The 506718-nt window shown below is 44.1% G+C and overlaps 1 protein-coding gene across 2 annotated transcripts; it reads left to right on the top strand.

The window, feature by feature from the left end:
* Positions 1-22460: 22460 nt before the first annotated feature.
* LOC144678644 (plexin domain-containing protein 2-like) lies at positions 22461-504933 on the top strand. 2 transcript variants are annotated; one of them, XM_078538383.1, is made up of 14 exons: positions 22461-22980; positions 221475-221674; positions 272586-272732; positions 274065-274134; positions 333481-333603; positions 343181-343299; positions 345637-345736; positions 365430-365525; positions 387413-387494; positions 414164-414224; positions 414602-414764; positions 423505-423543; positions 490760-490920; positions 497552-504933. In XM_078538383.1, the coding sequence occupies exons 1-14, from the start codon at positions 22866-22868 to the stop codon at positions 497669-497671; spliced, it is 1596 nt and encodes a 531-aa protein (XP_078394509.1). In that variant the 5' UTR covers positions 22461-22865; the 3' UTR covers positions 497672-504933. The 2 variants fall into 2 exon arrangements, with proteins under 2 accessions (XP_078394509.1, XP_078394510.1); XM_078538384.1 differs by lacking the exon at positions 387413-387494 and having other exon boundaries at positions 365430-365529.
* The last annotated feature ends 1785 nt before the right edge of the window (positions 504934-506718 follow it).

Genomic DNA, 506718 nt, shown 5'->3' with positions numbered 1-506718 from the left:
ACAAGAGACTGAAATAATTATAAGCTGTAACAGTATATTACCTTCATCTGTATCTAATCTTTGGCCTTTGCCTTGCGTTTTCTGGCCCTGCCTATGGCCAGGATTTTCTAGTGCTCCTGAAAGTCAATGGACCTTTGGCTGGCTCTCCAAATTTCCTGTTCCCGCCGGTACTTGTGTGTGTGAAAGTGTGTTTGAGACAACTGAGTGAAACTTTGTATTAAATTCAGGGTAAGTGTGATAATAAATAATCTTCTTTATTTGTAAACTTAGAAAGCTTGCTGCTGGAATTATTTAACTGAGACACTTACCCTAAGGGCAAGAAAACACAAACATACTGATTCAAACATACAAACATACTGATCATGGGCAGTAAAAGGGAACATGTAAATTCTGTCCGTGACACTGACTGCATTGAAGAGAATCTTGCTTAAGCAGAAACGTGACTGGAAATGCTCCTAAGGAATAATGCACCTGAAGTTACCCCTCTGTATCTCAGATTGCTACATATATAGTTATTTCTAGCAGAAACACAAGTAAACAATGTTAACCCTATGATGGCTGTGACTAACAAGAAAGAATTGGATAAATAAACTAATAAAGACATAAATTAACTTATGTTGTTGAACTTTTTCCACTTTACCTTTTCACCAACCATTTTTCATAAAGAAAAAGGTCTGTTCACTTTTATTCTTTAGTAATAGAAATATATTTGCCTTGACTTTAAACACATAAAATTACCTTTTTCTCCCTGCTTATTTGTCTCATTGCCAGAGTGGTAAGAAATTCTGATTCTGGTGCAAACACCTTCTTTAATGTCAATGCAAAAGCCCATTTGCAGAATAATTAGCATACAATTATGTAAAGTGCCCAGTTCTTTCTTTGGTCCTGTTTGTGTGCCAGTTTTTGAACAAATCACATTTGGATCTACAAATAGTTTTATCATGGGGCAACTCTTCATCTTCATGGCATCTAAACATACGTATGCTGCCTTCGCAGATAGGCCGTGGACTACAAGTGGGAGGAATGGCTAAAGAGCTTGCCAAAAAAGATAAATGACATTTCTCTCAATTCTAATTCTGAACTTCAGAAGTATTACAGCACACACTCAAACTATTGTCTTTCACTCTCTCTCTTATGTGGAAAGCAGTAATGCTCTGACTTTACCAGCTTCTCTTGTGGCTGATTGAAGAAAGTCAAAAAAAGCTTCTGTCACACTTTTTCCAGAAGGACACTGACTTTTTCCACACGCCTCGAATAAATACTCCATCCCCAACATACATTAGCAATAATAGCTTAAAAGCACCTTAATAAGTTTTGCTCTTTTAAAGATGGTATATACATGAAGGTTGTTAATGGAAGTGCACATTGAACTTCAAAATTCTAATGTGTGGAGGAGTTACTGATTTCCCAAACACAGGCAAGTTGGACAGGATTTCTGTGCTGTATAATTCTATGATTTGGATGGAAATCATCTTGTGAAAATGCTTAATAACTGATAAAAATATAATGGTGTAAGTTTATTTGTAATTTGTTTTCCTGGGTTTGTATCAGTCTAAATTCCAAAACTTGCATTTCACTGCATTCAAAATAAAGGTCGTGTAGATTAAAATCTGTCAAAGTGCAATATGAAAGTAATATTTGAATTTATGTTTTTTTGAAAAATGTGACTGTTATTTTATACTACACCTGTTCTGAGGACACTTTGTGTATTTACTGTATACAATAAATGAGTAAGGCATCATAAACAGCTCTAAAACTTAACTAACACCTCTGACCTGACATTTTACAAGTTTCTGTATCTTGAATGGGAACTGGATGAACAACAGCTCCAATCAAAGACGATCATTCAAGGCGCTCATGAAAAATAACAAGAAACTATAACATCAATATTACATTTTGCAAACACCCACGGGGATTACTGTACTTATCTGGTCCCCATATTAGGTATTAAAATGTAAGTTAGAGATAGGTGGAGCCAGCAGAGGTGGCAACTGAAATAATTAACGGAACCTATGATGGCCTGACAAAGAACCAGCATTGCTACCCTTTAGCTCATTATAGTGGTTTTTGTCTGACACTCAAACTTGTTTGCAGCTAGAAAATATTCCAGCTTTCTGCACCTGAAATTGGCACCTGGATCAACAAGATTATACTTCAGATGCCTCCTCTCCAGGCACATTTGGAACCTGGGTTTAAACTCAGCTTTATGGGACAAATGTCTCCTTTTTGTATCAACAGTATGAACTAACTAAATTTGAGTAGTCTCTGGCCAATTGCAGTAGAAGTGTATGCACTGGTTATCTGTAACATAAAGCTGCCTGTAGTTTCTCACATATTGCCAATAAATAATCAGTTGTGTTCAAAGATCCCAGAAGGGTGCTATTGTAAGATATGAAATAGCCATACTGGCACAGCAGAAGTGTGCTTCTGTAGCTGAATAAAAGCATACTATTGGGGTGCAAAAGGATGAACTTCACTCTGCAATCAAACTATGATATTCCTGCCCTGGGAGTGGTATAGGTTGATTCTGGATGCTTGAATTGACATCTGTCTCATTGATAAGCACAAAATGTAGTTGGGAGTGAGGCAGAGGAGGTGGGCTATGTGTTGTGGGCAGAGGAAGAAGTTATTATTTGACTGTTTGCTTGTATTAAACATCTAAACAGATCTTTACATATGAAAAAATGTTTGGTGTCACTTTAAATCAATTCATGAAAGAGATAGCAGAAAACTTGTACAGTTTTGTAATTGAGAAAAAAATAATGTTGGAGAGATGTAAACAAACAAATGTACAGAGCATGCAGCACTTAATGCTTAAAAGAGTGGCATAGAAAACACATTGGAGTATGTCCAATTCCCACACAACCATCAATCTCATCATGCAACAGCGTCTGGTTGAAGACAACATAGTGAATTTCTTATAGTTTTATTGTTCATTACTGACAAAAGCTATGTTATTTTCTCTCCAATATTCACAGGCAAACATTTGGGATACAATGGCATGTGTATGCTAACTGGTCCACATTCATTACCTGTACACTTGTGTGCCTCAGCATCATCAATGAACAAATTCAATAAGTTAATTATTTGTATAGCTGGGCTCAATCTGTGGATTGGGATACTCATTTCCATAAAGAATCATTCTGTAATTTAAACATTAGACTACAACATTAGGAGATTTTGGTTACCTAGTTGAGGCTTTGTGCAACAAAACAGATTGCGTAGTTTTGACTAGAATTAAATTCAATTAAATGTCACAAACAAAATATTTATCCTTATGTGCATTGCATGTTTATCATCAACACATAACTTAATAATTACACCAAATGGAAAAAATAAAATGAAGTTGGAAAATAGTTAAAATACCTGTTTATCAGAATTGATTTTTGCTTTTAGTATCCTTTTAAGTTGTAAAAATAGGGCTCTGAAGGTTGAAAACAGGGAAGATAGATAATTCTGGAAACTTGTAGTTCAATGCTGGACTATTCCACTATATTGTTGTAGCTGGCAGAGTCTCATTCATAGACTGCTGAATCATTGTTTAAATTGCATCAAACAAGCTTGCATTTAGTTCCTGTTGAGAATCTATTGAGTTATCTGCTAAAACCACTGTAGACTAGTCTACATAAATAATTCTGTTCCTGACCTCTTTCAGTTCAACCAGCACATTTGACAATTTAGTAACCCCATTTCGTAAGTTTACATAGAATCCCAGCTTTCCTGGTTTAATATTATTCATTACGTCTGACCCATTATCAACATTCCAACAAACATGTCCATACCTTCAGCAGTGACGAATTCATGTCAGCAGAGCCGTTGTTGTTATAACACCCATTTTTTTTTTCTCCACTACCATGACAATTTACTTTTACCTCTGCAACATTGCCAGCTTCTGTCCAATCAATATTGAAATACATTCTGTCCACACCTCCAGACCTGACTATTTCAACACTCTTCTTGTTGGCCTCCCTTCTTCCAACTTCCTTAAACTCCAGCTTGCGTAAAACTCTGCCATATGCTCCTGCTCCTGTAGTATATCATATTCTCAATGATCTATATTAGCTCCCTGTCCCCTAAAATATTAAATTGTAAATCCTACTACTTGAATTTAATCTTTGCAACTTCCTCTAATGTTATAAAGCCCCAGCACTCCGGTCCACTGTTTGTGGCCTCTTGTGCATGCCCCTTCCCTTTATCCTTCCAATGACAAACAAAGCACTTCCTTCATGACATGCCATGCATTTCCCCCATAGCTCTCTGTGAAGTTATTTGAGGCAGTCTTTCTATTAAAGAGACAGTATAAATACAAGTTGTTATTAACATTAAGAGATGTATAAATCACCAGTCTTTAAGTCCAACAGAGATAACTGCAATTTGGCATTAGGTTTTATGGTCACTATTTATTGGAAATGCCTGACTGCACTCCTGTACCTTTGTATTATTTTTCACGTGGTTTAGAATAGCCATGGAATTGTTCTAGTTGCTATATGCAGTAGTATCATAGGGATGAAAAAAGATGTATTTGTTTTATTGATTATAGTAAGGTATTTGATAAGATGAGACATGAAGAACTGATGAGCATGTTAGAGTCTCTTGACCTTGATGGCAAAGATTTCAGAGTGATAAGAAATCTTTATTGGTAACAAACTGCAGGTGTAAAAGTTGAGAACAATCTAAGCGATTTTGTGAAGATTAAAAGAGGGGTCAGACTGGATATGTTTTCTCCCTTGATTTATTCAGTTTGTAAAGTGAAAATATTCTTAGAGAGATTGAAGACCTTCCTGGGTTATTAGTTGGAGGTTACAGCTTTAATAACATAAAGTACACCAATGACACCATTCTCATTGCTGACTCTGAAGAGAAACTGCAAAATATTTTGGATAAAGTAGTGAGTAAAAGTGAGAGGAAAGGACTGAACATAAATTGTAAGAAAACAAAATGTCTACTAATGTCCAAAAATAGTCATACTAAAATGTAAGATCACTGTGAAGAATGAAAAAGTCACACAGGTATACAAATTTTGTTACCTAGGAAGCATATTAACATTGGACGGAAAGTGTGATCAAGGAATAAGATGAAGGATTGGAATAGACTAAAATGCATTTCAAATAATGAAAGAGATTATGATCAACTCAAAATTGGCCTTGAAAACAAAACTGAGAATCTTGGAATGTTACATTGCACCAGTATTGACATATGGAAGTGAGTGTTGGATGATCAGTGAAGCACTGCAGAGAAGAACTGAAGCTGCAGATTTGTGGTTTTTGGGGTGAACAATGAAGATATCTTGGACAAGTCACACCACCAATGAAGAAATGCTGGTAAAATATGAGACCAAAAGAATTCTGCTGACCAAGATCAAGAAGAGACAGTGGAATTTCTTGGCTGTAATAAGAAATTTAGAAAGTCTAATGCTGATGAGAAAGATCAATGGTAAAAGAGATTGAGGTAGACAAAGAATGGTCTTTCTAAAGAACCAACAAAGATGATCATGCCTCCACAGCAAGATTAACATGGGGGTTCATGGTCGCCAACACCCTTTTAGGGCATGGTACCTGAAGAGAGAAACCCTTTTAATTGTTGGTAGAATATGGATATTAGTACGTGGTGCTGACACAACTAAAGCAGAAGCAGTTTGGTATATGTGCAGAAGGCTGATTTTATGGAATTAGCGACCTGGTGCAGAGACCCGCTTATTAGGAGTACATGCCGAGAGTTTGGTCACAGCTCCACAAGGCTTCCAGCGTTCATTTCATTGGATGGATAACTGTGCGAGTTATCAAATTGCCAATATACGTTCCTGATGTATGGTGCTCCAAACCAGGGGCATGATATTGTAAACTTCACCCTTATAAGTGCAAATTGTTGTTGTTATAGTAACACCATTTTTTTGTACTGGCCAACACAAACAAAGGTTCTGCTATATTTTATATATATTATATTGTAACAATACATTGCAACATTTTAAATCTATAATTGACAATCCATTACATTCAAAAGGATTAGACAAAGTACACTTACCATAACTAGTTTACTTATTCTATTAACACATTTCTTGAATTTCCATGAGGAATGCTCTGTGTTCATTATATTTAACAGAAAATCATATGAAGGACTTTCATTTTTTTACATTGCTCTAAATACAATATAATAAGCAAATGTTTAACTCTCAGACACAAAAACTTGATTCACATAGAAAGACTTAAATATACCACTACTGGAGCTGAGTGACTTGCACCAAATCTAATGGCCCTATTGATTGTTCACGCAATCCTTATTTTGCGGAAGCAGTATTTGTCAAAAGGAAAGTTACACTTTTGGAGAGTGTTGTGGTTGGGGTGGGGTGGGAGGAAGGTGGTGGGGCGGGGTGGGGGGTGAGAGATATGGTCGGCAGGGGCTACAATTATATTTGAAGTTGTTACTTTTCAGAATCTTAATTTTTGATGATATTATCTCACAAAAACCATTTAAAGTCAATAAGGCTACAATTATTTTAGTTCAAAATACTGTTTAATAAAGAGTGATGCGATTGATATATCTACTTGAGAAGTACGGACTCATGACTTTTCCTACTCAAAAGTCATCCAGTTAACCTCTTTTGTGGAGTGATAGCACACAACTGGCTATGACATTTGCTGCCTATATCCCACTGGTCTGTATCTGTTAGCTTCTGATATATGATGCAGGAAGGAAGGATAATTATTCTGTTTTTGGCTACAAGTTTTCAAATTTAAGCGCTATTTACATCTGATGAAGAATTTCCATTCTGGAGTAATCTTTTCTTTTGTTGTCAATTCCTTGTCTTTATTTTAGTCATGTTTTATACCCTGAAAGCATATATTTTATCCTCAGTTGTGTAAGCAATTGCTATCGATGCAAGATTTTTTTTAGCAATTATAATGGAAAAATTGCTTTTCTTATTCACTTGTTAAAACTCAAAGAAAAAAGTGACAAAGAAATATTTAACACTGTCTACTATATTTTAGTCAGTGGCAAAAAACCTTCTAACATAATCATAGATGAAAAAAAAATATTAACAGTCTCTCTGAAGTTATTTATGATTAGGACCACTAGTGTTCTTCCTGTGTAGATGAAATGGTAAAAATGGATGAATGCTAGGTTTTATCATAAAATCTTTGAGTTATTTTCATTACAAAAATTAAACACAGGCACCTGCTTTTAAACTGCATTCTCCAAATGCTGAAGTCAGCATAGTTTATACCGGCTGACTAATCAACTACACGGCAGGGCACTTCTTTCTTTTCAATCCACAACCTCTATTGTCTATCCTCTAATTACAGTTCTTATCTTGCTGTTGTCATTAAATAACAACACTCAGAAACCATTGTTATTTTTTCCAATACATTTTAGTTCACAGCACCGGTTATGTCGGGCTGATACGAAATCAAAGGCAACTGAAGCATGTTTTCATACTCCTTTCCTACTGCTTTTATAAGTTGTGACTTTACATTGACATTTCTAAAATGGTTTTCTTCAATTGCAGCTTGAAATGCCACTGCAAGGGGACAATATTCTATGTTCAATGAGTCCCAATGGCATAATCAAGACTCAGTACACAAAATCTGAGTGAAAACATTAAATTAACGTTATCTGTTTATGCAGTACTATCTGCTGTCAGTAGGGCAGCTCCAAACAGTTATTATTTCGATTTTGAATAATAAATATTGCAGGCATATGCATGTTCAATTAAAAAAATAATGTTCCTATCTACAAAGGACAAGATGAGTATATAGCAAAAGTGCAGACTTGATAGTTGTGACCCTGAACAAAATGATAATTTATTTTGCTTTTGCATTTGTTGTGCCATTTAAACTAAAAAAGGTAAATGTCAAAACCAGATCATGATCAACTGCCAAATCTTCGCTGAAGTTCATCCCAACCTAATAGTTCTCTGAGCTGACACACCCATCTGAAATTGGTCTATATCTGAAAATGTCAATTGCTGCATTAGCAAGTACAGACTTGATTCAATATCTGACAAAATGGGACAAAAGCAAAATACTTTAGCAGATCTCACAGATCTTACAGGTCTGAATAAAGGTCATTGGTCTGAATCCTGTCCCCAAAGATGCTGCCTTTTATATTCTTTGCTATTATTTTCTGTGTATAACTCTTATAATATGGGGTCTCGTTAGGCACATAGGCCCTAGGCATAGGCATAGGCAGAATATTCTGCTCTTTGCCTAAAGTACAGAACAGAAAAAAATTGATGCAAAAAGGGATGTATTGTGGTAATTCCAAGGTATCTAAAAGTGTTGAGCAACCCCAAGATTCTGAATCCAGGCTTGTACAAGAAGCCTGAAGAAACGGATGGAGATATGGAAGAAACGACACTCAGAGTCTTGCTGCTTTGCTCAGTAAAATAAGTTTCATGTAATTCCAAAACAAAGGAGTCTCAGTTTCAGAGCTTGTCATATTTTGGAGAAAACAGAAGGAATTGATAAAGACTGTTCAAGTCCTTAATGTTGAAAATACATAGAAGTTGACCTGAGGGTAAACATTCAGGGAGGGATAGCTGATTGAAAATGAATAAGACCACAACTAGAAACACAAACCTGATCCAATCAACAAACCATCTAAATATTTTGTCATTAGGTCTGTTAATGAAACCTTCAGGGAGAATTAACTTAGAAAGTCCTCTTGCTATATGAGAGCTGTGATAAGTCCTAAATCAACCATTGATCATATTATAGATTCAAAAACTCATAGACGTTTACAGCACAGAAGGAAGCCATTCGGCCCATCACATCCACGCCAATCAACAAAGTCTGTCTACACTAATCCTATTTTCCAGCGTGTGGCCCGTTGCCCTGGAGGCTATGGCAATGCAAGTGAATATCTAAATACTTCTTAAATGTTACGAGAGTTTCTGACTCAACTGCCTTTTCAGGCAGTAGGTTCCAGACTCCCACCATCCTCTGGGTGAAGAAATTTCTCCTCAACTCCCCTCTTAGCCTTCTACCTCTTATCTTAAATCTATTACCCATGGTTATTGACCCCTCTACTAATGGAAAAAGTGCCTTCCTACCCACCCTATTTATATCCCTTGTCTTATACACTTCCATCAGGTCACCTCTCAACCTTCGCTGCTCCAAGGAAAACGACCCCAGCCTATCCAACCTTTCCTCATAGCTCAGACTCTCCAGCCCAGGCAGCATCCTGGTAAATCTCCTCTGCATCCTCTCCAGTGCAATCACATCCTTCCTGTAATATGGTGACCAGAACTGCATGCAGTACTCTAGTTGTGGCCTAACCAGCATTTTATACAGTTCCAGCATAACCTCTCTGCTCTTGTATTCTATACCTCGGCTAATAAAGGCAAGTATCCCATATGCCTTCTTAACCACCTTATCTACCTGCCCTGCTACCTTCAGGGATCTGTGGATATGCACACCAATGTCCCTCTGATTTTCAGTAAATTCCAGGGTCCTACCATTCATGGCATGATCCCTTGCCTTGTTAGCCCTCCCCAAGTGCTTTACCTCACACTTTTCTGGGTTGAATTCCATTTGCTACCGCTCTGCCCACCTGACCAGTCCATTGATATCCTCCTGCATTTTACGACTGTCATCCTCACTATTTGCCACCCTACCAATTTTCATGTCATCTGCAAACTTCTTGATCATACCCCCTATATTTAAATCCAAATCATTTATGTACACCACAAACAGCAAGGGCCCCAGCACTGAGCCCTGCAGAACCCCATTGGAAACAGACTTCCAGTCACAGAAACATCCCTCTACCATCATCCTCTGCTTCCTGCCTCTCAGCCAATTTTGGATCCAATGTGCCACTTTGCCTTGGATCCCATGGGCTCTCACTTTCTTGACCAGTCAGCCATGAGGGACCTTATCAAAAGCCTTGCTAAAGCCATGTGGACCACATCAAATGCATTAATCTCATCAACACTCCTGGTTACCTCCTCAAAGAATTCGAGCAAATTTGTCAAACACAACCTTCTCTTAACAATTCCATGCTGACTATCCCTGATTAATCCGTGTCTCTCCAAGTGCAGATATATTCTGTCCCTCAGAATTCTTTCTAGTAACTTTCCCATCACCGAGGTTAGACTGACTAGCCTGTAATTTCCTGGTCTATCCCTTCCTCCCTTTTTCAATAAAGGGACAACATTAGCAGCCTCCAGTCCTCTGGCACCTCACCTGTGGCCAGAGAGGATTTGAAAATTACTACCAGGGCCCCTGATATCTCTTCCCTTGCCTCCCTCAACAGCCTGGGATACATCTCATCCAGGCCTGTGGGTTTATCCACTTTTAAGGCTGCCAAACCCACTAGTACCTCCTCTCTCTCTATGTTAATTTCCTCTAATATTTCACAGTCCTCCACCCTGATGTCTATACCTGTGTCGTCCTTTTCCATTTGTGAAGACCGACGCAATGTATTCATTGAGGACTGCACCCACATCTTCCGGGTCCACATGCATTACCTCTATGGTCCCTAACTGGCCCTACTCTTTTCCTAGTTATTCTTTTGCTCTTTATATATTTTAAAAATCCCTTTGGATTTTCCTTTTTTCTACCCACCAATGCTTTCTCATGCACTCTCTTAGCTTTCCTAATTTCCTTTTTAAGTTCCCCGCTCACTTTTTATACTCCTCTTGGGACTCTGCCGTATTGAGTCCTTGGTATCAACCATAAGCTTCTCTTTTTTTCTTAATCCTAACCTTTAAGTCCCTTGAAATCCAGGGTCCTCCAGACTTGGTCCCCTCCTTTGTCTTTATGGGGGCATATTTGCCCTGTACTCTTACTATTTCCTCCTTGAATGCCTCCCACTGTTCTGACACAGTTTTATCTGCAAGTAGCTGCTCCCAATCCACTTGGACCAAATCGTATCTCATTTTAGTAAAATTAGCCTTTCCCCAGTTTAGGATTTTTATTCCTGGCCCGAACTTATCCTTTTCCATAACTATCCTAAATCTAACTGAGTTATGGGGCAGAATTTTACCCCCCGTTGGGGGGGAAGTGCAGGAGCGGGTGCGTGGAAGCGCGCCTCCGGTCGGCGCCCCCAATTGGGGGCACGCCGCCATTTTACATGGGCAGGCCAATTAAGGCCCACCCAGCGTGTTGTTCACCAGGAAGCGCTATGCATTCCCTGTGCAGGCGGGGGGGGCGATTCCCTGAGCTGAGAGTGCACTCTTTCACGCATGAGTGCAAGAGAGTGCACTCATCCCCCTGAGGCTAAGTACTGCCTCAGGGAGGTCGGCTCCACATTAAAAAATGTTAAAAATAGAAAAAAAAAATTTCCCTGACATGTCCCCTCATTTGACACTGTCACATGAGTTGGGACATGTCCATCACTTTTAGTTACACTTTTATTAAATTTTTAAAAACCTACATGAAACTTCATCCTGCCCGTGGATGGGGTTTCATGCTTTTTCTGAAGCCTGCCAGGGCTCCCAGCCTGCCCGCCAACCTTAAGGTTGGACAGGCAGGTCCATTAATTACATTAAGTGCTTTGCCAATGGCCTCAGCTGATTTGGCTGAGCCCCCGCCGACCTGAAAATTGAAATGAGGCGGGGTGATGTCGGGAGTTCTGCCCGACGTCATCCCGCGTCATTTTACACGTCGGCGAGCGGGCCCCGCCCCCTCAGCTCACCAACCAGGAAATCCTGGCCATGGTCACTATCTCCAAAATGCTCCCCTACTTATACGCCTTCCACCTGCCCGGGCTCATTTCCAGATATTAGGTCCAGAACTGCCCCCTCCCTTGTTGGGCTTTCTACGTACTGGCTAAAAAAGTTCACCTGGATGCAACTTAAGAATTTTGCTCCCTCCCTACATTGAACATTAAAACTATCTCAGTTAATATTTGGATAGTTAAAATCCCCTATTATTACTGCCTTATTATGCTTACACTTCTCTGAAATTTGATTACTTGTCTGATCTTCTAACTCTCTCTGACTGTTTGAGGGCCTATAGTATACACCCAACAGCGTGTTTGCCCCTTTTGTGTTTTTTACTTATACCCACTTGGTCTCATTTGATGATCCTTCCAGGATATCATCCTTCCCTCCTCATTGCTGTAATTGATTCCTTAATCAATATTGTGACCCCCACCCCTATTCTATCCCCCCCTCTATCTCATCTGAATACCCTATAATCAGGAATGTTGAGCTGTCAATCCTGCCCTTCTCTAGCCAAGTCTCAGTCATAGCTGTGATATCATACTTCCACATGCCTATCTGTGCCCTCAGCTCGTCTGTCTTATTCCTCAAGCATTAGCAAACCTCCCCACTAGGATGTTGGTCCCATTCCTGTTCAGATGTAACCTGTCCAACTTGTACAGGTCCCACCTCCCCCAGAAATGGTCCCAATGCTCCAGGAATCTAAAGCCCTCCCTCCTGCACCATCTCTCCACCCACGCATTCAACTGCTTTATCCTTCTGTTCCTATACTCACTACTACGTGGCACTGGGGGTAATCTGGAGATTACTACCTTTGAAGTCCTGCTTTTCAATTTCCTAAGTAACTACCTAAAGTCTGCTTGCAGGACCTCATTTCTCTTTTTTCCTGTGTCATTGGTCCCAACATGACCTCCAGCTGTTCACCCTCCCCCTTCAGAATGCCCTGTTAGCCATTCCGTGACATCCTTGACCTTGGCACCCAGGAGGCAACATACCATCCTAGAGTCACGTCTACGGCCGCAGAAGCACCCGTCTACTCCCGTCCCTAACAAATCTCCTACCACTATTGCCCTTCCACACTTCTTCCCCACCCCAGCACCCCCGCACCCCTTGTGAGCAGCTGGACCCCCCCCACTGCCATGGCCTTGGCTCTGTTTGGCCTCCACAGAGGAACCGTCTCATTGTTTTCCAAGGCCAAAAAATAATTTGCGAGCAAGATACACTCGGGGAATTCCCTCACTACCTGCCTGGTCCTCTTCTTACGAACATACGAACAAGGAACAGCAGTAGGCTATTCAGCCCCTCGAGTCTGCTCTATTTAATAAGATCATGGCTGATCTGATAGTAACCTGAAAGCTGTATCCCACCTATCCCTGATAACCGATCAACCCCTTGCTTACCAAGAATCTATCCACATCTGCCTTAAAAATATTCAAGACTCTGCTTCCACCATCTTATCAGGAAGAGAGTCCCAAAGACTCACAACCCGTTGAGTGAAAAAAATTCTTTAATAATGGTTCTAACATATTTCACTATGACAGATGTGAAGCTAACTGGCCTGTAGTAACGTTTTCTATCTTCCAATCTAATGGGACCCACCCCGAATCTAGGAAGTTTTGGAAAATTAAAACCAATGCATCAACTATCTCACTAGAGACTTCCTTTAAGACTCTATGATGAAGTCCGTCAGGATCCAGGCTCTTGTCAGCCCGCAGCTCCAACAATTTACTCAGTACCACTTCTCTGGTGGCTGCAATTTTCCTGACTTCCTCTCCCACTTCCATTTCCTGGTTTACAGTTGCTTCTGGGATGTTACTTGTATCCTCTATAATGAAAACTCATGCAAAATACCTGTTCAATCTATCAGCCATCTATCTCCTTGTTTTCTATTATCAATTCTCCAGGCTCACTTTCTATAGGACCAACGCTCACTTTGTTAAAACGTTTCTTTTTTAAATATAAAAACTCTTACTCTCTGTTTTTATATTTCTGGCTAGCTTTCTCTCATGCTCTAATTTTTTCCTCCTTATTGGTCTTTTAGTCATTCTTTACTGTTCCTTATATTCTGTCCAATCTTCTGATGTGCCACCTGTCTGGCAGTCACCTATTCCCTCCCTGCTTGCACTTCCTTAAGCTGCGGATGACCACATCCTGAAACGCCCTATCCACAAATCTTTCAGCCTCATGAATGCACTGTAGTGCCCCCAGCTGCCACACAAGCTTCAAAACCCGGAGCTCAAGTTGCTCCAGTCGGAGGCATCTCCTGCACACGTGGTCATCCAGACTGCCAGGAGCGTCTAGGATTTCCCACAAAGCACAGGATGGGACTGAGCTCCCCAGACATGTCGTAACTAAATAGAATACTGACCTTTGCTTTTATTTTACACTTACTCCTACTTGAGTATAGACTAGATGCTAGATCCTCTAGATAGGCTAGATCCTCTGGGTGCTGCTGACTGACTGTTCCAGGGTCCTCCTCTTGCACTCCCCTCTAGTTGCTGCTGAATGCCTGTCCCAGGGTCCTCCTCTCGCACTCTCCTATTGAAACTCATAGTTGTCAGAGATACATTTTTTCAATTGATTCATTCAAAGGATGAGGGCATCACTGGCTAGGTCAATATTTATTGCTCATCCCTAATTGCCCTTGAGAAGGTGGTGGTGAGCCACCCCTTGAACAGCTGCAGACCATGTGCTGTAGGTACACTAACAGTGCTGTGAGGGAGGGAGTTCCAGGATTTTGGCCTACCGACAGTGAAGGAAAGATTATATAGTCTGAAGTCAGGATGGTGTGTGTTTTGGAGGGGGAACTTGTGGGTGGTGGTATCTGCATCTGCTGCCCTTGTCCTTCTAAGTGGTAGAGGTCACGGGTTTGGAAGGTGCTGTTGAAGAAGCCTTGGTGAGTTTCTGCAGTGCATCTTGTAGATGGTACACGCTGCTGTTACTGTGCATCGGTGGTGGAGGGTGTGAATGCTTAAGTTGGTGGATGGTGTGCTAATCAAGTGGACTGCTTTGTCCTGAATACTGTTAAGCTTCTTGAGTGTTGTTGGAGCTGCACTCATCCAGGCAAGTGGAGAGTATTCCACCACACTCCTGACTTGTGCTTTGTAGATGGGGGACAGGTTTTGGGAAGTCAGGAGATGAGTTACTCTCCACAGTATTTCCATCCTCTGACCTGCTCTTCTAGCCACAGTATTTATAAGATAAAAGCAAAATACTGTGGATGCTGGGAATCTGAAACAAAAATAAAAAATGCTGGAAAATATCAGCAGGTCTGACAGCATCTGTGGGGAGGGAAATAGGGTTAACGTTTCAAGTTTGTATGACCTTTCTTCAGAGCAGCAGTATTTATACGGCTGGTCCAGTTGAGTTTCTGGTCAATGGTAACCCCCAGGATGTTGATAGTGGGGGATTCAGCACTGGTAATGCTATTGAATGTCGACGGTTAGATTCTTTCTTGTTGGAGATGGTCATTACCTGGCATTTGTGTGGTGCAAATGTTACTTGCCACTTATCAACCCAAGTCTGCATATTGTCCAGGTCTTGCTGCATATGGGCACAGGCTGCTTCAGTATCTGAGGATTCACAAGTGGTGCTGAACATTGTTCAATAATCAGCAGACGTCCCCACTTCTGACCTTATGATGAAGGAAAGGTCATTGATGAAGCAGCTGAAGATGGTTGGGCCTAGGGTGCACCCGAGACTGAGACACCAACTGGGGAAAAACAAACTTGTGAATTTTATTATTGGTGTCCAGGCCAGACATTTTTCGATAAGCACATTAAACAATAAAACACCACCTATCTAGTTGAAACAATGCCAGAGGGATGTTTGTGTGTGAGGAGCAACATGAGGGTGAGGGTTGTATTATGGGAGGTGTTACTCTAGTTAATCTGATTTACTAGTGAAATCTATGACGTAAGGGGTTTAGAGACCAGACAGTAAATTTCAGACAAGGAGACACTTGATGCAGTGGTATCGGAACAATTTGCTAAGCAACAAAAGAAGACAGTCAGCATACTAGTTCAGTTGGTCTTGCTTCCCATAGACTCAAGTGGCTACAGCTGGGTCACAAAGCCTCCTCTCTCCCTATATCCTCCTGAAATCTCTGCAATAAACATTTTTTCTCTTTCTTTTTTATCCTCTGGAGCCAAGGCCTCTTCCTGTGTTCTGATGTAGCCAGCATGCTTTGATTTTTTTCATTTCTTCTGTCAATACTTATATTAACTGATCAATCGTGGTCATAACCCATGGTCACATCAGAATATGCTGAACACCGAAACAGCCCATCACTAACTTTTTCCTGTATAACCATTTGCCAAACTTGATGACTCCTAATTCATTTAATTATATCCTCAAAGTCCATTGATCTATACATCTTGAAACATATCCTTTGATCACAACTGATTACATAGTTTGGACATCTGTCCTCAACTTCCCCTTTTCCTATTCACGTTATGAGCTCACACCATCAACCCCTGTTACAGTGCGACTCTGATTAAACTCAAGTCACACAGGCAATATTGCCTCACATATCTACCAGAAATTCATACTAAATGCAAAGTATGCTTAAAAAGAGCTCATATAATTCATAGCACACACAGTATATAAATAGAGTATAAAAAGATTAACATTTCCTACAATGATAGGAATACCATAAAAGATTGTAACCATCTTTTATATCCATTATGCAAAAGTGAAAGAATTCAATAAATAGAGATTTAAGAGAACCTTTGTGAAAGACTAATGGAAGTGTAAGGGTCATAGAAACATAGAAAGTTTATGGTACAAAAAGAGGCCAATCAGTGAATTGTTTCTTTGCCAGGCAAAAATGAGCTATCCAACTGATCCGAGTTACCAGTCCTTGACCCATACCCTGTACTGTAGCTTATGGCACTCCAAGTGCATATCCAACTACATTTTTACATGATATGAGGGTTTCTACCTCCCCCACCCGTTCAGACGGTGGGCGGAATTTTCCGTGCCCGCTGGCAGCGGGTGTGATAGGCGGTGTGAGCGGACAATATGGCGTGATTGATTTCAAAACAGCGGGAAGGCAGGTCGCGATTGATTGCTCAGCCCGCAGGCAGCAGGCCATGTTTCCCGCCATTGGTCATCGAGAACCTCATTGTAATACATCAGCATATCGTTATCAGGCCATCCCGCCAGGCTCTTGCACCCCTACTGGATCATCCATCCACGTCGGCGGGAAAGCACGCAGACGTGTTTCACAACAGCACAGAGGCGATGTGCACTTGGCAGCCTGCACTTTGGGTGAACTGGAGGTGAGTGCACAGCAACGTTCTACAGAGCTCGCCAGGGTCACCTGTTGCTTTGCAGGTTTCAGGGGCACCGGGTTAAGTTAAGTGCCGCCCTGCCTCGGAGGTTACTTTTGAGGGTGAGGGGGAGCAGGGGGCAAGTGCAGCCTTGCCGTTGAGGCAACTTTTGAGGGTGAGAGGGAGCGGGGGGCAAGCGCAGCCTGAGGTGACTGGTGGTGGGGGGCTGGTGGGCAAGGGCAGTCCTGCCATTGAAAATAGAGCACATTCATTCGGGGTGGGGGGTGGGGGGCGCAGGTAGGGTGGGTGAGGGAAGTGGCCACGCATTCAGGAAACTTGTGGAAAGTGACCATTCCTCTGTAACTGAGACAATTCAGGCGCAGCCACATTGATATGATTGGGGTTGGGTTCCTAGCTTATCTGCCCACTCCAGCAATGCAGAAGCATCAAAGTGCCACCAAGTTCTCCAGAGCTCAACCCCATCCCTTATCTGCTCCCCCCAGCACCCACCCCCCCGGCACAGACTGCAAATTCATGAGCACTTTATTGGACTGCAGAGCAGTTGGACTGCACACGTTGTACAATCTCCTTGCTAAAGCTGGCCATGGGGTAGTCACTGCTCGAGGTGCTCACAGCCCCCTGCAATGTCAGCATCCCGGTTTGAACCAATCTCACCCATGGTTCAAACTAACAGGGCAGCCATGCAGCGCATTAATCTCTGGCCATCCAAGTGGTGGCCAGCACTCTCCGGGAAGCGTTAAGGGGCTGTCACACTTAACCAGGACAGGTTCTTAGTACATACATGCCAACCCCGTGTCTCTCTCTTTCATCCTGCAGGAGGAGTACATCAGGATTATGGATCCTGGTGAACTAGCTGTGTGCCTGATCGCCTACAGAGCGCAAACAAGACGGAGAAGAGAGCGACTGAGGGTCCTGGTTGCGCAGAGGCAGGAGCGGTAACCTCAGGAAGGTGTGGCTGGGGCTCCCGCACACGCCGTCCAAGAGCTACAGCGAGCCATCGCTGGTCGGCACCTAGTGACAACCAGGGTCTATAGATGCTATCTTTCATTCCTGCAGATGACCGACAAACAGTGTCGCCAAAGACTGCAAATGTCTATGGAGCTGGTCACTCACATCTATCACTTACTGCAGGACTTGGCGCCAAGGGGACATGGAGGCCATCCACTACCAGTGGTTGTGAAAGTGACCGTGGCGCTCAATTTCTATACCAGTGGCTCCTTTCAGGGCTCCGCAGGTGACCTCTGTGGGATCTCTCAAGCCTCCAACCACAAATGCATCCATGAGGTCACAGATGCCATCTTCATGAGGTCACACAACTTTGTGCATTTTGCCTGGAACTAGGACAGCCAGGATGCAAGAGCGATCGGATTCGCCCAGATCTCGGGTTTCCCACAGCTGCAGGGTGTGATTGACTGCACTCATGTGGTGCTCAGTTCTCCATTTGTAACACACGGTGGCTACATCAACCGCAAGGGCTTCCATTCTCCGAATGTCCATCAGAAACGCATCCTACAGGTGTGTGCATGGTTTTATTGGAGTGTTCTGGACGCCTACATCCTCAGTCGATCACAGATCCCTGGGGTCTTTCAGGGTCCACAGAAGCTGCAGGGATGGTTCCTCGGGGACAAGGGCTACCCACAGAGGCTGTGGCTGATGACACCCATGTGGCGGCCTCAGGCTGCAGCAGAGTGACGGGTAAGATGAAATTCATGCTGCAGCTCGCAACTTGGTGGAGCAAACCATTGGGATGTTGAAAATGAGGTTCTGGTGCCTGGACCGGTCTGGTGGAGCCCTGCAATATAGTCCACAGAAGGTGTCACGCATCATCGTCGCCTGCTGCGCCCTTTACAACCTGGCACAGCAGTGGGGAGAGGAGCTGGCTGAGATGGAGATGGAGGAGCTGCACTTCTCCTCTGATGAGGAGGATGCCAACGGTGATGAGGCTGAGGAGGTCCTCGGAGGTGATGATGGTGGGGATGAGGCCCTCACACTGGCTAGACGAGGCAGGCGTGCTCGTGAGTCCCTCATAGCTGCTAGATTTGTGGAGGATGATGACGATATGCATTGAGGTGACCCCATAATTCCTCACATTGCATTTGTGAATGTTTGACTCCAGTCTGGCTAATGGCAGCACCAATACCCTCTGAGGGAATGCTCCTGTCATGGAGATGCAGTGTTCAATTGCAGGAGGATGATGACAGGGTGCAGTGAGGACACTCCATAGATCTTCACACAGCTTCTGAGAATGTCTGACTCCTGTCTGGCCGAGGGCAGCTCACTTGTGCTCCATGATCAGGGTCAAATCATAGAGATGCAGCCATGAAACTTTAAAAGCATCTGATGCTTTGTCTTGTGAAAGAGGACACATCAATCATGGCATGGTTGCCTGATGGATGTTGCATTGCTGCACCCTCACTTGGTAGAGCACTGCTGACCTCACTGTCAGCACAGGAGTGATCCAGATCCTCGCCGGCCAGCCGGATGTGGCTCTGTTTTCAAAGTCTGTGAGGACCTTGATTTCAGGCATTCAACCACTGGTCTGTGACCTCTCTCTCTTGTTGTGTGCCAGCTTGTCCTACATAGATAGAGATGGAGAAAGTGTAAACAGGACACCTGCCAGGCCAGATGACAAGTATGCCTGGCTTGTGCGGGTGTTGAGTGGATGGGATGAGGACAATGACGGTGAGTGTGAGAGAATGAATGGCAATGTCCCTTGAACCGGCAGTGAGTGAGGGCCTTGTGGATGTGTGATGGGTTTGTGAGTGTGTATTTGAGTAATGAGATGAATGACTCACCCTGGCAGGAGATCATTCGTCCTCTTGCGGCACTGGGTGGCTGTCCTATTTTGCAGGGTGTTGGCACTGACCACCAAGTTGGATTAGTGCTGTTGCTGCCCATCCTGCAGCCAGAGCAGGAGTAGAGGACATCCCGGCGGGCCTCCACGGCATCCAAAAGTTGCTCGAGAGATGCGTTGCTGAACCTGGGGCTGCAGTCTTCCTCAGTTTCAAGGCCATATCTTCTGTGCAGTAGTGGTGAGCTGGAAGCACTGAGGTGTGTGCTTTTGGCTGGACTTTAAACACAGCGCCCAGCATGATGCAATGGCGGGGTGATAGTGGGCGGGCGAATGACAACCCGCCCACTATGGAAACGGAGTATTTCCCGGGAGTGCATGAATAATGAGGTAGGTTTGGGATGATATGGCGTGAAAACCCGCCATCATGGCCGGTGGGTAAAATGATATTTTACCCACCTGCTACAGCACTTAGTGCAAATTTGGGAAAAATCCGCCTAGTGAGTCTCAATCCCCCACCAACCCTTAGGTGAAAAAAATTCTCATCTCCCTTATAATCCTTCTGCCAATTACTTTAAATCTGTTCTCCCAGTTATTGATTTCTCTGCTAAGGGAAATAAGACTTGTCATCAATATAATGTTTATAACCAATTTAAGTCAAATACTTCTCCCTTTTCTTGCACATACGTTTTTTTGTGAAAACGTAGACGTTTCCGGCACAAAGTCAGATCCATTGTGTTTATTCCAACTCTTTGCCAAAGCAACACAAACCCAAATCCACTGTTCTGTATATTCCTCTGTTTCAAGAATTTGTCCACAATTCTCTAAAAGATACAATGTTCTCTGCCTCACGTAACCATCTGATGCAAATATTTTTATGCTCCTCTGTGTGAAGAAATTTCTTTGAAACGCATTTTTCACTCGTTTAATGATGGTGTTATATTGATTACCCTTTGTTGCTGCCTTCCCAAAGAGAGGAAATAACCTTTCCTCATTTGGTCTGTGGAACCTTTCAAATCACAGTTTTAAAGGCATCTATTAGATTTCCTTTTAACCTCCTCTGCTCCAGTGAAAATAGTCCTAGTAACACAAATCTCTCCTCATAACTACAGTTTCTCATCCTTGGGATAATTTTGGTGAATCCATTTCTGCCCCATTGAAAATTCTGATGTCTTTTCTTATGGCTTTATCTACTTTCACTTTCAGGGAATTATGCATTTGATCCCCTAGGTCTTATTGTTTATCCATATCTGACAGCCTCTTTCTATTAGTGTTGAATCCTAACCCTCACTGTCCTCCAATTAGCCCATGTTTATCCACATTAAATTGCATCTACTGCCCCTTGGCCCAGTCATTTATTGTTCTATCTCATCATCTGACTCAGACGCAAGGCTAAATCCTCTAGAATTTTGTCTAAGAACAAAAGGAAAACAAAATAAAGAATGCACTGGAATCATCCTGTTTAAATGATACAGGGCAATTTGTCTGAAATTGCAGTAAACCTGGATATTATGAAATCTAATGTACTTCTTTTAATAGCAGTGCTTCACCACTGTCACTACTAGAGGAAGTTATGGATCTTACAGCAATTGTAGATGACTGGGAAGCACAGCCCTGGAGGAGATAACCTTATATCTGGGACTTCAACAAATCCTATCTTATTTTTCCAGATAGGATGAGATGTTCTTTCTAAACGCCGTTTGGAGCACTAGTGAAATTAATTAACTTTCAGCCTAGATCTAATTTAAATAGAACAAATCAGAATACTAAAACTACCCACGTGTGTCTGAAACAATTTTGCTCCAGCAGGGTATGCAGACTATAACTGCCACACGGTTACAGTAGAGGGTGCTCTTTTGAAGTTACAGCCGAAGTGCGTGGCTATGTCTGTATAGTCGAAGTTGTTCGTGAATGTAACATGGGAAAAGGTTTAACTTCTCACTGCTGACAGTTCTTGCTTTAATTCTATTAATACAATATAGGTCATGCGATATAAGGAAGGAAGGCAACCCCTGTAAATATAGTAAATTCGGCGTGGAAAATAAATACAAAACGCCCGTTATGGCTCGAAGCAGATTACACAACTGAACAGTGGATTTAGATAGAACGAATTACCGAATTTCTCAAATTGTTAAAGTGAATTTACGTTGGACAAATAACCAACGCAATTCATCTGTCGGTAAATTGGCGTGGATATTATTCTATACATCCCAAGTTTAATCTTGTCCTAAATATTTAGGGGGACGAAAGTAAAAGAAGTACATGTTAGAATGAAATCTGCTACATGCAAGTTCTGTTCTGACCCAGATACAGCTTGAGGTGGAAATGCAGCAGCGTCAGTGCGTACCTCCTTAGTTGGGAGGTTAGGCATACAAAGTGCAATAGACAGCGAGTCGAAAATAAAGCACACATGCAGTTGGGAGTTTTATAGTACATATGATTGAGTAACACGAACAGAAGCAAGGCGAGACACACTGGCTCTCAGCTGCAGAGGTGTGAGGAGGCTGTGATTTTCCGAGGTGCTTGGGAGCTTTTGGAGACACTAACTGCTCCTTTTAGGGGTTTTGAAATGGGGTGGGGGGGGGGGTGGCTGGAGGTGGTGCGTATAGGGGTTTTGAAGTTGGAGGGGTGAGGGAGATACACTAACTGCTCCCTCCAGATGATAAAGTCTGGATGCGGGGGGAATACACTGCTCCCTCCAGATGATAAAGTCTGCCTCTGGCTGTGAGCTGCACTCACACAGTGTGGAGATTTGGGGAAGAACACTTCCGGTTAGACACACTATGAGCTCTCGCTCGAGTGGAGCAGCAGCAGCAGCAAAGTGAAGAGAAGCCATCAGCCTCACATCTCCCTCGCTCCCGAGTAAATCCAACAGCTCTGGACATTCGCTACTGTAATTTAGTACCAGTTTGGCTTCCCCTCAACGTGTGGGTGAATTGATTTGCTTTCTGTCCCTTCTGCAACTGGGTGGCGAGCGGGAGTGGCCGGGCTGCCGGAGTGTCTTTGTGAGGTGTTTATTTTTTTTACCAAGTGACTAGAAGTGTGTGTTTTATATTTAGAGAAAAACACTCAAGACCTGACTCGTCAAGTTGGCAAGTGCAAACTTGTGGCGATCATCATGGCGGGTGTGAGGAAAGCCGGCTTTCTGGGCGCTGGACTCTGCTTCTTTGTAACCCTGGGAAACCTGGTGCACCTCAGCCGGGGGCAAGGCGGCCAGACACTGGATGCTGCTGGTAAGAGAAGCGATTCAAGCCTGGCTTAGTCCAGCCCGCTCTTTTAAATTGGAAATTGCTTCTAGTTTTCCAAAAATAAAAGACCGCGGCTGCACGAGCTGTCAAGTTTTAAAGTTTGTTCCTTCGTGTTTTTTTCTTTTATGTCTCTGTCAATCTGCAAACAGACCTGCGAAAGAGGGGGGGGTGGGGGAGGACAGAGCTATCGAGGAAGTTTCCGTAAAATATGCACTTTGTTTTTATTTGAGGTGGGAGCACTTTTTGCTTTTGCTTCCATCCAAATACATTCCTTTTTTAAACATTTTCTGGGTCTGGAGCCGGGCTGGAGGAATTTGCTGAGATTCAGGAAAGTTAAATGCTCCATTTCAAATCAGGCGGATCACCATATCTCCTGTTACTTAATAGTGTGCGGATCTGCACAGGAATTCTGGCTAAGCATGGAGCATGTTATTAAAATGCATGTTAAAGTTCACACCTTACATTACATTTGTCAGGGATGGGGTGCACAAGCCCCTTGTTAATCCTTCAGTCCAGGTGCCAGTCAATGTGGGGCTAGCGGTCAGTGTGGTTCAGGCGATCAGCGCTGCCCCGTTTTTCACTGTGTCGATGGAGAGCTGTACCTTCAGCAAGAAGCTGCAATGCTTGGCTTAAAGGCAGCCCCCGAATTAAAATCTCACCCACTGGCCGCTTGTTGCTACTTTCATTTATCGGCGAAATCGGTCTCGTCGATTTGTGCTCGAGCCACCCCCCCCCCCCTTTCCCATCTTTAAGACAGTTTTCTTTCCTTTGGAAAGAGGATCCATGGACATTGTTAGGGCTATAGAGGTTAGAATACAATGCTCTTCCCGCTTTGCAGTAGATATGGAAATATAGCTGTGTACCTGCGCTTGGTAACGAATGAACTGCTGGTCCAACTTGGCTTAGATTCTTGGGGGAATTTGCTTTTTTTTGCTTCAGCACTTGCAATGATCTTAGGTACATTGGAGTTTGAGGATTAATGTGAATTTGACTCTGCAATGCTGAAAGGGAGGAGTGGTCCTGAGAGTTGAGTTGAAGTTATGGAGCGCTGTGCCGGTGTGGAACTGACTCAATGCTGCTGTCAATCATTGTTCTGCACTCAGTGCGGCGGTGGAGGTTTCTCAGTGAACACACACATTGGCAAAGCTGATGAGAGATGGACTTGAGAGATGCTGTTGCTCATCAAGATTTCTCTGGGTGTGCCTTTTTTTTTTGTTTTTGACCAGCCATCCTAGCAGTGACTGAACCGTGACAGATTATTGGCCATGCAAAAGCATCTCAAAGCCCCGCGGCCGCCTCACTGTACCTCTGCCTGATATCTCTCATTTGATGGAGCAGCCATTGTATTGCAAGACTTTTAACATAGAAAGGAGGGAAGGCTTTTCCGTTCGTCGAATATCCAAACTATCCCAAGTTTGTTTTAGTCGCGCTTTCTTTTAAAACAATGTCCGAATGCTTGCCATTGTGGTGCTCTTTCAGACTGCCATAATAGGCAAGCTTTTGGTTTTAAGTAAAATGGTACATGTATAAGGATTTACAAACTGCTGCAGGGTTTGCCCCCCTCGCAGAGCAGCAGGTAACTTGTAACATTGGTGCCTTTGGGTCGAGTCCGTAAGTTTAACGCTTTGCAACCGTTTTGCAACACTAACAAGTTAAATGCACCAAAATTAACTCTTTACAATAGTTTATCATGGACAGAATTAATAGAGCAAGAAATGTTTTGCACTGCCACATATGTCCATAACTGAGTTTTAAATTATTCAGGATAAAACATTTGTAAATTGAATTGTGTAATGCTTTAGAAAGTTAATGACAGAAAGGTGAGGATAAAGGACTCTGTCCTTAAAACTTATCAGCAGTTAATATATTGTCTCCTCTTCACTATCTATGTTTGGATTTGGTTTCTATGCTTGAGTTACTAGCTAATCTATTTGACAATGAAGTTTATATTAATAAAGACGTAACATGTACCAGTGAAAAGATAAGTATTTGCGCATTATGTTGGCTGGGACTGGATTGCTGCATTAAGGTATCTTTAATTGCAATGTAAATCACCTGGGATGAGTGAGTGAGGAGAGGATAAAAACAAAAAGCTGAAAGCTACTGCGGATGCTGGAAATCCAAAACAAAAACAGAATTACCTGGAAAAACTCAGCAAGTCTGGCAGCATCGGTGGAGAAGAAATCAGTTGACGTTTCGAGTCCTCACAACCCTTCAGCAGAACTGAGTATAGTTAGGAGAGAGGTGAAATATAAGCTGGTCTAAGGTGGGGGGGGCGGGGGGGAGAGAGAAGTTGAGGGTGGGGTGATTGTGGGGATAAGCAAGCAGTGATAGGAGCAGATAATCAAAAGATGTCACAGACAAAAGGATCAAAGAGGTGTTGAAGGTGGTGATATTGTCTAAGAAAAGTGCTAATTAAGAATGGAAGGCAGGATACTCAAGGTACAGCTCTAGTGGGGGTGGGGTGGAAAGACTAACAAAGTTTTAGTTTTAGATTTAAAAATAATGGAAATAGGTGGGAAAAGAAGAATCTATATAAATTATTGAAAAAAAAAGGGAGGGGGGAGAAACGGGGTGGGGATGGGGGGAGGGGGAGTTTAAGATCTAAAGTTGTTGAATTCAGTATTCAGCCCGGAAGGCTGTAAAGTGCCTAGTCGGAAGATGAGGTGCTGTTCCTCCAGTTTGCGTTGGGCTTCACTGGAACAATGCAGCAAGCCAAGGACAGACATGTGGGCAAGAGAATAGGGTGGAGTGTTAAAACCCAAACCTCCCTGTCGCTTGCCCACCTTAGACCAGCTTATATTTCACCTTTCTCCTAACTATACTCAGTTCTGCTGAAGGGTCATGAGGACTCGAAACGTTAACTGATTTCTTCTCCACCGATGCTGCCAGACTTGCTAAGTTTTTCCAGGTAATTCTGTTTTTGTTGTGAGGAGAGGATCTTTGCTTGGTTCAGTCCTGAAGAGATTGAAATTATGCTTCTCTAATGGTTTTACACTGGGGCCATTTAGCTCAGTTGGCTGGACGGCTAGCATGTGGATCAGATTAATGCTAACAGCACAAGGTTTAATCCCTGTTCTGGCTGTAGTAGACTGGGGGGTCTGACTCCTTGCTCTATCCATAGTAAAAAATCATGGCACTTTGCTGTGGCTCAGCAGAGAATCACCAAGGACCTGCCTTTGAGCAGAGAGCTCGAGAAGAAGAATTGTTTATAACAATGTGAATAGATACTTTAACATGAACCCAGCCTGTGTTACTGGGTAAAGGATCAAAGTGTGGTTTTAACATTGGGTTTGGTAGCCTGGGTTGGGTTTAGCTCAAACTTAATAATCATTGGTTTTATGAAACTCAGATGTGCATTGAAGTCTAGAAATAGATGCATGACTTGAAATCAGCAATGTATGTTAAAGCCTTTGAAGGGCTGTTATTGTTCTAGGAGTTCATTTTCTAGGTGTCAATAAACTGAGATACACAATTGATGATGTTGTCATAAGTGAAATATATATATTATACATATATGATTTTTTGTAAAGCTTACTAACAAATTAAAATGGCATAGAGAACGATGCCCGACAAATATTTGGGCTCCAGTAGCATTAAGTACAGTACAAACTTCCTGAGCAGCCAATCTGGAATTTTTGCAACCTGCTCTTTGAGGAATGCAGCTTGCCCATAAGAAGTAGAAGGAGGATGATGTTTTAATTTGGAATAACTGTGTTAAAATTGCTGATATTGAGACCTGAAAGTTTTGTTCAGACGGAGAGCCTCTCCATCTGCACGAAAATGCCTGCAGAGGCCTGAATCCAGAAGCCCTGCTTCCACACCCGGCCTCTGCCATTTTCGCAGAGGGTGGGGCAATCGGGGCAGGTTATAAAACGCACATCCATGGTTCACGGAAGCAGCTGCCTCTACTCGTGTGATTTTGGTGATGTTGGCGTTTGAAACCCGAAATGTGCAGATTAGACCTGGTAGAAGCAGGTCTGAACCTTGTGGATTCATTTGTATAGCCAGGGTACCCTTTTGGAGAGGTAAGATGCCCACTTGGATATGGTCCCAGGACACCTTTGGGGGAGGTCAGGTGCCCTTTGGGATTTTTAAGAGTACACATGATTGTGAGTAAAACATACATAAACTCATTGGAACTGTCAAGCTGTCAAGGAACTGTCAAAACTGTCAGAGAACTGTTAAAGCTGTCAAAGAACGACCAACCATCAAAAGCTCATTGGAAGTGTCAACACTGTCAGGAGATTTAACTCTGCTGGGCTTTAAATTTTTTTTAAAAATGTGCAGTTTAAAAAAAAAGTGCCTGCTATTTTACTCTATTGACATAAGCCTGAGGGCTATCTTAGGATTGGTGCTGCATGACAGATTTTACAACCTAACATTATCACAGTGGGGTGCCTGTTAAGTGAGCAGTTTGATTGACAGCTCCAAGCAGTTATAGAGTAGAAATGTTTGCTTTCACAAGAGATTAGGTAATGGAATTTCAATGTATTGAATTTTTTTTTGTCAGTAAGAGTGTTTTAAAAAACACTAGTGATGTCATCAATAGACATAATTTTATATCAGCATGGCTCCTGAGGTTTGCCCATGTTGGTTACTAGGTAAATTGGCATGGAGGGAGTAATGGCAAAGGGTGGTGGCTGGGGGCATTACGTGGCATGAGGTGGCACTAAGTTGGCATAGGGGTGATGGGGATGAGTGGGGGCATGAATTGGCATTTGGAGTATGAGGGGCCATGGTGGGTGGGTAGAGGGGCATGGGGTGGCATAGGGGGCATGAGGAGCCATGGGGATGGGTAGAGGCACTTAGGGTGGGATGGGGCATGAGGGGCCATAGGGATGCATATAGGGGCATAGGGTGGCATAGGGGCTATGAGGAGCCTTGGAGGATGGGTAGAGAGGCATAGGGTGGCAAGGGGAAATGAGAACCATGGGGAGTGTTGGGGGGTGCGTGGTGTTGGTGGTGAGGACTGGAGGGCTGTTTTTTGTTTTAATCATTTTTTAAATAAATTCAACAAAGTGCCGGAAAACAGAGGCAGGCTCTCCATCCAGCCCACCTCCACACCCGGCAGCCTCCACACAAATTCTCGGGACGGTGGGCCCGGCTTCTAATCAAGCCCACCCTTAGTCCTCCTCCACCCCCAGAACAAAAATCTGACCTCCTCGGTCCTTTTTCCCAGGTCCGGTTGACGGAGCCGGCAGTCTGTACTCCTGATTCGGGTGCAAAAATCCAGTCTTCAGAATCTACCCTATAATCTGACAAATAAAGGAAAAAAAAACATGTAAATTGAGAAATATATTTGGTTCAAATATTAAAGCATTTAATCAAAGGGTATGAGGATGGGTAAAAACCAAAGTGTCATTTTTGATTAAATTTGTTATAAATGGGATTGTAATCCACAGCATCTAGATGAGATTTTATCATCCTGCTCCATAAAGGGATATGAAATAGGGTTACAACCGTGAATCTTCACTTGCAGAGTTGCCTGACTCAGCTGGGCTGGCTGCGGACGTGAAAAAGTTCACTAGAAGGAGAAGAGGAAAATTAAACTACTCAATCCAGGTCATCCTTGTATATGTTGCAGTGTTGGTATTCAACCTGAGATTTGATATTTGCTTCAACTTCAGTTTGAAAACTAATGCACAGTATAGGGCTATTAAAACTAAAAGTTAAAAAAAAAATCTACAAAATGGCAATGGGAAGTACAAATAACTAGACAATATAGAAAATCAGCCAGATTACTATTTACATACTTGGCTCATCATTGCTATATCCACAATAGATTGAGATATAAGCATGTTGGATAATAAAGTTTTTGGTTAGAGAGGCAGTGTAATTATTCAAACCATATACTTCAAAAGAATCAATGCACACTTCATAAGTTTGGTATCTTAATTACAACTTGCATTCTTATTGTTCCTTTCTAATGTAGAAAAAATCCCCAAGATGTTTCAGAGGTGTAATCAAAACAAAATTACTCCTTCAAAATGAGTGCTGCTATTTTGCTTTCCATTTTGTTTCGTGCTGTGAAACATAAACGTGGCTATTTTGCTGTGGTAAAAAAAACTGTTGCACATTTTATTTTACTCAGGCATGTCTAATGTACGATTAGTTACTAGCAGCACGGTTACGAATTAACCCTTATATATTTTTCCCACAAAATTTAGATTTTGCAGTTGGGGATTTATTTGGCTGTACTGCTGAGAGAAAATGCTAATTGTAACTACTTCAACTATTTGGAAGGCTTTGCTGCACCCATAAATCCTGAAAGCAATAGTCAAGCACTTTACGCTATGAAATTGTGAATTCTGCTAGCTCAAAGAGGTAGGAAAGACATCAGTTGGATTGTGAAATTAGGCTGGATGTAAAATTGTAATACACTAACAGATTGATGTGATTACTGCTACTGGACGGGCTGGGAGGTTGGGAAGGAGGGCACGGGGAAATGTTTAAGCTCCGCACAAAAAAAATTGGGATTATGAGTGATGAGAGTGATGAAATATTTTGCCTTGGGAGCACTACTGAGGTCAATAGTTGACAAGACTTCTACCAATCTGCCCATATTATTGGTAAGAAATCGCTGTCTATATGGACACCAAGAACGCAATAGTTTTCATATATCAGTCGGGTAAGGACTGCAACCTTAATGGCTACTGTAAAATATAGTCCCTTATTGAAAATGGATGTATTCATCTGATTGCTTTGTAACACATTTGCATATTCAGTTGTCTCTTGTTCCCATGTTCTGTGCTTTGTAGTTGCCCAGGAAAGGGAGACTGGATAAAGACATTTGTGTGGATTTTTCCTGTATGAATGGAGACTGGGGGCTTAGGTCAGTGCTCTCCATGATGTCACTGGAACAACACTGCATGATGTGACTGCAGGTGGTGGGGAAACTCTACACAAGATGTTTCTTCCCAGGCTACATCTGACCAGCAGGCTTAAAGAATAATACACAGTAACTACTGGACATTGGAGAGAGACTGGTATTTGCTCACAATGGATTTCTTCCTTTCGTAAAATTTAGGCTTATGTGGAAATTCAGATGCAGACTGTTTCCTTTAATGAGATAATTTGCAGTTTCAGGCAAATAATTTAAATATAATTGTGGGAAACATGATGAATGCTGCAACTTTGCAGGAACAGTTGAACTGTGGCATTTATAGGAGTAATAGACTATGACCTAGTTTGTTATGAAAAAAAATGAATATAGAAAGCCCAATCCATGAGTGCAGTGTGTGGTGCTAATGAATCTCTCAGAGCTCAAGTATATTTGTGTAATAAAATTTACATAATGCCCCACTGTGGCAGTGATCAGCTACAATTCACAATTCAAACTGGTGTTAGAAATTGGTTATCAGTCAGTATAGTCAGCACGTAAAACGTATTTTCAATTTTTGTCATCCTCTGTAGTGGTTGAAAGCATTCCCGATCATGTATTACTAATATATCTAGGTGGAAGTGCAATTGATACTACACAGGTTAAATATTTTGAATGTGCAGATTGACAGAAAAGCAAATCTGTACTTTGAATGGGAGCAAGTCATTAAAAAAGTAAAATAGGCAAGAAGCCAGCATGTGATAGGGATGGGTAATAGCCTTTTGTAAAGCTCCTTCCTTCATTGGCTGGTTTAAAAAAAAGACAATATTTATCATACTGGTGGCTAACATTAGTCATGCCAGTGACTGGGCCAGATTTTAACTCATTCCAATATGATAATGAATGGTTGCAAGGCTTTTGCAATAAAATTTCTGTTCATGCCAAATAACAACAGTAACCTAGTAATATCCTAAAATTTGGGGCAATGAAACATGGGTTAAAATTATGTCAAGGATTTATTTGAATGCTGCCCTTTCTGTTCTGGAGCCCAGGTTAGCTGAAATTGATAATCAAGCTTATTCCTATGATGGTCCTAACGAAATGAGCATGGCCAATTACAGCAGTTAAATTCTACAGCAAATGAATCTATAGTAACAACACTCTGTGGTATGGCAGACGGTGTATTAAGACAATAAGACGTAGGAGCAGAAGTAGGCCATTCAGCCCATCGAGTCTGCTCCACCATTCAATGAGATTATGGCTGATCTGATGATTTCTCCACTTTCTTGCCTTCTCCCCATAACCCTTGATTCCCTTACTGATTAAAAATCTGTCTATCTCAGCCTTGAATATACTTAACGGCCCAGCCTTACCAGCTCTCTGCAGTACAGAATTCAGCAGATTCACTACCCCCTGAGAGAAGAAATTCCTCCTCATCTCTGTTTTAAATGGGCAACCCCTTATTCTGAGATTATGCCCTCTGGTCCTAGACTCTCCCACAAGGGGAAACAACCTCTTAGCAGCTACCCTGTCAAGCCCCCTAAGAATGTTATATGTTTCAATAAGGTCACCTCTCATTCTTCTAAACTCCAATGAGTATAGGCCCAACCTACTCAACCTCTCCTCATAAGAAAATCCTTCCATACCCAGGATCAACCTAGTGAACCTTCTCTGGACTGCATCCAATACCAATATATCTTTCCTTAGATAAGGGGAACAAAACTGCTCACAGATTTCTAGGCGTGGTCTAACTAATGCCTTGTATAGTTTTAGCAAGACTTCCCTATTTTTATATTCCATTCCCTTTGAAATAAAGGCCAACATTCCATTTGCCTTCCCTATTACCTGTTGAACTTGTATGTTAGCTTTTTGGGATTCATGCACGAGGACTCCCAAATCCCTCTGTGCTGTAGCTTTCTGTAGTCTTTCCCCATGTCAATAATATTCAGCTCCTGTATTCTTCCTGCCAAAATGCATAAACTCACACTTTCCCACATTATATTCTATCTGCCAAGTTTTTGTCCACTCGCTTTAACATGCTATATCCCCCTGTAGTCTCTTTGTGTCATCCTCACCACTTGCCTTCCCACCTATTTTTGTGTCATCTGCAATCTTGGCGATAGTATATCCACTTACCTCCTCAAAGAATTCTAATAAATTTGTCAGGCATGATTTCCCCTTCATGAAGCCATGCTGACTCTGCTTGATTATATTATGTATTTCTAAATGCTCTGCCATTACGTCCTTTTTAATAGATTCTAACATTTTCCCAGTGACGGATGTTAAGTTAACTGGCCTATAGTTATCTGTTTTTTGTCTCCCTCCCTTTTTGAATAAGGGAATTACATTGGTAGTTTTCCCATCTTCTGGGACTTTTCCAGAATCTAAGGATTCTTGTAAGATTACTACCAGTGCATCCACTATTTGTGTAGCTACTTCCTTTAATATCCTAGGATGCAACCCAACAGCTCCAGGAGACTTGTTGGACTTTAGCCCCATTAGTTTCCCTAGTACTTTGTTGCTAATGATATTTTTGTATTTATTTCCTTCCCCTTTTTCACCCCTTGATTATTTAGTATTTTTGGAATACTATTAGTGTCTTTTACTGTGAAGACTGATGCAAAGTATTTATTCAACTGCTCTGCCATTTCCTGGTTCCCTATAATTATTTTCCCAGCCTCAATATCTAAGGGGCCTATGTTCACTTTGGCCTTTCGCTTCCTTTTTATATTTTTAAAGAAGCCCTTATTGTCCGTTTTTATATTACTTGCTAGTCTACCCTCATAAGTTTATTTTCTCCCTTTTTTTTGGTCATCTTTTGTTGGTTTTTAAAACTTTCCCAATCCTCTGGCTTCCCACTAATTTTTGCCACATTGTATGTTTTTTCTTTCAATTTGATACTATCCGTAACTTCCTTGGTTAACCATGGTTAGTCTATCCCCTTCCTAAAATCCTTCTTCCTCACTAGAATGTATCTTTGTTATGAGTCATGAACTATTTTCTTAAACGTCTGCCATTATTCATCAGCTGTCTTTTCTTCTAAACTCCTTTCCCAGTCCACTCCAGCCAACTCTGCCCTCATTCCTTCGTAATTACCCATATTTAAGTTCAGCACAGTTCTTTCCAACCCAAGTTTCTCACTCACAAACTGAATGCTAAATTGTACTATGTTATGGTCACTGTTTCCTCTGGGATCTTTTACTCTAAGATCATTAATTAAACTTGCCTCATTATACATTACCAGATCCAAAATAGCCTGATCCCTGGTTAGACCCATAACATATTGTCCTAGGAAACTGTCCCGAATCCACTCTATGAAATCTCGCTCGTGGCTACCTCTGCCAATTTGATTTTCCCAATCTACATGAAGATTAAAGTCACCCAAGGCAATTGTCACACTGCTGCATGCAGAGAGTTTCTAATGCTGCCAAGGTGTTTTGTATTTAACTCTTTCTCCAGCTGACCTGCAATTGTGTCAATTCTATCATTCTGTACAAAAAGTAAAACCACTTTGGCCGAATTTTCTGCTCCCGTTGGCGTCGGGCCTGTTTGGCAGCGTGAGCGGACAATATGGCGAGAAGGCTAAAAATCAGTTTTACTCTGCTGTGAAGCAAGTTTGCGATCATCCCTCAATGGTGGGCCGCGTTCCCCGCCGTCCAATATCAGGAATTTAATTTTAATGCGTTTGCATCTCATCATTGTGTCCGCATGCCAAAATCATACCCCATGTGAAATTTACCTCCCACGTCAGCGTGACTTCAGAATGGCATGATTTGCGACTGCCTTTAAAAAGCATGTACCTGGCGAGCTGAACTTTGTGGGGAACTTGAAGGTAAGTGCACACAGGCTTGTTCAGCGCTCGCAAGGATCACCCATAGGATATCAAGGAAGAGGCGGCACGCATTTCCCGGCTGGCTTTCCACCACCAGTGTGGTGCTGGGGCAAGGGCTTCAGTGTGGATGGGGCCGGGTGTTGGGGGAAGGTGAGAGATACGCCAATGCATTTCAAAAAGCTTGTCAGAAGTGAGCATTCTTCTGCAGCTGAGACTGTTCAGCAGCTGCTCCATTGACATGCTTGGAATCAGACTCTGAAGCATTTCTGTCCACTCAAGCAATGCAAAAGCATGAATATGCCACCAATTGCTCCAGAAATTTTCACCCCTCGGGCACAGGCTGCACATTAATGAGTGTTTTAGGGGCCTACAGAACGATTGGACAACTGGGCAAGTTGTACAGTCTCTTTGCGAAAGATGGCCATGGAGCAGTCACTGGTGGGGGTGCTCACAGCCCCTTGCAATGTCTTTATTCAGGTTTGGACCAGTATCCCCCATGGTTCAAGCTAACAGTACAGCCTTGCAGTGTGGGTTAGGAGAATGCCTATGCCTGAGCTTAAGCTGAGAGCACAACATGCAGTCCAGTGGCCGAAGCTGCCACCAATCGGTGGAGTGACTGCGGGTTTCAGGCAGCCAATGAGCCATCCAAGTGGTGGCCAGCATTCTCTGGCATGCATGAAGGGGCCTTGAGATGCAGCAGGAGCTGGAAATTTAACCAAGAGAGCTCCTTAGGACTCATATACTAACCCATAGGGGTCCCTCTTTGATATTGTAGGAGGAAAACATTAGGACCATGGAGCCTGGTGATCTAGCGGTATGCCTCATGGCTTAATGGGAGCAGAGAAGAAGGAGAAGTGACAGAGGTGCCAGGCTCACCAATGAGAGGAGCACCACACTCAAGATGAAGGTGCGGCAGGGCCTCCTGCACAAGCAGCTGAAGATCCACAATGCGCTCTCGCTCATTGGCACCTCGCTATACCCATGTCCAGGGAACTGGCTGGTCACTTATGTCACCTGCTGCAGGATTTGATGCCACAGAGGCATGGAGGGCACCCACTGCCAGTGGCCGTGAAAGTAACTGTGGCGCTCAATTTCTACACCAGTGGCTCCTTCCAGGGTTCCACAGGTGACCTGTGTGGGTCTCGCAAGCCTCCACCCACAAGTGTATCCAGGTCACAGACGCCATCTTCGCGAAGGCACAGAACTTTGAGCATTTCACCCGGGATCAGGAAAGCCAGGAAGCAAGAGCGCTGGGATTTGTGCAGACCTTTAGTTTCCACAGGTTCAAGGTGCCATTGACTGCACTCATGTGGTGCTTAGATCTCCGTGGCAACAAGTTGTCAACTGCATTAGCCGCAAGGGTTTCCACTTGCTGAATATTCAGCTGGTCTGCGACCACAAGTTCATCCTAAAGGTCTGCGCATGATTCCCACGGACTGTCCACTACTCCTACATCCTCAGCAGGTCTCAGATCCCTGATATCTTCCATGGTCCCCAGAGGCTGCAGGGTTGGCTCCTTGGGGACAAGGGCTACTCACAGAGGATGTGGCTGATGGCGCTCATGCGTCAGCCTCAGATTGCAGCAGAGAGACGGCATAATGAGGCTCATACTGCAACCCGGACTTTGGTGGAACAAATGATAGGCATCTTGAAAATGATGTTCCAGTGCCTCGACAGGTCTGGTGGAGCACTGCAATCCAGTCCCCAGAGGGCATTGTGCATCATTGTAACTTACTGCATGCTACACAACCTGGTGCTGCAACAGGGGTGCGGCCCTGGCTGAGGAGGAGATGGAAGAGCTGCACGTCTCTTCCGATGAGGGGGATGATGAGGTCCTCACAGGCGAGGATGCCATTGATGAAGCCATCGCACTTGCCAGGTGAGGCAGGCGCACTCGGGAGGCCCTGATAACCGCAAGATTTGTGGAGGAGGATGATGAGATGCATTAACAACAGTCCTGACGTCCTCACATTGCATCTGTGAACGTTTGACTCCTCTGTGGTTGAGGGCAGCGCACATACCCTCAGTGCTCAAGCTCATGTCATGGAGATGCAGCGGGCACCCTAATAGTTGCAAGATTGCAGGAGGATGATAATGACATGCAGTGAGGACACCCTGTAGATCTTCACATTGCCTCTGTGAACAACTGGCTCCTGTGTGGTTGAAGGCAGCTCGCTCGCGCTCTGTGATCAGGGTCATATCAGCTGTGCACCTGATCCTTTTCAGCCTTCAGCACCTGTCCATTCAGGTCCATATCATCACTGGACATAAGGGGCATGCGAGGAGACAGGCGACTACGCTGGAGTGAGATGGAGGCTGAGTGAATAGCGAATTAGGTTCACATGGGAATTTGGTGCATGGGGAAAGAGGTGTGGTATACAAAGGAACTATTCTCAGTTAATTAAGTGAGAAATTAAATTAAGTTAACTAAATAACATAACACCTGTCCTGCCATTGTTACTTATGTTGCAGGTGTGGAATGTGGGGACTTTTGGACATCAAGCCAATCCATGACAGGCACAACTGCCGAAAGTGTAAGCAGCTAGAGGAATTCTGGATCAGGATTATTGATCTGGAAGCCAAGTTGTAGACAGGAGAGGTGGTGGCATAGCTGTATTGTCACTGGGCTAGTATTCCAGAGACCCAGGGTTCGAATCCCACCATGGCAGCACTTGAATTCAGTACAAATCTGGAATTAAAATTCTGATGATGACATTGTTGTAAAAACCCATCTGGTTCACTAATGCTCTTCCTTTAGGGAAGAAAATCCTGCCACCTTTATCTGCTCTGGCCAACTTATGACTCCAGACCCACAGCAGTGACTCTGAACAGGCCCACATCCCATGAACAAATAAAGTAAAATAACAGAGGGGGAGAAATACCTGGAACCCTTTGTTCCAGAAGACAGTCACGCTTGTTACAATAGGGTCATCTGTTTTGGTCAGCAGTAAGGGACAGGATGATGTGACGGTTAGTGAGGCAGGTAATGGAACCAAGCAGGCAGTAGTGGAGACATGGTACAAGAAGCCGTTCAGGCAGGGGAGCAAGCAGGAATGCAGTGGTGGTAGGGAACAGTATAGTGAGGAGGATTGACACTTCTCCCTGCAGCAAAGAATGAGAGTCCAGAAGGCTGTGTTGCCTGCCTGATGCTAGGGTTCGGGACATCTGCTCGGAGCTGGAAAGGAACGTGCAGTGGCAGCGGGAGGAACTGGTTGTCGTGGTCCATGTAGGACCAACGACATAGGCAGGACAAGGAAGGAGGTTCTGCATAGTCAGTATGAGAAGATGGACACCAAATTAAGAAGCAGAATCTCAAAGGTAATAATCTCTGGACTATCACCTGTGCCATGTGCAAATTGGCATAGGGCAAATAAGATTAGAGAGATGAATGCATGGCTCAAAGACAGGTGTGGGAGAAGTGGGTTTCAGTTTGTGGGGCACTTGCACCAGTACTGGAATAAATGGGGGCTGTTCCATTGGGAATGGTCTATTGGGATGCGTGATCTTATGAATCGCTTAACTAGGGAAGTAGAGAGGGCTATAAATTAAACAAGGGGGTGAGGGATCAAGCTTGGGTCGATGTGGCAAATCAAGGGGTAGATTCAAGGCAGGAGACCATAATATTAATGGGAAATCACAGAATAGCAGGAAGAGACAGAGAGATAAAACCTAAGAACACACCAGTAGTCAACACTAGATATTCCAAAGATAACAAAGAGACAAAATCAAAGGCTCTATATCTGACTGTGCGTAGCATTCATGACAAAGTAAATGAATTGATAGCGCACATTGAAGTAAATAAATACGATCTGCTTGCCATTATGGAGACCTGGCTGAAAAAATCAAATTGGCAGTAGTAGCCTGTATGAAGAGTTCTTAGAATGCTTTCGAGATAGTTTCTTAGAGCAGCATTTTCTGGAACCAACCAGAAAACAGGTTATATTAGACATGGTATTGTGTAATGTAACATTATTAATGAATGGCCTCAGTGAAGGCACTCCTAGATAGCAGCAAACGCAATATGATTAAATTTTACATTTAGTTTGAAAGGGAGAAGAGTGGGCCTAAGAGTAGTACTTAAACTTAAATAAGGACATCTATGTGGGCATGGAAGCTGAGCAAGCTGAAGTGAACTGGGATATTAGGCTAGGGGACAGACCAGTAGAGAAGCAGTGGCAGACATTTAAGAGGATATTTCAGAATACTCAGAATAAGTATATTCCTATTATAAAGAAAAATTCTAAGGGGAGGACCCACCATCCGTGATTAACCAAAGAAGTTAAGGAAAGCATCAAACTTAAGGAACAATCATATGACAGTGCAAAGATGAGTGGCAGCTCAGATGATTGGTCAGAATATATAAAAATGGATAGCAAGACTTAACAAGGAAAAGAGTAAGTAGAGTGAGTGTTGGTCTGCTAGAGAGGGACAGTGGGGAGTTAATAGTAGATAATAAGGAAATGGATGAAATGAACAAATATTTTGCTTCTCTCTTCACTGTAGAGGGTATAAAAAACATTCCAGTAATAGCTGTAAATCACAAGATGGAAGGGAGAGGAGGCTTGGTGAAATTAAAATCTTAAAAGAGGTGGTGGCTACTGAGCTAGTAGATGCGTTGGTATTAATTTTCCAAAATTCGCTAGACTCTAGAAAGGGTCTATCAGGCTGGAAAGTAGCAAATATATCCCCTCTATTCAAGAAGGGAGGGAGGCAGAAAACGGGAAACTACAGGCCAGTTAGCTTGACGTTTGTCGTGGGTAAAGTGTTAGAATCGATCATTAAGGAGGTAGGCTGGGCACGTAGAGAAGCTCAAGGTAATCGGGAAGAGTAAGCATGGTTTTTTGAAAGGGAAATCATGTTTAATCAATTTATTGTCATTCTTTGAAGATGTAACGTGTGGGTAAAGGGGAGCCTGTAGGTGTGCTGTACTTGGATTTCCAGAAGGCATTTGATAAGGTGCCACATGAAAGGTTATTGCGGAAAATAAAAGCTCATGGTGTAGGGGGTAACATATTAGCATGGATAGAAGGTTGGCTGGCTGGCAGAAAGCAGAGAGTATGCGTAAATGGTTATTTTTCTAATTGGCAGGATGTGACAAGTGGAGTCCTGCAGGGGTCTCAACTTTTTACAATTTATATCAATGACTTAGATGAGGGGAGTGAAGGCATGGTAGCTAAATTTGTAGATGACACAAAGGTAGGAAAGTATGTTATGAAGAGGACATAAGGAGGTTGCAGATGGATATAGATACGCTGAGTGAGTGGGCAAAAATCTGGCAGCTGGCGTATAATGTGGGAAAATGTGAAGTTATTCACTTTGGCAGGACGAGTAAAAAAGCAGAGTATTACTTAAATGGAGAAGGACTGCAGAATTCCCAGGTGCAGAGGGATGTAGGTGTTCCAGTGCATTTGTCACAAAAAGTTAGTATTCAGTTACAGCAAGTAACTAAGAAGGCTAATGGAATGCCAGCCTTTATTATGAGAATTGAACATAAAAGTAAGGATGTTATGCTTCAGTTATACAGGGCATTGTTGAGACCACATCGTGAATATTGTATGCAGTAGAAGAGTGAGGGGTGACTTGTTTGAAGTATATAAAGTCCTGAACGGCCTTGATAAGGTGGACGTCAAAAGGAAGTTTCCTCTTGTGGTGAGTCCAGAATTAGGGGGCTCTGTTTAAAAATTAGGGGTCACCTTTTTAGGACAGAGATGAGGAGAAATTTTTTCTCAGAGGGTTGTGTAACTTTGGAACTCTCTGCCTCAGAAGGCGGCGGAGGTGGGTTAATTGAATATTTTTAAGGTAGAGGCAGATAGATTCTTGTTAGGCTACAGAATCAAAGATTATTGGAGGTAGTGGGAATGTGGAATTCGAAACACAAGAAGATCAGCCATGATCTTATCGATTGGCATAGTAGGCTTGAGGGGCCAAATGGCCTACTTCTACTTCTATTTCGTATGTTCATATGTTTGGACACAGATGCTGAAGAGATGGGGGTCCTGCCCTTCCTGAAAGGTGTTGAGAGCACACACAGAGAATGACGGAACTCTGTGACGCCTACCCACGACATTCTGGCACCAATGACAAGCACCATTGAGGTGCAGGCATCACTGATGTGTCTAGTGAGTGTAAGTATCATTTTGTTCTGAAGATTACATACTGCACAGGGAAGAGGCCCTAGACTGAATCACTTGCCTTTATCTTGTGCAGGAACCAAAGTTTTACATCTGAATGAGATGAACACTGCTCATCATATCAAGGAGCCATAGGCAAGGAGCCATTCTTCAGAGTTTATTTAAAATAGTCAACATTATGTACAAGTAATTAACACCTGTGCCCATGCAGTGCAACTAGGTGTCAGCTGTGGCTCAGTTCATAGCACCCTCGCCTTTGAATCAGAAGGTTGTGGGTTCATGTCCCACTCCCGGAAACCAAGAACTGTGAATGTACTCGAAAGAGTTACATGCGATCTGTTGATAACTCGCAAGAGTTACATCTTCTTAACCTTCCTAACCCTGCTACGTCTTGGTGCTTCCCCAAGGCAGGGTGGAGGCAGCCTGCTGACTGCCATGCCCATTGTCTGTGATGACCTTGGCGGGCGTCCTCTGGAGGGCTGAGACCTGGAGCTTTGGCCATTTAAAAACTAATTCAAGTAATTAATGGACCTGCCCGTCCAACCTTAAGGTTGGCGAGCAGGCCGGGAGCCCTGGCGGGCTTCAGAAAAAGCATGAAACCTCATCCATGGGCAGGATGAGGTTTCATGAGGGTTTTAAAAAATTTAACAAAAGTTTGATTAAAAGTGATGGACATGTCCCAACTCATGTGACAGTGTTAAATGAGGGGACATGTCAGGGAAATTTTATTTTTGTACATTGGCCATTTTTAATTTTGGCGCCGATCTCCCTGAGGCAGCACTTAGCCTCAGGGAGATGAGTGTGCTCTTTCGTGTGTATGCCCCACCCCCCCAACCACACAGGGAGTGCATAGCGCTTCCTGGCAAACGGCACACTGAGCGGGCCTTAATTGGCTCACCCATGTAAAATGGCGGCGTGTCCCCGATTGGGGGCGCCGATCGGAGGCGCGCCTGTTCGCGCCCGCTCTTGCACTTCCCCCCAATGGGGGGAACACTCTTCCCCATGTCATTAAAAGGTTATTTGCATTGATAACCTCTAGTTAACTTTGAGATGAGTTTTATCCTTGCTTTCTGTTTACATTAATATTCACGTTCATTTAACATGAAATACTTGTAAGGAACTTCTGAATAGGTACCCCTTTTTTTTTTCTCTCTCTCCAATTTTGCCGAAGGGAGTGAAACAACGCTGTGTACAAAGTACCAATGAAGGAGGCCATTTTGTTCATCTAGTTCACCCTTGCATAGAAATCTGTAATCATCCATCACAGTTTCCACATCTTGAATGACTCCAAAATATTTGCCTGCATTACTAAGGATATATACACAAATATAATTTCTGGAAAACCAAAATATAAGGTATGAATCAACAGGTGAAGGATGTTAGCCGATATCTCATTCTGGTGGCCATCCTTCATGTCCAAGCAGTGAGAGGCAGCATTATAGTTTTCCCTGTTTTTGCTCTTGTGTGCACTTTCTACTAGGAGTAAATAGATAATAATTGCTTATTGTAACACTCATTTTTAATTATTTCCTCTCTTCAGTTCAGGATACTGAGGCCAATTGTGGCACATCTACTGATGTCCCACTAACTCAGCACACACATTGCACCTTAAAACAGTGACCACGATCGATTCGGCTACCACTGGAGCAACTTCCCTCTAATTTTTAAACATGTCATTAAATAATAACGATTGAGGTTTGTGCTACAAAACTTCATAGTGTATGATAATACAGTTAAGTTGCACAAGTTTGCCATTATGTCAGATATGACAGTTATTCTGAACTGATATTAATAAAAAGAGTGATGATTCTTTCCCTTATAAAGAGAACTAAATATGAAGTACGCTTCCACACTTTGCGCAATAAAATAAGATGTGCATCGTGTTTGATTTGATGAAATGCTTCATTTTTATTATTATCCACCGAAGACCTGCCTAACTACCTTGCATCAAACTATATACTTCATAAATGCCAGTTACTCCATTGATTTTACACTGGTCTGAAAACATTATTTATCGTACTCTGGAATGTTAGAAAGTTTGTAGTTTAGACAAGCCTTTGCTTAAGAATTAACTTCCGATGTCTAGCTTCATTTTGCTTTCACAATAGCATCTTTAATATTCTGTTTACAATATGAATGCAGCAAGATGCCAATGTGATATCACTTCATCAAGTACTTGCATGATGAGCCCTGAGCAGCATTCACAACAGTGTGGCATTCAATGCAAATATAAAGTTGGAAGATTTTTGATATTAAACATGTCATCATATAGGTGCAGCATGGTTTTCTATTTCTGATTTTTAGAAAGTAAAAGACTGGCGAAAGTTGTCAGGAGAAAATGGAGTTTACCCCACCTTTGTATGTTATCATTACAGAACACTGTGCACCTGGAATTGAGACGGTCTGCTTTCTTTCACAGGTGCTCTCCTGTTTGTCGGATTGACACTGGCAAATTCATTGACAGTCCATGCGCCTTTCATACCATTATAAATTTGATATAGTAAGTGGGGTTTGGGTGAAAAAGTGAAGTAGGATAACATTTGTATTCCAGCAATCTATTTCAATCCTTCTGGAAATGACAATGTTGATGTGTCGATACAGTCGTGATGTTATCCATCAGGTACTGAGGTTGTGTGCTTGATGTGTGCTGAATGATTGTCAAGCATTTCTGGTGTCATTATGTTAGTCTCTTAATTATGCTGTTTTATTTCAAGTTTAGGAGTTCAGTTACTGGTGAGTAGGGTCATTGTTTGATCATGTTCCATGTAGATTATGAATTTTCAGACAATACTTTAAAATTTTGAACAGAGACAGACTGTTAAAATGTTGCTGGAATCATGTGACCTTTCAGCTCCAGACAGTCCTGAACCTCAAGCCAAATACCTAATTAAATATGGACTTTCACAGCCATCCGAGAAATTCACACATCCCTTTGTTTAAGGATGGAGTGACAACAAAAGGACTATTGCATTCCAACCAACTCATCTTTCTGGTTCATTATGGACAAAAGACACATTGAAACTCAATGTGTGTTCAGCGAATGTGACGGAGTCCCCATTGATCTCCCATTGTTTAATGATGGTTCCTGAACCAAACACAGAGTAAATTTTAAAATGTCAAACAACAACACAGGATGTTTATCAACCTTATCACCCATCTTATTTGGAAAAAGACGTTGGACTTGTAACAGGTCACATGGGTAAGACTGCCCTGTTTGTTGCCTGTTTTTAAAATACAAGAATCAGCTCTACAGAAAGAGAGACCATCGGAAAGCCATTGAACCAACTGCAGTCAACTAATCAGCCAAGGTAATAAACAGTAATACCTTGAAAGTGGGAGGAGGACTCTCTGCAACCTGTTCTGGCTTCAAGTTTAACTGAGAACTAACCTCCTGGAAATTCATAAAAGATGCCTTGCAGCTTACTGAGAAACCACTGCTTACAAGATCTTTACTTCAACAAAAATTATCAATTCATCTAACAAACTACAGACCTGTCATGAAAGAGTGATTGAGACCATTATACATTGTAAGCGTATTTTTTTTCTTTATTCTATACCTAATCTCCGTGTGAGTGATAATGTGCATGGAGGCGAGTGAGTGAGACGCTGCGTTTTTTTAAACTTGCGGGGCAAGTTTGGGAAAATAAATAACCTTTATTTTTAAATTCACAAAAAGCTTGTTGCTGGAATTATTTAAATTGGAACAATGGCTCTAAGGGTAATGAAATACACACACCTCACATATTGATCATGGACAGTAAGCAAAACACAGACATTCTGTCTGTGACAATGCTTCAAGGGTTCACTCTAACAATATGGATTTCTAACCTGTAAAGTTTAAGTAAAGTGTCTTAACATTTATTTACATATATACAATGATCACTTGCTTCACAGGCTTCTGCCAGTACTGCTTTTGATCAATGTTTTGAAGTGGGATGGCTTATGTTCTAGTTTTGACTCTCTCCCTACATGTTCCATTTCATTTCCTGGCATTGAAGATAAAACTAGGGACGTGTTAACTGGGAAGTGTGTTCGTGAACTCAAAACCTTGCTATTTACATGTGGTGAAAAGGCTCAATCTCAGTTGGCTTGTGTTAAAAATACATGTTTGTATGGATTCTTCAAAGATGATCCAATACCTTTCTCATTGTCACCTATTGTTGCTTGCACTAAGACCTGTAGTGAATTTTGTGATCTAACATTCCTGGTATAGAACGTTGTCCGAGATCGCAATGGGAATCCAGGCATGGAGGTCAGCCTGCCTAATTTTCAGCCTTTTTAAAAAATTCTTTCATGGGATGTGGTTAGGCCAGCAATTATTGCTCATCCCTAATTGCCCTTGCAAAAGTGGTGGTGAGCTGTCTTCTTGAACTGCTACAGTCCATGTGGCGTGGGTACACCCTGTTGTAGTGTGTTGGATACTATTCGGCAACTCTTAATGAAGGCTTTGTAGTCTTAAGTAGGTTAACTGTATGTACTTATTAAGTACAAGAACTATGTACATTTATACAGTAAAGGGTTTAAGCTAGGAGCTGTCTCCATGCTTGTTTATGCGCATGGGTCTGTCCAACACGAAACTGACCCCTAGGTGCGGGTCATGCTTTCTCCTACATCACTATGTTGGCAGTACTGTACTCAGTCCCATGTTAACGCTATATTTGTAAGACCCTTATACTACACCTTGATGGGAGTTGGAGCGGACCTGCGAGAGACAGAGTGGAGCTGAGGAGCATACTGTTTCAACTGCTGTGAGGCTGCAGTCTGGGAAAAAGAGTAAAAAAGGGAACTCTGACGTCACAGGAAGCTAGTAAGTTGATTGACCGGTAAGTGCTCAGTCTACGGGACAGTGTGAGAAACCAGCTTAGTATAGGCGATTTCAGATAGATCTATAAATAAAAAGAACTAAAACTTTAAAATAATAAACCAAAATTTGAAACCTTTAAAATTAAAATAAAACAATTAAGGCCAGGATTTTCCTGTTGGCGATTTGGGGGTGGGGCCGAGGGGAAAATGATGTGGGATGACGTCAAGAGGAACCCCCGACATCATCCCAGTCCATTTAAATCTTCAGGAAGGCGGACGGACAGCGAAATCAGCTCTCTGCCCGCCGACCTGTCAATGGTCAATTAAGGTCATTGAGAGGCAAATTAAGATTGTTAAAGATCCTGCCCGTCCAACCTTAAGGCTGGCGGGCAGGCCAGGAGCCCCAGTGGGCTCCTGAATATACATGAAACTTCATCCACTGGCGGGATGAGGTTTCATGTCCGTTTTTAAAAAGTGTCATAAAGTTAATGTGTTTCTTATTAACATGTCCCATCTCATGTGACATTGTCACATGAGGGGGACATGTTAATAATTTTAATATTTTTCTATTTTTGGTGTTTTTTACCTGTCACTAATTGCCCTGAAACAGCACTTGGTCTCAAGGAGCAATGCGCATTTTGACAGTTGGGGATTCCCCCGCCACCCCCCCACAGAGGAAGCGCACAGCGCTTCCTGTCGTGCAGGCCGCTGGGCGGGCCTTAATTGGCCAGTCCACTCAAAATGGCGGCCGGCCCCGTTTCAGCGGCGGGGGTCAGCTGCCCGCCCGCCGCCGAGCCGGTGGGCCCACACGCCAACCTAGGACAAAATTCTGCCCAAAGATAAAAAGAAAAGCAATAAAAATAAAGTTTTCTAAACAAACACCTAAAACACATCCCTTTGTAGTGAAGAAGCATATAACTGTTAGTTGTCAGTGGTACCAGCATTCAATAAACACAGTAAATTGCAGCATACATGGGAAGAAAGTAATTAAAGTAAATTAACTAAATAACCTAAGTTAGAATGGTGGGATAGATGTTATGTTGCAGCTGTGGAATGTGGGTTCTTTTGGACGCCAAGGCAATCCATGACAAAAAACTGCAGGAAGTGTAAGTAGCTTGAGTAATTCCGGATCAGGTTTATTGAACTGGAAATGCGGAGACTGCACAACATAAGGGAGGGGGAAGAAATACCTGGATACCTTGTTCCAGAAGACAGTAACACCTCTGAGAAAGGGTCATCTATTTTGGTCAGCAGTGAGGGATAGGAGAATGTGATTGTCAGTGAGGCAGGTAATGGGACCGAGCAGATAGTAGTGGAGGAGCCTCAGACTTTGCAATTGCCAAAGAGGTTTGAGGTGCTCAACCTGTGTGGATGAAAGCGAGGTTTGCAAGGTGGATGAGCTGACTGGCCATGGCACTGTGGTACAAGTTCAAGTGTGGGGAGCAAAAAGGAATATAGTGGTAGGGGACAGTATTGTGTGGGGGATTGATACTGTTCTCTGCAGCAGAGGGCGAGAGTCCAGATGGCTGTGTTGTCTGCCCGGTGCCAGGGTTCTGGACATCTGCTCAGGGCTGGAGAGGAATTTGCAGTGGGAGGGGGAGGATCCAGTTGTTGTGGTTCATGTAGGTGCCAATGACATAGGTAGAACTAGGAAAGAGGTTCTGCAAAGTGAGTATGAGGAGCTGGGCACCAATTAAGAAGCAGAACCTCAAAGGAAATAATCTATTATTACCTGAGCAACGTGCAAATTTGCAAAGGGTTAATAATATTAGGGAGATGAATACGTGGCTCAAAGACTGGTGTGGGAGAAGTGGGTTCTGGTTTGTGGGGCACTGGCACCAGCACTGGGGAAAGTGGGGGCTGTACCATTGGGACAGTTTACACCTGAACCATGCTGGGATGAGTGTCCTCGCAAATCGCATAATTAGGGAAGTGGAGAGGGCTTTAAACTAAACAAGAGGGGTGAGGGATCGAGCTTGGGTACAGGTAGCAATTCAAGACAGGGGAGCAAAATAGTAATATGGGAAATGATGGTCAGAGAATGGCACGAAGGGACAGAGAAAAAAAACCTAAGAATACATCAACAGTCAAGACTAGATGTTACAAAGGTAACAAAAAGACAAAACTGAAGGCTCTCTATCTGAATGCACGTAGCATTCATAAGAAAGTAAATGAATTGATGACCCACGTTGAAGTAAACAAATATGATCTGATAGCAATTGTGGAGATGTGGCTGCAGGATGACAAAGATTGAATCCTTAATATTGAGGGGTACATGACATTCAAGAAGAATAGGAAACTAGGTAAAGGTGGAGGGGTAGCATTGTTAATCAAAGAGGGCATTGATGACCTTGGTTGAAATCAGGATGTAGAATCGGTTTGGGTGGAGATGAGGAACAGTAGGGGAAAAAATGTCATTAGTGGGAGTGGTCTACAGGCCCCTTAACAGTAGCCACAATGTAGAATAAAGTATTCAAGAGAAAATATTGTGTGCTTGTGATAAAGGGATGGCAATAATCATGGGAGATTTTAATGTACACATAAACTGGAAAAATCAGATTGGCAATAGTAGCCTGGATGAGGAGTTCTTAGAATGCTTTCAGGATGGTTCCTTAGAGCAGCATGTTTTGGAACTAACCAGAGAGCAGGTTATATTAGATTTGGCATTGTGTAACTCCGCAAAGATGAGTGGCAGGACAGATGATTGGACAGAATATAAAGAATGGCAGAGAATGACTAAAATGTTAATCAGGGAAAGAAATTAGAGTATGTGAGGAAGCTAGCTAGAAATGTAAAAATGGATAGCAAGTGTTTCTACAGGTATTTAAAAAGGAAAAGAGTAAGTAAAGTGAGTAAGTGATTGTTGGTCCCCTAGAGAGCGACAGTGAGGAGTTATTAGTAGATAATAAGGAAATGGCAGATGAAATGAACGAATATTTTGCTTCTGTGTTCACGATAGAGGATACAAAAAACATTCCAGTAATAGCTGCAAATCAGGAGGTGAAAGGGAGAGAGGAACTTGGTGAAATTGAAATCACTAGGGAAACGGTACTGAGCAATTTGATGAAGCTGCGGGCTGGCAAGTGTCCGGATCCCGATGGACTACAGCCTAGGGTCTTAAAAGAGGCGGCTAATGAAGTAGTCGATGCGCTGGTGTTAATGTTTCAAAATTCCCTAGATTCTGGAAAGGTTCCATCAGACCGGAAAGTAGAAGATATAACCCCTCTATTCAAGAAGGAGGGAGGCAGAAAACAGGAAACTATTGGCCAATTAGTTTGACGTCTGTTGTGTGGAAGTTGTTAGAATCAATCATTAAGGAGGTTCTAGCTGGGCACTTAGAAGATCTCAAGGCAATTGGAAAGAGGTCAGAATGGTTTTGTGAAAGGAAAATCATGTTTAACCAATTTATTGGAGTTTTTTTAAGGAGTAACATGCGCAATGGATAATGGGGAGCCTCTAGACTTGTACTTGGATTTCCAGAAAGCATTTGATAAGGTGCCACATCAAAGGTTGTTATGGAAAATAAAGCGCATGGTGTAGGGGGTAACATATTAGCTTGGATAGAAGATTGGCTGGCTGACTGGCGGAAAGGAGAGAGTGTGCATAAATGGGTCTTTTTTGGATTGACAGGATATGATGAGTGGAGTCCCACAGGGGTCTGTGCTGGGGCCTCAACTTTTTACGATTTATATCAATGACTTAGATGAGGGGAGTGAGGACATGGTAACTAAATTTGCAGATGACACAAAGATAGGTAAGAAAGTATGTTGTGAAGAGGATATGAGGAGGTTGCAGATGGATATAGATAGGCTGAGTGAGTGGGCAAAGATCTGGCAAATGAAGTTGTGGGAAAATGTGAAGTTGTTCGCTTTGGCAGGAAGAACAAAAAAGTAGAGTATTACTTAAATGGAGAATGGCTGCATAATTTTGAGGTGCGGAGGGATCTAGGTGTTCTAGTACATGAGTGACAAAAAGTTAGAATGCAGGTACAGCAAGTAATTAGGAAGGCTAATGGAATGCTATCCTTTATTACGAGCGGGATTGAACATGCTTCAGTTATACAGGGCATTGGTGAGACTGTATCTCAAATGCTGTGTGCAGTTTTGGTCTCCTTATTTAAGGAAGGATGTAACTGCATTGGAGGCGGTTGAAAGGAGATTTACTAGACTGATACCTGGAATGATTGGGTTGTCTTATGAGGAAAGGTCGGACAGACTGGGCTTGTTTCTACTGGAGTTTAGAAGAGTGAGGGGTGATTTGATTGAAGTATACAAGATCCTGAATGACCTTGACAAGGTGGGCGTTGAAAGGATGTTTCCTCTTGTGGGTGAGTCCAGGACTAGTTTTAAACACCGTTTTAAAAATAGGGGCCGCCCTTTTAGGACAGAGATGAGAAGTTTTTTCTCTCCGAGGGTTGTGCAACTTTGGAATTCTCTGCCTCAGAAGGTGGTGGAGGTGGGGTCATTGAATATCTTAAGGCAGAGGTAGATAGATTCTTTGTTAGGCAAGGGAATCAAAGATTATCGGGATGGCAGTATGACAATCAAAACATGATCTTATTGAATGGTGGAGCAGGCCCAAGAGGCAGAATGGTCTACTCCTGTTCCTATTTCTTGTGTTCTTATACATCTCCCCACAAGTCTTTATCCAATGTATTTCCAGTTATTGCTGAAAAAAGAGTCATGTGTCGAAGCTTTTCATCTTGCACTCATCAGGACAATTCACAAGAATACTAACTGTAAAGGAACAACAATTTATAATTGGTACATTTTACAATTGGTATTCTTACAATTTATCCTGATGAGTCCAAGATGAAAAGGTTCAACAACATGGGCAGAATTTTCCCGTGGTCGTGTGGGGGCGGGTCCCGCACGTCCTTGCGTAAAATGACGCGCGGTGACGTCGGGCGAGGGTCCCGATGTCACCACGCGCCATTGCGATATTTCACAGGGCGCGCGCGCAATGATGTCCAACGCGCACCCGCCATTAGTCCACGGGCCACTTAAGGCCCTTGAGTGTTCAATCGACGGTGACTTTTCGGTGCCCGTGCAATCTCCAGGCACAATGGGCAGGCAGGTGGGACACATTTGTATAAACCTCATCTGCGGGTGGGATAATAGGGCTCAGTGGGGCCGCGAGTGTTCTCTGTCAAATATTTATTTCTGAAAGTTTTTGAAACTTGCCTGTGTGATCTGCAGTACTTCAAAACACATACCAGCTGCTTTTTCTGGACTCTTAACCTGCAGGTCAGCACTCTGCAGTGAGTATTCTTTTTTGGGCCTGCAGGTTTCAGGAAGCCTTCCCTTAGCCTGGGAATGGGAGCTGAACTGTCCACTGGAGGCAGCTCCTCTGAGGAGGAAGGGAGGGCTAGAATAAGGAGGAGGCCAGGAGTGCACATTCAGCCTCTAGGGGAGCCACCTTTGGGAGGCCAGGCGCAGGCACAAGGGGCGCAGGGCCAAGAGGTAGTCCAAGGCGGAAGGGGTCACAGAAGACGCCATTATCCTGCTGCTAGGGTATACAGGCAGCGAAGCAGCTACCTCAATATGTCTGAGGTGCAGTGCTGAAGGACGCACCGTCTCTCAAGGGAGACAGTCAACTATATCTGTCAGGGCCTGAGATCTCCGCTAACTGTGTGGGTGGACACCCCATGCCAGTGGCTCTAAAGGTCACAGCTGCCCTCAATTTCTATGCCTCTGGCTCCTTCCAGGGCTCGGTGGGTGATCTTCGCCGATGTCTCCCAATCAGCTGTCCACACTTTTGTCAAGCAGGTTACAGACCCTCTGTTTAGGCATGCATTGACCTTCATCCACTTCCGCTGGGACCAGGCAAGCCAGACACAGTGAGCCAGAGGCTTTGCGGCCATTGCTGGCTTCCCCCGTGTCCAGGGTGCAATAGACTGTACACATGTGGCCATCAAGGCACCAGCAGGTGAGCCCGGTGCCTTCGTCAACAGGAAGGGCTTCCACTCCATGAACGTGCAGATAGTGTATGATCACAGGATGCTGATTCTACAAGTCTGTGCAAGTTACCCAGGCAGATCCCATGACGCTTAAATCCTCAGACACTCCCAGTGCCGGGGCTCTTCGGTGCTCCAGCCCGGCTGGATGGATGGCTGCTGGTGACAAGGGCTATCCCCTCAGAAGGTGGCCCATGACGCCTCTCCACCATCCAAAATCAGAAACTGAGCAGCGGTACAATAGGAGCCAAGCCTCCACAAGGGCTGTGGTGGAGAGAACCATTGGTGTTCTCAAAATGCACTTCTGATGCCGGGACCACTCAGGGGGCGCACTCCAGAACCCCCCAGATCATGTGTCGGTGATAGTGGTTGCATGCTGCGCTCTCCACAATCTGACGCTGGAAAGAGGGGACGCAGTGGGCGATGAAGACGTCGACATAGTAGCTGCGACTGCACACGATGAGTCCAGCAGTGAGTCCGAGGATGAACATGCACAGGGAAATGCTGAGGGGGTAGTCACTGACCTGGGCTTACTCCAGGGAGGAAGGGGCACCCGGGAGGCTTTAATCCAACGAACCTTCAGCTAGCACAGCACAGATGGTCCACCAGGACAAGTCTGGGCTGCAGGCTCGATACTCGACACCTAAGTGCAAAATCTGCCAGGTTAGCAACAGTCACTAAGGGCCTTGTTAATAAAGCTGAATGTCCTACAAAGCACTCATTATAGTTTTGGAAACCATACACATGTAGAAGAAAAGAGGTACCCTCAGCCATGGTGACATGTCTGAATTTAATGTGTCAAGCAAAGCAACTTATTACAAAAAAAAGGCAATAATGTTACATATCAAATAATATCATTAGGGCCTCAACTCGGATCAACACAAAAGCACCAGTGAAAATCCCGTGGTGTGCCTAAGATGCCTTATGTTTTTGTTTCCGTGTGTTACGTCTTGATGCTGCCCCATTGCTTGGAGTGGCATCTGAGACAGCCTGCTGACTCTGCTGTCCTGTTGGCCTCGACCTTGGTGGCCGTCCTCTGGCCCATGGAGCCTGTGCTGGCCCCGCCTGGGAGGGAGCTGCCAGTTCCATAGCTGGTATCTCCCCAGTCGTCGCAGCCTCACTGGATGCAACAGTCACTGGGAGAGGGGCGGAGGAGCTGCCGCCCTCATCCGGAGCGCCCTGAGAGGAGTGCGCAGGGATGACAGGCAGATGCTGTGCCGATGTGAGGTCGCTTTGGACCTCCCTGCTCACCGTGGATGGATGTGCACCGAGCTGGGAAACTTGATGTCCAGACCATCTCCCACACTGGCACTGACCAGCTGAGGTCAATGCCGATGTGAAGGCTTGCTGGTCCAAGTGCATCCCCAGGAAGCCCTGATGGGTCTCCTGGAGTAGCCTCTCCATGAGAGTCGACACTCTCTCCATGGAGGATGCATGGCGCTCGGCCATGAGGCTCATTGCTTCAGCGATAGCCCACGTAGACTCTTCCACCACAGAGACCAAGTCAAGCATAGCCTCATGTATCTCCCCCAGATGCTCCCGTACAGTTGGCTGCATTTCCTCCATTTGCTGCGTTGCGGACGACTCCAGAGGCACATCATCAGGCACTGACTGAGCATGTGCCTGGTCCCCTGCAGTCCTCCCACTGCTGGCGCCATGGGCACTCTCTGTCTCTGCCAGCTCTTCCAGCGACTGTGAAGTGCTGCGGGAACCTGTGCTGCGGGAAACTAGCTGTTGTTCAAATTCCCACCAAGGTGCCAGTATCTGCGCTGGTGCCTGCCTCACAGAGATGGTGTGACGCTGGTGAGACATCAGGCTCCTCAGGTGTGAGAGGGGCCTCTGCTGCTCCTCCTCCCGGCCATGCTCTAATGATGCTGAAAGGAAGAACAAGGACAGTGAATAAGTTAACGTGGAGACATTGTTAATGTGAATCCCTGTCCCCCGGATCATTACGCGCTCATCCTTCCATAACCAATAGTCAAGCCATGTTGCAAAATTAAATCATTTAACATTCAGCAGTGCTTTGGCTGTTGGGAGGACAATGCTGACCTCACTGTTGGGTATAAATACCTGGCCGTGGCACCCCAGCCTCACTGACACCAGTGGACCTGGGCGCATGGCTCCTCTCCAGATCCAGGGCCTCCTGCTCGAAGCGGCTAAGAATGGCGATCTGTGCCTGGCCGCCGCCAGTCCTTGCACACTCTGCCGCGTTATGAGTGTTTGTCTCCTGAAAATGAGAGACGAGCATTGATTAGTGAAAATTGCACATGGATTCTCTTCGCACACGGCCCACCCCAACCAGAATGGGACATATCAGGTCTCCAGAGCCTCCTCACCCCGCTGCTGCCGAACACTCACATAAAGATACTAGGCCTGCTCCACAGGCCCCCCCCCCCCGCCCCTTTGGACACATGCTGCCTACATCACGTTAGGCACCACACGGTATATCCTTCCATAGCAAGGAGGCACAAGCACATGGAGCGCAGAGCGCAGGAGATGGTTCATTACCACGCCGCCTCGAAGCTCCCTTCCCAGAATCAGATAAACAGGCTGCTGGGTCGCCATTGTACCCAGCGGCCTTTGCACGCCAACCGCCGCCCGCCCACTCCCACTGTCCTCGGGAGCCGTGAAATATGCTGCGTGGGCCTTAATTGGCTCGCCCGCGTAAAATGGCAGCGCGGACCCGATCGCGGACAGCGGTTAGGTCCGCGCCTGCCCACGCCCCGCCCCCACCCCACCAACGGAAAATTCAGGCCCGTGGCTCTTTTTTCAGAAATACTCAAGTTCTGTGCTACCAACCGACTATTTCAAGTTATTCTTGTTTACCCCATGTATTTACATTGTTATTATTAACCCATCTCCCCCTTTCAAGTCTCTGAATTCGTAGGTGCAGGTGGTCTGGAGGCCTTATAACCCTTGCATATCTCATTCGCACTACTGTCAGAGGAGTGATAGACTCTGTCGCTGCAGGAAAACTCTGTTGATTTGTTCTGGCATCTGGGTGTCTTTTTATTCTCCTTTTCCATTCCATGGAACCACTCTTTGTTAAATTCCAGTTCTGGTGATAGGTGGTTGTTGATTTATCCTATTTTTTCTGGGGTGGATGAACGCCGTGCTCATCCCCATAGCATATTTTCCTCTTTCATCGTGAGGCTCAGAGCGATGAAAATGCATTTGATGAAATTTCAACAATTGTTTTACAATTTTAGCCAAATTTTTGATTACTTTCTTCCTTTCCAGTTGTTTTTCAAGCTTATGAATCTTTTCATTCAGCTCAGAAATGACTCTGGTAAGTTGAGTTGCTTTTGTTTCAGCATTATCTGTGGAACTCCTGTTTCAGTTTAACAACTTTGTCTGGGCAATCAGTTCTTTTCAGAATCTTTCTTCCATGGTCACTGACTGCTTCTTAGAGCCTTTCTAATCATTCGTTAGATCTTCAATCTGTCCCGTAGAATTCACCTATTCTGCTTTTAAGATCTGGATTTGCTCTTCCGTACTGCACATCTCATCCTTCATGTTCAGATTGGATTGAAATTCAAGAAGTTAATCAGTTTTGGTTGTTAATTCTGCTTTCAGCAACTGTTCTGATTCATCAGCAATTCCTTCTCCTGTCCCCGGCATTTTGTACGATGCTTACTATAGAGTTCTGATACTTGAAGTTAATCGAGTTTTAATTGAAGACCCATTTTTGTTGAAGTTGTTTCTACAAGTTCATCATTTAAGCGTTTCATGTCCTCTTTCAAGTGTCGTACTTCCTGTGAGCGACATTCCACTATTCACACCTTTCGTTCCTGATTTTCATCTCTTCGTATATCTCCTTGGAAATGTAATGCTTTTCCAAGTTTTCTTCCAAATGTCCAACCATTTTCTTCAGCTCTGAAGTCTTTCTTGTACCTTTGTGACACCTCAAAATTTTGTTTGTTCAAACCTTGAACAGCTTGGTTCATTGACGACTTTAGTGGTCGATGCGTTTTCAGGGATATGTACTCAGTTTGAAGCTTGAGTTTCAAATCTTCCAATTCAGGTATGATGCAAACATTTTCCAGCCTTATTTCATTTTCCCTTTGCAGGTTATTTTAGGTTTCATCAAATAGTTTTCCTTCTTTCACAGCCAGCTGCTCGTTCCGCACTGTCACCTGCTGTTGCAGTTCAGGTAATGTGTTGTGATTTCTGAAAAGATATATTTTTGAGACTTTGGAAAGTTCCTTGTCTCTCTGAAGCCCTTGCGTGGTTTACTTGGGTATTGTCTTTTTCTCTTATGGTGCTTTACTGGAGGTCTGCTTTGCTTCTTTTTAAACTCTATGCACTCCACAACTTGAAGATTAAAATATTTCTCAAAGGGGGTTGCTATTTCGTTGAAGCTTGTTGAGGATTGATCAATGCATTAGGATTACTTCATTAGCAAGCTCACCAAACCAGAATAAAAAGGTATTAACCTGGACTTTTTCTGACTTTCTATTTAGACCTGATATACTCCGGTAGTTTAAAAATTCTCTTCTCCAGGATGCCCATTTCTCCATTAGGCTTGGTCCTTGGCTGAGCCCAAACTGATCTGGCAAGTTGGATTTTTGATCCATGGTTGAAAAATTTTGAAGTGTAAGTTCAGCTTTAAGAAGTTGCTGAAATTGAAGATGGCACTCCCGTTCGTTTGAAGACAAAGGCTTTTCCCGTGTTTGCTGGTTTTGGTGGGCCCCCGCTATAATGACACTCACAGTCAGCCTTGAAAAAATTTTGAACAATGGCTTCTTGGATCGACTGACTGAAGACTTCTCCGTTTCAGCACTATGCTTAGAATTGCAAAAGCATCAAATTCTGGCCTTTGATGGTCTTTAAGGCTAATTCTTTAATTTCTCTGGAACTAAAGAAAGGAGCGGGCTTGGACGCTACGTGTTCAGGAGCCGACTCGTGAATTTGGTTTTTCCAACGGAGTTTTTCGACGGTAATTTCTGACCACTGAACTATTTAATAGTTTCTCAGGACTTTCTGCACCCTGGAACTTAAAAGTTTCAGCTCACCCCTGCCAGGTCTTTTGACTCTGCTCTCTGGGAATTGACGCTGAACTTCTAAGAGATCCTATGGAGTTTTCTGCTGCAGTGAGGAAGTTTAAATATGTGCCTTCAGCTTCCAAGCCTTTCTTTGGATCTTTTCCATGGCAATTTTCCTCTGCGCATCTGCTTCTAAAGCTTTCCTTCAGGTCAGAATGCTTCTTCAAATTTTTCTTTAGTCTTGCAGGGTTTTCATTTCTCTCTGCATTTTTTGAGGTTTTGGGTTTATCCATTCGCTGCCACCATGTTGTAGGGAAGTCTTCATAGTCTAAATCATCAGGTAGCCCTTTGACCTACATTATGTTTGAGATTTTATTTCTTCCCATGACTATAACATCAAAAACCATTGACAAGGTGTGGCAATTATCTGGCAAATAAGGCATATGTAGTGTCTGTTTTTTAAATAGGTAATCATAGGTAGCGAGATGAGTTGGTGCTGAAAAAGGGTAAGTTTGATTTTGGAGTTGAAAGGATTCTTGAACTTAACAAAACTTCCATACCCAAGCAGGTTTGCCTCCTCTGGTTTGTGAATGTGAAAGGTGAGAGCAGAAAAGGTGAGTCTGTTGGCATGCTAAGTGCACTATAGGTTTGTTATTAAAAATTGCAGCAGTTCTATCTACTGTTGAGCTGATTGACAGCACACGCATTTATTGTTTTGATAAAAAATACACAGTAGCTGTAATCAACATTGGCAGCCTTTTGCCCTTCCCCTTCAAAATCACAAGTGGGAGATCTGTGCACTAGTTGACAGAAATTACAGCAAAGCACTTTTAATATAGAGCAGCCCCTATGCGTTGCTGTTTTAATTGTTTGCTTTATTGCAAGTGTTGAAATGCACTGCAAAGACAGAGAAAATTAACTCTCTTTTGTGCGTGTCCTTTGAGGTTTGCCCACAACACAGAAACTGCTGTGCTTACCATATTTAGCTTCTTCTGTTGAGAAGTGTATTCCTTGTTCAGCATCTCAGGAACACTGTGTGATACTGAAATGACGTTCCTGCACCATCACCTGTCAGTTCTTGATTTTGCTTTATGTTGCTGCACCTTTATAATCAAGACAGTCGAGACTCCCAGTTGTCAAATTGAATGCAATATTTCTTGTTGCTCCAACTCCTCAACATGACTGCAACCCCCCACCCAACCACCGCCACGATTTCTAACCCCACACCTTATATTCTTATTTCTGGTACATACTCAACTGTATTAATGCCTTTGAGAATGAATGTTATATTTTGTTTAATGTGAGCACTCATATTATAAGCAATGTATAGACTTCATTATCTTGTTAGACATGTCCATGTATGCTCCCAAGGCTGACTACGTGAAATTTTTAAAAAAAATCAATAAGGTTTGGACAGATGAGAAAATGTTTATACGTTAACTGTGGAAATTCACTAAATATCTCAGTGTTTATACCCAGGTGTTCCTGGATCTATGACCCCTGTATTTCACAGGAAAAACACATAAAGGTATATGGGAACAGATCAGGCACATGGGAATAGGAGTATTACTCATCCTAAGGTTAAACAACAGCGAGAACTGTTTGGGCTGAACAGCCTGTCCTTTCCACACCTGTCCTCTCTAAGTAATGAGCCGCAGGCATATAATAGCACATCTGGTGATGTGCAGGCTCATCTGGTAACATGCAGGGAAGCGTCAAGAGTTCGACTGTATCTATTTCAAATGGCCTCATGGCGAAAACATGGGAAAACATTTTGTACAGGGAATGGAGAACAGCTGTGTGTCATTTCCATCAAGAGGACATTGTACGTAATTGAGACACAAACATATGAAAATGATGGACAGCAAAAGAGCAGTCGGTCAATCAGGCCTGCCCCATGTAGTCATCAAGCAACTAAGATTCATGATCCCAAATGTGACCCAACCACAAGCAGTCATGTAATCTCATGGGAGAGACAATGTTTGGAAAATAAAACAGATTAAGGAAATCCTCTGCCAAATCGGTCTTTGGGTGTTTAGGGTAGGCGGGGGGGGATCTGAAAAATGCCTCTTTGCCCTGCCTGGCCTATGTAAAATATCCAAAGCTACTGGAGGAAATGCGTGATAGTGCGGAATATTGCTCAGCATTTAAGGTACATTTTTTGGAGTCTTATGTTTTGATTTCATTGTATCCTTATACTTATTGTTTTAAAAAAGCTTCACAAACATCTTTTCTCAGGATATTAATGCCCATTTAATGTCTTATTAATGGTTATACTTAAACTGGGAAATCAAACTACCAATTTTCAATTGGAAATACTGCAAAATCTGGAACAAAATTAGAGTGGGAAACATAAAGTAGGTCTACTAATATCTGCAGAGAGAACAGTCAACTTTTTCTCAACTGAAAAATAAAAGATGGGCAAGCATATTAACAGAAGGAAAAAGGGTGAGGCAAAACACAGAGACATTTGATGAGCTGAGTCTTCCTCTGGGCACAGAAAACTCAATCTGCACACTTTCCCAGCTCACAGACTGCACACCTGAACCGTGTGTGACTTCACACATGATTTTCTTTGTCTTTCACAGCAGGGTTGGTGCAGTTTGCGAGCTACACTGGGGTGCATGGGGTGCAGAGGCTGGCCCACCTTCAATCTCCAACACAGTATCCCATCTCCCAGCAATGTTTTAAAGGTCCCCTAAACCTCACCCCTTACTTCCCTTACCCCCTCTACCACCCCAATGCCAATTCATGCCCCCTTAGATAACCTGTGCTATCCCATGCCACCTGTATGCCTCCATGTATTCTCCATAACCACTCACTCAGGATGCACTGTGTATAGTCCTCAGATTCCATGCAATATCAATGGAAAATATTTTACAATCCTTGGCGGGAAAAAAAAACCTCTATCTAATAAAAGCCTCTATATCATTAATACTGAGAAAAAACTGCATTCTGCCATGTGGAAAAAACTTTGTAATACCTGTAATCTAATTAGCTTCTGTTAACAAAACAGAAACCTTGTTAAAGGGACAAACTGTTATGTACAACTTCTTGAAACTGCCATTCATTCTCAGATGAATGGAAGACCTACTGTACTGAAACCATTAACACTTGAAACTCAACCAAGCATTCAGAACGGCCACAGCTGTCCAAACAAGAGACCATTCTCCAGGAAAGAAATAACAGAAAGCGTTCATTTTAATTTCAAAGCAGAATGCTTGTCAATCAATGTAAGGGAGCAGGTGGTTAGATTTTTTTCAAGTATAGATTTATTTTGTCAAAACCAGTTTTTTTCAATTATCCAGAGCCATTTAAATCACAGTAGAAAAGATGACAGCACAGGCTGACAGAATATTTTGGAGGATGTTTTTCCAACCGGCCGTGATGGTGGGTTTTTGTGCCATATCATCTACTTCCTGGTCCGTCCCACCTCATTAATAATGCCTGATCGCAGGCGAGCTCGGACTTGCCCGCCACCATGCTGTGACCTTAGCACTTCCTTGCTCTGTGAACCTTATTTAAAGCGCACCAGAGCGCAGCCTACTTCATGTCTACAGATCAGGATTGCTCCAGGCAACAGATGGCCCTGAAAGCAAAGAAGATGGCAGCCCCCAAATTTAGTGACACCTCTCTGGGGTGCCTGCTGGACGCATTGGAAGCCCGCCTTAAATTCCTCCACCCCCGCTCTGGGTGAAGACCAGCCACCAAGCTCACCAACCCAGCATGGGAGGCAGTAGCAGCAGTGGCAGGTGCCAACGCCCTTCAAAAAAGGACACCCACACAGTGCCGCAAGTGGATGAATGATCTCCTCCATTCCGCCAAGCTAAGTCATTCTTCTCAACAAAAACAGAATTACCTGGAAAAACTCAGCAGGTCTGGCAGCATCGGCGGAGAAGAAAAGAGTTGACGTTTCGAGTCCTCATGACCCTTCAACAGAACTGAGTAATATTAGGAGAGAGGTGAAATATAAGCTGGTTTAAGGTGGGGGGGTGGGGGGAGAGAAGTTGGGGGGTGGGGGGGTGGTTGTAGGGACAAGCAAGCAGTGATAGGAGCAGATAATCAAAAGATGTCACAGACAAAGGAACAAAGAGGTATTGAAGGTGGTGATATTATCTAAACGAATGTGCTAATTAAGAATGGATGGCAGGACACTCAAGGTACAGCTCTAGTGGGAGTGGGAGTGGGGTGGAAAGACTAACAGGGCATTAAAAGTATAGATTTAAAAATAATGAAAATAGGTGGGAAAAGAAAAATCTATATAAATTATTGGAAAAAACAAAAGGGAGGGGGAAGAAACGGAAAGGGGGTGGGGGTGGAGGAGGGAGTTCAAGATCTAAAGTTGTTGAATTCAATATTCAGTCCGGAAGGCTGTAAAGTGCCTAGTCGGAAGATGAGGTGCTGTTCCTCCAGTTTGCGTTGAGCTTCACTGGAACAATGCAGCAAGCCAAGGACAGACATGTGGGCAAGAGAGCAGGGTGGAGTGTTGAAATGGCAAGCGACAGGGAGGCTTGAGTCTTTCTTGCGGACAGACCGCAGGTGTTCTGCAAAGCGGTCGCCCAGTTTACGTTTGGTCTCTCCAATGTAGAGGAGACCGCAAGTCATTCTTCTCATCACTCCCAACTCACACTCACAAACCAATCACACATCCACTGAGTTCGCACTCATTGCCAGCTCAAGGGACATCACCACTCACCCTCTCACAAACACCTTAATCTCCTCTACCCATTGTGCTCTCATGTTGTCCATGGTACCACTCACACTCCACACATGCCAGGCATTCTTCTCATCTGGCCTGGCAGGCATCTTGCTTACACACTCTCCATCTGTCTCCATGCAGGATAAGCTTGCCCACAACAAGAAGGAGACATCCCAGACAGGGGGAGGAATGCCCAACATCAAGGTCCTCAAGGTCTTTGAAAATAGAGCCATCCAGCTGGCTGGTGTTGATGTGCACTGTCCCTGCGCAGACGGTGAGGGAGGTCGGCAGTGCTCAACCAAGTGAGGATTCTGCACTGCAATATCCATCAGACAACCATGCTGTGAGTGATGTCTCCTGTTTCACAGTCCCCTGCCATGCACTAATTTTCTCTTTTTTTCTATCGCAGGCACATCCGGGAAGCAGCCGAGGGCGGCCACGAGCCAGGCCATCGACTCCAGCTCCGAGGGCACCTTAGAAGAGGAATCCGTAGGCACCGACATTGAAGAGCCGTCACAGCGCTCACCCACACCCTCCACCAGCGCAGAGACACACGCTAGATAAAGTGCCAGCCATGCAAGCAGTATTTTTCTTAACATATAGCAAGAAAACAATGCAGTAAAGAAATTACTAATACACAAAAAATAAGAATCTGATGGTTTTGGGATTTCATGGTATCTCGTCGCAATCTCGTGGGGTGCAGGGACACCGGTTCAATACCTGCGCTTCAGTTGTTTTTTATGATCAAGCAACATTTGTAGTTTGGCTAATGGTACCATCAGTCATTGTTTCACTTGGTATCCATACCTCCCCAAAGGACAATGTTGCATCCTGCTCAAATAACCTGTGAGCCCTCAGCTACTTCAGGACGAATGAGTAATGTATCCACTTCAGGAATTTAGTATTCACCGACTGGGAGAGACTTGACTTAACATTACAAACCATCTGCACATCCAGAGAATAAAAGCTGTTATGGTTGATGTTAGGCATCAGATTGACTGACAGCGCCTCTATCTCCATATGGATTCAATCGATCATAATCAAATCCTGGGAAAGCCAGTAACATCATAAAACATCTATTGCCTGGGCAGCTGTTTCTTACTACAGGTATTTCTACTTGAATGAATCAACCTTCCAGAGGAATGCAAATAGATGTGATTTTTGGTGCAACAAAACCAACAATATTGTAGCCAGCAGCAGAGTAGTTGGAATCAATGCTCGATTACTGTAAAGCAAGCACAGTCAGTTGATACAATCATGTCACGAACTCTTATCAACAATTCCCTCAGTATGCCCCCCAGGACTCATCAGTTGACACCTCTCCCTCTGAACCCCTTTCCCCTCTTTTTTCCCATGCTCATTCACACCTGCACAGCCTTCCCAATGCCCATTCAAACTTGCACACCCTGCCCCCACACCCCACCTACACTCCACCATGACCCTTGCCACCCTCCCGCTCCATACCACTTAATCCATTCCATGACCCCCGCAGCATCTCTCTCTTTCCCCTACCGCCCACACCCCCTCTAAGTCCTTCGCACCTGCCCCGTGTCTTCGTTCCTCTCCTGCGTGTCTAATCTCCCCCCACCCCCAGCACAGACCATCATCGCCCAACAGTACCCCATGTAGTCGAACACCTGCAGCAAGAATATCCATGCTCTGGAAACTCCTGCAGAGTGAAGATCCACATCCTGGAAGATCCTGCAGAGTGAAGATCCACATCCTGGAAACTCCTACAGAGCGGAGATGCACACCCTGGGAGATCTTGAAGTGAGAAGATCCATGTCCTGGAAGATCTTGCAGAGTGAAGATCCATGTCCTGGAAACTCCTGCAGAGTGAAGATCCATGTCTTGGAAACTCCTGCAGAGTGAAGATCCATGTCCTGTAAACTCCTGCAGAGTGAAGATCCATGCCCTGGAAACTCCTGCAGAGTGAAGATCCATGTCCTGGAAACTCCTGCAGAGTGAAGATCCATGTCCTGGAAACTCCTGCAGTAAGAAGATCCATGTCTTGGAAACTCCTACAGGGTGAAGATCCACGTCCTGGAAACTCCTGCAGAGTGAAGATCCATGTCCTGGAAACTCCTGCAGAGTGAAGATCCACGTCCTGGAAACTCCTGCAGAGTGAAGATCCACGTCCTGGAAACTCCTGCAGAGTGAAGACCCATGTCCTGGAAACTCCTGCAGAGTGAAGATCCATGTCCTGTAAACTCCTGCAGAGTGAAGATCCACATCCTGGAAACTCCTACAGAGTGAAGATCCATGTCCTGGAAACTCTTGCAGAGTGAAGATCCATGTCCTGGAAACTCTTGCAGAGTGAAGATCCACGTCCTGGAAACTCCTGCAGAGTGAAGATCCATGTCCTGGAAGATCCTGCAGAGTGAAGATCCACGTCCTGGAAACTCCTGCAGAGTGAAGATCCATGTCCTGGAAACTCCTGCAGAGTGAAGATCCACGTCCTGGAAACTCCTGCAGAGTGAAGATCCATGTCCTGGAAGATCCTGCAGAGTGAAGTTCCATGTCCTGGAAACTCCTGCAGAGTGAAGATCCATGTCCTGGAAACTCCTGCAGAGTGAAGATCCATGTCCTGGAAACTCCTGCAGAGTGAAGATCCACGACCTGGAAACTCCTGCAGAGTGAAGATCCATGTCCTGGAAACTCCTGCAGTGAGAAGATCCACGTGGTTGATGCTGCACCTGCTGCACGCGGTGTTCCAGGGTCCACGGTCGCTGGAGGCCTCCATTTTCTGATCATCACAAGCTGCCTCAGACCTTCTTCCAGGTGAGTCCCGACACGTCCATGCCACGTTGGTCTGGGTGTGTTCTGGACCGGTGTGTTATCCTGCTGGCGGCACGGATGATTGGATGGGAGTGGGGGGGTGGAACAATTCCAGTCAGGCATTCATCTATGACCCATTAATGGGATGTAAAACGGCTTCACACCAGCCTCTGACGGGAATGGCGACCCGTCATCTTAGGTAGAAGAACACATTCTCGCCATCATTTCACACTGACAGGAAACTGATTTTTCAACTCTCGCCGCAATCTTCCCCCCGTCATGCCCCCCCCCTCCCCTCCCCCGCTCGCCATTAAACCCGCCGCTGTTGGGACTGGAAAATACCAGCCATCATTTCCTTTAGCTGATTATTTGCTCATGTTATTCTTGCCCAAGTCAGATCTGGGTACAAACTAAAACATTGGGTTTTTAAAATGCTGTAACAGCAAGACTGATCTATACATACTCCACGCAGCAGTGTCTTTTTAGGATTTAATGCAGAGCAAGCACTTTTCACAGAACAATGCTGTGAATGTCAACATGTTGCTTGATCAAAAAAAAACCCCTGCCTCCACTTGTTCTTTTGGTCAAGTGATGGACAGCTCAACCAACATGGCTCAAAGCCAAATCATCACAATACCCTCACCTGCTCATTGGGAGCTGGACCAACAGAGGAATGGGCATGCTAGGCACAGTAACTGCATCCAGCTCGCGCTTTAATAGAATGAGCGCATGTTGTGTGCTTCTAATTTGTTTTGAAAATGGATTTCATTGCTCACTTTAGAGGTTATCTTGACTGCAGCTACTATCATCAACCACCAGTAACCCTGATGGCTGCCTAGTCTGCATAGTTTTGATTATACACCATTATTCTGGAGTATCAGGATTTTGGAAATACACAAAATTAATGATATGTCCATATTTTAAAAATAAACCAGCTTTGCCGCCTAATATAGATACATATGTCTTATTCAATGGGTGGCTCTATTTAATTTATTTTAAGTGCAAACATATAGGAAATCAATTGGCAAATTAGAATTTCTACCCGAAACGTATTTGAACATTTTGATTCAAACAAATAATAAAAAGGGGTGCATTGAACCTGGCGCTGAGTGGATGTTTATCTCCATTAGAAATGTCACATCAGTTCAGCGAGCTATTGTAGTTGTCCTAAGAATCTCAGGCGTGCACGCTCATTACTGCTTCTCCTTCACAAGCATTCACTGCGTACAGCGGAGCTTGTTGCACTGCCATTGTTGGCTGCTTGAATACATCTCTTGAATGGATTGCTTCAGAATAATTTAATGGTGTGGGATCTTGGATTATAATATTCATGTTAATTGTAACTGCTTAGGTTCTGAAAATAATTGTCAGCTGCTCAGACTTGTGCAGGTGCTGCAATTTGAGGCTCTTTATAAATATGCCACTTTTTGCAACCTCGCCCAAAGACAGGAAGCCCAGAGCCTGATGCTCTCCTCTTTATTTATTCATTTAACTCAGCACAGTACATTAATATAATAGTCTAGATTTTGCTGTACTAGTAATGACAAGGCTGTCAGCACTCTCAAGGTAAAACTGATAGCGCATTCTGGCATCCATGTATGCGAGTTAAATGAAGAAACCTGGAACCTGCTGTTAGTGGTACCCTGCTTCTCCACAGGCTATGCTGTTTCAGTTTTTGCCTACGGAAATTGAACAGAGATCACTATAATGGTGTGAACGTGGCAAATTATTTGCTAGTCTCAAATTAAAAGATAGATGACAAAGTTTGGGTTTTGTATAATCAGATGCAACTGTGTTTTTAATGGTGTAATAAGTGGTGATTACTGTCGGACAACCTCTCTGGCTTTGAGGGGAAAAGATTTACATGTGTGGAGCCACATTCACTCGGAAGAACATTACTATTGCCGATTTTTTTAAGGGTTTTTTTTCATTTATGTCTCTCCCTTAATCCAAAGTATATGCCCCAATTTTTGTTTTGCTTCCTATGCAATAATTTAAGTTTGCAAAATAAAACAGGAAACGCAAGTTACTTCCTGCTTTGCAGTCCACAGTGAAAAGACTTCTATCTGATTTGGCTGAAGAGCCTCGCTCCTGCTTGCCCTACTCGCAGATGCCAAAAATCCCCCGTAGAGGGAACCACACTAGATCAGACACCCAAAAACTAGTCATCTCTGCTGACAAACTGTGAAAAGTCTCTGGGAGTCTGTACACAAGGTGAACAGTGAACTGTTACTTCACCAGTCACAGCAAAATCCAGGCCATTTAATTGAAGATGAGGAGCCCAGGAATAGGTCTCCTCCATCTCTTAAAGTGCTGGTCTGCTCAAATTACACTATTTTTGAATTATGCACTTTTTCAATACAATTTTCTATTTTTACCGTAGAAGTTTGTTTAAAAATTAGATGGAAATAATTACATTTGGAGCACTGGATGTGATTGACATTGCCACTGACCATTAGGTTGTACCCATCTTTGTATGAATATGAAATATATTATAAAACACTTCGCCACAGTACTGCTCTTTGAAACTGTGATTAAACTGTTAGATTTGTTACCGGGGACATTGGAGTGAGGTCACCTGCTCACCAAAACCAGACAGGACGGGGCTTTACACAGGGGTAGAACTCAGTGGCAGAGTTTGTTCATGTCTCTACTCTTCTTTCTCTCAGCGAACTTCTTTTAATATTACTCTTTCCGTCTTTCAATTTCTGCAATAAAATTACATGTTTTTGGTAAGGCCTGAAGCTCTGGTGATGGAATAGATTCTTCTGCAATTTCCATGGTTGTTCAATGCTGAGAGGTTGGCAGAGCCCTCAAATAAAAATCACATGGACAGCTGTTCCTCCAGGGTTTGCTTTTTTGTTGCCATGGGAGACCAGGAGAGCCCCAAGGAAATCCTCTGTCATTGTCTCTCTATGTGACCCTAGCAATGAGGTAACAAATTGCAGTCCTATAATTTTGTGCAATTCAGGTCCCTGTATAGCTGCTGCTCTGATAGTTATTGCCTGCCTGACAATTCTCTTTATAACGTAATTAACTAAGATCAGCCTAACCAAGTCTATGGGGGACTCTTTCTGCAGGATTCTCCCAATCTCTCCCTGTATTTTAAACAGAAAATCAGTAAACCTTGCCATTCTGACCCATTGTTCTGATTTTACATTACAACAATAACTAGAGAGAACCTCATGGAAATTCCATATATACATCTTTTACACATCTAGTGGCCACCCTCCTGTTGCAATGGAATCTGTGTATAAACAACCAAGATGACCCATGTGCTTTGGGAAACTTGCATTTTCTTTTTGTGTGATGTCCCTTTAAGACCAAAGTGGGCTTGGAAGTATTCTGAAAGACAGCAGTTGTTTCCTGAGTATGGTATCATTAGGTTCCAAGAAATCACCATGTGACCTGGGGCCGCCATAGGGATGAACGGCTAATACGCAAAGGGTAAATAGAAAGCTAATTGCGATGAATTGGATCCACCAGTGTTTTCTGCTTGGCAGTTCAGAACACACACAGAATTTGTATAAAGAGGAAACGAGCAAGCTTTTGTCCAAGTAGAACAGTTTTCTGTTTGGCAGCCTTCAGACAGATGCTGGTGTTGGAGCAGGTCTCTGAGAATAGAACAGAGACTGTTACTGCATGCGTTATACAGTTGGAAAGAGCAGAGAGTAGAAGACAGGATGGTCAAGGTTTGTGGATTGGACAAAACACATTGCTGCTGTCTCAGTGTTGCCAAGCCCACCATACCATTTAAAGCTCTCGGAGAATGGAGACTCTGGGGATTCTGTGAAATTAGGACTCTGGTGACCTGAGTGAGAGTAGATGTGCGCCTTGTCGGTGTTAACCATGTCTGGGGACTTCAGATGGAACATGGTTGCATGTGACTCACGGCCAAAATGATAGTATGAGAAGTGATAAATTCTACAAAACAGAGGCAAAATTGGAAAGACTGTGAGATTGCATGTGGTTTCACATTTGTGAGGTTAATAATGCAAATGCTTGCAACCAAGTCAGGCGTATCTTTGTTGTATCGACTATTTAGGAAGAAATTTACCTTTTTATTTGAAATCTCCTTCACCTGTTAATTAATGTTTGAATTAAATTGATTTTAGTTGGTTTGTTACAGTAAAAGTTTTAAGAAGTGAAATTTGTCCATCGGTTTTCTTTCCATTGGTTTCATGGGGACTTCTTTCTGTTAAAAGTTATCAGTCTCTATGGGGAATCATAACATGGCACAAAACTAAGGAAATACAATTTTGTGACCTTCCAATTTCAAATTCAAAACTTGTTATGGTGGAATTTGAACTCTCAAGCTGTGTGGTCGCTGGTGCTGTACCATGAGCACGATACTATTATACGACTATAGACCTGTCTGATGCAACTGCCCGGGACTTACAAAATGACCTAGATAAAATATACATACGGTTGTTAAAGGAAACAAAATACCAATGTCAGGGGAAGCAACAACTTTATGAGAAGAGAGTGCTGATTGGTTGGCAAGTGGACACTGATTGATAGAAGCGTTGCTATGGAGAATGCACCAGTTAATGGTGACTGACAGTTAACTGCCAAACATTATTTGAAATTTAAACCAGGCAACTTGAATCTGGCTGGTCAAGGCATTGCCCTGAGGAATGAACCAACAAATGACTGTCACTTATTTTGTTTAGGTGAAACAGGCGCAATGTGTCTACATGTTCTTTCTGTCTGCAAAGAGCAGGGCCCTGTGTATTGATATATGTAGCTTCCAGTACATGCAAGTGCGCCACACTGCGAGCTCAACTGAAAATATTAAATTGCTTGTCAGCATTATTCTTAGCACACTAAGGAATATTTAACAAATGTTATCCAGTTGCGGGATCACATTTAATGTTGGACACTGTGTTTTGAGTTGTGCAAGCATGGACTGGTTGGGTACGGTCTGTACCTTGCATGTTGCAAACAGCGGAAGGGAACATGTTGTTTGATACAATCCACCAGTTTTTGGGATGTACGGCCTACATACCTAACATCACACTGGCACTGAAATTCATAAACTACATGACTCATTTGTGTGATAGGCAGAACATCTTCTTGGCTAGATGGCCTATTCACCAATGTTAAGGCAGCCATAGATATTTGCACTGTAGCACTATATCATGGTGATCTAGACCCACCACCATTGAGTGGATCAGTATTCATTGAGCTCACGAACTCGGTAACGCACGCAGTTGAGTTCAGCTTGAACAACACCATGTATGCCCAAAAAGATGGTGTTGCCATGGGATCCCCTCTAGGCCCAGCTCTTGTGTTGGGCTCCGTGAAATGTGTCTTCGATTGAATGACATCTAACCTCCTACCACTTGCATATTTTCGAATGTGGATGATACATTTGCGCTATTTAAATCCGTAGCAGCATGTAATAATTTCCTTACATGGCTTCATGGGCTCCATCCTGTGCTCAAATTTATCTTTGAAATGGAGCAGTTAAATGAACGCCCATTACTTGACATACTAGTTGAGAAATCTGCCAGGGGGTTCTCTGCCATGGTCTACCACAAGCCTACCTTCACTGGTCAGTACATGCATTGGGATTCTTACAGTTCCACACGCTGTAAGATTGGCCTTATTGGCAACCTTTTAATAATAAGACCATAAGACGTAGGAGCGGAAGTAGGCTATTTGGCCCATTGAGTCTGCGCCGCCATTCACTGAGATCATGGCTGATCTGATAATCCTCAACTCCACTTTCTTGACTTTTCCCCATAAACCTTGAATCCCTAACTGATTAAAAATCTGTCTATCTCAGCCTTGAATGTACTTAACGGCCCAGCTTCTACAGCCCTCTGCGGTAAAGAATTCCACAGATTCACTACCCTTAGAGAAGAATTCCTCCTCATCTTTGTTTTAAATGGGCAACCCCATATTCTGAGATTATGCCCTCTGGTCCTAGACTCTCCCACAAGGGGAAACAACCTCTCAGCATCTACCCTATCAAGCCCCTAAGAATCCTATATGTTTCAATAAGGTCGCCTCGCATTCTTCTAAACTCCAATGACTACAGGCCCAACCTACTCAACCTCATAAGATAACCCCTCCATACCTGGAACCAACTTAACGAACCTTCTCTGGACTGCCTCCAATACCAGTATATCTTTCCTCAGAATAGGGCCCGAACCATTTGCTTACCATGCTAGCTTGATACTGAAATAGGGTGCATCAAAGACATCCTGTGGGATAATGGCGACCCTGATCCGATGATTTCGCACTGTGTATTACGCAAACTCATGAACGGGCCTAAGGTTGTCACCTTGCCCAGTCTACTTCAGATTACCTTGGAAGGGAAGGGCATCTCAAAAATTTGAGCAATGGGTGAAGCTAGCTGTTTCACGCAGCTACTATGCAGTAGCAACACAAGTGGTATTCGCCTCTAACAGGATGCTGCCGTCAAGCCAAAAAGACGTTCCTACAGATGAACAATGTGGTATATGAATTTCAGTGCCAGTGTGATTCTAGGTATGTAGGCCGTACGTCCCAAAGACTGGCGGATTGTATTAAACAGAATGTTCCTTCCACTGTTCGCAACGGGCAAGGTACAGGCCGTTTCCAACCAGCCCATGTTTGCAAAATTCAAAACACAGTGTCCAACATTAGGTGTGATTCTGTGATTGTACAACATTTGCTAAATAATCCTCAGTGTGCTAAAAATTACATTGACAACCAATTTAAGATTTTCAGTCAAGCTCGCAGTGTCGCACTTTTGCTGGAAGCTACGTATATTAATACACAAGGCCCTGTTCTTTGCAGACAGAAAGATCATGTAGACACATCGCCCCTGTTTCAGCTAAACAAAATAAGTGATAGCCATGTGCTGGTTCATTTCTCAGGGCAATGCCTTGACCAATCAGAATGGTTTAAATGTCAAACAATGCTTGGCAGTTAACTGTCAGTTCACATTAACTAGTGCATTCTCCATGGCACCACCTTTACCAATCAGTGTCCACTTGCCAAACAATCAGCACCCTCTTCTCATACGGCCTAAAGTCGTTGTTTCCCCTGGATTTGTATTCTTGCGATTGTCCTGATGAGTGCAAGACAAAAGGTTTCAACAAAATGTCTTTTTCAGCAATATTCAAGTTCTGTACTACCAAATGACTATTTGGAAAAAAAAAAGCACATGGACAAATGTAAAGTATTACACACCAGAAGAGAAAATGTATGTGCATAATATAAAAATGGTGTCAAAATATGTAAGGATGAAATTGAAATAAAGCTTGGGGTTTTAGTAGAAGTTGACTCTCAACATGTTAACAAAGAGCACAGAGTGCTAAGCTATATTTAACCTAAACAAATTAGGGAAAGGTGCACTTAAATTGTATGGTGCTTTCGTTATAAAACCTTGAGCATTGTGTAGTTGTCGTCATTGTCTCCCTTCTGTCATTTCGAGCCTTGGAGACTGAGGACTAAGTTAGGTGGTCAAAAGCAGTATGGTCAGAAACAGCATGTGATAGACATAGAGTTAAGCGACCCCATAGCCAACGGATCAGATCTAAGCTCTGCAGTCCTGCCACATCCAGTTGTGAATGATGGTTGCCAATTAAACAACTAACAGGAGGAAGAGGCTACACAAATATCCCCAAGCTCATTGATGGGGGAGCCCAGCACATCAGTGTAAAAGACAAGGCTGAAGCATTTGCAACCGTCTTCAGCCAGAAGTGCTGATTGGATGATCCATCTTGGCCTCCTGAGTCCCCAGTATCACTGATGCCAGCCTTCAGCCAATTCAATTCACTCCATATGATATCAAGAAACAGCTGAAGGCACTGGATACTGCAAAGACTACAGGCCTGACAACATTCTGGCAATAGTACCGAAAAGTTGTGTTCCACAACTAGCTGTGCCCCTAGCCAAGCTATTCCAAGCTGGCATTTACCTGGCATTGTGCCCAGGTATGCCCTATTCACAGAAAGCAGGGTAAATCCAATCTGATCAACTACCACCCCAGCAGTCTACTCCCATCACTTTGCTGATGATCGAAAGGTGTTGTTGGCAGTGCTATCAAGCCGCGTTTACTCAGCAATAGCCTGTTCACGGATGATCAGTTTGGGTTCCACCAGGGTCACTCAGCTGCTGACCTCATTATAGCCTTGATCCAAATGTGGACAAAAGAGCCGAATTTCACAGGTGAATGACAGCCCTTAACATGAAGGGAGCATTTGACTGAGTGTGACATCAAGGAGGCCTGGCAAAAATTGAAATCAATGGGGGAAAGCTCTCCATTGGTTGGAGTCATACCTAGCTCAAAGGAAGATGGTTGCTGGAGGCCCATTATCTCCGCTCCAGGAATTTGCTGCAGGAGTTCTTCAGCGAGGTGTCCTAGGCCCAATCAACTTCAGTTGCTTCATCAATGACCTTCCTTCCATCATAAGGTCAGAAGTGGGGATACTCACTGATGATTACACAATATTCAGTACCATTCACAACTCCTCAAATACTGAAGCAGTCCATGTCCATATGAAGCAAGACCTGGACAACATTCAGGCTTGGGCTAATAAGTGGTAAGTAACATTTGTGTCACGTAGGTGCCAGGCAATGACCATCTCCAACAACAGAGCCATCGCCCCAAGATATTCAATAGCAATACTACCACCGAATTATCAACATCCTGGGAGTTACCATTGACCAGAAACCAAACTGGACCAGCTGTATAAATACTGTGGCTGCAAGAACAGATCAGAGGCTGGGAATTCTGAGGTGAGTAATTGACCTCCTGACTCCCCAAGGCCTGTCTACCATCTACAAGGCACAAGTCAGGAGTGTGATGGACTTGCCTTGATGAGTGCAGCTGCAACAATACTCAAATAAAAGCAAAATACTGCGGATGCTGGAAATCTGAAATATAAAGGTAAAATGTTGGAAGGACTCAGCAGGTCTGGCAGCATCTGTAGAGAGAGAAAGAGAGTTAACGTTTTGAGTCCATATAACTCTTCTTCAGCTCTGAAGAAGTCATACGGACTTGAAATGTTAACCCTGTTTCTCTCTTCACAGATGCTGCCAGACCTGCTGAGTCTTTCCAGCATTTTCTGTTTTTCTTCCAACAGTACTGAATAAGCTTTACATCATCCAGGCCAAAACAGCCCATTTGATCAGCACCGCATCCGCCACCTTAAGCAGTCACTCATTCTACACCGATGCACAGTGGCAGCAGCACGTACCATATACAAGATGAACTGCAGCAACTCTCCAAGGCTCCTTTTGATTGCTCCTTCCAAACATGTGACCTCTACCACCTACGAAGACAAGGGCAGCTGATGCATGGGAACACCATCACCTGAAAGTTACTCTCAAAGCCACATGGCATGCTAACTTGGAATTATATCGCCGTTCCTTCACTGTCATGGGATCAACGCCTTGATATTCCCTCACCCGCAGCACTGTGAGTGTACCAGATGGACTGCAGCAGTTCAAGAAGGCAGCTCATCACCAGCTCCTCAAGGGTAGTTGGGGATGGACAGTAATGCTGGCTTTGCCAGCAACACTCACATCCCATGATAGATTTTAAAGAATGAATTAATTTGTGCTTTTTAATGGAAGTGGTTTTAAAAATTGGTTACTGAGGATATCAGAGTAATGTCACCTTCTGCCCAATTCAAACCAGACAGGGTGGTGTCTCAGATTTTACTGCTCCCTAATTTGATGTTTTCTGTGTACTTGTGCAACCTGTTTTGAGTTTTTGAATTGATGTCCTTAATGAAAGGGCTGGGATTGGCATGGGACAACACAACATTCTGGGCAGGCAGGGTGTGGCAGTGTGGGAACACAAACAAGAACAATGAGACAGTATATTGGAGACACTGGATGGGCGGAGATGCTGAGGCAATATTTGTAGCACCAACTTCTAAGGATACTGCTAAAGGCAAATAATCTAAACAGGAATTGAGAAAGCCATTAATAAAGCATATGGGACCCTGGGCTTTATAAATAGAGGTACAGAGTACAAACGCCTGGAAATTATGCTGAATTTGTATGAAATATGATTCAGCCTCAGCAGTATTGTGTCCAATTCTGGGCATCAAATGTAGGAAGGATGTGAAGGCATTTAAAAGGGGTACAGAAAAGATTCGTGAGGATGGTTCCAGGAACTTCAGTTACGTGGATAGATTGGAGAAGTTAGGGCTGTTCTCTTTGGAGAAGAGAAGATAAGGGGCATGGGGACAAAGTGGGAATATGGCTTTGAGATAGAGGATCAGCCATGATCATTGAATGGCGGAGCAGGCTCGAAGGGCCGAATGACCTACTCCTGCATCTATTTTTTAATGTTTCAATAAAGAGGAGATTTGATGGAGGCAAAATCATGAAGGGCCTGGACAGAGTAGATAGGGAAAAACTGTAGCTGTTAGCGTAAGGATTGAGAATTTGAGGACACCAAATTAAGATGATTAGCAAAAGAAGCAACAGTGACGAGAGGAAAAACTTTTTTATGTAGAGAGTGAGTAGGATTTGTAATGCACTGCCTGAGAGGCAGATTCAATGGAGGCCGTCAAAAGAGATTTGGCTAATTATCTGAAGAGAAAAATTTGCAGGGCTTCAAGAAACAAGTTATGGGATTTGTTTATTGAAATGTATACATGCATTGTCCCTAACAAATTATGTTTAAAATCTAATGGGTAGAATTTCTGCAAGGGTGCTCCAGTATTTTGTACCTTCAGTGGAAGAATGTGTAAATGCTGAATAAATGGTATAAATGGCTGTTGATGCCTGTCTTGTTCTCCAGGTTTCTACCAATCTTCCACTGAAGTTAGCCAATGAGGAGAATCCCCGCAACAATGACAAAAATACCTGGAAAAACTCAGCAGGTCTGACAGCATCTGTGGAGAGGAATACAGTTAATGTTTCGAGTCCGAATGACCCTTCAACAGAACTAAGTAAAAATAGAAGAGAGGTGAAATATAAGCTGGTTTAAGGGGGGGTGGGACAAGTAGAGCTGAATAGAGGGCCAGTGATAGGTGGAGGTAACCAAAAGATGTCACAGACAAAAGGACAAAGAGGTGTTGAAGGTGGTGATATTATCTAAGGAATGTGCTAATTAAGGGTAGAAAGCAGGACAAGGAAGGTACAGATAGCCCTAGTGGGGGTTGGGCGGGGTGAAGGAATCAAAAAAGGCTAAAAGGTAGAGATAAAACAATGGATGGATTTTTTGATTCCTACTCTACTTGTCCCACCCCATCCCCCCCTTAAACCAGCTTATATTTCACCTGTTTTCTATTTTTGCTTAGTTCTGTTGAAGGGTCATTTGGACTCGAAACGTTAACTGTGCTCCTCTCCGTAGATGCTGCCAGACTTGCTGAGTTTTTCCAGGTATTTTTGTTTTTGTTTTGGATTTCCAGAATCTGCAGTTTTTTGCTTTTACCCCGCAACAATGACTTAATCTTATTTTTTTTACGCTGTGGCAAAGAACTTGACTTCCCAACAGTGACAATGATTAAGATACTGGGGCTTCTGGTGCAGGGAATCACAAAGATAGGTACGCATAATGGAGGCAGTTGGCTCATCGAGCTCTGTCTTTCATAGGGATTCCATATTGTTTCCTTTTAAGTTGTTGAGTTTTGTTTACCTTTTTTATTCTACATTTCTTTTGTTTCCAAGTTATAGACTACCCTCAGATGAACCCTAGCTCTCCACTTGCTGCATTGTTTGCAGCTGCCCTGATATCTTGAAAAAATTGTACCAAAACAGATGGAAGAAACCAGTACCATCCTAGAACTTATATGAAAAATACTTCATTCCTGTCATAGCCTCACAGCATCTTGAATGCCGTCAGGATGTCTGCCTCCACTAACCCACTAGCTAGCAAGATGGTTCCAGATATTGATCACAGTGTGAAGAAGTTATTCCTAAAATCAATCTTGAACTTGGCAGTTTGTTCTGTAGATCCTGGTTTAACTTGAAATAATGCTCAGTAAACTTTTCTGTTTGCTGACATGCAGTGGAAAAGGCTGTGACATGGTGCATTGAAGCCTCATATACTCCACACCACATACAAGCTTTGACTTGTTTTGCAGCTCAAAATAGGTGATGCATTGCAAGTGTGTGCCAGGAGCTGGAATTCCAAGGCTCATTAGCATATGCAGGGAGCATAATACTTGTTTAAGGTTTCTGGCTGGGACTCCTGAAAATGATCTGAGGCATGAGTTACACAACGCATAGCCCCGTGACATTTTTACTCCTGTTTTCCACATGAAAAATGAGTGAAGCAAGGGCCCTTCAGCTCGGAAATAGTGCATTGTGCAGGGAGAAGGGTGAAATGCTCACGGGCTAGATTTTTCCTCCCATTGAATATTAAAGCAGCGGGATTACTTTTGCTGTCCATCATGTGTGCTTCTCAGAAGGGGTAGACTGTACCAAGGTCTTGTCACTTTGTTAAGTCTACTTCCTCTGTGATTCATGACGTCCTTCTTTGCTGAGGTGATGTGAAACTTATTGCAAGAATCTTGATGCCCCTTGCATCAGAGCAGTCTACAGTACTAATTGGGTAACAGACCTGCTGTATTGTAGTTACCGCACCAGCTGGGTCTAGATATGAAGCAGATTAACTGTCACATCATTCAAACAAAAGAAAAATACTGTGAATGTCAGTAATCTAAAATAACACCAAATGCTGGAAACACTCAGCAGGTGCGGCAGGTACCTTGGAGAGAGAAACACAGCTTCAGGTCAGTGACCTTCATGAGAATATATCATTTGTCATTCCTTCCCATTTTACAGAACCCTTGAACGGAGCATGAAGCTTAAATGCTGAATCCAACATAAGCTAATGCATTTTTAATATTCTAATGTACATAAAAGATTTGCATTTATCTGGCGCCTTTCATGACCACTGGATGTCCCAAAGCGTTTTACAGCCAATGAAGTACTTTTGAGTTGAAGTCATTGTTGTATTGAAAGAAATGCAGCAGCCAATTTGTACACAACAAACACCCACAAACAGCAATATGATAATAACTAGATGTTATGTTTTATGATGCTGATTTGAAGGATAAATATTTGCCAGGACACCAGTGATAACTCCCCTGCTCATCAGAATATGGCCATTGGAGTTTTTCCATCCACCTGAAAGAGCAGACAGGGTTTCGGTTTAACTTCTCATCCAAAAGCTGGCATCTCTGATCATAGGTAGGAAGGAAAGTGGGGTTGAGGCCACAATCAGATCAGCCATGATTTTATTAAATGGAGGAACAGGCTTGAGGGGAAAAATGGCCTACTCCTGCTCCAGATTCGTATGTTCGTATGTTCTCCAGTTAATGCTCTGGAGTGTCAGCCAGGACTTTTGTGCGTAAGTCCTGGAGTGTGACTTGAAGCCCCAACCTTCTGATTTAGGGATGAGAATGCTATCAACTGAACCAGAGCTGACACTAACATATTGTCCATTCATTGCCAAATTTTGGACATCAATTCACGCCTGCATGCATTGTTTTTGTTAAATGTCTCCTATTGTTTCCATGTAGATTCAGTTCCTTTTGAATGATTAGATGGCTGTGGTGCAAAGATTTGCAAACAGGCTATTGTTTTTAAACTGGATTTTCTAGGATTCCTGATCCAAGCACAATTTACGTTTAAATATAACATTTCTTGCCTAAATTCAATTTACCTGTGATGGGAGTCAACAGTTGACTGTTGCAACAGTGTGAAACTGAGGGGCAGAAAACTGCCTGAGTGTGTAACGCCTGAAAACAAAGCCAGAAAGCATTATTACACACCCTAGATCATTTCAGTAACTTGAGGAGCAATCAGTTATAAATCGCAGCATGAAATCTTCCATCATGGATTCTTTTGTTACACTGTTACACTGAGCAAAATGAGAAATAGTTTCCATGCTTTTAGTGCAGTTGGGAATGTACTGATGCTTTTGTGATTATAATCAAAGGGCAGTACCCCCTATTCTGTTGCCTACTGATATTGGTATTGCCCACTGATGTGAAGTAGTGCACAGATATTGTTGAGCAAACCTGTGCCAGCTCTCATCTTCAAATACTGCAAGCAAGGCCTTCTGATTCCACTGAACAATTGATAGTACTGCTGGGAAGTTTGCAGATTCCCGGGTCAGAGGCTGGCAGACGTGCCCCAGGATGCTCTCTCTCGCTCTCTCAATGTTTGTAGCATATTGGCCTATAACTTCCGGACTCTGGGGTATGGTAACGGGGGCGGGGGAGGGTATCCCAAAGATGTGCGGGGACCCAGAAGTCCCCATGTAAAGATTGCCTGACAATTGCCTGGAAAGTTCAATCTTCTGCCGGGCAATTGACCTGCAATGGGAACCACCTAAAAGTACAATTTAAATCACCAACCTCAGATGGTTCTGACTGTCTTACAGTAATAGTTACCTAGAAAAAGTTAGAAGAATTAAATCTACTTCTAATTCCTGGGTAACTATAGTACCGACCCCACCCAGCCAAGCTCCCATGGGGCTCCCCCTCCCCCCCAGCCACCTGACACCCCCCCTCTCCTCCCCCACCCCCCCACCCCCCACCCCCACCGACCATGCAAACCCCCCTCCCCCGACCACCTAAAGCATCTCCCGACCCCCCACTCACTGACCACCTGATCCACCCCATCTGACCCCCTCCCCCACCCCCACTGCACCCAACCACTGAGGAGGTGCTTGTTTGTAATGTGTAGCTCTGTAAATAAATGCTTATAAAAATATGTAAAGATTGGCTCTAGTATAATGCTCTTTCGTGCCCTGTTCAGTCTGTAAAGATGCTGCAGTAACTGTGGTAAGGCATTGTATAATTATTGTATATTAGTGTGTTGCTATAACTATAAAAGCTGAGCAGGAATAGGCACATTTAGTACCCCTTATGGTAAGCACAGGCCACTTTAAAACTCATAGCCTGGAATTTTTTGTTGCTGCATTATTCATGGATAAGCTGAGAGTTTGCAAAGTTTCCAGGAGAACTCATTCTTGCTGAATTGCATTTGGTACCAATACAGGCAAAACTGTGGTCATTCTCTCCCACACTGAGCCAACCAGTAAAAGGGAACAGCACTAAATCACCTGTAAAATTCTAAGCTAACTCAGTGCCTGGAATAGCGTTGTGAGAGCAAAGCTGGCTGCTTACTCACCTAATTGTTGTAGCCTTTGGTCGGGAGATACTTTCATTGACAAGGATTTGACCTCTTGGTTACCGAGATTAATGTTATATTTCTTGTGGTATGCCAGTTTTTCTAAAAAGAATTGAGGGTGGTGCAGGTTGACAGTACTATAAGTCATCTCCAATTGATCCAGCGGTGTGAAATGCTACTTCGAGATTGCAACGGTTTGTGTGTTAATAACTGAATTCCTTTTATTCATTTATGGGATGTGAGCGACACTGGCAAGGCCAGCATTTATTATTTATTTATTTATTGCCCATACCTAATTGCCTTTGAGGAGGTGGTGCTGAGCCGCCTTCTTGAAGTGCTGCAGTATGTGTGGTGAAGGTACACTCATGGTGCTGTTAGGGAGGGAGTTCCAGGATTTTGATCCAGTGATGATGAAGGAATGGCGATATAGTTCCAAATCAGGATGGTGTGTAACTTGAAAGGGAACTTGAACTTGTAGGTGCTGGCTGCCCATGGCCTTCAATTTTGTGGATTTCGAAGGTGCTGTAGAAGAAGCCTTGATGACTTGCTGTAGTGTATTTTGTGGATGTTACACACTGTTGCCAATGTGTGCCGGTGGTGGAGGGAGTGAAAGTTTAATGTAAAACAAAAACAGAATTACCTGGAAAAACTCAGCAGGTCTGGCAGCATCGGCAGAGAAGAAAAGAGTTGACGTTTCGAGTCCTCACAAATGTTTAATGTGTTGGATGGGGTGCTGATTAAGCAAGTTGTTTTGTCCTAGATATTGTCAAGTTTCTTGAGTGTTGTTGAAGCTGCACCTTTCCAGGCAAGTGGAGAGTATTCTGGGATAGACAAATATTTGGTCTCTCAGGGAGTTAAGGGATATGGAGAGCGGGCAGGAAAATGGAGTTGAAGCCCAAGATCAGCCATGAATGTATCGAATGGCAGAGCAAGCTCGATGGGCCATGGGATCTACTCCTGCTACGATTTCTTGTGTTCTTATATTCTTACAACACACTCGTGACTGTGCCTTGTAGATGTTGGGGACTCAGAGGTGAGCCACTTGTCACAGATTACCCAGCTTCTGATCTGCTCTTATAGCCACAGAATTTTGTGGCTGGTCCAGTTAGCTTTCTGGTCAATGATGACCCCCAGGATGTTGGTGGTGGAGGATTCAGTGATGGTAATGCTTTTGAATGCCAAGGGGAGATGGTTAGTCTGTCTCTTTTATTGGAGGTGGTCATTGTCTGGCACTTATGTGGCGTGAATATTGCTTGCCACTTATCAGCCCAAGCCTGAATGTTGTACATGTCTTGTTGCATATGGGTAATAATATCTGAGGAATTGCGAGTGAGCACCGTGTAATCATCAATGCACAACCCCACTTCTAACAGTCTGATGGATGAAAGGTCATTGAAGAGGCTGAAGATGGTTGGCCCTAGGATACTGCCCTGAGGAACATATTCAGCAATGTCCTGGGGCTGAGATCATTGGTCTCCAACAAACACAACCATCTTCCTTTGTGTTGGGTATGACTCCAACCAGTGGAATGTTTTCTCTTTAACTCCCACTGACTTCAGTTCTACTCGGATTTAGAAACATAGAAAATAAGAGCAGGAGTAGGTCATTCGGCCCTTCAAGCCTGCTCTGCCATTCAATATGATAATGGCTGATCCTCTATCTCAACGGTGTACTCCTGCGCTCTCCCTATACCCCTTGATGCTTTTAGTGACCAGAAATCTGTCTATTTTCTTCTTAAATATATTCAGTGACTTCACCTCCACAACCATCTGTAGTAGAGAATTCCATAGGTTCACCAACCTCTGAGGGAAGAAGTTTCTCCTCATCTCAGTCCTAAATGGTCTACCCCGTATCCTGAGACTGTGACCCCCTTGTTCTAGGCCCCCCCCAGCCAGAGGAAATATCATACCTGCATCCAGTCTGTCCATCCCTGTCAGAAATTTATATGTTTCGATAAGATCTCCTCTCATTCTTCTAAACTCCAGTGAATACAGGCCTAGTCGGCCCATTCTCTCCTCATGCGACAATCCTGCCATCCCAAGAACCAGTCTGGTGAACCTTTGCTGCACTCCCTCTTTGGCAAGGATATCCTTTCTTAGGTAACGAGACCAAAACTGCACACAGTACTCAGGTATGGTCTCACCGAGGCCCTGTACAGCTGCAGTAAGACACCCTTGCTCCTGTACTCAAGTCCTCTTGCAATGAAGGCCAACAAACCATTTGCCTTCTTAACTGCTTGCTGCATCTGCATGCTTGCTTTCAGTGATTGGTGTACAAGGACACTCAGGTCCCTTTGTACATCAACATTTCCCAATCTATCACCATTTAAATAATACTTTGCCATTATGTTTTTCCTACCAAAGTGGATAATGCCATACTCTGTCAAATGCTGTCTTGATGTCAAGGACAATCACTGTGCCCTCACCTCTAAAATTCAGCTCTTTTGTTCATGTTTGAACTAAGACTGTAATGGTATCTGGAGAGAACCTAGTGGAAACCAGACTCAGCATATCCTGAGCTTTATCACATCGGTGCTGTGTGGTTAGTTCATGGGAGCCATGAATGTGGCTGTGGAGGATCATACTTGTTGCCTTGATCCCACCCTTTCACTGTTCATTTCCCTTAAAATATGGTCAGCTCAGGTAATTGCGTTAATGGAAGCTTCCAGGGAATAAAGTGCTCTTCTGCATGGATGGCATGCCATGTCTACATTGCGATTTGAAAACAAGCTGTCAGTCCATGTGAGGCACATTACTAATAAGAGCCAGCAATTTTGCAAATGTGTGCTGCCTGGTGATCTTGCTGCAATTGATCAGTGACACAATGATAAGGCCATTGACCCCGTTACAATGTTGCATTGTAACCTCCTTGCTACATCTGTTGGCAGAAAACTATGGGGCTGTGGGGAATTACTTTTAATTGAATACCCTAACAATCTCTGCAAACTCTCCTTTTGTATCTGTATCACTGAATGTGTTCCTGCAGCAAACTGGGGGTAAGCACCTTTTAAGTATCGCAGCTGGTCAATTATAATGCATAATTTGAGTGCATTTCTGCGTCCATTTGGGTTTCTCCCTGCAATGATTCTGTGTGGTACCCTAAATCACACTTCTGACATTGCTGCCCCCTTTTACTTAATTGGCATCTGTTGAAATTATTAGGCTTGTAGCCTTTCTTCCTCCATAAATTCAACTGGCAGCTCCGAGCATCTTTGGTCTGGTCATAAACTCACGCACTGACACTGAAACAATCTTTAATATACAGATCTTCAGAGAAGCTTCATTATGCTAATATTAACTTCATTATACAAAAATAGCTTGAAGAAAAAAATACCAATTTTATTTCTCTTGGCATGATTTTCCTTTTTATCCTAGTCTCTAACCGTAATCTCCCCTAGTTTTAAAATATTTTCTTTATTTCCTTTCTAATTTATATACAGTGCCATTTTTATAACTTCTCTCTTAAATATATTTTTGCTTGCTTGTTTTCCTCTTGCTCTCCAACTTCCAATGTCCATTTTGGACATGGAACTGTGGAATACACATCAACAAGTCTTGCTTTCAGATTGGCAATGCAATATCATCAATACACCCAGATTAACAGTTAAGTGTTAAACTAAGAAGCAGCAATTCCCCATATAGTTTGTGAGGAGTCTCAGCAGTCTAATTGTGTCACATTGATGATGCTCTTAAGGATTAAGGTTTGAAACTAAAACACTCTTCCTGACAGGCTTTGTTGCAGCATTAAGGCCCAGGAGCAGTATGCTGCAAAAATCCATCCTCCGTGTCACTGCGTTTTTGACGCCACACTGTGGATATTTGCAATGTGGTTTTGGGATGTTTATCTTTTTGGTTTCATTCCAACTCTGTAAAGAACTAAATTGTAGTGTCAGACATGATTGGACAACATGACAACAAAACTCTTGCAAAACCCGCATTACACATTCCTCTGCGTATCTGCATGGCAGTGTGCCCTGTGAGACATTGTGCAATGGCAAAGAGACCCTTTTAAAACTTGATTATTTTGGTTTACTTAAGGCTGTGGCTATGGCAAGGACTGTTTGTGTGGCTATTTTCAGTGTAAATCTCTCTCAATGGTGCAGTAGTTTGAGATTATCCTGCCATTGATTCTGGAATGATAGATCCTGGTTTCCTGATTGGAATGAACTCACATTGCTGGTTCAATGCCAGTTTAATTTAATGCAATGTGGCTGCTTGAGAAATTGGTTTCACCTAGGCAAACAAAGGTATTGTAGAAAGAATATTGAGCTACAGAACAGAATCTTTAGCAATTGCATGAATTTGAAGTGCTTTAGCTTTTGGCAAAGTTGATCTGGCTGTGCAGTGAAGTTAAAAGTCATGTAACCTATACTCTGATGTTTTAGTGATTAAGAGTCAAAATTACAATATGAACTAAATTTTACTTTAATGAAAAACATCAAGAAGTGTAAGTGACATCAACATCACTTGGGTCAAAATCCCTACCTAACAAGCCTGGTGGTATAGCTACACCACATGGATTACAGCGGTTCCGGAAGACAGCTCACCGCTACCTTCTCAAGGGCAATTGGAAATGGCCAATAAATGATAGCCTTATATGGGGACACCCATATCCCATGAACAAATCTTTTAGAAAAAAAGATGGGGATTTAGATGGAACGAGAGGACACAGATTTAAGGTAATTGGCAAAAGAAGCAAACTTAATCATGCTGAAAAAAAATTCCAAAAAATGCAAATCCCGCCAAGTAGTCAATGTGCTGTAAAAGTAAACACTTCCTAGTTATGACATCAAGGACTGATAATCATTTAATAACCTCTTAAAACTGTCAATCAACTGTCAACCTCCCCCCAGCTGTGATTAGTGGTTCTAGACTGTTTGAAACTCAGCCAAGTATTCATAATAGACCCAGGTACCGAAACAAATCCTGGGAAATGTCAAAATTGGAGTCCATTGAAACTGAAGTACCAGATGGCTTTTTTAAAGCCGCAGCTATTGTTTCATTTCCACTTCAAATTAGATTGGCTGTCAATTAATGGAGTATCGAAGGTGCTTAGATTTTTTTTAATGCTCAACAACAGGGTCCTTTTTTTTCAAAGCTAAAGATAAGGACATTTAGCTAAGGATGTTTAAATCTCAGTTAAAATATGACAGGAGAGTTTCCCAATACATTATTCTACAGTTTTGAATGTATTATATCACTTCATTGGGAAAAGTTCTGTAACATGTGTAAACATTTACACAATGGTGGTCAATGTAATGGTCAACTTAGAGCCCTATAATCAATCCCTGCATTAAAAACGCACCTTTCTTACAGTATAGCATATAACTGTTGAAGCTGAAATAACAGTTTTTTTGTACTTCAAAGCCTGTCAGTGAAAGAATTCCAGGAGCAGGTGACTGTTTTTATTTGGTTTCCCACTTGGGACTGGGGTTCCCCCTGTGTTTCACTACTCCTCTGAGGTGATGTGAACCATGTTTCTGAACCAAATGGGCCCTACTCCATGAAAATAGTGACAGGTCTGAGATGCCCATCCCCGCAATGGAGTGGGCAAGGGATCGGTGAGTGTGGACTCGCGACCCATAACCTTATCCTGGATCCTTAAAAATCCCACATTGATGGGAATGATGGTGGGAACCCTGGAATCAGGTCTGGTCCACCATTTTAAATTCCCTCACCTCTGTTCTGACATGGACAGAGACATGAAAACCTAGGCCTTTGTGTCTTCCTCACAGCTTGCATTCCCACCTAGCTTTATATTGTCAACATACTTGGATACAAGGCACTTAATCCCTTCATCTAGGTTATAATATAGATTGCAAACTGCTAAGATTTTATCAATGGTCCTTGTGACACCATTACTAACAGCCTGCCAACCTGGAAACAACCCATTTATTCCTACTCTATATCATGTCCTTTACCTAGACCTCTATCCATGGTAATATAGTACTCCAACCCGTGAGCCTCTATGTTTTATTTTCTATGATTTCTCCCAAGGCAGGATTGCCTCCATGCTCACATGTATTATTACGGATAGCGTGTGGATTGCTGTACAAACATTTTTACTAATTTTTATTAGGATTTCCTTCTATTTTATGATTAATTAACCCTTTAGACTCCTGTTCTATAACTCTATTTATTCCCTTGCCATCAATGGCCTCCCTTACTTTATTCTGTTCTATGCTACATTTAGGCTGCTTGATTTTTTTGTAAAACCCTCCTCCCGTATTATTAATTTAACTTGGTGGTCTTTTGTGTGGCACCTTTTGAATGCCTTTTGGAAATCCAAATCTATTACATCCGCTGGCTCCTTTTATCTTGCTAGTTACATACCCCCAAAACTTTGGATTTAACAAGCATGGTTTCCCTTTCATAAAACCATGCTGACTTTGCCTTATAGTATTATATTTAAGGCAATGTTACCACTTCCTTAATGGATTCCAGCATTTTCCCAATGACTGATAGCGGCTAACTGGTCTGTAATTCCTTGTTCTCTCATAAACTAGCTGGTTCGCTGGATACTTTGCTGGCACATATCTTCTTTCCCAAAACTCTTTCCAAAGTATGCTGCTTTTTTATATTTTTTGGAAATGGAAAGGTACATAGGGAACTGTATGCAGCCAGGGAACGGCAGGAGCTGGCATGGATGATGAACATATTGCTCAGGGACAAAACATTTCTAACACCCCTTATGGTGTTGATTTGGCTTGGTTAATAGCACTGTTGCATTTGGGTCATGAAGTTTGGGTTTCCAAGCCTGCTCTGGGGCTTGTGCATGTATTCCAAGCTGACATTTGGACAACTTAAGTTAGTTATTATACCACAAACACTACCTGGCTGAGGCATTTACAACCAAACATCATCTCAATTTTAACTGATAAAAGGTGCTCCAGTAGAGTTCTACTTTAAACTTACTGGTAAATTACCAAAGGAGCATTTTCTTGATGTTTGAAAAATTTTATTCTTCAGGGAGGGAGAAAATCCAGGAAGGTGATGCAGAATTTTGTCAAGATGATGTCAGATTCAAGTGATTGTGCATTTTGATAGATTTCCATTCCATTGTTTTATCAAACTCTTTTTGATAAAGACTTAAAGAGCAGAATTTTACGCTGCCCCACCGGTGGATTTGGATGCGGAGGGGTGGGGGCTCGTAAAATGCAGTGTGTGGCCTGCCTGCCGACTACCCACTTGCTCCAACCCTCCCTCTTATCTGTGTCATTTTATGGGGGCTGGTGGAGGTGTCAGGTGCCTTGCTCGCTTTTGGGCCTGTTGAGGCCCTTAAGTGGCCAATTAAAGACATTCTCTGTCAACTCCAGCCCCCAAACCGCGCCCCCCCCCCCCACCCTCTGGGTACCCCGGGCTTACGTGAAGCCTGGCCCCCATTAGCTCTTTTTCTTTGGAGATTGCCTATAGTCCCAGCAATGGCACCACTTGTACCTGGCGCTGCTGGGACTACAGGGCTGCTGGCTAATTTGATTGGCTGGCAGCTCTCAAAGGCGGACCATTTTTCTGAGTGAGGGGTGAAAGTCCCAACTCCAGCCAATTAAAGCTCTGTGGAGCATTATTAAATGGCTGTGGGGCAGCTGGTATCGGCTGAGATGTGTTCCCGGCTGACTCTGGGTAGTGGGATGAGAAACCCTCCCATCCAAAAAATCTTACCCATGATGTAAAATGAGACACTGAGTTTACATTACCATGATGGATAATACCTTTCTCATGTAGAACTTAGCATGTGAAAACATTGCTATGATTTTTAGTATCTAATGAGATAACTGTATGGTACAAGAAGAGAAGAATGATGGCTGTCACATTCCTGGTTTTCACATTGTCACTATTTAGCTTACATTAAAAAGACATAACCCTGATTGACTTGCCCTTGTTTTGTTTACTGCTGCTTGTATTGTGTCCAGTTTATGGGGTTAGAGCGATTTTTAAGTTTCTTAAATTAACTAATCTGCATAAAGATTTAAATGTTTTATATTTCAAAACGTCGAGCTGCTCTCCACATTCCACCCCCCCCCACCCCCACTTTGTAATTCAACTTGTAGAAGCTCTCAATGTAGATGATGTCTGATTAAGTTGCAAAGAAATTAACCAGCAGAAACATAAATCTACTGCTTGGTGCAATGGGTATAACACAAGGTTTTTTTTCATGTGGCAAACCAATGGGATGATTAATTCCACATGGAGGGACAGATTAGGAGACTGACATATTAATGTAAATTGGGCCTCTAACCTCTGAACTTGCAGTCTCGGTAATAACTCCATGGTGGGAAAGGGAGAGAGATAACCAGCTAGTTAAAATAAACTGGAATATAATCAAGAAGTAAGATATTACTAAATATACAAAAATCAAGGAATTGAAGGAGTTTTTAAATATATTTGCCTAGGAGGGGATCATAATTCAACATTTCAATGGTAATAGTATTTTAGCCAATTAAGTTTTGGCACTTTAGTTATTTGTATTTGTTCACTATGAAGGCTGCGGGGTGGTCATAAGTTAAAATAACCATTCAAATGAAGGCAAATCTAAAATGGTGCACTGTTTGCATCAGTTATTATTTTAGAAATGAACTGGAGGGAAGGATCATTTGTGCAGCACTACCATTCATAGTTTAACGCAAGCTCAAGGGGATTCTGCAAGGCATTCATTTGCTCGGAATTCCAGATTCCTGATGTTTAATTTTCACTGCCCAACTTTACCCTTGCAATTTCAGTAAGTGTTCCTAAAGGAATCCTATTGCACACAAGGGGACCCAGTGAGATGGATTGGCCAGCTGCAGTTTCTTTAAATTCTTTAGCATGTGATTGTTAAGGATCTAGGACTTGTCAGTCAGATTTTTTTCCTGATGCTCGCCCTTTGCGCCCTCCTTTTATAATCACTTACGTGGAGTTCCTCAACCTGAGAACGATGTGCTGAAAGAGGAAGAGCAGAGAGATTTCAGAGCACAGGTTCACAGGGCACTGAAGAGATTGCCTTACGTTGATAAGGCTGTTAAAATCTAGAACTCCATTAGCCTTTTTGTTTAATCACAAGAAGTATAGAATATAAAAGCCAAGAGGTAATGATGAGCCTATATAAAACTTTAATAAGACCTCAAGGTATTATGCACGGTAATTAAACTCCACACTAAAGGAAGAATATTGAGGTTTTAGGGAAAGTGACTTGAAATTTTGGACGTCTTTACATCTAAACAAAGCAGGCCATGGGTATGAAATTTCATAATGTTGAACACTTCTATCAGATAAGCTTTAATTCAATAGTTAGTTAATCAGGTATGGAACCAGGGTGTATAAATGTGATTAGAAGGTATATGCTTGTATGGAGGGTAAACCCTGACTGATTGGGCCAAATGGTATGTTAATTTCTATGCATATATGTCTAAATTGTTAAGTCCATTTGTAAACCCAGCAGTTCTGTGTGGTAAACTAATGTGGGTTCAGAGAGCAGTGGAATGCTTCTTATTTGCCTTGGGGTTTAATACTTGGAAATTTTCCAGCTTCCGTTCTGTGCCAGCTATGGGTAGAATCCTGTCATTTGTAGTTCACAGTTTGTCAACAAATAAATGGAATGGTTTGCATGCTATGCAATTGGGTCATTGCGACAAACAGATTATTACACAAATACTGCCCAGTTGTCCAAACAGTCTCGGAATCAGTCATTAGTTTGTAATTGTTTTGACCCTGAATGTCGCATTTACCAGCCAGTACTCGGGTCAGCAGAGTATACTGCAGGATGTTCTTAACGGGAACTTCCTATAGCAAAACCATGTCTCTTTATCTAGTCATTGCTCATAACACTGTGAAAATCAGAACAAATAGCTCCTTTAAACAGACATTCCTATTTCACAGACAGCATTACAAAACATTTCTGACTGACAAGTTTCATATCCTTCACAATCTCATGCTAAAAAATTTAAACAAACTTTGCAGGTAGGCATGACATCTTGCTGGGTTTCCTTGTGTGTAATAGGATTCCATTAGGAACGTTTTCCTAAGCTTTCTAGACAGTATTGTTGTTTTTGATGCAATGGTTTAAAAACACCACTCCTGGAACCAGTTTGTGTTGTGCATTTGTGCTGGCCCAAAAATGGACTGTTTCATAAAATCAGTGAACACCCTTTTGGCTGACACTTGGGTGGAATTTTCCACACTTGTCAGCAGCGGGTTTTGTGACGGGCAGGAGCAGACAATTCGGAGAGAAGCCAAAAGTCGGAACCCCACCAGCAGGAAATCAATTCGGAATTTTCCCCTCGTTCCTTTCATGGCGGGTTGATGGCGGGCCGGGTTTCCCGCTGATCCATGTCGGGAACGCCATTTACATGCATTACCATGTCATGAATACTCATTAAAAATGCTACATGTTGGAATCAAGCTCCCCCTCCCAATTACATGTCGCACCTGCGGAAAATTAGACTGGTCTAAATCATGACCGAATATAAGTGCCGTGCAGCTGTCTGCTCTCAATTCGCTCGTGACTTCGAGGCGAGTGCAACATTCAAAGCCTACCTGCAACAGTGCTGCTCCGGATTCTCAGCAATGGCAGTGCAGTGCCACACTGGCGGGGGCACAGGGTTGGTCTGCTCACAGTGGGTACCTCCGTACTCTGGGAGGACAGCCCTCAGTGTGTGCTGCCGGTCTCAGACAGGGATGCACTCTGAAACAGAGACCAGCATTGCAACTGGGGGGTGGGGGATGGGGGGTTAGTTGGGGGGGTTAGAAGGATGACAAAGACATGGTGGTCAATGGGTATGGTTGGGTTGGGTGTGGGGGAGTCGATGGCATGCAGAGGGGAGGCTGAATGTGGGGAAGCTGGAGGACATGGAAGACTAGAACGCAGACACAGAAGGGGGTGGATGGGAATCGAACTCGATGAATGGGAGGGGATACACACAGACTCTGGAATATGGTTGGGGGTTTGTGTTTGTGTGGCACAAGAGGGATGGGTTACACAGAGACTCATGGGGGGTCGGGGGGAAGAGCGACCGTGTTATGATCAGTCGTGAAGGAACGGGAGAGCTAATTGAAAGACAGTCACAGTCCCTGATCTGGGGCCAAGACGATGGAGTGAGAGATTAAAAGGCAGTTCTGGGGCTTTGTGCACCTCATAGTTAGGGTGAGAGATTACAGGCAGTCAAGGAGCTTTGTGGGCCATGCTACAGGGCTATGCATGGCAAGCAGGTCGTAGTCCCTCTCCAGGGATGGGCAAGGCTTGTGTGCTCAGTTATGATAAGGCACAGCTTGGTGTGCAGGGTGTGTTCATTGTCTTACAGTCGGTAGCGTTGGGATTGTCTGGCTCAGTACTGGGCTACAGATGGGATGGTCATGGTTAGGGGAGGCATCTGCAGCTAGTAAGTGGGGAACAGGTAATAAAGGGAATGGCACTCGAAGCTCTCTTGTGGGGCCTATCGTCGGTATAGGACTGTACACACAGCCTCTAGGTGGGAGGGGTGAGGTCCACATGGGGCATGGGGACACCAACAGTGATGTGTTCAGGGGGGAGGGTTGGAATGTCCATCACAATGACAATAGGATCCAGGGTTACTGGGTGAGGCTGGAGAATAACCAGAGGGACATCTACCTGCACATCGTGAGGCTCTAAGAAGATTGGAGGGACCTGAACACTGACAGGGGGAGGGTTGAAGCTGGTCTCCAAGTAGAAATGCAGCACCACCATCTTGAAAGCCTGAAGTTGTAGCGCAATTTGAAATCAAAACTGGAAAAAAGTCTGCACAGGAGGGGTCTGAGGCAGTGTGCGAGGAGCCCATGGTTGGACTAAGGGGCCCTTTCAGGGGGCACCCTCAAACTGCTTAGAGTCACAACATTGAAATAGAGTCAGAGCTGAGAGAAAAGAGGAAGACTTCCTTGAGAAGGTGCAATTGGACCCATTGCCTTTTGGTGCGCTTTAACAAGAGACTGCAGGTGTCATTGGCTTCACAATATAGTTGTTCCACTTGAGCTTTAACAGAGAGGTATGTGAGAATGGAAAATGCAGACAACTGTTAAGGAAGCACAGCTGCTTCATACCTGCCAGATCATCAATGAAAGCCTCTAATGTGCTTTCTCCAATTGGCATGGATAATGGGCCAAGGGCAGCCAGTCATTGGTGAAGTGCAAGTTGAGCTTGGTCAACATACCAGGTCATAGATTGCAGGATTGCCTGTGGTATGGTGGCACATTTCATGAATGTGTCCAAACCTCTTCCAACCTCTGTGGGATTGAGATGTCAAGTGTCAGGGTTGGCATCGTGGTCAGCTAGATCTGTGAGTGTGTGCTTCAGCTGCAAGGCTGTGTCAGCGAAAAGCTAGTAACGCAGATGCAGCTCTAGGGCATGACATTGGCTGTTTGTGAGTGGGAGGTCTATTATATTTGCCCAGTCTTCATTAATCTGTTGCATCCATCAATCTACAGGGAGAGGGAGGATTGAATAATGCAGCCTGTGCTCAATGCTGCCTTCCTGATGGCAGTGATCCGATTGAGGAGAAGGGCCCAGCGCCGTCGAGCGCAGCTTCGAGAGGAGGCCCGGCTTGAGGTCCATGGTCCAGGGAAGCCCCAGCAAGGCCCAGAGGATGAGGAGGTTAGGCCCATCCCACGGAGGTGACTTGCACGACCAAGGTTCTACCGAAGAAGACTTTCCTTTTTGGAGATGAGTGAAAGACAATGCCACACACGCCTGAGCTTGTCAGAAATGTGCTGGATCATATCTGCCACATTCTCCAGAGTGAGACCTAATGGCCTATGGTCTGGGAGGACACCCCTTGCCAGTGTCCCTGAAGGTCACCGCCATGCTGAATATGCGAATATTCAGGATGGAATATGTGGATCCCTGCGAATCATTCCAGGGATCCACAGGTGACCTATGCAGCATCTCACAGTCCTCAGTACATAAATGTATCAAGGAGATGTCAGATGCCTTCTGAAGTTCACACTCGATGAAGCTAGCCAGGCTGCTAGATTTCTGGGGTTTGAAGCTATCTCAGGCTCTGTACTCTGGGGGAATACAGGGTACAATCGATTGCACTCATGTGGCTTTGAGAGCTCCATGGCAACAGCCCCTGGTGTTCAGTAACAGGAAAGAGTTCCACTCCCTGAATGTTCAACTGGTGTGCAAGCATCAGAAGCACATCATGCATGTTTGTGCCAGGTACTCTGGAAATTCCCATGACTCATACATCCTGAGTCACTCCCAGGTGCCTCACGTATTCGAAGGGCCTCAGCGATTACGGGGCTGGCTACTTGGGGATAAGGGGTACCCGCTCAAACAGTGGCTCATTGGACGTGCGTCGTCCTCAGAGTGCCTCAGAGGAGAGATATAACATGACACATAGCTCGACACAGTCCATCATTGAGCAGACCATTGGCACCCTGAAGATGCGCTTCCAATGTTTGGACCGCTCAGGCGGGGCTCTGCAGTACTCTCCGCAGAGGGTGTCCTGTATAACCGTAGAATATTGTGCCCTTCATAACCTGGCTTAAAAGGGTGTTCCCTTGCCAGAGAGAGACATGAAGGAGGCTGAGAGCTCCTCGGCCAATAAGAAGCAGGATGGGCAGAAACCCGAAGAGGGAGATGAGTGTCAGCTTCCATGTGAGGATGTCATTGAAGAAACACAATGTGGAAGACGTGCCCGTGCCACACTGATAGCCACAAGATTCCAGGAGGAGTAAGGTGCAGGCAATGGGACACAGCGACATTCCTTCTGTCCTTAGTGCCAGGCCAGCGTACTTTACAACCAGTAATATCGAGAGAAAGTTCAGCATTCGGATTTGCACCTTCAACCCTAATTGTTGGAAAGCTCAGCAGCGAACCCTCTATCCATGTGCTCTGGGAAGTGAAAGTTGGCACAACAGTGCAACCGCTGCGTCAAAGGACTTGATGAGAAACTTTTAGCGGACACTGAGAAGCGCGTATGGTTGGAGACACCACCATGGCTGCAGGACTTGTGCTTTGGCACTACCAATGAAGTCAGCCATCTCATTTTGAGAAACAATTGCAGCTAACCCTCCAATGCTCTTGCACACGCCTAACTCTATGTTGTCTTGTAAGGAGTATAATACTAACCCATTTTACAAACACTTCCAGTAAAGAGTTTGACACATCTCCCTGACATAACATAAGGGTTGAGTAACAATCATGACTCAGTTACACTTCACACGAATGTGAGGCTCACAAGGGAGGAGATCACTGATTGGAGCGCGGCTCACTCTTGCAATAAGAGGGCACTTAGATGCATTTGTACGATGCTTTCTGACGAGACCATTCTCATGAACAGCAGATGTATTTACAAAGGTGCATGATATATACAGTGCTTGAACACTTGTGACCCAGAAATGATGTGAAAGTTTTGTAATTTTTCTAACCTGATTGCTATGCCTTGGTGCATCCTCGACATCCGCAGCAGAGGTGGAGGCAGCCTGCTGACTGCTGTGTCCTGTTGTCTTTGATTACTTTAGCGAGCATTCTCTAGAGGACCGAGACCTGGACAGCCCCGACCTGCTTTGGGTGTCCTGCTGTGGGGTAGGTGCACCCTCCTTAGCCTCTACAGCTGAAGGTGATGGAGTCACAGGCAGAGAGGATTGGGTTCAGCTGAACATTATTGGAGTCATCTGGGTGGATGGCCCCAGGGTGTCCAGCTGCTGGTCTTCCTCCCTATGAGTGCCCGAGACCACCTGCCTGACACTCTGAGGAGAAGGGGCTCCTGGAGGGAGGTCAAGATGCCCCCCCCCCCCCCCCCCTTACCTAGCCACTGATGGATCCCACCAATGCTTAGCCTCTTAAACTTAAATAAGGGCAACTATGTGGGGGTGAAAGCTGAGCTAGCTGAAGTGAACTGAGAAACTAGAGGATAGATCAATAGAGAAGCAGTGGTAGACATTTAAGGGGACATTTCAGAGTATTCAGAATTAGTATATTCCTATTATAAAGAAAAATTCTAAGGGGGAGGACCCATCATCCATGGTTAACTAAAGAAGTTAAAGAAAGCATCAAATTTAAGGAAAAATCATACAACTCTGCAAAGATGAGTGGCAGGACAGATGATTGGTCAGAATATAAAGAATGACAGAGAATGACTAAAAGGTTAACCAGGAGAAAGAAATTAGAGTATGAGAGGAAGCTAGATAGAAATGTAAAAATGGATAGCAAGAATTTCTACAGGTATTTAAAAGGAAAAGAGTAAATAAAGTGAGTGTTGGTCCGCTAGAGAGTGACAGTGGGGAGTTAATAGATAATAAGGAAGAAATAAACAAATATCTTGCTTTTGTGTTCACTATAGAGGATCCAAAAAACATTCCAATAATAGCTGTAATTCAGAAGGTGAAAGAGAGAGAGGAACTTGGTGAAATTGAAATCACTAGGGAAATGATACTGAGCAAATTGATGGAGCTGCGGACTGGCCGGTTTCCGGGTCCCAAACAATTACATCCTAGGGTCTTAAAAGAGGTGGCTAATGAGGTCGCTAGATTCTGGAAAGGTTCCATCAGACTGAAGAGTAGCAAGTATAACCCCTCTATTCAAGAAGGGAGGGAGGCAGAAAACAGGAAACTATAGGCTAGTTAGCTTGACATCTGTCGTGGGGAAGTTGTTAGAATCGATCGTTAAGGAGGCTATAGCTGGGAATTTCGAAGAGCTCAAGGTAATCGGGAAGAGTCAGCATGATTCTGTGAAAGGAAAATCATGTTTAATCAATTTATTGGAGTTTCTTGAAGGAGTAACATGCACTGTGGATAAAGGGGAGCGTGTAGACATACTGTACTTGGATTTCCAGAAGGCATTTGATAAGGTGCCACATCAAAGGTTATTACAGAAAATAAAAGCGTGTGGTGTAGGGGGTAACATATTAACATGGATAGAAAATTGGTTGGCAGGTAGAGAGTAGAGGAGACGCATAAATGGGTACTTTTCAGATTGGCAGGATGTGACGAGTGGAGTCCCACAGGGATCTGAATGGGGCCTCAACTTTTTACTATTTACATCAATGACTTAGATGAGGGGAGCCAAGACATGGTAGCTAAATTTGCAGATGACACAAATATAGGTAGGAAAGTATGTTGTGAAGAGGACATGAGGAGGTTGCAGATAGATATAGTTAGGTTGAGTGGTCAAAGATCTGGAAAATGGAGTTTAATGTGGGAAAATGTGAAGTTGTTCATTTTGGCAGGAAAAACAAAGAAGCAGAGTATTACTTAAATGGAGAATGGCTGCATAATTCTGAGGTGCAGAGGGATCTAGATGTTCTCGTATATGAGTGACAAAAAGTTAGTATGCAGGTACAGCAAGTAATTAAGAAGGCTAATGGAATGATATCCTTTATTATGAGAGCGATTGAACATAAGAGTAAGGATGTTATGCTTCAGTTATATTGGGCATTGGTGAGGCCACATCTCGAATACTGTGTGCAGTTTTGGTCTCCTTATTTAAGGAAGGATGTAAATGCATTGAAGGCGGTTCAGAGGAGGTTTACTAGATTGATATCTGGAATGAGTGGGTTGTCTTCTGAGGATAGGTTGGGCAGGCTGGGCCTGTTTCCACTGGAGTTTAGAAGAGTGAGGGGTGATTTGATTGAAGTATATTAGAGCCTGTACGGTCTTGAGAAGGTGGACGGTGAAAGGATGTTCCCTCTTGTGGGTGAGTCCAGAATTAGGGGACACTGTTTTAAAATTAGGGGTCACCCTTTTAGGGCAGAGATGAGAATTTTTTTCTCTCAGGGCTGTGCGACTTTGGAACTCTCTGCCTCAGAAGGCGGTGGAGGCGGGGTTATTGAATATTTTTAAGGCAGAAGTAGATAGATTCTTGATAGACAAGGGAATAAAAGTTTCTCAGGGGTAGATGGGAATGTGGAAATTGAAAGACAAGAAGATCAGCCATGATCTTATTGAATGGCGGAGCAGACTTGAGGGGCCGAATGGTCTAGCTCTATTCCTATTTCTTATGTTCTATAGCAATGGAGAGCAAATATGACAGGATCTGCTGAACTAACGTCTCCAAGGTGACCGCCCCTCATCCCATGGCAAGGTTTTTGCATGCCGGAGCCACGACATCAGAGTGAATGTGAACGGACTTCTCCATCGTTTGCTCTAGTCTGTTGACTGACTCTTGCAACTCTACCTGAATTTCCTCCACCTGTCATTGCATTTCCAGCATGTGGCAGATGGCTGTTTCCAGAGCCCCATCATCTGATTCAGGCTCAGTGGCTGCCTGATCTCCAGCAGACTCTGAGTGCAAGAGACCTGGGTTGTTACTGCCACCAACTGCTGCGGAGACGTGTCTGTGAGATGTTTCCCAGAATGTGACCCCAAACCTAATCTAGAACTATGACCAATCGGGGTGTGTGTCTCTGCACTGGTGGAAGGTGCAGGTAAATGCAGTGGCGGGTCTCTCTCTGATGCATCCTCAGCATCCTCCTCTGAGGTGACCTGGGGGCTGGGGCTTATGGTTGGTCTGGAGCTCTGTCTAGGTCTGCTAGTACCTGTAAGAGAGAGAAGGTAGATTTAGTTCATAAACAGGCAGAATGAAACATTGCATGTCGCTCACTGTAATTATCAGGCTGTGATCAACTCATGGAGTGCTCATCCATACTGGCTTGCTGGGAGAGGCCGATCCCACCTTCCGGAATGGAATGTGATGAGAAGAGCTGGAGGAGAGGTTGGGAAGCATGCTTGCCTGCTGTGTGTGCTGAGCCCTCCCCAATAAAGGCTGAGGATGGAGTTTGTGCAGAATGATAGATGAGATGCTGGTGGTATTAAAGTGTCCGTGAGACAATCAGTGCTGATGTGTCCCCCACTAAAATTGTGTGAGATCCCTGCGCAGTGTAACTGTTTGAGTGCATGATGCCATTATGAGAGTGTGAGATTGAGTGAGCTGAAGGTTGACTCACCCTAGCGGAACGGATGAGATCATCCAGCCTCTTCCTGCATTGGATGCATTTCTTGGGGGCAGGTGCCCGACAAGCTGACTGCCTTTGCAGCCGCCTCCCAGACCGGTGAGGTGAGGCTGGTAAGCCTCCTGGAACTATCCCTCGGGTCGAGAACATCCGGGTGCTGGTGGAGTCCACAGACAAGGGCCTCAAGGGAGTCACTGCTGAACCTGGGAGCAGTTTTTTCCCTTTGATAGAGCAATATGAAGAAGTTTCCTGCACACACCTGGGTTGCTGAGAATAATGTGTGTGTTCGGGCTGTGTTTAAAAATATGGCGCCCGGGCCTTCGACCCCATTAGATGATGGGGGGGGGTGGGTGGACGAACCAGTGCCCACCTTGCCATGTAATTCGGAGAGCTAATTGCCAATGCATAACTAATGAGCTTCTGAGCATGAAACCGGTTGCGTTTTCCCACCATGCCACCCAGCGTGAATCGCGCTGCGAAACCCGCCCACCACACAGTCTCTGGAACGGAAAATTCCGCCCTTACTGATGACAATCTTAATTTCAGTGTCAGTGGTATAAAGCAAATCAGGCACAGGGAATTGGTGTTACTTTCTATGAAGATATTGAGACTTCCAGGAGCAGTACGTTGCTGAATAGGCTAGCAATGTTGAACGAGCACATGGACACGGTTTGCTATCGATATGCAAGTCCTGTATGGTCTTCACAAAGGTGAAGGAATCCTTCACTGTGTATGTGGATGGTCTGTTTTTTTCCAGCAATGATACTGAAGGGGGAGTAGGCAGTCTTTGTGATGGACACCCAAGGGGGGCAGAAGCTAAGCTCCTGGCCAAAAGGACACTGTGGTTATGAGCAGTTTGGTGGTGGCTGGGGAAGGAGATTGAATCAGTGGCAGGGATATTTCTGATAAAGTGTCATTGGCCTGAGATGTTGGGCTGAATTTTCATCCTCGAGGTGGGTAGCGGGAGTCAGGAAAGTTCCCAGCTTGGGCCTGCCCAGCTTGGGAGAAAGTGCCAGGAAAGATGGGATTTTCATCCTGGAGGGGCGGGCGTGGGCTGCAGTTGGGCTAGTTAACCTGGGAAAAAGTTCAGAGGCAGTCACCGGGATTGCCGGGTGCTGAGTTGGGCTTTTTAAAAGCAGGGACGGTGCAAGAGTATTAGGCGCCCTCGGCGAACCCTCAACCTTGTGACCACAATTAACGTTCGAAAATGATTAAAGTGAAATGGCACTAACACTTGTTCTCCATCAGTCCCAATCACACACAAGTGCTAAAAGTTATCAAACTCACAGATAGTTATTATTGGCGGCCCGTCCTCGCTCTAGTCTGAGCCTCTCACTGTTCTGTAGCACCATATTCCCTCGGCACCCACTCACTAGATTTGCGTGCTCCATTCCCACACCTCATAGCAAGATCTCAACATCCAGATCACCACGAGATCACCAAAGAGTTTTCTGAGTTTTCCGGCATTTTCTTATTAACCGGTATCATCCATTCCTTGCACATGCTGAAGCCTGTTTGTTTACTTATGTAGTTTCATGAATAGACAAACAACTTTTAAACAACAAAAAAACTTTGACATTAACTTCCTTATATTTACATTTTCTAATCGATTTCGATCCAATGTAAGTTTCTTTTGCCCGGTTTATAGTTAATATTTGAATATCATTATTAAAAATTATGAATTAAATACTAATTTGAATTCATTTTACCTGCGTAACTGGGCAGCTGGTTTGCCGGCACTTGGGTGAGGGGAGACAGGAAGATGCAAATCCAGATTAAGTAACCTCCCCTGTCATTGTTCCCTGGCTTTAGTATATTTTCGAGCATGATTCTAATGTTTTTAAGCAATAACTTTCTTTCCCTAAGATTCCGTTAATGAAAGAAACCAGCTGTCTTTACAGAAATCCTTGTTTTGCGCAGAGATTTCTTGTCCTGCCCTTGTGGAGTTGGGAGTTGTCATGTATCTTTCCTAACGTCTTACTCATTCTTTGTCTACCTCTCTCTCTCTGTCTCTGTCTCTCCCTTCATATGTCTCTCTTCTTGACTTTAGCTGTCTTTCTGTGTTCTCTACTTCTTCCTATGTCTCCACGCCTGTGTATGGTGTATATGTCCCTCTCTTCTAGCCTGTACCTATCTCTCCATCTGCCTGTTTAGTCTGTGTGTGTCTCTGTCTCTCTTTGTGTGTGTGTGTGTGTGTGTGTGTCTGTCTGACTGTGTGTGTGCATGTATCTCTCTGTCTGTCTGTCTGTCTGTCAGTCTTGTGTAGGGCTCTTCTTTGCTTGGAGTTCTGTCATACTCCAGTTCCCTCTCTTTCACTTCTCCTAACTGCCCCGGTGTGGTATGCTAATCACTGCCAATCTATTGGTTATTCATTGGACCCAGGTAGAGTCTTTTCCTTTGGAATATTTTTTTCTCACTTTGGCTCAGTTCTAGCCTCCTCCGAGCTGCGAATGTGCAACTGCAAACCTGCCAGTCCCCTGAATTCAATCAACTTTGCTATCATGTTCAGGTGCTATGAGTTCAGGAGAAGCTGTGACAGGGTAGACAACTGCTTCAAACATATGCACAACACACTGAACGTGGAGAGACAGAATCTGTGATTGGAGGAGCAGCTCTGTCTGTCATGCGCCCGACGCTCCTCTAATCACAGCTCTGCAGTCAGTTTCCGCTCTCAGGAGCTGTCAGAAACTGACGGAGCGGGAATTGGTGCTTCCCTTTGGGCAGCTCCATGGTTGGCTGGATCTTAAAACAAAGGAATTGTCAGTTTCACTAACATTGCTCGAGCGGTAACTGCTGCTTCCGACCTTTGGGCGGCAGCTTTGTGAGTTTCCAACCAGCTCTTAGTTCCAATTTAAAAAAAGCCACCAGTTTTTTGCCATCTCCCCCCACCGCCCCCTAAATTTTGCCACCCTAGGTTACCACCTAGTTTGCCTAGTGGTTGCACTGTCCCTGTTTGAAAGGCCTGCCTTGGTGATGTGGGACTTTGTCCCAGTTACAATGAAAACCCAAAGGCCCTCCAGCCCTCACACCACCTTACCCCCTCACCCCCGAACACTCCCCGTGTCCCATCCATGCCTCCTCATGTTCCCCACCTGCCCCCCTCCATGGCCCATCATGCTCCCCCATGCAAAGGTGTGCCCCTGACCCAACCCCTATGACCTCTTATGCCCCCAAGCCAAAATATGGAACTTCTATGCCCATTCGCCCACTCTACATTGTGTAGGATCAATGAACCCTATGGTGAAAATAGCATATGGGAAAAAAAAGCTTCTAAAAACACAGTCAATCATTGATAACTTTACACTTCCTTAAAGAACAGATCCGTTTTACTACAGGCCAATAAAAGTGCGATCACCCAGACCCTTTAAAGTATCAATTGCAGAAACTGCAAGCACTTGAAACGTCTTTATTTTGAGTGTAGCTTGGAACTGAGTGTATACCTGGGAGTTTGGTGAGTAGGCAGTTAGGTGACGAACTGTTCCTTTCCTTTTGTTTTTTCTAACTTTTTCACCTTGAAGGAATTGGTTCTTACTCTACTACAGAGAAAGAAGCCAGCTGTTTGGCGAGTATTTGGTAAGTAGTTAAGGTCTGTTCTATCCCTAAGGTTTAAAATAGCACAGAAGCTGGTGATAAGGTTAATAAAATATATAAAAAAAGGAAAATAAGTGTTAACATAATTAATTAAAACATATTAAGGATGGCAGGACATGTAATGTGTCATGGCTGAAGCATGTGGGAGTTCATGGATGCCAGTGTGATCCAGGGCAAACAGGTCTGCAATAAGTGTTCGAGGTTTGAGGAGCTTTGGCTCAGAGTCATTGAGCTGGAGGCTGAGCTGCAGACACTGCGACACATCAAGGAAGGGCAAGTTACCTGGATGCTTTGTACCAGGAGGCAGTCAATCTCTTCAGATAGGATGTACCGATTTGATCAGTGGTCAGGGACAGGAGAATGTGACTGTGAGTAAAACAGCTAAGTGGATCCAGAGGGCAGGATTTCAGGAACCTCAGCCTTTGCCATTGTCCAATAGGTTTAAGGTTCTCTCAGCTTGTTGATGAGAGTGGGGAGCTGCAGAGTAGATGAGCTAACTGACCATGTCACTGTGCTACAGGAAGCCATTCAAGTGGAGGAGCAAAAAGGAATATAATGATAGTAGGGAACAGTGTAGTGAGGGGGATTGACACTGTTTTCTGCAGCAAAGAGCGTGAGTTCAGAAGGCTGTGTTGCCTGCCCAGAGCCAGGGTTCGGGACATCTGCTCAAGGCTGGAGAGGAACTTGCAGTGGGAGGGGGAAGGATCCAGCCATTGTGGTCCACGTAGGTACCAACAACATAGGTAGAACTAAGAAAGAGGTTCTGTATAGGGAGTAAGAGGAGCTAGGCACTAGATTAAAAAGGAGAATCTCTCTGGATTATTACCTCAACCATGTGCAAATTGGCATAGGATATATAAAATTAGAGAGATGAACGTGGCTCAAAGACTGGTGTGGGAGAACTGGGTTCCGGTTCATGGGGCACTGACACCAGTACTAGGGAATGTGGGGGCTGTAATGTTGGGATGGTCAACACCTGAACGATGCTGGAGCCTGGGTTCTAGCAGGTCGCATAACTAAGGAAGTAGAGAGGGTTTAAAATTAAATAGTGGAGGCAAGGAATCAAATTTGGGAATATGTGGTAAATCAAGGAGTAGAGACAAGGCAAGAGAGAAAGGTATTAATGTGGGAAATGATAAACAGACCATGACATGAAGGGGCAGAGAGTACAAATCTAATGGCAGAATACTTAGGTTGGCGTGTGGGCGCACGCCCGACCCGATCGGAAGCAAAATCGCGCAAGATGACGTTAGGTGAGTGTCCTAATGTCATCCCGCGCTCGCACGATATTTCGACTGGCGGGTGCGCGCAAATGTCAGAAGCGCGCCTGCCGACAATTAAGAGGCCAATTAAGATAATTAAAGGTGCAGTTGTCTCCGATTTTTCGTTGCCTGTCCAACCTTATGGTTAGTGGATGGGGGAATTGGTCAGGTGGACTTTGCATTTTTCATGAAATCTCATTCAAAGGCGGAATGAGGTTTCTGTTATTAAATGAAAGAAAAAGAAAAATCTATGGACAGCTTTTTTATCATGTATATGTTCAGGTGACTGATTGTGATGCTTGGACATTTTTTTCCTGATTTTAAAAAGCTTATTTAATGCTCTCTGCCTTCAGGATGCTTTCTGTCAGCCCTCGCCTGCGCCTGTGCTGACGTCAGTCCCCGCCCTCTTCCTGCTTCCACCCTGGCAGCGCTGAGCTTCTCAGCGCATGTTTCAAACTGGCTAGCCGTTAATTGGCCAGTCAGTGTGAAATCGTGGTTGGGCCTGATCGTGGTCGGTGGTCCATTCCCCGGACGACCCAGGCCCGCCGATTGCGCCCGCCTGCGGACCTATAAATTTTGCCCTAAGATTAAATCAGCAGAGAAGGCTACAGGTTAAAAAAATAATAAAAGGACAAAACTAAAGGCTCTATGGGCAGAATCATCTCAGAATTGCACTAGGGAGTGAAAAGCGACATTTTACCCGCTGACCGCAGTGGCGGGTTTTTACGTCATATCATCCGCTTCCTGCCTCATTAATTATACAGTCACAGGAAACACACCGTCTCACTGGCGGGCGGACTCTGAATCACCCGCCATGTCGTTACCTAACCGTTTCCTCACTCTGAGTGCCATATCTAAACTGTAGCCATGTAGACATGGCCCTGAAAGCCAAGAAGAGTTCAGTGGCCTGTCGCTGGAATACCTTTTGAAGGCCCATCGTGATGTCCCCCGCCCCCACTCTAGCCAGAGGAGGTCCAGCAATCTCACCACTCTGGCTTGGGAGGCAATGGCAGTGGTGGTCAATGCCAACACTGCACAGAAGAGGTTGGCCATCCCGTGCAGAAAGAAGATGAATGATCTCATCCGTGCCACCAGGGTAAGGCAACCATCTCATCACATTAAACTCACACACTCACAAGGCCATCACACATTCACTGGCATCTCACTCATTGCCAGCTCAAGTGACATCACCATTCACTTTATCACACATACCCTCACATCTCCATCTGGCCTTAACTCCTCCGGAGACTGCCTCCTCAACCCTCACCATCTTGATGTCACTTGCACAGATCAACATACGTCCCCACACACACCCTGGAAAACCCCCCCTCCCCAATACAGCCCTTGCCCTGCAGCCTCTTCCCTTGCCTGAGGCCACTTCTCCCCTTTCCCCAAGCAAGCCCTAGCCCTGCAGCCATTCAAACGTCACCCCCGCCTTACGATTGGTCTGGTAGGTGGAGAGCTGCCCATGAGCCGCCCTGAAGTGGTTCTGCCTGCGAAGCCTGGCACTGAAGACCGCCAGTGTTGCCCGAAGCAAATAAGGCTCGAAGCCCCAAGCGAAGTGCAGCTTGTCAGGTGCATGTCACTTATGTACAGTTGTGAAACACCTGCCGACGTGCCTGGATGATCCAGCGTGGGGGGGTGATTCTGGCGAGCCAGGCTTATAATGAGATGCCAAAGTATTGAAATTAGGTTCCTGATGTACGGTGGCAGGATACACAGCCTGCCATTGACGGGTGAAGCGGAGTATCGCAAACTGGTTTTACCGACAACGTGAAATTGATTTTTGCGATCTCTTGATACTTTCTGTTTATGCCCGCTCTGACACCTGCTGCAGACAGCAGACAATTCCGCCCTGTAACTGAACGCACGTAGCATTTGAAATGAAACAGGTGAACTGATAGCGCAAATGCAAATAAATAAGTATGATCTGATAGCAGTTACAGAGACATGGCTGCAAGATGACATAGATTGGGACCTGAATATTGAAGGGTACATGACATTTAGGAAGGACAGGAAGCTAGGAAAAGGTGGAGGGGTGGCTCTGTTAATTAATGATGGTATTAGAACGATAGAGAAGGATGACCTGAGGTCAGGAAAGCAGTATGTTGAAGTGGTTTGGGTAGAGGTGAGAAATGATAAAGGCAAGAGGTCACTTGTGGGAGTGGTGCGCAGGCCCCCTAACAGTAACCATACAGTAGGACGGGGTATAAAGGAAAAAATAATGGGAGCTTGTCAGAAACGTATGGTGATGATCATGGGGGAATTTTAATCTACATATAGACTGGAAAAGTTATATTGGCAAAGGTAGCCTAGATAAGGAATCCATAGAATGCTTTTGGGGTAGTTTTTTTTAAAACAGCACACTCTGGAGCCAATCCGACAGCAGGTTATACTAGACCTGGTAGTGTGCAAGGAGATATGATTAATTAATGACCTCATAATAGTTTGAGGGAGAGAAGAGTGGGTCTAAGACTAGTGTTTTAAACTTAAATAAGGGTAATTATGAGGACATGAAAGCAGAGCTAGCTAAAGTGAACTGGCAAATTAGGTTAAGGGATAGGTCAATAGAGATGCAATGGCAGACATTTAAGGGATTATTTCAGAATACACAGAATAGATACATTACAACGAGAAAGAAATATTCCAAAGGGAGGACCCACCATCTGTGTTTAAATAAAAAGTTAAAGATAGTATCATACTTAAAGAAAAAGCATATAATTGGACAAAGGTGGGTGGCAGGTCAGAAGATTGGACAGAATACAAAAAACAGCAAAGGTGACTAAAAGATTGATAAGGAAGGAAAAATTAGAGTACGAGAGAAAGCCAGCTAGAAATATAACGATAGATAGTAAGAGTTTCTATAGATATCTTAAAAAGAAAGGAGTTAACAAAGTGAGCGTTGGTCCTATCGAAAGTGAGTTTGGGAAATTAACGATGGAAAATACGGAGATGGCAGATGAATTGAATAGGTATTTTGCATCGGTCTTCACTATACAGCATACAAGTAACATCCCAGAAATAGCTGTATATCAGGAAATGGAAGGGAGGGAGCAACTCAAGAAAATTACAGTCACCATGGAAGTAGAACTAAATAAATTGTTGGAGCTGCGGGCTGACAAGTCCCCAGTCCTGATGAACTTCATCCTCAGGTCATAAAAGAAGTGGTTAGTGAGTTAGTTGATGCATTTTTAAAATAATTTTCCAAAATTCTCTAGATCTGGGGAAGGTTCCATTAGACTGGAAAATAGCGAATGTAACTCCTTTATTCAAAAAGGGAGGGAGACAGAAAGCAGGAAATTACAGGCCAGTTAGCTTAACATCTGTCATTGGGAAAATGTTAGAAGCTATTATTAAAGACACTGTAACAGGGCACTTAATAAATTCAAGGTAATCAGGCAGAGTAAACATAGTTTGGTGGAAGGGAAATCATGTTTAACCAATTTATTGGAGTTCTTTGAAGAAGTAACAGGTGCTGTGGATAAAGGGGAACCGGTGGATATACTGTACTTAGATTTCCAGAAGGCATTTGATAAGGTGCCTCACCGAAGGTTATTGCTGAAAATAAAAGCTCGCAGTGTGGGGGGAAAAACATTAGCATGGGGGGGTCGGAGTTTGGGGGTAGGGTGTCAGAGGTTGGTGGTTGAGGTTGGGGTGTCGGTGGTCAGGGGGGGAGTGGGCGGTGTCGGAGGTCAGGGTGCAGGGGGGTGGTTGTTGGAGGTCCAGGGGGGAGGTTGAGGGTGGGGGTTGGGGTGTTGGTGGTGTAGGGTGTGTCAGAGTTCAGAGTGAGAGGGTTGGAGTCGGGGTTGGGTGGGGGGTCGGTGGTCAGGGGTATGGGGGATAGTTCTATGGTGGGGGGTGTGGGTGGTTGGGGGTGTGGCAGAGTCCTCTGGGTTGGGTCTGGGTTTTTACAATAGTTACCCAGAAGTTAGTAGAGGTTTTAATTGTTCTAACCTTTTCTGAGTAACTATTGGTGTAACTCTGGTGGAAGCATCCAAAGTTTGCAATTTAAATCACATTTTTGGAAGGTTCCCAGAGCAGGGCTATTGTCCAGAGGAAGTGTGCACTTCTGGACAATTGTCGTGCAAACCCTTACCTGGGCATTCCCCAGCGCATCTTTAGGGTACCCTCCCAAATCCGACGCTAATTCAGTTCAGGTCTGCCCAGGCCGTTTCCTTATATTTTGAAATTTCTGTCTGTACCCCCCCCCCCCCCCCCCCGGTATCAACTCATACACACGAAGAATAGCCCTTTTTACTGCATCATAACCCATAGAAAGCTCTTCTGAAAGTGATGCATATACCTCATGAGCTGTACCCACCAACCTAGTCTGTAAGAGCAATGTCCAGATTTCTTTTGCCCACTTTGTTGGCTTAGCTACCTTTTCAAATGAAAGAATGGATCATTCTGTGTTTATTTTCCCATGTGCGTATAATGCATATTTTTTAAATAATATGCGCTGCTTTCAGAAATATGTATTTGGGCTTCTAGCTCACTTTCTGACACAAGGTAGTGTAAAATGATACGGTTGCTGCAATATGTTACCTCGCCTTTGACACTTCCAATTCATTAATATTGTCATTCTGGTTTTTGCTTTTTTGGTGCTCCATTACTTGTAAGGTGATATTCTATAGCACTCTGAAAATTCCTTGCAATGTTATGCTACACTGACACACCAGATGAGCTGTGCCGTAGAAAAGTTGAAACCTATGTAAATATTCATAACTGTTTTCTCTTCAATGATAGCTCAATGCAGCATGAAATTAAGGAAAGTGCAATAAATTTGAAAATGTATCAGTCAGACAAAACATTAAGTGGTGGCAGAATACTTTGCACTTCATTAACTTTACACGTTTTAAAGTGTGGCCCTTAAACAACTAGTTGTGTGACTTGTGTTTTTCACTCTTCATTTCTTTTTCTGTTAAATTCCCCATCTAACAAGCACTGAACCTAATTCATTTCACTAACATTACATTTCCAGTCAGCTGATCATCAATGATGTAACATTGAAACTTAGGGGAGGCGTTGCCATAGTGGCATTGTCACTACTCCAGATACCCAGGGTAATTTTTGGGGACCCGGGTTTGAATCCAATTTGAATTCAATGCAAAATCTGGAATTAAAAATCTGGTGATGACTATGAAACCATTGTCGATTGTCATAAAAACCCATTTGGTTCACTAATGTCCTTTAGGGAAGGAAATCCACCATCCTTACCTGGTCTGGTCTGCATGTGACTTTAGACCCACAATAATGTGGTTGACTCTTAAATGCCCTCTGAAATGGCCTAGCAAGCCATTCAGTTCTCAAGAGCAATTAGGGATCGGCAATAAATGTTGGCACATAGCCTGTTGTTATGTATTTATTTGTTTATGAGTTGTGGACATCACCAGCAAGGCCAGCATTTAATTGCCCATCAATAAGTGCCCTTAAGAAGGTGGTGGTGAACTGGCTTTTGAACTGCTGTTTTCCATGTTTTGCTTAGGGGGAGTTCCAGGACTTTGACTCAGCAACAATGAAAGCATGGTGATATATTTCCAAGTCAGGATGGTGTGAGATTTAGAGAGGAACTTGTAGGTGGCAATGTTCTCATGCACCTGCTGCACTTGTCCTCGAGGTGGCAGAGGTCGCAGGTTTGGCAGGTGTTGTCGAAGGTGCCGACGTGAGTTGTTACAGTTCATCTTGTAGAAGTTACACTTTGCTGCCATTGTGTGCTGGTGATGGAGGAAGTGCAGACTTTAGGTGGTGGATGGGGTGCCAATCACGATGGCTGTTTTGTCCTGGGTGGTGTTAAAAATCTTGAGTGTTGTTTGAGCTGCACTCATCCAGGCAAGTGAAGAATATTCCATCACATTCCTGTTCATGACTACAGTCGGGATGTTGTCAGGGCCTGTAGCTTTTGCAGTATCCAGTGCCTTCAGCCATCTCCTTATGATGTGGAATAATTGAATTGACTGGTTTCTTTGATGGTGGGGACCTCAGGAGGAGGCAGAGATGGATCATCCACACTGCACTTCTGGCTGAAGAAGATTGTAACTGCTTCAGCCTTGCCTTCTGCACTGGCGTACTGGGCACCCTCATCATTCAGAATGGAAATGTTTTTGGAGCCTCCTATCTGGTCAGTTGTGAAATTGTCCATCATCATTTACAACTGGGCATAGCATGACTGCAGAGCTTTAACCTGATCCACTGTTTCTGGGATCACTTAGTTCTGTTTATCACATGCTACTTCTGTTGTTTAGCATGCATGTAGTCCTGTGTTGAATCATCACAAGATTAGCCCCTGATTTTTAGGTATGCCTGGTGCAGCTCCTGGCATGCTCTTCTACACACTTCATTGACCCAGGCTTGATCCCCTGGCTTGATGGTAATGATAGAGAAAGGGATCTGCTGGACCATGAGGTTAGTTTGTGGTTGAATACAATTCTGCTGCTCACTGCCAAGTTTTAAGCTGCTAGATTTGTTCTGAATCCATTCCATTTAGCACAGTGGTAGTGCTGCCCAACATGATGGATTATGTTGTGAGGAAATTTATCTCTTTAAATTGTTTCTGTGTGTTTTCGGGGCAAAGGCCGGGCCCTGGTTGAAGGATGCTACAGAGCATGGCAGGGAGACAGGCTCCGTGTCCTGGTTTCTTTTGATACCTATTTAAAGAAGCTGAAGAGCTCAGCCAGAGGCAGCAGTGCACTTGCATGGGGTGTGTAGTGTGAAAAGTTGCTCAGGTGGTCAAGGCTTTGATGCAAATACCTGGCCACAGTACCTGGGGAGTGGTCCGTAAACTAGTCAATGAAAAAATTTGGACGATCAGCGGCAGCCGTTAGCTCCTTGCAGCTGGAGAGTGGTACACAGGAAAACTCCAGGAACAATGTCCATTTAGTGAAGCTGAATAGGTGTCGGCTCAGTGCAGCTGGAAGTGGGGCACAGGAGAAAACCCATGGGGAGCAGTCGTCAGCTCAGTGAAGCTGAAGTGGTTGATCCATGAAGCTTGCAGTTGGGATAAAGAAAAGGCCACCAGCAGCGGTGTTCTGCTCAGTGTAGCCAGGGAGCTGGGATCTGCTGGTGATTAGATGCTGGGGTGCAGCCTGTCCAATCCAGTGGGCCACAGTCTTGGGAGAAGAGATTGAGCAGCTGGAAGGTGAGTGGTGGATTGGGCAGCCTGAGCTGGAGCCCTGTTGCCTGACAACTCATTACAGGCAGAAGAAGCAAGAGTGCCTCAAGGCTGAGTTTGAGCTGCTGCCAAAGGGAAATCAGAGGCTAAACCCTCGAAGGAGAGGAGCTGAAATCTCTCGTGAGGAAGACAAAATTTGAAGGATATTTGTGACTCACAGTGATCACTGATGCCTGGGTAGCTTGCTGAGAAAATTAGTGGGATCTGTTTTGGTTGTGTCTGCCATTTAATATGCAATTTATAGTGTACATTTGACCACAGTTTGCTGGTTAATTCATGTTTAAATCATATTAATTCTTGATGTTATTAGAGTAGATATTATTGACTGTTTGCTTAGTTGATTCTTGCATAATAAAAATGTTCCTGTTTAAAACTATGGGGCATAATTTTACTGCCCCGTTTCGGCGGGGATGGGGCCGAAAAATGTGGCGAGACATTCTGAACTTCATTGGCTTCGGCGGGAACGTAAAATCCCGCTGCCGTAAAATTTCCCCCATGGAATCTGGTGACTTTATTCTTTTAGCAAATACCCCCTGGGATTTCAAATTTTGTTTACTTTACAACAAAAGTTACTGGTTCCTAACAGGATCATACCAGTTTCCTCTGTGTGAAGATGGGGCTTTGTCACCACAAGGACTGTGTGGTGGTCACTGCTGCCAATACTGTCATGGAAAAATGCATCTATGAGAGAGATTGGTGAGGATGATGTCAAGTAGGTTTTTCCTCGTGTTGGTTCTCTCACCAGTGCAAGTCTGGCAGATATGATAATGGAAGGATGTGAAGATTTACCAGAAAGGTTCCAGCATGCAGGAATTTAGCTACAAGGTTAGATTGGAGAGATGAGGTTTTTCTCCTTAGGGCAAAGGATGTTGAGGGGAGGTCTGATAAATGCATAGAAGATTATGAAGGATTTAGATAAGGTAGCCGAAGAAAAATTGTTCCCCTTAGTTGTTAGTACAAAGATTAGGGGACACAGATTTAAGGCTTTGGGCAAGGGATTCGGGGGGAATGTGAGGAAGAATTTTTTTACTCAGCATGTGGTAATGACCTGGAACTCACTTCCTATGAGTATGGTGGAAGCAGAGACAATGAATGATTACAGAAGGATATTGGATGGACACTTGAGGGAAACAAACTTGCAGGGCTATGAGGATAGAGTGGGCAAGTGACACTGACTGGAATGCACTACAGAGTGCTGTCATAGACTCAATGGGCAGAATGGCTTCCTTCTGTAATGACTCTACAACCCTATGGGTGGGATTTTCTGGTCAACGGACTTTTGGCTGCCCTCCAAATTTTCTGGTCCTGCCCTTGCCGAATCCCACCATGGGCGAGACCAAAAAATCCCGGCCTATGACTCTATACGTCCTTCAGGACTCTGCCATCTCGGTCAGTGGTGGTGCTACCGAGCTACCCTTGCTGATGGGCGTTGAAGTCCCTCAGTCAGAATGCATTCGGCGCCCTTGTCAGCAGCAGTGCTTCTTCCAAGTGCTGTTCAACATGGATGGGTACTGATTCATCAGCTGAGGGAGGGTAGTAATAGTAATTAGCAGGAGGTTTCTTTGTAAACTGATAGCTGGGTGTATTATTCATTGCCTTGTACAGCACTTGATTGGGACTGGGGAAAATAGTTGATGCTATGGCTGTTAATATTCATTTTCCTCAGCCTTGAGTCAGTAAAGAAATTCTAATGGGGATAATTAGGCAGAATCAGAAAAGACCAACTTCCCTAGATAATTAAGTTAATTTTTTTGTTTTTATTTGAGTTGAAATCTGTTATTGTCAGCTAAGTGCTGGGAAAATCTTCAACATTTTCCTTATTGCTCGGTGAATTGCCACCACAGCTGGATGACTTTTTTTATGAATATTGGAATGATGAGAAAGTTCATGAATCAAAACATAAACCTACTCTGGGATATCCAATGATAACCACCTTTTGAAGGTTCAAGTGATATTTATTACCCAACAAAATCCTCAATGAAAGAAGAACCTACGTTATGTCTTCTGGTTCCCATAAGGTTGAAATAATCACACTTTTAGACTCAAAATGCTGGAGCTTCATCGACTGTGACTTAAAGCTTGGTTGAAGAGTTGGAATTTGAGAAGGTTTTTAAAAGAAATTTTAAGAGAAGTTTAAGGAGGTAATTCAGAGGCAGCTGAAGACCCTGCTGCCACTGTTGGCACAAGGCCATGCCAGGAATTCCCTCCAGTACCACCCTGGCTGTTAGGAAGGCAGGTGAAGTGAAACAGGTCCAGTGATTTAGCGATGCCAACCTTGGAGTTTAAAAATCTGTAGGTTGTGGGAGAAAGGAAGATGGAGTGAGGCGATGAGCTTCACAGATTTGAGGAAATTTAACATCCAACATGAGGGGACATTTTGTAGATTTGCAAACCAAGGCGGTCCTTTCTCCTTATTGGTGTTGGTGCCAGAGACTGCAAGAGATGTGCTCCAACAGAACCCTCTTGGACTAAGCAAGTGGTACATAAGAACAGTTCCTGCACATTATTAAGTAAATTATTGTGCAAAGCATTTTGAGAAATTTTGATGTGGAAAATCACTGCATAAGCACGCCCTTGAGCCTACTTGTGGCCTATCTCTCCTTCACATTTGACTACCAGGAAATCTGTTCCCGGTCGGTGCCTCTTCACCTCCGTTCACAATCTGCTAATGCACAGATGTGTGGAGGGGAGAGAAAGCTATTAGATCTTTAGAAAAGTTTGTGAATAAATCTGGATTCTTCATTCTAACCTATTCACTCCACTCTTAGGTTGCTAAAATAAGACATCCACATTGAAAAACCCTGCCACTGGGCACATTTGAAAACTTATAAAAAAAAATCATCTGACACTGAAAGGGGCTGAAGTACTTACTCACCGACATAAATGTCCTCCTTTAATTGCTGCTTTAAACCTTCTAGCTGATTAGGAAAAAGCACCAATTTAAATACCCTTCCTGCTGCAAATAAACCTTGGAAGCACATCAAAAAACTTACAAAAAGTGCTGAATAATCATTTTAAGAATTCCTTCTTCATTTCCAAAATGCTCAATCAAATAAAATTGTTATTTTTGGTGCTTTAAGTTATTAAACTGTAACTATAAAGTAGACATTGTTGCAGTCTCATTCTTATACCAAAAGGCATAATCTAATGTGAAGACATTAAATGTTCACTGGTCCTTTGCAAAACACCTCCACAAAGTCATTTGTATAGTTTAATATATTCAGCTCCCCTGATTGTGTAACATTTAAAAAACTGGCATTTTATGTGTGTAAGCTGTACCATGCATTCAAATCTGCAGCATTTCTTTTCTCAAGTAACTGCACTTCCTCCTTAGTGAACTCCTTTGAAAGGAATGAGCTACACTGGGTCAAAGGGGATTGTAAACGATTTGGTTATGCAGCTTGCGCAAGCAATTGAGGTAGACAATCTCAAGCTCCGCTCCCAGTGGACAAATGATCACAACAAAGTGTTTTTTTTTTAAAAGAGCTGACATCAGCATTAATTGAGATGTCTCAATAAGTGAAGCAATATGAAGTGTCCAATCAAAACTAGCTGGAGTTGAAGGTTATTGTTGGAATAATGCGAAGCAGTGTTTTGCATTTGACCTTGGGGATGCTCAGTACTCTCACTGGTCACAAATAAGAAGACACTCCCGTCCATAATACCATCTTCCCTCAGTTCAACAGACAGTTCTTCTGTTTTACCATATGAAAGTCCTGATTCCATGGGCAGAATTTTTCTGTTGGTGAGCTGGGGGCGGGGCCCGCTCGCCGAAGCGAAAATGACGCAGGAACCCCCGACGTCATCCCGCCCCATTTAAATATTCAGGAAGGTGGGGGCACAGCGCGATCAGCTGTCCGCCCGCCGACCCGTCAGTGGACAATTGAGGCCATTGACAGGATAATTAAGCCAATTAAAGGCCCTGCCCGTCCAACCTTAAGGTTGGCGGGCAGGCCAGGAGCCCCAGCGGGCTTCTGATAATACATGAAACCTCATCCACGGGCGGGATGAGGTTTCATGTCTGTTTTAAAAACTTTATAAGTTTATGTGATATTTACATACCGCATCTCGTGTGACATTATCACATGAGGGGGACATGTTAATAATTTTTTTATTTTTCTATTTTTGAAGTTTATAAAACTTTCAGCCCTCTCCCTGAGGCAGCACTTAGTCTCAGGGAGATGTGCGCTCTTTCGCACGCATGCGCGAAAGAGCGCACTCTGACAGTTGGGGAATCCCTCCCCCCCTGCACAGGAAGTGCATAGCGCTTCCCGTTAGGCAGCCCGCTGGGCGGGCCTTAATTGGCCTGCCCACTCAAAATGGCAGTGGGGCCTGTTTCAGCGGTGGCAATCGGTTGCCCGCCCGCCGCCAAGCCGGTGGGGCCCGCCCGCCCACCCAACAAGGGCAAAATTCTGCCCCATAATTCTATTAAGACGTAATTAAAGAAATGTCAAGGTATAGTGAAAGTAGTTTGCTTTTAGCAGCAATCTGAGGTACCTGAACAGGGAGAGGAACAGCCTTACGTTGTTGAACATAGTAAATGGTTCGAGATCTGCACAGGAAACTGCATTCCAAATTGTTAAACGCCATGCAACTTAAATTATTATCCAACTAATTTTGGATATTGTATTCATTCTTATTGTGGAATGCGGAACAGTAACATTTTTGTGAAGTTTATAGTTCCCAACAAATTGTTAACTGCTACCAGGATCTGAGTGTAGTGCAATGGTAGACACATTAAATTTTCATATTCTGTTCCCTTCAACTTTATATCCAGCAATGTTTAATCTTTGCAAACTTGGGCTATGATTGGAAAGATCATTTTGAAGCATATAAGTACTTATAAGCCACACTTCCTCACTGATGTGTGAATGGTTCCCCCTTAATTACTCCTTTAGAACTTCTGGAAATACTGATATGAACATACGAATTAGCAGGAGTTGGCCACTTGGCCCCTTGAGCCTGCTCTGCTATTCAATAAGATCATGGCTGATCTGATTGTAACCTCAACCCCACATTCCTGCCTATCCCTGATAGCCTTTCACCCCTTGTTAATCAAGAATCTATCTAGCTCTGCCTTAAAAATATTCAAAGACTCTGCATCCACCACCTTTTGAGGAAGAGTTCCAAAGAGTCCCTCTGAGTCCAAAGACTCACAACCCTTATTAAATGAGTGACCCCTAGTTCTAGATTCTCCCACAAGAGGAAACATCCTCTCCACATACCCTGTCAAGACCCCTTAGGATCTTATATGTTTCAATCAAGTTGCCTCTTACTCTTCTAAATTCCAGTGGATACAAGCCTAACCTATCCAGCCTTTCCTCATAAGACAACCCGCCCATTCCTGGTATTAGTCTAGTAAACCTTCTCTGGATTGCTTCTAATGTATTTACATCTTTCTTTAAATAAGGAGACCAGTACTGTACGCAATACTTCAGATGTGGTCTCAGCAATGCCCTGTACAACTGAAGCATAACCTCCCTACTTTTGTAATCAATTCCCCTCACAATAAACGATAACATTCAATTAGCTTTCATAATTTCCAGCTGTACCTGCATACTAGCCTTTTGTGACTCGTGCACTAGAACACCCAGATCCTTCAGAATCTCAGAGCTCTGCAATCTCTCACCACTTAGATAATATGCTTCTTTTTTGTTCTTCCTGCCAAAATGAACGATTTCACATTTGCCCACTTTATACTCCATTTGCCAAATCTTTGCCACTCACTTAATCTATCTATGCCACTTTGTAGCCTCCTTATGTCCTCTTCACAACTTACTTTCCTAGCTATCTCTGTCATCAGCAAATTTAGCAACCATATCTTCAGTCCCTTCAGCCAAGTAATTTATATAAATTGTAAAAAGTTGAGGCCCCAGCACCGATCCCTGTGACACACCACTCATCACATCCTGCCAAAAAGAAAAAGATCCATTTATGGCAACTCTCTGGTTACAGTGTTGTTGACAATAGAGGGATCGATTTGATTCAGGGGAGGTGGTGAAGTACGGTCACTGGACTTGTATTCCAGAGACCCAGGATAATCATCTGGGGACCTGAGTCCACAGCAGATGGTGAAATTTGAATCCAACAAAAATCTGGAATTAAAAGTCTGATGGTGACCACAAAACCATTGCCAATTGTTGTAAAAACCCATCTGGTTCACTAATGTCCTTTAGGGAAGGAAATCTCCTGGCCTACATGTGACTCCAGACCCACAGCAATGCGTTTGACTCTTAAAATGCCCTCTGAACAAGGGCAATCAGAGATGGGCAATAAATGCTGGCCTAGCCAGTGACACTCACATCCTATGAATGAATTTTAAAAAAGTGATCAGTTAGGAAAATGACAGAAGAAACATATTGGCCTAGATAAAGTTTTTTCTCTCATTTTGGCATATCACCGAGTCTAATAAGAAATGTGGACTAGCAAATATAAGATTCAGCTAAATCAAATTGTGGATTTAGAGCAGTAACATGTACTTTATATCAAAATTCTCTAAGTCATCCCCACTCAAACAACATAAATGGTAAGCAACAAAAAATCATCAACCATGACATGACATTTTATGTATCGTTGCTTATTATAGAGAGCTTCAATTGTGATACAAATCATTATAATAAAAACAGGACCAGGATATATAAAACACTGCAATAAACTGTTATCATATCTCATGGTTTAGGGAAACAACATGTGTACATTCAGTTTCTCAGTATATATGTGTATACTCAATTATCAGTATTTTGCTGCTCTGTAATTTACTACCATTTCTTCCTTCTCTGTTAAAGAACGTGGTTAAAATTAAAAACAAAAATAAAAATGCCTGGAAAAACTCAGCAGGTCTGACAGCATCTGCGGAGAGGAACACAGTTAACGTTTCGAGTCCGTATGACTCTTCAACAGAACTAAGGAAAAATAGAAAAGAGGTGAAATATAAGCTGGTTTAAGGGGGGTGGGGTGGGTAGAGGTTAAAATTAATGTTGCTAACAGAGAGTAACACAAACAGGAGTAATGACAGGACATAACCTGAGGTGTTCAGATGCTATTGGAAACAGACACCTTAAGGTATTGTAACCACCATCTGAACCCTGAGACTTTGGGGGAGATTTCAAGTCTTTGGCCTGGTGGAAACAGGGTGGTGGCACCCAAAAACCACGATCGTTATTGTGATTGGTGCAATCTTCCCAAGGGCATACTGCTGGGTGGCTGGAGCACCTCCCTGAATTGGCAGGAGGCCATTTTAAAATGCATATAATGATATCTGAAAGGAGTGTAAAAGTGTTTTTAATTTATTTTAGTGTGACCGGGAGGAGCAGGAATGCTCCATCTGGCTTCACAAGAGCAGCCTGGGTCACTGCCATACTGGGGCTGCTTGTCCCGACAACTGACTGTTCTGGGCCTGGAGCTAATGGGCTTCTCTGAAATACTTTTTCTCTGCAGGTAGCTGCCAGCCGCATGTTAAGGAGGCCCAGCCTTCAATCTCTCACTGGCCAGCCAAGCTGCTGTGCATGTTGATTGCCTGCACTTTTATCTGTGAAGCACCTTTGGATGTACTATCATGTTAAAGGTTCCATATAAATACATGATAATATGCTGTTATGAGACCACTCAATATTTATATATATATTTTAGAGTAAATAGGTAGTGTTATTTGTCTAATTTTATTCTATTTTCTTTTTTGATTCCATTCAAAGGCTCACACTGTGCCCTGGTCATCTCCAGGAAAGAAAGGACAGGCTTGAGATCTGTTCCCAGGGCTCTCGGTGATGCATTTCAGTTGGTCTCGAGTAAATGTGCAAAACTGGTGCATTGTCTGCTCAATGCATTCCTGTGGTGAAATTCAGTGTGCTTGAAAAAGTGGGTAAGGACCCACATGCCATACTGTGCCACAGAGCCTAGGAAACTCAAGGCACGCACTGCAATACTGCCCCCTAGTGGAGGCAGGTTTATTTTGTTCTCGAGGATTTTGTATTTGGTAATGAAGCTCTTGCTCTGTGCAGTATCACCAAAATCACAGAATGGCAACAGCACAGAAGGAGGCCATTCAGCACGACATGTCTGCACTGGCTCTCCGAAGAAGCAATTTACCTGGTGCCACTCCCCTGCCTTCTCCCTCGTACCCCTGAACATTCATGCTTTTCAACTAATAATCCAGCCCCTCCTTAAATGCCTCGATTGAAGTTGCCTCCCACTGCCTCAGGCAGCGCGTTCCAGATCCCAACCACTCGCTGTGTGAAAAAGTTTTCCTCATGTCTCTATTGCTTCTTTCACCAATTATCTTAAATCTGTCCACTCTGGTTCTCGATCCTTTCACCAATGGGAACAGACTCTCCCTATCTATTCTGTCCGCACCCCTCGAATTTTGTATATCTCTATCAAACGTCTTCTCAACCTTCTCTTCTCCAAGAAAAACAGCCCCAACCTCTTCAATCTGCCTACATAACTGAAGTTCCTCACACCTGGAACCATTTTTGTGATTTTTTTTCTGCACTCTCTCTAATGCTTCCACATTTTTGCTGAAGTCCAGAATTGGATGCAATATTCCAGTTGAGACCGAACCAGTGTTCTGTACAAATTTAACATAACCTCCTTGCTTTTGCACTCTGTGCCCCTATTAATAAATATGTTATATTAACTGCTCTCTCAATCTGTCCTGCCACCTTCAATAACTTATGCATATATACAGCCAGGTCCCTCTTCCTCCTGCACCCCCTTTAAGGATGCTTGAGCGAGTGTTTTTTTTTTGTCACTTTCACCTTTGGAAACACCAATGTACGATTACTGCTGTCAATGCCACAGTTGGACCTCTGCACAGTTATCAAAATTCTTTCTTCCTGTTGTTCCAAGGTCTGCGAGCGAATGTGGAACGCACGGATGTAAGAGACCATAGATTTTTAGGCTGATCACCGAACATGGGTCGAATGACCTCTGTTATGTATAATTATTCAGCAATCTGGCGAACTAGCATTTGTGGAGTTTTGACGACTGCAAACTCTGTGAGATTCATTTTTAAAAATTCATTCAAGGGATGTGGGCTTCGCTGGCTGGGCTAGCATTTATTGCCCAACCCTAGTTGCCCTTGAGAAGGTGGTAGTGGGCTGTCTTCTTGAACTACTGCAGTCCATGAGGTGTAGGCACATCTACAGAGCTGTTAGGGAGGGAGATCCAGGATTTTGACCCAGCGACAGTGCAGGAATGGCGATATATTTCCAAGTCAGGATGGTGAGTGACTTGGAGGGGAACTTCCAGGTGGTGGTGTTCCCATCTATCTGCTACCCTTGTCCTTCCAGGTGGTAGTGGTCATGGGTTTGAAAGGTGCTGTCTAAGGAGCCTTTGTGAATCCTGCAGTGCATCTTGTAGATGGTACACAGTGCTGCTACTGTGCATCAGAGGTAGAGGGAGTGAATGTTTGTGGATGTGGTGCCAATCAAGCGGACTGCTTTGTCCTGGATGGTGTCAAGCTTCTTGAGTGCTGTGGGGGCTGCTCTCATCCAGACAAGTGGAGAGTATTCCATCACACCCCAAGACTTGTGCCTTGTTGATGGTGCTCAGGCTTTGGGGAGTCAGGAGGCGAGTTACCCAACACAGGATTCCTAGCCTCTGACCCGCTCTTGCAGCTACAGTGTTTATATGGCTAGTCCAGTTCATTTTCTGGTCAATGGTAATCCCCAGGATGTCTATAGTGGGGGATTCAGTGATGGTAATCCCATTGAACATCAAGGGGCGATGGTTGAATTCTCTGTTGTTGGAGATGTTCATTGCCTGACACTTGTGTGGCGCGAATGTTACTTGTCACTTGTCAGCCCAAGCCTGGATATTGTCCAGGTCTTGCTGCATTTGGACATGGACTGCTTCAGTACCTGAGGAGTCGCGAATGGTCCTGAACATTGTGCAATCATCAGTGAACATCCCCACTTCTGACCTTATGATGGAAGGAAGGTCATTGATGAAGCAGCTGAAGATGGTTGGGCCTAGGATACTACCCTGAGGAACTCCTGCAGTGATGTGCTGGGACTGAGATGACTGACCTCCAACAACCACAACCATCTTCCTTTGTGCCAGGTATGACTCCAACCAACGGAGAGTTTTTCCCCTGATTCCCATTGACTCCAGTTCTGCTAGGGCTCCTTGATGCCACACTAGGTCAAATGCTGGCTTGATGTCAAGAGCAGTCACTCCTACCTCACCTTGGGAGTTCAGCTCTTTTGTCCATGTTTGAACTAAGGCTGGAATGAGGTCAGGAGCTGAGTGGCCCTGAGCATCAGTGAGTAGGTTATTGCTAAGCAAGTGCCGTTTGATATCACTGTTGATGACCCCTTCCATTACTGATGATGGAGAGTAGACTGATGGGGCGGTAATTGGCCGGGTTGGATTTGTCTTGCTTTTTGTGCACAGGACATACCCGGGCAATTTTCCACATAGCCGGGTAGATGCTAGTGTTGTAGCTGTACTGGAACATCTTGGCTAGGGACGCAGCAAGTTCTGGAGCACAACTCTTCAGTACTATTCCCGGAATGTTGTCAGGGCCCATAGCCTTTGCAGTATCCAGTGCCTTCAGCCATTTCTTGACATCACGTGGAATGAATCGAATTGGCTGAAGACTGGCATCTGTGAAGCTGGAGACCTCCGGGGGAGGCCGAGATGGATCATCCACTCGGCACTTCTGGCTGGAGATTGTTGTAATTGCTTCAGCCTTATCTTTTGCACTGATGTGCTGGGCTCCTCCATAATTGAGGATGGGGATATTTGTGGCAGTGAATTGTTTAATTGTTCACCACCATTCATAACTGGATGTGGCAGGACTGTAGAGCTTAGGTCTGATCCGTTGGTTGTGGGATTGCTTATCTCTGTCTATCACTTGCTGCTTATGCGGTTTGGCACGGAAGTAGTCCTGTGTTAGTTTCACCAAGTTGACACCTCATTTTTAGGTATGCCTGGTGCTGCTCCTGGCATGCCTTCTTCATTGAACCAAGGTTGATCCCCTGGCTTGATGGTAATGGTAAATCGGGGGATATGCCAGGCCATGAGGTTACAGATTGTGCTCAAGTACAATTCTGCTGCTGCTGATGGCCCATAGCACCTCATGGATGGATGCCCAGTCTTGAGTTGCTAGACCTCTTCAAAATCTATCCCATTTAGCATGGTGGTAGTGCCACACGATGGAGGGTACCCTCAATGTCTCCACAATGACTGTGCAGTGGTCACTCCTACCGATACTGTTTGGACAGATGCATCTGCGGCGGGCAGGTTGGTGATTTTGGTGATTAGAACATCTTGTGCACCTTTAAACCTTGTTGTGGATTTGTATTCAATGTAAAATAATAGTTACCTAAGTATTTCAAGTCTGATACTGTATGATTTATCTGTTTAATGCATTAGCCTCACATTTACAAGTTTGGTCACAATTTGCCACAGAACCTGGATCTTCCAGGATCTTGCTTCATTTATACACTCCGAAAAATGGAAGGTAAAGCAGATGTTTCCAACCGCTCCGTGTCAGTGTCACAATGTAGATGTTGAAGGCTTTGCCATCCCTGGGATTTTGACCCGATCCCTGGGATTTTATTTGCAGTGAAGCACGTGGTAGAATTCTTGGCCTGCTGCACTCCCAGAGATATAATGACACCACAGGATTTCCCCCCCATTATATATATACACTCTGCCTTCCTGTTCCTGTTCAGTAAACACATTTATAACAAGTTAAACACAGAATTATTGAATTTTTTTTCTTAATTTCTTCAAGATTGCTTGTCTGCCGATATTTGAAGATCAATGAAAAGTGAATAAATTGACCTTTATGTTGTACCAACGCAGGTGAAGCTTTTATATGAGATGATTTAAAAAGTATCTGCTCTGCTGTCAGCTGTGTTATTTGATCCTAATTGCTTTCTATAACCTGGTCTAGTCAGAGTGCTGTGACTGAAATAAAGACGCATTTATATAGTGTTTTTCCAACCTCAAGATGCCCACTGCACTTTACAGCCAATGAAGTACTTCTGGAGTACGAGCACTGTTCTACTGTAGGAAACATGGCTTCGAATGGTTCCACAGATGACAGTCAGATAATCTGTTCTAGTAACGTTGGTTGTGGGATAAGTATTGGCCAGGATAACTCTGAGAACTCCCTTGCTTTTCGAAATAATGTATTGGGCCTTTTATGTTCACCTGAGAGGACAGATGGGGCACCTCACCTAAAGAACAAGATCTCTGACAGTGCAGTGCTCTTCTGGTACTGCGTTGAATTGTCAGCCTGGATCTTTTTCTCAAATCCCTGGACTTTCAAGTAGAACTTGAACCCACAACCTTCTGACTCAGAGGCAGCATTGCCACCAAGGCAATTCTTTGGGAGACGGCAGTTGGGTTTTATCCTTTTAAGAAATCTCTGTCAGCAGCAGGGCCTCCCTGGATGGTCACAGTCAGCAAACAGGGCTCGAAGCTTACCAGGTGGGTTGGAGAAAAAAGGAGCAAGCAGGGACCCTACTTAGATCTTCTCCCTAAGCTGCTTATCCTTAGTTCTGCTGAGAAAATGTGTTTAAGATATACAATGGGTTGGCTTGTCATGTGACCTTCATTCTCCAACTACCAGAGAATTAAAAACAAATACATTGTCCGTGTATTCCAAAGATGACTTGATTAGCTCATGTGTTGTAATTAACTTCGCCAGGGTCCCATTCTCCAAGCAATTAGTCTAAATGACCCATCTCCAACAGTTGAATACCTCAGGTGTTTGCCATAGATATCTTGCTAATGAAACAGGAGATGTGGGTCCTTCACACTCCCCTGAAGTAATTGTCTTTGATGTTTTTTGTGGACAAACCCACTCCACTCCCATGAATTGGAATGTGGAATGCATACAATGCAAATTTATGTTAGCCATCTTGGGCAGTGAGTTCAAGTCATTTTGGGGGGTTTCTCTGATTTTCAAAAATTGTCTTTCTTAAAAGTTCAAGTTCATGTTTCTAGTTAGTGGTTTAAATATCATTGTTTGGCATAAAACACATTTTCATGACAGTGCGGGAGGCTGAGGACAGAATGTGCTCACAGTGGGAATGAGGCACAGAATCAAGATGAACCAAAGGACATACTTGTGAACTGAAGAGATGTTCTGAAAACCAATCATCCAGCCTGCATTTGACCTCCCCAGTGTAGAAGAAACTGCCTTTTGAGCAAGAGATAAAGTATACTAAATTGAAAGAAGTATAAGTAAATCACTGTTTCAGCTGGAAGGAGTGTTTGGAGCCCTGGATGGTTGGAAGAGGGGAGGGAATAAGACAGGTGTTGCATCTAATTTTATTTCTGAATTATTATATCTATTGAAGCTAAGTTTTACTCCATATAGCCTTCTTGTTTTAGATACCTGAACCACAGGTTCCATCTAGACTGTTATCTTTTATTCACTCATGGGATGTGGATGTCGCTGGCTGGACTAGCATTTATTGCCCATTCTGCAGTACCTGAGGTGTAGGTACACCCACAGTGCTGTTAGGAAGGGAGTTCCAGGAATTTGACCCAGCAACAGTGAAGGAACAGCGATATATTTCCAAGTCAGGATGGTGAGTGACTTGGAGGGGAACATGCAGGTGATGGTGTTCCCATGTATTTGCTACCCTTGTCCTTCTAGATGGTAGCAGTCATGGGTTTCGAAGGTGCTGTGTAAGGAGCCATGGTGAGCTCCTACAATGCATTTTGTAGATGGCACACGCTGCTGCTACTGTGCGTCGGTGGTGGAGGGAGTGAATGTTTGTGGATGGGGTGCCAATCAAGCAGCTGCTTTGTCCTGATGGCGTCAAGCTTCTTGAATGGGAGCTTCACTCCTCCAGGCGAGTGGAGAGCATTCCATCACACTTCTAACTTGTAGATGGTGGACAGGTTTTGGTGAGTCAGGAGTTGAGTTACTCGCCAGAAGATTCCTAGCCTCTGAACTGTTCTTGTAGCCACAGTATTTATATGGCTGGTCCACTTATGTGGTGCGAAGATTACTTGCCACTTGTCAGCCCAAGCCTGGATATTGCTGTATTTGGACATGGACTGCTTCAGTATCTGAAGAGTTGCGAATGGTGCTGAACATTGTGCAATCATCAGCGCACATCCCCACTTCTGACCTTATGATGGAAGGAAGGTCATTGATGAAGCAGCTGAAGATGGTTGGACCTAGGACACTGCCTTGAGGAACTCCCTCAGTGATGTCCTGGGACTGAGATGACTGGCCTCCAACAACCACAACCATCATCCTTTGTGCTAGGTATGAGAGCAACCAGTGGAGAGTTTTCCCCTGATTCCAGTTTTGCTAGAGCTCCCTGATGCCACACTCGGCCAAATGCTGTCATGATGTCAAGGGCAGTCACTCATACCTCACCTCGGGAGTTCAGCTCTTTTGTTCATGTTTGAACCAAGGCTGTGATGAGGTCAGGAGTTGAGTGACCCTGCTGAAAGGCAAACTGAGCGTCAGCAAGCAGGGTTTTTTTTATTCATCCATGGGATATGGGCGTTACTGGCTCGGCCAACATTTATTGCCCATTCCCCTTGTTCAGAGGGCATTTAAGAGTCAACCATATTGCTGTGTCTGGAGTCACATGTAGGCCAGGTAAGGACAGCAGATTTCCTTCCCTAAAGGGCATTAGCAAACCAGATGGCTTTTTATGACAATCAGCAATGGTTTCACGGTCATCATCAGACTTTTAATTCCTGATACTTTATTAAATTCAAATTCCACCATCTGCCATGGTGGGATTCGAACTGGGGTCCCCACAGCATCCCTCTGGCTCTCTGGATTAGCAGTCCAGTGACAATACCACTATGCCACCACCTCCCCAGTGCTTGATAGCACTGTTGATGACCTCTTCCATCACTTTACTGATGATTAGGAGTAGACTGATGGGGTGGTAGTTGGCCGGGTTGGACTTATCCTGCTTTTTGCGTACAGGATGTACCTGGGCAATTTTCCACATGGCCGGGTAGATGCCAGTGTTGTAGCTGTACTGGAACAGCTTGGCTAGGGGCGTGGCAAGTTCTGGAGCACAAGTCTTCAGTACTATTGCTGGAATATTGTCAGGGCCCATAGCCTTTGCAGTATCCAATGCCTTCAGTCATTTCTTGATATCACATGAAATTAATCGAATTGGCTGAAGACTGACATCTATAATGCTGGGACTGCCGGAGGAGGCTGGGATGGATCATTAACTTGGCACTTCTGGCTGAAGATTGTTGTGAATGTTTCAGCCTTATCTTTTGCACTGATGTGCTACGTTCCTTCATCATTGAGGATGGGGGTATTTGTGAAGCCTCCTCTTCCAGTGAGTTGTTTCATTGTCGACCAGCATTCACGACTGGATGTGGCAGGACTGCAGAGCTTAGATCTGATCCGTTGGTTGTGGAATCACTTAGCTCTGTATATCACTTGCTGCTTATGCTGTTTGGCATGTATGTCCTGTGTTGTAGCTTCACCAGAATGACACCTCATTTTTAGGTATGTCTGGTGCTGCTCCTGGCATGCTCCCCTGCACTCTTCATTGAACTTGGGTTGATTCCCTGGCTTTGTGGTAATGGCAGAGTGGGGTACTTGCCAGGCCATGAGGTTACAGATTGTGGTTAAGTACAATTCTGCTGCTGTTGATGGCCCACTCTGCCTTATGGTTACCCAGTCTTGAGTTGCTCGACCTGTTCGAAATCTATCCCATTTAGCACGGTGGTAGTGCCTCACATCACGATGGAGGGTATCCTCAATGTGAAGACGGGATTTTGTCTCCACAAGGACTGTGTGGTGGTCACTCCTACTGATACTATCATGGACAGATGCATCTGCAGCACGTAAGTTGGTGAGGATGAGGTAAAATGTGTTCTTCCCTCTTGTTGGTTCCCTCACCACTTGCTGCAGACCCAGTTTAGCAGCTGTGTCCTTTAGAACTTGGCCAGCTTGGTCAGTTGTGGTGCTACCGAGCCACTCTTGGTGATGGACAAATAAAGTCCCCCACCCAGAGTACATTCTACGCCAGTGCCACCCTCAGTGCTTCCTCCAAGTGGTGTTCAACATGGAGGAGCACTGATTCATCAGCTGAGGGGGGGACAGGCTGGGGGTAAATACGTGATCATCAGCAAGAGGTTTCCTTGCCTGTGTTTGATTTGATGCCATGGCTTCATGGGGTCCAGACCAGATGTTGAGGACTTCCAGGGCAACTCCCTCCCGACTGTATACTACTGTACCACCATCTCTGCTGGGTCTGTCCTGTCGGTGGGACAGGACATACCCAGGAATAGTGATGCCTGGGACATTATGTGTAAGGTATGTTTCTATGAGTATGACTATGTCAGGCTGTTACTTGACTAGTCTGTGAGACAGTGCTCCCAATTTTGGCACAAGCCCCCACATGTTAGTAAGGAGGGCTTTGCCGTTGTGATTTCTGATGCTGCGTGGTCCATTTTCATTGACTTTTTTTTTTCCTCGCAGTTTGATACAACTGAGTGGCTTGTTAGGCCATTTCCTGGTGGCATTTTTAAGAGCCAACCACATTGCTGTGCGTCTAGAGTCACATGTAGACCAGATGGGGATGACAGATTTCCTTCCTCAAAGGAAGGAACATTAGTGAACCAGATGGGTTTTTACAACAACTGACAATGCTTTCACAGTCATCATTAGACTGAATTCCTGATATTTTATTGACTTCAAATTCCGCCATCTGCCATGGTGGGATTTGAACCCAGGTTCCCAGAGCATTACTGTCTGTCTCTGGATTACCAGCCCAGTGACAATATCACTAGCCATTGTCTCCCCTTTCGTTCAAAAAAAGCTAGGAACATAGTTAGAGGAATAGGCCAGTTAGCCCCTCAAGCCTGTTCCATCATTCAGTGAGATCATGGATGATCTGTGAGCTAACTGCTTATGCCCGTCCTTTCTCTACATCCCTTAATACCTTTGATTCACAGAAATCTAACAATTTCTGAGTTAAATTCACAATCAAAGTGAGTTCAAAATCTCTCCCACCCTTTGAGTGTAGAGTGGTTTATTCCCTATCATGCAACCTGCACTGGCAAATGCTTAAAACAATTATCAAGGCTTTCTTCAAGCAATCATTGGCCACTCTTTACAGGAGAACATTTTAAAGAAACTTTGCATGCCATTATCTTTCATTTCCTACCAGCTCTGTAACGTCAGTGCTCAACTAATTCACTGGGTACCTTTTGGTATTACTCAGGGCTCTCTCTAGATTCTTCGCTGTGTGTTAAAACCAATCCTCCGACTCACTGCACTAATCTCCATCACATGAACTACTGTAGAACTGGCACAGCCATTGGATTGCGCAGGAGTGGTGGGACATCTATTTCCAAATTAATCCTCAATGACTTGAGCTGTCAACAGTTATGTTATTGTTGGCATAAATTGAAATCAGCTGCTTTCTTACAGGCAGTGAGACACAATTGTGGAGAGTTACCCGAGGTCACTTTTATACAAGGGGCTGGATTTCACAGGGGCCCGGGAGTGGCGGGGGGTGGCGTATTGCTCACTTCCTTGTTACAAAATTTGATTCCAAACCGACCTCCTTAAAAATAAGGCCGCCCCGCAGCGGTAACACGCTGCCGGCAACAGCCTTAACGAGCAGAGAGTGGGACTTCCACCCCTCAAGCGGGAGGAAATCCCACTCTTAAGAGCTACCAGCCAATGCGATTGGCTGACAGCTGTAACAGTCCCAGTAACACCAGAAGCAGGCACTGCACGCAGGACCCGGGAAAAAGGGCAGTGGATCCCGGAAGACCTGGACTAAGGTAAGCCCCGGGATTTAGGGCGGGAAGGGATCGGATACCCTAGGGCCACCCCTAGGGTCAAGGGTTTGTGGGGACAAGGTCAATTGCCCATTAATGATTTTCCTCAAAATGGCGGGTACGCGGATTTTGACCCCTGCTCGCCTACCGTATTACGAGGACTGAGTTGGGGGTGGGCAGGAAGACGGTGGGCTAGGCAACCGTCACATTTTACATACCATCGCGCTGAAAACGTGCCCGGTGGGGGGAGCTGTAAAATCCAGCCCAAGGTTTGTCAACCGGTATAGCACCTGGGAATGTCTGAAATTCGAATACCTGCCTGGCATCGCAGTCATTGATGGTGCATGACCGCAGGAGACTGAGGGATATAGGAGGAGAGAAGATACTGAAAAAACACATTAAAACTAATACTTTTTTTGTCAAATTTGAATGAATTTTGTATTCATGGAGGTAATGTTAATGCCACCATAGATAACAAGCACTTCTGGCTCAGCTGTAGCAGAGTGCGCTACAGAGGATTACTACTCCTCCTCCTTCAGATACCATCCCTAAGAGGGTGTTGGCAACCATGGACTTCCACTGGATTGGTCCATGATTATGCTTGCCCAATGTACTGCAGTGTTTTGCCATTGCCTTCTGCAGTATGGCTGACCAGGAAACTCTCTTGCTCTTACTCCATGCCATCAGACATATTGGAGAGATTTACAGGCTTATAAGCAACCTGTTTGGGCACATTATGAAAGCACCTTTGTGGCCGTCAAGTCCTGAAATGGGACATTGACCCAGAGCTTCTGGCGTAGAGGTAGGGATGCTATCACTGCACCACATGACCTCCTCCCATAATACTACTCGGCCCCAAGAATTGGTAGAATTGCTTGAATAAATTCCCTCTTTCTCTTATTTTGACTGGAGCATTAAAATAAATGGAAAGGAAAAATTGACTGAAATAGACCGTTTGGTGTACGGATGATAACACAGTTAATAGAAATTTTTATTCTAATATCTCATAAAGCTAACAGAAAAACATTTCTACGGCATCAATATTTCCAGTTTGCACACCACCATTTAATAACAACAAAAACAGCGGGCAGAATTTAGCCCTTGGCTGGCAGGCGGGCAGCCGGACACTGCCACCAAAACAGGGCCTGCTGCCATTTTGAGTGTGCGGGCCAATTAAGGCCCACCCAGTGGCCTGCCCGACAGGAAGCGCTATGCGTTTCCTGTTCCCGGGGGGTGGAGGGAATCCCCAACTGTCAAAGTGCGCGAAAGAGCACACTGTTCCCTGAGGCAAAGTCCTGTCTCAGGGAGATTCATGAGAGGTAAGTTATCTCTAAAAATAGACAAATATTAAAATTATAACATGTCCCCCTCATGTGACAATGTCACACGAGATGGGACATGTTAATAATAAACACACAAAATTTATTACATTTTTAAAAAACAGACATGAAACTTCATCCCGCCAGTGGATGAAGTTTCATTAATAATCTGCAGCCTGCTGGGGCTCCTGGCCTGCCCGCCAGCCTTAAGGTTGGATGGGCAGGGTGTTTAATAAGGTTAATTAGCCTGACATTGGCCTTAATTGGCCATTGACAGGTCGGCGGGCGGACAACTGATTTCGCTGTCCGCCCGCCTTCGTGAATATTTAAAGGGTTCCTCCCGCGTCATTTTCCCCTCGGCGAGCAGTCCCCGCCCCCAAATTGCCGAGGGGAAAATCTTGGCCAGCAAATTGCATTTATGTTGCACTTTAAATGTAGTAAGACATCCCCAAGGCACTTCAGAGCCATGTACACAGACTATTAAGGAGGTTATATCAGGACACGCAGAATTTCATAATAGGATCAGGCTGAGTCAACATGGCTTTGTCAAAGGAAGTTCATATTTAACCAATTTATTAGAGTTCTTTGAGGAAGTAACAAGGAAGGTGAATAAAGGAGAACCTGCAGATGTGGTGCAAGTGAATTTCCAAAAGGCATTTGATAAGGTGCCACATTAAAGGTTACTGCTGTTTTGATCCCAGCTAAGTTACTCCTGGACAAGCCTGATCCCAGGGTGGAACCTGGCTTGATAGATCCTAACTTTTATTTTTTGTTTAGCTATGTGAAGAGTGGCTACTGAACAGAGTCACAGAGGTCAGCTGATGAATTTTTAACAAAAGAATAAAACATTAAACAAAAAAAAATGAACTATTTTACATTACTTCCTCACCCACAACTATACCTTTAAAGATATATACAGATTTGTAAGGATAACACAAGTACAAAAGTTACCTTATACTCTAATGTTCACAGTAAGTACATGGTCCATGTAAACCAATAGGTGACCCATGGTCAGACACACCACACTCTGAAACCAAGTGACAGATGTCACCCCAAACAGATGCAATGGATCTCTCCTCAACTCCCCCAGACACTTGTCACACCGTGAGCCAACCAGTCTTACAGAACTCCGTCTTTCACACGAGGGTTTCCAATCTCCACTCTCCAAGAACTCGCTTTGGAATCTTCTCCCAAACCGATGCTTTCTCTCAGACGCCTTCTGCGAGGGTCCACCTCCAGGGTTTCGAACTCTCCTTAAGATGTTCCTCTCCCCTGGATTGCCATGTGACTTCAAACTTCCTTCCATGTACTCTCTCTCAAATGCTCAGCTGTACCAACAGTACACCACTGCTTCACATGCCCATAGTAAAGAGTTATAGACCTTCAGCTGTCTCTTTGGACCTTTCGACTTCTCACAAGCCATTTTTGCTTTAAATCTGCTTCCTGCAGCTTTTCTTCTCTTGAAGCTTGAAGCCTTCATCTGCTCCTCACTCTTAACTTGACAGGTCCTTTTCCACGTTCCTGTCCCTCCTTTGACTAGAAAGTCTTGGGACTTTCTCCTTAGTTCCTGCAACCTGCTTCTGCAGTTTCCTCTCCTGTCCAGCTTCTCTTGTCTTGGCTTCAACTTCAGTTTGGGACTTGCTATCTGCCCCTCTGCTGTCCAGCCCCTCTCTCTGGCATCTGTTTTCAACTGAACTCAAACTGCTTTCAACTGAACACAAACTACTGCTTTTTCTCTCTGTTTGTGTGGGTGGGGCCTCCCTCTCTGGACCCCTGTTGCTAGGCAACAGCAGTTTTTTCTACTCTTGTGTTTGTTTTAACTTCTCTTCAGGAGTCATAAAACTCATTAGAAATGCAGGTCTACAAACAGCTTTAGACCTGCTGCCTCCCCTCAAAAGTGAAACTAGATCCCAGGTTTCACCTTTTAACCCACAAATAGAAAAAAAATTAAACTTAAACTGAAAGATATACCTTATTCTTAACACACCCAAATACACATATACTTAAACAGAATTACCTGGAAAAACTCAGCAGGTCTGGCAGCATCGGTGGAGAATAAATCAGTTAACGTTTCGAGTCCTCACGACCCTTTGGCAGAACAGAAGAAGGGTCTGCCGAAGGGTCGTGAGGACTCGAAACGTTAACTGATTTCTTCTCCACCGATGCTGCCAGACCTGCTGAGTTTTTCCAGGTAATTCTGTTTTTGTTTTGGATTTCCAGCATTCGCAGTAGCTTTTAGCTTTTACACATATACTTAGTTAAACTATCTCTATTTCCTAAAACTACACAAAGTAAGAGCTCATGGTGTAGGGAATAACATATTAACATTAGGACTGGTTAGCTAACAGGGAGCAAGCAGTAGGGATAAATGGGTGTTTTTTAGGTTGACAAGCTATAACTAGTGAAATGCCACAGAAATCAGTGCTGGGGCCTCAACTATTTACAATTGATATAAATGATTTGGATGAAGGGACAGAATGTATGGTTGTTAAATTTGCTGATGACAAAGATAGGTAGCAAAGTAAGTTGTCTAGAGGAGGTAAAGAGTCTATAAAAAGATATAGATAGGGTAAGTGAGTGAGCAACAATTTGGCAGATGGAGTATAGTATACAATTTGAATGGAGAGAGTTTGCGAAACTCAATGGTATAGAGGGACCTGGGGTGTCCTGGTTCATGAATCACAAAAAGTTGGTATACAGATACAGCAAGTGGTTAGGAAGACAAATGGAATGTTGGCATTTATTGCAAGGAGAATGGAATATAAAAGTAGGGAAGTTTTGCTGCAGCTGTACAGGGCCTTAGTGAGACCCTATCTTTAGCATTGTGTACAATTTTGTTCTCCTTATTTGAAAAAATATATAATTGCATTAGAAGCAGTTCAATAGACTCATTCCTGGGATGAAGAGCTTATCATATGAAGAAAGTGGAATAGGTTTGGCCTGTATCCATTGGCGTTTAGAACAATGAGAGGTGATTTTTTCAAAACAAATACGATTCTGAGGAGAGTTGTTTGGGTGGATACCGGGAAGATGTTCCTTCTTGTGAGGGAGACTTTTTTTAATTCATTCATGGGATCTGGGTGTCGCATCCCCTCATTGCCCTTGAGAAGGTGGTGATGAGCTGCCTTCTTGAAGCACTGCAGTCCATGTGGTGTTGGTACACTCACAGTGCTGTTAGGGAGGGAGTTCCAGGATTTTGACCCAGCAACAGTGAAGGAACGGTGATATATTTCACAGTCAGGATGGTGAGTGGCTTGGAGGGGAACTTCTAGGTGGTAATGTTCCCATGTGTCTGTTGTCCTTATCCTTCTAAATGGTAGTGGTCGTGGGTTTGGAAGATGCTGTCGAAGGAGCCTTGGTGAGTTCCTGCAGTGCATCTTGTAGATGGTACACACTGCTGCCACTGTGCAATGGTGGTGGAGGGAGTGAATGTTTGTGGATGTGGTGCCTATCAAGCACGTTGCTTTGTTCTGGATGGTGTCAAGCTTCTTGAGTGTTGTTGGAGCTGCACTCATCCAGGCAAGTATTCCATCACACTCCTGACTTGTGCCTTGTAGATGGTGGACAGGTTTTGGGGACTCAGGAGGTGAGTTACTCGCTGCAGGATTCCTAGCCTAGCGGGCTAGGAGACACAGTTTAAAAATAAGAGGTCTCCCTTTTAAGACGGAGATGAGAAAAAATCTTTCCTCTGAGGGTTGTTAGCCTGTACAATTCTCTTCCCCAGAAATCAGTGGAATATATTCAAGGCTGAGTTAGATTTTTGATCGACATGGGAGTCAAGGGCTATGGGGGATAGGTGGCAAAGTGGAGTTGAGACCACAATCAGATCCGCCATGATCTTATCAAATGATGGAGCAGGTGTGAAGAGCCAATTGGCCTATTCCTGCTTCTAACTCCTCTGTTCCTATATAAAACTTGACACCGAACCAAAGAAGGAAATATTAGGACAGGTGACAAAATGCTAAGTTTTACATGAAGCAGTGGTTTGGATTCTAAATTCTAGAGTTTATGGCCCAAATGGCTAAATGCATGTCCGCCAATGGTGGGTGAAAGAAGTGGACACACAAGATCTTCTGGACCCTTTGGCTGGGATTATCATATTTGTAACAGCTGGTGCCAAATAGAGAGGAGTTTGAGCTTTTGGTTTATGCCCACTTAAAACCTAATTGAAATGTTCCAAACTCACTTCTTGAGTGATAATTAAAAAACAGAGCAGCGAGACATTGTCTCATTTATTATTGATAATGCCCAATAGTCTTAGTGGCCCAGAGTTAAACTGATAGCAAATAAGACATTAAACTTTCATCAAATTAAAATATAGATTTTTCTGAAACGTCTTGCATGCAGTTGACTAATCAGTGCCAGGACCAACAATATAAGATATATTGTGTTAGGAAGAAATCACACAAATCAGCCAACAGGTTAATCCAAGCAGACGCCTTACTTTTGTAAAGGCCATCTATTTTCACTAGAAATCGTAAAATAATCTATTTTCACTGCCCTTTACCAAAGAAATCTGACACCTCTCTCATTCCACTGTATATAATTTATTTCCTTTGTGGTACAGCCACTATTTTTGTTTGTATTAACAGATATAATTTATCACAGTAGGTCAGATGCAGAGATAGTTATGAAACAATCTGATTATTCATGGGGAATACCATTTCTATTGGCCTACATGGATAAAAAGTAAAAAATAAATACCTAGAAAATGAAGTATTTTGTAGAATTCAAGTCTTCTTCCTGAATAAAGTTTTTTTTCAAATTTAAATCATTGCATGCCAGGCAGTGACTGTGATAATGTAAGATTTTTATAGGACTCTGCTCTCTTCCAATCGTCTAACAGTAACACTAAGTAGGCCTTGCCCCCCTTAAGTTCAGAAGCTGTATCATTTCTGTACGCTATCCTCATGAAGTTATGTATGCAAGTTATGCTGTGGAGAAAAGGTTAAGAAACCAACCAAATTAACACTGGATAGAAGACAGAGAGACAGATTACAGTTCTGCAAAAAATGATATATTGCTGAAATAAACACACTATTTCAGTTGGACAGTGAGAAACATTAATGATTAGGGGAAAAAAACAGCTTATTTACACTCAGAATATTGAACTCATGTAACAAACTCTGGAAAAGGGAGGTGATGTGTAAAGCACAAATTTCACATCCACACATAAGCCAACTTTGCATAGTGGTAGCACGCTCTACTCCAAGTCTAAACACCGAAGGGTCAAGTACCTGTTGTTTAGTTTGAAACGCATAATTTAGGCTGACAATCCAGTGCAGTGCTGAGGGGTGCTGCATTGTCAGAGACACTGGCTTGGATTTTCATCCTCAAGGCAGGAAGCATGAGTCAGGAAAATTCCCATCTTGGCCCGCCCGCCTCGGGAGAAAGTGCCCGCAAAGGTGGGATCTTCATTGCTGGGGGTCGGGTGCGAGCTGGAATCGGGCCAGTTGACCGGGCAACAAGTTTGGAACCAGCCACAGGGGCTGTTTGAAAGGCCTGCCTCAGTGCCGTGGGACTTTGTCCCAGTTAAAATAGACACACTAAGGCCCTCCAGCCCTCACCTTTCACACCCCCTCAGCACCCAAACATTCCTCCTGCCCCATCCAGGACAACCCATGACTCCCATCCTTAAGGATCCTTATGCCCTCTATGCCAAGCTCTGCTCTTGCGCCTACCTCCTATGGCCCCTCATGCCCCATTTGCTAGGCCCTGCCCTTCCACCCTCCCCCTATGGTTCCTCATGCCCCCTATGTCAAGCGGTGCCATTCCACCCCCTGTGCCATGCTATGGCACTTCCATGCCCATTGATACACTGTCAAGAACCAATGAGCCCCATAGAGTATAGTGGCATGTGTAAAAAATGATTTTCAGCGATGGTAATGTTATTGAATGTCAAGGGGGGATGGTTAGATTCTCTCTTGTTGGAGGTGGTTATTACCTGGCACTTGTGTGGCACGAATATTACTTGCCACTTATCACCCCAAGACTGAAATTGTTCAGGTCTTGCTGCATGTGGACACAGACTACTTCAGTATCTGAGGAGTCATGAATAGAACCATAGAACCATAGAACACTACAGCACAGAAAACAGGCCATTCGGCCCTTCTAGTCTGTGCCGAAATATTATTCCGCTAATTGTGCTGAACATTCTGCAAGCATCCCCACTCCTGACCTTATGATGGGAGGAAGGTCATTGATGAAGCAGCTAAAGATGATTGGGCCTAGGACTCCACCCTGAGGAACTCCTGCAGCGATGTCTCAGGAGTGAGATAATTGACCTCCAACAACCACAACTATCTTCCTTTGTACTAGGTATGATTCCAACCAGTAACCAGTGGAGAGTTTTTCCCCTCATTTCCATTGCCTTCAGTTTTGCTAGGGCTCCTTGATGTCACACTTGGTTAAATGCTGCATTGATGTCAAGGGCAGTCATTCTCACCTCACCTCTGGTCACTCTCACCTCACCTCTGGAGTTCAACTCTTTTGTCCATGTTTGGACCAAGGCTGTAATGAGGTCAGAAGCTGAGTGACCCTGGCAGAACCCAAATTGAGCATCAGTGAGCAGATTAATGCTAAGTAAGAGCTGCTTGATAGCACTGTCTATGACACCTTCCATCACTTTGCTGATGATCGAGAGAAGACTGATGGGGCGGTAATTAGCCGGGTTATATTTGTCCTGCTTTTTGTGTATAGGACATACCTGGGCAATTTTCCACACAGCCGGGTAAATGCCAGTGTTGTAGCTGTACTGGAACAGCTTGGCTGGGAGGCGTGGCAAGTTCTGGAGCACCAGTCTTCAGTACTATTGCTGGAATATTGTCAGGGCTCATAACCTTTGCAGTATCCGAAGTTCCGCCCTTCCTTGAAATCACATGAAGTGAATTAAATTGGTTGAAGGCAGTATCTGTGATACTGGGGGCCTCTGGAGGAAGCTGAGATGGATCATCCACTTGGCACTTCTGGCTGAAGATTGTTGCAAATGCTCCAGCCTTACCTTTTGCACTGATGTGCTTGGCTTCCCCATCATTGAGGATGTGGATATTTGGGAGCCTCTTCCTCCAGTGAGTTGTTTAATTAACCATTGCCATTCACGACTGGATGCGGTAGCAGTGCAGAGCTTAGATCTGATCCATTGGTTGTGAGATTGCTTAGCTCTTGCCTATTGCATACTGCTTCCACTGTTTGGCATGCAAGTAATCCTGTGTTGTAGCTTCCTGCTGCTACTGCCTAGACCTGTCCACAAATGATAGGATGTACAGGATGGGAAACGGTCAGTTCCAGCTGTATTTGAAGGAACGTCACCTACTATCACAGTTAAATTGCTGTAAACATTTGGGGATGATCTGTGCCTTCCTACAATGGCGATGTCCTAAATAGAGTGCAAGTTTGCACCTTGGCTGCATCTCTCCAAATTCTTCCAGTTGTTCTTCTGTTGCCTGCCAGCTTGCCCTATAAGAAGCCTGGCAGCAGGTTAATCTGGGAGCCGCAGAAGAGTTGTGTAGATTTGTGTACACACTGAGAAGAAGTGTGGTCAAGGGGGTAAAACTGTTGGATCAGAGAAAGTGTGTGTGTGAAATATGAAAAAAATTAACAGAGAGGTGAGAATTAATCCCATTCCAAACAAAATAAAAGAATGTTGTTTTTGCCAATTGTGAGGCAGCAACTAGTGTGTGAATGTAAGCAGAAGGCACTATTGTAATTGGAGGAGAGGCTTGAACAGCAAGAGAGGAAGAATTAGTTCTGTCGGGGGAAAGTGTGGTGTTGCAGAGCTCGATTCAGATTAAGAGAATCGCGAAGCCAAGTCTGGTCTTGACAATCCTGATAAGGTGATTAAATGTTTCTGACATTGTAGCGAGGTGCTGGACTTGCTCGGTCACCCCTCATCATGCACGATGACTTATTTGGCGTGACACTCAACTGCCATCTGAGGGAAAGAGGACCTTTTTCCTTGCCCTGACTTGTTCAATGAGCAGCTCCATGGCAGTATCAGAAAATCAGCGATGCTGCCGATTCAAGAACACAAGACTAGCATTTAAGTTGGGAACTGGGGCTGCAGGGGTCGAGGCGAGCAATGAACTGTGTGGAGATACTGTCTCTGTTATGATGCCAGCGTAAAGCTGGGAAGGGAAGTTAAAATTGCACCTATGGCTTGCACAAAAGACCAGTGAAAACTCCAGTTCCTGTAGCCAGCTGGATATTCCGCTCTCTCATGGTGAACTGCCTATTCGCACAATCAGCTCACCACTTTAAATTTTATGATTGGACCTATTTAAATCCATCAAGCAGGTGGAATGATTACCCTGTCCATTGTCTGCCTTACATGAAAATTTTTCTGTTTGTACAATAATGATCTTGTGGCCCATCATGTCCATACACAGGCCCAAAAGCTGCTGTGTTTTTTGTTGCAATTGATGGTTGCTAGTTAGTGCATAACTGGGTTGTAATATGCAGTTGGTCGGAAAAATTCAATTTGACGCAAATTATGCAAATTGAGTTTTCATTATCAGTGTAAACAACAATTTGACAGAATCAGTAGGGAAAGTGTTGCTTGCAGAACATGAATCCTACCGCATACTGAAGAACTGTGGCACTTTTTCACATGAGTATTTTTTGTCATGCAATCCTTGGCTTCCCATATATGTTAGATGTTGAACTTTGATGAATCAATACTACAGAAATGTAATGAAGAACACAATGGGCGTAATCTTCTATTCTGAAGTCTAAGTCCGGTGGCAGGAAAGTAGGCATGATTCCCACTGGACAGCAGGACAGCTGAACACACATGATCTTTTGATGTTCAGCTCATTAACTATGCATCTGCAAGCAGCCTGCACCATCGATGCCTCAGTGGATGCGTGAACAAATTGAAGTGATACATTTAGTGAGCATGCTCTTTACAGGTCTCCCTCCATCTCAAAGTCAGCAGGGCAGTGCTAAGCCCTTTGCCTGGCCTCCATCCGGACATCTCGTGGTGGGGCAGGGAGGAAGTCGCCTGCCCCATGGGGTCCAAGGCCCTGGCATCATACTTAAAGGGCACCCGAACACACATACACTCACTGCAGGCCAGGAGTTCCGCATTTCTCCCCTAGAAACCTTGCAGCCGCAGCTTGTACTGTAGAAGCTGGCTGATGTGAACAACCACATCCCAGGACATTCAAGGGTGCTTCCAGAATTGTCTTTTGCTCATCTGTAGATAAGAGTACCACTGGTGATACAACTATGGTCAGGCCAATGCTCGCCGTTGCTGTGGTCCGTGTTCGCCAGTGGTCTATGTTGCCCCTTGCTGTTCAGGCCCTTGCTCCTCCTGGCCCTGTGCCAACTGGTGATGGGTCCTCCACCTCCTCATCAGGATGAGGCCATTACCAAGGCAGGGTTGCCTGCAGCCTGCACCATCAATGCCTCAGTGGATGGGTGAACTAATTGAAGTGATACATTTAGCGAGCATGTCCTTTACAGGTTTCCCTCCAACTCAAAGCCAGCAGGTCAGTGCTAAGCCCTTCACCTGACCTCCATCCAGACATCCCCGCCCCACCCCTTCCAGGTGAAGGACATCCTGGAGGACTAGAGATGGGTGTTTCTCCTGTTCATGCATGACTATGCATGGAGACATTGCTCTTTGAGCAGGGTGATTAGAGCCATGTTAAGAGCCCTCACGTGGACACTTTTCTGCTTGCCTCCACTACCCTTGAGACTCTATAGAGAGAGCGTTGCCATGGCAGCATGGAAAGACTAACCGCATGATTCCTTGTCAGCCATGACCATTCGCCCAGGGGGATGGAGGTTTGGAGTTGCGAGCTGGCTGCCGTCCACCAGCCAGGCCCCTTGGAGGCATCCGCCTCCCTCCCTCCCTTCATCCCTGCCTCTGACTGCATCAGATGCTAAGTTGCAAACAATAAACGGCAGCTCCACACCTGGCTGGGATCTCGATGTTATGAGACCCATGAGTCAGGAACAAACCTGCAGCTGTGTGGGCTTCACCACAGAGAGGAGAACACAACTGACCATCAGTTGCCTAATAATTATTATGGTGTCCTTTTAGTCAGCCACTTGTGCTGACCTTGAACTTTATCCACCCAAAAAGATCCTCCTCCCACTTTGAGGGATTTCACTGCCTAACTGCATGGTTCAAGGTTAGATTTGAAAAATGGTGTGCATCACCTTCCAGACTTAGTCCACCATCTTCTACCTTCACCATGTCACCCACCAACTTCCCCCCCCAATCACCCTTGACCCACCCAATATCACCAATCCTCTCACCTCTTCACCCTTGAACCTCCCCCCATTAGCCTGAATCCTATCACAATCCACCTCCACATGCCTTCCCTCCCCTCACAGCCATACCTGTTGCCGTCCCCATGCTCACCTTGACCCTGACTCCTCCCATTATCCAACTCATTTATCTAATCCCCTTCCGTGACTCCACCCATGAGACCTTTACCTACCAGACTCTCACCCTGGACCTGCCACCCCACTGCATCCCACTCCCCCCCCCCAAGACTGTGACTGTCCCCTCCTGACACCAGTACCCTGAGTTCAGTCCCCTCAGTTGGCAGCGCCGACCCGCCCTCTACGCCACTTCTCACCCCTTCACCAGGCACTCTCCACGCCCCCCCCTTCACTGGACACTCTCCCCCTTCCCCCACCCCGCTTTCCTGTTTAGTCTGCCTTCCCTGTCCATCCTTTACTCCACCCTTCCAGAAGATTAATTTTTTTGAAAATTCTTTGTGGGCCAGGAGGAGCAGGAGTGCTTAGGCCTCCCCTGGTCTGGCCTCCCCGCGATCGCCGTTTTCCACCTTGAACCATCCAATACGCTTACCTCGGCTTGTGGGCCAACCAATTTTAACAGCTTGAAAGGTGTTTTGGTTGGGAGGTTGGCAAGTGGCATGTGAATGAGACCCAGCAGTTAAAGTGGGCTGAGTTTCCCTGCCACCACATCCAGATGGGCTGACTGTTCTCAACACTACTTCCCTGTGCAGGACTCAAATTCAACATATTTTACACCTAGAAGGGAGCCATGTAGCTCATCTTGCCTGTGCCAGCTCTCTGAAAGAACTATCTGCTTATTCCCCTCCCCACACCATTAACAATGTTTCTTTTTCGTTATTTATCTATTTCGCTTTTATTAACTTTATACGGATTCTGTTTCCATCGTTGTTTCTGGAAGAGATTTCATTCCATGCCCTGATGACCCTTTGAGTTAAAGATTTCTGCAAACACCTCCATTTGTATCTTTTGGTGATGATGTCAAAGTTGAATCCTCTGGCTAATGATTTGTTGAATGTTGGGAATAGTTTTATAGTTGTTTGGTAGTACAGAACTTGAGTGTTGCTGAAAAAAGAGACATGTCTTTTCGTCTTGCACTCACCAGGACACTTGCAAGAATACCAATATAAGTGGCGTTGCCAACCAATCAGCACTCTCTTCACATACAGTATAAATTGTTGTTTTCCCCTTATACTGGTATTCTTGCGAGTGTCCTGATGAGTGCAAGACGAAAAGCTTAGACATGTCTCTTTTTTTAGTAATGGTCAAATAGTTTTATCTTATTTAGCCTGTCATAACCTCTCGTAATTCTGTAGACTTCTGCTTGATCAGCTCTTCGTGCTTCTATAATTGTTTGTCTGGGTTTGTCCTTGGGAATTTGAAGCATTTATAAAGAAAAAGTCACTGAGATAGCTAAATGCCAGCACAGCTTTAGTATGTAGGAAGTAAGTTTCACAATCACTTCCTCACAATAGATGTTATGAGAATATTGGCAAAAAAATGCTCGGATCCAGGCTCCTGCTTTTGTTATTGGGAAAACAATATTTTTTTTATAAACTATTAATGAACCATTTATAACTTTCAATTTAATGGAACAAAGACTAACAATAATGGGACATTTATGTGGGAGCGTGCTTTGCTGTACTTTACTTCCTCTTTTAAGCCTTTGAGAAGGCTCTTTAGGCACAAAAGGTCATGTTTTCAAAGTTGGCAGATTTTCTGCTACCGCCTACAATTACACTGACAAGTGTTATTTGCATGAAGGGAGAACTGCACTTGTTTTTTTGATTTTCATAGTAGTTTGAAAGCTCCCAGCCTAGTTAATATTGATTATTACTTTCCTAAAGTTTCTTCTCTGCGTTTGTTTTTAATTTCAATGGAAAGGGATGACGAATGGAGAATACTTATTACGCACATTTAAATTTAATTAAATTCTAATTAAATCAGACTTGAACTTCTGAACTTGCCAGAGCCAGTACAGATTTTAATTCCTCTCTACAACAACCAAGGGAGTGAATTTCCTTGCTGTTTGCAGTGTGTTGAATATGAAACAGGTAAGTTAGTAGATGTCATTATGCATCATGCACCTTTAAAACATTTGTCCTGTGTTCCTTTGTGCTCTGCAGCATTATTTTTCTCTATGCGCAGTAGTGTAAAAAGGATGATTGTGAATCGGCAGCCCATTTTACATCTCAATTTTTAAAAAATATGTATTCCATTGACTTGCATTGCATATATCGCATTGAGGGTCAGTGAGGAAGCAGCTGCATGTTTCCTGGGTTTGCATGGCTATTGCACTGGAAAAATTAGACTGAGGTACATGAGGCACAGGCAGCAGCCAAGATCACCTGATAAAGGTGGAAGTAAGGAATGTATGACCGTCAAGTGTTTTGGAAGTTTAAACACTGAGGGGCAAACGTTCATCCATGTAATGCCTCAAACTATGTTCATTCCCTATGAGTAGAGGGCGGTGCCACCTGTGTGCCCCGCACAGCATTTGGTAATGATATTCATGAGGTGCTGCCTCCCCTGGTGAATTGACGCAAGTCTGTGTAGTGTCGCTTTTTATGCAAACAAATGTTTCACTTACTTCTGTAGCATCGGAATGCCTTTCGAACCCTTTTTTTTTGGCCATTGTCTCTACAGAAGCCTGGGCCAGAATATAACGCTGGTTGGGTGGGCGCCCTTACGGTTGGTGGGCAGGCGAAAAGGCCAAGCAGCCTTTGCATTTTTTAGGAAGCCTCATCCACGGGCAGGTTGAGGTTTCCAACAGCAAATAAAAATAAAATAAAAATTTTAACATTGCATTAATAACATGTCCCTGTTCATGTGTGATGGAGTCACATCAGGGGGTCATGTTTTATAACATTTTTAGAATCTTTATTTTTAATGTTTTAAATCTCCATCTCCCTGAGGCAGCTCTTTGCCTCCGTGAGCTTTTCCAGCATGCACCCACATGCATACGCGAACTTGTGCTCTTGCCCCCCACACAGGCAGCGCTGAGCACTGCCATGTGCGTTTCATGCTGGGCAGGCCTTAATTGGCCCGTTAGCATGAAATCGCAGTCAGGCCCCGATCGCAGGCGGCGGTCAGCTTCCTGACTTGCCTGCCCCTGCCAAGCCCGCTCGACAAAGGAAAAATGCTCCCCCTGCACTTGCTCTTACTGTCTCAGGGTGAACTCACAGAAAGGTTTTCAGAATCCACCCATCAGTCTCAATTACCTTGATTGCGTATGCTGCTTCTCCTATACAGATGTCTCAGAAGTAGATAGCATGTTCTGGATGGTCCTTCTCTCTGCAGACTTCATGGGGCTGAATAATATGGTTGCTACTGACGGCAGGTTCCGCACCTGGAACTTTGCACATTCTGACTTCCTGGCACGCTATCGGTGCATGCCCAATAATGCACTAATTGCTGCGGATTAGCGGCAAAGTGGCTTACAGACCGTCATCCCGCCCAAAGAGTGCTGGAGGGTGGGATCCCCAGTCTCGGAAGCTTTAGGCACCTGGAATAAGGTAATAGCCAGAACTTAAAGGGCCTCCTGGCACTTGACAGTGTCAGGTGACCCATCAGATGATCAGTCGAGTGCATCTACTATACATAGTGAAGATTTGTGCATCTTCCAGTCTGGTCAGGTAAGCAATTTACATTTTAGCTAAAATAAAAGGAAAATACTGCGTATGCTGGAAATCTGAAATACAAACAGAAAACGCTAGAAAAACTCAGCCGCTCATACAGCAAGTATGGACATACAGAGTTAACGTTTCGAGTCCATATGATTCTTCTTCAGAGCTGAAAAGAGGTAGAAATGTAATGGGGTTTATACTGCTAAAGAGAGGAGTTGGAGTAGGTGGAGCAAAATAGAAGGTCAGGGATAGGTGGAAGCTCAGGAGAGATTTGACAAGGATGTCATGGGCACAGGACAAAGGGAGTGGTAATGATAGTATTAAAGACTAAGGAAGGTGCAAATGGTGGCCTAAAAGTAAAATGACAGAATGTGTTAATAGCCGAACAAGAGTCTTGGCTCCCTGAAAGCAAAACATTAGAACAAGTTACAGACTGGCCGTGTGGGGGGAGGACATTGGGAAAAGAATATCAAAATGGAGGGCAGAGTTCATGGTCCGAAGTTGTTGAACTCAGTATTAAGTGCAGAAGGTTGTAAAGTGCCTAATCGGAGGATGAGGTGCTGTTCCTCCAGTTTCCCAAAACAAGCTAGAAGAACAGCACCCCATCCTCCGATTAGGCACTTTACAGCTTTCTGCACTTAATACTGAGTTCAACAAATTCAAACCATGCATCCTCTCCTCCATAATACCCTCTGCAAAGTGGGAAACGCTCCCGATCTTGGAGCATAAAATTCCGCCCTAGCCGTGGGACTTGGTTAGTAGACAGAATATGGCCAGAATTTTGCGTTCCAAGATCGGGCGCGTGCCCGACCTGAACGGGTGTAAGATCGCGCAAGATGACGTCGGCGAGATGATATCCCGACGTCATCGCGCACTCACGCAATATTTCACTCGGCGGGCACGTGCAAAAGTCGGAAGCGCGCCTGGCGAAAATTAAGCAGGCAATTAAGCTCATTAAAGGCCCAATTGAAAGCGATTTCTTGTGGCCCGTCCAACCTTATGGTTGGTGGATGGGCTAATCAGCCAGACGGGCTTTACGTTTTTGATGAAATCTCATCCAAGGGTGGGGTGGAATCTCTTAACAAAAACAGCAAATTCTCTCCACAGCATCTGTGGAGAGAAAAACAGTTAATGTTTTGAGCCCCGTATGACTCTTCTTCAGAGCCATTTCACTGAGCGCGTTTCACGCTGGCTGGCCATTAATTGACCAGCCAACATAAGATCGTGTTCACAGTGGGTTTTACATCCGCTCCCGGCCACGTCGACCTCGGGTGTACCCTGAGGGTTATATTTAGGGGCAGAATTTTTAGGTCGGTGGGCGTGCGCAATCGGCGGGTCTGGGATCAGCCATGGAATGGACTGCCAACCGCGATCGGCTCCCGACCGCAATTTCACACTGGCTGGCCAATTAGGAGCCAGCCAGCGTGAAACACGCGCTGAGAAGCTCAGCGCTGCCGGGGTAGGAGCGGGAAGAGGGCGGGCACTGACGTCAGCACAGGCGCAGGCAAGGGCTGACAGAAAGCACCCTGAAGGCAGAGAGCTTCCTCAGGGAGCTGAAGACCTGAAAAGCATTAAATAAACTTTTTAAAATCAGGAACAAAATGTCCAACCATCACAATCGGTCACCTGAATGTATACATGATGAAAATGTTGTCTATAGATTTTTCTTTTTCTTTCATTTAATAATGAAAATCTCATCCCGCCTTTGGATGAGATTTCATGAAAAATGCAAAGTCCGCCTGGCTGTAAGGTTGGATGGACCATGAAAAATCAGAGACAATTGCACCTTTAATTACCTTGATTGGCCTCCTAATTGTCGGTGGGCCTGTCGACCGAAATATCGCGCGAGCTGGGGATGACGTCTGGATGTTCGCCTGACATCATCTCACATGATTTTGCATCCAGTCAGGTCAGGCACACGCCCGCACGCCGACCTAAAAATTCTGTCCCAGGTGTATATCTGGGTCAAAATCCTAGAACTCCCTTCCTAACAGCACTGTGGGAGTACCTACACCACATGGACTGCAGCGGTTCATGAAGGCAATTCACCACCACCTTCTCAAGAGCAATTAGGGATGGGCAATAAACGCTGGCCTAGCCAACGATGCCCACATCCCATGAATGAAAAGAAAGATGTCATACTATGGTGTCTGCTTAATAGTTTATTAGTACTACATCTAAATAAGTTATAGGGTAGGCATGTTGCTCCTAGGCGTGGTGTTCCAACTTCTCTGTCGAGAGAGTCTAACACATAACTGACTGATGTCAGCGATACATCTTCATCTGTGTCATATATTGGCATATCCCATCTGTGAACCCTTTATTCTACACTGCATGCCGTTATTACAATGGAGAAGATTCAGAAGAGCAGCACAAGATGCAGCAAATGTGCAGCAGTTACCATTTAAGATGGATGCAGCCCACTTGGTATTATCCTATTCCCCAGCGAATACCCCTTCACTAGGGAATATACAGGTAGCACAGGTCATGTAAGCAGCTTGGTAATGAAGAATGATCTTTAACAAAGAGACAATAGGGCATTTCTATGACCTGGTGCAGGAAGACCTGAAGCTATAACCTGCTGACTTGCAGGCAAGAGCGCTACCATTGAGTCAAGGTTGACACCAGGTTAAGAGGGGATCGGCAGTATGCTGCAGTTCTGTTGTCCAGAATAATTATAACCTGCTGTGCCTTTCACAACACCATCATTCTGGAAGAGCTGCACCTTGACATGGCTGCTGTGGAAGCTCCTCTCTGCTAGACCCAGATTTACATGGAGCAGACTATCAAGTTGATCTATGTTCTGCAAAGTCCTTGCTAGACTGCTGCAAGGGATGTCAGAGGACTGATCATTTCCAAAATTTTCTCTCCTGTGTACCACAGTCCATGTTTCACACCAAAGCCTGTGCTCCTCCCCTCTCACTTGCAAATAATGACACATTCAGTCAATCCACTACCATCCTACCTCATGACAACAGATCCTCTGTCTTGACATTATCAACCCTGTAACCAATAGCACCAAATATTTGTATCTTTACCTACATGATTATAACCTCCATGAATAATAAAACACGAGGGCACTGAACAGCCTATTTTAATACAATCATTACAACCCGTATTCTTTCCTAATACTGTACTCCAGTGTTTCTTTGTATGACCCTATTCTAGTGTTCTTTCTAAGTTCCCATATCAAGGCCTGGACTGCAAGGGGAGGCCAGCAACTTACTGTAGTACAGAAAGGTCATAGAGTTGCTGTTGGTTCGTATTTCCGAAGCTTGCTCCAGGCTGTCCTTCCAGGTTCCACCAGTGTGGTGCTATGAGGAAGAAAGCTGGAGGCCTAGCATGTGCTGCTGTCCATAGAGATGGAAACATCAGGCACATCCTGTTGAACAAAATTTGCAAATGTATTCAACATATTTGTGGCAAGGGAGTTTTTCCTGTGCTGAATTTTTAAATAAGAGTTACTGTACAATCCTGTAATGCTAGAATCAGCATGTAAGGGGTTAACTCCCGGGGCTGCACAAATCATCCTCATCATCAATTTGAACTACATTTTTACAGAGGTGTGAGTTTTAAGTGTTAAATTACATCCCAAGCAGCCATTATTTACAGTTCAAAATATCATGTGATATTATTAAAGATGGCCTCATTGTTCGTTATACCATTGCGTGACCTTGTTGTTTATAATGTTGTTCTGCACAAAGGAGCCCTCCCAGTTACAAATCAACAGTTAGGCCATTACCCTGAGGATAGTGTCTCTGATTGACAGCTGATTCCGAGACCAACGGAAAAGGAGCACGTCTGTAATTGGCCGCAGTCATCTATTATTGACAACTCAGTGGGTAGAGTCTTCAAATTAGGCTTTATATGGTCGGTCTTGACTTTATCTAATAGTTAGTAAATCAGCAGGCTGTTTCATATCCCTCCTAATTTTTAGTTTCATTGAAGTCAAGGAAATACAAATCAGGACGGGTGTACAACTAACTGTTGAATCATTTTTGCCTATTTTACACTATCACACTGGGCAGAATTTTCCCACTGGCATGTGGGGGAGGGCACCGCACGCTGATGTGTAAAATGACACGCGGTGAGGTCAGGCGAGCGTCCCGACGTCACCGAGCGCCATTGCGATATTTTGGTGGGCAGGTGCGCAATGATCTCCGACGCGTGCCCGCCATTAATTAATGGGCCACTTAAGGCCCTTGAGGCACCAATTGACGGCGATTTTTCAGGGCCCGTGCGATCTTCAGGTCGTCGCACAGGTGCAACGGGCAGGCGGGTAGGAGACATTTGTATAAACCTCATCCACGGGCAGGATAAGAGGGGTCAGCAGGGTCGCGAATGTGCTCAGTTAGATATTTATTTTGAAAAGTTACTGATACTTGCCTCTGTGAGCGGAAATACTTCAAAACTCAGACCAGCTGCTTGGACAGGACTCACAACCTTCAGGGCAGCACTCTGAAGGTTTCAGGAATCCTTCCCTTAGCCTGGGAATGGGAGTTGTGCTCTCCATTAGAGGCACCTCCTCTGAGGAGGAAAGGAGGGCCAGAAGGGGGAGGAGGCCAGGAGTGCACATTCAGCCTCCAGGGGAGCCACCTTTGGGAGGAGAGGCACAGGGCCAACAGGAAGTCCAAGGTGGAAGGGGCCGCAGAGGATGCCACTATCCTGCTGCCAGGGTATACAGGCGGCAAAGCAGCTACCTCAATATGTCTGATGTGCAGTGCCAAAGGAAGCTCCGTCTCTCAAGGGAGACATATCTGTCAGTTGATTGGGCCTGAGATCTCCGAAAACTGTGTTGACGGACACCCCGTGCCAGTGGCTCCAAAGGTCACAGCTGCCCTCAACTTCTATGTTTCTGGCTCTTTCCAGGGCTCGGTGGGTGATCTTTGCGGTGTCTCCCAATCAGCTGTGCACACTTGTGTCAAGCAGTGGACAGACACTCTGTTCAGACATGCATTGACGTTCATCCACTACCGCTGGGACCAGGCCAGCCAGGCTGAGTGAGCCAGAGGCTTCGCGGCCATTGCTGGCTTCCCCCGCGTCCAAGGTGCAATAGGCTGCACACATGTGACCATCAAGGTGCCAGCAGGTGAGCCCGGTGCCTTCATCAACAGGAAGGGCTTCCACTCCATGAATGTGCAGATAGTGTGTGACCACAGGATGCTGATTCTGCAAGTCTGTGCAAGGTATCCAGGCAACTCCCACAACACCTACATCCTCAGACACTCCCAGGTGCCGGGGCTCTTCAGTGCTCCAGCCCGGCTGGATGGTTGGCTGCTGGGTGACAAGGGCTATCCCCTCAGAAGGCGGCTCATGGCGCCTCTCCGCCATCCAAGAACAGAAGCTGAGCAGCGGTACAATAGGAGCCACGGTTCCACAAGGGCTGTGGTGAAGAGAGCCATTGGTCTTCTCAAGATGCGCTTCTGATGCCTGGACTGCTCAGGGGGCGCACTCCAATACCCCCAAGATCATGTGTCACTGATAGTGGTTGCATGCTGCGCTCTGCACAATCCTGCGCTGGAAAGGGGCAACGCTGTGGGTGAAGAAGATGTAGACGCAGTTGCTCCGGCTGCACACGATGAGCCCAGCAGTGAGTCTGAGGATGAGCACGCACAGGGAAATGCTGAGGGGGTAGACGCTGACCCGAGCATACTCCAGGGAGGCAGGGACACCCAGGAGGCTTTAATCCAATGAAACGTCAGCTAGGACACCACAGATGGACCTCCAACAAAAGCCTGGGCTGTAGGCTCCATACTCGATACCCGAGTGCTAAATCTGCCTGGATATGAACATTAGCTAAGGGCCTTGTCAATGAAACTCAATGTGACACAACCCACTCATAATATCATGGGTAACCATCCACCTGCAGAGGAAAAGAGGCACCCTCAGCCATGGTCACATGTCCAAATTTAATGATATAGCAAAATGATCTTAAGGAAACAAAATGACAACGGTGTTAAACACCACATCAACTAACCATGACCTCATTGTGGGGCAACATAAAAGCACCAGTGAGAAACCTGTGGTGTGCCTAAGGTGCCTTAAATTTACGCTTTCAGGTGCTATGTCTAGGTGCTGTGCCCTCGCTGGCACTGGCATTTGAGACAGCCTGCTGACTCTGCTATCCTGTTGGCCTTGATGACCTTGGCGGCCGTCCTCTGGCCCGTGGAGCCTGTGTTGGCCCCGCCTGAGGGTGTGGCCAGTTCCACAGCTGGCATCTCCCCAGTTGTCGCAGCCTCATAGAATGCAACGGTCACTGGCAGAGGGGTGGAGGAGCTGCTGTCCTCGTCTGGAGCGTCCTGAGAGGAGCCTGCAGAGATGACAGGCAGCTGCTGCGCCGACGCGAGGTCTCTTTGGACCTCCCTGCTCACTGTGACTGGATCGGCACCGAGCTGGGAAACTTGGTGCCCAGACCATTCCCCACACTGGCACTGACCAGCTGAGGTCAATACCGATGTGAGGGCTTGCAGGTCCGAGTACAACCCCAGGAAGGCCTGATTGGTCTCCTGGAGGAGCCTCTCCATGACAGTTGCCACTTTCTCCATGGAGGAAGCATGGCGCTCGGCCATGAGGCTCATTGCATTGGCGAGGGTCTGCGTGGACTCCACCACCACGGAGACCAAGCCAAGCATAGCCTCATGTATCTCCCACACACCCTGCTGGACTTCCAGCGTTTGCTGCCTCATGGGGAACTCCAGGGGCACATCAGCAGCCACTGACTGAGCATGTGCCTGGGCCCCTGCAGTCCTCCGACTGCTGGCACCATGGGCACTCCCTGTCTCCACCAGCTCTTACAGCGACTGTGAAGTGCTCTCACCGCTGTGCCCCGGGACACTAGCCAATGATCTAATTCCCACCGACATGCCAGTATCTGCGCTGGTTGCTGCCTGGCAAGGATGGTGTGATGCTGGTGGGTCAGAGACTTCAGGGCCCTCAGGTTTGAGAGGTGACCCCTGTGCCTCCTCCTCCCGGCCCTGCCCCGCTGATGCTGAAAGGAAGAACAAGGACATTGGATCAGTTAACGTGGTGACAATGTCAATGTGCATCCCTGTCCCCCGCACATTATGCGCTCATCCTTCCATAAGCAATGGTCAAGCCATGTTGCAAACTTCAATCACTGAACATTCAGCACTGCCATGGCTGCTGGGACACTAATGGTGACTTCAGTGCTGGGCAAACATACCTGCCCATGGCACCCCAGCCTCCCTGACATCGGTGGACCTGGGCACATGGCGCCTTTCCAAATCAAGGGCCTCCTGCTCGAACCTGGAAAAGATGGCCAGCTGGGTCGGCCCTCCGCCAGTCCTCAACCGCTCGGCAGCATTATGAGCATTCTTCTCCTGAAAATGAGAGAAGAGCATTGATTAGTGCAACTTGTACCTGGAATCTCTTCGCTGCCGTCCCACCCCAACCAGACTGGAACATTGCAGGGCTCCAGTGCCTCCTCACCCAGCAGCTGCTGCACACTCACACAAAGATGCCAGGCCTGTTCCCCCCCCCCCCACCCCCTTTGGCCACATGCTGCCTACATCACATTTGGCACCACACGGTACAACCTTACAAATCAAGGAGGCACAAGCACTTGGAGCGCAAAGGCAGCAGATGGATCGGTGCCAACGCCACCTGGAATCTCCCCTCCCAGCTGTCAGCAACCTGACTTTGACATGTCCTGGAGTTCCAGCACTGCGTCTAGGTGCAGCTCCTCCAGGTTGCCCCCAAAACAGTAACGGGGGTGTCACTGTACCACATGCTGCGGGGGCAGAACCCATCTCTTCACCACCCTCTCAGGGTGACCTCGGCATGGCCAATATCTGCTGGCCCACCCAGCGAAGGACACACGCCATCAATGATTCAATGCAGTAACTGCTCTCAGAGTTGGGAGGGGGGTGCGGCCAGGGGGGAAAGCCTAGCTGCTGGGCTAAGTGACCAATGCTGACCTGGTACTCACCCTTCCAGAGCACAAAAGGTCATTGAAGCATTTGCGACACTGGATCCAGATGCGCCGCACCACATCGCGGGAGCTCATGATCCCCTCCACCCCCTCCCAGGCGTGTTTGGTCATGTAGGGGGGGCCTCCTCCTCCCATCCCTGGGAACGAGGACCTCCCACCGTGCTGCTATCTCCTCGAGGAGGGCAGCAAGGCAATCGGCTAAGCAGCGAAGGGCAGAGTGCCCCTCTGCCCTACCCTCCTGCCTGGCCTGCTTACCTGCTTTGCTCTGGGAAGACCTTCTGCTGGCCATGTTTGACAGCCTTTGCAAGGCTGCAGGAGGACTTCTAAACAGGCGGCCGGGTCGCCATTGTACCCAGCGGTCATAGCAGTCCTGCCGCCACCCACCCACTGCCTTAATTGGCCCGCCTACGTAAAGTGGCGATGCAGACCCTATCGCGGGCGGCAATCGGGTCTGCACCCGCTCTCACACAGCCCGCCCGACAGGCAGAAAATTCTGCCCACAAAGTCAAGATCTACTCTATAGTCACATTATAAAGTTGGAGGGAGGCAGCCCGTGGTTGAAATTCATTACTGACAGCTGAGTAGTAGTTGTCTGTATTTTAAAAGTCTAATCTAGCTAAGCCAGTATACGATTACAAAAAAGAGTTTACAAGTGGCTTTCTATTTAAGGGTTCATAAACATTTTATAAATCACATGCAGGGAGAATGATACATCTCACTATGTACCATTCTTTCATCAGTGTTACATAACAAATCTATTTAGGTTTGAAGCCTGTGCCACAATTCAGTAAAACTATTTATCCAGCCTGTCATCTAAATATATGGGCAGGAAAATTTAACTCTGTAGCACCCATCTTTTTGGAGCTACGGGTGTCGATTTGTGTGTAAACAGCGTCCATACACTGCTAATGGAGACTGCGCCATATGCCACTTTGGTGTAGGCGTCAGCACAATTTTAGGAGCATGTACCGGAAGAATGCAGAGTAACAAATTAGCATAATGCTGATTTGATGGTACCAGTGCCATTTCTCAATCTTAAGGCTCCAGCTAATGCCTTTTCCTAACCTCGCACAGCTGTACATTTATTCAGCAGCAGGAAGTAACTCCATCAAGCACTACTTAAAGGGATTATCAGCTACTTTCAGAGGCGGCAGCACGGTGCTGTACAGCTGGGAGGGAGTGGTGCTAGGAGCCCTCAGCAGTGACTACAGACCCCATGAAGTCTCATGGCATCCAGTCACACACAGGCAAGGAAATCCCCGTGCTGATTGCCAGATACTATTGTCCCTTAGTTGATGAATCAGGACTCCTACATGTTGAACAACACTCAGAAGAAGCACTAACGTAGAAGAAGTAGCAAGGACACAGAATGTTATCCGGGTGGAGAATTTCAGTGTCCATCACCAAGTGGCTTGGTAACATCATTACTGACCAAGCTGGCCGTGTCCTGAAGGACATATATGACAACCTAGGGAAAAAACCTATTTGACCTCAACTTCACCATTCTAACTGTTGCAGATGGATCTGCCCATGACAGTATTGGCAGGAGTGACCATCACACAATCCTTCTGGAGACAAAGCCCTGTCTTCACATTGACAACACCCTCCATCTTATTGTGTGGCACTACCACTGTACTAACTGGGATAGATTCAGATCAGATCTAGCAGTTCAAAACAGCATCCATGAGGTGCTGTGGGCCAGCAGCAGCAGCAGAATTGTATTCTACAACAACTTGTAACCTCATGACTAAGCATATCCCTCATTCTACCATTAACATCAATCCAAGGAATCAACCCTGGTGCAATGGGGAGTGTAGGGCAGCAAACCAAGAGTTGAACCATGCAAACTTAGTAAGTGAGGTACCAACACAGGACTATATGGGTGTTAATACATCATGCACTATCAACCGAGCAAAGTGATCCCACAGCCAATGGGTGAGATCAAAGCTCTGCAGTCCTGCCACATCCAGTCATGAACAGTGGTGGACAATTAAACAATTAAACAGAGGAGCAGGCTCCACAAATATTCCTATCCTCAATTATGGGGGAACACAGCACACCAATGTAAATGACAAGGTTGAAGCATGTGTTACCAAGAAGTGCCAAGCGAATGATCCATCTTGGCCTCCTCCTGAGGTTCCCAGCATCACAGAAGCCAGACTTCAGCCAATTAGATTTACTTCATGTGCTATCAAGAAACAGTTGAGCACACTGAATACAGCAAAACTATGGGCCTGACAACATCTTGGATGTACTGCGGAAGACTTGTGCTCCAGAACTAGTCACGCCCCTGGCCAAGCTGTTATTGTACAACAACAACACTGACATTTTGTTAACAAAGTGGAAAATTGCCCGTGGAAATCCTGTCCACAACACGTAGACAAATCCAATCTGGCCAATTAGTGCCCCATCAGTCTACTCTCGATCATCAGCAAAGTGATGAAAAGTGTTGTCGACAGTGCTATCAAGCGGCAATAACCTGCTCACTGATGTTCAGTCTGGAATCTGCCAGGGCTGCTCAGCTCCTGACCTCATTACAACCTTGGTCCAAACATGGACAAAGGAGCTGAACTCCAGACGTGAGGTGAATGTGACTTGCCTTGACATCAAGGCAGCATTTGACCGAGTGTAGCATCAAGGAGCCCTGGCAAAACTGGAATCAATGGCAGCTGGGGGGTGGGGGGAAACTCTCCACTGGTTGGAATCATGCGTAGCACAAACAAAATTGGCTGTGGTTGTTGGAGACCAATCATCTCACCCCGGCACATTGTTACAAGAGTCCCTCAGGTGGTGTCCTAGGCCCAACCACCATCAGCTGTTTCATAAATGACTTTCCCTCCATCATAAAGTTAGAAGTGGGGATGCTCACTGATGATTGCTCAGGTAATGGAACAGTAAATGGTCACATGCAGCCAGTCCTGAACAGCATTAGACATGGGACAATAAGGGTCAAGTAACATTTGAGCACATAAATGCCAGGTAATGACCACCTCCAATAAGAGAAAGCCTAACCACCTCCCCTTGACTTTCACAGAAATCATCAGCACTAAATCCTCTACCAAGAACATCCTAGGGTCATCTTTGACCGGAAACTTGACTGGATCAGCCACATAAATACGGTGGCTACATGGGCAGGTTAGAAGCTGGGAATTCTGCAATGAGTAATTAACTCACCTCAAAGTTAGTCCAAAGCTAGTCCCCCATCTATAAGGCACAAGTCAGGAATACTCTCTACTTTTCTGGATGAGCACAACTCCAATAACTCTCAAGAAGCTGAACACCTTCCAGGACTATAAGCAACCCGCTTGATTTTCCCCATCAGCCACCTTAAACCGTCACTCCTATTTCACTGGCTCACCATGGTTGCAGCAATTGCTATTGATAAGATACACTGCAACAACACATCAAGGCTCCTTCAACAGCACCTCCAAAGCCCACAACCTCTACCCACTAAAAGGACAAAGACAACAGGTGAGTGAGAAGACCACTGCCTGCAAGTTCCCCTCCAAGTCATGCACCACCCTGACTTGTAAATTTATCGCTATTCCTTCAGTGTTGCTGGGTCAGAATCCTGGAACTCCATCCCTAACGGCACTGTGGGTCTACCTTCACTGCACGGACTATAGCAATTCAAGAAAACAGCTAACCACCACCACCTCAAGGGCAGTTGGCGGTGGGTAATAAATGTTTTCCTCACCAATGATGCCCACATCCCACGAAAGAATAAAATAATGTCACCTGCTTTCATTATATCATTTACGATTTTTGACAACATGTGGAAAATCTACTTAGCCCCAGCAAATATAACACAAAGTTACGGCTGTCCGTAACTGGCTGTTGTCAGTCTCATAAAAATAAGGCAGAAGAATTATCAAACGTTGAATGTCAGACTCCCAAAAATTTCAAGGGTATGAAGTAACTTTGCCTACAACTGGTCTGGTTTACATTCCTGCCTCCCCCCTCCCCAGTCAATTCTCTGGACTTGTCTTGCTGCTTGACTGAGCAAACTGATCTTTCATTGGCAGAAATGAGATGTGTTGCCTCAGAATACCTGTATGGGCTGTGGAACAGTTCTATTTAAATGAGACCTAGATTGTTCAAAACTGTGCAGCCTTTTACCTTTAATTCAGGAGGTTCTGGAGATTATCCCACTGGAATTGCTGATTTATAACATTTAATATCTCTTGAAGACATTACATTTTCAGTTGTATTTAGTATTAGTCTTTTCTATCTTTTGTAACCTGCTCCAGTTAAAAGAACTGGATCTTCAGGCACACAAATGACTGGATTGAAATGGATCTACATCACGACACTTACCTAGGGACTCTCCCTATAAGGCATGAATCTCCTTTAAAGATCCAGCATTCAATAGGTCTTGTCAATTTTAGAGGAGGTTCTCCGTCTGGCTAACTTTACTGTCTGTTTCTTTACAGCATTACTTGATCAGTTTTCTCAATTTGTAGATTGCTATATTAAGAGTTAGTTTTGTTTCAAGGTGAAATCCATGAGGTTTGGATAAAGTGACAATAAGGTAAATATATAACTTACAATAATTTTGATTTGTTGGGCTTTAAACTGTCAAATACAAGGTCAGTAATGATTGGAAATATTGAAATTTAAAGTCAGTTTCCACTCATTGTTATCGAACTTCTTCAACAGGGAATGAGCCTATTTTAAAAATTGAACATAACCAATACATCAGATCACATGAAGTGTAACTTACTGGGAATGGCCAGGTGTTGACTCCATGCTGGACTGGGCTGAGTTGGTCACCTTTTAGTACCTCACCCAAATTGTCATTCTGCATTTATGTGAACCTTGGTGGTGAACGTCAGCAGGCTTAACAACTCCCTAGAGTATTGCAGAAGAGTCCAATCCTATCATTGTCAAAGTCTACAGACAAAAACATGAAGGCTGCTGGAAAGCCTTGGTGAGGACCATGGCCAAAGATTCCTACCCCAAACCAGGGGCACTGAGGCACAAAGGAGAACAACTATTGCTGCTTCTGCCTGACATCAACCAACTCAACACAAGTAGATGATAACACCGGGAACCTTTCTGCTCACTGGGTAAACCAACTAAGCTATTGGAGGAAGTTTTCTGATACCTTACATATGTACTGATGTTTCCAATAGGTAATCTTACAGTTTTCCTCATCGTACAGCAAGAGTGTCCTTTGTCATGGGTTTGATTCGTACCACCATTGAAGGCAGTGACCAGATTTAACTTGTTGGCTCAGCTCTGGCTAAGCCTGAAGAGACCTGGTAATTGGGGTGTTTAGTGGGACCTCTTTGGCATAATGTAGGTCTTGAAATCTCATCCATACTAAAGAGTATGTTTTCATTCCTTCTGATAAGCTTGGTCTTGCACAGGCTTACCTTCATTATGAAATTGCATTATATACCTCTCTGTGATATGCTTCTCTCTATTTTGATTGCCTCCAATGCTTGTTTGCTCGTATCAGTTCAGTGGCACTGTGTGACTTTTTTTGAACAGCTATTCTCCTTTGACTGACAAATAAGCATTATTGATTAGCCTTCAAACTTGCTCATATCTTAAAAGCATATTTCTTTATTCAGAAAATGGGCCATCAGCCAAGTGCAAACTTTGACTTTGAAATTGTATGCCTTTCTCTCACTGTGGCTCCAGCTTTCAGTATAAAGCAGCAAGTATGCAAAGCAAAATATTTACTGATTCTGTGCACAGATATCCATCAGATTAGTGGAAAGAACAGTGTTGTTTGTTGTGTAGATATTCCTTCAGTGCTGGATCTAATTAACATGTTTGGAGTAACAATTAACAGAGCTACCTTTCTGGCTGACTAATATCCTTTGTCTGTCTGGCTCATTTGAAGTGGAAATCCATCCCAATCATGCCAGAATAGCTGATCAAGTGCACTCTTGTGACTTGGCAGCCAGCCAGATATCTGGGAAGTTGCTCAAATGGATTGCAATCCTGTATTGTTGTATGTCTGTGTGTGTATATATATATATATATAGTATATTATATATATATATAATATACTATATATATATGTAATATATATTATAATAGATTAGAAAGGGGGTGATAGCACTCTAAAACTCAGAGGAAATTGTATCGTGACCGTTTTTTGGCACAATGCTTCTGGTTCCCTTCACAATTCACCCATTGTGGATGCCATGCAGAAATAAGCAGAATCAGAATAAATAACTGTGGGTAACAGAACAGATGGGATGGTTGGGATTTAATTTCTTTTGCTAGGGTCTCCTGTGCTATGTCACTTTAATTTTGGGAGTAGCCAGGTAAACAGCAGAAATTAGCTTAAATGGTGCTTATCCTGTTTTTCCGGAGTTTTCTGGAGCTCTCCCTATGGCGGACTAGGGAGAAGCTCATAGAAATTCGACTTCAAGGCCTTTAGCATATTTTGGAACTCTGGAGTCTAGATTCAGATCAGTATTATCAAATATCAAAAATGCTTCATTAATCACAAAGGTTTTCATGACAGGAAAGATTAGAGAGATCAGTTCAAATTTTCCATCAAAGTTTCAGACTTCAGTGAGCACTTGATTAGTTTGCTAAATGATTATCTACATGGTAATGAGCTAATATGCTCTTTCAAAACAAAATGCTTGGATGAGATCAAAGTTGCATTTCATAAGTAGGGAAGACTGGTTGCAACACTGAGCAAATTCTGTGAATGTCTGCATGTAATATTGATAAATTTCCTGCTCAGATATTTTAAAATCCAAAAAAACAGTAAAAACGTCAGGATCTGAAGGTCAGAATAAAGTGATGCATTATAATATTGGCCCCACTTGTGAGTCATAAACATCTCTTGTTAATTAATCTTATTTTGTGTGTGAATATACATATTTTCATGCAGTGCCTTGTATACCTCATGTGAGGGGTATCTATGGACCATATCTGGCTGCAAGCCTCAGCACTAAAGCCTACTATAGCACTTTAAATTCTACTCCCGTGCACCAGCACTGCAAGCAGATACTGAACGAGTTGACAACCTGGGTCAGACTTTATGTTAGGTTTACATGTGCTCTTGGGGTTTATGGGTCACTATGCCCTGAGGGGCACCAGAGGCTTGACTGCCCTGTGGCACAAATTTCATTAGCATGTTTATTTGGAGGGGTGTCTGAAGTACATCTGATGGATTGTGCCACAGGCCAGTGCTGTGCATGTTTAAGGGCTGGAATATAGCACAACCACTGAAAGTAGTTTACTTGTGGCCCCCACTCTCCCTACCATTAACTCCATTTAGCAGGTAAATCCTAATGGATTCCCTGCTCCAGCCACCAGTTAAAATAGCAATCAGTACAGTCATAAGGGAGAATTTTCTCCCCGTCTGGCGGGCCGGTCGGGAGCGGGCGCGGAACCAATCGCTGCCCGTGGTCGGCTGCATGCTGCCTTTTTAAGTGGGCGGGCCAGTTAAGGCCTGCCCAGCATGACGTGCATCTGGTAGCGCTCAGCACTATCTTTGCGGGTGGGGGGAGGAGGGAGAGTTGGCGCCTGCGCTCTTTCGCGCATGCATGCGAAAGAGTGCAAAAATCTCCCTGAGGCACGGAGCTGCCTCAGTGACATTAATTTCAGAATGAGAATTTTTAATAAAGAAGGTAAAAAATAATTTACACATGTCCCCTCATGTGTCAGCATCTCATGAGCTGGGACGTGTTTATGAAATGTACAAAAATACTTATTCATTTAATAAACCCTTCATGAAACCTCATTCCGCCCGTGGATGAAATTTCATGAAAAATGCAAAGGCCGTCTGGGATCTTCGCCTGCCCACCAACCTTAAGGCTGGACGGGCACCCCTGTCAAATTGCTTAATTGCTTTATTAGTGGCCTTAACAGGCCTTTGACGGTTTGGCGTGCATGCAGTCGCCTCCAGTGATCTCAGAGGAAACAGTGACCATAACATGGTACAATTTAGCATTCAGTTTGTGAGTGAGAAACTTGGGTCAGAAACAACTGTGCTGAACTTAATTAAGAGTAATTACAAAGGAATGAGGGCAGAGGGAGTGGACTGGGAAAGGAGTTTAGCGGAAAAGATGGTTGATGAACAATGGCAGATGTTTAAGAGAATAGTTCATGACTCACAACAAAGATATATCCCAGTGAGGAAGAAGGATTCTAGGAAGGCGATAAACCAACTATGGTTAACCAAGGAGGGTAAGGAATGCATTAAATTGAAGGAAAAAACATACAATGTGGCAAAGATTAGTGGTAAATCAGAGGATTGGGAAAGTTTTGAAAACCAACAAAAGATGACCAAAAAAAAAGGGGACGAAAATAAACTTTGAGGATAAACAAGCAAGTAATATAAAAATGGACAGTAAGAGCTTCTTTAAATATATAAAAAGGAAGAGAGAGGCCAAAGTGAACATAGGCCCCTTAGAGAATGAGTTTGGGGAGATAATAATGGGGAACCAGAAAATGACAGAGAAGTTGAATAAATACATTGCATCAGCCTTCATGGTCAAAGACACTAATAGTATTCCAAAAATACTAAATAATCATGGGGCAAAAGTGAGGTAGGCAATAAATACAATAAATATCACTAGAGAAACTAATGGGGCTTAAAGCTGATAAGTCCCCTGGACCTGATGGGTTGCATCCTAGGATATTAAAGGAAGTAGGTGCAGAGATAGTGGATGCACTGGTAGTAATGTTCCAAGAATCCTTAGCTTCTGGAAAAGTCCCAAAGGATTGGAAAACTGCCAATGTAACACCTTTATTCAAAAAGGGAGGGAGACAAAGACAGGCAACTATAGGCCAATTAGCTTAACATTCGTTATTGGGAAAATGTTAGAGTCTATTATAAAGGATGTAATAGCAAAGCATTTAGAAATGCATAATCTAATCAAGCAGAGTCAGCGTGACTTCATTAAGGGGAGATCATGCCTGACAAATTTATTAGAATTCTTTGAGGAGGTAACAAGCAGGAGAGATAAAGGGGAACCAGTAGATGTAACATATTTGGGCTTCCAAAAGGCATTCGAGAAGGTACCACACATAAGGCTACTCAATAAGATAAGAGCCCACTGTGTTGGGGGTAGTATATTAGCATAGATAAAGGACTGGCTAACTAATAGACGACAGAGAGTTGGGATAGGGGTGCATTTTAAGAATGGCAACCTGTAACTAGTGGATTGCCACAGGAATCAGTGCTGGGGCCACAATTATTCACAATATATATTAATGACTTGGATGAGGTAAACACAAAAATAGGTGGGAAGGCAAGTGGTGAGGATGAGACAAAGAGTCTACAGAGGGATATAAACAGGTTAAGTGAGTGGGCAAAAACTTGGCAGATGGAATATAATGTGGGAAAATGTGAGATTATGCACTTTGGCAGGAAGAATAGAAGAGCTGAATATTACTTAAATGGAGAAAGACTGCAGAAAGCTACGGCATGGAGGGATTTGAGGGTCCTCGTGCATGAATCCCAAAAAGCTAGCATACAAGTTCAACAGGTAATAGGGAAGGCAAATGGAATGTTGGCCTTTATTTCAAAGGGAATGGAGTATAAAATAGGGAAGTCTTGCTAAAATATACAAGGCACTTGTTATACCACACCTAGAATACTGTGAACAGTTTTGGTCCCCTTATCTAAGTAAAGATATACTGGCATTGGAGGCAGTCCAGAGAAGGTTCACTAGGTTGATCCCAGGCTTGGAGGAATTTTCTTATGAGGAGAGGGTTAATAGGTTGGGCCTGTACTCATTTGAGTATAGAAGAATGAGAGATGGCCTTACTGAAAGATATAAGATTCTCAGGGGGCTTGACAGGGTAGATGCTGAGAGGTTGTTTTCCGTATGCCCTAGGACCATAGGGCATAATCTCAGAGTAAGGGGTCGCCCATTTAAGACAGAGATGAGGAGGAATTTCTTCTCTGAGATGGTGGTCAATCTGTGGAATTCTTTACTGCAGAGCCCAGTAGAGGATGGGTCATTGAGTATATTCAAAGCTGAGATAGACAGATTTTTAATCAGTAATGGAATCAAAGGTTATGGGGAAAAGGCAGGAAAGTGGAGTTGAGGATTATCAGATCAGCCATGATCTCATTGAATGGTGAAGCAGACTCGATGGGCTGAATGGCCTACTGCTGCTGTTACGTCTTATGGTCTTATGCAAAGGTTTCATTACTGAATTGACTCGGCCCTGTGTGGTGGTACAGCCCTAACACCACCTCTGGGGAAAAAAGGAAATGTAGCCCTGGCTTTCAGCTGTGTTCTTTGGACAGACTCTTGTCTCACCTCAGCCCAGTACGCAACAGGAAATGTCCAAATGAGAGGCCTGCAGAAAACCTGGGCAAGTCCCCTCAGTTGTACCAGCAGCAGCAGATGAGTGAAAATGAAAATTATGTTGTTTTCATAATGGGCAGACAATGCACAACGCCAGCTCTAAACCCAGGTTACTAGTTGACAGTTTATACCACGGAGTCTGGAAAGAGTTACCTTAGAACAGTGGCTTTCAACCATTTTTTGGTCAAAGAATACATTGTGAAGTTCTGTGGAACCTCAGCCCTCTCTCCCGCCTCCCTTTCTACCATATATAGTAAAACAAGAATGAAAACTAGGTAAAACACCGTTGAATAGCCAAATGAAAATGCAAACATTTTTAATGTTTATTTTTCATTATATGTAGGAACAATATATCTTGAAAAAATTGGTACAATTTTCAAATGACCTGAAAATTGCGTGGAACTCTTTAGGGATGCTCAAGGAACCCTTGGGTTCCAGGGAACCCTGACTGAAAAACACTGCCTTAGAGGGTTGGAATTCATGATGGGTACTTAGAAAGTCTGCAATCCCAGCTGAGGAGCTGGAAGTGTAGCCACTGTCAGGGATCAGAACGAAAATGGTGGAATTTCTTCCATATTATAGTTTCAGTACAGTGTTAGGTAGAGTAACCCTGGAGAATCCGGAGTCTGCAGAGGCAATATCTAAAGCTAGTAAAACATTTGTCCTAAAAACTTGAAAGCAGCAGTTTTAAAATATAGAAGGCAGACAGTCAAATCCTTAGAGTATCATTCCAGATTGCATGTCAACCAAATTGTGTGCAATTCAACATGTTTGAGAGATGTGTTTTTAAACCGGTGTCAGATAGCCCTGATTTCGAATATTTGCCTTCACTATTTGTGAACACAAGCACTCATTCCTTAAGATTGGTGAGCTCATAAAGATGTTTCTTATTTCAGAGTAGTTTTCTTTCAAGACAGATGGGGTGGCACTTTTGCACAGTTCATGTGGTACGGAATTTACACTCGACACTTTGAAACACACAGAAAAACAGATCTGTGTTTGCTGCCTTATGGTTGGAGGCACTGGAGGCAATTTTCAGCATTTACTTGTATCAAGCAGAAGGTGGGAGGATTAATCACAGACCTCATTTACATTAGGTCAGCAAGCTACTGAGTGCTCAATAATGTGCAGCTCAACCGTCCGAGGGAGAGTTTTGGGGAGGGGGACTGGAAATCTGACAGCTTCATAATTAAGCCGACCTGGGAGAAACATGTAAAGCTGGAGAGATGACAATTTGCTGGACCCAGTGAGTAGCCGTCAGCGGGCCACAATATTTCTATTCCTGCCAGGCCTACAAAAAGGTGCTCAGAGCTTTTTTTCATACTGACTGTTTTGTGAGTGATCTCCAGATGGTCTTTTACGGTTGGGCACTCTGGGCACCTTCAGGGATCTATGGACATGCACTCTAAGATCCCTCTGCACTTCTCAGTAAATGTTCAAGGGATGCTTACATACTGCAGTGACTAATTTACTCTTATGCGTGGTTATAAAGAAATCGCAGAATGCAACATTATTTTTTAAAGCGTGGAAGCATTGTTTGCATTTTTACAGCTTCATTTTGGTGGTCAACACTCTGCAGTAGTGTGAAGCTGGGATCCTGCAAGACCATGAAAAGGCTACTTGCACTTTTTATTAGACTCTTACCTCCAAGCTTCAGTCACATATGTCTACTGCTGCCAGCTGGAGACATGGAATCAAACAGCTAGTTGGCATAAACTCAGTTATACCAGTAATAATGCTCTGATCAGCAGGAAAATCTCACCTCAATGTTTTAGAGTCCCTAATGAACAAATGTTCAGTCAGTAAATATGTTTTATTTCATGACCATTGATTCAGATTTTATACTATTAAGGTTTGCGCTGGAGTTTACTGTACAAAATGTGTCACTGAGTACTGGTACAGTTAATTTCTAACCAAATAGATAAATACATCATCAGACAAATATATGCTTATCTTAAAGTGATGTCACTGTAAAATAACTGAGATATCTCCACTGGACCTGGAGCAACTGAGATCCGCTTAGCCAGATCACCCATGAAATTGACCAACTCTATTGGCACAAGATGGTGATTTTTCTGGCCATAGGGTGCTAAGTACCCTGCCTGCCAATCCCAGGTGAGGTTTCAGGACTTTTGCATTGCACATTTCAAGGGGAGGTGGATAAAATTGAATTCAATAAAAAAAAAATCAGCAATTAGAAGTCTAATGATGACCATGAAACCATTGTCGATTGTTGTAAAAACCCATCTGGTTCACTAATGTCCTTTAGAGAAGGAAACCTGCTGTCCTTACCTGGTCTGGCCTACATGTGACTCCAGACTCACAGCAATGTGGTTGACTCTTAAATGCCCTCTGAACAAGGGCAATTAGGGATGGGCAATAAATGCTGGCCTAGCCAACGACACCCAAGCCCCATGAATGAATAATAAAACAATGCATTAAAAGGGTCTTTTATCAGTAAAGTTAATTGTTGACTGGAAATACATGGACTGTGTACAACTGTTTGCTGTTGCCAGTGTTGTGGAATTAGCCCCATGGTTTGAGGGTATGAAGGGATGAATTCCACTACACAGGGAATTAAGCCTACTAAAGACCATTGGCGGCTGTGCCTTTATGCACTTAATCCAAAACTCTGGAATTCCCTCCCTAAATCTTTCCACTTCTTAAGACTTTCTTTAAAACCTACTTCTTTGACCAAGCTTTTGGTCACTCCTGCCTTTTCTCAGTGTCAATTTCAATCTAATTATGCTTCTGTGAAGTGTTTTAGGATGTTTTTCTAAGTTAAAGATGTCATATAAATGCAAGTTGTTGAAATTGGAGGACACTGAAGGCAATAGAAGACGCTGTTTTGAATGAAGTGGCCTAGAATTGAAATGTTACTTAGATTTTAAAGCAACATAAGCAATGGTCCCAAAACCTGTCAGTCTACTTAATAAATGATAACTATTTATACATCTCAAATTAGCTCATTTACATTCACGCATAATGCGGTGGCACAAAAATAATTGCCTCTTCAAAAGCACCAGCATGGAATTCAGAACAAGCATAACATTATCTACACGTACAATTCAGCAGTATTGTATGTCGTGACTGGTTTTCTGTTTAATTTGTTTGTTTTCTTTTCCTTCTGGCGCTTATGTTCTTATGAGTCATTGTGATAATTATTATTATTTTGTTATCCCCAATCAACACTAATTCCCCAACAGTGGGTTTCCCAATGGGAATTCCCGATCTGATCTGATTAGGAGAAGAGGCCAATCAACAGGGAGATGTCGGGCAAGTCAGACAGCACAAGTGATTCACTGTGCCTATCTTCCTGTTCCTATATGCACAGAAAAGAGATCAACATACCTCGCTTTGGCAGGTATTTAGAGCTGGATTTTAACTACCAAGGCAGGTAGCTCGAGTCAGAAAATTTCCCGACTCGGCTAACCTGCCTCAGTTTAAAGGGCCCCATTAGACCTAATTTTTGATCCAGAGAGTTGGGGGGTGGGGGGTGGTGGTTGGTGGCATACAGTCAGGCCCGCAGACTCTGGGGGAAGATTGTAGACAGCCACAGAGGAGGGTGAATGCTGATGTGGGCTAGTTAGAAGGCCCACTTTGGTTCTCTGAAACGGTGACATGATTGTTTTAGAAGCTATTAGGCCCTCTAGCCCTCACACCCCACTCATTCCCTATTGTCCGTTCATGCCATCTCATGCCCTCCTGCCCATGCCCCCTCATACCCCCATGGCCCCTCCATGTCAACTTATGCCCTCCACCCAGTACCCATGTGCATCCATACGTCCCCCCATAGCCCTTCATATCCCCATGCCATCTCCATAGCCATTCACATACTATCCACATGACCTCAGCAGTCGAGTGGAGATGAAAACTATAAACTCCTAGCAATCTAATACAGCTCTGACTCATACATACTTGATAATGAATGAAACTCTCATTCATGAAACCTATTCAAAGCTTTTACATCACCTCAAGTGTTTAACCTGTTATAAAAATAAACTTCTTATTAGTCCCAAATCAAAGACAGCTATCCTTTAATAGTCTCATTAAACTGCCAATGAAACTGTGAACTTAGCTGCCCCACTGAGATAAAGCATTTGAAACTCAACCAAGCATTCACAATGACCTCAGCTGTAATAGCAGTCCTTAGGAAGTATCAACAAAGATCTCCATTGAAACTGTGGAACAGGTGGTTATGGTTTACCTAAGTTACACCAGATGGCTTGTCAATTAAAGCAAAATGATGTTTTTTCAAACTCTCACTGACTGCTTAAATTTGTTTTTTTCTCAAGTTTAAAGAACAAGGGATTTAAAAGCCTCAGATTATGGCATGTAAACAGACCTTATCTGCCCCACAAGAGCATTTACATCTATTCCATCAACTCTTGACTCCCATAGTGCGGGGTAAGACCTTTGGAACATCCAAAATTCGATCTGTTTGAACTCGGCACTAATTTCAGATGGCCCTGCTGAGTTCTGGTTTCCCGCTGTGTGATTCAGACCCCAACCTCTTCCCTTGCTGGAAAAAATGCAATCTTTTGGAAATGGGGGTGCAAATTCCACATCTGGGTCCCGCTCGCCATTTCTAAATGTCTCTGGAGTCCGCCCAACTCCACGAAAATCCAGCCCTTAATTTTTTGCAAAGGTTGTTACTTATACAGGATGTTGAGACAGGAGACCTGATGGCACCACTAAGATTTGTGGATGCTTGGGTAACTATAATGTTGAATACTTCTTTGGAAGCACCATTGCTGTATATCCTAATTTCAGTGGTACTAAATAAAATAAGACATGCTAGAGTGATTAACAACTGATGTAACCACTAATCATATCTCTAAGTGCTATTGTACTTACCTGGTGATGATTGTAAGGAACTGTTTTCTTGGGCTCAGATCAATGGACGGATAGATGCATTACCCGCTTCTAGATTGGGTTTACCTATCATGCAGCGTAGCGTCACACAACCAATGAAGTACAGGTCAGCTGCACCTTCCAAGTTGCCTTCACTTCCTTACAGGGATTACCAAAAAGAGACCCCTATGCTGCAATACCTCCCCATTAGTGGTCACCAAATAGGGAGTCAATCATGTGCAGAGCTGCACTGCCATTTTACTGTCTTAGGTTTTCTTTCCTTTCATTTTTGCCTGTCGCTTCTTAGTCCTCTCCTCCTGCAGTTTTGTCAATGGATCCTCATAAATTAATATGCCTTTTCAGCCTTTCCAAAGGCCTTCAGGTATATTTGATTTAATTGACTCAGTGTCTTTAAATTTCACTTGCACAACATTTTTCGTTACCACCACCAGTTAGCTCCCTGCATCCATCCACATCTAGCCTGCAAACTATGCCAATGAGCTCACGTCAGAATCACTCTTTTCGATTTGAGTAAGTTGAAAACTCACATCTGACCATGTAAAGGTAAAATCTACTCATAATGGAAAATTCAAGCCAGTTTTGTGGTTTTGAGGCTGTCTGATATTTCCTATCCTGATATATTGTTGCTATTGATCTACCTAATTAAAGAATGTTTCCATCCAGGATTGAAAATTTAATTAAAGGGGCGGAGGGTGTGACTAGTAAGCCTGATCTTCAACTTACTGATCAACTGTGTGCATAAAAGCACATTGGTATATAGAACTTTGGACATCCATGGTTCACGGAGGCAGCTGTGCCTTCAGCCTGATCTGATTTTTGCAACGAGGGAGTGAGAAATATGACTTGTGCATATTAGTTCTGGTAGGAGAAGGTTTAAACTTACTGGAGTTCTTTGGTGAGGTAGGGTACCCTTTTGTAGAGATAAGGCACCCTTTTGGATATGATCCCAAGACACCTTTGGCAGAGGTCAGCTGCCCTTTTGAAGAGGTAAGGTGCTCTTTGGGAGAGGTCATTGGCCTTTGGGTTTGTTAAAATTAGACATGAATGTGAGGAAAAAGTGGATAAACTAATTAGAATTGTCAATCTTATTGGAACTGTCAAAGGGAGCTTTCCAAGGGAGCTATCAAGACATTCAAACTTCCTACCCTTTAAATATTTGGAAAAATTCCACAGTGTTGAAAAAGTCAATGCTTGCTGTTTCACTCTGTCTGTTGACATAAGACTGAGGGAATACATTACAGGATTAGTGCTGCGTGACTGATTTCATAATCTACCATTATCACAATTGGGTGCCTGTCAATTCACAGTTTGATTGACAATTACAACTGCTTATAAAGTCTTTTAAGTGGGACGATGGCCAGAATGTTCCTGTCGGTGGTTTGGGGGCGGGGCCCGCTCGCTGATGGGCAAATGACGCGAGATGACGTCGGGAGGAACCCCCGACGTCATCCCGGTCCATTTAAATTTTTAGGAAGGCGGGTGGACAGTGAAATCAGCTGTTCACCCGCTGACCTGTCAATGGCCAATTGAGGCCATTGACAGGATCATTAAGCTCATTGAAAGACCTGCCCATCCAACCTTAAGGCTGGCGGGCAGGCCAGGAGCCCCAGAGGGCTTCTGAAAAAAGATAAAACTTCATCCACTGGCGGGATGAGGTTTCATCTCAGTTTTTTAAAAGTTTATTAAAGTTTCACTCATATTTATTAACATGTCCCATCTCGTGTGACAGTGTCACATGAGGGGGACATGTTAATAATGTTTCTTTCTCTATTTTTAAAGTTTTTTTAAACATTCAGCGCTCTCTCTGAGACAGCACTTAGTCTCAGGGAGCAGTGCGTTCTTTCGCGCGCATGTGCGAAAGAGCGCACTTTGACAGATGAGAAATCCCTCCACCCCCCACAGATGGGAAATCCCTCCCCCTCCACACAGGAAGTGCATAGCGCTTCCTGTCGGGCAGGCTGCTGAGCGGGCCTTAATTGGCCCGCCCACTCAAAATGGTGGCGGGCCCCGTTTCGGTGGCGAAGCTCGGCTGCCCACCCGCCGCCGAGCCAGTGGGGCCCGCCTGCCCATCAAGGTCAAAATTCTGGCCTATGAATATTAATGCTTGTTCTTATAAGGGATTAAAGGAAGTTAAATATAGTGAATGTTTTTTTTTATAAATGAGAGTGTATGTTTGAAATTGTGAATTTATTATAGACACTGAAGAAGTTTATTTAATCTCAGCCTAGGTCCTGAGGTTTGCCCATGGTTGAAACTTGGTAAGTTGGCATGGAGGGTGAAAGAGCAAAGGGTGGTGGGTAGAGGGGCATGGGTTGGCATGAGTTGGCACTAAGTTGGAATGGGCACTAAAAGGGCCATAGAGTGGGAAGAGGGGCACAGGTTGGCATGGAGGGTATGAAGGGCCATGTGGGGTTGGTGGAGAGGCATAGTTTGGCATGGAGGGAATGAAAGGCCCTTGGGGGTGGGTAGCGAGGCATAGGTTGGCATTGGAGGGTATGAGGGGCCATTGCGGGTGGGTGGAGGGCATGAGTTGGCATGGAGGGTATGAAGGGCCATGTGCAGTGGGTGGAGGGGCGTGAGATGCCATGGATGGGGCATGCGGAGAATGTGGGGGATTAGGGCGTGTGAGGGGTGCTGGGGGCTGTTTTTTCCTTTCATTCTTTTTTCTTCACAGCTAGGACAAAATACCAGATCAGCGATACCAGCCTTCTGGCCAGCCTAGTCTCCGCACCTGGCAGTCCCTGTGCTGCCTAACAACAAGTTGGGTTCGCGGAGCTGGGAATTCTCCCATTATGTGCTCCCGATGCGGGAGCGAAAATTCAAGACATGTACTTTCCACCAGGATCAGCTATCATCTGTCTAGTCCTGATCAGGACTGAACCCAGAATCTTGGGGCAGCATTTTCCCGTCGGCGAGTGGGGGGCGGGGCCTGCTCGCCGATGTGTAAAATGACATACGGTGACATCAGGTGAGCGTCCCGACGTCACCGCACATCATTCTGATCCTCAGTTCGGCAGGCGTGCAGTGGAGTCGGCTGCACGCCCACCGAACTGTCAAAGGCCTATTAAGGCCTGTTAAAAACTAAGTAAAGTACTTAACTGAGCTGCCGGTCCAACCTTAAGGTTGGCGGGCAGGCTAAGAGCCCAGGCGGCCTTCGCATTTTTCATGAAACCTCATCCATGGGCGGGATGAGGTTTAATGGATTTATTAATTAAATAAACATTTTTGAAAAAATTCATTGGCATGTCCCAGCTCATGTGACACTGTCACATGAGGGGATATGTTTTAAAAGTTTTTTTTTCCTTACGTAAATTTTAAAACCTTAAACTGATCTCCCTGAGGCACGCGTTCATACGCGATAAAGTGCAGGGAATCCCCCCGCCCTCCCCACACAGGGAGCGATCAGCGCTTCCGGGCGCACGTCATGATGGGCGGGACTTAATTGATCCGCCCACGTAAAATGGCGGTGTGTCCCAAATCAGGGGCGCCGATCGGGTTTGCGCCCGCCCCCGCAGAAATTTCTGACCTCTACAGCTCAGCATCAACCCGCACAGCTTTATCCCTGACCAACCAGTGGTGTCTAGGAAGCTATTCTAATGGGTAACTGCTGATGTCAATACAGCAAGACTTTCTAGGAGACACTGACAAATAGGACCCATCACTGTAAAAATCTTGTTTTCTTCATTCTAATTAACTTTCTGCTTCTTTCTGAAGTGTCAGAGATAAGCAAAATAAAGTTGGAAGTAAGAAAATCTGAATAATTCTTTGCAGATCAGTGATTGACGAGCAAACACAGAGAATGTATTTGAATCATTGGGACTTCATTTTAAGAAATGGCAGACTGCCATAGTCATCTCACTGTTTATTTAGTGCAGAAAGCGGTAAGTGGAATAAGAAGTGAAACACTAGCAATTATGCAATTTTGAATCTGAAGTGTTGAGGCAGACTTCCAAAACCAGCTTTGTCCAAGCGCCATTAAAAAAATAACTGCTGGCTCCCCCAGTAGCAAAGTGGAAAAGCATACTCCCCACTTTGGAACTGGGTCATGTAGATCAGGAAGATCCAGAGTTAAATCCTCTATCTCTGCAGTATGGACAATTTCCAAATCCTTCCACTAAGAAGAGGATAATCAAAGCTCCCTCTCCTGTTAATATAACAATGATTCCTGCTGCATATATGAATCCATTGGGTGAGAATAAAATCAAACCTGGTTCTTCCATGATAGAATTGTCTGCTGATAATCACTGATTATGCTCACACATCAAGAATGGTCTGTTTGGAAAAGTGATACAGGGACCACAGCCACCCTTAGAATCATGTTCCCAGCATGAGTCAGTCCCTTCAGCAGAGGAGGGGAAGTAGCTGGCTGCAGATGTTCTTTGTCATCTCTTCATCCGACCCAATGACAAGAGTACACACAAAGAGTCCATGATTGCTGCAGGCTTCCTTGTGGTTCTCTGAGCCACTTCCCCTTTTGTTCACACAGCAACTTTGATTACCTCACTATAATATTCTCAGTAAGACATGTTTGTGAGGGAACTAGATCCCTTCTTTCAGAAACACTTTTCTAATAAAACTCTGAAGAGTCACCTCTTCACCTTTTTAAGCAATAAAATAATAAGCAATTAAGTGATCATTTGGCATCTAAATTAACTTTCAAATGCAGTGTTAGCTCTTAAACTTTGTAATTGATTTACTCTTGTGAGTTAGTTTCATTCCTCTTGAAAATGAGCCAGCTGCAAAACATATACTGCAGCAGCTGTGTACTCCAATGTTCCTCTTAGTAAATTGAAAACTTCATTGGATTGGCCCCAGATCCGATAAATGACAATGGAATTAGCTCTGAATTCTTATGGAGAACGCTTATGCTGGGACCTAGCGAGATATTTGTTGGTTCATCTGTAAAAAGCTCACCATGTAAACTGTCAATAATTTCAGCTCTTCTGCTGTAGACACGTCAGAAATGGTTGTGAACTCCCATGGAAAACACTGAATATTCTATAACCTATATGGAAAAGGTTTGTGTGTTTTCAAGAGACTATCACAATACAATTCATCTGATCAATTGGAAGTGAGCATACAGTAGTGTAGTGGTAATACTAGACTAATTGCCCTGAGTTGTGAGTTCATTCTCACCATGGCAAGTTAAGAAAGTACACTTAATAAATTTTGTACTTTTGTAGGCTAGCACCAGAAGGAAATATAACAATGAAAATTGCTGGAGTTTTGTAAAAATCAAACTGTTTCACTATTTCCCTTTCTTTGCTGAAGGAATCCTGCACTTCTACTCATTTACTTTCAAGACTACACTCTGTGGTTAACTCTTATTGCCCTCTGATATGGCACTGCAACTCCCTTAATTGTAAAAAAATCTACTTGGGCAACTAGGATGGACAATAATGTGGTCATGCCAGTGCCACACACCAATCTCAAAACACTTCTCTTATGATGAGTCACTTTGAGGTTTGGTGATTGTTGTTTTGGAGACAAACCCAGCAGCCATTTTGTGCACAGTTACATATCTCACGAACAGCAATCAGTCTGATATTGGTTTTGTTAGCTGAGGGACAGAATTTACTGATGCTGTTCTTTGCATAGTGCAATTATTATTAATTGAATTAGTATGTTGTATTTTGATTAATCTTATTTAAGTGGCTTGTTTCTTTTGAAAATATGCCTGTTAGAGTGAGAGCAACAACTCCAATTTAAATTGCAGTCACTCTGATTTACAGCACCATGGTATGAAACTACTAACTGCATTGTGTTGTCTTGCAGACTGCATGGGTACATTGGAATCGATTTACCTTAACCACAGCTCAGCATAAGTCAAGTTGTGCATTACTACACTTCAACTGACTACAATGCTGCTAACCCCAGGTGAATTTCAGGGTGGAGCTCATTTGCATGGCCTTGCTTTCAGATGGGTGCAAAAATGGGCTCCAGACTGGGGACAGGACAAGCCTGAATTCCTGCAGGAGCATTAACACCTGCTGGTTTCATGGCTTTCTGTCTACTGCCCAAAGCAGCAGCCAGACGATCTCTAGCTTCACTGCTCCTCCTTGTGGCCCATTGTAATTCCTAACTTTCCTTTTTGGAGGTGCGGGGATTTTTTTGGAAGTCTCTTTTCAGGATCCTTGACATGAAGAGGTTGGCCACAACCTGTCACAGGGCAGGCATTTTCGATGTCCTACAGGTGAGAACCCAGTAAAATATGGGAGGTATTTTGACAGCCCTCTTGCAGAATTACCATGTAATTTAAAAGCTTCCGCCTATTTCTGGCAAGAGTTTCTCACCTACTCCAGAGGATGCTATTGGAAATCTATGTCAAGCACAAAGGGGGTGGAGATGTGGGGCACTAGTCTACGCTCTACTTTCCTCTACCTAACTTCTCAGAAGAAGGTGCTTATGGGGTGGCAAAGAGGAAATTTTCTTCCCCAAGTCTTTTTTTCCCTGTTTCCTTCAATACAATGAGATGAACATGCAAGGCTCAGTGAATCTGAAGGCATTAAGCTACAATTTTCTGCATGTTATCACTGCTGTTTTAGTTTCCAAAGTTCTCTGGTTCAGCAGTTTGCATCACTGAAGTAGGTGAAGAAACGATCATTGTATGAACATACAACAAGAATGCAGATATTCTCAGAGTGCTGGAGCCAAAACTATTAACATTTCAGATTTCTTGTCCACATCCTACTTTGGCTCCAGGTTAACCTTCTGCTGAAAACTGCATGCGGGATATATTGCAGTCTTGAAATCCCAGATGTTAGGAGAGTTGGCCATGTTAAGTAACTGTTAACCCTCCTACATTCTTTGGTTTGAAAAATAAACTTCCCCTTGATATTTTTGACGAATGAACTGCTGCGAGTTCAGTAGAGGAGCTTGTTTTGCTTTGTGTTACTCCTCCCTAGTTAAGAAGCCAAATTAGGCTTGGAAGCTTATGTGTGCTTTGGATAGACCTTGTTGGCATTATGTACTATCTTTGGAGGACTGACTGTGTTACTACCGTGCTTACCCACAAAAATACACATCATTAATAAATGAACAGAACAAAAACTTATATAACTCTGCTTTGCCTTTAATCCAGTTATGCACTAAATCTTTAAGTGACTGGTTGTCTGAACTGAGTATAATTTGTTCGCCAGTTTGAGCACAACATTTTAAGTTTGATTGCAAAATTAGAACATGTCCTTTGTTCTCCAATACATGTAGCTCTGAGCAGCATTGTGTGCAGCCATTTATTATAGTGCAGGTACACTCCTGGCTTAGAAATGTGTTCAAAAGTTCCAACCAAGTGATGAGAATTATAACAATATGCATTGAATTTGCTTTTTCTTTGCTGTCTTAGGTTGCTCTTCATTTCTATGCTGCTTCTGAAATACTCCTTCCAAGTCAGCTATTTCAAACAGAGACTCTTTAATGACTTTGCTTAACTGTTTACAAAATAAATGTTTTACATTTGGCATATGCTCTAATGAATCCCAGTTTTTTTTGACTGGAGTGTGAATGAATATTTATATTAGTACCGAATTGATCTAAAATATAATACTGATAGTTCAGGATGCATTGAAGCATCAATCCAAATTTGACCTAAATTACACCATGAGTGGATTCAGATGCAACTTGTTATTTTAAGTGGGCACAATGATGTATGTGTACTGAGAGCAAAATGCTCATGAATACAGCATGCTATTTTTTATATCCAGTTAAAATTTGGTGTTTGTTAATGCTGGCCACAACAACTAGAAATATTATACAAAGATGAGCTTTGTTCTTAAGTGGTTAGAAAATGAATATCTTTTCATGTTGACTTAGTAAGTCATCTATTTTTCTGTTGAACCAAGATGAAGCATTCATTACTACAACCACCTACTTGTTTTTATGTGATGCCTTTCAATAAAATGTCCCGAGGTGCTTCACAGGAGCATTATCAAATAAAATTTGACACTGAGCTGCGTAAAGGGATATTCGGGCAGGTGTCCTAAAGCTTGGTCAAAGAGATAGGTTTTATCGAGCATCTTAAAGGAGGAGAGTAAGGAGGAGAGGCACAGAGATTTAGGGAGGGGATTCCAGATCTTTAGGCATAGCTGCCAATTGTGGAGAAATTTAAAATCAGGGATGTACAAGACACCAAAATTGAGGAGTGCAGAGACCTTGGAGGGCTTGTGGGGTTGGAGGAGATTACAGAGATAGGGAGGGGCAACAGCATCTAGGGATTTGAAAACAAAGATGAGAATTTTAAAAGCAAAGCTGAAATAAGAAACTAGGGAAAGCTTTGACTTAACTGCATGAAGCTGGACTGATTAACAATTTATTTTTAAACATAAGTTTTGCAATGAAAGTTATATCTGATTGGCCTAAAAACTTGAATCATCGTACAACGTATTTGACATTTTTTTTCCCAAGTGTCTTTGAATAATGAAGAAATGTTTTAATCTTGGATCTAGATTAAACTTTTAAATATTGTCCTTGGAACAGGAGTCTATTCCAATCACTTCTGTTAACATTTGAAGCTGGGGACTTCAGGAAACAGCATAATTATCAATGATTCCTCATGCGACTATGCTGATCTTTAGTACTTAAACAATTGCTCACACAGGAAAAAGCAAAAAGTAGTGGAAGACAAAAGGTATTATGATCTGATCACCATCCAACTTGGGTCTTTAATTATGGGTTTGGAGAGTCATCTATTATTGAATGCAGTGAGAATTCTAAATCAATCAAATGTCCAAAGCCTGGCCAAAAAGCAAAGGCCAATTCTGAACAGGTAATGATCATAACACCACACAGAGAGCATGTCAGAGTAAGCAATGAGCAGTAATACTACTTCACGAGTGAACCTGCTGTGGCACTTGCAAACAGTGACCAGCCTCATGAGGAATTATGTGCCTGTGATGATTTGTGACATCCTATTTATGTTGTATAGTTAGATTATTTGTTTAAAAATGAGAGACAAATATCTTCACAGTTTCCAGACTACACATGAGATAATATGAATGAATAAAAGTACTTTAGAATATATTTAGATCAACCATTTGTGTTGCACCCCAATTTAAACTATACATTGTAATAAACCTTGGATCATGTCTGGCGTCTGGGAGGGGTTGGGCATAATAAAATGTAAAAGAAATCAACATAGGAGAACAATGGGAAGGAGAAAAATAGGAAAAGAAAACACTGATTTAGTACAGAAAAGGACATCTCGCTCAGTAAAATTGTGACCTTTGTTGATTTTCGCATTGCACCCCATCTGTCACGTGTGCTTAGACTGAAATTGAATCTAAAAGGCAGTGATCACTGTTTCACAGATCATTTGCCAGTAGCAGACGCAGCAGCCATTAAGAGTCGAGAGGCATGAGCTCCCATAATTACTCACGCACCTGGGACAACTATCTTACAGCAAAAGCAAAAAATGGGACTATTATCCCATAATAGTCTGAAGAGTCACTTGAAGAGAAAAAGAAGTTGAGGGAGCAAAGTGCTACTGCAAGTCTAGTGAACAGCAACAGATGGCTGGTTGCAGTGATGTGCTTTTTAGTGGAGAAGCACAAACCTGCTTAACTTGAAGCAAATTAAAAACAGGTGTTAAAACTCCATTCAGAAAAATGCCATCTGTAAATGATCACTTGCAATAAAGATCCTGATCAACTATAATTTGCCCACATTGCTAATAATTGTTGGACCTGAAAGTGGCTCCAGGTGCAGCTATTAGGCTTTGCAGGCTGTGCTGTTAAAATATATTTTAATCTTTGACCAATGTGACTTTTTTTTCATTGTACTGGCTTTGTTAACATATCTTCAGTTAATCCACTTCTGTTTAGGGTGCTGTTATGAGATAAGATTTTTGAGCTGTTTGCTCAACTTTGTGGTGGGCAGGGGAAGGAAAATGGCAATGGAATCAGACAAAACTCAAGAAGCTTCTTCCTTTGAATCCCAAAAAGAGATTACAGTCTTAAAACTGTTCAAGTGGCATCATGTTTTCCCAACTTGTATGTAGTGTGAAGTGCAAGGGGTGACTTTATTAATTCCTTTGCCAGTGTTGACTATCATAGTTTGCATTAATTACTAAAGCTCTGAGTGTGTGACGATGACTGGAAAATTAATGGCTGTGATGTGATTATCACAATATTGAATGAAGAATAGCAGCTGATGTTGAAAAATAATATAACTAATGTACAGATCAGAAAAGTCTCAGCTTTATCTTTAAGGCAGCACTGCAATATGGATGTGTGGGAAAATAGCATTGAAGTAGAAGGTCAGCCATGATCCAATTGAATGGTGGAGCAGGCTCGAGGGGTTGAATGGCCTACTCCTGCTCCCATGTTCCTATGTTGCTCTGATGAAAATTAAAGCAAGACATTGCTGGGCTCCTCAGGTTAATGTGAAAGATCCCGTGGCACTATCTGAAGACCAGGGCATGCATCTCATGCATTGGCTAATATTTATCTCTCAATCATAACGTAAAACAGATGAACTGGTCATTTATTTCCGTTTACCGTCTACAAATTGGCTACAACTGTCGCCTACTTTAAGTCACTTACTTCAAAAGTAATTCAATGGCTGTGAAGCATTTGCGATGCACTTTAGGTGTGCAAAGCACTATACAATTACAAGTACTATCTGTGATCCTGATGTGCTGATGTGGGGGGGACACTATAATTTATCTAAGTGTCCTCAAATTGAAAAGAGGAAAATCGGCACCTGCAGATCAGTACTCAGCGAGTGGTGAGGGCAAGGCTGGTTCAGGATCTTGAGTTAGGTTCAGCTGTGATGTCCCACAGTTAAAAAACCAGCGACACACAGTTCTGGCTCACGCATGCAGAACGAGCTGCTAACAGGTTCTTGATGATCATGGAACTGGAGCCAAGAAAAAAAGATGAAGGGGCGAAAAAACAGAAGAACGAATTAAAAAGAAACAAGCTGGAGCGTATAAAATACTTTGGCATTCAAAGTATTTACTACACAATTAATGTCTGCACATTTCCAGGGACATTCTATGCTGATGTTTGAAAGTAACAGCTTTACATGCAAATTAATGTTTCTGAGATGAAGTATAACAGAAGCAGAAAAGGGATCCAACAGATGCACAATATAGCCTACACCCAACAAAGTAGTCTGTTGGCACAAGGGCAATGATTGAGGCTTTTTGTGAACAATAGAATGAAGTATTGTAAAATCTGATGCATAGGTCACACCTTCATATGTGCTTTATATGTCCTTCAACTTTAATAGTGCATTAATACATTATAACCACTCCAGATTTCACCATGAAGAGTATTGGGCCGTGGATGCGAGCCTACAAAGGATTGGGTCTAAAATAATTTCAGTTACAGCCGTCCAGAGAAGAAGATGTGGTAATGAGCCTATCTTTAAAACATGCAAAACGAGAAGCATGGTGGAATGCTGGTCAACTGGCACCATCAGAAACATGGATTAACTGATTAATGATCTCATTTGTTGTTTGTGAGAGCCTGTTGCATCCAGATTGACTTCCGCATTTGCTTACATAATATGACTTAACTTTAATAGCACTTTGGTAATTGTGCGGAGGCCATGATGAGGAACTTTATAAAATGCAAGTTTGTTCTTTCTTGATATTGGAATGTACCTTTTGAGATATCTAATCTAGTTCAGGTGGAAACTATTTTGATATTCTGCATCAATGCAATTTGTGGAGATCGCTGAACAATTTGTATAGTTGTATGACAAATGTCCACTGGCAATCTATTAAGCAACCCTCTTTTATTTAGAGAGTGTTTTACTGTGAGGCTAAAGCGTTTCCTAGTAAATAACTTCAATAAAACATTTTTGGGTGACTAAATTTTGAGGGCTGGAGCAGATGCATTGCTCCATTTGAAGCAGAACTTGGAGCCACTGGGATTCTCTCTGATTTATAAGAACATAAGAAATAGGAGCAGAAGTAGACCACATGGCCGCTCGAGCCTGCTCTGGCATTCAGTGCAATCAAGGTCAACTTCTCCCTCAACTCCACTTTTGTGGCCACTCCCCATATTCCCTGATTCCTTGATGGACCAAAACTCTATCTTAGACTTGAATGAACTCAACGATGGAGCATCCACAACCCTCTGGGCTAGAGAACTCCCAAGATTTGCAACCCTCAGAGTGAAGAAATTTCTCCTTATCTCAGGTTAAAAAGATCAAACCCTTATCCTGATACTGTGTCCCCTGTGAACTAGATAGCCCCTCCAGGGGAAACAATGGGTGGAATTTTCCATGCCCATTGTCGTTGGGCCTGAGTGGACAATATGATGAGAAGGCTAAAAATCGGTTTCACGATGTTGTGAAACCAGTTTGCAATCGTCCGCTCCACCTGTCAACGTCGGGAATCTCATTGTAATACATCTGCATATCATTATAAGCCCAGCTCGCTGGAATCATCACCCCATGCTGGATCATCCGAGATCATGTCGATGTATTTCACAACTGCACATGAGCAATGTGCACCTGGCGAGCTGCATTTCATTCGGGACTTTGATGTTTGTTTGCCTACCTTGCTTCGGGCAGCACTCACAGTCATCAGCGCCAGACTTCACAGACAGCACATCACTTTTTGGGGGATCATGGGCAGGTCTCTACCTACCAGATCAGCCGTAAGGCGAGAGTGGCTTTTCAATAGCTGCAGGGCTAGAGCTTGCTTGGGGAAGTGGGTGAAGTGGCCTCAGGCAAGGGAAGAGGCTGCAGGGCAAGGGCTATACTGGGGAAGGAGGGTATCCCAGGGTGTGAGTGGGGGCACATGTTGATCTGCACAAGTGGACTCAAGTTGGTGAGGGCTGAGAATGCAGTCTTCAAAGGAAATCGGGACAGATGGAGATGTGACGGTGTGTGTGAGAGAGTGAGTGGTGATGTCCCTTGAGCTGGCAGTGAGTGAGATGCCAGTGAGTGTGTGATGGGCTTGAATGTGTGGGTTTAGAGTGATGAGATGGTTGCTGTACCCTGGCTGCACGGATGAGATCATTCACCCTCTATCTGCATTGGATGGCCAACCTCTTCTGTGCAGCATTGGCACTGATCAGCATTGCCATCACCCATCAAGCTGGAGTAGTGAGATTGCTGCTCCTCTTGTGGCCAGAGCGGGATAGAGGACATCACAGCGGGCCACCACGGCGTCCAAAAGGTGCTGAAGGGACGCATCACTAAACTGGGGGTTGTAGTCTTCTTGCCTTTCGGGGCCATATCTTCTGTGCAGCAATCCTGGGCTGGAAGCACTGACGGGTGTGCACGCGGCTGCACTTTAAACCTTGCACCCGGTGTGATGAAGTGGCGAGGTGACAGCATGGCGGGTGAATCAGAGCCCGCTCGCCATTGAAGCGTTGTGTTTCCCGGGAATGCATGATTAATGAGGCGAGATTGGAATGATATGGCGTGAGAAGCGGCCATTGCGGCCAGCGGATAAATCGTCCTTTTTCACACCGGCTACTGCACTTAGTGCAAATCGGGAATGATTCTGCCCAATGCCTCAGTATCTGCCCTGTCAAGCCCCTTTATAATCTTGTATGTTTCAATCAGATCACCGATCATTCTTCTAAATTCCAGAGAGTATAGGCCCAGTTTACTCAAGCCCTCATCATCGGACAACCCTCTTGTACCAGGGATCGTTCTAGTGAACTTTCGCTGTGTGTCCTACAATGCAAATTTGTCCTTCCTTAAATATGGAGAGCAAAACTGCGCTAAGCAGTACAGGTGTGGCCTCACCAAACGCCCAGGACAATGGCAGCAAGACTCCTTCATTCTTGTACTCCAACCCCCATGCAATAAAGGCCACCATGCCATTTGCATTCCTAATTGCCTGCTGTACTTGCATGTTAATTTCTGTGTTCCTTGTACAAGTACAACCAAGTCTTTCTGAACAACGACGTTCAGAAGTTTCATGCCTTTTAAAATATATTCTGCTTTTCACTTTACTTCCCCACATTTTTGTCCATCTGTCATCTTGTTGCTCACTCAGTTAATTGGGAATTTTTTAGGAACCAGTAGCAGATGACTAAAAAGCTAATAAAGAGGGAGAAAATTGGTAATGAAAGTAAATTGGCAAGAAATATACAAACAAACAACAAGAGCTTCTACGGTTAAATAAAAAGAGAGTGGCTAAAGTGAGTGTGGGACCCTTGGAGGATGCGACTAGAGAATTGATAAAGGGGAACAGGGAAATGGCAGATAATTTAAACCAATATTTTACATCGGTCTTCACGGTGGAGGACACGATAAACATCCCAAAGATATCAGATAAGCAAGGAGCTAATAGGAGGAAAGATCTTGTAACAGACTCTCTCACGAGGGACAAAGTATTTGACAAAATAATGGGACTAAAGGCAGACAAGTCGCCAGGACCTGATGACCTACATCCAAGGGTTTTAAAGGAAGTGGCTGCACAAATAATGGAGGCATTGGTCGAAATATTCCAGAACTCACTGGATTCTGGGAGGGTCCCAGCGGATTGGAAAACCACTAATATGACGCCCCTGTTCAAGAAGGAAGGAAGACAAAAAGCAGGAAACTATAGGCCAGTCAGTCTAACATCTGTCGTAAGGAAAATGCTAGAGTCCATTATTAAGGAAGAAGTAGCAGGACATTTAAAAAAGCAGAGTCAACATGGTTTTGTGAAAGGAAAATCATGCTTGACAAATTTGCTAGAGTTCTTTGAGGATATAACAAGCAGAGTAGATGTAGTGTATTTGGATTTCCAGAAGGCATTCAATAAGGTGCCACATAATTGGCTATTGCACAAGCTAGAAGCTCATGGTATTGGGGGTAATGTATTGGCATGGATTGAGGATTGGTTAACACACACAACACAGAGAGTTGGGATTAATGGGTCTTTTTCAGGTTGGAAAGACGTAACTAGTGGAGTGCCACAAGGATCACTCCTAGGGCCTCAATTATTTACTATCTATATTAATGACTTAGACAGGGGACAGACTGTAATGTATCCAAATTTGCTGATGATACAAAAATAGGTGGGAGGGCATGTTGTGATGAGGACATAAGGAATTTGCAAGGGGATATAGATAGGTTGAGTGAGTGGGCAAAAACTTGGCAGATGGAATTTAATGTAGGAAAGTTTGAGGTCATGCACCTTGGTGGGAAAAATCAAAAGGCAGGCTATTATTTAAATGGAGAGAGACTCCAAAAAAGTGCAGCACAGAGGGATCTGGGTGTTTTTGTGCATGAAACACAAAAAGTTAGCATTCAAGGCAAATGGAATTTTGGCCTGTATCGCTAGGGAGTTGGAATTTAAAAATAGGGAAGTCTTGTTATAACTGTACAGAGTGTTGGTGAGGCTACACCTGGAGTACTGTGTACAGTTTTGGTCCCCGTATTTAAGAAAGGATATACTGGCGTTGGAGGCAGTTTAAAAGAAATTCACTAGGCTGATTCCTGGGATGAAGGGGTTGACTTATCAAGAACGGCTAAACAGGCTAGGCCTTTATTCATTAGAGTTTAGGGGTAGAAATTTCCATCCGTCGGCACCTCTGTGCCCCGGGGAGGTTAGTTTAAGGTTTAAAAATTTAAATAAAGAAAAGGAAATATTTTAAGACATGTCCCAGCTCACGTGATGAGGGGACATGTTCATGAATTTTGATTAAAATTTTTATTTAATTAATTAAACTTCATAAAACCTTATCCCACCTGTGGATGAGGTTCCATGAAAAATGCAAAGGCCGCCTGGGCTCTTCGCCTGCCCGCCAACCTTAAGGTTGAACGGGCAGCCCTGTTAATTGTTTTAATGACTATTTAAATGGCCTTAATAGGCCTTTGACAGTTGGGCTGCGCGCCTGCCGAACTGAAAATCTAAATGATGCACGGTGACGTCGGGATGCCTGCCTGATGTCATCGCACGTCATTTTACGCGTCGACGAGCGGGCCCCACCCCTGCTTGCCGACTCTAAAATTCTTCCTTGGAAGAATGAAGAGTGACCTTATTGAAATGTACAAGATTCTGAGGGGGCTTGACAGGGTAGTTGTTGAGAAGATGCTTCTACTAGTGGGGGAATCTTGAACTGGGGACATAATTACAGAATAAGGGGACACTCATTTAAAACTGAGATGCAAAGGAATTTCTTCCCTCAGAGGGTAGTGAATGTCTGGAGCTCTCTACACCAGAGAGTTGTGGAGGCTAGATCACTGAAAGGATTTAAAGAGGAGCTACATAGATTTTTGAAATATCGGGGAGTTGAGGGCTATGAGGGGCTGGCACGAAAGAGGAGTTGGGGTCTGGGGCAGATCAGCCATGATCTTATTAAATGGCGGGGCAGGCTTGAGGGGCCGAATGGCCTACTCCTGCTCCTATTTTTTATGTTTTTATGTTAACTTGCTCATATCTTTTTGCAACCTCTTTGTGTCCACATCTTACATCCCTGCCAAGCTTTATACCATCAGCAAACTTCTCAATATTACTCTCGTTCTCAGTCATGAACATAGATTGTAAATAGTTGAGGCCATGGCACTGATCCTTGCAGCACTGCTGGTTTCAGCCATCCAATTTGAAGGTCTCCTGTTTATTCCTACTCTCTGCCTCCTGTCCATTAAACAATCTTTCATTGAGGAGCCCCCAACTAAATGAGTCCTTACCTTGTGTATTAACCTTTTGTGTGGTACCTTATTGAATGCCTTTTCAAAAAACAAGTATTCTACATCTGCTGCCTCCTCTTTATCTGCCTTACTTATTATGTCCTCAAGAAATGCTAATAAATTTGTCAAACATGATTTCCCTTTGTAAAATAATGTTGACTCTGACGATCATGCTATGATTTTCTAATTTTTTTGTTAAAACTTCCAGTCATCCTCCACTGCTTAACATTAACAAGGCTCTTAATGAGCCTAAGTGGCTGCCTGTCTCGTGGGGGTGGACAAAGCTGCTGGCCCCGAAGTCACCCTTGTCAAAATGAGGTCCAGAAACTGGCACACCAGCCATTACCAGTATTTTGGGGCTGCGTCCACCTCAGATCCTGACCTCGTTGTTGCCTGAAAATTCAGCCCGAAATTTTTGTTCAATATTTCTGCCATTTCGTCATTGCCCATGGTAATTTCTCCTGCCCACGCCTCTAAAGGATCAATGTTTACTTTAGCTCCTCTCCTTTAATTTATGTACTTGTAAAAGCTCTTAACAATCGATTTCTATATTGCTGATTAGTTTATTCATCTATCCTTTTACTTCCCTTTTTATCAATCTTTTGGTGGCCAGGTTGCTGGTTTATAAAGTTTCCCAATCCTCAGGCTTACAACAATTCATAACTTTATAAGCCTCTTTTAATCTGATATTATCCTTAGCTTCTTAGTAAGCCACAGGTGAAACTTTCTCGATGAGTTTTTGTTTTTTAATGGCACATTAACATTTGTTGAACATTTGAACAAATGTTGAACATTTTGAATTGTTTCCTTAGTCGTCTGCCACTGTTTATTTACCACCATACCTTTTTGTATATTTAGCTAATCAACCTTAGCCAGCTTTCCCCTCATATCTATGGAATTGGCTTTGTTTAAGTTTAAGATGCATGTTTAGGACTTAAGTATGTCAAGTTTGTGGCGGGGGCTGTTGATGATATATTTGGTCTCACCAATGATAACACGCAGGACATCGCAGTTTAGCCAGGATTGAATGTCAAAGAAGCAATGTGACTACACTTAGTTGGTGGACGGGTTGAGAGATGTCGTGGTGAGAATTTGGTATTGCTGGCATTCATGTGAATCAGAGCCAAATAAAGTTAAAGTGAAATGAAGTAAATCTATTGTGATGGTAAAGCCAGTCTCTAGATGTATTATAAAATATAACTCAATGCTTTGATTATTTACTCTACCTAGGAACATCAGTGCTCTTAAACACTAAAAGCATTTAACTGTCAGGTAGCTCTTGCATGTTTTGCATCCTAAATGCTTTTAGGTGAGGTAATCAATGGTTAAATGCTATTCAAATCCAGAGTTTTGTTGAATCTATTCCCATATAATCCAGCAGACTATTTTCTGTGTTCATTTGACTTAGTGTAAAGCAGCATCATCCTTATTAGTACAACAGAGTGCTTCTCCATATTGTTGAAGTGGAGATTGATGGTTAGAGAATGTGGAGAATCGGAAGGGAGACCCACATACCTTGTACCAAAGTGGCAACCGCTCATACCTAATGCTAAAACTGATTTGCTAATAAAAGAAAAGTTGACCCTAGCTTTCTTTATCCATGATACATATAGTACAAAGTATCATGCCTAAAAATTCTTGTCTACTAGAGCTTTAAATTTAGATGAACATAAAACAGGGTGAAACCTTTAGGAAAACAGTTTTTCTATTTCATGAGTAAGGCTGGCTGATTGCAAAGCAATAATTTAGAAGAAAGAACGAGTATAGCTTGAGAATGTGAAGATCCTGACTGATATATTTCAAGGATTTCATAGTCAAAGGTGGAATTACTTAAACATTTCTTTTGACTTTTGAGCAATGTTTTGTACAGAATATTTTCGCTTAAATTAAAAGCTGCAGGAATCAAATATGGAAGAGGTGATTAAATAAAACTGAGGGAGAATCCATTCATGAGATGACATTCCCTTTGGACAACAGCATGATAGGGGGAATAAGCAGAGGTACTTAGAGTAGGACAAGGAAGAGAAAGGAGCTGAGAAAAGGCTCTCAGCAGGTGGTCATATCTGCCTAGGGTATCTCAGGGAGAAACACACCTATCTTAACCTCAGTGAGGAGCAGTGCCTGTGCCGCCTCTATGAAGGAGCTGTCCAATTTGGTCCCACACCCCAGCTCTCTTTCTTTATCCCTACAGATTAGTTCTCTTCACATCATCTGTGCTTCTGTAAGGATGTCTAAGGGCGAGGACAGCATTGCCAGCAACTGTAAAGCTGACTATAGCCATGAATAGTGTGCAAAGTCTCCTTCCAAGCAGGAGCGGGTGATATTTGCAACATCTCCCAGTTTGCCATCCACTGTGGTATGAAGGAGGTTACTGAGCCTCTGTATTCCAAGAGACCTGAGTATATTTCATTGTGTCTTGCCAGAGGGAAGCGGGCAGACTTAGTATGTGGCTCTGAGAGATTAGGGGCTTCCATATTATGTCGGGTGCCATTGACTGTACACATGTAGCTTTGCAGGCGCTGCTTGTCTATTCAGAGATGTACTGAAACTGAAAGGGCTTTCACTCTGTTCACATCACAGAATCACTATAGCACAGATGGAGGCCATTCGACCAGTCGTGTCTGTGCTGGCCTTCCAAATCAGCAATTCACCTAGTGCCAATCCCCAGCCTTCTTCCCGCAACTCTGCACATTCTTCTGTTTCAGATAATAATCCCTGTTCCCTCTTGAATGCCTTGACTGAACCTGCCTCTACCACAATATCAGGCAGAACATTTCAGATCTTAAGCACTTGCAGTGTGAAAAAGTTTCTCCTCATGTCTCCATTGCTTCCTTTGCCTGGTAAATGTGTGGCCTCTCATTCTTGATCCTTCCACCAGTGGGAACAGTTTTTTCCTATCTGTTCTCTCTAGACCCCTCATGATTTTATCAAATCTCCCCTTAGCCTTCTCTTCTTCAAGGAGAACAGACCTAACTTCTCCAATCTATCTTTGTAACTGAAGTTCCTCACCCTGGAAGCATTCTCATGAATCTTTTCTGGACTCTCTCTAATTCTTTCACATATTTTCTAAAATGTGGCACCCAGAATTGAACGCATTACCCTAGTTGAGGCCAAACCAGAGTTTTATACAAGTTTTACAAAACCTCCTTGCTCTATGTCCCTATTAGTAATGGCCAGGATACTATATGCTTTAGTAAATGCTCTCGCAACTTGTCCTGCCACCTTCAATAACTTATACGCACATAAACCCAGGTACATCTGCTCCTGCACCCTCTTTAGAATTGTGCTCCTTATTTTATATTGTCTCTCCGTGTTCTTCCTGCCAACATTCAGCTAGTGTGCAACCAATGCAGAGTATCATGCAAGTCAATACCTGGCATCCTGCCAGTAATCTTGATGCATTCATTCTGCAACAGTTTACAATTGATCCAGCACAACAAACCACAGGGTGGCTACTGGACGATAAGGGCTATTTGCTGATGACAGTGCATAACCCATGCACATGTAGGCAGCAAACATACAATAGAAAGCTGTGTTGCCATGAAAAATGTAATGGAGCAAACCATTGGTGTTCTGAAACAATGCTTCTAGTGCCTGGAGGAGCCCTGCAGAGCCCATGTCAAGATTTCTGGTGATCTGCTGCACACTGCACAATTTTGTCATCAGGAGTCACAACTGTTGCCAATATGGCACCAGTGAAGGGACAGGAGAAGGTGGGAGGAGAGAGCCAACTCTGCTCCTTCCAGGCTGGGTTGTCCATAATAGGCTCATCTGACTTTGATACCAGTAAACACACCTCCAATACCCCATTCACCAAGAGTTCCACAGGTTACCCTTCCCTCACAGCATCCACTCAAACACAATGCAGAAAGAAAACTTCCCTAAATAAGTGTTGCAAACTATTTTCTAAATAAAGCCATATCATATTTTTCTTTCTTCATTCACAGGATGTGGGCTTTGCTGGCTGGGCCAGCATTTATTGCCCATCCCTAGTTTCCCTTGAGAAGGTGGTGGTAATCAGCCTTCTTGAACCGCTGCAGTCCATGCGGTGTAGGTACACCCACAGTGCTGTTAGGAAGGGAGTTGCAGGACTTTGACTCAGCAACAGTGAAGGAATGGCGATATATTTCCAAGTCAGGATGGTGAGTGACTTGGAGGGGAAATTCTAGGTGATGGTGTTCCATCTATCTGCTGCCCTTGTCCTTCTTGATAGTACTGATGGTGGGTTTGAAAGATGTTGTCAAAGGAGCCTTGGTGAATTCCTGCATATATGTATATGGTACACACTGCTGCTACTGTGTGTTGGTGGTGGATGGAGTGAATGTTTGTGGATGTGGTGCCAATCAAGCAACTGCTTTATCCTGGATGGTGTCAAGGTTCTTGAGTATCCTTGGAGCTGCACTCATGCAGGCAAGTGGGGAGTATTCCAAGACTTGTGCCTTGTAGATGTTGGACAGGCTTTGGAGAGTCAGGAGGTGAGTTACTTGTCGCACGATTCCTAGCCTCTGACCTGCTTGTGTAGCCACAGTATTTATATGGCTAGCCCAGTTCAGTTTCTGGTCAATAGTAATCCCCAGGATGTTGATAGTGGGGGATTCAGTGATGGTAAGGCCATTGGACGTCAAGGGACGATGGCTAGACTCTCTCTTGTTGGAGATGATCATTGCCTGGCACTTGTGTGGCGCGAATGTTACTTGCCACTTGTCAGCCCGAGCCTGGATATTGTCCAGGTCTTGCTACATTTGGACATGGACTGCTTCAGTATCTGAGGAGTCACGAATGATGCTGAACATTGTGCAATCATCAGCGAACATCCCCACTTCTGACTTTATGATGGAAGGAAGGTCATTGATGAACCAGCTGAAGATGGCTGGGCTTCGGACACCACCCTGAGGAACTCCTGCAGAGATGCCCTGGAGCTGAGATGACTGACCTCCAACAACCACAACCATCTTCCTTTATGCTAGGTATGACTCCAACCAGCGGAGAGTTTTCCCCCTGATTCCCATTGACTCCAGTTTTGCTCGAGTTCCTTGATGCCACACTCGGTCAAATGCTGCCTATTGCATATAAATGTCAACTAATCACATTTGTGCATGCCCTTAGTTTTTGCTTTTCATGTGCCTTTGCCTGTCCTAGTGTTCCTACGTCATGCTACATCCTGCCTCCCCGCCCTGTGTATCTGCAGCATGGCATATCTGAAAGGGTACAATTGCTGGATTGTGAGCTATTGAAGTGACATGGATTTTATTTTTTTAAGTATAAGTGTACTTTAGTGGTGGCTAACAATATTACCAGACTTGCAGAATTAATAACAACGCAGCAACTGATGGCCAATGTCTCAACTTCCATTGCAGCACAAGCAAAGCCTGGTAGTGAAAGTTCAGACTGAAGTCATGTAAGGTCAGCTTGCTGCTGTGGAAGCTCAGACTGCTGTTAACATGGCTGCAGAAAACAATGTTTAAAAGGGGATTGCATGTTGTCATAACAACTTGTTCTCCGGCAGATTACTAGGATTGCTGGGATGCCGCCCAGGGGGAGTGGCAGTGGTTGCATGGAGCATGATCCTCTCTCAGGATGACAGCATTCATCCTCCCACCTCTGCAAGTGCTTTTGCTGTTGCCTGTCAGAATGCTACGCATGCTGAGATGGTGTGGTCTGAAGCTGGGCCTTCTAGGGCTATAGCTTTTCAAGGTTTTCTTGCAAAGCCATCTGCAGTCTCTCTCACTTAAAGTCGGCATCCTTCTACCAGTAGTAGTAAAACCAGAAAGTGTCTACATTTAGTAGTAAAAATATTTTAGCACTGTTGAGTTCAGTTATATGAAAATTTCCTCGCTGGAAAGGATGGGCTCCAAGCTCTGTGCAAATTAAGCCCCGTGCCAGACTCCTCAATGTTCCCTGACAGTTACTGCAGGCTTTCTTGCAGGTCTGCGAATGCACAGAGCATTTCATTGTGCATACCAACAGGCTTCTTCTGCATGCTGCCCTATCAAAGTGCTCCTCTCAGTCCTCTTCAGTGGAACTCATGTGCAACTTTGCTCTCTGATGAGCTGGCACCCGTCTACCCTTGTCCCCTGCTCCAGTTGCAGGTCACTTGCTCTCAAAAGTCTCAACATATGTAGATCTCGTCTCTAAGCTGCCCACAAGATTATGCACAGTGTCAGTATCTGAGCTCATGGTTGCGAGTTTGAGTATGAGTGACAGTGTTTTTTTCAGCACTGTCTTCCTGTTCTTCCACCTCTTACTTTTCCACCACTGCCTGTCCAGTTAGCACATACGGTTAGCTACCCAACATGTTCGGAAATAGAGACAGTTGAAGTAAGTTATATTGGTATTTGTGGGTGTTAGGAATGAATTTTAGCTTTAAAGGTTAAGTTTGATTTGTATTTCTGTATCTTTGTATTAAGAAAATGTCAAATTGAGTTTTAGTTTCACTTTAAATGGTTGCCTGCATTTCTAATGAGATTTTTACGACTCCTAAGGAGAAGTTAAACAAATAGAACAGTTGAAAACTGGCTGTTGCCTAGCAACAAGGCTCCAGAGAGGCAGGTCCCTCCCACAGACACATGCAGAAGAAGGGAAACAGAAGTTTGTTTTGGAAGCTGTTGGAGTTCAGTTGGTTTTCAAGATAGCTGCCAGGGAAGCAACTGAAAGGGGACAGATAGGCCGTCCCAAGCTAAAAGAAAATACCTATACGTCCAGGGAAGTGGAAGAGGGGAAAGCCCCAAGCAGACCTTCTAGTCAAAGGAAGGACAGGAACCTGGTAATGATCCTGTTGAGTAAAGTTAAGAGTGAGGGGCAGAGAAAGTCTCCAAACTTCAGATTTAAAGAGAAAAAAGCTACAGAAATCAGATTTAAAGCGAGAACAACTTGCAAGAGACAAGAAGGTCCAAAGAGACAACTGAAGGCCTATAACTCTTTGCTGTGGGCATGTGAAACAGTGGTACTGTTGACGGCTGAGTTGATGAGAGAGTGTGCATGGAAGAAAGCTTGAATGCATGTGGTGACCTAGGGAGGAGGAACACCAGAAGGAGAGTTTGAAACCCTAGAGGTGGAGGCCCAGGCACAAAACTAAGGTTATGGCACAGGGAGTAGGGGCAGGAAGTGCTTGCTTACATTATCTGCAGCTTGTAAATCAGCAGAGACTATGGGTTGAGGGGGAAGTGGGATGCGAGGAGGAGGATTTAGTATGAGGATGCCATCATATTCTATGGTTTCAGTAACACCACTGGACAGGGCATCCAAAATGGCCACTCCACTGATCACTATCTCTTCATTCAGGGTTTGGATATGCAGGCATGCCCATCCCCCGCCAGTTGGCACCTGCTGCCTCTGGTTGTGTGCCTTGTCCTGCAAGAGTGCAGGTAGTATGTCAGTGAATGTGGTGCAATCTTTTTGGGTTATGTAACTGCCATTTTGGCTAGCTGACAGTACGTGCTAACTGAGGTATGTGGGTTTGGAGCTTGTAGCAGTGCTGAGTGTGTGAGAATGAAGTGAGCTATGAATGATAGGTAGAAGGGTACGACAGCAAGAAATGATCTTGGATTGGAAGATGTGGAATCCATATGGGTGGAGGTAAGAAATAACAAGGGGAGAAAGACACTGGTGGGAGTAGTCTAAGGCCCCCTAACAGTCGCTGTGCTGCCAGACAGAGAATAAATCAGGAAATAATGAGGGCGTGTAAAAAAGGCAGTATATTAATTATGAGTGACTTTAATCTTCAAGTAGATTGGGAAAATCAAATCAGCAGAGGTAGCCACAAGCAAGAATTCATAGAATGCATTCAGGACATTTTCCTAGAACAATATGTTTTGGATCCAACCAGCGATCAGGCTATTTTGGATCTGGTAACGTGTAATGAGGCAGGTTTAATAAATGATCTCAGAGTAAAAGATCCCCTAGGAAACAGTGACCATAACATGGTGGAATTTAGCATTCAGTTTGAGAGTGAGAAACTTAGTTTGGAAACATCTGTGCTAAACTTAAATAAGGGTAATTACAAAAGAATGAGAGCAGAGTTGGCTGGAGTGGACTGGGAAAGGAGTTTAGCAGAAAAGATGGTTGATGAACAATGGCAGACAGTTAAGAAAATAGTTTATGACTCACAACAAAGATATATCCCAGTGAGGAAGAAGAATTGGAGGAAGAGGATAGACCAACCATGGTTAACCAAGCAAGTTAAGGATAGTATCAAAGTGAAAGAAAAAACATACAATGTGGCAAAGATTAGTGGTAAGCAGAGGATTGGGAAAATTTTAAAAATCCAGCAGAAGATGACCAAGAAACAATAAAGAGGGAGAAAATAAATTTTGAGGGTAAACTAACAAGTAATATAAAAATGGACAGAGAGAGCTTCTTTAAATATATAAAAAGGAAGAGAGAGACCAAAGCCAATATAGGCCCCTTAGAGAATAAGGCTGGGGAAATAATAATGGGGAACCAGGAAATGGCAGTGGAGTTGAATAAATGCTTTGCATCAGTCTTCACAGTAGAAGACACTAATAGCATTCCAAAAATACTAAATAATCACGGGGCAAAAGTGGGGGAGGAAATAAATACAATAACTATCACTAAAGACAAAGTACTAGGGTAACTAATGGGGCTAAAGGCCGGTAAGTCACCTGGACCTGAGGGGTTGCATCCTAGGATATTAAAGGAAATGGCTGCAGAGATAGTGGATGCACTGGTAGTAATCTTCCAAGAGTCCTTAGATTCTGGAAAAGCCCCAGGGGATTGGAAAACTGCCAATGTAACACCCTTATTCAAAAGGGGAGGGAGACAAAAACAGGTAACTATAGGCCAGTTAGCTTAACATCTGCCGTTGGCAAAATGTTGGAGTCTATTATAAAGGATGTAATAGCAGAGCATTTAGAAATGCATAACCTGATCAAGCAGAGTCAGCATGGCTGCATGAAGGGGAAATCATGCCTGACAAATTTATTAGAATTTGTTGAGGAGGTAACAAGCAGGATAGAAAAAGGGGATCCAGTAGATGTAATATATTTGGATTTCCAAAAGGCGTTCGATAAGGTGCCACGCATAAAGCTACTTAATAAAATAAGAGCCCATGGTGTTGGGGGTAGTATATTAGCATGGATAGAGGACTGGCTAACTAATAGAAGACAGTGAGTTGGGATATGGGGGGCATTTTCAGGATGGCAACCTGCAACTAGTGGGGTGCCACAGGGATCAATGCTGGGCCACAATTATTTAAAATATATGTAAATGACTTAGATGAGGGAAATGAATGTGCTGTTGCCAAGTTTGTGGATGACACAAAAATAGGTGGGAAGGTAAGTGGTGAGGATGACACAAAGAGTCTACAGGGATATAGACAGGTTAAGTGAGTAAGCAAGAACTTGGCAGATGGAATATAATGTGGGAAAGTGTGAGGTTATGCACTTTGGCAGGAAGAATAGAGGAGCTGAATATTATTTAAGTAGAGAAAGACTGCAGAAAGCTGCAGCTCAGAGGGATTTGGGAGACCTTGTGCATGAATTCCAAAAAGCTAGCATACAAGTTTAGCAGGTAATAGGGAAGGCAAATGGAATGTTGGCCTTTATTCAAAGGGAATGGAGCATAAAAACAGGGAAGTCTTGCTAAAACTATTCAAAGCACTAGTTATACCACATCCAGAATACTGTAAACAGTTTTGGTCCCCTTATCTAAGGAAAGCTATACTGTCATTGGAGGCAGTCGAGAGAAGGTTCACTAGGTTCATCCCGGGGTTGGAGGGATTTCCTTATGCGGAGAGGTTGAGTGGGTTGGGCCTGTACTCACTGGAGTTTAGAAGAATGAGAGGTGACCACATTAAAACATATAATATTCTTAGGGGGCTTGACAGGGTAGATGCTGAGAGGTTGTTTCTCCTTGGGGGGGGGGGGGGGGGGGGGGTCCAGGACCAGAGGGCATAATCTCAGAGTAAGGGGATGCCCATTTAAAACAGATGAGGAGCAATTTCTTCTCTCAGACAATAGTCAATCTGTGGAATTCTTTACCACAGAGGGCTGAAGAGGCTGGGTCGTTAAGTATATTCAAGGCCGAGAAAGACAGATTTTTAATCAGTAAGGGAATCAAGGGTTACGGGGAAAAGGCAGGCACGTGGAGTTGAGGATTATCAGATCAGCCAGGATCTCATTGAATGGCGGAGCAGACTTGATGGGCTGAATGGCCTACTTCTGCTGTTACGTCTTAAGGTCTAAATGGTGTGATGCTCACACAATATGAATTTAAGAGCTATAAATTTGAACTTGTATAATATAAACCTGAAATGGACACTTGCCTGTAAAACAAAATGGAGTTGAGAGGTCAGGTGAACTTTTCTTTCCTGCCAATGCACATGAAACTGCAAGAACCCTAAACTAATTTTAATTTCTGGAAAAGTCTTAATGAATTCATTGAAATGCAAACAACCTTTCTGGGCTTATCTTTGAGAAATCATTAAAATTAAAATGACCCTTCCTGTGGTTAATGGCTGCACTTCTCCAGTTAATTAAAAAGACTGGTTTCACAGTACTGTTGCAGACTCTTCAACTCTAAACTTGAAATCCAGAAAATGGTGTGAAAAGCTCTATTTAACAAAATGGTGTGTAGACCCAGACTCCATTGTCTGTCAATGGTCTAACCATCAGAAACTATTTATGAGGACAATGGAAAGAGATGCTCCAGTCACATGACAGAAACTAAGTTTCTGATAAGGCGATTTAATATGGCATATTCGGAGCAGACAAGAGAGAAACATTTATGCCGACAAAGAGAAAAGACTTTCCCTAAGAAAATACCAGTAGGCAGAGACTTGGATTGCTCTTGAACTCTCTATCTGAGGAACCATACCAGGGTTTTGCTACAGGGCTTCGCTACTGCACCTTAACTGGAGTGGAACAAGAGAAATCTGTTACTGCAAACAAACCTACAGTGAATCTGTCCTTTTAAAACTACCAGAGCTTTTTCCTTCATTGGACAAAAAGGCATGACAGGCCTGCATCATTTCAAATCTTCACTGTGGGGAAAAGCAAGTGTGATAGATACCTCTTGAAATCATAAGACTTAACCACATGCTACTTTGATAATCAAAATCTTTTCCGGAGTGTGAGAGTGAGTGTAAGTGTGTATATTCAGGTGTTGAACAATAAGCGCATCTTTTTTTAAGCTTATGAGAAAACCTGCCATTTGTCTGTTTCTGATACATGCAGCACTTTGGGCTTAAATAAACAGAGGGGAGGCGGTGGTTTAGTGGTATTGTCACGGGACCTATAATCCAGAGACCCAGTGTAATGTTCTGGGGATCTGGATTTGAATCCCACCTTGGCAGATGGTGGAATTTGAATTCAATCAATAAAAATCTGGACTTAAAAAGTCTAATGGTGACCATGAACCTCTTGTTGAAAAAACCCATCTGGTTCCCTAATGTCCTTTTAGGGAAGGAAATCTGCCATTCTTACCTGGTCTAGCCTACATGTTATTCCAGGCCTGCAGCAATGTGGTTAACTCTTAACTGCCCTCTGAAACGACCTAGCAAGTCACTCAGTTGTACCAAAGTGCTAAAAAGTCAATATAGAAGAAACTCGACCGACCACCCAGCATCGACGTAGGCACTGGAAATGACAACGGCACACTCAGCCCTGTCAACTCTGCAAAATCATCCTTCTTAACATCTGAGGGCTTGTGCCAAAATTGGGAGAGCTATTTCTCCCAATAGTCTGACATAGTCATCCCCACAGAATCATACCTTACAGACAGTTGGTGGAATTTTACAGCAGTGGGATTTTATGTTCCTGCTGAAGTCAATGGAGTTTAGAATGGCCCACCACATTTTAAGGCCGCAGCCCCACAGTGACGTGGTGGTAAAAGTCCGGCCAATATCCCGGACACCACCATCACCATCCCTGGGTATGTCATAGAGCATGGTGTTATACAGCACAGAAAGAGGCCCTTTGACCCATCATGTCCGTGCCAGTCATCAAGCCCCTATCCACTCTAATCGCATTTTCCAGCACTTGGCCTGTAGCCCTGTAAGCTATGACCTTTCAAGTGTTCATCTAAATACTTCTTAAATGTTGTGAGGGTTCCTGCCTCTCCCACCATTTCTGGCAGTGAGTTCCAGATACCCCCACCCTCAGGGTGAAAAAATCTTTCCTCAAATCCCCTCTAAACCTCCTGCCCCTTACCTTAACTCTATGCCCCCTGGTTATTGACATCTCTGCTAAGGGGAAAAGTTTCTTTCTATCTACCCTATCTATGCCATTCACAATTTTGTATACCTCAATCAGGCGCCCCCTCAGCCTTCTCTGCTCTAAGGAAAACAACCTTAGCCTATCTAGTCTCTCTTCATAGCTGAAACACTCCAGCCCAGGCAACATCCTGGTGAATCTCCTCTGCACCCTCTGTAGTGCAATCACATCCTTCCTATATTGTGGCGACCAGAACTGCACACAGTACGCCAGATGTGGCCTAACTAACGTTTTATACAGCTCCATAATTACCTCCTGGCTCTTGTATTCAATGCCTCGACTAATAAAGGCAAATATCCCATATGCCTTCTTAACCACCTTATTACCTGTCCTGCTGCCTTCAAGGATCTATGGACCTGCACACCAAGGTCCCTGTGATCCTCCTTGCTTCCTAGGGACCTACCATTCATCGTGTACTCCCTTGCCTTGTTAGTCCTCCCTCACGTTTTTCAGGATTAAATTCCATTTGCCACTGTTCTGCCCATCTGGCCAGCCCGCCTATACTGTCCTGTAGTCTAAGGCTTTCCTCCTTGCCTTTTACCACACCACCGATTTTTGTGTCATCTGCGAACTTACTGATCATACCCGCTACATTCATGTCTAGATCATTAATGTATGCTACAAACAACAAGGGACCCAGCACTGAACCTTGTGGAATGCCACTGGACACAGGCTTCCAGTCACAAAAACAACATTCGACCATCACCCTCTGTCTCCTGCCACTAAGCTAATTTTGGATCCAATTTTCCAAATTACCCTGGATCCCATGGGCTCTTCTTAACCAGTCTCCCATGCAAGACCTTGTCAAAAGCCTTACTGAAATCCATTTAGACTACATCAACTGCACTACCCTCATCTACACACCTAGTCACCTCCTTGAGAAATTAAATCAAATTTGTTAGACACGATCTCCCCCTGACAAAGCCATGCTGACTATCTTTGATTAATCCTTCCCTCTCCAAGTGGAGATTAATTCTGTCCCACTGATGTTAGACTCACTGGCCTATAGTTCCCTGGTTTATACCTACCAGTCTTCTTGAATAATGGTAACACATTAGCTGTCCTCCAGTCCTCTGACGCCTCTCCTGTGGCCAGAGAGGATTTGAAAATTAATGTCAGGGCCCCTGCAATCTCCTCCCTTGAATCCCCAGGAGCCTGGGATACATCTCATCTGGGCCTGGGGATTTATCCACTTTTAAGCCTGCTAAAACTGCTAATACCTCCTCCCTCTCAATGCTAATTTGTTCAAGTATATCACAGTCCCCCACCCTGATTTCTATACCTACACCGTCCTTCTTTATAGTGAATACAGATGCAAAGTACTCATTTAAAACCTCACCTACGCCTGCCAGCTCCTCACACAGATTGCCACTTTGGTCCCTAGTGGGCTCTACTCTTTCCCTGGTTATCCACTTGCCCCTAAAATTCTTATAAAATTCCATTTGGATTTTCCTTTATTTTAGACACCAGTGTTTTTTCATGCCCCCTCTTCGTTCTCCTAATTTCTTTTTTAAATAATCCCCTGCAGTTTCTATACTCGTCTAGGGCTTCCGCTGGTTTGAGCCCTCAGTATCTACCATAAGCTTCCCTTTTTTCCCTGATCCAATCCTGTACATTCCTCGACATTCAGGGTTTTCTGGACTTGATGGTCCCACCCTTCACTTTTACGGGAACATGTTGGCCCTACACTCTCACTATTTCCTTTTTGAATGATTCCCACTGTTCTGATGTAGATTTTCCTACAAGTAGCTGCTCACAACCCACTTTGGCCAGGTCCTGTCTTATCATATTCAGATCAGCCTTCCCCCTATTGAGAACCTTTATTTCCAGTCCATCTTTGTCCTTTTCCATAACTACCTTAAATCTTACTGAGTTATGGTCACTATCACGGAAATGCTCCCTCCATTGACACTTCTACCACTTGCCCAGCTTCGTTCCCTAAAATTAGGTCCAGCACCGCCCCTGTCTTGTAGGACTTTCTACATGCTGGCTTAAAAAGCTCCCCTGGATACATTTTAACAATTCCACCTCCTCTAAGCCTTTCACATTTTGTCTATCCCAGTTAATATTGGGGAAGTTGAAATCCCAACAATTATTTCCCTATTATTTTTACACTTCTCTAAGATTTGCCTACATATCTGCCCTGTTATCCCTCCCTGACTGTTTGGGGGTCTATAGTACACTCCCAGCAATGTGATTGCCCTCTTTTTGTTTTTAAGTCCTACCCATATGGCCTCATTGGAGGAACCTTCTAAGATACCATCCCTCCTTATTGCAGTAATTGACTTGTTGATTAATATTGCGACACCACCTCCTCTCGTACACCCCTCCCTCTCCTGTCTTGATTGAAGATTCTACATCCTGGAATATTGAGCTGCATGTCCTGCTCCTCCCTCAACCATATCTCCATGATAGCAATAATGCCATATCCCCATGTGTTAATCAACACTCAACTCATCTGCCTTACTCGCAAGACTCCTTGCATTAAAATAAATGTCAGATAGCCTTGCCATGCTCCCTTGTGCCTTAACTTGAAATAAGTGCGCTATCTTCCAGTCTGACTTGGCTTTTCTTCTATACTTGCCCATACATCACCCCCTACTATACCTCCACTCCGTATCCCATCCCACTGTCAAATTAGTTTAAACCCCCACCAAAAGCTCTAGCGCAAGGATGTTAGTCCCGTTCTGGTTCAGGTGCAACCCGTCGGACTTGTACAGGCCCCAACTTTCCCAGAAAAGGACCAGTGATCCAGGAATCTAAAGCCCTCCCTCCTGCACCAACTCTTCAGCCTGCTTCATTCATCTGCTCTATCCGCCTATTCCTATACTCACTGGCACGTGGCACCGAATGTAATCCAGAGATTACAACCTTTGAGGTCCTGCTTTTCAATCTGCTACCTAGCTCCCTAAATTCTTGTTTCAGGATCTCATCCCTCTTTCTACCTATGTCATTGGTACCAATGTGAATCATGATTTCTGACTGTTTGCCCTCCCTCTTCAGAATGCCCTGCAGCCGTTCAGTGACATCCTTGACCCTGGCCCTACGGAGGCAACACACCATCTTGGAGTCATGTCTGAAGCCGGAGAAATGCTTGTGTGTACCCCTCACTATTGAGTGTCCTACCATTATTTCCCTTCCTCTCTTTCTCCTCCCGCCTTGCGCAGCTGGGCTCTGGCTGTATACCCCAGAGGAACCATCACTCACTGCTTTCCAACACAGAAACATTGTTCTTGAGTGAGATGCACTCTGGGGCTTTCCTGACTGCCTACCTGCCTCCCTTCTTCTGACTGGTGAGTCACCCATTTCTTTTCTGACTACACTTCCTTAGGCTGTGAGTTGCCCTGGATCCTCAACATCGATTCCGGACCCCAAGATGTCTCATGGCATCAAGTCAAACATTACCATGTACCGCCGTACCTCCCCCCTCCACCACCTCAGCTGAAGAATCAGTGCTCCTCCATGTTGAACACTGCTTGGAGGAAGCAATTAGGGTAGCAAGGGTGCAGAATGTACTCTAGGTGGGGGAACTTCAATGTCCATCATAAAGAGTAGCTTGGTAGTACCACTACGGACTGAGCTGGTCGAGTCCTAAAAGATATAGCTGCTGGACTGGGTCTGTGGCAGGTGGTGAGGGAACCTACAAGAGGGAGTACATACTTGACCGCATCCTCACAAACTTGCCTGCCGCAGATGCATCTGTCCTTGGCAGTAATGGTAGGAGTGACCACCGCACAGGCCTTGTGGAGACGAAGTCCCATCTCAACATTGAGGATAACCTCCATCGTGTTGTGTGGCACTACCACCATGCTGTATTGGATAGATTGCGAACAGATCTAGCAACTCAAGACTGGGCAACCAGAAGGCACTGTGGTCCATCAGCAGCAGCAGAATTGTACTCCACCACAATTTATAATCTCAAGGTCCGGCGTTTCCCCCACTCTACAATTACCACCAGCCAGGGGATTAACCCTGGTTCAATGAAGAGTGCAGGATGGCATGCCAGGAGCTGCAGCAAGCATACAGGACTACGTGCATGCCAAACAGCATAAGCAGCAAGCGATAGACAGAACTAAGAGATTCCACAACCAATGTATCAGATCTAAGCTCTGCAGTCCTGCCACATCCAGTCGTGAATGGTGATGAGCAACTGAACAACTCACTGGAGGAGGAGGCTCCACAAATATCCCCATCCTCAATGAAGGGGGAGCCCAGCACATCAGTGCAAAAGATAAGGCTGCAGCATTTGCAGCAATCTTCAGCCAGAAGTGCTGAGTGGATCCATGTCAGCCTCCTCCGGAGGTCCCCAGCATCACAGATGCCAGTCTTCAGCCAATTCGATTCACTCCACCTGATATCAAGAAACGGCTGAAGGCACTGGATATTGCAAAGGATATGGGCCCTGACAACATTCCGGGAATAGTACTGAAGACTTGTGCTCCCATGTTGTTCCAGTACAGCTACAACACTGATATGTCCCTGGCAATATTGCCCAGGTATGTCCTGTACACAAAATGCAGAACAAATCCAACCCAGCCGGTCACTGCCCCTTCAGCCTATTCTCGATCATCAGTAAACTGATGGAAGGGGTCATCAACAGTGCTATCAAATGGCAGTTGCTTAGCAATAACCTCACTGATGCTCAGTTTGGGTTCCACCAGGATCACTGAGCTCCTGACCTCGTTACAGCCCTGGTTCAAGCAAAAGAGCTGAACTCCAGTGGTCAGTTGAGAGTTGAGGCCTTGACATTAAGGCAGCATTTGACCAAGTGTGACATCAAGGATTCCTAGCAAAATTAGAGTCAATGGAAATCAGGGGGAAACGCTCCACTGGTTGGAGCCATACTTAGCACAAAAGAAGATGGTTGTGGTTGTTGGAGGTCAGTCACCTCAGTTCCAGGACATCACTGCAGGAGTTCTTCAGGGTAGTGTCCTAGGCCCAACCATCTTCAGCTGCTTCATCAACTATAAGGTCAGAACTGGGGATGTTCGCTGATGATTACACAGTGTTCAGCACAATTCGCGACTCCTCAGATACTGAAGCTGTCCATGTCCAAATGCAGTAAGGCCTGGACAATATCCAGGCTTGGGCTGCCAAGTGGCAAGTAACATTCGTACGACACAAGTGCCAGAAAATGACCATCCCCAAGAAGAGAGAATCTGACCATCGCCCCTTAATGTTCAATGGCATTACCATCACTGAATCTCCCACATCCTGGGGGTTACCATTGACCAGAAACTGAACTGGACTAGCCGTATAAATACTGTGGCTACAAGAACAGTTCAGATGCTAGGAATCGTGCAACGAGTAACTCACCTCCTGACTCCCCAAAGCCTGTCCACCATCTACAAGGCACAAATCAGGAGTCTGATGGAGTATTCTCTGCTTGCCTGGATGAGTGCAGCTCCTACAACACTCAAGAAGCTTGACACCATCCAGGACAAAACAGCCCACTTGATTGGCATCCCATCCACAAACATTCACTCCCTCCATCACCAATGAACAGTAGCAGCAGTGTGTACCATTTGCAAAATACACTGCAGGAACTCACCAAGGCTTCTTAGACAGCACCTTCCAAACCCATGACCACTACCATCTAGAAGGACAAGGACAGCAGATACATGGGGACACAACCACCTGCAAGTTCCCCTCCAAGCAACTCATCATCCTGACTTGGAAATATATCACTGTCCCTTCACTGTCGCTAGGTCAAAAACCTGAAATTCCCTCCCTAACAGCACTGTAGGTGCACCTACACCACATGGACCACAGCGGTTCAAGAAGGCAGCTCACCATCACCTTCTCAAGGGCAATGAGATGGACAATAAATGATGGCTCAGCTGCGACAACCTCATTGCATGAATGAATAAAAAAAGGCTGCCTTTGAACAGTCAGGAGGTGAAAAAAACGGGAGCTATGCCTATCATCTCTTTTCTGTCTGTTACAGTTGTGATTGATAGAGTTTCCAGTAGGTGTGGTGCATTGATTAGTGAGAGAGGATTTGGTGCAATTGACAGGGATAAGGCATCTGTAGGTATATTCGCTGACATTCACCAGTCATGTAAGGTCATTGAACTTTTTCGTTTTGCATCACATTCAGATCCTTGGATTGATTGCCATAGTTACCTGCTCCCACTGCCTTCACAATGTTTGTCTGGAGGTCCTCCTGGTCTGCTCTGGATAGATCGCATCTCTTCTCTTCTCCACTTCCTCCATCAAGGCATGCAGGACAGCATCAGAGAACCTTGGCACACTCAGCCTTCACTCTTCTTCCTCCTCACAGGGCTTTCCTCAAGCATTTCCAGCCAGGTTGCACCTTTCCATCAAGCAGTGCAGACTGGCTTTAAGTGGTGCTGGCCTCAGCTGAACTCAGGATTTGTGAAATCACTCAACAGCGCAATTGCTGCCAGCTCCATTCAGCAACCATGCAAATTAGCAGGCAGCACAAAGTTGGTGTTTTGCATGCATTGGAAGCAATGGGCATGGGTTAAACACATTTTGTGATTCTAAGCTTGTCTTTGGGGCTGCCGATTTAGCCCCATATGTTCTGGCTGCATTGGCGCATTAATTATTAAGTATAGTTTTTCAGTCTGATTCACCATTTTTAGTATTTGCCATACTGATGGGAAGCACCTCAACTAGACTGGCATCATGATTTGCATTTTGATTCTAAATTTGCCTTATTTTTGATAATACATTTTATGGAGTGAGCCTTTGGCTTGGCAGTAGAATTCCCATCTGAGGCAGATGGTGCAGTGTTCAAGTCCCACTTCAGATAGCTCCAGCAGATTAGAATATGGGATCTAAATACTGGGCTGACATCTAGCGGGTTAATTGCACCCGCCAGCCATTGGTCCAATGGTAGTGTTCCCACCTGAGTATTAGAAGGGTTTGTTTGGGTCCCACTCATGTGTGAATGAAAACTGGGTTGACGTTGAGCCAAAATGCTTATATACAGTGGGTGCAAATGGTACACCCGCCTCACCATTGTGGGCATGAACCATGGATTGGAAATTAGAAGAGTTTAAAAGGTAAACAAAATGGTTTTTCCTCCTTTATAGTTCATCGTGAAATGCTGTACCATGAGTTCATTGAGATGAGTCATGACAATGTTGCAAGTCATACAGGGCAGACCATGTTCAATTCTTAGTCTCTACAGCACTTTGAGGCATTTCCTACATTAAAGACAATACATTGTTTAGCGTTTCAGTTGTTGTTCTACTGATTTGGCTTTCTAAGTGGAATGGGAGGGAGAGCAGTGATGGAGGAGATATAGTTGTTCTCAGTGCCTTTCGATTTGATAGGGGAAAATAAGTCATTACTAATTACTATCAAGTAACCCTGCTGGCAAGTTCGCAGTTGGATGAGGACAGGATTGAGCATAGCTGTGAGTATTACGGACATGCAGAGGACAAGGGGGAGTAACAACAAATGCTGGCCTTGACAGCAACGCTCACATCCCATGAAAGAATAATTTTTTAAAACGCTGTCTTCGACATCAAGGCACCATCAACTGACTATGGTATTTAGGATACCTTAGAAAAGCTGAGGTCTTTGATGTCTGTGGTCAAAGGGAAAATCTGTATTTGTTGGCATCAAACACAGGAAGGCCCACCACCACCACCTTTCATATAATATATGATACTTTTAAAAAATTTGTTCATGGGATGTATCATATATTATATGAAAGGTGGTGGTGCCAACAAATGCAGATTTTCCCTTTGACCACAGACGCCAAAGACCTCAGCTTTTCTAAGGTATCCTAAGTACCACAGTCAGTTGATGGTGCCTTGATGTCGAAGACAGTGTTTTAAAAAATTATTTTTTCATGGGATGTGAGTGCCTCTGGCATGACCAATATTTGTTGCCTACCCTAATTGCCCTTGAAAAGGTGGTGCTAAGCTGCCTTCTTGAACTGTTGCAGTACATGTGATGCAGGTACACCTACAGTGCTGTTAGAGAGGGAGTTCTAGGATTTTGACTGAGCAACAGTGAAGGAGCAGCAAATAATTCTAAGTATGGAAGGTCTATGCTTAGAAGGTAACTCGCAGGTGTGTGCGCCTTATGTGTCTGCTGTCCTTGCCCTTCTAGGTGGTGAGTGAGGAAGGTGCTGTCGAAGGAGGCTTGGCGAGTTGTTGCAGTGCATCTTATAGATGGTGAAGGGAGTGCATGTTTCAGGTGATGGATAGGCTGCCCATCAAGGAGCTGTCTTATTTTTGGATGGTATTGAGCATCTTGAATATTATTGAAACTGTACACACACAGGCAAGTGGAGAATATTCCATCATCCTCCTGATTTACCTTCTCAGGCAACTAAAAGTGGGAATAAGCACAGACTCACCAACGTCACTATCTCCAGTAAACAAAAAAAACCAAGCTCCCTGTCAGTCACAATTCAATGATTGCGCATTGACACTAATTGAGGAATAATAACTTGCTGTGGAATGGATTCTGCAACCTAACACACCACTGTAATCAGAACTCATCAATCTGTAAAGCCTCATCTGTGATTACACATAGTGAGAGATACACGGCTGTGTCATTGTTTCATAGGAGCAGTTTCTTGAGCAGCTGCAAAACAGAACTACTTAAGATAACTAAATTAGATTGAACAATGAAACATTTTTCACAGGTATACTATGACAGTTTTCAAAACACCTCAAATATCTTATGACAGCTTTGCATAAACTGTCATATAATATTGCAGGCATTTATTTTAGGTATGAAAGTGAATTGTATGGAGAATTATCGCAGTTGATGTCAAAGTGGAACAATCCACCTCCTTTGTAGTTGACATTCCCAGCAGCTAAAAGGAACAATAAGAATATTAAGCAAAGTTATTGTACCACATAGAAATATTTGCTCAGGGAAACTGTAATAAAGAACTTAACTAAAAACAAATACTTCATTATCATGCTGTCATGTATCCTCTCTATAAGGTTGACATCTTGAGGAGATCATACTGACTGTGCAATACAGATCATTAGAGAAATGTATATTGAACAGAGGCACTATCCAGATTTAACAAAACATTAAAAAAAAGAGTTACTGTAGGATTGTATTCACAGGGCCCTTCACAGTCAATTATTTTGACTAGTAATGACCACTTCTTTATAGGCAAATGCATCTTGCATACACAATATCACAAACAGCATTAGGATGAATGAGCCATTTATAAGTTTTGGTAGTTGATTAATGAAAAACATTTGACCAGAACTGCAATAAGAACTCTCTACCTTTCTTCAAATAGTGCTGTAGAATGTTTTATGAACACCTGAATAAACAGATGGGGCCTCATTTTAATGTTTCATCTGAAAGTTGTTAAATAGAAAAACAAACCCACAATCTTCAAGTTCAGAGATAATAGCAAAATTAAAGAACATGATCAGAAAAGGTATAAACCCCAAAACAGTATTAAAATGAGATCCCTTTCAAAGAGTGGTGTAGTGGATTAAGTACTTGTAAAGAAGTTAATTTTTTGTTGATGAGTTTTTATAAAAAGAGCTGGTTGAATGTAAAATCAGGAATTGGATTAAAGATTATAAGGATAATTGCAACAGAGATAACAAGAACAAAAGAGATGGGAACATGAGTAGACCATATGGTCCATTGAGCCTACTCCACCATTCATTGTGAACATGGCTGATCTTGAGCATCAACTGCACTTTCCCACCCGCTCCCCACATTCCCTGAGGGACCAGAAATTAATCTATCCCAGGCTTAAATATGATCAACGATGGAGCATCCATAACCCTCTGAGGAAGAGAATTCCCAAGATTCACAACCCTTTGAGAGAACCTTCTGGTGGAACTTGAATTCAGTTAATCAATCCGGAATATAAAGCTAGTCTCAGTAATACTAACCATGAAACTATCAATTGTTATAAAAAAGCATCTGGTTCACTAATGTCCTTTTGGGGAGGAAATCTGCCATCCTTGCTTGGCCTGTGACTCCAGACCCACAGCAATGTGGTTCACCCTTAACTGCCCTCTGAATTAGCCTTGCAAGCCCAAACCCTGCTTAAGTGATTTAAGGAGGTTTTGTCTACGTACATAAAGTGCTCGTCGACTTTCTGTGTTAATAAGGAAACCATAAACAGTTTGAAACTAGGCTTGTGGTATTTTAGTGTTACATTGAGGGACAACGACATCTGTAATATTGTCCTGTAATATGAATGTACAAAATAATTATGAAGTTTTTCTCCTTTCAGTGTGTCATGTATAATTGTGCCAACTAAAACAAAGGCTGACAAGTGGACCCTGAACTTCTGCCAAATCCACGGTAGAATCAGGCACAAAGAGTTGTACAAGTGCTTTAGCTTAGCCTACTTTCTGATTTTTCTTTCCTGCGCATTGGAAATACATTGGGTCGCATTTTGCATTGAGACTAATGGTGCTCAACATCACTCGAGTAAATCAGACAGCAAGCTCAGACGAATGCACATGTACATTCAAGCCAGGGTGACCAACTCTCGTGGAGACAATTAAGGAACACTCTGGCATGGAAGCCCATTAGAGCAGTTGTAGGGGGTAGTTCTTGGGAACTGCAGACCTTTTTGTTTTAATTCATTCACAGGATGTGGGCTTTGCGGGCTGGGCCAGCATTTATTGCCCATCCCTCATTGCTGTTGAGAAGGTGGTGGTGAGCTGCCTTCTTGAACCGCTGCAGTCCATGTAGTGTAGGTACACCCACAGTGCTGTTAGGGAGGGAGTTCCAGGATTTTGACCCAGCAACAGTGAAAGAACGCTGATATGTTTCCAAGTCAGGGTGGTGAGTGGCTTTGAGGGGAACTTCCAGGTGTGCCCTTGTCCTTCTAGATGGTAGTGGTCGTGGGTTTGGAAGGTGCTGTCTAAGGAGCCTTGGTGAATTCCTGCAATGTATCTTGTAGATGGTACACAGTGCTACTACTGTGGTGGTGGAGGGAGTGAATGTTTGTGGAAGGGGTGCCAATCAAGTGGGCTTTGTCCTGGATGGTGTCAAGCTTCTTGAGTGTTGTGGAAGCTGCACTCATCCAGGCAAGTGGGGAGTATTTCATCACACTCCTGACCTGTGCCTTGTAGATGGTGGACAGGATTTGGGGAGTCAGGAGGTAAGTTACACGTCGCACGATTCCTAGCCTCTGACCTGCTCTTGTAGCCACAGTATTTATATGGCTAGTCCAGTTCAATTTCTGGTCAATGGTAACTCCCAGGATGTTGATAGTGGGGGATTCAGTGATGGTAATGCCATTGAATGTCAAAGGATGAAGGTTAGATTCTCTCTTGTTGGAGATGGTCATTGCCTGGCACACGTGTGACTCAAATGCTACTTGCCACTTGTCAGCCCAGCCTGGATGTTGTCCAGGTCCTGCTGCATTTGGACATGGACTGCTTCAGTGTCCAAGGAGTCACAAATGGTGCTGAACATTGTGTAATCATCAGCGAACATCCCCACTTCTGACAGTGGGAATGCTATTGAAGCGCGGGAGAGAAACAGTTACTGTGCATGCACGGGATTTAAATGACCCGATTACAGTAAAAGCATCGTCCCGAGCAAATGCATCCTGGGACAATAGGCTTAATTAGGCGACAATCCCATAAAATAAGAGACCGTTGGTTTAAGTGCAGAAATTTGGAAGTTGCGGTCTGAGTTATCCTGCTGCTCCAGAAGCTGCAACTCACCAGTGCCTTGCTGATAAACTTGGCATTGAAAGTCATGTAAGGGTGTAGAGTTGTGATACTTATCCACTAAACACAGCAGGAAATGTTAGGGCTGATGCATTGGGGTGTAGTTACATTTTTCTCATGGTGATGAATACTGCCAGCAAACCCCTCTGGCCCTGGAGCTTTAATTTTATGAGCATGGCGTTTCGTTCCTTCCGAACTTAGTTAGTGTTGGAGATTTAAAAGCAATAGTTTGTTTTTACTTTTTCTGTCTGTTTCTATTTTCTTTCTCTCTCTCTCTCTCTCTGTATCACTCTCTCTCCCTCTCTCTATCTCTCTTAATCCCAATTATCTTTTCCCAATCTGTATTTTGCCTTCTGTAAATGATTTACAGTACAGTAACATTCACTCCACACAAGTGCCAGGCAATGACCAACTCCAACAAGAGAGAGTCTAACCACCTCCCCATGGCATTACCGTTTCTGATTCCCCCCATTATCAACATCCTGGGGGTTACTATTGACCAGAAACTTAACTGGACCTGCCATACAAATACAGTGGCTACAAGAGAAGGTCAGAGGCTAGGAATTCTTCAGCGAGTAACTCACCCTCCTGACTCCCCAAAGTCTGTCCATCATCTAGAAGGCTCAAATCAGGAGTGGAATATTCTCCACTTGCCTGGATGAGTGCAGCTCCAGCACTCGAAGTTCAACACCATCCAGGACAAAGCAGCCCTCTTGATTTGCACCCCACCCACCACCTTCATCATTCACTGTCTTTACCACCAGCGCAAAGTGGCAGCAGTGTGTAGCATTTACAAGATGCATTGTAGCAACTTACCAAGGCTACTTCAGCAGCAACTTCCAATCCCGTGACCTCTACCACCTAAAAGGACAAGGGCAGCAGATAGATGGGAACACTATTTACTGCAAGTTCTCCTCCTAGCCACACACCATCCTGACTTGGAACTACGTCGCTGTTCCTTCGCTGTCACAGGGTCAAAATCCTGGACCTCCCTCCCTAACAGCACTGTGGGTGTACCTACATCACATGGACTGCAGCGGTTCAAGAAGGCAGCTCACCACCACGGGCAATTACGAATGGGCAACAAATGCTGGTTTAGCCAGTAACGCCCAAATTCTATAAAGGAATGAAAAATAAATAAGTCTAATTTTTAATTCCTTTATACTTCCTGATTTAGACTCTCAATGAGGATTCCTCAATCTGATTGATTGTAAAACTGCACTGTTGCTTGCCCTGTCCACACACACATGCACCCACCAATCCTCTATTGAAGCTGCCACACTGGATCTGGCACCGATGGCAGCAGTTGCTTAAAAGCCCAAGAAAAGACTCAGCATAGTCAGCTGTCAACATAGCAAATGGCAAGCGCTGCTCATTCACCACTGAGCACAAAATCTGGGCTAGTGTCTTTGATGTTTCCTTGATGGCTTGTCTGAGATTAAGAGTTTGCAGTGTATAAAATCTCAGGTGGGAACACAAGAGCATTGTTTCCCAATGCCAGAATATGTTGTTATTTCCAAATCATAGTACTGGATGTTTTGTTAAAGCAATGTGATTATTATCCTGGATCTATGACATTCTTAGCCTAATACTTTTTCAAAGTAACAGTAGTTCAGCTTCACATCCTCACTTCAGTTTCTCAGTCAGTATAGCATAGCTGTGTCAATCTGGATCCAGATACTGCTCTGTGAGAATAGTTGAGCTGAGGATTTGATAGTTCAAGCAATATTTGAAGGAAAGATATGAATACCATTTTATATAATGCTTTTCATGACCACTGGAGGTCTTTACAGCCAATGAGCATTTTGAAATATAGTCGCTGTTGCAATGTGGGAAATGCAGCAGCTAAATTTGCAGACTCTAACATTCACAAACAGCAATGTGATAAATCCAGATAATATTATTGTGATGTCAATTGAGGGATAAATATTGGCCTGCACGGCCAGGATAATTTCCATGCTCTGCTTTGCAATACTGCCATGAGATCTTTTGCATCCACCTGAGCAGGCAGATCACCATGGTGATCCATCTGAGCAAGCAGACCCCACTGGGGCCTGGACTTAATGGGCTGGATTTCTTTTGGAGGGGGGTTGTATTTCTCGCCCCCGCCACACCGCGCGCGCCCCCCCCCCAACATTGGGACTTCTGCTCCACAGTGGGAGGAAGTCACGCTTGCAAGAGTGGCCAGCAGCCCCAATAGTGCCAGAACTCAGTAGCGGATGCTGTCCCCCGTTGAAGACAGCAATGGATCCCAGACTCAGGTAAGTCCAGGTTTTTTCGGTGGGGAGGGATCTGGCGCCCTAGGGAGGGGGGAGAGGGAGGTGAGGTGGTGGATTTTGGAGGCCAGGCAGAGAGGAACAAAGGGGTGGTATCATCTTGGGAGGGTTCCTCCAGTGCGTACAGGGCAACCCCCAAAGGATGTACCACCCCCTTCCCACTTTTACAACACAGATGGTGAAAATGCAGACTTGCTCTTCTCACCCGCCTATCACTTTGTAGCATGAGCAGGGCAATATTTTGATCAGTTGGTTTCTTAACAAGCTGAATTGCCCATTAATGATTTTTCAAAATGGCAGATTTCAGCGCCTGCCTGCCTAAAATATTATGGGGAACTGGCATGTTAATGTCGGGTTTGCGACCTGACGTCATCACGTGGATGTCAAGCATGCACAGAATGGCAGAAGTCCCAATTTGCAAACATAAAACCCCGGCCAACGTCTTATCTGAAAGACAGCACCTCTGACAGTGCAGTACTCCCTCACTACAGCACTGGGGTGTCAGCCTTGATTTTTGTTTATAGTATATAGAATAGATGCCATTTAGTATTTCAATAAACTCCATGGCCAGGATTTTGCCCTCTTCGGGCGGGCTTGGCGGGGGCGGCTGCGAAAATGACCGCCGCCCGCGATCGGGTCCCGACCGCGATTTCACGCTGGTGGACCAATTGAAGCTTGCCTAGTGTGAAACTGCAGCGCTGCGTGGGTCGGGGTGGCAGTAGGGCAATCGCGGAAGGTCGCGCATGCATGTGAATGCGCACAATGAAAGCTCCCTGAGGCACAGAGCTGCCTCAGGAAGCTGAAGATTTAAAACATGATAAATAAAGAATTTTAAAATGTTAAAAACATGTCTCCTCATGTGACTCTGTCAGGGGTATATTGTGAATGAAATGTTAAAATTTTTATTTAATATTTAATCGCTGTTGGAAACCTTATCCCACCCATGGATGAGGTTTCCTAAAAATTCCAAAGGCCGCTTAGCCTTTTCGCCTACCCGCCACCCGTAAGGTTGGACAGGCAGCAAAAGATTTAATTCAATTTGTACTTTAATGGCCTTAATAGGCCTGTTAATTGTCAGCGGTGCCGACTACCGCGCGCGCCCGCCGACTGAAATAGCACACGAGTGTGCGACGCTGTCAGGACACTCGACCGGCATCATCACGGGTCATTCTATGCTCCTTCAGTTCAGGCGCGCGCCTGCCCGACGAGCAGAAAATTCTGCCCCATGTGTAATCGCCAGTTGGCTTCAGCATCTTCTTGCATCACTCAAATATCTAAAAGAATGAATTATTTTGAAGTACATTGATTGTTGTTACGTAGGCTCATGTGACAGTTTGTGCTCAGCAGGATTCCACAAATAGCAATGAGATGAATGACCACATGATTTGCTTTTGCTAAATATGATGGTCGAGACACTGGAAAGTGATTTACTCTTTCTCAAATAGTGCTGAGAGATTTTTTCATCTAATTAAGGCCCCAGTTTGATGTCTCATTTGAACGATACTTTTGACTAAATAGGTTATGATAGATCAGCTGCCCATTATACATCTCTACCGACTTTGAAGTCAAAATTACCCACAGCACTTCCTGGTATGGGTTTCAATCTGCAGTATTCTAATTCAGATTGTAGAATGTTACCAACTGAGCGATGCTGGTAAATGCATGATGACAGATGAGAGCTGCCACTTAAGGTAATGGCCCAAACTGATCTCAATGGAAATTCCAATCAGCTATTTCTTCCTGTCCCTGCTAAATTTTAGTGGAAAAATGGACATAAGTAAACAGTTATGTGATGTTGTCAGAGAGCATTAATGGGCTATTATCCATGTTTCGTGCTGATCTGAAGATCCTGGCCCTCTAGAAATAGATTAGTGAACATTATTGAGAATTGATGATAACAGCACATTTTCCTTTAAGGTCAGCAAAGAGGAACTGATGTAGCATTCAGCAGCTTTTACATGAGTCATTTATTCAGGTCTTGTCAGGTCAGACCTTGTGTTAAAAGAATTTAATCAAGGGGAAGATTTCAAAGAAACATCAAACAGTGAAAGAAGTATTTTCTGCTTGACAGCATAGGTGTAGCGAGCATTGCTGCGTATAGTGCACTGGAGCAGATGAGAAGACAACTCGGGAGTGCTGAGGGCATAAATGGGCACACTACTCAACATAAGGTACTATCTCAGGCATTGGAGTAGGCCATCGGAATGTAGAGTGCAAGAATAAGTCATAAATGTCCAGAGAATGAAGCAAGTTTGGGAATGCATCCCATAGATGACCAATGAAGGGCCATGTAACAGAAGATATTAGAAAGATATCCAGAAGAAGAAGAGTTGAAAAATAATAATGGAAGAAATGACAGTGAGCATGATTAAATGGAGGCTGCCACATATGGCATTAACTACTAACCAATCAAATAAGTTACAAATATCAGAAGAGTCTGGTTGAATACTGTAGTGTAAGTCATGTCCATCCTCACAGGGATAGCTATGAAACTGAGGATACATCATGAAGACAACTAAGGGCAGCATCTAATTGCTGACATACTGCAAACTGGGCTTGCTGCAGTTGCAAATTCCACTATGCAGCTGGGCATTGTTGTGGAGCAAGTCTCTGCCCTGCACACGCAACCTCAGTGGCATCAGGAAGAGACACACTTCAGCCATGTACAATAGAAGAATCTTATTGGAATGCTCCCAGTGTTGGTGTTGAGGTCCATGTGCCGTGGTGAGCTAACAACTTGCTCAATATGCTTGGAGGCAGACTCCAGAGCAAGGGATTCAGAGACTATGCAATGTTGCTTGCTTGAACAGAGAAGTGTGAGGACTCGATTTTGACAAGGGTACATAGCCTGAAGCTAGTCATTTGCTTGTAGTTAACTCTGGATAAGTGACAGAGAATCTCCTGAAAGCAAACAGATGCCTACAGCCAGATCTGAGAGGCTATCTCTGGTTCAGAATGATCTTGGTCTATCAAATTCTGAGGTAAATAGCCAGCTGAATTGCAGGCAGGTTTGAAGGTCTTTACCTGTAGCGTGACTATTCTTCTGATGTTCATGAAGCAGCAGCCCTTTGTGTTGATGAATCTGATGGGGTATTGAACAGTTTGATTAGATAAACAGATAGTTATAATTGCCACATCTTTAACAAAAATAAAACCACCAGGCTTTCCAGCTGCTCCATGTCAGTGCTCATCTTCATTTATTCATCAGTATTTTGAAATAGGACATCTGTGATTTGTGTAACACAATGATGAACTGCAAATTGACCGTGTCAAATCTCCTAGCATTACCAGCTGGAAAACAGCTATGACAAAAAAAAGGGTTGAATACCATTGTAGCTTCTCTCAATACTTTCAGCCTGATGTTCTTTGGTTGCATTTCTGATTCCAGGAGATAACCCAATTCCTCCATGCTTTGCATAGTGAAACATGTAGCGGGTTAGAGTCCCCCCCCCCCCCCACTCCCCTCCCCACAAGTAGGTTGGGAGTCCGGGGGCCCATGCAATGAGGCAGGAAGGCTCTGTAGACCTTCTTGATTCCCCTTAATTAAGTCAAGCTTAGGAAGGTTCGAGAACTGCCTTCCCACCCGGAAGCCAATGACGCCCTTAAGTGGCCACTTGACCCCATCTCGTCGCTGCTGGTGTTTGACCAGCTGCGGGCGAATGCTATGCCAGTGGGCAATCTGCCTAGTGAATCCTGGCAGATATGCCTGTGGCCTAGGGCTCAATGAAGGACCTGCCATCGGTAAGGCAGCCCATGTTTAAGGCATGCCCCTGCACTTTACACCACACTCCATCCCACCGCGCCACTCACCAACCCCCACCTCCGGGCCTTCCTGACTGGCCCCAGTGATTCCGCCTCACTTACCTGTGTTCTGGAGCTCCAGTGATGATCCTCGTCCAGGGGCCTACTGCAGTACCAGCAGTGGCCACCGCTCCTAGTGACGCTGCTGGTACTGGAGAGCTGCCAGACTATGATTGACTGGCTGTTCTCAGAGGTGGAAAATTCCCCTTGCAGGACCAAGGAACCCGGACGGCAGGCAGCAGACTGCCAGATTGGGATTTAATACTATTGTAGTTGCTGGAAATGGCCACACTGGAATTGCCACTGGCTCTCCAGCCATTGGATAGGCCCACGACTGTGATCACTAAGTTCCACCCATAGTTTCCTCACATATTGGTTGAGATAGGCCTGATGTGTGTTATTTTCATTCACACTTTTGTTACCTATTTCTAAGTGATGGAAATTATACTATTTTATTCAGTATAGGATTATTCCTGTAAACATTTCTGTAATTAGCTGAATAAGAATGTGCATATCATTCCAATAGCCAGAAAGTCAGGAAACATTTAAAGTTTGGAAATCATAGAAGAAAGCTCTTACCCTGAAGTAAAAGCAACACAGAATGATGTGCCACAGAATGATTTGTTCTCACTAATGTGCATTTATTCCAGCTAACAATTGAGCATTGAAGGAAAGTTATAAATGAGACACTGGAGGGAGTGTTTGGGCTGCTGTTATGTGGGTAATCAATAATAGAAAATAAAATGTTACATAATAGGAAAAGTTGATTGTATCTTTCATTTTTTCCTGTGAATATTACATTTTATTTCCACTTATCAGGTAATTTTAAGCTTCTCAATAATATAATTGTCACAAAAAAAAACTTCATGTTGATTTGTCCAAACTGTCATGGCACATGAGCATCTTGGTTTAATTTCCACTGTGACTGATGTTCATTGTGTTCGCTGTGGCAATATGAAAGTGCAATAGGGAAAAGGTCAGAGCAGGACATGTTACCAAAATAATCATCTCTTTGGCGAGGAAAAGCCAATTTGTAAGGTCCCCATAGACATAGGTTTTAGAAACAACTGACAAACGCAAGAACTTGGCAGGGATATGAGCTTGTGGAAGAAACTGCAAGTTCTGCAAGTAGCCCTGTGGAGCACTCTTAATCAACAGGCCCTGGAACAATATGACTCTCTATGGTAACATTTCATAGCATTGATGTAGCAACAGAAGAGGTTAAGTTGCAAGTGCAGCAGCTACTGCCTTTGTAAAAAAAGTAAAAAGACACTTTAATCTTATAATATAATAATCTTTAATATTCAAAGAAACACACTTTAAACATTTGATTTAATAGAACAAATGACAATTCGTCCATCATGTAGTTTTGCACTCGGCCTGCTGAATTTTAAACTTTTCAGAGATCATTAAATTCCGGACTTGCTGGATCATCATGACTAAAACATTGCACACCAAAGCTGTTCTGGGATGAGCTATCTTGTCTAAGACAACAGGAAATTTGATTCGAAGATCTTTGACATTACGGAGAGTGCAAAGCAGTCATTGCTGACTCTGATTCCCTAAAGAATTTTGTTTTTTGATGAAGCACCAGACTTCAGAAGTCTATTGCAACGATCTTAGTATCCTGCTGATTGCATATTGATATCTGATGCAACAGGTGGTATAATTTCCTGCATGTTTAATGCAAGTGTCTTGTGAAAATGATAAATGGGTAGAAAGCTTCAGTGGAAATCTGCATTATATGTTTTAGTGAGAAAGTGATGCCCTCTGGCAGCAACATTTCAGAAGGTGTAAGGTACCATGAATCAGATGGAGCCTTGTACAATTGCACCAAATCATCCTACCTCTACCCCCCTCTCCAGAAGTGTGTTGTCATTGACTAGTTGAAACAGTCTTCAATGATTGGATCAACTTCATTAGTTATATCTGCATTTAATATCTGATTTCCTGTTGTCAGCTGTTCTTTAACCTTTTGTTAAAATTTGTTCCTATTAGGCATGTAGAATTTGGTAGATGATCATATATTTAGTGTGACCTTCAAAGAACATTCCCGATGTTCACTTACTTATAATAGACATTTACTGCAGGAAGCCTGCAATTGGCAGCTGACTTCTATGTGTTTCCTTAGTAATTCTAAGTCCATGCAAAGTGAGGAGTGTATTTTTCATTAATACAAAAGCAAAATACAGTGGAGGCTGAGAAGCTGAAAAAAGAGAAAATGACACATAAACTCAGCAGCTCTGGCAACATCTGTGGAAAGAGAAACAGAATTAATGTTTTCAGGTCTGTGAGATTTCATCAGAACTGGGAAAAATTAAGAAGGTAACAGCTTTGAGCAAGTGAAAGGGAGGACGATGGGAAGGTGAACAAAAGGGAAGGTCTGTAATGGGGTGGAGGGCAGGAGAGATTAAATAAGAAAAGGGTTCATGGTGCAAGGTTAAAGGGAATGGTAATGGAACAAGTAAAGAAACAAAAGATGTGAAAGGCAGGATCCTGAATAGCTGCCGTCCAAAAGCAAAGGAAAGGAAATAGAGAGAAACGGGAGGAGAAACTAAACCAGCAAAGAAACACAAAGCAAAATGGGGTCAGAGGTCTTCCCACCCTCCCTTCTTTCACTTGCCCAAAACTTAGCATATTTCCAACTTTTCCCAGTTCTGGTGGAAGCTCACAGGCTTGAAATGTTGGCTGGAATTTCAGCAATCCCTTGGCGATGGGCTGAGAGGAAAAATGGTTCAGAAAGGCATTGGGGGGAGTGTGCCTGACATCTTCCCGCCGCCATGTCATTTTACCATCAGGACTTATGCAATCAGTGCCTCATGTCTAATATGTGAGTAAAAAATTGCCATTCAGGGCATTTTACACCTATTTATATTCTTGGATGCCTATTGTTTAAATATTGTTCAATTTATTGTAGCATTTCCTGCATAGTGAAACCAATTTCAGATAATGCATTTAGCCTCATCATGTGAATCAGGTGTCTATGTACTAATGGAATGTACAGAAGTCTGTCTATACATCTAACAGGAGTAGTCATAATGGTTTCAATAATATATATTATAGATATAAATATATTGATATTTATAATATATAATTGTTATAAAATTCAAACTTACCTTGATGTTGAGCTCAGAGGTCGGGAACTTCAACTCTCGATTAACCTTGGAACGTATGCGCACGCGCAGACCGGGAGCGCGCTGCACATGCGCAGATCAGCATTTTTACACACTTTGGGGCCCAGTGCGCTTGTGCATAGAAAAAAAAGACATGAACCCATGTCAGGTGACTGGGTGTGGCGTGCCATAGCCAGCAAATGCTCTAGGTAGGGGACAGGAAGAGATCCCAAAAAGGGGAGAGGGGACAGGGAGAGTCCCCAAAAGGAAATCCCTGGAAAGGAATAAAGGCAAGGGGCAGGAAAGGAAAAAGAGAGGAGCAAAGAATGTGGCTCCAATTAGAGAAAGGGCTGCAGGTAGTGAAGAGGACTCAGGAGAAGCTCCGAAGATCCAAGAAGGCAGCCTAAGGTTGATGACTCTGTGCTGCGAGGCATTGGGGCAAAGGTACCCCATTGGAGCAGTAGCGTTCTGCTCAGCATGGCTAAAGAGCTGATGCTGTGCTTGTGAGTTGATGCTTGTGTACAGTCGGGAACCGGGAGAACTGATTATCTGGAGACAAGATTGAAACCCTACAAGGTGGGCCATTGTTGAAGCCATCCGAGTTGGAGCAATCTTTGGAGAGAATTCCAAGTCGAGATCTTCGAAAGTGAAGATTGGAATGCCTCATGAAAGAGTTTCAGTGAGACTCACTGTGTTACTGACATCTGGGTGGGTTGTTAAGAAACCCGTGGAACCTGTTTTGGTCCCATCTGTGATTTATTGTGCAGTGTGGTGTGTTTGACCACAGTTTGCCTATTAATTCATATGTACCTCATATTAACCCTGAATGTTAGAGCATAAGATAGGTATTGTAAATTGCTTTATCTTTTTGACCTTGTATAGTAAAGTTTATTTCTTTGTTCAAAACCCGTTTTCTTCACTGAGCAAATGTCTTGAATCTCAAACTTTGTCTACTTTAAACAAAATGTTATTGGTCCCTAGCCGAATCTTACCAAAGATTTGGGGGTCTGGCCAAGGATTATAATGGTATACACATATATATATATATATATATATATATATATATATATATATATATTTATTTATCAACAGTCGAGCTCTTCATGCCATGACATAAATTGTATTATTGTGATATTTCCCCATCATAGTGTCAAAAATGCGTATTATGTTTATTAGATAATTCTGGCAGCATTGTGATCTAGTTCTGGCAGTGAGTGTTGGCACATGGTGTGTGAGAGAGTTTTCTGAGGCTTGGCAGATGTCATTATATGAAAGTAAGGAGATCGATTGTACCTGTGGTCTCAGCATTAAGAATCTTCATGAATGGGAATAAAAGAATAATCATCAGTATATGCTGCTATGTAGCTTTTAATGGGAAATAGATTGAAGAGACCCCAATGATGTCCTTTTGTATTTACCTAAACGTACACCTCTTGGACAATATTTTCACTGTTTTATGCCATTGTGAAACTGTTGGCCACAAAGGGTCCAGTAAATCTGCCTGACTTATGCTCAAATGTGGAGGAGCCATTACCCAGCCGATACAGTAGCTGGCAAGATTAGAATTTAGCATGCGTACTAATGACAGCATAGGGGCCAGTTAGCTCAGTTGGCTAGATGGCTAGCATGCGGTTCTAAATAATGCCAACAACACGGGTCTGATTCCCGTTCTGGCTGAGATAAGCTTGGGACCTGCCTCCTCACCCTGTTCCTGAGAGTGGAAGGCAATGAAAAACCACCACTGACAAAAAAACTGGAAATGGCTCAGGATGAAGCGTCAGCAGACAGTGATCCCAAGGACCTAATGAAACCACTGTTTCAATCACTTCAGCCATGCTTTAGCTGAGAAGACTGGAAGCAAATCACAAGGGGCAGAATTTTTAGCTCGGCGGGTGTGATCAGCAGGTCTGGGATCAGATGGGGAACGGCCCCCATCCGTGATTTCACGCTGGCTGGCCAATTAATGTCCAGCCAGCGTAAAGTGCATGCTGAAATGCCGGGCACTGCCAGGGTGGGGGCGGGAGGAGGGCAGGCGCTGACGTGTGAGCAAGCAGTGAATGAAAGCCCCCTGAAGGCAGAGAGCTGCCTCAGGGGAGCTGAAGACTTGAAAACAATTAAATAAAGTTTGTAAAATCAGGAAAAAAATGTCCAAGCAACACAATCGGTTACCTGAACATATACATGATAAAAATGCTGCCCATAGCTTGTTTTAAATTTAATAACGGAAACCTCATCCCGCCCTTGGATGAGGTTTCATGAAAAATGCAAAGTCTGCCTGGCCAATTCACCCGTTCGTCAACTGTAAGGTTGAACAGAGCATGAAAAATCGGAGACAATTACAACTTTAATGACCTTAATAGGCCTCTTAATTGTTGGCGGGTGCACTTCTGACATATACGCGTGCGCACCGACAAAAATATTGCGCATGCGCGGCATAACATCGGGACGCTCGCCTGACTTCATCCCACGTGACTTCACATCTGATCAGGTTGGTCGAGCACCCGCATGCCAACCTAAAAATTCTGTCCAAGGTTTTCCTCAAAACACTTTTTCAAGCTTTGGTTCCACATGGACAGGATCCTTTACAAAATATATGGTTGCAATCAAATAAATAGGAAAAATCCTATCCTTGTAGTGCTGTACACAGTGCTGTAGGAATCTTGTTAGTGCCAAGCTTTTTGCAAGGATTCTGTGTGGAAGTGCAAAAGGCCCGGCACTACAGCCAATATTGAGATGGGCCCCAGAAATGGCAGAAAATTAGGCCCAACAGGTTTATTTTTTCTGACAAATACAGAAGAATATTATGAGGATTCAATTCAGATCCTCAATGTCATTCAAAAGCCACACAATACCCTCCACTGGGCTAACTGTTCTAACTCCCTTCAATTCAACTTTAAACAGTATCCTGTCTTGCAGCTCTTCCGATGTTTTCTTCATGATTAGTAGTGTAAGTACAATGTTTTGAGCACAAATTATAATTCTCTCATAGGGAGGAACTGACTTCAGCAGGACATTCCCACAGGGATCAAATAAGTAGTCACAGAAAGTGTTGGAAAAACTCAGCAAGTCTGGCAGCATCTTGGAGAGAGAAACAGAGTTAATGTTTCGAGTCAGTATGACTCATCTTCGGAAAGGAGAGTCATATGGACTTGGAATGTTAACTCTGTTTCTCTCGCCACAGATGATGCCAGACCTGCTGAGTTCTTCCAGCAATGTCTGTTTTTATTTCAGGTCTCCAGCATCTGCGTTATTTTGCTTTGGTCAAATAAGTATGCTGTTCCACCAGATCAAGAGAGAGGATTTTTATAGCAAGCACCAAAAGTGATAAAACTCCAAAAAAATCCAAATCTTTACCAATTATGCTTGCAACAGTATGAAGATAATACTTATATACCATGTTTAAATTCAGGTTTTTCTTGTTCAAAATTTGAAAAATGGTACAGTCCTTCCAAGAGTTCCATCCCTTAAATTAACCCTTTCTCTTTTTTTTTATTCATTCACGGGATGTGGGCTTCGCTGGCTGGGCCAGCATTTATTGCCCATCCCTAGTTGCCTTTGAGAAGGTGGTAGTGAGCTGCTTTCTTGAACCGCTGCAGTCCCATGTGGTGTAGGTACACCCACAGTGCTGTTAGGAAGGGAGTTCCAGGTTTTTGACCCAGCGACAGTGAAGGAACGGCGATATATTTCCACGTCAGGATGGTGAGTGGCTTGGAGGGGAGCTTCCAGATGGTGGTGTTCCCATCTATCGACTGCCCTTGTCCTCCTAGATGGTAGTGGTCGTGGGTTTGCAAGGTGCTGTCTAAGGAGCCTTGGTGAATTCCAGTAGTGCATTTTGTAGCTGGTACACACTGCTGCAATTGTGCGTCGGTGATGGAGGGAGTGAATGTTTGTGGATGGGGTGCCAATCAAGCGGGTTGCTTTGTCCTGGACAGTGTCAAGCTTCTTGAGTGTTGTGGGAGCTGCATTCATCCAGGCAAGTGGGGAGTATTCCATCACACTCCTGACTTGTGCTTTGTCGATGGTGAACAGGCTTTGGAGAGTCAGGAGGTGAGTTACTCGTCGCACGATTCCTGGCCTCTGACCTGCTCTTGTAGCCACAGTATTTATATGCTAGTCCAGTTCAATTTCTGGTCAATGGTAACCCCAGGATGTTGATAGTGGGAGATTCAGTGATGGTAATGCCATTGAATATCAAGGGGTGATGGTTAGATTCTCACTCGTTGGAGATGGCCATTGCCTGGCACATGTGTGGCGCAAATGTTACTTGGTGCTTGTCAGCCCAAGCCTGGATATTGTCCAGGTCTTGCTGCATTTGGACATGGACTGCTTCAGTATCTGAGGAGTTGTGAATGTTGCTGTAATTTGTGCATTCAGTAGCGAACATCCCCACTTCTGATTTTATGATGGAAGGTCATTGATGAAGCAGTTGAAGATGGTTGGGCCTAGGACACTATCCTGAGGAACTCCTGCAGTGATGTCCTGGAGCTGAGATGACTGACCTCCAACAACCACAACCATCTTCCTTTGTGCTAGGCATTGCTCTAAACAGTGGAGAGTTTTCCCCCTGATTCCAATTGACTCCACTTTTGCTTGGGCTACTTAATGCCACACTTGTCAAATGTGGCCTTGATGTCAAGGGCAGTCACTCTCACCTCACATGGAGAGTTCAGCTCTTTTTCCATGTTTGAACCAATGCTGTAATGAGGTCAGGAGCTGAGTGGCCCTGGCAGAATCCAAGCTGGGTGTCAGTGAGCAGGTTATTGCTAAGCAAGTGCCGCTTGATAGCACTGTAGATGACCCCTTCCATTACTTTACTGATGATGGAGAGTAGGCTGATGGGGCGGTAATTGGCAGGGCTGGATTTGTCCTGCTTTTGTGTATAGGATATACCTGAGCAATTTTCCACATAGCCGGGTAGATGCCAGTGTTGTAAATATAAAAGGAAGGCAGATGTAATAACTTCAACCATTTGAACATATACAAAATGTGCAGTTTGTCACACTGACACAATTAGCACTGCATAGCATTATCTGTGCATGATTACGTATATGAAAATAGCACATCATGTAGAAATGTACCATATAAAATGGTGACTTATTTTGTTAATGTGAATAATTGTGCAACTAACCATTTTAGTAACCATAACAATCGCTATGATGGAGTTATTGCAGCTGAAATGGCTGCATTCTACTTTATACATAAAAATTAAATTGGGGTAAAAGCAAAATACTGTGGATGCTGGAAATCTGAAACAAAAACAAAAATAGCTGGGAAAACTCAGCAGGTCTGACTGCATCTGCGGAGAGGAACACAGTTAACGTTTTGAGTCCGTATGACTCTTCATCAGAACTAAGGAAATATAGAAATGAGGTGAAATATAAGCTGGTAGAGGAGGGTGGGACAGTTAGAGCTGGATAGAGAGCCAGTGATGGGTGGGGGCAAGGAAGAAATTGCCAAAGATGTCATAGATAAAAGGACAAAGGGATGTTGACGGTGGTGATATTAGCTAAGGAATGTGCTAATGGTGACGTTAAGGGTAGAAAGCAGGAAAAGCTAGTGGCAGATAGCCCTAGTGGGGGTGGGGTGGGGGGGAAGGGATCGAAATAGGCTAAAAGGTGGAGATAAAACAATGGATGGAAATAAATTTAAAAATAAAGGAAATAGGTGGGAAAAGAAAAATATATTAAAAAAATTAATTTGGGGTTACTGTTTTATAACTGAAGAATAGTCATTCCATGGACATTATCTTACAAAATATATTTTACAATATATTTTTATTTTTCAAAGTATTAACTTATATTGCAATTATAAAACAGGCAAGTGTTTATACTTTGGCAAACATTTCAAAATGAACCTTATTGGTAGCAGCTATGAGCTGTAAATTACAGTTAACAATCTGAGGAGAAAAAATTTAATGCATTTGGAAAGAAAATAGAAAAATTGCATTCATATAGCACTTTTCACAATCACTGGAAGTCTCAAAGCATTTTATAGCCAATGAGGTACTTTTGAAGAGCCGTCACTGTTATAATGTAGGAAATGTGGCAGCCAATTTGCGCACAGCAAACTTCCACAAACTGCAATATGATAATGACCAGATAACCTGTTTCTGTGATGACAATTGAGAGATAAATATTGGCTCGGACAACTCCCCTACAAAAAAAGAAAATCCAGCATTTGCTGTTCTTATTTCAGATTTCTGGCACCCGCTGTATTTTGCTTTTATCTTAGGGCTACTCCCCTGCTCTTTGAAATAGTGCCATGGGACCCTTTACATCCGCTCGAGCCAGAAAGACAGCACATCCGACAATGCTCTCTCCAAACTGCACTGGAGTGTCAGCCTTGATGTGTGTGCCAAGCCTTGAAACAGGTCCTGAATTTGGAACTTTGTGATTCAGAGGCGAGAGTGCTATCCCCTGAGCCCTGGTATTCTTCTGTCCAGAATTTTAATGGATCCCTGTTTAGCATCAATATTCCTGTTACGGTAACGAGCTGATCAATGTCAAACAATGAATTAAATGTTGATCTGCTAACATCAAAACGATAACTCCTAACATAATATTTTTATTTCAGTTTTTCATTGAGTATAAACGTTGGCTCAGTTGGTAGCACTCTTGCCTCTGAGTCAGTGTTTAGGTTCAAGTGCCACCCCAAGACTAAGCACAAAAATCAAGATTGTCACTTGGTGTAATAATGATAGGTTATGATAGGTTGCTGCATGGCAGAGGTGGTGTATTTCAGATAAGATATTAAACTGGGGACCGGTCTGCTCTCTCAAGTGGATGTACGAGGTCCCATGGCATTATTTCAAAGAAGAGCAGGGAAGTTATCCCTGGTGCAGGATTTTCCCATCGACGAGCGGGAGGTGGGGCGCGCTCGCCGACATGTAAAATGACGCGCGGTGACGTCACCACGCCCCATTTAAATTTTCAGGAAGGCTAGGACGCAGCAAAATCAGCTGTGTGCCCGCTGAGAGTGCACACTCTCGATTTTGGGATTCCCCCCCGCCCGCACTGGGAGCGCACAACGTTTCTGTGTAGACGTCACGCTGGGTGGGCCTTAATTGGCCCGCCCACGTAAAATGGCGCTGTGCTCCCGATCGGAGGCGCCAATCAGAAGCGCACCTGTGCGCGCCCGCCCTTCAACTTCACCCCCGACGGGGGGAAAATCCTGCCCCTGGTGTCCTAGCCAGTATTTATTCCTCAATGAACATCAGAAAAACAGGTTATATGGTCATTAACACATTTCAACATTTGGGAGCTTGCTGTGTGCAAATTGGTTGTCGTGTCTCTCACATTACAACAATAACTTCACTTCAAAATGTAATTCATTGATGTAAATGACTTTGGGATGTCCTGTAATCATGAAAGGTGACTTATAAATGCAAGTCTTTTTTAAACTCTTCCACAAGCATAGTCATTGATTTTTTAAAAATACCTACACCTATTTAAGAGGGTATTAAATCTCCTATTCTTTTATCTCAACTGAACCTCATTTTCTCTTCCCTTCTGACCTTCTACATAACAGATACATTGGCTGGCAAGGTCCCAAATCTTGTGTTCAACTGCTTTGCTTTGGCCAGATATTGATGCATTCATGCTCAGTGACCTGTCCTCCAGTGTTAAACATTTGCAATTTGTTTTCCTGCTCACTTGAGTAATGCAATACCATGATACCTGACTTTCGTTTATCTCTCTTTATTCTAGGAGTGTTCTACTCATTTAGCCAGAGGTTATCATCAGATTTCTTGGTAAATGTCAAAACCTACAATCACCGATGGAAGCGAGAGCAACCACCCAAATCAGTGGATACAAACAGAGCTAGTCCAGAGCAAGACTTTGCAGATCCTACTAAAATCTTTGACATTCAACCTGCTGAGGACACTAGCAATGATACAAAAATTGAGGTACATTTGTTATATTATAGAAGAACTGTGTTTTTGAGAGCATCTCGAAATAGCAAATCTTTGCAATGTTATATCTTTTTTAGGATTGCATTTATAACATACATACATATGGAATGCTTTTGAGTCATTAGAGACCATTAAACATTAGAAGAATGAGGAAGAGGAGCAGGCAGTGGCATAGCGGTATTGTCACTGGACTAGTAATCCAGAGACCCAGGGTTTGAATCCCACCATGGCAGATGGTGATTTGAATTCAATAAAAATTATGAATTAAAAATCTGATGATGACCATGAAACCATTGCTAATTGTGGTAAAAACCCATCTGGTTCACTAATGTCCTTTAGGGAAGGAAATCTGCCGTGTTACCTAGCCTGGCCTACATGTGACTCCAGACCCACAGCAATGTTGGTGACTCTTAAAATGCCCTCTGAACAAGGGCAATTAGGGATGGGCATTAAATGCTGACCTATCCAATGATGCCCACATCTCATGAACAAATTAAAAAAAATCTTATGCTACCCCCCCCATTTGCATTTCAAACACACCTTTGATTTTTTTAAGAAGAAGTTATTAGTGAAAGCTGTTAGAATCAACATTATTGATGAAAACTCTCACATACCTAAGGGTAGAAGTGAGCCTGATTCCAGTGATAGTGCACCAGAACAAAGCAGCTCGAGGATCTTCCTCAATTCGTCCTCCATTATATGGTTATGTTTCAAGGAAGTAAAGAGCTAGATTCTGCATCATGAAATAGTCACATAGTGCAGAATTTAATGGTCACGGCAGTGGGCCCGTCCACCAGCTGGAGGGCCGGTGATAACTCCATTGCAGTGGTGCCTTTGGGGTTAAATCCCAATTAGGCAGCCTGCTGGCTGCTGTCAGGGTTCCTGGCTGCACCAATAGCGATTTCCCACTGGACTCTCTGGCACAAAGTGGATGTCCCGGCTTCGAGAGTTGCTGGCCAACCAAAGACTGGTAGCTCACCAGTACTGACAGCGCAACCATCATTGGTGGCCGCTGCTGGTACTGCAGGAGGCCTGATAATGAATATGGTCGCTGGAGCCTTGAGACAAAGGTGAGTGGGCAGGTTGTCATGGCCAGTCAGGGAACCCCGCCAAAGGTGGGCAGTAGGGGGGATTGTTGTAAAGGGCAGGGGTTAGCTTCCTACGAGTTCCTCTTTCTGCTGGTGGATCCTTCTGTTGTTTTGTAACCTTTTAATTAAATATTTTTATAGTTCACAAACTGAACATAAAATTATGGTTCACAGGTTACCGCTTTGACTTTAGGATTTTTATGGAGTCTGTAATTATTTTTGTATGTTTCAATTATATAAACAAATTAAGTAACCTAGGAGTATTACAATACTAAGATTAATGCTGGAATTTCTATAGAATTCCTGTTACCAGAAATAGCTGATGTACTGGAATCTTCCTTGAAACATTTCTAATTCAGATTGAGGTCTCCACACATGTATTGGTTGCTGATTTTATGGCCATAGCTCCTGGAATGTGGATTTGATCTAATCAGATTTCAGGCATTAACAGGCATAACACACAGCCAGTAAACAGTACAAACGAATGGAAGAAAATAACAAATGAGAACAGATCATCTGATCCAGTGAGCCTGTTAAATCCAATAGATCCATCATTTGGATCTGCAGTCTGATGGGGAATGAAGGGCAGGGGAAGTAGCATTGGTCATTGGTCCGCATTCTTTGATTGTGGGGTCAGGAGAGGCACTCCTGCTCCCCACAGCCCTACATTCGGCTAAGCATGTTTAAAATTTATCCTGTGGGTTGTAGCCTAACAGGTGTTCCCTTTAAGAACTGCCCCTTAGGCTGCGTGTAGGCCTGGCTTTCTTGAGTGCCTGAATTTCTAGGCTATGGACTTTTCCTAATATATTTAATCTGTTTAAAGATGTGAATAGTCAAAAATTAAACTTTCAAATTTTTCCTCTGACTCAGTGGTCAAATACATAGTTTGGAATGAATCAACATTACTGACTTGTGATCCATTGTATTGTGTTTCACAGATTGTATTTCAGTAGTTATAAAAGTGTGTAGCCATTGCATTCCAGGAATATTTAAACAGTTTCGCTTTATGTTGATAAACTTCAGTCCCATTTTTGCCTTTGTTATTTTCTCCCCTTCCCCATTTCTCCTGAAGGTGTTAACTACTTGCTAGGATTCAGTTCTGTTGGTGCTGGCCAGCTTCTCGGACCTTGCCCAAGTAGCTATTATGACTATAGTGAGTGTCGACAGGCTATTTGATCATCAGAAGCAATACAGCCACCTCCTACTCTCATCCAACACCCACACATGCACACTTCCAGCAGGGATCACTGGAATGTGATTCCTGGCTGCTTGTCCCCTCCTTAATGCACTGTGATCCTCCTTGCTTCTGTCACCAATCCTTTATTTTTATATATTTTTTCTCCTCCTAATTTACTTGAGATTGAGGAAATTACAGGCCGACAGAAGGGAAGAAAGCAGGGGCTGTGGGACTAAGCACGATTGCTCTTTCAAAGAGTCAGCACAGGCACAGCGGCCTGAATGATTCATTTTGTGCTGTAAATTCCTATGACTCTAATTTTCACTTTAGTTATCTGCTGGTGACTGTTGTCCTCAGTATGTTTTGGTTTAAGGAATCAGTTCCTATGGCTGGAATTTTCCCTGAATTGCACTAAGTGTGGTGGCGGGCGTGAAAAAAGACGTTTTACCCTCCGGCCACAATGGTGGGTTTTTGCGCCGTAACGTCCCAATCCCGCCTCATTAATTATGCAGCCACAGGAAACACGCCAATAAAAGCAAAATACCGCAGGTGCTGGAAACCTGAAACAAAAACAGAAAATGCTGGAAAAACTCAGCAGGCCTAACAGCATCTGTGGAGAGAAAAAAATTAGTTGACGTTTCTTATGACTCTTGAGAGTCATAAGGATTCGAAACGTTAACTCTGTTTTATTTTCGCCCAACACATGCTGTTAGACCTGCTGAGTTTTTCCAGCATTTTCTGTTTTCATTACAGGAAACACACCGTCTCACTGGCAGGCGGACTCCGATTTCCCCGCCACGCCATTACCTCACTGCTTCCTCATGCAGGGCCCCATATTTAAACCACAGCCGTGCGCACACTTCTCAATGCTAGTAGCCCAGGACTGCTCCAGTGAAGACATTGCCCCAAAAGCCAAGAAGAGTACAGCCCCCTGATTCAGTGACACATCCCTGCGACGCCTTCTGGACGCCTGGCCGTCGCGATGTCCTCTACCCGCTCTCTGCCCACAGGAGGCCCATCAGTCTCTCCACTCCGGCTTGGGAGGCATTGGCACAAGTGGTCAGTGCCAATGCTGCACACAAGAGGTCAGCCATCCAGTACATAAAACGGATGAATGATCTCATCCGTGCCGCCGGGGTAAGTCAACCATCTCATTACTCTAAACTCACACACTCACAAGGCCATCACACTTCCACTGGCATCTCACTCACTGCCAGCTCAAGGGATGTCACCACTCACACTCTCACACACACCCTCACATCTCTACCTGGCCTCATCTCCTCTGGAGACTGCCTTATCAGCCCTCTCCATCTTGAAGCCACTTGTACAGATCAACACGTGCCCTTACTTACACCTTGGGATTCCCCCTTTCCCCAATACAGCGTTCGCCCTGCAGCCTCCTCCCTTGCCTGAGGCCACTTCTCTCCCTTCCCCAAGCAAGCCCTAGCCCTGCAGCTTTTGAAAAGCCACCCCTGCCTTACCGCTAGTCTTGCCCGTGAGCTCCCCTAAAAATGATGTAGCGCTGCCTGTAAAGCCTGGCACCAATGACTGTGAGTGCTGCCCGAAGCAAGTTGGGCAAACAAACCTTGAAGTCCCGAGCGAAGTGCAGGTCTCCAGGTGCACATCGCTTAAGTACCATTGTGAAACATGTCAGAGTGCAATCATGCCAACGTGAGCTCACGGTCCAGGATGGTGGGGGGTGGGGGGGATGATCCCGATGAGCAGGACTTATAATGAGATTCTAATGTATTGAAATTAGCTTCCTGACGTGTGGTGGTGGGAAACGTGGCCCGCCATTGACGGTCGGAGCGAACGATCGCAAACTGGTTTCACGACGATGCGAGACGGATTTTTGCAATCTTATATTTTCCGCTTCCACCCACTACGATACCTGATGCAAACAGCAGCAGAAAATCCTGTCTTTATGAGATGTCACAGCAAATGGTAGATAGTACTGGCATTACAATTCTTCTTCTGAAAATTGTAAATATTGATAACTAATTACATTGCAACATGAAAGTTGATAAATAATTACACATCCCTGCAAAGTAAAAAAGGCTTTGTTTGTTAATTTAAAAAAAAGAGCTGTAAGCTTTCCTTGCTGTCCAATGATATTTCTGATTGACTCAATTGATATATCCATTTAAAATGAGGAAGTCCACTATTTACAGCCATGTCTACCAGAGAAGCCATGAGGGCTTTTTGTATAAGTTTGGGAGAATTATGGAAAATATAATTTGTTTTTAATCAGTAATATGGAAAACTCTAACAAGCAATTTTAAAAAGAAATAATTAAAATAATAAGAGCAGGAAGGCTTGGCATTCCATCAAATGCTCATTTCTGTTTTTGGTTCTGTTACTTTACAACAGCTTTGAAGTGAGATTAATCTTCAGCTGAATGACTTGAATGTACAGTTTTCATTATCTTGTCTTCTTTTCCACCATATATGCGTTTCTCTGCAGATCAATGTCTTTTATAATTAGCATTTACTAAACACTGACTAATTCAGTGTTATTACAGACTCTCAAATGCAACGGATATTCGACAAAGAATGTTCCAAAGTCTGGAGGTGTTTCTTTTTCCTGTAAAATGAAGATTAATTACTTTTTCACTGGGGGTTAATCGATCCCTGTTTTGTTTTATACTTATGGTGGCTGATTTATGCAAAATTTAAAGCCACTCTGGGTACAGACAAGTGTGGCGGTTACAAAATAAATTATGCATCTCTGGAGAGGAACTTTGTCCTAGAATGAGTAAATATGGTTAGAAGGATTCTTATTTTTCATGCATAGAATGCAGATTGCCCCAAATAGCAATTACTTCCAAATGGTAGTGAAAGGAATTATGCTGTGAGCAGTCATTGTACACAGCGATGCCAACATTCAGTGATTTGCAGGATATATTGCAGAATGAGCTGTATTAAAAATTTGATTACCTGGGATGGCAATTTCGTAGTTTGTTAAAAAAATCTGTGGAATTGTTTGTAAGGCAGAACTGATGCCTTTAGTACAAGAATTTATTCACCTGCTCCTGATTTTGCATGATAAACTGAGAAACCTGGTCCCCTATCTTGAAAAATTGCTTTCTTGTTTTTCATCCATCATCACACCTTTTTGCTGCTGTTCAGAGACTTCAATCTATTCATGGCTAAAGTGACAAACTATCCCCAAAGTGTATCAAAATAGACTCATTCTCCATACATTCACTGTACTGTGTCATAAATAAAGCATGATTCGACGTTTAATACATATTTCTAACTTCAGCTTTTCAAACATACTCATAAATTGTGGAACACTTTTTCTAAATATTCGCATTTCTTGTTAGAGAGACATCTGTCAACAGTCCATGGAATAAATGTTGCAGATCAATTTAAAGAGAGGGGTCTGAACAGCAAGATACCTCTTAAGTTAACACTATGAAGGGACCTAAACAGTGTGTAAGGCACCTAATACCTGATTCAGCTGAAAAATGACCTGACCCAATTTTGGCAAGATATAATGACCCAAGATTATTCATTTATGTGCCTGTATTATTCCAGTTTGTAATCCTAATAAATCTGGTTAATTGTAGGCTAGTACCAGACTAATGTCCTTGAGGGAAGGGAACATAACATCTGCTCTGGTCTACATGTAATCCCATTCCAGGCTACGTGGTTGAGTTCTTATACCAAGCAAGCCACTCAATTATGCGAATAACTGCTGTTCAAGAAGAAGCAATGGGAAATAATTATGGCCTCACCAGCATATGGCCACTAGTGAGAACAAATAAAAAATCACCTTCCTATTGCCAAATTAGTTTCAAATCTAGCTACCTTAATCACCATTAATTCCAGCAGTCTTGACCTTCATTTAAGTCTCATTGGTGAAATACCTTTCTGAAAATGCAGTTAATTGATATCCACCACATGGAAATCTTTCACCTTATGAATCACGCCTTATGAATCTTAGCAGGTTAGTGAGGTATGATTGTTATTTTTATATCCACCATCTTGATGATACTTTATGTCCTGCATTGCTCTTTAGATGGATATTGATGGCACCCAGTATAAGTTATCCCACAATATGTGTAAGGATTAGCAAGTTCTCCAGTCTCACCCACTTGGTGGTCTTTGCACTGTCTATGATTTTCTGTCCATTGATTTTAATGGATGGAAAATGATTGACAGTAATTTCATATTCCCCCAGAACTTTGTTGCCCAGGGGCGAAATGTCCTTGTTTGTTCTTTGTGGCTAAAATGACCAAGTTCTTCACCTGTAGTGTTTGGTAGGGTTCTGGTGAGTACATAGGTAACTTCTAAGGCTGACCTGCAGCCGGAAGGTTTTGTTGCAAACAGGACAGGATACCACAGATGATTGAATTTTGGACAAGCTGAGCTCAGGATTTACTCTCCTTGGGTTTATCTCTCTGCCTCTGATATGTGCTTGCTTTTGAAGGAGGCTGCACCTTTTTGGTTGCACCAGGTGCAGTGATCCTGGGCAAGCTTCTCCGAGGACTTAAAGTTGATATCAAAACTCCCAAATGAAGCCGTCAGAGTGTCCTTGGAGGGCTTCATTTGACTGCAATGAGAGTACACCCCAGACTTAAGCTCTTCATAGAAGATTCGCTTTGGTAATTGGGAATTGGTCAGAAGACTTACTTTCATCCAAGGCATGCATGAGCATGCCATCATGGAACTGATGAATCATTGTAAAGAATTTCTCAGGCCAGCTGAATTTTTCCATTATCTTCCAAAGGCCCTCATCTTTGTTTCCGCTGGTCGGGGAATCTAAAAGATGGGGGCATAGTCTCAGGATAAAGGGGTGATCATTTAGGACTGAGATGAGGAGAAATTTCTTCACTCAAAGGGTTGTGAATCTTTGGAATTCTCTACCTTAGAGGATTGTGGACGCTCCATCATTGAAAACATTGAAGGCTAGGATAGGCAGATTTTTGGTCTCTCAAGGAATTAAGGGATATGGGGAGTGGAAAATGGAGTTGAAGCCCAAGATCAGCCATGGTCGTATCCAATGGTGGAGCAGGCTCGATAGGCTCTGTGGTCTATTCCTGCTCCTATTTCTTGTGTCCTCATGCTGTTCTCACAGCTGACTGTGACAAAGGCCTCGACCAGGTCAACAAATGTGTGGAAGTCCATAGTTAGTTCTTATCATTTCTCCTGAAGCTATCTAACTGCAAACACCATAATCAGTGGTTCCTTGACCTTTCCTGAAACCACACTGACTCTCTGGCAGCAGATTCTGGTTGAGACGTTGCAGTAAGTGGTTTAGAAAGATCCTGCTGAAGATTTTGCCGGTGATGGAGAGGAGTGAGATTCCCCTGTGATTGTCGCAAGATTGGGGAGTTCCTTTCCACTTGTACAGAAGGATAATAGAGGTATCTTTGTATACCTGCAGAATGGTCTTTGCTCCCACATAGACTGAAAGAGCTCCGTGAGATTTTTGATCAGACGTTGATCTCCAGCCTTGTACCTGGGATATCCCTCAGCTGAGATAGCATCAGCTCCTGGAGGAACTTCACACAAGAGTTGGTGCTGATCACCAGGCGTGAGAAGGGATCATCAGAAAAAAGACGGGATTGGCAGTTGTAACAGCAATGACCTCCTCTTGCTGAAGGTGTGACCTAAGCATCAGCTCTTAATGACCACAGTTTTCCGCCTCCTTAATCGCAACAAGACATCTTGGATGCCGTTCTACACACCGCCGTTACGATATGGCAAGTGGTATTTGCCAGGCTGATCAAATCCACAAGGGAAACTTGGTCACGCTATCACAACGGTTTTGCAATTTCTATTTATTAGAAATTGCTTGTGCACTGAAGGTGGAAGTAATGTGTCCACTACTACCTTTAGAGATTTTAAAGATTAAATTAAAACATTTAATAACAAAAGAAAAATAAACTTAAACACACTCAGGATTATAAGATTACAGTTACACAGTTATAACAATTCCCAAAATTTCTACTTAACCAGACTTCCAACTACACATCCCCTTTAAGGCAGCAATCCAAGTAGATTCCAAATATATAAAGTCATCCAGCAATTTTACCACAAGCACCCACTGGACAATGGACTTCCAAAGACTTTTAACACAACTTTGGTTACTGGAAAAGCAAACTTCTTGAAGGTGGCTAGAGATTTTTTCCCCAAGTCTGCTTCACACAATCACCTTTCCAGATCTCTCACGGCCACCCCTCACACAGCCTTCCATCCTTCTTTAAAAATATTCCTCCCTTTTTGATCTGTAATTTCCATTGTTTCAGCTTGTCGTTAGAAGTTACTTTTCCCTGAATGTAAAAATCTTTCATGTTCTCATTATGGCCAGCATTTTTGGGAAAAATTAACGTAATAACCTTGCCTTATTTATCTTGCCAGTTCTAAAATTTTCTATGTCCCTTTGAAAATCAAACACCTTTCCCAATTATCTAAAATTGCAAATTTCATTCACACTATCTCTGCTGAGACCTCACCCCACTTTACTCATCTCCATTTCAAATGCCTGTTTTATATCTCACTTCTTGGATAATTTAAACCTTGCAGTCTAACCGTCTCTAGTTTAATTAATTTAGCCATACACACAGAACCATACACACATAAACACATAATCCTGCTTTAAAGTATCCCACACTAATATTAGGAAAAATATAGTCGTTTCTTGACACATCTAACCAACAATGTTGTCACCACGCAGAAGAACAGGCAGGTTATGCATGTGACAAAAGCCATGTGCAGCACTGACTGCTGGACTGACCACCGTCTTATCATTTCAAAGCTAAACATCACGATCTATCCACCAGACCACCAACCCCTCCCCCACCCTCTGGGCATGAAGCATCCAGAAGCGCCTCAATGTCTCAAAGCTCAAACTAGCAGTCATGAAGGAATGTCTCTCAGAGAAACTCGAGACCCACCTATGTACAAAGAAAATGGATACTCAAGGCATTAAGGATGAATGGGTGACCTTAAGAGAATGTAGTGTACTCCACTGCTCTAGAGGCTCTTGGCCCTACCTCTCATAAGCAACAAGATTGGATTGATGAAAACAATGAGGTAATACAGAAACGACTGGACGAGAAACAATCTGAAGGATTTTCCCCTCGGCGATTTGGGGATTTAAATCTTCAGGAAGGCGGGCAGACAGCGAAATCAGCTGTCTGCCCGCCAACATGTCAATGGCCAATTAAGGCCATTGACAGTCTAATTAACCTTGTTAAAGACCCTGCCCGTCCAAGCTTAAGGCTGGCGGGCAGGCCAGAAGTCCCAGCGGGCTCCAGATTATTCATGAAACTTCATCCACTGGTGGGATGAGGTTTCATGTCTTTTTTTTAAAAATTTAATAAACTTTATGTGTTTCTTATTAACATGTCCCATCTCGTGTGACATTGTCACATGAGGGGGGCATGTTAATAATTTTAATATTTCTCTATTTTTTGACTTTTCTTACCTGTCAGTAAATTCCCTGAGACAGCACTTTGCCTCAGGGAGCAGTGCGCTCTTTCGGGGTGTGAAAGAGCGCACTTTGACAATTGGGGATTCCTTCCCCCCTGCACAGGAGGCGCATAGCGCTTCCTGTCGGGCAGGCCGCAGGCCCGTCCACTCAAAATGGCGGCAGGGGTCGGCTGCCCGCCCGCTGCCAAGCCGGTGAGGCCCGCTCACACACCAAGGGCAAAATTCTGCCCCATGTCTGGAAATTTTTATCTCCACAAGAGGCGAGGAGGGAGGCGGGCAGGCCTGTGAATTTGGTGGCTTCGTGTCAGGGCTGATACCCGATGCTTTCCTGTCTCCACTGGAAGTAAGTCCTGGCAGGAAGGCCCACCGCACCTTCACTTGAGTCCCTTAAGTGACTAATTAATGACCACTAAAGAGCCTCTTCCCACCTCCACCGCAATCTTCCCAGCTCCAGGCAGGGCCGCCAATATGCGGCCTGCATTATTGGTGAAACTGTACAGGTTGCATGTCAGCTGGAAGTCGGGGTGGGGAGGGAGGGATGGGGAGGGAGGGAGAGTTGTCCCTTGATACGCACTAATCTACACGATCAAGGGCATGGACATGGGGCAGGGGAATGGCCACTGACAACCATCTACCTGCCCTTGCTGCTGAGCCCCATGCCCCCCCCCCCCACCCCGCCATGACTCCTATCTCACGAGATCCCCCCAACAGCACTTATCTTTTTATTGGGTTGCTCCATGATCATGGGACTCTGGGGGGTGTTGTTCTGGCAGCAGCCACAGTCTCCTCTGTGGTGTTGCCGAGTGCAAGAGCTGCCGCCCTCTGATTGACTGGCAGCTCTTGGAGGATGGGCGGTCACCTTCCAGAATTGTCAGTCTGGAGGATGGCCCGCCGCAGTCTACTTAACTGCCTTATGGGCAGAAGATATGGCGGGCCTTCCTCCTCAGAGTCAGTGCAGGTTTCTCACTGCTTTTTCAGGCAGTAAGCGAGATACCATCTGAGAACAGAAAATTCCGCCCATAACCTCTACAGGGTTTACCTCAATGACAAGTCATCACTAACCAAGCATAAAGCCTACCGAAGCATCCACTGTACTCTCCAGTGCAAGCTCAGAGAGGTACATGACACTTGGCTGAATCAGAAAGCAGACGAACATCAGTGATACGCAGACACAAATTCTACAATTCTCTGAAATCTGTCTTTGAGTCGCAGTCTACTGGTTCATCACCAATCCTTGGTGCCAACAGGTTAACACTGCTCACAAAAAAATCCGAAATTCTAGAAAGATGGGCAGAGCACTTTAACCACATCCTCAATCAGCCTTCATCCATCAATGAAGAAGCAAATAACAAGCTGCCACAGGTTGCCATTAACTGCTTTCTTGATGACCAGCCCATGCTGTTGGGCAAATGACAAATACAAAGTCCAGTGGCAAAGCTCCAGGAGCTGATGCTATCCCAGCTGGGGGCTTCAAAGCTGTTAAAGAGCTCACTGGACTCTTCCACTCCATGCAGGAATAAGGAAACATCTTGTAAGATTACAAGATGCCTCCATTGTCCACTGTACAAGCAGAAAGCAACTTACCAATCTTGTGACAATCATAAAGGAATCTCACCCCTCTCTATTGCTGGCAAAATATTTACCAGCTAGAATCCTTCTGAACTGTTTAGTGCAACATCTTGACCACGATCTGCTGCCAAAAGTCAGTGGCCAGGATTTTCCATTTCCACCGGCATCAGATGTGCTCGGTGGCTTGAGCGGACAATATGGCGTGATCAGTTTCACGACGGCGTGAAATCAGTTTACGATCTTCTGCTCAGTCCTTGGGTGGTGGACCACGTTCTCCGCCATCGGATGTCTGGAACCTCATTGTAATACATCACCTTATAATTATTAGGCCTGCCCGCCGGAATCATCCCCCCCCCCCCCCCCACACACACACACACACACACCACCACTGGATCGTCGGCCGCGGAAAACATGCCGGTGTTGAACACATCTTGACAAGTGTGGCATGGAGAAGTCGGGGCCAGGGCCTTGCACACTTTGCAGACATTCGAGGAGCAGAAGATGCTGGAGCCCGACAGCAACGGCACACTAGAGGAATGTCCATGGCATGTTGGGCGGATTCTCATGGACATGGCCCTGATGTGAATCAGCGCACGGAACTTGGATAGTCACCGTTGATGCTCACAACGGATGATCGCCGAGGGGCTGGGAGAGGGAGGCCTAGGCTCAGCTGGGAGAGGAAGTGGTGTCGGCGGGTGAGATTGGGAGGGGGGGAATAAAGGCGCCGGGGGGGGTGTAGTTGGGAGGGGGGAAAGAAGTTGTCGGGGGAGCAAGGCTGGGAAGGGAGAATGAAGGTGTTGGGGGGGGGATGAGGTTGGGAGGGTGTGGATGAAGGTGTCGGTGGGGGTGAGGTTGGCGGGAAACATAGGTGTCAGGGTCAGAGGGTGGGAGGGGTTATGGAGGACGGGGTAACGAGGGAGAAGATGGCAACTGGGAAGGTAGGTGTAAGGGGGGTGGAAGGTGTAAGGGAAAGAGTGAGAGAGGGGAAGGTGTGCGGGGCAGCAAGGGATGTGGACAGGGGAGGGTGTCCAGTGGGAGGAAGGGGTGCGGAGAGGGGAGGGAGTAAGGGTGGAGGAAGAAGTAAGAATGGAGGAAGGAGTCAGGAAGGGGGTAGGTGTAAGGCTGGAGGAAGAAGTGAGGCTGAAGGAAAGAGGTGGGAGGGACTAAGCTCGGGGGTGTCCTGGGCAGGGTGAGGTGGGAGGACTTGGGGGAAGGGGTTCCGGTGGGGGAGGAGATTCTGGGGGGAAGGGGTGTGAAGGGGGTAGAGGGCGCGAAGGGTGTAAGGGGTGTGGAGGGGGGAACGTGCAGGTGAACATGCATGGGAGAAATTGGAAAGGTCCATGCCTGCCTCCTGGAGAGCGAACTGAGGGTGGGCGTGGTATGGAGGAAGGGTGAGAATCACCAAGGGCAGAGTGAGGCGGTAGGGTGGGGGTGCGGGTTCGATGGTAGCGATATAATGGACGGCGAGGGTGGTTTGTGGGGACTCGGAGGCAGACACGGACCCTGGGGGTGGGAAGGAGGAGGTCAGGGAGGTGAATGTGGATGGTTGTGGGATTTTCGGGAAGGAAGGAAACGTGCATGTTCAGCTGGACATCCCCAACGGAATAGGGTTGTGGCGGGTAGGTAACACAAGGTAGAGGAGAGGTAGAAGGTGATGCTGGCGGGTGGTCAACTGTGATTGTGGAAACGGAATGGGTGACTGGGGGAGGGGTAAAGACAGGGGAGCTGACGACAAAGCAAATCCAGACCATGCTGTCCAAACTGAAAGTGAAATGAGTGCCATGGTGGGCGAGTTAAGGTGCACATGGGAATGTGATCATTGGGTGGGGAGGAGATGCAGGTCAGCTCAGATGGATGACTGAAAGTGAACCCCAGCAGCAGCATTGAAAATGCTCAGGACATTGAGGTGAGTGTGAAACGTGAAGGATCCGTGTGCGTGGGAGAGTGCTCGCACGAGGCTGCGAAAGGCCCTGCCACATACACACTTTTCCCTCCAGAATCACTCGTGGGCCAGCTGCTCCCTCTGCAGTGACAGGGGATAGGTCGAGGGGGTCACAGGTAAAGGGGACTCGGAGGGAGTGGACAGCCTCTGAGATTGCTGAGTGGATGACCCACGGGTGTTGCATCTCCACGTTCTGCTGGACCAGGGTCTCCATGGCGTCCGCCCTCCTCCCCATGAAGACCACCATGCACGCACATGTGGGGGCCACTGCATCAGAGCGCAGGCAGATGCGCTCCTCTCACTCACACGCCACTCTGTTGAGGGCTTCCAACAGCCCTGCATGATGTTCCCCCCACCCCCACCCCCGCACCTCCTTCTACTGACTCTCCAGGAATGAGTGGGAAGGTGCAATCTGGAGGTTCATCATCTGACTCGGGCCTCACAGATGCCCTTCCCCAGCAGTCCTCCGAGAGACCTGTCACAGCGTTGATCCACTGCCTCCTCCTGCTGCAGATATGTGTCCATGTGGTGACCACCAGATTGTGAAGGTGAGGACCAATACAGGATGAGCCACTCCAAAGAGTGCAGTGAGCCCGTCTGTAAGAGGTGATACCCTCCCTTACACCCCAGCAGAAAATCAGAGGAATATTGATGAACAAACTTAACATTCATGACCTCATATTTTGTGTCCATCAATGAGAAGGGAAGGTATATGCTGTTTTTATGATTGCCACTAGAAGAGCACTTCAAATTTTGAGTTATATATTTAACAAGGTGACTATTGCTTGTTTTACAAAAAGAGAAACATCTATTTTTCTATTACGTTTCATTAAACTATTTTGGGTAGAACTGTCAATCAAAGTAAAAAAAAAAAAAATTCCTTCCTGAATGGGCATGATAAAACCTGTGAGCTCCATAGATGGAGGCTTATACTTAAGGTGAATCACCTCCAATATGACATCCTGTGTGTTCCCTGGAAAAATGTAATATTATTAACATCATATTAATATTTATTTTGCAAGAAAACGCTTTTATAGGGATTCAGCCACAAGCCAAATGTATATTTAATTGCTCGACAGGACAATGTACCAGCTGAACTGCAATATCGTTAAAATTTGTCTGACTAAATTCATTTAAACTACAGTACAGAACTCGACATATGTCACTGTTCATATTAATAAAAGACGAAAATTTATTTAACATGGAAACTTACTAAATTTTACATTTAAGTATTCTGCACATGTTTAATGTTAATTTATTTTGCTTCTGAGTATTGGGACGCAATAACCTAGAGATGGGCTCACTTTAGAGAACCAGTTATTAATGTGTTGTAGCAATTAAATTGTCTCTTGACCTGAAACTGCCAATTTTAAGGTCAATCCCAAAAATGCAGCTTAGTTTTTCTGAGAAATCTAGTGTGTGGTAATAAAGGACAATTTTAATGTTTTTTTTAATGAATTCTTTTCATCCATTATTTTAGCAAAGATGTTAACATGTTTAAAATAAATGGATTTAAGCCTGTGTTGATTATTGGCATTTCAATATCAATGTGGTTACGGTTTTCACACTCTTATTACGCTGCATATTCTCCAGATGCTAAGATGGTTTTAGGAAACAACTAAATTTAATTGGAAAAATTTGCATGCTGGACTACATCATTTGCAGTGATGAAAAAGAATTATAAAAGGACATGGTAAGAAGTTTGCAGTGCTGAATAAGCAAGTAAATCTGTGCTGAATGGAAGAAAGTGAAAGGACATTTTCTTTATTAAGGGGTAATTGACCCTTCTCTGCGTAAAGGCTAAATTAACACTGAACAGATTTTGCATGTGGAGCCTTGCTGAATGGCGACATGTATTAGAGGTCAGCAAATCGGATTCACAGCCCTCCAATTTTCCAGTGAATAATCTGAAAGAATGGGAAACTTTGAGAACTGTAATTTGGGCATGCTGACTTCTCCAGTCTGACTCACTCTTCTGTGCTCCCAATGCTGGCAGCTGACCTGGGAGAATTCACCCTGATATTTGTTTCATTAATGTCGTCTACTGTGCATTCTTGCAGACAAGTTGGTGTCTTCCAGGCCACACAGAATAGTTGCTTTTTTCCCTCTTTCTGTTTAAGTATTTTAAAATTCTTCATTCTACACACAGCTGATGGGTTGCATTGTTTTATATAGATAAAGCTACACAATGTAAATAACATTCATTTCACAAGTCAGAGCTCCCTCTACTTTGTGGAAACGAACAGTTCCCTGCAGTTTTCTCACCTATTTAGTGGCTCCTGTTGATTGAAGATTATTCTAAACCCATGGCAAGTTTGTCAATTTTAGCACTTAATGTGGGTCATGAGTGAATTGGTTCTCAAGCATTCCCAGGTCAAGTCACATATCGAATGATCCCAATAGAATTATAGAGGAGAATTTTCTCCCTGTTGGGTGGGCTGGTTGGGAGTGGGCATGGGCGGGCGCGGAGCTGATCGCCGCCTGCAATCAGCTGCATGCCGCCATTTTATGTGGTTTTACAATTAAGGCCCGCCCAGCTTGACGCGCGCCTGGTTAGTGTGCGGGCGGGGGGAGGAAGGAGAGTCGGGGCCTGTGCTCTTTAGCACAGTGCAGAAATCTCCCTGAGGTACGGGAGATTCAAACATACTGATAATTTTTAATAAATAAAGGTTAAAAATTATTTACACATGTCCCCTCACGTGACAGTGTCACATGAGCTGGGACATGTTTCTGAAATGTGAAAAATGTATTTATTACTTTAATAAACCTTTCACGAAACCTCATTCTGCCCATGGATGAGGTTTCATGAAAAACGCGAAGGCCGCTAGCGCTCTTCACCTGCCCGCCAATCTTAAGGTTGGATGTGCAGCCCTGTCAATTATCTCAATTGGTTTTTAAATGGCCTTATCACGCCTTTGACAGTTCGGTTCGTGCGCAGCTGCCTCTGGTGCACGCCCGCCGAACGGAAGATTGGAATGATGCACGGTGACGTCGGGACGCACGCCCGACATCACCGCGTCGGCGGGCTAGGCCCGCCCCCGCACGCTGATGTGAAAATGCCGCCCATAGTTACAGCATAGAAGGAGGCAATTTGACCCATCATGTCCATGCCAGCTCTCTGCAAGAGCAATTAGCTAATCCCACACCCCTGCCTTTTCCCCATAGCCCTGCAATTTCACTCTCTTCAGATAATTATCCAATGTCGTTTTGAAAGCCACTGTTGACTCTACCTCCACCACACTCTCAGGCAGGCATTCCAAATCCTAATTTTCCCTCATGTCACCTATGGCTCTTTTGCCAATCGGTGTAAATTGATGTCCTCAGGTTCTTGACCCATCTGTCAATGGAAATAGTTTCTCGCTATCTACTTTGTCCAGACCCCTCATGACTTTGAGACGCTATTTCAACCCTCCTCTCAAACTTCTCTTCTGTAAGGAGGACAATCCCATTTTCGCCCATCCATCCATGCAAATGAATTTACTCATCTCTGGAACCATTCTCGTAAATCTTTTCTGCACCTTTTCTAATTCCTTCACATCTTTCCTATCCTTCTAAACTCCAGAGAGTGTGGGCTGAGTTCTCAATCGCCCATGGGATGGGGGCATGCTCTTAAAATAGTACAATGAATGTCCTGTCAGTCTTCCAATACTGTAATTTTTAAAAGGAGGGCAAAGGAGGGAGCAGGGAACCTGCATGCCTCCAATTAATTTGCTGTTTGAAGCTCATTGAAGTTGTTAATAGTCAAGAGAGGGACAGAATCAAATTTTTAATGTTAATAATGGGAAGAGTGAACAGCCTAGGGCATGTTACTGCACAGCTGTCAGGAGCATGGGCGGATGCCATTATTGGTTGGCTTCTGATGAAAAATGTTGTATAAAAGGGATAGTCAAACTGTGGTATTCATGTGATAGCACAAAGTTGCCATTGCTTGAGCAGAGGGCTTGAGTTCTTGAGGAATGTGTGGTTGGGCACGTTCACACTGTGAGGCTGCTGGCCCTCCAGGCAGTGACAAGCCCAGTCATGGCTGCTGTTTTCCTTTTAAAATCTCCCTCCATAACTGGTTCTTGTCTCCTCCTGTGTCCGCTGCTCCTAATTGAACTTGCCTCTGGGCCAATTAGGGTCTTTATCATTGGAAATTTCATTGCATGACTGATGCTGATGCGAGGTTGAGATCCAGAAATGATCCTGATGTTGGGTTCCTGACCCTGGACTAAAAATTCAGGTCTATAAGTCCAATTTTCTCAGCCTCTTATCATAGAACCACCCTCTCATCCCAGGAACCAATCTGGTGAACATTTGCTGTGCCACCTCCAAGGCAAGTATATCCTTCCTTTGATGTGGAAACTAAAATGCACACAGTATTCCAGTTGTGGCCCCATCAATGTCCTATACAATTGTAGCAAGGCTTCCTTGTTCTTGTACCCCAGGTCCCTTGCAATAAAGGTCAATATGCAATTTACCTTCCTAATTGCTGAATGTCAACATGTTAACTTTCTGTGTTCCTTGTACAAGTGCACCCAAGACTCGCTGAACATCAATAGTTCGAAATAACATCGAAAGTTTCACGCCTTTTAAAAAAAATATGATTTTTTATTTTTATGACCAAAATGAATAACTTCACACTTCCTCACATTATACTCCATCTGCCACCTTGTTGCCCACTGACTCAACCTGAATATGTCTCTTTGCAGCAACTTTGTGTCCTCCCCACAGCTTACATTCTTACCTAACTTACTACCTTCTGAAAACTAAGATACATTACTCTCTGTCTCTTCGCCCAAGTCTTTAATATAGATTGTAAATAGCTGAGACCCCAGCCTGATCCTTTCCGTCCTTCATCTTTAAAACCAGACACTACATTGTTATCAAGCTGTCGACCTTTTAACACAGTCTTTGAACCACCCTGTCCAGGTTTTAATCCCAATCTCCATTCTCTTCTATATCTGCAGGTTTTTAATGTCCAAGCCTGTAAAGAAAGTCTCAACCAGCCACACATCTGAATTGTCATCAGCCTATTTAAATGCAGGATTACTTTTAAGTTTAAGTTCATTTCCATGATTTAAACATTCACTGTTCTTTTTCAGGAGACCTAGGTTCAACACTGCCTCCTCCTGTGCAAGCAGTTCATTATTCTGTCAAATAAAACCCCCTTTAGCTGCTTTCAGAACTTTGTTCAGGTTATGCCGGGGATCAGACAAAAAGCTTCGATACATCTTTCTAGTCAGCTCACGAATTCTTTCAAATTCCTTTTGCTTTTTGTCTTCCCATTCAGTGCAAGCTTTGTTTAGATCTTCTCTAGCAAGGGTGAGAGCTTCATCATTCTGATATTTTAATTTACGTTCGAGCACACGTATCCTTTCTCGCAACAATGTGGTATCAATATTGTTTGCAGCAGAGCCATTCTATCTTAAAGAAGTGCTTTACTTTGTTTCATCATTAACTTCAAGTGCTGTTGCTATATACTTTGTCACCGCTTGCTCAGGTTCTGTCTGTATTTTCAGCTCAGGCAGCTTCAATTTGTCTCCAACTGCCATTAACTGCCTTCGTTGTCAGTCTGATGTTCCAATGGCCTTCTAGCATTAGTAATTTGAGTTTGAACACAGCTTTAATTGAAACAGTATTCCACAAGATTACAGGAAGCCCTGGATTCCTGTACGTCATTTGATTTTCCTTGTACATTTTCAGTTTAAACAGCTTCACTTGCTTTTCTGAAATCACTGCAGATGGCAACACCTTATCCACAGCTAGGTCATTTCTGAATAGAAAATCAACACCTTTAATGGGTAACATGGGTAACAATCCCCACAATTGCAATATCATGGCCAGAACTTTACACCCTGTGGGCAGGCGCGCGCCTGACCTGAACGGGCGTAAAATCGCGCAAGATGACGTCGGGCACGCACAAAAGTCAGAAGAGCGCCCGCCGACAATTAAGCGGGCAATTAAGCTCATTCACAGCCCAATCGTAAGCAATTTTTTGTGGCCGGTCCAAATGTATGGCTAGTGGATGGGCCAATCGGACAGCCGGGCTTTACATTTTTGACCTCATCCAGGGGTGGGATGAAATCTCCGTTATGATTTAAGGTAAAAAGAAATACCTGGGGATCTTTTCTTTAGGGCAGAATTTTTCCCTCGTCGGGCAGGCACACGCCCGATCCGAACAGGAGAAGAATAGTGTGCGATGTTTTGGTTGGCGCGTGAGAGGCGGCAGTGAGCCCACCGACACCTTCCCCGTGAACACATTCAGCAATAAGATTGTTCAACTTTCCTTCAGCCATTGCAGCTTTGTAGCAATTGTCTCAAATGTCACAAAATACAGTTCAACTCCTTCTTCACTGAATTTAGGCACTAAGCAAATATTTCTTGCGACATCAAAACCAGGAGTTAAATTTGAGTCACCATCAGGTTTTCCTGCCAAACCCTTTTCATATAATCTAAACTTTGCTTTGTGAGATTAAATTTCTTTGCTTCTTTTTCTCTCTGAAATTCAAAGTTTTCCCTTTCTTTTTTCTCTTTCTCTTTGGAATTCAAGTTCTAATTTTCTCATTTCTCTTTTTCCCATTGCAGTTCTAATTCATGTTTTCACATTTCACTTTCTTTCTCATTTTTCTTTCTTTCTAATTCAAGTTTTTTTTTTCATTTCTGACTCCAGTTTCAATTGTTTCATTTGAAATCTAGATAACTCGACTTGAATGCTATGGAGATCATCCTTTTCCTTCTCAAGGTTCAGATGTTGAGCCAATACTTCAATAATCTTTGCCTTTAGCCCTGACTTTCAAATCGACTTCTAATTTCTCTGCCACCTCCTTCAGATTAACTTTTGTTAATTGTTCTAAGGCACTAATAGGCAGGTTGTCTCTTTGCAGAAACACTTGAGTATTGAGTGTAGCAATGTTAACTTTTCAATGAATACAGCAAAAGTAACAGTGAAATCTTGTCCTTTTAATCTCTAGTGAATTCTAGTGTACCTTCTATAGCCTCTGGGATTTGTATCCCACAAGAGCCCCTATTTTTTTGCGATGCCCGCAGAAACTGGTAACTTTTAAGAAGAGTTATGAATTTCCCAGTGACCTACGCAAAGGCTCAGATGACAAGACTTCGCGTTTTAAGATTTTTACTGAAACAAACAAACTAAAATCAACATGGATGCAGGGATGATATTTCCTCTGGCTGGGGGGTTCTAGAACAAGGGGTCATAGTCTAAGGATGTGGGATAGACCATTTAGGACTGAGATGAGGAGAAACTTCTTCACTCATAGGGTGGTGAACCTATGGAATTCTCTACCACAGAAGACTGTGGAGACCAAGTCTCTGAATATATTTAAGAAGGAAATAGATAGGTTCCTGGACTCTAAAGGCATCAAGGGGTATGGGGAGAGTGCAGGATTATGGCATTGAGATAGAGGATCAGCCATGATCATATTGAATGGTGGAGCAGGCTTGAAGGGCCAAATGACCCACTCCTGCTATTTTCTATATTTCTATGTAACATCAGCTAAAAATTACTTAGTAGGCAACTGATACACAGAAAAAGGGTTTCTTATTAACTTCTCAAAACAACCGAAACATCATGCCATGTTTATACATTACGGCACATTCTTGGCAGATATGTAGCCTTATATTTGAAGTCCCAAATGGCTCCCAGCAATCCAACAGGCTCTCTTCTCCTTGCCACACCAGGGTGAATCTTCTAGTGTCCTATTAAACAAAGCCCCCTTCGCTCAATCATCTGAGCACACTTGAATGGACTTCCAGCAGCAAGGCACCCACTGGTGATCCTGTGGTTTTCAGCTCTCCACAGCAAGATTCATTCCTTCGAAAAAGGGTTCTGCCCCACAGTATACAGTAAAAACTGTAGTTCTTTGTCAGTATTCAATTTCTTTTTTGAATCCTGAGTTTTGAAAGTTTGATCTGCTCTAACCTTTAGAGCAGTATATCCAGGTAATGAGCCCTCAGCCCAGATTATTTTCGAGAATTCGGTGACAGTTATTGGATCTGTGACCTTCTGGAATATATGAACTCAAAATTTTCCAAACAAGTAAACCACTGAAATTTTTTTTTTCATAGTTACCTATTAGTCAAATACCTACAGTATTTTCCATCCAACCGTTCGCTCACCAAATCTCCTAAATAATTTAGCTCAGTAAATATGTGATCCTATAAACATAATGCCAGGATAATATCAACTTCTTTCTTAATTTGTAGAAAGTCAGCCAATTGTGATTGGGAATTGGAAAGACACTTCATCCATCTCCCCCACTTGCTTTCAGACAGCAATTTAGAGTATTCACAGCCTGCCCTGTCACTCAACCAGATGCACTTCCGATGCATCTCCAGCAGCACAGAATTTGTACCCTCTATATTTTTAGTACAGACCTCTGATGTAATGTCCTACGTCATCTGAAATGATCATCAATCTGAAGTTACTGATTGCAAAGGTGCCATAGCTCTAGCATTTATTGCTTTGTTCCCAGTTTTTGCTTTCATTTTTGAGGGACAGTCTTACTGTTCATGTTCAGTATTCCTCTCCTTTCTTCCACTGAATTTTAGTTTTTGGGCCACCCACATTTGCTAACCAAAGAAACAGGTAAAAGTTTGGAAAAGCATTCTAAATTCCATTATAAATATGGACATACGGATTACCTTGGAACTGTAAATACAATGTATAGAATATTTGACTTTAAAATGGGGGCTGAATTATACAAGTGCTTCCAGGTCAATTATCCCCTGCCCACTAACTCCACTCACCTGAAAACTGTTGGTTTTGACTTCCCATGTGGAATAGCACATTGATTAACATACAAAAAACCTTATATCTGCCACATTTCTAATGGGTCTGCACTGAGTGTTTTGGATAGCTCTCCATATTAATGAATCTATTTTGTCTCTCTACACGTTCCCTCCAAGATGAAATCAGGAGTTTTCAACTGTCATTTCCGGATGATTGAGTGAATCTTACGCAGTGGGCTTAAGATTCTGCCTCTGTTATTGTCTCAAAGGCTCTTTGTTTGATTCTCCTAAAAACAAATTCATGTGAATGGCTGTTGGACACTGCCTGTGACAGTGTGAACTCCTGGGTAGACATCTTATTCTCATTATTTTATGACAGAAAGTAAGCCCCAGGGGCGGTAACAAGTGCCAGTGAATTACAACAAGGAATCCTGGCTTTATTTTTATTGGAAACCTGAGCCTGGAGTGGAGGCAGGATCACTTCTTTACAGAGATTACGGGGGGCTCTAAGAAGAGCCAGCGGGTTCAGAAATTTAGAATTTGCAATTTGTTTACTGTTTTTGGATGTGCTTTTTTTTTGTCTTTTGTTTTCTTAGCTATGTGATTCCCTTCGAATTTCTTTCTTTCTTAGTTGCAGATTCCTTAATCTTTAACAAACTGATGAGTCCAATTTAGTTTAAGTACTTTGATTGTTAACTTTCCAAATTACCACTTAAATTATTGCCATGAAGTTATAATTTGAACAGGACTTTTTTTTAAGTTAATGGTGACCTGAATTTGGGAGATTGGGGAGGTTTCTAGTTTCTCCAATGCTACCCTGTTCAGCTGGATGAAAACAGGATGTTGTGAAATAAAACCTCATCATATCCATGGAATTCTGGCCTTGCCTGCTCAGATTTCAGTTGATTCGCTCTGACAAGTTGTTGGTATTTAATACTAATACAGAATACTGTGCAGAGTAAAGCCTATAGCCAGGATTTTTCCTATGGCAGGTGGGCTGGGCGGGAGCAGGCGGGGGCGGACGTGGAGCCGATCGCCTTCTGCAATTGGCCCTGCGCCGCCAATTAAGGCCCGCCCAGCGTAAGACGCGAGCCGTAGCGCTCACCACTACCTGTGCGGGCGGGGCGGGGGAGGAGGGCGAGGCGGGGCCAGCAGTGAGGCACGGAGCTGCCTCAGGGAGATTGAATGGATATTAAAATAATGAAAGAAAAGACTTAAAAATGTATTTAAACATGCCCCCTCGTGACTGCGTTTATGAAATATTTATGAAAATGTATTTAATAAAAGGTTCAGGAAGCCTCCTTGAAAAACGCAAAGGCCGCTTGGGCTTTTTGTCTGCCCGCCAACCTTAAGTTTGAACAGGCAGCCTTCTTAAAGGCAGAACCTTCTGGTCGGCGTGCAGGGGCGGGCCTGACATGCCGACGCGTAAAATGACACGCAGTGACATTGGGCGTGCGTTCCGACGTTATCACGCGCCATCGCAATATTTTGTTCGCCGGGCATGCGCCGGAGTTGGCTGTGCACCCGCCGAATAGTAAATGGCCTATTAAGGCCATTAAGTAATCAATTGAGCCACTTGAGAACGCTACCCATCCAACCTTAAGGCTTGCGGGCAGACGGAAAGCCTAAGCGGCTTCGCGTTATTCAGAAAACCTCATCCACGAGTGGGATGAGGTTTCTTGAAGCTTTCATTAAATAAATAAATTTTCATAAATATAAAAACATGTCCCCACTCATGTGACACAGTCACATGAGGGGACATGTTTAAATAAATTTTAAAATCGATTCTTTTATTATTTCAATATCCGTTCAATCTCCCTGAGGCAGCTCCGTGTCCTAGGGAGATAGCTGCACCCACCCAGGCCGCCCGCCATAGGAAAATTCCTGGCCTAAGTGCTTTAATTAATTTCTTAATGGCCTTAATAGGCCATTTACATTTCGGCAAGCGCACAGCCGACTCTGGCACCCGAAAGAAACATCGCGATGGCGCGTGATGACGTCGGGACACATGCCCGATGTCATCGCGCATCATTTTACGCATCGGCGTGTCGGACCCGCCCCTGCACGCCGACCGGAAAATTCAGCCCTACGTCCTGAACCTTCCCTTTCTCACTCCCTTTCTCATTCAAATGTCACCTGTTCAACCCGTTAGGGTTATGTCCAATCAGAATGGTCAACCCTGCAGCACACTTTGATCCAATTAATTCTGTAACGCTGAATACTTCACATGATCTCAATTTCCTCATCTCCAACTCAATGTGAGATTTACTAGTCTTATTCTTTCTTTTTCTCCCCTTTTTCACTTCTTTCTCCCTCCAACTCTATTTGCTCGTCGTTTGGTCCTCTTTGTCATCTGTTTATTCTTTTCTTTCAAGTGGGATGGTGTGACAAAAATGGAATTGTCACAGACTGCTTTGGGGTATTTTATGAACAGATGTATAATCAACACATTGTCATTTTTCTCACTGTCTCACACACATTCAAACACAAACACAGTTTGAAAAATAGTATTAACTTCTTTAGACCAAAGCTTGTGAAATTTGTCTTTTACCATTTCTTGATATAATTTTGGACAACTAAGCAGGCATTGATGGAAGCTAAGGGTCAATATCGAACTGCATATTCAAATTTGGTGGGGGTCTTGTGGCACAGCGGGTAGCGTCCCTGAGCCAAAAGTTCTGGCCAAAAAACCTGGCAAATGGAGTTTAATGTGGGAAAATGTGAAGTTGTTCACTTTGGCAGAAAGAACAAAAAAGCAGAGTATTACTTAAATGGAGAACATCTGCAGAATTCTGAGGTGAAGAGGGATCTGGGTGTTCTAGTACATGAGTCACAAGAAGTTAGTATGCAGGTACAGCAAGTAATTAAGAAGGCTAATGGAATGCTATCCTTTATTATGAGAGGGATTGAACATAAAAGTAAGGATGTTATGCTTCAGTTATACAGGGCATTGGTGAGACCACACCTTGAATGCTGTGTGCAGTTTTGATCTCCTTATTTAAGGAAGGATGTAAATGCATTGGAAGCAGTTCAAAGGAGGTTTACTAGATTGATACCTGGAATGAGTGGGTTGTCTTATGAGGAAAGGTTGGACAGACTGGACTTGTTTCCACTGGAGTTTAGAAGAGTGAGGGGTGATTTGATTGAAGTTACAAGATCCTGAATGGCCTTGACAAGGTGGACGGTGAAAGGATGTTTCCTCTTGTGGATAAGTCCAGACCTAGGGGGCACTGTTTTAAAATTAGGGGTCACCCTTTTAAGAGAGAGATGAGGAGAAATATTTTCCTTTCAGAGGGTTGTGAAACTTTGGAACTCTCTGCCTCAGAAGGTGGTGGAGGCGGGGTCATTGAATATTTTTAAGGCAGAGGTAGATTGATTCTTGCTAGTCAAGGGAATCAAAGGTTATCAAGGTTAGATTGGAATGTGGAAAATGAAACACAAGCAGATCAGCCATGACCTTATTGAATGGCGGAGCAGGCTTGAGGGGCCGAATGGTCTACTCCTGCTCCTATTTCTTACGTTCTTATGTTCTTATGAGTCCCACTCCAGGACTTGATGGCCATGGAAGCTACATTCATAGTGTGGCCAAACAGGTTGACTATCAACCTGTATATCCTTCCAGCATGCCTATGGCAGGTGGTAAGAGTCTGAGTGTCTTCTGGTCAGCCATCCTTGATAAGGATATACAGCTTCTGGTGACAGGCTAGTGATCTGTTCCAGAGAAAACTAGCTTTGGGAACAGATATAAGACATTAGCTGACTCATGTACCACTAGAGATGGGGAAGGCTCTAAGCCTAAGTCTAATCCAAATTCAATTCATATAATCACAGTTTTGAATAAAACTATCAAGTTTAAGCCCAATCCTTCTGAGACTTTGAAACTTTCAAGAACCCCAAGCTGTATTAATGCATTGAAAGATATGTCTAATATGAAAGATGTCTGATGAACAGTTGATAAAAAGGATGCCTGGATGGTATCGACAGACTCCATACCTATTTTCCAAATGCCATGTTAATGCTGAAAACATCCAATAATAAATACTATATAAATAAAAACTTTAAGACCGTAGCCATTTTGCACACCACATGGAACAAGCTTATTAGCATTTCACAAGAAAATTAATTTATTTATCATGACATCAGAGGTCACATGAGTATGGCAAGTCACAGGGTACAAAGGTCATCCCTGTTTCACAAAAAAAAATGCATGCACTATCATTTGCAAGTTACTCCACACACAAAGTCCAGAACAAAAACTATCACACATGAACAAGAATTATTTGTTCTTTCTGGTCTGTTCTAATTTCATCTGCCCCTACCCACACAGTGCACAATAAGGGCTGCGTTTGCGCTAACGAGGTGGGAAGCTTGAGTTGGGAAATTTCCTGACTCAGCAGACCTATCTCCATATAAATGGCCCATACATGCACTATCTTCACTCCAGAAAGGCAGGAGTGCAATCGAGTTGGGCCTTCTGCCCCGGAAGAAGTTTGGATGTGGCCATAGAGGCAAGTTAGTGCCGAGGCGGGCTGGTTGGAAAGACTGCCTCAGTTCTCTGGGATTTTGTCCCAGTTATAAGAAAGACTGTTAGGCCCTTTAGCTCTCACCCCTCACACTCACCCCCCCCCCCCCCCTCCCCTGAGACACACCTCTCATACCCCCTCCATGCCTCCCATGCCCCTCCATGCCTCTTCCATGTGCCCCACATATTCCATGCACCCAATTCGAACAATGTTAAGAACCAACAAACCAAAAAATAACAATGACGAGGCTTGAAATTCTCATGAAAAAATCACCCATTCAGAAATCTGCTTTGAAAAAAAAGTTACCCTTGCAACTTTATTAAAGTGTCAATCAGACACTGCCATTCACAGTTTCAATGACAAAGATTTACCTTCACACCTCTTAACCTTGACCAAATAAGCATGGAAACTAATTAAACATTTCAAAGAGAAAGAAAAAATACCTTATTATAACCTGATAAAGATGTCATTCAATCAAACTAACACTCGACTTCAGCCGGTGTAAACAGACTCCTGCTGTGCTAATCCATTAGTGAGTCTTGGAACTCAGCCAGGCATTTATTATGAGGCTATCGGAACTCAATAAACAGAATATCCAGCCCAATGCACCTGCTGGGTTGATGATTTCCAGAATGCTGCGCTGCTGCTTCTGTTGAATCTTGAAGATTTCATACTCTGTAGTGGCATCATCAACTTACTTCAAGGGAAGTTCAGCTCTTGACAGCATATCGATGATGTACATCTGCTTCCCTTGCTTAAACCACACTTCCAAGTGGTATCTCTGTAAACAAAGTAACATTCTTTGCTTTGGAGCAGATAGAAGCTGTTTGAGAAAAATGCTTTGAATTGCCTTGTGATCAGACTCTACCATCAGCTTCTTGCTCCCAAACAGGCTCTGGTTGAAATGCTCAGAAGCAAAAACAATAGCCAGGCACTCTTGCTCGATCATGTTCAATTTGCGTTAATGCTCTGGATGCAAATACCGCTGGTTGTCCTTGCTGCATGAGAGTTGCTCTAATTACTGTTTCACTGACATCACACTATGGAGAGTCAGTGGTAATAATGCTGTTGAATGTCAAGATGTCAAGGAGAAGTGGTTAGACTTTCGCTCACTGGAGATGTCTATTGTCTGGCTCTTGGATGGCATGAAGCTTACTTGCCATTTAACAGCCCAAGCCTGAATGTTGTTCAGGTCTTGTTGCATGCAGGCTCTGCTTCAGTATCTGAGAAATGGAACAGAATACTGTGCAATCACTGCTAGCTATTCATCCATGCCAGCCACATGATTGTATGACACTCTGTGACTCAATTCCCTCTCTCTTGAGGACAAGGTGGCTCACAACCAGAGGCAGCAAGAGCTGAGGGGCGAGTGTGCCTGCATCTCCTAACCCCCATTGAGGAGCTGGTGCATACCAGTATTGCAACGTGCATTGCTGAGGCTGTGGCCAGTGGAGGGTTGAAAGCATTGAAGATGACGGTACCTTCATCGCTAATCCTTTTCACACTCCACTTCCCCTTATCCCACGCTTTTCTGATTTTCAAGCTACAGATGGTGTAAGCATGCAACTCTTAGGGGAGGATTTTTCCCTCGTCAGGTGGGCTCGGCGGGGGCAGTCGGGAAGCTGACTGCCACCCGCGTTTGGGGTCAGACTGCAATTTCATGCAGGCGGGCTGATTAAGGCCCGTCCAGCATGAAACGCGCGTGGCAGCGCTGCCTGTTTGGGTGGGGGGGAGGAGGGCGATCGCAAACGCCATGCATGCGACTGAAATATCGCGTGCCATTTTACGTTCGGTTGGGCTGGACGTGCGTCCACCCGACGAGCTAAAAATCCTGGCCTGAATCTCCCCAACTCCCCACACCACAACCTTATCCTTGAATCCTTCTCCTTTCAGAACCCAAAGCCTGCAGCCAACGGTACAGATATTGGCTTTGTGTACAGTATCAAGAATACCATAGAGGTACTTGTCTTGCAGAGAGATGGTGGTGTAGTGGTAATGTCATTGGATTAGTAATCCAGAGGCCCAGGCTATTGCTTTGTGGATATGGGTTCAAATCCCACCATGGCAGCTGTTGGAATTTAAATTAAGGTAATAAATCTGGAATTAAAAGCTAGTTTCAGTAGTGGTGACTCTGAAATGATTGTTGTGAAAACCCATCTGGTTCACTAATGCCCTCAAGGGAAGGAAATCTGCTGTGGTCTGGCCTACATGTGACTCCAGACTCACAGCAGTGTGGTCGACCTTTAACAGCCCTCTGAAATGGTTTAGCAAGCCACTTAGTTGAAGGGTAATTAGGCTTGGGCAACAAATGCTGGTCTGTGCCAGTGATGCACAAATGCTCTGAAAGAAGTAAAGAAAAATAGGGTGGTGCAACATTGTGCATGAGTAGCCTGTAGACAGTGCAGGGGCTGAGGATGATATAGCTTCCAACATTGTACACATTCTGCTGTACATAATTCTGGCAGCCATTCATTGGGCACATGATAACACCCTGACCAATATGGCTTTGGCACAACTTGTCCCAAAAGTGTGTGCAAGTGCCACAGTTGAAATTTTGGTCCCCAAATGGCTATCAATCCAAATTTTGCACCTTATGAATTTAAGTCCCACCATGACAATTTGCAGCATTCAACTCAATAAATTAGCAATTTGTGGCAGTGCACCAGGGAATGACCATGAAAACAACTGGATTGTCATAAAAACTTAACTGGTTGACTGATGACTTTCACCCATACCCAGTCTGACTTACCTGTGACTACAGTCCTACACTGTTTGCCTCTTATTTCACTCAGGGCAACAAGAGATGGGCAATAAATACTGCACATGTTATCCACATGACAAGAATAATTTTTTTTAAATTTTCAGCAGGCATACCATATGGTCAGCTTCTTCCTCGTTATTCCCATAGAAATATTACTACATCTTGGAATAATTATACATATATTCTAAAATCAAGGCCATTTGGTATAAGAGGGTATGACTAGAAGAAAACAAAAATTAAGTTCCTTTTTTTCCCTTTATAATGGGAGTATTTCTTGAAATGAAACCCTAGGGTAGAATTGTCCCAGATTTTCACTAAGTGCAGTAGCGGGTGTGAAAACAGACGTTTTACCCGCCTGCCGCAATGGCGGGCTTTTGCACCGTATCGTCCGTTTCTTGCCTCATTAATTATGCACAGGGAAACGCGCCATCTCGTTGGTGGGCGGTCTCTGAATCACCAGCCATGCCGTTACCTCACCATTTCCTCACTCCAGATGCCTTATCTAATCTGCAGCCACCCACACAGCTCCCAATGCTTGCAGCCTAGGACTGCTCCAGGGAAGACATGGCCCTGAAAGCCAGGAAGAGTTCAGTGACCCATTACTGGAATGCCTTTTGGAGGTCCATCGTGATGTCCTCCACTCCCACTCTGGTCGCAGGAGGTCCAGCAATCTTACCACTCTGACTTGGGAGGCGGTGGCAGTGGTGGTCAGTGCCAACACTGCACAGAAGAGGTTGGCCATCCAGTGCAGAAAGAGGGTGAATGATCTCATCCAGGGTAAGGCAACCATCTCACACTCTAAACTCACACACTCACAAGCTCATCACACATTCACTGGCATCTCACTCACTGCCAGCTCAAACGACATCACCACTCACTCTCTCACACACACCCTCACACCTCCATCTGGCCTCACCTCCACTAGAGACTGCCTCCTCATCCCTCACCATCTTGAGGCCACTTGCACAGATCAACATGTGCCCCCACACACACCCTGGGATACCTCCCCCAGTACAGCCTTCACCCTGCAGCCTTTTCCCATGCCTCAGACCACTTCTCCCCTTCCCCAACCAAGCCCTGGCCCTGCAGCCATTGAAAAGCCACCCACACCTTACCACTGATCTGGTAGGTAGAGATCTGCCCATGAGCCCCACTAAAAGTGATGTGGTGGTGCCGTCTGTGAAGCTTGGTGTTGGTGACCGTAATTGTTGCCCAAAGCAAAGTAGGCAAACAAATCTCGAAGTCCCAAGCGAAGTGTCGCTCGCTGGGTACAGCTGTGAAACACATTGTCGCGATGTGCCTGGATGAACCAGCGAGGGGGGATGATTCCAGTGAGCAGGGCTTATAATGAGATGCTAAAGTATTGAAATTAGGATCCCTATATGTGGCAGCGGAAAACGTGACCCGCCATTGATGGGCGGAGCAGACGTTCGCAAACTGGTTTCACAACGTCATAAAACCGATTTTTGGCCTTCTCACCATATTGTCTGCTCATGCCTGCGCCAATGGGAACAGAAAATTACGGCCCTAATTTCTGTGACGGTATAATAATGGAGGAAACATAGGCCAGAATATTACGCCCATTGGGCAGACGCAGGCCCAACCCGAACGAGCGTAAAATAACGCGCGATGACGTCAGGCGAATGTCCCAATATCATCGCGCACTCGCGCAATATTTCGGTCGGTGGGCATGCACGGGAGTCAGCAGCACTCCCCGCCGACAATGGCCTGTTAAGGCCATTAAAGTCCCAATTGAATTAAATTCTTCGCTGCCCATCCAACCTTACGGGTGGCGGGCAGACGAAAAGGCCAAGCGGCCTTTGCATTTTTTAGGAAACCTCATCCAAGGGCAGGATGAGCTTTCCAACAGCTATTAAAAATTAAATTAAAATTTTAATATTTCATTAATAACATGTCCCTGCTTATGTGACAGAGCCAAATGAGGGGACATGCTTTTTAACAATTTAAAATTCTTTATTTTTAATTCTTAAAATCTTCATCTCAGCACAGAGCTGCCTCAGGGAGCTTTTCTGGCGCACACTCGCGAGCATGCGCAAAGTTCCCCACTCACCCTCCTCGTGTCACGCTGGGCGGGCCTTAATTGGACCATCAGCGTGAAACTGCGGTCAGACCCCGATCACGGGCGACTTCTCAACCACTCCCACTCGCCCTGCTGAGCCCGCACGACAAGGGCAAAATCCTGGCCTGTGAGTTTAAATGAACTGCTGCAATCTGTTTGAAAGGATTCCCCAATGTATTTATTTATAATAAACCAAGTACCAGTAAATTCACACGCATTCTGCCTTCGTAAGGTAGTTTTCGTTGTTCAGCGACTGATACATAGGAAAATAAGTGCCAGTAGCTGGGCACATGCAACTTGATCAATGTGCAATGTTATCCAAATTCCTGCTCCCTTCCACTGTTTCTTCTTTCAAAAGGACTAATTTATCGATTTAACTAAAACTCTCACATGTAGCATGCATTACATTTTAAATGTGTATATAATTACAAATATTCATCTGTCAGACCTATAAAGTTTGTGATATTTCACCCTGAGACTGTCATGTAGTATATTGCTTAAGTATATTTGCTACATTACAATGGTACCAAATTACTGCTAAAATATCAGAAACCTCTGATAGTAACTGCCCCTCCAGGCTCTAGGCTTCCTGTGAGAAATGGCAAAGGAAAACTACATTAGCTAAGAGTGTGTATATAAAATACTTCATTATTATTTCTCTACTGACTCATCAGAAGCCGCTTACAACATACAGGAGGTCTTTCATTTCAGTGCTGTTGATAATCACTAAGTTGGCATTTTAAAAAATACATAAGGGCAAGTGTGTCCTGTCAAAATGCTGTGTAGAAGTGGAAGTGTGTTGATTTCAATCAGAACAACTGGTATTTTTCTGAAGAGCTTTAATAAACTGGAAGGTTTTTGCACCTTCTCTACTGCTGTTTCTTACTCTGCTCATGTCACTGCTCATCTAATGGGTTGCTATAGCAAAGCAAAAATAAAAATGTCATTTTTGTCATTGAACTTTTGTACAATTTTTAAAGTCATAAACATTAAAAAATCATAATCCACAACTAAGTTATTAACTACCACTTATAACTATTTTGCTGCATTACATGCTCCAGTAAGTAAATTTGCAGTCTGTTCATAGTCTGTTTCCTTAGGAGCATCAGAATATGGAAAGCCACATTGAAACATTTCCTAAGAAATGTGTTTGCTGCAATGGCATTGAACCGACTTTGACCTTGCAGTATGCTTTGTTTATGAAAATTATCATAATCAAGCACGAACAATAAATTTGTCTCTGGTGCAATATCTTGGTTCTCACGTGATTGGGAGTTCTTTTATTTGCCATCTATTTCACATGCTCACTTGGAGTAAAGTGGAGATATGAAAGGTGCTTGTGTCCATTCCAAATGCAGTGTCAAATCTCTATTGTATCAATGGATTTCATAGAAACATAGGGCAGGATCTTCCAGTCGGCGAGCCGGGGCGGGGTCCACTCGCCGACACGTAAAATATCACGGGATGACGTCAGGTGGAACTCCCGACGTCTTCCCGTGTCATTTCCATTTTCAGGTTGGCGGGGGCACAGCCGAGTCAGCAGCGCACCCACCAACCTGTCAATGGCCTATTGAGGCCATTGAAAAACTAATTAAAGTCATTAATGGACCAGCCTGTCCAGCCTTAAGGTTGGCGAACAGGCCGGGAGCTCTGGCGGGCTTCGGAAAAAGCATGAAACCTCATCCACGGGTGGGATGAGGTTTCATGAGGATATTTGAATTTTTATTAAAGGTTTCAATAAAAGTTATGGACATGTCCCAACTCATTGACAGTGTCACATGAGGGGACATGTCAGGGAAATTTTTTTATCATTTGTATTACAAATTTTAATTCGGAGCTGATCTCCCTAAGGCAGCACTTAGCCTCAGGGAGACCTGTGCGCTCCTTTGTGCGCATGCACGAAAAAGCGCACTCCCGGCTGAGCGAATCACCCCTGCCCGCACAGGGAGCGCACAGTGCTTCCGAATGGACGTCACGCTGGGTGGGCCTTAATTGACCCACCCACATAAAATGGCAGCGCGCCCCAAATCGGGGGTACCAATCGGAGGCGCGCCCGCTCCCGCACTTCCCCCAATTTTTCCCATAAAATAGGAGCAGGAGTAGGTTATTCGGCCCTTCAAGTCTTCTCCGGCATTCAATATGATCATGGCCGATCCTTGGCTCAAGACTACCTCTAATCAGAAAGTAAGGAATGGCACAGAACACAGCATTGGACCCAGGCTTTCTTGTCAGATGAAAAGAACCTAGCGCAGTGCAGTGAACTGGACTGAATAGATAGAATGTGGAAACTGAATCAGGAGCTTCTGGCTCAAGCCCCATTCCAGGACCACAGTAAGTAACCTCAACCGTTCAGTACAATACCTTGGGGAGGCTGTACTGTTCAAGGTGATATCTCTCTGATAAGGTGTTGAAACCATGCTCTATCTGCCTGTACAGGTAGATGCAAAAAATGCAATGGCACCATTTAAAGAAAAGGCTGCATTCCCAATGCCTCAAACAACATTATCAAAATAATTGGAAAATAATTGATCATTCATCTGATTTGCTGCTTGTGGGAACTTACTGCATGCAAAATTAGCAGCCTTGTTATCTACGCAGCAATCGCATCTGCTTTGCAGAAGGTCAATTGTAGCTGTATCAAATGTGTCAGTTGTAGCTCAGTTCCACTCTCATCTCTGAGCAACAGGGTTCCGGGTTTATGTCCTACTACAGGGTTTGAGCGCAAAAGCTGCAAAACTGAAGGAGTGCTGCACTGTTTGAGGTGCCATTTTTCAGATAAGATGTCAAGCCAGACTGCCTGCTCAGGTGGACGTAAAAGATCCCACATGACACTATTTCTAAGAAGAGCAAGGAAGCTATCCCCAGTGCCCTGGCCAATACTTATCCCTCAACCAATATCACATAAAAAACAGATTATCTTGACAATATCAGAATGCTCTTTGTGGGCGTTTGCTGTGCGCAAATTGGCTGTGACATTTCCTACTACAGAGACTACAATTCAAAGCTACTTAATTAGCAGTAAAGCAATTTGAGATATTCAGTGGTTGTGGAAAGCACTTGTGTGAAATATTTCTTTCTTTTTTTCCTTTTGCTATGGAACTCATTGAGATGTCCTGAAGATACGACAGGGTACAGGGTATTTAACTTCAAAATTGTTCAATAAGTAGTTTTATACCGCCTCCAGCTGATTTAACATAAACAGATCTTCATGGCTTGAATTAGCGGCCATTCTTTCAAGTATCAGAATCTAGCATGGCAGTGGAACATCTACTACTCCACACACTGGGCAGAATTTTGTCCCTGATGGGCGGGTGGGCCCCACTGGCTCGGCGGCGGGCAGGCAGCCAATCGCTGCCGTCGAAACGGGCCCCACCGCCATTTTAAGTGGGCGGGCCGATTAAGGCCCCGCTATGCGCTTCCTGTGCGGGGGGGTTCCTCAACTGTCAGAATGTGCTCTTCCGCGCATGCGCGCGATAGAATGCATATCTCCCTGAGACTAAGTGCTGCCTCAGGGAGAGCGCTGACAGTGTTTGAAACTTTAAAAATAGAGAAATAAAAAAATGATTAACATGCCCCCTTTCTGTGACAATGTCACACGAGATGAGACATGTTAATAAATATCACAAAAACTTTATTAAACTTTTTTAAAACAGACATGAAACCTCATCCTGCCGGTGGATGAGGTTTCATGTTTTTTCAGAAGCCCGCTGGGGCTCCTGGCCTGCCCGCCAACCTTAAGGTTGGATGGGCAGGACCTTTAATTGGTTTAACTACTCGGTCAATGGCCTCAATTGGCCATTGACGGGTCGGCGGGCGGACAGCTGATCGCGCTATGCCCCTGCCTTCCTGAATATTTAAATGGGGCGGGATGACGTCGGGGGTTCCCGTGTTGGCTAGCGGGCCCCGTCCCCAGCTCACCGAAGGAAAAATTCTGCCCATTATGTTTATTCTTAGGTTTCTCCCGATAGATTGCTCGCTGTTAGAATAGAAGGCACTTTTCTGTAATTTCTACAGAGACCTGATCTTGTCAGCAGCACACTTGGTTGTGAAACAGTTTCAAATAGATGTCAATCACATGCTCACCATAGTCATAAACAAGAAAAGACAGTCATTAGATTGCATAGTGCAAGCTCTTTTTTGATATTTGTATGTGAGCATAATTCAGTCACAGTGGTGTGATGCAAAATAAGAATACTGTGTCACTGCTACTATCAAGAGATGTCAGATCTGTAACTGACATATAGTTATACTACCTCTTGAAGTTAGCCTTGGATGAACAATAAGTTTCAAATGATGTCATGGAAATATTTCAGAGCAGTTTTGCTGAAATGAGGAAGTCAAACACAACAGTTATTTTAAAAAACATAGCGTTGCTTTTTACTGCTTGAATACAGCCTCACAGCTGTTTACCAACTGGCTGCTAAAAGCCCTGATTTAGCCCTGTTTTATAAATAAATCAAAATATAAAGCTCAGGTATGACCCATAGGGAATTTAATGACCTAGTGGCTGAAGCGCCTATCATGCGACCAGGAATAATTGCCAGAGAAGATAGAGGCCATTAAAGACAGATAAAAAGATTGATAAATTGTGGGGCCAGAAGGTGCAGGTATGTTTGGGTTTCCTGCCGCCCAAGCTCCTCTCTTCACCCACCAACCACTGCCTCACCCTTCCGAACAGGCGGTTGGTCAGAAGCATTGCTGAGTCCCTGCTGTTAAAATTGACTGGGCCTTCCATGGCAACTATTGTGCAGGAGATTCTCTTTCCCTACTTTCCATCCTGAAGTTAATGTAATGACATTAATTACCATTTGAACATGACAACACCATTACCTCCAGGTTGTACAGCATCCTGACTTAGACATTTCGCTGTTCCTTCACCATCACTGGGTCAATATTCTGGAATTCCTTGTTGAACACCATCATGTGAGCACCACAAGGACTGCCACCACCCTCCCAAAGAACCATCCCAGCATTCCCACATTCCAAAATCATTTTGTTTTAAAGTTACCACTTATGCTAAACTGTGTAAAATTGATGAGGGCCATGTCCAAAGTTGAAATGTGAGCTTGTTTGAACATCTCTAGATTCATTCTGAAAATGTCAAATCTGAGCCAGCTTTCACGCACAGGGTTAGGAGAGTGAGGAGGTGAGTTGCCCACTGCCGAATTTCCAGCCTCTGACCTGTTCTTGTAACCACTATATTTAGATATCTGGTCCAGTTAAGTTTCTGGCCAATGGTAGCCTCCTGCCACCACCCCCTTCCCCCCAGAGTATTGACGATGAGGGATTCAGCAATAGTAATGCTGTTGAATGTCAAGGGAGTTGGGTAGATTCTCTCTTAGTGGAAATTGTCATTGCCTGCCACTTGTATGGTGTGAATATTACTTGCCACTTATCAGTCAAGCCTGAATGTTGTCTAGGTCTTGCTCCATATGGACAGTGGCTACTTCCGTATCTGAGGAGTCATGTATGGTACTAAACGTTGTGCAATCATCAGCGAGTATCCCTACCCTGACCTTATGATGGGGGAAAGGGTACTGATGAAGCAGCCGAAGATGGTTGGTCTGTAACACTACCTTGTGAAACTCTTGTAGCGATGTCCTGGGGCTGAGACAATTGGCCTTCACCAAATGCAGCCATCTTCCTTTGTGTTAGGTATGACTCCAACCAGTAGAGTTTCTCCCTGATTCCCATTGACTTCAGTTTTACTAGGGTTCCCTGAAGCTACACCCAGTCACATGCTGCCTTAAGTGGCTGTCAACGGCAGTCACTGTCACTCCATCTCTGGAATTCAGCTGTTTTGTCCATGTTCGGACCAAATGAGATCTGGAGACCAGTGGCCGTTATCTGTGCCCAAGTCTAAATTAGCTTTCGTAAGCAATAAACAGTTTTGTCTCAGTGTAGATTCAATTGCAGTAGAATGGTTTGGGAAGAAATAGATCTGATAAAATTTTGTACAAATGTACAAAAATAACAGGCAGGAAATGATCACATAGTCTACCAAGCCCCCTCCACTCAGTCCAGATGCCTGATGCATCAGCATAAGAAAACCCCTATCCACCTGTAACTATTAAACTTCTGGGAGTAGCAATACAAAAGTTAAAACCAATGGCTAATTAAGGAGGAAAATAACTGGAAAATCCCCTTTCAACCACAGTGGTTGAGCAATCCTAACCCAGGAGCCAAATTGAGCTTGTTTAGATGTATGATGAGCAAAGCGGATTCAGCATTGGCCATTGGCATATATCACTTCTGAACCCTTGCCAATTTTTTTTATTATTCATTCACGGGATGTGGACTTCATTGGCTGGGCCTGCATTTATTACCCATCCCTGGTTGCCCTTGATAAGCTGGTGGTGAGCTGTCTTCTTGAACTGCTGCAATCCATGTGGTGTAGGTACATCTGCAGTGCTGTTAGGAAGAGAGTGCCAGAATTTTGACCCAGGGACAGTGAAAGAACGACAATATCTTTCCAAGTCAGGATGGTGAGTGACTTGGAGGGGAACGTCCAGCTGGTGGTGTTCCCATCTATCTGCTGCCCTTGTCCTTCTAGATGGTAGTGGTTATGGGTTTGGAAGGTGCTGTCGAAGGAGCCTTGTTGAATTCCTGCAGTGCATCTTGTATATGGTACACACTGCCGCTACTGACCGTCGGTGGTGGAGGGAGTGAATGTTTGTGGATGTGGTGCCAGTCAAGTGCACTGCTTTGCCCTGGACGGTGCCAAGCTTCTTGAGTGTTGTTGGAGCTGCACTCATCCAGGCAAGTGGGGAGTATTCCATCACACTCCTGACTTGTGCCTTGTAGATGGTGAACAGGCTTTAGGCAGTCAGTAGATGAGTTACTCATCGCAGGATTCCTAGCCTCTGACCTGCTCTTGTAGCCACAGTATTTACATGGCTAGTCCAGTTCATTTTCTGGTCAATGGTAACCGCCAGGATGTTGATAGTGAGGATTCAGTGATGGTAATGCCGTTGGACGTCAAGACGTGATGATTGGATTCTCCCTTGTTGGAGATGGTCATTGCCTGGCACTTGTGTGGTGCAAATATTACCTGCCACTTGTCAGCCCAAGCCTGGATATTGTTCAGGTCTTGCTGCATTTGGACATGGACTACTTCATTATCTGAGGAGTTGCAAATGGTGCTGAACATTGTGCAATCATCAGTGAACATCCCCACTTCTGACCTTATGATGGAAAGAAGGTCATTGATGAAGCAGCTGAAGATGTTTGGACCGAGGCCACTGCCCTGAGGAATACCTGCAGTGATGTCCTGGAGCTGAGATGACTGACCTCCAACAACCACAACCATCTTCCTTTGTGCTAGGTATGACTCCAACCAGCGGAGAGTTTCCCCCTGGTTCCCATTGATTCCAGTTTTGCTAGGGCTCCTTGATGCCACACTTGGTCAAATGTGGCCTTGATGTCAAAGTCACTCTCACCTCACCCCTTGAATTAAGCTCTTTTGTCCATGTTTGAACGAAGGCTGTAATGAGGTCAGGAGCTGAGTAGCCCTGGCAGAACCCAAACTGGGCATCAGTGAGCAGATGCTACTTGATAGCACTGTCGATGCCATTACTTTACTGATGTTCAAGAGAAGATGATTGGGCGTTAATTGGCTGGGTTGAATTTATCCTGCTTTTTCTGCACAGGGCAATTTTCCATATTGCTGGGCAGATGCCAGTGTTGTAGCTGTACTTGAACAGCTTGGCTAGGGGCACAGTAAGTTCTGGAGCACAAGTCTTCAGTACTATTGCCGGAACATTGTCAGGGCCTATAACCCATATTTGCAATATCCAGTGCCTTCAGCTGTTTCTTGATATGATGTGGAGTGAACTCGATTGGCTAAAGACTCGCATCTGTGATGCTGGGGACCTTCACAGGAGGCTGAGATGGATCATCCACTCGGCACTTCTGGCTGAAGGTTGTAGCAAATGCTTCAGCCTTATCTTTTGCACTGATTTAAGCAATACCTAATTACCAAAACTTTGTGATCCTGCCTTTCGATCACTTTCTAGCATACTGCTACATTTCCACCGTGCACACACCTGAATTTTTCAAACAATCCCCTTAAGACATGTGAAATGCCTTCTGAAATTGTATATAACTTACAACTGCTGTATTCCCTATATCAAATTGAAAGTGGGATATTCCCACAGAATGTGGACATTCCTGACATCAGTGTGACCCAGGGCAAACATGTCTGCAGTAAGTGTCTGCAGCTTGAGGAACTTCGGCTCAGAGTCACTGAGCTGGAGGCTGAGCTGCAGACACTGCAATACATCAGGGAGGGGGCAAGTTGCCCAGACTTTTTATTCCAGGAGGCGGTCACACCCCTTAGGATAGGGTCATCTGATTTGTTCAGTGGTCAGGAACAGGAGGGTGTGGCTGCAAGTGAGACAGGAATGGGGACCCAGTAGGTAGAAATGGAGGAGCCTTAGTTCTTGCAATTGTCTAACAGGTTTGAGGTTCTTGCAGCCTGTATGGACAAAAATGTGAGCTGCAAGGTGGATAAGCAAAATGCGGTACAGGAAGCCATTCAAGTAGAGGAGGTTAATTGGAATGTAGTGATAGTAGTGGTCAGTATAGTCAAGGGGATAGATTCTGTTCTGTGCAGCTGAGAGCATGGGCCCAGGCGGCTATGTTGCCTGCCCAGTGCCAGGGTTCGGGACATCTGCTCTAGGCTGGAGAGGAACTTGCTGTGGGAGGAGGATGATCCAGTGGTCATGGTCCACATTGTTACCAATGGCATAGATGGAACTAGGAAAGAGATTCTACCTCAGGATTATGAGCAGCTAGGGACCAAATTAAAAAGCAGAAGCTCAAAGGTTCTGGATTATCACTTGAGCCACAGGCAAATTGATGTAGGGTAAATAAGATTAGAGAATTGAATGTGTGGCTCAAAGATTGGTGTGGGGGAAATGGGTTTTGATTCATGGGACACTGGGTAAGTGGGAGCTATACTGTTGGGACAGTCTTCACCTGAAGCATGCTGGGACCAGTGTCCTGGCAATTCATATAACTAGGGTGGTAAAGAGGACTTTAAACTAATTAGTAAGGGAAGGGATCATGCGTAGACAGGTGGTAGAATGGGGTATCGTCACTGGACTGGTAACCCAGAGACCCAGGGTAATGCTGCCCGCCACGACAGATGGTGGAATTTTAATTCAATTTTTAAAAATCTGGAATTAAAATGACGATGGCTATGAAACCATTGTCGATTGTTGTAAAAACCCATCTGGTTCACTAATACCCTGTAGGGAAGGAAATCTGCCGACCTTACCTGGTCTGACCTACGTGTGACTCCAGACCCACCCACAGCAATATGGTTGACTCTCAAATGCCCTCTGAACAAGGGCAATTAGGGATGGGCAATAAATGTTGGCCCAGTCAGCCCACATCCCATGAACAAATATAAAAAAAAATCAAAGGGAAACAATGAGCTAGGTAGCAATGAGCAAGGTAGCAGTTTGAGTAATGATAACCAGAGTGTGGCAGGAAGAGACAGAGAGAAGAAATTTAAGAGTGAACCAGCAAATTAGACCAGAGAAAAGTTAGACAGAGTTAAAGGCATTCAGTATCTGAATGCATGCAGCATTTGTAACAAAATGGACGAAATGTTAGCGCAGATAGAAATGAATATGTACGACTTGATAACCATTGCAGAGAATTAGTTGCAGGAATGAGGCTGGGTCCTCCTGAATATTGAAGGATATTTGACATTTTGAAAAGAAAGGAAGCTAGAAAAAGGTTGTGGGGTAGCTCTGTTAATTTAGGATGTCATTAGTACAGTAGCGAGAGATGATCTTGGCCGAAAGAGCAAGATGTAGAATCAGTTTGGGTAGAGATAAGAAATAGTAAAGATAAGAGGCCACTTGTGGCAGTCATTTATAGGCCCTTAACAGTACTTACATGGTAGGACAGGGAATACAGGAAGAAATAAATGGGGTGTGTAAGAAAGGTACCACAATAATCATGGGTGACTTTAATCTAGATATAGATTGGGCAAATCGGATTGGCAAATGGTAGATTGGAAAATGAGTTTGTAAAGTGCATTCGGGACAATTTCTTAGAGTAGTATATTCTAAAGTCAACCAGGGGATGGGCTATTCTGACCTAGTAATGAGGAATGAGACAGGATTAATCAATAACCTCATTGTAAAGGAGCTTCCAGGTGACAACAAACATAACATGATAGAATTTAATGTTCAATTTGAAGGGGAGAAGTGTGGGTCTAAGACTAGAGTTTTAATTGTAGGGATATGAAAGCAGATCTAGCTAAAGTGAATTGGGAAACTAGGTTAAAAGATAGGACAGTAGAGATGCAGTGGCAGACTCTTAAGGAGATATTTAATAAATTTCAGTAAAGATTTATCCCAGTGAGAAAGAAAGACTCTTTGAGAAGGATGCATCATCCATGGCTGGACAAGGTAGTTAGAGATGGTATCAAATTGAAAGAAATACTGTGTAAATCTGCAAAGATTAGTGTTAGGTCAGAAGATTGGTCAAATTTTACAAACCAGAAAAGAATGACTAAAAAAAATAAAGAGAGGGAAAGAAGAGAATGAGAGAAAGCTAGCTAGTAATATAAAAGCAGTTAGTAAACGTTTCTACAAACATTTAAGTAGGTAATGATTAACTAAACCTAGTGTTGATCCTCTAGAGAGTGACTCCGAGGAATTGATAATGGAAAACACAGAAATGGCAGAGGTGTAGAACAGGCATTTCATGTCTGTCTTCACAGTAAAAGACTTACAAAACTTCCCAAAGATACTTGAAAATCAAAAGGTGAATGGGAAGAAGGAACTTAAAACAGCCACCATCACTAGGGAAAAGGTGCTGGAAAAACTATTAGACCTAAAGGTTGACAAGTTCTCAGGACCAGATGGCCTGTATCCTAGAGTCTTAAAAGTGCTGCAGAGATGATACATGCACTGGTTATAATCTTCCAAAATTCCTTAGATTCTGGAATGGTCCCAGCGGATTGGAAAATAGCTAATGTAGCACCTTTATTCAAGAAAGGAGACAGACAGAAAGCAATAAACTATAGGCCAATTAGCCTAACATCTGTCATAAGGAAATTGCTAGAATCCATTATTAAGGAGGTTATAGCAGAATATTGAGAAAATTGTTATTTGAGCAGGCAGGGTCAACAAGGGAAATTGTGTTTAACTAATTTATTATTTTTCTGAGGAAGTAATGGGCAAAGTGGATAAAGGGGAACCTTCAGATGTGGTGTACTTGGATTTCCAGAAGGCATTTGATAAGGTGCCACATCAAAGGTTACTACACAAGATAAGATTACTTGGTGAAGGAGTAACATATTAGCATGGTTAAAAGATTGTTTAGCTAACAGGAAGCAGAGAGCAAGGATAGATGGATCTTTTTCAGGTTGGCAAGCTGTAACAAGTGGAGTGCCACAAGGCTCAATGCACCATTGATGATGATTGTTTTAGGTTCTTCCCTCCCATTCACCTCTTCATTTTCAAGTATCTTTGAGAAGTTTTTAAAGTCTTCTACAGTGAAGACAGACGTGAAATACCTTCAACTATTTACAATCTACATCAATGGTTTGGAAGAAGGGACCGAATGTATTTGCTGTTGACACCAAGATAAATAGTGAAGTAAGTTGTCAAGAGGAGGTAGAGAGTCTGCAAAGGGATTTGGACAGTTTAAGTGAGTGGGTAAAAAATTGGCAGATAGAGCCTAATGTGGGAAAATTTGCCAACTTTGGCAGGAAGAGTAGAAAAGTAACATACTATTTCAATGGAGAGAGATTGCAGAACTCGGTGGTACTGAGCGATCTGGGCTTCCTGGTACATGAACCACAAAAACTTAGTATGCAGTTAACAGCAAGTGATTAAAAAGGCAACTGGAATGTTGGCATTTATTGCAAGGGGAATGGAATATAAAGTAGGGAAGTTTTACTGCAGCTGTACAGAGCCTTGGTGAGACCACATCTGGAATGCTGTGTACAATTTTGATCTTTTTTGAAAAAAGATGTGTTAGAAGCAGTTCAGGGAAGGTCCTTTCAACTCATTTCTGGGATGAGGGGCTTATGAAGAAAGATTGAACAGGTTGGGCCTATACGTATTGGAGTTTAGAAGATTGAGAGGTGATCTTATTGAAACATACAAGATCCTGAGGAGATTTGATAGAGTAGATACCAGGAGGATGTTTCCACTTGTGGGAGAGAACTAGAGTTTAAGAATAAGAGGCTTACCGTTTAAGACAGAGATGAGGAGAATTGTTTTCCCTCAGAGGGTCATTTTTGCATGGAATTTTCTTCCCCAGAAAGCAGTGGAGGCAGGGTCATTGAATTTATTCAAGGCTGAGTTAGTCAGATTTTTGTTAGGCAAGCAAGTCAAAGGTTATGGGGGCAGAAGGCAAAGTGGAGTTGAGACCACAACCAGATCAGCCATGATCTTATTGAATGGCGGAGCGGGCTCGAAGGGCTGAATGGCCTACTCCTGCTCCTAAGTCCTATATTCCTATGTCCTATATTCTATATCAAATTTATCTCTTCTTGACTTAAATGTAAAGTAAATTTGTGCAGCCTTGGTTGGAAAAAAGAATTCAACAGTAACAGAATCACAGAATTGTTACGTTGTAGAAGGAGGCCATTCAACCCATCGTGTCTGCACAGGCTCTCTGAGCATTTTAATTTAATACCAATCTCCTACCTTTTCCATGTAACCCTGCACATTGTTTCTATTTAGATAATCATCCAATGCTCTCTCGAATACCTCAATTGAACCTACCTCCACCACACTTCAGGCAGCACATTCCAAACCCTAACTACTTGCTGTATGAAAAGGTTTTTTCTCACCTTGCATTTGCTTTTTTTGCAAAACCCGTTAAAACTGTGCCCTCTGATTCTCGATTCATTTACGAGCGGGAACAGTTTCTCCCTGTCTACTCTGTCCAGGCCCCTTATTATTTTGAAAAATTCTATCAAGTCTCCTCTTAGCCTTCTCCTCTTCAAGGAAAACAGTCCAAACTTCTCTAACCTTTCCTCATAACTGAAGTGCCTCATCCCTGGAACCATTCTCATAAACCTGTTCTGTACTCTCTCCAATGCATTCACATCCTTCCTATAGTGTGGCACCCAGAACTGTACACAATGCTCCATCTGAGGTCTAACCAGTGTCTTATACAAGTTCATCATAACCTCTCTGCTCTTGTACTCTATGCCCCTATTAATGAAGCCTAGAATACTGTATGCTTTAGAAACAAATCTCTCTACCTGTCCTACCTCGTTTAATGACTTATGTCCATATACACCCAGGTCTGTCTGCTCCTGCACACCCTTTAGAATAGTATCCTTTATTTTATACTGTCTCTCCATGCTATTTGTACCAAAATGTGTCACCTCACACTTCTCTGCATTGAACTTCATCTGTCATCTACCTGCCCACTCCACCAATGTGTCAATGTCTTTTTGAAGTTTTACACTGTCCTCCTCACAGTTTACAATTCTCCCAAGTTTTGTGTCATCCGCAAACTTTGAAATTGCCCCCTGTACACCAAGATCTAGATCATTAATATATATCAGGAAGAGCAAGGGTCCCAATACTGATCTGATCCCTGGGGAACTCCACTACAAATCTTCTTCCAGCCCAAAAAATAGCCACTAACCATTACTCTCATTAATACCCGCTAATCATTATCCCTCAGCCAATTATGTATCAACGTTACTACTGTCCCTTTTGTTCCATGATCTATAACTTTCCTCACAAGTCTGTTGTGTGGCGCTGTATCGAATGCCTTTTGGAAGTCCATGTACACCACATCAATGGCCTTGCCCTCATCAACCATCTCTGTTACCGCTTCAAAAAACTCCAACAATTTAGTTAGACACAATTTTCCTTTAACAAATCCATGCTGACTCTTCTGAGTCAATCCAAATTTTCCGAGTGACTATTAATTCTATCCCAAATAATTGTTTCTAAAAGCTTCCCCACCACCGAAGTTAAACTGACTGGTCTGTTATCACAGGGCAAATCTTTACAACCTTCTTTGAATAAGGATGTAATGTTTGCAATGCTCCAGTCCTCCCGCACCTCCTGAATCCAGGGAACATTGAAGGATTATTGCCAGTGCCTCTGCAATTTCCACTCTCACTTCCGTCAGTATTCTTGGATGCATCTCATCTGGTCCCAGTGCCTTATCAACTTTAAGTACCAACAGCTCATCCAATGTCTCCTCCTTATCAATTTTGAACCCTTCTAGTGACTGGGTTTCTTCCTCTGTCACCATGGCCTGGGCAGCATCTACCTCATAGGTAAAGACAGATGCAAAACATTCATTTAACACCTCAGCCATTCCTCTTGCCTCTATGTGTAAATCCCCCTTTTGGTCCCTAGTCAGCCCTATTCCTCATTTTACTACCCTTTTACTATTGATGTGCTTAGAGAAGACTTTGGGATTTCCTTTTCTGTTGGCTGCCAGTCTTTTTTTATAATCCCTCTATGCTTCTCATATTTTCTTTTTCACAGCCCTTCTGAACCTTCTGTATTCAACTTGGTTCTCAATTGTATTTGCTACCTGACACCTGTTGTAAGCACACTTTTTCTTCTTTAACTTAATTTCTATTTCCAATTCAGGGTCTTTAATAAATTAACGGGTTCATGTACAATGGCACTTTTCACACTGAGAGGGAGATTGGCGTCTCATTTGGTGCATGGGCCTCAATGGTGTCATGTTGCAGGATGGACATGATGCTTCTTAAATTAGGAGCAATGAGTGAAGATGTGCATAAATTGAACCACCAGTGTTATAACAGTAATGTTCAGTGTTGGAAGGAGGTTTCTGTAAAAATTCCACAACTTAGCAGAGACAAAAAAAAGGAACTGCTATCATAAGAGATGCAGGATTGCTTATGTTGCAAGACTGCATACGTTTTTTGCACTATATCTGGTACCGTCAACCATGCCTGTAGTGCAATGTTTTGTATTATTAAAACCCACTTGTTTGTTACTCCACATCTCTATTGAAGAAAGCCCTACGTCCAACGCAGATAACGATGTACAATTCCAAATGCATGCTGTTCCTGGTTGCTACATTACAAATTGTAATGACAGCATTTGTTGCTTACTGTGGCTTTCCATGTAGACCAAGGTGCCGTTTAATATGCACTTATAAAGTAATCAATCAGCTTAATAGAGCAAAGGCGGTGCTTTGAAGAGGTCTTGTGTTTTCCTCACATGACAGTGTAAATTGATTTGTGTTTGTTTTATCAGATAGATCTCCTAGTCAAATTTATATTGCTTAATTGACTAATGGTTGTGTAATATTTGCTTTAATTTGCCTCTTTCCTATATTTAGTTTTGATGTTATGCATGGGCAGAATCTTATCACGTTTAGCCCCTCTACAAACAGCTGGCAAAGGGGCTACAAATAAACTGTAGTAATCTCCCATTTTTTTTCTACTTTTATACAGCTTCTTCATTATGAAAATGTGCACTTTATGGACATTAAACTTTCAAAAGCGCAATCATCACCTTCTCAAAAAAACATGCTCAACCCAATCTATCCTTGCAAAACTCCATCTCCAACCTCCCTTTCCTCACCAAAATTCTTGAATAAATTGTCACCTCAAAATTCCTTGTTTACCTTCCCCACAATTCCATGTTTAAATCTCTTTAATCAGGCTCCTGCCACAGCACTTCAATAGCTGTAACAAAAGTGACATTTTTTTACTCTGTCATGAATGTGAGCATTGCTGGCAAGGCCAGCATTTGTTGCCCATTCCTAATTGTCCTTGAGAAGGTGATGGTAAGCTATCTTCTTGAACCGCTGCAGTCCATGTGGTGCTGTTGGGAAAGGAGTTCCAGGATTTTGACCTAGCGACAGTGATGATGGAATGGCAATTTTGTTCCAAGTCAGGATGATGTATGGCTTGGAGAGGAACTTACAGCTTGTGGTTTTCTCATGTGTCCGCTGTTCTTATCCTTCTAGATGGTAGAGGTCACAGGCTTCGAAGGTGCTGTTGGAAGAGGCTTGGTGAGTTGCTGCAGTGCATCTTGTATATAGTACACACTGCTGCCACTGTGCGAAAGCGGTGGAGGGAGTGAATGTCTAAGGTGGTGTATGGTTACTGATCAAGTAGGCTACTTTGTCCAGGATGGTGTTGAACTTCCTGGTGTTGGAGCTCACTCATCCATGCAAGTGGAGAGTATTCCATCACACTCCTGACTTGTGCCTTGTAGATAGTGAACAGGTTTTTGGGGAGTCAGGAGGTGAGTTACTCGCAAATATCAATCTTTGGAACGTTGACCATCCTTCTTAACCTCTTTGCAGCCTATAAAAAAACTATAGATTTGTGATAATGGGAGACTTTAATTATTGTAATATAGACTGAGATAGTTATAGTGTGAAGGGCAGATAGGAGGAAGAGTTTCTGAAGTGTGTTTTGGAAGAATTTTCTTGATCAGTATGTTCCTGTCCCAGTGATATGGCAGCATTACTTGATTTAGTTCTGGTAAATAAAGTGGGTCAGTTGGATCAAGTGTCAGTAGGGGAGCATTTATGGGGCAGCAATCATAGCATCATAAGGTTTAGATTAGCAATGGAAAAAGACAAGGTTCAATCTGGAGTTAAAATCGGAACAGGGCCAATTTCAGTGGGGTGAGAACGGACTGTTCCCAATAAATTGGAATGAAAGATTGGCAGACAAAACTGTAACTGAACAATGGGCTGCCTTGCAAGAAGAGATGTTTTGGGCACATTCAAGGTACTTTCTCAAAAGGGGAAAGGTGAGGCAACCAAAGCCTGAGGTACCTGGGTGATGAAAGAGATACAGGGTACAATGAAGCAAAATAAAAATGCTTATGACAGATGTCAGTTTGATAATACATTTGAGAACCAGGCTAAATATTGGAAGTTCAGAAGGGAAAGAAAAACAACATAAGAAAGGCAAAGAGGTAATATGAGAAGAGACTGCCAGCAAATGTAAAAGAGAATCCAGATATCTTCTATAGGCATATAAATAGTCATAGGGCACTAACAGGAAGAGTGGAGCCAACTGGGGACCAAAAAGGGGGTCTACACATAGAGGCAGCGGGCAAGGCTAAGGTACTAAATGAGCACTTTTCATCCATCTTTTACCAAAACAGATGCTGCTAAAGTCATTTTGAAAGAGGAGGTATTTCAAATACTTGGTGGGCTCCAAAATGATAAATAGGAGGCATTAGAAAGGCTGGCTGCATTCAGAGTCAACGCGACCGGAAGGGATGTATCCAAGGATGCTGAGGGAGATAAGGGTCAAAATTGCAGAGGTACAGGCCATAACTTTCAAATCCTCCTTAGATATGGAGGAGGACTGGAGAATAACAAATGTCACAGTCTTCTTCAAAAAAAGGTGTAAGCCAGCATCTAGAGGACAGCTAGTTTAACCTCGGTGATGGGAAAACCTTTAAAGATGATAATCTGGGACAAAATTAACAGTCACTTAATTTGTTAAAGGCAAATTATGGTTAACTAACTAGATTGGGTTTTTGGATAAGGTAACTGACATGGTTGATGGGAATAACGTGATTGATGTGAAGTAAATCGACTTCCAAAGAGCATTTGATAAATTGCAACATGATCGGCTTGTCAACAAAGTTGAAATCAATGGGATCAAAGGGAAAATGATAGAACGGATGTGATGTTGGTTAAGTAATAGAAAACAGAAAGTAGTGGTGAATGGTTTTTTCCAACTGGAGGAAGGTATATAGTGGGTTTCCCTCGAGTTGAGTGCTCAGGCACCTACTTTTCTTGATATACATTAATGAACAAGACGTAGTTATACAGAACACAATTTCAAAATTTCACAGAACTTGGAAATAATGTGAACTGTGAGGAGGGCAGTGACAGACTTCCCTGTAAACAGGTAGGTGGAAAGGGTGGACATGTGGCAGATGAAATTTAACGAAGAGAAGTGTGACGTGATTCATTTTGATAGGAAGCAGGAAAAGATGCAATATAAACTAAAAGATACAATTATAAAGGAAGTGCAGAAACAGAGAGACCTGCTTATATAGGTACACAAATCATTGAAGGTGGCAGGTTGGGTTGAGAAAGTGGCTAAAAAGGAATACGGGATCCTAGGCTCCATAAAGTAAGGCATGGGGTTAAAAAAATAAGAAAGTCATGAGGAGCATTTATAAAATCCTTGTTCAGCTTCAGCTGGAATATTCTCTCCAGCTCTGGGCACCGCATCTTAGGAAGGATGTGATTGCTTTAGAGAGGGTGTAGAAAAGATTTATGAGATTGATTCGAGGGATGAGGAGCTTCAGTTATGTGGGTAGATTGGAGAAGCTAGGGTTGTTCTCCTTAGAGGAGAGAGGGTTGAGAGGAGATTTGATAGAGGTATTCAAAATCTAGACAGTTGATAGAAGCATGTGATGGAGTAATGGTTATGCTACTAGTCCAGCAATTCAAAAGCCATGTCTTCAAATCCAACCAATTTATTAAATTCAGTGAATCTGATAATTTTGGGCTGGCAGCATGAACATTTTTTTATTCTTTCATGGGGCGTGTGTGTCGCTGGCTAGGACATCATTTTAATTGCCTATTCCTAATTGCCCTTGAGAAGGTGGTGGTGAGCCGCCTTCTTGAACTGCTGTAGTTCATGTGGTAAAATGCTGGACTGTTGTAAAATTCCAAGTGGTACCCTTGTGCCCTTTACTGGTGACTCCCGGGGAGTGATTTTCCATGAAGTTCTCTAAATTGTCCAATCCAGACTTGGTAGAAGAGGTGTGGAAATCCTGGAGAATTGACTACATGGCCTCTAAAGGGACCACCACCTTCTCAAGGAAACCAACGATAAGCAATAAATGTGGCCAGGCCAGTGTTGTCCGCATCCCAAGGACTTTAATGAGAAAAGAAAATAAAGTCACATTATTTGTGTCCTAGGCTTAACATCATACCTTAACTGTGAACTTGGCTCAATTGGAGTATTCTTGTCTTTAAATCAGTAGGTTGCATATCCAAGTCTCACTCCAGAGCATTAAATTCAATGTTGAGGCTGTGTGGCATTGTTGTAGGTGTTGTTTGTTGAGCAAGATGTTAAATGAAGGTTCGATTTGCTGGTTTAAGTACATATCAAAGTACATATTTAAAGGACTAAAGCACTATTTAAAGGAGAATGGCGAATTGTCCAACATCACCAAGATAAGTTTACAGATCTTTCATCTTGCTTGTGCTTTATATCTAGTTGGCAGCTGCATTTGCCTACATCATAAGTGACTGCATTTGAGAACTAATTCTCTGATTGTTAAGTGTTTTGTGACATCCTGAGTGAGTGCTGAGGGTCTGTGTAAACGCATGCCCCTTAAAAGAACTTTTGGTTTCTGCACTGTGTATGGTATTTTAATACCGCGGGAGCTTTCCTCGTTGATAACTGAAGAATGCTGTGCGGGCCAACATGTGCGGCCTACACAGCTTGAAGCAGCGCTCCATGAACAAATTTTTCCTCCTAAATGTTTTCTCCCCCTCGCCCAAGAATCCAGTGTTAAAACTTGAAGCATTGTTTCACACCTGGAACTTAGATAACATTGGATTTTTCATGTGATAAAAAGATAATGTGTCAACTTTATTCAAATATTGCAGGAAAACACAGACCATAACTACTATACATCAAGAATGTATGGGCCGGCAGACCCAGTAACCAGGGAACTGTGGGTAAACATGGATCAAATGGAAAAAGATAAAGTGAAGATTCATGGGATCCTATCAAACACCCACCGGCAAGCTGCAGTAAGTGTAATCTAACTACTACAAGCAAATAAAGCACAATCTCAAATTAACTTAATAAATGTAGTTGATCTATTTTGACTGCTTGATCACATTGTGTTGCGGATCAATACAGAAACAGCTACGGGCAGAATTTTGCCCTTGCCAGGCTGGTTCATTGGGGGCAGGCGGTGGCGTTCGTGAAGCCAACCGCCACCCGCGATCAGGGCCGGAACGCAATTTCACGTTGAATTGGCCCACACGGTATGAAGCACGTGCTGCAGTGCTCAGCGCTGCCTGTGCAGGGGCTGGGCGGGGCTGGGGGGGGAGCGGGAAGGGTGAGCGGGGAACTTCGCGGGTGCACACTGGAAAAGCTCTGTGCCCCAGGGAGAGGAAGAGTTCTGAGAAACAAAAATAAAGAATTTTTAAATATTAAACAAACATGTCCCCTCATGTGACTCTGACACATGAGCAAGGACATGTTATGAATGAGATGTAACAATTTTTATTTTATTTTTATTTGCCGTTGGAAACCTCATCCCGCCTGTGGATGAGGTTTCCTAAAGAGTGCAATGGCCGTTTGGCCTTTTCACCTGCCCGCCAACTGTAAGATTGGATGGACAGCGAAAAATTTAAGTTAATTCATACTTTAATGGCCTTAATAGGCCTTCTAATTGTCGGTGGGCACGCTGCCGATTCCCGCGCACGCCCGCCGACTGAAATATTGCGCGACTGTGCATTGACTTCGGGATGCTCACCCGACGTCATCGCGCATCATTTCACGCTGGAGCAGGTCGGGCGCGCACCCGCCTGCCGAGGTGAAAATTCTGCCCTACAGTCTTTTGCAGGTAGACAAAACCAAATTCATTAATTTTATTTTATATTCATATACACATATCACTAAAGCCCCTTTAACATAGAAAGGCACTCCAAGGCACTTCACAAAAAGACAAGAATAATGGAATCAAAGTTAGTGCAAGTGACTTAAAGTGAAAGATAAAGCTTTTGAAGGTGGGGAGAGATGTAGAAATATGGAAGGATTTGGGAATAAAATTCCAAAATGAATGTCATGATAACATATGATGGAGCAGCGGGAGGGATTATACTGTTCAGGATGAAATGTTTTCTAGCTAAGCTTTCAGTCCTTTCAATAAAAGTTGTTTTCATCTAGTGCAAATATGCTACAATTCTCATCTTCATTCGGCTAAATATATTTTTGCAGTGGGACCTGTTCTACCTCCTATCGTTACTCATGATTGTAAAATAACATAAATAAGGTTTAATGACTTGTTTGTCTTTAAAAAATCATAAATGCTGTTTATTTTATTCTCAAACATATTTGATTGATTCATACAGAGGGTAAATTTGTCCTTCGACTTCCCATTTTATGGCCATTTCCTGAGAGAGATTACTGTGGCTACTGGCGGTAAGTCACTTTTTATTTCAACTATATTTTTCAGGTGAGAAGTTAATAATGCAAGCAACTGCAGCTCGATTAATACTGCTTTCTCGTAAACTGATCAAACGCCCCTTATTTTTGCAATATTGACAATGATACTATTGACACTGGGAATGCATTGAAACTGATAATTCACTTTAGAGGTGAATTTCCTCAACGTTTCTCTTATTGTTATGCCATAACCTCACCCCCTCTGGTACATCGGAGGTTTCTGTCCTCCTGGAGTTTGCCTTGGGACAACTGACAGGCATACCAGCTTAGGTGTGTAAATGTTGCTAAACCACTGCTAAGGTTACAGCAGTCTTGTGGAACAAGCTCCAAGGAAATACACCCCTGTAGAATTACCAGCCTTTGAAGATATTACACTTCCATCCTAGATTTAAATCAGGTGCCAGAGGTGGAAAGCAGTCTTCTAATGCATCAGCCATCTGATCTTTTGTCTCCATGTGAAACCCTACTTCATCTCACACAGAAAAAAATCAAAATTGACATGTGTATTCCAAAACAAAACACGTGCAAGTTCAAATTTTAGATAACTTGAGCGTTGTGGCTGTTAATCTTTGCCTTCAGGCTGTTCTTGCTGATTGTCAATGCTTATTCAATTTAAAAAAAATTATGCCAGAGATTTTTGAATCTGGGTTTCAATGGCCAGAATCTTCTGGTCGACCTACAAAGACCTTGGAGGTTTATAGTGTATTTACCTACAGGGGTGAGGGGGGTGCTGGTAACATCACAATTGATTCTGTAACTGCCTAATAGACACTTTGCAGCCATGGTCAATAGGCAAGCATTAATAAGCTGATCAGAGCTGTCATATTTTTCTCTCCTGTATCTGGAGATACTGCGGTAAATTTTCAGCCTTTCTCAAAGGTCAACTCTAATTATGCCTAAACTAGATTAATCCGCACTCTTTAGTTTTCCAATTGGTTTTCGGATCTCTTGAAATATCACAATTTTCTACCCTGTAGATTTCAACATGTGGTGTTAAGTCAATCTGAGCCAAGCCATCAGAAGCTGATTTGTTCAGTATCTCTTGAGTGTTTTATGGATTTTTGAGTTTTCCCTGTGTTGATGTGGGCATCACATCCTGCTTGATTTTAACTGCTGATTTCTGTTGTCTATGTAAACCAACCTCAACTTTAATGATTCCGGCGGTGGTAAGGACAGTGTGGCTTTGTTGAATGTAACTATAGCAGCAAGCAGGCACTAGGATAAATTATTGTCAATGTTTGATAAGAAAATAAATCTACTTTTAATTACTAGGTGTGCATCCTTTGTTATTAAATGTATTTCAACAAAAATAAATAGTTGATGGTATTTTATCAGGTCTTTGAAAAGCCAGATTTCATCTTGTCCGAATGTGAAATCTGTTGTTCATGCAGTTCTTCAACTGCAGTGTGTCAATGCACAATAATTATTACAAGATGAATCTTGTTAATGCATAATTGTTGTAAGCTGAGCATTTTCTGGCCTGAGGTGTTATTACACTGATATATGTTGGCTGTGCAGTTTTTCTTTTAATCAGTGAAACCACTGCCAGTCATAAATTGTGGTGAAGTTTAAAACAGATTAATAAAAGCAGTCAGCAAACTGATTAATGCAATATCACTGTCACTGTGTCTATGAAATGCCGCAGTGGTCAGAATTTGAAGGTATGTGTTGATTGCGGACAGGGACTTTTGAAGCTGTGCAATTTGGAAGTGAAATTGCACTGCTCCGCGGAGAATTGGTAGCAGCTTACTTCACAAAGAAAAATATATGATAGCGTTATCAGGTTATTTAAACATTTCTAACATTCTGGTAATTTTTCTTCCCTTAACCCTGCAAAATATACATTGGGGGTGCTGCAACTCAGATGGTTAGGAATCTAAGGTGAAATTGAACTTAGAAAACAAATCTGAAATAAAGTAATAAAAAATGAATTATAAATTGCTATGCCGATGATGCAACATATTTCCTGTTCAGGCTAGGAAACCTACAATTTTAAATGTTCAGCATTGATTTTATTTGCTTAGCTGTCTGTACATTTGAAATCATTTCCTTCTTCTTGGCCCAGATAAGCTGAATTATAAAACATCCCTGAATCTTATTTTAAGGCCCCATGTAATGTTTTCAAGCTGATCAAAGTAGATTTTCTTGGTTGTCTGAAATGAATACAGCCATAAAAATATTGCTCTATTTTAAATGAGGTCACTGCGCTCTCACAATAGGTTTTGAGAGTCTGCAATAGTCAATGTGACTACTGGATTTGCAGCAGAAACAAATGAAACTGTGATGATTACGATCTCCAAAAAGGAACTGAATAGTTAATTGGGAATATGGTTGAAGCTTATTAGGATAGGTATAGACTAAGATTAGCAAATAAAATGGGACACAGGAGTTCCTTTGCTATTATGATGAGAATGAATTTTATTGCCTAGCTTAGCAGGCTGCCGTCAAACAATAAACATGGAAGGTTGGATGAATATTCTGCCTGTGTTTGTTAACTTTTAGCTTTCAAGGAGCATTTGTGCAGGACATTAAATGCATGAGATAGAGTCCATCATACAGCAGATTTAGATCGTCTGTGTAGGGAGGCAATTTGATTGACTAAATTACTTTTCTTATTCTGCATTTTATGTTACTGTTGCCATGGATAGTAATGGATCAGTGAAAAAATCAATGATCAGAATTTTACGGCTCCCCTATCGGGGGGCGGGGGGGTGGGGGGTGGGGGGTGCGGGGGGTGGTTTGGAGACAGGAGGGGCATAAAATTCCCCGGGTGGCCTTCCCACCACCCTCCCATTCACCCCTGACCTGTCCGCAATTTATGTGGGGCGGGCGAGACCTAGGGTGGCTCACCACCCTCGCCCCAATTGAGGCCAATTATTGGCCACTTAAGGGCCACTTCCCACCTGGCCTCAATTTTGAGTCCAAGTCCTGGCTACTGCTGCCATTAGCGCTGCTGGGACTATCTGGCAGCTCTCTGAGACAGACTTTCACACAAGTGAAGGACGGAAGTCTTGTCTCCAGCTAATTAACACTCCTCGGAGTGCTAAATTGCTGTGGGGGGTTGTGATCAGCGAGGCGGGACATTTGGGTGGCAGGACAGGACACTCTGCCGTACAGAAAATTCTGCCCAATATCTTGTAGATTGATTTATGCAAAGGGGTTGAAATGCTTCTTGAATTCTGTGTCGGCCTGAAGCCTGAACCGAGTTTGGCATCATTTGAATGGAAGTGGAAAATTGTGGGCATCAAATGGGTGGAAAAGCTAGCTGAAATTAAAGCATCACTTGGCTTCCCACTAATGCTCAGGGTTAAAATTGCTCTTCAAGGCCTGATGGAGTCATTGGAGCCCAACCTGCAGATTTAAAGAAATATCTGACCAGCTTCAGGTGGATACCTTTACTATCTGTCAGAAGAGCAAATTTCCCTCTCTCTCGCTCTCTCGTTCTATCTCTCTCTCTCTCTCTCTTTCTCTCTCTCAGCTGGGTCTGCCCGCTCTCTCTTTCCCATCGGACCTAGGCAGTTAGTCACTTAGTCAATGAAATCTGACTCATCAGATTTCTGTTGGGCATGTAGCATTAAAATCAAACCCCTTGTTAGGAACGCTTATACAGGCTAGCAATACAGTTTTCTCTTTGTTCTGACATAGGGGAAAGAATATGGCCATGCCAGTTCCAAATAGTCTCACATGAATGTTACCTCCTTACTTTGAAATCTAATGATGGGTTCAAGAGCACTGAGAGTCCTGGCTTGTTAATGTAATGTGAAGTGGACACGTAGAAGTCATTCTCTGAGGGGTAAAACAACACTGGCTTTCATGGAGCTTGTGTTTCACCAAATATGGAGGGTGATTCAGGCGTCTTGAACTAAAATGCCAGTTTAGCCCTTGTTTTTAGCAAAAAGTGCCATTTTGGTAAAGGAGTTGAAGCTTGCCCGGCTGCCTGGAGGATTGTCAAGGCTTTGATTGCCACTTGAATTTCTTGCTAATACTCATAAATGAGGCTGCATGGCATTTTGAGGGATAACACTTTAACGCTGATAGGGAGTAAACAAGTGGCTGCCGAGAATTTCAAGCACTTTATTTTTAAATTTAAAGGCATTTCACCTTTTACTGTTTGCCTGTGGCTGGAGGCCTGAAGAAGACTTTTGAAACACCAGGAAACTTTCTGGAACCTTTGTCAAGGCTTCACCAATACTGTTTCAACATTTAGTCTGGAAATTCTCTGAGGACTTCACCTAAAAAGAATAAGTGCTCAGTTACTCTGCCTTACAGGAGCCACCAGCTTGGTTATGGGCATCTTGCTAGGGGCCCGCCTTGGCCTGCAGAAGGAATGAAAGGAGAACATGAAGCCAGACAAAGCGGCATGATACATCATCAACCTCAAATATCAACTTCGCTTTTCTCTCTCCATATTTCTGCCTGACCTGCTGAGTTTGTCCAGAATTTCTTTTTTTATTTTAGTGTTGGAGCATCTGCAATATTTTGCTTTTGTAGTGGTTCCTCAGGGAAATGGCCTTTCTCCAATGACCTCCATCCTTCCATCATAATGAACAGAATAGGGCTGTTCATTGAGGATTTCAGTGTTCAGCAGAAGCTGGATAATGTTAAAGCTTGGATTGGCAAATGGAAGGTGAACTTCAGGCCACGTAAGTGCCAGATAATGGCCATCTCAAACAAGACAAAGGTCAGCTATCACCCACTGACTTTCACTAGCATCACTATCAGTATCTTGGGGACTGCCATTGACCAGAAGCTTAACTGGACTAACTGTATTAACATCATGGTTAGACGAGCAGGATAGAGGCTAGGCAACAAGTGCCTCACGTCCAGACCTCTCAATGGTGTTCCCCCATTTATAAGGCTTAAGTCAGGAGTAAGATGGGCAGGATCTTTAGGTCAGCGAGCGGGGGGGCTGGGCCCGCTCGCTGACACGTAAAATGATGAAGGAAGACGTCGGGCGGAACTCCCGATGTTACCCCGCGTCATTTCCATTTTCAGGTGGGCGGGGGCACAGCCGAGTCAACTGTGCACCCGCCGATCTGTCAACGGCGAATTGAGGCCATTAATAAAACAATTTAGGTAATTGACAGGGCTGCCTGTCCAACCTTAGGGTTGGCGGGCAGGCCGGGAGCCCTGGCGGGCTTAAGAAAAAACATGGAACCTCATTCACTGGCGGGATGAGGTTTCATGAGGGTTTTTAAATATTTAATAAAAGTTTGAGTTAAAGTGATAGACATGCCCCAACTTATGTGACAGTGTCACATGAGGGGACATGTCAGGGAAATTTTTAAAATTTCCTTCAAATTTCCTTTAAATCCTCAAAGTTTTAGTACTTTGTGAGGCAGCACTTAGGCTCAGGGAGACCAGTGCACTCTTCTGCGCTCATGCACGAAAGAGCGCACTCCCGGCTGAGGGAATTCCCCCTCCCCGCCCGCACAGAGAGCGTATAGCTTCTGGCTTCCTGGCGGATGTCACGCCAACTAAGGCCTGCCAAACTTAAAATGACAGCGTGCCCCTGATCAGGGGCGCCAATCAGAGGCGCGCCTGCCCACACAAGCTCCTGCACCTCCCCCCAATGGGGGGATAATTCTTCCCATAGCATATCAACCACCTGCCTGATAATGAAGCTATAACAATGCTCACTAAACTCTAATATACCATCCAAGACAAAGCAGTTAGTTTGATCAGTGCCCCTGCTACCTGACCTCTACCACTGAGAAGGACAAGAGCAAAGATATTGTGGAACACCATTCCTTCCAAGTTCCTCTTAAAGTCTCACATGATTCTGACTTAAACATATGTTGCTGTTCCTTCGGTGTTGGGTCGATACCCTTTAATTCTCGACACTATATTGGTGCAAAAATGGCAGCAATTCATCTTCCCAGCACAACTAGTCATGGACAAAAGATGCAGACCTGCTAGAGTCACCCACCCTATGAACGTTTGTTCATATATATATACCCTATCAAGGACTTAGAATGAAGATGAATAATAGGTTGGTGTGAAGATATACCACTTCCTACAAAGTATCTCCCTGTCATACAGCAATGCTGCTGACAGCATGGAGAGACTTAGATATTTTCTATGGAAATGTACAAATATGATCAAGTGCTGAAACAAGTAAAGCATTCAATGTTATAGTTTCAATCTACCAATCATTAAACTCATTGTATAAATTATCTTTAATTGAAAATTAATTAAAAACATTATCAACAACAATATGAGCGGTGAGAGAGAGAAGGAGCAGGCCCGGGGTTGTGGGGGGAGTGGGGTAACAGGCAGAGAGAGAGAGAGCAGCCCTGGGGTTGGGGGGGCGGTGAAGAGAGAGAGAGAGAACGGACCCAGCAGGGAGAGAGAGAGAGAGAGAGAGCCGACCCAGTGAGGTGAGACAGGGAAGAGAGTAGACCCCGGGGGGAGGTTCGGTGGGGGGAAGAGAGAGAGCGCTTCCAGTGGAGAGAGAGAGCAGGAGGACCCAGCTGGGGGGGAGGGGGAGAGAGAGAGAGAGAGAGTGGGAGAGCACAGCTGGAAGAGAGACAGCGAACAGACCCGACTGGGGGACAGAGAGAGAGAGAGAGAGAGAGCAGGCAGGCCCAACTGGGAGAAAGAGAGGAAGCAGGTGGGGAGACAGTAGGTGGACCCAGCTGGGGCTCAGATTCTGACCAACCGAGTTCTGAAAATGTCAAAGTGTGATGGCACAGGGAAACATGTAGGTGATTGGTTGGTGAGTATTTTGCTCATTTACCTTTCAAAACTTATAACTTATTAGTAATTGTAAAGTTTTATTAGTAGTAGTAAGGTTTACTAGCAGTGGTAAAGCTTATTGGATGTAGTAGGGTTTATTAATTATAAATTAATTAAAGAAAATAAAGCAAGTAATCAATGCAATAAAAATGGCAGGACAGGTGATGTATTGTGACTGCAGAATGTGGAAATTCTTGGACAACAGTGTGATCCAGGGCAAACATATCTGCAGTAAGTGTCTGAGGCTTGAGGAGCTTAGGCACAGCCAATCAGCTGGAGGCTGAGCTGCCGACTCTGCGATGCATCAGGTAGGGGAACGTTACCTAGACACTGTTCTAGGAGGTAGCCATATCCCTTAAGATAGGGTTGTCTGATTTGAACAGTGGTCAGGGACAGGAGGGTGTGACTGCAAGTGAAGCAGATAATGGGGATCAAGAAGGTAGAAGAGGAGGAGCCTCATCCCTTGCAATTGTCCAGCAGGTTCCAGGCTCTTTTAGTTTGTATGGACAAACGTTGGAGCTGCAGGGTGGATGAGTGAGCTGATCATGGCAACATTTTTTTTAATTCATTCACAGGATGTGGGCTTCGCTGGCTGGGCCAGCATTTATTGCCCATCCCTAATTGCCCTTGAGAAGGTGGTAGTGAGCTGCCTTCTTGAACCGCTGTAGTCCATGTGGTATAGGTACACCCACAGTGCTGTTAGGAAGGGAGTTCCAGGATTTTGACCCAGCAACAGTGAAGGAACAGCGATATATTTTCAAGTCAGGATGGTGAGTGACTTGGAGGGTAAGTTCCAGGTGGTGGTGTTCCCATCTATCTGCTGCCCTTGTCCTTCCAGATGATAGTGGCCGTGGGTTTGGAAGGTGCTGTCGAAGGAACCTTGGTGAATTTCTGCAGTGCATCTTGTAGATGGTATACACTGCTGCTACTGTGTGTCCGTGGTGGAGGGAATGAATGTTTGTGGATGGGGTGCCAATCAAGCGGGCTGCTTTGTCCTGGATGGTGTCAAGCTTCTTGAGTGTAGTTGGAGCTGCACTCATCCGGGCAAGTAGGGAGTATTCCATCACACTCCTGACTTGTGCCTTGTAGATGGTGGACAGGCTTTGGGGAGTCAGGAGGTGAGTTACTAGTCGCAGGATTCCTGGCCTGGTACAGGAAACCATTCAAATAGGAATGTAGTAGTAGTAGGGGACAATATAGTCAGGGGAATAGATACCATTCTTTAAAGCCAAGAGCGAGAGTCCAAAAGCTGTGTTGAATCGCAGGATTCGGGACATCTGCTCTGGGCTGGAAAAGAACCTGGAGTCGGAGGAGGAGGATCCAGTGGTTGCAGTCCATGTAGGTACCAACGACATAGGCAGGAATAAGAAAGAGGTTCTTCTTAGGGAGTATGAGCAGCTAGGGGCTAAATTAAACAGCAGAACCTCAAAGGTAATAATCTCGGGATTATTACCTGAGCCACAAGCAAATTGGCATTGGGTAAGTAAGATTAGAGAGCTAACTGCATGACTGAAAGATTGGCATGGGAAAAATGGGTTTCGATTCATGGGGCACTGGCAACAGTATTAGAGAAAGTGGGAGTTGTACTATTGGGATGGTCTTCACCTGAACCGTGCTGGGACCAGTGTTCTGGTGAGTCATATAACTAGGGCAGTAGAGCGGGCTTTAATCTAAATAGTGAGGTCGAGGGATCATGTTTGGGATGATTTGATAAATTAAAGAGAGAAGACAAGGCAAAAGAGCAAGGTAGCAATAAGGAAAATGACAATCAGAGCATGGCAGGAAGGGACAGAATGAACAAAATAAGAGTAGTGAACCAGTAGATAAGGCAAGAGGTTGTGAAAATGGTACAAGGTCAGAACCAAAGGCGCTGTATCTAAATGCAAGTAGCATTTGTAACAAAATGGATGAATTGACAGGTCAAATAGAAATACATATGCATGATCTGATAGCCATTACAGAGACATGGCTCCAAGATGACAAAGGCTGGGACCTGAATATTCAAGGGTACATGACTTTTAGGAAGGATAGGAAGCTAGGAAAAGGTGGAGGGGTAGCTCTGTTAATTAAGGTACAATCGAGAGAGATACTTTAGTTTTGAAGATCAAGAAGTAGAATCAATTTGGGTAGAGGTAAGAAATAGCAAAGGTAGTAAGTTACTTGTGGGAGTAGTTTATAGGCCCCTTAACTGTAACCATACTGTTGGACAGGGTATATAGGAAGAACTCCAACAAATTAAATATGATATTCCCTGCACAAAACCATGTTGACTCTGTCTGATTGCATTGAGATTTTCCAAGTGTCCCCACTATAATCTCCTTAATAATAGATTCCAGCATTTTCCGAATGACAGATGTTAAGCCAACTGGCCTGTAGTTTCCTGCTTTCTTTATACGGGGTATACAGGCTTGTGACAAATGTTTGGTAATAATCATGGGTGAATTTAAACTTCATATAGATTGGACATATCAAATTAGCAAAGATAGCTTGGAAGAGGAGTTCATAGAGTGCTTGAGAGACAATTTCTTGCAGCATGTTCTAGAGCCAACCAGAGGGCAGGCTATTCTAGATCTGGTAATGTGCAACGAGACAAGATTAATTAATGACCTCATAGTAAAGGTGCCCCTAGGTAGCGTTGATTATAACATGATTGAATTTCACATTCAGTTTGAGGGAGAGTGGCTCCAAGACTAATGTTTTAAACTTAACAAAAGGGCAATTATAGAGGGTATGAAGACAGAGCTGGCTAAAGTGAATTGGGAAATTAGTTAAGGGAGAGGTCAGTAGAGGTGCAGTGGCCGATATTTAAGGAGATATTTCATAACACTCAGCAAAGGTATTTTCCAGTGAGAAAGAAAGACTCCATGTACCATCCATGGCTAACTCAGGAAGGTAAGGATAGTATCAAATTGAAAGAAAAAGTGTACAATTCCTCGAAGGTTAGTGGCATGTCAGAAGATTTGACAGAATATAAGAAACAGCAAAGAATGACTAAAAGAATAATAAGGAGGTAGAAATTAGAGTAAGAGGGAAAGCTATCTAGAAATATAAAAACAAATAGTAAGAGTTTCTACAAGTATTTTAAAAACAGTAAGTAGAGCGATGGTCCTTTAGAGGCTGAGGCCGGAATTTTCCAGCCCCTCACGCCAGCTGGATCTTCCGGTCCCGCCAATGTGAACGGAGATTTCAATGGCTCACCGAACCCGCCATGGGGTGGCTGGAAAATTCCGGCGAGAGTCTGGGGAAATTAATAATGGAAAATAAGGAAATGGCGGATGACTTGGATAGATATTTTACATCTGTCTTCACTGTTGAGGATACAAATAACATACCAGAAATAAGTGTGCATCAAGAGGTGAAAGGGAGGGAGGAGCTTAAGACAATCAACAAGGAAAGGATACAAAAAGAATTATTAGAACTAAAATAAGCTGGTAAGTCCCCAGATCCTGATGGATTTCATCCTTGGGTCTTAAAAGAAATGGCTGTTGAGAAAGTAGGTGCATTGGTTTTGATTTTCTAAAATTCCTTTGATTCTGGAAAGATCCCATCAGATTGGAAAATAGCGAATGTGACTCCTCTATTCAAGAAAGGAGGGAGACAGAAGGAAGGAAACTACATGCCGGTTGGCTTAACATCTGTCATAGGGAAAATGCTGGAATCTATTATCAAGGAGGTTATAGCAGGGCACTTAGAAAACATCAATGTAATCATGTGGAGTCAACATGGTTTTGTGCAAGGAAAATCATGTTTAACTTGGCGTTCTTTGAGGAAGTATCAAGCAACATGGATAAAGGAGAACCTGTGGAGTGCTGCGCTTAGATTTCCAGAAGGCATTTGACAAGATGCCACATCAAAGATTACTACATAAAAAAGAGCTTATGGTGTAGGAGGCAACATATTAGCATAGATAGAGGATTGGCTGGCTAATAGGAAAAGGAGAGTGGGCATAAATGGGTCATTTTGGGTTCAAGCTGTAAAGACTGGAGTGCCACAGGGATCAGTGCTGTGGCCTCATCTATTCATAATCTATATCAACAACATGGATGAAGGGACCGAATGTATAGTTGCTAAATTTGCTGATGGCAAAAGAGAAGTAGGAAAATAAGTTGTGAAGCGGACATAAGGAGTCTGCAAAGGAATTCAGATAGGTTAAGTGAGTGGGGAAAAATTTGGCAGGTTGAATATAATGTGGGAAAGTGTGTTCTTGTCCACTTTGGCAGGAAGAATAGAAATGCAGCATTTTTTTTTAAAGGAGAAAGATTGCAGAACTCTAATGTCCAGACGGATCTGTGTGTCTTGGTATGTGAATCACAAAAAGTTAGTATTGTTATGGCACAGCGGATGGTAAATGCCGAGCTGCTCAAATCCCAGATGGAAACTTGAAAATGCTGCCAAAATGGTTTTTTGCAATTTGTATAGTATGAGGAGCGGTTTTGAAATCAGGAAATGATGTCCCCGACTACTTGTGAAGATTTTATAGTAAAGTAAACATTTATTAAAAGAATAAAGAAAAAAACAAATAAAACACAATTATACTTAAACACATGAATGGCTTGACATGGTAAACAATGCTTTAAAATAGTTTCACAAATCTTAACTACCCTCAGAGCTAACCTTCCCCTTTTCTGTTCAGCAACCCTTATAGATTTTAGAATCTATAGAAGTCCAATAATTTTTACTGCATTGTGCTTTTTCATTGGGGTGCCCTCTGAGGCTGACAGCAACTGGTTCTTTCATTTCTGGCCTTGTTCATACTGTCTTCTGGGAGATCTGACTAGCTACCCCCTCACATAGTCTTCAGTGTTTACTTAAATGCATTCCTTCCCTTTGATTTCTCCATTGTTTCAACCAGTCTCTTTAGAAATGTTTTCTTCTCAGACTTGATTATACTATTATTTATTTTAGCTCTTAGACTTGTTAAAACAAAATTACCTTGTCTTTACCTTACTTACACCTTTCACAACCTGCACATATCCACCCCCCTTTGGAACTACAACAACTTAATTCAAAAACACTCCTGTTATCGCTTTATGTAAAAGTCTGATTGAAGTTCATCTTGGTTCATTATCATATCCAAACAACTTCTTACTGTTGACTTTAGACCCTTGCTGTCACTCAAGCTCTTAATCCAATTACAGCCTGATTTCCAGTACATATAAAATATGCCAGGGTTATTATCAGAAGAAAAATATTACAATTTCTTGTTTTCTTGATAGTGTGCAGGTACAGCAAGTGATTAATAAGGCAAATTGAATGTTGTTGTTTATTGCAAGGGGAATGGAATATAAAAGTAAGGAAATTTTGATACACTGTACAGGGCATTGGTGAGACCACATCTGGAATACTATGTACAGTTTTGGTCTTCTTCTTTAAGAAAGGATATAATTGCTTTGGAAACAGTTCAGAGAAGGTTCACGCGACTGATTCCATGGATGAGGGGGTTATCTTATGAGGAAAGGTTAGACAGGTTGGGCCTTTATCCAGAGGAATTTAGAAGATTGAGAGGTGATCGTATTGAAACATAAAAGATCCTGAGGGGACTTGACAGAGTGGACGCTGAGAGAATGTTTCCCCACGTGGGAGGGACTAGAACTAGGTTCTAAAATTTAAAAATAAAGGATTTCCCACTTAAGACAGAGATGAAGAGAATTTTTTTCTCTCAGAGGGTCATAAGACTATGGAACTCTCTTCCCCAGAGAGCAGTGGAAGCAGGGTCTTTGAATATTTGTGAGGCAGAGGTAGGTAGATTCTTGATTAACAAGGGAGTCAAACGATGTCGGTGGCAGGCAGGAAAGTAGCGTTGAGGCCACAATCAGTCTGGCCATGATCTAATGAATAGTGGAGCAGGCTTGAGAGGCGGGATGGCCTACTCCTACTCCTAATTCTTATGTTGATACACATGCAAATGTATATTCATAAGGACAAAGATTTTGAAACCTACCCAAGCTAGTGAGCTTGCCATAGAGAGATAATAGGTGAGCAGGGTAGTATTGGATGGCAGATGAGTTGGATTTTATGTAGTGTAGGTTGGGAAGCTTCCAAGAAAGTCATTAGTGAACTTTAACCTGCAAATGAAGAAAGCATAAGTGAGAGTTGTAATGGTATTGAGGGAGTAAAGTGCAGAGGGAGGCTGGTGATAATTCAGACAGAGCAGCAGATGGTCTTGTTTATACTTGACTTGATGCAAACAAGCAATTGGACATTGCAGCAGTATTAGTGGAATTGAGTTATGTACAGATGAAAGGTTTTCCCAATATCACTAACAAGCAACTTATAGCTTAAAACAAGAAGATAGTCAGAATGGACCTTCTGTGAAGACTGTCCTTGAAGTTGACAATATAGGAGAGGTAATAGAGGAATTAAATTATAGTCAAACCCATAACACCACAATAAATTGTTCACAAACTAGAAAATTAGTGGTGGTGTGATTCAATCATTAGAATAAGATTTGCTTCTCAATTCAATATATATAGTCAAAACTGCATTGTTTCGCGGTTGACCTACAGTTACAGTTTCTTGAGATCTATAGATATAGGACATCATGATTCTTACCTTTTAAATTTTTTTCCCCAACCACCATTTATTGGGAAGTTATTTAAAGTGTTGCTATGGAGATCTGTGCAGCAACTGATGGTACTCAGTCCCAGCTTCTGTGAGGGTAGTGAGCAGAAACCAACGATGCAAATACAACAACAATCCATTTTTTGACTAGATCTGAGTGATAAAAACCTAGAATTTTTCACGAGGTAATATTGTGACCACTTTTCCATGGTTTCATTTTTCAACTCATTTCTTGTAAGCTGCAGGAAATGAATTGTGACAAACTGCAGCTTTAAGATTTCTCCTTGTAATTTGAGGGAAGAACATAAGTTGCATTTTATATAGAAAACAGTAATTAGAAGAATTAGCCCTGATAGAAATTAGCCCTGTCTTGCTCCATTAAATATTGACAGATGGCTTTCTCTAGTAGAATTATACTTTGATGAAATTATTCGTTTCACATTGATGTGCCTGCCCACAGCCAACTAATGCTCAATACCATCAGTTAATCTGAGTGATTTGTTTAAACAGTTATCAACTGAATTGGACATATCTCTTCATTCATGGAAAATAAATGACAGGGCAGAGGCACAAAGCATCAAACAGGTTATTTTTTTGCAGCCCATTCACTTAGACCTATTGCTGTAGACAGGAAGATGAAAAAATAAGACCTTAAGACGTGGTAGCAGAAGCAGACCATTTGGCCCATCGAGTCTGCTCTGCCATTCAATGAGATCATGGGCAGCATTTTCCGGTTGGCGAGCGATGGTGGGGGGGCCTGCTTACTGACACGTAAAATGAAGCAGGGTGACGTCAGGTATGCGTCCCGACGTCACATCACACCATTTGTCATTTAGATTTTCAGTTCAGCGAGCGTGCAGCCGAGTCGCATGCGCACCTGTCAACGGCCTATTAAGGCTATTAAAAAATTAATTAAAATGACTAATGGACCTGCCCGTCCAACCTTAAGGTTGGCGGGCAGGTGAAGAGCCCAGGCCACCTTCCGAAAAAGCATGAAACCTCATCCATGGGCGGGAAGAGGTTTCATGAGGGATTTATAATGTTTGGAACATTTTTAAATAAAAGCAATGGACATGTCCCAGCTCATGTGAGAGTGTCACATGAGGGGACATGTCAGGAAAAATTTTTCTTACCTTTAATAAATTTTTTAAAATTCAACCGATCTCCCCGGACAGGATATTGAGTCAGTGAGCAGGGGGGCGGGGCCTGCTTGCCGACGCGTTAAATGACACAGGATGATGTCGGGCGGAACTCCCAACGTTACCCCGCGTCAGTTCAATTTTCAGGTCAGCGGGGACGCAGCCGAATCAGCTGCGCGACGGTAACCTGTCAACGGCCAATTGAGGCCATTTAAAAAGTAATTGCAGCAGTTAAAGGACCTGCCCGTCCAACCTTCAGGCTGGCGGGCAGGCTGGGAGCCCAGGCGGGCTTCTGAAAAAACATGAAACCTCATCCACGGGCGGGACGAGGTTTCATGAAGGGTTTTTAAAAATTTAATAAAAGCTTTAATAAAAGTGATGGACATGTCCCAACTCATGTGACAGTGTCGCCGATCGGAGACGCGCCTGCACGTGCCCGTTCCTGCACTTCCCCCCCCCGACGAGGGGAAAATGCTGCCCCATGGCTGATCTGATAATCCTCAACTCCACTTTCCTGCTTTTTCTCCATAACCCTTGATTCCCTTACTGATTAAAAATCTATCTCAGCCTTGAATATAGTTAACAACCAGCCTCTGTAGCCCTCTGCGGTAAAGAATTCCACAGATCCACTACCCTCTGAGAGAAGAAATTCCTCCTCATCTCTGTTTTAAGTGGACGACCCTGTACTCTGAGTTTATGACCTCTGGTCCTAGGCTCTCCCACAAGGGGAAACAACCTCTCAGCATCTACCCTGTCAAGCCCCCTAGGAATCTTATATGTTTCAATAAGGTTGCCTCTCATTCTTCTAAACTCCAGTGAATACAGGCCCAACCTACTCAACCTCTCCTCATAAGGAAATCCCTTCAACCCCAGGATCAACCTAGGGAACATTCTCTGGACTGCCTCCGATGCCAGTATATCTTTCCTTAGATAAGGGGACCAAAACTGTTCACAGTATCCTATGTGTGGTCTAACTAGTGCCTTGTATAGTTTTAGCAAGACTTCCCTATTTTTATACTCCATTTTAAAGGCCAGCATTCCATTTGCCTTCCCTACCTGCTGAACTTGTATGTTAGCTTTTTGGGAATCATACACGAGGACTCCCAAATCCCTTTGTGCTGCAGCTTTCTGCAGCCTTTCTCCATTTAAATAATATTCAGCTCCTCTATTCTTCCTGCCAAAGTGCATAATCTCACATTTTCCCACATTATATTCCATCTGCCAAGTTTTTGCCCACTCACTTAACCAGTCTACATCCCTCTGTAAACTCCATGTGTCATCCTCCCCACTTGCCTTCCCATCCATTTTTGTGTCATCCGCAAACTTGGCGATAGTACATTCACTTCCTTCATCCAAGTCATTAATATATATTGTAAATAATTGTGGCTCCAGCACTGATCCCTGTGGCACTCCACTAGTTACAGGTTGCCATCCTGAAAATGCTCCCCTTGTCCCAACTCTGTCTTCCATTAGTTAGCCAATCCTCTATCCATGCTAACATACTACCCTTAACACCATGGGCTCTTATCTTATTAAGTAGCCTTATGTGCGGCACCTTATCGAATGCCTTTTGGAGATCCAAATATATTACATCTACTGGCTCCCCTTTATCTATCCTGCTTGTTACCTCCTCAAAGAATTCTATTAGATTTGTCAGGCATGATTTCTGCTTCATGAAGCCATGCTGGCTCTGCTTGATTATAGTATGTATTTTTAAATGCTCTGCTATTACGTCCTTTATAATAGACTAATGTTTTCCCAATGACAGATGTTAAGCTAACTGGCTTGTTTTTTGTCTCCCTCTCTGTTTGGATAAAGATGCTACATTGGCAGGTTTCCAATCTTCTGGGACTTTTCCAGAATCTAAGGATTCTTGTAAGATTACTACCAGTACACCCACTATCTTTGTAGCTACTTCCTTTAATATCCTAGGATGCAACCCATCAGGTCCAGGGGATTTAACTACCTTTCACCCCATTGGTTTCCCTAGTACTTATTCTCTATTGGGAGTTATTGTATTTATTTCCTTCCCCCCGCCTTTTGCACCTTGATTATTTAGTATTTTTGGAATGCTATTAGTATCTGCTACCGTGATAACTGATGCAAAGCATTTATTCAACTCCTCTGCCATTTCCTGCTTCCTCATTATTATTCCCCAGCCTCGTTTTCTAAGGGGCCTATATTCACTTTGGCCTCTCTCTTCCTTTTTATATACTTAAAGAAGCTCTAACTATCTGTTTTTATATTGCTTGCTAGTTTACCCTCAAAGTTTATTTTCTCCCTCTTTATTATTTTTGGTCATCTTTTGTTGGTTTTTACCAACTTTCCCAATCCTCTGGCTTACCACTTATCTTTGCCACATTGTATGTTTTTTCTTTCAATTTGATACTATCCTTAACTTCCTTGATTAACTATGGTTGGTTTATCCCCTTCCTAGAATCCTTCTTCCTCACTAGGATATATCTTTGTTGTGAGTCATGAACTATTCTCTTAAACGTCTGCCATTGTTCATCAACCATCTTTTCTTCTAAACTCCTTTCCCAGTCCACTCCAGCCAACTCTGCCCTCATTCCTTTGTAATTACCCTTATTTAAGTTTAGCACAGTTTTCTCTGACTCAAGTTTCTCACTCTCAAACTGAATGTTAAATTCAACCATGTTATGGTCGCTGTTTCCTCGGGGATCTTTTACTCTGAGATCATTTATTAAACTGGCCTCATTACCAGATCCAAAATAGCCTGATCGCTGGTTGGATCCACAACATATTGTCCTAGGAAACTGCCCCGAATACACTATTATGAATTCTTGTTTGTGGCTGCCTCTGCCAATTTGATTTTCCCAATATACATGAAGATTAAAGTCAGCCATGATTAATGTACTGCCTTTTTTACATGCATTATCTCCTGATTTATTCTCTGTCCCACATTTAGCTACTGTTAGGGGGCCTATAGACTACTCCCACCAGTGTCTTCTTCCCCTTGCTATTTCTTAACTCCACCCATATGGATTCTACATCTTCCAATCCAAGATCATTTCTTGCTATCGTACTTATTCCATCTCATGCTAACAAAGCTATCCTACTATCCTTTCCTTCCTGTCTGTCATTTCGAAAAGGCACATACCCCTGAATATTTAGTTCCCAGCTTTGATCTTCTTGTACCCACATTTCCATAATGGCTGTAAGATCATACCCATTAACCTCTCTTTATGCTGTTAATTCATTTTTTTGTTCCGAATGTTACGTGCATGTAAGTAAAGAGCCATTAATTTTACCTTTTTATCATTTTTTCCCTCTTTGACCCTATTTGCTTCTGTTTTTTATGTTTGGACACTCTGTCCCTTCCTGTCATACTCTGGGTAACATTACCTAAATAGCTACCCTACAAAGCTGCCATATCCTTTTGCTCTATAAGTGTACATATCCCCTCTCCAGAACCCTCTCCCCCCTCTATTTAGTTTCAAGCCCTCTCTACAGCTTTACAGCCCATCTCTACAGAGATGGGGCCTTTTGTTTTTATTGGGCTGGATTCTCATGGAGTCTGGAAGATTCTGTGGAGATGTAAAAATGGCAGCCGGGACCCGATTCCAGGATTCCCGGCACCCCGAATTTTCACCAGTACAGGTTAAGAAGCAGGCTAGTGCACACCCCACACTCCCGACCTGGCCAGTTCCATTGCGGAGATAGGCATTTTCTAGCCCTTCCCAATTTTTGTGGATCTGGAACTTTTAATGGACTTGTGGTTCACGGCCCCTCAGAGGTGTCATAGTCTAGATGAGGGAACCTTTGCAAAGATAAGTTCAAAAGGTCTTATCCATGACCCCCATGCCCAGCTATGCCCCCCTATCCAGCCCCCATGGGCCCTCATGCCCCCATGCCAAGCTTTGTCCCCGTGGTCTCTCGTACTCTCCATGTTACGATATGCCACCCCACCCACCACACATGGCCCATTATACCCTCCATGCCAAGCTATGACACTTCCATGCCCATTCACCCACTATACAATCTGTACAGCCCAATAAGTCCTATAGTGACAATAGGATGTGTTAAAAAAAAGCTTTAACAAAACAGTGATTTATTCATAACTTCACACTTCTTTAAAAAACCTCCTTTCACTACAGCCCAATAAAAGTGTCAATCATCTCAGCCAAGAATGCATAATGAGGATTGGCTGAGATCCCAAACATCCATTAGACTATTGAAACAGCTGCACCCCAGGGAAAACATTTCTTAATTGACAGCTTTTGCTCTCTGATCTATTCTGTTAATTGCACATTATTTATTTATGCAAGATAAAGATGTTTCAAATGCTACAGTGTCTGTTATTTATCAAATAAATTTAATTTATTTTTACAAAATTCAAAACATAGTATCCAACATTCGATGTGATTCCTTGATTGGACAACACTTGCGAAACAATCCTGATTGTGTGAATAATTACGCTGAAAACCAATTTAAGATCATCAGTCAGGCTTGTAGTGTGGCTCACTTACGCATGCTAGAAGCTACATATATTCGCACACAGGGCCCTGTCCATTGCAAACAAAAGAAACATGTCCATGTGTAGTGCCTTTTTTAACTAAACAAAAGCTTGGACAGCCATTCCCTGGTTCATTCCCCATGACAATGCCTTGACCAATCAGAGACAACCTGCCTGGTTTGAATTTGAACAAAAGCTTAGCAGTTAACTGTTCCCTGCTGCATTCTCCATGGCATCGCCTCTGAAGGGTCATACGTACTCAAAACGTTAACTCTGTTTCTCTCTCCACGGATGCTGCCAGACCTGCTGAGTTTTTCTAGCATTTTCTGTTTTTATTTCAGATTTCCAGCATCCACAGTATTTTGTTTTTATATAAGGGTGTATCAGTCAGCAGACTGCCTCCACCTCCACTGTGGATGTCCGGGGAGCACCACAAATAGCGTCATGGTTAGGAAGGGTAAGAAGACATAGTTGTACAGCCTGTTCATGCGTGTTAATCATGTACATAATGCTCAATATTGTCAATAAACTCCCAAGAATGTCCCTCTGCCTATGGCTCCTTGTTCTGATGAGCAGTGTTCGTGTCACTCAGATGTGAAGCCTTTCTGCACAAGGTAAAGGCAGGTGTCTCAGTCCAGGGTCTCTTCCCTGTGCTTTGTGCAGCCTTCAGATTAAAGTGATGGCCCGGTCTCATACTCCCTGGATATATTACTGATGCCTGCACCTCGACGGTGCTGGTCATTGCTGCCAGAATGTAGTGGGCAGGCATCACAGAGCTCCGTCATTCTCTCTGTGTGCTCCCAGCACCTTTAAAGTGGGGCTGGCCCCCATCTCTTCAGCGTCTGTGTCTGGTGACACTGTGCTCCTGAAGAGGTCAGATGCTAATGGCAGATAAAGGATCAAATGCTTTTAAAGTTTCATGACTGCGTCTCTATGATATGACCCTGATCGCAGAGTGCAAGCGAGCTACCCTTGGCCAGATACGAGTCAGACATTCTCAAAGGCTATGTGAGGATCTTATGGTGTCTCCTCACTACATGTCGTCATCATCCTCCTGCAATCAAGCGACTATTAGGGCCTCCACTGCTTCTCCACGACAGGAGCATTATCACCGAGGGTATGTGCGCTGCCATAAGCCAGACTGGAGTCAAAAGTTCATAGATGCAATGTGAGGATCTTATGTTGTCTCTTCACTGCATGACATCATCATCCTCCACAAATCTAGCAACTATGAGGGCCTCCTAAGCTCACCTGCCTCGCCTGGCTCGTGCGAATGCCTCATTGTGTCATCGTCACCTTTGAGGACCTCTTCACCCTCATCCCTGTCGCATCCTCCTCATCAGAGGAGACCTCCAGCTCTTCCATCTCCTCCTTAGCCAGTTCCTCTCCTCATTGCAGCACCAGGCTGTAAAAGGTGCAGCAGACAATGACAATGCGTGATATCCTCTGTGGACTAGATTGCAGGGCTCCACCAGACCAGTCCAGGTTCCGGAACCTCATTTTCAGCATCTCAATGGTTTGCTCCACCAAGTTGCTCTGCTGCAGTCTGAGGCCGCCACATGAGTATCATCAGCCACATCCTCTGCGGTAGCCCTTTTCCCCGAGGAGCCAACCCTGCAGTTTCTATTGTCCCTGGAAGACATCAGGGATTGTGACCGACTGAGAAGCTAAGAGTCGTGGACACTCCCTGGAAACCGTGCACAGACCTGCAGGATGGCTTTGTAGTGGCCGCACACCAGCTGAACATTCAGCGAATGGAATCCCTTGAGGTTGACATAGCTGACTGCGTGTTGCAACAGAGATTGGAGCGCCATGTGAGTGCAGTCGATGGCACCCTGCACCTCTGAGAAACCCAAGATCTGGGCAAATCCAATCGCTGTTGCATCCTGGCGGTGTTGGTCCTGGGCAAAATGCACAAAGTTGTGTGCCCTCGCGTAGATGGCATCGTGACCTCATAGATGCATTTGTTGGTGGAGGCTTGTGATATCCCCAGAGATCGCCTCTGGAGCCCTGAAAGGGGCCACTGGTGTAGAAATTGAGCACCGCTGTCGCTTTCACGGCCACTGGCATTGGATGCCCTCCATGTCCCTGTAGTGCCAAATCCTGCAGTATCTGGCAGATGTGCCTGATCAGTTCCCCAGACATGCGCAGACTTCGGCGACATTGGTTCTCGGTCATCTGCAGGAATGAAAGGCGGCTTCTGTAGACCCTGGGTCTAGCTGGGCACTGAACAGTGACGGCTCACTGTGGCTCTTCAGCGGTGTGTGCAGGAGCCCCAGTTGCCCCTTCTTCCAGAGTGTGCTGCTCCTCCCTCTGCGCAGCCAGGTGCTTCAGTCGCTCTCTTCTCTGTCGTCTTAGCTCTCTGTAAGCCATGAGGTATACAGCTAGTTCACCAGGCGCCATGTTCCTGATGTACTCCTGCTGCAGGATGAAGAGAGAGAGGCGTGGATTAGCATGGCTGTACTAAGAACCTTTCTTGGTTAAGTCTAAAGGCTACTTAACGCATCCTGGAGAGTTCTGGCCATCCCTTGGACGGCCAGAGATTAGTACACTGCATGGCTGCCTGAAATCCCACCTTCCTCTGGCCCACCACCTGATCGATTGGCGGCAGCTTTGCCCATGGACTGCATGCTGTGCTCTCAGCTCAGGCACAGGCATTCTCCTAACCCGCGCTGCAAGGCTGCACTGTTAGCTTGAACCATGGTGGAGACCGGTCCAAACCGGAATGATGACATTGCAGGGGGCTGTGAGCTGCTCCATGGCCAGGTTTAACAAGGAGATTGTACAACGTGCCCAGTCGTCCAACTGTTCTGCAGTCCACGAAAATGCTCATTAGTTTGCAGTCTGTGCTCGAGGGGTGAAAAGCTCTGGAACATTTGGTGGCACCTGCATGCCTCTGCGTTGCTCGAGAGGGCAGAGAAGCTAGAGGCCCGACTCCAGTCATATCAATGTGGCTGTGCCTGAACTGTCTCAGCTGCAGAGGAATGGTCACTTTATACAAGGTGTCCCTAATGCATGGCTGCTCCCCTCGCCCACTGCACCCCCTGCATATGCTTGTGCGCTACCTTCAACCACAAGGCAGCCTTTGCCCCGTACCCCCATCCCCAAGCTGCCTCAATCATAGGGGCAGCCTTTGCCAGCCCCCCCCAATGCATCTCAACCTTAAAGTCGAACGGGCGTTCCTCATGAGCGCTCTGCAATGTTACTGTGCACTCACCTCCAAGTTCCCTCAAAGTGCAGCCCGCCAAGTCCACGCCTTTTATAGGGGGAGAAACACATCGGCATGTCTTCCGGCCGATGTGAGTGGACAATCAGGCTAGGTAACCCTTATAATGATATGCTGATATACTACACTGAGGTTCCCGACGTCCGGTGGCGGGAAACCCCACCCGCCATCGACGGGCTGAGCGGACGATCACAAAATGGTTTCATGACGTCATGAAACCAATTTTTGGCCTTCTCGCCATATTGTCCACTCATGTCACTGAACACGCCCAATGCAGTGGGCACAGAAAATCCTGGCCTCCACCCGGCCCCCACCTTTGCTGGCACTTTCTCCCGAGGCAGGCAGGTCAAGCCGGCCAGTTTCCTGACTCCCCCTGCTGACCTCAATGAAAATCCAGCCCTTTGATTCAAAAGTAAAAACATGCACTTAGTGCAGTGGATCGCTCCATTATACTAGTATATAGGTCATGTTTCTCGTTAGATTTGTTTGTAAGGACATCAAACGCTGCAATGTGTTTTCCACTAACATCCACCTTGTTATCTGTTGAGGCCTTGGGAATTTAGAAAATCAGTTTCATGCTCGGTTTAGAAGAATAAAACTCTTATTTCGATGCATCTTGAATCTTCCTGAATTGTCGAAGGGTTTGACTGAGCTCAAATGCAAAGTAGAGCTTTTAGAAAGGAGATTTATGGAAACAATTCACATTTTTTTAAGGTAAATCAGTAGGTGCATTTGGTTGATTTTTGTCATTGTGTTTTGTGTGGCTAAAGATTGAATGGAGAAACATATAGCAGTAGCTGATTGAGAAGATTGAATAACAGAACCTTGCATGGGATTCATTAAATAAAGAAAGTGTTCTCTAGGCCTTGATAATAAGTTTGCTCCTGCTGCTTTAGATCGGGTAAGAATGTGTGCTCGGCAACATATGTGCTGTATTTTCTTTTTTCATACTTCATAGTTCTATTGTGATATTTCAGAAATATGTACTAAATAAACACCAAAGAGTGTGTGCTTACATGTAGCTTTAGGCAATATTAGGGTTCAAAAGAAATGACCAACCAGCTAAAGCCAAACTCTGCAATAATATTTATAGTGGGAGGAAGTCAGATGAAAAGAAAACAGTGACTGGTAATATTGTTTAAATGCAAAATCTTCATATAATCCCTTACAGAAAATTCTTCTGAAATTAGTACTTTCCTAATGGATAAATCCCCACAATGTCCTGCTTATTCAGAAGTAGAGGCAGCACTTTGGTGGTTTATGGCTGCATGCCACAGCAGTCTCACAATTTTGGTTCTGGGCCACTAGAAGTTGTGAGTTCAAATCCTTGGAAGCGAAGTTATGAAATTGAATTTAATAAATAGCACCAAGACGAAAATAACCAGGAAAGTTGTCAGGTTAAAGGGAGGGAATCAAACACTTCTACCCCATCTCACCTGCATATGATTCTCAAATGGACACTACATGCTTTACTCCGAATACCCTCTGCAGTGGCAAAGCAAGTCCATCAGCTGTCAGAAAAAATTCTGCGAAAGAGCACGGAAATCTCCCTGAGGCACAGAGCTGCCTCAGGGAGATTAAGTTCAAAATGAAAGTTTCAAATAAAGAAAGAATAAAATTGTTTAGACATGTCCCCTCATATGACAGTGTCACATGAGCTGGGACATGTTTATGAATTTGTGAAAAATATTTATTAATTTAATAAAACTTTCATGAAACCTCATCACGCCAGTGGACGAGGTTCCATGAAAAATACGAAGGTCGCTTGGGCTCTTCGCCTGCCCGCCAATTTTAAGATTGGACGGGCAGCATTGAGAATTAGTTTAATTGGTTCATTAATGGCCTTAACAGACCTTTGACAGTTCGGCGGGCGCGCAGCCGACTCCGAACGAAAGATCGGAATGACGCGCGGTGACGTCGAGACGCACGCCCCCACAGGCTGACAGGAAAATTCTCCCCATGGAGTCATAGTGATGGATAGGATGTGGGCTTTGAATCTGAGCTCCTGGTTAAATAAGACATTGATGCTGTGCTTCCTTGAACTCAGCCTGGGCAAGCAGATGGGTGGAAGGATGGAGTCATGGGAATGAAGTGTGGAATTTTTGCTGCTGGTTTAACAGGATGGCTTTGATCTTGTCAGTATTAAGATCACGGATGTTTTGGCTCACTCACTTGAGACTGGAGAAGCCAATGAGCAGCATGATAACCAGCATGGCATAGAGTATAGTGACAGAGATACAGCAGGGTGAAGAGAGGTTAAAAAATCATCATGAGGCAGGCAGTTCCAAGTGGGAGATAAGTTTTTTAACCAAATTTACAAAAGTAAGGACTATATATCCTGCATTATTCCATGGACTCACACTGCTATGTTCAATACACAGTTATTTAGAGGAAATTTATTTTCTAAAATTTTAATTTTGTGATAGGGTTCTGTCACACACATTTATTTCTACAAGTCTTGGAGTTGGATTCACTTGCTGTTTGTCACCATCAGAAATAAGAGCATTTTCCATTGTCCAGTGGTGCTAACTGTATGCTTCAGATTTTCCCCCTTGCTACCAATGGTGGAATGAAACTACCTCCCAAGCTGAGGAAAAGATTAACATCAATGAGAATTAGGATCTGGTATCGTGTTTTGTACCATTTTGATGTTTTGGTTAATGGAGATAATACAGGTTAGGAACTATTCATATTACCATTATGGAAGTCAATGTGGCTTTCCTGATCTGAATTAAAGCTGCTACACAACAATAGAATCTTAAGTGCATCTATAAGTCAGATCAAGCCATGAAGTTAAATTCCTAATATAAGTTGCTGCCTGGACGTAGAAGTCAAGAAGCGGGGGCGGTGGTTGGAGAAAAAGTGCTACAGTTGAATGGCCCACTTATAATTTGGATGGATAGTGTTCTCTACAGCGCGCCTTACCCCATGTGCTGATTTGGCAAGGGAATCAGCATGTTACATTTTTCCTTTTGTCACAGCTAAGTGAAATGCGACAGTCTTAAAACTTGTGTAGTATATATGGACAATTTTAACTTAAGACTGGGTGTTTAGGGTTGATTCAGTAATCTGGAACTCCAACTGGGAAGCGATGCTCATAGACAAAGCTTGGAAAATTGCAATCATATTAGCTGTGCTTATCCAAACATTAGCAAACAGTGAAACACAATAGGATCAATTTGGAAGTAAACACTTCCATTGGGGAGGAGCAGGGAGAGGAAGTCCGCTACCCCTCAATGGAAGCTGCCAGAGAGCCCAAACTATTTTCATATATTCATTGTTTGAATTCTGTTGGCAAACTGTTTCTGCATTTCAGTAGCTCGCCGATCTGGGAGAGCAGAAAGCATGGCAGTTCCGGTTAGGTGACGAGGGAGCTATGGTGAGGAAGCATTAGTTGTTCTCATGACCCCATAAGAATCATTTAATGTTTTTCTTGAGTGGTCTGCAGTATTTTTATGTTACCAAGCAATATGATGACAGTAAACCATAGAAGAGTGAACAACTAAAGCTAACAGCATAATGTCAAGATAAATGAAATGAACTGGAGAGGTTAAATTACTACTTACGATGCTATTGGTTTTGCTTGACATTTTAATCACATTAGGACTAAACAATGTCTAAAAAACCAATGCAAAAAATGTGCATGACCATTCACTCACAGTAAGAGGACATTGAATATTGCCGTTTTGTTAAGTAGATGCCAGTGATTTAATAAATTAATCATGAAATTAATTAATAATTTAAGAGAAGCAAGCACCAGTGAATTAAATTCATAGAGCAGATGGCATGAACAAATTAATGAATTATTACAGCAAATAAATTACTGGAGCAGCGCATACCAGCGAATTAATAAATGGATAAAAAAGTAGACACTAGCAAGTATTAGAATTGTTGTCATAGGGAACACCAGCAAATCAATAAATTAATGCAGAAGCAGTTAGTACATTTACAGACTATTCTATGCTGCCATTATCGTTCAGGCTTGTGCCAGTCCTGGATTGGAGAAGAGCAACAGAAGAAAAAGCCAAGAGACTAGCGAGGAGAGTGATGGTATTGGAGGTGCAAATAAACTGTGTAGGCCTTGAAATTCTTAGGGGTAGTCCCAGTCTCCAGCTGTAACTTAGACATGTTAATTGATTGAAGGCAGTTTATTGTGCAGCTGACCCAAACATGGGCCAGAATTTTTACCTTGTTGGGCGGGCGTGCGCCCCACCCGAACTAGCGTAAAATGTTGCACGATGACCTCGGACGTGCGTCCCCATGTAATCGCGCACTCATGCGATATTGTGGTCGGCAGGCACGCGCGGGAGTCAGCGGTGCATCCGCCGACAATTAACAGGCTTATTAAAACCATTAAGGCACCAGTTAAATGTAATTATTCGCTGCCCGTCCAACCTTATGGGTGGCGGGCAGGCGAAAAGGCCAAGCGGCCTTTGCATTTTTTAGGAAACCTCATCCACGGGCGGGATGAGGTTTCCAACAGCGATTAAAAATAAAATAAAAATCTTAACTTTTCATTAATAACATGTCCCTACTCGTGTAACAGAGTGACATGAGGGGGCATGTTTTTGAACATTTTTAAACCCTTTTATTCTTGATCTTTTATATCTTCAGCTCCCTGAGACAGCTCTGTGCCTCAGGGAGCTTTTCCTGCATACACCTGCGCGCATGCGCGAAGTTCCCCGCTCGCCCTCTTGCACCGCTGAGCGCTGCAGCACGCGTTTCACGCTGGGCTGGCCGGGCCTTAACTGGCCCGCCAGTGTGAAATCGCGATTGAGGCCCGAACGCGGGCGGCGGTTGGCTTCCTGACCACTCCCACTCTCCCCCACCAAGCTCGCCCGACCAGGGCAAAATTCTGCCCACAATCTTGAAATTTTCCATTTGTCTGCGTGAAAAAGTATAAAGTCCAGAGGAATAACAAAAAACTGAAAGGAGCTACTTTTACAATTTCCCTGGAGATTCCACAATTCCCTTGCCAGAGTAATTTATGGAAGAAGAACAATATGATCCATTTGAAATTTTAGGTCTCTGGCTCAATAGCCGCAAGTTACAATCGGTAGTGTCCTAACCTCCAGTTACTGTATATAGAAAAGATGGCAGATATCTTCAGACTGGGGTAAAGCAGTCTTCTTATTCATATTTTATTTTCCCGGTTATAATCCCACTCCATGTTTAGATGCACCATTCTATGGCCTGAATTTTTGGATTGTCGGGCGTGTGTGATCTGCGGGCCTGGGGCCGGACGGCAGACGGGCCCCCGGCCGCGATCGGCCCCTGACCGTGATTTCATGCTGTTTGGCCAATTAATGGCCAGCCGGTGTGAAATGTGTGCTGAGAAAGGCTCAGCACTGCCGGTGGGAGCGGGAAGAGGGCGGGTGCCGATGTCATGGTGGGTGCTGGTGGGCGCTTCCAGTGAGCTCCAGTGCCTCAGGGTACTGCAGACCTCCACAGAATAAATGAAACAACAACAATGCAAAATATGTCCATGCAGCACAATCAAGCACCTGAAAGCATACCTCATCAAAAAAACAGCCCTCAGATAACTCTTTTTATTTTATTTCCCCCTGGAGATTTCATCGGGCCGTGGATCGAGGTTTGAGCAAAAATGTAAAGGCCGCCTGGCTGATAGGCCCGTCCGCCAACCGTGAAAGTGGACGGGCCACGAAAAGTCGCTTTCAAGTGACTCCTTAATGGGCTTAATTGCCCACTTCATTATCGGCGGGCACGCTTCCAACTGCCGCGCGTGCCTGCTGAGCGAGATATCACACGAGTGCGTGATGACGTTGGGACGCTCGACCAATGTTGCGGGATATAAAATTCTGGCCATGAATTCTACATCAATGCAAGGAATTACTACTTGTTTTGAAATTTTTTATAATAGGATAAGGCATTTCAATTTAGGCTAAGCTTCTGCTTACAATTAGACCTCAAAATAAAAAAAATGTATTTTTCAGTACAGGGCCTCAGTTTCTCTTAATTTGGGTTAATTTAAGGTTTCAATTTCATTTGTACTTCTCTCTTTACAATGAACCAATGCAATGAAAAATGGTCCCTGTCATCCAAGTATGCCACTCATCCTTGTGTCTTTTACTTGGATTAAGGAAACTAGTACAAAAGGATACAGTAAAAGACTGATTCTGCATAGAGTGATAATAAGACTTGTGTCTGCACATCAACATTTCTTTTAAATACAAAGGAGATGACAGACAGAAGGGTTTTGTTTTTAACCTGCAAGTGTATTATAAATAACAAGCCATATTTCTCAAATCAAGAGGTATGTAGTCATTAACTATAAAATCCATTGCTTGATTTGTACCTAGAATCTTACAGACTGAAGATAACCAAACATGTGTCCTAGAATGTTAAGATAGTCAAACAGAAGAAATGAGAATTCCTTCACAGCATCTGAATTTCAATGTCTTCATAAATATAAAAAGCTATATCCATAAAATTAAGTAGGACAAGCAAGGATTTTCAGTTATCTCTTCTATTTTTCCATTTCTTCAATATCGCCATGACTATAATGAACATCTTTATTCTGTTCACTCCAGATTAAATGTTTTTGCTCTTGAGTTTCAGTTTTTCTTATTCTGGTGCTAGATTTCTAACATTTATTTTCTTATTTATTTCATTTGATATTGTCTTATCTCCACAAAGTACGTACCCAGACCTAAACCATAAGCCTAAGCTTTAAGATCACCAGCCAATTTCAAAGTCCTCGCCTTCCCATAGTCCACAATATTCCATCAGTTCAATTATAGTGAGAGAGAAATAGAAGTGCGTTTAGTGGTAGTAGATAAGGAAGATATCATTCAAGTGTAACATGTATGTGCCCCAAAAGCTACATATATTGGCAGGATCGTCCCAGATTTGCACTAAGGCCAGGATTTTCCCGTCGGCAATTTGGGGGCAGGGCCCGCTCGCCAACGGGAAAATGACATCGGGAGGAACCCCCGACGTCATCCCGGTCCCTTTAAATTTTTAGGAAGGCGGGCAGACAGTGAAATCAGCTGTTCGCCCCCCAACCTGTCAATAGCCAATTAAGGCCATTGACAGGCTAATTAAGATTTTTAAAGACCTGCCCGTCCAACCTTAAGGCTGGCGGGCAGGCCAGGAGCCCCAGCGGGCTTCTGATAATACATGAAACCTCATCCACTGGCGGGATGAGGTTTCATGTCCGTTTTTAAAATCTTTAATAAAGTTTATGTCGTTTTTATTAACATGTCCCATCTTGTGTGACGTTGTCACATGAGGGGGACATGTTAATAATATTTTTATTTTTCTATTTTTAAAGTTTTTTACACTGTCACTAATCTATCTGAGACAGCACTTTGCCTCAGGGAGCAGTGCGCATGAAAGAGCGCACTTTGACATCTGGGGATTCCCTCCCCCCCCTCATGCACTTCCTGTCGGGCAGGCTGCTGGGTGGGCCTTAATTGGCCCACCCACTTAAAATAGCGGTGGGCCCCGTTTTGGTGGCGGGGGTCGGCTATCCGCCCGCCGCTGAGCCAGTGGGGTTCCGCACGCCCACCAAGGGCAAAATTCTGCCCTAAGTGCGGTAGCGGGCAGGAAAAATAATGTTCTTCCGCTGGCCCCAATGGCAGCTTCTCACACCGTATTGTCCCAATCCTGCCTCATTAATCATGCATTCCCGGGAAATATGCCACTTTGATGGTGGGCGGGCTCTCATTCACCCGCCACGCTGTCACCTCATGGCTTCATCACGCCTAGCGCCATATTTAAAGTGCAGCCACACGCACACCTCTCAGTGCTTCCAGCTCTGGACTGCTGCACAGAAGACATGGCCCCAAAAGGCCAGAAGATCGCAGCCCCCTGGTTTAATGACGTGTCCCTCGAGCACCTTTTGGATGCAGTGGAGACCAGCTGTGATGCCCTCTACCCCCACGCTGGCCGTAGGAAGGGCAGCAACATCACCAATTGGGCTTGGGAGGCGGTGGCAGGGGTGGTCAGCGCCAGTGCCCTGCAAAAGAGGACAGCCACCCAGTGCCGCAACAAGATGAATGGTCTCATCCGTTTTGCCTGGGTAAGTCACTCTTCTCTTCACTCTCAACTCACAAACCCACAGCGAATTGGTGTAGGATAAATAAGACCTGAGGGTTGAATGCGTTGCTCACAAAGTTAGACATGGGAAAAAATGTGTTTTGAATCATGGGGCACTGGCACCATGACTGTGGAAAGTAGGAGCTGTATCACTGGGACAGTCTGCAACTGAACCGTGCTGGGACCAGTGTTCTGTCAAGTTGCATAACTAGGGTAGCAGAGAGGACTTTAAACTAAATAGTGGAGAAGATGGGGTCACACGAGGTAATTTAAAGTGAAAGAGCAAGGCAATAGAGCAGGATAGCAACATGGGTAATGATAACCAGAATGTGGCAGGAAGGATTGGATGTACAAACTTAATCATGCACCAGCAGGTAAGGCCAAAGGTTGCAAGAATGGTAAAAAGACAGAATTAAAAGCTCTGTATCAGAATGTGCACAGCACAGCATATGTAACAAAATGGATGACTTGATAGCACAAATAGAAATAAATATGTATGACCTCATAGCCATTTCAGAGACATGGTTGCCAGGTGACCAAGGCTGAGACCTAAATATTCAAGGGTATATGACTTTCAGAAGGACAGGAAGCTAGGAAGAGATGAGGTGGCTCAGTTAATTAAGTACAATATTAATACAGTTGTGAGAGATGACCTTGGTTAAGAAGATTAATAGGTAAAATTAGTTTGAGTAGAGATAAGAAATAGCAACGGTAAGAACTCACTTGTGGGAGTAGTTTTGAGGCTTCCTAACAGTAACTACACTGTAGGAAAGAGTATACAGAAGAAATAATAGGGGTTTGTAAGAAAGATACAGCAATAACCATGGGTGATTTTAACCTTCAAATAGATTGGACAAAGATTGGCAAAGGTAACCTGGAAGATGACTTAATAGGATATATTCAGGACAATTCCTTAGTAGTACGTTCTAGTGCCAACCAGGAAGAAGACTATTTTAGATCTGGTAATGTGCAATGAGACAGGAATAATTAATGACTACCCGGTAAAAGAGTCTCTAGGCAACAGTGGTAATAACATGATAGAACTTCAGTTTGAGGTTGAGAAGTGTGGGTCTAAGCATAGTGTCTTAAACTTAAATAAAGGCACTTACAAGGGCATGAGAACAAAATTGACTAAAGTGAACTGGAAAAATAGGTTAAAAGGTAAGATAGTAGAGAAGTAGTGAAAGACATTTAAGGAAATATTTCATAATTCTCATCAAGGATATATTCCACTGAGAAAGAAAGACTCTTTCAATTAAATTGAAAGAAAAAGTGTATAATACTGCAAAGATTAGTGGTAAGTCAAAAGGTTGGATCGATTTTAGAAACCAGAAAATAATGACTAAACATGTGTAAAGGATATGAGGTTATGTGTAGGGAAGAAGGCATTTTAAGATCTAACAAGTGTGAAAAGCCTCCAGCCTCAATGTATCAAGTTGCTGTCTACAGGAACTAAAGCTAAGAAAACTCACCGTGAATATCACTGTCCAGGGTATTGTGCACTTTGCCTGGGCCTGTTGAAATCTATTTTGTTTTCCTTTTGCCTTAACGGAGGTATAACTGGAGTCAGATTAATTAAAGGAGTTAGGAGTTGTTATAGTAGTAATTTGTAGACCTAGTTTTGTAAAAATCTTTAAGGCTTGGTGGCCTTATTACTACTGAATTATTGGCACGCATCTCGAAATAAAAATACAAATTGCAAAACAGTTGTGGCAGTTGTTTCAAGTTTCCTTCTGGCAATTGACCAGCTCGGCATTTACCATCGCTGTGCCATAACAAGGCTGCCAATTGTCACCATGCTGCTGCTTGGATCATTGATGGCAACCACACAGCCATCAGCATCATGTTACAGCTCCATCTCTGTCAACAATTGACATATTGGGCTGAATTTTCCTGGCCTCGAGCCTCGTGGAAACGGGGTTGGAAGTTGGTGGGGGAGGGGGGGTGGGAAAATAGAGGGGAAGCAGCTATGGGATGACTCCCTGTTGAATTTCCCTCTCTGTGAAAACTCCCAAGAGGCAGGGAGGGAAGAAAGTCACCAGCCTCCTTCAACACGGACCTGCCTCAATCAGATCCCCCACAGCCTTCTCTCCTCCAAGGTAAAATATCCCAGCCTATCCAATCTCTCTTCATAGCTGACACACTCCAGCCCAGGCAACATCCTAGTGAATCTCCTCTGTACCCTCTCTAGTGCAATCACTTTCTTCCTATAGTGAGGTGACCAGAACTACACACAGTACTCCAAATGTGGCCTAACTAGCATTTTATACAACTCCAACACAACCTCCCTGCTCTTGTATTCAATGCCTCCACTAATAAAGGCAAGTACCCCATAAGCCTTCATAACCACCGTATCTACCTGTCCTGCTGTCTTCAAGGATCTATGGACATACACACCAAGGTCCCTCTGATCCTCGGTAATTCCTAGGGCCCTACCATTCATCGTGTACTCAGTTGCCTTCTTAGTCCTCCCAAAATGCGTCACCTCACACTTTTCAGGATTAAATTCCATTTGCCACTGTTCTGCCCATCTGACCAGCCCGACAATATAGTCCTGTAGTCTAAGGCTTTCCTCCTCGCTATTTAACATACAACCAATTTATGTGTCATCTGCGAACTTACTGATCATACCTTGTACATTCATGTCTAGATCATTAATGTACACTACAAACAGCAAGAGACCCAGCACCGAACCCTGCGGTATGCCACTGTTCACAGGTTTCCATAACAGTTGTTCTGTCAAAGTAGTTTCATTCAAAAAATAAAGGAGGAGCAGAAGCCTTTGAATGAATTTAATCAATAGTTGAAGATTAGCGGAAGAATTTTCCCTAAAAAAAGCATTCTTCATAAAACGTTAATTGTTAAACAAGTTGAGTGTATCTGGGAGGCCAGTGTCTGTCATATAAATGAAGTTACAGTGCAAAGATGCACACCCTGCAACCTCCCTGTGGCAAAGTGCCATACACATCATTAAATATGATGTATTTCTATTAGAAATCATATAGAGTGAATACAATTTCGCATCACTTTAAGGTTAGTACTGTTCAGCCCACTTGCTATCTAGAAGTAAGTGTAGCAGCCTGTTATAGTACCACAAACTAAATCATCAGGAATTTGTTGGCCATTTATAGATAAAAGTGACAAATGATCAATGACATTTTAGAATGATGCAGTTTTAAGTAGAGTTTTCCCGTTATTTTTGTAATCCTCAGACTTTCCACAAGATCTGTGTGCTAGAAAAATACAATGGATACCATATTTAATTAAGCAATGCTGGTTAAAAAAAGACAATGAACAGAGGTCTTGCATTCTAATAAGAGAAGACTGATAATTATTTAATGTCTTCTCATAATACTTGACTGATGTGATCAAAATTCAATCTTGTAGGTAAGCTTGATGGTTGCAAGGACCAGCACCCAATAGATGTGCAATTGGCAATTCAGGCTCATGGTCCCAAAGGACTATCCTGTTAGTAGCAGAAATCATAAAATTATCCTGCATAGTTTTTCCACCATTCAAATTTTCAAACAAAATACAGTGAGAGCATCTCTCAAACCATTGATATTCGCCTGCTTATTGTTGAATCACTTACGCTCTAATCACAAACATACGAACATACGAATTAGGAGCTTGAGTAGGCCATTCGACTCCTCGAGGCTGCTCCGCCATTCAATAAGATCATAGCTGATCTAAATGTAATGTCAACTCCACATTCCTGCCTACTCCCAATAACTTTTCACCTCCTTGTTAATCAAGAACCTATCTAGCTCTGCCTTAAAAATATTCAAAGAGTCTGCTTCTGCTTCCACCGCATTTTGATGAAGAGAATTCCAAAGACTCACAACCCTCTGAGAGAACAAATTTCTCCTCATCTCTGCCTTAAATGAGCGACCCCTTATTTTTAAATGGTGACCCCTAGTTCTAGATTCTCTGGCAAGAGGAAACAACTTCTCCACATCCACCCTGTCAAGACCCCTCAGAGTCTTAAAGGTTTCAATGAAGTCGCCTCCTACTCTTCTAAATTCTAATGGATACAAGCCTAACCTGTCCAGCCTTACCTCAAAGGCAACCTGCCCTGGTATTGGTCTAGAAAACCTCTGAACTGCTTCTAATGCAAATAAGGAGACAAGTACTGTACAAAATACTCCAGATGTGGTCTCACCAATGCCCTGTACGACTGAAGCATAAGCCCCCCTCCCCCCTACTTTTGTAATCAATTCCCCTCACAATAAATGATAACATTCGATTAGTTTCCTAATTACCTGCAGTACCTGCGTACTAACCTTTTGTAATTCATGCACTAGCACACCCAGATCCCTCTGAATCTCAGAGCTCTGCAGTCTCTTGCCATTTAGATAATAAGCTTTTTTATTCTTCCTGCAAAAATGAACAATTTCACATTTGCCCACATAATAATCCATTTGCCAGACCTTTGCCCACTCACTTAACCTATCTATGTCGAAACCAGGGGATTGGGAAGCCTACAAAGACCAACAGAGGACAGCTAAAAAAGAAATAAGGACGGAGAAGATTAAATATGAGGGTAAACTAGCCAGTAACATAAAAGAAGATTGCAAGAGTTTTTTTTAGATATATAAAGGGCAAGAGAGAAGCAAAAGTGGACATTGGACCGCTGGAAAATGACGCTGGAGAAGTAGTAGTGGGGAACAAAGAAATGGCAGAGGAACTGAATAGGTACTTTGCGTCAGTCTTCACAGTGGAAGACACGAGTAACATCCACAAAGTTCAAGAAAGTCGGGGGGCAGAGTTGAGTATGGTGGCCATTACCAAGGAGAAGGTATTAGGAAAACTGAAAGGTCTGAAGGTGGATAAATCACCTGGACCAGATGGATTACACCCCAGAGTTCTGAAGGAGATAGCTGAAGAGATAGTGGAGGCGTTAGTGGCGATCTTTCAGGAATCACTGGAGTCAGGGAGGGTCCCAGAGGACTGGAAAATCGCTAATGTAACCCCCCTGTTTAAGAAGGGAGTGAGGCAAAAGACGGGAAATTACAGGCCGATCAGCCTGACCTCGGTCATTGGTAAGATTTTAGAGTCCATTATTAAGGATGAGATTTCAGAATACTTGGAAGTGCATGGTAAAATTGGGCAAAGTCAGCATGGTTTCATCAATGGGAGGTCATGCCTGACAAATCTGTTAGAATTCTTTGAGGAGGTAACGAGTAGGTTAGACAAAGGAGAGCCAATAGATGTCATCTACTTGGACTTCCAGAAGGCCTTTGACAAGGTGCCGCACATGAGGCTGCTCAGTAAGATAAGAGCCCATGGTGTTAGAGGCAAGGTACTAGCATGGATAGAAGATTGGCTGTCTGGCAGGAGGCAGAGAGTGGGGATAAGGGGGTCCTTCTCAGGATGGCGGCCGGTGACTAGTGGAGTTCCGCAGGGGTCAGTGTTGGGACCACAACTTTTCACTTTATACATTAATGATCGAGATGAAGGAACTGAGGACATCCTGGCTAAATTTGCAGATGATACAAAGGTAGGTGGAGGGACAGGTAGTATTGAGGAGGCGGGGAGGCTGCAGAAGGATTTGGACAGGTTAGGAGAATGGGCAAAAAAGTGGCAGATGGAATACAACGTGGGCAAGTGTGAGATCATGCACTTTGATAGGAAGAATAGAGGCATAGACTATTTTCTAAATGGGGAGAGAATTCAGAAATCTGGAGTGCAAAGGGACTTGGGAGTCCTAGTCCAGGATTCTCTTAAGGTTAACTTGCAGGTTGAGTCGGTAGTTAGGAAGGCAAATGCAGTGTTGGCATTTATTTGGAGAGGACTAGAATCTAAAAGCAGGGATGTGCTGCTGAGGCTTTATAAGGCTCTGGTCAGACCACATTTAGAATATTGTGAGCAATTTTGGGCCCCGTATCTCAAGAAGGATGTCCTGGAGAGGTTCCAGAGGAGGTTCACGACAACGATCCCAGGAACAAAAGGCTTAACATGAGGAATGTTTGAGGATTCTGGGTCTATACTCGATGGAGTTTAGAAGGATGAGGGGGGATCTGATTGAAACTTACAGAATACTGAAAGGCCTGGATAGAGTGGACGTGGGGAAGATGTTTCAATTAGTAGGAGAGACTAGGGCCCAAGGGCACAGCCTCAGAGTAAAGGGAAGACCTTTTAGAACAGAGATGAGGAGAAATGTCTTTAGCCAGAGAGTTGTGAATCTATGGAATTCATTGCTACAGAAAGCTGTGGAGGCCAGGTCATTGAGTGTATTTAAGACCGAGATAGATAGGTTCTTGATTGGTAAGGGGATCAAAGGTTATGGGGAGAAGGTGGGAGAATGGGGTTGAGAAACTTATCAGCCATGATTGAATGGCGGAGCAGACTCGATGGGCCTAATGGCCTAATTTCTGCTCCTATGTCTTATGGTCTTATGTCACTTTGTAGCCTCCTTACGTCCTCTTCACAATATACTTTCTTACCTATCTTTGCATCGTTAGCAAATTTAACAACCATTCATTCAGTCCCTTCATCCAAGTGATTTATATAAATTGTAAACAGTTGAGGTCCCAGCACTGATCCCTGTGGCACAACACTTGTCACACCCTTCCAACCAGAAAAAGACCCATTTATGTCAACTCTCTGCTTCCTGCTAGCTAGCCAATCTTCTATCCATGCCAGTATGTTACCCCCTACACCATGAGCTTTTATTTTCTGCAATAAATGCGGGCTCACTCTTAATTTTTAAGAATAAATTGGATAGATACATGGATGGGAGAGGTCTGGAGGGTTATGGACTGGGTGCAGGTCAGTGGGATTAGCGGAATAATATTTTGGCACAGACTAGAAGGGCCAAATGGCCTGTTTTCTGTGCTGTAGTGTTCTATGGTTCTAACCTTTGATGTGGCACCTTATCAAATACCTTCTGGAAATCTAAGTACAGTACATCCACCAGTTCCCCTTTATCCACAGCACATGTGACTCTTTCAAAGAACTCCAATAAATTGGTTAAACATTATTTCCCTTTTACAAAACCATGGGCAGGATTTTTAGTTCAGCGGGCCTGGGAGCGGCCGGAGAACGGAATTCCGCCCGTGATCAGCCCCTGACTGCGATTTTACCCTGGCTGGCCAAGTAATGGCCAGCCAGCGTGAAAGGCGCGCTGAAATGCTCAGTGCTGCCGGGGAGGGGGCAGGAGGAGGGCGAGCGCTTAAGTCGGCACGGGTGATTGTGCACAGAAAGCTCCCTGAAGGCAGAGTGCTGCCTCAGGGAGTTGAAAAATTTAAATGCCAAAAATAAAGATTGTAAAAACTGAGAAAAAATGCCCACGCATCAGAATCAATCACCAGAAAATATACCAGGCGAAAATTCTGTGCAAACATTTTAATTTTTTTTAAATTAATATCGGAAACCTCATTGTGCCCTTGGATGAGGTCTCCTCAAAAGGGCAAAGGCCACTTGGCCGATTCGCCCGCCTGCCAACCGTAACGTTGGATGGGTAGCAGAAAAAATCACAATTGATTAATACATTCATGGCTTTAATAGGCCTCTGAGTTGTAGGCGGACGCCCCGCCGACCGAAATATCGAGCGAGTGCGCAATGATGTCAGTACACTCGCCCAACGTCATCACGCGCTATTTCATGCTCAAGCGTGTTGGGCACACACCTGCACTCCGAGCGAAAAAGTCTGCCCCATCTTGACCCTGCCTGATTGCCTTGGATTTTTCTAAGTGCCCTGCTATAACATCTTTAATAATAGCTTATAACATTTTCCCAAGACAGATGTTAGGCTAACTGGCCTGTAGTTTCCTGTTTTCTGTCTCCCTCCCTTTTTGAATAAAGCAGTTACATTTGCTATTTTCCAATCTAATCTTGAATCTAGGGAATTTTGGAAAATTAAAACCAATGCAGCAGCTATCATACTAGCCACTTCTATCAAGACCTTTGGGTGAAGTCCATCTGGACCTGTGGACCTGTCAGCCCGCTGCTCCAGCAATTTACTCAGTACTACTTCCCTGGTGATTGTAATTTTCCCGAGTTCCTCCCTCCCTTCCATTTCCTGATTTACAGCTATTTCCAGGATGTTACTTGTGTCCTCTATAACGAAGACCAAAGCAAAATACCTGTTTAATTTATCCGCCATCTCTCTACTTTCCATTATCAATTCCCCAGATGCAATTTCTATAAGGCCAATGCTCACTTTGTTAATTCTTTTCTTATTTAAATATCTATGGAAACTCTTACTATCCATCTTTATATCACTAGCTAGCCTTCTCTCACACTGTAATTTTTCCATCGTTATTAATCTTTTTGTCATCCTTTGCTGTTTTTTATATTCTTTCCAATCTTCTGACCTGCCACCCATCTTTGCGCAATTATATGCGTTTCCTTAAGTTTGACATTGTCTTTAACTTTTTTTAGTTAACCACAGATGGTGGGCCCTCCCCTTGGAATTTTCCCTTCTCACTGGAATATATCTATTCTGTATATTCTGAAATAGTCCTTTAAATGTCTGCCACTGAACCTCCATTGACCTACCCCTTAACCAACCAAAGAGGGGCCTAATCATTTGCTGCAATGCCAAAATGCTATTTTGGGTGTGCAAAACACAATAGTTCCTGAAACAGCACTTCTCCATGGGCAGAATTTTACGTCCCGTGGATGAGTGCGCCTGCCCGACCCAATCGGGCATAAAATAGTGCTTGATGACGTTGGGCAAGCGTCCCGACGTCATTGTGCACTCACGCGGTATTTTACTCGGCAGGCATGCGCGGGTGCTGCAGCCACACCCACCATTAATTAACAGGGTACTTAAGGCTATTAACAGTCCAATTGATTTTTCATTGCCCGTGCGATTTCACGCTCATCGCACGAGCAAAATGGGCAGGCAGCCAGCCGACATTTTCAAAAACCTCATCCAAGGGCAGGATAAAAAGGGTTTACCAGCATTACCAGTGTGAGTAGTCAGGAGTTTGGTGGGTAGTTTGCTGTTGGTGACTTATTGGTACTAGGCAGCTTCATCTCTGTTCTGGGCTTCCTTGTTAGCATTTCCAGGCTGGAAGTGGATCTTTGTGGAGTCTCCCAATCAGCTGTCACAGTTGCATCAAGCCGGTGACAGAAGCTCTGTTCAGGCGGGTATTGACCTTTATGCTTTACTGTACGGATGAGGCCAGACAGGCTGAGCGAGCCAGAGCCAGAGCCTTTGCAGCGATTGCTGGGTTCCCTCGCGTCCAGGGTGCCATCGACTGCACACATGTGGCCATCAAGGCACCAGTGGGTCAGCCGGATGCCTTCATCAACAGGAAGGGCTTCCACTCCATAAACATGCAGATAGTGTGTGACCACAGGATGCAGATTCTGTGCATAGCACCCTAGCAACTCCCATGAGGCATATATCCTGAGACACTCCCAGGTGCTGAGGCTCTTCAGTGCTCCAGCCCAACTGGATGGATGGCTGCTGGGTGACAAGGGCTATCCGTTGAAAAGGTAGCTCATGACACATCTCCGCCACCCAAGAACAGAGACATAGATGCATTACAATACGAGTCATGCCTCCACAAGGCATGTGGTAGAGAGGGCCATAGGTCTTCTCAAGATGCGCTTCCGATGCCTGGACCATTCAGGGGTGCACTACAATACCCCCCAGAGCGGGTGTCACTGACAGTGGTTGCATGCTGCACTCTCCACAACCTGGCACAGACAAGGGGGCACCCACTGAAGGAAGAGGATCTTGATACAGCTGCACAGGCCACAGATGATGAGTCCAGTGGTGAGTCCGAAGAGGAGCACGGTGAGGAGAACGCTGAGGGCATGGAGGTAGACCTTGGTCACCTCCAGGGAGGCAGGGGCGCCTTGATCCAATGTTCCTTCAGCCAGGCTACTAAAGGTCAGCTTCAACCTCATGCAGGGCTGCTGCCTCCTTCCTGGATGTCTGAAATTACCCTTTCATTTGAACACAAAGAACAGCCAGTGCTGTGTTAAGGGGGAGGCAGTGGCATAGCGGTATTTTTAAAAATTCATTTATGGGATATGGGCATCGCTGGCTAGGCCAGCATTTATTGCCCATTCCTAATTGCCCTTGTTTAGAGGGCATTTAAGAGTCAACCACATTGCTGTGGGTCTGGAGTCACATGCAGGCCAGACCAGGTAAGGACAGCAGATTTCCTTCCCTAAAGGACATTAGTGAACCAGATGGGTTTTTTTTACAACAATCGACAATGGTTTCATTGTCATCATTAGGCTTTTAATTCCATATTTTTATTAAATTCAAATTCCACCATCTACCATAGTGGGACCATGACAATACCATAACACCATCGCCTCCCCATTGTCACTGGACTGGTAATCCAGGGACCCAGGGTCATGCTCTGCTGACCTGCGTTCAAATCCCACCAGGCAGATGGTGAAATTTGAATTCAATAAACATCTGTAATTTAAAAAGCCTAATGATAACCATGAAACCAATCTCATAAAAACCCACCTGGTTCACTCATGCCCTGGTCTGGCCTAAATGTGACTCCAGACCCTCAGCAATGTGGTTGACCCTTAAATTAGGATTAGGCCTAGCTAGCGATGCCCACATCACATAAATGAATAAAAACTGTGTGGGAGACTCCACACAGAACCCCTAGTGAGCCCTGGAAAAAAAGAAAGAGCCACTTACCTCCAGGATTACATACAGGCATACCCTGCACCAATAAAATAAAAAGGTGAAGCATCTCAGGTCATGACAACAACAACAAAAGCAAAATTGACCACATTTTGACAATTCCAAACTATTTACATAAACTTCTCTGGTCTTCATCCCTAGACCAGTTATAAAATCACCCGTGACCTGTCCCTCTTGCGCTCATGGTGCCTTTAACTTATGCCTGTGAGTGCTATGTCTTGGCGCTTCCCCCCACCCCTCACTGGCACCGGCTTTGGAGACAGCTTGCTGATTCTGCTGTCTTGTTGGCCTTGATGACCTTGGCGGTCATCCTCTGGCCAGTGGAACCTGTGCTGACCCCACCTGGGAGGGAATTGCCAGTGCTACGGCTGGCATCTCCCTAGTCATCGCAGCCTCATCTGATGCTATGGTCACTGGCAGAGGGGCGGAGGAGCAGCTGCGTCATCCAGAGCACCCTGAGAGGAGCCTGCAGAGACGACAGGCAGCTCGTGTGCCAACGTGAGGTCGCTCTGGACCTCCCTGCTCACCATTGATGGACTGGCACCTAGTTGGGATACTGGGTGCCTCATCCATCTCCCACACTGGCACTGACCACCTGCGCTCAGTGCAGGTCCGAGCGCAACCCCAGGCACCCCTGATTCTGTCCCTGGAGCTGCCCCTCTATGAGAGTCGCCACTCTCTCAATGGAGGAGGCAGTGCGCTTGGCCATGAGGGTCAATGCAGTGCTGATGCTCAACGTGGACTCCTCCATAATCGAGACCATGGCACGCATACCCTCATGGAGTTCTGCCAGATCCTCCCGCACATCCCACTGGACATCCAGCATCTGCTGCCTAATGGACGACTCCAGAATCTCATTATCAGCCTTCGACTGAGCAGCGTCTTGGTCCCCAGCAGCCCTCTGACTGCCGGCACTCTGGGCACTCTCTGCCTCCGCCAGCACCTCAAGCGAGTGTGAAGTGCCCTCACCAATGTGCACCGAGATGCTAGCCGCCGAACTAATGCCCACTGAGGTGCTGATTTCTGTGCTGGTGCCTGGTTCGGAGAGCGGGTGTGACACAGGTGCAACAGAAGCTCAGTGGTCCTTGGGCGTTAGGGGTGGCCCTTCGGGGTCCAGAAAGCGAGTGCCTGCCGGTGAACCTAAAAGGGAGAAGAAGGACATGTCATTAGTTAAAGTCATCACACTGTCACTGTGCATGCCAGGTACCCTGGAGAGACCATGAAGATCTGCATTCAGGTGCCATCGTCTTTTAATGATCAATGGGGACTCCAGGTTTGAGGCTCACATCAATGAAGAGACTACACGAGAATGGTTGCACAATCTGAAACTCTCACCTCTGTGCACTGCACTCTTACCTTCGCCTGGCAGCCCCGGTTGCACAGAGGCCATGCCAGCTCTCGAGCTCCAGGGCATCTTGCTTGAGCCTGCTGAGCTGTAGGAGGTTGGGCTGCCCTCCGCCTGTATGTGCCCTCTCTTCCTGGTTATAAGTTGTCTTCTTCTGAAAAAACAGAGGAACATTGATTAGTCCACTCTGTACCTGCAGCGCCATTGCAGCCTGGCCAACCCCAGCTGAAGAACACCTCCCAGGGCACATCCGAGTTGTGGCCCTCAAGCCGCAAGGCCCTCAGTCCAAGCAGCCAGGACTTGCCCCCTTGGCCAGCTCTGGCATCATTGACATTTTGCACTCAGACTCTAGCACCCCTGGGGTCCACAGGGGGACGGCCACACCTTAATATTTCTGCGCAGTGACCTATGCCAACACGATATTCACCCTTCCTGAGCACAGCAGGTCATTGAACCTCTTCCAGCACTGCACCCATGTGCGCCGCACCACATCCTGGCTGCTCACCAGGGCTGCCACCACCTCCCATACCCTCTTGGCGAGGTGGGCTTGCCTCCTCCTCCCATCTCTGGGACAAGGGTGTCCCTCCTGGCAGCGACCTCCTCCAGGAGGACGGAGAGGCACTCATCGGAAAAGCGGGGGGCTAAGTGCCCAGCTGACCTGCCCTCCTGCTTACCACGTCCAGCCACACTTGACTCCATAACTTTGGTTTGGGAATGCAGAGGAGACGTCCTTCCGTGGCAGTCTTCCAAGGGCTTCCTGGGCCGCTTTAAATTGGCCCACCAGTGTAAAATCGCGGTCGGGGGCTGATCGTGGGTGGTAGACCATTTCCCAGCCACTTCCGGGTCCACACACCGCACCTGCCTGACAATCTCAAGATCCTGCCCCATATGTCCTGTATATATATATTTTTTTCAAAGTGTAGAACATATCCTAACGATATTTTGGCCAAATCTGGTCACTGAGAAATTTGCCTCAGCTCTGACTCTTAGGTAAAAGATCTATAGAGCTGGGTGGACAAGCCAATTTGTTTTTTTTTAAATCATTCATAGGATGTGGATGTCGCTGCTAGGCCAGCATTTATTGCCATTCCCTAATTGCACTTGTTCAGAGGGCATTTAAGAGTCAACCAGATTGCTGTGAGGTCTGGAGTCACATGTAGGCCAAACCAGGTAAGGACAGCAGATTTCCTTCCCTAAAGGACATCAGTGAACCAGATGGGTTTTTACAACAATCATTTAATAATCATAATTAGAATTTTTAATTCCATATTTTTATTGAATTTGAATTCCACCATCTGCCATGATGGGATTCAAACCCGTCCCCGGGGTATTATCCTGGGTTTCTGGATCATTAGTCCAGCGACAATACCGCTGCGCCATCACATAGTCATTGTCTATGATTTTGTGTATTATGAAGACATTATCGGATCGTCTATTGCACGGTAAATTATACTTAAGCAGCAGTGCGGAGGGGTTGCTATAGTACTTTTGATTCTCAGTCTTGATCAGAATTGATATTTTCACATCTTTCTACAACTTGGCTTTCTCTATCTGTCTTCCATCCAACCTCTTGTAAGTTGTACCTTGCGCATTGGTCTATGTTCTGTTTTCCACGTATATTGATGTAATTGCTTTCTCTTTACCCTATTTTTTTTCCCTAACAAATTACATTTATATGAGAATACCATTAGCATTAACAACACATCCTAGAATTCTGCGCATGTCATCATTGGACAAGTTGAAGGCCACTAAAGATTTTTAGTGTAATTAGCTTGGAGAGTTGAGCCAGATATGAGAACTTAAACTAGAGTTGACCTTTGAGACTTCGCTGAAAGAAACTCAACTGTCATGTTATTTCAAAGCAGTCTACTATGTTATTGATTTCCAAGGAGGTCACAGCATTAAGTTAATTAGGAAAATACATTTACTCTGTGTTTTACCATATATGGGAGAGCCACAGATCGTAGTTATACCTTTGTACCTGAGCTTGTGTCAGTCAGTACTTTTCCAAATAAAAATTCTCACAGAGTAGGCAACAATAAACTGGTGTCAGCATCAAATAACTGTTAAAAGGACATCTTGGTGAGGACATTTGTGCACATGCCAAAAGCAGCAGAATAGGCAGATCATGGTGTCAATCAGTGTCCATCACTGAATCAATGTCAGTGATGCCATTTTGGAGCTCCAAGCTCCAGCCAACACCCTCTGTTAACCTTGTATAGCTATACACACATTAAGCAGCAGGAAGAATCAGCCCCCCGACACAGGGGCATGCCAACAGACCCATGTGCTATCCCCAGGAGAGAGTGTACTGCCTGAGGCTGAACTATCTTCAGATGTCTGAGCAGCAGTGTCAGCAAAGACTGCAACTCTCCTGGGAGGCCGTCACTGATCTCTGCACCATGCTGCAGGATGAGCTGAGACCCATGAGGATTGGTGGACACCCAATGGCAGTGGGTCTGAAGATCATGGCTCTCGACTTCTACACCTCTGGATCTTTCCAGGGCTCCACTGAGGATATGTGTAGGATCTCCCAGTCTGCAGCCCATCAGTGCCTCAGTGAGGTGACCAATGATGAGCCAGCAATTATGTGCTGCACTGCACTGATCTAAACAGCCAGAAGGAGATATCCATCTGCTTTGGGCCTGTCGCTGAATTTCCCAGGTGGATGGTGCTATTGACTGCATCCAAGTGGTAATCAAGGCTCCCATTGACCAGTCAACATCTTTCATCAACAGAATGCTTTTAATGGTGTCATGGTAAAGTCACTGAACAAGTAATCTAGAGACCCAGGCTAATGCTTTGATGATCTGGTTTCAAATCCCACCATGGCAATTTGTGGAATTTAAATCCAATTCATTAATAAATTCAATTAATTATAAAAAAGCCTAGAATTGAAAACTAGTTTCAGTCATGGTAGCCACAAAACTATTATTGATTGTTGTAAAAACCCATTTGGTTCACTAATGTCCTTTAGGGAAGGAAATCTGCTGTCCTTACCTGGCCTAGCCTACATGTGACTCCACATCTACAGAAATGTGCTTGATCCTTAACTGCTCTTTCAGGGGCAGTTAGGGGTTAGCAACAAGTGCTGGCCTAGCCAGCGATGCCCACATCCGATGAATCCTGGAACTCCCTCCCTCTCAGCACTGTGGGTGTACCTACACCACAGGGACTGCAGTGGTTCAAGAAGACAGCTCACCACCACCTTCTCAAGGGCAATTAGGGATCGGCAATAACTGGTGGCCTAGCCAGTGATGCCCACATCCTGTAAATGAATAAAACAAAATTTAGAAATGATATCCACTCATTCAATTTCCAACTGGTCTGCGATCACCTGCTCAGCCTGTTGATGGCGGCCTGCATTTCCCGCCATCTGACATCGGGAACCTCATTGTGATACATCTGCATATTATTGTAAGGCCAGCCCGCTGCAATCATCCTCTCACGCTGGATCATCCACGGGAATACACGCCAGTGCAGAACATGTTTTCACAAGTGTGACATGCAGAAGTCAGGACTTACCGCCAGCCCCTTGCTCACACCGTGGACACCGAGGAGCAGGAGATGCTGGAGCCGACAGCAACAGGACCCTGGGGGAACATCCGTGGCATGCTTCGTGGATTCTCATGGACATGGCTGTGCAGCGAAGCAGCCCATGGAAGATGGAAAGTCACCGTTGAGGGTCTGCTCACAACGGATGATGGTCGATGGAGTGGAGAGGAAGGTCGAGCTGTGTTTGGGAGAGGAAGATGTACCGGGGGGTGGGAGAGGAAGGTCTAGGTTCGGCTGAGAGAGGAAGAGCTGTCAGGGGAGGGTGGTGAGGTTGGGAGGGGGGAACAAAGCTGTCGAGGGGGCAGGATGAGGTTGTGGAGGGGGAACAAAGGTGTTGGGGGGGCATGAGGTCAGTGGGGGGGATGTAGCTGTCGAGGGGGAGGTTGGTGGGGAGGGAGTACAGGGGGGAGGAGGGGTAACGGGGGAGAAGACGGCAACTGGGGAGGTAGGTATAAGGGGGGTGTTTGGAACATGTGAGGGAAGGAGTTTGGAGGGCAGAAGGAGTCCAGGGGAGGAAGGAGTGTGGAGAGGGGAGGGAGTAAGGGTGGAGGAAGGAGTAAGGTTGGAGGAATGAGTCAGAAAGGACTAAGGGTGGGGGAGTCCAGTGGCCAGAGGGGAAGGGGTTCCAATGGGGAAAGGAGTCCCGGGGGGACGGTGGGGGGGGATGTGCAGGTGAACATGCAAGGGAGTGCTCTGAATAGTCCATGACTGCCTCCTGCGGAGTGAACTGAGGATGGGTGTGGTACAAGGGAATGGTGAGAATGACTGAGGGCCGAGTGAGGCGGGAGGGTGGGAGGGTAGGGTTTGATGGTAGCGGTAGAAATGACGGCGAGGTTGGTTGGTGGAGACCTGGAGGCAAACACGGGCCCTGAGGGTGGGAAGGAGGAGGTCGGGGAGGTTAATGTGGATGGGGGTGGGATTTATGGGAAGGAAGGGAATGTGCATGTTCACCTGAACATCCCTGAAAGAAATGGGCTGATGGGTCATGGAGGGGTGATGGAAGATGATGCCGGGGGGTTCAACAGTGATGGGAGAAAGGAAATGGGTGACTGGGGGAGGGGAAAGGATGGGGGATTAAAAGAAAAACTGTAATACTACCATGTTGTCTAAATCGAAAGTAAAACAGAAGTCTTGGTGGGCGAGATCAGGTGCAGCATGGGAGTGTGAACAGCTCAGATGGACAACAGAAAGTGAACCCCAGCAGGCAGCATTGAAAATGCTCAGGACATTGAGCTGAGTGGGATACGGGAAGGATCCACGTGCATGAGAGAGTGCTTGCACAAGGCTCTGAAAGGCTCTGCCCCCTCCAGACACACACACACACTCTTCTCTCTCCAAAATCACTCGTGGGCCAGCTGCATGCAGTTGAGCTTAAAGTGGGGGGCATGCATTGGGAGGACTCGCAAAGCCTGTCAATGAAGCTGAAAGACACCAGATTGTAAAGTGACAAAATCTGTTCCCCATGCATCCAACTGCGATCAGAATTTCTTATCTTCTGAACGCCTTAGACTTCTAGTTGCTGCCCTGACATCCGCAGCAGGGGTGGAGACAGCCTGTGCAATGGTTGGCCCTGTTGCCTCTGATGCTTTTGGCGTGGGTCCTCTGGAGAGCCAAGGCCTTGGGGGCCCCGGCTTGCTTTGGCTGTCCTCCTGTGGGCCAGCTGTTCCCTCTGCGGTGACAGAGGACAAGGTTGAGTGGGTCACAGGCAAAGGGGACTCAGAGGGAGACGACAGCCTGAATGGATGACCCAGGGGTGTAAAGCTACCGCTCATCCTCCCTTTGGGTCCCCGAGGTCCCCGGCCTGACCCCTTAAGGGGGAGGAACACCTGGGGGGACATTGAGGCACCCTGTTTCCCTCTTGCGTTGCCACTGCAGGAACTCAGCCATGGCTCCTGCAATAGAGTGCAGGTCTGCACATGTCTCCACGTTCTGCCAGACCAGGGTCTCCATGGCATCCGCGAACCTCCCCATGGAGACCTCATTGCGCACACATGTAGGCACCACTTCATCAGAGAGCAGGGGGATGCACTCCCCCGATTCAATTGTCATTCTGTTGAGGGCTTCAAACAGCTCTGTGTGATGTACACCTGCCTTCTGCTGACTCTCCACGATGAGTTGGAAGGCCAAATCCAGAGGCTCGTCATTTGACTCGGACCTCACAGATGCCTCTTCCCCAGCAGTCCTCCGAGTACCAGGGAGCTCGGCTGACCCTGCCTCCTCCTGCTGTGAACACATGTACGTGTGGTGACCACAAGGTTGTGAACCCAAGCCTGCTCTAGATCTAGTTCCCACCGAAGTATGTGTCTCTCTGCGCTGGTGGAGGGTGTGGGTAAGCGCTGTGATGGGTTTTCCAGGCTGCTTATTTCCAACTCTTCAATGGAGGAGGTGTCCTCCTGGCTGGAGGTGAGGGCGTGGATGGAGCTGAGGCACTGGCTGGCTGAGGGTATCAGGTACTTGGCAGAGCTCCCTGTGAACCAAAGTAGAGTCAAAAGCAGGAGAGAGAGCACTCACAGTTGCGTTGAGACACTCACAGTTGCGTTGAAAGAGGGATGATGTGGTGTAGGATCCTAAGGTTGGTGTTCACCACCGATATCACTGTCACCACAGGCAGGGTCCACATTCTCACCAGTCAGCACAATGACACGCTCCTCAAAGTGAGTGAGCGGGCTAATGTGGGCCACCCCCTGGTCTGGGACCTCTCCCTGCTGTTGTGAGCCAGCTTCTCCTGCATGGAAACAGATGGAGAGAGTGTGAGCAGGACACATGGCGCTGTGTGGAATGTTTGTGTGGTGAGCGGAGACATGGACAGGATGAGGACATGTGCTCCAGAGGATATGAGCCTGGTGGAGATGTGAGCATGTCTGTGAGAGTTAGGAGTGTTGTCCCTTGATGGCGAGATCCCTGTGGATGTGTGATGGGTTTGTGAGTTGAGAGTGATGAGAAGAATGACTTATCCTGACAGAATGGAGGAGATCTTTCATCTTCTTCCAACACTGGGTGGCTGTCCTCTTTTGTACGGCGTTGACACTGACCTCCGCTGGCACCGCCTCCCAAACCGGATTGATGATGATGTTTCTGCCCATCGTGTGGCCAGAGCAGGGGTAGAGGACATCATGGTGGGTCTCCACTATGTCCAAAATGCACTCAAGGGATGCGTCATTAAACCTGTGGGCTGCAGTCTTTTGGGGCCATGTCTTCCATGCAGCAGTTGTGGGCTGGAAGCACTGAGAGGTGTGCACGTGGCTGCACTTTAAATATGGTGCCTGGCGTGATGAAGTTACGAGGTGATGGCGTGGTGGGCGAATGAGAGCCTGTCCACCATCGAAACAACGTGTTTCCCCGGAATGCCTAATTAATGCGGTGGGATTGGGACAGTACAGCATGAGAAGCCTCCATTGCGGCCAGCGAGTAAAACATCGCCTTTGCTGCCTACTACTACACTTAGTGCAAATCTGGGACAATTCAGCCCTTGCGCACAAGAGCTACCCACTGGGGACATGGCTACTCAAGCCTGTGATGAATCCACGTACCGATGCAGAGAAGAAGTACAGCACCTGCCTCGGGTTAACCCGAGCGACCAACAAGCAAGCCATTGGGCTTCTGAGGTTGCGATTCATTAGCCTCGATCAATCTGTGGAACACTTCAGTCTGCTCCACGAGGGTCTTGTGTATTGTGGTCGTCTGTTATGCACTGCAAAACCTTGCAATGTCGAGGAGGGAGGCACTGAATAACGAGGACATCACTGATCGCGATTCCTCTTTTAACAATGGGGCTAAGGAGAAGCCAGGCAATACAAGATGAGAGATCCCTTGGACCGTAGCCAAGATGCAATGAGGTACGTACGAGAGGCTCAGGACATGCTTATTTAGATCCATTTCCTGTGACCCTTTTACGCTTTCAGAAAGATTCCAGTAAAGACTGACCTTGAGTATTTCTGAATAAAGAGATATGTTGCCAAAGCTTTTTGTCTTGCAATCATCAGGACAGATGCAAGAATCCATTGGGATTCCTACAGTTCTGTGCGCTACAAAGTTGGCCTTATCAGCAATCTTGTAAATAGGGCCTGAGCCATTTGGTCACTGTGCAAGGTTGATGCTGAAATAGGGCACATCAAAGCCATCCTGTGGGATAATGGCTACCCCAGCCAGATCATTGCTTGCTGCATATCGCAAAAACTCATGAATGGGCCTAAGGCTGCCACTTTTGGATCTGAAAAGTGCCCAGTCTACCTCAGATTGCCCTGGAAGGGTAAGGTATTTCAAAAATTTGAGCAACAGATGAAGCTAGCCATTTGACACTGCTACTATGCAGTGGCAACACAAATGGTGCTTTCTACTAACATGATGCTTCGTCCAGCCAAAAATAAGTAATGTGATATATGAATTTCAGTGCTGGTGTGATGCCAAGTACATAGGGCATATGTCCCAATGACTGATAGATCGTATCAAACAGCACATCTGTTCGGCTGTTCGCAAGAGGCAGAATACTGACTGTACTCCACCAATCCGTGCTTGCAAAGCTTAGAAGATAATTTCTAACATTACATGTGATTCTGCAATTGGGCAGCATTTGCTGAAGAATCCCAAGTGTACTGAGAATTACACGGACAACCAATTTAACGTTATCAGTCGGGCTCACAATGTGGCTCAGTTACACTTGCTAGAAGCTACATATATTCATATGCAGGGACCTGTCTTCTGCAGTCAAAAGGAAAATGTCCAGATATTGCACCATTTTTGAATAAACAAAAACATGGGGGGCAATAGCTTCCTGGTGCATTCACCATGGCAACGTCTGAACCAATCAGACCCGACTTGCCAACCAATCAGCATCCCTTTTCTCATGTAGTATAAATTGTTGTTCCTCTTGAAATTTGGCATTCTTGCACCTGTCCTGATGAGTGCAAGACAAAAAGCTTTGACAGCTTGTCTCTTTTTTCAGCAATACTCAAAGCCTGAACGTTAATCATTCCTGCTGTTGCCTCTTTCATTTTGCACTTCATTACCCAGCTCCCTGGTACACAACACATTGTTGTGCAAGGCAAGGCTGAGGTCCTGAACAAATGTGCCTTAGTGCATGGCTTCAAACTTAATGAGAGAACGTGGCTGTAATGAGCTCTCACAAGGCACCAAGAATTAGAATGAAAAGCTGAAAGAGTGAAGTTTTGGGGGGGTAGTGGTGGGATGGGGCATGGTGATGCCATGGTCGCTGACTGCCTCTATGATCTCCATCTAGGCTTGTACACAAGCAAAATACTGCCGATGCTGGAAATCTGAAATAAAAACAAAAAAAGCTGGAAATACTCAGCAAGTCAGGCAGCATCTGTGGAGGGAAACAGTAAACATTTCATTTGTGACCTTTCATCAGAACAGAATGAAGATAGAAATGCCCTATCTATTTCTATCTTATTTTTGTTCTGATGAAAGGCCATCGAGCACAAAAGTATTCTTATTGAGGCTGAGATGTCTCTCATTATTTTAAAACTCGAGTGGTTCTCTCAGGAGTTTGTAGAATAAGTGCCACAGGGGTCACTTGTAATATAGGAAATACATCATCCAAATTGGTCACAGCCAAGTACCAGAAACAACAATGTGATAATGATCTGATAATCTGTTGATGTTGGTTGAGGAATAAAATTGGCCAGGACACTGGGGAGCACTCTCCTGATCTTTGCAATAGTGTCATGAGATCTTTTAGGCTCACCTGAGAGGGCGCACAAGACCTTAGTTTAACATTTCATGAAGTACGGCACCTCCAACAATGCGCTGAAGTGTCAGTCTGGATTTGTGCTTGTCTCTATAGTGATACTTGAACTTACGATCTTGTAAATCAGATGCAGGATTGCTGCCAACTGAGCCATGACTGACATTGTGCTTTAGGGAGTGCTACAATTGAAATCACTGTAACAGATTAATCTACTCATTATCTCATTGCTGTGTGTGTGAATGTGTGAATGCAAATTGGCTGTCATGCTTCTGTGTGTTACAATAGTGCCTGCACTTCAAAATTACTTTATTGGCTGTAAAGTACATGAGAACATCCTGAAGTTATGAAGGACACAATATAAATCCAAGTCCTTTTATTCCTTTTGCTTCCTTTCTTTAATGTAGGGGTTGTGTTGGGGTGCGAAGTATTGGGGAGATTATGAAACATTGAAGTTGGTGGCAGTGAATGGAGAAAAGGTTACAGTGACAAGTGGGCGGTAAAAGTTGACTGACAAGAAGTGTTGATAATGCCACAAAGTCATCCTCCATGTAATTATATAAAGAATGAATAATGAAAAATGTATGTGTCACCTCATGCCATCTGTGATGCAATCGTTTTAGATGTGGGGTAGTAAATTGTGTGGCAAGTAACTATAGCTGGGGACTCTGAGACGGCTCCCTTTCTAGCTGCAATGCAGCTGAGTTTGCCACATTGAACTGAATGGCTGCTCATTTCATGCTGGTCTACCAGAAGGACTCCTTAGATTTCACAGTGTTGACCGTGAGGCTGCTAAATGGCTAAAGCATGTATGATATCGGACATTTTGGCTTTTTTTAAGCATACTTTTCTGTTCATTGTTGTAAACTAAGCAATAGTGAACGGGGATATATCTTCCTCATTTGATTCCAAGGAGGGGGAGTTTCCTCTGGGCTGCTTCCGTTCCACCAACGCAGCTTCACCAGAAGTGCAACATAAACCACTTTTCCGCAACACTTCTTGTGGCAGCTCAGAAGCAACCTTTAAATAAATTCACCCCTATGTATCTGTCACCACTTGTGCAAAATTGTTCTCCCTGAATTGCCTGTGTATAATGTTTGAGACATTTTCACCAAAGAGGTTCTTCCAGTTGACCCACATCCAATACCTAACTTGTCTGAAGTAACAAACACTGTGCAGGGAAAAGAGCACAAAGCAATCAAACGGTACTATCATTTAAAATATTATGTATCCACTGGTTTGTATACAATTAGATTATCTTGCATTGATTGAATGAATTGATCAGGATGACATTGCTCAAATAAGGTTAAGTCAGAACCACATTTCCTGCACCAGCCCCCCACCCCATCCCAATAGGTGGAATTTAAGGGACTAATTAATGCTTATTTTGAGTTAACTGAGAAAGAATAAAGGACCAGAATACTCATTTATACCATTGAAACGTCTTGCATTTTTTGACAAAGATATTAAGTATTCATTATATTTCACAGGAGAACTGGCTGAGCCATAAGTTTACAGGAGGGTGAAATTCAAAAGGGTGGCTGCTTTTTTCCCTCTGAACACAAATTAAAAACTCTGTAACATGCAGTTTTGAAAAGTATCTTGCATAACTATAAGATTTGGTTAATGACGTTTTGGGAACAGGAGCAGGACAATTAGCCCTTCAATCCTGTTCCACCACTTAATTAGATCATGGCAGATCTGTATCTTAACTCCATATACCCATCTTTCTCCTTACCCCTTAATACCCTTGCCCGAACAAAAGTCTATCAAAAGCAAAATACTCTGGATGCTGAAAATATTAAATACAAAAAAAAGGCTGAAAATATTCAGCAGCTCACTCATTATTTGGAGAGAGAGAAACAGTTAATGGGCAGATTTTTCATCCCAAGGCAGGTTTGAAAGTGGACGTGCCGGTAATTTCTCATTCCTGGCTGGCTTCCCGATGTGCCGACATGTTCTTACCTCCAACCTATTTTCAAGGAGGCAGCTTCTTGGTGAGGGGGCAGTGGTTGGTTGACAGCTACCCACCTACCAATGGCAGGTAGCCAGTTAGGCCAATTGTGGCCAGTCTTCACATACCATTTGGATTTTCCAGATGTGGCTGAAGCCTATTGATTGAATGGTGGAGGTCTCCCAGTGGCAGGCTAGGGGAGACAGAGGCTCGTTCTGCAAAGCACCTGGAAATGGATCCACTGGTATGTGAGGGCTACAGGCACGACTACAGGCCATCCTCTGGTGAGACTCCCCTTCTGCTATGATGCCCACAGCAGATTTTGTACCATTTACAAGTCTTCAGAGGGCACTTCCAACTTGAGGTGCCTTCATGGTTTCACACTTACAGAGGCAGTTCCCACCTCATCTACTGGGGCTACCAGACACCCAGAGTATCGGGTAATCCCATTGGCCATCCTGTCTATGGAGCCCGCCCACCGTCCTTAATTGGACAGGGTCCTAGAGGCGGTCTCTTAATTGCCCGCCCCTTCAGAAATTTCCTTCAGGTCCAGCCACGGCCAACTCCAGGTTCCTAACCTGGAATTTAGCCTGGCGTCGAGATCAGAACTCTGGAACTAAAATTCAGCCCAACATTTCAGGTCGATGACCTATTGTCAGAATTGAAAAAAGTTAGAAATGTAGCAGATTTTAAGCATAGAAACAATAGAAAATAGGAGCAGAAGTAGGTCATTTGGCCCTTCGAGCCTGCTCCAATATAATCATGGCTCATCCTCTATCTCAACGCCGTACTCTTGCATTCTCCCCACACCTCTTGATGCCTTTAGAGTCCAGAAATCTATCTATTTCCTTCTTAAATCTATTCAGTGACTTGGCCTCCACAGCCTCCTGTAGTAGAGAATTCCATAGGTTCACTTCTAAGTGAAGAACTTTCTCCTCATCTCAGTCCTAAATGGTCCGTATCCTGCGACTGTGAACCCTTGTTCCAGACCCCCCCCAGCCTGGGGAAATATCATCCCTGCATCCAGTCTATCCATCCCTGTCAGAATTTTATAAGTTTCAATGAGATCTCCTCTCATTCTTCTAAACTCCAGTGAACACAGGCCTAGTTGGCCCAATCTCTCCTCAAACAACAATCCTGCCATCTCAGGAATCAGTGTGTGAACCTTTACTGCACTCTCTCTATGGCAAGTATATCCTTTCTTAGTTAAGGACACCAAAACTGCACACAATACAGTGTCTCACAAAGGCCCTGTACAGCTGCGGTAAGACGTCCTTGTTCCTGTACTCAAGTCCTCTCACAATGAAGGCCAACATACCATTTGCCTTTTTAACTTCTTGCTGTACCTGCATGCTTGCTTTCAGTGATTGGTGTACAAGGACACCCAGGTCCCTTTGTACATCAACATTTCCAAATTTATCATCATTTAAATAATACTCTGCCATTCTGTTTTTCCTACCAAAGTGGATAACTTCACAGTTATCCACGTTATACTGCATCTGCCAAGTATTTGCCCGCTCACTCAATCTGTCAAAGTCGGCTTGAAGCCTCTTAACACCCTTCTCATCACTCACATTCCCACCAACTTTCATGTCTTCAACAAACTTGGAAATATTACATTTGGTTCCCTCATCCAAATTGTTGATACGTATTGTGAATAGCTGTGGCCGAAGCACTGATCCCTGCGGTACCCCACTAGTGACCACCTGCCACTCCGAAAAAGACCAATTTATTCCAACTCTCTGTTTCCTGTCTGCTAACCAATTCTAAATCCATGCCAATATATAACCACCAGTCCCATGTGCTTTAATTTTACACAGTAACATCTTATATGGGATTTTATCAAAAGCTTTCTGAAAATCCAAATACACCACATCCTCTAGTTCTCCAGGGTTCTGCAGGGATGCAGAGAAGGCAGGAAAGATTAAAAGGGAAAGTTGGTGACAGGGCGGAAGGTAGGATAGATTAAATAACAAGGTGGATGATGTGCAAAACAAAAAGAAATGGGACAAAGTTAAAAACAAAAGACAAGCCTAGATGAGGAATAAATGAGGATAGTCGGATCATCACCATCAGATGCCATCGAAGAAAATGGGGACAGAGGTTAAGGCCTGGAATTGTTATACACAATGTTGCATCCAGAAGACTGTAAAGACCTCAATTGAAAAATTAAGCTCCATTTCTCAAGCTCATGTTGAATTTCATTGGAACATTGTAGGATGTTGAGGTCTGAGTGACAGTAAGCAATGAATTAATCTGTTTTGTGAAAGGGAACAAAATCTAATGGGCTCCTTCGTGTTATAGAAACATAGAAAATAGGAGCAGGAGTAGGCCATTCGGCCCTTCGAGCCTGCTCTGCCATTCATCATGATCATGGCTGATCATCCAACTCAATAGCCTGCTCCCGCTTTCTCCCCATACCCTTTGATCCCTTTCGCCCCAAGAGCTATATCTAACTCCTTCTTGAAAACATACAATGTTTTGGCCTCAACTACTTTCTATGGTAGCGAATTCCACAGGCTCACCACTCTCTGGGTGAAGAAATTTCTCCTCATATCTTGAAAGATTATGTCCAGTTGGAAATGTTCATGCACTATAGCTTCTAGGCACTAATAAGAATCATTAATTGGGACAGTTATTATTTCTTACTGATACATGATGTCTATATTTTTTGTATTTTAATAAATACTGAGGTACTTCCTGAGGTACGAAAAACCACAATACCGTACCCAAATTCATATCTAATCAATTAATCTACTAGACAATAAGGTGAGTCTAATGCAGTAGGTCCGCTGACAAGAAAATACCTGTGAAATGCAGTACCTCAGTTCTTTCAAAAATACCCTTGATACCATTTAATTATTGACAACATAGAATAGGATCTATGACAATGAACAAGTTGCCTCACTCCTCTTTTGTGGTGGTTCATTTCTTGTTCATTTCTCGAAGCTGAAGGTTTTAGATGAACTTTATACCCTAGTATCTGAATTATGAACAGTAAGTTGGCTTCCCTTGCAATCGCAGGAGGTGTAACACCTCCCCCTTTCCGTCTTCCATCCTCACTGTCCAAGGCCCCAAACACTCCTTGCAGGTGAAGCAGCAATTTACTTTTGACTTCAATTTAGTATACTGTGTTCACTGTTCATTGTGCGGTGTCTTCTACACTGGGGAGGCCAAACACAGACCAAGTGACCACTTTGCAGAACACCCCCATTCAGTCAGCAACCATAACCCCGACCTTCTGGTCACTTGCCGTTTCAGTTCACCACTTTGCTCACATTTCTGTCCTTGGCCTGCTGCAATGTTCCAGTGAAGCCCAGTGCAAGCATGAGGAACAGCATCTGATCTTCTGATTAGGCTCTCTATAGCTTTCTGGACTCAGTGTAGTGGTATTGTTGCTGAACTGGTAATCCAAAGGCCCAGGGTAATGCTCTGGGGACCTAGGTTCAAATCCCACCACGGCAGATGGTGGCATTTGAATTCAATTAAAAATAAAATGTGTAATTAAAAATCTAATGATGACCTTGAAACCATTGTTGATTGTTGTAAAAACCCATCTGGTTCACTAATGTCCTTTAGGGAAGGAAATCTGTTGTCCTTACCTGGTCTGGCCTACACGGGACTTCAGACCCACAGCAATGTGCCTGACTCTGAAATGGCCTAGCAAGTCACTCAGTTGTATCAAACCACAAAAAAGGAATGAAAGCGGATGGACCACTTGGCAACGACAATGGCAAATTCAACCATGTCGACCCTGCAAAGCCCTCACCTGGGGCTAGTGCCAAAATTGGGAGAGCTGTCTCAGAAACTGGACAGGCAACAGGCTGACATAGTCATCCTCATGGAATCATATCTTACAGATAATGTCCCAAACACCAGCATCACCATCCCTGGATACGTCCTGTCCCACCAGCAGGGCAGATGTGGTGGCACAGTGGTATACAGTCGGGAGGGAGTGGCCCTGGGAGTCCTCAACATTGACTCTGGACCCCATGAAGTCTCATGGCATCAGGCCAAACATGGGCAAGGAAACCTCCTGCTGATTACCATGTACCGCCCTCCCTCAGCTGATGACTCAGTGCTGCCCCAAGTTGAACACCATATGGAGGAAGCACTAAGGGTGGCAAAGACGCAGAATGTACTCTGGGTGGGGGACTTCAATGTTCATCACCAAGAGTGGCTCAGCAGCACCACTACTGACTGAGCTGGCTGAGTCCCCAATGACATAGCTGCCAGACTGGGTCTGCGGCAGGTGATGAGGGAATCAACAAGAGGGAAAAACATACTTGACCTCATCTTCACCAACCTGCCTGCCGCAGATGCATCTGCCCATAACAGTATTGGTAGGAGTGACCACCATACGATCATTGTGGAGACGAAGTCTCGCCTTCACATTGAGGAAACCCTCCATCGTGTTGTGTGGCACTACCACTCTACTAAATGGGATAGATTTCAAACAGATCTAGCAACTCAGGTATCCATGAGGTGCTGTGGGCCATCAGCAACAGCAGAATTGTACTCAAGCACAATCTGTAACCTCGTGACCTGGTTTTTTTCCACTATGCCAGTCTGTATTTTGTTCTATGTTTTTTGCTTTCAGGCAGAGCTGACCTTTTTTCTGTTCTTACTGCCTACTCTGGACCAATGCTTTGTTGCCATACGACTCCATTACCACTCTCTTTGCCTTTTGTTACATGACACCTTGGTTACATGACATCTTCCCCACCCTCTAACCTATCCCGACCTTCTCTTTTGCTCCACCTGACTACCTCCTTTTTGCATCAGCTTAAAGCCCATCACATTTGCGCCTCTCTTCAGTTCAGAAGAATCATCCTATTGGACTCAAAATGTTAATTCTGTTTCTCTCTCCACAGATGCTGCCAGACCTGCTGAGTTTTTCCAGCACTTTCTGTTTATATTTCAGATCTCCGGCATCCATAGTATTTTGCTTTTATTTTAGTGAATTGACTGACTTGTAGTTTGTCAAGCTCCTCAACTGTGGTATAACTGGGTTTTATGAGGATTGCTCATTTGTTCAGTTTTTTATATAACAAAAGTCATGGAAGCTTGGTTCCAGACCAGTGATGGTAAACGTTTTTGAACAGAACTGCCATAAGTTGACAAAATATAGACATACCAGATAGTTGTAGGATTTCTGGTGCTGAATCTCGATTGATGATTTCTTTTTTCGGAGCTTCACTTGCAGTTTGTCACCTAGTACAACCACATGTGGCATTAATGTTATTTACTCAGCCATCTTTGTCCAATCTGATAAAAATTCAAACCCTTTTAGTCTCTCTCGTCCTACTCCAAGTTTTATGTAATTATGCTCCAGGTGATTATCTCTCACTGTGCTCCCTCTCTCTCTAAGATATGCGTCTCTCTCCCTCAGCACTCACTGTAACTTCTTATTCTGGGTTATGTAACTTCATGTTCAAGGTTTTATCTATGCCTGATTCACACCCCTTTGCTCTCCATTCTTCTGGTTTTCTGGCCTCCTGTCACTGGTGTAAGGACAAATCAATCAAAATGTGATGTTCAAATTACTGTATTCAAGTACAGCTTGCCATCATGGCAAATGCTGTGAGCACAAACTTTTCTTGTTTCTTTCATTCCTTAGTGCTTTTCTTGAATGTTTTTCGTGGATGAAGGATAGGTGAATGAAGGGATTAGGGGACAGAGTGGGCATATGGGTTTAGGACTCCTTGTGTGGAGGATAAACATTACTAATAATAATGGGAACAGTATGTTTCTATGTTGTAATTTCTATGTAATGGTTTGCTTTAAGGTTTTTGTTTCTCTTTGGTGAAGAAATACAGTTGGTTCAGTAATTGTTCAATGAGAGTTGCATTATTTATATGATTTAAAATCAGGATTTATGATTTTGTTGTACGTTGAATCTAGTTTCATAGAATCTTCTGTCTTGTAGGTTTTATCTACACGGGGGAAGTTGTACACCGCATGTTAACAGCTACACAGTACATCGCACCGCTGATGGCTAATTTCGACCCAAGCGTGTCTAGGAATTCAACTGTCAGATACTTCGACAATGGTAAGAATTAGCTTTATTGAAACATTTTTCCAGACAGCTTTGAGCACATAAAAAAAATCATTCATATTTTGCTTCTCTAAAATATGACTAGAAATTATTGGAGGAACCTCTTGGGGTTAGATTGGATAAATAATTGTCCAGATAATGGTAAATACCTATAAAGATTATTCTGAACACTTGTTGAGCTGATAACAATGCACCAGACTGAAATCTGCAATTGCTGCTATTGCTTGCAGTGCAGTACTCTTACTGCTGACGCTTTTCATTCTGGTAGGTTTGCCTGATTGTATAAGAAAGCCCAAGAACTTCACTACAGAATCTCCTTAAGCCACTGACATTAGGGCAGCCATCTTCACCCAAGGGTTTCCTTCTATTATAAAGTCAGGACTGGGCTGCATGCAGATGATGCTACAGTCTTAATTTGCAACTCCTCTCATAATGAAGCAGCTCAGGCCAGCCTTCAGCAAGACCTGGACAATATCCAGGACGAGGCTGAGAAATGGCAGGTACCATAAGTGCGAGCTAATATCCATCTCTTCTAAGAAATGGCCCAACCATCTCTTCTTCACCTTCAACGGCACCAGCATCGCGAAACAGTAACATTCTGGTTATGTAGCCCAGAAGTTTGGGCTGATGATCCAGAGACATGAGTTCAAATTCTACCTCGGCAGCTGAGGAATTTAAATTCAATTAATTAAATAAAGCTGGCAATTCAAAACCAGTATCAGAAATGATAGCCAGGAAGGTACTGGATTGTTGGAGAAATGCATCCGGTTCACAAATCTTCTTTAGAGAAGGAAAACAGCCATCCTTACCCTGCCTGGTCTATGTGTGATTCCGGACACCAATGTGATTGATTCCTAACTGCCCTCTACGAGCCACTCAGCTGTATCAAACCACTACGAAAAGTATATTAAGAATGGAATCAGACAGACCACCCAATATCAACCTAAGATTCTGACATGACAAAGGCACACTCAGACTCGTCGACCCTGCAAAGTCATCCTCAATAACATCTGGGAACCTGTGCCAAGATTGTCCCATAGGCTTGTCAAACAAAGTCATTCTAACAGAATATACCTTTCAGCCAACATCCACAATGCTGTGAGCAGCTTGTTTATTTCAATGAGTGGTACATTTCACATTGCCACACGGAACTGGCCGTGCAGACATGCACCTTAGATGAGGCATTGTTCTCTTCCTTCTCCTCACACATATCCAATTCTGCCTCTCCTTTCATACACCCATGCTCCTTCCCAGCTCACTGGTTCCAATCTCACTCTGTCTCACTGGTTCCAAACTACCTCTCCGCGTGTGTTTCATCCTATCTCTCCAATCACACATCCCATTCTTCCTCTCCGCAGACACACCCTCTTCTCCCTCTCCATATATGGCATCAGGTCAAACATGGTCCTGCTGATTACCATGTACTGTCTCCCCATAGCTGATGAATCAGTGCTCCTCCAGGTTGAACACCACTTGGGGGAAGCACTGCGGATGGCAAGGAAGCAGAATGTACACTGATGAGGGACTTAAATGTCCATCAGCAAGAGTGGCTCGGTAGCACCCCTGCTGACTGAGCTGGCCGAGTCCTGAAGGACATAGCTGCTAGACTGGGTCTGTGGCAGATGGTGAAGGAACCAACAAGAGGTCATACATGACCTCATCAATCTGCCTGCCGCAGATGCATCTGTCCATGACTGCATTGGTAGGAGTGAACACTGCAGCCAGGATTTTCCCGTTGGCGATTTGGGGGCGGGGCCCACTCGCCGACGGGAAAATGACGCGGGATGACATCAGGAGGAACCCCCGACGTCATCCCGGTCCCTTTAAGTTTTCAGGAAGGCGGATGGACAGCGAAATCAGCTGTTCATCCGCCGACCTGTCAATGGTCAATTAAGGTCATTGACAGGCTAATTAACCTTGTTAAAGACCCTGCCCGTCCAAGCTTAAGGCTGGCGGGCAGACCAGGAGCCCCAGTGGGCTCCTGATTATACATGAAACTTCATCCACTGGCGGGATGAGGTTTCATGTCCGTTTTTAAAAAGTTTCATAAAGTTTATGTGTTTCTTATTAACATGTCCCATCTCATGTGACATTGTCACATGAGGGGGACATGTTAATAATGTTAATATTTTTCTATTTTTGGAGTTTTTTTTACCTGTCAGTAATCTCCCTGAGACAGCACTTGGTCTCAGGGAGCAGTGTGCTCTTTCGCGCGCAATCCCTCCCCCCCACCCCCTCACACAGGAATCGCATAGCGCTTCCTGTTGGGCAGGCCGCTGAGCGGGCCTTAATTGGCCCACCCACTCAAAATGGTTGCAGGTCCCGTTTCGGCGGCGGAGTTCGGCTGCCCGCCCGCCGCCGAGCCGGTAGAGCCCGCTCGCCCACCAAGGACAAAATTCTGCCCCGCATTGCATAGTCCTTGTGGAGACGAGGTCCTGTCTCCATATTGAGGATACCCTCCATCGTGTTGCATGGCATTACTACCATGCTAAATGGGATAGATTTCGAGATCTAGTAACTTGAGATCTAGTAACTCAAGACTGGCCACCCTTGAGGTGCTGTGGGTCATCAGCAGCAGCAGAAATGTACTCAATCACAATCTGTAACCTTATGGCCTGGTATATCCCCCACTCTACCATTACCAACAAGCAAGGGAACAACCCTGGTTCAATAAAGAGTGGTGGAGGGCATGCCAGGAGTGCCTGGCATACCTAAAAATGAGGTGTCAACCTGGTGAAGCTACAACTCAGGGCTACTTGCATGCGAAACAGCATAAGCAGCATGCAATAGACAGAGCAAAGCGATCCCACAACCAATGGATCAGATCTAAGCTCAGCAGTCCTGCCACATGCAGCCGTGAATGGTGATGGACAATTAAACAACTCACTGGAGGAGAACCCTCCACAAATATCCCCATCCTCAATGATGGCGGAGCCCAGCAGATCGATACAAAGGATAAGGCCGAAGCATTTGCAACAATCTTCAACCAGAAGTGCCGAGTGGCTGATCCATCTCGGTCTCCTCCGGAGCTCCCCATCGTCAAAGATGCAAGTCTTCAGCCAATTTGATTCACTCCACATGATATCAAGAAATGGCTAAAGGCACTGGATACTGCAAGGGCTATGGGCCCTGACAGTATTCTGGTATAGTAGTGAAGACTTGTGCTCCAGAACTTGCCACGCCCCTAGCCAAGCTGTTCCAGTACAGCTACAACACTGGCATCTACCTGGCTATGTGGAAAATTGCCCAGGAATATCCTGTACACAAAAGCAGGACAAATCCAACCCAGCCAATTACCGCCCCATCAGTCTACTCTCCATCATCAGTAAAGTGATGGAAGGAGTCATCAACAGTGCTCTCAAGCTGCACTTGCTTAGCAATAACTGATGCTCAGTTTGGGTTCCTCCAGGATCACTCAGCTCCTGACTTCATCACAGGCTCCGTTCAAACATGGACAAAAGAGCTGAACTACAGAGGTGAGAATGACTGCCCTTGACATTAAGGCAGCACGTTACAGAGTGTGGCATCAAGAAGCCCTAGCAAAACTGGAGGCATTGGGAATCAGGGGGTAAACTCTCCGCTGGTTGGAGTCATACCGAGCACAAAGTAAGATAAGTTGTGGTTGTTAGAAGTCAAACATCTCAGTTCCAGGACATCACTGCAGGAGTTCCTCAGGGTAGTGTCCTTGGCCCAACCATCTTCGGCTGCTTCATCAATGACCTTCCTTCCATCATAAGTTCAGAAGTGGGAATGTCCGCTGATGATTGCACAATGTTCAGCATCATTCACGGCTCCTCAGATACTGAAGTAGTCCATGTCAAAATGCAGCAAGACCTGGACAATATCTAGGCTTGGGCTGACAAGTGGCAAGTAATGCTCGCGCCACACAAGTGCCAGGCAGTGACCATCTCCAATAAGAGAGAGTCTAACCATCGCCCCTTGACATTCAATGGCATTACCATCACTGAATCCCCCACTATCAACGTCCTGGGGGTTAACATTGACCAGAAACTGAATTGGACTAACCATATACCAACAGTAGCTGCAAGAGCAGGTCAGAGGCTAGGAATCCTGTGGTGTGTAACTCACCTCCTGGCTCCCCAAAGCCTGTCCATCATCTACAAGGCACAAGTCAGGAGTGTGATGGAATTCTCCCCACTTGCCTGGGTGAGTGCAGCTCCCACAACACTCAAGAAGCTCGACGACACCATGCAGGAGAAAGCAACACGCTTAATTGACACCCCGTCCACAAACATTCACTCTCCCCACCACCAATACACAGTGGCAGCAGTGTGTACCATCTACAAGATGCACTGCGGGAACTCACCAAGCTTCTTTAGACACCTTCCAAACCCATGACCGCTACCATCTATAAGAATAAGGGCAGCAGAGACATTGGAATGCCATCACCTGGAAGTTCCCTTCCAAGTCACTCGTCATCCTGACTTGGAAATATATCACCGTTCCTTCACTGTCGATCGGTCAAAATCCTAGAACTCCCTCCCTAACAGCACTGTGGGTGTGCCTACACCAAATGGACTGCAGCAGTTCAAGAAGGCAGCTCACCACCACCTTCTCAAGGACAGTTAGGGATGGGCAATAAATGCTAGCCTAGCCAGCGATGCCCAAATCCCTTGAATGAATAAAAAATAATATATATCCTAACGTACCACTTCTCCCATGCCTTATTCTACTTCTTCTCATTCTAAGTCTCTGCTCACAGGCTGGATTCCGCTTCTCTTCACACATCCCATTCTAGCCCTTCTCACATTCACCCATTCTACCACCACAGTGGGGGACCAAGTCCGGAGACCCCGAATGTCAAGGAACATAAATGTTAGGATTAAGAAAAAAAAGGGAAGCTCATGGCAGATACCAAGGGCTCAATATGGCAGAATCCCTAGACGAGTGTAAAAAATGCAGAGAGGAGCTTAAAAATTAAATTAGGAAAGGTAAGAGAGTGCATCAGAAAGCATTGGTGGGTAGAATAAAGGAAACCCCAAAGGGGTTTTTTAAATATATAAAGAGCAAGAGAATAACTAGGGAAAGAATAGGACCAGTTAGGGACCATAGAGGTAATCTATGTGTGGACCCGGAAGACATGAGTGCAGTCCTCAATGAATACCTTGCATCGGTCTTCACAATAGAAAAGGACAACACAGATATAGACATCAAGGTGGAGGACTGTGAAATATTAAAGGAAATTAACATAGAGAGAGAGGAGGTACTTGCGGGTTTAGCGGCCTTAGAAGTGGATAAATCCGCAGGCCCGGATGAGATGTATCCCAGGCTGCTGAGGGAGATAAGGGAAGAGATATCAGGGGCACTGGCAGTAATTTTCAAATTCTCTCTGGGCACAGGTGAGGTGCTGGAGGACTGCTAATGTTGTCCCATTATTAAAAAAAAGGGAGGAAGGAATAGACCAGGAAATTACAGGCCAGTCAGTCTAACCTTGGTGGTGGGGAAGTTACTAGAATGAATTCTGAGGGACAGAATATATCTGCACTTGGAGAGACACACATTAGTCAGGGATAGTCAGCATGGATTTATTAAGGGAAGGTCGTGCTTGACAAATTTGACCAAATTCTTTGAGGAGGTAACCAGGAGTGTTGATGAGGGTAATGCATTTCATGTGGTCTACATGGACTTTTGTAAGGCTTTTGATAAGGTCCCTTATGGCAGACTGGTCAAGAAAGTAAGAGCCCATGAGATCCAAGGCAAAATGGCACGCTTAATCCAAAATTGACTGAGAGGCAAGAAGCAGAGGGTGATAGTAGAGGGATGTTTCTGTGACTGGAAGTCTGTTTCCTGTGGGGTTCCATGTGGCTCGGTGCTGGAGCCCTTGCTGTTTGTGGTGTACATAAATGATTTGGACTTAAGTGTAGGGGGTATGATCAAGAAATTCACAGATGACCAGTTGGTAGGGTGATAAATAGTGAGGAGGATAGTCGTAAACTGTAGGAGGATATCAATGGACTGGTCAGGTGGGCAGAGACGTGGCAAATGGAATTCAACCCGGAAATTTGTGAGGGAATGCACTTGGGGAGGGCTGATAAGGCAAGAGATTTTACTATGAATGGTAGGACCCTGGAAAGTACTGAAGATCAGAGGGACCTTAGTGTGCATATCCACAGATCCCTGAAGGTAGCAGGGCAGGTAGATAAGGCAGTTAAGAAGGCATATGGGATACCTGCCTTTATTAGCTGAGGCATAGAACACAAGAGGAGGGAGGTTATGCTGGAACTGTGTAAAATGCTGGTTAAGCCACTGTGTGCAGTTCTGGTCATCACATTATAGGAAGGATGTGATTGCATTGGAGAGGTTGCAGAGAAGATTCACCAGGATGCTTCCTGGGCTGTAGGGTCTGAGCTATGAGGAAAGATTGGATGGGCTGGGGTTGTTTTCCTTGGAGCAGCGAAGGTTGAGAGGGGACCTGATAGAGGTGTATAAGATTATGAGGGGCATAGACAGGATGGATAGGAAGGCATTTTTTCCATTAGTAGAGGGGTCAATAACCAGGGGGCATAGATTTAAGTTAAGAAGTAGAAGACTAAGAGGGGAGTTGAGAATTTCTTTCACTCAGAGCATGTTGGGAGTCTGGAACTCACTGCCTAAAAGGGTGGTTGAGTCAGAAACTCTCGTAACATTTAACAAGTATTTAGATGTTCACTTGCGTTGCCATAACCCTCAGGGCTATGGGCCAAGCGCTGGAAAATGGGATTAGTGTGGTCAGATCTTTGTTGACCGGCGTGGACACAGTGGGTTGAATGGCTTCCTTCAGTGCTGTAAACATCAATGAGTCAATGTGTCACTCACATCCTACAGCTGGACTGTTAGGTCTTCTTTCCTGACATAGCTCACACTTTCAGGAGAATAGATAGCACACAGTTTGAAAGTCTCAGCTTAGATCAAAAACAATCTTAAAAATCCATTCATCCCACCAAACAGTGAAGTAAAACTCACATCTCAGATCTCACATCCATTATCCATTAACCTAGACAGCTTTAACCTGCATTTTCTGGGGCTAAGCCAATGCTAAAGCTAGGTGCTTATTTCCCATACTCTTTATATATGATCACTGGATCAATCTGCATCATAAACCTGAAAATCCATAAGCATTTGAAGCTTACTGAGGCTAAGTCCAGTGATCAACTTCACTCCAGACTGTGTGTGTTTACCTGGCCATGATGGATCATACCCAATAGATTTATGACGTTGCTGTGAGCCTTTGGTTCCTTGGCCATCCGAGAGCTGCTGAATGAGGGGCACTCCCAGGTTTCGCTCAAATCCAGGGCTGACAACCTGATGTTCTTTGGACACCATAACAGGTATCCAGCTCAGCACCTCCCCTGGGTGCCAGGGAATTTTCCCAAGTCTCTCCCCTTCCAATAATGCTCGTCGAATGAATCCAGCAACGAATGAATTGTGATGGTGACACAAATAAAACAAGGAATCATAATTCATAACACAATTATAGACAATCATTGAAATAAAAACAAAGTATAAAATAATACGATTGCGCAACATTTCCTTATTTTACGTTCTAAAATGTAAGTCTCCTTAATTTAGAGAATGAAAAGAAAAAGATCCACTGTATTGTGCATTTTGCATTTAAGTCCATAGATCATATGTTGTCAGGTTGAGTTCTTAAATTCTAAATCATTAACATACTGTCATGAACACATAAAAGGCATTCCCCCAAAGTGGTGTGTGTGTGTGTGCAGCCCTCTTTTAATTTGCAAGTGATTCAATCTAAAAATAACCCAGCAGTCAGGGTTTATTCTTAAACAAGATGAAGGTTAGTTTATTACAAAATTACTGCCGAAAGTTAATTAAGTAAAAATGATAACATTAGTAACTAAAATACAGTTACAAAGATTGAAATGCAGATAAAGGAAAAATTATACTTAAAGATGAGGGGCAGAATTTAGCCCTTGGCTGGCGGACGGGCCCCACCAGCTCGGCGGCGGGCGGGCAGCTGAACCATTTTGAATGGGCGAGCCAATTAAGGCCCACCCAGTGGTCTGCCCGACAGGAAGCGCTATGCACTTCCTGTGCGGGGGTGGGGGGAATCCCCAGCTGTCAAAGTGCGCTCTTTCGTGCATGTGCGCGAAAGTGCGCACTGCTCCCTGAGGCAAAGTCCTGTCTCAGGGAGTTTAGTGAAAGGTAAGTAAAGTCAAAGAACAGAGACATTTTAAAATTATTAACATGTCCCCCTCATGTGACAATGTCACACGAGATGGGACATGTTGATAACAAACTCATAAAATTGATTAAATTTTTACAAAACGGTAATGAAACTTCATCCCGCCAGTGGATGAAGTTTCATTAATAACTGGAGCCCACTGGGGCTCCTGGCCTGCCCGCCAGCCTTAAGGTTGGCCGGGCAGGGCATTTAACTATCTTAATGAGCCTGTCAATGGCCTTATGGGAACTTTCTGGCCCCATTGCAGGCAGGACCCGCTGTGGGCGAGGCTGCGCCCCAGCCAGAAGTCCACTGACTTGCGGCAGGACCGGAAGATTGCAGCGGCGGGCGGGTGTGGAAAATCCCACCCAGGGTTGCTTGTTACTTGAATTGCTTCTCTCTGAATTGAAGGGCTGAAGCTTGAGGTTCAGTTTAGCAGCTGCGGTGGCTTGTGAAGCCTAATTAGAGCAGATGCAGGGAGACATTATAGGCTCTTTTCTTCGTGGGAAACTGCAGGTAATGACACTTGAAGATTCCCTGGTTTCTTCTTAGCAGACCAGGGATGATTTTTCTGGATGCCTTACTCTTTAATTCCCGGTGGCAGAGAGAAACACAGCTCTCACATGCTGTTCAGTTAGTTCAGCTGAGAGCTCTGTGACTGGAGCTGACTTCCTGAGGTCTTCTGGATTCTCTGCACACTGCCACACAAAATGGCTTCTGACAGCCTCCATTATACAGTTCGAAACACAAAAATGGCTGCTTTCTTAATTTTCAATAAGTTATTGTTTCTAACAAGCAAGGAAGTTAATTATGTTGAGGTCCTTTGAAGTCCATTCCTGTGGTCCTGTTCCCTTAGAAGCCAAAGGGTTTTCACACTTTTTAGAAGATTCAGTGGACATCCCTGGAGGAGTCTTTGCATTTTAATGACTCTTCATAGCCAACTCCAGGAATAAGAGTCTGACAAGGTTTGAACAAACACATTAAGGTGCCATGTTGTCTGTCCATACTCCCATTTTGAAAAGGGCTTTTAGCCTCAATTTAAAGGTTTGGAAACAGAAATGTACCTTTAAAACAGATGTTCTTAAAATCTGTAATATCATAATTACACATTTGTGACACATACTATTTATAAGTTTTATAAAATTGGGTTCTACCTACTACCTTCAGCTGCAGCTAATTGAAAATTGTGAATTTATCTTCTTTTCTTTCTATAATATAAAAAGTGGAACACTTGCATCATCCAAAATGCTATGACTGCACCAGGTATCAAAAAAATTTTTTTTTTCCTGTGTTGCCAGCCAACAGTATTTCTCAATGGATTAGCTTGAACGTACTGCGCATCCATGTGGTCTCATTTGTGCAAATATACAATTTTTTTCTGTACAGGTACTGCTCTGGTTGTACAGTGGGATAATGTTCACCTACAGGATAACAATGATTTAGGAAGCTTCACATTCCAGGCAACCTTGCACAGTGATGGACGGATTGTCTTTGGTTACAAAGAGGTGAGATTTTCAGCTCCTTTAGATTCTACATTGACATGAAGATGTTTCTTCATTCTTTTGAAAAACAATGAGCTGAAGCCAATGTTTTCCCAAAGGAGGTTGCTTGATTAACCTCATAAAACGGCTGTCAAAATCAGGTCAGAATGGAGAAGCAGCCCTTTCATTCACAGCTAGTCATTTTGAGATAGATTCAGACAAATTAAGGTTTTTATTATGTTTGACCTTTATTGGCCCTATGGCTTGGATCTTGTTTGTCTCTTAGATTGGGAGTGGGCAGGGAGGAGAGCAAATTAATTCTCAGATCCTTAACCCATGCTGGTTGTGATGAAATTAAATTTCAAAAGCTCTCTATTACTCACAAGGTGAGCATCCTTTTGCTATGACATTGGCCATCTATAGAGGACATTCCACACTATTAAATGTGAGGCAGTGATGACAAAGGGTGATAAAGTCAAAATAGTAATTTTCTTCTACATTTTCAAGGAAAACCCTGAAGGGGTAAATGGATAAATAAAAAGCAGGAGACCAGTGTTATTGCTACAACAAAGAATACCTCATCACTCTTGTATATTAAGGGCAGAATCTTCGGCTCGGCGAACGGGGGCGGGGCTTCCGTCCCAACATCACCACGTGTCACTCAGATTTTCAGTTCGACGGGCGAGCATCCGAGTCGGCTGTGCACCCGTTAAACTGTCAAAGGCCTATTAAGGCCAGTTAACTATCAATTGAAACAATTAACTGAGCTGCCCGTCCAACCTTAAGGTTGGCGGGCAGGCGAAGAGCCCAGGCAGCCTTCGCATTTATCATAAAACCTCATCCACAGGCAGGATGCAGTTTCATGAAGGTTTTTATAGTCTTGTAAAAAATTTTCATAAAATTAATAGACATGTGACAGTTTTACATGTCTTAAACATTATTTTTTCCCCTTTATTACAGTTTTTTGAACTTAAACTAATCTCCATGAAGCAACTCTGTGCCTCACAGGGAGCGCTCAGCGCTTCTAGGCGCGTGTCACGCTTAATTGGCTCACCCACGTAAAATGGCAGCAGGCAGCGATCAGCTGCGCGCACGCCCGCTCCCACCCAACCCCTTCGATGGGGAGAAAATTATCTCCTAAGAGATTTTAAACCATCCTTTCATCCAGTTTGAGACATTCTAATGAACTTCTACAAAATAAGCTGGCCTGTCTTCACCTCTTATTCCATCCAAAATCTCAAGAAAAAAATGTTATCGGCAGAATTCTCTGGTCGGCGAGCGGGGGTGGGGCCTGCGCGGTGACGTCACTGCATGTCATTTAGACTTTCAGTTCGGCGGGCGCGCAGCTGACTCCGCCCACCGAACTGTCAAAGGCCATTTAAATAGTAAATAATTCAATTAGCCGAGCTGCCCGTCCAACCATAAGGTTGGTGGGCAGGCGAAGAGCCCAAGCGGCCTTCGCATTTTTAAAAATCATTATTTCACATATCCCAGCTCATGTGACAGTGTCACATGAGGGGACATGTTTTAAAAGTTTTTATTTCCCTTTATTTAAATTTACACATGTCAAACTGATCTCCCTGAGGGACCTCCGTCCCTCAGGGAGATCTCTGCGCTCTTTCGCGCGCATGCATGAAAGAGCGCAGGGAATGACTCAGGGAATCCCCCCCTTGCCGCCTGCACAGGGAGCGCTCAGCGCTTCCGGGCGAGCGTCACGCTGGGCGGGCCTTAATTGGCCCTCTCACGTAAAATGACAGTGCGTCCCCGATGAGGGGTGCCAATTGGGTTCGTGCCCGCCCCCACCCTCCCCCGCACAACCTCCCCCCCGCCCCGATGGGGGGAAAATTCAGCCCTATTTATACGTAATTGTCAAAACTGAGTATACAGATAAGTGGAGAATTCTGATTGCTTGTATTTTACATTGAACAAGGCTAATCCATTTTAGCACTCCCCATTTGTGATATCATTTTTATCAGCAGTATTTTAATCCATTTATTTTACAGAAAATAGTTATTTACAAAGAGGACTTTGTTCAAATTGAAGAATCAATCATTACTGATAAGTGCAAGCAGAACATGGCTAATTCTGAAGTGGGACTTGATTTATGCATATGTTATTGTTCGGAATTGTATTTCTTTTTACATATGGCAGCATGAAGGTAACTGCAATTGAAGTATTGAGGTAGTTTTATGATTTTGGGTGCTTTACATTCTGCAAGCAGCTTTGGGAAGATGCTGTTTCATTCCAATGTAACTACCTGTCATCAGTAAACAGTGAACAGAAAACTGCAGCAAATAGCTGCTCTTTGAAATGCCTGAAGAATTATACCTATCTATTTATATTGATTCTTCTGCCTTCCAGATTCCTGTTTCTGTGACTCAGATAAACTCAGCCAATCACCCAGTCAAAGTGGGACTCTCAGATGCATTTGTGGTTGTCCACAAAATCCAACAGATTCCTAGTAAGTGAAATTACACTCATTTTGCTCGCAGACCACAGGCTGCATGAGCCACAAGAAACATGAGCCCAGAGCTTTCACTCTGTTTTCATGGGAGAAGTTTGCTTCAAATTAAAATTTTAAAATACAGCCAATAGGGTTCGATATTTATAAGAAATGTTATTTTTTGAAGTTGACATTCATGTTCAGTTTCAGAAATGTTGGGCATTTAGACAGTGTGTGTGTATGCAGTATTTTTTAAATACAACCATTTCCTGCGTCCTTAAGGTTCACTAAAAGCAGAGACAGAACAGGAGCAGTTATTCCTGAAAATTAAGTAAAATCAGCTAACTTGAAAAGAAGAAATACAATCATAGAGTCATACGATACAGAAGGAGCCCATTCAGCCCATCAAACCTGTGCCAGCTGACAGTAATTGCTTGCCAATGCTAAAAACATTTTGTTTCAAATTTTCAGCAAGTTAGTTATACAGCATTCAACTTATATACAGTTTGTGGAGAATTACTCAGAAGGTCCTGAACAGTCGATACGTCAGGTACTCTTAGAAATCGAGTATCTGTATCCATGGAAAATTAGACTTTTAGCATACAATGTTTACGACACTGTAGCTCACCTGAATTGTTAAATACATTTGGGCTGAGCAACTCTAGTTTCAGCTGTTCTTTAAATTTGTGTGTTCTCTTGGTGCTGTTGTTTTAGAGATGTTAAATCAACCAAAGCTCTAGTCAATTACTGTCAAAGTGAAATGAAAGTCTAGTCACCTCAGCTTATTTGTAGTTTCATTGAAATGCTCAGGGAATCTCAATTGCCTGGTCTTTGTCTGCTAGTAAAGACATTTTTTTTTGTTTAGTTAAATATGACATTGATCTTTCTGGACATCGTCATGCCAAACCTTTCCTAATTCTGCCACGATGCTGCTTTGTATTATATAAAATATAATCTGCCTATTTCAAGTATGTGTTTCGTTAAGAATCATTGAATTCTTATAACAGCCTTGCAATATGGAAATTGAGCATTCAGGTATGATTGGCTGATAAGAAATTCTCTGTCTACCCAATTATATGGTAGAACAATTGTGAAAATGATTAACTTGCAAAATTAGTTAGTGAGAGAAAAGGTACCAATTTAGAATAATATAGGCTTTTTGAAATTAATTTATTTTCTTGACACAGTAGTATATACCTAATAGGTCCTTATTATCATTAGTATTATTATTGTTATTATCAGTGTTTGAGCTATCTACATATTATCATTTAGTATTATTATTATTGTTGTTATCCATGTTTGAACTAATTGCCACTAAGTACTGAAACCAAAAATTAGTTTTATTTCTGAAGTATGTCCACATACCCACTTCTTCATACAGGCACCTTCACTCTCAATCAGGTTGCAAGTTGTACTGATAAAATTCGACACTAACTGGACACTTTTACAAAACAGGGCTAATATCTAAGTATACAGATCATATCACATATTCAAATTCCTGCAGTCACTTTGCTTTCAGGCATTCATCTCTCTGCTTTCTCCTCAGTTCCACATCATATCTAGGAACATAGGGGAAAAAATGGAGAATATTAGAATAGTGCAGCACAGAAGGACGCCAATTTTGCCTATTGAGTCTGTGTCAGCTTGTTCAAAAAGCAGCACATCCTGCACTTTTCTTCACCATCAAATACTTATCCAATTCCCTTTTAAGGGCTACTATAGAACCTATAGCCACCATTGTATCAGGTACTGCATTGCAAATCCTAACCAGCTGTTGTATAAAAATACTTTTCTCATGCTTCTTCTGGTTCTTTTGCCAATCACCCAGCTTCTCCAGTCTATCAATGCATGAGAAGAGAGTGCTGATTGGTTGGCAAGTGGTCTCTGATTAGTAGAGGTGTTGCCATGTAGAATGCAGCAGAGAACAGTTAACTGTTAACTGCCAAACTTTTGTTTCAAATTCAAACCAGGAAGGTCAACTCTGATTGGTTAATGCATTGCCATAGGGAATGAACCACGGAATGGCAGTTGCCCCCAAGTTTTTGTTTAGTTGGAAAAGGCGTAATTTGTGGACATACTCTTTATGTCTGTAAAGGACAGGGCCCTGTGTGTGAATATATGTGGCTTCTAGCATGCATAAGTAAGCCACACTGCAAGCCTGACTGCTAATCTTACATTTGTTTTTAGTGTAATTCTTAGCAAAATCAGGATTGTTTAGCAAGTGTTGTCCAATTGCAAAATCACACCAAATGTTGAACATCGTATTTTGAGTTTTGCAAACACGCACTGGTTGCGGTACGGTCAATGCTTTGCCTTTTGTGAACAGCAGAAGGTGTGTGCTGTTTGATACGATCCACCAATCATTGGGATGTTTATCTCACATAGCAGTGCTGATGAGTGCAAGATGAAAAGCTTCGATACTATAATGTCTCTTTTTTCAGTAATACTAAAATTGCTTATTTAGCCTGCAAAGTCTCTTCCCATTTGTCCCATCCCACACATTTTTGTATTGAATTTCACCTGCTATGTGACCACCCATTCCGGCAGCCTGACTATGTCCTTTAGGAGTCTTTAACTATTTTCCTCACTGTTTACTGCAAAGATCCAGCATGAATTTGTAAAGGACGGGACATGCCAGATAAATCGACTTATTTCTGTATTCATGGAATTTGGGTGTTGCTGGCTAAGCCAGCATTTATTGCCCAACCCTTAATTTCCCTTGAGAAGATGGTGGTGAGCTGCCATCTTGAACTGCTGCAGTCCATGTGGTGTAGGTACACCCAAGTGCTGTCAGGGAGGGAGTTTCAGGATTTTGACCCAGCAACAGTGAAGGAACGGTGATATGTTTCCAAGTTAGGATCATGTGTGACTTGGAGAGGAAATTTCAGGTGGTGGTGTTCCCGTGCATCTGCTGCCCTTATCCTTCTAGATAGTAGTGGTTGTGGGTTTGGAAGGTGCTATCTAAGGAACCTTGGTGAGTTCCTGCAGTGCACCTTCTAGATGGTACATACTGCTGCTACTGTGCATCGGTGATGGAGGGAGTGAATGTTTGTGGATGGGATGCCAATCAAGCAGGCTGCTTTGTCCTGGATGGTGTTGAGCTTCTTGACTGTTGTTGGAGCTGCACTCATCCAGGCAAGTGAAGGGTGTTCCATCACACTCCTAACCTGTGCCTTGATAACAGGCTTTGGGGAGTCAGGAGGTGAGTTACTTGTTACAGCCTCTGACCTACTCTTGTAGCCGCAATAGTTATATGGCTAGTCCAGTCCAGTTCCTGGTCAATAGTAACCCAAAGGACCTTGATAGTGGGGGATTCAGTGATGGTAATGCCATTGAATGTCAAGGGGCAATAGTTAGTTTCTCCCTTAATGGAGATGGTCATTGCCTGACACTTGTGAGACACTTATGTTACTTGGAACTTGTCAGCCTAAGCCTGGATATTGTCCAGGCCTTGCTGCATTTGGACATGGACTGCTTCAGTATCTGAGAAGTCACGGATGGTGCTGAACGTTGAGAAATCATCAGCCGACATTCCCAGTTCTGACCTTATGATGGAAGGAAGGTCATTGATGAAGCAGTTGAAGATGGTTGGGCCAAGGATTATACCCAGGAACTCCTGCAGTGATGTCCTGGAACCCTAATGATTGATCTCCAACAACCATACCCATCTTTCTTTGTGCTAGGTATCACTCCAACCAGCGGAGAGTTTCCCCCCCTGACTCCCATTGACTCCAGTTTTGCTAGGGCTCCTTGATGCTACACTCATTCAAATGCGGCCTTGATGTCAAGGGCAGTCGCTCTCGCCTCACCTCTGGAGCTCAGCTTTTTTGTTCATGTTTGAACCAAGGCTGTAATGAGGTCAGGAGCTGAGTGACCCTGATGGAACCCAAACTGAGCACCAGTGAGCAGGCTATTTCTAAGCAGGTGCTGCTTGATAACACTGTTGATGACCCTTCCATCACTTTACTGATGTTCGAGAGTAGGCTGATAGGGCGGTAATTGGCTGGGTTGGATTTGTCCTGCTTTTTGTAAATGGGACACACTTGGGCAATTTTCCACGTTGCCAGGTAGATATCAGTATTGTAGCTGTCCTGGAACTGCGTGGCTAGTGGCACAGAAAATTCTGGAGCACAAGGCTTCAGTACTATTGCCAGAACACTGTCAGGGCCCATAGCCTTAGCGCTATCCAGTGCCTTCAGCCGTTTCTTGATATCACGTGGAGCGAATCAAATTGGCTGAAGACTGGCACAGGAGGAAGCAGAGATGGATCATCCACTCAGCACTTCTGGCTGAAGATTGTTGCAACTGCTTCAACCTTATCTTTTGCAATGATGTGCTGAGCTCCCTTATCATTGAGAATGGGGATAATTGTGGAGCTTCCTCTTCCAGTGAGTTGTTTAATTGTCCATCACCATTCATGACTGAATGAGGCAGGGCTGCAGAGCTTAGATCTGATCCGTTGGTTGTGGGATCACTTGCGCTGTCTATTCCTTGCTGTTTACGCTGTTTGGCACGCAAGTAATCTTGTGTTATAGCTTCACCAGGTTCACACCTCATTTTTGGATATGCCTAGTGCTGCTCCTGGCATGCCCTCCTGCACGCTTCATTGAACCAAGGTTGATCCTTTGGCTTGGTGGTAATAGTAGAGTGGGGGATATGCCAGGCCATAAGGTTACAGATTGTGGGCGAGTAGAATTCTGCTGCTGATGGTTCACAGCGCCTCATGGATGCCCAGCCTACCCCATTTAGCACGGTGGTAGTGCCACACAGCAGATGGAGGGTATCCTCAAGGTGGAGATGGGACTTTGTCTCCACAAGGACTAGTCTCCACAAGGTGTTCACTCCTACCAATGCTGCCATGGACAGATGCATCTGCAGCAGGCAGATTGGTGATGATGAGATCAAGGGTGTTTTTCTGTCTTGTTGGTTCCCTCACCAACTGCCACAGACCCAGTCTAGCAGCTATGTCCTTTAGGACTCGTCCAGCTCAGTCTGTGGTTGTGCTACTGAGCCACTCCTGGTGATGGACATTGAAGCCCCCCACCCAGAGTACAATCTGTGCCCTTGCCACCCTCAGTGCTTCCTCCACGTAATGTTCAACATGGAGGAGCACTAATTCATCAGTTAAGGGGTGGGGGGGTGCTGGGTGGCGACGGCGGTGGTACATGGCAACCAGCAGGAGGTTTCCTTGTCCATGTTTGACCTGATGCCATGAGACTTCATGGGGTCCAGAGTCGATCTTGAGGACTCGCAGGGCAACGCCCTCCTGACTGTATGCCACTGTGCCACTACCTCTGCTGGGTCTTTCCTGCCAGTGATGGTGGTGTCTGGGACATTATCTGTAAGGCATGATTCCGTGAGTATGACTATGTCAGGCTGTTGCTTGACTAGTCTGTGAGGCAGCTCTCCCAATTTTGGCACAAGCCTCCAGATATTACTAAGGAGTCGACAGGGCTGAGTTTACCATTGTCGTTTCCTAAGCCGATGCTGTGCAGTTTCTCCAGCTCCATTCCTTCATAGCGGTTTGACACAACTGAGTGGTTTGTTAGGCTAGTTAAGAGTTAACGACATTGCTGTGGTTCTGGAGTCACATGTAGGCCAAACTAGGTAAAGACAGATTTTGATGAGAATGGTTTCATGGTCATCATTAGACTTTTAATTCCAGGTTTTTATTGAATTGAAATTCCACCATCTGCCATGGTTGGATTCGAACCCCCATCCCCAGACCATTACCCTGGGTCATTAGTTTAGTGATAATACCATGACGCCACCATCTCGCTCTCAACTAAATTTCTTTGAGGAGGTAACTAAAGTAGTGGACAGAGGAATGTCTATGAATGTTATTTATAAAGGTTTTGATAAAGTTCCTCTTAGGAGACTGTTAGCTAAAGATGAAACTCAGAGAATCGAAGGCAAATTATTGAGCTGGCTAGGAAAATGGCTGAACGACAGGAGAGAGTAAGGATAATGGGCAGGTACTCTAATTGACTGAATGTGCCTAGTAATGTTGCATAGGGATCTGTGGTGGCTGCTGAAGTATTCACTTTATTTAATTAACTTCTTAGATGATGGAATGGAAACCCACATATCTGGATTTTCCAAAAAGACAAAGATAGACAGATTTGTAAACAGTGTAGATGGAAGCGTAACATCACAAAGAACCATTGATAGATTAAGTGAATGGGGAAAACTGTGGCAAATGGATTTCAACATAGCCAAATGTGAGGTCATCTATTTTGAACCCAAAAGAGATAGAATATGCTACTTTCTAAATGGTGAAAAGCAAGAAACATTGGGGAGCCAAATAAACTTGGGCATCCAGATACATAGATTATTAAACTGCCATAAACAGGTACAAAACAATAATCAAAATGGTGAATGAAGTGCTGGACTTTATCTTTTGGGTGCTAGAATACAAAGGGGGATGTGGGGGTAGGAAGTCATGCTACAGCTATACAAAGCCCTGGTTCAACCATACCTGGACTCCAGGTATGATCTAACCAGGGATTTGTGTAGCTGTAGCAATTCTGGATAACAAGTGTTAGAAAGGATATATTGGCTCTGGTGGAAGTGCAGCATAGATTCACAAGAAAGATACCTGGGCCTGAATTTTTCACTCGGCGTGCGGAGGCGGACCCGACACACCTGTGCCATCAGAGCGTGCGTCCCGACGTCATTGGGATGTCTCGCGATGTTTCGTTTGACGGGCGCGCCCCAGAGTCAGCTGTGCTCCTGCCGATATTTAAGCAGCCTATTAAGGCCATTAAGGAAGTAATTAAGGTAATTGTTTACGCTGCCCATCCAACCTTAAGGTCTTCACGTTTTTTAGGAAACCTCATCCACGAGCGGGATAAGGTTTCCTAAAGCTTTTACGAATGAAATTAAAATTTTTCCTGAAATATAAAAACATGCCCCATCTCATGTGACCCAGTCACATGAGGGGGCATATTTAATTAAGTTTTTGACCCATTTATTCATTTCAAAAGCACATCAATCTCCATAAGACATAGGAGCAGAAATTAGGCCATCGAGTCTGCTCCGCCATTCAGTCATGGCTGATAAGTTTCTCAACCCCATTCTCCCGCCTTCTCCCCGTAACCTTTGATCCCCTTACCAGTCAAGAACCTATCTATCTCGGTCTTAAATACACTCAATGACCTGGCCTCCACAGCCTTCTGTGGCAATGAATTCCATAGATTCACCACTCTCTGGCTAAAGAAGTTTCTCCTCATCTCTGTTCTAAAAGGTCTTCCCTTTACTCTGAGGCTGTGCCCTCGGGTTCTAGTCTCTCCTACTAATGGAAACATCTTCCCCACGTCCACTCTATCCAGGCCTTTCAGTATTCTGTAAGTTTCAATCAGATCCCCCCTCATCCTTCTAAACTCCATCGAGTATAGACCCAGAGTCCTCAAACGTTCCTCATATGTTAAGCCTTTCATTCCTGAGGTTGTTCTCGTGAACCTCCTCTGGACCCTCTCCAGGGCCAGCACATCCTTCCTGAGATATCGGCCCAAAATTGCTCACAATATTCTAAATGTGGTCTGACCAGAGCCTTATAAAGCCTCAGCAGCACATCCCTGCTTTTAGATTCTAGTCCTCTCGAAATAAATGCCAACATTGCATTTGCCTTCCTAACCACCGACTCAACCTGCAAGTTAACCTTAAGAGAATCCTGGACTAGGACTCCCAAGTCCCTTTGCACTCCAGATTTCTGAATTCTCTCCCCATTTAGAAAATAGTCTATGCCTCTATTCTTCCTACCAAAGTGCATGACCTCATACTTCCCTACGTTGTATTCCATCTGCCACTTTTTTGCCCATTCTCCTAACCTGTCCAAATCCTTCTGCAGCCTCCCCGCCTCCTCAATACTACCTGTCCCTCCACCTATCTTCGTATCATCTGCAAACTAAGCCAGGATGCCTTCATCTAGATCATTAATGTATAAAGTGAAAAGTTGTGGTCCCAACACTGACCCCTGCGGAACTCCACTAGTCACCGGCCGCCATCCTGAGAAGGACCCCCTTATCTCCACTCTCTGCCTCCTGCCAGACAGCCAATCTTCCATCCATGCTAGTACCTTGCCTCTAACACCATGGGCTCTTATCTTACTGAGCAGCCTCCTGTGCAGCACCTTGTCAAAGGCCTTCTGGAAGTCCAAGTAGATAACATCTATTGGCTCTCCTTTGTCTAACCTACTCGTTACCTCCTCAAAGAATTCTAACAGATTTGTCAGGCATGACCTCCCCTTGAGGCTCCGTGCCTCAGGGAGATTGAGGCGCTCTTTCGTGCTGGCCCCAACTCTCCCTCCTCCCCCTGCCCGCACAGGCAGCGCTGAGCTTCCACTCGCTTCTTACGCTGGGCGGGCCTTAACTGGCGTAAAATAGCGGCGCAGAGCCGATCGCAGGTGGCGGTCAGCTCCGGGACCACCCCCGCCCTCTCCTGCCGAGCCTGCCTGCCGACTGAAAAATTCAGGCCCTGGACTTCAAGGCTTAAATTAAAAGCAGGAATTACACAACCTAGAATTGCATTCCCTGGAATTTAGAAAGTTTAAGGGGAGGTTTGATCAAACTTTTCAAGATATTAAGGGGAACAATTAAGGTAGTTGGAGAGAAACTATTTACGCTGGTTGGAAATTCTGAGACTGGGCCCTATGATCAAAAAATTAGATCCAGACTGTTCGGGTGTGAAATTAGGACACTCTTCCTAATGCAAATATTGGTGGAAGTTTGGAACTCTCTTCCCCAAATAGTAATTGATGCTAGGCCAATTGTTAACTTTAAAACTGGGATTGATTTTTGTTAACCAAAGGCATTAGGGATCTGGGCAAAGGCAGGAATATGGAGTTGCTTGCAGGTCAGCCATGATCTCATTGAATGACGTGTAACAGAGTTGCAGGGTGAAATGGTTTACTCATGTTCCTATGCCCCTATGTTCCTATTAAAGCTGCACTTTTACAAATTCATACTGACTCTCTGATTTGCCCAAATGCTCAGTCGCTCCATAATGGATACCAGTGTCTGACCCACAACTGGCATTAGATTAATCAGCCTATAATTTCCTACTTTATTTCTCCTATCATTCTTACATGGTGGAGTGACACATTGGGCCGAGTTTTCATGAGGGAGACGGGATGTGTGAGTCGGGCAAGTTCCTGACCCCTCAAACCTGTCTCCGTTAAGGAAGGTCCTGCCCATCATATTTTCATCCCGGGGAGGTGGATATGGGATGGAGTTGGGCCTGCTGTCTCTGGAGCCAGGCCCTAGGTGGCAACAAACACCGGTGAATGATGAGGCCAACAGGCTCAAAGGCCCGCCTCTGTTTACTGGAACTTTGGTCCAGTTTTAATCGTGACCATCAGGCCCTCAAGTCCTCACCCCCCCTCACCTCAGACTTCCAAAAAGCTATTGACAAGGTGCCACAGACTGGGGGCTGGATTTTGCAGAACGACATGGCCCCCGCCGCCAACACCGCCCCCGCACCACCCCCACCACCAAAATAAGTCAGCCCACAAAGAGCCCACAGTGGAGATCATCACTCTAGCTGGACACCAAGATAGGTTTGGAGGGGGAGGGGGGTGGCAGAGGTGTGGGGGAAGGAGTTTTCCAGAGTCAGGCTGGCAGGGCATGGCAAGAGGTTCAGGGGGGTGAGGGTCTGCTGCAGAGAGGCCGGTGGGGGGGAGGGTACAGAGCGAAGTGTGATTTTAGGGTGGGGAGATGCCCATAATGGGCACAGTGGACCCTCACAGGCAGTCCTCCCCCCCACCCCCCCGACTGCCCTTGCCCGACACCTGCCCGTGCAGCTAAAGCTGATGGGCTTCCTGCTTGGTATGGCCCTCCCCATATGTGGCTAAAATAGCAGCGGGGGTGGGATGAGGCTATTAATTGGTCACTTAAGAGCATGAATAGGCCCAAGAGCTGATGGCTCCACCAACACCCGCTCCCTCCCCCGTAAAATTTCAGAGGATCTGGATGGGCAGGTAGGGGGTGGGAAGTGCATGCACTGGATTTTACAAGCCCCACCCCCCCAACCACCCCCCCAACCACCGCCATTCAGAACCTTCAAATCGCTGGCAGGGGGGTTTAAATCCAGCCTTGTATTACTTTAAAAGGTAAAGTTGGGTTAATTGGGGAGCAGATCCTAAATTGGGGAACAAACCTGTTCCATTCTTGTAGACAAAGGGTTGTTATTGATAGTAGTGGTCCTGTTTGGAGATCAGTTGCCAATTGGAGTTCCCATGGCAAAGATTAGTGGTAACCCAGAGGATTGGGAAACTTTTAAAAGCAAACAAAAGATGACCAAAAAAATAAAAAAGAGGGAGAAAATAAACTTTGAGGGTAAACTAGCAACTAATATAAAAACAGACAGCAAGAGCTTCTTTAAATATATAATAAGGAATAAAGAGGCCAAAGTGAACATAGGCCCCTTACAGAATGAGGCTGGAGAAATAATAATGGGGAACCAGAAAATAGCAGAGGAGTTGAATAAATACTTTGCTTCAGCCTTAATGGTAGAAGACAGGAATAGCATTCCAATACTAAATAATCAAGTGGCAAAAGAAGGGGAGGAAATAAATACAGTAACTATCATTAGATAAAAAGTACTAGGGAAATTAATGGGGCTCAAGGCCGAAAAGTACCCTGGACCTGACAGATTGCATCCTAGGATATTAAAGGAAGTAGCTACAGAGATAGTGGATGCACTGGTCCTTTGATTCTGGAAAAGTTCCAGAGGATTGGAAAACTGCCAATGTAACACCCTTATTCAAAAATGGATATAGACAAAAAACAGGCAACTATAGGCCAGTTAGCTTAACATCTGTCAATGGGAAAATGTTAGAGTCTATTATAAAGGATGTAATAGCAGAGCATTTAGAAATGCATAATATAATCAAGCAGAGTCAGCATGGCTTCATGAAGGGGAAATCATGCCTGACAAATTTATTAGAGGAGGTAACTAGCAGGATAGATAAAGAGGAACCAGTAGATGTAATATATTTCGATTTCCAAAAGTGTTCGATAAGGTACCGCATGTAATGCTACTTAATAAGATGAGAGCCCATGGTGTTCGGGGTAGTATATTAGCATGGATAGAGGACTGGCTAACTTCTAGAAGACAGAGGCCAAGATTTTCCCGTCGGTGATTTGGGAGTGGGGCCCGCTCGCCGATGGGAAAATGACACGGGATGACATCGGGAGGAACCCTCGACGTCATCCCGGTCCCTTTAAATTTTCAGGAAGGCGGGCGGACAGCGAAATCAGCTGTCCGCCCGCTGACCTGTCAATGGCCAATTAAGGTCATTGAGAGGCTAATTAAGATTGTTAAAGACCCTGCCCGTCCAAGCTTAAGGCTGGCGGGCAGGCCAGGAGCCCCAGTGGGCTTCTGATTATACATGAAACTTCATCCACTGGCGGGATGAGGTTTCATGTCCGTTTTTAAAAAGTTTCATGAAGTTTATGTGTTTCTTATTTACATGTCCCATCTCGTGAGACATTATCACATGCGGGGACATGTTAATAATTTTAATATTTTTCTATTTTTGGAGTTTTTTTACCTGTCACTAATCTCCCTGAGACAGCACTTGGTCTCAGGGAGCAGTGGGCTCTTTCGCGTGCATGCGTGAAAGAGCGCACTTTGACAGATGGGGAATCCCTCCCCCTCCGCACAGGAATCGCATAGCGCTTCTTGTTGGGCAGGCCCCTGAGCGGGCCTTAATTGGCCCACCCACTCAAAATGGCGGCGGGCCCCGTATCAGTGGCGGAGTTCGGCTGCCCGCCCGCCCACCAAGGACAAAATTCTGCCCAGAGAGTTGGGATAAGGGTTTCATTTTCAGGATGGCAGCCTGTAACTAGTGGAGTGCCACAGGGATCAGTGCTGGGGCCACAATTATTTACAATACATACTATTGACTTAGATGAGGGAAGTGAATGCACTGTCGCCAAATTTGGGAATGATACAAAAATAAGTAGGACAGCAAGTGGTGAGGGTGACACAAAGAGTCTACAGAGGGATATGGACAGGTTAAGTGAGTGGGCAAAAAAGTGGCAGATGGGAATATAATGTGGGAAATGTGAGGTTTTGCACTTTGGCAGGAAGAGTATAGGAGCTGAATATTATTTAAATAGAGAAAGACTGCAGAAGGCTGCAGTACAGAGGGATTTGGGGGTCCTTGTGCATGAATCCCAAAAAGCTAACATACAAGTTCAACAGGTAATAGGGAAGGCAACTGGAATGTTGGCCTTTATTTCAAAGAAAATGGAATAAAAAAAATAGGGAAGTCTTGCTAAAACTATACAAGGCACAAGTTAGACCACACCTAGAATACTGTGAACAGTTTTGGTCCCCTTATCTAAGGAAAGATATACTGGCATTGGAGGCAGTCCAGAGAAGGTTCACTAGGTTGATCCCGGGTATGGAGGGAATTTCTTATGGGGAGAGGTTGGATAGGTTGGGCCTGTACTCATTGGAGTTTAGAAGAATGGGAGGTGACCTTATTTAAACATATATGATTCTTGTGGGTCTTGACAGGGTAGGTGCTGAGAGGTTGTTTCCCCTTGTGGGAGAGTCTAGGACCAGAGGCCATAATTTCAGTGTAAGGGGTCACCCATTTAAAACAGAGATGAGGACAAATTTCATCTCTCAGAAGGTAGTGAATCTGTGAAATTCTTTACCGCAGAGGGCTGTAGAGGCTGGGTCATTAAGTATACTCAAGGCTGAGATAGACAGATGTTTAATCAGTAAGGGAATCAAGGGTTATGGGGAAAAGGCAGGAAAGTGAAGTTGAGGATATCAGATCAGCCATGGGCCAGGATTTTCCCCTCGGTGATCTAGGGGCGGGGCCCGCTCGCCGAGGGGAAAATGACACGGCATCATCCTGGTCCATTTAAATCTTCAGCAAGGTGGGCGGACAGCGAAATCAGCTGTCTGCCCGCCGACCTGTCAATGGCCAATTAAGGCCATTGACAGGCTAATTAACCTGTTAAAGACCCTGCCCGTCCAAGCTTAAGGCTGACATCAGGCCAGGAGCCCCAGCGGGCTCCAGATTATTCATGAAACTTCATCCACTGGCAGGATGAAGTTTCATCTCCATTTTTTAAAAATGTAATAAACTTTGTGTTTCTTATTAACATGTCCCATCTCATGTGACCTTTAAAATTATTAATAATTTTAATATTTCCCTATTTTTTTATTTTTCTTACCTGTCAGTAAACTCCCTGAGACAGCACTTTGCCTCAGGGAGCAATGTGCTCTTTCGCGCACATGCGCGAAAGAGCACACTTTGACAGATGGGGAATCCCTCCACACCCCTCCCCATAGAGCTTCCTGTCGGGCAGGCTGCTGGGTGGGCCTTAATTGACCTGCCCACTCAACATGGTGGCGGGCCCCGTTTCGGCGGTGGGGGTCGGCTGCCTGCCCGCCGGCGGGGCCCGCTCACCCACCAAGGGCAAATTGCTGCCCATGATCTTATTCAATGGCGGAGCAGACTTGATGGGCTGAATGGTCTACTTCTGCTCACACTTATGGTCTTATGGTCCCAGGCTCCAGTGATAGGACCATTGCTCTATACTATCTATATTAATGACCCGGATGAAAGCGCAGAGTGAATTGTCCATGGATGACAGAAAAATGTGGGATGTTGTGTACAAATTTGGATGGGAAAGCAAGATTGTAATCTAATCTAAAGGCAATAGCAGAATAGGTCAGAGAGGACTTTCTCAGAATTGTATTTCTGCCCCAAATAGGCCAACTTTTTTTTTAACTGATGTTTTGAATTTCCAAGAAATTACGTGGCTGCTACGAGCTGGAGAACATTGGGGGTCATGATACTTAGTTGCAACACTACCTTTTGGGACAGGCTTGATGGGCTAGCTGGTATTTTTTTGTGCTTCAGTTTTCGACAAATCAAGTTAGGTGACCAAAATGGATAACCAATGGTTATTGTATTGTAAAAGCATCTATGCTTTATCAAAGCAAAAGGCTTGAACTTAAATTTTTCATATGGAGTACAGGTCGGGAGATAAGGTTGCACAGTAATATATTACCTGTTCTCAAGCCTACTGCAATTATATTTTTCAAAACAAATGGCTATTTTGAAGATATATAGACAGAGGAAAATTTTATGCTGTCACAGTGTAGAGTGTGAAGGATGACCTATTACTACTTGCTTTCGACAGCAAAGTCAAAGAGCTCATGTAATCTGCAGATATTGACTAGGAAACAATCACCCTAGAGAATGAAGTACCCTGTACCTAATTAACAATGTTTCCAAAATTTGCATTTAGATTCTGCAATTTTTAATTGAAAACTAAATTAGATGCAAGCTAAGTATTGTGCTAGATAAGTGGAAGAGAGACATGCATTTTTGGAATGGATATATAGAATATGGATATATCGAAAATAGGCTGGAAAGGACTAGTGTAAAAAGCCTTCAGCATTCAAATATAATAATTTTAAGATAGTAAAATTCTGAAGATTGAATAAACTATGCTCACTGTGATGCCTGAGAAAAATGTGTGGTTTAGGTATTCTACATTGTAAAGTCAGGTTTATAAGGAAAGAGAGAAGAGCAGCTAATCATAAGTATTATAAAATCAAAATATGTGGTGGAGTAAGATTAATTTCAATTAGTTTTATGGATCACATTGTAATCTCAGTTGAGACCATTAACTTTTATTTAAAAAGAAGAAATCCAAAATCCCACTTATTTACTGAACGAATGAATGAAGCCACAAGATTCTACAGATTAACTCAAAAGAGTTTTTACTATACACGAGTCAAACAAAGCAAGCGCTAAATACTACCTTGGGTAACCACCTATACTCTGAAACCCAGAATCAATATAAGTTAAACATAAATTAACAGGCAAATTGTGGTTGATTATAAACGATAAGTTACATGTTAAATGGCAGATACAACTAGGACAGATCTTACGAATTGACTTGGCAGTCCATCCAGCATATACGTCATCAGTCTCAGTCACAATGTCCTTCTGAACTCTGTCTTCCTCACAAAGAATTTCAGCTGCTCTTCTTTTAGGATTTAACCTGATCCTCAACTGACAGCAGAGCATAACCAACTCAAATTCCATGCACGCAGTCTTCAACAAAAATGGCACACGTCTACAGTACCTCCGCAACTCTGCTTACAACGGTGTAGATGGCATAGATCCACTAATGTTATTTTCAAGTAGCAGAAACAGCTGCAGCAACTATATCTTTGCTTGTTCCTAGCTTCTGGATTTAGCCTCTCTCTTCTGTCTACATTAGACAGATTGTTTGATTTTCAGGGAATCAAGGGATATGGGAATGGACAATAAAGTGGTCTTGAAGCCCAAGATCGTTCATGATTGTATTGAATAGCAGAGCAGGCTCAACACGCCATATGGCCTACTGCTGCTCCTGTTACTTGTGTTCAGCCTGCCTGTACTGCACTATTGGACTCCTTATTTACTTATGAGCTCTGGGGGCTGTCCTTGACCTTTTAGATGATTTCAACCAGTTTCAGTCTTCCCAGAAGTTTTGGTTTCCAATCTCAGTTTCAGTTTTAGTTACCTTAGAAACTGGGAGGGTCAGTTTCCTTTCTCAATTTGCATTTTCGGTTTCCCTTTTCAATTAGGATCTGTCTCAAAAAGCACAGCTTTGATACTACGGATTGCATCACAATAGACTAATGATAAAATCTTAGATTTTTCTCTTTTAGCCCAACTTTCTTGTTCAAATATTTTCCCTTGACTCTTTTGTAACCATATGCAGTGATTATATTACATTTATGATATTGTTCAAATACAAATTGAAGCAGGAGTGAGTGTTCTCAGATAATCCAAAGGAAACAAGAGAAAGAAAACGTTTAATAAAGGAGATGAGGTAACTTGCCGAATATTAATTCCGCTTTTATATACTTTCTATCCTTTTTCATTAACAACTGCCAGCAAAAGTGATGAAGTTGGGTCTTCAAGCTATAAATAAGTCAGCCGAATATTCGATTTATATAGATTGCTTCTTTTTGTATTTTTGAACAGTGGAACTGGGGTAGAGTTTTGCCTTCAACACCCACAGAGTCAAACCTATTGTGAGGCATAGCAATGCCAAGGATGAACAGTAAAATATGCAGATGAATAAATACCTATGTGAATCAGGGAAAGTCTTCCCTGAGGAAATTAAATGGCTAACTACTGTTCCTAATAAGGCAGGTTATCCAAAGCCTGTGCAAAGATTTCTGTGTTTGTAACTGAAATTATAAGCATGCATTTCTTATTGGAAAATGTTACATGCTTCACAGCCATATTTATTAATTTTCAACAGACATCTTGAAATAATTTGCATGGAATATTTTGTACTAGTTTTGAAAAAACTGTCTACAATAAATTGACAGAAAACCCCAGCAGAGCAGGTCCATGTTTACACTCCACACAAGCTTGTGCATACTCTAATTACCACTTCCTACGCTGCCCCCAATTCCTTCTACTTTCTTCTCCCTCATGTGTGCATCAAGCCTCCCCTTAAATGAGAAAGCCAATCATATAGTGTGGGACTGGTGTTACTTGTAGGTTAGACTGGGTAGGGGTAACAGAGTCCCTTCACTAAAGGACATCAGTGAACAAAGTGGGATTTTCCAACAAAATAATGGCTTTTGTGGTCATTTCTACTGCCATTAGCCCATAAATTACAAGATTTGTTGAATTCAGTTCCAAAGTTAGGCATGATAGGATTTCAGTTGGAAGCTTCTGTCTTCACTATAGATGATACAAAAACATTCTAGTAATAGCTGTAAATCAGGAGGTGGAAGGGAGAGGGGAACTTGGTGAAATTACAATCACCAGGGAAACAGCACTGAGCAAACTGATGGAGCTGCGGGCTGACAAGTCTCCAGGTCCTGATGGACTTCATCCTAGGATCTTAAAAGAGGTGGCTAATGAGGTAGCAGATGCATTGGTGTTAATTTTCCAAAATTCGCTGGATTCTGGAAGGGTTCCATCAGACTGGAAAGTAGCAAATATAAGCCCTCTATTCAAGAAGGGAGGGAGACAGAAAACAGGAAACTATAGGCCAGTTAGCTTGACGTCTGTGGTGGGGAAGGTGTTAGAATCGATTATTAAGGAGTTTATAGCTGGGCACTTAGAGAAACTCAAGGTAATCAGGAAGAGTCAGCATGGCTTTGTGAAAGGGAGCTAGTGTTTAACCAATTTATTAGATTTTTTTGAAGGAGTAACATATGCTGTGGATAAAGGGCAGCCTGTAGTTCTTGGATTTCCAGAAGGCATTTGATAAGGTGTCTCATCAAAGATTATTGCAGAAAATAAAAGCTCATGGTGTAGGGGGTAACATATTAGCATGGATAGAAGATTTGCTGGCTGGCAGAAAACAGAGAGTATGCATAAATGGGTCTTTTTCTGATTGGCAGGATGTGTCGAGTGGAATCCTGCAGGGGTCTGTGCTGGGGCCTCAACATTTTACAACTTGTATCAGTAACTTAGATGACGGGAGTGAAGGCATGATAGCTAAATTTGCAGATGACACAAAGATAAGGTGGGAAAGTATGTTGTGAAGATGACATAAGGAGATTGCAGATGGATATAGATAGGTTGAGTGAGTGGTCAAACATCTGGCCGATGGAGTAGAATGTGGGAAAATTTGAAGTTGTTCACTGGCAGGAAGAATAAAAAAGCAGAGTATTACTTAAAAGGAGAACGGCTGCAGAATTCCAAAGTGCAGAGGAATCTAGCTGTTCTAGTCCATGATTCACAAAAAGTTAGTATGCAGATACAGCAAGTAATTAAAAAGGCTAATGGAATGCTATCCTTTATTAAGAGAGGTATTGAACATAAAAGTAAGGATGTTGTGCCCAGTTATATAGGGCATTGGTGAAATCAGATCTCGACTATTGAGTGCAGTTTTGGTCCCCTTATTTAAGGAAGAATGTAAATGCGTTGGAGGTCGGTTCAGAGGAGGTTTACTAGATTGATACCTGGAATGAGCGGGTTGTCTTATGACGAAAGGTTAGACAAACTGGGCTTGTTTCCAGTGGAGTTTAGAAGAGTGAGGGGTGATTTGATTGAAGTATATAAGATCCTGAACGACCTTGAGAAGGTGGACGTGGAAGGGATGTTTCCCCTGGTGGATGAGCCCAGAGCTAGGGGGCATTGTTTTAAAATTAGGGATCGCCCTTTTAGGACAGAGATGAGGAGAATTTTTTCCCTCAGATGGTTGTTTGATCTATGCCTCAGAAGGTAGTGGAGGCAGAGTCATTGAATATCTTTATGGCAGAGGTAGATTCTGGTTAGACAAGAGAATCAAAGGTTATCAGGGATAGGTGGGAATGTGAAAATTGAAACACAAACTGATCAGCCATTATCTTATCGAATGATGGAGCAGGCTTGAAGGGCCAATGGCCTACTTCTGCTCCTATTTTGTATGTTCACAAAAAATCATCGACACCATCCAGGACAAAGCAGCCCACTTGATTGGCACCCCATCCACCACTTTAAACATTCACCAACTCCACCACCAATGCATAGTGGCAGCAGTGTGCACCATATACAAGAAGCACTCCAGCCATTTGCCCCGGTTACTTCAACAGCACCTTCCAAACCCACAACCTCCACCACCTAGAAGAATAAGGACATCAGGTGCATGTAACCCTAGCACCTGCAAATTCGCCTTCAAACCACACACCATCCTGACGTAGAAATATATTAGCGTTGCTTTCTGTCACTGGGTCAAAATCCTGAAACTCCACCCCTAATAGCACTGTACACCTACACCACGTGGACTGCAGTGGTTGGAGAAGGCAGCTCATGACCAACTTCTCAAGAGCAATTGGGCATGGATAATAAATGCTGGCCTTGCCAGCGATACCTACACATGTCCCATAACAAATAAAAAAAAAGATATTAATCAAAATTGGGCAGGGGATTTCTCCTGGTGTCTGAGCTAATACGTATTTGCTCTTCCTTCAGCTAGCACCATTCAAACTGATCATCTGTTCATTTGTTTCACTGGTGTTTCTGGGACCTTGCTATGTACCAATTAGCTGCTACATTTCCCTATGTTACAACAGAAAAGGCACCCTAAGGTTGTAAAAGGCACTATAGAAATGCAAGTTCTTTACCACGATTTAAAACTTCCTGTGTGATAGGCAAGCATACATATCTCGGCATGGCTGCACTCATTGGGCAGAATCGTCCCCTCCCACCAGCAGCGGGGAATACTCCGGGCTCCCGCTCCCGCCATGGAACTTTAGGCACAAGGGAAAAATTCCAGCCATGGTGTCAGCAGCATGGCTGTGGGCAGACTTTCTGTCTTTTATGTCTCTGATGTGAATATTTAACCTTTTTGTGTTTAACATGCTGAAAAACAACCCTTTGGACTAGTTTTCGTTCAATGAAAGAACAGATTTTATTTGATAAATGCTCTCCTGCACATGAGATGGAAGGAGCCAAATAAATTAAGAAACAAGTATTTTGTAGCCCCTTTTAGTTGTACAGTAGCAATTATCTATCCTTAACATCTGGATAGTTTTATTTCTGTCATATTAGTGTATGTTTTAGAATCATATGCCATCCAAGCACTTCAAAAAATAACAGCAGGCTTGAGAAGGCTGTTGTATTCCCAAACTACCAACACCTTAAATGTAAAAAAAAAATCATTATTAAGAACAAACTACAAACACATCAGTGCAAAACTATAACCTTTCAATAGTACGTTCTACATTGCAGATGTACGCAGACGAACTATTTATGAATACCACCGGGTCGAACTGCAGATGTCAAAGGTCACTAACATGTCAGCTGTTGAAATGATCCCTCTCGCCAGTAAGTATTCATTTGTCAATCGTCTAAATTTCTAGCTGTGCTGTAAAAGTTGCCTATTCCGAGCACCATGTTGGGGAAAAGCACTAAAGTGAATGTGTCCAGTTATTTTTTAATTGTTGTTTGGTCATGCACGACATTAGCAAAGCTGCATTTATCGCCCATCTGTGGTTGCCCTGAGGTGATGATAGTGGGCCTTCTCCTTGAAACACTGGAGTTTTGTCTTGATACCATTGGCACGATGACATTAGGTAGGGAGTTCCAGGATTTTGACCTAGTGCTGATGAAGAAACAGCATTTTATGTCCATGTTAAGATGATGCATGCAACTTGGAGGAGTATGAAAGCGACTGCTGATCTTGTCCTTCTTGCTATTAGAGATTGTGGACCTAACAGATGTTGTTGAAGTAATCTTGTTGAAACACTGCAATATATCCTGTATATAGCACTCAATGGGCCATATTTAATGGAGGTGGCAGGGGTCTCTCCTGCCAGCTGGAGAGCCAGCGAGGGGCCCGCATTGCCTCTTTTCGGGAAGACCCGCCAGTATTAAGTGCCAATCAGGCACTTACCTGAGCAGCAGCAGGCCTTCCCTGGGTTCAGGGACACCAGGGGTGGAGGGGCAGAAGTCCTGCCTGTCAGGAGCTGCCGGCCAATCAGACGCCAACAGCTCTTCATTGCTCAGCAGCGCCACCAGGGATGCGATGGCTTCTGGCAATACTGCATCTACCAAAAGCCATGGATTGCCATGGACCCAGGCACAGGTTAATGATGGTGGGATGGAGGTTGCAGATGGAGGTCATGAGAGGGGTGTCGGCAGCAAGGGCAGGGAGGCTGCTTTCAGATGTACCCCTTTCCTGATGCCGTGTCCCTCAATCAGACACTGAATGTCCATCAACAGGTCCCCCCACCCAGGTGCCCTCAAGCAAACACACTAAGGTGCGAATGCCAGCGGCGGTGGAATGAGGCCCTTAAGTAGGCATTTATTGCCCACGTAATGGCCTCAATTGGCAGCAGTGTAGGAAGGACATCCATGGGCCTCCCCACCATCTATTTAACTGGGGCAGTGGCATGAGGATGGTGGGGTCCCAGCCTGTCACCCTCCCACCAGATTGAATGTCACCCCCGCCACCAAACCCGCCAGCGGATGGTGTTGAATTACACCCACTGTTACTTCAATGCACTAATAGTCATTGCTTAGTACTTATGTGGAACAATCATTACTTGCCATTTGTCAGCCCAAATCTGGATGCCGCCTAAGTCTTGCTATAAGCTGGCACCAGCCACCTCATTACAAACAGAGTTGTGAACAGAGTTAAGCGCTGTAGAAATATTGTCGTATGGCCCCAATCCTGACTTTATGATGAAGTCAAGTATGTCAGTTAAGTACGTATAGACAGTTGGACTAAGGCAGTTCCCTGCTAGAACTCGCTGGAGCTGAGATGATTGACTTCCAACAATCATAATTATTCTTCGTGTCAGTAATGATTGTAGACACTGGAGGGTATTCCCACAGTTTTTCCAGGGCTTCTTAGTACCATATCCATCAAATGCTGCCTTGATATCAAGAGCAGTTGCTCCAGCAACTCTTCAAGAAGTATTTTGCAGTACAGCCCTGCTTGTGTTTCCAAATTTGTGGTTGTCCGCTCCATGCTGCAAACTTTTTCTTAATAAGAACACAAGAAATAAGACCATAAGACCGTAAGACATAGGAGCAGAAATTAGGCCAATTGGCCCATCGAGTCTGCTCCGCCATTCAATCATGGCTGATAAGTTTCTTAACCCCATTCTCCCACCTTCTCCCCGTAATCTTTGATCCCCTTACCAATCAAGAACCTATCTATCTCAGTCTTAAATACACTCAATGACCTGGCCTCCACAGCCTTCTGTGGCAATGAATTCCATAGATTCACAACTCTCTGGCTAAAGAAGTTTTTCCTCATCTCTGTTCTAAAAGGTCTTCCCTTTACTCTGAGGCTGTGCCCTCGGGTCCTAGTTTCTCCTACTAATGGAAACATCTTCCCCACGTCCACTCTATCCAGGCCTTTCAGTATTCTGTAAGTTTCAATCAGATCCCCCCTCATCCTTCTAAACTCCATCGATTATAGACCCAGAATCCTCAAACGTTCCTCATATGTTAAGCCTTTCATTCCTGAGATCATTCTCGTGAACCTCCTCTGGACCCTCTCCAGGGCCAGCACATCCTTCCTGAGATAAGGGGCCCAAAATTGCTCACAATATTCTAAATGTGGTCTGACCAGAGCCTTATAAAGCCTCAACAGCACATCCCTGCTTTTATATTGTATTCCTCTCGAAATAAATGCCAACATTGCAATTGCCTTCCTAACTACCGACTCAACCTGCAAATTAACCTTAAGAGAATCCTGGACTAGGACTCCCAAGTCCCTTTGCACTCCAGATTTCTGAATTCTCTCCCCATTTAGAAAATAGTCCATGCCTCTATTCTTCCTACCAAAGTGCATGACCTCACACTTCCCCACGTTGTATTCCATCTGCCACTTCTTTGCCCATTCTCCTAACCTGTCCAAATCCTTCTGCAGCCTCCCCGCCTCCTCAATACTACCTGTCCCTCCAACTATATTTGTATCATCTGCAAATTTAGCCAGGATGCCCTCAGTTCCTTCATCTAGATCATTAATGTATAAAGTGAAAAGTTGTGGTCCCAACACTGACCCCTGCGGAACTCCACTAGTCACCGGCCGCCATCCTGAGAAGGATCCCCTTATCCCCACTCTCTGCCTCCTGCCAGACAGCCAATCTTCTATCCATGCTAATACCTTGCCTCTAACACCATGGGCTCTTATCTTACTGAGCAGCCTCATGTGCGGCACCTTGTCAAAGGCCTTCTGGAAGTCCAAGTAGATAACATCTATTGGCTCTCCTTTGTCTAACCTACTCGTTACCTCCTCAAAGAATTCTAACAGATTTGTCAGGCATGACCTCCCCTTGATGAAACCGTGCTGACTTTGCCCAATTTTACCATGCACTTCCAAGTATTCTGAAATCTCATCCTTAATAATGGACTCTAAAATCTTACCAACGACCGAGGTCAGGCTAATCGGCTTGTAATTTCCTGTCTTTTGCCTCACTCCCTTCTTAAACAGGGGGGTTACATTAGCGATTTTCCAGTCCTCTGGGACCCTCCCTGACTCCAGTGATTCCTGAAAGATCACCACTAACGCCTCCACTATCTCTTCAGCTATCTCCTTCAGAACTCTGGGGTGTAATCCATCTGGTCCAGGTGATTTATCCACCTTCAGACCTTTCAGTTTTCCTTGCACCTTCTCCTTGGTAATGGCCACCATACTCACCTCTGCCCCCCCGACTCTCTTGAACTTTGGGAATGTCACACGTGTCTTCCACTGTGAAGACTGACGCAAAGTACCTATTCAGTTCCTCCGCCATTTCTTTGTTCCCCACTACTACTTCTCCAGCGTCATTTTCCAGCGGCCCAATGTCCATTTTTGCCTCTCTCTTACCTTTTATATATCTAAAAAAGCTCTTGCAATCTTCTTTTATATTACTGGCTAGTTTACCTTCATATTTAATCTTCTCCCTCCTTATTTCTTTTTCAGTCGTCCTCTGTTGGTCTTTGTAGGCTTCCCAATCCCCTGGTTTCCCACTGCTCTGCACCGCATTGTATGCTTAATAGGAGCAGCTGAAGACCATTTGGCCCATCGAACCTGCTCCACCATTCAATACGATCATGGCTGATCTTGGGCTTCAACACCATTTTCCCACCCCTCCCCGTTTCCCTTAATTCCGAGAGACCAAAAATCTGCCTTAAATGTATTCAATGATGGAGCATCCACAACCCTCTGGGGTAAAGATTTCCAAAGATTCACAACCCTTTGAGTGAAGTAATTTCTCCTCATCCCAATCCTAAATGATCGGCCCCTTACCCTGAGGCTGTGCCCCCATGTTTTAGGCTCCCTGAACCAGTGGAAACAGTCTCCTAGCCTCTACCCTTTCAAGCACCTTCAGAATCTTGTAGTTTTCAATGAGATCGCCTCTCATTCTTCAAAAGTCCAGAGAATATAGGCCCAATTTACTTAGCCTCTCATCATAGGACAACCCCCTCATCCCAGGGACCAATTTAGTGAACCTTTGCTGCACAGTCTCCAATATAAGTATATCCTTTCTTAAATATGGAGACCAAAACTGCACACAGTATACAAGATGTGGTCTCACCAAAACCCTGTACAACTGTAGCAAGACTCCTTTATTCTTGTATTTCAATTTCCTTGCAGTAAAGCCCAACATGCTATCTGCCTTCCTAACTGCTTGCTGCACCTGCATGCTAACTTTCTGCATTCATCGTACAAGCACACCCTAGTCTCTTTGAACATCAACACGTAGAAGTTTCACACCTTCTAAAAATACTTTGCTTTCTATTCTTACGACCTAAGTGAATAACTTCACACTTCTCTACATTATACTCCTCCATCTGCTATCTTGTTGCGAACGCAATTAACCTGTCTATATCTCTTTGCAGCCTCTCTGTGTCCTCCTAATAGCTTACCTTTCCACCTAGCTTGGTATCATCAGCAAATTTTGATACACTACTCTCTGTCTCTTCATTGTATTATGACACAGCCAATGATAAAGGCTGAGTTGTTCAAATCCCAGAGGGAAACTTGAAACAACTGTCATAACCCATTTTTGCAATTTGTATGTTTTGAGATGCAGGCTTTGAATTCAGTAGTAATAAAACCACCAAGTCTCAAGCGGCTTTTTATAAAACCAAACTAAATATTTATTAATACAAGAAAGTTTGTAAGCACATACATATGTCTACAAAATTACTACTATAATAACTACAAAAATCCCCTAATTAATCTGACTCTTAGTTAGACCCCTGGTAAGGCAACAGTAAAACACATAGATTTAAACAGGCCCCTGGCAAAGCATACCCTGGACAGTCACATTCAAAATGAGTTTCTTTCAGCTCTGGGTCCTTGCACAGACTTGAGGTTTACAGGCCGGAGGCTTTAGATCTTAGAATCCCTCCTCCTTTTACCAACAGCCTTCTCTTTCTTTATACATATTTCCCTCTTTGAATGCAAATTCTCATTGTCACTAGGTTTTATTTTAACTTTAAATCTTCTAACAATAAAATCCTTTCATTATACCCGCCTTACCAGTAAGCTTTTTAAAAAATTAAACACATTGTTTCTGAGCTTCACCTGGGTAGGTGAAATATTTCACCCGCTCTTTTGAACGGTCTATTTAAAAATGCAAATTACCCTCTTTACACCTCACCTTCTATTTCCCTATGTTTACCTAATTACCATTTCAAACCTACTTCTCTTCTATACATCAAAGCCTCTAGACCAGCTGGCTTTAATCTAATTAAGACACACACACATACACATACATAAACACAGACATCACTAAACTCTATTTTAAAATAATTTTCAATAATATTTTAGACATCATTATATCTTCTTGACTATTGTAAATAGCTGAGGCCCCAGCACTGATCCTTGTGGCACTCCACTATTCACTGCCTGGTAACATGAAAAAGCCCCATTTATTCCCACTCTCTGCTTTCTATCCATTAATATATCCATATCCATGCTAATATATTACCCTCAACTCCATGAGCCCTTATCTTACCCGTTAACCTTTGTGTAGCACTTTATTGAATATGTTTTGGAAATCTAGTATACTACATGTACTGGTTCCCCTTTATCTACCCAACTGGTTACATCCTCAAAAAACTAATAAATTTGTCAAACAGGATTTCCCTTTAGTAAAATTATGTTGATTTGTTCTAATCACACTGTACTCCTCTAAGTGCATTGTTGTGACTTACTTAATAATAGATTCCAGCATTTTCCCAACAACTGATGTTAGACGAACTGGTCTGTAGCTTCTTGTTGCATCTCTTCCCACTTTCTTGAAAAGCAGTGCCAACTTCCAATCTAACGGGACAATTCCCGAATCTAAGGAACTTTGGAAAATCATTATCAGCACATCCACTATCCCTGCAGCTATCTCTTTTAGAACTCTAGAGTGTAGGCCATCAGGTCCTGGGGATTTGTTGGATCCCTTATGTTTCTCCAATACTTTTTCTCTGCCGATACTATTTCCCTTAATTTCTTCACTCTTTTTAGCCCTTAGGTGAGCGCCTATTTCTAGTATGAAAATTGTGTCTTCTGCTATGAAGAAAGACACAAAATACTTCTTCAACACCTCTGCATTTCCTCACTCCCCAAGATAATTTCTCCTGCCTCTACTTCTTCAGGACCAGTGTTTACTTTAGCTACTCTTCTCCTTTTTTATATACTTATAAAAGCTCTGACAATCTACTTTCAGACGTGGAATCATCCCAGATTTGCACTAAGTCTAGTACCAGTTGGGAAAGGGATGTTTTACCTGCCAGCCCCAATGGCAGCCTTTCACGCTGTATCGTCCTAATCGCGCATCATTAATAATGCATTCCCAGGAAACTCACTATTTCAATGGTGGGCGGGCCCTCATTCGTCCACCACGCCTTCGCCTCGCTGCTTCATCACACCAGGTGCCATATTTAAAGTCCAGCCACGTGAACACTTCTCAGTGCTTCCAGACCAGGACTACTGCAAAGAAGACATGGCCACAAAAGGCAAACAGACTACAGACCCCCGCCCTGTTCAATAACACGTCCCTCAAGCGCCTTTTTGACTCAGTGGAGGCCAGCATGATGTCCTCTACCCCCGCTTTGGCCACAGGAGTGGCAGCAACACCACCAATCCAGCATGAGAGGTGATGGCAGCAGTGGTCAGCACCAACGCCCTACAAAAGAGGACAGCCACCCACTGCCGCAATGATCTCCTCCCTTCCACCAGGGTAAGTCACTTTTCTCATCACTCGCAACTCACAAACCCTTCACATACCCACAGTGATCTCATTCACTGCCAGTTCAAGGGACATCACCATTCACTGTCCCACACACACTTTCATTGTCCTCATCCTGTACATGGGACGACTCACCACCCGCACAGGCCAGGCATACTTATCATCTGGCCTGGTGGGCGTCCTGCTTGTACTCTCTCCATCTCTATTCGTGCAGGACAAGCAGGCAGACAAGAGGGAAAGGTCGCAGACAAGTGGAGAATGCCTGAAATGAAGGTCCTCACGAACTTTGAAAACACAGCCATCCAGCTGGCTGGCGAGGATCTGGACCATTCCTGCACTGATGGTGAGGTCGGTGGTGCTCTACCAAGTGAGGATCCAGCAGTGCAACATCCATCAGACAACCATGCTGTGAGTGATGTGCCCTGTTTCACTGCCATGCACTCCTTGCTTTTACAGGCACATCTGCCAAGCAACCGAAGGAGCGCACGATCCAGGGCCTCCAACTAAGCCCCGAAGAACCCTCTGAAGAGGAATCTGAAGGCACCCTCCCTGAAGCGCTCACCCACACCCTCCACTAGCGCGGAGACACACACCTTGCTGGGACCTAGCTTTAGAGTCCACGGGATCACAATCTGGTGAGCACATTGCACTGTCTGATCCACAGCAGGCGGCGGCAGGGACTCCCCAGGTTCACGGCACTCGGAGGACTGCTGAAGGCCAGACACATGCTGAGTCCGAGTCAGATGACAAGCCTCTGGACTCGGTCTTGTCACAGTTGCTGGAGCTGCAAAGGCAAGCTCGGGACCATCAGGAAGGGACGTCTGCTGCACTCCTCAGATTGTCAAGACAAGATGGAGGAGCCTTCCACCTTAAGGCTGAGGACGCCAAGGTCAACACTGGTAGGATGGTGGCCGCCATGGAGACCTTGACCCAGGGAATCGGTCCTGTACTGTTGCGCAGGCTGAACCCCATCGCTGACGCCATAGTTGGCCTCCAACAGTATGTACACGAGAGGGGTGCGGGGCAGCTTGAACTCACTCCAGCTGCCTCTTCTCCTCAAGGAGTCAGCCAGGAGCTGTCAGGCACCCATAGGGAGGAGGATCAGCAGCTCAACATCCCAGGGCCATCCAACCAGGTGACCCCAGGAGCGTCCGGCCCATCAGAATCCCTTCTTCCTGTGACCCCAGCAGCTCCACCTCCACAGGCCGAGGAGGGTGCCACACAGCAGGTCCTGGAAAGCAGGCTGGGGCCCTGCACGTCTCGGCCCTCCAGTGGACGCCTGCCAAGGTCATCACAGGCAGGGCGTAGCAGTCAGCAGGCTGCCTCCACCTCTGCTGTGGATGTCCAGGGAGCACCAAGATGTAGCGGCAGGTTTAGGAAGGTTAAGAAGATGTAACTCTTTCGAGTTACCAAGTTATCAACAGTCACAGATTGTAACTCTTTCGAGTACATTCACAGTTCTTGGTTTCCGGGAGTGGGACATGAACCCACAACCTTCTGATTCAAAGGCGAGGGTGCTATGAACTGAGCTACAGCTGACACCTAGTTGCACAGCTTGGGCATGGGTGTTAATCACTTGTACTTAATGTTCACTATTGTAAATAAACTCCCAAGAATGTCTCCCTGCCTATGGCTCCTTGTCATGGTGAGCAGTGTTCGTGTCACTCAGATGTGAAACTTTCCTGCACAAGATAAAGGCAGGTGTCTCAGTCCAGGGCCTCTTCCCTGTGCTTTGTGCAGCTTTCAGACCAAAGTGATGGTCTGGCCTCACACTCCCTGCACACGTAACTGATACCTGCACCTCAATGATGCTTATCATTGGTGCCAGAATGTTGTGGGCAGGTGTCACAGAGTTCTGTCATACTCCCTGTGTGCTCTCAGCACCTTTCAGGTGGGGCTGGTCCCCATCTCTTCAGCATCTGTGACCAGTGTCGCTGTGCTCCTGAAGGGCTCAGGTGCTGAAGGCGGACAAAGGATCAGGTACATCTAAAGTTTTACAGCTCCATCTCCTTGATATGAGCCTGACCACAGAGTGCAAGCGAGCTGCCCTCAGCCAGACAGGAATCTGACATTCTCAGAGGCAATGTGAAGAACTATGGAGTGTCCTCACTGCATGTCGTCATCATCCTCCTGGAATCAAATGACTATTAGGGCCTCCGTTGCATCTCCATGACAGCTACCTTATCACAGAGCGTATGTCAGCTACCATCAGCCAGACTGGGGTCAAACATTCACAGGTTCAATGTCTGCATGTCATCATCATCCCCCACAAATCTAGCAGCTATGAGGGCCTCCCAAGTGTGCCTGCCTCGTTTGGCCAGTGCGAGGGCCTCACCACCGTCATTGTCGCCTTCGAGGACCGCCTCACCTTCATCCCCATCGTGGTCCTCCATATTGGAGGAGGTGTCCAGCTCCTCTATCTGCCCCTCAGCCAGCTCTTCTCCCCAGGTTGTAAAGGGCGCCGCAGACGACGATGATTCTTGACATCCTCTGTGGACTATATTGCAGGGCTCCACCAGACCAGTCCAGGCACTGGAACCTCATTTTCAACGTCCCGATGGTTTGCTCCACCAAGTTGCGAGTTGCAACATGAGCCTCGTTGTACCTTCGCTCTGCTGCAGTCTGAGGCCACCGCACAGGTATGGTCAGCCACATCCTCTGCGGGTAGCCCTTGCCCCCTAAGAGTCAACCCTGCAGCTTCTCTGGACGACTTCAGGGACCTGTGACAGACTGAGCATGTATGAGTTGAGGACAATCCCTGGGAACTATGCACAGAGCTGCAAGGATGCGTTTGTGGTGGTCGCACATCAGCTGAACATTCAGCAAATGAAAGCCATTGAGGTTGACAGAGTTGACCGCATGTTGCAACGGAGATCTGAGCAGTGAGTGCAGTCGATGGCACCCTGCGATCTGGGCAAATTCCAGCACACTTGCTTCCTGGTTTTCCTGGTCCTAGGCGAAATGCACAAAGTTGTGTACCCTCACAAAGGTGGCGTCCATGACCTCATGGATGCATTTGTGGGTGGAGACTTGTGAGATCCCACAGGGGTCACCTGTGGGGCCCTGAAAGGAGCCATAGGTATAAAAATTGAGCATCGCGGTCACTTTCACACCACTGGAAGTGGATGCCCTCCATGCCCCTGTGGCAACAAATCCTGCAGCAACTGGCAGATGTGACTGACTGGTTCCCTACACATGCACAGTCTTCAGTGACACTAGTTCTTGGTCATCTGCAAGAATGAAAGGCAGCGTTTATAGCTAGCACCAACCAGCAACAACTTGCTGTGGCTCTTCAGCAGCGTGTGCGGGAGCCCCAATCGCCCTTCTCTCAGACGGTGCTGCTCCTCTATCTGCCCAGCCGGGCGCCTCCGTCGCTCCCTTCTCCTTCATTTCCGTTCTCTGTATGCCATGAGGCATTCGGCTAGGTCAACCAGGCTCCATGTTCCTGATGTACCCCTCCTGCAGAATGAAAGAGAGAGTCACTAAGAGCGTCTCTTGGTTGACTCTGAAGGCCCCTTAATGCATCCTGGAGAGTGCTAGCAACCACTGGATGACCAGAGTTTAGTGCACTGTATAGCTGCCCAATTCTCCACCCACCTCCATTCCACTCCACCTGACCAATTGGCAGCAGCACTCGCCCACTGGACTGCATGCTGTGCTCTCAGTTCAGATGCAGGCATTCTCCTAACCCACACTGCAAGGCTGCACTGTTAGCTTGAACCATGGGGGAGATTGGTCCAAACCAATATGATGACATTGCAAGGGGCTGTGAGCGCCTACACCAGTCACTGCTCCATGGCCAGCTTTCACAAGAAGATTATACAACTTTCCCAGTCGCTGAACTGTTCTGCAGTCCACTAAAACTCATTGGATTGCAGTTGGTGCGCGAGAGGTGAAAAGCTCTGGAACATTTGGTGGCACTTTCATGCCTCTGCGCTGCTTGAGTGGACAGATACGCTAGAGGCCCGACTCCAAGCATGCCAATGTGGCTGCATCTGAACTAACTTAGCTGTGGAGGAATGGTCACTTCATACAAGGTTTCCCTAATGTGTGGCCGCTTCACTTCTCGTCACCCTGCAATAGCTTGTGCACCACCATCAACCGCAATGCAGCCCTTGGCCTCCCGCCCAAGTTGCCTCAACCACAGTTTGCAGCCCTTGCACCGCCCCCACCAACTCATCTCAGCCGCAGGGAAGCCTTTGCCACAGCACCGCACTGTCAGCCAGCCGGGAAAAAGCGACTTGCCTGCGCCCTCGCCTCAATGCACTGCGCCTCGACCTTGAAGTCCAACAGGCGACCCTGGCGACGCTGTGCAATGTTACTGTGCTCTCACCTCCAAGTTCCCCCCGAAGTGCAGCTCGCCGGGTGCATGCCTTATATATGCACGCCAATGTGCTCAGATAATCCAGTGTGGGGGGATGATTCCGGCGGTCTGGGCTTATAGTGATATGCAGATGCATTACCATGAAGTTCCCAACGTCCGATGGTCGGAGTAGGCAATTGTAATCTGGGGAAGAATTTACCCCTTGTCGGAGGGGGAAGTTCAGGAGTGGGCGAATGCATGCGCGCTTCCGATCGACGCCCCCAATCGGGGGCGCACCGCCATTTTACGTGGACAAGCCAATTAAGGCCTGCCCAGCGTGACGTCCACCAGGAAGCGCTATGCGCTCCCTGTGCAGGCGGGGGGATTCCCTAAACTGGGCGTGCACTTTTTTGTGCATGTGAAAGAGCTAAGTGCTGCCTCAGGAAGATCGGCGCCAAATTTAGAAATGGTACATGTAGAGAAATGAAATTTCCCTGACATGTCCTCTGATGTGACAGTCACATGAGTTGGGACATGTCCATCACTTTTAAGAAAACTTTTATTAAATTTTTAAAAACCTACGTGAAACCTCATCCTGCCCGTGGATGAGGTTTCATGCTTTTTCTGAAGCCCGCCTGCTCCCGGCCTGCCCTCCAACCTTTAGGTTGGATGGGCAGGTCCATTAACTAGTCTAATTACTTTTTAAATGGCCTCAATTGGCCGTTGGCAGGTCGGCGGGCGCAGTTGATTTGGCTGCGCCCCCGTCGACCTGAAAATTGAAATCCCGCATCATTTTACATGTTGGCGAGCGGGCCCCGCCCCCCACTGCCAACCTCAATATCCTGCCCCTGGTTTCACAACATCGTGAAACCGATTTTTGGCCTTCTTGCCATACTGTCCGTTCACGCTGCCAAACACGTGCTAGCGGGAACAGAGAGTTCCAGTTCCTGCCTACTCTCATCTTTTATTTTTCACCTACTTATCAATGTTTTGGTTGCCCTCTGCTGGTTTCTAAAACATTCCCAATCCTCAGGCTTGCTATTGTGTTTTTGTAACACTGTAATCTTATAATATCCTTAACTTTCTGGGTGAGCCATGGATTGGTCTTCTTCACTGAGCTTTTGATTTTCAATGGAATGTATTTTTAAAAAATATTTTGAATTGTTTCTTTAAATGTTTCTAACTGCTCATTTACCTTCATCCCTTTTAGTCTATTTACCTTAGCCAGTTCTCCCCTCATAACTATATAATTGGCTTTGTTTAAGTTTAATATTTTTGCTTAGGATTGGAGCAAGTAATTTTCAATTGTAAATGGAATTCAATGATATTGATCATTCTTTCCCAGTGGATCTTTTTCTACAACATCACTAATTAACCCTGCTTCATTACACAATATTAGATCCACAAATATCCCCATCTGCAATGATGGGGGAGCTGAGCACATCAGTGCAAAAGGTAATGCTGGAGCATTTGCAACAATCTTCATCCAGAAGTGCCAAATGGATGATCCATCTCAGCCTCCTCCTCCCCAGCATCACCACGTCCAGGTGATTTGTGTCCCAGAATACTGAGGGAGGCAAGGGAGGAGATTGCAGGGGCTCTGACCCAAATTTTTAATTCTTCTCTGGCCACAGGGGAGGTGCCAGAGGACTGGAGAACAGCTAATGTGGTTCTGCTATTTAAGAAGGGTTGTAGAGATAAGCCAGGGAACTACAGATCAGCGAGCCTCACATCAGTGGTAGGGAAACTATTGGAGAAAATTCTGAAGGAGAGAATCTATCTCCACTTGGAGAGGCAAGGTTTGATCAGGGGTAGTCAGCATGGCTTTGTCAGAGGGAGGTCATGCCTAACAAATTTGATTGAATTTTTTGAGGAGGTGACCAGGTGTGTAGATGAGGGTAGTGTAGTTGATGTAGTTTATATGGATTTCAGCAAAGCCTTTGACAAGGTCCCACATGGGAGACTTATAAAGAAGGCAAATGCACATGGGATACAGGGTAATTTGATAAGGTGGATTCAAAAGTGGCTTAGTTGTAGGAGACAGAGGGTGATGACAGAAGGATGCTTTAGTGACTGGAAGCCAGTGTCCAGTGGCGTACGTCAGGGACCTGTGCTGGGTCCCCTATTATTCGTCATTTATATAAACGACATAGATGACTATGTGGGGGGTAGGATTAGTAAGTTTGCGGATGACACAAAGATTGGCCGGGTGGTTAACAGTGAGGTTGGGTGTCTTGGGCTACAGGAAGATATAGACGGGATGGTCAAATGGGCAGATAAGTGGCAGATGGAATTTAACTCTGAAAAGTATGAAGTGATACACTTTGGAAGGAGTAATTTGACAAGGAAGTATTCAATGAACGGCATGACGCTAGGAAGTTCTGAGGAACAAAGGGACCTTGGCGTGTGTGCCCTTGGATCTCTGAAGACAGAGGGGCATGTTAGTGGGGTGGTGAAAAAGGCATATGGGACACAAGCCTTTATCAATCAAGGCATAGATTACAAAAGTAGGGAGGTCATGTTGGAGTTGTATAGAACCTTGGTGAGGCCACAGCTGGAGTACTGTGTGCAGTTCTGGTTGCCACATTATAGGAAGGATGTGATTGCACTGGAGGGGGTGCAGAGGAGATTCACCAAGATGTTGCTTGGGATGAAACATTTAAGTTATGAAGAGAGGTTGGATAGACTTGGGTTGTTTTCATTGGAGCAGAGAAGACTGAGGAGCGACCCCATCGAGGCGTACAAGATTATGAGGGGCATGGACAGGGTGGATAGGGAGCAGCTGTTCCCCTTAGTTGAAAGGTCAGTCACGAGGGGGCATAAGTTCAAGGTGAGGGGCAGGAGGTTTAGGGGGGATGTGAGGAAAAACTTTTTTACCCAGAGGGTGGTGACGGTCTGGAATGCGCTGCCTGGGAGGGTGGTGGAGGCAGGTTGCCTCACATCCTTTAAAAAGTACCTAGATGAGCACTTGGCACGTCATAACATTCAAGGCTATGGGCCAAGTACTGGTAAATGGGATTTTTAAGTGGGTAGGTCAGGTGTTTCTCACGTGTCAGTGCAGACTCGATGTGCCGAAGGGCCTCTTCTGCACAGTGTGATTCTGTGATCACAGATGGCAGTTTTCAGCCAATTCAATTCACTCCACGTGACGTCAAGAAATGGCTGAAGGCACTGGAAACTGTAAAGGCTATGGGCCCTGACAATATTCCAGCAATAGTACTGAAGACTTGTGTTCCAGAATTGGCCGTGCCCCTAGCCAAGCTGTTTCAGTCCAGCTGCAACACTGGCATCTACTTAGCAATGTGAAAAATTGCCCTGGTATGTCCTGTGCATAAAAAGCAGGATAAATCCTACTTGGCCAATTACTGCCCCATCAGTCCATTCTCAATCATCAGTAAAGTGATGGAAGGGGTCATCAACAGTGCTAGCAAGCAGCACTTGCTTAGCAATAACCTGCTCACTGACTCTCAGTTTGGGCTCCTCCAGGATCACTCAGCTCCTGACCTCATTACAGCCTTGGTTCAAACATGGAGCTCAAAAGAGCTGAACTCCAGAGGTGAGGTGAGAGTGACTGTTCTTGACATCAAGGCAGCATGTGACAGAGTGTGGCATCAATGAGCCCTAGCAAAACTGGAGTCAATGGAAATCAGGGAGAAAACTCGCCACGGTTGGAGTCATACCTAGCACAAAGCAAGATGGTTGTGGTTGTTGGAGTTCGGTCATCTCAGTTCCAGTACATCACTGGAGGAATTCCTCAGGGTTGTGTCCTCAGCCCAGCCACCTTCAACTGCTTCATCAATTACCTTCCTTCCATCATAAGGTCAGAAGTGGGGATGTTCACTGATGAGTGCACAATGTTCAGCACCATTCGTGACTCCTCAGATACTGAAGCAGTCCATGTCCAAAAGCAGCAGGACCTGGACAAGGTCCAGGCTTGGGCTGACAAGTGGCAAGTAACATTCACGCCCCACAAATGTCAGGCAATGACCATCTCCAACAAGAGAGAATCTAACCATCACCCCTTGGCATTCAATGGCATGAACATCACTGAATCCCCCACTATCAATATCCTGGGGGTTACCATTGACCAGAAACTAAACTGTACTAGCCATATAAATACTGTGGCTACAACAGCAGATCAGGGGCTAGGAATTGTGCAAGGAATAACTCACTTCCTGACTCCCCAAAGCATGTCCGCCATCTACAAGACACAAGTGTGATGGAATACTCTCCACTTGCCTGGATGAGTGCAGCTCCAACAACACTAAAGAAGCTTGATACCATCCAGGACAAAGCAGCCCACTTGATTGGCACCACATCCAAAAACACTCACTCCTGCCATCACCGACGTACAGTAGCAGCGACGTGTGCCATCCACAAGGTGCACTGCCGGAATTCACCAAGGCTCCTTAGACAGCACTTTCCAAACCCATGACTAATGCCATATAGAAGGACAAGGGCAGAAAACATAGGGGAACACCACCACCTGGAAGTTCCCCTCCAAGTCACTCACCATCCTAACTTGGAAATATATTGACGTTTCTTCACTGTCGCTGGGTCAAAATCCTGGAACTCCCTTCCTAGCAGCACTGTGGGTGTACCTACACCACATAGACATGCAACGGTTCAAGAAGGCAGCTCTCCGCCACCTTCTCAAGGGTAATTAGGGATGGGCAATAAATGTTGGCCTAGCCAGCCATGCCCACATTCCATGAATGAAGTTTTAAAAATCTAAGATAGCTTTATCCTTCATTGGTTCCACAACATATTGCTCCAAGAATCTGCCACACAGAAAGTTCTCCAAATACATCTTCTTCACCACACTTGCCAATTTGATTGTTCCAGTCTACATGAAGATTAATGTCCCCCAGAATAGTTACATTTCCATTGTTACAAGCTCCAATAATGTCCTGTTTAATGTTCTGTCCGATGGTATAACAATTATTAAGGGATCTATAAACTACTTCCACCAGTATTTTCTGACTCTTGCTATTCCTACTTTCCATTCATGCTGATTCTATTTCATGATCTCTGAAGCCAGATCCTTGCTTGCTAATGTCCTTATGTCATCCTTTACTACCAGGGCTATCCCTCCTTTTTTGTCAGTCTTTCCAAAACATTGTGTAGCCTGGAATATTTAGTTCCCAACCTTGATCACCTTTAATCGAGTCTCTGTAATGGCAATTAGATCGTTTACTTCTATTTGTGTCACTAGTCCATCTATCTTATTGTAGATGTTTTGTGCATTCGGATAAAGAACCTGTAATTTCATTTTTTTACTTCAATTCCATACAATTTTTGTTAAACTTTCTGTCCCTTTCTGTCCCACTCTGCTTGTCTTTACCCACATTACTATACATTCTGATGCCTTCATCTAGTTATACAATTGGCCTGGACAAGGTCCCAGCCTGGTTCAGGTGGAGCTCATCACAGTAGAACAGCTCCCTTCCCTGAGTACTGACACCAGTGCCCCATGAATTGAAACCCCTTTTTCCTACACCATTGTTTCAATCACACATTTAATTCTGTAATCTGCTTGACCCTTTGCCAATTGGCATGTGGCTCAGATCACAATCCAGGGATGATATATATTCTGCTTTTTAAATTGGGACCCTAATCCTCAAATTCTCTTAGCAGAACATCATTCCTGGCTCTACCTATGTCATTGGTTCCCACGTGGACCACAATAACTGGATTCTTCCCCTCCCACTCCAAGTTCCTCTCAAGCCGTGAGGAGATGTCCTTGACTCTGGCAATGGGCAAACAATACAACCTTTGGACCTCCCAGTTGTGGCTACAGAGAATGGCATCTACCCTTCTGACTATACTGTCTGCTATCACTGCCAATTCTTTGTTCCCCCCCATTTGAATGGCATCCTTTACCATGGTGCCATGGCCAATCCACTTATCCACCTTGCAGTCCTTCTCCTCATCTACATGGGTAGCAAGTAGCTCATACCTGTTGGACTGAGTCTCCTCCATCACTACATGCTGGTTCCCCATATCTGCCTGACTCGCAGCCACACCTTCCTGTCCCTGACCAACTCCGAGGCTCTGCCTTAGAGGCCAACCCTTACTACTATCTGGGCAAAAAGAAATGCAGTTGAAGGAGCAGAATGAAGAGGAGGAAGAACAGGAACCAACATCAACTATCAGTGCCACTTGCTGCCAGAGCTTTGAGAGCTGCTTCTCTATTCACATGAGCCATTACTTGCATCCCCGTCATACCAACCTCCAAAATCCTTATCACCAATGTTCTTATTACCACAGTCTGATTCTAGTTATTATCAGATTGCTGTTTGTGGGAGATTGCTGTGCGCAAATTGGTTGTCAGGTTTCCCACATTACAACAGTGACTACGCTTCAGAAGTACTTTAATGGCAGTAAGGTGCTTTGGGACATCCTGAGATCATGAAAAGTGCTGCACAAAGGATTTCCTTCCTTCAGCCCAGTCTTATGGGCCTTACCGTCATGACACTACAATATTTAATTATCAAGGACAAAAATAAACTCTAATTTATAAAGATATGGATTAATCTAGGGACATCAGCTGGGATTTGTCAAAGGTAAGTCATGTACTGACTAACTTGACCTGTATTCTTTAATGAAGTAATAGAGGAGATTGATCAAGATAATGCAATAGATGTTTTATAAATTTTAGAAGGCACTCAATAGAGTGCCGCACAGGAGGCTCATTAAGAAAGTGGAAGCTGATGGAATTAAGGGAAAAGTGGCAGTATGGGTACAAAATTGGCAGTGACAGGTACTAGAAGAGTGATGGACGGATGTTTTTCGCACTGGGAGGTGGCTTGAAATGCTGTTCCCCAATTGCCCGTTTTAAAATCCTTAACTCATAGTAAATGACCTTGGTGTGGGTGTAGAAAACAGCATTTTAGAGTTTGCAGTTGATATGTAACTTGCCAAAGTAGGCAATCATGACGAGAATAGTTATGGGTTTCAGGATGACATAGACTGAATGGTGAAATTTCCAGATATATGGCAGGTTGAGTTTAATGTTGAAAAATGTGAATTGTTGCACTTTGGGAGGGCTAATATGGAAAGACAGTGCAGTATAAATGGTATGATTTTGAAAAGTGTAGATGAGCAGAGAGAGTGTGGTGCCCACATACAGAAATCCCCAAAGGTAGCAGGGCAAGAACATAAGATGGTTAAAAAGTATATGCTTGGGTTTATACATTGAGAAATAGAATATAAAAGCAAAGAGATCATGCTTGAAATTTATAAAACACTGGTTCGGCCTCGGCCAGTTTATTCTGGACAATACGAGGCACCTTAAGGAAAGATGTAAAGGCATCAAACAGCGTACAGAGCATACAGATGCTGCCAGACCTGCTGAGTTTTTCTAGCATTTTCTATTTTTATTACGGGTACAGAGGAGGTTTACCAGATTTTACCAGGAATAAGAGACTTTATTATGTGGAGAGATTGTAAAAGTTAGGACTGCTCCCCTTGGAACCAAGAGGGTTAAAAGCAGACCTAATAACTAGAAATTTCCAAGATATTGAGAGATGTTGATAGAGTAAATAGCAAAAAAAATACCTCTGGTGAGTGGGTCAATAGCTAGAGGTTATAGATTCAAAACCATTGGAAAAGTTCAAGAGGAAAGATGAGAATTTTTTTTCGTTCAAGGGAGATATTGGTCTTGGGACTGTAACTAAAAAGGCAATATAAACTAATTTCATAAATAATTTTAAAAGGGAATTGGACAGATGGTTGAGGGTGAAGAACTTACGTATTTTGGGACAAAAAGCGATGTGGGGTTAGGAATGACTGCTCTTTCAAGGAGCCAGCATAGGCATCATAGGCCGAATGACCTCATTCTGCTCTTTGAGCTTTAATAATTCTATGAAATATCAACACCAATCCAGAAAAAAAAAATACCCAACAACACAATTTCGTCTGTGTCTTAATATTGAACAGGTAGTATCACCCTTATGCAAACCCCTGGTGCCACTATTCTTTGTTTGTTTACCTATCCTAGTGCTGTCACAGTATATCTCTACAGCTTAGGAGGTGGAGGCAGCTGAGCTCCCATTAGCAACACTGAGGTTACTGGGTGGCCAACCTAGAGCAGCCCAGGACCTTGAGGGCTTGACTGCAGAATATAGTAGTTCATTGTGTGCCAAGGCAATCAGGCACAGCCTGCTCTGTGGCACCAACAATGGTACTGACTGAGTGGGTGATGAGGGAGCAGACACACTATCTTCCTAAACAGGGGAGCAACTGCTTTTTCCATGGAGCCACTCTCCTCAGACTGCACCTCAGCACTCCTTTGGCTCCACACGAAGACAGAGTGCAAGAGGGATGTCATGTTCAGAGAGCCCCAGTCAACATCAGCTCTCAGATATAAAGTGGCAACAGCCTGAGCTGCTCTGAAAGCTGCCAAAGCTATGAGCAGAAATGCCATTATGGTGCACACCATTGTTGTATTTATGAAACTGATTGCTTGCTCCATGTTGGATAAAGTGGTCTCCATAGACTGCATAGTGTCCTGACACAATTTAAATCTGGACTTCTGCATACCCTAAGCCATTGTATACAAGCTTGCTACATGTTTCCCCATGCACCTGTTATTCCCTGGTATATGCCATGCATGCATCCTCGATAACCTGGGCCCTCAGAATCATCATCTGAGTTATCATCAAGGCAAGTGATGGTGTAGTGGTGATGTCAATGGACTAGTAATCCAGAGACCTAAGCTCACACCCTGGGGACACACACCATGGCAGCTGGTGGAATTTAAATTAATAAGTCTGGAATTAAAAAACTAGTCTCAGCAATTTTTTTTTATTTGTTCATGGGATGTGGGCGTTGTTCAGAGGGCATTTAAGAGTCAGCCACATTGCTGTGGGTCTGGAGTCACATGTAGGGCAGACCAGGTAAGGACAGCAGATTTCATTCCCTAAAGGAGCTTAGTGAACCAGATGGGTTTTTACAACAATCAGCAATGGTCATTAGACTTTTAATTCTAGATCTTTATTGAATTTAAATTTCATCATCTGCCATGGTGGGATTCAAATCCAGGTCCCCATTAGCCTGGGTCTCTGGAATACCAGCGCAGTAACAATACCACTATGCCACTGCCTCTCCATGACCATGAAACCATTGTTGATTGTCATAAAAAATCATCTGGCTCGCTATAGTCCTTTAGGAAGGGAAATCTCGGTCCTTACCTGGTCTGGTCTAGCCTACACGTGACTCTAAACCCACAACAATGTGGTTGACTTTTAAATGGACGAGCAAGCCACTCAGTTGTATCAAACCATTACAAAGTCTAAAAGGAATGAAACTGTACGGGCCACACACAGATTAAGGAAACGACAACGCAAACCCAGCCCTGTTGACCCTGCAAAGTCCTTCTTACTAACATCTGGGGGCTTGTGCCAAAAATGTGAGAGCTGTCTCATAGACTAGTCAACAGCCTGACATAGACACACTCATTGAATCAGACCTTACTCACCTCCAGACTCCCCACAGCCTGTCCACCATCTACAAGGCACAAGTCAGGAGTATGATGGCATACTTTACACTTGCCTGGATGAGTGCAACTCCAACAACACTCAAGAAGCTTAACACCATCTAAGCAGCAGCCCATTTGATTGGAACTCCATCCACCACCTTCAAAACTTACTCCCTTCACCACTGACGCACAGCGGCAGCAGCATGTACCATCTACACTGCACTGCAGAAACTCATCAAGGCTCCTTAGACAACATCTTCCATACCTGTGACCTCTACCACCTAGAAAGACAAGAGCAGCAGATGCATGGGAACACCACCACCTCCAAGCCATACATCATCCTGACTTGGAACTATATCACCGTTCCTTCACAGTCGCTGGGTCAAAATCCTGCAACTCCTTTCCCAACAGCACTGTGGGTGTACCTACACCACTTGGACTGCAGTGGTTCAAGATGACGGCTCACCGCCACCTTCTCAAGGGCAATTAATGATGGGCAATAATTGCTGGTCTATCCAGTGACACCTGCACCCCATGAATGAATAAATGAAAAAGTCCTTTGCAGCAGAGTAGTTTTGCTGACTGGAAGGCTGGCACCTCTGGCACCCTACCCTTCTACCTTAACTCATGCAGTGTTGTGGTGACCAGTGATTCATTACACCCTTTTGGGGGAGAGGGAGTTCTGAATTTTGACTATTTTTGGAGAACAAGTTGTTCCCAATTTCATTCCTAAGTGGCCTAGCATGAATTTTAAAATTATACCTTGTTCTGGATCCAACCACCAAAGGAAATGGTTTAATCATTTTAAATATCTGTTTAAATATCTGTTTCAATCACCCCTCAACAAACTGGAGTCAGGGAAATACAAGCCAAGTTTTTACAACCTGCCCTCAAATTGTACCCCTTCAAGACCTGGAGTGCTCTTACTTTGTGCTCAACTGGAGGAGATCCTGCTTTTCTCATCTCTAAATAAGAATGAATGCAGAATACAAATCTCAAGTGGTGAGCTGAAATAAATACTCTGAACAGATGACACTTTGAAGTTCAAATTGCTTTAAAAGCTATCTCCGCTGCCTCCTGTTAACAATATTGATCATTCATAACAGAAAAAAACTTAAACTGTTAGGTCATTCTAGTCACATCATTAGCTTTTGGAATAATTTCAAGCGACAGTTTTGTTCCAGGATTTTGATATCCTGTATTTTTGTCCTGATTTTTTTTTCTCTCTCTCTGTTATCTCCAGCTTGTCTCCAGTACAGAAGCTGCTCTGCCTGTGTCAGTGCACAGATTGGCTTTAACTGCACCTGGTGTGACAAGCTCCAGAGGTAAGACAGCTGTTCTGAGAGAACACTGCCAGAAGCAGATTAGAATCGTTTTAATAAATGGTGCCGAAATTGTTGGAAAGGAGGGTCTATTGTAGTTATTTTGATTATCTTTATCTGAAATAAATATAATTCCTGATGCGTTGTCACCTGTACTGATCAGTTATACACCTTGCCGTAGTTGCGTTTGACGGAGCCTAACAGTAAAATTGGATCTTCTTCTTATTAAACCAGACAGAAAATGTATCTTTCAGAGTGGATTCAATATAATTCTCAACCACTTATATGTTATCATTAGATTAATTTTATCTTCCAGCATGATTGCAGATTTGTTCTAGTGCAACGACTTGCATTTATATGCCACCTTTAACATAGTAAAACTTCCAAAGGTGCTTCACAGGAGTGTAACTGGGCAAACATTGAAGGAGGAGATATAAGAACTGGCAAATAAAACCTTGGTGAGGTGATGGGTAGATTTGAGCACAAGGGTAAGAATTACAAAATCAAAGCATTGGTGAACCAGGAGCCACTGAAGGTCAGCAACACGTTTGGTGACAGAGAAACCCATCTTAAAACTTAACTTTTGAAATTAATGGTTTCTACCTTATGAAACACAAAGACAGGCCTTAAGAAAGACTGCCATTAATCAGAGCCTGGCAAACCTGTGCTCCATCCAACACCTTCCTTGTAGGTGTTCATCCTAGTTACAGTGTAGATCAAGTTGCCGTACTGTGGTGGGGTGGCGGAGCAGTTTAAGGTAGTGGATTAAGGTTCCTGTCTCTGCAGAGGAGTGGGTTTGAATCCCACGACTGCCAAACCTGCCTTTCCATCGTGTGGGAGGGGAGGCACTACAGCAAATACCTTAGGGCAAACAAATGGCTGGTCAAATTTAATGCAGGGGTTGTGTGGTGTTTCAAGAGACTTAGAGGGTTGTTAATCTGTGGAATTCTCTTCCCCAGAAAGCAGTGGAGGCTGGGTCATTGAATTTACTCAAGGCTGAGTTAGATTTTTGATAGACAAGGGAGTCAAAGGTTATTGGGGGGCAGATGGCAAAGTGGAGTTGAGACCACAACCAGATCAGCCATGATCTTATCAATGGCAGAGCAGGCTCGAAGGGGCGAATGGCCTATTCTTGCTCTTAAGTCCTATGATCCTATGTACTGCCACATTTTGAGTAGACAGAGTAAATGCACTGGGCGGAATCTTCCACTCTGGAGTCCAAGTTCGGTGGCAGACATGGAAGTGCGAATGATACCCGCTGGGGAGTGGGACGGCTGAACACGCGCAATCTTGCCCTGTTCAGCTCATTACTTATGCATCAGTGTGGTGCATGGAACATCTCATGGCGGGGGCGGGCAGGAAGTCGCCATCCCCGAAATTACCTCATGGGCTCGAAGGTCTGGGCGCCATATTTAAAGGGCACCTGAACAGGCTCTCTCTCTCGCCCCTCCTTAGCCTGCCTCCTAGGTCCAGCCTCTGCTCCACCCTACCCCCCCTCCCCTGTCCCGCCTCCATACCGCCCTTCCACCTTTAGCCTGCAATCCCCGTCCAGCCTTCGCGCAGCTTGATTGTGAAGTTATGAACAATCCTCAAGAAGGTGAAGGCAGCATCTACTGACCTCAAAGTCATGGAAGAAGTGAAGCTCACCAGGCAGACACTGCTCATATACAGTCAAAAAGGTGAATATTCTAATTTCCCGCTGGTGAGGAACTTAATTCGGAGGGGGGAGCTTTATTCTGACGAGGTGGCCTTTTAATGAGCATGCTTGACATGCTAATGCATGCAAAGGGGCTTTGTTTGTCAGTCAACTTGACCCACCTTTAAAGTCCCAAGAACAGAATTCTGACAGTTCATCCCGACATCGGGAAACTGATTTTTAGCCTCACGCCAAATTAAGTTCCCCTGCCCGCCACGCTTCCCTCTGTTGGTAGGACTGGAAGATTCACCCACGAAATTTTGATTTAATTGTTTTTATGCAATGAACATTGAATTTAAATTCTTGTATATCTGAACATGGGGTCAAGAAAATCGAATCCATTGTATTGCTGGAGAAAGCACTACGGAAGCCAACTGCCCTCCTAGTGTGATGCTGCATGTTTTCAGCCGCTTCCAGTGAGGCCTGCATGGCACCCCATTCTGAGAAAAACACTCGCACGGGCACCTCTGCGTGTGTCAGATGCAAGTGAAGTGGGCTTATCATGATTCTACTCAGCCAGCCCAACCTTGAACTTTAGATCACGCAAGTCCATTGGATGAATTTGCTTGCCACTCATCAAAGATCAAGCAATCAGCTACAACAGTGGCCCAGCACTAGTTTTACTTAAAGAGCCAGGCACCCAGCTTGCAGGTAAGGTGATTTTGAGTAACATCTGCGATTGTAAAATTCTGGCAGTACTGTGGAGTGTTTTTGGAGGTGCTGTGGTGAGTTCCTAGATTTAGCAGAGAGCGTGGCTGCAAACTCACAGATATGGCAGAGGGTTTATGGTCTGTCCACACAAAGGCTGCAGCAGACATGAGGACTGCAGCTGTAGCACCTCTGGGTCTGCAAAATCACAGGCAAATGGAGCAGAGTGTGCAGATAGGACAAGCTCTGCTCAATGCCCTCTGCCAAGCTGGAGCCAGACTCCTATATGCTGTCTGGCAGACTATCATCTCAGTGTACTTGCCCATCAGCATTCTGCCATCAAGATCCTCATCTGAGTCCTCTGCAGCAGAACTCATCTTTGACCTCGTCCTCCGATGAACTAGCACATGAACCATTCTTACCCCTGACCTGGCTGCAACTCACTCATACCCAGTGACTCATCACATGTGGATCCTGACTCTATAATAGCCTTTAAGGTACACACATTGTCAGTATTTAAGCTGGTGGCTGCTAGTGTCGGGTCAAGTAGTGGGGGCCTTTTCACCAGTGCTATACCTTTGCTCTCACTGCTCCTCTTGGGATAGCTGTGGCTGGGCAGGTGGCAGTTCTTGGACATCTGGAAGCAGAAAATCAGAAGGGGAAGGAATTGTGGTAGAAAGCAAGATGTGACACCATCTGCAGCTTGCTCCTCATGCCAGATAAATTGAGGATGAGCTGGGAGTTGAGAAGGGGTATAAGGCAGGAACATACCATCATCTTGAATGTTCTCAGCAGCACTGCATGCCGTAGGCTCTATCACAGCAACTCCATGATGTAGGGAACCACCTCCTCCATAGGGCTCAGAATTTGCAGGTGTCCTTGTCCTCCACCAGTTCTGGTCTTCTCCCACTGGCTATATCTTGTCCTACAAGAGAGAGTGCAGAATGTCATTGATTGTGTAGCATAGTGTTTGGGTGATGTGCCTGCCATAGCTGAATATCTGGAGATATGCAAAAGCTGTAGGAGCTGGGTGTGAGGCTGGTAGCATTGCAATGTGTGTGAGGGTGATGTATCTGGATGTTAGACTTGAATCCTGAGTGCCAAGGATTGATGGGTGAGTAATGGGGGTGTGGTGCATTGAGCAGCATGAGAGGCTGGTATGGTGTGTAGGAGATGTCATGTGAAGATGCTTTCGCTGACATTAACCACTCGTATGAAATTGTTAGACTTCTTGTGACACTGCTGCCAAGTCCTCAGGTCCAGATGCCAGTGATTGGCCTTTCTGACCACTTGCTCCCAGGGTCTTCTGAGGATGGTCCTTGAAGATCTCCTGGAGACCTGTGGAACCATAGCGTCTCTCCTCCTATCTCCCTCAACTATTAAGGTCTTCAATGATGCGTCTCTGATCCTGGAACTCTGTTTCTGGTTTTCCTTGTTTACAATTGAAGATATAGTATTTAGCAGCCACCTCCTATAGTTCAGAATAACTTCAATTTAAGAGGGACCAACTACCTTTAAGAAACAGAAGGCTGACTGCACCACCTGCTACTAGCACTACTGCTCAGCTCCCTGCTGAAGTCTCTGGCAACCAGTAGCAATGAGTGGCTTGACCTAGTGCTAAAATCAGCAAAATGAGGTAGCAGCACTAAATTTGCATACTGTCTATCTTCACCTTAGTGGAGACAGGCAAGATGTGGATCGTGACTCTTGCATCCAAAAAATGGCACAGACCAAATTCTACCCCAGTTACTGTGAAATACTATGATCTAAGCCCTGTTAGGATAATGCACTGTTTTATTTTATTTATTCTCATGATGTAGGCATTACTGTTCTTGGCATATTCCAGTTATGGTCTCCTGGGATCTGTATCCAAGGTTTTTGAAATCAGATGTCATTGTGTTATGGATTTCAATCATCATTACGGGAAGCAATCCTAACAGACGCTCTAACTGTGCCCATCACCTATGCACCTGAGATCTCTCTTGTCGATGGCAATGAACTAACTGTATACTGCCCACTGGCATTTTGCAAAACAGACAGCTTTTGCTTCAGATCAATGCATACTGAATCTGCAAATGCACATTGTAGTGAGCACACAAAGAGGCAAGTGACTGGTGCACCCGTTCATGAAGTGCCTTTCATTTCACAGTTAATCTCATGTGATCAGAATCATTTAGTAAATCAATAGCCAGCAGCAAGCTTATGATAAAAATGGGTCTCAGGAACTACTGGCAGTTTTACAATTCACTTGTAGCTGCATCACAAGGGTTATGCTAGGGGAACTGCTAACGCAAGCTTCAAACGATTTATAATCCACCTGAAGAAGTCCTGATTCAATAGTACAGGACATCAGCAAGTAAATGAGTCTGAAATGTAAACCTGAAAGCGATAGTTGTAGCACATGGATGTAAATATGGTTATTTATTGCACTGACTCTCGTTAAAATATGCAGATAAGGTGAGTCTTAATTCCTTATTTGTGTAGCACAATCTTTAAAATTAATCAAACTGTTGTCAAAATAATATTCTCCTTCACTTACACTAGAAACCAGTGTCCCATAAAATTATCACACACAGGTCTTCACAAATGAATACATGATAATCAAAAAGGTGGATGTATGACAGCGCAAGTTGCTAACATCATTCCCTTTGGTAGATCAAGCAAGAACAGCCTCAGGCAAGAAACAGTAAGAACAGAACAAGACATGGCACTCGCCTTGACCTCAGTTAGACTAATCTGATCAATCAACATTGTAATGAAGAGATAAGGAAGCACTGCACTGACATGAGCACACAAATAACAGTGAGTGAGGGCAATTATGGTGGGGAATCAAATTAAAATGCAATATTCCTTTGTTAATTATTAGAGAAAAAATAAAGACTTTTTTAGAAGGAATACTACATTTATATGCAGCTTATATTTGTTCTAAAATGTTGCATGATAACCTTGCTTTAAGGTAAATCCTGTTATAAAGTGGTAAACCTACAGGTTAAGGTTCTTGACATGGAACTTCCACTTGACAGAAGTGAGGATCAGAGGATTGGGTGCCAAGGTCTGCATGTGCAATTTGCATAGTTCCAATTTTCCGGATCTTAATTTTAATGGTTGGAGAATTAGACCTCTAGATTCCCCGATCTTTCCTTCCATCAACCAAGGTACCAGGCTGGGAGGGTAGCAACACTTAATTTACCCTCATAGTGATGTCATTGGGAGTCACATAAATTATAGTGTAGTTCATTTATTATATGGAATATAAATTATAGTATAGATCATCTTATAACAGGCTGGTTAAATTTCCTCGGGGGCCTTCCAGGGCTTGACTCCAGGTTGTAAGGAACCTGAAATAATTATAGCCTTTTACCAATTTCAAGATGGATCTCACAGCCGCCATTCCTGAGGCCGCTATGCCTCAATCAATGGCTGGGCATAACAGCCACCAAAGATCAAACTGTCTTCTGAGGTGCAGGATGCAGAAACTCCTGAGCAGAGAAGTACACCCCTCACCACCTCCCCGGTCTACCTAAATCAGTTGCTCTGTTGGTGGTGGGCGGGGGTCGATTCCCAATCTAGTTGTCGCTCTTTTACTGCATCTTTGCTCAAGTTAGAGCAGGATTAACAGAACCACTAAGGATTTTTGAGGACTTTTGCACACAGAGCGGAATTCTCGGCCAGATACCATGGCGGGAGCCCATATGTTATTTTAAAAAGTAAATTGATAGTTGCTTGAAAGCACTGAGTGCACACAGAGAAAATGATGGAACTAGTGCCTCCATCCCAGGACATTCTGGCAGCATTGATAAGTCCCATTGAGGTGCAGGCATGACTGATGTCTCCAGTGAAGGCACACCAGTGTGCTGGAAAGGTTACACAAAGCACAGGGAAGAGGCCTTGGACTGAGACACCTGCCTTTATCTTCGGCAGGAACCAAGCTTTCATTTCAGACTGACACGAACACTACTCATCATAACAAGGAGCCATAGACAGGGTGACATTGTTGGGAATTTATTTACAATAGTTAGCATTATGTACAAGTGATTAACGCCCATGGAACTACATTTTCTTAACCCTCCTAACCCTGCCGCTGTGTCTTGGTCCTCCCCCGACATCCACAGCGGAGGTGGAGGCAGCTTGCTGACTGCTATGCCCTGGCTGTGATGACCTTGACGGGCGTCTTCTGGAGGGCTGAGACCTGGAGGGCCCAGACCTGCTTTTGGCATGCTGCTATGTGGCAATGGCACTCTCCTTGTCCTGTGGAGCTGGAGCTGCTGGGGTCACAGGAAGAGGGGATTCGGATGGGCCGGACACCTCCAGAGTCACATGGGTGGATGGTCCTGGGGTGTGCACTTGCTGATCCTCCCATATGGGTGCCCGAGAGCCCTGGCTGACCCTGGCTGAGGGGAAGGGGAAGCTGGAATGAAATTGAGCTGACCCGGTCCCCTATCTCGTTGACACTGTTGGAAACCAACTATGGCGTCAGCAATGGAGTTCAGACCACGCAGCAGTGCAGGACCGATGTCCTGGACCAAGGTCCCCATGACAGCCACCATCCTACCAGTGTTGACCTCGGTGTGTTGGCATGCTGGCACTATCACCTCAGAATGAAGACGGAAGGACACAAATAGTGAAAGGGAGATAGAAGAACAAATATGTAGGCAAATTTCTGCTTGTAAGAACAAGAGGGCAATAATAGTAAGAGACTTCAACTATCCTAATATCAACTGGGATTCAAACAATATAAGGAGCAGTGAGGGAGAAAAATTCATGTGAGTGTGTCCAGGAAAATTTTTTCAACCAATTAGTGACAAACCCAGCGAGAGGAGATGCAATTCTAGACCTAGCCTTGGGGAATGAAGAAGGGCATGTGGGTGAAGTGACAGTTGGCGACCATATTGAGGACAGTGATCACAATTCAGTTAGATTTAGCATTACCATGGAAAAGGATAGAGATAAGGCAGGAGTAAAAGTCTTGAACTGGGGGGAAGGCAAATTTTGCAGAAATGAGAAGGGACTTGGCTGAGGTGGACTGGACAGCACTGCTGGAGGATAAAACTGTGGAAAACCAGTGGGAAGCACTAAAAAGCGAGATCCTAATTGTACAAAGTAGACATGTTCCTACAAAAATAAGAATGGTACTGCAAAATCTAGACCCACCTTGTTGTCTAGAGGAATACAGGGGAAGATCAAACAGAAAAAGAAAGCGTACGATAGGCAGAAAGAACTAAGCACTGCAGATAGCCTAGACAAATATAGGAAGTGCAGGGACAAAGTAAAAAAGGAACTAAGGAAATCAAAGAGAGGGCATGAAAAAAGATTAGCAAGTAAAGTTAAAGATAACTCAAAGATGTTTTACCAATACATTAATGCTAAAAGGTTAGTTAAGGAAAAAGTGGGACCTATCAGAGAAGAAGATGGAAACTTGTGTGTAGATGCAGAGGCTGTGGGAAGGGTTTTGAATGAATATTTTGTCTCCGTGTTTACAAAGGAAAGGAAGAATGTAGATATAGTAGTCCAGGAGGAGCACTGCGAGATATTGGACGGGATAGTCATAAAGAGAAAGGAAGTACTCGAAGGGTTGAAATCCTTGAAAGTTGATAAGTCACCAGGGCCAGATGGATTGTTTCCGAGGCTGCTGAAGGAAGTCAGGGAGGAGATAGCAGATGCTCTGAGGATGATTTTCCAATCTTCACTAGATACAGGGGAGGTACTGGAGGACTGGAGAAATACAAACGTAGTTCCATTGTTTAAAAAGGCATCAAAGGAAATGCCAAACAATTATAGGCCAGTTAGTCTTACATCGGTGGTGAGCAAATTAGTAGAATCAATCCTGAGAGATAGGATTAACTGTCATGTGGAAAGGCATGGACTAGTCAGGGATGGTCAGCATGGATTTATTAAAGGAAGGTCTTGCCTCACAAATTTGATTGAATTCTTTGAGGAAGTGACAAGAAGGGTTGATGAAGGTAGTGCAGTGGATGTTATGTACATGGATTTTAGCAAGGCATTTGACAAGGTCCCACATGGCAGATTGGTCAGGAAAGTAAAAGCCCATAGGATTCAGGGTAATGTGGCAAACTGGATAAAAGGTTGGCTTTGTAACAGGAAACAAAGGGTAATGGTCAATGGATGCCCTTACGAATGGAAAGTTGTCTCAAGTGGTGTTCCACAGGGCTTGGTGTTGGGACCCTTGCTGTTTGTGTTATATATTAACAATTTGGACGTGAACGTGGGTGCACGATTGGGAAATTTGCAGATGACACAAAGATTGGCTGAGTAGTGGATAGTGTAGAGGATAGCCATAATCTCCAAAATGATATAGATGGGTTGGTGGAGTGGGCGGTAAAGTGGCAGATGGATTTTAGCATAGAGAAGTGTGAGGTTATACATTTAGGGAGGTCAAACAGTTACAGCAATTACAAAATAAATGGGAATATACTAAGAGGGGTAGATGAAGTGAGAGATCTTGGTGTACAAGTACACAGGTCCCTGAAGGCAGCAGTTCAAGTAGACAAGGTTGTAAAGAAGGCATATGGAATGCTCTCCTTCATTGGCAGAGGTATGGAATATAAAAGTAAGGATATAATGTTGGAATTGTATAAAACACTGGTGAGGCCACAACTGGAGTATTGTGTGCAGTTCTGGTCACCACATTACAGGAAAGACGTAATAGCTCTGGAGAGAGTGCAGAGGATGTTTACAAGAATGTTGCCAGGGTTAGAAAAGTGTAGCTACGAGGAGAGATTGGATAGGTTGGGGTTATTTTCCTTAGAACAAAGAAGGCTGAGAGGTGTACAAAATTATGAGGGGAATAGATAGAGTGGACAGGGTAAAATTGTTTCCCTTGGTGGAGAATTCTAGGACCAGGGGACATAGATTCAAGATAAGTGGCAGAAGGTGTAGGGGGGACATGAGGAAGAACTTTTTTACACAGAGGGTAGTGGGTGTCTGGAATTCGCTGCCCAAGTTGGTGGTAGAGGCAGAAACTCTAAACTCTTTTAAAAAGTACCTGGATCTGCACCTTAAGTGCTGTAAACTGCAGGGCTATGGGCCAGGTGCAGGAAGGTGGGATTAGAAAGGGCACCTGGGTGTCCTTGGGCTGGCATGAACAAGATGGGCTGAATGGCCTCCTTCTGTGCTGTAACCTTTCTATGGTTCTATGGACTCCTCTATTGTGCCTTACAATCTGAGGAGTGCAGCGGACATCCCTTCCTGATGTTCCCGAGCTTGCTTTTGTAGCTCCAGCAACTGAGGTATGACCGAGACCAGAGGTTCCTCATCTGACTCGGACTCAGCAGATTTCTGGCTTCCAGCATTCATCCAAGTGCCGGAAACCTGGGAAGTCCCTGCTGCCGCCTGCTGTGGATCAAACAGTGTGATGTGCTCACCAGATTGTGACCCCAAGGCTACTCTAGAACTAAGTCCCACTGAGTTGTGTGTCTCTGCACTGGTGGAGGTTGTGGGTGAGCCCTGTGACGGGTCTTCAATGAGGGTGTCATCAGATTATTCTTCTGTGTTTCCCATGAATGCATTATTAATGAGGTGGGACGCGCCGGGAATGGTGCGATACCGCACGAAAACCCGCCATTGCTGCCGGCTGGTAAAATGTCCTTTTTCCCGCCTGCTATCATACTTAGTGCAAATCTGGGACGATTCCACCCTAGGTGAGATGGCTGATAGCATGTTATACCATAGGCTGTTTGGTCCATCTGAAATCCAGTACAGACTCGATGGGCCAAATGAACTGTTTCTGCGCTCCAACGTTTTATAATTATAAGTTCAGAACAGATAAAAGGCATGTGCACATTGGAACTGATGGTTCTGTGAAAGACAAGGTTAGGGCGGATAAATGACAGAATGCTTTCAAAACATGCTGAGTTGGCAGCTGAGTATTGAATGAAAATGTGAAGTTCATTAAATTATGAAGAGAATAGGTTTCAGGGCAAGAATGACGATTCTGGAGTTGGTGGAAATGTCAGTCGATCAAATGCTGTGGATTGAGCATTGATGATCTAAGGCCTGAAACGTTGATGATTTCTGGCAGCATCTGCATTGTTCAGGAAGCAGTGGTTATGCTGTTACCGTGATTTGTGACTAAAGTGAAATATATTTCCAGTTACTATCAAGGGGAAATAAGGTCATATTTTCAATCACTAATGGTGCGAGATAAAAGTAAAAGATTTATTTTGCTATCATAAAATGAGAATAGCAAGCATGAATGCTTTAATTTAACAATTTCTCAATAGCTGTTTTAGAAAATATTGTTTAACTTATCAAGGCAGCAAGATACTGATTCACTGGAGAGGTAGCAACTAATGTAAGGATAGGAAAATAAATGATTTGCATAATTGCAACTGTGACATTACCTTGGTGAGTAAAAACATTGTTATTGCTACCTCCGAATAACTGGGGTATAATAGTTTCATATTGCTATACTAATTAATTTCTGTGAAAATGTTATGAAAGACCTGTTACCTTCATCCAGAGGGAAATGAGATACTGTAATCAGTGTCTCTGTCTGTCAGTACAATAATGAGAGACATCCACTGGATTTCAATCCAGCCTGGCACATAGGTTCAAAGTATCAGTGCTTTTACCAAGCAAGCTGTCGGTTTGTTTTAATAGCTTTTGTACAATAACATTTATGACATTCTGTTAAACTGCGTTGGTGGCATATTATCCTTCTTCATCGTTTTGGACCTGTCTGTCTTTTGACGTTCTCAACCAATTAATCTTCTTTCCATCGCTCAACTCTGTGATCTCTAATGTGAGACCGCTCTCTGCTATTTCCATTCCTACCTGTCTGAACACAGTCGGACCTCTCGTCCCGCATTCTCACAGTCACCTGCAGCATAACCAAAAGTCCCAACCTCACCCTTTCCTATTTCCTCCTTATTTCCTGTTCCTTGGCAATATAGTTTGCAGGTACAAGGTCAGCATCTACACATATGTCAGTCATATCCAACTTTGTTTGATCATGCTGTCCACCTGTCTTGCTGACATCAAATCAAAAATGCTATTGTGGGAATGCCATTGCAACAAGGGTCTGGATTCCACCCCCCCCCCCGTTGGTGGGGGTTGTGCGGGGGCGGGCAGGAGCGAATGCAAACCCGATCGGCACCCCTAATCAGGTGCGTTCCACCATTTTACATGGGTGGGCCAATTAAGGCCCACCCAGCATGATGCACGCCCGGAAGTGCTGTGTGCTCCCTGTGCGGGCGGGAGGGTGGAGGGGGGCAGGTGGATTCCCTGAGTTGGGGCCTGTGCTCTTTCGCGTATGCACGCAAAAGAGCGCAAAAAATTAGTTTAAGTTCAGGAAAATCTAATAAAGGTGAAAAAAAATTTTAAGGACATGTCCATTCATGTGAAACTGTCACATGAGCTGGGACATGTCCATTAATTTTTTCAAAAATGTTTATTTAATTAATAAACCCTTCATGAAGCCTCATCCCGCCTGTGGATAAGCTTTCATAAAAAATGCGACGGCTGCCTGGGCTCTTCACCTGCCTGCCAACCTTAAGGTTGGACAGGCAGCATTCTTAACAACTTTAATTACTTGTTAATGGCCTTAAAGGCCTTTGACAATCTAAATGACACACGGTGACGTCAGGACACCCGCCCGATGTCACTGTGCATCATTTTACGCATCGGCAAGCGGGCCCCACCCTCGCTCGCCGACGGGAAAACTCTTCCCAAGGACTTCAGCGCATTAAGACGCACCACCACCTTCTCAAAGCAGCAAGGAATTAGCATGAATACAATCATGCTAGAATTGCCCATATCTCCAAGGACAACAATAAAGAGCTATTGCTGCTACTCAACATTGGTAAGATGAAAGCCATGCTACTCAGCTCCCATCAGAAATCTTCCCCTTGAACGAATATTTCATTCCTTTTTGTGCTTGATCAGACAGTTTCATTGATCAGACAGTTTCATAATCTTGCTGTTCTTTGCAATCCTGAGCTGAGCTCCAAACTTTACATCCAGACTTTTGATAAGACCACTTACGTCTGCTTCCTGAACACCACTAACCTTTGACCCTACCTGACCCCATTGCCATTTAAGACCTCATCTGTCTATCTTCAAAACCTCAAGACTTGGTTTCTCCAGTATTTTCTACATTAACCTCCTCTCCTGCATACATATTAGCCTGTCCTCTGCAACCTCCATGTTGTCCCTGTGTTCTGCTGGATTGAGCAAAAAAAATCTTCATCCTTGTCTTCAAATGGCCTCATCAATGTAATCTTCTCCAGCCTGCATCCCAGCTCTCACTCCCCATCAGAAAACAAAGCCATCCTACCAGGAATTCCTTCCAAAGCTCCTCTGTCTCCCTAATTTAAAAATCCTGTCAAAACTTACCTCTTTTAACATGGTTTCCACCACACCTCTCCCTTCCCAACACCGCCCCCACCCCACCCCAACGCCACTCAGATGTCCTGCTTAGTATCTGTTGCACCCCCAGAAAAGCATCTTGGGATGTTTTTGTTAATAGGCAAAATACAGAAGTATGTTGTTTATTACTATTGTGCCTTCAAAATCGTTTCAAATTTTAGTGTATTGACCATGGGATGTGGAACAGACATGTATTTTTATCCAATTTTCTCCCATTCTCTTCCTTCTTCCCCTGAGGTGCAGACTCTTATTGGTTTAGAGCAATAGTGATTGTTTTGCACTTGTCTCAAGTTACTATTCTTCATATATGAGGTGTGGCAATGAGTGTTGGAAGGCTAGTCAACTGTATCAGGCATCACAGGAAAGAGTCTTGCAGCCATCACCCAAAATCACTACATTCTAGTACCACTCACCATATGTCAATCCAGAACAGGAGTCTTGACAGAATTCCCAGCCTTGCCTCAATCTAAGACCTATTGCAGTGATCTAATATTGACCCAGGTGAAATGCACCTTGCATAAGGGAAGCTGACCTATTAATTTTAAACTGATTGTTGTGATGCTAATATCCTCTACAAAATAATAAAGTTTAAAATACCATTAAAAGAAGATAACAACAGATTTCTTGGATGTGGTTCGCCCCTTTAGATCACACCAGTTTAGTTTTAGACCTGTCCTGCTAAAGGAATAAGGCTTTGGCAGAGGCCTGTGCTCTTGGAATTGCTAATTAGTAATAGTGTTCCAGTTTTTAGTGAAGCCATGATTTTGAATTATCCATCAGTTTCAAATGGTTATGCATTTTGTGTTTATGGATGTGTATCTACTGTACTGTGTCTCCTCTTGCGTTACATACCACGACTCCACATACCATGCCCAACAGGGTGCATACAGAAGCAACTCAGTGCTCTGTGCAATTTAAACTATTTACCTTCTTTGTGTTTTTTCCCCACACGAGTAATATTTTATCCTATAGCAAAGTAAAAGGGCAGACTTTCAAACTCCTCGTCTGGGGCTATTGGGCCACCTGGGGGGAATTTGTGCTATCTCCTTAAAATGATAACCCCGTTTCTCTCTCCACAGATGCTGTCTGACCTGCTGACCATTTCCAGTATTTTCTGATTTTATTTCAGATTTGCAGCACCTTCAATGCTTTGCTTTCGTATATACAGTTCATACAGAACCTGTTCATCAATTTAAATCATAGAAAGCTACTCAAACTTTTTAGGGCTGGATTTTCCCTCTGAAAGTGGGGAACATAGGTTAGGACCATTTTCGGTTCCCGAATCCACCGCTGGGGACAAATATTCACTGATTGGGATTTTCACAGGGGCGCCCCTTAATTGGCCACTGTAACTCCTGCCGCTGACCGGAAAGGCATCAGGAACAGTTGTGCAAGCGCATTCAGCCCAAATTGGGACCGCTGACACATGCACAGCCGCTCCCTTTTTTCACGGCGCTGGCTGCTGTATGGAAGTTTAAAGGGCCAGTGTGAATGTTACTGAACATATGTGAGTGAATGAATGAGTGAGTGGGTAGGGTGATAGTGTGGGTAGACAGGTGAGGTAAGTGGGTAGGGTGGGTGAGGTAAGTGTGTCAGTGGTTGAGTTGGTAGGTGGGTTAGGTGGTAGGTGAGTAGGGGGGCAGGTGGATAGTGTGGGGGTGGGGAGGATGGCAGGTGGATGGGGTGGTAGGTAGGTGAGGTGAGTAGGTGGGTGAGTGGGTAGGTGTGTCGGGTTAGTCAGGAAGGGTAGCCAGCTTGAGGGCTAGTCAGGTCTGGTCGATGGGGCGGGCTAGTATTCAGGTTGAATAGGTGGGCAGTCGGATTGATCAGGGGTGTAGTCAGGTCATGTTGGGCGGGTAGTAGGGAGGAGTCAGGAGGTAATCGGGGGTCGGGAGTGTGGTCGGATTAGGTGAGTCAGGGGGTAGTTGCAGGGTCAGGGGTGGTTGTGGATGGTCGAGAAGGGGTCGGTGGGTCAGTGTGAGTGATTGGGGGTACAGTTCTGTGTTTACCCAGGACTTAGACGAGGATTTTAACCTGTCTGACATTTACTGAGTAACTATCCAGATAAGTACCACGGAACTGTCCAAAGTCACTGGCTCTAACTCAAGCTTCCCGGGCAATTCCCATTGAGGTTAGTGTGTCTGGAGGGTCCAGCGATCGAAAGATCTGGGCCAATATTACAATCAGTTCTCCACATTGAAAATTGAGAATCTCATTTACTGAAATTCCATGATTATATAATCTTCATCATTTTTACTGAGTTGTCAGAAGCATGTTTTGCAGAGGGAAAAATTGTTAAATAATAGGTGGACTAAACACAAGACCTAAAAAATGGGGTAACTTGAACTTTATTGGTCGTTTATGTCAAGCCAAATTGTTTGTTTTCATGCTGCCAACTGACACGGACAGTGAGAGTGCAAATGAGCATGTGTAGGAGGTGCTCCCTCTCGTATTGAAGCACAAGTAAACACAGCCTCAATTGGCATAGAGACAGGTTCTGCTTCCACTGAAGAATGGAAAGCAGGCTCTTGAAGTTGGAGGGCCAATCTGAAGCCTTCCAGCTTGAGAGGAGCAGCACACTGCAATGGAAGGTAAGTAAAAGACAGTGCACTTCAAAATGGAAAAGTCCTCTCTCCAGGCTTTTAAATACAACAACAATAGCACATTTAACATTATGAAATGTCCTAATACACTTCGCAGGAACATTATAAAATTAAGTACGACAACGAGCCACATGAGATGTTAGGTTAAATAACCAAATGCAGAAAATACTGGAAAAACTCAGCAGGTCTAACAGCATCTGTGGAGAGAAAAAAACAGTTAACGTTTCAAGTCCTTATAACTTCTTCAGATCTAAAGAGAAGTAAAAATGTAATGAAATTTATACTGTTTAAGGGGGGGTGGTGGAGCAGGTGAAGCTGGATAAAAGGCCAGTGATAGGTGGAGGCAAAGGAGAGATTGCCAGAGATGTCATGGACAAAAGGACAAAGGGGTGTTAATGGTAGTAGTACTGGCTAAAGGAGGTGCTGATGGTGGCATTAAGGTCAGAGTGCAGAACGTGCTAATAGCGGGACAAGGGTGAGCACTCTGGAAAGAACAACATGAACAAGTGACAGATGGCCCTAGTGGGGGTTATTTTGCTTTTAAATAACCAAATGGTTGGTCAGGAAGGTGGGTTCTAAGAGTGAGGTAGGGAGCTAGCAAGATGTAGGGAAAGTATTCCAGAGCTGGGGGTCTAGGACACCAGTGGTGGAGCAACTAAAATTGGGGGTGCACAAGAAGCCAGAGTTAGAGGAGCGCAGATATCTCGGAGGGTTATGGGGCTAGAGAAGATTACAGACATCAAGAGGGGCGAGGCCAAGGAGGGATCTGACAATTGTTATGATCCCAGCTGAGGTTACCACCGGACAAGCCTGATCCCAGCGTGGAACCCAGCTTGATAGATCCTAAATTTTATTTGTTTGTTTAGATACGTGGAGCGAGGTTACTGAACAGAGTCACCGGAGTCAGCTAATGAGCTTTTACCAAAAGCATAAAACATTTATTAAACAAGAAAAAATAAACTATATTACAATACTCCTTCAATCACAGCTATACCTTTACAGATATATACAGATTTGTAAGGATAACACAAGTTACAAAAGCTATCTTATACTCTAATGTTCACAGTAAGTACACAGTCCATGTAAATCAATTGGCGACCTGTAGTCAGGTGCACCACACTCTAAAAACAAGTGGCAGATGCCACCTCAACAGATGCTATGGATCTCTCCTCAACTCTTCCCAGACGTTTGTCACACCATCAGTCAACCAGTCTTACTGAATTCTGTCCTTCACACGAGGGTTTCCAATCTCCATTTTCCAAGAACTCACCATGGAATCTTCTCCCAAACCAATGCTTTCTCTCAGGCGCCTTCCACAAGGGCCCACCTCCAGAGTTTTGAACTCTCCTTCCGATGTTCCGCTCCCTGGGTCACCACATGCATTTCAGCTTTCCTCCACGCGCTCCCTCTCATTGACTCAGCTGTCAACCGTACACCACTGCTTCACTTGCCCATAGCAAAGAGTTGCAGACCTTCATTTGCCTGTTTGGACCTTCTGACTTCTCACAAGCCTTTATCGCTTTGACTCTGCTTCCTGCAGCCTGGAGCTTTAAGCTTGAAACTTTGAGCCTTTCTCTGCCCCTCACTCTGGAACTTCACTTAACAGGACCTTTTCCATGTCCTACCTTTGACTAGAAGGTCTGCTTGGGATTTTCTCCTGTTCCACTCCCCTGGATTCATGGGGACTTTCTTCTTTAGCTTGGGACTAGCTATCTGCCCATTCTAGGTTGCTTCTGCTTAGCAGCTGTCTTCAAAACCCAAGTGAACTCAAACTGCTTCCAAATCAAACTGCTGTTTCTGGTTTCTTCTGTATGTGTGTCTGTGGGAAGGACATGTATCTCTAGACCCCTGTTGCTAGGCAACAGCCCAGTTTTTCTGCTCTTGTTTGTTTAACTTAGTCTCAACAGTCGGAAAACTCTCATTAGAAATGCAGGCACCTTTTAAAGTGAAACTAAAACTCAACTTGACCTTTTTTTAACACATACAGAAATACAAATCAAACTTAAACTTTAAAGCTAAAACTCATTCCTAATAGTACTGAAGACTTGTGCTCCAGAACTTGCCGCGCCTCTAGCCAAGCTGTTCCAGTACAGCTACAACGCTGGCATCTACCCAGCTATATGGAAAATTGCTCAAGTATGTCCTGTACACAAAAAGCAGGACAAATCCAACCCTGCCAATTACCATCCCATCAGTCTACTCTCGATCATCAGTAAAGTGATGGAAGGGGTCATCAAGCGGCACATAAACTGCTCACTGACGCCCAGTTTGGGTTCCGCCAGGGCCACTCAGCTCTTGACCTCATTACAGCCTTGGTTCAAACATGGACAAAAGAATTAAACTCCCAAGGTGAGGTGAGAGTGACTGCCCTTGACACCAAGGCCGCTTTTGACTGAGTCTGGCATCAAGGAGCCCTAGCAAAACTGGAGTCAATGGGAACCAGGGGAAAAACTGTCTGCTGGTTGGAGTCATACCTGGCACAAAGGAAGATGGTTGTGGTTGTTGGAGTTCAGTCGTCTCAGCCCCAGCACTTCACTGCAGGAGTTCCTCAGTGTAGTGTCCTCGGTCCAACCATCTTCAGCCTCTTCATCAATGACCTTCCTTCCATCATAAGGTCAGAAGTGGGGATGTTCGCTGATGATTGCACAATATTCAGCACCTTTCGCAATTCCTCAGATACTGAAGCAGTCCATGTCCAAATGCAGCAAGACCTGGATAATATCCAGGCTTGGGCTGACAAGTGGCAAGTAACATTCGCGCCACACAAGTGTCAGACAATGACCATTTCCAACAAGAGAAAGTCCAACCATTTCCTCTTGATGTTCAATGGCATTACCATCACTGAATCCCGCACTATCAACATCCTGGGGATTGCCATTGACCAAAAATTGAACTGGACTAGCCATATAAATATTGTGGCTACAAGAGCAGGTCAGAGGCTACAAATCGTGCAATGAGTAACTCACCTCCTGACTCCCCAAAGCCTGTCCACCATCTACAAGGCACAAGTCAGGAGTGTGATGGAATACTCTCCACTTGCCTGGATGAGTGCAGCTCCCACAACACTCAAGAAGCTTGACACCATCCAGGACAAAGCAGCCCATTGGCACCACAACCGCAAACATTCACTCCTTCCACCACCGACGCACAGTAGCAGCAGTGTGTACCATCTACAATATGCACTGCAGGAATTCACCAAGGCTTCTTCAACAACAGCTTCCAAATCTACCAGCATTACCATCTAGAAGGACAAGACAGCAGATAGATGGGAACACCACCACCAGGAAGTTCCCCTCCAAGTCACTCACCATCCTGACTTGGAAATATATCGCCATTCCTTCACTGTTGCTGGGTCAAAAACTTGGAACTCCCTCCCTAACAGCACTGTGGGTGTACCTACACAACATGGACTGCAGCGCTTCAAGAAGGCAGCTCACCACCATCTTCTCAAGGGATGGGAATATTTGCTGGCCTAGCCAGTGGAGCCCACATCCTGTGAATGAATAAAAAAAAATACCCATAAGTGCAAATATGAATTACTTAAACTACTTCTATTTCTTAACACAACAAGGATGAGAATTTTAAAATCAAGATGTTGCTTGTTGGGAGCCAACGTATGTCAAAGATCACAGGGGTGATAGGAGAACAGGATTTCCTGTGAGTTAAGACACGGACAGCAGAGCTTTGGATGATCTCAGGTTTATGGAAGGTAGAATGTGTGAGACCAGCCAGGGGAGCCTTGGAATATTCGAGTCTAGAGGTAACGAAGGCATGAATAAGGGTTTCAACAGCAGATGGGCAACATCAGCAGTGCTATGGAGATGGAAACAGACAGTGTTTTACAATCTCCGTACAGATAAATTACTTTTAGAAAGTATTTGGAACTTCCAGTTGTTAGCTGAAAGAATGACAACAAGATTTCACATTTTAAGGCTTTTACTGTAACCAAAGACTAAAAGCACTTTTGACTAAGCACTATCTTTGTAGACAGCTTATGCATTAAACCACAGAAAGAATAACAGTGGACTTGCCATCAAATTAAGGATGGCAGATTGGTTCTCGAAGCAATGGAGGCTACTTTATAAAATTATTATTTTTATCTTAAAAATGGATGAGGCATTACCCTGGCTAGCCATGACTCATACGAGAGGAATTTCTAACCTTCAGAAAGCAGTAGGGACCTTGTTATCTTTAAAGAGGTGCTAATGCCCTCTGTGACTGCTGACACTCAAATTCCAAAGAAATGGACCAAACCCCTTTGCATTTCTAAGGCAGAGCTGTGGCCAACAGAGATGATACGTCTGCAAAGGACAAAAGGGACCCTGACTCCTCTATTAAACACCTCAAGATTCTAGACCTGAGAAAATACACCTTTTGACCAAGACCCAGGAGAAGATGTGGGAGGTATGTCACATGACCTCCCCTAAGTTTCTAAAAACTGTAATATTGCCATGGGGAACTGAATCCAGTCATCTAGCAGGTAGCAGCAGAAAAATTTCTGTCCAGGTGATGTGCCTGGCCCTCATCTACACTTTGAACTACTGGAAGATTGGAACTTCTGTATCTGTGCCTTCAAGACTAATTCATCTCTACATGCCTTCTATCATCATGGAAGTCCTCGCTTCTGGAAAGTTGGATCATCCTGCAACAGTTTCAGTATTCTGAAGGAATACACCACTGGACTTTTGATTCTGGAGTCTGGACTTGTGTGAAACCACAACTCGTACATTTATCATGGTCTTGCCTGTATTTCTTTCCTTCCCTTATCTCTCTTTTATTGTATGAGTGCAAAAAGGGGTGGATGTTGTAAAACCCTTTCCTGGGTTTTGTGTGTGTGTAAAATAAACTAACTCTCTTATTTTACCTTATCTCAAGTTTGCTGTGTGGTTAATCATAGACAATTAGATCACTCCAAACTGAAGGGTTGGGGAAAACACACCACAACTTATAAAGGGGCGAAATTAGAAATCAAAAACACCTTTCTGTTTACGCATGTGGAGAAGTTAAGGCTGTTTAAATTAAAACCCCCTAAAGTCCATAACATTGTCTTTAAGTAGACTTTCAATTCTCCTGAAATCAGTCCAAAGTGATTCTTAGCTCTTGAGGGTTTACTTAGTATTACTGGAGATCCCCCTCTAGCGCAAGCTAGGCAAATCTTTCTGCTTCATTTTAACTCCTCGTGAATTTGTTCCTTTCAATCCTAGCATGAGCTTCCATGCGCATTCCTAGCTGCTTGCTGCTCTCTCTCTCTCCCAGAACCTGGCAGGTTAACCTGTCTGCGATATTCAGTGACATTCTAAGAAAGCCTGTAACCCAATATCACAATGGCTCTCTCTGCAACCTACTTATCTCATAGCCCATCACCACAGCAGCGTGAATCACATGGGCCATGTATCCAGATAGAGATGCTGATTAGTTAACCTTGAGAGCCCAACTTTCTTTCATTTTGCAACTAAATGAACAGTTTAAAGCACAATTGTTTACAACCTGCCATTCTGAATAGTTTTCTCGAACTTTGGAGACTCACAGACTATCCACTATCAGCAAACAGGTTGTTGCCATTGTCTCCAAACATAAGCACCTTGCACCTTCTTACCAATAAAATAATCTGGGCTCCCTTTAATCCCTAACAATTAAACCACTGCAGGCTCGTTGTCAGGCAGATTTCAGAACATGACACATGACCCTCTTCATTTACCTTTAATTAAAGAAACAGTCCCAAAACATAATAATCTTATTCTAACAGGTGTTAGTGATGATACAAATATGTGGGATCATACGTGACACCAAGGCTTCAAGCAAACTGTCTTAATCTCAGACCAGTCGGCTGCCCAGTGCCCATCTCCAGGCACCTAAACTGGCTTCTGCCACCTGCAGGAACCTGGAGGCCAACAAGAAGTTTCCTGTTAGTCTCCTTTAATTAGTCTCAATTAGGCTCTTGATGAACCAAGTTGGCTACTCATGGCATGCAGGCTGGTAGCCCTACCCACTCCAATCCCACCTCCACAAAAGTGGCCCTGAGACGGGATGGAGCCAGGGAACTGGCACGCCAGCTGACAGGGCTAATTTCCTGTCCTGCCCACCTCCAATCCCAGCCCAGGTGGGGGCTAAAAATCCAGGATTGTGTGTTTCTTTGCCTGAGTTTGCTGTATTAACTGCTCCTATGTGATCCAGAAGTGCAGGATCAGGTAAATCAATGTCCAAGTCGCCTTTGTGATAACTCCTATCTTTGTTGGGTGGAGAGGTGTTGTTGGGGAGAGGTCTATTTCACTTTGTTTTAGAGTGAGGATTCTCATGGTTCCCTTTAAATTTTCACAGACATGTATTTGCTTTTGCTTCTGCCAGTTGGACACAGCTACCATGCAAAATTACCAATGTTGGTGGTTTACTTATATTTCCTTTGTTCACTTTATTTCCCCTTGTCTTCTGTAGGCATTTATTCCTGCTGTGTTATGGTGAGATATTGGTATACAATATTCAGGGAGGGCATAAGTATAACTGATTTGGTAAATGAATAACATTCACACACTGGTATAGAGGGTTTTCTATTAAAGCTGGACTTAAAGTGCATGTGTAAACTACCATGTTGTATGCCAGCAAACATTATGGGTGGAATTTTCTGCCGTTGGGCGCGCCGGTCGGGAGTGGGCGCGGAGCCGATCGCCACCCGCAATCGGCTGTGCGCCGCCATTTTACATGGGCGGGCCAATTAAGGCCCGCCCAGCGTGACACACGACCAGTAGCGCTCAGCACTACCTGTGTGGGCAGGGGAGGAGGGAGAGTTGGGGTCTGCGCTCTTTCGCATACATGGACGTGAAAGAGCGCAGAAATCTTCCTGAGGCACAGAGCTGCCTTAGGGAAATTAAGTTCGTATTGAAGGTTTCAAATAAAGAAAGATAAAAATTATTCAGACATGTCCCCTGATGTGACAGTGTCACATGAGCTGGGACATGTTTATGAATTGTGGTAAAATATTTGTTTATTTAATAAAACCTTCAGGAAACCTCATCCCGCACGTGGATGAGGTTTCCTGAAAAACGCGAAGGTTGCTTGGGCTCTTTGTCTGCCCGCCAACCTTAAGGTTAGACGGGCAGCATGGATAATTACTGTAATTGGTCTTTTAATGGCCTTAGCAGGCCCTTGACAGTTTGGCAGGCGCACAGCCGCCTCCGGAGTGTGCTCGCCAAGCGAAAGGTCTGAATGCCCAACGTCACCACGTGTCATTTAAAGCATTCGGCATGCTGGGCCCGCTCCCGCACATCGACGTGAAAATTCTGGCCTATATTGCAATAGTAATAGACCTAATTTAAAATTATAGAGCTTTCTCTGTTGCTTTGAATGCTGGGCTAACCTAACTTCTATAGGTATCTTTTGTTTTGTCTTACTGTCCATCAAACAAAAAAGTAACAAAAATGCTATTTTATTGTGAAGACAGAAAATAAAATTTGGGAAAATGAAGACGAAGAAAATACTGGAGGAAAGATGGGGAACAGAGCACTACTTTAAAGTCGCCTGGGCAAGCTCTGTGGTTTATGCTGAGTCATACGGACTTGAAACATTAACTCTGTTTCTCTCTCTCTCCACAGAGCATCTCAGAGCAGCCCCACCTGCTGATTTTTTCCAGCATTATTTGTTTATATTTCAGATTTCCAGCATCGTAGTATTTTGCTTTCATCTTAAGGTGCTTCAAAGGCCTGTTGTCAGAGGCAAACTGGAATTTTCCAGTCAGTCTTCGGGCCCCAAAGATGTTGGGGAACAGCTCAGCTGCCTGGACGATGTCCCCAGGTAGCAGCTCCGGTGTCAATGCTGCTGGCAGGCTTTAAAGGCCGCCACGCCTGACTGGCTTCAGGTACTGCTGTAGGTTACCTTGTACAGAGGTTCCTCCCTCCTCACTGGTAGCCCAGCTGCTAAGGACATTTTTCTTTAAAAATTTAAAAGGTTGGAAAGAAGTGCCTCCATCTTGAGATGTCCTCCCTCTCTCTCTTGCCTGAAAACTACTACTTCTTCACTGCTGAAGTGCCTTCTATTGGTTTTCCATTGCTTCGAGAACCAGTCCGCCATCCTTAATTTGCCTGCTGTTAGGCCACTAATTAGCCAATTCAGAGAAAATCATAGCCAGGTGACTGTTCCACATGCCGTGCGGGCTTCTGACCCCCATTTGACCCTGACATTGGGCTCCCAAATCCTGTGGGGAAATTCCTGCCCCATATGGTGTAAAGGCCAAGTAATGTAATATGGCTTTGCAAAAGGAAGTTTCCTGCAACACATTCCAGAATTAGCTGGGGACTGGGGTGTGTTACTGTCAAACAAAACAGTTCTGTGTGACTGCAGAACAAACAGAATAATTGCTTGCATAAAATGGGTCACCAAAACTAAAAATGTTAACTTTCAGATCTAACTCTTCATTCTTACTACCCTGATTTCCTTGCAGTAGACTAAATGTGAAGAGGTTTTAAAGGTTAAACTCTTCTAATTCTTGGTTAAATAGAATACTGTGAAGATTGACTTGTTTCATAAAGCAGAAAATTATTCACACCATGAATTGAATCGAAGTCCAATGCAGATTGCTTTGGGTATAACAATATCTTTTCAATACTAAAAGAGAATGAAATACTCAAGAAATTTGCATATAGTAATTGAGCATTTTCTATGCACGAGGACTCAGATTTAGACAAGTAGAAAATGCACCACCTTTTTTTTTGCAACCAAGTCATTCTTCAAGCTGAGAATAGGTTTGCAGCATATTACAATTAGTTTGGTTGAAATGTTTCTGGACAACATCGGAAATAGGTTTTTCAACTGAACTGACCTAATTTACCATCACATCAAGATTTGAATAAAAGCATCAAATAACAATAAGGGATGAATTTCCAAGGGGGTTCTCCTATCGATCACTGTAAATTAAAGGGAAGATCCCCTCAAGAAACCTCAAAGAAACAGCAGCAATGTCTTTTGTGCCATTGTTCTGCTGTTTCAATAGCTGGTCCCCTGAAGTTATAGCAAACAAGCAGGATAACTCTTCAGAAATTCATCTCCTATCATTTGTTACAATCAACCAAGGAATGGGAAAAAAGGGGGGAGTCCTTGCACCCTTCTTTACCACCATGTGAAGAAGGGTACAAGGACTCCCCTTTTTCCCCACTCCTCAGTTGATTGTAAAAGGGCTTTTTCGAAATTTATTTAAAAGGATGAATGTGTGCCAATTCAGCGTATCTACGTAATTGTTTATGATCTGATTGCAAAGAACTCAGTCAGACTGGCTTTCTTGAGTTTAAACACATAAGGAGTTAGGTTTTATTGTTCTAATAACCCACCTAGGTAAAGATATCAAAATATGACTGTTGCATATCACTGTCACAACACACACACACACACACACGTGCGTATGTAAAAATACAAGTTACAAAGTAAAGGTGGTTAACTTTTGGTCAAATTAAGATTCAACAAGAAAAAAGTTCATGGCTGAGGCAGTTCTTAAAACCATAGTCCTTTTTTTTGTTCTTATGGAAATGCTGCTTTGCAATTTGAAACCTTCTTTAGAATTTTTCTATCTGCTGTTCACAGTATGATCTAAGCTGACAGGGTTCAAGCTATTTGAGAGAGAGAGAGGAGAGGCAAACAACCTTCGTCTGCTTTTAGATTTTATTTTTCCAGACTGCTCAAAAGCAAGCAAGGTTTCGGAATAAAAGATATTTCAAAATGGTGATCCCGATCTCATAACCTCTCTCTCCATAATGATTGAGCAGACCTTGGCTATTGTGTTATGGCCTAGGTGATTGATTTTTTAATGTCCAAGCCATCACTTCTGGATGACCCATTCTCCTATTTAATGAGCTAGGAAGAACACATCAACACCTCCAAGGTGACCATTGTCCGAATGCAAATGATGACAGATATTTTAAATTCCAGTCCTTCTTTGAAGTAATCATTGACATCAGAAGGTGTGAAATTCCAGAAGAGAGTTGCCCTGATGACTTATTTGTAATCCACATCAGAAACTTCTAGAAGCTTGACCAATTTGCAGTTGCTGACATGTCAGTTGACCTCTTGCAGCCATCTTAAGTCACTGCCTTTTAACAGCTGAAACTGCTTTTTAAAAGCAAAATGTAAAAACCAACAGTTGAGATATCAAATTAATAATCCATATAGCACATCTTCATAACTCATTCTTGAAATTCTTTTACAATAATCGATGAGATTTATTTAACAATTAAATTGAGTTATGACATATTTCATAATGCACTGGGTCATGGAACCCTGATTCTATATTCATTGCTGATATTTAGGGAAGGAAATCTGCTGTCCTCACCTGGTCTGGCCTACATGTGACTTCAGACCTACAGCAATGTGGTTGACTCTTAAAAATGCCCTCCGAACAAGGGCAATTAGGGATGGGCAATAAATGCTGGCCTAGCCAGTGACGCCCACACCCAATGAACGAACTAATAAAAAAAAATTGATTTCAAATGCACAGTGGCAACAGGAATACAGTTGGTTAGCACATTTGACTTGTTACTGTCTGTAATAATCACAAACATTGGCCATGTTCACTTTCCTTTTTCTGCAATTGTAATGCAAACATATTAAAATTTGAAGATTACCACCTTTGTTAAACTAGTGGGTGAATTGCTGGTACTATGACCAGTAATTTCTAAATTAGTGTCTTTTCATCTCTGGGAACATCATTGCAAATTCAGTGCCGCCTAATCAATGAAAGTATCTTTGCCTAGGTCCTATTGCACATAGAAACCTCATAGTTGGCAGAGCAATGTCAATATTGTATCTAATGGACAAACATGCACAGAACAAAACTACCCCTACTTTGGCGTGAGATTAGCAATCTTTTCAGAAAATCCACTAAGGTGACTGGAGTGGCAAATGGACATACCTTACTGTTGTAGGGAGGTTTTCCTGAGGTTGAGACAAAGGTACATTTTGGAGCACGCTAGAGGGAGCTTTATTCTGCCTACGCCAGTGACACAAAATGCTACATAGTTTATCGGCACCCTTAAATCGCACGTAATAAAATTGGCTGAGTGCAAAGTTGGCTTCTGATTCACTATGAATCCATTTAGCGTTAGTGACTTTGACCAATTCCATCTCGCTAATCTCTCCTTTATGTGAGCTGGGGATACCTGATGTGTACACTGGCTGTCAGAAATGGAAAGCCTTCCACTACCCAGCACTAACATCTCAGTGTGTGTGCAAGTTATTCAATAAAAATACATAAGCCAATGTTAGCTAAAGGATTTGTTATCAATTGCTTTCTAAATAGATGCATGATTATAAAAATAGAAACTTAAAGTTAATTTTGCTTTAATTTATTTTTATGCATGTAGGTGTTCCAGTGGATTTGATCGTCATCGACAAGATTGGGTCGATAACAGCTGTCCTGATGAGGTACATTGGTGCATTGTCTGAAGTAGAGTTGAGATGAGTAATAAAACAAAATTAAAATTATAATAGAATTTTATTACATTCTCCACCTCATTAAACCATATTCATGAAAACCATTGACTGTATCATTACTAACTACCTTAATGGCATCGGAGCAAAAGGATGAATGATTTTCAGTCTTAAGATGAGCTCTGTGTAATCTTATCAGACAGTTATGCACATCAAGGTATTATGATAAATGTTGTGTCCAGACAGTGTCTCCCGTAGTACTTTCATAGACTTAATAATACTGCCTACTACTTCTCTGTGAGTAGTTGCCTCTCAAGAGTAATTGGTTTCTGCACTTTGCTGGAGCTGAACTGCTTCTCTCTCTGCTACAGCCTAAAGATAAGACATGTGACATCAAGCCTGGCGAGGTGACTCAAGCTGCTATATCTACAACATCAGGTGTTGCAACATCAGCTACAAAACCCAGAATCCCAAGCACTACATCCACAACTGCTTTCACATTTGGTCTTCCTACTTCCAGCTTAACGACAGAAGGTATGGGTAAAGACGAATGAACCACTCAGAACTCACTAGTGAGCACGGCAGCAGCAAATATTTTGATGGTTAAGAGTCAGTGTCGAACCTAAATTTTTTTCATGGACCAGCTATAAGACACAGTTTACATTGATTTGAAATTATTTTGGCATCACAAAGTGTATAGTGTTATTTGTGTATGAAGTTATCCAACCAAGCTGTGTAAGATCACATCAAAGAAGTGAGCTCAAAACACTTCCACTTCAACTAGTGCAGAGTAAAAGGATAAAATAGATCACACCTACTTAATCGACTTTATGTTAACTAAAGGGCCAATTATCCTGCCAGTTCTTACCAAGTATTCTGATAGCGCATTTGGATCACTGCTTATGTTTGTTTACATGCGCCATAGAACTGTTTTTACTGGTCAGAAAATTACTAAGTGCCAACAGTATAACTCAGGTGGCTATCTGAAGCTGGCAGATACTCATTGTTTTTCAGTGATAATTATAAGTTCTTTTGTTCAGGTTATGACATATCTTAGTCCTATTTCTGAGAATTTGTTCCACATGTCAACTAACCTGAGGGGAAAGTTCATTTTACAATTTCAGCCCTGCTCGAGGCTCGTAAATTTTGTACTTTCATATTGCTCCATGATACCATAAATAATATCACTGACCGCTCTCTGAAGTGTACTGTGTCAATGTTTAACCTAAGTCATCATAAGATGCAAAAGAATCACTGCAGGAGTTCCTCAGGGTAGTGTCCTAGGCCCAACCATCTTCAGCTGCTTCATCAATGACCTTCCTTCCATCATAAGGTCAGAAGTGGGGATGTTCACTGATGATTGCACAATGTTCAGCACCATTCATGACTCCTCAGATACTGAAGCAGTCCATGTCCAAATGCAACAAGACCTGGATAATATCCAGGCTTGGACTGACAAGTGGCAAGTAACATTCGCCATGACAATCTCCAACAAGAGAGAATCCAACCATGGCCCCTTGATGTTCAATGACATTAACATCACAGAATCCCCCAATATCAACATCTTGTGGTTGCCATTGACCAGAAACTAAACTGGACTAGCCGTATAAACACTGAGGCTACAAGAGCAGGTCAGAGGCTACAAATCGTGCAACGACTAATTCACCTCCTGACTCCCCAAAGCCTGTCCACCATCTACAAAGCACAAGTCAAGAGTGTGATGGAATATTCCCCACTTGCCTGGATTAATGCTGCTCCTACAACACTGAAGAAGCTGGATACCGTCCAGGACAAAGCAGTCCTCTTGATTGGTGCCACATCCACAAGCATTCACTACCTTCACCACTGAAGCACAGCCGCAGCAGTGTGTACCATCTACAAGATGCACTGCAGGAATTCACCAGGACTGCTTAGACAGCACCTTCCAAACCCACGACCACCACCACATAGAAGGACAAGGGCAGCAGATAGATGGGAACATCACCGCCTGCAAGTTCCCCATCAAGCCACTCACCATCCTGACTTGGAAATATATCGCCGTTCCTTCACTGTCGCAGGGTCAAAATCCTGGAACTCCCTCCCTAACAGCGCTGTGGGTGTATCTACACCTCATGGACTGCAGTGGTTCAAGAAGACAGCTCACCACCACTTTCTCAAGGGCAACTGGGGATGAGCAATAAATGCTGGCCCAGCCAGCGAAGCCCACACCTTGTGAATGAATAAAAAAAGTGAAAATAATTGGCAGCATTTCATTAAGGAAGATTTATATTGGTTAATGTAATAAGTGTTCTTGATTTGAATCACGTATATTTAACAATGGAATAAATGTAGTATTGGTTTCCCATTTTGTGTCCCTTGACATTGATCCCTTGATGGGTTACAGCAGAAATAAATGAATGTTTTGCTGCTCGTAATGTGGCATTTTAAACAGCAGGTCATTATCTGTATGGACTTTTAAAGCTCTCAGATCTTCAGTTACAACATGTGTTCTTGCACCCTCGTGGTTTTAATGTACAAAATGGAGCACTTGCGTTCACATTGCTCAACATGTTCTTAAAATACAATTACGTGCAAAAATCGGCTAATGATGCTTTTAAACAGCTGAGTGCTTAGTATTGGAGCCAGCAAGGGAGAGGCTGTAGTGCAGGCCTGATGACATGATGAGCATGGTCTGCATTTAAAATTAAAGGCCATTTAAACATCATCCTCCCTCACCCCACCCCCCACCTCCTGACTCCACCAGGAATATCATCCACTGAATTGCAGCTTAATGCGGCTGTTTTTCTTGGGGATCCAAGTCCACTGCTCATATTGTAGGTGTGGATTCCTGATCTCATGATAGTTTTGTGAGATTGTGTTCAAACAAAGAAGCAGTGGCAGGAATGAGTCAGAGTGGCGAATCAGGAGCCGAGTTTTTCTGCGAACTGGATGATGTAGAGTATGATGTAGAGCAGAAAGTTAGGGAGAAGAGGAAGGGTGGTGACAGGACAGCAGTCGGAAAGGTAAGCAAGAATAGTTAAGAGAGATAATACCCTTTATTGCAGAGAGTGTTTACCTTTCAGGTAAGTTACAGTTCCGAATGAACATGTAACTAAAAGAGAACTACTTTATTTGCTGCTTTCAATCACAATTTTACAGATCCCCGCCGGCAGGTTTGAGGGCGGGGGTGCTCATAGAATGTACACTGCGTGCACTGCATGCAGCCTACCAGCTTGCCCCTGACCTGTTTTCAATGTTACAGGGGGAAGTAGAGGCATTAGGCACCAACCCCACCCCCCCCCCGCCCTACTAAGATCATATTCCCCCTCCGTTAAACCTCCTCCCACCACCGGCCTCTAAAACTTGGCTCTCCAGTCACCTCACTGGGGCCTGCTAGCCAGGCCCCAAAGATAAACCGGATTTCAGTCCAGCCTCTATTGGCTCCTCTTCCTTGGGAACTGAATGTAGTACATAGCCAAAGCTGTGTAATACAAAAGCATAACATTTTGAACAGTATTTGAGGAGAAAGATAGAAATAATATGCATTTTTCAAAACTGCCTTTGCATTTCTTTAAAACCTGCTTCTTATTTCATAGTGACAATCAGAAATATGTACACATGCAATACCGTTGTATTTTGTTCATTTAGAGTTGCAGAAATTACAGCTGAAAATTCTCCCCCAAACCGCTTGTGACTGCACTTTTAAACTCCTAATTGTCTCTCCATTCACCACAATACATCTGCAGCCATAAATTTACTCTATCATTCCCTCGCCTACATCTTCCATGCACTTGTCCCCTGCAAAACTTTTACTCTTTCCTACCTTAAACCCCTCTCTCCAATCCTCTCCATACTTGCCTCCAACAAAAAGTGTGAGGAACTCCAGCACCTGTTTGTCATATCCATTCAATTGCTCCCCATCTCTCTGCATTGTCCACAAAGCCAAATGTCCCTCCTTGGCTCCCCCTTGCCCTTGCACTGATCCAATGGGGAGAACTTTCTCCCCATCATGTGGGCTGGGCGGGAGAGGGTTAAGGCCCGCCCAGCGTGACGCGCACCCAGAAGCGCTGAGCGCTCCCTGTGCGGGCAGGGGGAGGAGGGAGAGTCGGGGCCTGTGCTCTTTCACGCATGAGAGTGCAGAAATCTCCCTGAGGCACGAGCTGCCTTAGAGAGATTTATTTCATCGTGAAAACCTGAAAAAAAGATTTGAAGAAATTAATGGGACATGTTCCCTCATGTGACAGTGTCACATGAGCTGGGACATGGCTATGAATTTTATTTTAAAATTTTATTAATGTTATAAAACCTGCATGAAACTTCATCCTGCACGTAGATGACGTTCCATGAAAAATGCGAAGGCCGCCTGGGCTCTTTGCCTGCCCACCAACCTTAAGGTTGGACGGACAGCCCTGAGAAGCAGTTTAATTAGTTGATTAATGGCCTTAATAGGCCTTTGACAGTTTGGCGGGTGCGCAGCTGATGGTGACGTCGGGACGCATGCCCGATGTCACCGCGCATCATTTTATGCGTTGGCGAGCGGGACCCGCCCCCCCCCCCCCCCAACATGCCAACCAGAAGATTCAGGCCTACGTTTTTTTTCTATTTCTTCTCCTATATCCCCCCCCATGTTCCCTCAAAACTCATCCTGTCCTTGAGACCCAATCCCTGTTCCCTTGACCTCAACCGTACTAAACTGCTGACCACTCCACTTTCCTCCCTGGCTGTCACACCAGCTGACATTGTAAACCGTAACCTCCCCTTGGATATTGCCCTGACCCTTCCAAAACCACCATCATCATCTTCCCCCCACTACCCCCAGCCTCCACTCTGTCCTTGGAAGCTACCACCCCACCCCCATTCTCCATTTCCCCGCCAAAGTCCTTGATTCTGTTTATCGCCCAAATCCTTGCCTAGCTTTTCGTAACTCTTTATTTTTGATTTTTCCAGCCTGATGCCCCAAGCACAGCACTGAGGCAGTCCTACAACTGACAACTTCTGTAACTCTGACCACATTATCTCATTTCACCCATCCTGACCTCTGTGCTTCCTCTGTTAGAGTTAACTGCACCATCTCTCCTGTTTTCCAGTTCAAATGGCACTGCTCGAGCTTTATTCCACTCTTACCTATCCAATTATAGCCAAAAAATTTCCAGCAATGGCTTCTCTTTCTGTCCTCACACAATTAACTGGTGTTCCTCATCGACATTTTGTACCTTGCTGACATATATCCCAATAAGAAACTCTCTCTGTTCTAACTCTGCACCAACCTCTCTTGCCACTGCCTTTGTGTTGGCATATTGCATCTTCAACATCTAAGCCTGAATCTTCTGTTCAGCGTGCGGGGGTGGGCCCCGCATGCTGGTGTGTAAAGTGACGCGCGGTGACTTTGGGCATGCGCCCTGACATCACCACACGTCATTCCGATCTTCAGTTCAGCGGGCGCTCACCGGTGTCGGCTGTGCACCTGCCGGACTGTCAAAGGCCTATTAAGGCCATTTAGCAACCAATTGAAACAATTAACAGGCTGCCCGTCCAACCTTACGGTTGGCAGGCAGGCAAAGAGCCCAGGCGGCCTTCGCATTTATCATGAAACCTCATCCACAGGCGGATAAAGCAAATAAATTTTTTTATTAAAATTCATTGATATGCCCCAGCTCATGAGGGGATATGTCCCATTAATTTTTTCTATTTTTTTTTGAAGTTTTCATAATGAAAATAATCTCCCTGAGGCAGCTCCGTGCCTCGGGGAGATTTCTGCGCTCTTTTGTGCGCATGCGCGAAAGCTGGGCGCTTCCGGGTGCCCATCACGCTGGGCGGGTCTTAATTGGCCCACCCACGTAAAATGGCGGTGCAAGGCCGATCAAGGGCGGCAATCAACTGGGTGCCCGCCCACGCCCGCTCCCACCCGTGCTGCATGACAGGGAGAAAATTCTCCCCCTAGTCCTGGATGATCTGCAATTTCCCCTAGTTAAAAATTTGGATGACCAAAGCCAATATATTCGGCCTCCATAAAGAACTCTATGCCCTTGCCACTAATTTCATCCCCTTCCTGACTATCTCAGAACCAGACCGTTTGCAATATGAGCATCCTATTTATCTCCAGGCTGAGTTCCTGACCCCATTTCCTCTCCAGGACAAAAGCCATCTGCTTCCACCTTCTCTTCCCACTCCCGAAACGTCACTTCTGATATCTCCCAAAGATCAGTCCTTGGCCCCCTCTTATTTCTCATCTACCTGCTACTCCTTGGCGACATCATCTGAAAATACAGTGTCAATTTTGACATGCACACAGACAACACCCAGCTCTACTCCACCGCCTCTTTCAATGTCTTCATAGTTGCTAACTTATCAGACTGCTTGTCTAACATCCAGTACTGGATAAGCTGAAATTTCTACCAATTATGTAGTGGGAAGACAAAAACCATTGTCTTCAGTCCCTGCTACAAACCCCTTTCCCTAGCTACTGACTCCATTTGTCTCCCTTGCACCTGCTTGAGGCTGAAACCAGACTCTTTGTACCTTGATGTCATATTCGACCATGAGATGAGCTTCTGACCACAGATCTGTCTCATCACATAGACTGCTCATTTCCACATCTGTAACATCACCCGAATCCACCCCTGCTTCAACTCATCAGATGCTGACATCTTCATCCATGTCTATATTATTTCTCGACATGACTATTTTACCACAGCCCTGGTCAGCCTCACATATTCAAACTCATAAATTCAGGGCATCCAAAATGCTGTTACCACATCTCAGCTTGCACCAAGTCCTGTTCATCCAGTGCTCCTGGTCAAGCAATGCCTTGATTTTAAAATTCTCATTCTTTGCAAATCTTTCCATGACTTTCCCTTCCCTATAATAATATAATAATAATAATAATTACCCCATAATCTCCTCCAGCCCCACAACCCTCCAAGATATCTGTGCTCCTTTAATTCTGGCCACTTGAGTGTTTCTGATTTTAATTGTTCTATAGTTGTGGCTGTGCCTTCAGCTGCCTCAACCCTAAGGTCTGGAATTCCATCATTAAACATTCCCAACTCTTTTTTTTTCCCTTTAATATACTCCTTAAACCCTACCACTTTGCCCAAGCTTTTGGCCATCTGCCTTAATATTGCCTATGTGGTTTGGTGTCAAATTTTGGCTTCTAAATGCTCATATGAAATGGCTTGGGACATTTTATTCTGTTAAAGGCATGATATAAATATGTATTGCTGCTGCAAGTTGCTATCTCTGTAAGCTTGCCCACTTCTACTTTTACTTCCTATCCCTGTTATCTCCTCAGCCAGCCCTACAACTTCCTACTCAGCTCTCCATTCCCCTGATATTGGCCTACTGTACAGCCCTTCCGCCAACTGTTGTGCCTTCAGTTTTGTATGCTGTATTCTCTGGGATTCCTTCCTAAAACCTGTCTGCAACCCTACCTCCCTCTCCTCCTTTAAAACCTTCTCTAACACTCTTTAAACCAACAGCTGGTCACCCAGCCCTGGGTTCTGTCAGGGCCACTCGGCCCTTGACCTCATTACAGCCTTGATCCAAACATGGACAAAAGAGCGGAACTCAAGAGGTGAGGGGAGAGTGGCGAGTGACTGTCCTTGACATCAAGGTAGCATTTGACCAAGTGTGCATCAAGGAACCCTAGCAAAACTGAAGTTAATGGGAAACAGGGGCAAAACTCTCCAATGGTTAGAGTCATACCAAGCACAAAGGACAATGTTTGTGGTTGTTGGAGGTCAATCATCTCAATCCCGGACACACAGCAGGAGCTCCTCAGGGTAGTGTCCTAGGCCCAACAATCTTCAGCTGCTTCATCAATGACCTTCCTTCCATCATTAGGTCAGAAGTGGGGATGTTTGCTGATGATTGCACAATGTTCAGCACCATTTGCAACTCCTCAGATACTGAAGCAGTCCATGTCCAAATGCAGCAAGACCTGGACAATATCCAGGCTTGGGCTGGTAAGTGGCAAGTAGCATTTGTGCAACTCAAGTACCAGGCAATGACCATCTCCAACAAGAGAGAATTCAACTATCTCCCATTGATATTCAATGGCATTACCATTGTTGAATACCCCACAATCAACATCCTGGGGTTACCATTGACCAGAAATTGAACTGGACCAGCTATATAAACACTGTGCCTACAAGAGCAGGTCAGAGGCTAGGAATTGTGCAATAGGTAATTCACCTCCTGACTCCCCAAAGTCTGTTCACCATCTACAAAGCACATCTTTGGAATGTGATGAATACTCTCCACTTGCCTGCATGAGTACAGCTCCAACAACAGTCAAGAAGCTCGACACCATCCAGGACAAAGCAGCCTGTTTGATTGGCACCCCATCCACCATCTTCAACATTCACTCCCTCCACCACCAATGCACAGTGGCAGCAGTGTGTACCATCTACAAAATGCACTGCAGCAACTTACCAAGGGTCCTTCGACAGCACCTTCCAAATCTGTGATCTCTACCGCATAGAAGGACAAGGGCAGCTGATGCTTGGGAACACCACCACCTGGAAGTTCCCCACCAAGTCACTCACCATCCTGACTCCTTCACTGTCACTGGGTCAAATTCCTGGAACTCCCTTCCTAACAGCACTGTGGGTGTACCTACACCACATGGGCTGCAGCAGTTCAAGAAGGCAGCTCACCTGCACCCTCTCAAGGGCAATTACGGATGAGCAATTAATTTTGGTCTAGCCAGTGACGCCCACATCCCATGAATGAATACAAAAAAATGTCATGCTATGGCTTTGTAAAGCATCTTGATATATTTCTTTACATTAGAGGATCAACATAAATATTATTATTGAAATCATTTGACCCAATTGTTCCCGTATTATTTCTACTTCTTCAATTGAAACTACTGTATCCCGTTTTTCTACTTTTCCTGGTATTCTTGTGTATTCTTCCTTATGCAATTCTCTGTCATATAATTTTCTACTTTTACCACAATAACCACTTATGGTAAAGCATTTTATCTTCCAATAACAATCTGTGTGAAAATGTTTCTTCTAATTTTATTGTTTTATCATAGCTGACTGGTGAGTGACCACATATAAACCTTCTCTTTCAATTTGCTGCTAATTGTGAAACAAAATTGAGTTTTGAGAATTTCATATAAAGTAGATGAGATGTGTGTTATTGGTTGTGTCAATTGAAAATATTCAGTCATACCCTTGGGCAGCACTGCTGGAGTTCCTCTTTGTGTCCTGCTAAATAGATAGTGATACACTGTAAGGCTTGAATTTGCAAGCTGCTGCTAACTCATATTTTAAATCTCTTGCAGATGATACAAAGATTGCTCTGCACCTGAGGGACAATGGAGGTAAATGTTTGACTTATATAATTATTTTAAGTTCGGTTGTTTTCATTTAAACTATTTATAGCATCCTGTGGCACTTTGCCAAGAATTTAGTATGGATTTGAAGACAGGTGTGTTTATCTTGTTTTTTTTCCATAAAGATATTTATCCTCGTTTCATGTTTTTATAAGATTTGCTCCATAGCTGCATTAAAAACTGAATTCAGAATAAAGGCTGAAATCAAGCATCGCGTTCATGCAGTTTGGTAAATTTTATATACCAATATAAAATTTTGGAAACAAAAACAGAATTACCTGGAAAAACTCAGCAGGTCTGACAGCATCGGCGGAGAAGAAAAGAGTTGACGTTTCGAGTCCTCATGACCCTTCAACAGAACTGAGTAAAATTAGGAGAGGGGTGAAATATAAGCTGGTTTAAGGTGGGAGGTGGATGGGGGGAGAGATGTTGGAGGGAGGGTGTGGTTGTAGGGACAAGCAAGCAGTGATAGGAGCAGATAATCAAAAGATGTCACAGACAAAGGAACAAAGAGGTGTTGAAGGTGGTGATATTATCTAAGAGAATGTGCTAATTAAGAATGGATGGCAGGACACTCAGGTACAGCTCTAGTGGGGGTGGGGTGGAAAGACTGACAGGGCATTACAGGTATAGATTTAAAAATAATGGAAATAGGTGGGAAAAGAAAAATCTATATAAATTATTGGAAAAAACAAAAGGGAGGGGGAAGAAACGGAAAGGGGGTGGGGATGGAGGAGGGAGTTCAAGATCTAAAGTTGTTGAATTCAATATTCAGTCCGGAAGGCTGTAAAGTGCCTAGTCGGAAGATGAGGTATTTGGAGGTATATGATATGTCAATATCAAAAAGGTATTGATTTTAAAAATTTTATATATTTTATTTCCAGTAATGTTACAATATCCACAACACAACTTGTATAAAAATGTATTATTTTGCTAGTGTGAATCTGAGCAGAGCAGATTAGTTTTGTGGACACCTGACCTTACAAGTAGTGCTCAGAATAATGAAGTGTGTGTCTCTGGGCTCACAGTTTGACAATGCATGCTGCATACTGTTTCAATTCACTTCAGAATAATACAGTTACCACAAGTGGGGAAGTGAGTATTCATAAAAGCATATTTCTCCAGGGCATGCACTTTTTTATCTAATGACCTTCGGCACTTTTTTTTCACTTGTATATATTTATATTTTTTTATATATAAAGTGGTTCCATCTTCTACGAGCAACTTTATAATTGTGGTAAATTTGACCTGTGATATCCTGTGTGGATTTGCAGAATTATTTTTAGTCTATCTATAAATGATATGGAGAGACCTAGCAATGGAACAAGTAGAGGAGGAGGCCCACCTGCAACCAAAGACAGACCAAGACTCTAACAGTAAGATATTCTTGTGAAACTCTAGGCAGAATTTTATGAGGGTGGCGGAGGGCCCTGATGTCCACCACCAAAACTGGCGGCACACCTGCCAACCTGATTCCCAGGGAATTAAGTCCCTCATTGGCAGTGGGAACCCTGCTGCCAGGGCTCCTGGCTCCACGGGGAACAGTTCAGTGCCGCACTTGCCCCAGTAGGGCACAAATCCTGCCCCCTGAGGGCTGTTGTCAATCAGAGACTGGTTACCAGCAGCGCCACTGGAGGCGGTGGCTGTTGCTAGTAATGCATCTGGGTCTTCACCAGGGATCCCTGAAGAAAGGTAGGTGACAGCGGGAGGGGGTTGTGGGGAGGGGGTTCAGTGGTGAGGGAGTGAGAGGTGGATAGGGGAAAATGGCAGGGGTTGGCTGTCAGCATCTTCTCCCCTCCCCAGCCATGACGATATCAAATGGCGGAGCAGGTTCAAAGGGCTGAATGGGCTACTCCTGCTCCTAAGTCCTATGTTCCTAAAATTTCTTTGGCAGTTTCAGCCTGTGTACTAATTCAACTATCATTAAGGCCATTAGAATAAGAAAATAATTGATCTCCAACTACAACCCTTAGATTCTAATCTTGTGCTGCTACTCAGTAACAGGAATAAATCAAGTTACTGGCTGAAGTTTTCCAGTGCAAGTCTCCTGGATTAGAAGTGGTCCTATACTTCTTGTGCTAGGCAATAAGATGGGCCAACAACTGATGACACCATATCTACTGCTGCAGTGGCTGGTTGGTCTCTGGAAAGTCTTCTGTCAATTTTAGTGACATTACCATGAGAGGCCTAATCCAAACATGCACCTAAAGTAGCATTGAGCTTGAGCTTGAGGCAGCTCTCATTGGGACAGATACGCAAGAATGCCAATTGTAAAGGGAACAACAATTTATACTGCATGAGAAGATAGTGCTGATTGAGCGATTGCTTCACTAGCATGTCTCTTTTTTCAGCAGTACTCAAGTTCTTTACTACCAAATGACCATTTGAAGCCCTCATTGTGGCCCAGTATTTTCAGGCCCCAGGATTTTTAACTTGGCCTCTCAAGCTAGTTCAATACACCAACATTAGGGGCTCTCCCTCCCTTCAACTTTACTTTGCTCTGTTCTGTTCTGAGCAACCTTGCTCTGCTTGCAGAGAAGTACTATTTGAATGTTCGAAATTCAAAAAACTGTTAGAGTGAGACTGAAATGTCCACCTGCATCCTAGATTGTGTGTGAGTAACTCAGTATGTGACTCAGGTAGTGTTACAAATGGGTTTTTGAGTCATCTTCATCATTTGCCAGCTATTTCAAATTTTCTGCCTAATAACGGATGCGGTCCTTTAGGTAGCAGCTGCAGTGTTTAAAGAGAGCAGCTGCACATTATTTCTCCCCACATCCCCCTAGATGACAACAAACTCACTGCTCGGTCCAAACCATTTTGGAGCTCTCTATGCACAAATAATGCAACCAAACATGATGCCAGTAAGAGCTAATCTAACTATGCACTGCTTCAGAGCCAGGACTGGAAAATCATTCCTTACTTTAAAGATACTCCTCATAATCCAGAAAGATCTCAGAAACTACCTGTTGTCTGATGACACCTATAGTTTTATTTCATCTAACAGGTCACATAGTAATTTTTCCAGTTATCTTTTGAAGAAAAGTCCTTAGACTTCCTGCAATTCGATTTTAATTTCAGTAATGGATTGACATAAAAAGTACATTTTTAAGAGTTGCTGTGTCCATGGAAAAGTGGCCCTCCCATCGTAAGTGTGGATAGAACAAACCCCTACTGAAGGCTGAAGACCTGGTTCCAAATACCAGGGACAGGATTATTTGCATATCTGGGACAGGCCTCTGGCACCTTGTCTTGTCTTGATTAGATTTTCTACTGTGGAGCTGTGCCTCACTGCTCTATCTGGTATCCCACCAAGGCCTAAGTGGGCTAAAGAGAAATATCTCACAGGTAAGTCTTCAACTCCCAGAGCAGTCATTCTGATGCTAGAGAAGGTAATCTATCTCCTTCGGAATTGATAACCTTATTCTAGTGGAAGGTTAGGGACTGTCACCAGATCTCAACTGTATAAAGGTATAAAGAGAAGAATTTTCTGGGGAAATGCGAGAACTCTTCCCACATACCTCCTCAACAAAGGGAGCACAGAAGAAGATCCATTCAAGGCCTGGTCTGTCCCCAATCAGAATTTAAAGGCTCAATTTACGTGAAGCGTATCATGCCAGTGGAACTGGCTCCGAGCAAGCCCCAGCCCATAACGCCCTACTCCCACAGACAGAAATCTGCTTCATGCCCTCTCTCAAGCCAGGAATTTCAGGGCCAGTGAATTTACTAAATGATTCATATTAATGTTACATGGTTCCATAATCAAACGGATCCTTTGAAGTACTTTTTACCTCATACAGTTGCTGTCTGTTACCAAGTCTTTGAAGGTTGCTACCTAGTTTTTAATTTGATTTTAATCTCATTCTAGTTTGTGCTGAGTTCAGTTAAACTCAGGGGTTAAAATGATTTAAGATTTTTTTTTAAAATTCATTCCTATCACTGACAAGGCTGATTTTTATTGCCAATCTCAGCTTCTCTGACATATCCCAAGTTCATCTCTGTAGGGCCAAAATGGTCTTATAGCCTCTGGGACATCCTGGAAGGCCCCTGGCTGTCCACCAATCACTGTCTTCCATAGTGGCTGTAGTAAAGGATCATTGGATGTTTCCTGTTGCAGCACTTGGCACTTTGATTGGCCAAAATACATAAGGCCAACATGCAGAACATCTTTTATTTCATTGTCCACAAGGTCCACTTGCAGATCTAGGGAGATAGCTGTAGTTTTTGACAAGTTAGGTAGACGGCTTAGAGCATCAGATGTGACCATGGAATTACTCATCTTGTAGCGTACATTACAATCATAGCCTTGCATTTTGACTAGTAGACGTTGTAATCTTATGGTGCACAATTTAGGGTTTCTGCCAGATCATTTCAAGCAATTTATGATCGGTCTCCACGATGAACGTCTTTCCAAATAGGTAAGTGTGGAACCGTTGGCTGCCGAATATCGACAAGTTTCATGTTCTATATTTGAATAAGTAGCTTGAGCAGTAGACAAACTCTTGGAGGCAAAAAGAATAGACTTCCCATTCTGGAGGAGGAATGCTCCGAGTCCTTTTTGGGATGCGTCAACCTGAATCGTAGTCAACTCAGTCAGGTTGTAAAGCTGAAGAATTGACTGTCCGTTCATTAAAAACGTGTTGATGGCCCCCTGCCAAACAAAAGGTATTTCTTTCTTCAGAAGTTCATGAAGAGATGAGGCTTTCTGGACAAAGGCAAGTACAAAGGGTAAAAGGAAATTAAACAAACCGAGGCAATGTTGCAGATCGTTTTTGTCTTGAGAAATGAGCATTGCATTGACATATTCTAGCTTGCTAGGGTCAGGTATGTGTCAAAATAGATGGATCCAGAAAAGTAATCTGTGTTGCTTTGATGTTGCACTTCTGACTATTGATCACCAGACCTTCCCTGCGTGCAGCTTCTATCAGAAGGTGCAAGTTTCGGTCATGCTCCTTTTGTACCAACAACGGCAATGTTGTCTGCAGTGGAGATGCATCCTGGGGTATCACACGTGATCCTGTTCATATGTTATTGGGAAATATCCTGGCTTACAGAAATCCTGAACCGTTGGAAACAGTATCTCCCAAAAAGAGTATGTTAGCTCCTGGGATGTCTTCTCCAAATGCACCAACATAGACATTCCTGTCATTGAGTTTAGAGAAGAATTTTGCAAATTTGGGGTTCAGCTCCTCAAGTGTGGGAATTTTGTGAGGGCATCATTTTGGAGCTGCATTCAGACACTTTGGGTCTAAACAAATGTGTATAGAACCATCTTTCTTAATGATGCTCATGATAGAGCCACACCAATCCGTGTAGTGCTGGACTTTTTGAACTTTGTCACCTCGCTCCGTCCTATACAGTTCGGCTTCCACCTTGTTCTGGATGTGAACACTAAACTTACACAGTGGATCAATGGATGGAGTGGCATCTGCTCGTAAATGCAATCCTGCCTCATTCTTGAAACTTTCAATCCTATGGAACCTTTCCAGGTATATGGATGATAGGTCGGTTGCTGAGGTGACCAGGCTGGCCTTGTGTTCTGTTGCCTTCGTAATCGAATCGTTTATATATTGTGGATGGTGATCAGGGTTAGATCCCTGCATGCTGGTAGGCCTGCGATCACTGGACCTGCGGTGTCCACAACATAAAATATCTGGGGTGACCAGGGTGAGTTGTTGTAGCGGCACTTGAGTGTATTGGATCCCAGGGACAGAATATCTGAGCAATTGTAAACAGTGAGTTTGACAGTGGGTTGGACGAATCATCATTTTCTACTTCTGTGGGTACGTACATTTCAGTGTGCGAAGTGGAAGGATGTTTGCACCTGCACTGGTAATCAGTTTTGCATATCGGTTATGCTGTCCTCGCATCTATGAACATATATCCAGATGGTGGAAAAGGCTTCTGTTGGTACCACTGTGTCAGTGCATTCTTTGACATTCACCATATTGAATGTCTGCTCACTTGTGAATTGATGGTCTGGCCATCCTCATCATCTGACTGTGTAGCTTGACTAGACACATAGTGGATCCATCTTGATGCTTTTTGGTATGCGCTCCTGGTTGTTTAGAATGCTGTACCTGTCTGGCTTCTAGTTGTGGCTTCTCGTGATGTCAAATCACTTGTTCCAGCCTTTGCTTTCGGCATTGGCGCTTCCAATGCCATCTAGTGCCACATGCCTTGCATATATTGTTAAAAGCTGAGCAAATTCTGGGTGCATGTATGAGGCTGCACCACCTACATTGCTTACTAGGCTTGCCTGTATTGCGTACAGTGGCAATAGCGGACAAATTATGCTTAGCCTGTTCTGTCTACCCAGAAGTAAGGATTTATATTTGCATCGCTTTGCAGTGGTGCTTCCACGCTGTAACTTTTGGGTTGGTCCAAGAGGTCTATTTGGAATGCTTCTGTTGGGGTAGATGCTATCACAAGCTCGGCTATGAAGTCGCATCACCCCCTGCCTCTGCATCAATTTACAAATTGATCAATGGTCTCTGAACGTTATTGCCTCAAAGACATAAATTCCAGATGGTGTATTTGGAAGTTGAGCTTCACTCGTAATCAATCAAGCGTTGACCATATTTTAGATGGATTTTTAAGGTAATCGTTGTCAGACAGACCTGAAAGGTTTAACCTGTGGAGGCCTTCACTGCCCTTAGCAATTTTAATCTTTAAGCATTTCAAACACTCTTCTCACAGCTACTCTGACCATCATACTGTTCCATTTATTTTGGTTAGCTCTTGACTGGTCTTCATTTGCACAGTAGATGCCGACGACATTATTGGGGACATTAACTTGGTAGATGCCAGCCTTGGCGCAGAGGTTATGCTGTTGCCTCTGACTATGAAGGTGATGAGTTCGAGATTAGAGCATTTAAACTGAGGGAATGTTGAGGGAAGGTACTGCTTACAGACCAGCTATTAGTGTACAATTTTGGGAAGAAATAAAAGATTTATGGAATGAATGAATATCAGGAGAGGTGTTGAACGGGTGGCCATTCTGATAGTTTACACCATCACAAATAGCAAGAGTAAACAGAGATTGTGCAAAAGTTCCTTTAATGTTGTACATACATTACAGATTGATGCTGAAAGCAATGTGTACAACTGCTGGTGACCTGGAATTTGCCCCGTTTGCATTGTGGAGTAAGACTGGGACACTGACAAAAGCATAAATAAATACCTGGTTCAAAAGGCAAAATGCTGCAAATGCTGGAAATACTCAGCAGGTCAGGCAGCATACCTGAGGAGTGAGAAACAGAATTAAGAGTTAGGATTTTTACCTTGTTGGGCGGGTGCAGCAGCCGCCCGCGATGAGGCCCCGATATCGATCTCACGCCGGCTGGCCAAGTAACAGGCAGCCAGTGTGAAACGTGCACTGCAGCGCTGCCGGGGTGGGGACAGGAGGAGGGCAAGCAAAGAGCTGCCTCAAGGAGCTGAAGATTTAAAAACACAAAAATAAAAAAATTACCATTGTTAAAAACATGTCCCCTCATGTGACTCTGTCACATGAGCAGGGATATGTTATGAATGAAATTTTAACATTTTTATTTAATTTTTAATTGCTGAAAGAAACCCCATCCCGCCCGTGAATGAGGCTTCCTAAAAAAAATCCAAAGGCCGCTTGGCCTTTTCGCCTACCCGCCAACCGTAAGCTTGGATGGGCAGTGAAAAGTTTCAGTCAGTTATTACTTTAATGGCCTTAATAGGCCTGTTAATTGTCAGCGAGGACACTACCGACTCCCTCGTGTGCCCGCCGCCCAAAATATCGCATGAGTGCGCGATGACGCTGGGCGCTCACCTGACGTCATTGAGACCGCTCCTGGGCCCGCCCACTGCACCCGCCCGACAAGGTAAACATCCTTGGGCAAATTTCTGCCCAAGGTTTCTGGCCTGGTTGCTGCATATTTGTAGGATTATTCAAATGCGTTCATACACAATTATTTAGAAGCCACAATTATATCTTCTTAAGGGGGGATTTAACTGGGAGTAGGTTTCAGGTGGACAGAAAAGTGGGCCAAACATCCAGCCTGTCCAATGTCATCAGTTTGAGGCCCAGGCTATTTACACTCCTGGGCCTCATTTACACCCCGCAGACGAGCTACTGACCCAAAAGGCATGGAAAGAGGCAATGGTGCAGCTTCATGATTAAAATGGCAGGCCTAGAGACCATCCACTAGCACCATGTTAAGTTGAGGGTCAGGCTAGGGGAGGAAAGAGATCAGGGCTGTTATTTGAGTGCAAAGGTAGAGAGCAAGAGTCACCAGAAACCCAGGAGCGCTCCAGATGTACCAGAGCCATACGCCAAAGGCTCAGGAACCCATTTGAGTTTTCCATTTAGCACCACTGTACCTCAAAAAGGCAGTTTCTCTCTGACCCAATAGAGTTATTAATACCACCTTGTTTATGTTACACGACTCCCACCAGACTCGGCATTGAATGCAGTAGAAATGCTGTAATATAAATGCAGCATCCAGTTTAAAACTGATAACACCCCATCTCATTTTGTCAGCTGTTATAAAACAACTGTTTTTTTGCCGGTTGATTTGAAAATATATTGTTGGTGATCTAATATTCCTACTATAGTCTAATAATCTGGTTCAGTGAATGTGAGGGATGAAAGCTGTATATAGCTGTGTAGCTGGGAGGCAGTTGAATTTTTTTCAGTCCATGAAAGTGCCAAATGTAGACTATAATAGTCACATTGAACACAACCTTCAGGCTAATGCAAAAACACTCTGAGTCCCTCTATCATAACTGAAGTTCTGACTGGATAATTTGCTAATAACTCAGTGATTAATTATGACTGATTTTCAACAATATTTTCTTGAGCTATTGATAAGCTGCTGAATTACACACAGTAATTATTCATAGCCTTGAGTAATTTCAGATTCGTTCTACTACCAATGAGCTAAAATATTGATTTGGCTGCCATGGAGCCCCAACATTTGGATAATACAATTGTTCATTTTTTCAGACAGAGCAAATGGTTCCAGCAGACAGTGGAAAAAAAAACGGCAGATGCTGTGTGATGACTATTCTGTTGACAATGCCAATAATGCGATTGTGTTAAATATTTTAATGCTGCCCTGGACGACCTCCCATTTTCCACCCTCCGTATACTTGAACTCACTCAAAAGTCTGCTGCCCACATTCTAACTGACATCAAGTCACATTAACCCATTGCCCCTGTGCTCCCTGATCTACATTGGCTCACAGACCAACAATGCATCGATTTTAAAATGATCACCCTTCTTTTTAAATCCCTCCATGGCATTGCCCCTCATTATCTTTATAACCTCCTCAAGCCCTGCAATCCTCAAGATCTCTGCGTTGCTCCAAATCTAGCTGCCTGCACGACCCATGTTATAATTGCCCCACCTTTGGCATTCAGCTGCCTCGGTTCTAGAATTAGCTCCAGAAGATCTCTCTACCTCTCTCTTCTCCCCACTCCTTAAACTCTTTAACCAAGTTTTTTGGTAACTTGTCCTAATACCTCCTGATGTGGCTCAGTGGCAAATTTTGTTTGTTAACGTTCCCGTGAAATACCCTGGGACGATTTATTACATTAATGCTGCTATATAAATACAAGTTGATGTTGTTGATGGAAAAGTTTGCCTGCAACAGATCAATTAACTTGAAACCTATAGAAACATTCTTGGATAATTAGAAATTGACCATTGCCAAGGTCAGAGAAGGACACTATGATCTCCCTACAGTTTGGATTTTCTAAATTTAATTCTATCAAGGCATTAGATTTTTATGATTTTACTGGTAAATATGGTGGATATTGAAGCTAGTTGTCCTGCCAGAAGACCAGCTCCAAAGGCTCATGGATCATCTGTCCCATGCCTGTGTCATGTTCTCCCTCACCAGCAGTGTCACGGAAACCTCAGTTATCAAGTATCAATTGCCATTTACAGAAGAGAGTCTATCACCCTTAGTGTCTAGAAGTGTCTCCTAATTTTGTTCCTAATTTCACACCTGGCTAGTCTGGCTCTAATTTTTAGACTATGCCTCCGAGAAGGTAGGGAGCATATGCATTCACCTGGACATCCTGGAAGTGCAAAGTGTCAAAATCGAAAGTGAGCGGAGCCTCGCGATGGGCAGGCACAGGTGCTGCATGGGAGTACAGTCAGTGGGTGAGCGGAGATGCAGGTCAGCTCAGATGGACAACTGAAAGAGCACCTCAGCAGGCAGCAGTGAAAATGCTCGGGACACTAGGATGAGTGTGATGGATGAAGGCTCCACGTGTGGTGGAGAGTGCTTACACTTCTCCCTCTAGAATTATTCATCATCTGGCAGCTGAACTGGAGGGAAGAATGCAGTAGGAGGACTTATGAAGCCTGCCAATGAAGCTGGAAGACAACATTACACATTCAGTGAAAGTGAATATATTTTCAGATTATAAAGTGACAAAATGTGTTCACACGTGCAACTACTTGTGATCAGAATTTCTTAACTTTTCCAATACGTTGAGGAACCAACTGGAGAACAGGCCATCCTAGACTGGGTATTGTGTAATGAGAAAGGAATAATTGGTAATCTAGTTGTGCGAGGCCCCTTGGGGATGAGCAACCATAATACGATAGAATTCTTCATCAAGATGGAGAGTGACATAGTTGATTCTGAGACTAAGGTCCTGAATCTTAATAAAGGAAACTACGATGATATGAGGTGCGAGTTGGCTATGATGGATTGGGAAACATTACTTAAAGGGATGACAGTGGATAGGCAATGGCAAACATTCAAAGAGCGCATGGGTGAACTGCAACAATTGTTTATTCCTGTCTGGCGCAAAAGTAAAACAGGGAAGGTGGCCGAACCATGGCTTACAAGGGAAATTAGAGATAGTATTAGATGCAAGGAAGAGACATACAAATTGGCCAGAAAAAACAACAGACCTGAGGATTGGGAGCACTTTAGAATTCAGCAAAGGAGGGCCAAGGGATTGATTAAGAAGGGGAAAATAGAGTACGAGAGTAAGCTTGCGGGGAACATAAAAACTGACTGTAAAAGTTTCTATAGGTATGCAAAGAGAACAAAATTGGTGAAGACAAATGTAAGTCCCTTACAGTCAGGGGAATTCATAATGGGGAACAAAGGAATGGCTGACCAACTAAATACATACTTTGGTTCTGTCTTCACAAAGGAGGACATAAATAACATACCAGAAATGTTGGGGAACACAGGGTTTAGTGAGAGGGAGGAACTGAAAGAGATCAGTATACTAATAGAGAAATGGTGTTGGGGAAATTGATGGGATTGAAAGACGATAAATCGACATCCCAGAGTACTTAAGCAAGTGGCCCTAGAAATAATGGATGCATTGGTGGTCATCTTCCGAGATTCTATAGACTCGGGAACAGTTCCTACAGATTGGAGTGTAGCTAATTTAGCCCCACTATTTAAAAAGGGGGGTAGAGAGAAAACAGGGAATTATAGACCAGTCAGCCTGACGTTGGTAGTGGGAAAATTCTAGACTCCATTATAAAAGATTTAATAGCTGAGCGTGTGAAAAACAGTGGCAGAATCGGACAGAGTCAGCATGGATTTACGAAAGGGGAATCATGCTTGACAAATCTACTGGAATTTTTCGAGGATGTAACTAGTAGAGTTGATGAGGGGGAGCCAGTGGATGTGGTTTATTTGGACTTGCAGAAGGCTTTCGACAAAGTCACACATAAGAGATTAGCGTGTAAAATTAAAGCGCATAGGTTTGGGGGTAGTGCATTGAGATGGATAGAAAACTGGTTGGCAGACAGAAAGCAAAGAGTAGGAATAAACGGGTCTTTTTCTGAATGGCAGGCAGTGACTGTTGGGGTACCGCAGGGATCAGTGCTGGGACCCCAGTTATTCACATTGTATGTTAATGATTTAGATGAGGGAACTAACTGCACTATCTCCAAATTTGCAGATGACACAAAACTGGGTGGGAGGGTGAGCTGTGAGGAGGATGCAGAGATGCTTCAGTATGATTTGGACAAGCTGAGTGAGTGGGCAAATGCATGGCAGATGCAGTATAATGTGGATAAATGTGAGGTTATCCACTTCAGTAGCAAAAACAGGAAGGCAGATTATTATCTGAATGGCTATAAATTGAGAGAGGGGAATGTGCAACGAGACCTGGGTGTCCTTGTACACCAGTTGCTGAAGGTAAGCATGCAGGTGCAGCAGGCGGTAAAGAAGGCAAGTGGTATGTTGGCCTTCATAGCCAGAGGATTCGAGTACAGGAACGGGGATGTATTGCTGCAATTGTACAGGGCCTTGGTGAGACCACACCTGGAATATTGTGTGCAGTTTTGGTCTCCTTATCTGAGGAAGGATGTACTTGCTATAGTGGGAGTGCAGCGAAGGTTTATCAGACTGATTCCTGGGATGGCAGGGCTGATATATGAAAAGAGATTGAATGGGTTAGGATTATATTCACTGGAGTTCAGAAGAATGAGGGGGATCTCATAGAAACCTATAAAATTCTAACAGGACTAGGCAGGGTAGATGCAGGAAGGATGTTCCCGATGGTGGGGGAGTCCAGAACCAGGGGTCACAGTCTGAGGATACGGGTTAGACCATTTAGGACTGAGATGAGGAGAAATTTCTTCACCCAGAGAGTGGTGAGCCTGTGGAATTCGCTACCACAGAAAGTAGTTGAGGCCAAAACATTTTATGTTTTCAAGAAGGAGTTGGATATAGCTCTTGGGGCGAAAGGGATCAAAGGATATGGGGAGAAAGCGGAAGCTGGCTATTGAGTTGGATGATCAGCCATGATCATAATGAATGGCGGAGCAGATTCAAAGGGCCGAATGGCCTTCTCTTGCTCCTAGTTTCTATGTTTCAATATTTTTTCAGCCTACCACTTCTTCTAGGTGCTGCCCTGACTTCCGCAGCAGGGGTGGAGACAGACTGTGTAATGGTTGACCCTGTTGCCACTGATGACTTCAGCCAGGGCCCCAGCTTGTTTTGGCTGTCCTCATGTGGGCCAGCCGCTCCGTCTGCAGTGACAGAGGACGAGGTTGAAGAGGTCACAAGCAAAGGGGACTCAGAGGGAGTCTCTGAGATTTCTGAGTGGATGACCCAGGGGTGTCCAGCTCCTCCTCTCTTCAGGTGCCCAAGAGCCCTGGCCTGACTCCTTGAGGGGAAGGAGCACCTGGAGGGACATCGAGGTGCCCCGTTTCCATCTCGCATTGTTACTACAGGAACTCACCCATGGCTCCATGGCGATGGAGTGCAGGCCTGTGCTTACTGTTGGACCAGGGTCTCCATGATGTCCACCATCTTTCCCATGGAGACCTCCATATGAGCACATGTGGGCACCACTTCATCAGAGAGCAGGCGGACGCATTCCTCTGACTCATGTGCCACTCTGTTGAGAGCTTCCAACAGCTCTGCATGATGTTCCCCCGCCTTCTGCGGATTCTTCAGAATGAGTTGGAAGGCCGAATCCCGAGGCTCGTCATCTGACTCGGACCTCATGAATACCTCTTCCCCAGTAGTCCTCTGAGTGCCGGGGGGCTTGGCTGATCCTGTCTCCTCCTGCTGCAGACACGTGTCCATGCGGTGACCACCAGGTTGTGAGCCCAAGCCTGCTCTAGATCTAAGTCCCATTGAGGTGTTCTCTCTGCTGGAGGGTGTGGGTAAGCACTGTGACAGGTTTTCTAGGCTGCTTATTTCCAGCCCTTCAATGGAGGAAGTGTTCTTTTGGCTGGAGATGAAGACCTGGATGAAGCAGAGGAACTGGCTGGCTGAGGGTGTCGGTCGCTTGGCAGAGTTCATTGGGAACCAAAGTAGAGATAATTAGTGCATGGCAGCAGAGTCAAAAGCAGGAAAGAGAGCACTCACAGTTGTGCTGAGAGAGGGATGATGTGGTGCAGGATCCTCATGTGGGTGTTCCCCGCCGACCTCACCGTCGCCCACGTCCTCATCAGTCAGCATGATGCCACTCTCCTCAAAGTGAGTGAGGGGCCTAATGTGGGCCACTCCACCCCCCGGTCTGGGACCTCTCCCTGCTGTTGTGAGCCAGCTTCTCCTGCATGAAAACAGATGGAGAGAGTGTGAGCAGGACTCATGGCACTGCATAGAATGTTTGTGTGGTGAGTGGAGCCATGTACAGGATGAGGACATGACCTCCAGAGGATATGAAACAAAAACAATAATACCTGGAAAAACTCAGCAGGTCTGACAGCATCTGCGGAGAGGAATACAGTTGACGTTTCGAGTCTGTATGACTCTTCAACAGAACAAAGGAAATAGAGAAATGAGGTGAAATATAAGCTGGTAGAGTGGGGTGGGAGCTGGATAGGGGGCCAGAGATAGGTAGGGGCAAAGAAGAGATTGCCAAAGATGTCATAGACAAAAGGACAAAGGGGTGTTGACAGTGGTGATATTATCTAAGGAATGTGCTAATGGGTACATTAAGGGTAGCAAGCAGGACAAGCTAGTGGCAGATGGCCCTTGTGGGGCTGGGGTGGGGGGAAGGGATCGAAATGGGCTAAAAGGTAGAGATAAAACAATAGATTGAAATAAATTTTAAAATAGGTGGGAAAAGAAAAGTATTTTTTTTTTAATTATAAATTATTGGAAAAGTGGGGAATTAGAAAGGGGGTGGGGATGGAGGAGAGAGTTCATGATCTGAAATTATTGAACTCAATATTGAGTCCAGAAGGCTGTAAAGTGCCTAGTCGGAAGATGAGGTGCTATTCCTCCAGTTTGCGTTGAGCTTCACTGGAACATTGCAGCAGGCCAAGGACGGACATGTGGGCATGAGAGCAGGGTGGCGTGTTGAAATGGCAAGCGACAGGGAAGTCTGGGTCATGCTTGTGGACAGACCGAAGGTGTTCCGCAAAGCGGTCACCCAGTCTGCGTTTGGTCTCTCCAATGTAGAGGAGACCGCATTGGGAGCAGCGAATGCAGTAGACTAAATTGAGGGAAGTGCAAGTGAAATGCTGCTTCACTTGAAAGGAGTGTTTGGGCCCTTGGACGGTGAGGAGGGGGGAAGTAAAGGTGCGGGTGTTGCACCTTCTGCGGTTGCATGGGAAAGTGCCATGGGAGGGGGCTGAGGTGTAGGGGGTGATGGAGGAGTGGACTAGGGTGTCCCGGAGGGAACGATCCCTGCAGAATGCCACGGGAGGGGGGGGGGGGCGGTGGTGAAGGAAAGATGTGTTTGGTGATGGCATCATGCTGGCGTTGGCAGAAATGGCGGAGGATGATCCTTTGAACGCGGAGGCTGGTGGGATGATAAGTGAGGACAAAAGGGACCCTATCATGGTTCTGGGAGGGAGAGTAAGGTGTGAGGGCGGATGCGCGGGAGATGGGCCGGACACAGTTGAGGGCCCTGTCAACCACCGTGAGTGGAAAACCTCGGTTAAGGAAGAAGGAAGACATGTCAGACATGTAGATGTGAGGGTGTGTGAGAGTTAGTGATGTTGCCCCTTGAGGTGTGAGATCCCTGTGGATGTGTGATGGGCTTGTGAGTGTATGAGCTGGGAGTGATGAGGTGGTTGCCTTACTCTGGCAGAACGGATGAGATCATTCATCCTCTTCCTGCACTGAATGGCTGACCTCCTCTGTGCTCCAGTTGCATTGACCGCCACTGCCACTGCCAACCAGGCCAGATTAGTGACTCTGGTGGACCTTCTGTGGCAAAAGATGGACAGTAAGAGCTTCTTTAAATATATAAAAAGGAACAGAGAGGCCAAAGTGAACACAGGCCCCTTAGAGAATGAGGCTGGGGAAATAATAATGGGGAACCAGGAAATGGCAGAGGAGTTGAATAAATTGCATCAGTCTTCACGGTAGGAGATGCTAATAGCATTCCAAAAATACTAAATAATCAAGAGGCAAAAGTGGAGGAGGAAATAAATACAATAACTATTACTAGGGAAAAAGTACTAGGGAAACTAATGGGGCTAAAAATCGATAAGCCCCCTGGACCTGATGTGATACATCCTGGGATATTAAAGGAAGTAGCTACACAGATAGTGGATGCACTGGCAGTAATCTTCCAAGAATCCTTAGATTCTGGAAAAGTCCCAGAGGATTGGAAAACTGACAATAACACGTTTATTCAAAAAGGGAGACAAAAAACAGGTAAATATAGGCCAGTTAGCTTAACATCCGTCATTGGGAAAATGTTAAGAGTCGATTATAAAGAATGTAATAGCAGAGCATTTAGAAATGCATAATATAATCAAGCAGAGTCACCATGGCTTTATGAAGGGGAAATCATGCTTGACAAATTTATTAGAATTCTTTGAGGAGGTAACAAGCAGGATAGATAAAGGGGAATCAGTAGATGTAAGATATTTGGACTTCCAAAAGGCGGTCAATAAGGGTACACATATAAGGCTACTTAATAAGATGAGTCTATGGTGTTGGGGGTAATATATTAGCATGGTTAGAGGATTGACTAACTAATAGAAGACAGAGAGTTGGGATAAGGGGGGCATTTCCAGGATGGCAACCTGTAACTAGTGGAGTGCCACAGGGATCAGTGCTGGGACCACAATTATTTACAATATATATTAATGAGGGAAATGAATGTACTACCGCCAAGTTTGAATATGACACAAATATAGGTGGGAAGGCAAGTGTTGAGGATGACACAAAGAGTCTACAGAGGGAGTCTACAGGTTACGTGAGTGGGCAAAAACTTGGCAGATGGAATATAATGTGGGAAAATGCACTTTGGCAGGAAGAATAGAAGAGCTGAATATTATTTACATGGAGAAAGACTGCAATAATGCTGCAGGACAGAGGGATTTGGAGGTCCTCGTGCATGAATCCCAAAAAGATGGCATACAAGTTCAACAGGTAATAGGGAAGGCAAATGAAATGTTGGCATTTATTTCAAAGGAAATGGAGTATAAAAATAGGGAAGTCTTGCTAAAACTATACGAGGCACTGGTTATACCACACCTAGAATACTGTGAACAGTTTTGGTCCTCTTATCAAAGGAAAGATATAGTGGCATCGGAGGCAGTCCAGAAAAGGTTCACTAGATTGATCCTGAGTATGGAAGGATTTTCTTATGAGGAGAAATTTAGTGGGTTTTTTTTTAATTAATTCATGCAATATGGGCTTCGCTGGCTGGGCCAGCATTTATTGCCCACCCCTAATTGCCCTTGAGAAGGTGGCAGTGAGCTGTCTTCTTGAACCGCTGCAATCCATGTGGTGTAGGTACACCCACAGTGCGGTTAGGAAAGGAGTTCCAGGATTTTGATCCAGCGACAGTGAAGGAATGGTGATATATTTCCAAGTCAGGATGGTGAGTGACTTGGAGGGGAACTTCAGGTGGTGGTGCTCCCATCTATCTGCTGCCCTTGTCCTTCTAGGTGGTAGTGGCCGTTGGTTTGGAAGGTGGTGTCTAAGGAGCCTTGGTGAATTCCTGCAGTGCATCTTGTAGATGGTACACACTGCTGCTACTGTGCACCGGTGGTGGAAGGAGTGAATGTTTGTGGATGTGGTGCCAATCAATCAGACTGCTTTGTCCTGGATGGTGTCAAGCTTCTTCAGTGTTGTCGGAGCTGCACTCATCCAGGCAAGTGGGGAGTATTCCATCACATTCCTGCCTTGTGCCTTGTAGATGGTGGACAGGCTTTGGGGAGTCAGGAGGCGAGTTACTCGTTGCACAATTCCTAGCTTCTGACCTGCTCTTGTAGCCACAATATTTATATGGCGAGTCCAGTTCAGTTTCTGGTCAATGGTCACCCCCAGGATGTTGATAGTGGGGGATTCAATGATGATAATGCCATTGAACATCAAGGGGAGATGGTTGGATTCTTTCTTGTTGGAGATGGTCATTGCCTGACACTTGTGTGGCACAAATGTTACTTGTCACTTGTCAGCCCAACCCTGGATATTGTCCAGGTCTTGCTGCATTTGGACATGGACTGCTTCAGAATCTGAGGAGTCACGAATGGTCTAAACATTGTGCACTCATCAGTGATCATCCCCACTTCTGACCTTATGATGGAAGGGAGGTCCTGGATGAAGCAGCTAAAGATGGTTGGGCCTAGGGCACTACCCTGAGGAACTCCTGCAGTGATGTCCTGGCACTGAGATGACTGACCTCCAACAACCACAACCATCTTCCTTTGTTCTAGGTATGACTCCCGCCAGCGGAGAGCTTTCCCCTTGATTCCCATTGACTCCAGTTTTGCTGGGGCTCCTTGATGCCACACTCGGTCAAATGCGGCCTTGATGTCAAGGGCAGTCACTCTCACCTCACCTCGGGAGTTCAACTCTTTTGTGCATGTTTGAACCAAGGCTGTAACAAGGTCAGATGCTGATTGGCCCTGGCGGAACCCAAACTGGGCAACAGTGAACAGGTTATTGTGAAGCAAGTGCCGCTTGATAGCACTGTTGATGACCCCTTCCATTACTTTACTGATGATCGAGAGTAGACTGATGGGGCGGTAATTGGCCGGATTGGATTTGTCCTGCTTTTTGTGTGCAGGACATACCTGGGCAATTTTCCACATAGCTGGGTAGATGCCAGTGTTTAGCTATACTTGAACAGCTTAGCTAGGGGCATGGCAAGTTCTGGAGCACAAGTCTTCAGTACTATTGCCAGAATGCTGTCAGGGGCCATAGACTTTGCAGTATCCAGTGCCTTCAGCCATTTCTTGATATCACGTGGAGTGAATTGAATTGGCTGAAGACTGGCACCTGTGATGCTGGGGACCTCCGTATAAGGCCAAGATGGATCATCCACTCAGCACTTCTGGCTGAAGATCGTTGTGAATGCTTCAGCTTTATCTTTTGCACTGTTATGCTGGGCTCCTCCATCACTGACGATGAGGATATTTGTGGAGCCACCTCTTCCAGTGAGTTGTTTAATTGTCCACCACCATTCCCGACTGGATGTGGCAGGAGTGCAGAGCTTAGATCTGCTGTGTTGGCTGTGGGATTACTTAGCCCTGTTTATCACTTGCTGCTTATGCTGTTTGGCATGCAAGTAGTCCTGTTTTATAGCTTCACCAGGTTGACATCTCATTTTTAGGTATGCCTGGTGCTACTCCTGGCATGCCCTCCTGCACTCTTCATTGAACCAGGGTTGATCCCCTGGCTTGATGATAATGGTAGAGTGGGGGATATGCTGGGCCATGAGGTTACAGATTGTGTTCGAGTACAATTCTGCTGCTGCTGATGGCCCACAGCGCCTCATGGATGTCCAGTCTTGAGTTGCTAGTGTTGCAACTAGGTTGTATAGAAGAATGAGAAGTGACCTTATTGAAAGTTATTAGATTCTTAGGAGGTTTTGACTGGGTAGATGCTGAGAGATTGTTTCCCCTTGTGGGAGAGTCTAGGACCAGAGGGCATAATCTCAGAGTAAGGCAGTGTCTCAAGACAGAGACGAGGAGGAATTTCTTCTCTCAGAGGGTAGTTAATCTGTGGAATTCTTTAGCACAGAGGGCTGTAGAGGCTGGGTCATTAAGAATATTCAAGGCTGAGATTGACAGATTTTTAATCATTAATGGAATCAAAGGTTATGGGGAAAAGGCAGGAAAGTGGAGTTGAGGATTATCAGATCAGCCATGATCTCATTGAATGGCAGAGCTGACTCAATGCGCCGAATGGCCTACTTCTGCTCCTTCGTCTTATGGTTTTATGGTCAGAGTGGGGGTAGAGGTAATCATGGCCACCTTCCACTATGTCCAGCAGACGCCCCAGAGAGGCGTCGCTAAATTTGGGATTGCCGTCTGCTTTGTTTTCAGGGCCATCTTTCACCTGGACAAGTCCTGGTCTGTTGACATGAAGTAGGCAGATGCTCTGGTGTGCAGTAAATTTGACGCCCGGAGCGAGGGAGCGCTGAGGTCACAGTGTGGCGGGCAAGTCCGAGCCTGCCCGCTAGCGATCCAGAGTGTTTCCTGTGAATGCATTATTAATGATACTGGATGCGCCAGGAATGGGATAATACGGTGCAAAAATTCGCAGTTGTGGCCGGCAGGTAAAACATCTGTTTTTCTGCCCGCCACCCCACTTAGTGCAAATCTGTGACGATTCCACCCATTGCTTTCTTTTATAGAACCATAGATGCTTACAACACTGGCTCACCATGTCTGTGCCAGCTCTTTGAAAGAGCTATCCAAATAATTCAGCAACCCTGCTCCTTTTCCATAGCCCTGCATTTTACCTTCCAAGTATAAGTCCAGTTCCCTTTTGAAAGTTACAACTGAGTTTGCCTCCACCATCCTTTCAGGCATTTTTTTCCAAATCAGAGTGACAGGCTGGGTAAAAAGTCGCTCATCATCTTCTCCCTGCCTCTTTTTTTTGTAATCTTCTCTGACTAGCTTCAGGTAATGCTGCAAATGTATTTCCTCTGATGACTGTTAAGCTACGTTTTAAGGCTTGTGGTAGAAAAGTAACTTTTGGGATACATTTTGCATTCTCTGATTCTATTTATATCCAGTCCTTCAATCTTCACATTCTTAAATCCTGCTCCAGTGTTAAGGGCTTTTTGAGTCTTTAAGCCTTCTAAAACCTTTGAAATTTTATGAACAATATTAGATCTTAAATATGTGCACATGCTGCATATAATCCCATCAGGCAACCAGCCTCATTCAGCTCATGAAATGGATCTCTCTTAAAGGTGTGATTCAAGAAACTATAATTATTCGATTTTAGTTAATTTTACTACAACCTCACTTCAAAATTATTTTATTCTCCTTTTTCTCCCAGTGTATAAATCACTGGGATAAATGCGGTACTGGTAATGTTCTCTTGTGGCCTAATTAGGCTGGTATTGGGCCTAAGATCATAACAGAGAAATCTATTCTTATTTCTTGATTATTGATGGGCTCAACCTTCTCAGGATTTTAGTACAGTAATAGCAGCAGCCATGGCTGCACCAGGGCATATTAATCCTTTCATTTAAGCATTTCTGCATCTTCTGTGGAACATTTCAAATGCTATTTTAAAGGTAATGACAATCAAAATCATCAACAAAGTAAATTTATGGAATTGCTTTTGCCCACATGCCCACCATTTTCTGGTAAACACTGGTTGGATGAAGATTTAGAAAATCTGTCCTGCAATGAATTTTAACGTCCTAAAATTGGATTGCGCCATTTTTTTGGGTGCAGGGGCCACAATTCACGATTTGTCCATGCCAGCTCCAGTAGAGGCCAGCAGCACACAAATTTGGTGCTAGCACTTCATTTACGTGATTTTAGCTTAGGGTCAAGCATTTGCCGCACTGCTGGCTGCCTCTCCATTCAGCAGAGAGCCAAGCAGCGTTGTGTTAATAGCACCTGGTGCAACCAACCTTTTATTCTTAAAGGCAGTCTGTCCCTCTTAGAGCGCAGCTGCAATTAATTACAAGTAGTTTCTTGCTGATAAATACTATTGCTGCAGTTCTAAACAAGGAAAATGTAACATCAAGGCAAGAGAGGGTTCGAGGGTCAAGGATGCAGCGCTGGAGACCTTAGTGGCGGAGGTGGAGAGGACGAAAGGTGCCATGGTTCTGCAGTGATGCAGCAGGCCCTCAAGGACAACCCTCAGAAAGGATTGGGAGAAGGTAGTCAAGGAGGTCAAAGTAAGCAGCAAAGATCAAATCAATGATCACATTGTTATAGGTGCGACTAACTGGCAAATGTATCACACTGCTGCAAATGGCTGTTGAGGATATTTTCAAATGTTGGTAATGATTGTCTCAAAAGTGCACAAAAGACTTGTTGACCTTCTGAATCATCTTAAACCAAGGACCTGCTAGCAGCATCACACGAAGTCTAATGACCTCAGGTGGGTGGTCAAAGTCAGTGAATGTATTTTCACATGACCTCTCTTACCCACCCCTCCACCAGCCTCTTATGCTGTTTATGCACACTCCATCATTCACCAATCACCAGTCCCTAGCACTTGTATTCCACCTCACACATCTACCAATACTGTCAGCCTCACACCCACCTCTTGCTGCCTTCACATAACTCCAACCAGTCAGCATTGGCGGGCACATTATTCAAACACAATACAACAATCAATGATATCCTTTCATCTCTCTTGCAAAACAAGGTGGCACAACACTGAAAGGAGCAAAGTGGGGCAGGGGGGGTGGTGCAAAGAAGGCTGCATCTCCTGAGCCCTATAGGGGAATTGGTCCTCAGCATCATGGGGCCGTCTGCAACACAGCCCATTACAACTCAAGTCATTAATGACATTCAAAAGGTCAACAAGTCTTTTGTGTACTTTTGAGACAACCATAACCAACATTTGGAACCATCCTCGAAAGCCATTTGCAGCAGTATAACACACTTTCCAGTTAGTCTCACCTATATCAGTGTGTGATCATTGATTTGATCTTTGCTGCTTATTTTGGCCGTACCCTTAGCATTGGGCATATTCTCTTGCATATTTGTCCAAATGCAAGTACTGTGTTCACCCCTAAGCAATCACCTTCCATGCCTGCTGCACCAATTGCTTATTTGTGCGCTCTTCAGAACCATAAAGGCCATTCCATCTTTTTCTCTCTGGTTGCCTGAAGGAGCATCTACAAACCTTTCATGTTTATTATTTTGTGTCTTGCTTCGCCATCATCACTCGAATTTTTACAGTCCATAACTGGATTGACTCAGTGTGCATTCTTTATAGTTCTTGAATGAATATTAAGCATAATAACCTTTAGGCACATTCTGATTGATTCCCTGCTAAGTTGTATGTGAGTTGCAGTGTTGGGTAACCATCTCACTCACAACTAGTATGCTGAAACAAATAATTTACTCTTCTTTCAGGTATTATCATTGCAGCAAAAGTTACCATTATTTAGATACTACTTGTTCTTCTACGTTGTCAGCTGTGACGCAGATGGTAGCACTCTTGCCTTTTGTGTTGGAAGGTTCTAGGTTCAAGTCCTACTCCAGGACTTAAGCACAAAAGAATTCAGGATGACGCTCCAGTGCAGTTTTGAGGGAATGCTGCATTATCAGTCTTTTAAATGAGACGTTAAACTGAGGCCCCATCTGCCCCATCATGTTGACGTAAAAGATCCCATAGCACGATTTTGAAGAAGAGCAGGGAGTTACTCATGGTGGCCTAGCCAATATTATCCCTCAATCAACATCACAAAATAAATTATCTGGGAACTATCATCATGCTCTTTGTAGGAGCTTGTTGGATGCAAAATTAGCTGTCGTGAGTCCTACACGGCAACAGTGACAACATTTCAAAAGTACTGCATTGGCTGTAAAGCAATTTGAGGTGTCTGGTGGCCATGAGAGACCTGACAGAAGCACATGTCTTTCTTTCTTCTTCAGGTCTTAATAACTCACAGATGGCAATAAATAGGCAGTAATCACTAGCTATGTATGTGCAGCAGAAACATATTGCTCAAGCATTTAGTTATTGCCTGCAGCAATCAATTCTTGTGAGCTGATGATGTTTTAATATTCATTTCTCTTTTCAATTCTAAGACTTTTTTAATAGTTACTGAAAGCAAGCCCAGTCATTTTCAGTGTTTGAGGTGCACTTTTATTTTGCTTGACAGCCCTTTAAGTGGCTTTCACCCTAACCACCACTTCTCACAATCATTAAGTTGCTTTCTGTAGACCCCTGCATATTTTCTGATATTTGAAATGTTATTTATTTTGGGAAATTTTAGCCCTGACACTGATGCCCAGACACTTCCTGAACCAATTCCACCTCTTTCCTTTTAATGCATTCCTTTATACTCATTGAAATGTGACTTATGTCTTTAACACATATTATTCTTTGTGTCATTTCACTCCAGTTATTTTTTGTTTCAAATTCATTATCAGGACATGGGCAGTGCTGGCTTGCTCAGTATTTATTGTCCATCCTTAATTTCCCTAAGGAGGTGGCAGGTCTACTTGCAGTCCGTGTGGTGAATGTACTTTCACAATGCTGTTAGGCAGGAAGTTCTAAGATTCTACCACATGATTTTGTTCTTTTTATTCTTTGTAATGGTTTGATGCAACTGAGTGACATACTAGGCAACTTGGGTCCAAAAGCAACTGTCTTTACATTTCCTGGGCATACATCATTTTGTCAACTTCATCAGCGAGTGCAGTACTTGGATCATCACCTGGCGTGGGCAGAACTCGATCTGCTGGCACACAGATGGGTTCTGCATGCTGGGACCTTAACAACCTGTTGCTGAAGGACAAATGGTACAGAAAGCGTTCTGAAGATTCTGGGCTAACTAGAGAAAGAAGCTGGGCAGTGGTGGGTGGGAGGGAGGGGGGTGCCTTCCCTTCTTTCAGGCTATAGTGGGATGCAGATAAGACTCACATCCACCTCTTTTGTCAGGAATAAGCAAGAGGGTCGACTAAGTGGTGGGAGTCCGAGTCAGCTAGTTGAAGAGGATGATTCTTGACCTGGAGTCCCATTTTGGTCAATTCTTGGAGGTCCCTGTGGATACTGTATGAAGAGAAGAGCGCGCTAAACAACCTGCAGCTCGTCAAGTCCCGGGGCACATATGTGAGATCAGGGATTTGGTTCCTCCTGGACCTAAACTGCTACTGCCTCCTCTTCTACTTGCTGGGAAAAAGAGAGGCTCCATAAACCGCTGTTGGGGCAGCTGGCCAAAGACAGTCCAGGATCCAGAAGGGACCAGTGCCAAGTCCTGTGCCTATTAAAGGACTCTGTTCTCTCTGGATCCATCTAGCGAGGATGCTGTGTAGAATTATTGTGTGAGGACCCACTGAGGGTTAGCTTGGAAGGCACTAAGCTGCTGGATGCTCCGCTCAACTTGGCAGAGCTGACTGGTGCCATCTGCCAGCTCTCAAGGGATAAGTTCCCAGTGCTGATGGGTGGACAGGGGAGGACATTCTGGGACATCCTGGAGGGAGAGTATATGTGGGTCCTGTGGAAAAGTTTGATCACTGTGAAGATGACTTCTCCTGGTGCAGCATAATCTTTGTCCTCCATCACCAGAAAGGTGATCTCTGCTGCCTCAAGAAGTGACACCCAGGCCCGGCGGATGAGACCGGAAAGTCTTAGCCCTAGTCTCCCTTTTCAGCACAGACTGTAAAATCTTTACCAGGGACATATCCACTTGCCTTGATCCTAGACATAGGCCACAATTTCCAGAGGGCTGGTCTGTCAGTCACTTTCCCTGGATCAGGAGAAAGTTTTTGACGAGATGGATCACGAATATCTATTTGAAACTCACTGCGTATTTGGGTTCTGGACCCATATCTTCACCTATCAACATCCTGGGGGTTACCATTGACCAGAAACTGAACTGGACCAGCCATATAAATACTGTGGCTACAAGAGCAGGTCAGAGGCTAGGAATTGTGTGGTGAGTAACTCACCTCCTGACTCCCCAAACCCTGACCACCATCTACAAGGCACAAGTCAAGAGTGTGATGGAATACTCCCCGCTTGCCTGGATGAGTACAGCTCCAACAACACTCAAGAAGCTTGACACCATTCAGGACATAGCAGCCCGCTTAATTGGCAACCCATCCATAAACATTCACTCCCTCCACACTGACGCACAGTAGCAGCAGTGTGTACCATCTACAAGATGCACTGCAGGAATTTACCAAGGCTCCTTCAAAAGCACCTTCCAAATCCACGACCACTTCCATCTTCACTGTCGCTGTGACAAAATCCTGGAACTCCCTTTCTAATGGCACTATGGGTGTACCTACACCACATGGACTGCAGCGGTTCAAGAAGGCAGCTCACCACCACCTTCTCCACAGGAATTAGGAATAGGCAATAAATCCTGGCCTAGCCAGTGATGCCCACATCCCACGAATGAGGGAAAAACCTGAATCCAACTTATGTATGTCACTTTGGAGAGTCTGATTAAGGCAAATGGATCTTTGATGACATTTCTTCACTTCTGTATCAGAGTGTGTCAGGAATATCCCATGTCCAACTAGTCATATTCCATTTGCTTGAAACCTGTTCAGTGCCTGTTGCAGAAGAGGTTGACTGAATTAGCTCTGTGCAGGCCAGGCGTGAAGATCATCTGCTTAGTGTACACCGATGACATGTTCTTCATGGCTGGAGTGTCCTAAGCAGAGTCGTCTTCAGCTGCCTAATCAATGACATTCCCCCCATCATAAGGCCAGACGTGGGGATTTTGCTCATGATTGCACAGTGTTCAAAACCATTCACAATACCTCAGATACTGAAGCAGTCCACCCCACCATGCAGCAAAACCGGGACAAATTAATTCAGGCTTGGGCTGATATGCAGCAAGTAACATTTGCACCACACAGGCGCCAACAAGAGAGAATCTAACAATCCCCATAACATTCAATGGCATTATCATCGCTGAATTCCCAGCATCAACATCCAGGGGTTACCCTTGACCAGGAACTTCACTGGACCAGCCACATAAATGTTGCCTCGGAACAAGAAGGTTGTGTGTTTTTCCATAGACTTCAGCACTGAATCCAGGCTGACACTCCAGTGCAATATTGAGGGAGTGCTGCTCTGTCACTGGTGCTATCTTTCAGGTGAATTAAAACAAAGATCCTGTCTGTTCCCTCAGGTAGATGTAAGTGACGTAAGCACCATTCAAAGGGAGCAGGGGGGCTTCTCTCGATGTTCTAACCAACATTTATCTTACAAAACAACACCTAAAACAGATGACCTGGCCATTTATTTCATTACTAGAGTGACCATGGGAAGAATTTAATGCCACCTCCCAACCCTTGGAGGTGAGTTCAGAGTTTGAGGGGCTGTTTGATCAGGTGGGAGGATGCAGGATGGGGGACCTCGTCCCCTTCCCATCTCACTCTGATCAAGCTTCAGGCCGGATGAGTGGAGGGCAGCCTTCTCACCCGGAGGCCGGCTGATGCCCTTAAGTAGCCACTTAAGGGCCTCATCCTGACACTGCTAGGATTTAAGCAGCGCCAGGCCAGGGCCTCACCATCCATGGAAACCACCCAGCAAATCCCGTCAGGCTTGCCAGCGGCCTACCAAAAGGTAGCCCTCGTTCACAGGGACTCTGTGCCCGATCGAGGGACCCAACATCAGGAAGGAGGGGGCTGCAGAAATCCACCTCCCGCCCTTGCTTCTGATCCCCCCCTACTCCCCAGCGAACCCTTCCCCACAACCCCCATCCTGCCCACCCTCACCTCTGCCTGGGGCTCCATGGCTGATCTCTCCTGCAGACCCAAGTGTAGTACTGCCATTGGCCACCACTCCCAGTGACGCTGTTGGTACTGGAGAGCTGCTGGCCTCAGATTGGCTGACAGCTCTCAGGAGCGGGTTTTACGCCCGACAAGGGGCTTAATTGAGAGGGAGACCCGATGCTGTCCGAGTAAGTGCCTGATTACCTGCTAACTGCGTCAGGCCTCCCAGAAAGAAGCGACAGGGAGTTCCTACGAGCTCTCCAGCAATTGGGCAATACACTGTCACATTCATTTAATTCCACCCTTTATTTCAAAAGTACTTTGTTCCTTGTAAATGGCTCTTAGGAGAAAAATGCCTAAGGCAAGTGGCTATTAAATATAATTGTATGTCTTCAATTCAACCAGAGCTGCAATAGTGATCATATCATAATTGACTTTGAGGTTGCTTGGTTAATCTAAGAGTAGACCTCATTTACTTTTATTACAAACCTATCATTCTGCAGCACAGGGGGGTTTAATGCTATGGTGCTGCTCATCTGTTGTGGGTACATGAAAATAACTTGTCAAATGTCTCATTTAAAAAGGCTTCAATAGATTTTAGTAAACTTCACCACTTTGCAGCATAGTGTTTTACAGCATAATGAGCACAGCAACATCTCATGCAGGTCCTGTAAAATGGAAAACCTTTGTGAAAAAAAAAATTGACTTGAGGCACCTAACAATTTTACACAGTCAATTAACAAAGATATTTTTGCTCAGAGATGTCTGATTTATCATACGTGGCAAAATAGTTGCTGTAATATATTCCTCATCTCAGTACATCAGGTGAGGCCAGAATACTCCACAGTGATTAGGTAACCCCATACTTCCATATACAATGGAACAAAGAGGATTTCAAATTGATGATACTGTTACAATCTGGTTAGGGACCATTAACATTTAAAAAGAAGTCCGAAAACCTTGTTCTAACCAACAGAACTATGCCACAAGATTTTTTTTAACAGAACAAATTTTATTACATGGAAAAGATTTAAACAAAACAAGCACTATTACCTTAGCAATATGGTTTATAACTATATATGTAATGCCTTCAAGTTCACTTCCTACTTCTGCCAAGAATTCTCTTATAAGACACATCAATCTTAAAGTTATTTACTTCTGTAGGGACCTCCCTGAAGAATGGCAAGGTCCTCTGGAGAATTTTTCTCAGCTCGAGCTATTCTCAAGAGGTAAAATTTTCATTTACCTCCTCTTGACTGTGGATGTCTCAGTCCCTTGATCTGGTTACTATTTCAATACTTCCAAGCGAATCTGCTGGTTACGTGGGCAGCAGAATTTTGGATGGCCTCCAGATTATAGAGGGTAGAATGTGGGAGGCCAGGCAGGACTGTGTTGGAATAGCCAAGTCTTCTATCTTCAGGAATCTGTGGGCATGCACTCCAAGACCCCTCTGTTCCCCTACACTTCTCAGTATCCTACCATTTATTGTGTATTCCCTCACTTTGTTTACCCTCCGCAAATACATTATTTTATACTTTTCTAGATTAAATTCCATTTGCTGCTTTTCTGCACAACTGACCAGCCCATTGATATCTTCCTACTTTACAGCTTTCTCCCTCACTAATTTTTGTATCATTTATCTGTAAACTTCTTAATCATGTCTCCAATATTGAAGTCTAAATTGTTGATATACATCAACGGCAATTACAGATGGTCAGAAAATGCTGGCCTTGCCAGTGATGCTCACATCCCATGAAAGAATGAAAAAAGAGAAAAGCAAGGGACCTGCAGAACCCCACTGGAAAAAGTCTTCCAGTCACAAAAATACCTGTAGACCTTTGCTTCCTGCTACCGAGAAAATATTGGATCCAACTTACCTCCTGTCCTTGGATCCCATGGGCTTTTATTTTTGTGGCCAGACTGCCATGTTGGATCTTATCAGAAGCCTGGCTAAAACCTATGTAAACTGCAATGAACACGCTACCCTCATTGACCATCTTTGTTATGTCCTGAAAAAATTCAGTCAAGTTATTTAGACATGTCCTTCCCTTAAGGAATCCATGCTGACTGTACTTGATTAATCCATGCCTTTCTAAATTATGAGTTATACTATCCTTCATTTTTTTTCCAATAATGTGCCCAGCCTTGAGGTAAGGCTGACTGGCCTGTATTAATTGGTTTATCCCTTCCTCCCTTTTAAAACAACAGTAACAATGTTAGCATTCCTCAAGTCCTCTGGTACCATGCCTGTAGCCAGAGAAATTTGGAAAGTAACGGTCAGAGCCTCCATTATTTCCTCCCTTGCTTCTCTTAACAGCTTGATATTCATTTCATTTGGGCCTGGCCTTCATTCCACTTTCAAATGTGATAAACCCCTTACTATTTCCTCTCTCACTATATTTATACATCCAATATTTCACACTCCTCTTCCTTTTCGGCCCAGAACTTCCGATTGGGGTCAGAATCCCTATTTCTGACCGAAATCAGACAAAAGGTTACCTGCTTACCTTCCTGCGAATTTTTCGGGCCCATTGAAGATCCTTCCAAACTCACGCAGCGCAGCAGCCTTCACAGGGAGCAGCGGAGGGAATCGTCGTAGAAGCCAGGGCCCCTTTCTATAGAGCCAGCTGCCGCATTCCGCTTAGTAGAGAGTTTAAATGTTCCAAAGCCACTTTGAGAAGCTACGGAGAGAAGGTAAGTGTGCAAAGTAAGTGGGCAAGGGAGTAGGGAGGCAGGTGAGAGGGTAGGGTGGCAAGTGGCTGGGTGAGGGGTTAGGGTGGCAGTTAAGTGAGTGAGGGGGTAGGTTTAGCTGTCAGGTGGGTGAGGGTAGAGTGGCAGGTGGGTGAGGGTAGAGTGGCAGGTGGGTGGGTGAGGGGCTGGGGTGGCAACTAAGTGGATGAGGAGGTAGGGTGGCAGATTAATAGGTGGTGGGGTAGCGTGAGTCGGGGGTCGGTGGGTTGAAGGGGTTAGTCGGGTCGGGTGAGTCGGGGAGTCAGGGGAATAGTTGGGTTACGGGGGTGAGGGGGTAGTCAGATTGCGGGGGTGTAGTCAGAGGGTTGGGACTGGAGTGTACTCGGGGTGGGGAGGAGGGAATCGGGGGGATCCAGTGCGGAGTCAGTAGTATCGTTACCCAGGAGTTAGAACTGGTTTTAATCCTTCTACCCTTTTCTGGATAACCATCTAAAGTCTCTGACTCTAATTCAGATTTGGAGATTTTTTCGGAGGGTTCTAGACATGTGGGAATTGCCCATAAAAAGTCCAATTTCCTGAGCAATCCCCATGTAGTCAATGTGTCAGGACTCCTGAGGGGTCCCGTAGTGCATCTTGGGGTGGGTACCTCCAGGGTACAACTGTCCGAAGACTGGGATTTCTGGGCCAATGTCTGCATCATCACCCTCTATTGTCAAGACAGACACAAACTATTCATTAAGAACCTTGCCGCTGTCTTCCACCTCCACTCGAGTTACCGTTTTGGTCTCTAATCAGCCAGAGTCTTTCTTTGGTTATCCCTTTGCTCTTACATCTTTATAAAATGTCTTTCAGTTTTCCTTGATTTTAATTACCGTTATTTTTCCCTGCCCTCTTTTTGCTTTCACATTTTCCTTTTTAATTTCATGCCTGCACTTTCTACACTCCTCCAGTTTTTCTGCAGTATTAAGCTCTTGGTATCTGTATGCTCTTTGAATCCATGGGCAGAATTTTCCGGTCGGTGTGCAGGGGCGGGCCCGATACACCGATGTGTAAAATGACGCATGATGACGTCGGGCGTGTGTCCCGACATCACCACGCGCTATTGCGATATTTCGGAAGGCAGGCGTGCTATAAGTTCCGAGGCGTGCCCGCCATTAATTAACGGGCCAATTAAGGCCCTTGATGCAGAAATTGAACACGATTTTTCACAGCCCGTGTGATTTTCAGTACGTTGCACGGGCGCAACGGGCAGGTGGGTAGACCACATTTTTAAAATCCTCATCCACGGGCGGGATAAGAGGGGTGAGTGGGCTCGCTCATGCGAGTAGTTAGAACTTTAGTTTATTACTTACTGCTGCTTGCTTGTGTGAACAGGACAATATCATTTCGCTTCAGAGCTGCTTTGACAGAAAGGACAGGCTTTAGTTCAGGACTCTGGAGGAATCATTACACTTGGGGCCTTCTAAGTATCAGACAGCCTTCCCTTACCCTGGGAATGGGGATTGTGCTCTCTGCTGGAGGCTCCTCCTCTGAGGAGGAAGAGAGGACCAGAAGGGGGAGGCAGCCAAGAGTCCATATTCAGCCTCCAGGGGAGCCACCTGTGGGAGGAGAGGCGCAGGTACAAGGGGCGCGGGGCCAACAGGAAGTCCAAGGTGGAAGGGGCCGCAGAAGACGCCACTATCCTGCTGCCAGGGTTTACAGGCGGCAATGCAGCTACCTCAATATGTCTGAGGTGCAGTGCCGAAGGAGGCTACATCTCTCAAGGAAGACAGTCACCTCCATTTGTCAGATGATCAGACCTGAGATCAGCTCCGACTGTGTGGGTGGACACCCCATGCCAGTGGCGCTGAAGGTCACGGTTGCCCTCAACTTCTATACATCCGGCTCTTTCCAGGGGTCAGTAGGTGACCTTTGCCCAATCCATCTCCCACACTGACACTGACTACCTGAGGTCATTGCCGGGGTGAGGGCTTGCAGGCCCAAGCGTGTCACCAGGAAGCCCTGATTATTTTCGTGGAGGAGCGTCTCCATGAAAGTCACCACTCTCTCCATGGAGGAGGCAGTGTGCTCGGCAATGAGGGTCATTTCATTGCTCATGCTCCACCTGGACTTCTCCATTACGGAGACCATGGCATGCATTCCCTCATGTATCTCCGCAAGATCCTCCCGCACACCCTGCTGGACTTCCAGCATCTGCTGCCTCGGGAAGACTCCAGAGGCTCATCATCAGCCACCGACTGAGCATGTTCCTGGTCCCCAGCAGCCCTCCGACTGCCGGCGGCCTGGGCACTCTCTGCCTCCGCCTGCACTTCAAGCAAGTGTGAAGCGCCCTCACCGCTGTGCACCAAGATACCAGCTGACGATCTTACTCCCACTGAGGTGCTGGTACCTGCGCTGACGCCTGTCTGGCTTAGCGTTAATGTCTTCTATGCTCTCAGGGGTGAGTGGCGGTCCCTCTGCCTCCTGAGCACAAGCGTGCTCTGGTGAGGCTGAAAGGAAGAACAAGGACATTTGATTAGTTGAAGTTGTTAATGTGCACCCGGATCAGGATGCGCTCCTCCTTCCATTATCAATGGGCATCCCGCGTTGGAGGCTGAAAGCAATATACAGTCAACAGTGGAATGTTTGCACTGACAGACATTGTGACCTCAGGGCACCTCCCAGTGACACCCCAACCTCACCATGACCGGTTGACCTGGGCGCATGGTGCCTCTCCAGCTCCAGTGCCTCCTGCTCTTATCTGGTGATGATGAGCAGATGGGGCTGCCCTCCGCCAGTCTGCAGCCACTCTGCATTATTGTGGGCTGTCTTCTCCTGAAAGGAGAGAGGAGCATTGATTAGTCCACCCTGTACCTGCATTGCCATTGCAGCCTGGCCACCCCCACCTGAGGGAAACCTTGCAGGGCTCAGCCTATTCATGACCCTGGAGCCGCAATACACTCACTCCAAGCAGCCAGGGCTGACCCCCTTGCCCAGATGCTGCCTCCATCACATTTGCCACTCACACTCGAAGAACTTGCAAACCCACGAACGCTACCATCTAGCAGGACAAGGGCAGCAGATAGATGGGAACACCGCCACCTGGAAGTTCCCCTCCAAGTCACTCACCATCCTGACTTGGAAATGTTTCACCGTTCCTTCACTGTCGCTGGGTTAAAATCCTGGAACGCGCCCCCAAACAGCACTGCGGGTGTACCTACACCACATGCAGCGGATCCAGAAGGCAGCTCAGCACCGCCTACTCACGGGCAACTAGGGATGGGCAATAAATGCTGGTCCAGCCAGCGAAGGCCATATCCCATGAATGAATGAATATAAAAACAAAATTTTGAGGTGGGGGGGCGGGGGGGGAGCAACCTAACTGCTGTGCTACGTGATCCATGCCAACACGGTGCTTACCCTTCCCGATCATAAGAAGAAACTAATGTTTCCATTAGTAGGAGACACTAGGACCCAAGGGCACAGCCTCAGAGTAAAGGGAAGACCTTTTAGAACAGAGATGAGGAGAAACTAATTTAGCCAGAGAGTGGTGAATCTATGGAATTCATTGCCACAGAAGGCTGTGGAGGCCAGGTCATTGAGTGTATTTAAGACCGAGATAGATAGGTTCTTGATTGGTAAGGGGATCAAAGGTTACGGGGAGAAGGCGGGAGAATGGGGTTGAGAAACTTATCAGCCATGATTGAATGGCGGAGCAGGCTCGATGGGCCGAATGGCCTAATTTCTGCTCCTATGTCTTATGGTTTTATGAATAGGCCACTGGGCCGCCATTGGACCCGGCAGTCATTGGCCTCCCGCTGCTGCCGCCCGCCACTTCACGCTGATCCACGGGAGCCACGATTTACACTGGGCGGGGCCTTAATTGGTCTGCCTGTGTAAAATGTTGGTGTGGAGCTAATCACGGGCGGCGATCAGCTCCGCGCCCGCCCGCTCCCACCCAGCCCACCCACCATAGGAAAAATCCTGGCCCTTGCGTCTGTGGATTTGGAAGTCCCACCCTTTTTACTTTTGGGAACATCTTTGTTCTGAACACTCCTTATTTCCTCCACTTTTCTGACACTGTCGCCTTCAAGTAGCTATTTCCAGTCCACTTTTGCCAAATCAGCGTAGAGAGCTGAGGTCCCGATTTTAAAACTTTTACAGATGGGCTATCTTTATCCTTTTCCAAACTATACTAAATCTAACTGAATTATGATCACTGCCACCAAAATGCTCTTGCACTGATATCCCTTCCACCTGCCCAGCTTCATTTTCTAAAACTAAGTCCAGATCTGCCTCTCCTCTTGTTGGGCTTGCTATATACTGGTTACACAAAGTTCTCCTGAATATATTTTCATAATTCTGTGCCTTCAATACCTTTTCTGCCCTCAGTTTATCCCAGTTAATATTAGGGTAATTGAATTCCTCCATTATTACTGCCCTATTGTTTCTGTACTCCTCAGCAATCTGCCTGCTTATTTGATTGTCTGACAGTTTTGGGGTCTATAGTATACTCCCAGTAGTGTGATTGTCCCTTTTTTGTTCCTCAATCCATATGGCCTTTTTAATGATCGTGATCTTTCTAGCATATCATCCTTCCTCACAGCTGTAATTGTTTCTCTAACCAATATTGCAACCACCTCATTTTTTATACCCCTCTCTATCGTGTCTGAAAAAAAACTGTAACCAGGAATGCTGAGCTGCCATTCCTGCTCTTTTTAAGCCATGTTTCAGTAACAGCTATGATATAACCCTTCCCAGTGTCTATCTATGTCCTCAGCTTGTCTGCCTTATTCACCAGACGCCTTGCAGTATACCACTAATCACTGAACAACTCCTTTGTTGTCTAATTTCTAACCTTTGCTTTTTCTGTGTTCCATACTCACTTACAAATTTCCTGTCTTCCATTTCCTGTTTTGCTTCTCTCCTTTCTGAATCTACACTCAGGTTCCCATTCCCTTGCCAAGATACTTTAAACCCTCGCAACAAACCTCTCCACCATGCTATTGATCCCAGCCCTGTTGAGTTGCAGCCTGTCCAGCTTGTACATGTCCCATGTTCCTCAGAATGAGCCTCAATGACCCAAAAATTCTAAAGCCCTCCCACCTGCATCATGTCTCCAGCCATGGATTTGCCTGCACTATTTACCTATTTCTGTACCAGCATGTGGCACTGGGAATAATCGAGAGATTTCTATCTTTGAGGTCTTAATTTCTAATTTCTTTCCTATCTTCCTAAAAGCTATATGCAGGACCTTATACTTCTTCCTATCTATTTATTTTGGTACCAATATGGACCATGACATCTGGCCATTCAGCCTCCACCTTCAGAGTGCTCTGCAGCTGCTCAGTGATATCCTTGACCCTGACACCAGGGAAGCAATATTTCATCATGGAGTCATGTCTGTGGCCACAGAAATGCTTGTCTGTTCTCCGTATTGGATGCCTTTGTACTAATGCTTTTCCCCAAATCCCCCACTCCCAGTCACCCACCCTATAGCTGATGTATCAATAGTTCTGTGGAGTTGGCTCTGGCTGTACTCCCCAGAGGAACCATTGCCCTCACCATTACTCTAAACTGAGTACCAGTTAGAGAGCTGAGATGCACTCAAGAGACCCCTGCACTACCTGCCTGATCCTCCTTGACTGCCACGCGGTCACCCATTCCCACCCTGCCTGCACATTCTTAAGCTGCAGGGTGACCACCTCCAGAAACTTGCTCTCTATGTAGCTCTTAACTTTGTGGATGGATTATACTGATGCCAGCTGCTTCTCAAGCCCCAAACCCAGAGCTCGAGCTCCTCCACCTGACAACACTTCCTGCATATGTGGTTGTCCAAGAAATGGGAAGCATCCTGCAGCTTCCACATGAACAAGATGTGCATTCCACTGGATTGAGGTGTCCTGCCGTGCTTCTATTGATTAGGCAAGTAGCTAAAGTTACCAGAAATAAATGTAAAACTCAATTACTTGATCTAGTTTAAGTTCTGGGTAGGTTAAATTAAATATTTACCTGTATCTTAACTCCATCGCACCTCCTTGTAATGTGACATCCTCTTCCTTCATGTTATTGTGCTCTGCTGATCCTCATGCTGTACCATGCTCAGTTTTAATCTCAGGCGTCTCCAGTGGTGCTCTGCACTTTGCCAATTCTGTTGCGGTCGCTATGTTCAAACTGGAATTGCTAAACATAGTTCTGAACTTTTAGATGCAATAAATAATTGACATAAGAATTTAATAAAGTAATTGTTTAGTCAAAAACAGTAAATTAGAACTTTTTTTTGATTCCTGTAGAATTCACAAATGCTAGTCTTGTTCCAACCAAATGGGGAGATGGTAGCATAATGGTAATGTTCTTGGCCTGAAAATCCAGAGACCTAGGCTAATCCTCTGTGGGCATGGGTTTAAACCCCACTATGGCACCTGGTGGAATTTGAATTCAATTAATTAGAAACAAAATCTGGAATTGTAAGCTAGTCCATGGTGACCATGAAAGTATCATCAATTGTTGTAAAAACCCATCTACTTCACTAATGTCCTTTAGGGAAGGAAATCTGCCATTCTTTCCTGGTCTAGTCTACATGTGACTCCAGACTCACAGCAATATGGTTGATTCTTAAATAGCCTCGCAATCCACTTAGTTTAAAGGCAATTAGGGATGGGTAACAAATGCTGGCTTTGTCAACGCTACCCACATCCCATTAAAGAACAAAAAAAACTCATTGCATTGCTAAATGTTACTTAGGACTTCAGTATGTGGTCTGGAGATATTATATTAGCTTCACTAAGTTCCTTATTGGCAATGGCTGTGAGAATGTTGGCTTAATGAATATCCATATTTAATTAAATAACAAACCCTTTGGCTTTGACAATAATTTCTGTGTAAAACAGGTTCTGCAGAATATCTCGGAGACATTCTTGAATTCGAGACAAAAGTATCCCTCCCAATAAAATATGATGCTCTCTCAAGTCCAAATTAACCTTCAGTTTCTTTCAATTAAATTGTGGTGCCTTTTTAAAACTCCGGTGCTTTTATTCTTAGATATAATGCCAACGTTCTAACACAAAAATGAGGGAAAGTTATTGATCCAACTGAAACAGATATTTTGTAGGAAGTGGCAGTAGAAATGTAATTGGTTTCATCAATTGTGGCTTTCATTTGTAAACTCGAATGTTCTAATTAGATGAGCAAGTTATCATTGAGCAGAATTTGACGGCAGCGTGATTTTACGTTCCCGCTGAAGTCAACGGCGTTTATGATGGCTCACCGCATTTTACGGCCCTGCCCCCGCCGAAACGGGGCCGTAAAATTCTGCCCATTGTGTTGTGTGACTGGTGCACCCTGAGGACAGTGTATGCATGCATCAGTGAAAAAACATTTCATTCAAGGTAAAAAGAAAAAGAGGAATCAACCAGGAGGCAATTACATTTTGATGATTATTGTATTTGAAAGGAAATAATCCCTACTGAGTATATTTTTCATAAAAAGCACTTTCCCCGTTTAATTCTGTGAAAATCATAAAACATTTCCTCTAGCAGTACTGAGATTTCTCTGTTTCCTTTTGATGCCCTCATCTACGGCACATCAAAAAACAGTTTCTGAAGTCTCAGAGCCATCAAAAAATTGCTGACTGCAAAAACAACTACAACTTGCACTTATAGGGTGTCTTTAATGGTGAAAAATGGACTAAGGTTCTTCACAGTAGCTTATCTCTTTGAGAAACTCAAAATACAAACATGAATTAGAAGCAGGAGTAGGCCACTCGGCACCTCAAATCTACTCGGCCATTCAATAAGACCATGGCTGATCTGACTGTAACCTCAACCCCACATTCCTACATACCCCTGATAACCTTTCACCCCCTTGCTTAGCAAGAATCTATCTAGCCTTAAAAATATTCAAAGACTCTGCATCCACCGCCTTTTGAGGAGGAGAGTTCCAAAGACTCAATACCCTCTGAGAGAAAAAAGTATCCTTATCTCTGTCTTAATTGGGTGACCCTTTATTTTTGAGCAGTGATCCCTAGTTCCAGACTCTCACACAAGACGAAACATCCTCTTCACATCCGCTCTGTCAAGACCCCTCGGGATCTTATGTTTCAATCAAGTCGCATCTTACTCTTCCAAACTCCAGTGGATACAAGCCTAGCCCATCCAACATTTCCTCATAAGACAACCCGCCTATGCCAGGTATTAGCCCAGTAAGCCTTCTCTGAACTGCTTCCAACGGATTTACATCTTTCCTTAAATAAGGAGACCAATACTGTACACAGTACACCAGATGTGGTCTCACCAATGCCCTGTACAATTGAAGCATAACCTCCCTACTTTTGTATTCAATTCCCCTCACAATAAACAATAACATTCTATTGGCTTCCCTAATTCCTTGTTGATGGGATTTGGAGGACAGTGGAGAATATGAATTTTAAAGGAGAAATGAGTGGGATGGAACAAGATGAGCTGGTTGAAGTGGGTAGAAACCAAGGTGTAATTTGGTGATGAGGGCTATGTCTCTACCTCGGAAGTTAGGGAGGACCAGATGTTTGGGATTCCTGCCCCCTACTGTACATTACATTGAAACCATTCTCCCTGGAGCCTTGTTCCTTTTAAAGCCTGGAGATTCTCTATGTTAGCACTGAATTGTCTGGAATCACACTGTGGCATTCTAGTGTACAGACTTTAACATGTTCGCCTGAATTTCTCTCTCCACTGTTTCTGTGGTAAGTTTAACTCACAGAGATAAGTGGTTAAACACGTGACTAAATAGAAGAGAGAAGAATTTCAAATGTTAGCATTCATGCATTAATAGAGTAAAATTTCAGAGCTTCTGTTTGCTTGTCTAACTAGGATTATAGTAAATGGCATGGATCTTTTTCAGTTTTTCACAGTCCTGTGATTTCTGGGTTTTTATTTTGCTTATTTGTAGGAGATGCATAATACTGGCTAATGTTTACTCGAATCGGGGCCTAAAATCAGCAGAGGTTCGAACAGAGCTTGCCATAGCATTGAAAGGTGTGCCAGAAATGCCGAGGAATTAGACCAGGAGCATAGTACTTAAGGTGCTGATTTGCACCAACATTTTCTGCATGTTTTGTGTGGGCAAGGTTGCTGAACATTGGCATTTCTTTCGAGTTATCAACAGTCACAGATTGTAACTCTTTCGAGTACATTCACAGTTCTTGGTTTCCGGGAGTGGGACATGAACCCACAACCTTCTGATTCAAAGGCGAGGGTGCTATGAACTGAGCCACAGCTGACACCTCCTGAACATTGGCATGCCCATTGTCAGTTAGGGACCTAGTTAGGGACCTGACATTTGGTCAGCACTAGTGAGATCTAGATTCCCAAAGATTACATTTCTTTTTAAATGATTTTCAGGTGAAACCTGTTGAGGGGGCAGCAACATTTTTTTTCCATGGGTAACACTCCTTCCCTTTGCTCTGGGCTTTCTGGCTGTTTTGGCTGGTGTGTGGGAGTGGGGCAACTGCGACTCTAGATAATGCAAATCCTGGATGCTCCCCTTGACTAGTGAATTTTGGAAATTTTGGGGGCCATTTTTTAAAGGATATTTTGTTACCACAGTGGAATTACCTCATTGTTTCTAGTTCTTGCCCCACAGAAACTAAAAAGCAAGTATCTCTGTCATTTAGTAATTTTTAATATTAGTGGATCACCAATATCTCGTGGTGAAAAAAGTTAAAGATTTGCCTGAAGTAAGTAGGGTGAAAAATGATGGCAAAAATGTTATTGCTTTTTCTCATAATTTTCCCCAGTGTGTTTGCTGCACTAGCGAAAATGATGCATTCTCTCTCTGGTTTCTGTGCAGTTATTAATGATGTGTCACTCAATGTTCTTAGACACCAGAAAAGTTATAAGGTGTGAAGCTTCATTTGGGCAGGTAATAACAATTTCACAAAGGCTCGCCAATAGCTTTTATAAATTTGTAGGAATGGACCAAGTGAGATATTGATGCAAGAGCAGAAAAAGGTGAACAAAGTCAAGATATTTCTTACATGATCGGATATGTCTGATTTCATAACATTATAATTTTTCAATAAATGGAGGTGAAGAAGATAAAACTGAAAAACCCAGAAAGCTATAAATCTGAAAATGAAACAGAAAATGTTGGCTGTACATAACAGACTTATCGACTTTCAGAAAAAGTAGAGTACCATTTTGGATGGAGCTTTCTCTCTCCAGATGTGAATTTACATAATTTAATACATACACTACATACACTAGTAGAACGTCATGACTAGAAAAGACAAGTTATAATTATTTCCTCTTGACACAGGCAATAACTCTCAGTATGTTGCTCCTATATTATCCAATTATGGAGACATTTGTCACATCATACTTCTAGCCATGACATGTTCTTTGTTTTGTGTAAATTACTAGGGACATGTATTTGACTTTTAACATTTTATTCTACAGATTTAAATTATGTTTTTCACCAAAGTGAAAATAGACACTAAACATGCGTCTTCTTTAATACTACTATCCAATCAACTTAGTAACGTGAAAACTCCTCAAAGTACCCTGAGGAAAGTTTAGGCACTCCTGTCCTCGGTCCGTCAATCCACGGTGGCAGCCTCTTGCAGCCTGAGTTGCTCTCCCACCTTCAGTCAGCAGCCACTTCCCACAATTTCTGGGCAAGAATCAGACAGACAGGATTGCAGATGAGATATGGAGTTAAAATTTCCCCAATCTCTCACTGCCAAGGTCATGGTTGTTTGCCACCTGCCTTGGCTCCCGCTCACCCGATTTCCACACTTGCTAAAATCGAGGCTAAAGAGAGCCATTTAAGAGATTTTGTACTTTATTTAAATTTCCAATTATATTTAAAGCTTTTATGCGCCTATGTTTATACATACTATTGTTATTAGTCGTTTGGTAGCACAGACCTTGAATATTGTTGAAAGAAGAGACATGTCTAAGCTTTTTGCCTTGCATTCATCAGGACACCTCGCAAGAATACCAATATAAGAGGAAAACAACAATTGATATTGTATGTGAAGAGAGTGCTGATTGGTTGGCAAGTGACATTGCCATGGAAAATGCACCAGTGATGGTGACTGACAGTTAACTGCCAAGCACTGTTTGAAATTTAAACGAGGCATCTTGACCCCGATTGGTCAAGGCATTGCCCTGAGGATTGAGTCAGCGAATGGCTGTCACTTATTTTGTTTAGCTGAAACAGGTGCAATGTGTGTGTACATGTTCTTTCTGTCTGCAAACAGGGCCCTGTGTATATTAATATTAATATACAATTAATATTAATTGTAGCTTCCAGTACGTGCAAATGCACCACACCGCGAGCCTGACTGATAATTGGTTGTCAGCGTAATTTTTAGCACACGGGGGATTATTTAGCAAATGTTGTCCAATCACAGAATCACATGTAATGTTGAACACTGTGTTTTGAGTTTTACAATCGCAGGCTGGTTGGGTACGGTCTGCCCGTTCCGAACAGCGGCTGGGACATGCTGTTTGATTCGATCCACCAGTCTTTGGGACAGAGGGCCTGCATACCTAGCATCACACTCACATTGAAATTCATATACCACATTACTCGTTTGTGTGATTGGCAGAACATCTTTTTGATTTGACAGTAGCCTCTTATTGGTGGCGAATACCAGAGTGGGAACAGAGACAGAATGGTGTGTAATTCCACATCGTAGGTGTACCAGTTTTCCAGCCCACCCCTGGGCCTTTTTCCCACGTTGGGATCGGGGGGTGTGCAGATGGCAGCTAGCCCATTAAGGTTAGTTAGAGGCTAATTAAGACCAATTGGCTGGCTGGAATTTTCCATGCGGTCTGCGGGCCTTCCAGCAGCAGACCAGGGGGAGCAGCACTCCAGGAAGCCTTTGAGACCCTTCCTGCCTATTTGGTTACAGCTGCAGCCACAGGCTGGCCCATGAAGGAGTTTCCCCTCCACATGGGTGGTCCAGCAGCTATACGTAATTTTTAAATCAAATTTGTTGAAATTGCTGGGAGGGTGGCTTAAGATTGAAGTGCCCTCTCTCCACTTTACCTGCAAAGACAAGCTGCAGCTTCTCCCATGCTGGATGGCCTTCTTTTGGCCCTCCAGCTTCGAAAGCCCACCCGCCTCACTTCATTGGATGGCAAACTAATTGTCTGCCCACTAATTTGTTATGTAATTAATTATATAATTTATTATGAACATTGGTTACTTGAAGTGTTCGAGTGTTCGGTGCTTTTTGTTGGCACTAATTTAATTTAGCAAAATTGCAATGTATTGGTATTGGCAACAATCATGATGTACAGTCCATATTCACAAATTGATTCAGGAACTTTATACAGATATGTGAATAAGTGAATTGAAAATGATTTTTTTTAATGAATGCACAATACCCTCTTCCAGTGAATGTGTGCAACTTCTTACTTTCCATCTCTTCCCTTGTATTTACACCACTTCCAGGTCCTCCAGATCATTCATGTGCTTCAGCTGAAAAGATGAACAGGCAGCCAACTGCCTAGTTGTCAAATGTTGCCACTTTGCCAACCACAAAGTGGCACAAGAGTGAGAAGTCATCAGATTTTCCTTCCTCTCTCCAAAGGGGCTTCCATTCATTCTTCTTCTTGAGTTCTCTGCCCAAAAGCAGATCTGACCCACAGCGCCACAACCATGGCGGGGCAAAGAGGCAGATCCTGAATCCACCCCAGCCAGAACAGGGAATCAAACTCCATGCTGGTGGTACCAATCTGATTCACAATGGTCATCCAGCAGCAGCCCCCCATCTCCCCACCCCCCAGGAGTCCAGGTTGCTGTGGCAAGGTACACGTTCAACATGCATGTTGTGGCCTGGAGCTGTACTGATGGGAGAGGCACCAATTTCTTTCCTCACATGGCTGACCAGGAATCTCTCCCACTCTTACCAACTGCCACTAGCATTTGTTGGAAGGATTTGCAAGTTGATTCTCAACCTGTTTGCCCTTATTTTTTTTTAATTCATTCAAGGGATGTGGGCATCGCTGGCTAGGCCAGCATTTATTGCCCATCCCTAATTGCCCTTGGGAAGGTGAGGGTGAGCTGCACTTTCCTTGACCTTCAAGTTCTAAAGTGGGACATGGGACTTGAACCTAGAGCTTCTGGCTCAGAGGCAGGGACACCACACACGGCACACAATACCTCTGTTTTTCCATTCATTACTCCCTGTCATAGCAAGGCTCTGATTGGAAATTCAGCTGAGAAAGAGTACTCAGCCTGGAAGACACTGCTTGATTTACAGTTCTGAAATACTCATGCTTATGAAGATTTTAATTCTTGACTTTTTCCGTTGTTACTGTTGATATTTCATTAAATATATTTGTATGTAGTTATGTTTGCGCAATTACCAATAATCCCTGCCTGTGAGAAAAATGGTGTTGTTTTTGATTTGTTTCTGGCACTAAACATCCAGCTTTATGTCCAGATCCCCTGAACAAGCCACTTGCTCTCAACAAGAGAGTTTGAGCCTAAAATCAGTCAATTATCTTGGCAAAGTTTGTTCGACAAATCTTCAGTCCCAAGCCCCATATTTGTTGAAAACAGTTGGTTCTAAACAGGAAATGTGCAAGATAATTTATCACTTTCATGAACACTGACATTTATCAGCATCTAACATGTCTGACAGTTCCTTAGTGAGTAAAGTTAGAATGCTATTTTCATTAGGGAATCACATTTATAAATGTTCTATTCCAGTGTTTAAAACATAGTCTTAGTGCTTATGCACAATAAAGTTGTCTTTTTATGTCGCCTTTATTGCCACCGTATTAGTGGAGGTGGATTGAGGTTCTTAAGTGACCATTAATGGACCACTAAGGGCCTCAATAGGCCTAAGACAGGTGGGCAAGTGAGTGCCTTACCACCACACTACACCACCCCACTCCCCACCCTTGTGCAGTTCTTTTATTACTGACTTCAATGTGACTCACAGTGATTTTTGTAAAGGCAATACATGCCCCAAAACATATCACAGAACAGGGCACTGAGGCCATGAAAAATGGCCTGAGAAAGGGTTGCAATCAGTGGTGTGGAGGAGGCCAAAAGCAATAGCTTCCATCTTCACAGTATTCAACTGGAGAATATTTGTACATGTATGTACAGTGTTAATGTTGCTATCTAGAATGGAGCAACATGATACCATGAACTTCGTTACAACATGAAGAATGATCCTGGTCTTTCAGGGGTACCCTACTTAGAAATCAAGCGGACAGCTTTTAGTGGAAGGTGTAAGTGTATGGTTATACTGCTGCCTTGTATTAATTCAACACAATTTGAATCAGGTTTGAAAAATAATGGTAAAACTCGAATCTGGTTCTTTGGGCTCCAATTGGGCTTGGAATTCATAATTTAGCTCTAACTTCACAATTGTCTGTGGTACTTTTAGCAATTACTCCTCATTAGTTTTAATGCAAGAAGAAAATGGATACTCCCATCAGCATTTGCCAGCATTAAACATTGGGTGGAATCGTCCCAGATTTGCACTAAGTGCGGTAGCGGTTGGGAAAAACAACGTTTTACCCGCCGGCCGCAATGGCAGCTTCTCACGCCATATCGTCCCAAACCCACCGTATTAATTATGCATCCCCGGGAAACACACCGTTTCACTGGTGGGTGGGCTGTCATTCATTCGCCACACCATCACCTCACAACTTCATCACGCCAGGCGCCATATTTAAAGTGCAGCCGCGTGCACACCTCTCAGTGCTTCCAGCCCAGCACTGCTGCATGGAAGACATGGCCCAGAAAGGCAAAAGAATTGCCGCCCCAGGTTCAAATACAAGACCCTCGAGCACCTTTTGGACGCAGTGGAGGCCCATCATGATATCCTCAACTCTGGCTGCAGGATGGACAGCAACATCGCCAATCCAGCTTGGGAGACAGTGACAGCGGTGGTCAGCACCAACACCCTGCAAAAGAGGACAGCCACCCAGTGGCGCAAGAGGGTGAATGATCTCTTTTGTTCCGCCAAGGTAAGTCACTCTTCTCATCACTCTCAACCCACACGCTCACAAACCCATCACACATCCACAGGGCCCTTACTCACTGCCAGTTCAAGGGACATCACTATTCACTCTCTCAGGCAACCTTCATTGTCCTCATCCCGTCCATGGGACCACTCACCACCCACACATGCCAGGCATACTTATCATCTGGCCAGGCAGGCGTCCTGCTTACACCCGCTCCATCTCTATTCATGCAGAACAAGCTGACACAGAACAAGGGGGAGAGATCGCTTACTGGTGGAGGAATGCCTAAAATCAAGGTCCTCCTGGACTTTGAGCCATCTAGCTGGCTGGCGAGGATCTGTGCTGACGGTGAGGTCGGCGGTGCTTTACCAAGTGAGGACCCAGCAGTACAACATACATCAGACGACCATGCTGTGAGTGATGTCTCCTATTTCACAGGCCACTGCCACGCACTAATTATCTCTCCTTGCTTCCGCAGGCACATCTGCCAAACAGCCGCCAGAGTCCACAACCCAGGGCCTCCAATCAAGCCCCGAAGAACCTTTTGAAGAGGATTCTGGAGGCACCCTCCTTGAAGTCCCATAACAGTGCTCACCCACACCCTCCACCAGCACAGAGACAAGCACCTTGGTGGGACCTAGCTTTAGAGTAGCCTCGGGATCTCAATCTGGAGAGCACATCACACTGTCTGATCCACTGCAGGCAGAGACAGGGACTTCCCAGGATTCCCAGCCTCTGACCTGATCTTGTAGCCACAGTGTTTATTTGGCTAGTCCAGTGCAGCTCCTGGTCAATGCTAACCCCCAGGATGTTGATAGTGGGGGATTCAGCGATGGTAATGCCATTGAATGTCAAAGTGCGAAGGTTAGATTCCCTCTTGTTGGAAATGGTCATTGCCTCGCACTTGTGCGATGTGAATGTTACTTGCCATTTATCAGCCCAAGTCTGAATGTTGTCCAGGTCTTGCTGCATAGGGGCACAGACCGCTTCAGTATCAAAAGAGTCATGAATGGTCCTGAACATTGTGCAATCATCAGCGAACATCCCCACTTCTGACCTTATGATGAAATGAAGGTCATTGACGAAGCAGCTGAAGATGGTTGGGCCTAGGATACTACCCTGAGGAACACCTGCAGTGATGTCCTGGAGCTGAGATGGCTGACCTCCAACAATCACAAACATCTTCCTTTGTGCTCAGTGTGACTCCAACCATTGGAGATTTTTTCCCCAGATTCCCATTAACTCCAGTTTTGCTCAGGCTCCTTGATGCAACACTCAGTCAAATGCTGCCTTAATGTCAAAGGCACTCACTCTCACCTCGCCTCAGGAGTTCAGCGCTTGTTTCCATGTTTGGACCAAGGCTGTAATGAGGCCAGGAGCTGAGTGGCCCAGGTGGAACCCAAACTGAGGAGGTTATTACTAAGTGCCATTTGATAGCACTGTTGACGACACCTTCCAACACTTTACTGATGATTGAGAGTAGATTGATGGGATGGTAACTGGCCAGGTTGGATTTGTCCTGCTTTTTGTGGACAGGACATATCTGGGCAGTTTTCCACATAGCCGGGTAGATGCAGTTATCAGTACAATTCCAGACTGCGAACTCCACCTAATACTCTGCAGCTACATGGATGAGACTGCAGTTTAGTAACTATAAATGTAACAGCAGCTGTGCTTTCATATCATAAGTGAAAGATGTAGAAATTAAGAACTGTAGCTGTAAGTGAATAGTGAAGTCCTTTCTTAATATGTGGTAAACAACAAGATTACTAAGAATAATGTCATTTAAAAAAAATTATGGGCAGGAATTTCCCCCTGTCGGGGGTGTTGTGCAGGGAAGGCGGGCGAGGGCGGGTGCGAACCCAATCATCGCCCCCAACCGGGGCTGCGCCGCAGGTTTACATGGGCAGGCCAATTAAGGCCCACCCAGCATGACGCGTGCCTGGAAGCGCTCCCTATGTGGGGTGTGGGATTCCCTGAGTCGGGGCTGCATGTGCGCGAAAGAGTGCAGAAATCTCCCTGAGGCACGAAGCTGCCTCGGGGAGATTAAGTTCGGAATGTAAGTTTTTATTAAAGTCAGAAAAAAAATTATTTAGACATGCCCCCTCATGTGACAGCTGGGATATGTTTAGCAAATGTTCGAAAATTCTTTATTTAATTAATAAACCCTTCATGAAACCTCATCCCGCCCGTGGATGAGATTTCATAAAAAATGTGAAGGCCACCTGGGCTCTTCACCTGCCCACCAACCTTAAGGTTGGACGGGCAGCTCAGGTTATTGTTTTAATTGATATTTAAATAGTCTTAATAGGCCTCTGACAGTTCGGTGGGTTGGCTGCACACTCGCTGAACTGAAAATCTAAATGACGCACGGTGACGTCAGGACGCCCGCCTGACATCACCGTGCGTCATTTTACGCCTTGGCGAGTGGGCCCCGTCCCTGCTCACCGAAAATTCTTCCCTATGTTATGATGTATGAGCTATAAACATCCTGGGGGTTACCATTGATCAGAAACTGAACTGGACTAGCCATATAAATACTGTGGCTACAAGAGCAGGTCATAGGTTAGGAATCCTGCAGCAAGTAACTCACCTCCTGACTCCCCAAAGTCTGTCCACCATCTACAAGGCACAAGTCAGGAGTGTGATGGAATATTCTCCACTTGCCTGGATGAGTGCAGCTCCCACAACACTCAAGAAGCAAAACACCATCCAGGACAAGGCAGTCCGCTTGATTGACAATCCTTCCACAAACATCCACTTCCTCCACCACTAGTGAACAGTAGCAGCAGTGTGTATCATCCACAAGATACCCTGCTGGAACCCACCAAAGCTCCTTCGGCAGTACCTTCCAAACCCATGACCACTACCATCTACAAGGACAAGGGCAGCAGAGACATGGGAACATCACCACCTGCAAGTTCCCCTTCAAGGCACTCGCCATCCTGACTTGGAAATATATCGCCGTTCCTTCAATGTCGCTGGGTCAAAATTCTGGAACTCCCATGCTAACAGCACTGTGGGTGTACCTATACCACATGGACTGCAGCTATTCAAGAAGGCAGCTCACCACCGCCTTCTCAAGGGCAATTAGGGATGGGAAATAAATGCTGGCCTAGCCAACGAGGCCCACATCCCACGAATGAATATAAAAAAATGTATAACTGACATAATGCTTGAAATCAAATTAAACAAATTCATATTAAATTTAAATCCCAAGCTTTTACTTTTGCAGAGGTGAATTTTGAACTTTCTTGCACAATCAGGCTTGACCTGCTGCACATCTGGGGCATAAGATACTGTGAGAAGATGTCGGGCGAGCATCCTGACGTCACCCCGCACACACGCAATCTTCAGGTCAGCAGGTATGCGCGGATGTCGGAGCTGCGCCCGCCATCAATTAAGAGGCCACTTAAGGCCATTAAAAACCCAGTTGAACCTGATTTTACATTGCCGGTGCGATTTCACACTTGTCACACGGGCAGGCGGGCAGCCCACATTTTGCAAAACCTCATTCAAGGGTGAGATAAAAAGGGTCAGCAGCATTGCCAGTGTGAGTAGTGAGGAGTTTAGGAGATAGTTTGCTGCTAGTTGCTTATTTGAACTTGACAACTTCATCTCTGTTCTGAGCTTCATTCTTAGCATTTCTAGGCTTCATTTCAGGACTCATTGGTGTCTCCAAGGCCCCCGGAAGATTTTGACCGTGGACCCTTCCAGGTATCAGACAGCCTTCCCTTACCGTAGTAAGGGGGATTGTTGTCTCCACTGGAGGCACCTCTTCTGAGGAATAAGAGAGAGGCAGAAGGGAGAGGAGAGGAGAGGAAAGGGAGCTCCAAATGCAGCTCCCAGGCGAGCGACCTGTGGGAGGAGAGCTGCAGGCACAAGGAGCGCAGGGCCAGCAGGAAGTCCAAGGCAGAAGGGGCCGCAGAAGAGGCCACTATCCTGCTGCCAGGGTTTATAGGCAGCGATGCAGCTACCTCCATTTGTCAAATGATTGGGCCTGAGATCAGCTTCGGCTGTGTAGGTGGACACCCCATGCCAGTGGCTCTGAAGGTCACAGTGGCCCTCAACTTCTTTGCCTCCGGCTCTTTCCAGGGCTCAGTGGGGGATCTTTGTGGAGTCTCCCAATCAGCTGTCCACAGTTGCGTCAAGCTGGTGACAGAAGTTCTGTTCAGGCGGGTAATGACATTTATTCATTTCCGTACGGACGAGGCCAGCCAGGCGGAGCGAGCCAGAGGCTTTGCAGCGATTGCTGGGTTTCCTCGTATCCAGGGTGCAATCGACTGCACACATGTGGCCATCAAGGCGCCAGCGGGTCAGCCGGGTACATTGATCACAGGAAGGGATTCCACTCCATCAACGTGCAGATAGTGTGTGATCACAGGACACAGAATTTGCAAGTCTGTGCACTTCACAGTAGCCTGGAAGCTCCCATGACGCTTACATCTTCAGACACCCCCAGGTGCCGAGGCTATTCAGTGCTCCAGCCCAGCTGGCTGGATGGCTGCTGGGTGACAAGGACTAACCGTTGAAAAGGTGGCTTATGACCCCTCTCCGCCACTCAAGAACAGAGGCAGAGCAGCGTTATAATAGGAGCCATGCCTCCAGAAGGACGGTGATAGAGAGAACTGTAGGTCTTCTCAAGATGCACTTCTGATGCCTGGTCCGTTCAGAGGGTGCACTGTAATACCCCCTAGAGTGGGTGTCACTGATAGTGGTTGCATGTTGCGCTCTCCACAACCTGGTACTTGAAAGCGGAGACCACTGGAGGAAGAGGATGTTAATGCAGCCCCACAGGCCACAGAGGATGAATCCAGTAGTGAGTCAGAAGAGGAGCACGGTGAGGGGAATGCTAAGGGCGTGGAGGCAGACCTCTGTATCCTTCAGGGAGGCAGGGACACCTTGATCCAACGCTCCTTCAGTTAGGCTGCCAAAGATCTGCTCCCACCTCATGCCAGGGCTGCCGCCTCCATCCTGGATGTCTGAAACGACCCTTTCATTTGAACCAAAGTCCACTCAGTGCCTGTGCAATAAAGTTTAGAGTCACTCACGTCCAGCATTACATGCTGGCGTACCCTGCACCAAAGAAATAAGAAGGTGAAGCATACTCAGGCCATTACGACAAAGACTAAATTTATCTCATTTTGAGAATCCACACAAATAACATAACTTTCCCTGATCTTCAACCCCAGCCCAATTAACATGAACAAAACATTACAGAACCAAAGATCACCCGTGACCTGTCCCTCTTGTGCTCAAGGTGCCTTAAACTTACATTTGCTACATCTTGGTGCCCCCCCCCCCACCCCCCCACCCAGGCCTCACTGGCACCGACATTGGAGACAGCCTGTTGACTCTGCTGTCTTGTTGGCCTTGATGACCTTGGTGGACATCCTCTGGCCAGTGGAGCCTGTGCTGGTTCTGCCTGGGAGGGAGCGGCCAGTGCCATCTCCCCTAGTCATTGCAGCCTCTTCAGATGCCACTGTCACTGGAAGAGGGGAGAAGGAGCTGCTGCCGTCATCCAGAGTGCCCTGAGAGGAGCCCACAGAGACGACAAGCAGCTCGTGTGCCAACATGAGATCGCTGTGGACCTCCCTGCTCGCCATTGATGGACGGGCACCCAGCTGGGTCATTGGGTGCCTCATCCATCTCCCACACTGACACTGACCAGCTGAGGTTATTGCCTGTGTGAGGATTTGCAGGTCCGAGCGCAACCCCAGGAACCCCTGATTCTGTCCCTGGAGCTGCCTCTCCATGCGAACCGCCACTCTCTCAATGGAGGAGGCAGTGCGCTTGGCCATGAGGGTCGGCATTGTGCTTATGCTCCGTATGGACACCTCCACAATGGAGACCATGGCATGCATGCCCTCATGGATCTCTGCCAGATCCTCCCGCACATCTCGCTGGACATCCAGCATCTGCCGTCTAATGGATGACTCAAGAGGCTTATCATCTGCCTTCGACTCAGCATCGTTCTGGTCTCCAGCAGTCTCCGACTGCTGGCGCACTGGGCACTCTTTGACTCTGCCTGCTCCTCAAGCGAGTGTGAAGTGTCCTCACCGCTGTGCTCTGACATTCTAGCTGAAGATCTAACGCCAACTGAGGTGCTGATATCAGCGCTGGTGCCTGGTTCAGAGAGCGGATGTGATGCAGGTGCATGTGAAGCCCGGCGATCCTCTGGTGTCAAGGGTGGCTCTTCGGGGTCCAGCGATTGAGTGCGTGCTGGCGAATCTAAGAGAGAAAAACAACATGTCATTAGATTTAGTCATCAGACTGTCAATGTCAGGCACCCTGGTGAGACAATGGAGATCTGCATCATGGTGCCATCATCTTTCAATGATCAATGGGAACTCCAGGTTTGAGGCTCCCATCAATGATGAGGCTACACAAGAATGTTTGCACCATCTGAAACTCTCACCTCTGTGCACTGTACTCTCACCTTCAACTGAGACCCCAGCCTCTCTGTGACTGGCTGACTGAGGTGCATGGCGGCTCTCCAGCTCCAAGGCATCCTGCTCGAATCTGGTTAGGATTAGGAGGTTTGGGAGGCCTCCGCCTGTCCGTGGCCTTTCCATATTGTTCTGGCTCGTCTTCTCCTGAAAGGACAGAGGAGCATTGATTAGTCCACTCTCTACCTGCAGCGCTATTGCAGCCTGGCCAACCCCACCTGAGGAACACCTCGTAGGGCGCAACCGAGTCATGGCCCTCGAGCTGCAAGGCATTCATTCCAAGCAGCCAGGGCTTGCCCCCTTGGCCAACTCAGGCATCATTGACAGTTGGCACTCAGATTCTAACACCCCTGAGCTCCACGGAGGGCTGACCAGACCTTAAAATTCAACATACTGATCCATGCCAACATGATACTCACCCTTGCTGAGTGCAGCAGGTCATTGAACCTTTTACAGCAGTGCACCCATGTGCGCCGCACAATGTCGTGGCTGCTGACCTGGGCTGACACCTCCACTCAAGCTCTTTTTGTCAGGTGTGGTGTCCTCCTCCTTCCCTCCCTGGGGACGAGAGTGTCCCCCCTGGCAGCCACCCCCTCCAGGAGGACCGCGAAGCACTCGTCCAAAAACCGGTGGGTGGGGACAGGGTGGGGCGAGTGCCCACCCGACCTGCCCTCCCCCCTGGCGTCTCCAGCCGCACTTGAGGCCACAACTTTGGTCTCCTGAATGCTGCAAATATGTTCTTCCCTGACAGCCTTCAAGGCCTGCCTGTGCTGTTTTTAAGCCGCCCACCAGGTCACCATTGGACCTGGTGGCCGACAGGCCCAAGGCCCTACCCGACCAATGGGAAGATGTGTTTCACACTGGGTGGGTCTTAATTGGCCAGCCAGCTTGAAATCGTGGTTGGAGACCGATAGTGGGTTGGTGGCCCATTTCCCGACCGGTCGTGGGCCCACCGATCGCGCACGCCCGCCAAGGGTAAAATTCACAGGGAAGTTATGATCATGCATCATTGAAATGTAAACTTTCTTGTGATATTGTCTGCTTTGTTGACAATTTAATAATTAAAGAAAATTCAAGATGATATCAGTGATAGGGAAGTTACGCCAATACAGTTAGAGGTTTGAACTGCAAAAGGAATGCAAGGAAATCTCAGAAGCTATAAAAAAAGATCATAATTGATATTTTGAATAGTATCACAAGCTCAATAAGACGAGAACAGCCAAGAGAAGTGTTTCTGTGGTAAAAATAAACTAACTTCGGCACACTAAGTCAAGTCATTACTAGTCTAACTATGCTTTTAGGAGCATAATAAGTGCTAAATATTGACAATCAAATTCTGTGGTGCTGAAAATTCCAAGTGTGGAAAAATAGTTATGACAAGCGCAGCATTTCACTGCTTCAGGTTTTAATTCTTGCTGGTGATTTTTTAATAAGTATACTTTTTTTAAACTTTGCAGTCATTGTTTCTCTCTCTCAATCCAATCCTTATTTCCCTCTCTTAACTTCCCTTTCTGTACCTGTTTGACATTAAATCCACTCACTCTAATTTACTTTTCCGTCTCAATCTGTTTTGTTTCACAGTTGCTTGCCCTGCTCACTCAAATCCTAGATGCCTCATTTTCCTTGTGATAGTATCAGTTCAACAATTTGCCATGCAAAAAATGTAAAAGCCTAAAAGTACAAAGGCGAATCTAATAATGGCAGATGTCATTAGATGCCTTGCAACAACAACATTTGACCCAGTGTTTGATCCAGATCTGGCTCTTTGCACAAAATCACATTTAAATTGCAATATATTTGTCAGCTTGATGCTGTATATTCCAGCCCACTGGAGGAAGAACTGTGATTCTACTGGGTGTTTCTTTTTTTGTAATCATGAATATTGTTCTGTAAAAAGACATGTTTAGTGAAAGTTGTTCATGATTGCCCCTCAGGGATTCATGAATAATTGTCGTTTGTTGCCTGCTGGATGCACCAAGCTGCAAAGTCACCTCACCATTCAAAGCAAAGCATCGGAGCCGTGGCAGAGCAGTAGAATGAAAATGACAGAGAGGAACTAGCTGTCGAGCCAGCAGTGCAGCAAGGAAAATTGTTGCATCCGACACTAATTCAAGATGTCTTCCAATGAGTGCCACAGCTGCATCATTTCTTAACTCTGCATTGCAGATGTAAAGTAGTAATCCACAAACCACTTTCTCCTTTAATTTTGTCACACACCATTATATCCCTATTGTTTATGTGCTCCCACTTTATTCCTAATGTCAACCTTGGCTCAGTAGTAGCACTCCCACCTCTCAATTCAAAAGTAGTGGGTTGCAATTCCACTCCAAAAACTGAAGCACATAATCTAGGCTGACACCCCATTATCGTACCGAGGGAGTGCTCCACCTGCTGTAACTACAATCTCAGAGCAGGGCAAGGATCAGTGGTTGTGAAAGCTACCTAATGTATTGAATCCTTATGCATCTGACTCCTTCTGAGCTGGAGCTGGAGATAAATGCAACTCCTCGCAGTCTGTACGTAAGATGTACGGCAGCAGTTCAAGATGGCAGCTAACTACCACTTTCTCAAGGGCAATTAGGTATAGGCAATAAATAATGGCTTAGCCAGTGACCCCCACATCACGTGAAAAAATAAAAAAAGTTGTTGTGCATACCCATCAGCGTTCTTCTGTAGGCTGCTGCAACAAGACACTCATCTGAGTCCTCTGCAGCAACCTGGCCTCTGGTGAGCTGGTACCTGTACTGTCCTTGTCTTCTGCCCTGGCTGCAGCCCACTCGTGCCCAGTGTCTTACCGTGTACAGATCCTGCCTCTAATCTATCCTCCATGATACGTGAATTGTCAGTATCTGAGTTGGTGGCTGTGAGTGTGAAATCGAGTGTTGGTAGTGTGTTCTTCATCATCACTCTCTTCTTGGACAGATTGCACCCCTTGGGTACCAGAAAGGAAAAAGACACAAGAATAAAATTATGGTGAGAGGACAGTTGGAAAGTAAGGGATACATACTTACATCATCTGTTATTCAGGAGACATTTTAGGAAAAGGGAGAGGTGGGATTTGAGAAGGTGGATTAATATCAGGATACCGTCACCTTTGATGGTTTCAGTCCCTTTGCTGGCCATAGCCTCAGCAATGGCTGCTTCAATAATAGCCTGAACCATTTCCTTCATGGAGGTCAGGAAATGCAGGTTTGCCTGTTCTCCTCTGTTTGGCTTCTGATATCTTTGGTTTGTCCTCTCTTGTCCTGCAAAAAAGTGGGACATGTGTCAGTGTCACGCAATCTGTTTGGGTGATATGGCTGCCATGTTTGAATAGGTAACAATATGTGCAAGCTGTGAGATGTGGGTGTGAGGCTTTTAGTAGTCATAAATGTGTAAGGGCGAGGTGAAGCATATATGCATATTAGGTGTGAGTCTTAATTGGTAGAGATTTTTGGTAGGTGAGCAATGGAGTGTGGTGCATTACATAATGGCTGAGGCTCTTTTTTATTCATTCACGGGATATGGGCTTCGCTGGCTGGGCCAGCATTTATTGCCCATCCCTAGTTGCCCTTGAGAAGGTGGTGGTGAGCTGACTTCTTGAACTGCTGCAGTTCATGTGTTATAGGTACACCCACAGCGCTGTTAGGAAGGGAGTTCCAGGATTTTGATCCAGTGACGGTGAAGGAACAGTGATATATTTCCAAGTCAGGATGGTGAGTGACGTGGAGGGGAACTTCCAGGTGGTGGTGTTCCCATCTGCTGTCCTCGTCCTTCTAGATGGTAGTGGTCGTAGGTTTGGAAGGTGCTATCTAAGGAGCCTTGGTGAATTCCTGCAGTGCATCTTGTAGATGGTACACACTGCAGCTACTGTGCATCGGTGGAGGAGAGAGTGAATGTTTGTGGATGGGGTGCCAATCAAGTGGGCTGCTTTGTCCTGGATGGTGTCAAGCTTCTTGAGTGTTGTAGGAGCTGCACTCATCCAGGCAAGTGGAGATTATTCCATCACAATCCTGACTTGTCGCATGATTCCTAGCCTCTGACCTGCTCTTGTCACCACAGTATTTATATGGATAGTCTTTGCAGTATCCAGTGCCTTCAGCCTTTTCTTGATAGTACATGGAATAAACTGAATTGGCTGAAGACTGGCATCTATGATGCTGGGGACCTCTGGAGGAGGCCGAGATGGATCATCCACTTGGTGCTTCTGGCTGAAGATTGTTTCAAATGCTTCAGCCTTTTCTTTTGCACTGATGTGCTGGGCTCCTCCATCTTTGAGGATGGGAGTATTTGTGGTGCCTCCTCCAGTGAGTTATTTAATTGTCCGCCACCATTCACGACTGAATTTGGCAGGACTGCAGAGCTTACACCTGATCCATTGGTTGTTGGATCGCTTAGCTGTGTCTATCACTTGTTGCTTATGCTGTTTGGCATGCACACAATCCTGTGTTATAGCTTCACCAGGTTGCCACCTCATTTTTACGTATGCCAATTGCTGCTCCTGGCATGCCTTCCTGCACTCTTCATTGAACCACGGTTGATCCCCTGGCTTGATGATAATGGTAGAGTGGGGGATGTGCCAGGTCATGAGGTTACAGATTGTGTTCGAGTACAATTCTACTGCTGCTGATGGCCCAAAGTGACTCATGGATGCCCAATCCTGAGTTGCTAAATCTGTTTGAAATCTATTCCATTTATCACGGTGGTAGTGCCACGTAACATGATGGAGAGTATCCTCAATGTGAAGTTGGGACTTTATCTCCGCAACGACTGTGTGGTGGTCACTCCTACCGATACTATCATGGACAGATGCATCTGCATCTGTGGCAGGTAGGCAAGTTGATGAGTATGAGGTCAAGTATGTTTTTCCCTCTTGTTGGTTCCCTCACCACCTGCCACAGATCCAGTCTGAGGGGGTGGATTCAACTTCATGGAAAATTATGAAAAAACTGAAAAGAAAGGAGAGCCCAGGAGAGGCTATTAAAGTCTCCAGAACACAAAATAGGACAGAGTGTTTGGAAAGGGCTAGGAATCTAACTTCAAGCACATCAGATAAAGGGACGACAATGAGAAAGGGGACAGGAAATATAGGACTGAAGGTGTTGTATCTGAATGCAAGCAGTATACGAAATAAGGTAAATGAGCTTGTGGCGCAGATTGAAATTGGCAGGTATGATGTGGTGGGCATTACAGAGACATGGCTGCAAGGGGATCAGGACTGGGAGCTAAATATCCAAGGATATACATCCTATCGAAAAGATAGGCAGGTTGGCAGAGGGGGTGGGGTTGCTTTGTTAGTAAGAAATGAAATTAAATCGATAGCAAGAAATGATGTGGGGTCAGATGATGTAGAATCTGTGTGGGTAGAGTTGAGGAACCGCAAAGGTAAAAAAACCATAATGGGAGTTATGTACAGGCCTCCGAACAGCAGTCAGGATGTGGGGCACAAGATACACCAGGAGATAGAAAAGGTGTGTAAGAAAGGCAAGGTTACAGTGATCATGGGGAATTTCAATTTGCAGGTAGACTGGGAAAATCAGGTTGGTAGTGGATCCCAAGAAAAGGAATTTGTGGAATGTCTACGAGATGGCTTTTTGGAGCAGCTTGTGGTGGAGCCCACTAGGGAACAGGCAATTCTAGATTTAGTGATGTGTAATGAGGCAGATTTGATAAGGGAGCTTAAGGTGAAGGATTCCTTAGGAGGAAGTGACCATAATATGATAGAATTTACCCTGCAATTTGAGAGGAAAAAGCTGGAATCAGATATAACGGTATTACAGTTGAATAAAGGCAACTACAGAGGCATGAGGGAGGAGCTGGCCAGAATTGACTGGGAGATGAGGCTAGCAGGAAAGACAATGGAACAGCAATGGCTGGAGTTTCTGGGAGTAATTTGGGAGACACAGCAAAAATTCATCCCTAGGAAGAAGAAGCATACTAAATGGAGGACGAGGCAACCATGGCTGACAAGGGAAGTCAGGGACAGCATAAAAGCTAAAAAGAATGCATACAATACGACAAAGAGCAGCGGGAAACCAGGGGATTGGGAAGCCTACAAAGACCAACAGAGGACAACTAAAAAAGAAATAAGGAGGGAGAAGATTAAATATGAGGGTAAACTAGCCAGTAATATAAAAGAAGATTGCAAGAGTTTTTTTAGATATATAAAGGGTAAGAGAGAGGCAAAACTGGACATTGGGCCACTGGAAAATGACGCTGGAGAAGGAGTAGTGGGGAACAAAGAAATGGCAGAGGAACTGAATAGGTACTTTGCGTCAGTCTTCACAGTGGAAGACACGAGTGACATCCCCAAAGTTCAAGAGAGTCGGGGGGCAGAGGTGAGTATGGTGGCCATTACCAAGGAGAAGGTGCTAGGAAAACTGAAAGGTCTGAATGTGGATAAATCACCTGGACCAGATGGATTACACCCCAGAGTTCTGAAGGAGATAGCTGAAGAGATAGTGGAGGCATTAGTGGCGATCTTTCAGGAATCACTGGAGTCAGGGAGGGTCCCAGAGGACTGGAAAATCGCTAATGTAACCCCCCTATTTAAGAAGGGAGTGAGGCAAAAGGCAGGAAATTACAGGCCGATTAGCCTGACCTCGGTCGTTGGTAAGATTTTAGAGTCCATTATTAAGGATGAGATTTCAGAATACTTGGAAGTTCGTGGTAAAGTCAGCATGGTTTCATCAAGGGGAGGTCATGCCTGACAAATCTATTAGAATTCTTTGAGGAGGTAACGAGTAGGCTAGACAAAGGAAAGCCATTGGATGTTATCTACTTGGACTTCCAGAAGGCCTTTGACAAGGTGCCGTACAGGAGGCTGCACAGTAAGATAAGAGCCCATGGTGTTAGAGGCAAAGTACTAGCATGGATAGAAGTTTGGCTGTCTGGCAGGAGGCAGAGAGTGGGGATAAGGGGGTCCTTCTCAGGATGGCGGCCGGTGACTAGTGGAGTTCCACAGGGGACAGTGTTGGGACCACAACTTTTCCCTTTATACATTAATGATCTAGATGAAGGAACTGAGGGAATCCTGGCTAAGTTTTCAGATGATACAAAGATAGGTGGAGGGACAGGTAGTATTGAGGAGGCGGGGAGGCTGCAGAAGGATTTGGACAGGTTAGGAGAATGGGCAAAGAAGTGGCAGATGGAATACAACGTGGGGAAGTGTGAGGTCATGCACTTTGGTAGGAAGAATAGAGGCATAGACTATTTTCTAAATGGGAAGAGAATTCAGAAATCTGGAGTGCAAAGGGACTTGGGAGTCCTAGTCCAGGATTCTCTTAAGGTTAACTTGCAGGTTGAGTCGGTAGTTAGGAAGGCAAATGCAATGTTGGCATTTATTTGGAGAGGACTAGAATATAAAAGCAGGGATGTGCTGCTGAGGCTTTATAAGGCTCTGGTCAGACCACATTTAGAATATTGTGAGCAATTTTGGGCCCCATATCTCAGCAAGGATGTGCTGGCCCTGGAGAGGGTCCAGAGGAGGTTCACGAGAATGATCCCAGGAATGAAAGGCTTAACATATGAGGATCGTTTGAGGACTCTGGGTCTATGCTCGATGGAGTTTAGAAGGATGAGGGGGGATCTGATTGAAACTTACAGAATACTGAAAGGCCTGGATAGAGTGGACGTGGGGAAGATGTTTCCATTAGTAGGAGAGACTAGGACCCGAGGGCACAGCCTCAGAGTAAAGGGAAGACCTTTTGGAACAGAGATGAGGAGAAACTTCTTTAGCCAGAGAGTGGTGAATCTATGGAATTCATTGCCACAGAAGGCTGTGGAGGCCAGGTCATTGAGTGTATTTAAGACCGAGATAGATAGGTTCTTGATTGGTATGGGGATCAAAGGTTACGGGGAGAAGGCGGGAGAATGGGGTTGAGAAACTTATCAGCCATGATTGAATGGCGGAGCAAACTCAATGGGCCGAATGGCCTAATTTCTGCTCCTATGTCTTATGGTCTTATAGCAGCTATATAATTTAGGGGTGCTACCAAGCCACTCTTGGTGATGTACATTGAAGTCCCCCATCCAAAGTACATTCTGCACCCTTGCTACCCTTAGTGCTTCATCCAAGTGGTGTTCAACATGGAGGAGTAGTGACTCATCAGCTGAGGGAGGAAACTACGTGGTAATCAGCAGGAGGTTTCCTTGTCCATGTTTGACCTGATGCCATGAGACCTCATGGGGTCCAGAGTCAATGTTGAGGACTCCCAGGGCAACGCCCTCCCGACTGTATACCACTGTGCTGCCATCTCTGCTGGGTCTCTCCTCTCGGTGGGACAGGACATGCACAGGAATGGTGATGGTGCTGTCTAGGACATTACCTGTAAGGTATGATTCTGTGAGTATGACTATGTCAGGCTTGACTAGTCTGTGAGACAGCTCTCCCAATTTTGCACAAGCCTCCAGATGTTTGTAAGGAGGACTTTGCAGGGTCGACAGGCAACCTCAGCACTCTGGGTTACTAGTCCAGCGACAGTACCACTAAGCCATCACCTCCTGGTGCCATTGGTAGGATATTGCATTTACGAATGCATTCACTGACCTTAACCACTCATGAGAGGCCATTGAGGTTCTTGTAGCACTGTATTCGGTCTTTGGGCCTTAACTCTTGGCATTGACCTCCACAGCTATCTGCTCCCAGTGTCTTTGACAATGTGTCTTGAGGGCCTCCTGTCCCACTGTGGATACAAGGCAGCTCCTCTCCTTTCAACCTTTCCCCTACCAAGTCCTCCAGTGTAGCATTAGAATACCTTAGAGCTCATTCTCTCCCATGTCTCACTTTCTCAGATTCAATTCCTGCCAGATTCCCCGCACCTGCTCCAGCCACAATGCATCTCCCTTCTAAGAGCTGCGGGCTTTCAATAATGCATGATCAGTTTAATAAAATTATAACTTGGAAGTTATAATTGTGGGTCCCCTGCTAATGTGTGCAGCCAATGAACACAAAGTTGGTGTTCTTCCTGCTTTTTAATCAATAGGCACGTCATGCACCCTGTGTCTATTTTCCAGGGCTATCCAGTTTAGTCTGCATACTCTCGGAATACTGGGTTGATGTCCAGCAAGATACTCATGTTCAATGGAGGTGGAGTAGCCACATTTCAATCAAAGCTCCTTCTTTGAATATTGGGTTACTTCTCCGGCGGTGTACTGGCACCCGATGAGAGTGTAGGTGGGTATAAAGCGAGGTCTCCAATGGTATTTCCCTCCTATCTCATGCTGTTAACACTACTTTCTGAAGCTGCATTGGGGAACATGGAGGTAGTCTCAGGAAGCAGTGGTAATTGTCCTGATGTTCTCCTTGCCCCAAGCGAGGAGGAGACCATGCTTTGAAGACTTTGGTCTTTGGTTCTATAAACCAGTTGTTGTTCAGGTTTCTTCTATCCAGTTAACTGCCTGTCCCTTAATTTTCCTCATTTGGAGTTGCAGCAATGTCAGAGTGACAGGCAGAAGTACTGGCTCACCATTATTATTGCTGCGGGGAACAGAACCCCGGCCCTGTTTCATAACACAGTCCAGAATGCCATTACTCACAGACTGTGCCAGAATGTCAGAGAATCCATCAATGATCCAGAGCACCCCAAAAGAAGCAAGTAAATCTGTCCATGGTGAGATTTTCATGATAAGCAAGGATTGCTCCAGCATTATCACTTGTGATTCAGGAAGGTGATGATGGCAGGAGTGGCAGAAGTGCTTTATTACATTAAAGATACAATGTTAGTGCAAGCTGTTGTTGTGTCAGGACATCCACCAAGTAATTACAAGGACTTTGATAGTTTGGCCATTTCATGCAGCTTGACTAATCCTTCAGTATGTAGTGGATTGTTTGATGCCAGGGAAGTCTTTAACAGCAGGTTGAAATGAAAAGAGGGACTTGAGCAGATACTGGTGAGGCTGTGTAATATACAGTTTATAATTCTATATTTACCACTCATAACATTGCTAATTGTTTGTTTACTCTGATTCATCGTTAGGTTTTATCTTTAATATGAGCCAGTTTAATTGCAGCTTTCACTGTGCTCTTTTCCCAGATGTGTGTTTGCTGAATGATGCAGTTTTCTTTTAATTGTTTTCTCATTATTATGACCATCTGACAATTGGTATAATTAATGTTGCTGTTTTTAGCTGAATAAAAGGGAACATTTCTCAGGGTACTTTTAACAGCAATGAGCCAATAGCTAATGCATTTGTTTAGTTTAAGTAATACTGGGTGAAAAAAAATCAATAGTGCAAAATTACTCACCCAGAATGTCATGGCACAACTGCAGCTAAGTGCACCAGAAAATAGATTTAATATAGTTTTCCAGCATGAAGATAATCTGTACTGCATTTCCATAGAGGAAATTAGGCAGCTGTTTATACAAAATGTAGAGACAAAATTTTAAAAATCTCTTCAACTTAAACCCGTTGGGCAGAATTTTACGGCCCCGTTTTGGTGGGGACGGGGCCGTAAAATGCGGTGAGACATTCTAAACTTCATTGGCTTCAGCGGGAACGTAAAATCCCGCTGCCGTCAAATTTCGCCCAGTGCGTCACTATATTTGTTAGAATTTGAATAGTTCAGTAAAATCTACACTGAACAGAAATAAGTTTCAGTCGTCTTTGTTGGCTCCCTCTTGATTCGAGGATGACACCTAGTCAGGGTCACGAGTTTTTGCCATGAGTCTTCATGTGACTGAACAGGCTGATTCATGACCTACATATCTTTGGGTACCTGGGGCAGGACATCAAACGAGGTAGTGGGATTCGAAATGCAGGATTTGCTTACTTTTCTTTCCTCCTCGGTTGCCGCTCTGCCTCACCATTAACACGTTTTCACTCAAAGCGTAATGCAGCTTGATGTTGCCATTCTGAATGATTGGTAGCAAGCTCCTCCAAGTCTTTAATGTCAATGTTCCTGCGCTTCAAGGAGAGCTTCAGAGTGCCTTTGAAGCGTTTCTTTGTCCTCCCCTGGAACATTGGCCATTTGAGAGTTGAGAAAACAGGACCTGGGGGGAAGACGATATTCAGCCATCCGGACACAGTGTCCATTCCATTAGATTTGATTTTGCAGGAGTTTTGCCTGAATGCTTATGGAGCTGGCTTCAAGAAGGGCACTAGCCTTTGTCCGACAGTCCCCCCATTGAATCCGAGGATGCAGCAAAGGCATTGCTAATGGAGTTTCTCTAGCATTTTTATGTGTGGATGATACCAGTCCAGGTCTCAGCACGGTACAAGAGTGTGGTGATGACAACTGCTAGAACTTTCGTTGACTTGCAAAGGACTTTATGTCGAATGCTCGCCGTTATATTTTGTAGAAGGCTAAGTTGGCATAGCTGATCCAGTATTGGGTCTCCTTGTCAATAGTGTTCTTTTGTGAGAGGTGACTGCCAAGGTGTGGGAAGTGCTAAAGATATCCCAGAGCCTCTCTTTCAACATATGTCCAAGGTGGAATATTTGGCTGGTCCACTGTGGGTTGATACATGAGTTTTGTTTTGGCAACATTCAAGGACAGGCCAAGAATCGAAGAGATCAAAAGTAGGCCAGCATTTGTTTCCCATCCCTAATTGCCCTTGGGAAAGTGGTGGTGAGCTGCCTTCTTGAACCGCTGCAGTCCACGTGGTGTAGGTACACCCATAGTGCTGTTAGGGAGGGAGTTCTAGGATTTTGACGCAGCGACAGTGAAGAAACAGTGATATATTTCCAAGTCAGGATGGTGAGTGGCTCGGAGAGGAACTTCCAGTTGGTGGTGTCCCCATGCACCTGCTGCCCTTGTCCCTCTAGATGGTAATGGTCGTGGATTTGGAATGTGCTGCCTAAAGAGCCTTGGTGAGTTCCTGCAGCGCATCTTGTATATCTACAGCAATCAGTTTAGTTTTGGCACAGAGTTGACTGAGGTTAAAGAGCTTTCCGTCCAGACGGTTTTCAATACTGACATATTTGATGAGGTGAATAACTACTGTCAGGTAGATTGTAAATAGTATGGGGACTTTCACACAGCATTGCTTGACCTCAGCCTGGATTTTAAAGGCGTCTATTTCAATCTAACAAGGTTAAGAAGCACTCTTTTTAAAGGAAACAGAGCCATGAGCTAATTAGTTGTAAAGGAGCCTGGGCTTATCGAGGCGATATGTAAATGGTACAAAGATCAGTCACTATCTTATCAATATCTATGTGTATTCCAATCAAAGTGAGGTAATGTAATTTGTACAAGATGTGTTACCTTGAGTGAAATACAGCATAGTTGTGGTTTAAATTAGTTAGTGCAATGGTACATCAGGTTAAATCACTTGATTCTACCTTGGGTGTCCCTCGTCCAATGTCCTGTATAAAAGTTAGGTCTAACAAGTTAAGCAAACATTCACACTTTCTCACATTGGAGACATTTCATTTGCGTTTCAGGAATTTGGGAAATCAGGTAACATTGATAAACCACTTAAACTTTGCACTCCTGGTTTGACACACCCTGAATTCATTTTGTAACCTTTTCTATGTTACTGACTTGCAGCATACCATCACACACCAGCCCAGGTGTTACTCTTCATACCATACAGCAAAACCATATTTCAAAGAGAGAAAATGCTGATACCAAATCTTTGTATTCTGTCATCAAAAGAGAAAAATCTGACTTCTGTCTAATTTTTAATGCAATTTACATATTCTTATTCTGAACAATTTATGTTATGTATAAAGGGAAATATTGTTGTACACACATTTTGCACCTAAAATTGGAGATTAAGGGGTGAACTTTGGAGCCTGATCTCTGTTTCCAAAACTCCCTTGGAATTGTACCACATTGAGCTAGACTATCTCTAAGTGGTGGAACCACATTAAAGTATTAGAATAAAGATCCTTTGGCTGTTGAAGGATAATGAAAGGAATCCTTAGCTGCACTCAGATAAGTCTCTGCATAGTCTTTTTAGGCTTGTAGGCCTCTTTTTGACTATTGTGCTTGCTGCAGTTGTTTGATGATACACACATTTTGTTGTACGCACATTTTGCAGGCAATATTTAGGAACTTCAGTACCATTTCTGAGCATGGGCTTCAACTCATTCTTGGTGTTGTTCAGGCTGCGGGTGGGGCTGGAGGATGACGTGGTTGGTAGGGAGGGGGTTGGTGGGGGTGGGGAAGAACAGCAACAAGATAAAGAGCAGACAGAAGAATATGAAGGAGAAAAGGACGCAGGAGACCTTACACCGCATATGTCTTCTGTAATAGATTGTCCCACAACACCTTCAGTGGAGAACAGTGTACTAGGCAGCTCTGTTTCACTGGAGAGGCTTTTGCAGACCTTTGTCACATGTTGCAGCACCAATAGCAGCCCAGCCCAGGTCATGCATGTTGCTGATTGTGGCTATAAATGGCTTTCAATTCCAATGCCTCTGGTACATTCCAGGCTGCAATGGAAGAAACATCATCAAGTTGGTCATAGATGCCTTCTTTGAAAAGCAAAACCAACTTATCACCTGTTCGATGCAACTAAAGAGCTCTGAATTTCACCAAAATTGCATTTCACACAGATTATCCTGCATGTTCTATATGAAGACCCCAAACTATGCAGCAACAAGGAAGGCTTTTGCTCAATGAATGTGCCACTGATTTGTGACTGGATCATGTAGGCCTGTACTTGACAGAAGTCATAATGCATTTATCTTATATCAATCCTTCTTCATCCACCCTGGATTCAACCCTCCAGTGCCTGGCTGGATGTTGGATGACAGTGGATATACCCTCCTCACTACCTGACTCATGATTCTTCTCAGGAACCTGAGCACTGGCACTGAGAAGCAGTATAATGAAAGCCACTCTGTTAAAACTAGCAACTGGCCTTCAAAAACAGAGCTTCCACTATCTGCATGAGTCAGGAGCTGTCTTTCAGTACAGCCCTGAGACAATCTCCAGATATTACATGGCATGCTACATTTTCAGAACTTCATCCTGCAAAGGTATGGGAGGAGGATGCCACCCAGCTTTCGCATTACCCTGGAATTACTAACATTAGCACAATGTGCACCCTGCAAACCTTTGTGTGACAAAGCTTGTTTTTTAAATGAGCCAGCCAATAAAGATGATACCTACACCTGTGAGTTTGCTTCCTTTGGCACACGTCTGTTAAGAATCTTCAAACGTTAACCCATTCCCCTTCAAAGAATCTATAATTTGGTCAGGTGTAGCTCAAAAGATGCTGAAGCATGCAAAGTTTCACAGCCAGAGGATAATTTCTGTTACTGTTAAACAGTAATGCATATTTGCACTGTTAGAATCATATCTCTGTATTTTACTTTGTAAAATATGGAAAGACATTGTATTATTTGGACATTGGCGGCTGCCCGAGAGTTCTTTTTAAAAGGTCTTAAGTTCACCTTGGAACTGTCAACAAACAGGCCTCTTCCAAGCTATGTGGTGCTTGAGAAGGAGTTGTTTGTTTGTTTCGAACTGCAAAGCACTTTAATTATGAAAAGCTGGAAGCCAAAAAGGCAATCACATGCAATAGACAAACTTTAAGTTTGAACCTGTGGTTTTGCTTTCAGTCTTGTTGGGGGAAGGATAAGAACAGAAGGCTGCCCTGACTGGCTCTCTCTCCCTCTCTGCTTTATGAAACCGCATGCGGTTCTCAACCTGTAACCATACAATCCTCATCTGAGTGTAGTTTGTCTGCATAATTTTGGACTTGCTAGTTGAGATAGGAAGAATTGGCCCAGCTATACTCTCCCCCATGCTGAAGCATCATTGGTGAACTTCCCAACATCTACTGGGCCCAGGGGCACGCCTTCACCCGAGTGAACTTCAGACAGACAGCATCGAACCTCTGTGAACTTTTTTTTTCTGTTTCTAAGAAATGTTTTTTCCATCTGCTCGACTCTGCAGAGACTACCTATGTGTCTTTTGTTTGTCAGTGTATATATGTGTCTGTGTGTGTGTGTGTGCTGGGGAAGTTTAAAGGGTTAGCTAGTTACAGTGCCGGATTACATTTGCGTGTCAATCAGTTCTTGAAACTTGTTTTGTTTTATAATAAACTAATCATTCTGAGTTTTTTTGAAAGAAGCCTGGTCAGAGTCTCTTTTCTGGGTATTAGAAGTATAAGTAAACAATTGGCCATTTTGGTGAGAAAATAAAACGTTTAAATTAATGGTAGTGCGGAGTAGTGGGGCTTGATAATTCTCACACTCCTCCCATCCCAGTTGTAACAGCACTAATGGAATTAAATTACAACGCAGCTTGGAGCTCATGCCCTTCACATGTTGAAAGAGATCTCTACTCTCCTCCACATAGTGCATTCACCAGAACAGCTTAAATCACATCTGACACCTGTAATAATGCAGCATTCCCTAAGTACTGTATTGGAGTGTTAAACTAGATTATGAGCTTAAGCCATCTATAGGGCTCAAATCTACAATGTTCTGAAGTGATATTGCTATCAGCTGAACCAAACACCCGGTTCTTCAAGGAATCATCAAATGCTCGCCGCTTTTCAACAGGCATGGCTGAAATTAGTCGTCGCTCTGCAGAAGATGATGTATGGTTTATAAATGAAATTCAATGCAGAGCATACCATGTGAAATAGGTCATTGCAACTATTTGCCTGAACCTTCCAGCAATGATTACATTTGAAAATATTTAACAAGATGGCTTGGTGCCAGTCTTTAATGAAGCCCTTTGTTAAATTGATGATGCCATAAAAATAATTTCCTCTTGTAAATTATGTCATAATTTTTTACTCCATTTGCTTGATCCTAATGTTTTGAACCATTGTAAATCAGTGATAGTCTTTAATGTTATCTTGATAGTTGGAGCAGCCGGAATTACCTGAAATTCAAATACAACTAACGTTTTATCAAATTTAATCTGGAGAGATGAAATATCGCAGATGTTATCAGTCTTATTTGCATAAATGGCAACCCACAGGGAAATTGTGTGTCAAACCTGTCAGGCTTCATTAACAATTACACTCAAGTAGTTTTTAGGTTTAGTACTTGAGGGCAGTGGAATCCCAGAACGTGTGTCATTTTTTAAACAGATCTGTACAACATCCTAGCTGCATATTTCAGTAGAAGTTGTTGAAATGTCACATTTTTCTTCTTACTATTCTTCCAGCTTCTACAGCTGACAGCACTGCAGAGAAGGAAGGTGACTCAGTCCACACTGGCCTGATTGTGGGGATCCTCCTGATCATCATCATTGTTGTAGCAGCGGTGCTTGTGACGTTTTACATGTACCACCATCCAACATCAGCAGCAAGTCTCTTCTTCCTTGAGGTAAACCGCAATGATATCATCCAAACTTTGTTGAAATACTAGGCAACCAAATTCATGAGCTTTAAGAAGTTGTATCAAGCCACTTTTTACTCACATCTGCTTTTATCAAAATGAGTGTTGGCAGGAATTTCAACCCCTAATGGCTTTTGTACATATAGCTCTCTTGATATGGCTAACCTTTGAGAATGAAACCTCTCCAGATAACTAAATAGGCACCCTTTAACAAAACTTATAGCAAAACTCCCTTGAGTTTCAGGGAGAGAAAAATCAACATAAGATGAATATGTAAACAGATCGTCATTACTAGCATGCTTCCCCATTAGCTGTTGAAATTGGGGTTAACAAAGATAATAGGTTGTGAACTATCTTGGCTTCCTCTGTTTCTATTTTTTTCTTTGTCATTTGTGCTCTCACGCATCAGGAGTGATGCATATGACCAGCTGTATACTGCTCTGAAATGGGGGAGAAAATATAGCACCACATAAATGTATAGGTTCAGATCTTCTGGTCTTGGGATAGTCGGAGACTGGAAGTACCCTGGAAGATGCACTATGGGACCCTCGGAAGTCCAAACACACTGACTCTATGAGAATTGCCCGAGAAGCTTGAACTAACGATGGGAAATTTCCGTGCTCCCTGGAACCCTCTGAAAAAGTCTCCAATGCTGAGTTAGAGTGGGAGACTTTGGACGGATCCAACTTATTAACCTGGGTAGTTACCCAGGAAATTTTAGAGAAAAGTCCCAGTCCAGGTCCTGGGGAATTATACAACTGACCACCCCCCAGTTACTCACCAATTCCACCCCCCCACCTCAACCCTGACACATCCCCGACTCCCCAGACTTGACCTGACCTCACCTCACCTCACCACCCTACCCCCTTAACCGCTCGCCTTCTCTCAGTAGCATTTCACAAAACTTTGGGACATTTAAACTCTTCACTTGCAGAATACGGCAGCTATTACCATTAAAGGCGGGGCGGGGTGGCGTGGATTCTGCACGGATTCGCTCCTCTGCTCCCTCTGAGGATTCCTGCACTGGGTCAGTTCTGCAGGATCCTCTGTCAGAAGACTGCCCTGAAATATCAGAGGAAGGTAAGTATGCATTTTTTTGTCTGTTCAGGGTTGGAAATAAAGGTTCCAATTCTGAATGAAAGATTCGGGCCGTAGTATTCTAGTTACTGGATAATGTTCAAAAATAGTAGATTAACCTGCCATCTTTCCCTGGCTCTATTAATGTACTGGCAGCTATATTCCTAAACCTTAATTTTAGAGTTTATAGGTTGGTTTTTCCTCACATTAAGCACCAGCACCAGCAGAACCGCACCTCCCCACCCCCCCACCCCCCCCGCCCCCCCCCCCCCCCCCCCGCCCAACCCACTTTCCCCAAAAACCTCTTGACATAGTATTAGACAGGTAGACTTTACCAAAGTACATTGCTCCTCTCCAGAGCCAGTATCACCAGAATTTGCCATTCTGGGCCATTTAAATGGTTGGGGGTAGGCCCAGTGCTAGAGCGCCTCTTGGCAGGGAAGAGTGCCAGGAGGAGGTGTAGGAGAATCATAGCCACAGTGATTAGGAACTCCTGGATACCTGTGGGAATCAATTACCAGCAGATCCTGAATTAATCTAATGATTCTGGGGAAGGGTGAAATAATTATAGAGAAAAGCTGCCTATATTCTCCATCCTACCCCTGCACTGTTGTTCTGAGATAGAGACGGGAGGCTAAGGTCGGATCGCCCTTTCCCACTATAAAATATCACTGAAAAGTGTGCACTTACCACAGGTACAGGCAGAGCTCCGCATCTGCTGGAAAACCTACTTTAAAAGTTCTAGGGCAAAGGGATTCCTTGAGAAGGATGGAGCTCCGTGGCTTCATACGTGTGAGGAGCTCTCACTTGGGAATATGAATTGGAGCTAAGCAGTGTAGACAAAACACTGCCTGTCTGGCTAAGAACTAGTCTGTTTTCTTAGATTTGTATGCAGCATAATTCACAGCTTAAAACCAACAACCTGAAAGCTTTCAGGGTTACTATTCCAGTGAACTGTTGCTATTGTAAATATGCACAGGTAAAGCTTCTGTAAATTATTTTAAAATTAGAAGCATTTAACTGTTCAGTCAACTGGGATTAAACTGTCATTTATAATGCAAATGTCAGCAGATCAGGAATAGCTTTAGAAAGACAAACATCTGTTCACTTGAATTGATCCACTAAATATATTTCAAAGAAAACAGATGGAATGCCAAAGAAATAAAACTATTCTATGTCAAATGACTGAAATATGGGTCTGCAGAGACCTAAATGGTGTACTTGACTTTCTTCAGCATCGTTAAGTAATTGTGCCTTATGTGTACAATGAAAGAAATCAACTCTATCCTAACAGCTTCCCTTGAAAAATGAACGGCAGAAGAAAATTTTAAAATTCTGATCATTTCTATTCAAATTTTTATAGTTAAAGCTAATCAGCCAGCTATCAAAGTTTCCTCAAGAATAAGATAAAGTTAATTTTCTGTTCCACTTTGATTTGTTCTGTTTATAGGAGACACTATAAGAACTGTTAGGATTCATAGCAAGTTTAAAATGACTTTTTTCAAGTAACTTTCACACAGAGAATGCAAAACATGGGGGCCATTTTCATTATCCAGTTATATTATGCAAGGTAACTTGTATTCTTCCCCTTGTCCCAGGACAAAACAAGATCTGTTGTCTTTACAGACATTTTTAACCCTGCCTGTTTGATGGAAAATAGGTGGGCAGGTGGTCAAAATCACCTGAGCGACTTTCTCGCCCTCTTTCCACAAGCCATGATTTTAACATGCTCTTCTGAGAGGGCGAGAAGGACACCCACTGGTGGATACTTCTTTTAATATGCAGATCAGGCTTTGACTGCGATTTTAACCAAGGGCCTGAGCTGGGATCCTCTCTTGGCTTCCTCGCTATCAACTAGCACGAGGAGGAGCAGAGGTCAGAGAGACCCAAGCTGGTACATTTTATTTTGCTTTTCTTATGGGGCAATGAGGAGCAAACATCCCACAAGGAAAGTTAAGGCAACCCTTACCAGAGGCTGCTTCCCACCAAATCATGAGGCCCTCCCAAAGCCATGACTTACCTGACCGTTCCTTTGTTCCCTGGTGGTGACCTGCTATCATCTGATACTGCGTTCCCCACATGCCAACCTGCTGCCGCTTCTGACCTTTTTTAGGCAGGAGAGTGTCAGCTCTTTGGCTGATCTTGCTCGCTACCGGGCTTCACACTGCTGAGACCAGGACAGTTTGCTGCCCTCCTCAATCCCTACCCGCCCTGAATTAAAATTTAGGTTCTATGTGTCACTGTGGTAGCAGTCCTTTTATTGCAGAAGATAGTCAAACCTATGTTTGTACATCTTGTAGTAATGTAGACAGTCCTGTGCCTATATACCAAGGGTAAATACAACATGCAGTCATACACTGGGAGGTTTAATAAAGTTTAAAAGTTACATGTATGCCACAATGCACACCAAGATAAAGTTTGCTTTACTGCAGAATTAAAGGTATCACAGTCTGGTGAACTCAACCCTTCAGCTGTCTCCCTTCTTCATCTTATTTCCTATAGCTAAGATTTTACCCCATTTATTCTGTTTCTAGCTGCACTCCATAGACATTTTCATTCTGTAACCCTTTACTAACCTTTGGCACCAATCCCTATCAAGATGTCCCTAGGCCTGCTAAATATTGGTGTGGATTTTGCGGTCAGCGGGAAGCAATGGTACTCGTCATTAATCTCAGAGAAAGCTCTCGCAAGGATCTAACATTTTCTGTGGCATGGATTTCTCCTTTCCTGACACTAGTTTGAAAATGGCACAAAGTCAAGGGGATCTCCCTAGAGTAAAATGCACAAATTATCCTTTACATTTAATTAAATTTTACAGGATGCTAAATAGACAACTGGGATATATACGTGGGATTAAAGTAGTTGAATTACAATAAGTTTCTTAAAAATTTATATTTTTTTAAATATGTGGATTTTTTTTATCATAATAGAGAAAGTTAACATTCCAGAAATGTAAAATTAGCTTTTCAGGGCCAGTGAGGCTGTTTAGTAGCAATTATGAACTTAATACACCATTATTCAACAAACTGTAACTTTCTCAAGTGTTTTTACAGTGGGACTGATAGTGTAAAAGTTCTCCTGAGTTCAGTAATTTCTGATTGAATGCAAACTGGGGCGGCTTCAGCTGTGCACCCTATGAAGAAACATAGGCCAGAATTTTCTGTTAGGCATGCGGGGGCGGGGCCCGCTCGCCGACACACACGTGGTAACGTCGGGTGTGCGTCCCGACGTCACTGCGTATCGTTCCAATATTTTGTTCAGGGGGCACGCACCAGAGTCAGCTACGCGCCCGCCGAACTGTCAAAGGCCTGTTAAGGCCATTAATAAACTAATTAACGTCATTGTCAGGGCTGCCCGTCCAACCTTAAGAGCCCAGGTGGCTTTCGCATTTTTTCATGAAACCTCATCCATGGACGGGATGAGGTTTCATGAAGGTTTTATTAGTTAAATAATATTTTTTAACATGTCGCAGCTCATGTGACAATGTCACAAGAGGGGACGTCTGCATAATTTTATTTGTTATTTTTTTCCCAACTTTACAACTGCACTTAATCTCCCTGAGGCACAGAACCACCTCAGGGAGATTTCCGTGCTCTTTCACGCACATGCGCAAAAGAGCACAGGCCCCGACTCTCCCTCCTCCTCCCCCCCGCACGGGTAGCGCTAAGCGCTACTGGGTGAGCGTCACGCTGGGCGGGCCACGTAAAGTGGCGGCGTGCAGCCGATTGTGGGCACCGATCAGCCCCATGCCCGCCCCCAACCGGCCCACCCAACGAGAAGAAAATTCTCCCCTTACTGTCTGCAGTTGCCAAGGAAGATCTGGGACTCTGTCTTCGATACCTAAGATTACATGCATATCCATATTAATAATAAAAATGGCTGCGGTCCATCTCAGTATGTTTATCCTACGTCACAATTCACTGCCATGCTTCATTTAAGCAAATCCCTTCCAGCTAATTGACTGATATGCAAATTTCTTCTTTGGGCGAAAAAAACTAAGTCATCTGGGACATACAGAGAAATTCCACCAACAGAAGATTCCTTGTTAACATTGGAATCAGAAGGCTTTCAATGTTCCTTTCAACTCCCAAACCTTGATCTGCCATTCTATTAGATCATGACTAATCTCGACTTAAACTTAATTTACCTGCCTTTGCTCTGTATCTCTTTGTACTCTTACCTAACAAGAATCTTTCAACCTTGGTCTTGGAAATTTCAGTTAGCTCAGTATCCATTTTGAGGGAGAGTTCCAGAATTTCACTACCTTTTGTGTGAAAAATTGAGGCCTCAAATCCCTGGGGAATCTCACTTGTCATGTCCCAGTAATCAGAAAGTGTTCTCTTTATCCCTACTGTCTGTCTCCTACCTCCCAACCAATCTTAAGAAGTCACTTGCTGTTCCACAAGCTGTCACTGGGGGCTCACATCCTAGTGTAAGTGCCAGGGTGTAACCACTCATGGACTTGACCACTGATCCTGCTAATATTCAGAGATTTGGGAAATGGCCATGAGGGGCAATGGGAGAAGAGAACAGGAGTAAAACTAATTGGATGGCTGTTTCAAAGAGCCACTCATATACGATTACCAAATGACCTCATTCTGTGCTGTAAGGATTTTAGCTCTGGCTATAACTTTATTACAGTGCTATGACTCTAAAATGGACAGTTTCATCTGACGCTCCTGCGCATCAGTTTCAGCATGATGGCATTGCTGGAATCAACCTCGTGGCTCAGTTCCACACCGATGAGTGCCTTTGATCTCAGCAATGTAAATAATAATAACCAGAGCCCCTAGTATGGGGGAAATCATCTAAAGTACTGTTGCTGAACATTTTGTGGCCTTTACTGGACATGGAATGTGGGCGTGGGACTAGACAGTACCTGTAGCACCAGCTTTGGTTAAATATTACCTGACCCTTGTTATCTTGATTCTTATAGGAAGAATACTTTTGTCTAGATATTGGCGGATGGTTAATGCCCATGTAACTGTATGCCTGTAGACTGAGGGGAATAAACTAGAATGAGGAGGAAGGAAAAAGAAAAATGCAGTGAAGAAATATTTTGACCATTGAGTTCATTCTAATGCTTGTGTTCTAACTCAGCCTGGGTTTGTAAGCTGCAAAGAAAGTTAAATCAGTAGAAGGTATATGAATTGCTATTCAACATTAAGTCTGTTTGTATTATACCACAGGGCATGTGAGTTAGACGTTCTGTTTCTATTCTGTTTTTCAGCACCAGAGCAAACTAGTTAAAAAGATGGTCTTACTGGCACAGCTCAGATATCCTCTAGGACTGGGCATCAAATGTCAGGTTCACATTGGAACATTAGTAACTGGAGAAGTAACTAACTATCACTGCTGATTATTTCTGAATACGATCTCCACAATATCTACTCAAATACTTTTCTTTCTACTTCAGTTTTACTTTAAGATTTGACAGTTTAACTCACTTGCCCATGTTCAACCAAGTTTATAAGAATTTCTGCTCAGAATGATTTGCATTTCACCACAATGTCCTTGCTAATTAATTCCTGTTCAATCCTAGCGCCGCCCAAGTAGATGGCCTGCAATGAAGTTCAGACGTGGCTCTGGTCATCCTGCTTATGCTGAAGTAGAACCAGTTGGGCAGGAAAAAGAAGGCTTTATTGTGTCTGAACAGTGCTGAAACTGAGAGAACAAAATAGTGCACCAGTACTGGCCTACAGGTGTGGGATTTATGCTTTGAAGTGGAGAAAGAAGCAAGCTCAAACTCACTGTCCACAAAATACCTACTTCTGGATTAGCTCAAAAGTAAGAAAGATACACATCTTCATCTACAAAATCACCACTCCATAGTCTTCCTTAGTAACCCGGCAGATTTCACCAATGATTCAAGAAAAGCGTGCCATCCCTTTTTGATAACTGGTGTGGAATTGAACGAGCATTAGTGATGCACACAAGCCGCAAAACTGAAGAATCAAGTTCATTCCATCTTTACTGGCTCAAATAAACCCCAACAAATAACTGTGGAAAAAGAAAACAATCAATTATCCATGTTACTGTGGTTAAAATTGCAGCAAATTTGCTTACAGCATGCTTTTAGCCAATCATCAATCAGATAAAGCATTGAATAGTATCAATTTCTTCAACATTTACTTTGATTCTTTAAATGTGCATACATTAAGAAATCACTGACATTAGCTGGGGGAAATGTAGTTAATGTGTACATTTTTTTATTGAGGATATTTTCTGATCCACCTGTTGTTTTGAGTGTATATGAATCATTATTGATGGATTTCTTTCCTGTTGATGAGCTATGATATAGTGAAATTTCACCTCCCAATTAACAGGATTCAGTTGTGTAAGGGTTGGGAGACAATTAAAGATGAGTTGATATGTTCTTTAGAAAAGCAAAGTTTTGCAAATTTGCAAATCTGACACAATTTTTTTGGTAAATCTAATATGTTTCCCTCAGTAACTTCTGACATTCCTGATCTACACTTTTTAAGTTAAAAACAAAATCTCCAATTTATTGTGCACAACAAGGTTCCATTGGTTTCTGATTAGCTGAGGGTTTTATACCATTTGTGTTGCAAATATGCAATGTGTCATCTTTTGGCTCAAAAAAGTAGTGAGACTGAGAAGGTTTAAATACACCCCTACTAGAAACCAAATACTGGGAATATTTGCACATCCAACTAGTTCTGTTGTGTAGTGGACACATTGGTTAAATAGATGAATATATTTTGTTCCTTGATAGTTTACACAAGACAGGTTCTTGTGCTCCAGATTGTGAAGAAATGTTATAGTGTATTTTTCCATCCAGAACAGGCGTGTAACATGAATTACCGCAAACATAAAATGGGTTGTAAAGTAGTAATTAAGATTAGCATGCTGTTTAACAATAGAAAGTAGTTTCATGGACAGCAAAGAATGCGCACTTTCAACTGCCTTCACTTTGAGCTTTCTTTGTGATGTGAAACCAGGCTGTTCATCAATAAATTCAGGTAAGTATTCTTCAATAAAATCCTGTGAAATAAATCTTCCAGTCTTACAAGTAAAGGCACTTGCTATTATTATGTATTGAAAATGGCAGATTCAGGTCTAATTACAGATTATTGACTTCTTTCCACTTGCCAACAACACAATCAATGAACAATACAACCCTACGACCACTTCAGTCAATAAGTGTCATTGGTTTCACTCACAGTGAGTTTGACCTTGGTAGGAATGGATTTTCTTTTCAATGATCATTTTATGTAAGAGTACCAATTAGGGATAAAATAGCTTCTTCAGTTGGCTTTGTTCTGAAACTATGACGAGAAACAATTTAAAATCTTGTCCTAAACATTATCCAAAATGTCACATCAATCATCTAAACTACTTTAATGATAATGGTATCTGAATTTTAAATGTCCTTTTCCAAAGGCTGGCCCCTGGAATGAAAAATGGGTGTAGTTGCATAGTTGACTGGATGAAGTGGACTTGATGGCCCTGATGTACTTGATAGTGTTACTTCACCATTTTCGTTTGTTTATGTGTGCTCCTAGTTTTGGTTCAACGTCCAGAATCTCTTGTAAAGATTCTAGTAATATCAACAGCTGCAGGCACCAGTGTACAGATACTATGGTCTGTAATGAGAAGACTTCTTCATCCTCATCAGCCAAGATTCATTTGAATTACTTAAACATGCTTACAGCAATCCTGTCTTAGCTATCCCATGTCACTGTGAACATTCTCCCAAATCCTACTGGCCAATTCAGTGCAATGATCTGAAACATATGATAAGGCCATTATTACAGAAGTCTTGAATGAAGTGTCTAACAAATATTACATCACGCTTTTCGTATCTTGATGCTACCCTACAACCATGTTCAATCTTTTAACTTACACTTTTTCAATTGTGTAATTTTTGCATTCCAACATATGCCCTACACTATGTTGAAAATCAGCAAAATAATAGTATTTCTCATGTCATTCTGTAACACTTTGACTTATCGATCTACACAACAAATCTGAGGAAGAATCAAGTCCCAGGCCTAAATAAACAACATTTACCTTTGACCTGGCTCAGTTCTCTCAAACAGATTTGCACGCATTCCTGGTAACAAACATTTGATTTGGTTATCAAGAAAGCATCTCACCACCACCTTCTCAAGGGTAATTAGAGATGGACAACAATTTGCCAGTGTCACTCACATCCCAAACACAAATAAATTTTTAAAAATCAAATTTCTAATTTTTCTTTCACACTAATTTCAAATAAAGCCTAGTAATGCCAACAAGAGTAGGCCATTCATTCTGTCTAGCCTGTTCATTTAGATAATGGCTGGTTTGTACCTCATTTTCCTGCCTTTTCACCCTTATCCAACTAAAATCTATTGATGTCAGTTTGAACATTTCATTTAAGCCAGCATCTGCAACTTTTGGGGAACAGAGTTCAAGAGTTCCACTACCCTTTGTCTGTAAAAGTGCTTCGTAAATTATTCCTATATGGATTGCTTTAATTTTCAGACCTTGCCCTTTTGTTCTGGATTTCCCACAAGAGGTAATAATTTGTCTGTATCTGCCACATTGTATCCCTTTATCATGTTAAAGACCTCAATTAGGTTGCCCCTCAACCTTCTAAATTCAAGGGAATTCAAGCCAGGAGTATAAAACCTGACTTCATAATTTAATCCTTTAATCTGTGGTAAAATTTAACCGAGTGTGGTATCAAGGAGCCCAGGCAAAATTGAAATCACGATGAATGGTAGGACCCTGGGAAGTACCGAGGATGAGAGGGACCTTGGTATACATGTCCACCAGTCCCTTAAGGTAGCGGGACAGGTAGATAAGGTGGTTAAAAGGAATATGGGATACTCACCTTTATTAGCCAAGGCATAGAATATAAGAGCAGGGAGGTTATGCTGGAACTGTATAAAACGCTGGTTAGGCCACAGCTAGAGTATTGCATGCATCTCTGGAATCCGCATTATAGGAAGGATGTGTTTGCACTAGAGAGAGTGCGGAGGAGATTTACCAGGATGTTGCCTGGGTTGGAGAGTTTTAGTTATGAGGAGAGATTGGATAGACTGGGGTTATTTTCCCTGGAGCATAGGAGATTGAGGGGGACATGATTGAGGTGTATAAAATTATGAGGAGCATAGATAGGGTAGACGGGAAGGAACTTTTCCCCTTGGTGGAGGGATCAATAACCAGGGGGCATAGATTTAAGATAAGGGGCAGGAGGTTTAGAGGGGATGTGAGGAAGAGTTGTTTCACCCACAGAGTGGTGGGAATCTGGAACTCACTGCCTGAAAGGGTAGTAGAGGCAGAAACCTTCATAACATTTAAGAAGTATTTGGATGTGCACTTGCGATGCCATGGCATACAAGGCTATGGGCCTAGTGCTGGAAAATGGGATTAGAATAGTTGTACTTGTTTAACCAGCACAGACTCGATTGGCTGAAGGGCCTTTTTCTGTGCTGAAAACCCCTATGAATCTATGACTCTAATGGCTCTCAAGGGGAAAACTCTGCACTGGTTAAAGCTGTTGTTGTTGGAGGCTTATCATCCTTCCCCCAGAACATCACTGCAGGAGTTCCTTGGGGCTAATCAGCTTCAGATACTTTATCAATGCCCTTTCCCCATCATAGGGTGAGCAGTGAGGTTGTTCACTGATGATTGCATAGTGTTCAGTGTCATTCTCAACTCCCCAAGTACTGTTGCAGTCCTTGCCACATGCAGCAAGATCTGAACAACATTCAGGCTTTGGCTGATAAGTGTCAATTAACATTGTGCCACGCAAGTGCCTGGAAAATACCATCTCCAACAAGAGAGAATCTAATCACACACAACCCCCCCTTGACTTTCAATGGTATTACCATTGCTGTATCCCCCAACCATCAATATCCTGGAAGTTACCATTGACCAGATGATTAACTGAATCAGCCACGTAAATACTGTGGCTAGAAGAGTAGGTCAGAAGCTGGGAATTCTGTGGCAAGTAACTCACCTCCTGACTCCCCAAAGCCAGTCCACCATCTACAAGGCATAATGCAGGAGTGTGATAGAATTTTCTCCAGTTGCCTAGATGAGTGCAGCCCCCACAATGCTCAAAAAGCTCAACACCATCCAGGAAAAATCAACCTACTTGATTGGCACTCCATCCACCACTCCCACTCTACCACTGATGCACAATGGCAACAGTTCTACCATCTGCAAGATGCACTGCAGGAACTTGCCAAAGCTCCTTCAACAGCATCTTCAAACCCATGACCTCTACTGCCTAGAAGGACAAGGGCAGCAGGTGCTTGGGAACACCATCACCTGCAAGTTCCCCTCCATGTCACACAGGATCCTGACTTGGAACTATGCCCCTATTCTTTCACTGTTGCTGCGTCCAAATCCTGGAACCCCCTTCCTAACTACACTGTGACTGTGATGACACCGCATGAACTTGCAGCAGTTGAAGAAGGCGGCTCACCACCAACTTTTCAAGGGAAATTAGGGGTGGGTAATAAATGCTGGCCTAACCAGTAACGCTCACATCCCATGAACAAATAAATGTTTGAAAAATTCAGGTCAATCTGCACCCATGCTACTTCCAGGGGTAGTCTATATTTCCAGAGGTTAGATGCCCAGGACTAAACACAGGTGATAAGGGAAAAAAGATGCTCATAACTAAACTGTTTTCCTCTTCAGATACTCCTGGAATTTCTAGCTGCTTTAGTTTCTTATAGTGCAAAAAGTGATCAGAGCAAGCTAGAGTATTGTTTCATCAGAAGCTTTAAGAACTTAGGAACATAAGAAATAGGAGCAGGAGTGGCCCACATGGCCCATCGAGCCAGCTCCACCATACAGTAAAATCCTGACTGATCTTCTGCCTCAACTCCACATTTTCACCCACTCCTCATATCCCTTGATTCTCTGAGAGACCAAAAATCCTATCCTAAACCACATCTCAATGGTCCTGTTTTCCATTCCGTTCCAACTCCTTCACAGTATCACTGTATCTTTACAATGTAGAAGGAGGCCATTCAGCCCATCAAGTCTGCACTGGCTCTCTGAAGGAGCACTCCATCTAGTCCCACTCGCCTGCCTTATCCCCATAACCTTGCACATTCTTTCTTTTCAGGTAGCAATCCAATTCCCTTTTGGATACCTTGATCTCCTTTCTCTACTGCCCCTCCATTCAAGTGTATGCCAATGTTTCACTTTCTGCCAACCTCTTCCCAGAGGCCATCGCAGTTTGATTGCTCCTCAAGTTATGTTTCCAACTAACACATGTGGTGCCTTCTCGTACAAGTACAATAAGTAAAGCATGTTTCATAGGTTAATTCTTACAGGCAACCTTGAGACAACTACACACCTATCAATTATAGCACATCACCAGTTTTAAGCTGGAAATTATCTAAGAAAGCAGACTTTAATGTCTAAATTCCAATTATTAAGTGTGTTGTGAAGGAAAAATTGCTCAGCAAGTGTTTTCTGCTTCTCTCACTCATTCTGTAGTCTGGATGACTATAGATATCAGAGATTTTAACAAGAGAGGAAAAAATTCAATGCAATGTTTTATCAAAATATCTTGAATTACAATTTTGACAAATGTAATGCCTGCTCTATCTTATAAAGGTGTCCATTGTCTGACTTTAGCCTTATTTACTAAGCATATACTCTGGCTTATTGTTCATTAATAGTCATTTTATAGTTGCATGTAAGGAAATTGATTGCACAATAATAGAAATGAAGTCATTTTCTGAATGGATTAATTCTGACTGACCTGAACCTGCAAGTTCAATACCATTGTGCCAAGATTTGCACTAAGCGTGAAAAAAAGTGCTAGAACTAAACTACCCAATATTTAACGTACAGGTGCATAGGTTTAAGGGGGAAGGTCCATGCAGTAACTTGTGTCTAAGGGTTTAATTGATTTTCAGTGTGAATCAATGGAAGCAGGCTGTTCATTTAGCTTAAACATATTCTATTATAGCGTATCACAACTTATTTAACTTTTGGCCTCATTGTATCCCAGTCCGACAGACAAATGTTCTTAGTTTGAATTTATTGAGTGCTTCAAATTGGCATAATGTGTCTCAGTGCATCATTTTCAATGCTTGACACAGATGCATTTCAATATTGGATAGTTTACTGAGGATTTTTTTTCTATAAGATTATTTTTGTATATGCTTGCTCATTTTGACACAGCATAATAACATGCATAAATATGAATTCTAAAGCTACAGGTTAAACAAACAGTATATTTTGTGTTGGCCTATATGTTGAGCACATGTGATTGTCTTGACCTGCTCACAAAGTTTGTATTATCATTAATGCAAATTGGGTAGAATTTTGGAAACTGTCCAGAAGGATTTTTTTTTTTTTACACCAATCTAGATTTTATTTTAAAACAAGATAAATGAACATGCTGCACCTTTTAAAGGAGGTCACAATAAAGATGAAGAAATCCCCTGTAGATTTTGTCACTGGCAAAAAAATACAATCTATATGGGGCAACAGAAATGTATACTGTATCTTATGGCATTTTTCAACAGCAGTCTGGGAAGAAGAATGCTGGTTTCTGTGAGTCACATCCTAATACCTCACAACCTGCAATGGTGTGGAAGGGGTAGAACTGGAACCAGTGTTTGGGAGTAGTTGCATGCTATTCGATAGAACTAGCATACTGGCTAATCTTACTAGCTTCAGAGTCTTGTGCTCTCCTGCTGTCGCACTCAGCAGTGATGTTTCATACAAAGGTGTCCTAATTAATTCAGGACAGTTGAGAAATGTGTAAAGTCTCAAAAAAATCAGCACAGACACCAGTGTGCCACAGTTTGGTTTGAATAAATGATAGTTGAACCCAAAATAGAACTGTATGGAGCTTTATTTCATTTCCATATAACTTAAAGGTTATAACATGCATAGATTGTTTTCTACAATAAACTGTCATTTCTATAATTTTGACGTTCTGTGTCGGCTCAGTTTTTAATGTTACTAAGTTTAGTAACTAATAATGTGTTAACTGCACAGCTGCCCTTCTCATAAATTATTTAAAATTTTAAAAGCAATGGAATGTGTCAGAAGGCTGAAAATAATGGTTGTTAAATGGTGGTAGAGGAGAAATTTGTTTGGGTAGCGCCTCTTCTGGTGGCATTACGCAGACGTACATTTTATTGGTGCAGCAACACCACTGGCCGCTACCTGCACAGGCTGCGCAGTGTTCTCCACTGAGATAATTGAGAAACCCATGCAGGCCACTATCAGTGCCACTGCCTACCCCAAAGGTATCAACATAAGTCTCCATAACGCCACTAAAAGTGACCTTGCACAAATGAATTTTGTGTCCTGTCTGTTTTTACATACTCAATAATTGCGCATTCCAAAAGGCTATCAACATAACTACTTTAATAGAAAATAAACCTGTTTAAGTAAGTGTGATTACAGAGTCAGCTCACACATTGGGCAGAAATTTCCCCCTGTCGGGGAGGTTCTGCATGGGCGCGAACCCGATCGGCGCCCCTGATCAGGGATGCATCACCATTTTACGTGGGCAGGCCAATTAAGGCCTGCTCATCGTGACGCGTGCCCGGAAGCGCTGAACACTCCCTGTGCGGGCGGGGGGGGGATTCCCTGAGTGGTTCCCTGCGCTGTTTTGCACATGCACACAAAAGAGCACAGAGGTCTCGTGCCTCAGGGAGATCAGTTTAAGATTTTAAAATTTAAATAAAACATGTCCCCTCATGTGACAGTGTCATATGAGCTGGGACATGTCAATGAATTTTCTCAAAAATTTTTATTTAATTAATAAATCCTTCATGAAACCTCATCCCACCCGTGGATGAGGTTTCATGAAAAATGCGAAGGCCGCCTGGGCTCTTCGCCTGCCTGCCAGCCTTAAGGTTGGGCGGCAGCTCAGTTGACTACTTTAATTAGTTTTTATCAGGCCTTAATAGGCCTTTGACAGGCACGCAGCCAAATCCATTGCGCGCGCGCCGAACTGAGGATCAGAATGACGTGCAGTGAAGTCAGGACGCCCGCCCGATATCACCACGCGTTATTTTATACGTCGGCAAGCGGGGGCTGGGGCCCGCTCGCCGACGGGAAAATGCTGCCCACAGAAGCAAATCAGCATATAGCTGGTTTGAAAGTCACTACAAAATGGCAAAATTCAGCATCTCGTAGAGTATTGAAGTAATTTCACTCTTGTCGGATCCATTGTAAGTGATCACCTCAATGTAGTGAGCATGAAGATAATGGCATGCTATAACTTACCCATTCGGAGTACAAAATTTTGCTCTGATCACACTACCTTAAACATATATTTTTACATGACAGGTGCAGTCAATATTGTGATGAATTGTGAGGCAAGCACATTAAAAAAACACATCAAAACAAAGCAACCTGTCAGATAGTTAGTTTTATTTTTCCCACCTCCTCACTGAAATGATTTAGGTCAGTGATCATATCCATTTAATAAATCTGGAATGACCTAAAAAGGTACATTATCCATGCTGTCGTTATTACTCTATTGAAAATAGCATCAGGAATATTCATTGAGGAATAGTACATGTCAAAAGTAGTGGCCTGGATTTAGATAAATTGAGGAACCCATGCAGGCCACTATCAGTGCCACTGCCTACCCCAAAGGTATCAACATAAGTCTCCATAACGCCACTAAAAGTGACCTTGCACAAATGAATTTTGTATAAACATAAAAAGTGTGTAGAATGACGGGAAATAAAAAGGATT

Source organism: Cetorhinus maximus, chromosome 3 (assembly GCF_964194155.1).
Source record: "Cetorhinus maximus chromosome 3, sCetMax3.hap1.1, whole genome shotgun sequence".
Classification (NCBI taxonomy): Eukaryota; Metazoa; Chordata; class Chondrichthyes; order Lamniformes; family Cetorhinidae; genus Cetorhinus; species Cetorhinus maximus.
This window is presented reverse-complemented; position numbering and strand designations above follow the sequence as displayed.

Coding starts and splice junctions, on each gene's coding strand:
- LOC144678644 (XM_078538383.1), top strand. CDS start 22,866: ATGGCGGGTGTGAGGAAAGCCGGCTTTCTGGGCGCTGGACTCTGCTTC. Junction 333,604..343,180: donor TGTCAGATACTTCGACAATG/GTAAGAATTAGC, acceptor TTTTCTGTACAG/GTACTGCTCTGGTTGTACAG. Junction 414,225..414,601: donor ATAACAGCTGTCCTGATGAG/GTACATTGGTGC, acceptor TCTCTGCTACAG/CCTAAAGATAAGACATGTGA.